The following is a 576716-nucleotide window of genomic DNA, read 5'->3' as shown; positions in this document are numbered from 1 at the left end:
CACACAATCTGAGAGAAACAGAACACGCACACACAGCAATCAATGGGGGATACCGTACCCAAGACCCAGAGTCTCAGTCTGCGGATCCAGGACACAGCACGGTGGGCAAGGGAATTGTCAGCGTCTTGCAAGGAAGGGTCTCCGGGGCCAAGTGGGCCGCGGGGCAGGCAAAGTCCTCAGCCCAGCAGGGCAGAGCCTCCGGCGGCCGATGCCGAGGGAGATCATGGGTGGAGCTCAGCTGTCTCTGCAGTGGTCTGGAGCCCCCCTCAGTGACACCCTGAGGGTGGTGGGCTCCGCCCTCTGGGTCTCTTAGATAAATGTCTTGGCAGCCCCCTTCGGTTTGTACACTCTGTGCTGTCTTGACACCATTCTACTGTTCCTGCTCTCCACACCCACACCAGGAAAGACAGCGCCGGTGTGAGGCTATGCATTTTGCAGAGAAAGGGGGATGATGAGATCTGATCGCCTGTCCTCGTTGGGATTTTCACACAGAAATCCCTGTTCCGGGTCTCTGAACCATGAGGTTCCAGCATTTCAGTGCAGGTAGAGACGATGGTAGAGCTTTGCAGCAGGAGCACTGTGCTATTTTTATTTTTCTTCGTCACAGAGGAAGTCATGCAAATTGAAAAAGTAACAAGGGTAGGTTCATTTGATTCTTTTCAATATATTCAAAGGAAGTCATCGTTGATATGCTCACAAACCTTTCTGCTTTCCTCCTCGCAGACACACGTAGGGTGCATTTTACCTCCCACCCCCTGTGTGTCCTTGAGGTTAGGTGAGGCTGTAATGTCTTTGGCCAATGAACTATGAGCAGAAATGGCAGGTATCACATGTACGCGGAGGCCATAAGGGTCAACTCAGAATCATCATCCCCTTCTCTTCAAAAACATGAAAGATTTGTTAGGATAGAACCTCCATAGCTCAGTTTTTTTGTGTTCAGCTCCTGGGATTTTGGCCCTGTTTGGTTTTGGACCATGAAGTCTCCTGTCTGAGTGACACAGTAATGCAATCAGTACATAAAGACATCAAAGTAACAATGAGAACAATATTAACACTTTCCTTTTCTCCCTCCCTTCCTCTCTTCCTCCCTCCCTCCCTTCCTGTCTTTCTTTTTTGGATCGTGAGGGAGAAACAGAAAGAGAATTGGCCATCATTTTAAAACTGCTATATTTTATATTTTTCACTAATTGTCTATGTATATGAAGTGTTTACAAGTTAAAAACATATTCAACTGGTTACCCTAAAATCTCATAAGTTTTAACAGTAGGAAGCATGTTACACAAGTGAAAGGCACATTTCCCAGCTGGCGATCCATGTCGTTCGCATTGGAGGGGGCTCTCAGAATAGTAAGGAAGGGTGACCCTGATGTTTGGGTCTATCAGGCCATACAGGTCGCATATTGCTTTGTAGCTTGTTTGTGTGATGCTTCCTAGACATTGAAGCTGTAAGCCTTTGGAAAAGGGGAATACTTTAAAAAACGTTTTCCAGTAAGGATTTCATCCTACGAACTATCGTAGATGTAATCAAATTACATATGGAGTAGAGTTATCGATCATGCACAATCCACAATTCTATTATCTTTGTTTTTCAGCCTCCAAAAATTACTTATGAACCATGTTTTCAACATTCAAAATACAGTGGGTGTGAATGTTTGCTGTTATCTCCTTCCCAAGGAAAGTTAGTAAATGAAAACTCAATTACCATTTTTCAATGGCATTTCTCACGATACACTACTGTACGGTACAAGCTCCGAAACCACGGGAGGGTTTTTAAGCAGCACAAATCTACCAACAAGTCTGTCACCTACTGAATGAAGCATGAAATGAGCAGACGCTCCTTAGCCCCCACGTCATCGTTGCTAATGCTGGAGGCCGCGTACTGAGTACCCACGACCAAGCTCACGGACAGCAGGTGACAAGGAAGAAAGAGAAACAGCAGGAGGAAATGTCACCGCCTATGATTTGCTCAGTTACACGCGGGCAAAACACTCCAGAGGATAAACAGGAGACTCGCACATTCTCCAAGGCTGCGCAAAGGCACAAAACGGCGTCACTTTGAACATTTTAACTCAAAGAAGAGCTGAGGGCTACGTGACTACAAAGGAAAGAGAGAAGGCTAGAGGGCAAAAGAGTAATGGCAGGGGATGGGGATGACTGTGATAGAACAACAATAAAAAAACTTTGTATTAACAAAAAAGTCTTTTCATCAACCAGGACATGAATCAGCTGGAAGAGAGAGTAAATGTTTTGGATCACGCAGTAGTGAGAAGGACCACGTATCTGAAGAATGAACGTATTCTCCAAATCAGGGGCAACCTGGGAAATCTCAGCAGGCCACAGGTGGGACTGAGGGCTTAGGAACGGACAAGCGTTCAAGCACGTGAGCGGCGTGAGGAAGGGGTGCTGGCCATGGCTTGTAGGTGTTTCATCCCGTCTCAGGGCGGCTGCCGCAGGTGCCCGTTCACCTCTGGGAGTCCCTCAGGGTCCTGACCATGAAGAGCCAAGAATCACCTTCTCACAGATCCGATTGCGGGGCAGGGGGCGGGGGTGTCTCATTAAGTACACAGGCTAGAAAACAAGATGTCTCTGACCAAAATTTAAGTTCAACCTTAGCAAACTAGAGAAAGAAAGCAATTTAAGCCTAAAGAAAGCATAGAAAAGAAAAATAAAAATTACAGTGGAATCAGTGTCATTGAAAAAGTGATAGAAATGCAACCAAACTGAAGGCCACTTCCTGAAAAGCTCACTGAAGTCGGTAGACCCACATCCGGGCTCACCGAAAAGACAGCAAATAGGCAGAAATTGCTCATGTCAGAAAGCACAGAGGGACCATTGCTACTGTTCTCATGGACTTTAAAAGGACAACAAAACAAAACCAAAACTATGAACCCTATGCTCACACACCTGATAAATTCGTGCTTAGCTCAACACAGAAGTGGCTCCACACAAAACTGTCTATAGGTAGCTGTGGACGTGGGTTAGCACACGTAGTTCCATACCCGGTCCTCCCAGGATGGCAAGGAACGGCCAGAAGCAATGAGCTCACCGCACCCTTCTCCCGTGAAAACCACGCCCTCCCCGTGCCCCGGGCTCTGGAGAAAACGCTGACTCTAGGGCAAGGGCAAGGACCCGCAGCACCAGATAGGGCCGAAGAGTGAGGAACTTCTGAAACTCTCTCTCTTTCTCTCTCTCTCTCTTTCTCGCGTGCGCGCGTGCGCGCGCGCGCGCGCGCGCACACACACACACACACACACACAGATGGGAGTAGGCCAAAAGGCACGGACACTCACTAAAAGAACCTCCAAAGGCCAAATCTTGGTGAACTGGAGCAACACATTAAAAGAAACTGTATTGGTTCATAACCAAAGTTTAAAGTGAATATTCATATGCCCATAGTGATATAAATAAATAACTGAATCAATAAGTAGTTGGAGATGAGAAAAATACCCCATGCAGAAAAACGCCAAATAATTATTAGTAATTAATATTATATAGTATACATCCTGATTTATAAAAAGATATTTAAAAAGGTAAAAGGTAACAGGTTGACTCCTGTGTGTATACAGAAATGTAATTAAAGGGATAATTTTTAAATCATTCTTCAGCTTGTAAGGGCACACAGTGCATTTTTTTTGTAATAAACATATTTGCCATTAAAATTGGAAAGGAAATGTCCTTGAGGGTCGTGTCCCATAAAGGTGACTTGGAGACCCCATAGTCACCGGTTGCAGACCGGGGCCCCAGCTGGGGGTGCATGAGAGGCAGCTGGTCCCCGCACAGCTTCCCCACGCTCATCAGTGTTTCTCTCCCTCTCTTTCTCCCTCCCTTACCCTCTCTCTAAAAATAGATAAAAATAAAGCCTTTTTAAAAAAGAAATAAAGATTAATATTTAAATTGTGTGACTTTTATTTGCTGAAAAAATATATATTGGAATAAAATAAACAGCAGTCTAATTTCAGGTACTGGTGATTTAATCTCTGTCACATGTTTTAGATATTGCCAGGAGAAATACCATAAATTCTCACGTTGTGTGCTTTGGCAATTTAAAAAAAAAGAAGAATTATCACAAAATAATTATTTAATTGGGGGTTCACTGAGCAGGGATCTAATTTTCATAACAAAGATTTTACCCCAATAGGTTACACATTTATTTCTGATAAAGTACTAACAGATCTGTGAATTCACTATAAACTCACACGTTTATTATTTAGTGATTATATCTCTAAAGCTATTTAAAAATGAAAATAGGACAATTTATTAGAGTATTTTAAGTCACCATCTTGCCAGGAAAATACAATGTAGCAACTTGATTTGGAGTCAATAGAGCAAAGATGAATTGTGTTAGCAAGTGTTGCTTCATTGCACAGAACAATTTATTTGTGGTACAAAGAACTATTTAAATGAATGAGTTTTTAAAATGATATTTGAATAACTGTAATTTTATTAGTTTTCTAAATGTTAGTAAAATCAACCAGGGACCTACATATCTCATAATCCGTGGTAAAACTCCCCAAGTAATACTTGGGAATTGAATGTACTGCACATTATCCTTAGTTGTCACACATATTAAACTGATTTCACTTATTCCAAAAGCAGTACACACAAATTCCTTAATAGAATACACATTAGTAATGGTCTCTACCCATGAAATTGCCTCCTCAAAACCCATCAAAATATTAAGAAACTTTTAAAATAAAATTTACTTAAAAATAAAATATATTTTTATATACACACATTTTTCAGGGCATGCAAATAGTTTTCCACTGAAGAAAGAGTATGCGTATGGTGATAATTTGGGGGTGAAAAGACTTAGGAAGAATATGCAGTTTTATAAATTATAAGTCATTTTCAATTTCATATTTCAAGATATTTCATATATTAAGTGATTCATGACCTCCCTATATATCTAAAAGGAGCCCCACTTGCAAAGCAATATTTTGAAAAAGATTTCCAATGTTTTTCCATTCTTCTCAGAGAAAAGGACCCAGATGAGCATAGAGGCAGACCACAGAGATTTTTATGTGTGTGTTAGCCTCTAAGTCATGCACCCGATTAAAGAGGAAGCAAGTCATAAGAAGTCATTGGGTCCCGCGGCAGGCTTGGGGGAGCCAACCCAGGCACTGCCCGGGGCCCTCGCAGCGGCCCGAAGCAGCAGCCCAGGGGTCAACGGCCGGCTGGGTCAGCGTCGCGGCGGGACGTCCTGAGCCTGTTTACTGAGCCGGTCCTTCGAGCGAGCCTCGCAGAGCTGGGGGATCAGACAGGCGCCCAGGCAAGGTCGCCTCCCCGCGGGACACCAACGGCCATCATTAGTGCCTTCTAAAAGGCAAAGTGCACTATTTGGCATTGTGAGCATTTTTTAGGAAAAACCGTTCAGCTTGGTAAAACCAGAAATTGTAATGTTTGAGTTTGTGTCCGTTACAATATGTCTGCTGCACAAAATAATGTCCCCGCATCTTCAAATACAGCTGTCGGGTCTGCACCCAACAGGCCTTTGCCTCTCGGCGGTCGGTAACAGGAGACCACGGCCGAGCGAGGCCGGAGGGCGATCACCTTCTCATCCGCGCGCACGAGAATCATTTCAGATTTGGGCAACAACTGGAAAAGACCAGAGTCTACGTCTCTAATGAATAAACTGTAAAATAAGGATTAGCCTCTTTGAATTACGAAAAACATCAACGGCACTTGGAACGAGTTATGTTTGGGCCTGAATTTGGCTTAATAAAAATTAGCATATAGAAAGGAATTTACCTTAAAAAAATGCCTCTGGGAAACTCTGTATTCAAAAAGACGAGTGATATTTCCTAATTACTCATAATCTTGCAATTCAAGCTTTCTCTCAAAACTGCCTTCTAAATAACGGCGCCTTCCCCTCATTGACGTGGACGGGGCGGGCGTCCTTCCCTTGCCTGGGCCTCCGGCGTGGACATACACGAAGGCCGCCCGCCCGGAGGAGCAGCCCGGGGGGCCCTACCCGGAGCCCCCCGGGACCTGGGCTGCTGCGCGCCCCGGGCACTCGGCGGAGCCCAGCGGCGCGTCTGGGGTGGGACAGCGACAGGGGAACAGCCGGGGGGCCCTGGGACGTCAGAAATCGGAGGGGGGCGGCCCGCGCCCCCTGGGGCGGGCCCTGCCACGCAGCCCCTCCTCCAGGTGATTTGGGGGGCTCTCTCAGGAGGAAGCGGGCAGTGCAGAGGCGAGAAAGCTCAGGAAGCTGCGTCCCCGCCGGAGAAGGGCCGCCGACGGTGCAGCCCCGCCACGTGGCCCAACGTGAAACAAGCGTGAGAACTGAGGTCTGAGCCCCTTCTCAGTCTGTCGCTTGGGAAGCGTCTCCCGCCCCGCGAAGGGGTGCAGCCTGGGGGGGGGCGGCTGTTCCCCGTGGGTCAAGAGTCCCCCCGGAGAAGATGAGCGCTGCGATCCCTTCTGCGTCCAGGACAACGACAGCAGAGGGGGGTGCGCGCCGGGGCCCCGCCCGGGCGTCCTTTACAGCCCGCTGACCTGAGACGTGGCCGTGAGTTAGCGCTCCGGGTCGCCTGCCTGGAAACGACCACCGGATTTTACTGCAACCTCTCAGTCCGCTGTTTTGGCAGCAACTACCTCTGGCTGAGCTTGAGTCTGCATCTCCATTTTGGCTTTTAATACTTTGGATCCAGTTGCACTTTCACTCGTCAGAACCTTTCATTAGGACAATGGGCACCTATAAGTTATTCCCTGTGCAGCCGGCTCTGCCAAATCAAATCTGTAACGCCGAGGGCGTGGCGCTCCGTACGCTTTTAACCTCCGCCAAAAGGTCCGGTCACGCCTGCAGCATGAGAAACACTCGTGCTGAGGGTTCTCACTAGTGGGTCATTGCCCGTTCAAGCACTCCTGACAACTGCCGTGTTCACTGACCTTGCCTACGCTACACTCCAAAAAATCAGAATGCTCTTCATTTGTCAAATACAGCCAAGGTCTTTAAAAAAAAAAAAGACTGTTTTCTGCTGGTCTTCTATATATTATGGCCTTTGCATACTCTATATTTATTACATTAAGGAAGCATATATTTAATAAGCTTTAACCAGAGTAACTATAAGCAAATTTAGTGGGGTTCTTTTTGTGATTGCATGTCAGAATGAGCTCTTCAGTGTCTATACTACCACTTTAATCTGAAGGAATGTTTCTTTTAGCATTTGTTACAGTGATACAGGTTTCTGCCTCCTAGTTTAACTAAATTGTAATATCTTGGAGAAGAAGAATCTTGTCTACATTTTTTAGTCTCAAAAATGCACATTTATCACTAACTCAATCACTTCCTAGTGAATTTTTCTTAATTGAATTAAATTAAACTTTTGCTAAAAATAGTCTTATCTTGAGATGTGACATCAGCTAAAAAAGACAGCAGTGGGAATGAAACTGTGAACACTAGGCCCACCCAAAACACTAGTATGAGTGGGGGCATCGGGGTGGGGAGGCGGGAGGGCAGTGGCATATATAAGTGATGTGAAATATTTTGGAGGCCGAATATCCTCTGAGTTAAATAATCTTTGTCTTCTCTAGTTGTTTAATAGCCCTGTTTAAATGGCTTTGTCTTGATTTAGCAAATGAAGAAGCTATTGTAAAAAGTGTCATATCCTTTTGTGCATATCTTGTCTAAACTCGATCAGCACCGATGCAGAAATACTAATCAGAGAGAGACCCCATCGCTGGGAACGAGGCGTGTTTGCATGATCCCTCTACAACTCTCTATCGTTCTTTTCACTAGAATCCTTTTTTTTTCTCTTTGCCACAGGTTATCACAAAGTCTCCAAGTAACTAGTTTAAAATGTTTACTAATAGAACAGTCTTAACATATGCCTTTGATATTTCAGGGCCAGCTTAGTAATTGAAACAGAATGTGCAGGAGAAAAACAGTAAATTTATAGCAGAGAAACTGGGCACACACACTAGCCAGGCAATAAATGTTAACATCACCAAAAAAGAAGTCCTGGTCATATCATGCCTCCCTAAGATAAGTTCCTCAGATGGGCGTTGCGTGTCCCCAGTTCCAGTCTACCCCTGAGAAAACATTAAAGAAACCCAAAGGAAGCCCATCTTACAAAATAACCAATGAATACTCATAAAGGATCAAACCATACACGCAACTATTGAAGAACTGTCACTTGCAGGGACAAGGCATAATGACCTCACTTGCAGGGACAAGGCATAATGACCAAATGCGACCCGGTGACCTTGATTGGATGACACTGCACAAGCATCCGTCAGCGGTAAAGAAGCTCCTGGTATCAGAGGAGAGTCTAGAGTTAAACTAATAGTTTTGTACCAGTGTTGATTTTCAACTGTGGCGAAAGGGTCGCTGTTATGTAAGAATCATATTAGGGGAAAGGGAGGGAAGGGTGCCTGAGGTTTTCTCTGCCAGCTCTCTGTCCCCCCCAGAGCCAGCGCCGCTCCGTGGGCACCCCATCGGGTCGGCTCCTGCATCGCTGCCCTGCTTCACATAGTGAGATATTAAAGCTCTTCTCACTAAAACACTTCCCATTGGTTTAAGTATCCAGAGGACATAATTTCTGCAGTAGGAACTGGCTATATATGATTTCAAAACCTATATATGATTTGCCAATAATTTTAAACATAAGACTTTGGGGGTTATATGGGATTCAAAATATATCATAAAAATATTGTATAAAACATATAGAATGCATTTCAAAAGAAACAAGAAGATCAGTAAATAAGAATAAATATTTCCAAATACAGATCCAAGTGTATTGGGAACTTAATCTGTAATAAAAAAGGCATCTAATTTAGCAGAGTGAAGCCTCGATCATTAAAAGAACAAAAATAGAATTGTCATAATCATGCTGTAATAACTTGCATGAGGCTCAATATTTTAATACGTATAAAATAATATAGTAAAATATTAGAAGAAAATACAGAATAATTGTTAAGTTACTTATTGGTAAAGAGAATCTTTCTGAGGTAAATTATAATAATCAAAAAATCTAGAAGAACGTATGGAATGACTTGACAACATACAAATATCTTTTTGAGAAATAACCACAAAAGTAGGCGTGGACAAAACCGTGAAATGCATGTGCTCATTTGTAGTTTTCCTCTTGAACAGTTAGCCCAAACCCATTTACGGATCTCTGAACTGATCAACATTTCATTCTTAAGATTTCTGAGGCAAACCCATGAGAGATTAGATTATAAACTTCAGGAAAAACAAGAAGTGTCTCAAGTGTGCTCAGTTTCTGGCACAGAGTAGGTGTCATTAAATATTTCAATTAATGAACGATTTTATCCAGGTGAAGGAAGCACTTTCTCTCTAGGTAAATGTGGCACTTAATTTTTCATAGTTAATAAATATGCTGTTTAATGCTTCTAAACTTATTCTGCTGGTAAATTCCTTTTAATCTTGAATATGTAAATGAAAATGTGTATAAATTTTGATTGAATGAATCCCACAAGAACATGCCTTGTGTATTTGAAAGAGGGTTAGGGAAAAAAAAAAACATGAATAGGGTTGATGTCTTTTACTGGTTGTTTTTTTTGTGAGCAATTCAAGGAGAAGGGACCTGAAACTGACAGGGAACCATATGCTCATCTTTATTGAATGTAGACAGACCTTTTTCTTTTGCAAGTCATGCACAAGAGGAGGAACAAAAATGATATTTCTAATATAATATTTTCAAAAATCTGCCATGGAAAAGACTACTAGTTAGTAGAATATATTTTTTGGTCTCCAAAATCTGATCATACAATGAAATGATTCTCTGTCTCTGAGCATCCCAATAAAAATTGCATTGTCATGCATTGAATTCTACTTGGCTAACTTGAAATTGCATTGTTTAAGAAATCCTATAAGAGTAGTCCACACACTAATTTTTACCACAGTAACCTGAGAGTGCATGTTATTTTACTGTGAAAACTGTCTGAATGAAATTTACCACTAAAATGAAACTAGCAAAAAATCAAACTGCTGGAAATCATCTGGTGTAAAATTACTTCAAATTCTATTGAGACGGTTCAGCTTATTTCAATCGCATAATGAGCTACAAATGGAGGGATCTCACTGCGTGTGTGTGCACACACGCGAGTGAGATGGTTTCCTTTCTCCTATAATTTCCCTCTTCACTTCACGTCTACTTCATCTATCGTGTCGCCAGATTAGAACAGAAATAGACACTCTGTGGCGGAAAGGAGCTGTAATAAAATATAATCTCACTAGATAAATGTCAAAGGATATCAAGTTTGTTTCAAAACACGGCAGAAAAACTAAGAAGGGCGATATGGATCGGAGCCGTGGATCAGGCAACCCATGGTTTCCATCCTCTGAGGACCCCGTGGCTGCTGCTCCCCACCCTCGTGCTCCAGGCTGAGTGGCGGCTGCTGGCCATACTCATAAGCTAAGAACAGACAGGAGGCTTCACCTGAAGCAATGTGTCAAAGTAGGGAGTGAATGACGCATCCAGTATGTTGTGTCCAAACTATTTAAAGACTGCTGATGGGTACCCACTCCCTGTTTGCAGTGGAAGAGATGGGGGCTGAAGTCGGCCAGGTGGACACGGCCCTCACAATGACTTCCCATTAGCTATCCACGGCCCCAAGCAACGGCTCACCCTCTCAGCGGTGACACATGATTGGTTAAATTTTATATTAACAAACATTTGTTAAAAAATGTATCTTTTTCATACTAAATTGCTTTGTCATTATTATATCTCTCTATACATGTAGTAAAAGCATAAATGATGCAACTTCAATTCTGAAGGAAAAAATTTGGGTACAGAATGAAACCCAAAAGAAACTCATGACAGAATGCGAGGACCTTGTGTGGTTTGTCAGTCGATTTGCCAATAACTTAGAATAGCTTATAGTCATCTCTGTATTTCAACACACACAGAATAAATGCACAAAACACCTATTTTTGAAGATTTGCTGAAACACCCAGTGTCCTTCTCTGCTTTTCTATCTCAACATCATCCAACATGGGAATTTAGATAATGTAGTCCCTCTTTTACTTAATTGCACAAATAATCACATCAAAAATGTGTGCAGATTTAATAGAACATTGTAGAGTTAGGGTCCAGAAGAGGAATGATACAATGTTTTCAAACAATATCCGCTCCCTCTTCATCAACTCTCTTCCCTTCTCTTGCTGCGACACCCTGCCCGCGATCCCCCGCTCCCCAGAGCATCCCCAAAAGAAAAGGGAGGTGGTGTGCGGAAGGGGCAGTAAGAGCTCTCTGGGCTTCTATCCTGTTACCTGTCCTTCCCGTATACTCACAAATCATGTGAAAATGTCACAAAATTTAGCTCTGTGACTCTCTTAAGAAAATTAAGGGAACAATTCATCAGTCGATGTAGCACAAGTTACCTGTACTCTTTTGAAGGAATTGTTTTTTTTTTAAAAAAAAACAACACAAACCTTTGTTATTTTTTTTTTCTTTTCCTTTGGCAAACATGTTGTTCGGACATTTGTTTGAAGTTTAGATTTTTGTCTTCTGATCTTATTCATAGTCCAACTGAAATTTAATTGCTGTTTTCATGTGTGTGTATGTTATTTTTTTTCTTTGTATTTTTATGGAGAATCCTATAGAAAGAGAAAATAAAAGACAACTTGTGAATATTTTTTTTCAGTTTTGCCAGGATGATGACCTGTTAATGCTCAGAATATCATAAAATGGCCACTACAACCCGATAGGGAGAATTCTTTGACTGGGAGGTCTGCATGATCTTGGCTTCCACAGCTGGGGAAAACAAGTGTTAAAACAAACATTTCCACTCTCAGAACAGCATCGGACACAGTCCAGTCTTCTTGAAAATGAGAAGTTTTCATGGTGACTTGTTTCTTTTTTTCCTTAGCGACCAGCCTATTAAATAAAAACCCTTGGGTTCAGGGCCCCCTTTTATCTCTTATTCTCATGACCTTGTGCTAGTTGACTGTTAGAACAGTCTCTGCTCTCCACCGGAGGACCTTCCCTTTGTTTCTGGCTCAGTTCCATCCTGAGGCGTTGATACTAGCTCTGCATCTATCCAGCCTCACAAGGAACCAAGGCTTAATCAGTCTCTCAATATAATGACTTGCTGTTCGCTTCTTTGCAGGGATTCCAGGAGCGGGGGTGGGGGCGGGGGGACATGGTGGACTTGTCCCCTGTCTCCACCTTTATCTCATTGGGAGGGTCCCATTCATGCATTTCTGATTGAGGGATGCTGCTGAAACCTTCAAAACCAATGTCCTCAGAAGCCTCCCTGCCTAAAATTTTTGGCTCCTTCTCCCCTAAAACTTTTGAACGTATAGGATTTCAAATGCAGAAGAAACTTCTCTCTACTATCTGGGTTCTAGAAGCAGGGGGTCTCCAGCGCGGCCTCTTGTGATGTTCGCTGTCCGTTCCTCTCTTCTTCAGTGTTGACACAGCTGATCTTTGAAAACCTTGAGTTGTGCACCAAGTGCTTTCTGTTCTCTCTTCTCACATGTAGGGGTAAGGCTTATTATACTTATTTTTGTTTTCTTATACAGCCTTCCAAAACTGAGCCTGGTAAACTCCTTATGAACATTCATATTTATGATTCCGATCAAATGAATTATTATTTTTTTCAAATAGACATTGACCTTATTAAGGGCCCTTATTTAAGTAGTCTATTCTATTGGTCTATTACTGCATCCCAGCTTTCTTGCATGTTCCTCTATGGTTTTCCAAACAATTCTCCATTTCTCATACAGGACACCCACTGGATGTTTTATAATCCATTTAAATTATGACACTAATGTGCAGAGTCAGCGCACATGCACTAGATGATGGCGTCGTTCTACAGGACGGCTCTCAGTTCAGATGCCAGCTACACGTGGGGTCCCCAGGTGCCATACTTCTGTCTGCACAACTATAAGTTCGAGGTTCCCAAGACTCTCCCCTCCAGCATAATAATTATCTAGACTGACTCACAGAACTCAGGAAAATCAGAAGCGTTACTGGGGCAGGAGCTCTGTGCCCCTGGGCATGGTAACACGTCACCTGTCTGGCACATGGATGTGCTGTCCCTTCCAGGAGCTTCCTTCACCTCCCTGCTTCAGATTTTTAATCTAAGCCTCATTACATAGACGTGATTAGCTAAAGCATTGGTCTCTGGTGACTGAACTCAAACTCCAACCCCCAGAGGTCAGGGGGTGGAGATGCAAGTTGCAACCCACTAATCAATCACATGGTTGACTTCTCCGGTGACCAGGCCCCATCCTGAAGCCACCTAGGGGCACCCCAAGGTGCATTTCATTAGCATATACTCAGGGATGGTCAGAAGGGCTCATTACTAATAATAAAATAATAATAATGAAATAATAATAAAATAAAATTGATTGACATTCCATCAATCAAGAAAATCCAAGAGTTTTAGAAGTGCTATGCCAAGAACTACTGACAAAGACTGACAAATCTACTTTTTTTTGGTTGTACCACAGTCTCTTACAGGTTTACTTCATATGTTTACAGGAATATGGTCATTTATAATTTTGGAGTAACATGCCTTTATTTCAACACATCTGGAAGAAAAACAGCCAGAGATATTTGGGCCCCTGAGTTCTCCTCGTGCAAGGATTAAGTGAAAAGAATACTGCATGCGAAAATTTCATCAATATAGGCACCTGTCCTTTCAAATTGGGTAAATTATTCTATGGGAAAACATAAAAATGAAACAATATGCTCTTTCACCCCTTTCAGCTTGAATAAAATTTTAGTCAACAATTTGGTGCCCAGAAATAATGTCTGTATTGTACGAAGCCCTTGTTAGACACAATACTGTAACCAGAGAGTTCTTCATGGATCTCCACATATTAAAACTTGTCTATTCTGTTTCAGTTCCTTAGGGCTAACTAGTTCACCTCTATAAGTAGATCAGCTACGGATGGCGGCATTTTTTTTTTTTTTTAGCAATAATCATCTCTTGCATTTTGATGTTGTTATCCATACAAGAGTTCTTCCCTAGGTATTGGTTTCTTAACACTCTACCTGACATTTCAAACTTTTTTCTGGTGGCTGTTAAGTCCCTGAAGCTGACCGTCATGTTGCTGTTGGGATTCTGTCTGTGTACCTGTATTGTGAAGGGGCATGGGACGATCGATTTCTGAAATGGCTCCAGGCTTCATTTATATCTCCGGTTTTGACAATTTCCAATTTTCTCATTTGGGAAACTCCTCAGTGAATGAAATCCCAGCGGTCCAGCCGGAGGATGAGTCTCCCTCCCATACTAAGTTGCGGGCACAGAGCACACAAAGATGGCGTTGACGTTAAGTTGTGCTTATTTAATAATATAATTCTTTTTTGCCATCAGCTGGGTTCCCCCTGGAATGAAGATCCTGTCCTGGTCATTTGAATGCACCAGTCTGAGCAGGGAGAGGTGGTGGATAGTTGCTGAATAAACCAAAAGGTGAACAAATGTGTTCATTTCAAACGGGAGTCGGTACTACTGCGCTATGTTATTTATCTTTCAATGGAGAAATAAAGTGAAAGCTTACTGGATGGAGAAAGTATTATTTTTAAACTTCATGGTAGAGAAGAAGATGATGATTAGGTAAAGTCAAGAGAAATAAAATACACAAAATATATTAGCCTAGATGATATGCTACTTGGGATAAATAGCGGTTTTACTAAAATATTTGAGTTTTCTGTTACCTACAAGGATGTCCTTTTAACTAGTGAAAGTGAATCTGAAGAATGAATAATATAGTTTTCATAATCCAAATTAAAATGTTAAAGATAAAAGTTACAAATTCCCTCCCCTCCCTCATAAATATATGAAAATAAAATCCAATTATCACTTATATGAGTGAATCACTAAAAATTATAACATATCATAAATTACTTGGAAATGTGAAACATGATAATTCATATTTTGGAATAAATTCTAGGTTTGTCAGTATGAATTTAAAAATCAATCTCCCTCTTTCTCTCTTCATATTGACTTTCAAATCATGGGGTATTATCAGAATAATTTCTATTGAAGATAACATTAATCTTTACTTTTCAGTTTAAAGTTATACCCCTTTATATTAACTGTTCATTATTTCACAAATAAAATTCAAGTTTTAACTGTCTGTGGACATCCCATATAAATCAAATTACTCATTGCTTTTGAAAAACCTAAGTTATTAATGTGCTCATCTCAGCATACTTGTTTATCTCCCTTCAATATAAATGATTTATGCAATTCATTAGAGTGTGGTAATTATCACTTAAGACTCATAAGGCGCTCGGATGTGCAAGTTTGCCGGTGCTGATGAAGTGCGCGCCGATGCGCCGGGCAGGTTTGGTAGGCAGCGTGCACAGGATAATGAAAGCATTCAGGTTATCTTTAAAGGACGCCTAGACGCGGTGCCTTTTATTGCTGGACAGGCCATAGCTGGGAATGATTTTTAAAACAATTATTAGGTACTGGGTGTGCCGGGGAGACAGAGGAAGGGAGCAAGCCAGTGTCGGCCCAGAACCAGCACCTGCTGCAAGAGGTAGCGATAGAGTTTCCCACGCGAAACCGCGGGGGACTGGGTGACCTCTGAGGGCGGGGCGTTCCCAGTGCGGCGGTGTCCCCACGAGAGCCTATTTCCCGCCTGAGCTGAACAGGCAGGTAACCTCGGGAAGTTACAATACATAGATTATTTTTTTCCTTTTTCTTTTTTCTTTTTGCATTTGTCTCCACTTTCCCCTGCGCCACACACCCCCACCTCCCACCCTCAATCCGTCCCCAGTTTGAGTTTTAAATATGTCCTAAAATGGTTCCTGAGGATCCTTTCAATTCAACATTGCAAGTATTTTTTCTTTGGCTCTCAAAGAGACCCCTTCGTGTTCTAGAGGTCGCCAGGATGGCCTGGTAGAAGACTCGGACTTTGTCCCCCGAAGACTAACAACTGCGCAGCACACCTGGCAACAAAAACAGGCCGGAGTACACCGACGAAGAATCAGCAACACTGCGAAACAAAACTCCGGAGCTCTGCTCCACAAGGGCGGGAGAACACTTCACTGCCCTGCGGCATCCGCCTCCCAGGCCGGCACTGCTCGGAGTGCCCAGGGCGCCCTCCCCAGCGGGAGAGGGGTTCCCCCCAGCGGGAGAGGGGCAGCAGGTGGGTGACCAGCTCCTCCAGGCACTCAGAGGGCACTGCGCATAAAGCACCCAGCTTTGGTGTCACCCAGGCCAGGGATGCGCAAAGCAGGGAGCATGACCATGGCTAGGAACGAGGTGGAAGGAGCGCAGGAGCTCGCGGAGGCCACACAGCCTGAGCGCCGCGGGCCCAGCCACCCGTTCTGCGGGCAGCCCCGGCAGCTGTTACCACTGAGGAAACCAGAGCTGTCATAGACGCCCAGCGATTTGTCTCCCAGGTACACCTTTTCTGTTGCCAGGTACTGAGTCGGGCCCTGCTCTCCCCAACCCCGTCCCTGAGCAGGCCCCTAGGGTCGCACCGACAGCCGACAGCTGTCCCAGGCCTCTGCTGTGCAAGAGGCCAGCCTAGACCGCCTGGGCCGCCGGCCACCCCTGTGCATGCGCTGGGCGCCAGCTCCCCGAGGTGTGCCCTTGGCTCCACCGTGTGATCATTAGGCCACAAAGGCAGATGGTCAGCCAGGGCCCCTCGGCTCCTGGCGGGCCTGGGGACATGGCTGTCCCCAGGAACTGGCCCGCGGGGCGGTTCACCAGTCCCTAGCCCCTCCAGCTGCGCCCCTGAGCTCCGGCCCACTCCCGGCGTGGCCTCCGCGGCTGTGACCCAGGCAGCGCCGCGCCCCTGCGCGCCCAGGCCGGTGTCCTGTGGTTGGCTTCCACCACTGTGCGCTTTGAAGTTACGAATATTTCATACTAGCTCTGGCTCCTGTATTTCAGATTTTGTTTCTTCCCTTCTGTCTGTATCCCAACCAGGCGCGGGGCTGACAGACGCCGCGGACATTATGCTGAAATAACAAGATACCACCGCTGAGGGCTGTCATAGGATGATTTCCTGCAGGTACCGTGAACTTTAGGAAGGAAAAGAACCAACTGAAGCAGTCCACAGCAACGTTCACCTCTGAATTATTTTCTTGCCACTGAAAGCATTTTATGTTACATAAATTATGTTGAACTTCGGATAAAATTATTTGTATCACAGTCTACATAGGCTCAGTCTATCTTAATGATTGTTGCTAATTCTACTAAATTGAAAATCTATCACCCTTGATACTGTGTGAAATACTGAAAGACTACATAAAGAAACCATGTGCTTTAGATATATTATTATGCAATGAAATCCCACATTATTATACATTTAAAAAAAAATAGCACGGGGTGGTAACACAGGATGTTCCGAGGCTAAAATGGCCAGTTTTAACCCTTGGAAACTGTGTCAATTCGAAGAATAACTAGAATCACACACTTATATTCCAAAAAATGTCTTTTTATTCCACTGCAAAGTGCTCGGGATACTGATGGAAATAAAAGCTGAATCCTAATTTGGCACTTAAAATGGTCAAAGTTCTGCCCTAAGTGCTGTCAGAGCAAACAATTAGAGGCAAAAATCCAAAAAGCCACATTTTAATGAATATTTTCTTAAGGGACTGAGCTTCACCATGAAGAGAAATCAATGCTGATTTTCCATCTTTTATTTACTCTCCTCAAGCCTTAGTGCCCAGTTAAAAATCAAAACCAAGTTTTTAAAAACACATATGAATTCTAACTTTCCATTCAATCAATACCGATTAAATTACAGTTTAACCGCAGTTTTTATAGATTTTACTAGAGCATTTTTTTCCTTCTACTTTGTTCCTGGGCAGATCTCTCCAGTAGGAATTGTGTTAATCTCATTTTCTGGCAGGCCAAGTACTACTGTGCAATTTAATTTTTCTTTCTCATATACCAGTATTTTTTATCTTCTTCAGTTATGGAAACCCAGGCTTAGATATAAATGACACTGTGACTCTCAAGCGCAGGTCTTAGCTGGACATTCCCTTATTTTTCTCTCACCTGGTGAGATCCTATTTGTCATCCTTCCGAATCGCCATGCTCTTGTGTCTCGCTGAATAAGGACGTAGTCTAATCATTCTGTAAATTTCAGCACCGAGATCGATGCCTTCCCCTCGCTGACCGACTCCTAGGAGACTGTTGGCTGCTGGACCAGAGAGAAGTCAAGAGCCACCAGTCAGCACGCTGTTGGCCGCAGCGCAGGGACACGGTGCAAAACGCGGTTTAGTGCCGCTCTGTAACATCGACGCCAGAGGTCACAGGAGAGGGGACTTACCTGGCGTTTATGGTCCTGTAAATCTTGCTAAAGGAATCTGCTTTCATACGACGATGTCCACCTGTTTTCTAGACAGTTGTTTCTAATTGATGACTCACTCCCAGAGTGGCTCCCATGTCTTGATGCAGGAGATTACACAAATAGTTCTGAAGATGAGCTATGCATCCTGCTTGCCTAAACATCAATGGACAGTCCTAAAAATGTAAACTCAGATAGCCTAAGCCGGGGATAGCAAATCAAGTACATATGGTTTCCTGAGAAGGCTTCATCCCCCTGCTCCCCACCGAAGTCACTGAAATGATTTAATAGGTAAAAAGCTTAATAAACGAAGATGTTTGAACAAAGCTCTCATCATAAACAAAAGTGTTCATCTATTACTGGATCTTCAAACGCTTTTTAATATTCTGTTTTAACTACTTCATTGGAACACAGAGGAATCTTTTACTTCTGCTTACACATGTGGCAATCATTTCTTAGCTCATGTAACATCACATCAGAAAAAAGACAAAAGTAACGACACAAAAACCCCACTAATAACCCAAAGGTTCAGCAAGGACGTCATAGAGCTTTCGGTTATCCTCTCATTCAGCTTTACCAGATGCCTCGCTGAGCTACCCTCCTGGCCGATCATGAGAGCATCTTCCTGCCTGCCTGCTGCCTCCCCACAGAGCCAATGCCACTCGCCCCGGGTCCCCCCACGTGGCAACACCCTGCTCCCATGTAGCGATCTTTGTGAGTCGGGTTGCATTACGTTAGGCTGCAGTGCTTAACAACAGTAAAATCTCCTTCACTTGAAATAACAAATCCTTCTCTTAGGTTCATGTCTTGTGCCCTTTGCAGTTCTGCTCTCATGCTTCCCTATGTTTATTCTTCCCAGGGGGCAAGGTACGTGGTGGTATCTGAGGCCTGCCGCTCTCTTGGTGGGATGAAAGCAGGACCAGCGGAACTACGGTCATCTGTCTCCTCGAATTCCTTGGATGGGACAAGAATCATTTTTCATGTTTTATTTACCGAAGCCTATCTTCTGCTCAAAGAAGACATTCTTTGACTATTTCTTGCTACTATCATAGGACATATTATCCTTTTACAGGGAAGGACAGTGAATATTTGGATACAATGAGCTACTTCAGCACAAGTGGCCTTTTGTGAGAAAACAGATGAAGAGTAAGTGTAGGGAGGGGAACCTGTTAGCCAGGAACTGTGGTAACCTAGGTGACAGATAATGGTGGTTCAGACCAGGAAAACTGCAGGAGAGAGAAATGGTCATATTAGGGTACAGGGGCTTGATGCATATTCTGAAAAAGTGGATGTAAGATGAGGGAGATAAAGAATCGGGATAATCTGAATTACACAGCTCAACTGGGATTCAAGAGCCGTCAGCTGAGGTTGGAGAAGGGGGGAGATTGTACGAGGGAGTGAGGAGAGAGCACAAGGCCATTGTGAATGGACAGGGAAGCACAATAGGACTGTCAGATGGTCTTAACAGCCCTCTGGATTTCTGTGCTCATGTGCTTCAAATAAAGTCAATCTGTGTGCCTGTGTATTTGTCCAGCCACATTGAACCCAGATGGCAATTTCTGTCAAACTCATATAACAGAGAAGGAGAGATGAAAATTGCCCAAGCACATGTCTTACACGAGGACAGGATTGGCAGGCCTGACCACGGAGTTCAGTAGGCTGAGGACGGGGTGAGCAGGCCAGCGGGCGGAGACTCAGGGAAAAGCCGAGAGAATGGAAGGTGTCAAGGGCCTGAAACCATTGCTTGGAATTGGGGTTCTGGCACAAGAGCACTGGAATTCACAGAATTACAATAACTGGCAAAGCTGTTCAAGTGTGTGTTCAAAGATCCAAGATGCGATCTTGGTTGCAATTCACAGACGCAGGATGAAGACCAAGTCACTGAAAGACTGCAGGCCGAGGAGCCGAGTGGTTGCGAAGCTGGGAGAATGTCTTCCCGATGGCCCACTGACAGTGCCAGGTGTCCCCACGTGCCTGGCTTTCCCTGCCGCACCTCAGCCTGCCCCACGCGGACGTTGCGATGAATGCGATTTGACCAATTGCTTCAAATCACTGTATTTATAAATCGCTTCAGGACTAGCATTGAACATTCCTGTCTTTGCTCACCCTCTTTGCGTGAGTTTACGATGGCCTGCTCTTGCTTGTTCCTGCTCCGGGGCCGTGAGAACACCTGTGGACGCGCTCGAGGGCTCGTCTCAGTGGGTCTTCCGGGAAAGTGCCGTGCCCGGGAAACCGGAGGGCCGCCCCCCGTCCCCTGGCTGAGTCCAAAGCCTTCTGCCTCTGATTCACGGGGAGGAGCCCGCCATGTTGGTACCGATGCCTGGCCAGGGGACAGCCCGTCACCAGCCCATGGACAATCCCAGACAAGGGTGGAAGAAGCCCAGAGCCAGACTATGGATTAATGAGAAGCAAACCATGGCCTGGAAGCTGCTGAGCTCAGTGTGGTTAGTGGTATTGGCAGAGCTTATGAAACATGCACACACATTAAAATTTCTGAGCCTTAAGATGAGCAAAGTATTAGAAAATAGACAGTTGTTAAATTCCTCAGAATTATGTTAGTGCGTACAGCAAAATGGGGGGGGAAGTGGGGGGAAAATCTGGGCGATCATAGGCTACCTGTATTTTCTAACTGGTTTTACCCAAAGGAAAAGTAAACTTTCTCAGGACAGCAGGCAGTTTCAAAACTTGGAGTGAGGCGCTCACGGAAGTGAGGCTCCTACCTCCCGCAGAAACTGGGTCTAGAGGACGCTGTCTCCTGCCACGACTGTTATTTCAGAGTCACGGCGCCCAGTCCTTGGGAACAACGTTTCTTGCTTGTGACACTAGCAAAAAGCTTCTAAAAAGATGGACGTCAGAAAAGGGCCGACAAAACGCATAGTTGCAAGTTTTCTAAAGTGTAGTGTCTATATTTCAAAAATAAAGGAAATATAAAAAAAAGCAAAAGAAAAACTTTTCGTAAAGAAATGGAGGCGGGCTCTGCGATTAGACCATCTGGCTGCTGCAGGGCCAGGGGGCAGGGAGGCGGGGAGTGCGCAGCAAGCAGCCTGTGTAGAGTTAGCAGAGCTTTTGGGAAACAGCAAGTCCCTCTTGGTCAGGGGATATTTGTTCCAAGTTGCCTATCTTGGCTGAAATGTTCCAATTAAATCTTTATGTGCTTTGAGTTGAGCTAATGTTTCTATCTCAAGAATGATAAAATATTTATTGTAGGAAGAAGGTATTATGGATGGAGGGTACCCCCTTGGGAAGCTATGCTACAAAATCTTTAAAAACTAAAAAACAAAATGGATAAATGTTTTCTCTCCACACAACATTAAGGGCTTAAAAGCAACGCGGAGGATGAGAAAGAGAGAAGAGACAGAAGATATTTCCTGAGGAAAACAGACATGGTCACAGAGCCATCTGTTAACAAGCGGTTGGCCCCTGTGATCTTGTGTTGTCACATGCATCCTCCAATGACATTTACTATCTTCATCAGGAGAGCAAGTCTAATAATATCACCCAAGTGGGTTTATTTCTTTAGTCATTATTTTGCTCTTCTCTATTTTTATATTATTTTTCTCATCTCTCCTATTCTTTTCCTTTCTTTACAGTTCTACTTTTCTCCCTGGAAAACTACGATATCTTTGAAAGAAAAAGAACTGGTGTCGACTGGTATTTTCCCACAAGCCTTCAAAAATGTGCCCTGGTCTCTGAACATAAGAGTAAATTATTTTTGATTTTATTTTAGGACACTGGTATAAATATACTCAGTAACACACAGACACAGAAACACACACTGTTAGGTCAGATATCTTTAAATATTAAAGCTCTTAACAATGCACAAAACATGATCCTCCCTGACAAAACTGCACCCTGCAGTGTTTCCGCTTCAGGTCAGCTTGGGAGGGAAATAGGAGGCAGCGCCAGGTACCGAGGTATCTTTGGGCTTTCGAATGGTAATGCGTTTGCAAACAATGTGAAATTTAAAACCTCATCTTGGTGAAAAGTGGGCTCAGAGACGCTAACAGGAAAAGGGAGTCTCAGCTAAACACTGGGCTCAGGCACAGACAAGCACCCAAAGGCCCCGCAGGCAGGCGCAGGGGGCGAGCGCGGGCTGTTGGAGGCGGCCTGAGCCCGCAGAAATCAGGTGGCGTCGCTGTGCGGAGCGCCCTCGGCTGCAGGTGCACGAAAGCAGGCCCACCTGCCCAGATCGGGGCAACGAAAATGCTGAGCTAGTTCAAATAAAAATGATGGATATAATACAAAAACAAGAGTATCAGGAAGAACCTAATATAAGAATTCAGAAATCAACAAGTTTTGAGAGAAATATGCCAAGCTGAAAGAGTATGGCGAATAGCACAGGCAGCATCAGCCATAGTCGGTGCCACAGAACTCACATGTTTACTATGAGACCTTGTTTTACTGAGAGTTGTTCAGGGGAAAAATGATACCCTATTTCTGCATGCCAACGTGACAGCTTTCCTCAGCAGAGAGCTTTTATATGAATTAATGCACTTCTTGGAGACTCAATAAGTGGACTCCCTTTATGTTTCAGAAAAATATGTGTCCTCACAGAGAGAAAGTTCAAAGTACTGGTTGTTTTCTTCCTTTTCCCCACATTTTGCTATTCCCCAATATGAGACTTAGAACTGCTTGCTTACAAAATGTCTATTTCTACAGAATTCTTAATGTAGAAATTTTATTTTCCGTGAAGATAGCTGCTTTTATGTAATAAATAGTGTGGTGAGAAGAAGCAAGCTGATATAAGCCACCTTCAAGTCCATGACTGGAGCAATAAACAAGTGATGCCTGCGCCTCGTCACTGGTTTTCTGACTCGAAGATGTAAACTGGACTCCCGGGTCCCTTCAGCCAGGCCCTAAAATTACCCAGGGTACATTTCCTCAGTCTCTGGGCTTTTTGTGTGGGTGTCTGGTTACGAGAGAGCTGGTGGAATTCCTGGCACATAAAAATATTCGATAAATATATATGGAATTAAATCCTGTTTAGTTGAGTTGTGTAGTTTACTTTCTCTCTAATTCCATTGGTTAAAAATACTCCACGCTACATGATTATTTTTAGTTTCTTTTTCATATTTTCAAGTCAACTTTTTTCATTTTCTATCCTATAAACACAGTGGATATTTATTGGATGGCTAGACATAATCTGACTACTTGCAGATCACGAAAATGAGAAGCTCTATCACATTGGGTGGTTAAAAAAACAATGATGCACACACATCCAATTCATGCTCTTTCTATAGCCTCAGGCCAGCTGTCCACAGACACATCGATAAAGTAGGAAATTCAAGTAATTACTCAGATACTTTAGGGAAAATGAAATGCTTCAACTACAACGCCAAACATTGTGTTGAAGTATTTTTTTCCCCTTATTCATGGGGATCGGGATATGTAGTCTTTCAGCACACACTCTGCATCATGTTTTATAGGTGTTCCATAGTACGCTTCGTTCTGAGAGAGAGGGTTTGTGTTTTTCAGGAGTTCGGTTACTGTTTGAGCAACTTGAAATGTGTAAGGAACATGCAAGGCAGGTGCAGGGAAACCCGGAGACATTTCCAAAGCCGCTCTGAGCTCAGCAAGAGGCAGCATCCTGGCGTGTCCCCTGCAGGTCCTGGCTGGGCTGGTGTCCCCGTTGGGCTGGATTGGGTGCAGGGCGAGTCCGATTCAGCACAGCCGTTCCCAAGCGCAGACAAGCATGTGAGGATTGAGTTTGAAACTGAACCAGGTGCTTTTTTTTCCATGGGACATCATTATAACGTAAAGTAACTGAAGGAGTTTCTCAAAAATTAACAAAGCGAGACTGTGCTGTCACTCCCAAGAAAGCCACTGACAGTGTTTGTTTTCGCTGATATTATGGGGGATATTTGAAGCAACGGAATACAAAGGAGAAAGAGAATGTGGGGAATCTTTTATCTTCAACCAGGAGTTTGACACTTTTCCAAAACTTAAAATGTTTCTCCCAAGAGCCACAGTGGTATTAGGAATGTGAGTTTTTACACTCTGTAACATTTCAAAAATCTCCATAACTCATTGAACCAATATTTTATTAATGGGCAATGCTTACCCAATGCCGTTGCAAAATCGCGTGTGGAGAAAATGATTATTTATTGATATGGTTCCCACTTCCCCTTTACAACTAGTCTCTAAGAAATAACTTAAAAAAAAAATTTGGGAATGTAGAACCCAAACTGAATATCCAAAATTATCAGATAAATATGATAACATTCCTCTCCTTTTAAACTCCATATCTATGCGGAGCCATATTTTTCTCACATATTTCTACCAAACATTTCAGATCAGACTAAACACAGAAGGTAGATGCGAGATTTCAACTTACACTGTTCATTTAAGTCATGTACAAACATCTAAGAAAAAATACCCCTCCTCTCATTACTCACAATTTTTGTTGTGGAAAATATTATTTTCATAAAACTATATTATTAACGCTTCTATTTAGTTCGCTGTGTTTGAAATGTCTCCATGTCAATTTTCAGTATGCAACGCTCCAGGTCCCGGGGGGCAGGGAGCCGTGTGCTGAGGCGTGTTCAATGGGTCCTGTCTGTCCAGGATGAAAGAGACGGAGGAAAGCCACCCCCCACCCCGCCCCCCGGCCAGGGCTTCCCCAGCTTGGCGCTGAAGCCCCCATCAGGGGCGATGGATAAGCCCCGGGAGGTTGTGCCCTGCTCATCGCGAACCCAGCCCCGCAGCCAGGAACGTCGGGCGGCCGTCTTCCGAGCCGGCCTCCTTCCTGCCGACTCCGGCCCAGCTCCCACGCCAGGTGCCGCCGGCCCGGCCCTGGGTCTCGGCCTCCTCGGCTCCGTGGGACCCCTTCGCTCTGCTCCTCCCCCAGGTTCCTGTCTGATCGCTCTTCCTTGGGCAGGAGGTTGTCCTGGGGCAGAGAACAGAGGGAAAGTCTTCCAAGTGTTACTGACACGGGCTAACATTAGCCACCAGCTAAAGCCCATCGGTTTGTCTATTTCGCCTAGTTTTATAGCTGATTTTGTGAGGGGACTCTTCTGTTAGCTCTCGCCTGTCGCCCCTTTTTTTTCCATTTAAAAGCTTGGATCTGGTGCATAGCCTCATGCTTGGCACATTATATTTTCAGAATCTATTATTGAACAATGCGTCTATATGTGCATAAAAACACACAGCTGAACTAACAAACAAGACAACAGAGACTCCCTATTTATTCATGAGACAGTCTCTCCTGGTCTGAAATGGTGACTGGATAGTGTAGCTTAGCTACACGTAGCTTCTCTAAGAACAAAGGAGCCATTGGAGGGGGAACGTCTAAGGTGCGTCTCTGTGGTGTGTATTTCTTAATCGAGGTAATAATTTAAATGTAAAATTTGTTTATTAATGCCTAGTTGCCCACGCTGCACAGACCTCATACAGACAGGTAACCGCCAACAGTCGGGAAATGGACCACGTTCACGCCCCCCTGTCCCTGGCCCCTAGGTAGTCACTGCCTCCTTTGCCACCGTGTCCTGGCAAACGCTGACCTATTTTCTGTCCAGTTTCCCCTTTTCCAAAATGTGATAGAAATGATCCTGTGGTCATTGTAATCTGCCATTTCTCCTTAGCGTGTGCCACCTGGTGTTTATCTTTGCCGTGTCAGTAGCTTGACCTTTGTACTGGTAAGTAGTATTCCATCGTAAAGATTGCACTTAATGTATCCATTCTCAAGTGAAAGGACAATTGGGTTCTTTTTATTTTGGGGAGGTTATGCATGGAGACATTAAAAAAATATATTTTGTGTGCGTTGTGAACATATGTTTTAACTTTCCGTGGGTAAGTATCTAGGAATGAGGTTGCTGAGTGACATGGCAAGTATACACTTAAGTATTAAGAAACTCCCAAACTGTTTTACAAAATTGTCTCTGTCATTTTTGCATTCCCAACAGCCTATTTTAAGAGTTTAATTGCCCCATATACTCTTCAGCACTTTTATTGCAAAAATTTTAATTTTAGGTATTCAGTTATGTGGCATCTGGTTTTGGTTTTAAATTGCATTGCCCTAATGGTTAATGATGTTGAAAATTTTTTCTTTAATTTAGTTTGGTTGATCTTTGTATATTTTTTCTCTCCTCCAGACTAACGTTGAGCTTCATTTATTCTTTTCCCACTTCGTAGAAGTGGAAATCTAGGTTGTTCATTTATGGTCTTTCTTCTTTTTATTGTAGATGTTAATCTCCATAAACTTCCCTCTTAGTATTGTTTATGCTGCATCTCAAGTTTGGTTTGCTGTGTTTTGGCTGGTTGGCCGGGGATATTTTCTAATTTTCCTTTTGAGTTCTTTGATCCACTGATTGTTCAAGAGTGTGTGTTGTTTAATTTCTGAATTTTCTAATTTTTCTTATCTTACTGATTTCTAGTTTCATTCCACTGTGGTCAGGGAAGAAATTTTGTATGATTTTAATCTTTTTAAAAATTTTTGAGACGTGTTCAGCGGCCTGACATGTGATTTATTTTACGGAATCTTCCCTGCACACTTGAGAAAAATGTGGCTCCTTGTGACCTTTGGTCATGAGAGATGACATGAAAAATTATTTACCAGAAACTGGACAACCTAGAAGAAATGAACTAATTCCTCTAAACATGCAACCTACCACAACTGGATAAATAAAGAAAGAGGAAAATCTGAACAGACAAATAACAATAAGGACATTGACTCAGTAATTAAAATCTTGCACCAAAGAAAAGACTAGAACCAGGTGGCTTCACTGGTGAGTTCTACCAAACATTTATAGAGGAATTAACATTCATACTTCATTTTTCTGATACACCTTATTTGGGAGAGTTTTGTGCCCTTTTCATGTGAACATATTTGATAATGTTGGAATAATACCTGTGTCCATAATGGTATTCAGCACTTTGAAAGAATTTATTAAACAATTTTAAATCCCAGCCACAGTGGGTCTTCATTTGTGCCTTGGGAGCACCAACGTTTGCTTCCCCCCTTCTCCTTTCTCAGTGGTGCAGGTCCTTTCTTCCACAGGGAAGATGATATGGGAAGGGCTCAGTGATCTTCCAGCAGTGGCTGATTGCCTCCCCCAGGACGCTCCCCCGGGGGAGGTTTTTCAGCCTCCTTCCCACCCCGTGTTTCCTGGGAGTGCATCCTGCTAATGTGGAGAAGAGCCTATGGCTCTGGACATACTTCTCTTTGTCTGCCAATTCCACAGGCTCTCTATTCAAAATACACTGCACTTATTCTTTAGCAATTGTTTTAAAAAAAATCCTATAGAGAGAGAAATACATTTTAAAAAGTCATGTAAAACTTTAAAAATAGGAATCAGCACACAAAAATGAAGAGATATACTATGTTCATGGATTGGAAGTCTTGATATCATTAGGATGACATTTATTATCAGTTTATACTATAGAATCAATGCCATCTTTACAAAATGCAAGCTTATTTATACATGCAATTTGAAAAAAAGATTTTAAAATGTATTTGGAAGTGTACTATCTATGTAATAGAATTCCTATTGAAATGCATGGGTAAGATTGGACAAAGTGTAGCATAAAATTTTAAAACTGATAGTAACAGACGCAAACATACATTGTTCTTTGGTTTGTAGAACGAGGGCCCAGGGATTACAATTGGAAATTGAATATCATTTTAAAATATGGTTAAGAGACAAAGTTCTATCCATATGGGAAAAAATAATCTATATTTACACCATAAGAAAATAATCAATTGGAGGAGATTCACAGACCTAAATATAAAAACTGAAACTCTATAACTTATAGGAAAAAATGAATATTTTATAGGTCTTCAAATTGCTCAATATTTCTCCAGGCATAGAAGCCACTAGTAAAAAAATAAGAGGTGAAATTTTATCAAAATGGATATCTCTGCTCATCTAAGACACTATGATTTAGGATTTGTGTCAGAACATGCAAAGAACCTTTATAATCAGTAAATAAGAGGCAAACCTAATTTGCAAAAGGAGCTGGAGACTTGGACAGGAATTTTAGAAAGGAGGCTCCCAGCTGGTATTTACATATGGAAATTGTTGAAGACCATTACTTAACAGGGAAATGTAAATTACAACTTCAAGTTCTCTGTGTATCCACCAGAATGGTTAAAATTGCAAGTGTTGGCGAGAACAAGAAGCAACTGGAACTCCCAAGACCTTGATTGTAGGAATTAAAATTGTACACTATGTTTAAAAAACTGCTCAGTGGTTGTTGATAAATGTTACATAAATGCGTTCCCCTACGCTTCACTCCTTCTACTCCTAAGCACTATCAACAAGAGACATTATTTCCAAATGATTGTACACAATAATCACAGCAGCAAAAACTGAAAAAAGTTCATAAATAAATATTTTATATATTCATAAAATGATCTAAAATGTTTTATAGTTAAAATTTAGCAAAGTGCAGATGAATGCATATCTTTGCTATAAAACTGTTGTAAAAGAGTGGATTCGATACAAAGCATGCACAACAATGATAAAAATACACCCATGGGCTATAAAAGTGGCAAGACTGTTGATGTGGAAAAGTGGTTTTCATGGATGGTAAACATTTGTTATGATTGGTTAGGCAAAAGTAATGCCATTTTGGCTTAGCTAAGGAAATATAATTCTGTATTTACTGGAAAAATGCAAAGGATGTGGCAAAACAATTTAGACTAATAAGTTCAGGAAAACAAATCTGAGTTAATTGTATCCAAAGCTGATATAAACAATATGCAAAGAGTAAGATTTTAAAAAGTTGTATCCTATGTGGTTGTGAGAATATGAAGTTGCTTTATATATAAATGGAACTCGCTGAAATTAGCCCTCAGATTCTATGGATAACAAGTAATGAGGGGTATTCATTTTAAATAATTCCTAAGTTTCTTTATTTAATTAAATAGCTATCATGCTCATACCTTTTTAATGTCTACTATACTTTGAAGTACAGTAGAAGCCCCTTTCTCGCTGACATGTAAATGATAGAAAACTGTTGGAATGCATGTTAAAGTCTAAAGCAATTTATATGTTAATTTGTGATTTCCTAATATCCTAAAGAAAATCACTGTTGGTGTCCTATTGTTACAAGGCAGCAATGCAACTTTGCCACTCATTTAGGAAGAGTTGCAACAGCACAGCCACTCTCTTTGCTGACTCGTTGGGGACACATGGCAGTGTGTCCTGACGCTGCGAAGCAAGCTTGTTACTCACATGCCTCAAACACTGACGAAACACTCTTGCCCAAACCCTGGCAGAACCGAGCCATGGCTTCCCTTTTATTTGCCAGGTTTTTCATTTTGTCCCGTAAGCACTTCATCTCTCCCTAGCTTTCTGTTTTGTTTCTTTCTGTATTTCTACCGCTAGTCTAGCTTCACCTTGCTTTTTTGCCTTGCTATGTCTTTTCTCATTTTTCACATCTCTTCTCCGTTCAGTTTGGAATGGGTGCCATATTATCCATTGCGCCAATGTTTCCATTGAAAAATGGGAAAGTGAGTTGGCTGAATCATGTACATGCAGACAGCGTTCTTTAAAAATATCTTTGAGAAAGACAAATAACTCTTCTTGGAGAATAATGCCCTTTCCAATGCCGTTCTCTGCCCTCACACAAGACGATGCCACCAGAGGATGAGAGCCGTCAAAGAGGGGAAAGGAGAGGAGAAAGCAGCTGGCAACGTGCCCTTCAATTTTCTAAATGGCAACAACTGTGGGTCGTCCACCACTGTCTTCATCAACGGTAACCCTTTCACTCCATGGAACAACGAGGGCCTCAAGAGGTACTAATTGTAGGAAAAAAGATAAGTAAAGGTATTATCTGGTGGAAAATGTGATGATGGTAAATGCTGTCAAGAAAGGCAAATACAGAGCTGGGGACAGCAGCTTAGGGGCTGCTGTGCACTGGTTCCGACTGCAAATTTGATGAAGTCAGGACGCACGTCCCTGAGACCATGATGAAGGGAGCTGCCCTGAAATAGTCACCGAGCAGCAGGCCTGGAAGAAGGAATATTCTGTGCAAATAGAAAGAAGACCATTGTTATTCACTGCAGGTCTCTTTAGTAGCTAAAGGGATATAATTCCTTTAGTATTGAAAATGCCAGCTATCTTGATGAAGCAGCGAGTGACTTGGGCTAGGTAGGATTTTAAGATGGGCCTTCGATTTGCACCCCCTGTTGGATGCTCCTTGTATAAGCTCCTGCTCTGTGAGTAGATCTCTGCAGCAGTGCGGTCAGTTACCCGTCGGAGGCGGGGGGTAGTTTAGGCGTAGTGAGTGCGCCAAATCAGGGGACTTTGAGTTAACTGCGGGGAGATTGCTGTAAGTGGGCCTGACTCAATGAGGCGAAATCTTCAAGCAGGCCCAGTGCCCTTCCTGAGGAACAAGTCGCCCTCATTCTAACGCTGTAGAGGCAAAAGGTCACGATGTGCTTGGGATGGCCTGCAGGAGCCAAGGGTCCACACAGACCTGAACTGTGCCAGCAGCAGATTTCTCTCCACATTTCCAGTAAGATTTAAGTGGATTAGTGCCGTCTGTGTAGATGGTGACACCAGAGAAACGGGGGCGAAGTCAAGGACAGAAGAAGGCTTAAGGACAGAAATTTGGCCTAGAATTGGCCATGCTGATTTTATCGGCCAGTTATGTGCTGCCTCACTTTCCAATGAACAATGCAGTTGATGTCTCCTGATTTAGGTTTATTAGGCTTGGAATTACATGCACTTAGATGCTTTTCTACTTAGGCTTGGATTTTAAACAATTTATTTGATTGTGTTTCTTATAGTAAACATAAATCTAATTGTACATTGTAGTTATTTTTAAAAGACTAGAGGAAACCTTCTGATCCTTAAATTAGAAATTCTGTGTTCTTAATTAACAGTGCAACAGGAACAACTTGAATATTAAGTACAATAAATGCTCAGGAATAAGCAAAACAAATATTTGAGCACATTGCAATTTTAGTGTGACACACCCTCTATTAAATTGCAATTTCTCATTTGCTGACATTCCATGGGCCGCTGAACCACATCTTCAAAGATAATCCCCCCATAATATTTTAAGCTACATGATATAATTAATTTACACTACCTAAGTTATTAAAATCTTTCTGAGGTAAAAGCATTGTGCTTTACACTTTAAATAACTCATATGGTTGGGAATCACAACAGAAAAGTAATTAAAAATTTTTTTTCATAATACAGTGAATACAATGATTTAGAATAAAGACTGAAACCCATTTTATTCCATTAGGATAAACTACTTGATTTATTTTTCGAATTTTATTTTCAGCAAATTTCAGTTGGCCAAGTCGTTGTTAAAACGGTACAGATTTCACTAGTGTACCTGTTTATAAAAATCCATTAATACTAGATTTTAGTCACTTCAGTAAGATATCAGTACGTAATGTCAATGCAGCAAGATGTCAGTAAGAAATTTATCCTCTAAGAGCTTAGATTTTGTCGTAATAGTTAGAGGGATAAACCCAATCCCATGAGATAACTGTTGGGTAAAATAATGCATCTAAAGTGCGTAGCACAATCTCTGTCACACGGTGGGCGTGAGAGCTTTTCCACCTCCTCACACCATGTTCCCTCCCTTTGCCTTCCCTCCTTCCTTTCCCCTTGGGTCCAACTCTGGAGAACAGGATAATCTGATGGGGAAGAAGCAGAGACCCAGGCGGGGTCAAGTCCAATACCTGATGGCATGTCAGCGTGTCAAAAAAATCAGCAATTTTGTAACCAACTCTATAAAAAAGCTGTCCTACATTTCTAAAGGTAGATATTAAATCGTCCGCAGCTACAAAAATCACTTTACAATAAAAAGTCACACATCCGACTCATCACTGAGGAAACATATATTATGATGCAAGTTGTCACAGAGCAGACTCTAGTCCTGCCACGAGGGCCCCACTCCGATCCCCTGGACACGTTCAGGTGCCTGTGCCAGATCGGAGAGACGCCGAGGCCACGCGCGCATTCCAGTCCCTGACCCCTGCGAGCACAGCTCAGTCCTCTGCTGCGGTCCGAAAGCAGGTCAGCGTCAGCGCCTGTGACTGTGCTCCTCCTGTAGTTCAGCCGAGCTTCAAACGGTCGTGGAGGGCGCCGTGGGGTGCGCAGTCCCGCCTCACTACCGTGGGCCTCCCCGGGCCTCCCGAGGTCGACTGCTCCCCTTCTGCCCTCCCCACTCGTCTTCCTCTTCCTGTTCCCTTCAGGGGCAAAACAGCCCCCCACCCCCGCTCTCGCCGGCCGCCAGAGGCCCCCGGAGAGCCGCTCGGCCGGGGAGGCCCAGACCCTCCGTTCTCCTTCCTAAGACCAGCAGCTCACGAGGAAAGTCATCTCTCATTTGGGGGTAAAACCCCCTTTCCTTAGAGACAAAGGAAACTCAAACGGAACAAAAGATGGCGTTTTTTTTAGTGTTTCCATTTACATCAAAAAAAGTGAAAATAAAGAAACTGCAGGTGGTGAAATTATGAGACAAGAAATAATCGCGGATCAAAGGTAAGAGGTACAAGGCAAAATGAGTGTGGGTCAATCATGGCTATCATTCGTTCAATTAAAAGAGTATCAAATCTTAAAGGAGGAAATCAGAAATAGAAAAGAGCATGAAAAGAAAAAGACAATTGTGAAAGAATATAACATGGGATTATAAATTTATTAGTTTAACATTTACAAAAATAAACACAAAAAATGCATACTGCTGCTAAGCTCTATGACAGTGTAAAAATCTTATTAATTTAAATTAAGTTATTGTTTTTTATTTGACGCGTGATATTTAAAACTAATAGGACAAAATTATACAAGCTAAAATCACCATGCTGTAGCATTCATTGGATAATTAAAATTTTCACTTATATAGTTACTATTTGTAACTAATAAGTTAATAGAAAAACACATTCATACTTCATCCACCCTCATTTCCCTCTTATCATCACTTCGAAGATTATGATCAGTAATAAATCCCTATCTAAAGAGTGATTCCTATTAGTACCCTCAGCGGACCTCCATTCATCGGAAGCCCTTTGTGCGGCAGCAGAAGAAAATAGTTCAGAAGCCACTTGCCAAACAGTTGCGACACCAACCCAACTACCAGCGCACACTTGGCACAAGGGTACAGCTTTGACGGAGTGTCAGGAGAAGGGAAATTGCAATTGACTCTCAAGTCGCCTTTCACCATCTGCACCTCCCCCACCAATAGAACATCATAACCACTCTAAGCTGGAACTATAGCTGGAACCATATATATGTAAAATTTAAATTATTTATAGGTGCATATAATCTGCGTGAAGTGGTGACTGCGAGCAGACAAGTCAGGCAACTCACTTCTTGCCTCCTGTCCCCTGACCCTCTGTAGACAAAAATCAGTTCCCTCACGTGACCACAAGGGGGCGCTCTCACTCGCCGATGGAAACGGGAGAAAGCTCTGCAGCAGGTCTAAAACAGAGACAACCGACGCGCTGAGCAAGGACCCAAACCCCCTAAGTGACATCCGGACGGAAACGTCACACCCTTAGCAACCGTCGGTTTTTAAGCAGCAGAGAAACACAAGGTCGCATGTCAAGAAAGTAAGAAAGAGGACGACTAGCGTTTGTGCAGAAGAGAGCCCTGGGCCCACCGGCGGCCCTTCCTTTGAGGGAGCTATTTAGTAAGTCAGTGCGCAGAAGAGGGTAAACATTTTGAACTTGAGTTTGGAGGTAAATAATGCAATCAGCTGAACTGCTATGCAAAATAAAATGGCAGGAATGGTTTTGGGGCAGTTCTGAGAAAATAACCTCGCATCGGGCAGCCTCCAGGGTTTTAGGGGCAGTGACAGCTCATACTCGGTTTTCGTGAACGCTTCCATCGGCTCCCTGTTGTGAACAGCCCAGGGGGGTACGAGGCGGAATTCGAGGTCCCCCGTTCACGACTCTGCCGGAGGCAGAGCCTGGAAGAGGCTCGGTGACAGATGAGGTGGAGTAACATTGAGAATCCAGGTGAGGACTGACATCCTGGGCAGAATCATCCTTAAGAACACAGACCTCCTTGAACATGGAGGGATGAGGAGGAGGTGATGTAGAAGGCCTGAGTGGGGGTACGTTTTTGAAGTGCTGCAGTGATTCCGTAAGACAGAGGGGGGCTTTATTGAACTCTCTGTAACACTATTTAAGCATCTTTTAGTAGCCAGTAACCATTAACGTCCACAAGGCACTTACTGCAGTTGGTCTGATGACAAAATCATTTACATTTAATATTTAATCAAAAACTTGCTTGGCATAATTCCTGAAGGGTACTTTTAGGCCGACAAGTAAAGAATGTGTTTGTCGTTTGTTCGTTTTTTCTTTTTTCTTTTAACCGCACACAGTAGTAGAAAGAATGTGGCGAGACCAGCTTGTAAACACGTCAGAGGAAAATAAAAGATTAAATCTGTCAAAAGAAATCATTGTTTTTATATAGCTTACATTAGAATAAAATACCTTGAATTTTTATGCTATACAATGTATACTCTAAAGTTGCTTTAGACAATTTTTCAAGTTTTTCTGAAATATATCTCTACAGTTATATTGTAACTCCAGTTGCAGTATATTATGCTATACTTCCAAACCCGAAACAAATTTCAACTCATGGAAAAGTGGTGTGTATATAATCTCAAGATTTGAGTTTGTGATTATCCATATTATCATCATGTACTCTAAAGTTTTTTTCCTTTTATCTTTAATTTTTTCTAAAGTTTTGCTCTTTTATACAATGGAACAGTTTGATACATACAAATCAGATGACAAGTTACAGGATTCTTTTAACCGAATTACATAATATATGAAATATTTTCATTCCTTTCAGATTGACATCTGAGCATACCCTTCGCTGAATCATTTATGGTGAGAATTGTTTTTGCTGTGTGGCACTGGGATCCGTTGTTGATAGACTTATTCAGTTAATAAATTTAAATAATCAGTTTCACATGTTTGTCTGGTAGTTTTAACTGGAAATCACCGAGGTGTTGACCTGTGAACAGTCTACAGTGATTTGGTATACTCTCACTGTTCTGTATTCATAATAATCACACCAATTATATCAGGAAAAGTGGGATCTAGCAGAGATGGGTCTTTAGAACTATAGAGTGAATGCAAAGATGTTTAACGAGCAATTACTGATGACATTTCATGGTTTTTACTCCAAGAAAGTTTGCAGGATATGACTGGGGAGATAAATAAATTTTAAATGAAAAGGATAAAAACTCTTTTTCAAGAACCATCAAAGAAACAGTATCCAGAAGCATTGTTAGGTAGTTTTAATAGTTTTCATGAAAGGTCAAATAGTGACTTTTGTTGTTATTTTAAAAAAATAAAGTATGGTTAATAGAGGATAATTAATTGATAGAAAAAATATATCATATTAATAGGATATTTCATTTTAGAAATAAACATGACACAATAGTTTGAAACATTACCTTTTATAGTGCATAGCCAACTATGTTAATTTTATGAATAGCAAATAAACCAATATTTTGATATATGAATATATAAATTATTGAATATTATGTATTTTACCATGAAAGAAGATTAAAGGGAAACATTTATTGCCTACTCTTTATGAAATAATGATTTGGTCATTTATTATGAGTTACTAAATTAAAAGACACTGTTGCAGACTTAGATATTTACATAGCTATGGTTGGCCTACTTTATCCTACCTTTTATTAATATGAGTGACATCATAACTGAATAGCAATTGTAGACCTCCACATCAATATCTCACAGTGCTCCATGGTATACACAGAACATTTGTTCAGTAATAAACTCTTTGATTATTTCATTAACCTCCATTAATGAAATAAACAGATGACTTGCAGGTCTATACCGTAGTGATAATTTATATTCTTCTTTCTTTTGTAGAATAGGGTAAGGGCTATGAGTTCCAAATGATTATAAAGCATTTCAAGACATTGGTTTAGTATAAGAAATGTTTACAACTACATAGCTCTGCATATCACTTTGTTTGCTCTGGACTCCTGCAAATTCAAGTACATAGGCCATTCATGGCCTGTGATTTAAAGTGTTTCCATATATTAGCCTATACAATTTATAAAATTCTAATGATTCATATTATTTTAAACTTTATTTCTATTTTATGGGCTGAAATGTAAAATGTAAAACTAGGGTTAACAGAATTTTAGGGAAAAAAACTTGACTCTGCGGCACACAGATTTATATCAAAATAAAAAGTGAGACAAAACTAAAACTACGAGGATGGAAAATTAAAGATAAATGGGCCAGTTCAATACCAAAGGATTTCTCTAAAATATAACACACTTAAAATATCTGGCTATCTGCATAAGCTTATCGATTGCAGCATCATCCATTTCGTAAAATTTAAAGAAGGCCTAAGTACCTAAAACAGGTGGTCAAGGACCAGGGTACAGGGAAGGTAGCCTGGGGGCCAGCATCATCCGCGCCTCCTGGGAGGTTATTAGAAATGTGGAATCACAGACCCCATTCTGAACCAGAATCAGAGTTTTGAGAGGCTCCCCAAGTGATTTCTACACACATTAAAAGCTGAGAATCACCGGCCAGATCAGTATGAGGTTGCACGAGTGGCCAAAGGTGGCATGTGCACATTAGGGAAAATAGTCTAAAATAGCTCATCATGGCCTACTTACCAAATTTTCATGGAATTTGCAGAAAAAATTTGACTTTGAATGTAGTTAAGTGTTGTTATTGTATTAACAATGATAAAATCATTATTCATGACTATTGGTGTTTATGACACCATATGATGTGGTTCTACATGTTGGTTTATTATCAAAATATTTATTAATGAAATAATTTAAACTTTCAAGAAAAAAAGATATTTTTTGTTTTTTTTTTTTTCCTAAAATAATTGTTGTGTAAAAAGTAAGTTATTGAAGTGTGCGGATAATAACTTTTTTTTTTTTAGGGAAAAAAGTTCTACAAACCTTTAATCAATAAATGGGTAAAGAATACCAAAAAGTCATTTAAAGCTTTTTTAAAAAAAATAATAGAAACAGGCAAGAAATATACTAAAACAGGTTTAGTTTCAACAAATAGTAAAAGAACAATTAAAATAACATCATTGTCACAATCAGATTAATGAGTATTACAAATATTGGTAATATCAAGTATTGGCAACTCTGAAAGGAACTGGGTATTCATAGAAACTTTTTCTTCATCTTAAAGCATTCCCTTTAGTATATTTTGCAGTGCTGGTTTGGTGGAGGTGTACTCTTTTAGCCTTCTTTTGTCTGGGAAACTCCTTATTTTGCCTTCCATTTTAATTGAGAGCTTTACTGGGTAGAGCAGTTTTGGTTGCAGGCCTTTGCTTTTCATGACTTGGAATATTTCTTGCCACTCCCTTCTGGTTTGCAGTGTTTTTGTTGAGAAGTCAGCTGCTAGCCATATCAAGGCTCCCTGATATGCTACTACCTCTTTCTCCCTTGCTTCCTTTAGGATTCTTTGTTTGTCTTTGATATTTGCCATTTTAATGATGATGTGTCTTGGAGTGGGCCTCATTGGGTTCCTCTTGAACGGGACTTTCTGTGCTTCCTAGACTTGCATGACTTTTTCTCTCCTCCAATTAGGGAAGTTTTCTTTCCATCATTACTTTTTCAAACAGGTTCTCTGTCCCTTCCTCTCCCTCTTCTCCTTCTGGTATCCCTGTTATACAGATATTATTACGTTTCAGGTTGTCCTCCATTTCTCTAAATGACTCTTCATTCTTTTTCAGTCTTTTTTCATTTTCTTGCTCTTTCTGGGAGCTTTTTGCTACCTCATCCTCCAGCTGGCTGATTCAATATTCTCCTTCATCTAGCCTCCTTTTGATTCCTTCTACTGTGTTCTTCAATTCAGAAATTGCATTCTTCATTTCCTCTTGTCTCTTACTGATAGTTTCGATGTCCTTTTTCATGCTGATATGGCTTGTAGTAAGTTCCTCATAGTTTCCCTGCAGTTTTTTGTAATTCTCTCTGAGCTCACTGAGCTCATTGAGCTTCCTTAGAACCATTATTTTGAACTCAATATCTGATAGTTTACTTGTCTCTATTTCATTTAGTTCTTTTTCTGGGAATTCCTCCTTTCCCTTTGAGTGGGGAGTGCTTCTTTGTCTTCCCATTATTTGTGAGGCTCTTCTCTTTTGCTTCTGATTCTTAAGTTGATCTGTCTTGATTTCCTGACTTTGTGGTGTGAACTTCTATGGTTGGACAGCACTGTTTTTACTTTCTAAAAATAACTTAAAGTAAAAAACAAAACTGCATGTAATGGCAGTCTTGAAAAACATTGATGAGACAATTTTTAAAAAGTAACCTGCTTTAACATTTCAAAATAAGTCTTAATGCTTGTATAATTTTAGAAAAAACAATTTGCTGAGTCTGAATAACACACATTTCATGTTATAAAACTTTTCTTTCAGTTTTAATGTACACTGAAAGAAAATACTAGCCACAGAGCCAAAAAAGTGAACCCATTGCATATAAATAAACACAAGAATAACAATTTAGGTGGTAGAGTAGTCAAATTACCTGTCAGGAATTTATAAAAACATAAAAACAGTAATGAATATAGGAAATGTACTATCTTGATATAATGATTCAAATTATCTTTCTATGGATACTTACTTAGCTAATACCTCATTTCTCAGCTAAGGTTTCTTTTTCTTTTGAATTTATCAAATCAGTGTTTAGGTTAGATCCAGGTTTCTGTTTAAAATTCCCACCACATAATGAGTGTGTTCTATAATATAAAAACTTAATCTTGGGGAAATAAATTAGGCACTAGGAGTTTATCACAGATTAATTGAAAAGCATGGCAAAAACATGTTTTGAATGTCATTTGACTCTCATATGTCACCAGCTCCTTTATCTTGCCGTGTTTCATATTGGTCTGTTGTAAAACTCACCAAACAACTCCCTCAATAAAGCTGTGAATTTTGCCATTGAGAACACTTTTCTTTTATTCAACTTACAAAAACACACCTTCGAAACACTGAATTCTTTACTTTTTTAAAGAAAAGTGCAAAAAAGAGAAATGAGTTTGGTAAGTTTACTTATCACTTAAAATAAAAATGTTCTATCTACTGTTCTTTGTCATATTTTAAACAAAACCCAGAAATATATGTGTTTATACCTAATAAAGAGGTGAGAATGCAGTTCAAAGCTACTGTGAACTAGGAAGACAAGAGTGATAAGCATATATGATCCCCAAGAAGTGTAATTAATGTGGGGTGTCTTGTAAAGGAGTTGAGCATTAAAGTCCCTTAAGTGTTAGTAAAATACTTTAAAATAAACCCACAATAATTAATCAACTGCATAGTTTTCAAAAGACAAACGTTGTACACTACAACATCTCAATAAAAGATGCAGAGCTTTTAAACATGATAGTTTAAAGCCGACTTTCTAAATCACTTTAAAATGCTTGGATTCACAAACGTCAAAAGAGAGATTTTTTTCCCCTACAGTTTTCTCCTGAAATAATTGCTGTGCGAAGGGGAAAGGGAAAAATAATTATGTCGGGGAATGGGCAGTAGAAGAATATCTATGAGAAAGCTTTTCTGCCAGGTCATTTTAGAAATAATTTTATATAAAATATGTGTCACTTGGTTGATTTTTTATACATTACACTGTAAATAAAATATTCCCTATGTCTGCTAAAAGTAATTGTAGAATTCATTCACAAAAACAAACAGATTTTAATTGAACAGGATTGTTGAATTTCAGGAAAATAAATTAGGCTCTTGGAGTTTATCATATATTTATCGAGAAAACCATGGCAAAGAAATGTCTGTGCACTGTCTGTGTACATTGGCAAAATTTCTGCCATCACTTTACTCATCTCTAAACATTAGAAGAGCAAAACTCCCATCTCTGTAAATTGTATCATTTGTTATGAGGAAAAAAAATGATTTAGTGCTTGTGAAAACTCTGTACAAACTTCAAAGTGGTAAAGATGTGGTTTATTTATTTATTATCTATTTTTATATATTATTGCTTATGTACATGGCAGAATTCGGTTCTTTTGCATCTATTCAGCAAATTTATGTCACCCTAGTTCTGAGAAGGTGGAATCAGATACCGGTGTCACCCTCAGTTAATTCCCATCCAAAACAAACCAAACAGAGGTTGCTCAGCTTTGGATAGAAAAAGCTCTTGCCAGATCCTCCAGAAAATAAAACTTTTTGCAAGAAAATTTTACAGTGTAATATTTTAAGGTCTTAAGTTTGAAATTCAGTGAAAAGTTACCAGGGTCTAAATATAATCCTTTTAACTTTCAGAATGGTTGATCTTGAAGTATTCCTCTTGAGGGCTCATGGTTACTAAGACTGGTTGGCCAAGGGCTGTTTTTTGTTCCTTATCTACTTGAACTTCTACACGTGGACCTTGTGGAGATGATAAAAATCACAATGGTTGCTGGGAAAAGAGCAGTGCAGCCCCCACCCCCGGAAGGAAATGGCAGGGTGGGCAGAGGGAGGGAAGCGGGGAGGACGGACCACAGCCCTCTATGCATCTAAAGGGTGTGTTAAAATATTGTTCCGACTAGTAGAGGATTTTGCAGGAGTATTGCAGGGTCCGTGATAAAGTTAGTAGGGCTCTACATGCAGCTAGTTGAGCTTAGCCTGCAAGCTATGGTCCTTCAAAGAATCAAAGGATGTGAAAAGGTCAGAAACAATTACAAATAATCTAACGTGCTTCATGGAGGTCTTCTCCACACAGTATCAAAGGCTAATACAACGGAACGTGGTTTGGGAACTCTGTCTCCCGCGCCAGGCGCCTGGTGTGTAGCACAGATGAGACCATGTGGGCAGTGCTCCAAGCAAATGCTCACCCACAGTGTCGCGGGAGCTCCCCAAACTTGCACGTATATAATTCAGGACAGGGGATAAACTGTATAGTATATTCAGTCAAATGAGACTTGGTCAAAGGAGTAAAACAGAAGAAAGATAGAGCATTGTCTATTCAGTTTTAACAAGCATCCCAGTAATGGAGGACACCTGAGTCGCCCTCTTCACGCCAACCACCACCGCAAGTATGTCTAGATCAGCCCTCTGAACGGACCGCCATGAACCTGTGACTATGAGAGGGGTCCAGTGGCCAATGGATCTAGTCACAGGATGTTAAATATAGTGTAACTTTGTGTTTTGAATTAATATTACCACTCAGTGAAATTGACCAACATATAATCAAATGAGGCAAGAATAAGTAAATATGAAAAGAGAGCCAAAAGAGGAAATTCAAAATCAATCAAAAGTATCTGCAAAGAACTTTCCAAAAGTTAATTCTTAAATATTGTAATGATCAAAACCAACGTTTAGTGATGAGAAGACACAAGAATTCGCTCAATCACTAAACTAAAATCTGAAATCTGCTCTGTGACTATAAAAACTATTTAAAAAATCTCATTTAGCCAATAGTAATGACAGTAAAAATGATCTCATTTAGCAAGTACTGATAAAAAAAAATCACCCACTTTTAGACTAAATATGTATTGAAGAAATTTTGCAAAGATGTCTACCTATATTATTATGGAATGGTATGCTGAAATTACAATTGTATGTAAAATTTGTTTTAATAGCAAACCTGCATGTATATGATTATTTCTATTCTCTGAAAGTAAAAAAAAAATTCAGTTTTATAGAAAAAAATCAATTTTTACTATGTTTAATCATAAAAAGAAATGGGTAAAAGTAATTAAAAATTTAGTATAAATTGTATGTCTATATTTATTTTTACTTTCCAGAATGTTGCTTAAACCTAAAAGTTCTATCACATTACATATGTGTAGGCATACATTTTTCAAATAAACATATAATATGTGTATTCTACAAATACTATGGTAAACGTTTTAAAATTATATTATTTCCAAACAATTATACTGAGCTGACATATTGGAATAGTATGTTTGGTGGCTTGAAAATGTCTAGTTACAGCTGCAAGAGAAAGAAGGAAAAAACACTTTTTCCCTTTTTATCAAAAGCATTTTTTGTGGGATTTATTCTGGGTATGCAAGGTCGGTACAATATCCACAAATCAATAAATGTGATACAACATATAAACAAATTGAAGGCTAAAAACCACATGACCATATCAAGAGATGCAGAAAAAAGCATTTAATAAAATCCAGCACCTATTTATGGTTTGATGCTTTTTAACTTTAAGTAAATATGACGTTTTCTTTTTGTTTTATCATTATTTTGTATGAAGCTCTCAGCAAAAGGCTTGGAAAATCAGCGCACACTGATTACGTTTGCCCGTATTCGGTAGAATTCATACTGTAAATCAGTATGACACCGCATGTCCTCTCCTCAGCAAAGACAGCAGCCTCCCTCGGGGACTCCTCTGGATGGTGGTCCGGGCACCAAACACCACAAATCAACCCGATCTGCTAGGAGGACCTGGCCAAACAACGTGGAGCCCACAGACTCATTAGAGATTGAAGAACCAACCAGATTCCTGATCCAACACGGTATATATATTTCAAAATGCGCCCTGTTTCAAATAGCTTACACTTTGTATTTTAACTCACAAATCCTAAGCTTATTGCTATAGTTAGAGCTGGACTTGATGTCAACGCAACTGTTGATATTGCATAATGGAAATTGATGGGCTCTTTTAAAGCATTTCTGTGCTAGTCCAAATAATACACTTGAAAAATTTTCATAAAGCGTTTTGCTTGCTCATTTAAGGCCCACACATTACCACGTACAAATGATCTGCATCTTAATTCCTGCCAAATATTTTTGTCTCGCTGATGCTATCTCCAACTGTGCTGCACAATAACACTTCTTTTATAATTAAATATTCTCCTGGCAACCTCAGCTAAAGGGCATTAATATTTAATCACCTCATGCCCTATATTTTGTGTGTTCCAAAAGCACTATCCAAGTCCAAGAAGTTATTTTTCCTTTCCTGGAATCTCAACTGAACTTCCAAAGCTCCCTCTTTTTCTTGTAGCTTTGTCTAGCCAACATCTTTCTGTTAAACTGTTATTTTGACAGTGTCTTGTAAATCAAACTGTATTTCATCTCATATGTAAGCTCTTTACCGAAGTGCAACTGTCTAACTTTTCTCAATTTTTCCTCGGCAGCCACTAACCTCATTTGTCTTCTTCAAACACAGTGTCCCTCCTCCCGACCACATCAGCGCAACCGGCTCACACGGACAGCTTGTTCAGGCGGAGGCCGTCCGGGCAGCGCCCAGTCAGGGGACCGTGCAGCCTTCCCACGGAGGCGGGACTCACTGCACCCACGCTGCGCTATCGGCACATTCTACTATCCCAGGAAGATCCGTCAGAGGGGCTGCAACTGTGTTTGATTAAACGCATAATTACTGGACGGCTGCTACGGGCAAAGCCTGCATCTTGTACATCTCTGCTCCTGCCTGCTTCTGGCATCTGTGGCCCACAGGGCACATTCAAGTGACTGCATCTAATATCTGCAGCCCGAGTGAGGGGAAGAGCAAGTGCTGCCAATTCCTCCCAGGTACCAAGAAGGACACACTTGATTATTAACATAAGTAATTATAATGTCAAGGAGGGTGGATCCAATGCCTCTCCCTGTGCAGAGAAAGCTGTACGGAAAGAAAATAACTTCTAATGATAACTTAAAATTGAACAAGTAGAACTTTGTTAGTTAATATAAATTAGAACTGTCATCTATTGATTTTTTACGGGTTGGTATATTTTTCTGTTTATTTTTTTCTGAGGTTCAGTTCAATGTATTAAAATGGGTTTTAAATACACTTTGTTGCTAAGATATTTTACTTAAAGCTAAACTCAATTCAATTACCATAAGTCATGATGCAATTCAACTAGATGTTTTAATTACTTTAAAATATAATTTCAGTTATTTTCACCCACTACATGCTGGATCCACAGTGATTAGTGGGAACAGAGGTAGAGATATAGTTTAGGAAAGAATTAAGCTATTTGAGTATTATATTTGGACTAAAGAGCATATATTCACTAGGAAATATGTTCCAAAAATAAGAGGCAGGAGTAATTTTCCTTTCAATAACACTTGCTGATAGTAGGACCCTGAAACCGGTACTGTGAAAAGCGCCTCGCATGTTCAGGGAGGCTCTGTCCAAGGGGGGAATATCAGGGAGAAAAGATGGCAGCTGAGCCTCTCCAGCAGAGGGAACGTCACACTCCAGGGCTTGGAAAGCAGGGCGCACCCTGGGCAGAGCCAGTGAACAGCATCCGTGGGCTGGCTGACACGGAAGAGGTCCCTGGACCTGCATTTGGCACCACTTAAGCCATGATCTAGGAGATAATGTACAACTGACTGATAAAATAACACAGTCCCAGAAAACTCCCAGAAAATAACCAAGTGCCTGTGAGTTTTCTGTGTGAGGAATCTTGTAGCAGCAGACAGGTCCGGGCTAAGAGAGACATGAAAATAACCTCGCACACATACACGCACGTGCGCGTGCTGCGCATGGCCACATGCCACCGGGTACTTCCCTGTGGCCCACAGAGAATGTCACTAACTGAGGACACTGCTGTGCCTGTCTTCTCTCAGAACACAAAGAAAAAGCCAAAGTGAATCCATGAAATTATACAGTAAACTAGGCCCTGAAAAGAAAAATGAAAAATGTGCTGGAAAAAAATGTCAGAAATTGTCAGACTCAAATTATACAACATACTCAAAAATCTGAGTGAAGCAGTGACAGGTTGGCAGCAGAAAGATAACAGTCTCGAAGGCAAAGCAGAGCTGAGGGTGACGGCCGTGGGGACAGGAGGGGGCCTTGGTGGTGGCCCTTGTCCCCGCAGATAAGGGGAGGACAACTGTAACCCATTTCTTAAAAGGCTCTTCCTCTCTCAGCCACGCGGTGTTGATGGTGGATGCCGGACCGTAAAGTACGTTCCACCAGCAGGGACAGCACCACGAGCTGGACTAGCCTAAGGGGTTCGCTTAGCTTGGAACAGCCTCATGACATGGATTACCTTCCAGGCTTTCCTACACTCACGTCTTCAACGTAAAGACCAGCGAGAGGAAGGCTAATAAAACTTAGGGCCCAAAGCAAAAGGCCACGACGTATCCAGTTCCATTTTCTGAAGTTCTTCCTCTGAGGACTCACAGAGAGATGGAGACGGCATTTACTCTCCTACCTGACGTATTGCGGGCGGGGGAGTTCACTCCCTTTCCCTCACTCCCTTTCCCTCACTCCCTTTATAGTGTGTGCGCGCGCACGTGTGTTTAGATCCAGCTTCGTGAGTGTTATTTCACTCTCTCTTTCAGATCGTTCCCATCACCCTTTGTCCCGAGACGTGAAGGAAACCTCTTCATATTAAAAGTGAGCTGCTTTTCAAGCTTGCTTTCTTCCCAACCTACATGCAGCCCTTCTGAAATGCTCGGACTTGGGTTCTAGAGACTGCAATTCTCCTTTTGCAGCTGATTTCCAGTGACTTTTCAGAAATGACAGACAACAGAAGGGTCCCGGAAGACCGGAGGAGGGCATGAGGGTCGTGTTCAAGTTCCTTCCAGCTTGCTCTCTCTTTCTGTTTGGGACCAGCGATAGCCCTTTTGCCGTCCGTAAGGGTCCTGTTTATTTCCCACCATGTACGGGTCTCCAGCTCACCCTCCCATCCCTGTCATGGCACACATCCCAGACCCCCCACCCAGAACACACTTTCTCTGGGGTCGGAGTCGATGTCCTCTATTTCTAGTAGCACTGAACAACTCTTACCCGTCTATCAGCTTCTCAGAAATATGCACGACGGATCAAGAAGCTTGTTAGTGTTGTTCAGAAAGGTTGAAATGATGCAACTGGTGGCTGGAAGGGGGTCACAGGCAAAAAAAAGTGAGCGGCCTCTGTTGGCTTTCGATATGCCGAACGCACCGCTTATGCCGCTAGAAGCCCGGATGAGGGCCGCCTGCTGACACCGGGGTTCCAGCCCAGTGAGGCCCACTGCACACTCCTGACCTCTAGAACTGTAAAATAACAATTTTGTGTTATTTAAGCCTGTTAAGCTTGTGTTCATTTGTTAAGCCTCAATAGAAAACTAATATATATGATTTACAAATACGTTTTCTCATTTTTGTTTTCTTGATGGTGTCTGTGAGAAACTAATTTTTTAACTCTGATGAAATCCAATGAATCTATTTTTAACATTCGTTGCTTGTGCTTTTAGTATTGTGTCTGCCCCAGGAGTCCGAAGTCTAAATCCGAAGTCTCCTTTCAATATTCCCTTAATCAGATATGGGTAAGACTCAAGGTAGGATTCATCCTCAGGCAAAGTACCCTCCAGCTGTGAACCCCGAAAGCACACAAGCTATCCTGCTTTCAAACTACAGCGATGGGACAGAGAGAGGGCAACGCAGTCACTAGAAAAGGCAGAGAGAGGAAAGAAGATAGGGGCACGGGCCCCAAGCATGTCTGAAACCCAACGTGGAGGACAGCGTTGAAGATTAAGGCTTGAGAATAACCCCCTTTGGCTTGGTCCTCCATATTCTGGACCGACTAGTGTGCAACCCAGTGTCCACGGCTCAGTGGGGTCCTGCCCACAGTGCAGCTCTCTGCCAGGGTCCCACGGCTCTGCCTGGCTGGGCTCCCACGGCCCTGGCTCACTCGGTGACCTCTGAGATGGGGAGGCAGCCAGGCCCCGCAGGCCTGTGCTCTCTGGACCTGAAGGGACAGCTTGGATGACCTCTCAGTCACCTCCCCGCTCAGCCTTCCACTGTCTCGAAGACCAGCTCCTGGCCTCTGTCGCGCTGGAGGATTCACAATCATCTCTGTCCTCAATGGTCATTCGGTCACACCTTCAGTGTTCTCATTTCTTGGTAACATGGATGGGCTAAGTTGTTTTTCAAATCTTTTGATTCTTCTTCTTTTTTCATTAAAATTCCATCTTTAAGTATCTTCTCTCTTCATAGGTTTTACTATTAGCAATCAGGAGGAGCCAAGCCTCACATTTAACATTTTTCCAGAATTCTCTTCAGCTATACATATCTGATTGTATCACCCACAAATTCTACTTTCACAAAACACAAAAGCATGAACACAGTGCAGCCAACTTCCTTGCCTCTTTCAAGCAAGGATTGCCTTCTCTCCAGTGTTTACGCAGAAGATCCTCATTTCTAGCAGATCTCGTCAGAATGGCCTTCACGATCTGCAATTCTACCAATGCTCTGTTGGTGATCGCTTACGTGTTCTTTAAGAAGGCTCTCTCAAGGGGTCCTCTTTTCTTTCTGATCCCCCACCAGAGTCATCCTTAACAGTCCCTTTACAGCAATTTAGGTTTCCTCTAGTGAGTCCCTCCACACTCGCCCCTCCTCTACCTATCACCTGGTGTCAAAGCCAATGCCACATTTGGAGGTGTTTGTTACAGAGGCGCCTCCCTCTTAGTACTAATTCTGCCTTAGTCCGCTGGGGCTATTGTCACAAGCTACCACAGGCTGGATGATGCTTATTCCTTATAGTTCTGGAGGCTGGTAAGTCCCAGACCAGATTCAGCGTCCAGTGAAAGCCCACTTTCAGGTGCATAGCCAGCATCCCTGGCTGTGCCCGCCCACGGCGGGGGGTAGGAGAACTCTCTGAGGTCTCTTTTATAAATAAGGCCACTGGCCCCATTCACGGAGGCTCCCTTCTCAGGACCTAGTCACTCCCCAAAGGGCTCTCTTCCCTCTGGGGGGTCAGGATGTCAACACAGGAAATTCTGGGGGACAAAAACATCTAGTCTATAGCAATACATTTTATCAGGTTGAGCAAGTTCCCCAAGGAACTCAATCTAAAAAAAAAAAGTGTAGAAATAGCCCAAGCTCTTCACTAGGGTGCCGAAGGAATGCATTACCACCAGGGTGATGACAACAATAGATACGATATTTTAAGTGAATTTATCCTAAAACTACTCCACATTTTACTGCGGCACTGATTACAACTTTGTACATCTCTTAGAATCATCATTCCATTACTCCCTCTTCATCTTCTTCCACCCTCCCATTGAGTCACTCTTCCCTGTGACAAAGAAAGGACTCAAAAGCAATATTTTCCTGAATGTTGCATATTGAATAAAAGACAGGCGAAATGCAGTGTGCCTACAGGTAGAGAACAGACACCAGTGTGAGCTTCCAGCGAGCCCTCGCTTTCTTTAGCACTTAAACTATTGAATTGCAAATAAGGTTCCAGGCAAGATGTGATACCTCCATTTTTATTTAACAAGATTGCTTTAATACTCATGAGATTCATAAGAAATCGGATGCTATTCGAACAGCCAGGATTTGTAATAATGGCCCAGGTATTATGGGGATTAGAAGAATCGGAATGAACAATCCCTTAACTCATAAAGAAATGATAACGGATAAAAGGTAGCATTAACATTCAGTTATGTGGGGGTTCACTGAGTGTACAGCTGCATCAAATTAAAAGTCACTTACTTGATTCACAAGCTAAGTAACATAGTTTTTTTTATTTTGTACCTACATAAATAAGTTCCTAAGTCACTAAGGGCGTGTGCATTATAATAATAAAGTTTTTAAGGTACTTGTAACCATTATTGAAAAATATCATTTAATATATTTTCTTGTTATTGCTCATTCAGTTTTAAAGAATTTTACTTAATACTTAGGTGTGTGTTTACCTGGGAAAATGAAATCAGATGTGTGGTCCAATTTCACTTGCAGACATATATTTGTCAAAACTACTTGCAATTGCCAGTGGAAAATGAGTAGTTTTGAAGAGTTCATCTTAAAAGTTGTTAAATGTATCAACTGTTCTTTTCAGGGAAATGCATTAGGTTGCTGAATGGTAAGCTAAGTTACCCATGATTCATGTACTTTGTCCAATTCTTCTTAAAATAACCATTCTATTTAACATAACCATTGTTCTTGGGGTTTTTTGTTTGTTTGTTTGTTTTGGTTGTTGGCTCCGTTGAAGGATAGCGGTAAATTATATTTTAAAAACATTGGCCCCTTTCCAGGAATCCAGCCTCACATTTGTAAAATCGGAACAGCTTATAGTCTTCCAGTAGGCATGTTGCTATTGTATGATATGGTGTTGTGTGCTGTATATACAGTGGCAGGGAGAACGTATTAATAATATAATCATCAGGAGCTACTTTCAGACCTCCCTTTCCAAGGAACCTGGTTTATTCTGTGATAAATAAGACACAGATGTAAAAGGAAACAGTTCTAATGTTAGTGATTTTAAAATATATTGGACTTTTTTTTCAATATATGTAATTTCCTTTTCTTTAGCACATGATCTGTTCTCATGAGGCTGTGGATTGCACATATGTTTCTCTGAACAAGCCGACCTGTTTGCCATTGTATTTGAAGGAGATATTCTTGGCACCATTAATCTTATTATCTTATTAGACAGAAAACCCAAGAGGTCTACCAGATGAGCCAAGACGGCTGCACAGGTGGGTCCCACTGCGTAGGACAGTTGCTCCACCTGTGTCAGCGTGCCTCTGTCACTTGTGGATTTCATTTTTCCCATTGCCACTCCAGAAGGAAAGGCCCGCGGCCTGGCATGAGGAAGCCCTGTAGGGACACTCACGGTTAAATTTGCTGTCTGTGAAGGAAGGCAGGGAGGTCAGAGTCACAGAGTCCAGAAGTCTCCAGAGCCTGCGTGTGTTGTGTTTTGTGTCCCAGTGATGAACATCCCTTCAGTGTCTGTCCAGAAGACACAAAAATCTTCAATATTGTTTGCTTTATGGGCGACAATCTATCAAAGCATCGCTCTCTCCTCAGGAGGTGCCACACAACAATCAATGCATTGGACAAAATTTCAAAGTACAAACATAGCTTCTACTCACGACCATTCAATTTCAATATTTACAAGGAAATTCTTCCTTGCTCCCACATTCTTCCTACCTCTTCCCTTTCCATTTGACACAGTAGAAATTTGAGCCCCAAGAAGTTAAATGTCGTCTCAAAGTCGTAACACTAGTCAATGGCCGAGGGGGCTGCCAGAGCGAGCCTAGGAATTGGTTATTGACCGGTGCATTCACCAGACCGCAGCTGCCTCAGAGACGATCATAAACAATCCATCTATGCATGGGCTCTACGGGCCTGTTTCATTCCTAGTGTCATGGCAATAATAAGAAAAAACAAAGTACAGGAAAAATCAGCTAAAAATCGTCTTTTCATATATATTTTTAGGTTTGTTAGGTCTAACAACAGATGTGTGGCAGATATTTAACACTACCCTTAAGTCCCATGCTTTCAAATTGTTCTAATAATTATCCATGCTGAAAATTCTCATTCATCCATTTCAAATTGGTTGAGATTTAGGCTAAGTATCATTGGGTTTTTAGAAAGCATTTACTATATCCATTTAATTCAAATTCTAGACTTCTATTTAAAATTCCCAATTTTCAAGGTAATAGAATAAGAGATTAGAAATTCTAATGTTCTCTGAAATGTTTTCCAAGGCATGAAGATCACATCTGAAAAGAAATTGTTCTTAATTTATTTTCCAAATCTTTTTAGCGTTAGTGATAAAATTATGAGCTACTTTGCTAGGTATCAGAAGTCTGAGAAAAGTGTTGAATGGTAGTATAGAATCCAAATTAAAGTATGAAAAGGATAATAATTAACTATAAAACCACTTAGGAAAAAATATTTCCAGCAGTACCGAAGTGTTACAAAGGAACAGCAACACATTTTGGGCTGAACTGCAGTTATTGGCATATATTAAAAAAAAAAAATGTTCTCGGCTGCATTCTTCTTAGTTTAATATCAGTTCAGTATACAAAACATCAAGATTTAAAACAAAAAAATAGCTAAATGCAGAAAAGCTACATTCCGCCCAAGACGTTCTGCATTTTTCTGTGTGCCAACATCTCAGAGTGTCACGAATCTGGGGGTGGAGAAGCAGCTGCAGCCGTAACCCAGGAAGCCCGGGGGTCAGGAAAACCCCTCAGACAAACCCCAGGGGGCCCCTCCTCGTCTACGCAGACAGCTGGAGGTGCTTCGGGAGGCCCGGCCCTCCTCTCCGTTATGACGGACGGCGATGACCGCTACTTGAGGGAGGGCCTTTGAGACACGATGAAGGAAAAGAACTTTGTAATCAACTTGATTTATCCAACATGTTATCGGCAGACTAGAGATTTTTTGCATTGATCCAGAGAAAGGCCTTCTTGTATTCAATCGGAAAGGAATCCAGCTGGGTGCTATTTTCTTTTTCTTATGAAGGGTTATAAACAACTAAAAGCCGCTTAAAAATGCCTTTAGTAACTTCTATTTTTCCTTCTAGAACATCTTCCTCAGGATACACTGGATAGAGTTTTAAACACGCGATAGAGTGTTGTCCACTTCTTTCCTAATTTACAATCAAATAAAATCATATACTGCCTTCAGGGTTCAACTAAGCATAAAACAATCTACACCACACAGGGAAACCATGTTACTAAAAACAGAAATACGACAAACTTTCTACAAATGCCTTCCCTTGGGAAAGCTAAACATATATAACAAATACTTATCAAGCAACTTTGGCTTTTAACTATTGTGTAGCTGGTAAGTTCATTTAAATCAACCTTTTCCTTCAGAAGAAAGTTCTGAAGTCCTACTTTGCAGGCCATGTGGTTGTGACTTCCCTGCGTCGTCCAGTTCACTTCAGGGAGGCAAAGTTCACTTAACCGCGCGCAGGACTACCCCCCACCGAGCGGCGCTAAGGGGTCACACGGGACTCCCACGGAGGCGTGGGGGTGGCGAGAGCAGGGGTGGATCTCTGTGCAGCGACAGCGAGGTGACGACCGGGCACTCCGCCCGCCCGTGTCAGGAAAGAAAAGCTACAGTGATAATGTAAGTCAGTCTTTTAAAAAAGGATTAATTCGGCTGACTGTCATGTATAAAGCTGAAACATACGAGAAGAGAAAAAGTTAATTACTGATCACAAAGTAATTAAGAAAAAATTGTTTCCATTTACTTTTAAAATTATTTAGCAAATTTTTACCATGGTAAAATACATACCATGAACATTAAATTCACCACTTTACTCATGTCTAAGTGTACAATTCAGTGATGTTAATTACATTCATAATTTAAGTGAATCCAACATGAGACATGAAAGTCTTGTTAAAATGTAGTAAAGAAAAGACAAATGCCAGATAGAAAAAAGTGTGCATACTATTCCTAGTGAAATAGATACTCTAAAAACACACCAACACACACATAATTAACTCATAATCAATGCCAAATTGCATTCTGAAAGCTATTTTATACCGTAGATTGTATGTGCTTATAATTTTCACAAAGTAAGGAAAACATCAGAATTAAGTTAATTTGGGATTTGAAGACAAAACTCAATGATACGGTGAACTATGTCTGAGAGGAAGACCAGCACCATAGGATTTCACTTACATATGGAGTCTAGAGAACAAAACAAACACACAGATGAGATAGAAACAGACTCCTAGATGCAGAGAACAGACTGACAGTTGCCAGAGGGGAGAGAGTTTGGGGGTCTGGTTGCAAAGGTGAGGGGATTAAGAAATACAGACGGGCGGTGAGGGAACAGTCACGGGGGTGCACATCGCAGCGAGACAGGGGACATCAGGGAGGAACACTTTGGAAAGCACACAATTGCCTGCCGGTTACGCTGTACACCTGAAACTAATACACAACTGTATTCAGTTTCAATTGAATATTGAAACCAATATTCAACTGTAATTGAACACAATATAAAAATAAAATAAGATGCATCTTATAAAACAAGCAAAAGCTCTGTGATAGGGTCCGTCCCCTATCACTTACAGTTCGCAGGTTAAAGGTGACTCACTTATAGTTCGCAGGTTAAAGGTGTAGAGGAGTGAAATTCCTTCAATCGTACAAAAGTTCACATGTGCTGACTCTTCAGAAAAATCTATACTTTAGCATCTCTCAAATATGCATACATACGTGTGCAAATATAAACTATATATACATGTAGTTGTAAAACCCTGAGGCCTTTGCTCCCAGGGTTAATAGCAGAGCTACCATTGACCGTCTCTTGTGACCACATCCGTCCCCTGCGAGGGCTCCCTCGGGATGAGCCTGCAGAAACCAACTGCCACTGCCCGACGGGTCCAACCGGGGGAGCCCGCCGCTGCATGATGGACCGTGTTCTTCAGAAGGCAGAGCTGATTAAGTATATCATGTTTTCTGACATTAGAAATGGCCTTCTACCCAGTGGACCATGTAGGAGGGGGAAAAAAGACCCTATTTCATATAAAGTCTTGATCTAAATAAGTGTCAAAAACGCAATAAAATTTTCCCAACAAAAGACATGGGGGCTATAAATAGGGATTTCTTTTCTTTCCTTTCTGGTCAGGTCGATATTTAAAATGGTGAAAATAAAATACAGTGACTTTTCTCTGCCACGGGAGCTTTGCGGTTTGATGATATTGAAATTGCACCTTGCACTTTATGCAGCTGCCTTAGAAAATCTGCGTGAATGCTAAATGCTAACCCAGGATCCTCAGAATCCTCTCTCTTCATCTGGATTCTATCGCACATCACAAACGTTCCTGGCAAACTGTAAATGCCAGCACAGTGGCCTCCATCTGCTATTCGGACGCTGTCTCTATTCTCTTTTTATTGAGTTGATTCTAACTTATGACTGGAGGTGTCACTGAATTCAAAGTCAATGTTAACAACCATAATTTACTTCATAAATTCATTCTCACCGGGTCAGCCTGGTATGACTCAGTCAATATTTCAAAGGGCAGGGCGTGCTCTCTCCCTTAACCCTCATTTTTTTCTGACATTATTAGTTTGTACAATGTTTTTTCCATTCATGTTTCATAATCTTCATTGGTAATATGCAAATAGTCCCAAAGCCTGCCAGCATTGCCTTACGCATAAACAAAAAATTAAAAATAGGTGACTTCTGAAGTGCCTCCTAGCTCAAACACATGACGCCACGGTCATTTATCTGAGGTGACTGTCATCCCTCTCTCTGGCCAGTCATTTACCCCAGGTTGGTGGAGTCTTACCCATGGTCCTGTTCCAAACACACTGTTCCTAATTCCCCTACCTACTGGGGGGGGGGGTGTTGTGTGTGTGTGTGTGTGTGTGTGTGTGTGTGTGTATAATCCTGAAATTATAATTCATCCACACTATGTCATAAAAACAATCTGCAAATAACTTCACAGATTTCTATAGGACCTATTTCAAAAAGTATATTCTGGTTCTATATTTCCTATTCCCTTATTATGGCCTTTTATAACAATGAGTCCTCTTTCGAAGCAAGCTTGTCTCTTTACATGAGCTAAAGGGTGCAAATCAGTGCCGCTTCTTCCTCTTGCTTTTTCTACCCAAAATGTTCTCCCACATAACTTTCCATTTTTCATCGGTAAGACAATATCTTTGGATTTTTTTATAGCATGAATTATTTGACCCATTATTTTGATGGTTACTCAGGTATCTTTTTCACATACAATTACAGACTTCTTAATGTTAAAAACAATGTTTTTATAGCTCCAACAGTGCCTGAGGCTGCTGGAGCTGTAAGTAATTAGCATTAACAGTTTGATAGTGGAACGTTGACTTAACTAGTTTATGTTTGTGTCTCCAGTCTCCTATGCTGGATATTCATTTCCTACATGGTAAATAGTGACTAAAACCAAACGCAGCCTGAGAGGATAAACGCTGCCCTACTTTTTCTACGAAGTGAAAACATTCCTCTTTATAGGATCGTGGCTTTTAAATCTTGACGTAGGTTTCCCGGCTCGCGTGGGACATGCTTCCATGGGAAGGCCTTCAGAATACTAAAAATAACACATCCATAATGTCCCTTCACAAATATTTTCAACAGTCTCAACAGACATTTGCAAGCCTCTTATTACATCTTGGTGCATGAAAGATTCACGGGCCGTGAGGAAATGCACCTGGAAATTTCCTAATATTAATGTTACTCTTCAGCATAGACTTCAGTGATATATTAAGAACTATATTATATTAGCTTAATACAATAATAACAAAATACAATGCTAATACAACTTGATGGATGGACACAGGACTTCCCATACTGTATTAGCAGTGTATTAGGGGCACTAAAATGATAATAATACAATGTGATGGATGGGGTCCAGGTTATGATTCTCACAAATGTGTATAAAAAGGAAGTGCCTTCATGGGTTTTACACTAAGTTGAATATATCACACGCTGTCACTGAATCAAAGTGTATTTGTGATTTGGGGCTGATTTTCCCTCTGTATACTCAATACTTAGCATGGAGTTCTTGTAAACAAACCCTCGGTACCGTACCGATGCTTTTTCAGGATAGAGGTCATACTATGTGCCATGAAGATGCCTCTCGGAGACCGGTGTTAGGGAGCACCTCACCCCTAGGACCGCTTGCTTCCCCTCTTGAGAACTCTTTGTCATTCAGATGCCTGTACTTACATGTAAGAAGGATTCTTTGTAACCTTGAAGACTCAACATCTGTAGCAGTAAGTTCTCAGAGAAAACTGTCTTAGTAAATCCTGTCTTAGTTAAAATACATGGAAATAAACACCATACAAGCATCTATCTGTCCACCTCCAAATCAACCATTCCTTATGACTTTCTATGAAAATTCACAATGTCTTCAGACACTTTCAACAGCCGCCTCTCAATCTTTGTTTCGTCTCTTTGCATTACCCAGATACCTAGTCCACCGCTATCATCTAAAATGTAATCTTGCAGTCTTTCTCACATTTATTTCTTCCTTCTGGTCTCATTCCATGGTGCTGTACTCATTTTCAGTCCCTTCTTTGCCTTTGAAAATGCATTTCTTACCTCTAGTTAATATCTGATTTATTCATTCTTTTGCTATGTTAATATTTTTAAACATCTCTATTGAGGTATAATTGATATTAAAAGAATTGCACCTTTTGCCAAGGTGAAGATCTATAAGGATTTCCCTTATGTTTTCTTCTAGAAGTTTTACAGTCATAGTGTCCTCAAATGTTAAAAAATTGAGATATTTTCTCTTAGTTCAGGAACAAGAGAACAATGCCCATTTTTGACACATTTAACATAGTACTGGAAGTTGTAGCCACAATGATTAGAAAGAAAAGAAAACACATACAAATCAGGAAGTAAGAAGTAAAGTGATTTCTGCAGTAGACATGAGCCAATATTTAGAAAAGCCTAAGGACTCCACTAGAAATTGTTAGAACCAAAACACCAGCTCAGAAATGCTGCAGGACACACAATAAACATATGAAAGTCAGCCATGTTTCCACTGACCTTTGAATGTATGTTTGTGATAACAGAAATATTACTGCTCAAACATTTTGTGAATTCATTGGATCACCCAGTTGTACAAACTTCAGGTCCCGAGACTCAATACCCTGCACAATACACGCAAAAGTAGGTCTACAGTTGAAAATAATACAATCATTAATAAATCAAAATATAAGTATAAGCTCTGTGTTTCATGTGCTCAGAACTGTAAGCCTACTTTTGCCCCACCCTGTATTGTTCAGATGATATTTCAAGTTTTTGGGGTTTTTTTCCTCCCTTAATGCCTTATTTACTTCTAAAAATCCGTTCACATACTTTACCTATTTTATGGTATCTAGCATCTCTGGCAATTTCAAAGATTCCCCCGCCCCTTAATTTCTGCCTGTGTGAATTCTCCCTGCCGCCCCTGCCTCACTGGGGTAACTGATTGTCCTTCTCCCTCCACCGTGGGCCAACACTTTATTAATATCTCTTTTGTCTGCTCATTTCTTTTTCTCCCTGTTTGTTTAGTTGTCTTAGTGACATCTGCTGGTATTGTCAGCTACTAAACTTTAAGTCCTTTAAAGGTAAATGATAATGCAGCAGGAGAGGGGCTGGCAATTAGCTTGTCTGGTTGCGATGGAAGGGCCTAACCCTAAGCTTCTGACTGAGGAGGCTTTCACGTCCAAGACACCCATCTCAACAAACACTTCGCCATCTGCAGGAGTGGAGACCCAGGGCCCCCCCAGGAAGTGTCCTTTTCATTTTTATTTTTTAAAGATCATTTTGGTGGACTTAGATAAATTGTCCCTTTGACAGGCTGCTTGCTCTTCCATTTATTTTGGTGCTTCAATTTCTGCACGTGTGCTTTAAATTCACCAAAAAAACCCTCAAAAAACCAACAAACCCCAAAACAACTAGAAGCTATGAAACCCTAGGCCCCCCACCTTGGACCCCAATAAAACAAAAACTGCAGGTTCTAGCTTTTTCCTGCCCCCCAAAATAAAACCTCACTGTGCGCCTCCCACACCCGCGCCAACAGACCGTTGCCGTCTGGGACCTGCGAGCGACAGACCGGACTTGCTCCAAGTTCCCAGGCGGGTGTCGCTCAAGCGTGTCTTGGAATCATAGTAAGAACCACAAGGGCCAGTCCAGCCACGGCACTGACTCCAAAAGGGGAAGAGCCTGCGGAGGCTGCTCTTAGGGACCCCCTAAGTGAGTGCCCCCCGGCACTGCCAGCCGATGGCATCGCTGCCACCGCGTTGAGGCCAGCATAAAACAAGGGCGACCAATAAATAGTTTGGGTTGCCATCCCTAATTATATGGAACATTTGAGTATTGTTAAATAATGGCTATAGTATGAATGTTTTGCCCCTGCTATAACGTGTATTACCACAAAATAAAAGCTGACTTTATTCATAGATTTACGCACTATCACCTGACAAGGGGAAATTCTTGTCTCTTCCATAAGAAATACTCCTACACAGCTGACCACACAAAATACCTCAATGCTTAGAACTGCTAATTGTCTGTAAAAATGGGACTCCTGACTTGAAGACCACGTCTTTAGCCTTCTCAGAACTTTTGCTATGTATCCACATTTAACTTGCATGCTCTTTGTTAGTGTGGCCCAGCAAGGAGCATGCTTCTGGCAAATAGTTGCTAACTAGTTTGAGTACTTAGTTTAATTCAGTAAATAACAGCTATAAAGAGCAAAGAAGTGTCCAATGTCCTAAGATAAATAGATTACTTGGTTCAACGATAAAACTTAGTTCAACTCTAAGCATAGTACACGCCAAAGTGCACTTAAGTGTCTTGCTACCAACAATTCAAAAGAGGTACAAATGACCAATAACTGTAAATAAAATTCAGTCTCACAGTGTAACACATGCAAAGCAAACACTACAACAGATATCATTTCTCACCTCTGAGATCACAAAGTCTAAAGAAAAATTAACAGTCAATATTGACAACAGTCTAATAAAAACATGCTTCTCAAGTACTGTTGGTAGACATGTAAAGTGGTATGCCATATTTGACGCTGCTTTGACAATATCCATCTAAATTTGTAACGAGTGTCCTATGACTCAGCAATACCACCATTGCGTGTATATTGTTATATTAGAATGCGTGTGCCATGGATTCCTATAAGATGCTCACTGCACACTGTTCACATTTCTAGAAAATGTACATATATTTAAAATGGAATATCATCTAGCTATTAAAATACATGCATACACACAGTACTTAAAAGTAAAATTTCTCTGGTCATTTATGTATTTTTGTCTCCCATCTAATATGTGTGTGTGGTTAACTCAGGAGCATGAAACGCAAGACAATAGACTTATTTATTTACGTTTCTCCTTCTATATAGGTGGCACATTTTATGATTGCCCCTATTTTCTCTCTTTTTGGATAGCATTATGGTCCCTTGCATCATTGGCATTTTGACCAATTGAATGCATGCCCAAGTGGTGTTCGCAATGTCTGAGAAGCTTTGAAAGCCAATATCTTGTCCACCATTTGTCCTTTATCTTCCACCATGAGACAAGTGTGTCCTTTATAATTAAGGCTGTTCTATCAACTGGAATTTCACAGTAAGGGAGACATTTGCAGCTTAGACTTACAGCCAACCTGCAATCAATATGTAACATGACTAATGAAACAAATCCTAAAATATAAAAACCTATTTGGATTTGTGAGTCACTTGATACAACAGTACCTGCAAGCACAAAATGCAGAATATGTCAAATAAAACCAAGGTTTATAAATGAAGTCTCGTATGGCCATGACATGACATCTCTCTCAAAACCCTATGGATGTATGCAATTCACATAAAGAACTCTAGAACTGATTCATTTATCCTTGGTAAACAGGATAAATAATTCAATTTAACCATTTAAGGTCTGGGAGAATAAGCCTACAATCTATAACCACAGGTTCTAATAAATTCCTTCTCATTTTGCTTTAATCAACTTCTCTGGAAAGAATTTTTAATTAGTTATAATAATCTGGTCTTGATGAACTTTGGAATGATAGCATTTTCCTTTTTCTCTTAATCTGAATATCTCTTGTGACAGTCACTTTAATGGAAGTATTTTTATCATGAAAGTTATTTGCTCTTGCATAATTACTCAATTAATTGTGCTTAGAATAAATTGACAGTGAATTTCTTATCAAATGACACCTCTCAGGTTTGCTGATACTGCGAGAACTGTCTACTCACCTCACAGTTTCGCAGCCTGGGAAGAATGGTTATATGTTTGGATTCTAGCAATGGTTCTATTGTTGTGGTTAGAGCTTCACATCCCTTGGAAGACATTTGTTACATTATATATTTTATTACATAAACTGAAAATCAAAAACTTGGCAAGCATACCTGTCTCCACTGTGGCATGTTACCCACAGAAGCTTGGACTCTCTGCCCATCCTTTTTGCTTTATTTCTCTACAAGGTGTTTTGTTTCCAAGTTTTCATCCATTCTATGCAGACTTTACCTGTGTTTTGAAGACTTTATCTTTTTAAAACAAAGTCTCAAAAATTAATAAAATTGTTGACCAAATAAGATCATTCGTATATAGATATCTTGAGAAATTTTAAATCAGATATCTCCATCATCTTCACAGTAATGAATGCATTTAACCTAACCTTTCTGAAGAAAAGGTGAAATTATCCACCATGACACACAAGTGACAGGAAATAGGTTTGAAATCATAACTGTATAATTTCTATGTTCACACTTATCAAGTAAGTTCCACGCAATCACGTACAATGTTTGAGTGACACTGTGCATCTGGATTCTCCATCTCACCGGAGCTCAACCTGATGAAGCACAGTGTTAGCCTGCTCGCTCTTTACCCCATGGCCACGCCCACAGTCATGCCCCCGGCCACGCCCCCAGCCACCTGAGCACGAGCGAGGGAGGAAGGTAAGCCCCCCTGGCTGCTTGGCCTCCAAGGAAGCCTGGCATTAGCCATATAATCATTAGTCGTTCCTGCAATACGAGTGAAAACAATTTGGCTGCATTAGTTTGAAAATCAATATGTTCCCCACTAGTTGTACTATATGAATCAGAAAGTTGGCTCTTTGCTTACTTTCAGACTGAAAACATTTCCAACAAACAGAGAACATCACAGCTGACAGATTAAAGGATAAGCTGAGTCTTGACTATACCATTGAGCAGCACGACTGGGCGGATCATGAACTCTGATCTTCTGCAAATGGACGCTAATACAGTCTCTGCTGGTCTTTTCCATACTTGAATTCAAAACCACTCTAACATAATCTCCTTACTCAAAGCAGAGAAAGCAACAGCAATGATCACAGCAATACGTATATGGAATGGGAGTATCTTTTGAGAATATTAGGTGCCCGAAAGAGAAAAGGTACCTTAAAAAGGGTAAGGGGTATCAGATTGTATCCCTTCTTGAGTTGACCCTGGAGTAGGGTAGGTGAAGACATATGAAGAGGAGGCTAGAAAGAATTCTAATTCCATAATACGCCCGTGACAATCAAGACCAATATATTTCTGATAAGCAGGAAGGAAAGTAAGAAGCAATAGCAGAAAAATTCATCAACCAGCTTCATGGGAGGGTGGAGGGGGACACCTAGCAAAAAAAAGCGCAAGCCATTGACCCAAAAGACAAGTACACGGTACACTGCATTTCAGGAACATGGCAGCTTTTACACTAGACCTGTGATTTCTGTCAACATCAGACTATCTGAAAATATAGTCTGATGATGAACAACCTACAGGTAACTGGTAAAGGGTCCCTTAACTCTCACCATGTAAAGTTAGATTTAAGGTGGGACTACGGTTTTGTGCGAGTGTTTCAAGGAGGCCCCGCTGGAATGATGGGGATGGGGCGCAGGGTTAGGTCACCAGGACGAGCCTTGGAGGTGGCTCAGATAGAGAACACGTGCAGCGATGGTCCCGAGAGAATGTCCCTCTGTGCACGGGTGATTACCCGCATCTCCCGGATAAATAACTGGCATTTTAGAGACCGACGAACAATGAAAGCACGCCACAAAAGGTCAGAAAGTCACTTCAGCGTATAGTCACTTTGAAATTGTATGATAGAGAGTCCTCCTTTAATTCAAACCAATTATATGTTAAAGTTGTCAATCTTTTTGGCAATTACTGCAGTATATGCTTTTATGGACAATACTGCATTGCCTCATTTCCACACTAGACTGTACCTTCCACGAGACTAGGAAATTTATTCCTATGTAACAAAGGGGAATTGTCAGGTCCCTAAAGAACCTCATTATAAATGTGCAAACTTCCACATTGCTTCCTAAGGAAGGAGGAGAAATGTACTCAAATTTATATAAAACTTGTCCATAAAAAATAAAAATGATGATAAATAAAAGTGTTCAGGGTAATATTTTATCTGACTTTTTCCAGGTTGGAAAAGGCTAACTGTTGCAAAATGCATTAATTAAAGTATCACCAAAATATTAAAGAAAAGGAAAAGCAAAAGACATTACTCGAGAAGACCAGTGGCATCTAGTCAGAACAGTGTAATATAAAAATGAAAAATGTAGAAAGCATGGAGCTCCAGGAAAAAGTAGAAATGTCTAAAATCAATAAGTACTTGTCACATTGTAACAAGGATATTGTATTGATTTTTCAAACTTTAGTCTTTGGTCATTTGGAAACTTGCTGTGCCAAGTATATCTATAGACCTTTGTTAATATATATTGAATATGTTCTATAATATTCAACCATCCAGCCTTTCAGCTAAATGACTTGAATGTATAATGATCAGATACATGTCAAACTTGTGCTACATGCAACAATGGGTTTTTCTCAGAGAATTGCTATGAAATTTTCATATTATGATACATTCTGTTACCAACTAAATACCCCCACTAAAATTACTTCTCCAAATTTTAAACCATGATGGAATTTGTTTTCAGGGAGGTACTGACGTAAGCATAGGTCTCCATTAAGTACTTCAGTTACGAATCAGTGAATACATCATGAGCTGTCCCAACTCTCTGTTCACATTTAATAGATTATTTTGGGAATTGAATGTCTCCATTTATATCCATCTGGATTTAATAGATATCTAACACTCAGTTACATTTAATTTCCTTAATTAAATAAGTCGTATATTTTGGCCATCACAATTTGAAAAATAAATTAGAATAATGCATTAAATAAACTTTGAACTATTACAACCTAGAAATAACACAATTATTTAGGTCAATATGGTCACAGATATTTTCCTAGATATATATGCGCATATATAAATTCATATAATTTAATGATGAAAACAACTTTTAGAATCAATTCATCTTTATATCACAAATGCTAAAAGAACCTATTAATTGCTACTGTATAAACTGAGAAGGGAAACATTTTTGTTTTCTCCCCTATTCATTACATTATTGCTCAAAGAACAAGAATAATACTAGTTAAAAGAATAAAATGATATAAGATTGTTTCCATCATTTATTATTGACTTTTCCAATAGTTATTTATCATTTGCATTATTGTGTATATAAGCTAACAGGATTATTTAAACTAATTTAAAGTATTACAAATTCTTGATTCCTTAAGAATTTTATGACTCTCCTTTAATAAATTTGTTAGTTTGACTAACTTCTCAGAAGCCAAAGCTAAATCTTCAAGTAATGTTTTATAACCTTTGTTATCTGAGCACATCTGGACTCGGTAAATAATAGTTATTATATATGTATGTGTATAGTCCAGATGTGTGTGTGTGATGAGAATATTCTTTTGAAAGGTACCGAGAAGTATTTTTCCTTATTTCCATTCATAGGTACTTTTTTTCCAAAATTACATACTTGTAAATTTGTTTCTTATTTTTATCCTTGCACCAGAGCTTTTTCAAAAAGCCATGTCTTCTTTCGTTCTCCTTATTTGCCTGGGCCGCTGGAATCCTCGTAAGTTTGCATACCAGAGCGAATTTTTCTTTCCTGATAGTTTGTCCATTACTTCGTGTCCCGTCCGCAGCAGCATTATCAGTGGAACAGGCCTTACAGTGGGACGCGGAGAGTTTTCTCCTGTATTAAGTAACACGAATCTCTACTGATGTCCCCGTATCTGATTCTATACTGTACGTGTCACCCTCACCGTATCCCCCCTGCTTGCCTGTCACCTCCCACAAGGACAGTGAGACACCCAATGCTCGTCTTCTGTCATTCACTTATTTTCCAGTTCCAGTAAACATGCGTATGGATTCAGAGTTCACCATTCCTGCAGGAAACACTACCTGTCGAGTGCTGTGCTTCTGTGCAATGCTCTTTGCCTTGAATCTTACAAATACGCTCATTTCCAAAGTTACTTAGTTCATCCCCCCCACCCCCTACAGTAAGGCACATGAACATATTTGTAACACAGTCAGATTAATCTCTCACAGTCTATATGCGGTTCCCTGATCCCCAACCTCCTAAGCAGTTGTAGTTACACACTGTCAGAATGCATAAAACTTACCTATTAGGGAATAATAACAAGTGAATATGAACTCTTAACTCTATTATCCAAGTTACTGCAGTATTAGGAAGATAAAATCATGCAAATTGTTACATGCTTCAATGTAACTATTCACTGAGAGATTCTCTGTTATATATTTCCTGTACTTAAGAATAATCAAAGTATAAAAATTAATTTTTACAAAGTTGTTAATGTGATATAAAATGTGTGCTCATTGAGAAAAATACCAAAACATCTTAGTTGACTGTCTTTGTGTTTTCTCTTGAGTCTGAAAGTTAAAGGATCAAAAAAATTAAATTATGTACATCGGTATTAAGTTTGCATGAATTGCCATATTCTAGATAAGTGAAAAATCCATATTTGAATTGATATCAGTTTTATAGACACATCCTTGTAATTATTATCTCAAGAGAAAAAGCTTGTAGTGGAATAATGTTACATTTCTTGTAAAATATCACAGATAAAGTATCATATTCATTAAAATAAATGTAGTAGACTTATAAATAAAAATGATTATTTTGTACTGCTCCATTTTCTCAAATAATTTTTCAGGAGCAAAACTGATCCTGGCATTTGCATTCAGAGTTATTGGCATCATGTCACGGGATAGTGCGGCCTCAACAGGTGAGTTGGAGGCCATTTTTCTGCCGTGCTTATCGATTATCCTTCCACACATAAAGAGCATGTAAGGTTAAAAAGCGTTTAAAGATTTATTACCACTATTGATCTACTTTTTTTTTTGTGGTTTTGAAAGCAAATATAAATCCAGTTACAGCAAAATATACAGTAAACATTGCTGTTTAAAATATCAGAATTTAGCAATTTAAAGAATGTCTGCACAATGAAATAAAATGTACTTTTTGCTACTTGTTACAAGTATAGATTCTTACTTCCTTATCAAGGAGAGATTTGTCACTTTTTGTGTTTACTTATTATTGATTTAGCAAAAACTAAACAAATCTCACCTTTAGCCCATGGAATACTCCTTTTTTTTTTTTTTTTTTCCAATCCATTCTAGCCTGCAGAGTTTCTTTTGAGAAATCAGTTGACAGTGTTACGGGAGAGCCACTGTAGGTAACTAACTGCTTTTCACTTGCTGCTTTTAAGAGTCCCTCTTTATCTTTAAACTTTGGCACTTTAAATATAATGTGCTCTGGAGTGGGCCTCTTTGCATCTGTCTTGTATAGAGCTCTCTGCTTCTTGCACCGGCATGTCCATTTCCTTCACCAAATTGGGTAGTTTTCTCTCATAATTTTTGCAAATAGATTTCCAATTTCTTACGTGCTCTCTTCCCATTCTGGCGCCCCTGTGACGTGAATGTTGGAACGTTGTCCCAGGGGCTGCTTATACTACCCTCAATTTTTTGGATTCTTTTTTCTTCTTCTTGTTCTGAATATATTTTGCTTTCTTATGTTCCAAATCGTTGATTTCATCCTTAGCTTCATCCACTCTACGGTTGTTTCCCTGTAAATTGTTCTTTATTTCAATTAGTGTATCTTTTGGTTCTGACTGGATCTTTGTAGGCTGCTGAGGTCCTCGCTAAGTTCCTTGGGCATCCTTATAATCAGTGTTTTGAACTCTGCATCTGATAGGCTGCTTATCTCCATTTCATTTAGCTCCTTTTGTAGAGTTTCGATCTGTTCTTTCATTTTAGCCATGTTTCTTTGTCCCCTCATTCTGGCAGCCTCACTGTGTTTATTTCTATGTATTAGGTAGATCTGCTTTGATTCTGTGTCTTAGCAGTGTGGCCTAACTTAGTTGGTGTCCTGTACGGTCCTAACATAATAGGTGTCCTATATGGTCTCCCCTATCACCCAAACTGGGTACTCGAGTTCTGCCCTTTGTGTGGCATACCCACCTCTTGTAGTTTAGCCTTGATTTCTGTTGGCAGATCAATGGGAGGGATTTACTCAGGCCAGTCAGCTGCAAGGATTGGCTGTGACCACTTACCACTAACCTCCACCCTCCATGGAGGATCAGCTGTGCGGAGGAAGGGTGGTGGTGCTTTGATGTGGTCTATAGCTGTCCAGTGAGTGTTCTGGCCCTGGGGTTCCCAGATGATGCTGGCGAAAGTCAGCCTCCACCTGTATTTTGCCAAGGGTTACCCTGCCTCAGCTAAAAAGCAATCTAAGATGGCTGCTATTTGTGCTGGGCTTAAAGATTCCCAGGTGAAGCCAAGCCGTGACTCTAGGCTGGCTGCTGCTAGTGCTAGGTCTGGGACCTACTTGTGAGTCTGAGTAGGTGAGTCCATGTGCTGGTTCTTTCAGAGAAACTGCTTGGGGCTCCAGAAGTTTCTTCCATTGATTCAATTCCTGCTGGTTTTTGCAGCTAGAAGTTGTGGGGACTTATCTTCCTGGCATTGGAACCCTGGGTTGTGAGGCCTGGTTGGGGCTGGGACTTCCGGAATACTCCCTTGATTATGAATATGTTATTCTTAATTTGGCTCAACTCCCTCAAAACATGATCTGGATAACCTTTTATAATTTGTGTAGACATGCTCTCTGTCTCTACCTCATCTATATCTATATCTATGTCTATGTATATGTTTCTGTTTTTCTCTATCTTATCTGAATATATATCAATATCTATATAGAACTATTTAGTAGAAATGAAGTGCTAGATTATATACATATCATATTCACCATATTTTATTCCATGTATACTTGCAAGTATATGTATACATATCATCGACATAAGAGATCTACCCAGACATTTATTGAAGAAGATACAAGATACAAGAAACATTGTACAGAGGACAAGGATTCCTCAGTCCCCTTCAAAGTAGGCACCTGGGGACCTCACACAGTTCTCCCAGTCACCATCAGCTACCCCGTCGTATTTCTCTGAATCTCATGGATGGCCTGAAATCTCTTCCCTTTCAAAGGTGATTTTAGTTTTGGGAAAAGCCACAAGTCACAGGGTGCCAAATCTGGGCTGTAGGGGGTGCTGAGTCACCTGAGTAATTCGATGTTTCACAAAAAATTTCTGCACGAGACGTGATGCATGAGTGGGCATGTTGTCGTGATGAAGCTGCCACTCACCAGTCGCCCATAGCTGTGGACTTCAGAGTCATTTGAATAGTTTCCATGGAGGAATGTTCAAGCTTAACACAAAATTTAATGGAGAGTCGTTGCTCTACTTGCTCAGTCTTTTTTTTTAAATTTTTTTTTAGATTTTATTTATTTATTTTTTAGAGATAGGGGAAAGGAGGAAGAAAGAGAGAGAGAAAAACATCAATGTGTGGGAGAAGGTTGCCTCTTACATGCCCCCAGTGGGGGACCTGGCATGCAACCGAGGCACATGACCTGACTGGGAATCGAACCAGCAACCTTTAGGTTCACAGGCTGGCACTCAATCCCCTGAGCCACACCAGCCAGGGCTCACTCAATCATTTTGAATGTGACAGCCACACAGTACACATGTTCACTCAATGGCATCTACTGCCCCACTGACTAGCACAGTGAAGTCGTCATTGTTCACGCATGTGCATTCCAGTCCACTTTCCTTGGCTGCCAGGTTACATCGCTCTCATGCAAACCATTCCCATTATATTAACAATGGCTGGTCTTTTTCGGACAGACCACAGTCTGTGTATTATATTCAAAACATTTTCTAGATAAAAACACGTAATTTCACATATTCTGCTAAAGTGCTATAGTTTTTAATGAAGTATTTCCAACATATATTTCTATATTTCTTGCTCATATTTTCATCTTAACTATTTTTTAATTTTTATTGAGTTAGTTGGGGTGAGGTTATTAATAAAATTATAGAGGTTTCAGGTGTATAATTCTATAACACATCTACATGTTACACTGTGTATTCAGCACACAGTCAAATCTCCTTCCTTCACCAACTTTACCCTCTCCCATTCCCCCTACCCTGCTTTCCCCTCTGGCAATCACCGCACTGTGTTGTGTGTGGATTGAGTTTTTTTCCTTAATCCCTTCACCTTTTTCACCTAGGCCCCAACACACCTCCCCCACCCCCAACAGCGGTCAGTCTGTTCTTCGTGTCTGAGTCTGTTTCTATTTTGTCTGTTTATTTTGTTCATTAGATTCCACGTATAAGTGAAGTCATACGGCACTTGTCCTTGTCTGACTGGCTTATTTCACTTAGCATTATACTCTCTAGGCCCATCCATGCTGTCACAAAGGTAAGATTTCCTTCTTTTTATGCCAGAGTAGTGTTCCATGGTGTAAGTGGACCACAGCTTTTCTATCCACTCATCTGCTGATGGGCACTTGGGCTGCTTCCAAATCCTGGCTATTGTGAATAATGCTGCAATGGATATGGGGTGTATATAGTCTTCTGAATCAGTGTTTTGGGTTTCCTCAGATATATTCCCAGCAGTGGAATTGCTGGATTATAAGGCAGTTCTATTTTCAATTTTGTGAGGAAACTCCATACTGTTTTCCATACCGGCTGCTCCAATCTGCATTCCCACTAACACGTGAACTTTAAATGAGACCACACATATCTCTTGAAATGAAAGGTGCTAAGAGAACTTAAAGACGATTGCTCTGTTAACGCAGAATAAAAGGCAAGTGAAAAACCAACATAATCTGCAAGTCATGTTAGCACATTAAGGCTTGGGTACGCGTCAAGCCATTCGTTTTCCTTCTGTTTTGAACATACAGATGTGAGTAAAGGTAGGTTCATGGTTGTAGTGCAAATAAATAATAATTAATAAATAATAATACAATAAACTGTTTCACATACTCACAGCTATTAATTTACTTTTTTCCCTCTCCCATATAGTTCTTATACTATATGTATTAAATTGGCCAGGCACAGTGTTTTAATCAAGAAAGAAAACATTTTCACTAGATAATTTATAGTTTTTAGTGTATCATGTTCTGTAAGAAAACTTGTATAAGGACAAAAGCACATCTGTACCAGCACAATTGGCAATTAGATATTATATACATGTAACATCTAATCTAAGAGTTAATAGCCTTCTATAAAAAGAACTCTAAATTTCTATTTAACATGGTAATATAATTATGTATAAATGACATTTATTATGTATTCATATAACTAATTATTTAGAGACAGAGAGAGAGAACACAAAAATATTCTAAATTATGTAACTCAGTAACAAAAAGGAACCAAGAAAATATTCCCATATCTTTTACGTAAATTTATACTCAATAGTAAAACTGGAATATTGTTAAAGAAATCAAACAGATACCTAGCTAGTCAGAAATCAACATGTGTAGAAAAGAAATACCAGTGTTTTATGATTATTTTTTAAAATGCTATATACCTTATAAGATCGCCATGACGTTACCTCTGATTTTTTTTTTATTCTTTAAAAGGTCAGATAAATGTCATTTCGTACCTCAGACTAAGTGCAGACTGTTAGTTGCATAAGCAGTGCGATTTCATCACTTCCCACTGACCCCCCCCTCACGTGCTGTTACTCCTTCCTGTTCATGGGGCGCGTGGTCTGCAGGCTGCTCTCCATGGCTCCTGTCTGTCCACTGCACTTCCACCCTCCCCTTCTCTACATGGACCATTTCATGACGAGCCAATTGATGTACTTAGAAAAATGCATCCCTCGTCCTTCTGCCTCACCTGTGCTTGCAGTTGCCGATTACAGCGGAACACTGCTTCCGTGTTTGTGTTCCTGCTTCCAAAATGCCAGAATTTATGAAAATATGCCCCCACCCTTTGTACTACAAAGTCATACACCCTAATAAATCAGCATCAATGGACTGAACACATGATGCCTTACAATTTTTTTATTTCAAATTAACTCTCGTTCTTATTTTTCCAGCATCCCACTCCAAATCCTTCCCTAGAGCTGCTTCCAAATCTCTTCAGCCCCCTGAGGCCCTGAGGATCAGGTGTGTTCTCTTGTCGCCTTTTCAAGCATCCTTTCTTAATACTTTCCCGGGAAGATCAAGACCGTTCAATGAGTTCTCACCCAATTTTAATTATTATCTCTTACATTATATCTTTGTGATTTCACTATTTATTTCACCCTCCCATTCTGGCAAAAGGGGAAGAAAAAGGAGTAGATGGAGGAGGAGGAGGGGCAGGGGATGATGGGAATAAAAATTTATTTAATGTTTATTACACACACACACACACACACCCCGCCGACTGGCGCTTCCGGAGAGAAGCTTTGCCGCTGGCCATTGCAGTTCCTCTCAAATGCTCCCAACGGCGACCAGCATTTCTCCTCTCATTGTCCACTTCTTCCTGTTTGCTGGTCCATCCTTTGCTAATAGTCCCATCTTCCCTCCCAACATTAAAACAATGAAAAAATAATATCTCCCAAAACTACTGTCTCCCTTCCCTTCGCTGCTTCCCTTTGTCCTCGCACAGGAGAAGAACGTTTGTGTCGATCGCTGTGACGTTTACTCTGTAACCCTCCGGAGTAGCCTTCTGTGCGCCACGTTGCACGAGTGGGTTGTACAAAGTCAGCGGGGCCAATGTAGGTGTTTGCTTGCAATCTTGTCACAGTAACCTTCCACACTGTGGAAAAATACTGACTAGTCCTGCCACCCAATAGGCTTCTTTCTTAGCTTTTGTGATGTTGGACTCTGGTTTTCCTGAATGCATTTTAAAGAATTTTTTCCACTTGCCTTCCCACTCTTTCTCTCTAAATGTAAATGCCTCAGAAACATCCATCTGTCTTTGTTATTCACAAGTCTCCGGTAATTTTCTCATAATAAATCCTACGATCATCTGCTTGAGAATAAGCAAGGGAGCTTCATGCCCCTGAGGACATGCCAGCTCTGACCCACATCCACCGAATCAGAAGGTCGGGCGCCACGGCCCCGATTCTCAGTTTCTGATAGGCTCCTTATTGATTGAGAATGATTGAGAATTGGGCCGTATACATTCATCATCCCTTTGGAAATATCATGTAATTCCATAATTTGTTATATCGCCTCTATGAGTATATCTTTCCAATTTTATGCACAATCCTGGTCTTCTTTCTAAACTCTTACTCTGTATTTCCAGGTGCGTAGGTATCATCACCTCCAGTACCTGCCAATGATCCCATAATGCTACATAAATTCCCCACTGGAGATTACCGTACAACCTAAGTTTTATTTATGATCAATGGAGATATATTTCTAATGCAAGTAGCTGTGACATTTTGACAACTAGACAAGGAACTAGCCAGGTTTCTGTGCCGTAACCTCATCCTCAACATGGATCAAGCTTTTGTTTTTATGACCATAATCTCTTCCCACCTTCATTAGTAGCATTTATTTACCTTTAATCCTCAAAATGTGTGGATTCTGGACATCTCCAAATATATTTCACATTCCCAGAATTAATGAAACCTCAGGGGATTCCTGAGTGTCTATGGTGTCTGTTTGTGTGTATCTAAGGGCAAGTGAGATTTCCATTTGATTTATGGGATTAAACCATTTTTATACTCATAAAGTAGTTAACATTTTTTTTGGAAGGGTGACTTACTCAGTTAAGCCCCAATTACTTACAGAAAAAAATATCTTTACATGTTGCTGTGTTTAAATTCTCCAAATAATACTCAAGCAGAACACATGTTGTATATCAAATAAGCAACTTGTCTAACTTGTCTCAGGATGCACAGAGGTGTTAGGTTACTCTATCCTTGCATACTTTCACTCAACGTAAAGTGAGTCCAACATTTTTATAAACATTCCCTGCATACAATGAATGGCTTGATAGATAAAGATAGATAAATTACCGTAACTCAAGATGAATATACTTTGAACATAACTATCTAAATTTGATAAGCAGATGTGACATTCATCTGCCCATTCTATTACAAAGAGAAATTGAAATGTATGGAAATATTTGCCTACTAAAATTATAACCTAAAATACGTATGATAAAAAATAACCTTTATAGGTTTTGACGATACCCGAGGCAGGTTCTAACAGCCAATGACAAGGTCATTGCATGGAAAATGCCTTCGAGTCAAAGGACAGTAAACACACCTTTTGCTTCCAGTGCACCACACCCTGACTGAGGAAACTTCAAAGTGAATAAGGAGGGAGAGATCCATATCTCGGGTCCTGTCCTTCAGGTCATCCAGCGACAGCCAGTCGAGCGTGGACATCATGCACGGCTTCCATGGACAGACAAATTGTGCACAAACAATGGAGCTATTATTTGTGCTGCAGTAAAATTACCTACAATAAAAATGTGATTGATATGGCACCATGCCCTCTAGAGGGGAAGGTGTATTTGAAATTGTATCGCTCTCCAGTGCACATACAGCCATTGCACAGTCCTTGTTCCCTGAAGAATTTCTACTCCTCTATACGGGTTATGTTCAAAATACACATCCATTTGATTAAATTGTTGCTACAGTCCATTGAAGAACAACATAACTATTATTACATAATGCCTGCCCTCCATGTTATGTTGTCCTGTTTAGTACAATAGCTTCATAGATATTAGTGTGCTTTAATTAATTACAGCAATTTAAACCAAGACATCTGCCCGAGCTGAGCCAATCTATCTGTCTAAGGAGAATATGTGCATGACCTCCCTTCATTCATTTCTGACAGACATAGGAAAATAGAGCTTGGTCTGAGCTGCTGATAAAATTAACTCCTTAATAAAAGTGAGAAAAAGGATCCCTTTTCCTGGAGTCCCTAGAAGGAATGAATAAAAAGAAATATTCCATTTAAACCAAATACTATTGAGAAGGGGTTCCATAAGGTTTCAAATAATCATATTCTGATGGTTCCTATATTCCCAATCTGATGGTTTTGAATCCTACACATAATAGAAAATTCATTTCTTATGCATGTACGTGCAAAAAATAGAAATTTGAAGAAATTATAGCAAGACTAGTAATTGAGAAGTGAGTTGACATCCCAATGACATCAAACACTAAACATACCAAAACAGGATATATCTGGCCTGTTTTTTCTCTTAAAAAAGAAGCCACGTGCACCCGTGGAGGACTGTGGTGGGCTAGTCAATGCCTGTTCTGAAAGATGCCCATGTCCGAGTCCCTGAGACACCTGACCTTCCACGGGCAGAGGGACTCTGCTGATGTGCCAAAGTTTAAGGATCTCGACTTTGGGAGACTAGCCTAGATATCTGGTAACCCTAATGTAATCACAGGATGCTGTAACGGAGAAGATCTATGACTATGAAATCAGAGGTCCCAGCCAGAGAGATTGATATTTGAAGATGCTACGCTGTTGGCTCGAAGGTAAAGCAAAAAGCCAACAGTCCAGTGGTGCAGGAAGCTTCTAGATGTTGGAAAGAACAAGGAACTGGATTCTCCCAAGAGGAACGCAGACCTGCTGACACACTGAGGTTAGCTTAGAGATGCCCTGCCAGAATTTTAGCTTTCAGAACTATAAGATAATAAGTTTCTGCTGGCATAAGTCACTGAATTTGTGGTAACTTGTTACAGCAACCCTAAGAAACTAGTACAAATTTTCTCTCAGTAGACTATCACCTAAAAAATTAATTTTGGTATAGAAAAAAGTATAGCTCAACTTCTTTGTTAATTTAATTTATACCAAACATGCAGTCGCTGAAAATACATATTCCCTAGGTTTGTCAATTGCTGTCATTCACCGCTGCCTAGGACATAGTTACTCTAATACCGAGACATAGAGATAGATATCATCACGAGTACTTTTCTTCTGGGTTTAATTTTAATATATTACTGACATGTGACACATTGCGCTTGAGGTCTAGGATATTTTCCTCTGAAAAAGTGTATAGGAGCAGCGCTTTGTAGTTACAAGATAAAGGTAATGATGTTCATTTCTCACAATAAATACTGTTAACTATGGCATAATTTCTACTTTCAGCACATTATTGCCCTTCATGGTCACATAACATCTGAGAATCACAGCCTAATGAAAAAGTGCTACCTGGAGAATTTAGATCTGTGTGTGTTTGGGTTTTTTTGTTTTTGTTTTTGCTTTTTTTATTCTGAGAGACACTAACTGTCTAATCTTTGAATCCTCGTTTCCATGTTACAACTCTTGGCTTCTCATCTGCCACGTTAGAAAACAAGACAACTTCTGTATGAAACTTTACGTCTCAAATTCTAATGATATGAAAAAGTCAGCCTAGCAGCCTGGAAAGAACCGCAGTGATTTTTATTCCCCAATAGACTGCACTAGATTTATGTCAGCAAGGACGTGAAGGATTCTGCCGCTAGCCTGTCAATTCAGCATGATTGAGTGGCTGGATAAACCACGTACTATTTTGCATAGACAATGCAACCTAACTTTCAGTATCCTTGTAGTACACAATTGTTGCTGATTTATTTGCATATTGTTTACATAATTTTCCAGCGGTAGGATTATATTACAGTTACTTGGGAAAGTGGTTAGAAAATCAAGAAAAACAAAGCAGAACTTTGAGACTGAATCTTCTACTCTATTCCTCACATCAATGTTGTGCCCTCAGATTCCTAATGTCCAGAACTAGCAGAACTCCCCTGAGCACAGGAATTACAAACACATCAGTTAAACAATAGGCACCATATCTGTTTAGATTTACAGCATATCCGTGTCTATTGAAAAATGTGAGGTGCAGACAGAATAAATACGGCCAGTTTTGACAACAGCATGGCATATTCTCCTTGCTTCCCATGCTTTTCTCCAAGTGTATAATTAGTCACCATGAACTTTGGCTTCTTCGTTGATTTATTCATTTTTAAATTTAATTAAATACATTCGTAGGCTTTGGTAGGCGGTAACCTGGGTTGGAATCCCAGCCCACCTGCGGAGTGACACAGGCACGCTCCCCAGCTCCCCTGATCTACAGCGCCCCCTGTCTGCACGCGGAACGACAGCGCCCGCCCAACACGTCAATTCCCTGCCTCAACTTCTTTCCCCGTCCCTCTGAAGAATTTAGTTACGTTCGCACAACGCTGACCCAAGGTGAAAACCACGGCAGGTTCTTGAAAATGATATTAAAACAGAAGTATATCATGTACCTCCAGCTAGAAAGTACCACCTATACAAACAAGGAAAGAAATTTTTTTTTAAAAAAAGAACCACAGAGGTATAACAGAAGTGTGTTTTCCTGATCCCCAAGCCTCGGGAGGAGCAACTATCAGACAATCCAAGTCAGCGCCGTTTTGTAGGAAACTAGCTGAGTCTCACGAGTCTCCATTGGGGGCGGGGGGGAAGCTCTTTGAAATATGAGTCAGAAAGTGTTGTCCAGCCTTGTTACTAAATACAAGACGTAAAAAGCTATGCACTTGTTCATCTTCATTCCTGGTGCTTAGTGAAAAGAAAAACAAACAAATGAAAAAACTTAAACACAGAGCAAGGCAGGTGTATTCTCTAGGCACAGGTAAAAGGAAACACATGAGCCAACACCTAGGCTCTCTCTCAAGCTTCCCTCTCGCCCTCTCCATCCCCGCCTCGTGCTGAGAAGCTGACCCGGAGGGCAAAGCTGGCTGCTGGGCGGTGGCATCTCATTCACCGGGCTCAGCCTCACGGCGGTAGCTCATTCACCGGGAATGTAAGCAAGACAAAAAAGTACACGGAGATGAGATACGGGGCAAACTGGAAAGGGGTCCAGCCGCTAAGCCAGCAACCCCGGAGACGGCGGAGTGGCCTCTGTGAGCAAAGGGCGGGCGAGGTCCCCGCCGGGAGGCGCTGCGGGTGATGCGGCCGTAGCCAGGAGAAGGGGCAGAGGAAGGGGCGGTGGGAGGCAAGGGGGCGCTCCTGAGACGCGGCGCTGTGTGTGCAGAGCCCATGGTGGCGGGGAAAGAGCTTGGTATGTCCTAGGAGCTCGAGGCCACCTCCCCGGCGTGTAGGTCCCGGGAGGGACGAGGTGGTGGAATCGGGAGAAGCGGGAATGAAATCGTCGCCAGGCCTGTCAAGGACTGATGACCTCTGACCGCGGTAAGGCCGTTCTCCTCGGCTGAGACCCCCGACTCCTCCCGTCACGTGTTCTGGCAATTCACGACGTCCGCCGTCAGCAACGCCCCTCCGGATTCAGAGACACTAGGGCCTCGCTCTGCCAACGTCCCGGGGAAACAGTTTAGGGGAAGACCGGCCAAAATGACTGGCAATTCGCATCACATTTTAAAAATATCCCTTGATACTTTAAGGAAAAGAAAAAAAAGTAATTCTATTCGATTGTTCTGAAAACATGTATTACATGCATTTTGGAAACAAGCTTTCAGGCCAAATTAATAAGAAATAATATCAAGAAACAATATTTTTTCATTTATAAAATTTTGTCATTATATTCAAAATATATTTAATGATGTATTTTATATATTTAAAATAAGTTTCCTATATATGTTATAAAAGTGCTCTAAGTTTATAGGAGAGAAATTGGGTAATAAAGAAGCAATATTATATGACCATAGCCCCCAAATTAATTTTTTATTGTGTACCTATTCCTTTGATTTTTTAATTTAAAATTAATTTCTGCATTTGAACTTAAATGTTTTAATATATAGAGTACATTCCATTTTAAAAGTAACAACCTATTATATAAATTTCTCTATTCTTAGAGTATTGAATGCATGTATGCATGCATTCTAATTTCTCCAAACAATATAAAAATATCAACATTTAATACTCTCAATATGGTCCATATCCAATAAAACAATTACTGTCAAGAACTATTAATGATATTATAAAATAGAACTTTGAAAATCTTAAATGCTAGAAGTGAATTATGTATAAATATTTATAATTAGGTGAGTTGGGGAGGTACTGAATCAAATGACTTTTTGAGATACTGTTATTTTGAGAAAGTTTTGCTTGGAAAATGAATATGAGTCAAAGAGAAAAACAGGCATTTCCCCTTGAATAAATTATACCTCTAAACTAAGAGATACCTTTTACAAATCTATAACAAGATTGATATTTTTCTGTTTCGCTTCAATAAGAATAGAAAAATTACTATAAAAAGAACATTGGGAAGTTATTTTTCCTCTTTTAGTCACACCATTCTTAGGTTTGTATGAAAGTCAGAATAAGAAGGTATAATTTTGTAAATTATACATTTGATATATTTTATTCTTAAAAGAACACATTTAACCTACCATGTGCTGCTCATTAATAATTTTCAGAAGGGGGAGATAAAATGTTCGTATGTGCTCCAAAAGGATTTTGCCCTCTGTGACAAAGGCTCTCCAATGGGCGTCTGTGCGTCAAAGTCCGCAGAGCGCCCAGTGCTTTGGGAGAAGGAAGCACTGTGCTCTCCGTGGCCACCAGTTTCCGAGGTGACTCCCAGGGCTTCTTCACAGGCTGATAGTGCACAGTGCTCCGTATCCCGTTATCACAAAAGCTGTTTTACTGCTCCAGAAAATCCTATCAACACTGACTGCCGACAAGCTTCCTCGATGTACAGATGTAAGTGTATTTATGATTTACTTATAAACAAGACATGCATATCCTGTGCATGTGAGTGACGACGGGAGCTGGGGCCCCTTCATTCCCCTTGGACCTCGCCGTGTGCCCCCACAGACTCCCAGAAGTCAGTCGCCACGTTTCTGTGCCCGTCATGGAAACTGCTATGCCCACGTGTGCCACGGTCCCAAATGCCACAGCACTGACTCACGTGGGGACCTGTCCTCACACAGTGACCCTAGGAAGCCGGTGTGCAAGCACTTCAGTGCCCTCGGCCCTTGAGGGAAGTAATTCGGACACCTGCCATACGCCAAGCGCAGGACTCCCCACAACATGAAGTTCCAAGGGTCCAAGTGGTGACAGTCGACGTGTCAATCCCTGCGTCACTTCCCCCACCTGGGCCAGGGCCCCTCCCCTCCCAGACACACTAGTCCTTGGCTCAGCATCAGCTGCTGGGCACAAATACTAGCACTCACGTATGTCATTTTATTGTGCATCAGGAACAGAAGACACCGCATAAATATAGGGAAATAACTGCATACCTGCTGTTTCATACATTTTCTGAGGCTATACATGTTTATTTATATGTTAATCACAAGACATATTTATATCATACATATTCTCTAGGATAGTAATTTAATGGTGTATTTTTCTCGTTCTCTTTTCCATCCCCAGAGGTTGCCTCTCTACTTGCCTGTGTTCTTTCTTCCTTTCCTCACGCAGAGGAAAAATTATGTGTGCTAACCCCCCCATAATATTCATAAATTGTAATATATATTATATATGTAATACTAATACATGATCTACTTGAATTATAATATATACAATATATGTGTGTCTATATCTATATATATATTTAAATAGGTAAAAATAATCTATATTTATCATTATGGGTCATATAGATTTTTAATACCCCTTTAAGATAAATGAGTCATTTTTTTTCTTTTGTTTGGTCACAGGGTTGTTGTCTTAATTATAGATACATTCCCCAGCATTAAAATATTCTCTGAAGAAAATGCATATTGTTATTTCTTTTGGTAAATTAATATGATATATAACAACATTTTCTTAAAGTATGTTTATTCATAATTTTATAATCAAAATGACTCATTTTTATACTTAAGCCATTTCATCTTTATTTTCCCAACATTCAAACATGAGCTGCTTTATATGCAGGTTAAATAAGAAAACATAACCTTGCACTGAAAGATGTTAATTGGTTATAGCCAAACAGGTGTTTACTTCTTCTCAGGAACATGTTATGTTTATATAGACTTACGTGACATATTATTTAAACTATGACTTTATTTTTTGTTCCTTTACATGTTAAAATGAATTTGCACATAAAAGGCAGAGAGCTTGGTATATGAGATAATTTACGGCCTCAGAAGCTAGCAGTTTTAAGGTTTTAGGAAGGAGGGAAGAATATTGAGTGAATATAACAGTTTTTAAAAACTGCAAAGAATCTTTGTGAATATATCAATCAGGTTTCATCTTTTATTACTATATTTTTACAAAGTGCATTTTCTAGAAATGTGGTAATTGACATTCTTATGTTTAGTACCCATCATAGAACTTTTTAAATTCTCTTGTTCAAAAGCAAATAGAAATACATCATCCCTGAAATGACATAGGTTTATGAGGACATATGACAGGCACGCGAAATAGGCCTGCCAAGCGAACTTCCGTCATGGCCTTCCATGCACCTACGTGAAGTAGACAAAACCTGGAAGAAATGATTGCTCCATTTTTTAAACACAAAATTGCTTTGGACATTTCAACTCTGCGGGAATGCCCTGGGGATTATATATTTCTGTCTCTAGAACCACATTCTTCTAGTTTAATATCACTTTACTTCATGCAAAATAACCTGAAAATGTTGAAAAATTGCTGGTTTGAAATGTTTCTTTGCCAGCTTTTTAAGCCCTTGCAAGTCCTTACATAAGCAGCTTCCACATTTTGCAGGTTTTCTGAGATTAAACACACTGAGAGGAACATTTAATCTCTGACACACACACACACACACAGAAATAGGAAATGAACATTCAAAAAAAAAAAAAGAATGAATTGCTTTTTTCCATATCTAGCAGAAATAGGCTATTTTGTGTTTCCTGGGGGTTTAAAATGAGTAGTGTCAATCTCAAAATATTTTAGCCTATTATCACCATTGCTGGCCTTGTAAAATTATTAGGAAATGGTCAAAGGCAGCAATCTTCACCCAGCGTGCTACAAGAATTTTTGAAACGTGTAATACCTGACTATTTAGTCTGGGGTACTGACCTCTTTTCCCTTAGACTGTCAAATAAAAAATGACAAAGTACCCATCTGGTGTGAATGACTCAAAATTACACCTATTTTTTTGTCAGATTGGAAACAAAACAAGAAAACATGGTTTTTAGTGTGCCGCAGAATTGCAGTGATTAGTTTATGCATGCCGTGAGATGAAAGAGGCTGAACATCCCTGGGCGAAGGCCCTTTGTGCTCATTGAGAGTGTTGGTGATGATCAGTGAGGTTGGCAAAGGTATTCCTCAGCAAAAACTGAATAAAAGTGGGCTTTTGCCTGTCTCTTGAAAATATATGTTAATAGCGGGCTTCCAGGCAGTTCAGGTCAGGAGGCGGGAGAGCTGTGGGCAAGCGCTCACTCCCGCTCAGTGGGGGTCAGTTCTAAGGGCAGCTGTTCTACCCGAGGCCGGGCTCCTGTCCTCGCCCGCCGGGCCAGGGCACGCCCAGGGCTTTCTGCTGTTACTGCTCCCTGAGTCCTTAGCTAAACTCCAGTCTTTCCCTTATCCCTGTGCAAACTGTTAAAATAATCTCTTCTTAAGCATCTCTTCAATGACTCCTTTAGGAAATTATCCATTTTGGGCCAAGAACAACATAACACACATTATGCTACAGGATTCTATAGATGGCAGCAGGAAAATCACTTCGGCCTAGACAATAATGGAAGCTCTAGGCTGGGAATATTGAGTCCTAATTAAAAAAAAAAAAATATATATATATATATATATATGCATTTAATAAATCTAAAAGTCACTGGTGATGTTAAACATTCACATTCAGAATGTTAGTTGACAAAGGCCAAAGTCAATCATTTAACAACCATCCAATACTTTTCTGTTGCACTAAATGCAAAAAATGAGTTGGGGAATAAAAAAGGATTTTTTAAAATAATATATTATTCATTTCTTGCAATATAAGTTGAAATGTTGGAGTCGGGTGTCTTGCTCTTCAGCCACCTAACCAAAGAACTGTTATTTGCATTGCTTTGATTTTAAGAAAAGTGTTTTATTGTCTTTCCATGTGACTTGGTAAGGCAAGACTACAGGTCAATGCCTGTAGCTGATAACAATAAATTATGAATCTGAGGTTCACTGCCAAGGCTAATGGTGGCCATTGTGAAAATAAAATATTTACACATGCATTTGTTTATCCGCACTGTCCCTGGCCAAAACAATGCCATTATGACCCCAAAATAGAAATGTCATAACAAAGCAGAATAAAAACTGCACAATGAATATTATTCACAAAATTTAATACTTGTTGTAAACTTAAATAATGATGTATATTATAGTTCTTCCCCAGGGTATACATTTCATAGTATTTTTTTCAATAGAATACAGGTACTAATTAGAATTTCAAAATTATGAGCAATAAAACTGATTTTCCATGTACTGAGTAAACACACATATTTTGTTATTAAATTTTCCAACTTAATTGGAATTAAACAGTGATATATAATTTTTATTGTTTACAAAGAATCATGAGTTTCCTCTGAATTTATAGCTGAAATATTTAGCTAGAATTTTAAATAAATCCTCTAATGATCCTATCATATTTCTGCCATTAGAGATTGTTTATATAATTAAAGTTAATTTGTCTTAATAAATTAATTGATTTGTTATTACAAATGATGAATTAGATCTGTCTATTAATCAAACAAGCAAATTGTTGGCATTGTGCAGAGGCAGATTAATTTGCCTGGTCCAGGTAATCTAAGTGGGAAATATAAAAGCCTACTGTGGGAGTTCAAAGCCCACCTTGGCCAAGGGGCTAAAATTATGAAATGACATACCCACATGTTTGTCACTTATTTTTAGAGACAACCTTCCATGGGATTTACAGGCAGTTAAATAGATATTTTAGAAAATGTTTATAATGATTTCTTTGTTATTTCATTTTTGTTAACTCTTTTTCTTGTCATTATAAATTAAAATTTCAGAGAATATTGGATCAGAAATTCTTGAACCTAGGGGGCCCAAATGACCATCTAAAGCTATTTCCTTCAACCTATTATATTCTCTTAACATTTAATTTTTTGAAAAAGGATGTAAAGTCTCCAATATTTATATTAGAAATCCAAATAATTCATTCACATAGTTGAGATGATCATATTATATAATTGCTGAATATAACAAATTTTAACATATTTAACAAATGCAACATTCCTCTACCGTTCTCTAACTGGAGTTTCCATATACAACAGCAATTTGATCGCCACCACCGCACATATATATATTGATTTACACGCTCGCACTCCGATCTGTGTTTTTAGAAGACAGTCTACTGCCTCCATCCCTCTTCTTCTTCAATTTACATTTGCATTTAATCCCCTCCTCCAATATATAGTACACATTTTGATAATTATAAAACCTCAAAGAGAAATTTCACTTAAAATGCATTTTCAATACGACAGATGTGGGTTTGCTGCCTCAGTTTGTTTAGTGCTGTAGAATGAGACAGGCCTCAACACCAATTATTCCTCCAGTTTTGTATCTTGTTTAGAATGTTGAGAAAAATTATTTCCATGAGTGTGTTAGAATAGGAGGACTCTTCCATAGTCACATACTTTTACCTTTAAATTCTTTTCAGTTTATATGACAAAATTGCCAGGTGTGACCAGACTGCCGACGAATCATTTAGATGCTGCTGCAAAATTACCGAAAGCACATACACTGAAGCACGGTATTTGCAGAAAGGCTTGCTGTGTCGTCATTAGAGCATTTTCCTTCCCTTTCTGGGAAAGATATCCAATAGGTTTTACAAAGAACTATCAAATTATTATTTATGTCACTTACGCACACTCATTTATCCCAATAAACTCAGATCCCAGGAAGACAATAGAAGTATTGTTCATTTTCCATTATTGCTAAAATGTATCTTTTCATGAGCTTTCAATACATTTTCTGTAGAACTTGGGGAGGGGAGATTTACCTCATTCAGTTCATGAGTTAGTGGAGACTATGCAGGGATCAGTGGTAGCCACTGTCCCCTGACTCGCCAGCGGCTTTCACAGCCTAGGCCTGCAGCTGGGGTCTCCCTCGGGAAGCCCAGTGGAAGGGGGAGAAGCGGCCCCCGGAGGCAGGACCACGAAAGCAGACGAGCACTGAGCTTGCGGCGACAAGGCTTTTGCCTGGCAGGGCAGTGTGAAGAAGCTGTGCTAATAAAAGCTAGAAGTTTCTACAGTGACTCTTAAAAGCCCACGCGCCTATGTACCACCCCTGGAGAGGATCTGTGGGTACCCAGAGCAACGTACAGCCCAGTGGGAGCCCCAACATCCTGTGCTTCTGCCGATATGCAGGAGCTAGTTTACCGACTCGTCCCAGCCGACCCTGTGCACAGCGGCACCCAGATCGCCACACCGCCTCCCTCCTCCTCTGCGCGGGCACCAGCAGCCAAGCCAGCCCTCACTGCGCATCCGGAATGAACGAGCAGGGACACTGGCTCTCGGCCCGGAGGAGCTCCCGGCAGCGCCAGCTCGCAGGGTCGCTGCCGCAGGGCACTGTGTCCCAGCAGCGTTCTGGGTGTTTCCTAACATGAGGGACAGCGTTTCTGTGAACCATTCCATCGGAACCACTGGGAGAAGGATGGATGTGCATGTTCATGGGAGACAGGCTTAGACAGGGACCCCCTTTATTACCTAATCCTCGGTTACTCCTGTTCATGTGGTCCTCCACAGGGCGTCGTAGCTACTTTGTGTCCCTAGAGACCAATGTCAATTCCTGTCTTGCATATGACAGCCCTCAAATGCATATTTTACTTCCCCCAGCATAGAGTTATCTGGTCAAAAGATCATGTAGCTCGTTGAAGGAAGACTTCCACATACACTTGCTGCATAATACTGTAACATGAGCTTAAATCCAGTTACTTCTCTCCATCCCCACTTACTCAACTCACGGTCTGACTTTTTTCCTCAACCTCCTCAACCCAGTCTCGGCCCAGAACATTCCTCAGGCCTCTGTCCTGCCTCTTCTCCATCTGGCCTGCCCCATTTCCCACGACGGTGTCCTCTCTGAAATAGAAAATTCTCTCCATCTGTGACCCATAATGTCTTTCACTGGCTTTTCACGATTCTGAAAAAAAATATTCAAGTTTCCTAGCACACATATTGGAACCTGCATGACCACGTGGCCGATAGTTTGGGTCCTGACTCTCAGCTTATTCCCTGCTCTCCAAGCAGATTATACCGTATTTTGCCTAATATGCTCCCATCTACAATGCACACCCACGTTTTTGTGCACATTATACATGAGATTATTGTGCCCATTATTATACCCATGTATAATGAGCATCCTTATTCTTCCCTTGAAAATTTTGGGTAAAAGAAGTGTGCATTATACACGCAACATATGGTATCTCTTCCCGTCCTTGACACATCAAGACATTGGGCACCCACCCTTGCTCCCTCTTCCCAGAACTTCTCCTTATTCACCCTTTCTGTGTAATTTAGGGTTAGACACCTTCTCCATTGCACGGTATACATAATCATGCCGTCTAATAATTTTTCTGCCTTTCATGTAATTTGCATGAGAGCAAAGATGTGTCAGTCCCATCCCCATGGTGCCGCACGTTTATGGCCGTGAGTCTGCTCTGGAGTGGCCTGTTATTTAACTTCAGATTTGAAACAGTAAATACATTAATCAATAAAATCATTTGTTAATTGTGTGCCAGGGCTGTTTATCAGGTAGTTTTAGTTTTTACATTCTCGTGTAATTTTTCTTCTCAAAATCATTTGTCATTTCTGTCTTGCTTTTCAGCTCCATAATAATGCTGTTTCATAACTGGGAGGAAAACTACTCCAAATTACTTCCTTTAAGCATACCCCAAAGTATTTACAGCTCTAAGCCATTTAGCAATTTTAGCTCTGGCTTTCTAAGAATATGGTTTACACTGCTGCACTAAGTACTTTTCCCCCGGAAAAATGGAAAATGGGAAGTACATAGTCTATGTTTCCTTTGACTATAAACAAAATATCACTTTCAGTAAACCTTTGCCTTCTTTATTCACTATTTTTTCTTATACATTTGTCAGAGTCCAATATCTTATAGCATCCTTGTTCCTGAGAGACTGAGTGATAATAAATTCAGCGTTTTTATGGCTATAAATAAAGGAGAATGATTTAATGGACAAAGTACTCAAATAATTTTTTTTAAAAAATTTCCCCATTTTACTCTATTAAATGTCACTAGATGTTAAAATAGCAGAACCAGACTGTAAAATATTCTTGGACTCTAATTTAGAATAATAGTCAAATCCTGGTAGTAATTGCATCATTTTCAAAGACTTTTACATGGTGGGTAATCTCGTTTATGGTTAGTCTTATTAATTTGTAGAGTTAGTTGCTTACAAGATACAGGGCATAGCTGAATATGTTCCTACCACATATTTAAAGGTATACATGCCCAATGGCCAGCCAATCCTTAAATCTATAAACATCTTTTACTGTGAACCTCAAATCGTTTATAATTTTTGTGCTTTAGAAATAGGAAGCTCACAGAGATCTTACATTTCTTCATATTTTGATTAAATTCACAAACATGTTTTCTGGATGCAATTATAGACTTTGGTTTCAGGAAAATGAAAGTAACATGAGTCTATAAAAACCTCTTAGAGGAATGAGAGGCCATTGGAGGGAATATTTTAAGGGGAAAAGTAGCAAGGCCTTGCTTGCATCTTAGACGAATCTCTCTCTTTCATTGAATATAGACGGAAGGAATGAAGGCAAAGTCCAAAGCACAAATATCCATCATATCCTGCTGCAACAAGTCATCTAAAATACACTGGCGATGTGAACCAGGTTGGTCACAGTGGAAGTTTTGAGTAGTGACGATGTTGCTAAAATAGTACGTTGGTAGAGATGCCACGATTTGTTGCTGGCTTAGTTGCGGGGTGAAAGGAAAAGAGGAGATAAGGCTACATCCAAACTATTTCCCCAGAACAAAGGGAAAAACAGGTTTGCCAGATACAGACAATGGGCAACACTGAGAGTGGGGGAGGGGCAGTAATTAGTTACAATTTTTATTTCTGCTATGTTAACTTTGGAATGTTTAAATGACATCTGATTGCAGAAGTCATATAGACACCTAGAGGCTGGAGGGAAATCGGGGCTGAGGATAGAAATGTGGAAATTATTACATGCAGGGAAGTTACGTCCTACAAATTCCCCCGCAGACCATGGTTCACTTTCTTTCTGTCCCTCAGCTATCATTTATCCATGTATCCATCACCCCCAAAATGGCACTACCCTAAGTCAGGCCCTCATACCTTCTGATCCAAAATACCAGATTCTTCCTATATTTTCATGTTTATGAGCTTGTGTAATCCAACTTAACTTCCAAATGGCCACCACTTAGCTTTTGAAAGTAGAAATTTAACCACGTCGTATCTGGACCCTTTAGAGTCCTTTATTAGTTTTCCACCATGCTTGCAAACAATTGAAAAGTCTCAAGAAATGTAAAGTGTTTTTCAGCCTGAAAGCATAGTAAACTCAAATGGTACTAACATGACCGCTGCCACGGCCAGGCGACACTTTGCACCACACAAAGTTGATACAGGACCCAGACGTCAGAGGTGCTTCAGTTCCTTGGTGACACCGATGAGTAGTCAAGGTGGGGACCCATCACCTCAGGTGCACGCAAAAGCTTTGCATGACTGAGTCCCCATCCTGGGGATCTCATGAACCATCGCCTGCCCTCAAACACCTCCCCCTCCTAACCTTGAAAACCTCCCTCGTTCACACACACATTTTTTCTTCGTCCAAGAGCATTCCCTTTCCTGTTTTTCCCCGCTGGACTCTCTCCTGTCAGCGCTCATCTCCTATGTCCATCCGTTCACGGGTCTCCCCCAAGCACATGCCCTTTGGCCCCTAACCTACCACCAACCTACTGCACATATTTTTTTTTCCACATGCATTGTAAGTCCTTTGAGGATCACAGAATTCGTCTTATTGTTGTCATTCTGTGGGACAATATCATACACATAGTAGGTGCTTGTAATAGAGGACGTCACACCTTTCCTGAAGACGTCTCCATGGTCACCTGTGAAACCTGTGACTGTCACCTTATATCGCAAAGTGGGGCTAGCAGATGCGATTACATTTAGACCTTGTGACAAGGACTATCCAGGTGGGTGCCACTGAATCCGAAGGGTCGTTGATAAGGAGAGACAATAGGTCAGAGTCAAAATTCGATGTGATGGTGGAAGCGGAGCTGGAGAGAGGTGGGTAAGGGGCAAGCACGGCAGGAGAGGAGCCCGCCTTTAGAAGCTGAAAAGGGGGGTGAAACGGATTTTCTCTCCTGAGGCTCCGGAAGGTGTCAGCCCTCGAGCACCTTGACTTTTATTCCACAGACCTATTTTGAGCTTCTGACCTTTAGAACTCTAAGGTACATTTCTGTTGTTTAAACCATCGCATCTGTATTAATTTTATACACAAGAACCAACAGAAAATGAATAGAGGGCTCCAAAAAAGTTCGTGGAGTTGATTAATGTTCTGCTTGTTTCTTCCCTTCCATGATGTTTTCTGACCCTTTTCTTCTGACAGTAATTATGCGTCAGAAGACAGTCCTAAAATGACCCTCTCAGCATGACTTCAAACAGGAGCCCAAAGTACAGAACCCATCAAGACAAAGTATAGACAGGGTTTCTGAGTGGCATAAGATTCAGACCGTGCCTTTGGAGGCACAGTCTGTAAATGACCTATGGATCTATAAATATCCAGCTATCAAAATTCTGAAAAGTCATGAATCTGTGACAGCTTAATGTTTATTTACTTTGCATTTTTCTGAAGAAAAAAGTTTGCTAAGGCAAATATTCTGGAAGAAATCAAATGAGTCTCAAAGGTGAGTCACGAATCCATAGAAGGAAGTGTCTATAAAATTTACTATCTATCACTTACCTATCTATGTCTTCTAACCTCTGCAGAACTATTCAATCTCCTGCTACACACATACAATCTCCATAGTACCAGGATGGCAATAAATACTGCTGGTAAATCTGTTTTCTCACCAACTCATTGATCTCCTTTCTTGATTTATGTGCAACCTGGAGCCCACCAAGGAGTGACTATAATAAAAATCCAGCCTGGAGTAATAGAGTTGCCAGGCCCACATTCCCTTCACTCTCCTCTCAGCATGAAAAATGGGAAACTTGTTGGGAAAAATCTAGAATGGGATATTTCTCCAAGTCTCTTCATGGCTCCAAATATTGACAATGATGGACCTATTCAGAGTATAACTTGTCACAGGACGTTTTTTTTTTCCTGATCCATAGATTGTTTAATGCTTCAGTAGGTAGTATTTAAAAAATGGTAATGGTGCAGGCGTGCCCTGCATCTGGTTCTTTCCAGCACCTGACGTTTTTAGAGCAAAATTTCTGACAGAGTCCTTAGCCCCGACACACAGAGAGCGCACTGCACTCTTGCGGCTTTATTACACTGACAATGAAACAGACCATTTAAATACCTCCAGACAGGTGTGTGCCCCTTTTCATGTGCAAATTCCTACAGATGTATGTGACTGTTTCTAAACTGTTTTCATTGTGCTATTTTATTCTTATTTCTTTTAACTGGGAGCTTATCCAGTTGACTTAATTGTTGCAGATTCTGACATTGTCACCTTCTTAGAGCCCTGCAATTAATGCACAGAACATGTGAAAGCTCTCTCAGGTAAAATGCTGTCTCCTTCTCTCTCTCTCTCTCTCTCTCTCTCTCTCTCACACACACACACACACACACACACATGCACACACACAACTCATGAAATGAAATCAGCCTCTTTTAACCATAAACAGATGAAGGCAAAAACATAGAAATATTTTCATAAATGTGTTTTACAATATCTCTGCACACATATCAGACCTTTAACAGCTAAGGGCTTTACTAGTATAATTAGTTTTCACCACCAGATATGTGTAGGGCTCCCCACAGCACAATGTTATACTTTGCATCTCATGTTAGGTAAAGGAAAGCTTTCTACATAAAGAACAGAGCTCTAAGTATGAGAAGAAGAAGAGTTAGAACACTTTTCAGGCTCCATGTAGTCTGTGGCATGTAACACTTCACTGTTTGGAAACAGCCGTTGACGTGGGGATTTTGAAAGTGAAACACCGGTGTGTACGTGCGTGCGCGCGTCCTCTCTACGCAGCTGTCAAGGGGAGAGAGGTGTGTAGTGTTTTGCATCTACAGTAAAAAGCACTTTCCTCTACAGGCGGTTAATGTATAATTTAACTAGAACTTAGGGGAAAATTACCCAAACAAAATATTATCCATATTTTTGGGTACAAAGAAAATGTGCCCAAAGTATGTTTTAGTATGCAGAAAGGGAGCAAATAAGTACTCAGCTGAAATATTATAGTTTTCAATATCTACTTTAGAAAAACTAAATTGATTGTAAAATCAAGGAAAGTAGATTCTTGATTAAGTGTGGAAATGAAATAGAACAATACACTAGAAGAGAAAAAGTGTCACAAATGTCTAATAAAAGTATGAAACAGTGTCAGGGTATTTACAGTTGTAAAATTCACAAAATTGTAAATTCACACGATGTCGGCTGCTCCATCGATTCCACTCTGGGAGGCTTTTTCAGAGAAATAAAAGTGCCTGCCCACGGTGGGTGCGTCTCGCCAGCTGTGGAGATGCCCACCAGAAGCCTGGGTCCCACTGCAGACCAGGGGGGACAGGTTAACCCACCAAATGCCCAACAATTTTTGCCCCAAATGCTACTTAATGACACATAAAGTAACCGGAATGAACCATGCAGATACCAGCAGAATTTAATGGGGTAAAGGCTAACCATCTGTGAGGGTCTTAAAATCTCTGGAAAACCCTTTTATTGAAAATAACAGATGGTCAACGATAATCTAAAGCGATATCAAATATTAAATAATTTTGAAAGAAAGATCACAATCAAAATTTTATTTTATGGAGCCATTCGGAAATGTCAGAAAGGATATTTATTTCACTAGAAAGTCCAAGAGCTCTTGGTCCCTCCCTGGAGGATGGCGAGTACTGCATTGATTGATGGGGCCCACACCGGCATCTATCACCGCACTCTTTAGGCCTGCTTAGTTTTCTAACTGTGTTTTTAATCACATTTGTTGATCTGTTAGATCATCTATAAAGCTCTTTAACGAGGTTTCCAAACTGATAGACGTCCAAGTGCCCCACATAATCTGATGGTTGTCTTTGGGAAGTGTCTTCATTAAGGTATTTTTATAAATAGTAGGCACTATCAGATATTTATTATTGGATTAGAATTATTGTATATAATTTACAAATATGAAATTTAAACCTCTCAACAGATTTTTGGTACGTATGCCGTAGCATCACTCCAGTTTTATGGACGAGGATAGCCACCGGCGAGTGACTGTGGTATTTGAGTCTGGGCATTTTGTCCCCACACCCAAATATCTGACCTCTATGCCCTACTCTCACCTTCAGAAACCCACCAGTGCCTAGTAAAGACTCAGTCTGTCATAAAATTCAATAGAAATTTTTTTTTTAAAAAAAGAGTCAGTCCATTACCTCATCTGTACGTGTCACTGCGGTACTCGAAGAAATGTTTCAAAGGTATTGTCCTAGTATCAAATGTCTCAACAGCAGTGGCGCTTCATGATTTGTGTTGCTACCGCCAGATTTATGAGCCATCGTACGGATTCAAATCCCTTTTTCTAAGCCTTAATTTTCTACCCAAAAGAGAGCTGAATAATATCTATACCATAGAATTGCTCTGAGTAAATAAACTAATGCACAAGAAAATGCTTCCGAAAGAGACCTACCGCGTGAAGATTTAAAGTGTGAAGGTATTCAACAAGAGACAGTGCTCACAGCACCACACCTGGCTGCCCACAGTTCACAGCTTACGGTGCCTTCGTCACAGGTATGAACCACTATTAATACATTATTATTAACTGGTGTCCTGACTCTGTTCAGCTTTCCTTGGTTTTTACCCAGTGCCTTTTTTCTGTTTCAGGAACCCATATGGGATACCATGTGACATTACTTGCCACGTCTCTCGATGGTGACGGTTTCTCACACCGTCCTTGTTTCAGAAGGCCTTGACTGTTTTGAGTGGCATTACTCAGGCATCTGTGGAATGCTCCTCGATTAGAATCCCTCTGGTGTTTCTCTTGTGATTAGACTGGCCTACAGGTTTTGGAAAGGTAACAAAAAGCAAAGTGCCAGTCTCTGCACATCATGCCAAGGGCACAGACGTGCTATCAACACGTCATCGTTGTTGATGTCAGACTTGATCCCCTGACTGAGGTGGTGTTTATTAGGTTTCTCCATTGTGACATTACTCCACTTCCCCCTTTTCCTACTACAGTCTTTGAAAGGAGGTCAAGAGGCACAGGCTGTACTTGGGGAACAAGGAGCGATGCTTCACATCCCTACCAACAGACTGTCTGCTACACACACTCTTTGGAATTCTTCTGCATAGGAGATTCACCCATTCCTTACCACTTATTTATTTGGTCCACCATTTACTTATACCAGTATGGACTCCTGGCTATTTAATTCGTACTGTGGATTGCCACCCAATATTATTTATTTTTGTTGTTCAAACGGGAAACCCTTTGACATTCCCCCATTATTTATCAGGCTTAATTTTAACAAACAATGTATCAATTTGCATTAAAACTTTAAGTACAAGACTTCCATTATTTTCCTTGTTGTTGGTTTGTATTACTTTTCTTATTCTTAAAGAAAATTAATATTGTGTGGTATAAAGAAGACAGTGTTAAATCCAATGCCCAAATATGTATCGATTCAGTCTAACCAAATTATTATTTAATTTCAATGTTGGGAAAAAAATTTTTCCTGTGTAAAACATCTAAATTGTTATGTGAAAACCAGCTAAGAATACCCCTATTAAAAATACACTGAAAGTGTATAGATACCAAGTTATGGCATATATAATTTATAATCATATAGCATAAGTTTTCTGATAATCTAATTTTATTGACATTTTAACCAGTTTTTCTGATATGTCAGTTTCATTGAAATTAAATGCAACATTCACAATGAGTGAAGATAAGAAAAAGCATAGTAAAGAAAAATAAATGCTTCAATATGACAGGAAATTCTCAGATGTCTCAGTTTTAAGTCAGTATTGATTATTTATTCAGAGTAAAACCCATCACAATTCAACATGAACCTGTACATTAATAAACTACTATGGATACATTTGTAATAAGAAGGCAAGGAAGTGCTTTCTAGAACAATTAAAATGATATATATGCACTTCTTGTTCCTTTTTAGAATAAACAAGCATTCAGAAAAAAGCCCATGCATAAATGCCTCCTTATTCAGGATGCACACCATAATCCTGTAAACTCCAAGGAACTCAAATTACCAAGAAAGGCAGCCTTATTTTTTACTGTCTCTCTTATTACTACGATACTTGATTTTTATATTTATAATTTTAATACTCACCTATTTTATATTTTATAAAGTTCCTTATGTTCAAATTTAACTGCTCAGTGGTTTCGGGAGCTGACCACGGCCGTGGTGGTTATTAGCGTGTTGGGGAAACTCCATCATTGATGCATCTTGTTTTTCCAGATGCAGGAAACGCACGCTGAGCAGAAAGGCACCTGATTGTCTAGCCACCCCTGCTGGGAGCTTCTGTCTTCTGGTAGCTTTAAAAAAGTGCTAATATTTTACAATCAAAAACACAAGAGAAGAGAGAAACTGAAAATGGAATCTATGACTAAGAATTCGTTTGAAACCATGATTTCCTTAACTCATTCAAATCTTTAGAACCGATGGGTCAGTTCGATCAACCACTGGCAACATGTAGCAGGCAGGGAAGCGGGGCCTTCTGCTCCAGGATTATTGAGCACCGTGTCAGAGATAATATTTTAAAGAAGGAAAACTCCATGTCGAGGAAGCTTTAAATGCTAACCCTGCCTTTTTGCTTCAGACTGCTACTATAGAGAATATACATACAGTTTTATTTCAGTGAAACTTAAGATTTGCAGTTATATTATTTCCCATCAGGTGAAATATTAAAAAACTTAATTTCTAACAACTAAGGGAACATTTTTCCATGCAATGCTTCCTTCACTGGCTATTGGGAATGTGTTTTGTATTTTCATAACAATTTTTCCAACTATATTATTTTTATTGTTCTACCTCCCTTTTCAGATTAATTGAAAGAGGAAGACTAAAAAACGGGAATTTCAAAGTCCAGACAAGTAGAAAAATATTACAAGTAACTGCATAGAAATAAATTTGTTGGTTAATTGATTATAATAAAATATCCATTCTCATGCACTTTAAATATTTTATTAAGAGGCTTAAATATTTTTCCATGAAATACATTTTTATTGATTGAGAAAGTTATATATGTGTGTGTATATTTGGAGAATGCATATATATTCTTAACAATTATACAGTTCCGAACAACAGAACAATGTACTTTTTTGGTCTCTGAATTTTCAGAACTCTTGCACAGACTTTCTGGATATTTATTAGTGTGTTAATTAAAACAATAATTTACATGTATTAGGTCTGTATCCTGTTAGAAGACCTTGATTGTATGGACTCGTATTCTGATGGCTGAAACATCTGCAATTCACTCAGTTCAGTTCTTCAGGGTCTTTAAAAAAAAAAAAAAGAAAGAAAGAAATGCATCCCACGGCATCTCAACTTTCTTTCCACCGCTAACGTCCTGTGCTTCCTGGGAAATCCATGGCTAAGAGCATGCAAGCCCAGACTGAAGCAGTACCCATCAGGTTCAACAAATGTGATATGATTTCCCTTTATTTTAACTGTATTGAGTCATAAGTGATCAATTAATCTAATAAACATGTCGGGGAAAATCATTGAGGAGAAATATTAAATTGTAACTTGCCATGATATATTTTTAAACTGAAGGAAAAATATGAAAAGACAAGAATATAAAAGGAAGAATGGTTTTCTGGAGACAAAAATATGACACTGATTTTGTTCAGAAAGGGGGAAGGTAGGCCATTTAGCCTTATTTTCTTTTCAATGCTATCTAATTATTCTAATTGACTCAAAGTTATTAGTTTTCTCTTTTTTGATTTGTTTAAGACATGTTCTTTTTATTACTGAATGAATTTTAATATAGCTACTAAATACTAATTTTATTTTTCTACCTGATAACATTCCCAAGTTAATTCAAAAATCACTACTGAGGTTTTATTGGATTTCTGCTAAATTATTTCCTTTTCATAATTGCATTGTTTTGTCTGTCATATCTTGAATTTCCCCTGAGTATATAACTTCATATCCTCCTCTTATATTTTGACATTTTCTTATTTTTGGCATATTATTGATTGACATATAGAGAGAATAAAGATAGGTCTTGAGTCAGACTAAACAGTAATAACTATTAGTAATTATATTCATGTTTAGGTTCCTTTAAAAAGGATTTGTATTTAATATACTTATTTAAATAAGATAATAGGCTTTCAGGAAAATTTTGTTTTATTAAATATTTAGTTTGGGTATTAGATAAAAATAAAGACATATAGCAAAATTCAGTAAGTCACATGTACTAGGAAGCCCTGTGAATATTACACATTTATTCTAGTATAACTTTGTCATTGGGAATCATTTGTTTTGTTCTCTATCTGAACCTAGCTTCTAGCACTTAGTCTACCACATGCCACAATAAATAACAGAATTGAGAAATCAATGAATTATTCAATTAAAGAAGTACTGTTCTTACCCTATTACTCAGTAAATCATACTTTATAAAGAGATTTTGTTGAAATGCAGTAAAAACTCTTCTTTGAATCATTAATCATCAATCTGTTTGAGGAGACAGAGGCACATACAGAAGAAAAATAATGACGAAAACTATGGTAAGGATCAGCAACCATGCAAATCATCGTTGGGACGGCATTATCAGAATGTGAGACCTTCCCTGAGACGGGGCTCAGCCGGCAGGGATGCAGAGACGACCCAGGGCTGAGCTGGGGCTTTGGTGCTCGTCCTCACGGGGAAAAATGGATAGGGCCAGGGAGCGTAACCGGCATCACACGGCCAACGCACAGGCGAAATAGTTTACAACAATAATGGAGGCACCAAGATTAATTGGCAAAAAGGTTGGTGGAAATATTGAAAACAATTTAATACGGTCTGTTCATGTTGAGCTAAGAGAGCTGGACCTCAATTTGTGGTTAATAGCACAGTGATTTACATTACTAGGTTGCGGTGGAGTATACATTCTATGCTAGACTTAGAAATGGATTCTGTCAATGGGGTATAAGAGCATGTGTAAAGGAAACAAAGAATAAGGAGGCCTATTAGGAAAATTCAGTATCAAAATATCATATAAACTCTAAACAGTAAGGAAATATTTCATGTCCATCCTCCCCTCCCCCAGAATCAATAAAACTTTCTAGTTCTAAGTAAAGATACATTGAACGAATGCATTGTGTGTAAAAAGGAATGGAGTTTTATATTTTAGTTGTGCCACTTATTGACGTGACCGCTGATGTGTTGTTAATCATTAATCTGTGTTTTGCATTATGGGGTAATATACAAAATAGTCACAGATAATAATATGTTATATAAATTTAGTTGTCCTATCTATCATAACTATCATTTCCACACAGGTAAAGGACTGGATTCCTGACACACTGACTTTGATGGTAAAATAGAGCATCTCCGTAAAAATGTCCAGGAGGAAGTTAAACATGTAAGAATATGTGAGCTGTGCCAGTAAGAATGGAAATAGTGACTGGAAATCATTTTCATAAAGGCAGAAATAGAACATAGGCGAGGGACGGACATCTTCATTTCCGCGACGTGTCCGTCAGCCAAGAGAACGGAGCACTTCCTTTTCCTCCACTCCTCCACGCATCCCCTGGTCGTTCAGTTTCCCCTGACTGGTTCTCAACGGAAGAAACTAATTTTGTTAAATTAGCCCCCTGGTAATGAATTATTGGAAAATGGTTTCTCAGAATATTTGATTAATGAAAAGCCCACATTAAATATCCCTAGGCATGAGTCAAGTCAATGGAAGTAAGCAACTTTTGTGAAACACAGAGGCCAGCATATTTTCTTACTCATTGGGTGCGGTGACCAACAAGGAAAAGGTAGAAATGTGCTTTGTTCCTCATTTAATCTGCCCCTTTCTGCCCCAAAGGAGACAATACTCGCAATCCAAGCTTTCTCCCTTCAACAGACTATGGTTGCTAACAAATGTACTTCATAGACCTTTTGGGATCAAGACTGACTTAATGGTGCCTAAACACTTTGGGTGGATTGGTTTGTTTTCATGGGGTAGAGTATTTGGGGTTGAGACGCTGCCTGTCCCAGGTACCAGTGCACCTCAGCACCCCACCCCAGCCCTCTTACCCTCTCCATCTCCAGCTCTAGTCTCACTCTGATTACCAACGTGTTGGTCCTCACCACCCAAAGGCTCCCCACAAGAGCTGAGACGAGAGGCTGCCATTGTTTTCCTTTTATTAGCTAATCTACTTTGTGTACTTGTGTATTTAGCAATGCTAATAACATCATTGGATGTTATAGAACCACCTGAAAACTGTGTCTATTTTAAACCAACATTTATATTTATTTAGTATCTGAATATTGTCATGGTCTTTTATTTTCAATAAAACAAAGTAGGGTGGCCATATCTGTATACAGGATAGAAATGACATGGAATATAAACCAACTATTCCTATAGTTTTCCTTTTTTTCTGAATCCCAATATTTGATAATGGTAGAATAATTTAAAAATGTCCTTCATATCGTTAACATCAGTGTGTTGTTTTCTTTTAAAGTGATATTTATTCATGTATTTGAATTCAGCAAATTCATCATGTGAATCAGCCATTTGTGTTTGTCATTATACCTGTGTCTGTATGTTCACTACATCATGCAGTTTCCATAAGAAGGTGGTGACATAGGGCATACAGATAGGGGGCGCTGTTCCCACCTACTTTAGCCACATGCATGGGCGAAAGCCAAAATTGGGTAAATCAGGGTTTAGCTCCTGTCATATAGTTTAAATATTTCATAAGCTCCTTGTTGATGCCCTACAGTGATATGAAGTTAAACGTAGCATCAAATACACCTTTGATCTTATGAACAATGAAGGGGTCTCTGACTTTCCTGAAAATTTAGGCAAAATCTAAGAATGTTTGCCAAGATGTGCCTTGTAAATAAATCAGTACTTCCTACAACACCAGCTCTTTAGAAAGGTGGTCATTCAGAATGCAGTGTTTCACTGGGAAAATGGACGAACAGGAGACAGAGAGAAGGGGTAACATAGCATGTTAATGCATAACTTAAACCCCAGGAAACACACCGCAAAATCACTAGCGGCCATACCCCACCAGCAGCCTGGAGAAATGCGCCCATCTCTTCCACCTGCATAGCTGGAAGAGTTGAGTGAACGCGCATTTGACCTACGCAAACGAAAACTCGTCTCTGTAATCTAGCAGTCACTATGTTTTTATTTTAGTATTTTACTACTCATAGAAAATGTTCCAAGAGACAGCATATACATAGTTTGAGGTATTCACTGAAATAAAGCAAATCCACACTCACAAATTATCCAGCTTAACACAAATTCTTAACTTATCTTTAGGTTAATGACATCTGTATGTGTTTGCATTTTAACTAATCAAAAATAGTGTCATGATTTAGAAATTCTAGGGAGGTTTTCATTCTTGTGACATTCAATTTTTTAAGACTTACTTTTTTTGGAGCAGTTTCAGGTTTACAGCAAAATGGAAGGGAAGGTACAGAGATTTCCCTTACACCCCCTTACCCTACACACACACACAGCCTCCCCCAGTATCAACATCTCCACCACACAGAACACCTGCTACTATCAATGAACTTCCATGGACAGATCAATGTCTCCCCAAGTCCATGGTTTACCTCAGGGCTCCCCCTTGCTGCACATGCTATGGCTTCAGACGAATGTGTAATGATATGCATCCATCATTACAGGATCATACAGATCATTTTCAATCCCCTAAAATTCTCCGTCCTCTGCCTATTTATCCTCCCTCCGCCCCGCCAGTCCTTGGAATCAATGATCATTTTCCTGTCTCCATAGCTTTGCCTTTCCCAGCGTGTCATATAGTTAGAATCATGTAGTATGTAACTGTATCCGATTGGCTTCTCTCACTAAGCAATAGGCATTTAAGTATCCTGTGTGTCTTTTTATGGACTGGTAGCTCATTTCTTTCTCGCACTGAATGATAGTCCAAGGTCTAGATGTAGCAATGTTTATCCACTCACCTATTGGAGAACATGTGGCTTCTTCCAAGTTTTGGCAATTATGAATAGAGCTCCTATAGATATCAGTGTGCAGGTTTTGGTGTGGATTTAGCTTTTCAGCTCCTTTTGGTAAAAAGCAAGGACCATGGCCACTAGATCTTAGGGAAAGACTATGTTTAGCTTTCTAAGAAACTGTGAAACTGCTTTCCATAGCGGCTGCACCATTCTGCATTCCCACCAGCAATGAACGAGCGTTTCTGTTTCTTCACTGTCCCCTGGTGCTGTCAGTGTTCAAATCTGGGGGATTCTAATAGGGGTGGAGTGGTAGCTCATTGCTGTTTTAATGCAATTCATTTGTGAAATTGAGTGACTTTTCAACGGCCTATTTTCTGGGCATTTTCATGCCTAGTTAGTTTATTCAATCCCCTCACATGCGAGGTATAGACACAATTATGTCTGTTCTCACAGAGAAGCATATTCAGACTCCAGGAGAACAATGCTGCAGGGCCACACACCTAGCGGAGGCCATGCGGGACTGCGGGACTGAGTTTCTTTAAAGCTCTTCCTCTGAATGACTGTAAGTGGTGTTTGATGGTGGGGGACCTGGAACAGTCAAATGAATTTACTCAGTAACTCAGATACATGATGTAACATAAATACAATCATGGGGGAAGGGTTTTGAACTGCAAATTCACCCATGGCTTTCCTGAAATTGTGAAAGGTGAGCTATTAATCCTCACTGTTCCGAACTTTATCCTTCTGACCCCAGTTAAAATGTAATCGATTATGAAATAGAATACATAGTGAATAACCTCTAACATCTCTCCTTTTCCCTTGATACTTCTTTACTTCTCAGATTTCCTTTTAACACCCATAGTCTCAACAAATTCAAACCTTGACTGACAACGTTGCTTTCTGCTATTTTTATTAGCATAGCTCCCCAAATACAGGCAGTCACAAGAGGGAATTTCCAGAGAAATTGAGAATTAGCCTCAGTCCAAAACTATGAGCTCTGTGGGACACACCGGGGCGTTTCTCACGTATATGTCAGCATGTGCGTACCAATCTCTTTTTAGACTGAATGTATTATTGTTGGACAGGTCAATGGATGTCAATTTTATTTATATAGAACTCAGGCAAATGACTTTGAAGCCGAAAGGAAAAATGTACTTTGTCTTTATTTTTTAAACAGCATTTTCTTAATTAAATAGATTCAAATTTATTTTCGTATTTCCTTAGTACATGTGCTCAAATCATTATCAGCACCATCTTCCTATTTTATAGAACTCCTAAGCCAATGAAGGGACTAAAACTATGAGCACAACTACAGATTTTGTGCTGTTTGCCAAAATACACATCTTTTAATTTTTAATGAAGAAGAGAAATTTTGTTACTTTTGGTAGATCAAAGTGGTTAACTCAGTTCTCCTGTCAGAAACACACACCCCTGCGTGCACACAAAGCTGCCATCAATCCAAACGGAGAATTACAGTCTCAATGTGACACCAATTTCTCCACCTCAGGGTCTTGGTATGATTTTAACACCCCAGCCCAAGCTTTGCTAAAGCAGTCAAGAGTCATGGTGTGTTGCTCTTGTTACCATAGGGATTTTATTACAGAATTCGTCTGATGTCCTAAAATCTGGGTCCTCTCCACTGGGTCAGTAAAGATGCTCAACATCCCACTGACGTCTTTAAATGCAGGCATCCTCAAATCATTATTTCACTTGAACATGTGACAAACAGATGCTATGCTATCAAGAAAATAGTTCACTCTATACACCTAAATATCCTGATCAGAGAATAAGGACGGAGTAAATGCAACGGTGTTATTTTCAATCCTACGCTGAGGCTTAACTGTCTGATAAGGATGCAAAGGAATGACCACAGTGAATAAGGCAACTGCTCAGCTAGAAATGTTCTCACTGCATGAAAGATCAATCACTTGTATGAAATTTATGGAAATGAAAGTTGCCATTGACTTCCATTTCTGGACTGTGTGTCTGAGAGACTCGAAGAAGACATTTATCCACGTAATTGGGCGTGAAATACATATGTGTGGCTACAGTGGCCATTTCCTCTTGATCCTATTACTGTGTTCTGTGATTCCCAGTTCTCTGGCAGGCCTGTTATAAAATTTGCGTGTTTTAATATATGTAGTTTTTCATGTATCAAGACACTTCTAAGGTAGAACAATATGTAATAATATCATTTTCTCCTCATCCATTTAACAAGGAGAGAGAAAAAAGTTCTTATTACAAAGTGTGGTAGGTAGAATAATACCCTCCACTCCTGCCCAAAGAAGGTCCAGTCCTAAGCTCAGGAAATGGTAAATATACTCTATCGTATTATAAAAGATGAATTTCAGATATGAATGCAACAAAGCAGGGCTTGATTTATATTTTTCGATGTTTTGTTTAGATTTAAAGCGATGGCAAACATGTTAGCAATGCAGGAATAACAAAAAGATGTCACGTCTATATTTGCCACATTGTGAATGCCACAATAAAAGGAGAGACTCTTCCAGTATTGCAAACTATGAATCAGTTCAGCTGAGAAGTGGCTCACGTCGCTGGTGGACACGTGAAATCCTGAAGGCGAAGGTGGTGGTTCCCGACTAGGGAGGAAGGCTGCACCAGGAGACGGGTGGCTTAACCCTGGGGTCTGTACCAGATTTAGCACAAGCACGTTGACTGGACACGGCACATGGGAAGCAGGTAGCTACTGCGCCTGTCTGCATGTTGAATGTAAACCTGCGTGGCTATGAATATGTGGACTTGACCAAAATCAACCGAGGCACCCTGTGAGACTCCATGTGGGTGTATAGTTATAATAAATATTACTGTATCTTTCATTATTTTTGGCAAATTGTTTGCCTAGCATCCTATATGCCAGCAAAATTTATACTTAACTTATATGCATGTGTGTGCATTTTTTTTCACAGAGAAGGTTATTAAACATTTTCCATCACACCACTGTATACATATTTATCCTTTTATTTCCATATTCCAATCTTTTCTTCTTTCTTTAGCCATAGATAGTGGACAACATAATTTATTGTCAAAAGTGTTTTGATAATTCCTATATTTTTTGTGGAATATTTAAAGCTGTGGTTTTGCTTTAATCATGCTAATCAATTTTTGCCATGTGCTTTGTGACTGAGAAGTTTTACGATGCTATCTCCCCCGCTTAGCTCACAAATGTATTTTCTTATAATTTTTCTATTAAATGTATAATTTTTATCCTTCACATTTTGACCTTAAATGCATTGAGAATCCACCCTCGTCCATAGCTGCTGGTAGGCAGGGAATTGTTCCCATCCTTCTCCATCTAAGATTCTGCATTTTCCCCAGTGATTTATGGTACTAAATATATTGTACATTAAATTTCCCAATATTTGTGTTTCCTTCCAGAGTTCTGCTCAGTCCTTCATCTATCTATCTGTCTGTACTTGAGCCAATGCTACGCTTATGACTGCAGACTGATAACATATCTCACCATTTGTCAGGGCAAATTTTCCCCCTTTTATCCTTGTTTGTCAAAAGTGCTGACAGGCCCATGCGTTCCCTGGGAAGAGTGTGCCGCATGGCACAGAGCAGTAAGAAAGGAGGCCGTGACTTCAGGAAGCATCACCTTCTTCCCGAAATGTCTGATCAATTCTCGAACAAGACTACCATTTTTGTGAATTTCATATTATTCCTCATAAGGGTCAAAAAGTAACTGCAAATATGACTTCCTGGTGGTTTATAAATGTTGAAAAGAATGGTTTTTAAAAAAGAAGTCACTGTTCAGAATGTAGAAGGTGGACTTTATACACCACACACTTAGTCTTTCATATTACATATGTGGTTAACTGTAGGATTTTCTGCAGGCCCTACTTCTTCCATTAAAAAGTACTCCTCTTTTGTTAAGTTTTATACACATTATGTGTTAAATTTTTCAAATGCCTGTTCTGCATCAGTAATATGATAATGTGCTTTTTATCCTTAAGCCTATTAATATGGTATATTAGACAGATTTACTGTCAAGTATTGAACCAGCCGTGCATTCTAATGATATACCCCAATTGGCTCTACTGTGTGATTATATGTATACGATGCAGAATTCTATTTACTAATATTCTGGTCAGGATTTCTGCATCTAGTCCCATGAAGGTCATGGTTCTGTAGTTTCTTTATTGGCACTGCCCAGGCAACGGAATATATTGTCCATTTGGTGTATTATGCAATCACTCATTGCACATGTCTTGCGCCCACTTTCTCCAATGTCCCTCTCTCCCCCAGCCTGCAGGTCTTGTCATTATAGGAACCCTTCTCCTTCCTGCCCTTCCTCCCCAGCCTCCTCCAATATATTCACCACGCTCTGAACCTTTTCTGTCTCCTAAGCATGATTTAAAATTTCGTCATACACACAGATGGCTCTTCCCTTAAGAAACCTCTCCAACTAAATGTATTTCAAGAGGAATCCATATGTCCGCTTTGATGGCACCTTCAAAATTGTATTTTTTCCTAATTGGTATTACTAAGCAGTTATTTTAAATGGTTTAGTAATACATACATATGAAAATATTTCAAATATACAAAAGTGTGTACAAATGACAATAAGGACCGCTTCCTCCTCATGTAAGCAATTTCTATAGATATAAAATATTTTGCTACAAATGAGTGTATACATTATATACTTAATATAATATAAAACATTATATTTTGATAAGTGTTTATTTCTCTATACTTACTCTAAGCTCCTAAGTGCTAAAAGTTTAATAACTATACTTTTTCTCCCCAGTTTTAGCTTCACTGCCCATCATGGAAGTGAGCCCTTGGCAGACGCTCCATACATGCTTGTTAAATAAATGACTGAAAGATTTGGAGCACATTTATAAGAGTGTCCATGTGGAGAGAATTCTATAAATGGGTATTCAAGTATCATTCAACACATTAAGAAGTAGGGTGAACAAAATACAGTTTAATAAAACTAACCATTTTTAAAACAGACTGCCAGTTTCTTTTTTCGACACATCATTTTGATTTATGAAACTATGACGCTTAGCAGGGCCTATTTGTCCCATTTATTAACAAATATGGCTTAGAAAGCACTGCGACTGACTGGCACCCCTGCCCTCCCAGTAATATTCCATTAGGGGATTCTGCACCAAACAGAGAGAAAAACGCGTGGCCCCATCCCCCCCGCCCCGCCCCCGGCCAATGCGGACGGAGCCTGAGTGCTCTAAGACTGCCAGCTCTCTTGTTTTATTCAAACGCTAAAGCCACACAGATGCACAGGTAAAGCAGACACTGTGAATTTCCATGACAGAAAACAGTTGAGAATTTCAGAAATGGCAGGGATTAAAGGAGGTGGATAAATATTTATAAATGTGAACTCAAAAAACTGCAGTCAAGAGAATTCTCATGAATCCTCTGCTCAATGTTTTCTACTCTGTAGAGTGAGCCTGCTCCTTGAACTTTTAGATCTAAGAATGAAAATTACTGTCACTCTGAGATGCTTCCCGGTTTACCTGTGCTTTCTGGAAAGAGACATTAAAATATTGCCAGCTAGTATTTTCAGTAAGTTTTTCCCTTTCCGACAATAGGCTCTTTTCTTTCAAGTTTCAGGCTGTTTTTACTTTCAGACTTGGATAATAAGTTCAAAGATTGAAAGTATAAATTGGCTTTTATTTATGTATTTATAATATCAGTGTGTCTTTCATAGAATAGGCAGTATCATTAATATTTCCTGATTTATTTTTTATTTAATCTTTATTGTATATTTTTTCCATTACCACTCAGCCCCCTTATGCCCCTCCCCCCAGCAATCACCGCACTGTTGTCCACGTCCATGTGTCCTTTTTTCCCCTTTGCGCAATCCTGTTTTAAATTTCTAAAAATTTCCATGAAATGCCCTAGAAACAAATATTATTCTAGAAGCAATGATAATTTCAAGAACTCAAATTATAGCTTTTAATGTAATTCCCCTGTGTTAAGTGTCTGACCCTGAAGAAATAACTAAATCACACTCTTCAGCATGGAAAGAACAAGGTGAGCCTGGTACAAGGTGGTCCCCAAAACTAAGGCAACTTTCAGTGCATGGAAAAGCAAAGCACCTTCAACGTGCATGCAAGGAAGGTACCTCTCAGTGGCTAATTGGGTTCTGCCAATGTAAAAAAATGCCATTGAAGAAAGTTTTAATTATTTGAAAGAACTGAATCAATTAAAACCATTGAAATAATATTTAGCCTTACAAAAAGAAGGAAATCCTTTCACTTATGACAATATGGGTGAACCTGAAAGACATTATGCTAAGTGAAATAAACCAGGTACAGAAAGGCAAACACCCATGATCTACATTATATGGGGAATCTGAAAAAAAAAAATGAGTTCATAAAAGCAGAGGGTACAACGTTGGTTTCTAAATCCTGGGGATTGGTACTAGTGGAGAGAGGTTGGTCCAAGGTAACAACGTTTCAGTTATGCACTGTGAGTAAATTCTGGAGACCTAAATTTTGGTGATCACTGCAGTTAATAATGCTGCATCGTAACCTTGAACTTTGCTAAAAGAGTACTAGATCTTAAGTGTTCTCACAAACACACACATACACAAAAAGGGCCACTATGTGAGCTGCTGGATATGTTAAGATGCTGCTTGTGATAATCATTCCAACATGTATGCATGGATCAAAACATCACATTGTACACCTTAAATGTTACAATTGTTATTTGTCAATTACACCTCCCTAAAGCTCACAAAAGGTAAAAACACATCGACTGAATTGTTTCATCAAAATAAACAGGTAGTACCAATATATAAATCTTCAATAAATTAAGGAGTTTAAGAGAGGAAAAAATAAACAAAATATAAGTGTAGATTGGATGAGCTATTTGTTAGGAATATGCTTAAATCCATTAGAATGATCTGAAAAAGCCTGTGTATTGAATCAAGATTTAATGAAATAAAAAGGTGGAGAGTAACAGAAGGAAAAATACATTAATAAAGAAGATGGACAGTAGAATCTCATTTACTTTTAACAGTGGTAGATGCTGGTACAAAGAACACAATGACTTCATTGTTTTAAGTTTCATTCTTATTTCCTGAAAAAAATCCAGTCGTTAGAAAAAAAAAAAATCAACTGGTCCGAGTAAAAGATTTTGTCCCTGAAAGAGCTAAGATCAGGACCTTAATTCCCATAGTTCGTTGTGTGTCTTTTCCTATCTCCACACTCACTTTTTTTCATTTAAACTCCCATAGAAATAATGAGCAGATTTTAAACAGCCAAGCAGCATGCACAGGGCATTTTATTTATGTTACAACATAAGAGTGGGTTGGGGTAACACTTAGGGCTGAAAAAAAATGTCTGCTCCCATCCAGTTGAGAAATATCAGTGAGGACGAACTAAAGCAAGCTCTCTGTGGTCCAGCTTGCCTTGCCAGGGGCGACACTGCCCCATCCCATCCCTGTGCGGTGGCCGCAGGACCTCTATGGATCACAATAATGCATGCGTCTTCTGGAGCCATAGTTTATTTTCCCAACAGCCTCCGGAAAATTAAATACAGGATGCCTATAATGATCTGAAGGATGCAATAAGAATACAATCAATGAAGCCAAATTAGATTTCTGTTTGCAAACAACTGTCCTTGCAGACTAACTGTACATTTGTTAATTCGTTGGTAAAATCCTGCTTCCATTTGCATTGCTTTTGTTTGAGTGTCTCTAAGTTACGGTTTCTATTTAATAACAGGCCTCCCAATGACTTTTTTGCACCATAATAAAGCCCTGATTAAATAATTTATTATTAACTGTTATTCACTTACTATAATGCCAGCTAGTATTTTCAGTAGGAAATCTTTATTCACCTCTCTGTTCTGATTTCTTCACTATTGCACCTCAGATATGGAATAGTTAATGAAGCTTTTTGAATGTCCCATGCTCCCTGTGATTTCTAAAACACTGTGTTTTCAGGTTTTTATTGCATATTAGAATTTGATACTATTTCCAATCTAATTAACTAATTAAGCTCTGCCACTTTACTGGCCCATTGATTTACCTCAGGTGTTACAAAAATAAGAACAGCCATTAAAACGTTCCTTCTCCCACATATCTACATGAATAAAAGAGATCCTTATATTGTGCAGTGAATCAGTTTTACCTATGTTTTCAGTCCTATGACCATTTATACTTAGTTAACCTACTTTCTTTGGGGGTCAAATTTTATGAATTTGGTGATTAAGAAAATAGCAGTCTCAGCACACAGGCACTTTTTGTCCCAGACAGACCAAGAACCTCCCTTTCGCCCTCGGGTTCTCCGAATTCTATCAGAAGAAACTCAGAATCTCTTCCTCATGAACACCATTTATGATACCTATTATGGGGCTGCCTTTCCCCTGCATTCTGACATTTGCCGAACTAATCTGGGCCCTTGTTGACTGTATTAAGTAAAGCTCATTCCTTTTCTTCTTCTTCTTACGAGCGCTCTCCATTACTCTTAGTCTAATTTGAGAAGGTGGCATGGGCTTGGAGCTCCGCCTCAAAGGGGCCCCGCTCTGGTGTAATGTTCTGCTGTCACCATCGTGAAAGTCTAATAATTTTTCAACAGAAACTGCCCCTGTTTGTGTTGCCTGAGCACCACAAGGCATTTCGCTAGGCTTGGCTGAACTCCTTATAAATTCTGCATTCGTTAAAAATGCAGCCTGGCTGCCTCTTTCGGTCTCTTCTTACCTCACAGTCACTCTGCCTGTCTTTCTTCCCACGTGTGTACAATGCATCGAATTTCGTTCCATCAAATCTATCCATCCTGATGTAAGAGTAAGAATGCGGGTGATGCTGCTGCGTAGGCATCGAGTGGCGCGGAACACAACCGAGACACCCCTCTTGTCATGGACGGGTGCCACGCATGAAGATGCTAACCTGGAGGAGATGATTACACTGCTGTGCTCCTTCCGTTTGCGTCTTCTGTTCTTGACCGGACCACAAGACCTGGGGTGAAATACGTGTCTGTAACACCTTCTTAAAACTCAGGGAGCCGGATTCGAGATCTTCCCAATAGTAAGGAGACCGGTAAATGAGCTTCAGTTTTCAAACTGGCGGCGACGGCATGACAGAGGTGGCCGCGATGGCGGGGCGGTGGCCGTGATGGGATGGCTGCGGTCCGGGCGGTGGGTTCGGGGGCTGGTCCCCATCAAACCCTCCAACACTCCGCGCGAGCGCGGCATTATCATGGGAACCCTCCGTTCTCTTAAACCAAATGATAATTTCATCTTGAGATTCACAGCACATTTTTATCTAGGTCTCTATTATAAAATCACATTAGATCATATATACTATGCCATATGCTTTATAGCATAAGATGGAAGGCTTCACTGATCAGTCAGTAAACCCTGGGACACGTGTAATGCATGAATAAAATCTTCTTTGACAATGCTCATAACTGAATGACTGAAACGGTGTTGCATAATTCACCAAAGTCTCCAGCTCCAAGTGAAAGCAGACATGGGGAAGGAGTAAGAAAACGAGTGATAAACAATAATTAGGACCAGAACTCCAGTTAACAAAGTTAGCAGTATTATAAAGACAACTGAATCTGTGAGAGGTGGGGCAGGCGGGCGAGGGTCGCCAGTTTTACCCTCATACGGAAACCATCCCCTCTTTTCTCCGGTGATCCTCCCTAAAACACCTTAACTCATACAACTAGAGATGAAAACTAAGGAAAATTATATTTAGACTTTGTATAAAAGGTTTTGAAGTTGGTGAGGACGTGGAGAAAAGGGAACTCTCACGCACTGTTGGTGGAAATGCAGACGGATGCAGTCACTGTGGAAAACAACATGGAGGTTCCTCAAAAAATTAAAGATAGAACGACCGTATGATCCAGCAATTCTCCTTCCGGGGATTTATCAGAAGAAACACAAAACATCAATTCAAAAAGATATATGTGCTGGTAGGGTCATTGCAGCATTATTTACACTCGCCAAGATATGGAAGCCGCCCAAGTGCCCATCGATTGATGAGCGGATAAAAGAGACGTGGGACATATATACAATGAAATAGTCCACAGGCATTAAAATGAAAGGCATCCTGCCATTTGAATCAATATGGATGGACCTAGAGGGCCTTGTCCGCAGTCAGTCAGTCAGTCAGAGAGAGACAAACACGATGTGATTTTGTTTATAGGGGGAATCTAAAAAATAAAATAAACAAAGAAAACAGAAAGTAAATCAGATACAGAGAAAAACTGATAGGAGGAGTGTCAGAAGTATGAATAAAAAAAGGTGAAGGGATTGAGAAGTACAAACTGGCAGATATGAAAACAGTCATGGAGATATAAAATACAGTGTGGAGAAGACAGGCAATAATGTCATAATAACCATGCACGGTGTCAGGAGGGCACGGGACTTACCCAGCGGGGCCACGCTGTGAGGTATAGAAATGTCTAATGACTAAGTTGTGCGCCCGAAACTAACATACCATTGTATCACAACTGTAATTGACAAGCTTTTTAAAAAAAGGTTTTGTTATTTCATTTCATTGTAACTCACTAAAAGTTTAGTGATTTACTTTACTTTTAATTAATGTGCATTATTAAAAATAATGGAATACTAATTCTAAAAGCTATCAGCTATTGTAGGCTTCATTGAATTTACTTCAGTAGACTTGTATGGATAGAAGTATGCAAAATAGGGACATAATCTTTTTAAAGTAATTTCAACAATTAGGTGAATAGATGTGTGGTTGGGTGTGTACACAGAAAGAGGAACAGATATATATGCAACTGGGTAATTGTTGTATTGAATTTTAAAAACTATATGTAACATAAATCTTAATCAATTTATTTCATTTATTCACACTTGCAACAAGCCATATTAGGGGAAAAATGCACTCTTTTTCATAAAACATTGGGGAATCAATGACATGAAAAAATGTTTAAATTCAATTATTTTATAAAATAATATAAGCATTCCAAGTCTTATGAATACACAGCTAGGAATCATAAATGACTTAACTCTATCAGGCAGTCATCATGTCTCACATAACAAATGCATTCAACTACAGTGGGTTCTTGGGTACATTCATTACTGTTGTATTTCCTTTGCCTGTATTAATGCAAAGCACTTTATCAAGGATATGTAATATGCAAGATTAAATGATCACAGATCTACTTCTCAGGGGATCGGAGTGCCGTAGAACAATCATATCCATAAACAAACACATCGCACTGAAGAAAAGAGTTATTAGCTGTTAACATACATATTTTGCCTAGATATACAGAGACTGTGGTGTTTGCTAAATAATGTTTAGAACGTTATATTCTAATTTTATATATATAAAAATATATAACTTCTAACTTCTAATATATAAATATTCTAACATTCTATATATAAATATATATAACATTTATATATATATAAATACTGTTATATGTATAGGGTAGAACTAAACATTTTATATATATATAAATATATAACTTCGAACTTCTAATATATAAATATTTTAACGTTATATATATATAACATTTATATATATAAATACTATTATGTGTATAGGGTAGAGCTAAAGTAGGTTGACAGTTGTTTGTATGAAAAATAATACAAGAATAAATTCTGGCACATTTACAATGGTAAACCTACTTTATAGCTCCACCCTACTTTAGCCCCATAGATACAGTGTCTGTATCTATGTGTGTGTGTGTAAAAGAATCACAAGTCTGTACTCTCATGACTGAAAGCCCAACTTTGTGCTGTATCAACACAGCAGTTTTGCATTGCCAGGATTAACTGTGCAGACAGACACAACTGGTCTCCAGGTACGTAATCTGTGGAGAAGGACTTTTTGACAGTCATTGTTCTTCAGATGTAATGAATAAGTTTTAACAATTGAGATGATGAATACAATGCTCTAAACTCCAAGAAATCTAGGGAAATCTAGGGAATCTGTCTAAGCCTGAGCCTACAGTATATCTACAGATATACAAATATATGTTTACATATTTATAACTGCAAATGCAATTATCCAATTTAACATTAATAGGTATATTTCTTCTTCATAGATTTCAAAAATTCTTTTGATATTAATGATCTAATTTGGTTTAAAAGCTACAACTATCTTGCAGAATCTTATATGTATTTTTACTACATAAATTTTATTTTTTAGAATTTTAAAATGCAAATTTTCTGGTTTAAAGAAGACATTAGAACACCTGCACATGCGTGAAGAAAAAGGGTCCAATGAGTTTCCAGAATCACAGTCACTGCGTCTGCATAAGCGTTTTAATTTTTATCATCAGGCGCTTCGTTCGTGTTGCTCTGGATTTGGTTTCTGGCTGGGACGGGAGACGCCGCGCCACACAGGGGAACGAGCCCTGCCCCATCTGCCCCAGCGCTTGGGGCGGTGGCCACTGCAGAGAAGCTATTGCATTTTTAAGGAACGGGAAGGGAAATAGTCATGCACCAATAACCACAGACGTTATAAACTGCTCTACGGAATAACATTTGCAAAGAAATACTCATTTGTCCTCTCCTTCTGAGCAGAAAGTCAGATCCTCCTTCTTGAAACATCTTCTTCCCCTTGAAGTATCTAAGGGTTTAAGAATATTCATGAATCCAGCAGATGGATGTCACCACCTGACAAGATGTTAAAAAACACCAGCACCAGACTGTCCACTGTTGATGTTTTCCTGCTCATGTTTGCTCGTATAGCTCACTCCCGTGTGACAGCACGGTTCCTGTCCGTGCTACTGTGGCTCAGGTGTGGCAGTGGTGTTTCAAGATGGAGACGACATTGGTCCTAAGCATGTTCAAGGGCGCTCTCCATGTGTGCTCTCAGGTCTACAGGAGAAAACGAGTTCCAACCCCAGCCACGGACCTGCCCCCGCCTCGGGTCCAGAGTGAGGGATTCATCGATGTCTGTTATCATCTCAACGTCCAAATGCAAAAATTACGTGTTTCCTCTGTAGCTATCAGCTAAGACACTGAGAAATACAGAAGATATGTAAATCCCACCTCAATTCGGGAGGAATCAGTCTTCTCAGGATCCTCTAGGCCACAATTAATCAGTGATGTAAAGTATCAAAGGTCTACTACTATTTTCCTTCTGCTCTGAATTCAGCTTTTTGGAAGGTTCGCCTTGCTAACTCAATGTCCAAACTCATTCCCATGCAAGTAACTCACTCAGGGATGACATCATCGTGTGGAAAGAGGAGAGTAGTCTAAAAAAAAAACACAAACCAACATTTCTCCCTGTAATTTTAGGGATGTATTTTGAAGGAAAAATGACAGTTCTCAGGGTAATGGGCAGCAGTTGTGTGTGTGGGTGATATCGTTCACTCTTAGGCATCACAAGGACAGCAAATATCAAGCCATGTCTCATTTGTTTTCACTTAAAAATAATTTTGAAAAAATCCCATGCGCCAAGTTATGTGCTAGGTGCTAAAGGTCAAGGGCATTAAACCTATCTCCTGCCTCAGGGAGTCTGACCATTAGGTGGTACGATGCTCAAGCAGGAAAGTAGAGCAGAGAACAATAAACGCCACAGAATGCTGAACAAAGAGGAGTCGCTGTGTGTAAAAGACAGCAAATCATATAAAATGGAGACTTTTTTCTCAGAAAGTAATAATAGCTCCCCTATGGGAGCAAAAGTGGTCCTATATGGATTAGACATTTTTTATTAACAATCTACCTTTTCAGTTTAATTATTAAGAAAGAGTAATATCTAATAGCAGGGCTGTGTTTGAAATTATCTACCCCATTTTTGTAAGTGACTCTTTACTGGATGTGTAGAGGTTTAAGGTCTTGTCCAGGCAAGAACAATAATTTTGTGGAAGACAACTATTTTCTCTCTGACTGAGGTACTGTTAACTGCCACACACACACACACACACACACACACACGAATAAAACTGGATAAATTTATACAGCTGTAATTAGATAGATTTGGTAATAGGCATTAGATTTAAATAATGTATTAGTTCACAGAGTATTTTAATTATCCTAAGGACAATCAGGGACTTAATGTGCAAAGATGGGTTACAAGGAGCGAGGCGTCAGTGCGTCAAGAGTAGGAAGACAGAGGTGCCCCCTGGTGTGCTCACTGACCAGAGAGGCAGTCTTGTGCCAGAGATGGGGGAGCAGCGTGAAGGAGCGGGAGGCGAGGTGGGCGGCCACTGCCGGCCAGAGCTGAGGGACAGGGATGTGACCTCCTCAGTCCAGGGATACCCCTGGGACCAGGAGGGGCTGGCTCCATGCCTGTGGTCAAAAACATTCTGCATATGAGGGGTATCAATTCAGGACTACTTTAGGGAAAAAGAGAGAAGGAAAGAGAAAGGAGAGAGGGAGGGAGGAAGGAAGGAAATCTCAAGAAGTAGATGTCCTCACTTATGTTATTACTAATGAATGTGAAAACGGTCAGGCTACTTATTTGCACTGTGACTTTCTAAAAGATTTTTTAAAAATTTTAACTGTAATTAAGAAGTACTGAGATCACTTTCTTTGTTCACTTGTTTCAATAGTACCCTAAAGGTGGGGTGATATGTTCAAAGTAATCACTGTATTCTTGGATTCAGAGGCTTCATGCTGGGTGACTGTATCCTTATCGGATAAGGAAAATGATATAATTACACCTTCTTTGAAGGTTTCCAGGCGATGGCATTTTCAGTATGAGGCCCAGTCACTGTGTTTGCTATCTTCTTACACAGGTTATTCAACACAGCAGGGTTGGAGCAAGCAGAGAACTGGTTTCTCATTTGGAATAAATCCCAGAAGCCCCTCGATTAGCCACCTGCATTCCTTCAGCACTTTTTTCCAGCCGCTGATGGCGAAAATGATTTTTTTGTTATGATTAATGAAAAACGGCCTGCCAAGTGCGTTCTGTTGACCAGGAAAATAATGGGAGAACACCAGAGAGACGCGGGATCTCTGAGACACTGCAGTTCATTCCGAGCCTGCGTCACTACAAAAGGCAGTTAGTCAGGACGTGGAAATGAAACTCATCAACAAATAGCCTTTCATCTGAGAACTTTGCCTCTAAAACTAAGCTTATTTAAATGGTTAAAGATTTCCAGACCAGTTATCAACTAATGACAAAGAAGATTAAGGCAGAGTTGATCCCAGATGTGAAAGATTTAAGTAAGAGTCCAGGTGGAGTTTGTGGGAGTTTTCTGTTTTGTTTCGTTTTTAAATTCAGTGAGGTGTCCCTTCACCTCTCTGCTCTCCGTCTCTTTCACTTTCTCTATGTTGGTGTTTGCTTACTGACCAAATCTCTGCTTGGCCCTCCATACCTGACGATTTGGAAACCCAGCTCTATCGACATGACCTTCATAATCCTCTAACACCATCTTCCTCGGGTTTTCTTGTACCCCTGACTTAGTTACTTCAATCTGCGTATGTGGTTACTGTATACACACACACCGCAGTCCACATACATTCTTGGTCATTACTCTCCCTTCGACCTGAAATATCGTCCAGAAAAATCTCTACCTTCAAATTTTATATATGGTCAAATACCCAGCTTATGTACGAATGTCCAATAAACACGGTTAAAATTGAACTTCTCTAAATCTGTTCCAACCGGAAGCTTTCCCGTACACTCCAGTCCCCTCTGTTTTCCCCCCACGCTGAAGGCAGCCTCGAGCACGTCCTGCTGGCACTGGTCTCAGCACACGCACCCGGAGTTACACCCAGCCCCTTCCCCACCGCGTGCCCACCAGGCTGATCCGGGTCAAGGTCCCTTCTCACCTAGATCACTGCAATTACCTGCAGACAGCTGTCCCTCACTGAATGCTCACTCGCTCATACTCTAGAGAAATAGCTATGTCACTCCTCAAAATAAATGCCAATTATGTCCCCTTTCCACCGCGAACTCTGCAGTGCCCTCCTGTTTTATGCAAAGCACAAGACAATGTATCCTAACGTCCTCTGATGCCCATGCCATCTGAAGACACACACCTCATAAATTACTGTCTCTCTGAATCACTGAACTTTGGCTACACTGGCTTTCTTATTTTTCTGTTGACACCCATCACGATCTTATACTGTGGCCTCCCACGAGCTCTTTTGTTACCTTCTGCGTGAAAAGCTCCTCTTCTCCATTCCCACAGAGCAGGCCCATCAAGTCTCCACTCAAACGCCCCGTTCTTAATGAAGCTTACAAGTGATCTTATGAAACACTCACCAAAAAGCTCACTTCTATTTTTCATGTGTTCACAAAGCCCTGCAGTTCCATTTCCTGTCCGCCACACTCGGGCAAACACTGTGAACTCAAAGGCCCGCTTCTCAACCAAGAAAACAAAAGTCAAGACCTTGCTTCTAAGGTCCAGGAGGACTGCAGTTTGCCTGGGTCAGTCCCACAAGCTTTAGTGCACATGAGGATGATGATAGGTTTTAACCTGTAAGTCAGTGTCACCAGCTAACTGTGCAAGAAGGGCTGTCATAATTTTGTGAGGTGTTTTGGTGTGTTTTTTTTTCCACCATGACAAACAGAGAGTCTAACTGAGAAAACACAATGAATGGAAGCAAAGCTCAGACTGACTGGATGTTGCCAAAGAGGACAACATTTTGGGGTGGGTTTTGACTGGTGTTTAAGGAGGCCTACAGCCAATATCACAGAGGTACTCAATCGGTCCGCTGTTCACAGTTATCCACACTGTCGTGTTCTCATGAAACTGTTCACTATTATCCACACTGCTGCGTTCTCATGAAATGGTTCTGGAAGAGGGCTAGTTACCAGTAATAATAGCTTTAATTTAGGAGTATTTATTGAATTATCATATAACCTCATTGAATGCTCCCAATATACACTTTGTGGATAATACTGTCATGGTTATAAAAGAAAGAAAATTAAAAACAAACAATGACTGTGAGACTAAGTAGTTTGCCATGTGAGAGTAGCAGAACTGAGATCCGAGCTCAGTTCTTTGGGGTCCAGAGTCAGTACTATTAACCACTGCAGCGCAGCGCCTTCTACAATGAAACCTTTTATTTAAAGGATGATGAAATCTGCTTAGAAAGTTGTAATGTTTAAGAACACAAACCTGTATGGAGGCAAGCACATAAACACGGTGCCTCTCCCTGTTAGTGTGATTCTTTAGAGTCTCAGAGGTAAAGTAGCACAAACTGTGAAAATAAGTAAATGAATAAAGTGTAAAATACACATGATTTCCCAGAAAGATTATTTCTCCTCCAGAAAGACAACCACCTTCTTCTGAGAGAAGTGAGTTGTAAGTATGGATATTCCATTTGGGAAATTAATGTACTAATTACAGCCTGACTCCTCTCACTTATTCAGCTTGGACACCAGTGCCTCGCTGTGACTCCCCAACAGCGGCAGCGTACACGTCCTCGGGACGGAATAAACTGCTCGAGCGTCGGAGCGGTGGCAATCTGTGGAGCCGTTCGTTTAACTGCCAAAGGAACTGTGCTGCTCAGTGTAAGGCTTTAGACACCATTGGGTCCATCTATGTCACCTGACTATAAGTATGAAGTTCCACATGAAATTGAAATTACCCGTTTGAAAACGAATCTTCAATATAATTTATATCTCAAATGTTTTAGCAGATGGGTATCTAATTTGTATGGTTATTAAAGTCAGTCACTTATTGTGTATGTAGGAAAACACACAGTAACACATACATGTAGACCCTATTTTTTCCTACCAAATTCTCAAATGAATGGCCCCTTTTAAAAATTTTTACAGTTACTTCTAGTCTTGACAACAATATTTTTATGTTGTATTTTTTAATTTTTATTGCATTTATTGGGGTGATACTGGTTAATACAATGATATAGGCTTCGGGCATATATAGAGGCAATTCTATAGCATATCATCTGCATATTGTATTGTGTTCACCACCCCAGGTCAAGCGCCCTTCCTTCACCGTTTGCCCCCCGTACCCTGTCCTACCCCCTCCACCCCAGTTCCCCCCAGTAACCGCCACACGGACATCTGGGACTGCGAGGGGCTTTTTCTTTGCGTGACCCCTTCGCCTTTGTCACCCAGCCCCCAACGCCCCTCCCCTCTGACAGCTGGATCTACGAGTCTGTTTCTATTTTGTTAGTTTATTTTGTTCATTGGATTCCACATAGAAGTAAATATGGTACTTGTCTTTCTCTGACTGGCTTATTTCACTTAACATAATACTCGCCAAAAAAAAAAAATCACATCTCATGCATAGATATTTAATCTGGTAATTATCCGCAAATACTGCTCTTGTACTAGACACTACACAAAAGCACCAGAAAACATAAAAAGTCATTTCAATCTTGGTCTTGCAATTTTTACAGTGATATGAACAGGTAATACAAATAACCCAAAAGGCAATATAAATTATACAAATATATTGATCTAAATAGAAAATAACATTTTTACATGGAGTACAGAAAATTATTACTAGGTAATACTCTGTTAGATAAGCCTCAAAGGATGATGAAAATGTGACAATACAAAGTAACTTTAAATTAAGCTGTAATAGGCTCTTTGATATTAAGACACTAATAAATCGATCACTGCTTCTGATATTCTAAATAATGGAAAATGATTTTGTAGTGGAGGAGAGGTACCCTATATTTAAGCTACCTAAAACATATTCATCCACGCACTTTCTTGGAGTTAAGTGGCTTCTTCTAACTTAGATACCCAGCATCGTGCCTTCTATCCAAGAAAAGAAGATAAAAAAGTCCGACTAAGAAATAATTATTTTTATTTTTTAAAAATAAAGCTACATCATCACCTATTAAATATAAGAAAAACCATATTAATAATAATGAATTTAAATTTCGTATGTACCTAAGCTAATACTTATGCCTGTATGAAATATCTACATAATATAAATGTTTGACAGATAAAGAATTAATCTGTAACATTGAGACATCTGTAAATATAACAGTTTTTGAAATTTCCCTGATTCCACCACTACTGTTTTAATAAATCTTGTATGAAAAAAATAAGAAATGCAAAACAACTTGAAAATAAGCATTAGTGATCATTATTTATCTTTGTTTAAATATGAAGTAGACTCAAGTCAAGCCTTAAAAACTATTTATGTTATGTAATTTCCACATTTTATTGGAGGATAAAAATTTCCAAGAGTTATCTTCATGCTTCTGTGTGTCCTAATGAAAAAGAAATAATCTCCCAAAGCTCACATTAAATGTCACTTAATTAGCTACAATTATCTGGGTTATATAGAGTATGCCTGATTTTGACCTTCAAAAAACAATATGAAATACAATCAGAAAATATGAATTATATATCTTTCACTTTCCATGATGGCAGTTTTTCTTCATATAGATTTCAAAAAGAATTGTTTAAAAAATATTTACTGGTTATCACTAGACTCAGATTCCCCATCTCAACACTAAAACCATCTGTTCAGTTTTAACTAGAAGAAAGCTAATAATTTCAAAAATACTACTGTATTACATCACTAATCATTAATTCTATTTCAAAGACTATATGAAATACAATCTCACATATATGGAATGCACATATTAACACATGTGCATTAATATGATTGCAGCTTATGCATTTCATTTTGAGTCATTTTCATTATCTTAGTAAGGATAATACTTCAAATTAAACTTTGAAGTATAAATGCTACTAAATGATAGCTCTTGCAACCCAAATGTGACTTAGGCTCCTGATTTTTCCCTAGAAATATACTTTCCTAAGAAATTTTCAATCATACAAAAATGAATAATTCATGGCTCATTTTGCAATTGCCGGTTTAATAAGACAAAATTCCTTTTACTTTCGCTTATCCCTTTTGGGAGACTAGTACGTTGACCTTGACAGCATCTTCCACCGATCACAGAATAGAAACCTACACTCAGGATCATCGTAACGTGTCCCTCCATTACGTCATGTCATCATTGACATATGAGATGGCGCGCGTCCATCCTGCGCGCTTGTCCCTCCATGGAAATCCTAATGAGCGCGTGCCCACTGAGGGACAGCTCGGCCGTCCTCTCCCCAGTCTCCATTCATTTTGCCTTTCAGGCCGCGCAGTCTTTACACCCGCGGCCCCGGCTGAGGCCTCGGGAGGATGGCCGTCTGGAAACACCCTCGAGATTCATGAAGAGAAAAGACCACAAAGGAAACACACAGCCTCACTGCTTAGGAATAATATGAGATGAGACATACAAAATGCATTTAGAGCGGCTATACTCTGAAGTGGTATGTCAGCTTTTGAGGGGAAAGTTTTCTGGTGAAGCGTGAGAACGATAAAGCATGCATTCAAAACGGGAGTGTAAATGATCTATTTAAAATTTTGTGAAAACTGGACTCCACGAAATTGTCATCCCTTCCATTGGTTTTTCAAAATCTATTTCATTGTTATTATTATGGGACATATATTTTATAAAGTTCAGTTTAGAAGTTTTTCTCTCATGTTATTGTGATGAATTGATTAATACATTTGTTACATGAAAGCAAGCCGGGGCCAGAAAACTAACAGAATCACATGGTGAGTAAGAAAAAGCTTCCCTAACGGCAGAGCTGAGCACCATCTGCATAGTCAATGTGCTAACACAACTTCCCGACAGGGCTTAGAGCTGGTCCCAGCCCTAATACGAACTACACGGATGGACGAAACACTAACCGGGACGAGCCTTAGCAGAGAATGAAATCTCAGCTGGCTTAGCACATTCGGTGACATTAGTAAGCAATCTGGAAGGAGTTTAGAGGAACTTTGTCTAGGTAAGTGCATACATCTTATTTTAATATTTTTCAGCACCATTTTCCAAATTAAATTGAACAGGGAAGTGGCCATGGTTTTACTGAATAGGGTAAGAAATGGCCCTTTTGTGCTAAGATTGGGAGAGAAAACATTTCTACTTAAAAAGCATTAGAGAGGCAACATGCTGCGTTTCTGAGCTGCATTTTATCGACGTATTTGACTTGGAGTGCGGCGACAAGAAATCTGCTTGTCACTGAGCATACGAGCAGGCAGGTGCAGTGCGCTCTGCTGTGGAGAGCGGACACTTTTATGAGATCTCTCAGCTGGAGGGACAAAGGAGCCGAGGACAGTAAGGGACAAACACCTGCCTCCCACTCATTTCCTTTTCAATGGTAATATCTGGAAGCGCAAGAAATTATGTAATAAAATATCTACCACGATTGGGTTAGAGGCATTATATCCATACTGTTTGAATCTATTATCTTTGGGTGAAAGAATTTTAAGTGCATAGTAAGAGCTCTCTTCAGAATATATTCAGATACATACGTGCTTAATCAGCTAAAATATATTCTGCATTATGTATGATAAATTACAACCTAAAACATGTTTTCTTTTCTCTCTCCTTTTTTTCCTCCCTTTGTACTGATGGGCATGCTGTAATCGAGTCTCATTTTCTTTCTCAGTACACCTGGGGACAAATGGCCACACTTGGTTAAGAGAACAATGCAAGGTTCTAGAAAAAACGAATGCATTACGGACTACGTGGCACCTGGGTTGAGAATCTTGTCGCTTTCAATGAACACCTGAAGTGGCGTTCAGTCATGAACACCAAGGAAACAAACCAATAAAGAGAGGGCCCCTTCAAGAGCCTGTAGGGGAGAGTTGCTTACAAAAGGATCAGACTGCACTTCTACTGCATCGAACAGAGCCTTCAGAAGCCTCCTGGAGGACACACGCTTTTGGATTGGAAGGCCACAGTGAAATCATATTGTGGGAGGGGAAAAGAATTGTTCTTACACAAACAGATTTCGGGAGCACATATGAAAAGGCATAAACTCGTTCTGTGTTATACTCAGGTAAGGGCTTGGCAGCGTTCTTATCTAAAGTGATTTGACATCATAGAATGGAGATCATTAAGGGGGTCTGAATGCTCTCTCTCCTCTGTGGCCCCCTTGTCTCTGATCTTATCCCTTAAGGGGCCACAGGACAAACCCGAGATCTTCAAGGACTGATGGGGCCTGTAGTGTGATTTCCAACTTAACGGGCACAGACTTGTCACGAGAGAAGCAACAAGTATGCAACTCTGAGATGAAAATAACTCTTCCAAAGTAGAAAGCCATCTATTATTTTGAGATACTGTAGAAGAAACTATTAATGCCTACAATGGGAGATTTGTTAAATCCCTGTCTTCCATTTCTTCTAAGTTCTCATCTGTCCCTTCTGGAGAGCAAACTTGAAACTAACAAGAACCTCCCTGATCCACTGCAGATTCCTGTTTTCGAGTCACAACAGGAAACTCAGCAAAGGAAACATGGCAAAACAAAACAAAACAAGACAAAAAAAAAAAAAAGAAAGAAAGAAAGAAAAGAAGAAAAAGAGAGAAAGCATGAAAAGAGGTAAGAGAATAGCTTTAGGGAAGAAAGCATCTATAAGCATCAGTGAGAAGATTTTGGTGGAGAGGCTGTGGACAAAAATAGTAGTGATGTAGTAACTCATAACTTCCTAACTGGTCAGTCATGGCGGGCAGAGCTGCCCCAGGCCTGTGACTTTTTTCCTGAAAGGTGGTAGGCCAGCCCTGTCCATTGTTTCTGTGCATTTAGGTTGTCACGCTCTTGAAATGCCAGAAGTCGCAAGCCAGGAAGGTGCATCCACCCACAAGAGATCACATAACCTGTTCAGTGCCCTGTAATCCAATCCCTACCTTGCTTGTTTCCACCCTCATGTAATCTTCCTCATGTTCCCTCCTTATTTCAAATGCAGAAAATAAACTGTAAACTGTCCTTCTGGCCAATGTTTGAGATCTTGCGTCCTGGTAAATATCATCAGTTGGACTCAGATAAAGACTCATAGAAATTCTCTAGAGGTCTGGCTACCTCCTACGTCACCAAGGTGCTAAAGGAGAGAGGCAGCTAGTCTGGAGGTGTGTTTACTTCCTGCCACCAAGTCTGGTGTCATCAGCTGAGCTTTGATCAAACAGCCTCTGGGGTATTTATAAACAAATGGAAAGCCCTTTCCCCACACTTCATTATCGGAAGCAAACCAGAAAATACTTCCATCAATGAAGAGATGTAAGCTAAGTGGCTGAAAGAATAGAATTGATCACCGTAACCTCCATGTTTTCAAAGTTACTTAGACATTCATATTTTGAAATAAAGGGGTGTAACAGGTCATTATCCTGGAAGTAAAAAAATGCAGATATAAAAGCCAGTTCAAATACTTATTGAAAAACTATTATCATGAGCATGGCCAACAGGGTGGTGATTATGGGGGTGGGGGGAGAAATGGTAATGGAGAAAAATATGAAAAAAAAAAGTTTAAAAGAGGAAAGCTATTATAAGCCCGGCAGTATTACAGCTGGGTGTGGGGACAGAGCAACCAACAAAGCCGACCCACTCTCGTTCAGGGGCTGATCACACACCAGCGGAGAAAGCCCATGTATATTAATAATATAAATAATAACAGCAAAAGGAGACGAAGAAGGAAAAGGAGTATAAAGCTAGAAGAGAAAAAAGGCTGGACGGTTGACGCTACATCTCATGGGGTGAACATTGGTCCCCTTGACAAGTTCATTTTCATTGCACGAGCCCGCCAAGAACAGATGTCCTGCTAAGAGAAGGACAAACTAAAAAATATATATGTAAGTATAAAAGTAAAACTCAATGTATTGATCCGTGGTGAAAGGTCAACATATTGCCTTACGTTTTCCTCTGCGGGCGGAGGGCAGAGCACTCACCTCTAGCCCCTCAGACTACCTTCAGCGCTTTCGCGATGCACACGCTGTGTAACTCACGCGACAGAACCTAAACCTACAATGGAATTAATGCTCCCAGGGGCCCGGCCCCGGCCTTTTTCCTGTCATACTCACATTTTTTACATACACATAAAACCCACACTATATTGTTCATACTATTTTTGATTAAACAATGAATTGCCTTTTAAAAATGTCAATAATGAAAGCACATAATTACCTATACACTAACCGTTATTCATGTAAGGAGACGGACGGATGTAGATGGAAGTACGATAGTAAAACAGCTGCCAGCATCGCAGGGAGAGTATTCTTGGTCATCTGATTGTGACCCGTGTAATGACAAGGCCCTTCGAAGAAGATAAAGGCAGAAAAGAGGGCAAGAGCGAAGCAGTGCAAGGCCTTGACTGACTTCAAAGGTGGAGAACAAGGGGTGCAAGCCAAGGATGCGGGAAGCTTCTAGAAGCGGGAAAAGGCAAGAAACAGGTACTCCGCTCTGGCCTCCAGGAAAATTCTGTGTCAGCCGCCAGCTCGATTATAGCTCATTAAGAAGGCGTAGCCTTCTAACGCATTGAACAGTAGGATAATAAATTCGAGTTGTTTTAAGCCATGAATTCTATGGCGATTCTTGCAGCAGGAACCCAGTCACCCCCGAGACGCAGAAAACCAACCCCCCCTCCTCGCTGGCAACGGGGCGACCCCAGGGCTCGCCACCCCCGTTTCCTGCACTGCAGGGATAACCGTCCTTTGTTGCCTGGTGCCCAGGGGGCTGTCAATGGTGTTTCATTTACTTGATACATTTTTTTATTGTTTTAGGCTGTTTCTGGCAAAAGAGTAAACCCAGCTTCTACCACTTCATCTTGTCCAGAAGCAAAATTCACCAGTATGTTTCCCAATGATAAAGATTAGTGAACTCAACGCTGTTTTCTTTCCAGTAGTGTGATTAATTGATGGGGTTAATCAAGTCAGATAATCTCATTTCATTTTAATCACTCTTCCCAAATGATGTTGGCTGCCGTAACCTAGACAATTTTAAGCAAATAACTTTAGAAGACATATTTGTTCCATATTTGTCAGCCATTTCTTCTTGAATGAGGAGGAGGAAGATGGGGGCACATTGTGGTGCCAGTGATTTCCGCCGAGAGAGAGGTAAGAGGAAAGAGAGGGTTGTCTCCGGCAGGACCCAGGAGAGGCAGTTACCTAATTAATTGGCTGGGAGCTACAAGCCGCCCTTGTCTCAGAAGGCGCGGGACCTGATGGAGTCGGCATCTGCACCTTGGCCCCGTCTCCTAAGGACAGAGTCACATTAGCCAAGACTTGGAGATTGATGTCTACCTTGGAAACGCTTTTCAATCTGTTAGAAAGATAAATGGACCCGGCAATAAGCCAGCCACACTTTTTCCAGCACATTCTCTCCACGACACCCACATATGTAGACAAATGATCAGAGGCTGCTTTCATGACGTTAAACATGGAATGGGAAAAGGGGTCATTCAAATATTTACAGCCATCAGGCTAACATATCCAAAGGTATTTGCCACCAAGAAAGATGAATTTATCTCAGTAACCAGACAGATTCCGCCTGGATCTGTAAATATTTCCTCTGAATGCAGCCAATGTTGGCTTCTGTGAATTTTATTTCCCCTATAATTTCTTTTCAGAAAAGTTGCCTCTTTGCATTTTTTTTCATCAGCTAAGGCAGTTTAATCAATTAAATCTCAGCTAAATTCTCTGCGCTTATATTAAATCCCCCGCAGCAGGCTTTGATGGTCTGTGCGTGTAATCCTACTTGCCCCTCGCAAGAATCAGGAGTATCGGCTGATTATGTGTTCACAGAGGCTGGGGAGAAGAGAAAAGGCGAGTCTCATTCTCTCAATTTTGTCATTCTGCATGGATTCGAGAGGCTGGGAATGGTGTCCCAGCTTGGAGAGGCCACAACCCCTCAGCCGAAGTTTGACAATTCCGATTTTTAGGGCTCCACCGCCGGCGGCAGGGAGACTACAGACCGGCCCTGCGCCACATCCTGTTACTGCACAAATGCTCGGCCGCACGCACGGCACCCTCACGCTCTGTCTTTTATGCAAAGCCCGTCCTGAGAGGCAGGTAGGAGAAAGCACAGGACGCCCACGGGCCTTGGCACCGGTCAGTCCCCACGGCTCCGGGGGCAGCTGCCTTGTTAAGGCAGAGACCCTGGCAGGCAGCTCCTTTGCTGTGTTTTGTTTTGTTGGGGCTGTTCTCACTGGGGATGGGACAGGGCACCCTGCAAGGCATGCTGGGGGAGGGGAACCCTAGCTGGGCAACCTCTCCCCCCGAAACCATCTCCCGCCTGCGGTCGAGCCATCTCGGCCCCAAGCTTTCTGCCGCCCCAGTCCACACTCCATTCTGAGCCAGTGTGATTTCTTGGAAACCAAAATAAAACGAGATGCTATGGACCACCCGTTCCAAAGACAATGCAATTACAACATTTTCAGGCTGCCTGACGCGGCCCCTCGTCACCTGACCGCCTGCTTGGGGAGCCGAGCGGTCTCCCCAGCCCCGCTGCTCCTCCTCCGCGGAGACTGGCTGCCGTTCCTTAGTTATCCAAGCCTCCGCCTTTCTCCGTTGTGAATCAGGGAGCTAATGTGTGTTTCCTCTCCCTGGACTCATTTTTCATGAGTTTCCATTAATTTCCATTCCATGAGGCCCACCTTGACTTGGAACCCTCTCTCGCACGCTTTCACGATGTTTCCAAAAACATCGCACTTTCACGTTTTACGTATACCTATGGGATTCGAACACGTTATCGAGCACCGTCTTCACTTCCCCAGTAAGCAGGGCACGTGCCTATTTTCAGTCCTTATATGGTTAAAATGGTTAGCATTTTATCTGCACAGAGTAAATACTTCTGACATATTTCTAAATGATAGGATCCGTAGTAAAGCTAAGCCATGTGCATCCTCATCCTACTTCAAACGATTCAGTGATAGTGTGTCCTCCACATGTGTTCTGAAATAGAGGGACTGGGCAATGCATGTCGCTGGCTGAGATTTCGGTTTATCCCTTTATCCCACAGTCCATCCTTTGCTCTTTGGACATATCCTTAAATGAATCTCTCATTCTCCCTAAGATGTAGGAAAACTAAAGTTTGATTCCACATGGGACGTTATTTATTTATTTTGTTTGTAGGACACACTTTTCCCTTCTTAAGATATAAATATTTGACAGCGATGAAATCTTGATAATCATATAAAAATTCACTATAAAAATATTTATCATTTCAATACAGCATGTGTGGAGAGGAGAGAGGTTGATATAATAACATGTTAGCATTGAAGATATGGAAAAGATTAAGTGTTGGCCGATTGCAGCAGAAAAAGAAGCCCACTCAGGAGCCCAGTAAACTTCATATTAGAGATAAAAATGTCCACAGATATTGACCACAGTATTTCTATTATTAGTGTGTCCCTCAAGCTCTGAAGTTTTCCCTGTTTGTCTGACCCCGGGGTCAGGTCTGGCTCCAGGGCCGCAGGAGAGGTGCCCGAGCGTCTCATGAAAGCGCGGTCTCTCCTTCCGATGCGCGCACAGCACACAGCCGGTAGGAGTTACCTAATGCTTTGCCCGGGCTACAGCGTTTTCCTCCGTTTCTGTAATGAATGTGCCCGGGCTCACAAACTCCATTGTGAAATATCTGAGCTGTGAGACCAACACTTACTTTCCTTTGTAGGATACATATAGTCCAGTATGGAACATGGAAGACAGCATAGCATATGGAAACAGGAATCAACGCTTTGCATCTGGCTGACCTGGACTTAAATTCCAATGCTGCCACTTTGGTTGTGTGAGCTTGGAAAAATTATTTCATTACCCTGGCATGATGCCTTTCTCTACACACATCGCCAGGTAGGAATAGAAGTGGAAATATGTAAGCCACTGCTAAATGGCTCATGACCAATAAATTACATTGCCTTCCTTTTAGTAGTTAGAAATATACTATAGGACATAGATGAAAAAAATTCTTAAAAAGCAGATTTTGACCAAATAGCGACACCATATTTTCAGGCTCCTGTGTGCTGTGTTTCATAACAAAATTTTTCTCATAGAAATCAATAGCTGTGAATAAATTGTATTGGATTCTGTTGTATATTCTAGCAAAACAGTAAAAAGTGTTACATTCATAAAGTTTTTTAAAAAATCACTATGCTGCAAAAGTAGATTTTTTTTCTCCTTACATATATTTGTGCAATTTGCTTTTCCTTTAGAGCATCTAATTGTCTGCAAAGAAGCCTGAGCCCTTTGGATTGTCAATAACCTTTTCTGCCTGAAAACCTCTTGAAAGGCACAGCCTCATCTGCAGCAGGTGTGGTTTTAATGACGCTTTGATGCCATATGTCAAGTCTCATCACTTGCTGTGAGCACTGACATTTCTCTTGAAAGCCCCCAGCAATGGCAGTGCGAGGGGTAGGTGGCAGAGCACCCGGGGCCCACAGCTCCGGGGGCCCACCCAGGCCAGCGCTGTGCACGGGGCTCGGGGGTCGCGCCGCCCCACTGCACGCCTTTGAGGAGGGCGGTTTAGGTGGTCGCAGAACATGAGTGGGATGTGTGTGCTTCGCAATTAGCTTACGATCATTGCTTCAGAACCTGGCGTGTGTTCACTCACTTTCCGTTTGCCTATTCTGCATATTTCTGCCAAGTATCGTGGGTATGTATAAAGGAAGAGAACATCTAAAACAAACCATATTTAAGAAATTAAAATTTCCCAATTATATCTTGTTTCTCATACCAGAAGAGACACTTCCCACATTTTAACTTACACATTCTTTAAAAATTACAGGCAATTAAAGTGAGAATAGTTTAAAATTCCATGTAGTTAAAACTTTAATGGGTGAGATATGGAGAAAATATTTGAAAAACATATTCTCTTTTTCGATCACTCAGACAACTCTGCCGAAGTCCACAGAAAGATTGTTCAAGATTTGGTACTTTTCCACTTTGGCTGCCAAATTGGGTGGGCCCAGAAACCCAGGGAACATTGTAGGAACCAGAGCCTGCAAGGAAAACACAAGGGCTTTCCTTTCGAACACCCTTAGGGAGCTCGCTGGGAGTGGGGACTCCGGCACAATTCAGTGTCTCTGTTTATACACAGAGTACAGTTGTTGGTCATTAATTTTTTTTGTTTGTTTATTGATTTGAGAGAGAGAGGAAGGGGGGAAGAGAGAAGAAGGGGGGAAGAGAAAAGAAGGGGGGAGAGAGAGAAACATCGATTTCTTGCTCCACTTATTTTTGCGTACTGGTTGCTGAACCTGCAACCTTGGTGTATCGGACGATGCTCTAACCAGCCAAGCTATCTGGCCAGGGCTGTTTCGCATTAAGAATCTGCCGTATACAATGGGCCACCTCTGAATCTCCAAAGTGTTCACAAAGGAAGGAACCCATAATCTTATTGGGACTCAGAGTTGTTAGGAAAAGTATTGGTAGAGGAGGTTAGAGAAAGTCACTCATTCATGAGGATTCAAAAATGTATTGTCTCATGTGTCAGAATATATAATGAGGCAGCGTGTCATTTATTCAGTACATGTTATACTCTAAGATCTCCAACATTTCATTATAAAAACCTAGAAATGCAGAAAATTTGCAAAACATTTACACTGAATATGAATATGGGCACTATCTCACTTCTACAATAACCACTTTATTCTATTTTGTTTATTGCCTATCTATCCAATCCTATATTCATCCATTATTCATGAATCCTATATTCATCCATGCTTCTTACTTTTAAGACTATCACACTTGACTCCTTCCCACTTTACCAGGAATTTTATAAACTCAAGTCAAATTTTTTTATGCTCAGTTAACACATCATGGCATGCAAATTTCTTAGAAAGCCAGAACTTTATTATGTTTAACATATGTACAATTTGTATATTAACAGTGACACAAAAATCCTAGAGAATAATAGTAAATCAAATGCAACGATATTTTCATTTTCAAAGAATTCTACTTGTTGAACATACGTCACCCCAGATAGGAGAGGATAAGATAAAACCAGGAAAACAAAGGGAGAGTTGGTTATCACCGGTTTAGATTCACAGCAACAAAGATGGTCAACCATTTCTATGTACCTTTGGGAATACACTAAGTATAAATTAAACATGACTCTATCTAACGAATTAGTAATTTTGGCATTTTCCCCCTCAGTCTCCCAGCTTCTGGGGAAGAGCAGGATCCCAGGCCCCTCCCTCCCCATTCTCTGACATAAGTCTGAGGCCTTCCCCTCTTCTCCGTGGTTGTTCAGGGAAAACCACGAAAACCCTGTGATGAACATTATGAAAATTTTTTTAAAAAAGAAATGAGGTCTTTCATCCTGTCCCAACATTAAACCTCCTCTATGTAGCAAAAGGAGACCAAAATTTCAGGAATTGTTTTCATCCAGAAACTCTTAAAAAAACAAACAAACAATGAGGCTGAGGGCCTGTGCGTTCCTCTATTGCCCACCCTCTCCTGTGGTCTTCACCCGACACAGCACTCAAACCTGAAAGACACCCCTTTCCTGGAGCAGATAACGATGGCACCCCTCTCCCTGCCTCCCCCTCTCTTGCTCCCCGCACGCCCTCCCCCCGCATCGCCCCTGCCTGCAGCCCTTCCACACCTGGGCATTAGGCCACGCCCGTTGTCCCGCTCCCCCCGCCCCCGGCCCCCTTGCAGGCCGCGTTGATCCCCCGTCAAACCCTCTTCTCAATTATTTTCACTGGGTTCTGTGCTCTGCTTGGGTTACTGCTTGTGCCAATCAACAGTCAAGCTTTCAAACATCGGCTGCAGGAACAAGGAGCCAAGAGCAAGGCTGGTGACTACGGCAGGCAGAGGACAGCGGGCGAGCGGGGGCGGGGCAGAGCCCAGAGGCGGGCGGGCAGCCCCCAGCCGCCCCACGCGGCCCTCCTGAAGGAGCGAGCCCATCAATAATTCAGCCTTGCCTTCTCTATCAGCCAGGGCTTTTTTGAGAAAATTCTTTCTTTGTCACCTTTGAAAAATGTTCCTGGCATGCCTCTGAAAGGGAGGCACACACGCCAGCTATACAGTAAAAGGCAAACAAACAACCCCAGTGAATGATGGATTAAGGAGAATGTGCTTTTAATGAAGTAGGGAAAATAAGGGAAACATTTACAAAGTTTTTCCTTGCCATTTAAATTAAATCAGAGATAAAATAAGAAAACAAATCTCTGTGGGGACTGTGAAATACAGTCTTTTTACTATAAAAAGCCAGCATAATTTTTTCCTTATCTCTTATGCATGCTTTAGGCCAGGAATTGCTACGGCTTTATCTATGATTTAAAAAATTCATGATTCAATTTTGAAAAAAGTGAATAATATCTATAAAATGATACCAGTACTCCAAGATATTTTTATAACACTTTGATATCAACTCAAGGAAAAGCCTTCCTCCTTAATTTCATAATTTTGGATGCGTCCAAAAAATGGACATTTCTTTCCTTGTCAAAATCTTATAAATCTAAATCATTACTAAAATAGTATGAATGTCATAAAATGTATGCCATAGAGTACACACACCTGGATATCATAGTAGTATATAAGGGAACTGTTCATAATTAGAAAATTATCAAATGATAATGTAGGTGAAGTCACGTCAAATTGACTGTGTCTTCAGGGTCAGTATTGTAGGACGGTCAGCAAATCGCCTCCCGCACTCCTCACCTGAGCCCCAAGGGTGAGTCTTTTCCGTAGCCCCCGCCCCCACCCAAGCTCCAAACGTAGCAAGTGACTTGCAATGCCTCATCGGCCACGGCTCGCTTCCTCCTGGGCCTGAGGACAAGCCCTGTGAGAAAGTGAGGAACCTGGGAAGACAAGCACAGCAAAAGGAAATAGCGTTGGAAACTCTTACAACACGCTTGTCTGAAGAGATGCTTTGCTACTATCAACTATTTATTACTGTCGTTGCTGTTATTGTTATTATTATTTTTAGTCCTCACCAGAGGTGATGTTACTGATTTTAGAGAGAAAGGAAGGGGGAGAAAGAGAGAGAGAAACATTGATTTGTTGCCTCCCATACATGCCCTGACCAGGGATTCAACCTGCAACCTGGGTATGTGCCCTGGCCAGGGATCGAACCCGCAACCTTTTGGTGTATGGGATGACTCTCCAACCAGCTGATCCATCTGGCCAGAGCTTATTATTATTATTAGCTTAAACCTCAATTGTCCTGATGAACATTTCATCCTACTAGGAGAGATATAATGTAGACAAAGAAAGGGAAAGTGGGTGTCGTGTAGAATTTAGAAACTGCTGGCAGAAAACCTGTAGAAAGACAACATCTGTCTTGAAGAGAGAGAAGAGTCCCACATTCTACAGAAATAGGTCAAGCAGTTAATGGCAACAGAAAACTGAAATCTGACATAAATGAAGCTGGGACAGAGACACTTCAGTTCGGTACCAAGAAAAATGGGCAGGACCCTTCCCCATTCGCTTCAAATACGTATTTCTGTTCATATCCAGTTATGCTTGAATTGGACCAAAATTAACCTTTCCACCAAAGTCTTAGAATTTTACTTTGTCTCTATGGTTCTTAACTCCATGTGACTTACGTGTTTTCTCTGCCTAAAGGCAGGACTCAGCTTAGTGGTGAGAAAGTGCCATATGCCTCCATTCAGGAACGAGGGAGTATGAGTCCTGAGCCTAATGTTTATTCTGTTGACTTCAAGAAACCTTCCCCACTTAGTTAAGATCTGTCTTGCCTTTCATTCAGACTATTAACTATTTTCTTCACCTGATTGCACCTTAAAATCTGTACTTCTCTTTGCAGTAGAGTAAGTCATCCAAAGTCAAAATATCATTCGCCTGCTGTAAAGGTTTCTATGAACTCATGCACGCAATAGGTAGATTTTAAAATCAATAATACAGGGAAAATCATTCTACTGTGGGCTACTCACACTATGGTTCTTTGGCTGATGTCAGTTTTAACTTTATTTGAATTTACCTGATAATTAATGAAGTGGAGCACTTTGCCATTTGGACATTTCCTTTTTAAAGTACTTCTTTGAGTCTATGTTCAATTATTCTTGAAAAGTATTTTTTAAATAATTTTTAGGAAATCTTTATACATTCTAGGCAACAACTTTAGTTATGTACATATGTGGGCATATCTTCTCCCAACTGACGTCTGGATTTATCTTCCTCTTCATGGTCATTTTTTAATGAACAAAATTTACTTATAATATAGTCCAAATCATCAATATTTTCCTTATGGTAGTGGAAATACAGAATTTAAATAAAGCCTCACTCCAAGGACAAGAAGTTGTTCTCTTATATCATTTGTAGAGGTCTTTCAAAATTTAAATCCACATTGAATTTCAAGTTAATGTTATGTATGGTGTAAAGAAAACATCCAAAATTCTATTTTTTTCCATTTAGTCAGTACCTGCTACTTAAAAGACTCTCTTTCCCCCACTGCTCTGCGTGCCACGCCGGTCAACACCAAGTCCTTGTGCGAGGGAACCTGCTCCGCGGTCCTGACTGCGTTGCTCTTTCCCCTCCTTTTCTGGCACAGATGTCACACTCTCTCAGTCACTGCAGGTGCATCACGGCTTTTGATATCTAAGCACAAATGTCTTCCGCTTCTTTGGGAAAATAACCCTGTGGGGTTTATATTGGGTGTTTTGTGTAGCAGTAAACCTCTAGAGTGGTTTGTTTTTGTTGTTTTTTTTGGTAAGAATTGATTGTTTAAAACACGGAATCTTCCTATCCATGAGTGTAATGCATTCCTGTGTATAAAATGTCTTGTTCTCCCTACACAACTGACTACTTTTGTGTGCAGAAGTCTTATACATATTTTGTGAGTTTATTCCTAGGAATTTGATTATTGATGGCGTTGTAAATAGTACAATTATATTTTCTCAGTAGTTAACAATACTCTCTGGGACTGTTGTGATCCTACATGTATCATTCATTATTTCTCTTAGTTTTCAATTACATTGCGTGTGTATGTATATCTGTGTGTATATGTATGTTTGCATATATCATAAATCATGTTAGACACAGCTACGGAGACATAGATTTCAGAAATTACAAACAAAATGTTTAGAAACAATTTACGGTGATGGATGATATTATTGTTTTCTCTATAGAGGACTTACATTTACTTTCGTAGGTTGCTGGGTGCTCTAGAAAATTTATGTTGCTTTGTCCACTAACATGGAATGAGTGAACACCTTTCAGCAGAGATTCCAATGTCTGTCCCATGTAAGCAACAGGCAGTTTATAGTTCACACTGGCTGTAAATTGTAAGCCTTTGGAGTTCCAATCAAAAGCATAAGACAACATCAGGTATATAATCCAGCAAGAGAGTCAACATTCTCTGCTCACCTGAAATTTCTACTTAGCTGTTCAACTATTCCAGCCTCCTGAACAGATACCAATGAAGAAATTACAGAAACCCAAACTCCAAAACTTAAAAGTTCTGGTTTCCCTTTATCCCTTATATTTTATTTCCACAATCCTTCCCTGCCTTGTTAGCTCTTAGAAGCCGTGTGTTACTTATATTTATATTTCTATATTTACATATATGACAAGCACCTCTAGTTGTCCTTAGTGAGAGCTTACTTCATACACTATTAATAAATGTAAAGTGCCGACGTATTTTGTTGATATGAATTCCTGAGTGAACGAATGAAATCACAGAATTCTGGAGCTATCCTCGTTTCCCCCACCAGTATTAAAATCAGCCTCTGCTGATTTTCCTAAAGGGTTTCTTGGTAACTTCAAAATAGCTTACAAGACAGTAAGCCTATTGCCTCTGATAATTCTGATTTCTCCTGTGCATTTTTACTTTCTTCTCTGGCCTTTCACCGAAGGCGCTGCAAGTGCTCACGCTTTTGTGTCAAGGGCTCTGCCTCAGTTTCCCAGGAAACCTCTCTGAGGAGCTGCCAAAGGAAACACTCTTCTTCCCCTGTCATGGGTTTTGTTTGCTTGTTTGTTTGTTTCCTTTAGGAAAACCCTGATTTTTCTCCACAGAGTTCCTGACAGGAGAGCAATTCTGTGTCTACTGATCTTCTGCTGATATACAGTCCTAGCGCCATTGATAATTCCAGGACTGTTCTGGAAATTGCTGGCAGCTGCCACAGCAGACAGCAGCAGGGCCTGGCAGGGTCTAAAAGCTGTTTCCTAAAAAAATGAATTAAAAGTAGCTATTAAAGACCAGATGACTATTTTTGAGCAGAGAAAAATCCCAACTTCCTACATAAATTAACTGAAATATTGTAATTTGTTCATATACCAAAAAAGTATCCTGTCAGTAAATAAAATCTGTCACATGTTTTCAATGCATACTGTAATGCTGACATACCATTCTGTGGTAAGAACTGTGGCACAAAAAGAAAGCTGTGCGTTTTGACTTTTTGTATCTTTAAATACTAAAATCTTTTCTCAATTTCCATCAGCAGCTTGGATCTGGTAGGACCCACTATAAAATATTCCACACACAAAAAGGCTATTCACCTGAGTGTTACTGGGGACGTGGTCTGATCTTTCATAGTTAACTCCTGGTTGCAAATTTTAAAGAAATATTGATTAATTTAACCTTCCATTGAAATCTGTGTTCACAAGTGCGTGTGTGTGCGTGTATACTGTTGGCTGACGTGCTATTGAGAAATCACCTTCGGATCATTAAGGAAAAGTCAACATTCTAAGCGCTGGTCACGATTTCATACAAATTAAGTCTATTTCCACTGTTTGAAACATATTTCCCAGTAACCCACTTTTAAAATTTTTGTGATATATCAGTGTCTGATAAGTTGCTGAACTTGCAAGAGCTGTAGCTTTTTCTCCCTCAAAATCAATCCAGTTCAATTCCACTCAATATTTACTGAGTGCTCACTTTAAAACCCAGGCCGGCTCGCGTCATTTCTCTGTTCCAAATGCGTCGATATTTCTCATTTCACTCACAGTAAAAACCGAAATCACGACAGGGGCTGGGGACCCTGAGTTCCTGCTGCCTTGTCTGTCCCTGCTCACCCCTCATGGATGGTGTCCCAGGGCCACCGGAGTCCTTGCTATCATTCCAACCCACTGTCCCACCTACAGTCCGCACTTTCGCTTCCTGCGACCTAACCCACGGTCTGCACGCCTTCCCTCAGCAGCTCCGGGAACCGTGCCTCCCCAGGAGGCCTGCCCGGTGCCAGGCGCTGACAAGTGTCACTCCGAGGCCCTCCTGCGAGGCAGCCGCAGCAGTGGAAGGACTACAGGAGCTCCGGACCCCTGCTTTGGGGCAGCTCAGAGAGGGAGGGGGTGATCTCTGTGGGCAGCAAATAACAGACATTGCAAAGAAGGGAATTCGACAGATCGTGAGAATGAGAACATGCAACGGAGGTGGAAAACGGTGGGAGAAAGGAGGAGGATTCAGGCCTGGGAACGAGGAGAGAGCACCGGCTTCCTTTTTAAATGAGTGAGCGGGGAGTGGGATCACCTCCTCCTTTCCTTCCTAGATAGAAAAACTATCATTTGAAAATTTGGTACTGTAGTTAAATTTGAAATGAACATGTCTTGCTACTTGCTCTGTTCCAGGGAAGACGTGTGTCATGGTTAAATCACAATACTCACTGCATTATTAAATAATGAATCATGTTTACTCTGTTAAAGTCTTCTTATTTTCACGATAGTGTATCAGTTATTTCTTTGGGGAATTCATTAGTTTGATTTTTTTTTTATTGAGTTAAATTTTGAAGGGACTATGGCATTGCCTAAGGAATAAGTGTGACTGGAGGAGGAGATGCAGAGGTTGCTAATTAGTTGCCAAGAAAAGCAATGAAACGTTCCCGCTTATGCTTTCAGGAACCAGAGATCTGAACCGACGCCCTTTCCCGGCCCAGACTGAGCCACCGTGGTGGATGCGCAGCACTGAATCCCTAAAGAAAGGCGGGAGGATTCAGTAGGTTAATGGCGCCTGAGCTAAGTCATATTCTGGATCCACCTCGTGTTTTTATTTCTGTGCGTTGTGATGTTCTAGCCAGGTTAATCTCTCACCATCCACAGCACGGCTCTGAGATCCACCCTGCTGTCTGCTGCCTTGCACAAAACACCGTTCATAAACTCTGCCCCCCTCCAGATCGGCCTGATTGATGAATAAAAGCAATGTTTGGGGACATTTCACAAATGAAAAACACCTTATATGTTTCAGAAGTCTTAAACCTTAAGACTTCTACAGCATAAAAGAAAGGTAATGACTTTGTCAAAATGTCTCTGGAATGATCAACTGCAATCAAATGCCAGTTTGGCACAAAAGTTTACTGTGGACAGAGATATACAGAGAAAAGCCTTTATTTGGACATCTATATAATCTAATCACCACTAGTGGTTTCTGGCCAGGTCGGTGATATGGGAAATTTTGCCCTTAAAGGCAGTGAAATTGTGGATATAATAGTTTGATAAGCTTCACAGAATTTTAAAACAGCTGATTGGAGGTGTTCTGGAATTTCAAAATATCCAAGGATAACTGAGGCAACCATGAAAACAAAAAAAATATTGTTTCTTCAGATGTCTACAGACAATTAAATATCTATAACAATTAATACCATGAGGCACTGCTACCCAATAGACAAGGTCAAATGCAGCAGGAGAGCCCAGAAGAAAGCACATCTGTGTATAATCACGAGGTATGTTACAGAGCAATGAAGAAAGGTAGTCTTTTCACCAAATGGTGCTTGATCAACTGCATATGTGTTTAAAATGAGGATGAGGAGGAGAAAGGGGAGAAGAAAAGAAAAAGAAACCAAAATACCACTTTATGCTCTTTATAACAGTTATTTCCAGACAGATCATCAACTTAATGATGAAATATACAATAACCATGCCTCTTGCAGATAATTCAGGAGAATTTAAGAAATGAAGGTAGGGAGAACTTCTTATGCACAACATAACATAAGTTTTATTTATTTATTTGTTTATTTATTTTTATAGGGAAAGAGGAGTAGGGAGAGAGAGACAGGGGGAGAGAAACATCACTGATGAGAGAGAGAAACACTGACACATCGATCAGTTGCATCTCACATGTGCCCCTACCGAGACCAAACCCACAGCCAAGGCATGTGCCCTGACCAGGTATTGAACTGGTGACCTTTCGGTTTATGGGCCACAGCTCAACCAACTGAGCCACACCGCCGGGGCAACATAAAAGCTTCAACCACCGACTTAGTATAGATTAACTGAACTCCATTAAATTAGAATTTTGGTTCATCACTCTAAAAAGAATAAGAAGCAGGCTATAAATTGGAAGGTAGTATCTACAACATCTATAATTAATAAAGGGCTTGAGTCTACATTATATAGAGAAATAAATAACAGGTAGAAAAAAGATAGGCCTCCACTGAAAAAAATACACAAGAAACTTGGAGTATCATTTCTGAAACACATTTAAATAAACTACTGGCAAAAGGACAGTGTTCACTTGGCATCATGAGCTGTCAGTGTCATCATGGGAAGTGACTTCACCTTCACACTTATTGGCCCAGTGAACCCTGAAAGCAAGCAAACGACAATAGCAACAAAGACAAAAACAGAAAGATAAAGAAAGGTTTTTGTGCATCTTGGTATATCTATATGCCAAGATAAAAGAATATATATATATATATATATATATATATATATACACACACACACACTATATATATATACTGTTGGATAAAAGAGTATATATATATATAGTGTGTGCACGTGTATTATTTTCAAGATGAAAGAAGTCTTTGTACACCTCACCCAGTACACATAGGCGTTATGATGTTTTAAGAGTTAAATTAAGTGCGGGAGTAATTACAAAGCTGGAAGCCAAAATAAAAACTCACCACTTCAATTTTAGATCATTTAACTCTAAACCAAGGAGGAAACTACAGAGAATATCTGAAATATTTGGAATATACATATCATAACTCATTAAAAAATAGTATTATATTGGCAGTTATTAAAAATATAAGAATAAAATTATTTTGATACTAAAATTTAACTATGCAAACTATTAAACCTATCAGGGGTTATTATTATTACTATTATTTTCCAATTTGATGAAAAAATTAAATCAAACAAAAGTTTTTATACAATTGGCAGCCACCTAATGCTATGTTTAGTTATTATGACTTGAATTTTAGGTTAATAGTCATAATTCACAGCTGCTACAGGCAAGGCAAAATAAAAGTTTTAAAATGTGGATTGCTTCCTTTAGCTTTCAAAATATTCTGGTGAATTAGGTTATGTTATTACTGATCCAGATCTGTAATTATAGGCACTAAGGTCAAGCTCTTTTATCCAATGAAAATTTCAACTTCACCTGAATTCAGACATCGCAGACATAATTACTAAGTTATTGTCCTTTCCACTGGTTTTACTTCTATTTCTAGTAGATTACCGATACTTTTCTTTTTAACTCGTGTTATTTTGTCGGTGAGAAATCACGTCTTTGCTTTCATGTTAATTCCATCAGCTAAGCTTCCAAAGGGGCATATTTGCGTGAAGCCGCGGGAAGTGGCACGGCCGCTGTCCCTGCACGGCCCAGGCCCGGTCTTTGCCACGGCAGAAATTCTCCGCAGCGCGTCGTTCCATCGACAACTAGGGAAAAGGAGAACGCATCTCAGCGGCCGTGTCGTCCACGCGGCAGCGCGAGTCCTCCTCCCGACCGGCTCCTTCCTGGCCTGCGGACAGATCACGGCTGTTCTTACAGCCTCTCTCAATTCTTCCACGAGGAGGAGGGAGCGTGATTCACAATTAGAGATAATAAGTCCAGAGACGAGGTGATTTAGCAACTTATAGGGAAAGAGGCGTTCAAGCAAAGCTCATGATCTGAGTAATTTGGAAAGTTATCTTTGATGAGGTATAGCTGGTTGCTCTGGTTTCTGTCAGCACAGAAAAAGGTTAATTGCAAGTTTAAATTGTTACTGAACTTATTCTGTTGAAGGATTTAATATTGATTTAGCCTGAAGTACCTGCCCTTCTGAAACATATTTTATTAAAATGGAATGCTTTCCCTGTCAGACTCAATAATTTGAATAAAAATGTCTTAGTCTCCCTAATCATATGTGTGTATACACATATATTTAAAGATTGGCAGTTCTACCAAATACAACAGAGATAAACATATACTCGGAAACTCCCCTGGTCAGAATAACATATTGATAAATAGGAGACATTAAATATTAATAAAACTACATAAAACATATTTATAAAACTTGAAGTATTTTACAACAAATGATATTTTTTCAAGTTAAATTAGATGATAGAATATTTTCTTCTAAGAATCTTATAGAAATAACTTTGTTTTTCTATGTTACAAGAAGAAAAGAATTATGAGGAATTAAGAATTATATAGTGACATATAGAAATGAAATATTATGACTCAGTAAGCTGGCGATTTTATATATGATATTTTCCATATTTTAATATGTCAAAGAACTGATAAATAATAAAACTGACAAGTAGGGTTTAAGTGGTTGAAATTGAAAAGATAAGTGCAAGCTAATCAATTGTAGTTTCTAGTTCAAAAGATCCTTATTATTATTCACACTTTTTTCCAGAAATATTTTTTTACGAATGATAGATATACTTGTGGGCCAGTCCATTCACCCTATAATACCATTGTTTGAAGTGTGTCTTGCACTCGTTGGCCTTTGGTCCAGGAGCAGGAGACGTGGGAAACAGTCCAGTACAGGGAGATAGAAGTAACAGAGCGGCTCCTTCTCCTTGGACTTCGTTTTTCCTTTCTGTTCATCGTGCTGGCCTACGGTCATATGTTGACGTCACCTTGGCCTTCTTTGCATGTGTCATCCTCAACAGCACCTGGTAGCAACATGTTCAGGTTTGCCTCACCTTTCAACTGTCCTCGTCTACGTACAGAGCTATGATCACACCTATTGTGACTGGAAGGCATCAGGGAGGAGAGGACGAGAGGAACAAATAAAAATGGGAGGACAGACACTCCCTGACTCACTGACAGGTGTGCTCGGAGCATGCGTGCCTGTGTGCAACTCCGCAGCCACCCGCAAATACAGGCGATGCCTTCCTAGCGTCACTGCAGCTGCGTTAGGAAGTCTAACAGCTTGTCTGTGATGAGAAAGCATGGTGGAGACCAGCAACAAAAAGACTTCACGATTGCGAACTCCATGCTACTTCAAGTATAAATATAGAGTCGTAAACATATATAACTGTATATAAATATATATACACACACACACACACATGAGCATGTGACATGTGGCCCTGTTTCAGTTTAGTAGAAGAAAAGCCAGGGTGCGGGGACAACAGAGGCAATTGTCCGTGTGGGGCAATTCCAGTTGTAGCCTGCCTTTTGAAAGCACCCGGTCCCAGCCACGTAGCCCCCTCGGTCACCGAAGGAATCAGGTCCATCCAGATCAGGAAGCTCATTAGAAAAGCCCAGGTAAGTGGCCACCTTCCTGAAAGCTCCCTTTCTGGACCTGCTCCCAGCAAAGCCTGACAGCATCCCTAGGCTCATCTCAAACTCTAAGTGCTGAAGCCTGTCACTGCGGTAGGCAGCCTTCAGGCCCCTGGAAACTGATCAGCGCATTTTATTCATGCGCCATCAAAGTGCGCCAAGTGCCAAGAAGAACCTGAGGCACCCTTAGCTAGGCTTGTGTTTTCTGTTGAAAGCAGTTTCATTTCTAGAAAATTCAATGGGTGCATGGACCATGGCACCGTCTCTGGCTCATAGCTTGCTTTCTGTGTGTGTTGTGCTCACACACCTTGTCCAAGACAGAGTGTAAAAAGAGTTGATTTGACATCAGAAAACCAGGAGCTTCATTCCATCTCTGCCACTCTCTATCCAGCAGTGTCATGGGTTAGACAATTGCCTTCATTTTCTGCACTCGACGTGACACTATGAAGGGCTTCAGACCTCAGATAAAGGAGACGAGAGTCACCGGGGAGAGCTACAGCAGAAAACCAGTGGAGAATGCACCGTTCTGTCAGCAGCAGCTGGATTGGCAGGACTCTACCGAGCTAGCTGTTTAGGCTGCTGTCCTGTTCCCACCCCCTCGAGCGCGTCCTCGCCAGCTTCTCTTCCCATGTGACGCTGTCAGCTGCAGGACGGGAACACACAATCCACTCGGGAGCAAATGACTCACACGAGGGAATCTGGCACCTGCCTTGCTACTCTCTGCAAATTTCCTTCTTCCCTCGTGAACTCTGTTTAATTTTCTTTATGTAGGGAATCCAAAGTCAGTGTAATATAATATGAAAATCTGTTTCTTAGACATCCTACACTCTAAGACCCTGAATTCCTATCCTAAGATTTTATCTGTCCAGCATTTTTTTCCATCTATCAGCACATAACTTAAGTACTGTTTTATATCTTGATTTTTAACTACAGTAAAATATCATAGCTGTCTCACCATATCTGACCTGATAAGTTTACCTTATTCTTCTAAGTATCTTTGTGTATTTCATTGTGCTAATTTATTATAATCACTTACCTGCCAAGCTACTGTGAACATTTTACATTGTCTCCAGTCTTTCACTATGACTGTGCTATAAGGACTTATGTATACATCCATATATACCTCAGTCAGAAAAATGCCCACAGACAGAATTTCTCGATCAAAATTTAAGTGTGTCCCCAGTCTTCTCTCCAAACTGTGTCAATGATAACCTACAACCAGTTTTCTCACCAGGATGAGATGTGTCGTGTTGGGGAGAGCCACTGTCGCAGCCATGGAATGCAGGCACGACAGCTCACGTTTCAGAATGGCTGCGTTCAGAGCCCTGCCTTTGCACTCTGGTGGTTGATTGATCTGGGGTAAGAAATTGAAATTCCCTTGCGTTGGCTCTCCCCACTTGTAAACAGATCCTGGAAGTAATGCCCATCCGAGGTAGTCTTTTACATATATAATGAGATCACCTTTGCTGAAAATGCTCAGAACACTGTTTATTATAGGCGTGCTCCATAAATGTTAACAACAACCACTATCACCATCATCGTCACCGTCATCACCCGGTACTCATCTGGGCTGACGCTGGAACTGTCTGTCTGCAGAGCAGCTTCATCTGGGTGATAAGAGTACCCATTGATACTTATGAAGTATCAATGATATTTTCCATTTAGAGCCTGGATTTTGAGCAGGTTTGATTTCAAGTTGGCTATTCTTGGTGTGCAGACCATGGGAGCCTATGGCTACTAATGAGCCTAGATCATGACGAAGAAGGGCTGTTTAAGAGGTCAGCTAGCACCCTGTGGAGGGAGCACTCCTTCGTAAGGGGAGCGAGAGCCCCGCTCCCCGAGACACTGCAGTAAGATGAAGCCCCGCCTGGGACGCGCGTCACTATTCTCAGCGTTCAGCGGGCGGGTGCTGCCCCCGCTGCTGCAGTTGCAGACTTGTCACAAAGATTCCATCGCTGACAACAGCGTAAAATATTGACACGGTAATTAGTTTCTGCACCATATGTTCTGATTTTTGCATATAGTTATTATGCAGCACAGATTCCTGAGCAGACGACGAGGGGAACAGGAACAATGAAAACACGTGAAGTTTCTGCTGCCAAGAACCATAGCTTTCTCCAGCGTGACCCAAGGAGGGTCCGGTGGATTCCCTACTGCATGCGCCATCTTTGATTAGTATGATCGATATTTACAGACTACACGGTCCTGGCAGGGAAGAGGCAAAGGGAATGACCCCTGCTCTTCCTTTGCTTGCTTTCTCTCAACTCCACGCTAATTCTCAGCCTGGTCGATGGATATTTTGTGACTGATCTACACCCAGGAGTTTGCTTTGGTGCTCAGTGGTGATGTGAAAGCGAATGCATAAATCACTTTTGCGTATGTTTTACAGCAATGATGCTGGTGTTTATCAATATTTGAAGATGTAATTATGCCACAGGTGGTGAGATATCCTGAATTACGAAGTTGTTGTTTTTAAAATGCCCTTTGCTCCGGAGCTCCCGGCTGACCTGCCGGCCACCAGGACCCGAATAATTCCCCTCACCCACACCGCGTCTACGGATAATAAAGAAGCTGAACCAGAGAACTGAAAGTTGAGCACAGGAAAGGACAAAGCATTTAAAGAAAGGAGGGGGACACTTTTGTCACTTTCTCAAGAACCACAATTACTAAAAAAAATGCTATATATATCAGGATTAGAGACCCACTTGAAGCTTCATAATTTTTGGTTGAAAATAAATGAGATTACTATGCTTTCTGAAGGTTGACTCTTTTCTCATTTTCTCTCTGAGAACCGTCAGATCACAAGGAGGCAACTCATCTCAAAACCGCAGTGCCATTGTCATCCTATTCATGACATAAGCCACCAGTTGGCCACCCTTGTCTCAAAGGTCAAGTTCAAGGCACTGATCTTAAGTTTTTAACTATGTTTGGGTTACTGTGTTTCCTAGCTATGTGTACACTATGAAATAGTTGCACACTGTCATTATTACTAAGCATTGACACCGAAGCATCCACTGTCCCGTTAAAGGAGAGACAAGAAGCAGCCCCAGCCTCCCGGCTGGACAGGAGCCACCACCGGGTGTTTGGGTTTGCCTCTGTCGTGTCTTACTCCAGAGGCAGGATGAGCATTTCTGCGACTTCTCAGAAAGCACATATCTATGCTACTATAAATATTAGACAATTGTCAGCCACACAGTGAATTAAAGAAAACACCAACACATTGCCCAGAAAGAGCTGCTTTCTGTCGCTTGGAGGAGAGCAGGGTTCAAGGAAAACAATGACTGTGACACAGTGTCCGTGTGTTAGCCTGGGGTTAGATGGAGATTTTTCTCTCTCCTTTAAATCAATTTACTCATTGTTTCCTTGGCTCTGCCATCTAGCTGTGCGAGGATGATTTCTTCTGCTGAAAACATGTAATGAAATGTGTGTGTCTTTGTTTTTTGTTGCTGTGTAAACATCGCCACAAACTTAGCAGCCTCAAACAACCCACACTTATTTTCAAGAAGTTTCTGTGGGTCAGGAATTCAGGTACCGCTTGGGTACGTCTGCCCCGGCAGCATGCAGGTGGCAGCAGGCTGTGCTTTGCTAGGCGACTCATCCAGGGAAGGGTTCACATCCAAGCCCCCACAGGCTGTTGGCAGAAATCACTTCCATGTGGCTGTAAGATTCATGGCAGCTTGCTTCTTTAAGCCAGGGAAAGAAAAGGGGTCTGCTCACAAGGGTTGTACATCTTATCACTTGTACCCCAGTCTAGTGATTAGAAAGAAGTCCTAGGGTCCACCCCGCTGGAGAGCAGAACGTGGGCACCAGGGGGCAGTCTGGGCCCCCACGGAGGAGCCCCTTTGCCCACTGAGATTGCGATGGAGATCTGACAAGATGTTACATATGAAATAATTGCACAGTATAAAACTATAAACAGAGAACATGGGCTCAGATGGGGAAGATGCATTCAATCCTCCCTCTGTTGAGAGAAGAATTAAGTAAGGGATGCTACTGTTATATAATGTAGAGCACCTGACAGAGTAAAGTGATAGTCTGGACTAGCAGACATCAGTCCATGCCCAAAGGTTCTTGATCATGTGCTCTGACCAGTCCGGCTCCTGAATCAAGAAAGATTATTGTTAACGATACAAACTTAACACAATTAGTGAAACAATAAAAGTGATTTTTTGTATTAAATCCTGGAAACCAAAAGTATAAACAAACATTATGGGCTATTTAAATTCAAGGGCTTTTTCTAAGCATGGATGTTTGACCAGGACCAAATCTTAAGGACACTTTAGTGTGGACAAACGTCCCTGCAGATGTTTTGGTCAGGACCAAACATCCTGTGATGGACAGACTGACTTAGAAATATGTTAACAGCCTGATGCGGGCTGAACGTTTGTGTTTTCCTGCCCCTGTTCATAGGCTGAACTCCTAACTGCAGTATTTGGAGACGGGGCCTTGGAGCAGTACCTGGGTGCAGAGGGGGTCATGAGGGTGGAGCCCCCAGGATGGGATTCATGTCCCCATGAGGTGGAAGAGAGACTGGCGCTTTCTGGTTCTCTGCTATATGGGGACATGTCAAGGTTTCCTTCTGTGACACAGACACCAAACTCTCACTAAGAACCTAAGCTACCAGCACCTTGATCTTGGACTTCCCAGCCTCCCTAAATTTGACACACACATGCCTGTTTTTTTAAGCCACCAACCTGCTGTGCTTTTTCCTGGAAGCCGAGCTGGCTAATACACAATCTCTGTGTTTCCTGCTTTGTTAATCAAATTTGGGTTAAAATCCCTTCTCTGTTTGGACACACATTGTTGAACTAAATTTTAGCTATCACGTCATAGAAAAGAGTAAATTTAGACAATGAGTCATTTTCCCTAAAACTTTTCTTAAAAAAAAAAGTCCTTATGCTTTATAGGACAATTTTTTTTCAATGCATTTTATCATGCACATATCAAGTACGTGACTGTAAATGAGTGACAACTTCCCTCCAGAAAGCTGCATGGAATGCAACGTGGAAAAGGCACCTGTGCACCGTGTGTGACAATCTCTCATCTGCACAGTCATGTCAACTACAGATTTAAATGACAAAACGATGTGGCATGGGAGTAATTGGAATCACAGGGAGAACTGAGGCAAGTCCACTGGACGGGGTTTCACAGTGCTTCTCAGGCAAGTGCAAGGCAGGCAGCTCGGAGCAAGCATTTATTTTCAGGACACATAGCTCAAGTGGAGCTGGTAATTACTTAGGAAAACAACTAGCTTTAAGGGATGGTTTATGTATTAAAATGTAAAATAAAAAGTGATTTATGCCGCTCCTCAGGAGCCTCAAATCGGTGTGCATAACCATTTGTTAATGTCTCTCCTTGTGTTAAATGAATGCCCACTGCATTCAAGCTGCGGAAGAAGTCTGGATGGAGTATGGGAATGGGTGGGGTGTGGTTTATAATATCAAGGTGCTGAGGGCTGTTGCCTGCTCAGATGTTCCCATGCATGTTTATTTTTGACTCAGTTACTGATGGAAAGTGTCAGGCTATGCATAACAGACACAGAGAATGAACATTCTGGATATTTCTGTGCACAGACCCATCTTTTACCATCTTAATTATTTCAAGCCATCTGGGGAGATGAGTAGGCAAGTGTTCTCATTTGTCCACTTGCAAAGTGACCTGCCTGTGACCGGGAGTCTCAGCATCATGGGGACTCGTGGTCCCTGGGGACAGAGCCATGGCAGCCTAGCAAACATTCCACCGAGGAACTCATATACACAATCATGTGCACATCACACATATAACATGCATGCATGTATGCTCATATACATGCACATGCATACATGCCTGCCCACACACAGCATGCACACACCCATGCTCATATGTGTACACAGGCACACACATATATACTCTCTCTCTACATGTGATTTTCACTTGCTTCGTCCTTCCTAGCCCAGCAATATTTTTTCCTTTGTTATATGTCACACAAGCTTGCAAACTTGTCTAAGGAAGAGAGACACTGCCCACATCCCATGACGATGACGCCCCGTCACTGGGCATAGACTGCCTTTCCCTACACCGGGGCAGTGCGGCTCATGGGGAAAGCCCTGGGCCAGCTCAGACTTGTGCTATGAAGCTCCGCCCTGCCTCCTGCCCATGAAGGGGGCTGGTCTGGGTCAGTTACTCTTCGTTTTATTGGGTCAGAGTGCTATGAGAATTTGATAACAATACAGTTTTACTTGAAAGAGCCTAAGTATAAATAATGGGTCACACCTCTCCGAGTGCACAGGTACCCTGAACATCTATCCACAGGATCTCGGCGGAGTCCAAAAGTGGAGGCTGAGAACTCAGGGACCCTCGAGTCTGCAAAGCTCCATTTCTCTGATGTGGCCCCACATGTATGCATCCCAGCCCAATGAAAACAGACCAATTTGAAATGTAGGAAAGGTGAAGACCCACATCCTTGGTCATATCTATGGCTTGGCTCTCAGTTGAAATATTTCTGAAACTGATGAGGTTTAGACAGACTCATTCTCCACAGGAGAGTTCCCAAGATACCATACATCCAGACCGATGTGTGGTTACATAAGCATTCAATGAAATGCCACTCTGACCTATTTCTCCCTGGAAACTAAAAAGCAATTTGACAATAAAAGTGTTTCCATGATACCATGCAGGTCAAAGAGAGAGCTTTAGACTGAATAAAAGTTTTCATTGAATAATACTTCAAACAATAAGATAAGGAAAGTCATTTAAACTTTATGTTAAGTATATAAATTCTTACAACTGTCAATTACCTAAGGGTTAGACTCTTACTGGTTTGGTTTAAATTTAGGAAATACAAATAATGCCTTTTTTAAAAATCTGGAAAGGCTTTGTGGCCAGAGGATCTTCAAATTTCATGGATCCAAATGCAAAGAGTTACCATCCTGAATGTTGAATACTTCACCCCAAAGTGGGTGCAAATAAATGTGAGATTACAAATGAAAAATAATACATACTTTATAATGGCCACCTTATTTCATAACTGATAGCTTTCTTAATCAAATCATCTTTTTCTGGTAGTTTCCTTAATCAAGTACATTTTCTCTGCCAAACTCTCAATAAATGTATGTCATTTTCTAACTGTGCAATTATTCCTAAATATAACTTCAAGGGAAATAAATTGATTTCTATAATTTTCACAGGCATTTGAGCAGCAACAAACTCTCCAGGTGACAGGTGACATTGGTTGATGCCCAAGCCATTTTTGAAAGTCTTCTGCATCATTATGCCTCATGATTGCAAGAGAGATGCCACAGCTGCTTCAAATGTGAAAGGACATCTCAATACTTCAGACATTGAGTCTATGGTGACTCACATTCTACCGATACTATCACACCAGAAGAAAGGAAAAGGGAAAGCTCGAAAAGTTGGAATCCTCTCAAACTTCAGCCAATTGTTAGCCCCTTAATGCATTAAAGTTTTAGATCTTTTTGATAATGGACCCTTCTTTTATAGTCACTCCAATTAATTATAACTATATTTTAAAAATATATTTTCCTGGTAATATAAAACTAATGTTTACCAATTTTATGTTACTAAAGATAACATGTCAGTTAATGTTGAGATGGTTTTTCTACTTTAATAAGATGATATTTTATAATTGTGGAAAAACTCCTCCTGTTCCAATATGGATGAGACAAGTAAAGGACATTGCATTTTCTCACTTGGGTATAGACTACGCATATGTTCAGAGATAAATTAATTACATATTAATGCAACTCATCTTACTTCTGACTAAAGAGAGGTTACCAGCTCCTGATAAGAATTTGGCAGATGCTTCTGGTTGTCCACAAAGGTCCATTCCCCTTTCTTAGGAATATTTGGTTGGCCAAAAAGTTCATTTTTTTTTTCCCATAAGATGGCTGTAGTAGCACTTAGTTGTCTTTAACTTGACTCAAAATAATATTGTTAGTTTGTATTGTGACAGCTGCCATGTCAGCTGGCATTTAGGAAAAACTTTAAAAAACTGGTGAACTTTTGTATAGTCACTTTAATATTGAAGATGGAAGAAAATAAGCAACATTTTTGGCATATTATACTTTATTATTTCAGGAAATGTAAAAATGCAACAGAAACACACACACACACAAAAGATTTGTGCAGTGTCTGAAGAAGGTGCTGTGACTGATCAAATGCATCAAAAGTGATTTGTGAAGTTTCGTGCTGGAGATTTCTCGCTGAATGATGCTCCAGGGTTGAACAGACCAGTTGAAGTTGATAGTGATCAAATAGAGACGTTAATTAAGAACAAGCAACATTATGCCGCATGGGAGATAGCTGACATACTCATACAAATCAATAAAATTATGGGTAAAAATGAAAAATGTGTCTTTTATTTTATGGAAAAAACTAAACGCACTTTTTGGCCAACCCAACAGAATCCAGTTTTTGTTGGGGGGGCGGGGCGTATTGTCCCTAAAATAAAATGCTTCCAGGATCACTTGCACCTAGAAGTGGATTACTGCAGTTCTGGTTGCTAAGAAGTAACTAGAAAACAGGAGAAAAGACTTCTAAAATAAACGTACCAACACGTTTTTGTTTGTGGTTTTCTTTTTTCCCCTTGGAGGTTTGCCTGTCCACTTGAAAGTGCAAAAGCACTTTGAGACACAGGGCGGAAGTGACACGGGACTTACAGACGAGCAGAAGTATAAACGGGCCCTGGGACGGCAAATCGGGCCGAAGGCCCGGAGTGACAGGTTGCTCTGTGGGAACGGCAAGTCCTTCTTGGCTGAGCTGCTGCGCACGGGTGCCTGTGACATGCTAAGTCTCCTAGCAGATGCCCCCGGGCCACCCAGAGCTCCTTTCACCCTATGGCTGCTCTGTGTGGTACGTCCTCAGCCCAAGCGGCCAGCCCGTCGCTGCCGCCTGAGCATCTGGCCAGACCCGAAGACACGCGCGGACTCTCCGAGACGCTCCTCCCACTCAGTGTCCTCTAGGACGCCCACAGGTGGCTCGGGTCCCAGGCAGCCAGCCAGGCAGGCCTCCGCGTTAACACTGCAGGGGAGGCCCTGCCAGGGCTGCCTGTTTCCGAGCGCGTTCTGTTCGCGCTTCTCCGTGGCTAGGCCAGGCCCCCGGGCAGAAAGCGGGGCGTAACCTCCACGCCCTGTGACTTGCATTCCGACCCAGACCGGTTGCCGCCTTGTCCCACACGTCCTAATGCACCCACTGGAAGCACCGGGTCCCCGTGTTTCAGAGGTGGGCCAGTCTTCCCCACTCGCTGCGGGCCGCCCCAGGGCCGCCTGCTGCCCCTACGAAGACCGACTCGCGAGCAAAGCGCTGGCAGGGCTTCGCTCTGGCTGAGAAAACAGACCAAGTCCGTAACTCTCGTCTTTTATGGAAGAGCCATCACGTTTCAGGAAAAAGAAAAGAATTCCCTTGGCAACACGGAAAAGGTTAATCCAACTTCCAGTAAACGTTTGCCCTGCCTTCAATATGACATTTAATTGAAGAATGATAAACGTTTCATAATACGATGTTTGAAACCCTTGAAATACCTATAATGATAAAAGATTTTTTTAAAGACAGAAAATACATAGATAAGTATATAGCGTACATATCTTTTATACTATTCTATTTAATTTTCCAGATTATAAAATGTATAGGGGGCAATAAAGGGAAAAATGATTCTGAGGTAATCCGGATCATGGATTAAAGCCAGGTATCTCTCAATCAATCAATCAATCTGTCTACACATACATTTACAAAACAGTTATTAATAAAATAAGTTAATCTATTTCCTATTATATACAACGTGAATCGTTGCTATGAAAAGATAACTTGTATGGTGGGAAATATGACTGCTACGCTGTTTCCTGTGTGCGTGTTATCAATGTGTTTTTCACCTGATCGAAGCGGTCCTGTGCCCTCCTGCAGGCGTGCAGTCAGGTCCCATTGCATTTCTTCAATTCCTCTGATCTTTTTGCTTTTTAAAAAATAGCTACCTGCACATAGCCTAAACGAAAGTAAAGAGCCATTTTAAAAGTGTTCCCCTAGTTACTGTTACCCATGTCACAGATTCCTGGAAAGATACACAACACATCAGGGGCATTCTTTTCTGTTTTCCCCAAAGTGTTGGCGTCTTTAGAGCGAGGCTTCTCAAATTGTCAACAATAAACCACAGCATAGTGTGAATGAGGGTTAATAAGAGGGAAATGCTCAAACTATGGGGGAAAAATAATGGATCTATGGCTCGCCTGTGAAAACCAACGTATGCTGAAAGAGAATTAAAAATGTACACCTGAAACACCGTCCAATGTAAAATACATGTCCTCAGGTAACTGAAGAAAGTAGGGCCACATAAAGTACTGAGTTTGCAATCCAGGCTACATGAGAACTTCTCTTTATGTTCTAATAATAAGGAGGGAAAAGTACCACAGGGAAGATTCTTTTGAATATGCGTTGCTAACTAAATAGCCAAAAATAACCTTTTCCCCAGTTGCTCTACCATCTCTAATATCAGACATGGATATACCAATGTTCATTAAGTGGGTCAGTGGTATGGCCCACTGTAAAATTTGTAAATGATTTTATTTTACCTCTATAGCTTCATCTGTCAAGAGCAAAGCAGGCATATGTTTCCTACTTAAATCTATGGGCTGATTAAACTTATTCCATACAAAGCACACCAGATTGTTAATCTTCCCAAAATGCTTATTTAACATCAAGCTTTCCATGATCTCTCTGTTTTTTTGCTGGAGTTGCACAGCTTTCTGTATATCACCAAAGTCAACATCTCTATGAATAGACAGATGGCTTTTAAAACCACAAACACAAACTGAGATTGAACAAGGAACCATCTCAAAATGAAGATTTGAGAACTCCAAATCTTTATAAATTCCAAAGTATATCACTGCTTAAAGAATATACTACTACATGTTTTCTGTATAAGTAAAAACTTCACTTATGTGGGATTCCTTATCTGAAGCACACATTTGTATTGATTCATCTGTTGTTAAAATAAGTGTTTATCAAGTTATGTTTCAAGATTACTCTGTGGACATTTGTACCACCTATAACTGAACGTTTGCATGGACGCTTGGAATGTAAACACATCAGGAAGGTTTCATTGGAAAGAAATAAAAACATTGTCTGTCCATGTATGCTCTTTGATGTTACTGCGAAACCTGTAGAATGGAATGTGTCAATTTGGACGAATTCAATGCTGCTTTCTGAAATTTTGCTGTTCTACATAAAACTAAAATAGAAGCTAATTTCAAAGGAGTCTCTCAGTGACATGTTCATGCAGTTGGTGATGCCAGAATATAGACTCACCAAGGCACAATTTAACCTGGAGGTGCAGGAATTAGGGACTTGGTATCCACACAAGGCATGAGGTCAGCATGTGTTCACAGCTTCACCACACTGGTCTCCCCACATTTGGGAACAAACCCTATAACATCTCTCATTTTCTCCCCAAAGCAGAAAGGCACACCAGCACACACCCCGCCATCCCCAAAGGCACGCAGCCCTCTCCCCTCTCCCCTCTCCCCTGGTGGAGCTGCCGATAGCGGGCGCCACAAGAGGAACTACAGCATCAGCCACGTGAGCTGCAGTCTCAGCCGAGTGGACTAACGTCCCCGTAGACGTGGCCGCTCAGTGTTAATGAGTTTACAACACAAGCTGGCTCTGTGTTTAAACCAAATCTCACCAATAATAGCTTGCATTTATAGAATAAAAAACAGGGTTTCTGTGAGAAATCCGCACCAGCAAGGTTACTCAAAGTCTGCCTTATTGTGAGGGGCAGACTGTTTATTAATTTACTTTAACGTAAATATGTGCTGGCCAGTGTGCTCTACGCCCAGGATAGAAAAATCTAATTGACATGGATCTGGCTCTCAAAAGCTCACAGCAAAAAGGGGGAGAAAGCATAAAAGAAAGAATTACTAGTACTCTGAAAGATGGACTTTCTAGAAGCTTCTCTGGGAATGCACAGAGGAGGTAAAAGAGGTTAAATGCTCAACACATAGTATAAGGCTTCACTTATCATGAAAGTTCTCTGAGACGTACATAAAGGAATAAATGAGCACACTTCCTATTACATGGCTAACAACTTAGTACCAAGTGCTCCCCATGACGGGTAGAAATGCCGTCTTTCCCTGCAGCTCTGCACTGGAGACCACTTTCCTGCCCTGTTAGGTTTCCACCTGAGCCCAGGGCGGGCAGGTTTCTCTTCACACCTCCCAGAGCTTGGGCTTATGATATTCAGAGGCCAAAAGGTTTTATTGCTAAAATTAATTAGAGAAAGGAGAATGAATTTAAAAATGTGTGTATTGGGAATTATAAACACTAGTAATAAGTTGAACCAAGGCTGATTAGAAATAAAACGTGGACCCATGGAGGAGCATTCTTATGTAGGTTCCGATAAATACACAAACAAATAAAATAGAATGGCCAATAAATCATAATTACCCAATTATCACAGATGCCAAAGACAGCAGAACAAAGCAAACAAGCAGACAATGAAAACAGTCATTATTTTCTATTCACAATAATACTAGTAACCACTACCATACATGAAAAGCTCGCCATGTGACTGATATGTCCACATGGTCATTCCTCTTAAAAAACCTATATAGCAGGTTCTATTAAAACTCCTACTGTAACGACAACCAATGGAGATGAACAGAGGGAGAGCCTGCCCACATGCAAAGACCACGTGCAAAGACCAAACGTTCTGATTCTGGTGTCCCTGGGCCCAAAACCTCACCTTTATTCTGTTATAAACTGAAACATAAAAATATTGAGCGAACTGTCCAAGATCATGTGGAAAACAAGTTGATGGAAGTTGAAGTTGCAGAAACATAAAAACAAAATGATTTCAAAGTTACAGTGTCTAGTGGGAAAAGATAATATGTTGTTAAACATTTCCACTAAGAATGAGAAAGTTTGTAAACCGTTATGATTTAAATTACATTTCATCAACACAGGGAGCTCTAAAACTACTGGAAATATCAGGAGAAAATACATAAACACAATAGTAATGAGTTAACATAAGACATCCTGTTATAAACGTGCTCGCACATGCATGCAAACACACATGCATATAAATTGTGCACGCTTTAGTAAAAGTTTTTTTTTCCTCCCCAGAGAAAAGTTATTGCAACAAAGAAATGACAAAATTCAGTGGGTTCACACAAGGTGGCACAGGTAGATCCCTATGCCCATGTCCGCCCTGCTAAGCCACACTACAGCCCCTAAAACAACCGCGGAGGCCACCGCGGGGACCCTGAGACAGGCAGGAAGAACGCAGACTGGCCTGGGAGCCCAGGACCGAGGAGGCAGCGCGGCGGCAGGCACCGTCCCACCCAGCCCGCAGAGACGGGACGCCCGCACCGGGCGGCGGTGTCCAGCCCAGCCGCCGGGGCGGCCCTCCCAGGCTTCCTCCGCCTGGACTGAGGAGAGTCCCTGGGACGACATCAGGACGGCAGGACACTGAGACGGGGGGTCAGCAGTGAGAAGCTCTTGCTCACTCAAACAGCACTGTTTGCAGCTAGGGGGACAAACTCCCACGGTCTGTCCACAGTGCTATGGAAGACAAGTAGAAGACAACACGCAGTTTATACCGCTACTGTCCCCGCCGTGTTCGAATCTCATCAAAATACACTAGGCAAAAGTGCAAGTTCTAGAGTAGCTCTGTCCAGCAGAAGTATTGTGTAAGATACATTTAACTCACAGCAGGCGGCCGCAGGGCCGGAGACCCTCACCCCCACCCTGAACCCCTGGGGCAGGAGCTGCAGCCACGGCTCGCGGCCTGGGAGGGAGTCTCGCGCCCACGGGCGGGGACGAGAAAAGGCAGAATGAATGTCAAAGTCATTATTTGTCTGCAATATCATATCTGCTAAAGGTGCCTTTAAAATATATTTTAATAATGCAAACTAATAGACAAATTGATTATCCATCCTCCCATGTTCTTCAAATTTCCATTCGCATTTTATCTAATCACATGCACCGTCTATGGAACATTATATTTCAAAAATATGGTTATTTAATATTCATTGATTATAGCTATACGAATTCTAATAGTGTGAGCTAGACAGGATAAATAGATAAACAGATACACAAGTGCATGCTTCTTTATATTGAAGGAAGAAAACACAGCCCATGTATGTGTAAAAAGCAATATATTTTATTTTTGGCATTATGTAAATGTAACATTTAGATAAATTAACAGCTAAAGAAGGATTTTATGTACTGAACATTATTAAGGATAACTTGAGAAGACAATTTTTAATGTCAAACTGTCTTTACTATACAGAAAATAAGGGAAAGAGTGAACTGGAAACCTTACTATCTACTGAAAACTTACTTCAGGTTCATTATTTCAACTTCTTGCATGTAACTCAACTCTACAGTCACTACTGCAAAGAAAAGCCACCTCTTTGCCTTGTTTATCTTAGTTCTCTAAAATGGTTCTTCAGCTCACTATACGAATTGCATAATTATATGACTTAATTCACAAATAGATTTCTGTATCTCCAAAACCAAACAGATGCTATTCTATGATGACTGTATACTCTGTATATTTTCCTGGTTTTTTAGATGTCTTACTGATCTGAATATACTTGTAACTATTCCTTTATCTAATATTTAGGCTTAAAGTGATCATTTATACCACTGGACTAACATCTGCCGTATTTCCAACTATCTTCCCTGTGTAACATGTGTTCTTTGTTACTTTAGATTTTTTTATCCTCTCCTTCTGTCTTCTTTGTTTTAGCTGAGCACTTTATGTAATTATTTTTTCTCACTTTTCTTAGAATATCAATTATTCTTTAAAAACCACTTTAATGACAAGAAGAGTGTTAGCCACATACAATAAAGGATATTGTCTGATTCATGGAAATTCTTTGCTGCAGGTCAATTATTTCCTTTTGATGTCACAGGACAGAGCATTGAATGCAGAAAAATAATGCCTAGCAATTTCTTCCGGAAGAAATGAGAAATCCCCTGAGCTTTCTGGATGCTGACTACTGAGAATACTCTGATTGTATAATTATGCATTTTATTATTGTAAATGAACCTTACAAGTGTTTAAATATACCTACAAATGCAAGTATTTTAAAGTCTATTTTGATTAAGGGTAAAACTGTTGTTCAACATATTTAAGTTAAACTACCCATAAACATTGTACATAGTCTGCTCATGAAAGAAACTATATTTTTCTTTTGCTTTAAATGTCCTAATTCTTCCAGTCACCTGAACTCACCCAGTTTTATGAAAAATATGTATGTGTACAGATGACTCACTCAGTTTTATAAATCAATGGGTAATCACAGGAGATTACAGACTTAACCTCTTACGCAATCTTAACACTGGAAGAGAGAAAACTTGACTGAGAGGCCACAGCATGAACGATGTCAACTGTTGGGTAAAGAGGCCTTTCAAATACAACTGAGGAAAAGGACAGGAGGGTGAACCAAGTCCCTACTTTCAGCCTACCTGCTAACCTTGTGATGACAAAACATGTTTCGTTATGAAATCCCTTCATGGGTGAGAATTGTATCTGTATCAAAAGGAAGAAATACCACCTCATCCTATTGTTGAGGAGACTAAATTAGAACATATATAGAAAATGCCAAGTGTAGCTTTGATTGATGAGGGCTGATAAAAGAGAAAAAGAACACAAGGTCTGTCTAGAAAAAGACCAGCCATTGTGAATACAACGAGAATGGTTTGCAAGACATCGAGGTAACCTGGCAGCCAAGCAGAGTGGTCTGGAATGCATGTGTCTGAACAATGATGACTTCACTGTACTAGTCAGTGGGGGTGGCAGATGCCAACTGACTGAGCATGTGTGCTGTGTGGCCATCACATTCAAAATGACTGAGCAAAGAGAGCAACGACTGCATCGAATTTTGCATTAAGCTTGAACATTCCTCCAAAGAAATTTATTCAGATGATTCAGAAGGCCACAACTATGGGCAACTGGTGATTGGCAGCTTCATCATGACAATGTACCTGCTCATGTATCATATCTCATACAGTTTTTTTGAGAAACATCAAACCACCCAGGTGACTCAGCCCCCCTACAGCCCAGATTTGGCACCCTGTGACTTCTGGCTTTTCCCAAAACTAAAACTGCCTTTGAAAGGAAAGAGATTTCAGACCATCGATGAGATGAAGGAAAATACCACAGGGCACAATGTTTGTTATATCTTGTATCTTCTTCAATGAATATCTCTATTTTCCATAGTACATGGCTGGATACCTTCTGGACAGACCTTGTATATAATACTAAAGAGTGTATCATACTCTGCCACAGTCTCCACCTGAGAGGACGATCTTGGACACACTATAGGAATCAAAGACAGAATCAGAAAATAGCAGAATCTGATTACTGTGAGTTGGGCACAGAAATGACTGGTGAGCTTTGCCCTGTTCCCGAAACAGTGAAATGGGGTGAAACCCAAGAAACAGTGCCAGCAGCAACAGCACCAACAATAATCGGAATAGTTTTAAATAAAAGTTATAACCTTTGTATATGCACAGATACATATGTGAATGAAGAGAGAAGATGATTCAGTATCTTTTTTCTTATGCGATAAATATAGTGTCTTTCAATTTAAAAACTATTTTTAAAGAAGACTCACTATTCATTTTTATTTTTATATTCATATACTCACTATACTATGTGGCTGTGAGTTTTGTTATTTTGGACTATATCTTTTTTTTTAGCACACAAAATAGAAATTTATGCCTTTAATAAAAACTTCAAAATTTAAAAGAAAAGGTGTTGAAATCACCTAGTCTCTTCTTCCCACATGCCCTGCCCAATGTCTGTGTCATCTTTCTTACAAAACAACTTTTATCTGCAAAAAGCATCAAACTGTGAGTCATGCTTTTAATCTTGGATTTTCAAAAAACACTTAACTTCCTGTCGTGTCAACCGTAACCTGGACTTTTCAGTGAAAATTCTCTGCTATCATGGCCGGGACCAAAAATAAAAACCAAAATCTCAAAAATTTCAAAACACGTAACTATCGGAAAAAAAAAAAATCTCAACAAGGAAACATTTTGAGAGCAACCTAACCAATGAGCATCACGTAGTCTAATTAACGAGGTTAAAAACACAAAGAAATAATTGTATCATGGAAAGCAGGAACATGCAGCATAACTTTTTTGGTAAAAAATGTAAACTAGAAATAACAGAAGACAAAGACATTAAGCCATTAGTAAAAAATAGCTTAGGATTTTATCGTTTGATAGAATGTGGCACAAAAGGATGATTTGTGGGAAATGAGGTGCGTGTACGTGTTATTGTTCAAGAAAGGAGACCGCCGCCTAGAGCATAAGTCTTTCTGACTAATGTTTGGAAAATCACTTTAACTTCCTGTCAGCTGTATAGTTACAAACGGATAAATCCTGAAGTTATAACTTCTACTAGTACTGTGTCTTGAGTTAAGCAGACCTTTCTTTAACTTCTCCTGAGCTGATTTCAAGATTCCTCTTTTTCCCTTTTTCTTTGTGTTTCAATGAAAAGCTGTGGTTCACCTGGTCATACTTATTTTCACTATTTCTAGATTGAACATCCTAGTGTTTTACTCTATCTCCAAATGTATATTAATAAATACCATGGACAAGTAAGTGGCATAATGTAGGATTTTCACTTCCCATATTTTTTCAGAAATGACCCAGATCTACCACATTGCTAAATGATTCAACAATTACTATAAAGGTTTCAATAGACAAGAATAGTTAAGATACATGTAAAAAGGCAATGAAGACCTTCCATGACAAGTATGGAGACTTGCTCTACAGCTAAAATAGTCAAATGATAGTTTTGACCGAAAAAATCATGCAATCCAAACAGAACCCAGGAAAACGATCTTCATGCACCTGACCATGTGGTGCCGGATGAGTGTGTTCTGGGGGTCAGTGGATGTCATGAGCTAACTCAGGACCCCACAAACCTCACAGACTGAGGCTCTAACCCCAGGATCTCAGTACGTGACTGCACTTGGAGGGACGGTCTTCGCAGAGGTAATTAAGTTAGAGTGAGGTCAGCGGCTGAACGCCCTTCCAGGGTGACAGGTGTGATACAAAGAGAAAATTTGGAAACAGACGTGTGGGAGGAAAGAGAAGCGAAGGCATAGGGAGACTACAACCATCTCTAAGTCAGCGGGGGAGGCCTGTCCTCACAGCCCGCAGTAGACTCCAGCCTCGGCTGCCACCTGCCCTCGAACTGCCAGGCTCCAGGCCCTTGAGAAGGCACATCTCTGTTGTCTGAGCCCCTGTCGGCGGGCTTTGCCATGGCAGCGCGAGCAGCCTAAGGTGCAATCACTCACCAGTAACATTGGGGATTAGGGCGGATACTTCTGGTGGAGCGATCTGGGCCACACAGGACTGGATGTGAAAGCTCCAAGAAGGACCTGGATTCCTTTAACTCAACCCCCTAATTACAGAAATCATAAGCTTTAGCCTTCTTACAGTGTGACGTGCTATGGGCATGTGGTGGGTGACGGAGAGATCAGCGGAGAGAACGGGTGGCCTAACCTGTCCAACTGCTCTCTGGCCTTCCCCCGACTGCAGGGCTGTCAGGAGCGAGGGGGTTAGTTCATCGACTGGAGCCTGCATCTATGGAATGCAGAGACTGGACGAAATGCAGAGGTGTTTGGGGAAGAATTGTGGACCATATCCATATATATCTGTACAGATATATTTACTGATGGGTTACTTTTTTTTTTTTAAAATCTAAACTACGGTGACCCTTGTTTTCTAAAAGACTATCTATCTGGACATCTTCCCTGATCTGGGGGAAATTCTTTGTGTGAATCTGGGTGTGTTGGTAGCTGGGGCATTCAAAGGTGATCTACTCTTTAACGATTAACTATTCTTCACAGCACTTTGGATGTGGATGGGAGATGCAGGGGTCAGCGTCATTGGTCGTTACTCACGGTGTCATCGGCAGAGTGCACTTCATTGCCATTGTCTGTGGAAGGAGTTTAACTAGACTGTTCTTGGGTCTTGACTAAGACTGGCCATCTTTTCTTCCTTTCCTTTCCTTCTTTATTCCTCCCTCCCACCCTTCCTCTTCCCTGTCTTCAGCTCACTTCTCTAGTTTCTAGTTAATTTTGTAGGCTCACTGATATATTTCCAAAATTTATTTTTCTGTTTAATTAGTGAGAGTAAGTAACTTTTATTTTTAAGAAAGAATCATAATTGGTATACAAGCTGACTGGTGTGAGAACTCATTTAAATGAATTGTATAAACTGCATCAAGGTATTTCACTATATTATGTAGAAACTTCATTAAATATTAAATTACAATTGAAATATTAAACTAAATTATAGTAGAATCTATAATTAAATATTAAAATATCCAGTGTTTTTAAGTTGCTCTGGGAAAATACAGCAAAACATCTCTCATAAGCAATAATAAATTATTTCTTGCCAAATCATCAATTTGGCTATCTAAAAGATATAATTGGTTAAAACAAATGGACTTTTAGGAGAAAAATAATATTTACACAAATACCACATATCTCAGTAGTGATAAAAATGTCAAATTATAAAATATTTACATTGTAAAAGCTTATCTAGTGTTCAATTATGCACTGATGTGACATAAAACATTTTAAATGTAAAACAAGAAATTAAAGTCTTAATTTTTAATACTTTTTGATATGAATACAATGTTGAATACCTAGATCCCCAATTTATGAATTTCATAAAAATGGGATTTGTTTCTCTATGTTAAATTAGGGAAGTAATTCCTTTGCAAATTCATTTGTATGCTGAAGACATTTCCAAGTGGGTTTCTGCCTTTGGTACAGTCGATGACACTGCATTGGTAGATTAAAATAAAAAGTACAGAACAAAGAACTGCCTTTTGAAATATTTGTGTACATGTTTTTGGTTTATGCTCCTTTCAACACACTTTTCTCCAGTGACTAAATATTTCGACAGTGGAGTATACTCTTGAGACAGACCTCACAACAGAAGTACAATGACGGCCTAACATCAAATAAATGCTTCAGAGGCAACAACAAATGGGCTTTCTCTTGTGTAAAAGGTCCCTGAATGCAATGAGAAAATCAAACCAATTCCACAATGCTACTTCATTAATAAAAAAAATAGTAATAAAGGATGCTGCACAGGCAGCAGAAAAAAGCCTTCATTCCAAGATGTGGCCTTAATTCAAGGACGAACTGATGTCATTGTCTCTGTGGATGGCAGTAGCATTGGCTACTGCATTGGCATTGTTTTATTCAATAGTCCTTCACATTTGCTGACCTGAATGTGATCATGCTAAATCAATGCTATTGACGATTTTTACCCTTAATTGTGTCCAGAAATGTCTGCTGACTGGAATTGTCAACATGCAGCTTTCACTTAAGTAAAAGTTCTTTGCCAAGTCAAGTCCCAGATGTGGAGTAGTAACATCTGGGTTCTATTAGTGCCACTACTAAAACGCAAATGGTTTGTGGGAACCTCCCCACATCTCAGACGGAGCACATGAATAGAGCTCTCTCTCTTCCAATTGGGAAATATTAATCTCTTCCCATAAATAAAGGTTTTGAATAGCTCCAACAAAATTAACACATTAGACAAATACTACATGACACTATCAGTGAACGTCTGTGAAAATGCACAAAGAACTGAAGGCTATTACAACATATAGTTTGACAATCTTCATTCAGAATTACAAGTTTGAAAGGAGACATTATTTACAACATATTGAGAACCCGTTCCTTTCAAGTTAACATTTTATGTATTTTAAATCTAAGGAGAGGACCAACCATGCTTGCCTGTAAAAGGTCGATGCGGACCCACTCTTGACACTTTCACCTACTGTGTGCCTTATCGTGACCAATAGGGTGAGCTATTCAGAGAGAAGGAACAACCTTGTACGCTCTGCAGAGAGAAGGGGGAGCCCTCATGCCTTTGAGATCTCTGGCTCTGATGTCAGCTGTCACATGTGAACCCTGGATCTGACAATCACTAGCTATGCCATTTTGAAAAACTTTTCTACATCTTAGTGCCTCAGTTTCCCCATCTGTAAAACCAGGGTACAGTGTTTATAGAAGTTCTGTACATGAAAAACAATGCATGCAAGACACGGAGGAGCACAGACAAAAAAGTACTGTTAATAACTAGGCAGCTGTTGGGAACACAGCCAAATTTAACACTGGAATGTGCAGATGTTTTCTCAATTCCCTCCACTGGTGCTTCTCTATGTGTTCAAATTAAAGCCCAATAAGATCTTGCTATCCAGGAAAAGACTTTACAAATATATAGTACGTGAAGAAATGAGGACTTTCTTCTGATGAACACCCACACAAATAAGGATGCATGAGATACCATATGCATCCATGTACCTGCTACGGAGCAGAGGGCAGGGGGCAGCCCCAGGGAAGCAGCCTCCAGGGAAAGGAAGACTTTCTATGCAAACACACGCACCTCGGGACCAGACCCTGGGCCGGCCCGGACCGGACCGTGGGCTTTGCCCACTGGAGACAGGCCAGCCACCGGATGGACCACCGTGGACATGGAAGAATGGACTGGAATCTGGAACGTTCCCTAAATGCATCTATTATTTCCTCAGCCTGAAAAGGACCCCAGCCATCAGATTCCCCCCAGACACACACATGTATGCACAAGGTGAACAAGGAATATGCCGTTAGCCCACTGTGGAAATACAGACAACACTGGGTCTCTTAAATTCTCAGGCAGCCCAGGGCCTAAACTTGCAGTGGCTGATCCCAAGTTTGAAAGCAAGGTCCTGTCCTCTCGGAACTCATAATCTAATCAATCAAAGACATCAGCCTTGAGTTGGAGATGCACCAGTACGTGGTGGGTTGGGTGCTGCAAACCATGGGTAAAGTCAGTCTTATAAAGGTGTCCCTGATACACTCAGAACTGGTGGAATCGGAATAGTCACCTCCTGATCTTTACTGCCAGATAGAGGAATATGGGAAATCAATTCATTGGGAAAAAGGAACAAAACAAAGCAACAATATACCACACTATTTCATACAATATATTATAGCTATGTGTATAAATATATACATGTTAAAATGTACATGTTGTGTGCATGTATGCATATGTGTATTTTATATGTGTTTTATGTTATATACAAATATGTGTATATATGCTATATACATATACCATTGTATTCTGGTTATCTAATTCTATGTATAAAATATGCATATAGTGTGACTTAGGACAATTCACTAGGTCCAGTGCAATTTGCTTCAAAATTTAATACAATTTTGTAGCAAAACTAAAAAAACTTATAATAGCATAAAAGTAAATAATTTCAGAATATAATTAGCCTAGGTTACATAGGGCCTTTATATGAAAAACTACTAAGCATTGCTGAGACATTAAAGAAGACCTAAATAAAGAGGTGTACTATTAACATATGTTGAAAGACACACTCTTTTGAAAATGTCAATTAATCCTAATTTATTCTACAAATTCAGAGCAATTTTAATTCCAGCACCAGGATGCACCTGAAATGTGGTACAGGTATTATTGCCTGAAAGAATAAATAGTACAGAGGGAACCAGTACAAAAGCCCAACTCTCCAGTTAGACTTACGTTCCCTACATAAAAGGCTTAATTGAAAGTCTTTGTAGATGACCCTAGGGACACTATATTTTGAAATATCTCTTTCAATGACTGATTTCTAAACACTGGTCAGGAGATGAAATGAGACTACATGGGGAGAGGCAATGCACTTAAGCATCTTATCAGCTAATTCCACTCTAGTTTTAGAATTTTTAATTCCAGTCTCATAGTTCAAGTGGGAATTTGCATGAACTGTCGGATACAAGGTTTTTCTGTATCTGGACAGAGGGATGAATAGACCCCCTGCCCGAAAAATGTGAAAATGGCCCATTGTCAGAGACGCAAAACCCTCTCCAGAGCTTCCTGTTTCTTACTCAGTTCTGCTATATCAGGAAAAACATGATCAACCACACTTAGGATGTGCAAGAATGTCTGAAACATACATTCTTCTAAGTTTTAAATATTGTGCTGTCATTTAATGAGGGAGCCAATGGCATAGTTCCCACAACAGACTTACTCTTGTTTTTTTAAACACAAACATTAAAAAGGCAACAAATTCACAACTAGCAACAACTGAATCTAAAAAACAAAAACAAAAAAACTAAGCGAACAATCAGAACAGGAACCGAATCATAGATATGGAGATCATTTGGAGGGTTATCCGCGAGGAGGAGGAAGGGGAGAATGGGGAAATGGTGCAGGGATCAAGAACTGCTCTCGTAAGTGCGTTTTCATAGTGTCTCGTCTACCTTGGGGAGAAACAATGGGCTAAGGAACCACTGCTGACAGATGATTGTGTATGCGTTGTGCTTCTGAAACAAGACTATGTGTAGAATGTGGCTCCTGTAATTTTATCTTGTGTAAATAATGCATAAGTGAACAAATATCCCATAATATACGTGAAAAGGTCCTGAAATAGCAGGAGTTTTAGAATTAAATCTGGTCATGTAAAGTGGACATTTGCATCACCTTGATCACAGAGAAATAGCATTAATGAAATGTCTTTTACATGCTAGATAGTATCCTAGTAGATTTGATACCTAAAAAGACAAACTCACTTTAACTCATAAGACCATATTTTATCTTGATGTGATAATACATTGCAGTGGGGTATGTTAATGAGACTAATAAACTCTTAATCTAAGGAAATAGAACTAAGGAAGCAGTTGTACTTCCTTAGGTTTTAACTTGCAAATAGCAGATGTCATTCAGGAATGTTCCCTGAAGCCATATGAAAATTTTAAATAAATATTTTGCTAGAGAGTTACACACAGGCCCAGGTTTTAATTTCTGAACTTGACCCCTACCTATCCCAATGAAGAGCAATGCATATCTGACCTAGACTAGACCAATCAAGTTATTTTTCCAAGTATTTGCCAGTAGGATGCTGTCTTGACAGATTTCTTAAATGAGAAAACTTCAGGGTGGCTTCCTTCCAGCTAATGATGGAAATTTGAGGGTACACCAGTTGGTAGATTTAGTTAAGCTGGTGTTTATTATTACTGTTGTTTTAGTGTTTTTGTTTAGTTTTCTTTTTAAGGAGCAGACTTTCCAGAACCTACTTTAAGTTACCGTGTACAGAACGAACCGTAAGTATACGTCTGAAGTCAAGTCCACCGCTTCCCGGCCCCCGGTGTAAATCAGAAACACCTGGTGCTCTCTATCATACACCTGCTCCGGGGCAGCCCCAGTTCCCGAGTGTCATCTCCGAGGGAGATGCGCACCTATCACAGAACTTCAAAATCTCCTCAGGTGAGTGACATTTAAGTAGCAGAGGCCTGGCCACTGATTCGATGCTCATTTGCAGTGGGAATATTAAGTGTATATACCTTCTTCATGCCACCAAGCCCTATGTTGGCCTTTCCGAAAAAGTACCAGATATCTAGGATGCACATAGGTTAAAAGGAAAAAAATGAATCGGAAAATACGTTTAGCAAGAAGCTGTGGAAACGGACAAGAATTAACCACTAAGAAAGGAGAAAGAAACAGAATCACCAAGCAAGAGTCATACTCTAGAAGTTGAACGTACAAGAAAGGGATGATTTTCCTGCGAGTTTAGAGTAAATTAGGGCAATTTTCTATGCTGATGGAACTGTTTCAATTAAGTCAGAACAGTCTGATTATGCAGGAAATAGCTCCCTTAGGCACTTGGGAAAGGGCTGCCCCAGCCCTGAGCTCCAGGCTGGGAGAGACCCTCCTATTGCAACGCAGGGAAGCAACAGGGATTGCAGGCCACCCGAGCAGGTCTGTCTCGGAAGGGGCGGGGCTCCAGCGGGACACGGCCTTAGACAGGTGCCCGAGGCAGTCACCCAGAATACCGGGACGAGGCAGAATACGTGGGCTAATATGTGGATAGGGTAACCGACTGGGTAGTTAAAAGCCTGTGGCGGTTGTTTTCAGAATGCTTCAGTTTTTGGTTTTCTTTTTCAAGTGAAATACTTAGTAAATGAATTAGTAACTGCTAAATAAAATACTGACTTTTTAGAGCTTTTAAAACAAGCTAAAATTTGCTTCAAGCCTTCACTTCGTTTTATTATTTTAGTCACGGAAGACTAGGGGGGAATGATGGAAAGGCATTGCATGTATAGCTTGGTAAAGTGCCATCAGAGGATACCAGGTAGAGGGCCAGGTGGATAGAAAGTTGCTACAGGTATATGCCTGGCGACATCTCTCTTCTAACAGGACTCTCCAGCTGGCACCTCCCGGGTGACGTTTCAACCCTCTCTGTTACTCATTTGTGTGAAGATAATTAAGCTTTGTTTAAAAGGTGAACAGTGAAAGATATGACGTGTAATTATCATAAAACATGGCTAAATTAGTTTGACCACATTAACAGATTAGTAGGGCTTGAAAAGATAGAATTCTGGAAGGAGAGACACTCCAATGAATAAATTACAGTAACATCTCGTCATCAGCACTACCATCGTCATCCTCATTAGGAAGGCAGAGAAGGGGAGGGACGGGGGAGGGGAGGAAGAGGCGAGAAGGGGGCTGGATCATTGAACGAATGCAAGAAGCAGAGCCCCGCCTCAACTAGGACTTGCGCTCTGCACTGTTATTTGAGAAAATACATTCATTTTGGGTTCAAGCAATTACTTGTTGAGACGGTTACGCAGCTTTCTCACTGTGGCAACGCAGCCATTAACATGCAATGAATGATTCTCTTGTTTCAGGGGCTGTGTTAAGATCTTCATACACGTTCTCATTCCATTCTCATTACAAAATGATGTGTTTCGCACTATTAAAATGCCCGTTTTACAGAGGGATATTGGAGAGCTGGAAGATTCTTCCAAGGCCACATAGTTGTGGAATCTGGGTTTACAATAGTCAACTCATTAAGGCTAGGTAGCTGTAGTATTACCTCCCACACTGGGGACCCTGGACCGGTCCTCAAGCTAACTTACAGAAAGCAGGGGAATGAATGACACCTTAGCTTTATGAGGTAGAAATCTGAAAAGGATGTAGGAATCCACCAAACAAGGAGACTGAATGCTGAAGACAAACCCTGCCCACTTTATACTTTGCCTGAGACCAGTGCTTACATGTAACACAACTCTCTACCCACATGCTTACTCAAATAAACATCAGTCTAATCAGAAATACTTGTGAACGACTAATGTTAATTATGTTTATTATAACTTACTTACCTGATGAAATCTTCTAATGCCTAAAGGAGAGCTTCATAGAAAATTCAATTGGGAACAATGAAAATGAAATCGACTATTTTGAAGAATAATCACGTATCATAATTCAGTTTAACACAACAGGCTGTATCCGCAAACATTTCCCCAGTAATGTTATTTATTATTAATCTTCTCTCAAACACTTATCTCAACATAATAATGTAGAATATAGTCAGATATATGGACTGAATTTAAAGATTAGCAGTTAGATGTCTGACCTAGAAAATTATAGGTTATAAAATGTTCAAAGTGTATTTTAATTTATATAAAAATGAAATATTTGAGCTTCCTCTAAAGCCAGTCATGTCTCATAATCTTACTATTCCAAAAAAGAATACAAATATGCCTTTAATGAATATGACATTCTTAATCTTTAATATTCATGGCTATATATTACATATATAACAATTCACATTAAATCAAATAAATTATCCTACTCCCTTCGCTGAATGACAATAATAGCAAGACATAAGATATTAAAATGAATGCCCTCAGAGAAAAATCATAGTAGAATAGGTATTGAAAATATTAGGAAAATTTATTTTCATTTATAGGATACTTCTTAAATGTGTCTTCTTATTTATGTATACAATGGTGCTTTTTGTTGATTATGAATATAAACTACTTTCTCTTAAATTATCTTTCGTTACCTAGAAAATATAATTGTCTGTTCCCAACGTGCAGATATCATAATGCTTAAACATAGAATGTAAATGAGATAACTGCCCAAAGTTAAGATATTCTGAACATTTAAAATAGTGTGAAAATAATTTTAAATGAACCATCATATAATGTTTAACAGGGTCAGATACAGGGTCCTCACCATCTCCTGCTTTCCAATTTGTTGTAAAATTCTGCAACGTCGCCCACCCTGTGGAATTACCCTCACCATGTTGTACGTACCAAGTGAATTTCGCCTCCTGTCATAGCTGGTCATGTCAGCAATGGAACGAGGGGCCGCAGAGAGCCCACCCGAAGCTTAACGGATGGTTTCAGACACCCGTGTGATTAGTCAATGGTGAGTGCTGAACCTTAAATGACACAAGGACTTGGGGCACTCTGGGTCATTGTGGTTGCAATACACTCAGGATACCGTTTACCCACCAAGCATGGCACGCATGTTAGTGTGCAGGGAAAAGCTTACAAGTGACCCAACTCAAAAAAACAAGTAGAGAAGTGGTCGTCAGAGGGGAACTGCCTTAAACGAGTCAGTTCCTGCAGCTCCCTCTCATCATCTCCTCCTTTGTAGATTCCAGCTCTCAGGGTAGACTTCTACCATTGCAACAAACTTTACACTATTTAAAAAATTATTGTTTAAAGACTACAAAAGACCCAAAAGCAAGAAATTAAACTTGATAGCAGTCAATGTGAACAAACTCTGCAAAATTCATGTGATAAATTTTGTGAGATAGCATGTAAAATTTTAGAGCAGTAGTAGCTAAGCTATGAGAACCACAGAGTAATTTAATATAAATATAGAACATGAGTAAATAGTCCATCTCCAGAAGATGAAACTAAGTCAAGAACATATTTTATAATCACTTAAAAATGGCAAATGTGTGTGTGCGTGTGTATTTGGTATATTGGAAAGCAGAAAAATAAAAAATAGTAATAGCAAGAAACAAAGACATACGATATGTGAAATATAAAATAAGAAAAATTAATATAACACCATTAAAAATATGGACAATCTAGTCCTAAATATAATCTCAACCATCAAAATAATTTAAAAACAGAATGTGTGTATTTTTAAAAACACACATAACTTTTCCCACAAATGGCAATATGTTGGTTTATGAAGCAAGGATCAGTAGATTGCAAAGCATTGATATTATTCAATGTATGTTTTCCGACATTCATGAGAAAAGAGATGCAATAATTTAAAAAATGTTGGGGCAGGGGGAGGAATATCCAACAACTTGGAAATGAAGCAAGTTATTTATAAAGAACCAATAGACCAAAATTAAAAGCAGCCAAAAATAAAACTGGGAAATATTTCAACCTGAATATTATTGGAAACATACTATATTAAAACACATCATACAGCTAAAGACTTGCTTAGAGGAAAATTTATAGCCTAACATTAGAAAGTTGTAGAGCAATAACCTAAAATTTTATTTTAGGAAGCTCAAAAAAGAACAGGAGAGCAATATCCAACCAATAAAGCAAAATGATAAAGAGCATAAACCAATATAATTAAAATCATGAAATAGAAAACAAAAATCTAGTTGAGTAGTGTTTGTAAATATTAATTAACTTAATAAACCCAACTATTACTGTTCAAATATAAAATAGCAAGAAAACCAAGGGCACTCAGCTCAGTCAAAAAATCATGAGACTCTTATAACAGAAAACCAATCTCCAAAATACAACATCGTTACAGATACTAAGAAAATATTACAGTTAACTTTGATTAACAACTTCGAAAGCAAAAATGAAATGGATAAATGCCATGAAAAACATGTCATCATGTGACAAAAGAATAAATAAAATTCTAAATAATTTAGTATCTTGATAAAATTAAGTTGATTAAAGCTTCAAATCCACACAACTCCTTTGGTGAATTTTACTAAATATTTTAAAAAGCAAAAACACCACTAATATACAAATATTTGAAGAAGACAGAAAAAGAGAGAAACACTTTCCAACTCATTTATGTCACAACTTTAACCTTAATAACAAATCCAGACAAAGACACCTCAACAACAGCAAAATCCAGATCCATCCTTGTTACAAATGCGCATATCAAAATCTCGACCAGAATCTAGCAACTCGAATCCAGTAAAGTAGAAAATCAAAATCCCAAATGAGAAATTAGAGTATATTTCAGGAATGAAAAGATTTTTTTTAACATCTGAAAATCAATTGATATAAACCACCGCATAACCAGGACAAAAGAAAAAAAAATGTGTAGTATTACCTTAAGAGAAGTACTGCTGATATTAGTCTGCAGAGAACTTCTGTAATAAACACGTATCTAAAAAAGAAAATAAAACGCTATGTCGGTGATCATAAATAATAAAGGATTATTGAAATCCTTTTCTCTTAGTGAAAAAACAATGCACACTCTCATTATTTAACATTTTATTGGATATCCTGACCAGTTACTAATATAAGAAAAAAAGAAATAAACATGGAAAAGAAAAATACATATTTTTGTGATGTCATACTTGAGTACAGAGAAAATTTCAAAATTATACAAAAAAATAATAGTAATAACTAGTGCACCGACAAGGTCTTGGTATATTATATATGAATTATAAATGAATTTTCAAAGACTGAGAACTTGTATGCAAATCTCATGGTAACGACAAAGAAAAAAAATCGCTAGTCACTTTTTTAAAAAAAGATGAAGAGTAAAGAATCACCACAAAGTTATCAGAATATATCATATAATAAAATAATCACATCTGCTATGGTCTGACTGTTTAGGTCCCCAGAATCAAATGTGGAAATGTAATGCCCATCAACAGCGGACCACATGGAGAAAATGCGCTGCATGTATACAAAGGAAGGCAGCCCCTGACATTTGCAACAACGTGAGCAAAACTGGAGGACGTTCTGATACATGAAATATGCCAGATGCAGGAGGACAAATATCACATGCTCTCACTTATATGAGGCCTGTAAAGTAGCCAGACTCATAGACACAGAGTAAAATAGCGGTGGAGATGTGGAGGTATCGCCAAAGGCTACCCAATTTCAATTATCCGAGGAACGTCCTAGAGAACAACGAACTGTGTGGTCCTGGGCCTGCGGTTCACAACAATGGGTCGTGCCCCTAACGATATGCCAGAAGGATGTACCTGGAGCGCTCTCATCACCAAATAACAATAATATTCACCACAACGATATGGTGGAGGAGAAAGAAGAAGAAATATAATAAACAGGTGGGAGGAAACATTTGGAGAGAATGACTAGTTTGTGGTAGAGATTGGGATGCTGATCTTGTGGTTGTACACATATCTCCAAACTCACCAACATGGGTACACTAAATAGGTACAGCATATTGTGTGTCAACCATACATCAATAGAGTGGTTTAACAACAAAAAAATTATAGTGCTAGAAATGTAAGCCGTCAGCCTGCCAAAATCAAAAATTGGGAAACTCTGGATTTTCTGTCTCTTTTCTCTAAAACCATAATAAGCTCTTAAAAAAATAAGTTCCTAGGAAGGTAAAGTTTTGGGTAATTTTGAGATGTGAAAGAGTTATTTAAATGACCTAGTCTAACCACTTCATTTTTAGAAATGTTGGAACCCAAGGCCAGAGGGTGACAATATTACCAGTGAAACCACTCTTTGCTGGTACCTAATTAAGTGCATTTTTGCACTATGCTACGTTGTGAAAGACATTTGTGCTGTTTCTCATTCCCTCATCTGAAAACACTATAAAATACCTCTATTATTATTATTACATTTTCTGCCATTAAACAGTAACACAGGCACACACACAATTGTCCTCCTTATAATCAGAAATCTGCCTGCAACAATATTCTAAACGTCAAAACGCATAGGCAAATAAAAATTATTTCAAAATAAAAACTAAGAGAGATAATTATACAGTTCAGTTAAAGAAAGGTAGACAATCCAATAAAGATGAGCAAATTGCTTAAGGGGTCAGTTCATAAAAGAAGACTCCTATAGGCCTGTAAAGGAATGAGCCCACTTTATTGGCTGGGAAATGCAAATCGAAATCAACTTGAGATGTCATCATACACTTATCAGAGTGGGGACAATAAAACTTCGAGAAATACTTGTTATCGGGGAAGATGTGCAGCCACAGGGAACCTCACACTCTGTGGCGCCCCCGGTAGCTGGCCTGCCCGGGGCCAGAAACAGCCTGCAGGGGGTAGTAAAGGTGGTGGTGTGCACACAGGAACACCCTGCATCCTAGGGGGTACGCCATTATCCACACGAAACACCAGGTGTGCAGGGGGCTCTTCAGGGCAGAACCAGTTTTTAACCAGCTTTATTTAAATAGCATTCAAATAACATTAAATTTACCCACTTAAAGTAGACAGTCTAGTGGGTTTTAGTATATTCACAGATTTATACAACCATTACAACAATGTAATTTTATAACATTTTCAGTAGCAGAAAAAAGGGGGGCTGGAGAGGGAACAGAACCCAATTTCCATCAATTGCAGAGTGATTGAGCGGTGATAGATTCCTTAAATGGAATGCCACTCACCAATGACAATGCATGAACTGTACTTATGTGTAAAAGCAGGGACAATTTTCACAAACTTCAAACCAAAAGGACAGACATTATGTGGTTCCATTTATATAAATTTAAGGCTGTAAAACACATTTTTCCTGTTACGAATCAGTATAGCTGTTGCCTTTTGGGGGTATTTGACTGGAAAACGGCCGTGGGTGGTTTCAGGGAATGGCGGTAGCATTCTATTTCCTGACTCAGCCACTGTTACAGGATGCGTCAAGTTTGTGAAGAGCCGTTTTACTGTTATGGCTTGATTTATATACTTTTCTCTCTCTGTGTTTGATTTCAGTAATACATTTACTTCAAATGAAAAAAGTTTATTTCTGTATTATTATTAGTCACTTACAACAATGTTCCATCTTTCAAAGCAAAAACTGATTTCTAAATTCTGTAATTATACACTTTGTTTTCCCTTTTAAATGCCATTTAAAAACCAACTGCTGATATAAGAATGGGCATTAGTTATATAAAATTAGTTGAAAATAAGAATTGGTGTGCATTTTTCCTCATGAATATTGTTTTAATTTTCATTCATCTATGACACTAATATTGTGATTTTATACACATACACAATTGATAAATGTTTATGGCTGACTATATCAGGCAAATATTTCCACTATTTAAAAAGATAGATAATACTGTTTTCATGAAATGATTTTTTCAACACTTGACTATGCATCTTTTATCCTAAGATATCTTTGAATCTTAACATTTTGATTGTTGAATTATTATGCAGAGTGCTTGAATAGATGAATTACTAATTTTTTAAAACTCCTTTTAAATGGTGCACTTCTTTGCACACACTTATCATAATCTAACAAACATGAGCTTTGCTGCTCAAGAGTAAATTCTGTCTGGGATCTCTTTACAGGGGTCCTTTTTGAGAACTCCGGTCAAGAAGCCTGTTGTTGACAGGTATGGATCCTGCCCAGGCAAAATGTGTCATATCCAGGCTCTGCATTTATTTCTCAGGGGTCTTTGGATGCACTGGGCGACTTGATTCAACAAACCTCCGCAGCGGGTCAGGCACAGTGCTCGTTGCCCCAAGTACGAAGGATGATAAAGCGTTGCCCCTTCCCACAGAGAGCTCATGGCTGGCAGACAGAAAGGTGTGCACAAATACCACAGCACAGTGCGATTCCCAATCCAGCACTGAGGGGCAGGACCCACCAGGAACAGGCTGAGGCAGAATCTGGGGTGACTCCCCAGCCACATCCATGCTGTTAAAAAGTTTCATATTGTGTAATGTAGAACACTGGTCTCCTTTCCTGAGAAATTCTGTAAGGTTTCTGGAATTTATTGGGATCAATGATAAGCATTGGTGCATATGAATGAGACTAATCAATAGGGTACGTTAAGTGAGGAAAACAAAAGTCCAAGAGCCGGGGCGGAGGTGGGGGGCGGGGGACGACACACTTCCCCTGGCTCAAGGGAGGCGAGGCTCTTTGTTGCGTATGGGATTTCATGGCACCGAGGCTAAAATTACTAATAGGCAAAGCTGGTGCTCATCAAAGGTTACTCAGCTGTATGTGACTCTCCTGGACGATCGTTGGCTGAAAACGTTGACACAGTTTTGGGTTTTCTTCATCTATTCAAAGACAAGTAAGGGTAAGATACTTAGTTTTCCACTCTTATTTTTTAATTCTGTTCTATTGAACTATGGTTGACAAATAAAAATAGTATATATGTAAAGTGCACGACATGATGTTTTGATAGACGTGTACATAGTAAAATGATCAAGCTAATTAGCACATCGGTTACCGCTTATCGTTATCTCTATTTCTGCGTGGGGAGAACACTTAATATCCACTCCCTTGGCAGCTTTCTCACACCTAACACGTCATTACTAACGAGCCACCTTGTTGCGCACGAGCGCTCCAGCACGTACTCATCTTGCAAATGCGAGTCCGCGGCCTTGGGCCAGCAGCTCCCCTCTTCCACCCCCACCCCCAGCGCCTGACCCCCGCCATTCCGCTCTGTGTTACTGGCGGAGGCCTTTTTAGAGCCCACCTGTGAGTCACGTCGTGGAATCTCTCTCTCTCTCTCTCTCTGGCCTTGCGTATTTCGATCAGCCTGTGCATATCCGTGGTGTCACCGTGGCACAACTCCCTTTTCTCTGGGAGTGGGGACACTCACGCTGGTTCCAGCTGGTGCCCCCCAGCTTTGCGGTCCCCTCCCAACTACTCCCTGTAGAATCGGGTTTCTCAGGCTGCCTACCAATAACCACCACTGGCCGAGACAGCGAAGACGACAAAGGCGACAAGAGCAGAGCTCTCTGCCCCCGCTGCCCTGAGGTGCCTCTTCGTGAACCTTCGCCCACGGGAGGCTTGCCAGGTTAATACGTGCAAGGAGCAAGAGAAGGAAGCGGTCGTTTACTTTCCTGTCGCCGAGGCTGCCTGTGTTAATGAGCAGGGAAGCACCGAGTGACCCAGGCGACTCCGGGGTCTGGGCGCGCCCCAGGAGCGCGGACCCCGCTCCCCGTTCCCTGGGGGTCCTCTTCCACCGCAGGCCTTGCTGGAAAGCTGACCCGCAGCAGGTTAACGGGCTGTGTGCGCCGAGTTTCCGTCTGAGCAGGCAAGCTGCCTGACCCTGGGTAGCAACGCTCTTTTCTTTTCGGCTCCTCCAGCTTTCCCACGCCTTTGTAGCCGAGTCATAGATAAAAATTCCCTGGATGAGAAGTACCTAGCGCGGCTGACATCGTCCTGATGGAACGCCGACTGAGAAAGGCACCCGAGGGGCCCCGTGCCAATCTGCTCTCCGGCGCTCGGCCACCGGAATGAATCGGAGTGTCCGTGTTTCCTACGTGGTCTACGTTCAGTGAGTGTTTTTACTGCAATTGTTACGGATGGCCGTTGTCCTTTCCATGTTAAAGAAAACAAAAGGATCGTTTCCACTCATCAGTTTCTCAGTGTCAGCTGCTTTCACTATGATTAGTAACGAATACTGCACTGTTTGTTTGTTTTCAAATGGTGTGATGCCTGAAGACTTTTCTAGATGACCAACCGTGCAGCTGGTGGGTTTCTGAAGGCAGAGGTCTCCTCGACCTCTGAACCCGTGAGGGAACGCGAGTCCGCATCCTATCAGGACATTTTCTTGCACCCAAGTGGGCAGCAGAGTCTCCATGTATTTCCATACTCATTTAGTTGAAACAATTAAAAACTTCTATGAAGCTAAAAATTAACGTATGCAGGAAGCATTAACTCCTTCCCTCCAAGAAATATTCCAGGAGAGAGCCTGATGTGTTGTTTTCTGGGCATGTAAGAGAAACATTTAAATTTCTGGAATTCCTCTAAAATAATTAGTTCAAATTCAATAGTTATTTTCCTATTTTTATAGACATAGGTACATAAGTAGATATAGATGTACACTTGACTCTGAAGTAGTTTAAGTGATAAAACATCAAGATTGCTTGCTTCCCTGAACAACAAAACTAATCAAGGAGCAATACGCTAAAAAACACTCAGATGAGAATGTTACTGTTCACCAACAGAGTAATTCAATGACAGAGTTGACATATTTCTCACAGTACTACAAAACTGGGCTTCTATTCTGTTACCCAGGCGGTATTCTTTAAAAAAATCACAGAGGTCAGGAAACGATGTTTGCCTTTACAATATAAATTCAGACAAAAGCTGAAATCTAGCCCAATTTTATTAAAAATATTCCTTGCAGTTGTCATAAATCGGCTGTCCCCAGGGGCCAGGCCCCGAGGAGGCATGTTTGAGACAGCAGCATTGTCAGAGCCAGATTTCACGAGGATGTCCAGGTGTCCAAAGGAAAGGTTGCAGCTATTGTTCCAGATGGAAAGTTACTGGGGGTGCTTGTTCTTGTTCCTGTTATAAAATACACCTGGCTGTGAGGCTGGAAAGCTAATAAAAATGGCCATATAAACCTTCATAAATGAAAACATACTTATTTCTCTTGCTTGGTTTTTTGAGGGCAGGCCCACCGTCACTGAAACCCGTTAAAACTTGGAGCGTATTAATACTAAACCACATACGTCGACAACAGCACATAGAGCACGTGAGACGGTCCTTCTCCTGATCTAAGCATCTTACACTTTATGCAAACATTTTGTTACTGAGCATAACCAAATGTGGACGTTTATTACTGCAGATGTAACAAATGGACTAGAAAATACATTTATGGACAATGTGCTTAGTTCTCAAACCTAAGACATTTTAGGTCTCCAAAAAAAAAAAAAAAAAAAAAAAAAGAAGGAAAAGAAGAAGAAGCCAACTGCTAATGCTATCGTACTCTTGAAGGAAGGAAGTGAAATTTATCGAGGGTGAAATAAGAGTTACTAAATGGTGCAACTCAACTGCTTTTACTGCCTAAATGAAATGCAGAGGAGCTTGCTGGGACTGCGGAGTGGGAAGTGCTGTAACCAGAAGAGGCTTTCAGGAATTGAAGGCGATGATCTCAATAATGTTTATCCAAATAGGACATGGCGTTTCATAAATCAAAATAAATTGATTCATCCCTTTTTCCAATTTAGTCAAGTGAAAAGAAGCATTAACGCAAGGTCCTCGACTCTCCTTATGTAGTGCTTACAAATTCAGCACGCAATACTTTCTTGCTATGTTAACTATCTAAAGCGAGCATTGTCCGGCTTCTGCAAAGCATTGCTTTAATCAGCTAATAGAGGCATCTGGCCACATTTCTAAAAACAGGAGTATTTATTTAAAGAGTTATAAGGGGTATTCAAAGTACTATTACAGATATATTTATATCAAATGACATAAAGTCTTTTTATTTACTAAGTTGGCAATTTATTTCCGGGCCTCCGTTTGCTCTGTAACTTTAAGACCTTCACCTCCTGGAGGAGGACTGTGCCCGGTGTGTTGAGTTGCTTCTGTCATCAGAGAAGCCACCTCTCCACAGGTGTATTCCAGTCGAGAGCAGCACGTCTTTCATGCCAGGTGCCGTCCACCATGGGAACCGTGCACCGTTGTTTCGAGTCCCTTTACTCCCCTCTCTGTTACATCCAGTCAGTTCTGGAAGAAGACCTGTTTCCCTACTATAAAGCCTAATGATCACCTTTGATTTCGATACTAACCCTCGTTGATCAGAATATTAACTGTGCCATAAAAGCACAATAAAAAATGGTTGACCTTGGACATAAAGCTTAAAATGAAGAACATATTTTCAATTGGTTCTTCATAAGGCACAGATAAATAGATTTAGGTTTAGAATGAACACATTTTATTATGGCGTGATTTCATGTTGCCTTAGTTTTACCGGTCTGCCAAATCAGACTTCTCTAAGAGGCACCTGTCAGGAGGGATGCGCGTCCTGAGAACGCGAGCCTCAGTTTGGAAAGGTCAAAGCGCCACGCGAGGGACTGTGAGGTGGCTGCAAAACATGTGATTGTCTGGACGTTGCCGCCCTGTACGCATGAAGTAGGTTAAAACGATAAGCTTTGTCTCACATATGTTATCACCGTTTTAAAGAAATCAGGGGACTCGGCACCCTTTTATTGAAACAGAGTCTACAGGTTTAGAACCGTTTCATTTCACTCTGTATCACCTTGTGATAGTAAAAGCTTCTCCTGCCTTTCTCTCCCCCATGGGTTGTGGAAAGATGTTATTAGAAACAGTTATCATCAGTTCAAAGAGTTATTATACTTGAGCACTCACATTTCGAGATGTTTTGGGAAAATCAAATTCAATAGCACACACGTGTGCAAAGTCACATTGGAAGATGCCATCTGTAGTAAGGCCCACTTTGTCATGAGCAGAGAGAATGATTTATGTTCTACTCATCAGCAGAGTAATGTTGTTTGACTCTGTTTATGCATTTAGTGTCCAGAAATAAAATAGATATGTCCTAAAGCAAAACCTGTAATTGGCAGAATATTGTGTGTTCATATTCATTCATTCACTCATTCAGAACATACAGAATCTACAAGGGACCAACAGTAGGTGATGGGGAAGCAAAGCTAAAATAAGACATATTCATAAACCTCACCAATTTCTGAACGGATGGTCTATGCCTATAAGTGAATTTTAACACCAAGGCTGCCTGGGGTTAACACTAATGCTCTAAGGACCCGTCGGGCATGGCCTCAGGTTAGCTGTGCGCTGGGGGCAATAGTCGTTATTAGTTGCCATAGCATTATTATGGCAATTAAATAAGACAATCCACATGAATGTTGTCTTGTTGTTAGCACAAATTTACAGTCAACAAATATTAGCTGTAATTTTCTACATTAGTAGTAGTATTTAATACAGAATAAAGCATCTCTCAGTTTCCAGATAAGACAGACTCATTAAACTTAAATATTTCTAGCTTAATTATAACACAAGAAAAATCAGCAGAGGATTTTGTGACATGGAAATTCTCATTTTAGGTAGATATATATCTCAAAAACAATGATTGTTCAAGAGAGCATCAAGATTTTGGAAAAAATAATAGGAAGAATTATGCAAGTAAACTCTCAAAACAAATTAATATGTGCCAAATAAAATGCCTAGGACACAAGCAAAGTTACTTTCTAGAAAAGTCATTACAGAATAATAAGAAAATCAAAATGAAGATAAATGATTTCAGAATATTTTTGTGAATAACATAGGAATATATGGGATAAGTGGTAATTTGATAGGTGAATTCATACCTAATTATACAGCCATGCACTAAGGATGATGATTAATGAATTAATATTAACGAGAAGAAAATTGCTAATGACTTGAGTCATTAGTCCATTCTGCTGTTTTATCAGTGCTGTTGTTAATCATATTCTGCCATGTTATCAATGTTTTTTTAATCTGTGGGCTATTTAATAATAAACCTTGGTTATTAAATTATGGAATTATATGCAATAGAAAACATAGAATCAGAAAATGAATGATGATTTGCTTTTATGGAGCAAATCTATCAAAATGAAATTATGTGGCTATAAATTTAAATTGCTAGAGCTCTGTCCAAATATTCAAATGCAGTAGTTTATGGATCCTGGGGAAGGAAAAGATTCCTCTCTGACAAGTTAGTGACATCCTATTGCTGCAACTGGAATCAGCAGCAGCACGCCTGGTTGGGTGATTTTGTGGAGTAAAAGAGATAGTGTCTATAAAATACTTCATGAGGTCCCAGGTGTATAGAAAACATTAAGGAATTGTTAAATCTTTAAACAGCAGAATGTGGGGGAGGAAAGACAATACTGTTTTTAGTCATTTTCAGGCTAAAATAAGCCAAGAATACAAACACACACCAGAAACGAATTGTCTGTGTTTAACTGCCCCAGTCAGGGAGGACGAGGAAGGCGGTGGGCCCTTCTGTTAGCGCCCGGCACCATCTGAAGTGCCCTGTTCTCAGGAGGGGACTGAAACATTGGCACATATTTAGAAAAACGTAATCAAAATGGTGGTAAGGTCAAAGGTGCACAGAATGAAATCTGGAGAACATAATATTTCAAAATAAAAGTATGATTTTTAAATGCTCCTCTATAAGAAATTTATTTGCCGACTGCACATTGTGTTTCTTCTGTGGTTTTTCTAAATAAGTAAAGAAATTAATTGCAAGTGATGTAGATAATAGCTTAAGACAAGTAACTTTTAAAACAGATACCAGTTATTTCATTGATGCTGTTTAGAATTAGGTCTGTAGCTCATCATGAAGTACAACAGCAATGACTCACAGCCCTGGAGAGATGCGGCCCCACTGAGATGCAATGGAAGCTATGAAACTTCTCCAAACCATGAAAATGAAATATCACTTAGTCCAGTACACGTATCAGGCAGTGTATTCTACCTTGTAAAATTCTACGGCACTCACAGAACCTAATTTAAGAATCTTTGACCAAGGTAATTGTTAATGTTTTATTAATCCTAATTTTTAAAAATTCCAATACGACCAAAGTATCATGATGGAGAAAATAGCATTGTAATTGTTCTGACTCAGAGTTTTATTCCATGGCTAATTTTCCCATAAGCTAAATCCAAGGTTACAATAAGAAGTATGATTATCCATGATGCACTGTCATCTCAGATTTTCCCCAAATTCTATATCTAATAAAAACATGAACTATATCCAAGATCATAAGATTTTCATACATGCTCTCTGAAGAGATTGTTTGAAGATTAAAAAAATGATTGGAGACAGCAGGGTACCACAGCCAGGGAACGGCGGTACTGAGCCATCCGTATTAATAAAAAGAATCCTCAGTAACAGTTAGGCAACAGAGCTGTGGCTCCGAATCAGAGAGTTTTCATAAAACCAGTTAAAAATTAAGTTAGCGTAAGCAGATTTTAATAACATGCATAAACATTTCTGCCAAAAATGATTTATCAATTATAAGGACATCAGAAACTCCAGGGATACCCCAAATTCTATAAAATGATTTCCTACTATGAGGCAAGATAAAATTGGGGTTTATTTGTGGCAATAAATGGACAAGTTAAATAAAAAGAAACTTATTTTTATGTACTTATTCATCCAAATGACATTTTCAAGTAACTTACATGATCCAAATATAACACCCATCATTTTAAAGTTTCATTCATTCATGTATTTGCCAGTTCATTCCAATTAACATCCAGTGACGTTAGCTGCCACCTGTGGGTAGGGGTGCACTCACCCGCTCCTTTCCTTTGCATTTATCTAACAAGTTAAAAGGTCAATTAAGGACATAATGTCTTCTTACTCGCCAAATTCAGAAATTATTAGGAAAGCAAATAGCACTTATTCATGTGCTTATTCCTAACCTGCGAAACATAACGTGCCATGGAGAGAGCACTTAGCAAATGTTCCTATTCATTGCGGAGGGTGGCGGTGTTGCGGATGGAGCCTGCTCCTGCCCCTTGACCGGCCAAGGGTGTGACGTCTACTCCGGGAACATGGATTTCAGGATTCTCCTGCCCTGTTCAACTTCAAAAAATGGTTCATAGCCATTTAGAATAAAAATTTAGAAACTGAAACTAATCATTACATTTTACACATAAAACTAATATAATGTTACTTGTTAATTATACCCCAATTAAAATTTTAAATTTAGAAGTTGAAATAGTAGCAATTGTTTGTCTCTTATTAGAGACACAAATCTTATAAACAATTAGTTTAAATATTGTTTTTGTGCACGTGAATGCACACTTACCTATGCCTTTCAGTAAAAAAAAAAAAAAAAAAAAAAAAAAAGGCGAGGTTATTTTCCAGATATTTTTCTTCATAACTCATTACTTTATTCTAGGCATTCCATTTTTTTTAAATTATATGTCTGAACTCTTGCATGGCCTCCTCTCAAATTTCAAACCTATATTTTCTACTTGAGCAAAAGGATTTTTGCAATTCAGCCAGAGAACTTTTATTACCAGTATTTATATATACTTTGTTTGACTTATAATGATGGCGTGGCAATGCTGGCTGAAATCTTAATATCCAATATAAAGTCTTTGATTCAGAAAAAAACAAAAGGATATAATTACATAGCTTGTATTCCAAGAAAACTAGATATTTTTAAATATAACGAGCAAAAAATAGCTTAAATAATTATATGTCATGATACATAGCTTCTCAAAATTTTTATTTTGCCTTTGGCTTCAAATGTCTCAGTCAGAATGAGATCTAATTTCTTTTAAATATTACAAAATGCAGTAATGCCACTTGTTGAAATGTTTCTCTTTCAATAGAGCTGCATTTCTTTGATATAAATTTAAATTATCACAGGAAATATATTAAAAGTTGACATTTTTAACTGATGTTTTCCCAGGTTTTTTAACAATACATTCATGGATTCAACAAACACTGTGCATATCTATTACTCAATAATTGAATGGCTCATTGTTGAATGACCCTAAACATGGAGCATTTTGACAGAGCCAGATGGAGGATACATTTCCTGGGAACCAAGAGTTGACAAGCAACTGAATGGAGAAAGGTACAGTTGAGAGTTTTAAGTGCTTTACTGCCACGAATCTATGATCTGGGAGTTGTCACTGCACGGGGCGGGGTAACTATCTCACGAAAGAAAAAAAACTTAAATAAAAGACAATTAGGTTTTGCTAAACATGGCACAGCTGGAGAGCTGGGTGATAAGGCAGTTAGGTAGAAGAGTTAGCATGTGAGTTGTTTTTCAGGGAGTGTTACACTTTCAGCACAGTTTCAATGTAAGGTTCGGGTCAAGTGAGGTAGGAGAGACAGATTTGGAAAGCCTATGGAAGTTGGTGCGTTGAACACGCTGAAGAATTTTAACAGCGTGGAATCTGTGGAAGCCTGAGATGGTGTGTACCAAGGACCCACCGGCGCATGAGAACGTCCTTGTGACAACATCTAAGAATTCTTTCATCTTTTGTCCAAGCTGTTTTTTTCATCTTCCATCATCCACAGTGATAACAGAAAATTAACGTTAAAACTCTCACAGTGTTAATTCCATGAACCTCTCCTGAAATTGAATGATACCCATCATCAGCCACTTGATAAATCGGGAGACTCCCAATTAAATCCCTTCCCGCTACTACACCAAACTTCCTTTTTTTTCTCTGACATGCCGAATGCCAAATGAAGCCAAAAGCAAAAGGTGGGTTTTTTTTTTAATCTCTTAGAGAAAAATAAAAAGCTTTTTACCTTGGTTATTAGAAGTAAATTAATACCCTGAATTATAATGAAGAAATATAGGACAGATTTTTATTCCTTATTATTATTGGTGTTGAATTATTCAGTGGTTCCCATTAGCAATATGATAAAACGACAACTTTATATTTAGACTTCCTTGTAGATGCCATCAGCAGCTTACTTTGAACACCTGACAACTTGACTGTGCAATGACTCAGAAATTATTAAAATTAGTGACTATGATAAAATGATAAAATCTAGTTTTACTTTTCAAAGATCTGTGCCTAGAAAAATATTCTCCCTTAACACTGGCGACATATTTGTTGTTTTTTCTTTTTTATTCCTCCTCCTCCTCTTCTATGTTCCTCTTATTATTTATCACAATTAAAATTTTAGTCATCACCATCATCAAATAAGTAACCATCAAGAATGTCTCAATTATGTTGAAGAGCTACACTGTGCCAACATGTCATTTTTCTTATGTTTGTTTTTTCACATGACATGACCATTTTCCCTAATTAGTTTCAGATTTTTTTAAGGATATATATTTTTTTTCATACACCTGCACTGTAATTTATAAGCTGTCAAGCAAATCCTTTTGCATTTTTTAAAAAGCTGTTTTTTTTTCCTGGTTGTTTTATTGCAAAGGTGCCAAATTTAATCTTGCAGATATGAAATCATTTCCATCTATCTGACAAAAACTAAGTGCTATTCCTAAATTTTACCAGAAGGTTTCCTGGAACTCCCTTTGACTCTATAGAGATTTTAAAAAATTCCTAAGTGGAAGATATATACCTTATACATGATATACAGATAGATTTTTTAAAATTTATATATTGGTGATAAATAGAAATTATATATATGTATATATATACACACATATATATTTGTGTATATATATGTATTATATAAATTTTACATACACAAATCTATGTATCCCAGTCATGTATATATGAAATGTGTTCATCCTGTTCTCTCTCTGAATGATTGGAATATTAACAATGATTGTCTGATTATCTCTGGATTATGAAATAAGAAGTTTTAATTTCTCCTTTAAATTTGTTACTGTGTTTTTTAAACTTTTGAAAACACATGCATTTTTTAATATTAATAAGATAATATGTACTAACCTTGTGATATAATTGCATATTCTATACTTTATTAATTAAAAATGAAGAATTTTTCTCTAAGGTACGTGTCATAAGAAACAGACATTTGCACTTAAATATTAGGTAAAATTAAACACAGTATTGAATTTCCACATGACACTATTTACTTTATAGTATTTTACATTTAATATATATTGCTGTTTTTACTTTCAAAAACTGCTATTGAAACAATTAACATTATTAAAATGTCCATATTACCTAAAGCGATCTACAGATTCAATGTTAGCCTCATAAAATTCCCAATGACATTTTTTACACAAGTAGAAGAAAGCCATCCTAAAACTCACATGGAACAACAGAAGATATGCTAAAGCAATCTTGGAATGTACAAGCTGGAAGCATCACATTTCCTGGTTTCAAAATATATTATAAAAATACAGTAATTAAAAAGGTATGGTACTGGCAAGACAGAAATATAGAGCAATGGAACCAAACAGAGAGCCTAGAAACAATTCATATACAGTCAGTAGAGTGTTGACAAAGGTACCAAAAATACATAATGAGGAAAAGACAGTCTACTCAATAAATGGTTTTGGAAAAACTAAATAACAATAGTTTGAGCTACTAGATATGAGGAAGATGCACATAATAAACAATGACCTTGGGTAATAAACAAATTAAGACATTAGGAAATCTAACACAAACTCTATGTTTCATAAATGCATGGCAGAAAGATAATGAACCAAATGGGAAGAAAAACTCCTACATGTGTTTTTTAGAATGATTTTTCTGGAAGGATAGCATCTATGGGAAATGTGAAACAAGAAGGGTCTATTTAAATATTTCTGAGAGCAACTTTTCAGTTATAGAGACTAGTGTATGTGACAGCAAAGTAAGACAAAATTTTGACATCTTTCCAGGCTTATGACTGACAGTAGCTCTGTAAGTAGGGATTATGGTCCCACATGTATAACTAAGAAAAAGATGCCTTTTAAAAAAAATGCACTTAAATACTATATTTTTCTAATTTATAAACATAGCTGGTATAAATAGTAATATTTTATTCTTATTCATTTATTTTTTAATAAATTGTAATGTTATATGTAAGCATGTAAAATATCTTCAATCTCAGAAAGATCAATAAATTTTTTTTTTACTTTCATGGAAATTAGGCCTATAGATATATTTCTATCTAAAACAAAAATATTAGTATTTGTATTTTTATCTTTTATAGAGGATTTTAGAACTTTCACAGTGAAAATAAAGAGCTTTTACAATCATACACAAAATAAAAATAAATATTAAAAATATCCCATTATTATTTAAATATAGCTAAATAAAATATATTTGTATATAAAGGAAAATTTGAATATGAGGAGACTGGGCTAACATTTTTTAATTTCTTGAAAAATGCATGAATTCTAATCAGTATTTGTCAAAAATATCCAAGGTGTCTTTTAAAGATTAATTTTTATTTTTCATATTCAAAAATATATGCAAGAATTTAAAGACAGGTACTCAAAGAAGACATCTGACCAGCAAAAGTATAAAGGTAGATATGCAAAAAAGTCGAGGCATAGGCAAGTAGAAACAAAATATGTCTATAGATAATGTACATAGAAAACCCAAGAACAGAAATGTGAACATTTATAACTATGGATGTGTATATAGATTCTGAAAATACAAAAAGTAGTTTCCCCTGCATTCCAAAATAAAATGTATATTTTAAGAGAAACAATTTCCCTTAAAATAACAATCAATTAGAAATTCTATCCATTATTAAAATGCATTTAAACAAGGAGAAAGTTTCCCCCTTCACCACAAACTCAGACCAGGGTGTGGTTCATGGTACCCATAGTCCTTTGCAAAGAATGAAGATATCAAACTGAAATTATAAAAAAGTCCTTGGGACATGAAAATCTGGACTATTTGATCATCAGTTATACCTCTAAGCAAATTTTCACCCTCCAGAAAAGTGCCTGATTATATAACTAAGGGAGGAAAAACATGTAAATATGTATTGAAATAACTTTTCTTCCCTGCTAAAAAGCTATCTTCAGAGTTATAACAACCTCTCAAAATACACCTGTGGGTTCTTAGGATTAACTGGTGCTTCTAAATTTCACAACACATAGTTTTTAACGAAGTAGTCAAACTAAGAGTAGCCAAGGTAATATTTTATGAAAGGTGAGTAGATATTAATTAGATTTGCTTTATTGAGGAATCAATTGCTATACTAGTTTGGGTTTCACTTTCCCAAGCATTACTAAGATCAACATGATAAACCTCTGCTCGCTTCTTGAAATACTCAACCCTAGGAAATGTAACCAGTTTTAACCTCAGACGTGAATCACTGAATTGCACTGTATTCATTTCTACCACAAAAGTACAATAATCAAAATGATCTGAGATCAGTCATCTTAAAGAAATTGAAAATATTAGATAATTAAGACTCGCCTCTGAACCCTGTGAAGACTTTCTCATTTGGGCAAATTAAGTCAAGCAGAGAAAAAAGAAACTTAACACCAGCTATTTGAGAATACTAAAATAATATGAATTTTAATCCAATTTAATTTCTACGGCCTTGCTCTGCTCTCCCCTCTTCTCTTTTTCTGCACGAGCCTATTATTCCCAGCTCAGTGATAACTATGAGCCTGTGTAGTAAATTGAACACCCCCCTTTTATTAGAGCATCTTTGTTATTCTAAGCAAAATCGAGCTGGTTCTCATTCAGATCTACTGTGTCTATGAAACAAGGTTTAGTCATGCATTAAATGAAGGTTTCAAATAACATTATGCTGGGAATTTGTTACATGTTAAACACCCATAGTTTTCTTTGAATGTGTTTATTGACATAACAGTTATGCAATAATAAAATACAGTGAAACTTGGTGATGCTTCATTCATACCCGTCTCTGCCACAGCCCAGCTCTTCAAAGGAGATCATGAAATTAATAAAGAGAAGGTGTGCGCAGAAGCGACACGCAGAGGATGTGAAGGCTGGGAACACGAGCGACGACGCGCCGCCCACCCGGTGCCTCTGGCACAGTTGTAGTACGAGTGCATGAGATGTAGCTGTGACCAAGTGAACTTTCCGTATTTTGGAACCAGCCATGTCCACGGTGACAAAGCCAGTCAGGAAGAGAGAAAATGAGGAACAGCCCCAGCAAGGGACTTGAATTGCTCTTTCAGAGAACAGGCAGAAGTTCCTCAAAGAACCCGTGCGCATGACCCACGGACAGGGCAACAGCGTGGGGATGGCCTGAGGAGTGGGGGGCTGGGTGCAGGGGGCACGGGGGAAATTAGAACCGTAATAGCATAAACAATGCTTTTTTTAAAATATAAAAGATGGCGATGATGATTTGAAGGCTTCTCTGCCCAAAGGCAAACACTTCCCTGAGGGGTATACCCAAAGATGAATTCCTGGGGGCCCGGAAGGCCCTGGGGAACTCCCGCGGTCTCAAGGAGGCTGGCCATCGTTGAGGGCGCAATGAGAGAAGGAGAATCAATTCACAGCGGGCTGCAAGGTGGTAACTCTGGCAAGGCCCTTGCAGGAAGTGCCCGAAGGAGGAGCTGGTAAAAGTCCCAACACAGGGAGAAGACCATGACAATGGACAGAGTAGTTCGTCAAAGAGAAACGTGGCTTCCCCTGGACCCAGACCTTAGAATAACATCGGCAGTAGCTATAACTACCAAATGTCACAGTCGTATTTTGAAAAGCTTAAAGCATATTCTTTTCTTAAATCGTTTTATAGGTGCAGGGTACGTGCCTCTTTTCGCACGGTTAACAGACGTCATGGTTGAGCGGGTATAATGTAGCCCCTGGTCTGTCCTGAGGAAATACTATAAACTTACACTTGCTTATTTGCAAACCTTCTAATTTCAAATTTCTGGAGGGAATCAGGCTTTTCAAAAGCTTGAATTTTTCAGTCGCTAATAAGAAGTCTCAAATTCAGTTATCCTGTAGGAGGGATGTTATATTTACTTAATTCCAGGAGCACTGAATTCTCACACCCAGACTTCCGCTTCCCCTCTGAAGCTGTATCTGAGGCAGAGGTGACAGCAGTTCAGTCAAAAAGAATAGAAGAGCATTTACCATAAAACAGCCCAATGCTCCCCGGATCCAGCATAGAAAAAAAGAGAAACACAATTTGCTAAACTGATCATAGAATGATTTACCAGTCAATTAAAGAACACTTTACTGCAATGCAAGGGGATTTCAAACACAGATGAATTACACCAAGATTGCTTTCTTTATTTGCATTGCAAAACACAGGCAGATCACAGTTTTATATAAAGAGCTTCATAATTTTGTAATTTTCTACAGCCTGAACTTTTATTTCGACACAAGGGCCATGTTTATCTGAAGACAGCCACTCAGGTACTTTCCAAGTGCGCCACTGAGAAATTGAAATTAAGAATAATATATTGCCAGATGCTACCATCTAAAGAGTTTTGTAAAAGCAGGACTCAAGTGTCACTTTGAAGAACACCTGTTAGACATCGCAGGGGGATGAAATACTATTTGAACACTTGAACTCTGGGAGCACAATTTTTGGTGGATTATTATTCACAAGTATTGCACAGAGGAATGTGCCGTAGCAAACTCAAGACGTGTCACTTTTCGACACTCACTTGGTGATGAGAGTGATTCAGGCGGTTGCTGATTACAGTTGATCATTGTGGAAATACATCCTGAGTAAACCCCTCCGGTTGCATTTCTGATCCAGAAATCTGATGCGTGCGAATGTGGAAAGAAGTAAGCTTTTGCAAATATTTAACTTTAATACGGAAACATTTTAGTGTTTAATCTGCCATCTTGTAAGGAGCAGGACAGGGAGGTAGGTCTACCACCAGTGACGTGCCGTGTTGCTTAGACTGGGCAATGCAGCTTGAGAAAAACTGGCAAATCGTAACTGTGCCATGAATTCTTACCTAAATGCAACTGTATGACTGAATAAGAAAAATAGGTGAAGGTATCTAATTGTTGTATCAAAACTCAGTTTTAACTCGGTCAGATTTTGTGGTTAAAGATGGAAGAGTCTTAAATCTCTTGATTGGCAATTATCTTTACTGGGTGTAATGGCGGTGTTTCTTCCCTTGTTGATTTAATGCTATCTTCATCTTGTTTCTGAGGTCCTGGCTAGAGACTGGCCAGTGCCTCTTCCTGAGCAGGTGCTTAAGTGCACACTCCGACCACCTGGCTCCTGGCCTTCCACTTTCCGGGTTCCCTTGCACCAGCCCGTCACTCAGGACGCACAGAGCAGACAGCGAGGAACGGCCCTATGCCCGCGGAGTCCTCAAAACTGCTGACGTTACCGAGGCACCGGGAGCTCAGGGAAACCAGCAAACACCCCCGCCCTGCTCGCTGCACCCAAGCAGCCCCCTTGCGCTCCAGCGCGTTCTTGTCTTGTCCCCATAGGCCCCAGGGGACCCGCTGGGCAGCCTCCGCCCTTCGGGCAGTGAGGAAGAGTCTGCCTTCATGCCCCCGAGAGTCAGTGTGTGTGTCCCACCGTCCGAAGAACCTTTACATCTAACGGACCACTAGGCAATTTAAGCCGCTATTGAATTATTTTAATGTGTCTCCTGAAATGAACCCTGAAGTTCTACTCATTAACTCTTGCAGGTTCCCATGGGAAGAAGGCCGTTGATGGGGCGGGAGGCGAACCACCACCGGTTTTATGTTTGCACCTTTCATGATCATCCCACTGCAAGGAAAACATGGCACGAAGGCGTCTCTTGTTCTGTGTTTCTTTTTTCCCCAGGTCTAGTGCCCGCTCTCGCGGCCCGCCCCCGCGCCCCAGCCTCCAGCCCTGCAGCCCGCCATCACAGGCACCCAGACCCCTAAATTAACCCCCGGGGGGTCTCTCCCTGCCCTCCGTCTCCACCAGGAGCCCGGCACAGCCAGCCTGTTCTCCTTCTCGTGCCCTCTTTGCCTTCCTCCTCCCACCCTCGGCCTGCACCTCCCTGAGGCGGGTGTATTTTCAGGCCCAGGAGTTGCTGCTTTGGGTGTGCGGGGCGTGTGCTCCCCGCTCTGATACTCGCCAGTTGTGCTCTTTCCCTCTCGCTTCCAACCCCAGCTTTCCCCGGGTGTGGTCAGGCCGAGTCACCTGTGATTCCTTGTCAAAGGTGTCCACCCAAGCCTTTGACGCTGCCCTTGAAGACTCTATATTCTCGCACCATTTCTGATCTTTCAGTTATTTCAATGTCTAACAGTCAATACTGCTCCAACAGCTCAGTGTCCCAGATGGCCGATGTTTCCCCCTCTAATTCACCACCGCCACCCCCGCGGGCATGCCCTGGACCCCGGCCACGTCAGAAAGCCACGGTTCCCCCCAATCACAGTTTAATGCATCCCGCCGCTTCTAACATTCCCCAGGGACCGTTCCCTACCTCCCCTTCAACAGCACTTCAAGTCAAGCAAAACCCGCTGTCCCTTTGCTCTGCTGCCTGCTCACCGTTTTCCTCCAGTCCTGTGACCACACCTCCCAGTCTGTTCAAAACCAGCCAATCAAATCGCTGTGGTGCATACAGCCTTCGCTTTCTTGCTTGTCAGCTGGGTCTTTCCATGTGCCTAGCACAACAACAACCTTAGTCAAGATGAAGGTACTTTTCTCCCACTCTGTCACTCAGCGGCAAAGGTGGACGGATCTAGAGAAAAACACACGAAACCCTCCAAGTTCACATTAAATCCATGGGCTCCAACCTTTCGAACTTCTTTCCCGCGGCTCTCTAGCACTCCTACTCGATTTCTCTAGTCCCTGGGCTCCCCTCTCATGGAAGAACATGCCACATCGTCTCTCTGCTCAGGAACGCAAAACCCCTGCTCTTGGCATCCTCGGCTTCCTATTTCACACAGAAGGGTAAGCTGTCAGAACAGACCTGGCCGCCCCGCTGCCTGACACCCCCGCGCGCCTGCAGCGCTGCCTTCCCTGCTGACTTTGGAAACGCAGTTCTGGTTCCTGTGCCATGGCCGTGCCGCGCGTGTGTGCTGCTGCTCTGCGTCTCGTCTTGCCTCGGCCCGGGCAGCTCTCTGAGCAGCGTCCCCACGACCCCCTACAGCATGAAGCGTCCCCTCTCTAGTCATATGTGAAACGGCAGTACCATTCAAGAATTACCTGGGCTCACTGTCTGCATTCCTTTTTCTTCTCTTCTCTCTTAGCCCCTGTTCAGTGACGTTTTCATCCTCATCAATCCACTAGAGTCGGCCTCCTCCAAGTCACCAGGGGCCTAACCTGCTAAATGTAGTGGTAAGTCTTGGGTTTTTGTTTCAGTATATTCCTGGCAGAATTTGAACCAATTAATCAATTTTCTTTTTCCTGGAAATACTTTGCTCACAGGCCAAGGTAACAGATTTTCCTCATTCTGTTCTCTTTGGTTTTATTCTTATTCCCCCACCCCGGGCTCCCTCTGGCATTCTTACAAGCTTTTGGAGTTAGGTAGCCAGGTTAGTCTTCTTCCTCGTCTGCAATTGCTACACACTCACAACACTCATTCCCTGGGCGAGCTCTTCCATTACTGTCAGTTTAAAGTTACTAAAGGTTTCAAACTACGCTTCCAGCTTGGGCCTACCTAAACTCCATATTTTATGTTTACTCTCTCCTCAGATACTTCCAATTTACCAAGTTCGCCATCGGCTATACCAGTTTTTGGTTTGTTTTTCAATTTTCTGCATCTCAGTCTAGGGAAACTCCAACTTTTAAATTGCTCAGATGATAAAAGTATAGCATTTCAGAACCCTTTCTATCTAATACAGTCTACATCCAATCCATATAAAGTTCGATGTTGATAACATATGCAGAACTTCACCATTTTATACCATTTCCAATAATTGGTAGTTTCCACCTTAATTGTTTGCATTGCCACCTAAACGGCCTCTTTGCTTCTGCCTGCCCCTTCTGCCCATACTCCCTCCCAACTTGACTGCATACATGTCACCTAGAGGGAGCCTTTAAACACATAGGGTTGATCACAACACTTCTTTTTAATAAACATTTCACTATCTCCTCGCTTCGCGGAAACGAAAGATGGAGCTCTGACAGCGTTCTTCTAAAGGAGCCCCCCCCCTCTTCTCCTGCCCCTCCCTCCTCCCTCTGTCCCCACAAGCTGGCCATTGTTGACCGTGATGATATCCTGCACGCTCCCACCTCAGTGCCTTTAAACATGCCCTTCTTGGCTTTGAACTCCCTTCTCTTGGACGGCTGCTTGGTTCTCTCCCTCATCCCCTGGGAGTCTCTCAAACTTAACCTTTGCAGTGACCTCTTTCCTAATCCCTAGTCCACCTTCAAATTACCAGCCTCTCACCGACAGACTCAAACATCCACATTTTCATTTCCCAAGGTATTATTAGCGTAGCATTTTATCCTAAGAAGCATATATGCTACTCTTCTAGTTACTTTCTTTCAGTCTATCTTCCTTTCTTCCCCTCGCCTCTAGCATGTGGCTCCTGCTAAAGGGAATTGCGTCCTTTGAGCTAATGGTGCTTAGAAGAATGGAAGGCACTCAATAAGTATTTGACAGATGGTCCAGTTCAGGACTTCTATGCCATAATTCTAATCCAGTTTCCCTCTTCGATTTTGTATTGTCTTCTAGACAGATTTACATTTCAGCCTGCTTTAATATTATTGGCTGGATAGTAGATGTTTTTACTTCAAATTTTCCCTTTTACCTAGAAGGCACACTAAACCCTCCTCTCCCTTGCTTTATTTCTAGTTGATAGATATCTTCCTATCCTTCAGATCTTATCTGCCGTGAATACTTCTCTGATTCCTTCAACTGGATTTACTCTTTTAATTTTCACAGTTTTAATATTCTACAGCATTTTAGTGGGTATTTACATAGCATAATCCATTTTTTCATCTTTTTTTTCCTACCTTCCCCAAGAGACCATTTAGGACAATGTAGTCATTGTAAGCTATTGTTATTACGTTAGAATATATAGGCATTGATTCAAAAGCATATCCTCATACCCTGCACTTCTTTAAGTTTGGAGACAACCCACACAAGGCACAGATGAATGCACGATGCAGAAAAGGCGAATGTCATCTAACCCTTTCCCAGAGGCGCACCTAGTCACACTGACTGACACACAGAGCACTCACTCATTGTCCTTATTTCATGGTACAGAGAAAGTGGAAAACATGCCCCTTTGTGCTCTCTCATTTATTCTTCTGGTTTAAAAAGAATAATTATACACAGATTGGGAACACTTCCACCTTTCCCTTACAGTAGCTCTGAGCTGCTACTCACAACCTAATTTTAAAACAAATAAAAATCATCACCAACAATAAACATGATTGCTAATAAATTTATACACAGAATTATCAACATACTCTTGTCTAATAGTAGCAGAAAATGTATATTGTTAGTAAACATTTTTTAAAGATTTATTTATTTGTTTTTAGAGAGAGGGGAAGGGAAAGAGAAAGGGAGGGAGGGAGACATCACTATGTGGTTGCCTCTTCACGCCCCCTACTGGGGACCTGGTCCTCAACGCAGGGGCATGTGCTCCGACTGGGAATCAAACCAGTGACCCTTTGCTTCCCTGGCTGGCACTCAATCCACTGAGCCACATCAGCCAGGGCTGTTAGTGAACATTTTAATAGCTAGCTGTTGTACTCTGTTTAGTATTTTAGAAAACAAGGAAAAACCTCCAATTTGAATAAAAGTTTATGACGATTTTTGCAGTGTTTCCAGCATTGTACAACTTTCTCTCACGCACAGGTAATGGTAGTTGGGATGAAATGTAGGACCGCAGGAGGTCTCAGATATAGGAACGTACTAAAAGTCAAGAGTGTGTTTTATTTTAAAATTTCGGTACTAGATTTTGTATGTAAACCCCTTCCTTAATTTTTTTCACAATTGCACTGAAAAAGAAAAAACATAATATGGAATTTTTTAACAAGAATCTACTATGAACACTATCCAGAGGCAATATAAAGTCTTTGAAGACACATGCAATATAGATTCAAAGAAAAATATGATTTTTTTCTATGCTGTCTAGAATATATTCACTTTGTGGCTTAGAAGCCTCTTTTCATTTCTAACATCCATTGTCTCAATCTACAAAATACAAAAACAATACCAAAATGAGAGTTCCTGTGATGATTAAATGAGAAACTGGAATAAAGCTCATCAGAACATGTTTTTGACACACGAGCCATTTTCACATGGAGTCTTAGGGAACAGAACACAGGTGCATCATGGGATGGCCCCCAACCCCACCACTTCTCAGACTTCCCTTTGGCCTTGGCTGCCAATGTGCGTCAGTGATTATGGAAACCCAGCAGGTCCTCCCCTCAATACCCTTGCTTATTTTCCAAGGGGGATCGCTATATAGCCAGATGTGTTCAACAGAATGTGAAGGAGGAAACTTTGGCTCTTCTCTGAGGTGGCAACCAAGAGCCTCCATGGCATCTTTGTCCATCCCAAGTGCTGCAGGCTAAGAACCCACAAGACCAAAGCAGTTTCCCTCCTGGGGGTGCCGTTGAGAACAGAGACACACTTTACTCTGACTGCAGTGTGAGTAATAAGTCTTCGTTTTGCTATGTCACTGAGATTATGGGGGTATTTTTTATTGTTTCAAAAATTAGCATTAAGTATGCTGGCTAATACAGTGTTTAAACTGTTCATTCATGCAGACCTAACAAGAGATTAATTTTTCATAGGCAAAAATAACTCATTTCATTTTGATGCCCGTAATTGAGGTTCTTCTTTGGAAAATGTAGTTATGCTCTTAGATGCTGAAATTTGAGAAGCTCCATAGTTAATTGTAACAATTAATAAGCATGAAAATAAAAGTTATAACCATAAAGCAACCAAGGTCAAGTAATCAAGGGATAACTGTGAAAAGTATACTTTTAATGAGGGTATTATTTGAATAAATTGACTTTTCCAAAGTGTAAAAAATGCTTAAAATATAAGTGTGTTGACATTTGTTAGGCTAAAAATCAAAAATACCCAATTCTGTGAAATAAACAAACTTAGCCACAAATTGCAAAGTACAGAGAGAAGACACTAATTGCAGTAAGCGCTCTCTAAACAATCATGTGGGAACGTATCTGTGGGCAAGCTGTCAAAGAAGTTGCATTTAAGATTTTCACAAAAAAACAAAACAGAAAAAGAAAAGCTGTTCTTCTAAGGAAGATGTTGGCTCTGTGTTCAGGGTACTGGCTGTTTATTGAAAGAAATAAGTGTTTGTTTACCTCAAAAACAGGTTAGATTTGAACTACTTCAATGCTCGTAGTTTGGTTTTTAACTCTATCATTCAGTAGTTTCTGGGCACACAAACAGGAATGTAAAGAAGAGTGACGACAATGCTAGTTTCCAACGAAGACCGCTGGACCTCTAGTGAACACCTGCAGCTATTGCAGTCTCCACATGGCATGGCCCATTCATTCTCCATTTCCCAGGCATCCTGGCAGCCATAGGTGACATATGGGCCACAATTTACTGATGCTCACATTAGATAAGAGCAACTAAAATGTCATTCAATGCAGAGATTTTTGAGAATGATGATAGGGTTACAAATGGAAAGTGCCTTACAGTTCTGCAGGGAGTGTCTAATTAAAATTATGTTATACGATATTAAAAAAAAAAAGCTGCTAGACCTTCACAGCCTGCATCTTACGGAATTTGATTTTTAAAAAGAAAACAACATATAGCCCTCTGCTTTTGGTAGAGGTTTAGACATTCCAGAGGACTTTCCTGTGTACCCTAAGAATGAGAATAAGAGGACAAGTTACAAGATCACACAAGCTTTTTCTACTTGTCATAGAGCTGAGGGTTAATATACATATATAATATAAAACTAAATCCCAGACAGTGTGAAGGCTTTGCTAGGGGAGAAGAGATCCTAATTGCTTTCTTTCCTGCTGAAATGACAGGAGTGGAAGAGTAATCGCAAAACACAGAGGTAAGACTACGGTACCCTACATTTGAATAGGTGACAATAGCCAGGTGTAGGCTGACCTGAGAGAACAGAGCGCCCCCGGGGCTGCAGACAAAGGCCCTCCTGCACAGTCCACCACTTCCCCAAGAGCAGAGGACACTCAGCACCCCCTCCAGAGGCCAGGGCAGCACCCAGAAATCCCGCTCTCCTGTCCCAGGGGCAGAGCGTCTACTGTGTGCAGATAAAGCCCAGGGCATGCGTATTCCCAGGGCTGGTAGCCCACGTTCTGATGAACCCAAATCCTAGGAGCTTCAGGAGAACCAAGAACCAGTTCAGTTACCGACGAGGTCAACGCATGCCCCACACGAATGTTTTCGAGAGTGTCCTGAATAAAATTTCCATGCATAAGACACAGGGAGAAGTAGAAAAATGTGACCCACATTCAACAGATGTGTGTGTGACAGACACAGAGTCATAGTTTTCTCCCTCTTCTTGTGCCTCGTGGGTCTCAATTTTATTCAGGACATTCTATGTAAAATATGTGTTCATTTTACACACACACACAAATTCACATATAGACTGTTGATGTTTAAACAAAAAAAAAGACTATATTGTGAGGTTTCTGGTATATGTAGGGTAAAATATGTTTTTTTAAAAGTTAAATTAAAAATGGGTTATTTTAAGATTTGACAGTTAAGTGTTAGAAGTCCCCTCTTGATGTTCAATTTTAGTGTTTGAATAAATAAATATAATACTCTGTTGAAAAGATGTTATGTATTTCATGGAAAAAATTTTGAAGTCAATTTTTGACATTAATAAAAAAGAGCCTCACTCATTTCTTGTACATTCATTTACATTTTAAAACTAAAAATAATGCAGTAATTTGATTTAAATATTACCTGGCAGCCTTATTTTATGTTATTCCAAATGTTGCTTTCAAGCTTTATTATAACAATACATTTTTATCTTAATAACACTGAGAACTGTGTGCATAAATGATATTTTAGTACTGCATATATATGATTCCTTTATTCTTGTAAAAGCAAATACATATGTTAGCATATATATTTTTGAGCATTGATATCAAAATTTAATTTGCCCTGAATACAATGCTAATATCAATCAAATGTGAGGGGGGGGGTGCTCTGATTTAAGCAAAGATTTCTTAGATAAAATGTAAAAAGTTTACAGCATCATTCTTAATTCATAATTCATAAACTGTCCTTCAACAGTTTAAACTGCCACTATTCAAAATGCAACGTGATAAAAATAAAAACCAGATTGAGAGTAGTTGAAAGATGTATGTCTGATTAGAGACTTATATTCAGCATATATAAAGAACTCCCACAACTCAATAAGAAAACAAACTCCAAATTTTTTTTAAAAAGACATTCACCAAAGTAGAGCTATGAGCAGCAAATGCATGTGAAAAAATGCTCAATATTATTATTCATTCAGGAAAGGAAATTAAATCTGAGATACTAATATATGTTTATTGGAATGGCTAACTTCAGTAAAACATGGCAATACCAACAACTGGCAACTCAAACTCTCATATCATTGTTTTGGGGACTGAAAAATGGAACAGCCAGTTTGGAAAACAGTTTGGCAGTTTCTTTGATAGGTAAACATTTTTAAAAATGCCACATGACCCTGTGATTCAGCACCTAGATATTTACCCACAAAAATACTAACTTATGTTCACACCAAGGTCTATAGGTGAATATTTACAGGACGCTACTGGTAACAGCCCAAAACTGAAAACACCACCTATGTTGTTAGTAAAGGGATCAAAACATTGTGGTACATCCATAAAATGAAATGCTACTCAGTAACCAATGGAAATGAACTTCTGCGAGATACGGAAAGATTATTTTTGACACATTACGCTAAATGAAAGGGATCAGGAACCAATAGTTACAAAATCCATGATCCCCACTGCATGGTAATCTGGGCGGACACACCTATGGAGGCTGGACCGGCGCAGGATGCTAATACGCAGCTCACGTAATCCAATTGCTCCAAATAGAACAGGCGGGAAGCCTCGGTTGCTCAATGCGATTTTGCTGGTATGAAGCTCACCCTGCTTTAGTTACTCAGAAATGTCATGTTTGGGTAAATACGTTTATCAGTAGAACTCTCCACTGATTTGGTATAATTCAAAATCAACTTCTGCATTAGTCATGAGAGCCCAGAGGATTTATACACCTTTTTTGTACTTCTGAACATTAGTTATTTATAATGCTTTCTCTAGAATAATATCAATAGACAACCCATCTTTGGGTGGAACCTCACTAATTATATACAGCTCTGTATTGTGTTCTTGAAAACACATACATATCACATACATGTGTTCTCTCTCTCTCTTTCTCCACAAGAAGACTTTTTAAACTGCCATATTCTATTAAAACCTTATCTTCTATGTCTGAGATTCTATACATATATCGGCATTCATTTATAAAATAAGGCTTATTCACCCAGGTTTAAATTTTGTTGACCTTATTAGATTAAGACATACATAATGATAATTTTTTTTGTTTTCATGTTAGATATCAAGAAGTGATTTTTTTGGTCAAATTCCCTATTTAATGTACTTTATTCACTATATTCACTAATGTACCGCATTCACTATAATGTGGTATACATTTCTTTTTCCTGGGTGTATATCCAAAGGGAATAAAATCAGTATCTTGAAGAGGTACCTGCACTTCTGTGTTTACTGAAGAATTATTCACAGCAGCCCAGATATAAAGGCGATCTAAGTGTCTATCAATGGATGAATTAATAAAGAAAAAATGAAATATATATGTATGTATATATAATGGAATATTATTCATCTATTAAAATGAAACAGAGTGTGCCATTTGCAACATGGATGGATGTGGAGGATACCATTCCACGTAAAATAATCCAGACACAGAAAAACTAATTCTGTATGATCTCTCCTATGTGTAGGATCTGTAATAGTCAAATCATAAAACCAGAGAGTAAAGTGCTGCTCCCCAATGTTTTGATGATGGGAAAATAGGATGCTGGTCAGAAGGTACAAATTTTCAGTTATAAGATGAATAAGCTCTAGGTATCTAATGTACATCCTGGTGAATGAAGTTATCCGTACTGTACTGTAGACCTGAAACTTGTCGAGGAGGTAGATCATAAGTGTTCTTACCACATAAACGCATACAAACGCACACCAAGGTAACTGTGTGACATATGTGTTAATTAACTTGATTGTGGAATCATTTCACAATGTATGTATCTGTTAAGTCATTGAGTTGCATACCCTAAATATATACAAATTTTATTTGTCAATTGTAACTCAATAAAGATGGACAGAAAAGAAAATTAAAGGACAAATTATAATTAATCAATATTCAGTTTTTAAATAAGAATATTTAGATAAATATATTGAATATGAGGCTTTTAACTACTCTTTAAAATAATTCCACATTTTAACCACACATGAAAGGAATTTTTATTTGTACATCACAGCTTAGCTCATTTTCCTGCAAGGCAATAGCATCACCACAGCACGGCACGTCACGGTGAGTCCCACTATTATCGTTTACAAATGCCCTATGTTCCTTTTTTTGAAAAAGGAAATTATTTATTTTTAGAGAGAAGGGAAAGGAGGGAGAAAGGGAGAGAAACATCAGTGAGTGGCTGCCTCTCACACACCCCCTGCTGGGGACCTGGCCCGCAACCCAGGCAGGTGCCCTGTCAGGGAATCGAATGGGCAGACCTTTGGTTCACAGGCCGGCACTCAGTCCACTGAGCCACACCAGCCAGGGCACAAATGCCTATGTTTTTAAACAGCCACTTATTTTTAAGTTTTAAATTTGTTTTTATCTCCTGAAATCTCACTTTATTGAAACTTTTATTCACTGTCTGAGGAGGAATGTAAAACTATGAAGATGTGGAAGACTAACTTGTAAAGGAAGAGGAGAGCAAAAAAAAGAAAAACAAAATAAAACTTCTTTTATGGGTATATTCCTTATTTCCCAAAGCTCAAACATCCAAATGAGAATTCAATGTAGAAAACTAAAATGGGTATTTTAAAATGTTAAATGTATTAATAAGTTATTGTTTCTTCACTATTAGTTTTTCCTTCTTTTGCACATTTTTTGACCAATTAGATGTTGACTATACAGCAGTTTGTAACTCTGACAAGTGATTACACAGTTTCCACAGTGGGTAGCTTTGTTTCAGTCCTTCATTTTTAATGCCATGGATCATAATATAGCACAGGGTAAAAATAGGCTTACAGCCATTTACATGGAAAATAATACAATAATTAATAAATAAAACAAGAATAAACTCTGTATTTTGTGTACTGACAACTGTAAGTCTACTTTTGCCCCAACCTGTATATTCAGGCCAAATGCATAAGCACCAAAGCATCTAAAACTACAAAATAATGTGTAAAAATGATTGGGCAATTATTATTAATCCTAAATATTCTTAATAATTATTCAGAATGTACATCTATAGCATAAAATAATTAATAATCCTCATGTGAAAATAAAATAAGAAATTATTTTAAAAATTTATACCCTGATATATCTATGTGGTTACAATTCAGAGTTTCATACTCTAAACTGAATTAAGTTCATTTAATAATTACAGAGAAATTTCCACATGTGTGTAAAGCTGATGGTCACAGGAATTTTTGAGCAAATGGTTAATATTAGTCATTCCTCACCCACCCAACAAGCCCCTGAAAAAACAAGCAAATGAACAGTGACCTGAAAGATTTTAAGACTAACATGAAAACTTTTTGGATCATTGGCTTAACCTAAACTTCGATGTCTTCAAAAGATGATATTTTTATGGCTAGATTCTTATTTCAGGTTTTAAGAGAAAAAAAAAAAAGTTTGCTTCAGTTCAAAGAGGAAAAATAATCGCTAACCAAAAGAAAAAAGTCACTGTTTTGGTTAACAGGGAAAGTGTGCACATTTGACATATTCGTTTAATAATGAATTTGTATCATAAATAAAAGATTAAGTGTAAATTGATAGGCATGAGCAAAAGTAGTGTGATTTTTAAATAAATTAAAACCAAATGTTTTTTATAGCAGTGATCTCTAGTATTTGAAGTCATTTCTTCACCAGAGGACATGAAAAATTGTAAGATTAATTAAAGGATCGTCCTCACTTTAGCCCTTAAAAACCCACGATGTATCAGTGCCTTGTAACGAAGAGTGGAGTAACTAGCTAATTATTAGCGCTCCTGTGGAATCTGTAAAGGCCTATACATTAGAGAAGGATGTCACGGAGTCTGCAAGAACTCCTAAATGCCATATCGTGTCCCTGCAGAGGGCAGGGCCAGACTTTTAATAGCTCGGTAGTGACAATGCATATGCGTCGAAAGGCAAAGCACATGCAGAAGCAGCTAATTAACACCAAGCACTAATTAGTCCCCCAGTATTTAGCAATGAAGCATCAGCAGCTGTCTTAGATGCCATATGCTAATTAGCATTAATAAACTTCAGAAATAATTGTCTCCATTGTTCTGTGTCATAATATTCCCTCTAATTGTGCTTGGGAGAGCATCGCCTATAAATGGTAGCAAGCATTCCATAGCGTTGCTTGAAGTTTAATGAGCAATTTACTGTGACTTGTGGCATTAGAAGAGAATATATACAGGAAAGAGAAGAGATTAATGCCAATTTTCAAAATCCATAATTAAGTTGTTGGCTGGAGCTTGCATCTCCAGCTATTCAACTATTCAGACGGGAGAGGTGGGAACTCCGGCTGCAGCTTATCTTCAGGGCAATAAAATGTGAAGTTTAATAGACATGATCTGAGTTTCTGCCTCAGCCCGCACGCCGCCACTTTTGTTTTCCACGTTCAGTTCCCACCGAAAGTGGTCTGCGCGCTCTTGTTTCCGAAGCTTCAAATGCTGGGAGGGAGAAAGAGCATCTTCCTTTGGAGAGGAAACGGCTCCCCTTTTCCTCACGTCAACAAAAGTCAGCAGGATTTATGTTTGACAGCATGAGCGGAAGTGAATGCAGGCGCTGGCCAGTAATTACCTTGGAAAGTATTTAGCATCACTCGAGTCTTTGCTGGTTTTCGGCCCTGGAGGAAGACGGCCAAATGAAATACCGCCAGAGCGGGGTGGGCGCCTACAGATACATTAATACCGAGACTGGGATGGGGTTCCCATGCCTTAGAGAGTCCACAGTGCAACTAGAGGGCTGAAGAGCAGTGATGGTCTATACAATCATCAATAGAATGCAGTCTGTAAAAAAGCTACATACACCTGGAACATTTTTAATGATTAAAAAACCAAAACCGGACCATCGAACCTATGGGGTTAACACATATGTAGTTAATGGCATATGTTACATGACCTTCTATCGCATGTATTTTTTATTTGAAACCAAAAAAAGCCCCAATAATTTGGGGCCAAATTATTCAGAAGTTTTCTAGAAATTAAATGAATTGTTTGGTAAACTTCACGAGGGAGTACAATGGGTACTTTGGCTGGTGTCTGCTATCTGTCTCAGTAAGGCATAAAAGTTTGCCTCAAACCCCCTGCTAAATTATAAAAACACTCAAAACTTTTAAAAATTTTCATTGATCCAAATTCCATATCAACTTATACTTATTTTTGCAACTTATACTTGCACTTATACTTATTTTACCTAAAATTGCGTTTTAAAAGAACCACAGCCCTTATTACTGTATGAACTTTTCCTATAACAACTAGTAACCTTAAATCATGTAAGTGCTCTTTTAAAGTCTAGCTAATGACCAAATTTTAAATAACAGGAGAAAATTTTGGTTATTAAAGGATATTAAGAATATCTCCTTCGATGATATCCATCCTGAAACAACAAGAATTTTCTACCTGTTGTCCTTTGGTCTTGTGGACGCAATAGTTTTTGGAAAGGACTATTCTTTCTTTGACTCGGTCACTAGAAACTTAAAGCCAAATAGTGTCCTTATCACATAGGATCATGCTGTTTGCATTGATCTGTGTTACTGTTTTCTGATTAATTATTTCTTTGCCTGTAGGTTTATTGTCCTGATTTCTGTGATTATTCATTTCCTCCTTTGAGATTTTATGTAAATTTTATGCTCCATTTGAATTCATTGTGTAAATTAAGTGAACAATCATTAAATGGAAACATTAATTTCAAAATGAAAGTAATATAATTGGCAACAAAAGTTCATTCCTTTTCATCATTTATGGGGATTCACACAGGAGGGAGGCGAAAACTGGTCCCTGGGAGGCCTCCCTTCATTCACAAATGCCCCAGTGTAGGGGCAAAAGGCGTATTTAAGAACCATTTTAAAGGCCTAACAGAGATAACTGCCATCAATGAAATTCTAATATTTAGAGGTAAGATATTTGATAGAGAAAAGTTTAAGACAATGTATCATGGGATATTGTGAAGCATTGTTCCAGAGGGACACTCCCCCCCTTTAAAGAGATAGTTCTTATTTTACATTTACTATTGCGATAGGCCAGCTCCAGAAATAGAGAGAGAGGGAGAGGGAGGGAGAGAGAGAGAGAGAGAGAGAGAGAGAGAGAGAGAGAAAGGAAGGAGAAAAAGGAGGAAGAAAGACTGTTTACTCTCTATTGTCTTGATTTCTTGAAGGGAGGCAGATCGCTATCTGTCAGTGTCTGAACTTGCAATGAGGACCTTAATATTAGCAAATTCTGGTTTGTGAGATCCTGTTAGAAAACAAATGAGTCACAGGGTTCAAGAGTCAGACAATATCAAAATCATAGGGTGAGTCCTAGTTTTCTTAATTCCATTGGTTTTACTCACCTTCACCTTCATGAGATGTGGTCTTTCCATGTTAATAGTATTATTACTATTAATAGTAATTCAAATTTATTAACAATAGTTCAAATTTCTTGAAATCCTTCTATAAATTGGATAATATATTAAAGATTTTAAATACCAGATAGTCTTTTCATTCTTAGAACTGTCCAATTCAGTGGATGGTGGTGTTACTGTTGTTGTTACTATCATTATGGCCATATTGCAGATGATAAAGTTTATGATGTGAGAGGCCAGCAATTAATACAAGGCTGTGTGAATAGCATAAGCTTGGGCTCAGGATGGATCAGAGAGTAGATTTATTAAACTCACAAACAACTTTAAATTATTTGTCTCTTTTACTCAAATATTTTCAGATAACTACAGTGTGTGAAATGCAGTCAGTCTGCAATATTTATTTATTCTCATTCTATTCTTCTATTACCTTCACTTGATTCAAGCACTAACAAATTTCAGTTTTAATGTAATTAATAGGTCTTTTTAAATTTAGAATCCTTAACATATATAAAAATGTTTTCATGTAAATAATACATGTAGGCTGTATTAGTCTTCATTAGTACTTGTTCTATTCTACCTACATGGTTAGCAGTTACTATTATGAAAGTCATTATTATTTCTGCCAAAAAGCACTTTATCTCATTATCCACAAATTCACTTAAATGTATATATAAATGTATGGTAATTAATCAATATTAATAGCATCATAAGTCTCTCTATTTATCAAGTCTAAGAGAACTCAAACAGGTAGAAGTAACAGCTACCTGTCTCTATGGATTGTAAAATAACTTTTACCAATTAAGATTGGTTTCTCTCAAAATTAGTAAAGTTTGCAGGCATAATTGTATCTTCCTTATTATTTAAAAAAGAAAAAAAACATCAGAAATGTAGAGTAAGACGTCCTCAGAGCATTCTGGATAAACAGTGCTTGTGACGGGAGATTAGTATCACATGCGGTTTGTCTCGCTCCCACACCCCGCGCCCCCCGCCCCAGCTCACACCGCCTGCAGGGTCCTCCGGGCCGGACCAGCAGGCGGGGTCACGCTGCAGCTCGGGCTCAGCCGGCATCGTCCGTCTCAGGGGGCCCGCGATCTGATTGGGCCCTGAACTTAAAAGGGCCACGTGGTAGAAAACGTACACACCTCTACTTAATAAAACGTCCTTCCTTCCTTGAGAGCATATGATGAAATTCCCAGAGAAGTAAAGTAACCACCAAAAGTTGGTGGGTAGTTTATTGATAGAAATCACCTCTCGATTTTGAAATGCTTAATCCCATATCAATAGCGTAGACCCTTGGAGTTTTATGTGACTGCTGTAAAAAGGATTTTGGATTAGAACCTACTTGTTTTCTTAGGAATAATCATTTAAATCCCATAAAAAATGAGGCAGGTCAAGGGACTTTTTTTTCTTTGCAAGACTAGATTGTATTCAATAGGAGAAAAAATAGCATTTTGTTATACCTCACAAGAAAGCAAAATGTACAACTCATTCTCCCCCAAATACATTACTTATTCTCTCCAAGTACCGTATTCCTCTAGCATTTAAATAAGAAGGAAGGGCTGCCCATGGGGCTTGGCTCAGTTCATGAAATCTGATCGAAACTGTAACATGCCACTTCCAAGAGGCAGTATTGACGACCCTTAAGCTTTTAAGCAAGTTCGTCTAAAAGTCTCCTCCCCAGAAGATGGTAAGGCCCAGGATCTCTGAGGACGGTCAGGTGCAGGAAGGGAGCGTCTGCTGACCTGGACGCCTGAGTCCCAGTGGTGAGCGGAGACGGCAAGGTGATCTCCATTAGGCATGTGTGGGGAATGTGTTTTTAAACCTACTCATGCCATCCTGCTGACATTTTAGAGTTGTTTCTTCTCACCACGTCACCTAGCCTAGACTGACGAGCACCCTCGTATTTCCCCTGCCTGGGTTCACTATCAAAGCCTTCTAAGGCGGGGCAGGAGGTCCTATGCCCTGGCCCCCCACAGAGGCACCGATAAAAACAATCCTGGGGCAGAGGCATCTTTCCAACACCTGCAGAATCCAGAAGGCAGTTGAGCATTTGCAACACACCTGAGGAACACAAAGCTACGAAAAAATCGGAAGGGGTAAAAGGAGTGGTCCGCCTTTCCCTGGGCCAGCCCCTCCACCAAGCAGCCAGAGCTGAGCACGCGGAGGGTTTCACGCTGCCCAGGACTGCGCCCCCGGAAAAAAGACCGAGGGGCAGCCAGCGCTGCCCAGCCTCTTGCGGGGCTTCCCCAACAACGTGCGCCCCTTTCAGCTCGCGGGCTCAGAGTGCGGGAGAGCGGAGCAGCTGAGAATGAAGGAACGCGGGGCTCTCAGCAGCCTCCCAGCTCCGGGGCAGGGGGCAGGGAGGGAAGTGGGTAGCCCAGCCCCCCGCAGTCCAGTGCCTCCTCCAGGGACAAGAGGAGGTGCTTGCGGCAGCCGGCTGAGCCAGATGCTTCGCAGGACTGGGGACACAGGGACAAGTGGGGCCTGGTCGGCTCCTTCAACGTCATACTCCAAAATAAGGGTTGCAGTTGTCCACTGTCACCCAGATCACAGCTGATAAAAAGTCCTAATAAAAGAAAATAACTGCTGGGTATTCCTACTTCATACTTGAAGCTCCAAATATGCCTCCGGCGGAGCTTAAAACAGTGTAAATGCTCGCCCGAAAACAATGGGAAACGCAAGATAATGTTCCTCAAGACTTCTCGAATCAATTAAATCGTATGGATTCTGATAGGCCACTTACATTTATAACAATGTAATTATTTTTATCTTTATACTTGGGTTATAATTTTTCAGCACAAAATTTGCTGAGATTGAGAGAACCAAAATATTATATATCCATTTTAGGAATAGTATTTTTGAATTGACATTATAACTAAGTAATGAAATCTATAGCTTCTGTTCCTGAGTAAGGTTGTAGAGACTAACAACCGAAAAGAACATAGCACCCTAAAGTTGAAAAACAAGGCAATATCTGATAAAGAAAAGCAGTTAACCTCGCAATTTCACCTGAACGTTAGCCTGAAAAACAGGCTGCCTGCTATGTTCTCTGGTTGTCGAAGGTCAAGTATTTTCTATGTGTTACTTAAATCACGGACTTCCTAAGCTATCTGACTGATTTAAACATACGGATTACAGAGTTCACTCTTGAATGATTCTAAGAAAAACATCAAGAATAAATTTAGCACTGTATTGTATGTTTATAAATTGTTTTCGAAAACACGGTGCCGTGCATGGATAAAAAGATAAAATTTGCTGCTGTCGCATCCATGAAATGTTGCAGTAGATGCGTCTCTGTGAGGATGCCTGTTTTTCTTGAGTTTTGTTAATCATCTCCGCTGTTGTTGCCAAAACTGCCGCCGAAAATCTTAGGTATAAACAGTGGCTATTTAGGTAACCTCGGGTACACGACTTTGATTATCTCTTTAAGTACAGGTATTTTGTTCTATCTTGAAATATTTCATTAATAAAGTGAAGATTAACCAATACATGATTAATCTGTTTTTGCAGAAAATCCTCACGTAAGCAAAAATAAGCGTCCATGATGTTAAAAGTGAAAGCCAGTACCTCAGTGTGAGCTCATACAGAAATATCACTGCCGCGATCATTATTCACTGGTAGAAAGGGGAACCCGGAACTTATTTATCACCTTTACTGACTTTATGTCGATTTCATCCTGTATAGCAACTTCATCTTCTATCATAATTTATTAGATATAAACCAATTCTTTCCCAGGGTCAAATCTTAAAAAACTCCCAATGGCCAAAGCAGGAATAATTTAAGCATCAAAATAAGTAATTAAAGTATAGGATTGTAATCTAAAGAATAAACATGTTCATAAGAATATATTGATTAAACAAACACTGAATAAATAAATAAATGGGAGACAAGGGAGAAATCTCCCTTGGAGAATTTGTCTAAGAAGTAATAATTGCTGTAGGTAAGTTTCATGGATTAGGAGGGAAAACTTTAAGTTAGTAGACAGCACTTTAAGAAAAAAGAGCATGCCGCATATTCTAGGTATCTCCCCCCTAAATATTTATTAATTACTTTGATACATGTGTCCACAATTTCCCTGATTCTCCTCTCCCTAGGAGACAGAATTTAATTCTCCTCTTCAGCGCTCTAGGTTCAGAACTGACTTTGAACACACAGAACATGGAAGAGGAGGGGTCGCACCTTTACAGTGAGGAACCCTGGGAGATATTGTCTTAACCAGGTGATCGTGATTAGCACAACATGACAAGTAAAGTGGATGCAACGCACTGCCTGATAAAATGTTATAAAAAGAACATTCACTTATGCGGTATTTTTCAAAAAAATTCAAAGCCCCAATCTAACCATGAGAAAACATCAAGCAAAACCATGCAGAGTGATACTGCAAAATACTAGCTCAAAACCTCTCGAAACTATCAAGGCCACGAAACATAAGGGAAGACCAAGAAACCACTATCTATTGGAGAAGACTAAAAACAGATGATGAAAAAGAAAATCAAGGTTGTAGCCTATACTGGATCTTGGATTGGAAGGACAAGAGTGGAAAACCTGGCGAATACAAAGTCTGTGGTTCAGTTAATAAGAGTTGTGCTGGTACTAGAAGCATGTAAGATGGTTATTTAAAATAACATTGGTGGAAGCTGAGGGACAGATATACAGGAACTTTCTGTACTATCTTTACAACTCTTTTGTAAATCTAAAATTACTTTGAAATAAAACTGTTGGGTTTTCTTTTAAGATTTTCTTTCAACTGTATACAAACATTTTATTTTAATGTACATGACAAACTACACTGGGGTTTTTTTGGCACATTGATGTCACTTGCCAACTCCATAAGAATGTTTTGGTCAAGAATTTCAAATAATCATTTTTTTCATGAAAATAATTCTCTTATGGTTCAGGAGCAGCTTCACAGGAAGGAAAGGATGGCATTTCTTGGTACCAGTTGTGAACGTCTACCTCTTTTTGTGTCTCCTTGGACGGAAGTAGCATGGCTAAATATTTTAAGAAAACGTAACCTCCCAATTAAAGACAATGTTAACTCTCTCCAGCCCGCAGTTGTTATGTGAAATCTCTCTGCTTATGTGTTGTAACGTTACCTGTTGTCTTTCTTCCACAGGGTCTGGGGTTGTTTCTCCGGCCTCATCCTGATTTCCACACACTCTCTCTGCATTTTCTGGCAGCCGCCACTCCCTCATAAATCATTCAGTCCAAGGCTGTGGAGCTGGTTTCTCATTCCCAGATTAATCATATCCATCCTGCCACCTCGCTCCCAGGCCCTAGAGGTGCCCTCTCGCTCTTCACCTTTACCCCCGAGTGCTACCGTTGCGTTCTGACCGGAGTTAGGCCCTGGGGGTGGCCTCGGCCTCGTCCTTGTGGTCACTAATCTTAGTGTCACCTGCTAAATCTTTACCCAAGTGAGTGCAAAAGAATAATAAACATGAATATACGCCTACACATTTATACACACATATATAAAAACGTACATATGGCTGAGTGTTATTTTATTTGCAAAAGAGTATTTGCATGTAATAGCTTTGGGACACGCTTTCATAGTATGCCAAGGTCTGGTGCTTTGAAAATAATGAAATCAACACAAATGTAATGAAATAGGTAGGCAGGAGGGAGACACTATAAAGATTTTAAGTTGGTAACTGGGATTTTGTAGTGAAAAATATTATTTTTTTGAAATACTAGTAATTCTAAGATCAAAAGACTGAACCATTTTCAAAAGTAATAAGAAGAAACTTCTGTTGCAAACGCAAACACACAATTATTTTTTATTTCCTTTGGTCTGGAATATATACAGCCTGGCCAACTTTTTAGATTTTGATTAGTTTCCTATACATCTGTGTAACAAATTCCACATAATTCAGAAGCTTACACACACGTGTTGTGTCACAGTCTCCATGCGTAAGGAGTCCCGGAGTCCCAGGATGGCCAATTTTGTCCTCAGCTCCGGGCCTCCCAAGGCAGCAGCCAGTGTGTCCTCCGGGCTGCGTTCTTACCTGGAGGACCAGGAGGTGAAGGACCCGCTCCCAGACCCACTCGGCTTGTCTGCAGGATTCCGCCCCAGGGGCCATTCTCTGCCGTGCGGCCCCTCAGTCAGCCGTTTGCAATGTGGCTGCGGGCGTCTTCAAGGCTAGACGGAGACTTTCTGGCTCCAGTTGATTAAGACAGAGTCTCAGACACTGTGACGGCATCCTGGGAGTGGCTTCCACATCACCTTTGCCAGGTCTTATTGAGTAAAGGCAGGTGCTGGCTCCTCCCACAGGTGAGGAACGGGCCTGGCAGCAGGGTGTGACTCACCGGGCATCAGGGGGTCACCTTAACTGGTGTCCGCCACGCCTAGAGCTAACAGAACTTTCATTCTTAATTTCATAAACATTTTTATTCAGCCATAGTTGGACAGACTTACATTCACTGTACTTAAAAAACATACTCAAACATATTTACTCTTAGGGTTAAACATTATTTGTTCAATAATAAAAAATGGCTTCCACCCTTTGGGTATTTTGATGCAGCTATTGGTGTAAGATGTCTGCGGTATTTCAAAGTCGGGGATCGCATTTCACTGTCTCTTCTGTTGATGTTCATTTGGCATGTTCTGAACTGCTCGGTGATACAGGCTGCATGTCACCTCCTCCTTTGCACGCCTGCTGCCCTCTGCTACTCGATGTCTCAGAGCCAGGTTCCACGTGCTCCACAGAGCTCAGGAATAGTCCCATTGGACGGACTCCTTCCATTTTTTGTTTGTTTTCTGTTTTATTTAGCACTTGGTTAGCAGCAGCAACGGTAGTTTGGAGTATGACTGAGGCCATCCCAAAATGGGCAAAGAGGCTAAGTGGAGTAGAATTCTTCAGTCATAGAATAAGGGACCAAAATGTGACCCCCAAAATTTATATGCCCGTAGCTCAGAATGGGGCAGTATTTGGAGAGTATCTTTAGAGGGGTAAGTTGAAATGAGGTCATTAGGATGGTCTCTAATGCAATGCAACTGGTGTCTTCAGAAGACGTGAACTCTAGGGCATAGACAAGGGTGGAGGGAAGATCATGGGAAGGCAGAGAGAAGACCACCGTCCACAAGCCAAGGAGAGGCCTCGCCGGACACCAACACTGCCCACTCCTGTGTCCGGCTGCCCAGCCTCCAGCCCTGTGACAAAATAAACGTCTGCTGTTCAAGCCCCAGTCCGGGCACTTGGTGGTGGCAGCTGGGGCAGACAAAGGCACATAGACACACGGCACAAGCTCAGCGGGATCTTAACGCAATTGGAACCACAGGCTCCTGACTGGTGACTGAGATCATCTCAATCAGCCGATCAGATTTGAGAATTGCAGCCCATGCCACACCCGTGGCCGCTCAGAGGACCTCTGTCAAAGCCGGCCGAGGGCTCTCAGTCCCAGCTGGCTGCCTCTTTTTCTCATCCACCTGTAAAATGCAGACTGGAATATATAATCATTACGACAACGACAGCTCAAGCGCCTGCCTAAAAATGGCCAATCTGACTCAGTATTTAAAAACAAAAAAGTTTTCAGGGGTGTCTTCCATTATGAATTAAACCTGAAATTTTACGGAAGAGAAACGGTTCTCCACATTTTAATGGAGTCACAGGTGTGGATTCCAGGAAGTAAACATTGGGTTTAATTTTGAACACCACCATATTCCGAAAGCATGGCTATTTCATTAAAAAATTGGCTTACAATGTAGGAATGAAGATGTAAGGGACCATTTGGAAGGGAAAAAATTAGTCAGTGTGACTATTCTGACACTGGCGATTTTTTCCACTGCCCTCCTGAGGGATGTCATTATTTACAGTCTTAATTAAAATCTGCTTCTCAGGAGGCATTCGGAGGCTCGTGAGAAATCAAATGCTACTTTACGAAGAAGGTGCCGCAGCATTTTACTCGCATGGCTTGTACTTGGAGAAGCAAACCTTAACTATCCCCCCTGAGCCCCTCCTGGGATATTTGAGATATTTGTAATATCTCAAAGCACACCTACATGGGCCTGAACAACGTTCTGGGCTTTTCTCTAATGGCCCTTTGTCTGCTCCTTGCTCCAAGGGGTAGAAGGTAATAAACCTTGAACCCTAATGATAATTTAGAGTTTGCGTCTTCAACCGGCAAGACCCTGGACCTCCGCCCACCCTGGATTTCCTAGATCGCTGTTGTGGTTTTTCTGATGAAGGACTCAGAAGAGAAGCCTCCGTTTCCAGGAAGGTTGGGGACTGTGGGCTGTTTTCTATCATGGAGCATAAAAAACAGTTTCCAAAACCATCCTGGCTGTGTTGTTGTTTGATGTAAACAGACATATTCCAAATCGCCTCAGGAAGAATCCCTGAGAAGCAGGAGGACTACGAAGACCTTTTCTGTGACCTGAAAGCGTCTGTCCACGTCAGCCTCCTTATCTGGCCTGGGGAAGTACCTGAAGGTTATAAAGCACAAATGGTCGAAACATACAAACTTTCTAAATCAAGAACAATAAAATCGAGAGCACGATGCCTTTTTCACATACCTGATTTTTGTAATATCACTACATGGCACCGTTATTATCTGGAATATAAAAAATAAAGTGCTGGTGGGAATAGCAGTTTTCCTCTAAATGCCTATCTACTACAGCTAATTAGATTTAAAATGTAATTTAACTCGCCTGAGCAAGACACTAGATGGTTTCTAAGAGTTTCCGAGGATGGGGTATGGGTGCGGGGGTCCAAAGCGATCCCTAATCTCCTGCATCGTTCTCCGCAGGCATCCTCCCGAGACAACTAACATGGAGCGTGTTGCTGCTACACCTTTTCCAATTGCCCCAGGTGCCGCTGGTGTCTGGATGGTCACTAACCTCAGGTTTTGTGTCAGTGAGGGTCCTCATCCTAAACCCACTGAGAAAGAGAGCTTTTCAAAATGCCCAGAAGAACTGTAAGGCACAACACTTTGTAAAAGGTAAATGAATGTAAGGTAAAAAAAATTACTGTTTTTATGGTCACATTTATTTCCTAGATATGGTGTGAATATTTTACACACCCATACGTAAACAGATGTCTTATTCCTCCGTAATATGCATTTCAGAAGATTGTTATGAATTTCACACATGGGAAGAGGGCAACAGTTTAAATATGAATAGCAAAATGTCACGTACTGTTATATATTTGGGGACATAATTTTTCCTAAAAATGAAAAGGCAAAACTTTTTTTTTAGCTCACAGATTGCGTTTCAATTAAAGTGTAGAGGAATGCAGGCTTCTCTGCTCCTAACCCATTGAAGATGCTTTTGTAAGTCTTCCTCATAAAATTTCTCTGCAGGTTTACTCTTCCAGTGGTGATATTTGGGTTAATTGAACAGCAATGAAAGAGAAGTGACTGGCTCACTAAAGCCCCCTCCGGAAAATGCCTTTTCTAAGGGAGCGCCTGCTGAGGCCAAATTTGAACAGCTCTGAGGAACGTCCCACCTGCCGAAAATCTGCCCTGTCACCTGGCTCCAGGCTCTGCTACCTCCTGTGTTTACACTTGCTACAGAGTCTTTCTTGGAAAACAATATAAACTTGAAATAAGGAAAGTGAAGCATTATAAATACTGAACTTCCTGAGAGCATGTTAGTGACTGCTTTTGATATTTTATATTCTTCATTTTTAAAATGTCTTGCAACTGCATTTTATCAAATAGAGAGGAAAAGAACGGAAATAAAATAAATGAAAATGTGTCCACTGGCCTGGTCTGAGAGATTATATCATCTCCTTTGTGTACATGTAGATACGTATGTAGGTAGAGGTTAAATAAAACAATATGAAAGCTCAATTTTCTTCTCCTCCTTTTTTCCAAGATGTAGCTCTTGCAATGTTTTTCTAATTAAGTCTAAAGTTATTTAACGTATTTATGCTTTTCCCAAGTGAAAAAATAATACTAGAGAATGCCTTAAGTAACTATTATACACCGCTTTGTCTTTTTTATTATGGTTTTCTAGAGATTTTTTGATCACTTACTACTGAAACTAAGTAATGTTTATTATTTTTAGGGACTACAGAAAAATTACTGACGTATTTCATCAATTACCAGACTACTCTTATTCCTGTTACTCCATTGCTTTCTTCCAGAAGGGAATCTTTTCTGTAAAACTAATTTTTAATGAATACAAGATTTTAATAAGGATCATGTTTATTTTTTGATTTTGAAAACATATTGATTTTATCAATGTTTAAAAGCATAAATATGTTTAAAATACAGGCATACCTCAGTACTCGTTGGCTTCAGAACTCATCAGACCCTGTCTGTACTTGTTGCATTTTGATGAGAAAAATACGTTCCAGCGCTGGGCGCTTGCTCGCGACTCCTCGCACCTGCCAGAACCTGCGCGGGTCACGGCGCCACCCGACACGAGAAAATTCTTCACCGTTTGGTCCTCGCCAGTTTCCAAACTCATCATGAGCTCCCGAACCAATTAACGATGAGTACTGAGGTACTACAGTATGTGTTTATAATCTAATATAACAATGTAAAAGTATACATAATTTAATAGACCATAATATTTAATAACCTATGACATGTTCAAAATATTAGAAAAATATAGCTTCAAATAGCATGTATAATATATTATTAATTAAAAGCTAAATACCAAATGTATATAGTTACTTACTCTTCTGATGACAGAATTTAAGTAGGTGTGTTAATAATGCTAATTTTTATGTGGAAGGGTTACAGATTGGTTTATTTTCCATTTTTGTGTGCTAACTTCTGTGTGTGTGCATGTGTGTGTTTTAGGATTAAGATAAAGGTTGTTTTCTATGTTCTTTAAATGGTACATAATTCTGGTTTAACTATCTTATTAATTGAAGATACATAATTTTATTGACAAGATTAAAGTTTTGTTTATAAAACATTTACATTTAAACTAAAATGTTAATTCATAATTGTCTATTTGGTGACTCAATAAAAAAAACCCTGTATTCATAAATAGGCAACTACTAATTATTAAGGAAAGGTATTTTTTTAAAGGAGCTTTAGGATCAGTAGCTAAATTACCAAATAATGGGTTCAACATTATGCAAAATATGTTTTTTAATAGAATTATCCATTTAAATTTGTATTTTAATTCTAATTAAAATATAGTTTTATTCTAGAAAAGAGAATTAAAGAAAATATAGTAAAAATTTGATATCAGAAATCTTTGTACATTCTTAACATCACAATAAATGTGATTTCTACCTTCTTTGTGAAGACTGCATGATATAGTTTACCTGAAAATTTGAAAAGTTACTGACATACTAAACAGCTAAATAAATAGCAAGTCTTTGGAGAGTACATTCACACAAAACAGAGTAATTTTGATTCACATGTATTGGAAAAGGGGAGCTCAAGTGGAACATGAGCAGAACTGGACTAACGGTGAATATCCTTTCCCTTGTTTCCTGTGACGTCCCCCGAGGCCCCAGGGCTTGGCCAGGTGTCCTGCCCTGTCCTGTGCTGCATCTGATGGCGAGACTATCCCTTGGAAAGCGGCAGATTTCAGGAGAGGAACTGCTCCTCAGCGTCACGTCTCCCAGACCCGAATGAGTCGGCGCCTAATACCGAGAAGGCTGTCCTCTGTGCCGTGACCGAGCACAGATGGACTTGCCGAGGCAGCTGGTGTCTCAAAGGTGCCGCCGCTGAGAGCCCACATTCCTTATGCATCTCTGCTGTGGGCGCTGCCGCTCAACCCTGTTTGCTGACTTTTCTGACACGACCAAAAGCGGCTGACATCAGTCACGATGTGCGCCATGTACACAAAAGAGAGAAGTGAGGTTCTATTCGGCCTTGATCATCATCAGTCAATGTGTCACTTCCGTTTTGATGGCTGATCTTTCAATTAGATGTAATGTTGTAATGTGGAGAAAAATGCACTGTGTGACCGTGGCATAGAGAATGGACGGCTCCGCAAGCCACTTTTTGATAGCGGGCTTAACCCTGCTTCCTTATCAAGAGAAGAAAGACACAGGAAATACAAAATGCCCAGCTTTTATGATATAAATGAAATATGTCTAATAATGGCATTCCAAATGATAATCTACTCTCTCCTTTACCTATGCCATCTCTGCTTATAATGCCACTCATTATCATGATGATAAACATGATCTGAAGGGAGTTTAAATAGCTCCAAACACTGGTGAATGATTGGGGTGAAGAGGTGACGAAGGCACGTCTGCTTTTGGGTCTCACTCCAAAGTAAAACAATACTGAACTTCAAAGGTTTATGCACTGAGCATATTTAACACATCAGTAACAGTGTAAGTCAATACAGGGTCCGGCAGCAGTAAGGCCTGCTTGAGTGTGGTTGGTGGGGTAATAACATGGGTGTACTACTTCATAGTTGTAATTTGAACATGTCATCTAAATCGCTGTGTGGTGTCCTTGAGGGTGAAACTGTTATGTTACAGAATGACAGGCTTACAATTTTGTAATAAAGCAGGGGCGTTATTTGTGCCGGGCCCTGCGGCGTGGCATTGAGAGGCAATGCGGGTTCAGCCAGAGGCTAACAAATACCAGTCTGATTTTTGACATTTTGAAGATCCAGTGCTGTGTGATAACATGCCCCTCATTCAGTCCCCAAGGCTGACAAGGCCAGTCAGCTTCCATCTTCATATAGATGGAGATCTTATTAAATAAATGTGGTCATTTTTCAATCAAACACATATGTAATGTGCTACATTCAGTTTAAGAAGAAAAATCAAAATGTCACAATTGCAGTATAAATAACTATATTTGAAGAAATAAAACTAAACAAACAACAAATCAGTAAACAACAAAGATAACTAACATTAATACCTGGGTTGAGATATTTCAGGTATGTTCTTACGCTTATACACAATGCATGTAACTGTAATCCTTTGCAGGCCTAACCACATGTGAAGAATTGAATATTTTACTAGGGAGACCAGAGTTACCAAGATGAAAGGAAGTTTCATTTGCAATATGTCAAGAAAGCAAAACAATTTAGTGTTCTGAGACAAAGCATTCCACAAATCAAGTCATATTCTGGTAGAATTTGGTGGTCTTGCCTACTGCGGCATTTCTTTAAGAAATATAACTTGATTAAATTACTCCCTTAATTAAAAAAATAAAGAACCAACCCAACAAAAAGGACTTGAGGATTGAACTCACAGTATATAGCCTATATCCCCCCCCAATAAAATGCCCTTTTATACCTAAAAGTGTGATCTAACATAAATAGATCCCATTCATAAAATATTTTTCTATGAGTATGTTTTACAATAGAGGGTTGTTCTTGGTCTCACATTGAATTTTGAAATTAAACAACATTCTTCCTCGATTTCAGACTCCTAATTCAATCAAGATAAATGACAAATGATGAGTTAATTCCTGTATGAATACAACTGATTAGCTTACTTTCCAGTTTTAGGAATTTGGAAATACACTGAGATATTTTCAACCACTGCTGAGTCAACCCATGAGAATCTCTAAAGAAAAGCTAAGGGGAAAAAATGGTGTTTGCTCTTTGCAAAAGAGTTGCATTACTTGAGAATTTAAACCTAGCTATCTCACTCTGTGAGTTGATTATAATTTGCCATTTCTCTGAGATACAAAATATGGAGATGAGAGGGGTAGGGAGGAGTATGATTTCACAATGATAAACAATCCCAATCTACTCCAGTGAAGGAACATGCTTTACACATATTACCTGAATTAACCTTCACAAATAACTCTTCAAGATAGTTACCTTTAATCTCAGATTTCAAAATAACACCCTGAGGTTCCCATGCTAAGTGGCCTAGGATGCAGTCATAAGTGGAGAGTCCAAAGTGACTTGCCTTTCGATGAGTGTTGTTTTTCTGCCCAGCACTTCTTGCTCCCCTGTGAAATACACTTCTGTGGCTGGAGCCAGATTAGTTGACTCTGTGTCACAGGTCCTCACATGATTCTTTACCTGCAGGTCACAAAGTCTCCTTCTGAACTAGCTGTCATTGATGGAGCCACGCAAGCCTCCCATCAAATCCCCCTATTTTTTTTAAAAATTTTTACTTTTGTTTATATTTTGAGCCTAATGGATGTTGGCTAGGTTTCTGCCATCTGCCGTTGAAGCACGTGGTCTCATCCAGTACTTCAACTCTACTATGCTGCCCCCAACCATTATTTGGGATGCTTTCTAGTTTACAAAGGGAATGGATATACACACTAGTCTACTAAAAAGTCAGAGAAATTTCTGCATTTTAGACATTTGGTCCACGTTAGAGAGGAAGAGACTGGACACTAAAGACTGGATTCCCCCTCTCATCGCATGCGTTACAGAGAGATAAGTAGGTAGATAGGCAGGCATTGCTGAGAGTCTGTACATTAGGTTAGGACAGGGAGCAGGTCCTCTCATGCCCTGCTGTGTGCCCAGCACCTCATCCTCATCACGGGTATTCGGCGGCACGCTGGGTCTGCAGGGATGCCACAGTGAAGTTCTAGAACTGGGGTGCTTCCAACAGTGGCAATGGACTCTTTCAACAGCATGGAGGCCAGAAGCCTGAAAGCAAGCTGTCAGCGGGGACACCTTGGGGACCCTCCCTCCTCGCCTCTCCTGAGGTCCTGGTGGCTGTCGGCAATCCTTGGCATCCCTTCCCTGCAGCTGCCGCTCCCCCCCGACCCCACTCTCTGCCTCTGTTGTCAATGGCCTCCCCACGACGGGTCCACGTCTTCTGCTTCTTCTAAGGACACCACCATGTTGTTGAATTAAGGACCCATCCTTGTCAACTGTGACCTCATCCCAATTTCACAAATTACATTTTCAATGACCCTATTGCCAAATACGATCACACTCTGAGGTTCTGGAGGTTCGGACTTTGACATTATCTTTTGGGAGGATGCAATTAAACCCATAACAGAGACTTAAATAATTCATAGGTGAATGAAAGATGCAATGCTATGTAAGGGCCTGTTTAAAATATTTAGTATGACAATAAATGCAGACACAAAAAGTTTGCCATCTCCATTTTGAACTACTGAAAAGCAGATCTAGCCTGAGCTATTTGTCAGGAAGAGTGGACCTTTAAAAATAAAAGACACACAATGCAGAGACAGCAGGGAGTGTCTGTCACATTAAAAAATAAAGAGTGGAGATTTGTTGGCCCCTAGACCTCTCTGCTCTTTAGATGATATTTTAGAGACAACATCCTCAGCCCCAGTCCGTGAAAGCAATCGGCTCGCCAGTGGCCGCAGAGCATCTATGCGTCTCCTCGCTGCCCCAAGGCCAGCCAGTGGCCGATTTCCCGCTCCTTCCTCGCCGACTAATAAGTGAGGAGCAATTAGGTACAGAGGCAGGTTTACTGGAAGGTAATGAAGATTAAGCTTCGGGGCCTTCCAACAGCAGGGGTGCCTTCCAGGGCCCCGGACCTAATTTAGTTTTCGCAATGTCGCATGCATTTTGAAGAGATTATGCCCAGGCTGCATAAGCTGCAGGCCTCACACAACCTGGATCTGCTTTCGAACGAATTCGAGGGACAGCCAATTAATTATCTCCCATCTTGTCTGGCAGGCTTTTATTTCTCCAGCAATGGTAAAAACCTGTTCAACAGAAATGGTCACATGAAGAGAGCACATTTTGAGTTGGCATAATGAAAGTGTGCTGTTCTGGGTGGCACCCACCAGCAGATCCCTAGCCGCTGAAGTTTGGGTCCCTTGATTTTTGTTGATGGGCGGTAAGCGTTGTCACTTTTGTGAACATATAAAGAAGAAATAGCAATCTCTTTATGAACAGGAAAGTGCAAGTTAAACAAAGAAATGTGGACCGTGTGCCACTTCACCCCAGTCCACAAGCAGGTTATGAGCTGCTGGGAGTTTCTCTTGGGGACACAGGGACACACATTGTTAAATGTTGTGTAAGGGAGCACAGGCGAGGAAACCGTTAACTACTTAGCCTGGGGACCGAGGTAAAAAATAATTTTTAAACAGCGAACCCTTTAGAAACCCAAACAGTCCAGGTTAAATGGCGGAACGCCGGTGTGATGCTCAGGGAAAGGCATTCCTGATCGGAGCCGGGGAGGGGGCTCCTCAGACCACGGCGCAAGGGTGTGCGCAGAGCTGCCACAGCCGAGTTTTCAGAGCTTGCTCCACCTCATCCGCGCATTAATCTCTACGCATTCTGTCTCCCGTTTCCCCAATTGTTTATGTCCTCCCTGGCTCTGACTAAACGTTGACTGTGGTCACTTCCTTCTGGTTTAGTATTGTTTACAATCCCGTTGACATTCACCCTTACCTTTACCCAGCCTTTGTGCCACTTCCAACCTCTAGCTGAGGTGGTTCTCCGCTCATACTCTTCAATGCAGCTAACTGCACTTCAGGTCCGCGCCTGAGAAGCCCCTATTCTTCTTTGCTTATTATCCAAACTTTCTAACCCACTGGGATGCAGAGAGATCAAGCAATTTGTTTAGTAACACATGGAGAAGCAGAGCAAAAAAATAGAACTTATCTGCCCTCTTTCTCTTTCAAACTTTAATGCCTTATGTAGAATCTTTATCTTATGTGTTAAATAACACCCATAAATCTTTTATGTTTTTCCAGAGGATAGCCATTTCATGAAAGAACCAGAGTAGGAACCGCTTATTCCAATAGGGACCAATATTCGCAGCACTGCTTAATGCAGCTTCCACAGAATGCAGAATTATATTTTGCAATGCAGTATGCTCATTGGTAATTACGTGAATTAAACTGCCCACGCAGCATCAATATTAGTACCCAGGAAGCACAACTTTTACCCTCACTTCTTTTCACATAGCATCGCCTATTTAAATATGCCCTTTAACATCCACTATATTAAAGATATTTTTGGATATCAATAGTACTCATTTGGACTTGTTTCATTATTCATATCATAGATCCATATTTATATTGAGTAATCAAGTTTTTTAAAAAAAATTGCTAGTTTGCAGTTGAATGCTTCTAAAATATATTTATAACTGAAATGATTTCCTAAACAGTGCTTTTAATTTTGGGCTTGCAATCTAATAAAGTCAATTTATTCACTTCTGTATTGCTAGGTGCTACCAACACTCAATGTGTCTTTCATCATGATTAGGTGACATTTTGACCCCTGTCTTAGGAACAGAAGGAACATTATTTTGTCAGATATATACAATTTTCTTTTTAACACTGTATTTTAAGTGCTTGGAAAATTGTGAGTGATGATTATAAGGAAAATCCACATTTCTCTCTAAAATCACAACCAGACCCTGTGTGTTTAAGTTTCATAAGCTGCATGGGGAAATGAATTTGTTCATGTTTTTCCTAGATTCCGGAACAACGCCCGGTACATGGTAGGTGCTCAGTAAAATGGCAGAATGATTGAAAGGGAAAAAAGGCACCAAATGATTAGCGATAGAAACATTTTCAGACAGACTGCTTTTAATTCTATCCTCAAAGAATCTGGTCTGCCCAAGAATCACTGTTGAAGTAGCAACATTCTCGTACCACAGGTACATACTGTACCTCTTTCCATTTTTACAGATCAGGAGCGAACCACTGTCGGAAGGACATCCTTAAACATTCCCTGAGAAAAGAGCCCCAAGTTCTGCTTGCCAGAGTCCACGGCATCGGCGCTACAGGATCGGTGCCAACCCCAAACATTTCCATGGGCTCCTATCAGGGACGGCACACCGCCTGGGAAATGAAGTCTTGGAGAATTCAGCACATACAAGTTCACTAATATTAAAAACACGGTTATTTAATATCTAGACTCTGTGGCCCCCCAGTAACTACTTGGCAGTCAAGTTATTTTCTAGAAAATCAGGGGTACCCCCAAAGGGTCACCCAGCAGGAACTATGAAATTACACGGAGCTCTAACACCCCGATGTTAGAACCACTTGGAGATTTCATTTCCAATAAAAACACTTTCTTTCTTTAAAAAAAATAATGCCCAGGGAAAACTGAAGTTCTCTCACTGACATACTGAAGCAATTGGTTTTTATATGTTAATATCATTCAGTCTGATAGTTCCATCCATTAAACTTGGGGCCGACAGACTGTGCAACATAAATACCAGGACTTCATCCCTGCTAGGTCTGAGCCACGCAGAAGAGATTCTCCGCGAGCACGACATTTCCCACCCTCTAGGTGATCAAACTGAACGTGATCTACCCAGAATGGCAGGTGAAACAGTCACTGTTCTGGCCCATGTCAGGAAAGGCTCGGGGTGTGGGGGACACTGAACAGCGCCCCCCTTCGATGCAGTGGGGGCCACCCAGAGAGACGGGGCAGGGGCTGCCTGGGCACCTCGGTGACTATGGGATCAATGTGACGGGACTAAGCAGGTGCATAAATCATGTTCCTTTCAAAAATGGTTTTTACTGGGTTGGTGTGTTGATCAATGTTATGATTACAAACCATGAGCATCAGCTGCTGTTTTATTAAATTACAATGGATAGGGTTTGTGTTGCTAAGAAAACGTCTGTGGATCTCCTCCTTGCAACCCCGCTGAATGGCTAGAAGGCCATCAGCTTGCAGAGAGAATGAGCAACAACTCCTCAGCGCCAGCGCCAGCCGACTGTTCCCCTGCCCCGGCCAAATTCTTCTTCTTCTGGAGCACCTGCGTTTACCAGTGTTAGCGCTATATCCCGTTTTAGTAATATCATGTACCACATGGAACTCCATAGGTAATATTCAGTGTAAAATGAGACATGTGCAGACTTGATTAGGCTATGTCAAGTTGTCATTGTATAAAAGATAATATTTATTTGATATCCCCAACCTGGACCTAAACACTGTTCAGTGATTTGCTCACCAAACTATTACTATAAATCTAGCACATGAGGAAGAATGCTGTGGAGGGTTAAGGTAATGATATTAACAAGGCACAGGCTCTATCTTAAAGTTGCACGATTCACACAAATGTATATAAACAAAATATAATTACAATAATAGAATAAGGCTGGGATGGAAAAGCAAAGCAGGAATGAAATGAGTAATTCTATCTACCTGGGGTCCCTGAAGACTTGCTTAAAAAGTTACATTAGAGGTAACTTTTTAGATATGGAGTAGAAGGGTAGCACCGGAGGGGCAGCGCATGCTTTGGGTCAAATGGAGCAGACAGCACGTGCTGAACATGATCTTGTGGAGGGAAGTCCCGCATCCAATTGCCAAGTCGGGTTTGAGAGGGCGGCCCGAGATACTCACAGTTCTCAAGACATGCATGGCTGAGGCTGTGTTAATAGGGGCAAAATGCTACGTGATGTCGTATGGCAGGCTGGTGGGCTGGGGTGTCATTCTACCGGACAACTCCGCAACTCTGCACCCCTCCCGTGAATGCAGCCATAGACCGTGTGTAAGGGAACGTGGGAAACTGTGTCCCAGTAAAGCCATCTACCAAAACAGGCAGTGGGCTGGATTTTCTCCCGAGGCTGCAGTTCGCCATGGCTCCTCCCAGGGATCAGGAGCCCTCAAAGGTACGGCAATAACCAGACTCGATTTGTGAAAGAACGCCTTAGGAGTTTCATACTGGATGGACGGCAAGACACCAGGATGAGTTAGAGAAATCATTTTTCCAGTAATATGCTTCCATCTTTTTTGATACCTCAATGTATTGCAATCACACGTGAGTGGGAAGAATGGGTTATAACAATTTTTAAGAATCATAACCAATACACCTTCGTGTTTCAAACAGAGTGTTGAGGCCATGGGATAGTTAATAGAAAGTGAATGAAAATGGAAGCACAAATTCGAAGTAAAAAGTGGATGACTGACCCCAGAGCACACCCTACAGCGGTTACAGTAACTGGTGGGTTCGTGCCGCCCGCAATGGCATGCGTCCCAGCCAACGAACCTTGCTGGATGGGTCGAGTTAGAGGCTGTTAGCCTGGCATGGAGCTAAAGTCTTACGGATGGCATTACCCAGGAAGAGGGTATAGAAACTGAAAAAGCCTACAGCAACTTTCATTCACAGCCTCCCTTATTTATAGTTTTCTCATTAAATAGTAAACACCAATTTCCTATCAGAAATCTATCCTTCTATACTCTGAGACCATGACGTTTGGTCAGATATATCCCGCCCTATTCAGAAGGGGGCTCTGACTGGTCTAAACCAGAAGCTCTCCTTTCTGAGTGGCACTCCTACTGATCCACTGGAGACAACGGGCAGTGCACGGGGCTGTTTGGAGGCGGGGATGCTACTGGTCTTTATTTCCTTGGGGTGAGGGATGCTAAACATGTGGAACACCCAGGCACTTCTGCTCAAAAAATTGTCCTATGGAAAACATCCATTGTCAGACGCTGACCTGTACTAATCAGTCTACTCTGCTCGATGTCCTGGTCTCCTGGGTAGAAATTTGAACCATTAGAGCCAAGATCTTGTTCAAGATTTACACTGGGGCTTCACAAGTTTACACCGGTAACTTTTCCCTTCGGTTTGCACTTGGAAGCTCACAGTTTGGCCCTGCATCTGCCTTTGCACTAGCATGTTTTTGTGAAAGCAAATCCTACACATGGAGGAAGAGAATGGAGTTGAACCAGGACAGTAAGCATAACTGGACCTGGGTGACATATTATGAGCAACACCATGAGACCCAGCCTATCCCTGTTACTTGAGCCAATCCATTTTCTTTTGCAGAAGCCACTTGAAAAGCTGTTTTCAACAGAAAAAAAAATCTAATTGAAAAAGAGCTGTGAATAAAGAATCCTGCAGAATATAAAAATTTAAAGTAGAACCATAATAATAAGAGAGAGAGGGAGAAAGAACCAGATATGGCCAGTGAGGTAGAAAAAGGAGGATGGAGTGATTTTACAAAATTCAGTGGAGGAACGTTTTTAAAGAGAAATGGTCAATGGTGTCATCTGCTCAAGGATAATGAGACTTGATGAAAAGTTTTATACGTGGCAATAGAGAAACCCATGTCCAAATCTGCCAACTCAATTTCAGGTGCAGCAACCAGATGGCAACTTCACTACAATTGCTTTTTGGACTCAGACGGTTATGTGCCTATTTTATCCAGACGTGATGAGATTCCTCACACAGTACATTACAAGGACACAAAAAGGAGGGAGAATTGCTGGCATATTTCAGATCAAAGAGTATACAGTTAGCAAAAATAGTTGGGTGAATCCTAAATCCACATACACATGTGCCTCTCAACACGCTCAACATAAACTATGTTAACTACTCTTCATGTTATAGTTGTGTGGCAGGTTAGCGACAAACGATCCCTACTGGGAAATTCATGTAACACCACGTACAGTCACCCTGGGAGAGACCTTCACCGTGGCTGCCTAGAGAGCCTTCTCTTTTCCCACGGTCAAACTCGGCATCATTCACTGCTCCTCCAGAGGGTTCCAGCTCTACTATGTGGCATGGTGACCCATGCCAAGTTGTCACCTTCTTATATAACCTCACAGTAAAGAAGCACTGGCTGGTGACATATTCTGGAAAATGCAAGAGGAGGCAATCCTAGGAACTGGTTGAAGAAAAACTGTCTCCATGGGAGGCTGGAAGAACACGTTGTTCTGAAGGGAGAGTGTATGAGACAACAGGGGAGGAAAGGAACGAGTTCAGGAAAACAAGATGAAGAAGGGTCTGACTGCAACTGATAAGAAATGTACTTCCTTCCCCTAGTGATTGATCTGTGGGTAAACCACAGGTTTCTGAGTAAGCAAGTCTTGCCAACTAATTGCTAAGATCACCAAGGCTGCTGCTGTGGTTTGGGATAAGGGAGAAATCCCCCAGAGACTGCAGCAGGAGCATCCGGAGAGTTGGAAGGGAGATGAGGAAGCAAAAATGGCATGATTCGTCAATGCTAAGCAAGAGTAAAGTAGGTCAAACCCACACAAAGTCAAGAACTTTGTAATAACAGGGGAGAAATATACCAAATCCTCCTAATAACTAGGGAGTTGGTGATGAATTATGTTAATTAAACTTATTAATAGAATCCTGGTGTGTCCTCTTGGAAAATCAATACCTGGGGAACACCAGGCCAGAATGCATGATTATTACTCGAATCTGACATGCTTGCTGTTCTAACATTCTAGCAACACAAACCTCCATATTGCTCCATCTGCAATTATTCAAAATTTAGGCTCTTAAATTAGTTCCTCATCAACAATAGGCTCAGTTACCATCCTTTTTGTGGACATTGTTGAAAATAGGCAATGCTATGTTTCTTTTCAACTATCAAATCTGAAAAGCGTTCTTATTGCAACTGCTCATGAGTATTCGGGACCCTGTGTCATGGTGGAAGGCGCTGCACATACGCCCTAAGCTTTTGCTGCCAAAGAACAACTTCTAATGAGTTTATTACCTTGAAACAAATCAACAGAACACAGAATTACTATAAAATCTTTGATTATTTTTCATGGCACTCTGTTTTTTACTGGTCCCTTCTCTTACACCCGTGGCTGAAAGAGCTACATGATGCAGTTTATTTATATCAGACCTACAGGCTACATCCCGCCCGAACCCCTCCGCAGCTGCACCCTGAAACCATTGTGCCATTCCTTCCAAGCCCCTTTTTATAACAGAAGTTTTTTGCTGTTATTGTAACAGCTATTGTATAGACGTTTACAGAACCTTCGTTCGAGCTACGCACTCACATACACACATGCACTTACAAATGTGGATCAAATTTTTAATGGATAAAAGTTTCCTCAATTGGTGCATGAACAATGAAAATAAATAGGCATTTATGAAAGTTAAAGGGGATTTTTCTCCTTTTTTTATTGGTAGTTAAACATCCAGAAACTCTGTTACCTGTAACACCAGCTACCCTGTTTCTGGAATGGCCATATAATGTCTATAACTAAGAGATTACTTTCCTAAACTTCTAGGGAAGGTTCATGATATAGACCTATTGCCTGAATTCTATCGGTTCACTTGTCAAACCAGAACACATAAAACAGAATGATCTGAATTCAGTTATGTGCAGGGCTTCCCCACCTCCACCTTTAAATTGTGTTTGATGGTCAACGACCATTTCATTGTTCTAGAACAACGTTGGCCTCCGAAGACCCGCACTTGGCACTCGGCTGAATCATGTCACGCATTTCTGTTACCTGTTTCACATCCCTTGAGTGAGACTCCTGACTGAGACTTCCCACGGCGGGCTCTGTCCTGTCTACCGTCACGGCCCATTTCTTTGTAGGACTCGCTACTTTCTGCCAGGCGCAGTTCTTGCAAAGTCATGTGCATGTTATAAGGTGCATTTCCTCGTTCAGGTTCTCCCAGAGGCAGATGCTGAGCCAAGACCTGAAGGCGAGTGATGGAGAAAGTGTTCCCAGGAAGCACTGGCCAGCGAATGGGAGGCCGGAGACAGAGTTAAGGGAAGCGGGCCCTCGCCTCTGGGCAGAGCTGGGACTGTCAATCAGGCTTCGGCCTGGGCTCTGCTCTGAGACGAAGACGCGGCGATGAGCACGGCGCACAATCCTCAGGCGCTGGCTTCCTTCCACGGCAGCAGAGGCGCCATGGATCGCAGGCAAACCTGACTCTCCGTGTCGGATCGGGAGCTGCGGCGCCTTATGATCTCCCACGAAGAAGGCCGCAGGGGCAGATAGTCAGTCAATCACACCGGCTTGGTCGGGGAGAATGGCACCCAGAGCTGGAAAAAGGACCAAAGCCGGCCTGGTGAGGCGGGGCTCGCGGGAGTGGGGTGGGGAGCCCAGGAAGCCTCTCCCTGCAGAGAGCCAAGGGTTTCGCTGGTCCAAATTAGTCAGGACGGTCATTCCAAGTCCCTGGAGGCCCATCAAAGAGCCTGCTCACCGTGCACCGAGAGGCGTTCGCTCAAGAAAACCTACAGAACTCAGAAAGGAGGGTGGGAAGCCCTAGCGCGTGGGCTGGGCGCCGCTCCCCAGCCCTCCAGCGGCTCCACCCGAAGGGCCATCTCAGCAGACTCAGCAGCCGAGGGGTGGGCCCCTCTCCCCCGGCTTGAGGGGGCAGTAGGACTCCCCGGGTGGGTTTCACAGCTCAATGAACGTTGGCACCCGTGCCTGTCCCGCCTGGCTCTGTGCTGCAGACGGTCTGGGCTGCGGTAACTGGGGCAGGACAGCGCAGAGGGGTGGCACTAAGTGGGGCAATGTCCTTGGCCTCTCAGAAGCACGAGGAACCTGGTCATTGTAAGGCCTGCGGCACCAGGCAGATGAGTGTCATGGACGCATGATCATGGGTAAGGTGAGTGTCTCAGACCTGCTAACTCCACCTTGAAGCATTCTATACAAGCAGAGGGCTTCAGGGCTGCGTTTTTGGGGACTCCTGTCACCCAGAGCTGGAGAACTGTTGCAGCAGGAAGCAGGCGCAGGACACACAGGAACAAGGTGTCAACTTCAAGAAAGGCACCAATTTCAGGCTCCGCAGGTCTCCCATGACAAAGTCAGGGCCCCACAGAGAATGGGCAGCCTTAACACTCAACCTGGCCATATCTGGATAGGATTCCAAATGTCCCGATTCCTCTGGGCTTTCCTTGCGAGTCTAAGAATCATGCTTGTAAGAGACAATTGGCGTTGCTGAGAAACTCAATAGGTTGTCAGTTGCTATAGGATAGGGCTTATGGTAGGAAATGCCATAATACAATTGATCTACTGTCAGTAGGATTAGTAGGTCCCAGAAGAGCAGAGGCCAGATGACAGCATTTAACTGTCAGAGGGAAGTAGGTGTAATTACCCTCCATGGTGGCAAATTTGGAAGGGCAGCCAGGCAGGGACAGTTAAGGCCTTACAGAGATGCAACGTAGAGGCCCGTTCTATGAAGTCCTTCAATGCAATGTAGATAGGCACCCAGCCAGACCACTGATTAACAGGTGTAATGAAGAGAGAAGCAACAGAAAACTGAGGACCGCCTCTCCAATGGAAAATCGTGCAACACTTACGTGCATATTTTTGGACATAAATTCCACAGTCTTCATGGAACCCTGATGCAATGTATCACAATGAACAAAGCCTATGGGTTACATACACAACAATAGATCCTTTTCTGGATGCTTCTATTTTGCCTGTTTCCGAGAGGCAAGCAGACAGACCGCTGCCCTAGAACTTTTCCTAAAAACGCCATCATCATACTGTAACAAGAGCAAACAAGTAACTCAAGTAATGCAAATAAATTTCTTTCTCAGTGAGCTCTCAGATCTTATATCCCTGTGTCCAATCCCCTTTGGATACTTAAAATACTGTCAGAAATAAAGAGTGATTTTTGTTTTTGGTTTGTTTTTTTTTTGAGAATGGAAAAAGTGCTTGAGTGTGTTTTAATCTTGATCTGTCTAAACTACAAACAATGAATTTTATTATAGCAATCCAAAAAAATGCTACGTGTTGAATGAATAAAACACTCAATCTTTATTTCCACTCTAAAAAGATTATTTTCCTCTACAAACAATAATGAATGATCGGCATCTGTGAGCGGCACATTGTAGTAACAATAACTTCAGTTATCTATTTGGACGATTGCTCCTTATGGCTTCACAAAATGCTGTGTTCAAAACCTTAGTAAGCGGTCTTGCAGAGAGAAGATTCATGCTCTCTCTCTGGCGGAACCACTGTCTCTTTTGATAGAAGAATGGCATGCCAGAATCAACCTAATAATTTTAATTATAAATACACAATTCATCCTTTTATCTTCTGTTTTTTTTTAAATCAATGCCATGTTCCTGCCACTTTGTCAATGTCCTAATATATTTATAAACATTTTAAATTATGTAAATCAAAGGGTTGATTAAGTGGCTTGTAGAGGGAATTCTTCTGTGATTCATTGTTGGAAATAGCCCATTCTCCTAGTGAAAAAGAAGTAGATTGTCAGGGATTTCTGAGGGTTTTATTGATAAATGTCACCATCAGTCATGTCAGCAAAGGTAATTCAATATTTATTTACTTCTGTACAATTCTTATTCATGTATGAAGAATAATAATGTTCTATAAAATAGCATTATTTTATGAGAAGTCATGTTAAAAATATCTGAGGGGACTCAGAATTTTACGTAGATCTGAAGCTAAATTTAAGCCAAGTACAATTATGAGAAATGTTATTGCATTACAGTTTTTTACTGACGATCTTATGTGTTACTTTTGGTTCAGCTTTTTCTTTAATTTTCTGTGCCAACACACTGATTTTATATAAAATCACATAATTCTCTGCTAAAATATAAAATATCTCGTAATGTCACAATTCAATGGAAACAAATCAATAATGGAAGTTAAGGTCAAAATAATAGATCTTGCATATAAGATGGACCAAATTAAAGATTTATTCCAGTTGAGTGGACAAATACAGACTTCTGACTTATATGTAAAGAAAGCACTTCCATGGAGCATGTGTAAAGCCTTGGGAAATTGTCCAAGTTCTCTGGGTTTTCAATTTCTTACCTCCTAAGTCTAAACTTCTACCGTCTGGGTCACAATCACATACAAAAGGGAATTGTCTGAGTCAAATATTTACAACTCAGAACAAAATGTGTGTCATATCTGAGAAACTTGGAAACATCTGATAGAAGACTTTTTTATTCATCATATGAACACTATTTTCAGTAATTAAATATGGTTTGCCCCAAGGGTAAGTGATTTAAACATGAATAGAAATAAGGGGGTGGGAGCACCGCTTTGACAGGCGTGCGCTCATCGGACCCACGCGGTGACCTTGGGAAGAAGTGAGGCAGCCCCGCCCAACCTCCTCCTGAATGTATCGATGACAAACCACCCGGTGATGAGTCAATGGCATTCACTCGTGGGAGAGCCCGTAGAGGAGGACCTTTTTTATCTACCTCCCTGGTATTGGCTGTTTATAGTAATGGAACCTGGAGATTGTGGACGTATATGGGTGGCTCCCTGAACAATACTGGGTAAGCTGCCAGGGTGTCCAGCCATGGACCGTGGGTCGCATGCGCCCTGGGACAGCGGTGAACACGGCCCAACACAAAATTGTAAATTCCCTTAAAACCTTTTCTTCACTCATCAGTGTGTGTTAGTGTTTGTGCATTTAACGTATAGCCCAAGACAACTCTTCTTCTTCCAGTGCAGCCCAGAGACGCCAGAAGGTTGGACATACCATAACTATCTAAGTCTAAAATGGTGCTGATTTATGATCAAACAGTTCCCTTCTGTATAAGAAAAGTCACCACATATGTTACCTGCAGACGTAAAACATGGAAACGCTTTTAACCCATGCATGTGAGAGGCAGGCCCAGGACTGAAGGCTGGAGGAGCTGGGTGGGGCTGGAGGTGGTGCTAGGGCAGGTGGATCAGGACCTTGAGCTGTTTTGGAGGCCCCTCCTGGTTACCTGCATATATGCAATTATTGGGGAAGGCGCTGGCTCAGTAAGACAGCTGATCCCTGTGAGCCTCCTCTGCCAGCCTGGTCTTTCCGGGTGTCCCAGGGTGCCCACATTAAAGAATTTTTCTGTCTATGCTGCCTCACACGTTTCTAAATGACAGTTATTGCTTCAAGGTATCAACGGAGTCTGTTTTGTTTCTTTTAAAATAGAAAAGTAGGTTGCAAATAAATAGGGATGTGTTTGGAAAATATTTTCCTAATTAATAGTTCTCATAATAGTAGTGGTTAAAGTGTTTTTTCCATAGTTATATTTGAAAGCTAACTTGATACAGGACTTAACACAAAACATTCAGAATTTCGGGAAAGTGTGTCATTTGAGGCACGCATCTGAATTACAAAGCGCGGGTACATTTTCAGGGGGATCCAGGTGACACAGGCCACGCAATCATGCCAGTCACCACGATCCTTTTCTTCTGGTGTCATTTGACTAATCACTGTGATCTGGACAATGAGGTCCTCGGCCATTTAAATGCAGTTATAGGACATAGGCAATGCTTCGTAGTTGTAGCAATTACATAGCAAACTGTTACTAATGAAATCATCAGTGTGGCGCTCAGCGATATTGTGGAGAGGTGAGAACGGAAGGGGGCCGCGCGCTCCCTGCCGCCTAAGGGACCCCATCTGAAAGCGGGGAGCAAGCGGCTTGCACAGCCTGTGTTCCAAAGCGAAACTCAGGTGATGCGGTGAGAGTGCCGCGGGAAGCACTTCAGGCGAAGTTTCATGCACGTCGAATGAAACGCAAATATTATTCCTGGAACTCTGTTACTTTAGACATCCAGGGATAGCAAAAATTCAAATTTGTACGGTGATGAACGAATCACAAAGTTCTATTTTATATTTACCTATGCTCATGTGCATAACCCATTAAAATTGGTTCTGATGAACCCTTGGCTCTTGGTATAGTCATTGTAATTTGTAAGGGTGTTTATTATTTTTAAAAAATAAAAATACGTGACATTCTTGCAAGCCTCATCAAGGTTATTTTTTAATAAGTATCAGCGCCGGGCACTATGTAGCTAGGCTTGCTGTCAGTCTATATCCGACAGGTCAATGAGCTGACTGAAGCCTCTCTAAACGGAATATATATCCATCTTGCCAGAGTCATATTTTGGAACATTGAAAAACAACATGTGACATGACCTTACAGTTATAGTTGTTTTATAAATTATTATTCTATTCAGATACATGTCTTCTAACAGTTATAGAAAGGAAGTTCTTAAAACATATTTTATATATTATAAGATATATGTCACAACATGTTATATGTTTGTATAAGTATATTTATATACTTTATGCATAATTATATACATATAATTACATATAATATATACATATAAACATATGTATATATTTTATCAATTATCTATTCTTTTCTTTCAGTGAAAGAAAAGAAAACCCATTGCTCAATTCAATAATCACTTTATTCTCATTGCCATCCTGGTAAAGGGAAAAAAACTAAAAAATATTTACTTTTATTATTTACTATGGTCCTTTATATCCATCGACTTTCATGTTGGTTTAACATGCTCAGTAGTAACATGACAATGGATCCAAAACCAAACAAGCAGTAGCAGCGAACAACTAGTCAAAGAAAACTTGGTCTGGTTTTCTCCTGAGTCTCAGTAATTCTCAGGGACCCCTTTATGCTCTTAAACGCTATTGAGAATCCTATGGGAATTTTTCTCTTGTGGTTTATATGCATCATTTACTGTATTAGAATAAAAACAGATATTTTAAAATATTAATTAATCTGAAATAATAGTAAAAAGGCCAGTGTGCCAACCTAAGCAATATTTTCATGAAAAACAACTATATTTTCCGGAAATACATACTGAAGATTGTGTCATTGTTTCACATTTTGGTCTATCCCTTCAATATCAGTTATATAGTAGCATCAGCTTCTGCATTTGATTTGCTGCAATATCACTTCTCATGTACTTTCTACAAAATTTAATTATATACTCCCAAAAGAGATGGAAAAGCTACATATTTTATCGTGATTATATCGGAAGTAATTTTGACTTCCATGACACCTTAAAAAGATGACAAGCACCCCTCAGTGCTCTCCAAAGTTTACTTTGAGAACAGCCGATGCCCTGTCGTTGAAGTTGAGCTCGGATCAGGATCGCTGGGGAGCAGCTTTTCTCAGCCTCGCCAGTTCAGCCAGTCAGGTGTATTCCCTGATCGTGACGCGATCTGAGCTGGAGAACAGGGCATCTTCATCAGCCTGGTTCAGACACAGCGCCCAGGGTGTGACGAGAGGCAGGCAAGGCAGCGTCTCGGCAGGCGGGTTTGCGGACAGGGAGGAAGACCAGGGAACTGCGCTCCGATTGGAAGTTTGTGCGAGAGGCAAGATCTCAGGATAACATGGGGAGAGTGTCGATCACACACCCACTCTTTCTTGGCCTGTGTGTGCGCATCCCATTGATTGTTGTCGTTGACCTCCCTAAGGCATGCTGACCCCACCGTAAGTGGGTGCCTACTCGGCTGGGACAGCTGAAAACTCCCATGAACGCTGGCTTCCTGCCTCTGAGGTTGTCCACGCCCTTGCTACCCTGAGGCCACAGGACAGAACACACCCACGTGGACATGGGTGAGCCCACCCAGTGTCCGCACCCATGGGGCTGGGCCGGAAAAACCCATCCCGTCCCTGCCTTGCTCAGGAGACCCGGGAGATCGATCCCTGTGCACCCCGCTGTCGTCCCTGAAAGCTGAACTCCTACCCACGTCCGGTGCGAGGCCCCCCTCTCTGGGACCAGTGTGTCCCTTGCGAAAGAAAATATTCCCATCAAGTCAAGCTCTCTGAATTTTCTGACAGAAACAGTAGCCACGGTTAGCCAACAGGACACCTTAAAATACTATCAAGAAACTCTGCAATCTCGAGTTGAAGGGATGCAATCTATTTCCAGACCCTTTCTTTGCCAGCTGAGATAGCTAATGGCAGACACTAGACGTGATGTGGTCCCAGACACAGGTGCTTGGTGATGAGTCAGGCCGCCTGACCCCTAATCAGTCTAACGCCCCCGGCAGCAGACCAGCTGCCTGCTGGCAATCAGACCACCCCCGCGGCGTCCGCATGTGTCAGAGAAGGCCTTAAATAGGGTAAGTAAAAATTGTGTTGACAACTTTATCTAATTAACAGAAAGATGGCGCAAATACCCAACTCCTTCCCTGAATATTATAAAACAAGGACACAAAATACGGCACAGAAATAGCTGGGGTGGGAGTGGAGAAGAGGGAGACAGAGAGAGACAGACAGAGATAAACTGGACAATACTTGGTAAATGAATAAGCTTCAAAATTATATAAAAGCAAACAAGTACTTCTGAGTCTCTTACATTAGAAAACATACCAAAAATTGACTAAGGATTGTATCCCTTATTGCTTCAGCTACTTCAAAAGTGTGTTTATAGAAGTAGGAAACAAAAAGAACTCATAAAGCCTAAATGTTAAGGGAGAAGATTTAAAATATAAGAAAAAAATCTCATCGTGAGAAAGTCGGCACGTTTGCTCATCTTAGCCATAAGTTCCTGGATCAGTACAGGACACCTCACAGTTCAGAAGGCAAATCCTGGAAATGAAATAATCAATCATAAAAACATCTTCTAGGTTATGTCTAAGATGAAATATACATGGAGCAGGATCTCATGTTGCAGAGAGATGGTGCTCCCATGACTGCAACTAATACAGCCTTTGAAAGTAAAATCTATGACTGATACTCTACAATGTTTAGCTTCATAGGCTGTGTTAGAAGATAAGACGCATCCCTGTAGAGAATAGGGTGATCTCATTTTTTACAAACATGCAAATTATATTTGAAGATATAATTTTATTGAATATGTACATAAAGATTTTAGTACATTAATCAAAAGCAATAATTGCCTGTGGGAACAACCCTATGCTATGTTAGTGGACAATTTGCCTCGTTTGTCAACAGAAAAACTCAGAGTTATAATTATACTTAACTTTGCTAAAATTCTTGATTAAATTAACGGTAGAGCCACATACAGGAGTCCACCCTGGAAGAGCCAGTCAAACTCAGTTATGTTTTGTAATATCATCATTTGTTAGTTCCTACACTTCACCCTCCGTTACCTTCTAAATATATGTTCAAATCAGATGCAAAAATTTCCAAAGTGTATCTACTTCATATAGTACAAGTACATAATCTCCAAACTGTAACTTTTATGCAAAAGTGGATCCTATATCTCACAGGAATGTGAGAAACACACACACACACACACACACACACACACACACACACACACAGCTATGCACACATAAGAACTGTGGATGCACTCTCTCCTCTCAAAAAGTAGAAATCATTGTTCATTAAGGCTCCTTGCCAACTTGTATTTTTCAAAGAGGTGAGCATTTTGTCATAATGGATTTACAAACAACTAGGTGAATAAAAGTATAGTGAAGTTGTCAAAATAACATAAAGAATAATCTTTGAGGTTCAAAACATGTTCCCTTGAGACAAGGGCGCTGTGTGACAGCTCAGTCCTCCCCAGCTCTCTCCACCGACACCGAATTTGTTCCAGAAACAGAAAGCCGAGCCGTGCGCATCTCAGGAAAGTATTTCATTGCTAGGGGCAGTATAGTTAAAAGTTTTCAAACTCTGCTCATTATGGGAAGAAAGATCTTAACAAGCCTGCATGAAACACTGTATCTCCTTTAACTAGCTCCTCTTTCTGGATTTACTGGGTTTAATGAATCATTTAACAAAAACAGCCTAACTACCCAGGCACAGAACAGTCAGGTGCCTTTGTCCCCCGAAGGCCTTGACCACGCGGTGACGCAGGGACATCTTACAAATTGGAGAATTCGACCAGTCCTTACAAGCCCTGTCTTCCAGGGTCCAAGTATTGTGGAGGGTTACATAATAGTTTCAGTTTCCCTTATCTTTGAGTTTTTAACCATTTTTCCTTCAGTCTTAGTTTTATTTCAGGAAAAAAAGATATCTTGTCATTTGGCATAATATCTTTCTGAAATCGAGGATGCTACATGACTAATTCGTAGCCAGGCTTTGAACGCTGGCGTGGACGCAGCAGGAATTAGCAATTCCACCACTACTTTTGAATGAGTCAATTAGTGCATGAGTCAAAGAGAGGGAAACGTCCAATGAAATGGGAACCGATTTCAAAGACTGAGATATCGCCGACTGCTGAGAGGAGGCCTCAGGTAGTGTCATTTAAAAATGGAAATGCTACCGTGGCCCCTTCGTGACCAAGTGTCCTTTTGCAACCTGAGCTGCTGTTATAAGCTGCATCCTTCAGGGTGGAAAGACAGAGAACAAACCTTCTCCCCTCAGTCACTGAGAGGCATAACTGCAGTGGGGCTGAAAGCCCGAGGAGGAGCCTGTGCACTTCCGGATTCTTGTCCCACGAAACGAAAAGCAACACAGAACAGCATGAGCCTTCACTCCCGTGCGGTGTCAGAAAAGTTGTGTTGTAACCGTACGGGTGCCGGTTGCTCCCAGGTAACCCAGGAAAAAAGCAGCGCATCTCATCAGCCTTCAGTCCCTTTGTCTTTGAAATGCAGATACTAATTTTGACATCTGAGGGGCTGTTTGGGAATGAAATGAAATTTTATTTCTGAAACCGATTTAACAACACTTAGGTGCTATACAGATCCAAGCTATTGAACGTCCAAAGGGACAAGATGAGCTGAGACGGACAGCAGCGGGAGGGGAAACGGGCAGTCAAGGTCGAGGGTAAGCCCGGGGCTTCCTACAGCCACCGTGCAAGTCAGAACCATCGTCGAGGGCGCTCCTCCGTGAAGCTCTCGGACTGCCCCGAAGGACACGTGTGCCTCACAGCTACGGAGGACTTCCCGGGCGGCCTCCAGGAAATGGCTCCCCCCGGCTCCCCCTCCAGCAGGTGACTAAAGGCTTCATGAGGCAGGGAAAACAATGAAAGGAACACCATCAACGAGTGCATCCCTTCTGTTCGTCTTCCTGACGCAACTACTAGGGGTGTGTATCGATCATGGGGTCGAGTCTTTGTCCCTTTCAGTCCACGGATGGTGACTGCACAGTTTCCCAACCTCCAATGCATGCCTCTTCGTCCATACCCTCCCTGCTGACAATGACCAGATTTCTACACCAAGACAGGTACTTAAAAAAAAAAAAGAAATACCCTGGGGGAAAACGATGAGGGTAGAAGAGCAGGACTTTGGTGCTGAGTATGCAGGAGGAACAAAATAAACCTTGGGGTAGAAATAAATCTCGACCTCCAAAGGCAGACTCACAGGTCAGCGATTTATAAAATGTGCACATGAAGAGGGACCACCTTCTTGCCTCCTTTCTTTTCTCCCTGCTCTTCCCTTCCTCTTTTCAGTCTTCCCTTCCACTTTCAAATATGTGAGAGTCCATCTCCAAAAAACCATGGGAATTGCATGAAATTATTAGTCACATTCTACATAAATTCATGATACAGAGAAGCTGGAGACCACCAGGTTATAAAATAGTTTAAATTATACCTGGAATTTGAAAAATAAGTGGAGGAAGTTAATGGGTGACGTTCGGAGGAGCCCGGTCCCAGGGGACTCCGTGGCAGGGCGGCCGCTCCGGGGAGCTGAGGACTCAGGAAATGCTGGGGGCTGACGTTAAATTCTCCAGGGAGAAGTAAAAATTTGTCTAAGAAATAGTATACACAACTAGACATCTGTCTCCCTGGGCATGAACTGGAAAACTCTTGTTTCAAGAAACAATGCTCAGGGAGAAACATGCAAGTATTTTCTACATGAGTAAACATTAGTAAATAGGCGTCTCTCCAAATCCTAACCCCCCCTCCAAAAACGAAACCCATAAATCAATAAGCCTGACCTGTATACTTAACTCACAGTCAGCCTCATATTGCTTTGTTGTTAAACTATGAGTGGGCAAAGAAGGATCTTGGGCCACTTGAGAACAGCCCATGGCATGAAAAAAGCATACCCCTTTGCCCCCCAAAAATGAGATTAAATACCAACAGGAAACACTAATGATGATGATTCAAAGAAAATAAGTTTAACATAAAACTAAAGCAAACAAACAAAAAAATATCTAATTAGTATCTCAGAGGAACTTAATGTATTATGTCAGGAGACGAGAGGCTGGGGAAAGAAGAAGCTCTTGGATATTAAAAATATAATTGCCATCATAAATTAAGGAGACAGAGTTCTTGGAAACTGAAAATATGATTGCTAAATAAATAATTAAATTTAAGAGTTGGAGAAATGAAATCGCGACGGTATCTCAGAAATGTGAGTATAAAGGGATGGGGAAAATGAAACTAATAATTTCAAGAGGAAAAACAACTGCGCACAAAGGGAAAGGTAACTCTTGGGCGGTATGTGGATGTGCACTAAATTACGTGCACCGGGAAGGTTCCCCCTCTTTATCGAGTGTCAACTTTTAAAACCAAAGACAGAGTACAAAAAATAAACAAGACTTAGGACATTGGCATACCATCATTACAGGAAATGCACTTAACAAGAAAAAAAAATACATGATATGCAAAATAGGAAAAAGATATAGAGACATAGATAAAAGTAAATCAGTAATTGACTACAATATATAGTAAGACAAAGTTCATCAGGAAAAAAACACATAAAAGATTAGAACAAGTATATCACAGATGAGCAATTCCAAAGATCAACAGCACATGGAACTTTCTTGACTCCAATGTAAGAAGGAGGTAAGAGAAACCAGAGAATGTTTGGGTGCCTGGGAGGTGACCAGCTCCTCCAAAGTGGAAGGGCCCGGGAAAGGGGGGTCCAGGCCTCAGCCAGGTACCTGGGCAGCTGGAGGAGTAGATTGTGCGCAAGTGCGTCTCTTCTTCCTGCACACTGCGGCAGCACCCATCCCTGCTGATTCTAGAAAAGTCTCGGTAAATGCCCTAACAGTTAGAAAAGAGAGACAAATTTCAATAGACAGTGTGCATGGAAAGGCAGCTCGAGAAGTGCCATACGTAGGTTCCCATGACGGCCTAATGAGTATAAGTTGGAAAATGCAACATGCTCATTTGATTAACCTAATGCTATATTTACATGGACACAATGTAAGAGAACTTCCTGGGGTCAATGCAGGTCTCTGAAGGCCCCGACTCAATGCATGGAAAATACGAGACAGCGCAGGCTCAGACCACAGGAGTAAGTCACCGAAGTGATTCATACACATTTGTCTGCAAAGTGTCTAAATTCCTGTTATTTACAAATAAATGTCCTTTGCAGCATGCTCAGTTGTGCAATAGGTGGATATTTAGTCATTTTGCAACATGGTTTAGGTTAAACAAGATATTGTGGAATACTGAATTATTGTTAGTCAGATAATTTTGTGCATATTAATTAAATCCTCTGAACACAGTTTTCTCCCCTGCAGAAAATGGTATCTCCTTATTGGGTTGTTTGCATATTTCTTTAATTTGAATTAGCATTTATGTTTAAGTGCCTGGGGTATATTCTCAGTCATTATTATTATTCTGGGTAACTGTTTGCTAATGACAAATTCAGGAGTTTATCTACTATTGTTTTATGCTACATATTCAACTATTCAGAAAACAATAAAACAGGTAGGAATGTATTGGGGCTATCTGAAGAAAAATAGCATGTTGGATCTCAGTGAGCAAAAGCTAAAATTAGTAATTGTTGAAGTTAGAGAAGTATCCGGATCATTAACTCGGAAGCAAAAGTAAGGTACTGAATTTAATGAGAGGGCAAACCGTTCTGGGATTTTGAACAAGAAACGATATGAGCTAACCCACATTTTAACAGGACTTCTCTGGCCACTCTACAGAAATTAGATTCTGGCCAGTTGAGAAGCTCTTGACATAGTCCAAATAGAAATGGTGGAAAGGTGGATTGAAGATCAAGGCAGGTGCGTGAATTCTGAGAGCAGAAATGACCTTTCATGATCAAGTGCCATTCCGCCTTTATATGATTACTGTCACCGATAGTGACTTCCCTGTGTGACATGAAAGTGTACCATTGGTTGTAACTGGGGGGTCAGTGGCCCTCGCATTGATTATTTTCCCCACTGGAATGGTTTCAGACAACAAAGCCGGTGGCTCCCCGCTGGACGAGCTACCGCTTGCAGCGGTGCTAACAACACTAAATATCGGAAACTGTATGCATCTCCCTGTACAGCCTTCTAGGGATAGCTCAGCGAAATTCCACAGACCGGGTTGCTAACACAGCCCAAATGCTTTTCCCGCAGTTCCGCAGGCTGGGAAAGCCGAGAGCAGGATGACAACAGGTTAGGCCTCTGTTTGAAGCCTCTTCTCTTGGCCAATAGGCGGCCACCACCTCACGGCCGCATCCCTGCCTCCTTCTCTGGGCGTGCACGGGTTTGGAGCGAAAGCTAGAAAGCTCTCTGCCTTCCATTCTCATGAAAACACCAGTTCCAGAGATCGGGGCCCTGCCCTTCGGGGCTCACCGAACCTTAGTCCTCTCCTTGGACGCCCCAGGTCCAAATCCAGGCACAGTGGTTGAAGGCTTCAACGCAACCATTCTGGAAGGGCACGTTCAGTCCTTACCGGTTCGCTAGGACAACTTAGAACTACTGAAACAATGACCATTTTAAAGAATTTTGACAAGAAAACAGATTCTTCATTCAGAGGCACAGGAGAGAAAGTCCCTCATGTGGACATTGTCCTTCCTGTCTGAAAGAGAGATCACCTCGTTCCACCAGCTCCAACAAACCCCGTGTTTGCACGGGTCCCAGCCCCGTGCTTGTGTGTAAGGGTGGATGTGTTTGTCTGTGTGAAAATAGGTCTCCTGCATCTAATCTTTCTCTCCTCCTTGCAGAGGGAATATAATGAGATTTTTCCAATGATAATTTAATATTTGCCTGAAGTTGGCTCCCACTTACTTCTTCTGTTACTTTCTGTTTTTCTCCATCGCCCACTCTTTTCCCCTCTTGGGAAATTTTGGAGACCTGATCAAATTTGAGTTTTCTGTCATTATGTTTATACTCTAAGAATATCAAGCTCAGATAAGCAATCACAATTTCAAAAAAAAGAAATAAAAAATAAACTGCATTTCTTTTGATTAAAAAATATGAGCTAGGTTTTAAAAAAACACAAAAACAAACTGCAACTGAAAAATGCAATCTAGTTATAACCTTGCTCGCTACTTACAAGATAATAAGCTCTCTGAATCAAATAAATAGGAGGAAATATTTAAAGATAAATTCAAACTGTTAAAATTTATTTTGTGAATTTATAGGTTTATAAATTGTATTACAGTATCATACGAGTTCATGTAATATTCCTGAAAAAAAAAAAGGCATGGCTCCTTGGACTATTGAGAATGACAAAATAACAAAACTATAAAACTATCTTTGAGTGTCCATTAAATAACATAATGATTCACTCCTTTTCCTTCCAAAAATGGGAGAATAACAAAAATAGTTTGTTAGCATTCTCCAATTTTAATTAACTCTTAACTACTGTAAGAACTTTTTGTATATCAACCTTAACTCACAATAAGAAAAAGCAACCTAAGGAATCAAGAGAAATTTAGTTTTCATAGTTTCATAACATGTAAGTAAAATGTATTTGTATAAATAACTTCAGTGATTGCTTCTGTAAGTGATCTCTCAACTTAATGAAAAATACTCATGGCCAAGCACAAAGGTAGGTACATAACTCAACTATTATTAGTTTCTAGGTTTTAATGCACATCTCTACCTGGGACAATTGGCAGCAAACACAGTGCTCCCTAATATAAATCAAAAGGCAATGGGGATGTATCCATGGTCTCACGGTTTGCAAGGCGTTTTTATTCCTAACCATGGAAGACACCCCCATCCATCAATTTCGTGCTGGTAGCCTGGAAGGGAGGATTCCACTGTCTCCTTCCTATTTTGCTAATGCTGGTACTATAGTTCATCAGCCAGAATGTTCAGAGGAAAGTTGGCTGCAAGTTTAAATCAGCATCAGCAATTTTACTCTAAATTGTTGGGGATGTTTCTGGCATATATTCTACCTGCCAAACTAAAAACCCTAGCATAGTTGTAAAGGTAGTAGATAGGCAGGAATAAAATCCTCAGGGTACTCTTGAATACCTGTAGGTGAATTTTATATAGTGGTCACATTCAAACAGCCATAAATATCTTCTTATTATTTCCTGTTTTCTGGATGGCTACTAACTTTTCTTTGTTGAAAAACAACTGCCTTGTACTATCTTATTATTTTTTTTAGACTATACATTTTTAACTTGATATAATTATAGAAACTACAATTAAAGAATTTTGCAAGATGCTGCTTATCCTCCTCAATCATCAATGGGAATTGAAAGAACAAATATTTCCCCTGAATTAAAATTCACATAATTAGCTGAGAGTTTGTACAATATCCTGTAGAGATTCTAGGTAGTGTGCTCCAGTCTCTAATCAACAATGGCAGCCCGCTCTGCTCAGAGGACCACTTGCTGAAGATAACACCAATGAGAGCGCTCTTGGATTTCATCAAAGAAGACTTCCTCCAGGCCCTCTTTTTTTTTTTCAACTTTATTTTTCAATAACAGTTGACATTCAATATAATTTTATATGAGTTCAGGTGTGCAGCATCGTGGTCAGAGAATTATACAATGTACAAAGTGATACCCCAATATTTCAAGCATCTACTGGGCTTTCTCATGATGACTACAATCATGAAAATTCCCAGGAATTGATGTTCGTGTCATGCCCCAGTTAAAAGACACCATCTAGCCACTTCTTGTACTTCTATACTAATGGGAGATATAAAACAGGATCTATCAGGAGTCTCAAGAAGCAGACAATCAAAAAGGAGACAGTTTTCCATAGAACCATGAGGATGCAACATGTAGGAAGCCTCAGCCCAGGATTCCTGGTCTGAGACTCCTGAACGCCACTCCCTGACACCTTCCACACCTTCCACGTTGCCCTCTCTCTGTTCTTCTTCTAGTTCTCTTATTCCTTTCATTTAGGTTAAAGCTCTAGATTTTTATTTAGTAAGGATTAAAACCTTTAACAACTTTCCTTTGAATTCTAATGCTTTCATTCCTCAGGGGCAATCTTTGCTACTTTGAAAATAGCTCACAGATAGAACACAGAATGAGACACCGGAAAGAAACATGCCAAGCTGGACTTTCTGCCACTTTCTGCCTCGCCTCAATCAGGGAACCCACATGGAGGCTGAAATGTGTTTCTATGATTAGAACCAGGTAAAATAGTTGGACCCATGGACAGCCTTTCACAGCCAATTAGTGATTCTATTTCTTGTGTTCCAAGACCTCACACCATACACAGCAGAGTCCTCAGAGCCTTAAAGACTGCTTCATGGCCATCCCCTGGGCAGATGATTACAATGATCAAGAAATCCAAAAGTCATGTGAAGAGCTTCTAAATGCACTCAAGATTCAACCAACTCCAAAGGTCAAGGATGGCACTAATGGAAATCTCAGACAGAGGTGACAATCTGAACTTGGACAATCGGCCTAAGCATCTTGTCCCATAAGCTAATGCTGGCCAAAAAGAAGAACTAAAGAACTTAAAATGTTGCACTGACCTTACAGTATCTTAGCTCAAACTTTCTTTCCATACCTCTTGCTAAATCCAGACTGACAAACCCATAGCTGCTTAAACAGGGCCCACATTTGCTGTCTGTGTGCCTCATTCCTGAAATAACACAACTTTGGTTTCCTCATAGTTTCCAAGAGTTTAAACAGTGAATGATTCTTGGAATTAAACTAAACCATGACTAACTTTCATTAATCCTGTCTTATAAATTCTCTAATCTACTTGCTCCCTCAGAACAGTCAATTTTACCTGTTCTCACGTTGCAATGTTTTACTAAAGGCTTGCAGCGATGGCTCGACTTGGTCTTTCTCCTCCTACATTTAATTTGAGATAACTGCCTATTAAGTATTTCCTAGAAAAGGGGCCATATGAGGTTCTAAGATTTGTTTTCACCTGCCCTTAAGCTAGTGAACAGCTCCAGGATTGCAGCGGCCACCGTTGTCAAGACCTCCCACGACACGTTCAATGAAGGACCAGACCGAAGCTCCTGGGTCAGCCTCGGGGACAAAAGAGGTCAGGCTGGTGCGCACTGCTGACTTTCCCCTTCACAGGTCAGAACCTCAGTTTCCTATTCACCCACCGCACCGGCTCTGCCGCCTCCTGGGAACTGATCTTGCTCAAAGGAAGCCGTCTCTCCAAGGCTAGACTGTCTCCCTGGCGGAACCCACACCCAGCAATGTAATGACAAGTTGCAAAGGCCCAGACTAAGACCTGGATCTCCCGGTGCTTCGTGCCCTTGGTTCTTGGCCTTCATTACCTATCTTGGTTATTATCTGTAAAATTCATAAAAATGTCTAACAGGATTTTGGTGAGGGATTCGATTCCCTAGGTATCGACGGTCTTTGGGAGATTTGGATACAGCTCTTACTTCGTGCCACATCTTTGACACCCTCCCTACTCCCATCAATATATGTTAAACTATGTAAAAAAAATGCATAAATACTGAACTCTCGTAGGTTTTAAGCAATTACTTCTTTAGAGAGGTTTGAAACCATGCCAGTCTTGTAAAAGAAAATCAGTGCACCTATTTGACCTTATAATCCACCAGTCTCTGTGATGGTTAGGTATCACAAAGAACTAATAATCAATATAAATCAATACTGACAACATGGACAGCACTGTTGACTGCAGAGAGCCTCTGCCCAAATTATGCCGTAGTCAAGTCATGGGGAAAATTATAAAAAGCTAGGCCATCAGGGCTTGTCTCAATTTTTAATGTTTGCGGAGGAAAAAAAAAACAAATTTAACTGAAACCATATTTTGAATTCACTAAGATAAATGACCCAATTTCTTTTCTCAAATCAAATTAGGCAAATTTGCAACATCTGTCATATGTTTATGTTTTGCATATCATATTGTGAAAATAAGGAGGCATTAGAAGGTGCTGGAGTTGAATGGGATGGGGCAACAACAAAATGTGGGATTTATAAAAATAAAAGATACATAAATTTCAACAGGCAAACAAAATACGACAGGAAAAAAAGGCAAAGTGATATCTTTATGATGACAGCTTGGACTTAGTGTTTGAATAAGTGAGGAGAAAAATTCAAGTTCACGAACATAAGGCATCTTGATGTGAAACCAGAAAAATTAACACGAGTCACAAAGAACAGACATATCAGAAAGAGAGAAATAAATGTTGCCTTTTAAGGAGATAAGAGGACTAATACAATAAGTAGTTGAAGGCAGAATTCATATTTTCTATTGGTCTTAGACAACATAACAAGAGGCACAGAAGGAAAAAGAGCTGAATTGAATTGTGGGGACAACAGTCTTAATTAATGTCAATGGATACTCTTTTTTTCCCCAACATTAGTTCTGTAAGAAAAGTAACAATCCTAAGCATAACACTCAGTGAAACGGATTCTATCAATATTAGTTTTCAGTATGGAGGTCCTTTGGATGGCCAAGTACCTTAAAAAAAAAGTTATTCTTTCTTTTTAAAATTTCAACAAGACTCAATAAATTGTAGGAATATCAATGACAGAATTAAAATTGACACAGTTTAGGTTATTCACTGCTTGTCCAAATACTGTTTCCAGTGTGAGAGTGTATATAATCATGTTTCATTAAATCATACTTAATATGAGTATGGGATGCCAAATGTTTTCACAGGTGAAATGCCAAATTTAAAAATCATAACAGGTGCTAAGTAAATGAATTATTAATCAATGCTTTCCTATAAAATGCAAACCCCTCTAATAATTTAAGCAGGATTTGCTAAGTATATATATTATACTTAGCAAATATATGTATTTCCAGATTATCTTTTCAAGTTAAGGTAGAAACAGAGAAATTTCAAAACTACGTATTAGTGACTTCAGTGCTTTATTGATGTATAATTAACACAATAAACTGTACACATTTAAAGTATGTATATTATTTGGTATACGTATGCAAACATAAATCTATGAGCACAATCAACATAAGCATGATCATGCCCCAAAGTTCCTTCCGAGCTCTTTGCTGTCCCTCCTTCTGACCCTTCGTCACACCTCACACTCTCCCCAGGTTGTTGGTGGTCTGCTAGTTCTTTTTATGGATTAGTGTACATTTGCTAGAATTTTATGCAAATGGAATAAAGTATATTCTTATTTTTATCTTTCTCACTCAGCATAATTATTTTGAGATTGATCCATGTTGTCGCATTTATCAATACTTCATCCCACTTTGTGGCTGAGTCATATTCTATTATGTGGCTATAACAGAGTTTATTAGCTCACCTACTAATGGGCACTAGGTTGCTTCCAGCTTTTGTCCATTTCCTGGAAAGCTCCTATGAACGTCTATGCACAGTACTTCCTATAGTAACAGCAACTGATTACTCGAGTGAATACACAGGAGTGACCTGGCTGGGTCATAGGGAAAGCATACATTTACTTCCTATGACATTCTTCTGCAAAGCAGTTGTACCATTACTTACATGCCCACCAGCCCCCCAACACACCCGATCCTCACCAATACTTGGTATGATCAGACTTTTAATTCAGCCATTTATTAGGTGTCTGGCTGTATCTTTTTATGGGTTCAGTTTGAATTTCCCCAATGAATAATGATGTAGAGCTTCTTTTTTTATGCTTATTTGTCACTTGGGTATCTTCTTTGTTCTAGCTTTTATTCAGATCTTTTGTCGACACTTGAATTGGGCTCTTTGTTTTCTAATTGTTGAACTTTGATCAATCTTCAATAGTCTAGCTATAAATCTTTAATAGGGTATATAATTTGTGAATATATTCTTTCTTTTGTCCTTTTTGCTTGTCTTAATCTCTTAACAATGCCTTTGGAAAAGCATAGTTATAATTTTGAAGCAGTCCAATTGAAAACACTTTCTTCTTTGGATTGTGGTTTTGGTGACTTATCTAAGAACTTTCTCTGTTCCTGTGTTTCTATCTCTCTCCTTCTTTTAAGGACATAGTATTGAATTATTTTAGCTTTTAAAAATATTTTCATAACGTATAGGTTTTGATCCACCTCTTTTAAAATAATTTTGTTAGATATTATAATATATTGAATTTTCAAATGTAATTGTATTTATAAAGCTTCCTCAAAAAGAACTATTTTATTTGTATCTAATATCATTTAATTCATTAACAGCTTTGAAAACCATCATCTTCCCATTGAATCAATTCATAAATAGTTGCCAATTTTAAAAAGCCCATTCAAACTGAAAAATAAATATAACTAATGACTTATAAAATAAGCTCGAAGCTGGTGCTTCAGTGTCAGTGAAATATGATTGTTTGGACAAATTATGTCACAACAGACTATCTTCTTTCTACTTCTCTACCCTGCTTTGCAGATGAATTGGTTTCATCCTCCGGCTAGAGTTTCTAATCATGCACAGAAAATAGTTGTAATAGTTTCCCGGAGCTTCGATTGCAAAGAATACCATTCCAAACCACGTGTAAAAATTGTTTCGAGTTGGATTTCCAAAAGCAGTGAGGGGTATAGTTACAGAAGTGAAGGTACTCTTGTATCAAATAGTATCTCAGTGATACTTCATGATGACAAATCAACTGGTGATATCCTAAGTTAGCAATTTAACAAATAGTGATATAAACCTATTGCCAATAACTTTGGGGTTAATAACTAGGAAAAGTAACAACCTGAAACGGTAGCAGCTGTGGACTGTGGGGAGCCCGGGGCCATGCAGGGCTGGTGCAGGGAGAGGGTTGCTTTCCAGCAGAAACGCCGCTGGACTCTTACTTCATCAGCTGCAGTTTTCATCTTTTTAAACCCAGCTCAGCAATACCATGTCACAGCCTCAGCCAAGACATGTTTAATACCAGGACACGGTGGGTGTGGTGACGGAAACTGCTATTTTCACTGCAGCACCCCAAGCCTGCAAACCCGGCATAGCACGAACCTCGACACTGTTACTTGGCAGCCACCGACCTAAAGACTGTGCAGAATATAAACAAGGGGGTTTAACAAATATCTGTTGAATTGTCAAGGAAAGTTTCTCAAAAAAGGAAGAGAAAAATATACTATTCATTTATAATATTAAAACAAAAAAAAAAACTAAGGCAGAAAAGACCAATAATAAAACTTCCATTGTGCGATGGTTATTGTATTTTTTGATATTGGGTAAATCAAGCTACTAATTTATAACCCTCTTCGTCCTTTCCCCCAAAGTAATAAAGGTTGATCTCAATTGAAAGAGCTTTATCAAGGACAAGCTGACAAAACCACAGTAAGGAGCAGAAGTAACCCAAAGGTTTCTGTGACACTACTAATACAAAACAGTTGACACGGGAAATAGATTTGTTGAGGTCTTTGAGTGTGACTTTTGATTCCACATGATACTGCTTATTTTCATTGGACAGAAATCCACAGACTAAGCTATTTTAATTATAAGAAGCTGGATAATATTTTATATCCAAATTAAAATGTGAAGTCAAATGCCCAATAATGATGAATGAGTTACATCTCCTGACAAGAAATAACCTTTTCTGAGTTCATTGAGTTAAAATCTTGTATTTCATGATGGTAAACCTCTTTATGATATCTGAAGTTGGTATTTAACAAGCAGACCTATAAACCTATTATTAATATTTATGGAATTTATCACTAGAAGAGGTTAAAAAAAAGACATGACAGAAGTTGTAGACAAGGTATGAATATGGCGTCATAGTGCTTGACACACAGTAGGTATTTAACAGATATTTTATGAATAAATAAATGGATGTCGTGAATAGAAAAATATATTAAATATTGATACTACCATCCTACTTGTTAAAATTATAAATTAGGACGCTGCCTTTAGAGAACAGTTGTCTCATTATTGCTAAGAGTTTTCAGCAGAAGTATAAAGTTCTCCTTCATAAAGTTAAATTTAATTTCTGTTTCTAAATTGAGCTTTGACTCCCACAGACAGAAGGATTAAATGCCAGAGCAGGTTAGCAGGGGAGGTGATAGGACCCCAGGGTCTAGAGCAGCAAATGCTGGCTGTCCCAGGACCTCCCGGGGTGCAGTGGGGCCCTGGCCCGGGGTGGGGAGAAGCTCTTGGGCTCTCTGACCCCCAGCGTTGTATTTGTTTGCAGGTGCAGAACGTTGTCAGAGGCATGTTAACTTTTCTGCATCACTCAGCTCTCGATTTATTATTCCAGGCTTGGCTGTCATGTGGGTGTGTGATGATAAACATTCATTTTAATTAGGAAAAGATTACACATTGCCACAGAATGAAATGGAAAGTTTCCTTACTATCCTTCCTCAATCTCTCCCCTTCTACACAGAAATGAGTCCCCAAAACATATATAATATGTTTTTAATTTGTTATTAATTTATAAATAAATATAGTAGTACTGTCCCATGTCTCTGAAGAACCCTCTGACTCATACAGATGATGTTTTAAATATAGCAATATAAAACCATATAAAACCATTTTTATGAAAGTTTTCAAGAGATTAGGAGAAATGGTTCCAATGATTTTGCAAAATTCTTGAATTAAAGGCCTGGGCTTTATGATTTTTTTTTTAATCCGCAGCTATATTGTTAAACACAGGGAGATATTTTAAAAGCTTAGCAAATATTTGAATTTTGTATATGTTTGAATATTTTAATAGAGGTTAAGAAGTATTTTATGGAAGAAACCACACATCCATCATTTGAAAATGGTTAATGTAACCATCCTAAGTCAGTTAACTGCAATTGCAACCATTAAATTTACTTTTTGACATGGTGTTTTTCTGTGATAAATGTGTGTTTTTCAATTCATGCTAAAATAAAATACATTTTGTTTGTGTAGGCAATATATTGCATATAATTTTCTCTATGATCCCCTCCTCAATCTTAGTTTACAGAGTAGTCAAATGAAGGCACTAATATCAAATAAGTGACAAAATATTTTGAAATTACTAAAATGTAATTAGGGAATGGTCATAGTGTGATTAATGTCCTTTCTAATGAATAATCTATGTTCAATGGCAATATTAGGTGCCCTCATAAATATGATTTCTATTCTATTCGATTTAGGACTAACATTTTAAAACTTCAGACTGTTCAAAAATACATCCTGGAAATGTTTAATCTATTGTTACACCTCTTCCTAACTATTAGACATAACTTGGATTGGTTCATCCAAGTGTAACGCTAAAGAAAACAGTCTTAGCAGAATCTTTTAGAGATCTACTTCAGAACTGAGCCATTTTTATTTTAAAAATGCATCCCCCTGTAGTACATAAGAGTATCAATCTCAGAAAGCACTGAAATGTATAAGTGCACATGATTTGTAACATCACTCTTTCAACTTAATCTTCATGAAACAAATTGACTCTGTGAAGAGATTCTTTTTCCCTCTTTTAGATACCTAAAAGTGTTATAATTAAGCTCATTCAATATTTAACTAGTAGTCTTTAACCTAAAGTTCTGAGGGGTGGGGATGCATAATAAGTCAAAAGACTTAATTATATTCAAGCTCTGCCAATAATCTAACATGTCCATGTTAAAGACGTTGCTACATATTTCCTGGACCAATGCTTCCTCACATGTAACGGGAGAGAGTCTGATGGCTCGTCAAAGTAATAATCCCACTCTCATAATCGATGATCTTTTGTAAGATAGAACCTCTAGCACAGTGAAATTTGAAGACACCATCTAACAATCCCGTTTTCAATGAAAGGATGATGTTACATAGGTGAGTGGTAGGAAGGTAGATAGGAAAAAAAAAAAAGGAAAATGGATGAAGAGACAGAGAAATGGATGGATGGACGGACGGATGGATGGACGAATGGCTGGATGGGTGGCAGGCAAATGGATGAATAAAGAAAAAGATTAGCAATAGAAAAAGGGAGAGGGAAAGGGAGGGAGGGGGGAGAGAGAGGGATACAGAGAGACACGGAGACCACAGTATGTTAAGATCACATTTTGGAAAAAGTAGTCTGTTTTTAATTCTTAACTGCAATTGGATGCAGATTTATTTTTTCCCCCAAGTCTCAATTTTCTATTCTATAAAATAGAGATAACAAATCCCATAGGGTTAGTCTGAAAATCTAAGATAATACATCCAACGCAACTAATGTAATTCTTGGCAGTATATTTGTATTACATTTACATAATTCAAACCTCTATTTTTCAGCTATCCTTTTTTTTTTCACTTGCATGAAAACAAAAATTCAGAATGAGTTATGATTTAAGGCAAATATTTAAAAGCCAATTAAATGCTTGATGCAACGAGTGGCCAATTAAATGCTACGTGAAATAAAGCCGCAAATGTTGAGCTCCTGGAGCTGAGTTCTCCTTTGGACAGCGGCCACCACTGGAAATCTGCCGTGAGAACTCCAGATCCAGTAAAATGAGCTCGCATAAATTATCTATGCAAGTGGGATAGGGTTTATGGAATATACGTTCTGCAGAGGCACATCGCACGACCGTTATCATAGGAACATTAGCAGGGCATTCATACTTCAGCATGGTGCTGCTGATTTTTTCATCAAGGAAATATTGTGAGCTTTGCAAAGCCATGTCTTTTGAAGGTGTCTCCTTGCTAAGAATTTTCACGAGCCCTTCTAGGGGCTGTAAAAGTGAAGCCTCATTTCATTTATTGTATCATTTTTCAGTGTGTGAACTGCATGCCACCTGCCTTGGACCCTTTCACAGTGGTGGCTAAAAGTGCCCTTTCACGGGCTGCATCCACACGTGGAGTGGGACTTTCGCTGAGGTGTGCCCCGAGAACTTGGAATTTTAAACAAACTCTCAATGGGAGTTTCATTTGTAATGTTTTAAGAAGTGCTTACTCTCTAGAGTTAGTACGATAGAGAGTGAAGAGCACTAGACCAATAGCTAGAGCCAAATCACATTTGCATAATGTGATTCTATAAATATCATCAGGTCTTTGCCGACCAAGGTGAGCCCATTATGTCATGCCGGCCAGGACTCCCTAGATGTGAATAATTAAGCTACTTCAAAAGCAATAAACAGAAACTCTTCCAGGTAAAACAAAACATAGGATTGTTAAATTTGAGTCTATTTTCTCATCTGCGATGGCAGCCTCTGTGAACTCTAAGGTCATTTTCTGTTTGACATATAATGATTCGAGCACATGACTATAGTACGCTTACCAGTATTCACTGTCTTTCTGTAAAGAAAACAATTCGAATTACTGATAGCCAAGGGAATCAGCTCAGATTTTGATCCATAAACATTTCTTTCTACATCCCAAAATCTAGGCCTGTGGAGTAATTATGGTGCACGCCCCCCACCCACTAGGGTGAAGGCAAGAACTTATCTTATCAACCATCCCGACAACGTACAACATGATTGTCTGGAATACACAGAAGAAGGTGAAGAAAAAGAGCATTATGCCAGGTTAGAAGCTGAATGAATCTTACTTTAACAGAAAAGTTCATGCCTTCATTTTTTTTTCTTTCTTCAAAAATATCCTTAGTTCTTACCAGAAGGCAGATACCATTCTCCCAGCTGTTGGAGATGCGATAACTAAGACATGGGCCTGTTTCTTGGAGTATAAATTGTACTGATGGTACCTGGGCATTTCAGATTCAACTTTAAGTTTGCCTGGCTACCCACAAACGCCCACACTACATACTCTCATATTTTCATACCCACAGACATTCAGAGCACCAACACGACATATACACACCACAGGTGATCTGAATTTATATGTGTGCGTGGGGGAGGGGGAAGGGGGAGGAGACAAAGAGAGAGAGAGCTTGTGCTGCAGCGAGGAGGAGCCACAGGGACGTGATCTGCCCTAAATAAGCCGTCTGCCAAAGCCCTCGGTGGCTCTGGGGGAGGGCCCTTGCCAGTGAGCATGCTCGGCCGGCCGGCTGCACTTTGCTGTTGTTATTCCTCCTGGCCAGAGCGCCATTGGGAAGCCAGAATTGGAGCACCACAGAGGGACCCCGTGTGGCACTCCGAGCGCAGCGGTGCAGAAAGACAAAGGGATTGTGGACAGAGGGCCTTTACACTTGCCATCATTTCTGAAAAATTATTACACGCCCAACTGTCAAATTTCAAATTGCATCATGGCCAAGACCTTCACGAACAAGATCTACCAACGACAGGTGTACACGCACGCAAAAGAAACCCCGGAATTTTAGATCGGTGACACCTGGACCTTTAACACAGAGAGGCGTTCCTTGGGTTGCTCTCTCTTGCAGGAAATGTGTGAATAAGATGATTTACGGGCATGGAATGTGGTTGAGATGTGTTATGACCAGATGTTCACTTTGATTCGGAATTCACAATCCACTCTAAAATACAGCTTCAGAACTAAAAAACTCCAACAGAACTAAAATATGTTTCATTTTATTTTGTTTTAATTGCACTCTTTCCCTTACCATTTACCCCCCTTGCCCCCTTTTCTTGCCTCCCCCGTCCCCCACAATCACCGCACTGCTGTCCACGTCCGCGGGTCCGTTTTCTTTCTTGCTCGATCCCTCCACCCCCGACCCCCGCCCCCAGCTGCCATTTAGGTTTGTACTACATAAACTACACTTTTATATGTGCTCAGTTAAGTTTCCCTTAATAATGGAAAATAATAATTGTGCATTGATAGGCTCTAATGATTCTCTACCAAGGTTATTTCTTACCATTGAAGTGTTTATTATTTTAGTAGAAAAACTCGCTACGAGACCAGCAGCAGGCCCATCAAACAACTTAAGACTCCTAGGATGATGGTCACAGCTATGTTTTGCTGAATCTGGAAAAAGGGGACGTCCCGTTAAGACTGTGTTGTCCAGAAGCCAGTTAAGGTACGTAACCTGACCCCATTTGTAAGAGGTAAGTTTGATAACCAGAATTAAAGTTATCCTAGTCACCATTTATACATTCTAAATTATCATTCATATGCATTTTCTAATAAAACTCCCAGCATATCTAAATAACTATTCAATATGTAAATATGTTATTTCTCTCATGTGTTATATTGAATAATTGGGCATATACTGCATATGCCCAGAGCACTTAGTACATCAAAGGTAATCATTGAGCCCTGGCTGGTGTGGCTCAGTGGATTTAGCACCAGCCTGCGAACCAAAGGGTTGCCGGTTCGATTCCCAGTCAGGGTACATGCCTGGGTTGCAGGCCTGGTCCCCAGCAGGGGGTGTGCAAAATGCAACCACACGATGTTTCTCTCCCTCTCTTCCTCCCTCACCCTCTCTAAAAATAAATAAATAAAATCTTTAAAAAAAAACAACAAAGCAATCATTGAGCAGATGAGAACTGACAACTCTTCATTACTTAGTCCTTTGAATAGCTACCCATTACTTAATTTAAGGAAATATACTTTAAAATATATCAGTCAGGTAAAGTAGACTGTAGCACTATAATAAATAGCCAAACCCTTCAATCTGTGTCATAACAAAACAAACACCTTCATTTCTCTCTCACACGTTGTCTCTGGTAGGTTGAGCGATTTTCCTGGGTGGAAGCTCGGCCATCCATACAGATTGAGTCTGAAAGTTATATAACCCCAACAGGAGGCTTCCATGTTCACTGTTTGGGGAAGGGAACAGCTGGAGGGACCTTGACTGGCCCCTCCGAATATAGCACATGGCGCTCCCTTCAAATCCATTGACCAAGGCAATCCACGGACCCTGCCTAACTTCAAAGGAACCAGAGAGTGCCATTTGCTGCCCTAGGACGTTGGTGACTAGCAAATTCTAATCTCGCAAAGATTCTTCTTTCTTTCTCCATGTGCCCACATATTTGAACACTAGGGCAAGACACATGCGTGGCATGTGGAAGCCCTGACACTGAACTTGGCCTAGGAATCGCAGCCCCTGATTTCTAGGCTTGGTTTGCACTCTTGCTATTGTTGGGCAAATCACTTCATGTTGCTAAATCTCCATTTTTCAACTGTAAATTGACAGTTTGCGGGGGGAAATTCCTACCATTCTTTCCAGTGCTGAAATTCTTTGGGGAAGGAAGGCAGGCATCTGGCTGACCATCTTGCCGTATGAATATGTATCAGAGGATAGTGAGGACCTATTTACTGTTGACAGCGGTCCTCTGGGCTGAAGGCCTGGGGAGAGAACACACTTCGGTATTCAGCATGGCTGAAATGTATTACAATATTTATTGCCTTGGAGAAATGTATTCTGTTCAAGGCTTGGGATGTTATTTCTGGTAATCTAACCCCTCCTCTTTGCTTTCAGCTAGATGAAGGGTAGCATTAATCTTTTGGGAGGAGCTGTGCGGTGTTTTTCTATTACAACCTCCTATAGAATGCTGGGCCCTGAAATCTATCAGGATAACAGACTAGAAGCGGGAGTCCATGCTGCCTGTAAATTGGCCTCTTCTTGGAAAGTGGAATGGTTGTATAAAGAAAATGCAGAGGATGCTTTTACAGAAACTATAACAGAAGAAACTTAGATGTGATATGTCAAAGAAATAAAAGTCGAATAAACTTATTGGGTTGGCCAAAAAATCCCTTTAGCTTTTTCCATAAAATAAAAGACACATTTCCCATTGTCACCAATAACGTTATTGATCTGGAAATTCTGAGTATGTCAGCTATCTCCGGCATGGTAGAATGTTGATTGTGCTCAATTACTGTCTCGATTTGATCACTATCAACTTCAACTGGTCTGCCTGACCACAGAGCATTGTCCAGCAAGAAATCTCCAGCACAAAACTTCGCCAACCACTTTTGACACAGTCAGTCTCAGAACCTTCTCCATATACTGCCTGCATATTTTGCGTGTGTGTTTCAGCTGCATTTTTACCTGTCTTGAAACAATAAAGCATAATATGCCAAAAATGTCTCACATTTTCTTCCATCTTCAATATTAAAATGGCTACACCAAAGTTCACCAATTTTGGTAAGTCTTTTTAAATGCACGCTGATATGACAGCTGTCGCAATACAACAAAATAGCTTCGAATGAAGTTAAAGACAACAAAGCACTATGAGAGCCATCTCATGGAAGAAAACAAATGAACATTTTGGCCACCCCAGCACACCCCAGACTTCTCATTCTGAGACAGTCTGTGTAAGGAAGCAGCAGCTCATGGGGACGTTGCTCACCGTCCTCGCCTGGGCAGCAGCCAGAGCCAGGGCACTTCCAGCCCTCTGTCTCGCCACCGACATCCTGAGTCTCAGCCTGGATGTGCCACAGTTCATGGAGAAAGACCCCACGTCCCTTGCCAAATGGAAGTAAAGTACTTGGGATCCAGCTCTAGCCAGTCCTAAAGGCATGAGAAAGTTGCATGGGTAGGTGTTTAAGTTCACATACGCCCTCCCCCTGCTGCAATCTGCAGGGCAGACTGTCGGAACCGTCCCCAGAAGAAGAAGGACAGCCAGCCCGTTGGACAGAAGAGTCTGCATACTGTGCGGACGGCCTCCGAAAGGGGACAGCCCCACCCTGGGCAGGGCTCACAGTGGGTGCAAATGAAACCCCTCCCAGTGGGCACAGCTGGAGCAGTGCCCCTGGGTCTTTACCTGCCTGTAGGGGGCACGGTCAAAGGAACGGTGTGTACGAATTACTGTGCAATGGCTGCTAGTTTGGGAGTGGAGGGAAAGAGAAAGAACTGTTATGAGAAAGCAGATGAGAAGCAACAGAGAAGGGGATGGGGACAGAATTCTCTGGACTAGAAGGGAATGCACCCACCGTTGTGCCCCATGCAAAAACTTCTTAGCAGATAAGCCGCGTAATCATCAGACGGGTCCACTGACCCACGTTTTAGTGCCATTTTTTCCCCTAGCCTCCCCGATCTTGCCTGACAGGGAGATGATAAACATGGCCACTGTGACAGGTGTGGGCATTGCACGTGGACTCAGCAACGCGGGCTTCCCCTCGCGTAGCCGGTCTGGTCACAGTCGCTGCTGAGAGCCTAACTCATCAGCAGCTGGGATCGACTTTGAGCCTGTTTAAGGCGACGCGTCCCTGGGGGGGCCAGCCAGCCCATGGTAGTAGGCTGGTTACCGGGACCACTCCGTCATGAAAGGCACAGGTCTTCGCTCTCATCAGCTGGGACACTTTCTCTGGATGTGGGCTTTCCCTCTCTGTTCTCGATGCTTCTGCCAAAACCAACATCTGTGAAATTATCGAGGTTTCTACCTTCCAATTCCACACAGCATTGTTTCTGACCAAGAAACTAATTTGACGCAAATGAACTGAAACACTGGGCCTTTGCCCATGGAGCTCATGGGTCTTACCAGATTTCCAATCAAATAATCCAAAGCAGGTGACCGGATATTCTGCTGCAATGGACTTCTGAAGACTCGTTTACCAAGCCAGCTAGTGACAACATTTTGTGAGCCAGAAATAATGTTCTCTAGGGTGTGGTGTACACTGTAAACCAGCAAGAAATATATGATGCTCTTCCTCCCACAGCCAAGATGCATGGACCCAAGAAGGCAGAGGTAGAACCAGCAAGCCACCCTTCTAGTACTGCGAGTGGTCCATGAGCACAGTTTTTGTTCTGGACTCTGCTGGTCAAGCTTGGCTTTAGTTGCCAAGGGAGGATGCTTTCTCCGGGAGACAGGGAACACAGCAACAGCCCCATGAAATGGGGAGCCAGGCCAGCCCCCCTAGGGTCCTCACATCAGTGAGTCATAGAAGCAGGCAAAGGAAAGAGTAAGTACTCTGTTGTCTGGAGTTACTCACCCTGCCTCTCAAAGCGAAATCTGGCGGCAACAACACAGTGAGAAGTATAAAAAGAAGGCAAGAAATATCTTCAGGTGGCTTGTACTCTACTTACATCCTACGATAAAAGTCAATGGAGAGTGACAACATCCCAATACAGGTAACGCCCTGAATGCTCCCTGGTCACTCCGCTCTGGACCTTGGGTTGCCCCACCAGACGCAGGACCGAAGTGGTGCTGGGCTTGCTGAGAGCAGAGGAAAATGCGATGCACTGTGGAAAAGGTAACTGTAGCTACCGGGTAGGACAACATACACAGCGAGATGCAGAAATGAAGGCTGTAATAAATACTTCATATTTCTGTATACGGGTTGCCCAATTATTTTCTTCCTCTCTTCTACTCACCCCCTTGAAATTCAAAATGCACTAATGATATGTGACCTTATAGCTTGACTTTGAAGGTACCGTTATTGAAGGAAGGGTAACAAGCCAGCTGGCAGAGGGATAGTCATCACCCAAAATGGATAAAAGGATTGTTTAATCTCCTTTGGGAAGATAATTACGTTTTTCAGTTGCATGAGGGACAGTGGCACTGCCTCAGGTTGGGCAGGATTTTGCTTTTGTGCTTATTTGGAAATTAAGGAGGACAAAAGAGGTGCGCAGGATCCCAGCTGACGAAGATGGCTCTGTCCTGGACCATCTTGCGAAGCCGAAACTGCGTTCACCAGGGTCTCTTTCCTGTGCAACTTCAGACTGCAGTTCGTGATCAGAGAAGTGTGTGTGTTATTTTTAAAGCAAACTGAAACCCCTGCCTTTTTTTCTGCACTGCGAATTCAGCGTAGGGGGCTGGGCCCTGTTACAACTCAGACATAATAAGCTAATCTGCTGGCTCGCCTCCGTTTGTTGGGACATCTCCTAGCCCGCAGCTCCTCCATTGCCCACAGAATATTTTTTTCAGCCTGTGTCCAGGGCCAGGCATGTGCCCAGCTCTGCGGGAAAAGCCGCCGTCCTCTTCTTCAGGTTGCGCACACCATTTAGGGGGGAGGTGGTGAGGAACAAACGTAGCTTCCAGTTTGCCCTTCTAGGTTCCAATTTGTCATGTCCCGCCCTGCTGCCTGCCCCACAATCCAGCTTGGCTTATCCAAACAACTGTGGGCCACGCACCGGATGCCACGTCAAGAGCTTTGCATAGATGCATGAACCAGCCCACAACTGCAAAAGGCCTAAGTCCTATGATAAATTGCTCATTGTGTGTCATTCACAGACCCTAAGAAAACTTACAATTGATATTTATTTTCCAAATATTAAGGGGATAGAAATATTAGTTTACTTTTTTAAGTCGAATTAATTCTGATTGCGAGGACTGATTTTAGTGAAAAACCCAGTCTTGATCATATGCGAGCACCACATCCGCTCTAAGTCTGAGGAAAGGGATCAACGTGGCTGAGAAATGGAAGCGCTTCCAGCCTCGGCACATCAGGGCCCCGGGACACGTGCCCATTGCCCAGCCCGGGGTGGCCCCACCCAGACACGGAGGCTCTCGCGGGGTTCCGCAGGCGTGGCTCCCGGGGCCCTGGATGCTAAGACCGAAAGTCCTTAAGAGTTCAAGTTTTACTCTTCCAAACTGAACAATAACGAGCCTACCAGCTCTCAGAGGATATATTAAAAAAAAAAAAAGTGCCACTTCTGGCTACTTAGGACCATACTTTGTCTTAATGTGATTGTTACCTACCCTCTTTATCCCCTCCAACAAAAATAAAGCATTTTTTTCCTAAGACAAAATCCTCTTAATTACTGCCTTTGGGACAAGGGATACTCTGGCCTCAAAGCCATGGCTGGGAATTTGGCAGAAGACATCTGGAAAGCCAGCTCTCATTATTTAGGATTAGTCTACAACATGGGACAAGTCTAATTTCAGTGTATTATTCTGGACAAATAGATACATAGCCAGGTAAGTATTTATATGGTTTTCTGCTCTCAGGAATCTTATAGTTTTGCCCTCTTTCCATCTGTTTGCTCTATTTCTTTATTGGAAAGAGATAAAATTCCATTTTTATTCCTGCCTTTAATCGATGTGTGTCTCTCGCTTTCAACTCTACTTGAGTGGTATTAGAATGTTCACCCTTTTTCCTGGAAAAATTGAAGAAATGATACAAACACACAATCGTCCACAAATATAAGGTAATTAAAGCAGCTATTTGCTTTGGGATGATGGAGGTGACCATAGTAAAAAAATTATAATGGAACACATTTCTTCACATACTTAGAACATTTTATCTTTAAAGGGAAACAACTAGCTACTGTAGGAAATTTCAGAGGGTCACCTCTGTACTGTGGGTCCTGCTGAAATCGAAGTTTGAATTTACAAGAAATATGCACAAGATTCTAAGCTCCTGTGGTATATTTGAATACACCTACACATCTTAAGTCCTACAGAATTTTTACTCTTGGATAGCGGCAATATATAATATTAGAGAACAGCTATGCATGAGAATACAAACTTGAATTGCTATGATTAAGAGTATAAAAAGCAAGTCCTTCAAACATTTCAAGGAACTTATACTACTCCATACAGCCTCCTCACATGCTAGTGAGAAACTAGGCGGATAAAAACCTTGCATACGCATAAACCTTGATTGAGGCACCACTAAATATAAAGTGTCTATCCATCTCTGCCTGTAAACTTATGTCTACATTTCAACTCTTCCTAGTTGCACAGGACTTGAAAATATTGGATTCAGAAACCCAACACTTGACATGTATATTTTAAATTGCCACACCCACCTCTCTCATTTCACAAATATGCAGCTATTCCCATCACTCCGAACTTTTCATTATCTGTTCGCAACTCTACCGTCAACAAGACAGATAAAAACGAGCAGCAAACGATTAAAAGTAATGCCGCAGTCGCTTCCTGATGTGCCCTCGCGGCCGGCCTAAGGTCTCCTCCCTCCGCCGGGGCCCCCCTTCCTCACACCTACCGTGCGTACCTGACGCCTGGCACGGGGCCTGCCACGCAGTCGGAAACAAAATTAGCACAAGAGTGTTCATGGGAGCGAGCCTTCTTTTTCCACAATAATTGGGTTTCATAGTAATAACAAAGTTCAATAAATTACATGTGTCCAAGGCAATATATTCTTCACACGTGAGGAGGGTGTGGGAAAATCCCAAAGTAAGTTACAACTAGAAAGCCGTACTGCCCTGTTACCATACGTGTCATGCTCGCACTCTGGGAGTTGGTCGGTCACCTGGAGGCGGCCATGGACCTGAGCTGGTCCTGTCCGCTCCCGGACGTCAGGCATGGGAAGGAAGACCATTGGAAGGAATCTCTTCTGACACAACTCATTATTTTCAGACGATGCAGATACAGTTATGAAACCATGAACCGCAGCAAAATGTTCAAAGCAAGATTTTGTTACTATCTCGCATAATCAATGCACACAACCAACAAACGGCCAACTAATTTTAATTGAAAGAGTGAAAAAAAACAAATTAAATTTATTGTTGTTGGTCATTGGCTTTCTTCATAGGTAACATATTTTGCAAACTTTTAAAAATCCAGGTGTTAAAAAAACAACCAAAAACCTTCCTTGAGAAAATAACAGAACTCAGAATATCCACCTCTCTCAATTTCAGAAGTAATCCCTGCTCTTGACGTTACTTAAGAGGAGGAATCGTGTTGATATGTTTAAACTGGTGGTCATTCCAGGTCTTAAGTGGCCCAATGTCTAAAGTTCAAATTCGAACATCGTAATGTTAGTATCAGCCACATTCAAGCGCAAGCTCTGAACACAGGATTTGATGCTGTCTCACGATTGCACCTTTTGGTATTGCTAGTCGGCCTTTGGTTTGGGAATGACGAAACAGCCCTCTTCTTCATGAAGCTGGACAATTTAGCCAAACAGTTTTAATTCAAAGGCAGACAAAAGAATGAACCTCTTGTGGGGAAAAAGAAAGTGCTTTCATTTACTGTGACTTATTCTGCTTACTATGCTGGAGGAGGTTTCAGATACAGTACAAAGAATGTAGGCTATGATAGGTAGAGTAAGTTAAAAGTGTGATTCATAAAACAGTCAGAATACGAGATCAGGACTATGACTCTAAATCCTCACTATAATGAACCATGTACCAGATACACGCAGCAACTTTTGATGTCCTAGCTACTTGGCAGCCAGTGGGAAAGCCCATTAGACAGAAATAAGGGGATAATTTGCACCTGCACTCAACTGAACTTTGTCCAGGATGGACAGGGAGGGGGACAGGGCACAGGGGCAAGGGGTTGTGTTCTCAAGGTTGGCAGGGGAGGGTTTCACATGTGATCAGGTGATCGAAGGACACAAGGTATCTAACGTGACTGCCCTTCCACTCTACAGAGGACAAGAGGAATCATATCCAAATAAGAAATGAGTTGTATGAAAATTAATGTTCAATAGTGGAACTCATCCTGATAACCAGAGAGGTACCTCCCTTAGTAGAGTTTCTCTAAATAATAAACTTAAAAAGTAAAGTCACTGGTCCCATCCATATCGTCTAAGAGTGTATAATTCATTCCAGTTAGATTCCAGGATCTTCCATTTCTCAGCATCCTAAGTGGCTGCACTATCAGTCAACTTCGTAGTTATCGTGATTAGACAAGGGAACTGGTTGCAGCCAAACTGAGAGCGATGCCAAAGTGGGAACTGAACGTGCGCCAAGGACGAGGCGGACGATCCTGTGGTTCGGTAGAGGGTAAAGAGGATCATTTAAATTGTTTGTTGAAATGCAGCTACAATATCCGTTTTATTCCCTCACATGCCAAACTTTTTGGAAAATTCAGTTTTGTACAATAACATTTCATCCACAGCGTGAGGGCTGATGACTTACTGAAGAAATCACCTCTGTAATAACCTCTATGAGGTACTTCTCTCAAGTTCGCAGGAATCAGGATTTACCCAAACCCAACAGCTTTGTGTTTTGGAGACCAGGTATTCTGAGGACCACCCTGAGCGGTAAGTCAGGAAAGAGCTGATAGGTGAGAAGGTTCAACAATCCTGTCCTCAAAGTAGAGTTTTGAGAGGCATGCAATGTGCTCTCTCTCTCTCTCCTTCCCCTTCCTTCCTCTCACACACACCCACCTTTGTGTGAGTACCACACATCAGCGGTGAGCTGTGATCTCCTTTTCTGTGGCTACTACCGTCCCTACACTAGATGCTTAGTGAGTTCCACCCTGCCGCAAATACGCAATGGCGGTTCTTTCACATGACGCGTCAAATGTAGACTTCAGGTATTCAGCTGGGGCCTCTTCAACGGTCTTCTTGGGGGAAGCACATCTTGGTCACCCCTCACGCTAACCCATGTCACCAGTGCCGGCGCCTTGGTCAGGTTAGAGAGATCTTGGCATCGCCGTCCAACACCCACTGCATTTCCTTTTCTGGAGCCTGGTCTTTACGTGGCTGCTTTGCCTGCTTAGGAGTCACTGCCAAGAACACTGTGTGCCAGTCCCACCAACCAGGTCATCTCGCAAGGCCCGGGAGCGCTTTCCCTCGTGCTGATGGCTTCTGTGCAGTCTGAGGGGATCGGTGGTGAGCAAATCTTGACCCTGGACTTTGCCTCTGGCAGACAACACAAGCTTCAGAGGAAGCGAGGATTCCTATCTCCCTCCCTTCCATCGAGGCGGGGTGGGCAAAATGGGTAAGACCGTGTTATTTTACAAATACTTCCACCTCGATCTCCATAGGAACTGCTCTTGTTTGGTCCCTTTTATTCCTCCACGTGGCGAAGCCGACCTAACCATTTGGGTATCACTGAAACCGGTGGCCCACTGCAACCTTTTTCTCTGGGAAATAGTCAATGGCAAAAAATCAAAAGGCTGTGACTCAACAGAGTTACACAAAATGTTGAGGATCACATTTTTTTCCCCCTTAAAAATCATCTCCTTCAGAAAAAAGCAGAAAATTGGCTTCTTTGTTGGGGTAAAGTGAAGGGCCCACACATCAGTGTGAGTTTTTCCTTCTTCCAGATCTGTCTGTGGGGGAGAATGAGCCCTTTCATATGCTACCAACCACTGCACCTGGGAAGGCACCTCAGTAATGACAACAGAAACACAGTTTCCAGAAACGTCCTCTGGTCACATCGCCTCATCTCGCGCCTACGTTTCTATCTTTATAAAAAGCAAGTGGTCTTGTGCTGATCTACAAAGATGCCGCCAGAGAAGGCATCACCGAGGGGCAGGCCGTCCTGCAAACACAGAGGAGGTGTCAAGATAGGAGGCTAGCAGTGCTGTCAAAGTGGGAAACACAGATTCCAAAACAGAATCGTGGTAATGGCAATACAAAGATGTTTACAAGGTGGAATTAACAAGGCTTCACAGCCGGCTGGATATGGGTTGACAGAGAGGAAGTTATTAAAGACGACTGTGAGAGCCCTGAGTGTATTTGAGTGTGGATATAAGAGACGCAGACCCAGATCAAGAAGGGCGCGGTGCGTAGAAGTTGGAAAAGATCGGGAAACGACGCATTTGCTTGAGGATAGGCTGAGTCTGTGGCCCCAGGAAGAATGCACGGTGGGTTGTTTTAAGTAGTTTCTGGGGTTCTTCTGCTGGGTTTGACAGAGTTCATGACACACAGCTAGAGCCATCTGTGAGGTGGCTGAGAGGGTACAGTTGGGGGCCCATCCAGAGGCAAGACAACATTTCAGGCAAGAGGAAAGAGAAAATATTAAATTGGTTTTGCTTAATATGGTTTAATAATTAATATTTTGTATAAATATTTAATAAATTCCTAACCATATTGTTTGAATTATTTAAAAACAGAAGTAAAATAAATGTGAGACTTTGCACTTTTGAGAAGTGGCAACATTAGGCAGCAAAATGCCAGGCTACAGCGTGATGAAGCGCCCAGCAATCATTAAGCACCACAGAGACAGAGAAGCAAGCAGAATGAGGACTAATAATTAATGGCTAACTTGCAAAAAATAAGGCTGTACACCACCCCCACAAAGAAGGGGGGAACACTGTGCAAATTAAAGAAGAAACCAATGAGAAGGAGCGTTGTGATATTTCTGGGACAATTCAGAGAAATGTTTCAAATTATTTTATGTTAGTTGCTGTCTCACTGGTTTTTAATGCATGCCATAAAGAAAAGAGTGGCAAGACGATGTTCAGTATCTTTGCTTATGCCTCTTGATGATACTGGTAGAAACTCTGATTAGAAAGAGTAATCAAGGCAGATTTTTAGATCACTGTAGACTTCATTTAATAGGGCCACACTGATTTATTTTTTACTTGTCAAATTGTTCAAATAAACTCGTTCAAAGACGTATATAGAAATAATACATCTAGCATTTTAACACACTATGAAGAACTATAAATAATTAAATGTTAACTACAGTGACTTAAAACCATAAGCATGTATTTTAGAAAAAAATATTTTTTTAACCATTATAATCTCAGTGTATGTGAATATCTTTGTTCTGCTGTAGCATTTCAGGAAGTAGGTTCATATAGTTAAGGATCTCAATACTTCCTATAGGTTCTTTAGGTCCACATTTACTTCCATGGTGAATAAAGAGTTAAATTAGTACCTATACATTGAGTGTCTTATAATTGAAACACCTCTTACAAACTATGAACACCTAACGCTAATGGAACTATTTCTTTAAGTTTCCAGGTCTGCTGAAACTTCGCATGATTAATTCATTATTTCTTTTCAACAGTTTTCTATCAGGAATCTGGAGAAGGTTAAATCATATGTCATTTGCTTTTTACTACCATAATCATGAATTTTTCATGTTGCACTAAAAGATGATGCTTTAAGAACTTCCCTCAAAAATATTAAATAACATACCTTTAGAACCTTATATTTTACAAAAAAAAAAAAGACTAACAATTTTTTGTTTTTTTAATGTTCCTAAAATGCATGTGCACTGCGAAAGGTCATTCATTGTTCTGCCAAAAAGAAATTCCATATAACTGTGAGATATCACAATTTTTACATGCCCAACATTCTCTCTGAAAGATCCTATAAAATAAACTAAAAGGCTTTCAAAAAGAGAAACCTTATTTCCATTCATGAAATTAATCTTCTTGAAAAAAAGGGAGTGGCAGGCACATTAAAGTTCTGTTTATTAATTATTTTAAGACTTAAAGTGTGAGAGAAGAATGTGGATTCCATATCCCAATGCTTCTTCCTGTGGAAGAATCTCCCACTTCCCCGCTGCGTCTGGCCCTTCCCTCGGTCACAGGATACAGGAAGTGATCTTTTCACTTGGTGAGTCTGAATGAAGCAACTGAACATGCTCACCTCCATCTTACTGTTTTTTTGTTTTTTGTTTTTTGTTTTTAAGGAGCTGGTTGCCCACATGAGGCTCTCACTCTGCTTATGTAGTTTTCAGCAACATCAGTGACCGAGTGGCTGAATTCATTACTGGTTGCACACCCAATACAAAGTCACTGCAATTATAAGGCCAACTTATCAATAATCAGTTTGACATTCTGATAATTCTTTACTGAGTATGTGATTATTTATAAAGAAAACAGTAAATCATATATTTAATAAGAAATAATTTCCTCTGACTTGCACAAGGTGTATTTAGAATGCTCATATCAGTGACAAACTTTTTAAATTGCAGTTACATAAAAGCAAACTATTAAAAGTAAATATCATTTTTAATATGGCTATTTTCCCCTTAATGTCTAAAGTCTAGGAAAACCTTGACTATATAAACTTTGCAGAGGAACAGATTCATGTAATTAAAATAATAATTAAAATGTGTTATTACTTGAAATAGAGGTATACTAAAATAAAATTAGGTAATAATTAGATTTTTATTCCTTTCTTTCTGTATCTGAGGTTTAGAAGTGGAATATGCATCTTTAGGATCTTATTTTTAATAGCAAGCTATCAAGCAAATTCTAAAGATTAATGTTGATTACACAAATGATTATCATTTTAAATGAAACACTATATAGTAATAATGCTGCTCTGCATTTTAAATTACCTTTAATCTATTTAATTGTTTTAGATTGTTATTAAAAGTAGCTATTACAACATAAGAAGAAAATTAAAATATTCTAAAGCTAGTAAATATGAGTAATAGGTTAATTAGAATTAATTTTTAAGTATACTACCTGAAACTAAGGAGAAAAATCTAAATTGGAGCCACTGACAATCGCTAGTCATACAGCCAGATGAATGACAGATTTAGATAGAGGCTAAATTTAAGCCCTATCCACATCCTGTGTTTATTTCTATATTCATGCATTTCAGATAAAAATAGAGGGCCCTTTACACAGGAGATGTGCGATGAGAAGCGCGTTGGCTACTGCAGAGCAAATTAAAGCATATAAACAAGAGAGGGGTTTGGCTTCTTTGCATTTCTATAAGGAATTTCGAGAAGTATCAACCGATGTGTTTCCAGCTTTAATGATGAGCTCACCTAAGCGACAGGTTTGCCTCGTAGATGCAGCCGGTGTGTCTATAGAACGCGTTGGTGCTACTAACAATGGACTCAGCATCACCATGTGTCGTGCGTTGCACTGAGTCTACATTTTCGCAGGTTCCCTGCCTTCACAGGCGGCCCGAATTCGGTGTCCTGCTGTCCTAAGTCTCGTCTTTATCTCCTTCCGCATCACCGCTGCGTTTGAACTCATCCACCTGGGAAGAACGCGGCGGGTCTGCACGAGGCAGGCCCCCAAGCCCGGTGTACCCCATTTCTCCACCATGCAGCGTCGCCTTGGTGTCTGCGGCGACCGACACATCACCTTGCTTACCCCGGCTTTCATTCTGCCTGACCAGTCTACTCAGCAGCCAGTCCCTAGGTTCCTCTTTGTGAACGGCCCAGAGGGTGCGCTCGCCTTGAGAGCTTACAGGTGGCAGTAAAAGCAAGTAAGTCACCTGGCCGCATGCTGTACTCCGCACAGAAACCTCTCGGGAGTTGGCAGGCGCGAAGGCCTCCTTGTGGCGCACGCCCACGCGTTTGGAATGAGAGGCATAGCAGCGTCGGGGGTCGCTCACTCCCCATCATCGGATGAACTGGCTACATTGTTTCAGTAGAGAGTGAGTATTCTATTTTTGGATGGTGAGTCACACCTCGGCCCTTGCCACATTCTCACCTTCACCCCTTCCAGAAGGGACAGTTTATTAGCTGAGAATAAACAGGTATTCCTGAATGGTCCTTCAGTTCAGCTGTGGCTACCGAGTTCTATCCCCGCCGCCGTCATTCAAGGCCAGAATCACAGACAGCAGATTTCCAGGGACAGTTGGGATATTTCACCACCAAAATGGCCCATGTCTTTCATTTATATTCTCCAGTTTTCATAATCACTTGCTTATTACAGTTGATCTCTTTAGCAGCTTCACAAGAGAACACGACATCTTTTCAATTCTATATGACTTACATTTATTTGTTGAAAGTCAGCCACTAACAGCAATAAGGTTATTGTTTGAGTGACTCTCCTGAAACAGAGAAGAACTAATTTTCAACAGTCTACCCCTATGCCCGTATCTGAGAGAGAGCAGAGGTGGAATTTCCAAGGATCTTGCAAAATAATTGTGGAAGCACATCAGGGTATTGGGGATAGAAACTTTCTCTTCTGTAACATCCCTAGGCAAATTAATTAATATGTGGTTATAGTTTTATAACTTTTCACTCACTAAAAGTTACTTGAAATCCTCTAGTTTTTAAATATCTAAAAATGTCCTCGGTTCAAATCATTTTAATGCATTTTATTTGAAAATTATCTTCTAAAATGAATGAGACAAATTATATTTACACAAATGTCTTCTGAAATAATATACAATATTTAGAAGACTTTTCTAATGTTCCATGAGATACACTCCTTCCTCAAATGCCTGCCTAAAACCTATTTTCCAGCAGATGATTAATAAAAAGTGGAATGCAAAATAGGAGGGTAATTGAGTTGAATTATAGCTTCAGACAACTGTGTTACTTGTGTGAAACAGAGATTTGAGTGGCTTAGGAGTGAAATGCTTTGACCTAAAGAAATACATACTGTATCATACATGATAAAATATCTCTAAGTTAAAAGTCAATTAATTTTTATAACTCTCATAGTAAACCTATAAAAATTAACCAGTGACAAAACTTACAATTAGAATATTATAATTTGTGTCATATTCCAAAATCAAAAAATATTCAAACATAATTCAGAGCATACTGACCAATTTCAAAGCAAAGTAACAATAACATACAGAAATTTTAAATAAACTGCTTTTATTATTGTTTCATGTTGTTGTTAAACTGAGCAAAGGAACGGATAAAGGCGAACCTGTGAGCAAGGGGGAAAGAAAAAGTCAAAGGACAGCTTCAGTTTTAGTTCTAGCTCTGAGACAGAACCTGGGGGGAGGTAATGAGACAGTATCTAAAGATCAGACATATTGTCCTGGCTTTGAACACTGTCCCTCTCTACCGCATAAAGGCAGTGTTTGTTTATATTTTGTAACTAAATTCTCTGAAATAAAAGGTGAATACAATGTTCTAGCTGCAGAAGAGAGGATCAAGTTAGACTCTAAGGACATTTAGACTATATAGACGTATTGGAGGAACAGTTCACAGAGAAGTGGCTGAAGACATCCAAAGAGAAATGAGCTTATTTTCCAGATTGACTGCATACTCTGATCATGGGATATGTATGATGTACAAAAAATAGTAAGAGAAGGGAAGGAAAAGGATGAAAAGATAGTGTACTTGTATTGAGCAGATTTATTTATGAGACAAATGGTGTACTGGGTGCTTTTTGCATGACATGTTACACTATGTCCAAACTTTCTTTTGCTTGGAGGGGGTTCCCTGTGCCCAACAGACTCTTATCCCGCCTTCTACCTCCCCTTGGAGAGACCCTTTTTCTAACTTACCCTTGAGCATTGAGCAAGCATTCTTTCTTATGGTTGAACTGTGCCTTCACCCCCAAAAGAACTATATTGGTGTCTCTAAGTAAATATATAATTTGTAATTAGAATATAAAAATTATAATTACCTTACAAAAAGTCAATATTGACTTAGACATAAGACCTTGGATATTTATGGAAAAACCGTTAAACAAATATGTTAATGTATTAGCAAAATTTAACCCAATGACATTTGCCTTAATTTATTTTTTGTTAAACAGGTGATCATTTTTATACAAAGTAAAAACACTTTTAATATTATTATCCTATTCTAATTTTAAAATATGTGGGGGTATGAATTTTACTCTTCAACAGAAATAACTTTGATTTCTGAAATGAGAATAAGTGAGAATAGTTTAGAGACTATACAGACATTTGCAAACTTTTTTTTTGTTTTTATTTGTCTTTAATATGTATTCTCTCTTTACCAGTTTCTATAATTGCAAAACAATGGCTACTACAAAAAAAAACCATGTTTAAAACACTTATTAGAACTTCTGTTTTGAATAACCTACATTATATGTAAAATTCTATGGAGAAATCTGCTTGAATCTTTTTTCAAAAATACAGAGTTGGGAATCTACATATAGAGAAGCATGACTCATACTGTATCTATACTTTAAATATTAAATCTATTCCAGTACTGATTTGATCAGAATTTCAGTTATACAAATGTATTCATTTTTTGTGTTATCTGAGGAAGTAACATCTGTGTTTTTGATGATCATGCCTTTGGATCACTCACTGTTACTGAAGTTATGGAAAAAATGATTATGCAATGACAGCGTAGGTATGTAATACGAGTAAATATACAAATTATTTGCAGTTGTATTATTTAGCAGTAATTATAGAAGGGGTTGTTCTAAAATCTCAATATTTAAAGTTAATAACTCCATATGGTTCATGCCTTTAACTTTGCAAATTCACTTTCTGTGCTCTGCCCCGCTGAGAAGTGGAGCAAACGTGAACATGAGGGTGGCCTTTGGTACCAGAAGGGAAAAGCTTGCGAGACATCTTCAAAAAATAGAAAGTTCTCAAAATTAGCCCCATTCTTGATGATGCAATTTGATAATTATGTCAGTATTCGTGGTGAGTATCAGTGCTTGGAACTATTATACATTATTTGACTCAGTCAGCTCTGAAAATTCTACTTCCTGCATATTGTAGAATATTATAACCTACAAAATAGACACAAACACCAAACTAGTAATTCAAGCTGCCTAATTTCCTTCAGTGTAGTGGTTTAAAAAGGAAATATATACACATAATATCATATACACATGCTATGGAAGACACAGGATTGGCCTTAGAGCAAATGAGTCATAGGAAAGTGAGTTCCCAACAATTTTCATGAGGAATTATCAAAGGAGAAAAATAAATTGCTTCAGGTCTTCAATAGCAGCACACAAAGGAATCCCAGCTCAAGAAATGACATGTCTTGCATTTTATCAATAGAACCTTGTGGGGTATATGTACAAATGGAATTGTACAAATGGAATTTAACATATGAAAGGCCAATATCATTTAAAACTCAAATAAGAATGGAGAGGAGGTTGACTTCACAAGTTGAAGAGATGTAAACCAGGGTGGAAATACATGACACAGAGTGGAGAGTACAAATAAGAACAACCATGTAAGTGAAAATATATAATTGTTGGACAGTATCTCAGAACACCATTTAGGGTTGCTATTACTGGGCTGTAATGCCAGATATCTTGTCCAATAGCATTGGTTCCTATGATTAACATTTGTCTCTTAATAACAGGCATTGACACATAGGGCTCTGTGCTCCCACCTAAATGCCCACCTTGTTCCCCCACTCTCAAGAGTCACATGAAAGGCTGGGCTGAGAGAAGGCAACATGGGACTGCTCTCTGCACCATGGCTCCATTGCAGGGGGTGTGCTTTGACATGGAACATCAGGGGGGAAATGCAGAATTCGAGGGGGTTGGGAGAGGGCTGAGGCTTCTTGCCCCCCATCTTGGGGTCATTCTCCACTGACTTTATCTCATCTTTTATCTTGAACCGCCTTTTGTTTGCTAAACTTAGTTTCAATGTGGGACAGAACGTCTGGCAACTGTGATTTCACAAGATGCACAAGAATCAGACTCTCATGGTTCATGGGCTGATGGTTGAGGGAGATAAATCCTCTCATAAGACACTTGTATGGTATCACTTTGTTCTAAGAGTCAAGCTTAAACTGGAGCTTTCTGTTTCCTTCCACAGTGTAAGGAATGACTCAAAATCAAGATAGCATGCTATGACACCATGCTGTGTTTCTCTTTCTGCTCCTAAAACTCCAGCTTCCAGTCCACTCACGATCTAACTTCCAAAACACAGCAAGGGACGGCTTGACCAGCCACCTTCCTGCCCATGACAAGGACTGACAGCACGCCAGCTATGGGTGAAGGAGCTGGGAGCTGTCACCTGGCCTCAAGGAAGTCAATAATTTGTTGCCTGTCACCTGCAATATCCTATATCCTGATACCAGTGTTGGTATCATTATTTCAACAAATGGACACCCGGTTAAATAAGCATAAGTGAAGTGTTTACATTTACTGGTATTCATGTCTGGGGAGCCCAGGGATATGTGTGCCTTCTGAGCTTATTCTGTCATGTAAGCAGAACTTGCGTACATAGTTGCACACAGATCTTTGTGAAGTGGAGTGAGAGTGATCACATCTAGCCTGACATCTCCACAGTGAACAATTAAGCTCGACTCTTCCTCTCAGTTCCCAAATAGTAATGTTACTCAAGATTCCTGATTGGAGACGTCTACAAAATGAATTACGTTCGAGCGCCCAGGTCATGAAAGACAAGGGAAGACAGAGGAATGGCCGTGTCCTGGGGAAGACGAGAAAGAAATAAATGTGTGCAGTGGGGAAGGGATCTTCCGTGGACTCAATGGACGTAAAGAAGATAATTGAAAAACATCAGTGGAATTAGAATGAGGTTATACTACAGTTAATGAAAACATACCAATGATAAGGGTCTTTTCTTGATAACTGTTCTATGGTTATGTAAAATAATGTCACTGAGGGAGTAAGATAAGGGATATGAGGCAACTTTCCATACTGTTTTTTGCCACTTTTCTACAAGTCTAACTTTACTTTGATAAAGGTTTCTTCTTAATTACCTGTGCCCGTACTCATGTGCATTCATGTCAGTCGTTGGCTTTTCACTGCCCTGCTGTGTCTACTCGTGGTTTGCAGGTTCCTGCAGTCAGGGAGGTCGCTGGCCTCTGGCTCCTGAATTACAACTACCACCATGACAACCTCAGATTACACCTAATTACCTAAAATCAGAGTGTCATTTCAGCAGTCCGGTAAAAAATACACGCTGCCTAGTCCAGTGGGACCAACAGTGCATGGCCATAAATAGTGAAATAGCTTCTCTGCCTGGTCACCTGCACGATCAGTGACAAGTCACGGCTGGAGAAAGCTTTCTGCTGCCATAGGTCTCTTTCTGGTCACTGACACATTTCTGAAAAACTCTCAGTCTCTCAATCTTTACCTAGAAAGTTTATCAAAGAAGGGGTCCATTGGCTACAAACGACATGGTCTTTTCAAAACAACTTATGTTGCATTTGGTCACAGTGACAGATTGGTGCCAGCACCCTTGAGCAGATGGTGGCAAGGGCTGAACAGCAGCCCTTGAGTAACTGCTGGAGGCATTTCTGAAATCTTGCTGGGTGAAATGTGGAGCTCCCATTCTGAAAATTGCCCTGTTACACATACACATAACATGATATGGGGTCTTCATGTTATTGGGTTTAGAGTGAGCTGTGGCACCTCAGCGCTGAAAACAGCAGCCATACTATGCAGAGCAGCACTCCCCAGCCTTCTTGGCACCAGGGACTGGTACACCAGTAGACTGGGACGGGGAGCGTGGGGCACAGGAGGCGGAGCTCAGGCAAGCTTTGCTTGCAGCCAGTTCCTACCAGGCCCTGGGCTGGTACTGGTCCGCAGCCCAAGGGTTGGGGACCCTTGATGTAGAGGACAATGAGAAAATACCTCATTTCTATGACCTAAATTATGCTTATGGAAGTACTGTATGTGACTATTTTTATTAAACTACAAACCAATCACAGTTAATTAAATCAGGGATCAAATTGTATATCTAATTGCATTGCCTGATTATTTGACTGCCTTAAAATCTTGATATAATCAAATGAATGATGCACTAATACGCTTTTTCAAAAACACGTTTTAGTATCACTTTAGGTATCTTACAAGTTAACCTTCCCACCAATGCATTCATAGTCCCCAAAACTCAGTCCATACAAGTGTCATTAGACATCCTCATGTTTTCCGCGATGAAAGCCATAATTTAGCATTGAGGGCGCACTGCCTCTCTGTGACTCTCTTTTAAACACTCTCTGGGGAGAAACGGTAGAGCGCGCAGATGCAGGCTGCCCTTGATCTCAGCGGTGGGGCGGCGACAAGATCCCTCAGCTCAGCCCACCGCCTTTCCCCCAGGCCCATCCCACGCTGGCCCTTGTCCCACCAACATCACCAAGCGGCTGAGGTTCGCGGGACATGCATTATTTCCCATGCTTCTTTGCAGAGGCAGGTCCCTCTGGTAGGACATTTTTTGCTAGCCCTCCAAGCTGTTCTTCCCTGACTGGCTACTACTATTTGAACTTTGGACTTGACTCAGGTACCGACCTCTCCGACAAGACTGACCACATGACAGGCAAAGTATTTGTCAGCATGTGAGCTCCACGCACACAGGGAGCATCTTGGTGTCAGCTGTCCTACAGACAGTCAGCGGCAGAGTCTCAGGGTATTGTCCCCATGCCCCCTGGGCTCAGACTGCACGCCTGTCTTTCGGGGTACGGACTGGCAGCAGGCTGGAGCAGCTCCGCCGCATACACCTCAGTGGTGGCCCTGGCTGAGGGGCAATGACTACCTGGATAGCACGCTCTTGAGGGCAGAGGTCAGAAGCTTGCAAAGACCTGCGTGGAACTGCAGGTGCCCCTTATAGCCTGAGAATGGCACAGTGTCATTTCTGCCAACATTGCATTGAACAATGGCAGTTGCAGGGCCAACCTAAAAAACCGAGAGGACAAATCTTTCCCTTTGGTGGAGGTGAAGGGTGGGGATGGGGATGAATATGTGTTTACAACTTATTGTCTGTCAATGTCAACATCTGGGACGGTCTCTGGCTTATGAGCTGTCTAATACATTTCAGTGCGCATAATTGTTCTTAACATGAGATGTCAATGGTAAAGTCCTGAAGGGTAAACAGGTTAAAAACAGGGTGGACCACAGCTCAGTCATCAATTTAGACTTCCATCACAGAGCCTGCAAGGTTTTGCTTGTTTATCTGCCTCCGTGATGCCCTGCCTCATCAGGGTCCTCGCCGAAGGGTGAACGGCTTCCCTGGGAAGTCGGCACTCCATGCTCGCTGAATATAGGGCAAAGGAACACAAGTCAGAAAAAGACGACAGGAAGAGGTCAAAGCAAAGCTAAGGCCAAGCGAAGCATGCGCTCACAGAGCTCTGAGTGGTGCTGCAGCATTTACCAAAATATTTGTTCTTTCCTTTGGAGTGCAAGTCAACAACTTTCACTTTAACTGGTTGTTATTATAAATATAATTTATCATAAGGTAAATTGGCTATTGCTCATTTACAGATCATTTCAGATATATGATAAAAGGCAAACTGAGCAAGGTTAATGTAAAGTTCTTAGAACCACAGAATAAAGACTCATAAAATATTTACAGCTCGCTGCGTTCTGGACATAACGTGATCTTGCTAGCAAAAACAGGATACAAAAAAGCAAACTGAAAATAGCATTAACTGAAGCTTGATACTGTAATCACCCATCATGACAGAGCTATGAAGGTGGGCATCGGAAAGGTAGCCTAGGTCCTCCGTTTTCTTTCAGTATTCTCTGCATTTCCTTCTGCCTCCCTGATATTTTCAATTAATCTTACTACAAAAAGATTATGATTATTAATATATTCATATAATAAATACAAAAAGATCTACTTTTTCATTCATGTCACAATTAGGACATCAAAAATATAGAGAGATTTAGGCAAAATCTTAGAGAGAAGTTGCAAACTTAACAGTGAACAAAAGACGACAAAAAGAAAAGAAAACGTAGTGCATGAGTGCACTTTTCATGAAGTTACAACATAGGCAGAACCCTCCCTGGGTTCAGGAGCCCCGGCGTGGTCCCTTTTGCTGAAGGGCAAAGTGAGTAGGGAAGGACAATGGTTTGGGGGGATTGGGGGGGCCTCGGAGGATACTGGTCACTTACTACTTCCTCCCCTGGGTGGTTGTCACCCAGCCCCGTCCTCCCAGGACCCTTCGTTCTTTACGCTCTCGCCACCATTCTCCCCCGCTGCACACGCCTCCGTGCGTTTCCAGATGTCATGATGCTGAGATACTATGATGCTGGTCTTCCGCAAGTCTTTTGGCATCATTCTCCAATTGGCTTTCCCTGAACGTTCCGGTTCCCTAACTCACAGTGCCACCTGCCGTAAGGCCTTTGCTCAGGGCACTGGTGTCTCGGTCACAGATTCCCTGGGAGATACTTTTTACTCTGTTGTCCCTTCAAAAGATGGCGCTACCAAGGATGAAATGCTCCTTCTCTCTGGCCCTTTCTACCCTCTTCCTGGACAGTTCCACGAGGTGGAATGCCACCGTGACAAACGCCTTATCGTAATGTCCTTTTTACACGGCAGAAATAGGAAAAGCATTGCAGAAAATCCAATAATCATATCAGAGGGAAATTTGTGTCTCCCTCCACCTCTCCCTCTAGACATACAGATACACAGAGATGCACGGCAGCCAAAGAAAAGAAGAAGAAGAGATGCAAAAACAGAGAAGAGAGCCGAAGGGCACGTCTGGCCACACGCAGAGAAAACAGAAATGGCAGTGGGGGTTTCTTCTTACAAAGTGAGAAGTTTTGTTTGGGGAACATAAAATATATAATGTGTCAAACTTGCTTTCATGTTATAAATACATATAACTTGAACATGTTTCTAGAATTAAATCATATATTTATTTCACTCTTGACTTTTTTGTTTTTCATTTTCAATTCAAGTAATTTAAGTAGACAGTCTGATTTTACTGCGTTTGTGTAAGAGGAAATCCAGAAAAGTGAAATTGCTAAGTTGAAGAGAATGGTCATTAACAAATGCTCTCCTGAAATGTGACAGTTTACCTTCCCAGGATAGATACATAAAACTGCTAATTGTGTTGTTTGGTTTTGATATGATTTTTATGAGTATGTTGACAAAGTATTTTTTATGGATAAAGATTTTATTTATTTGACAATTAAGGCAAACAGCAGTCGCCCTTCCTTTCATTTCCAAAAAGTATGTTGTATTAGTTCCTTATTGCTACTACTTTGACAAACGACTGTCTATTTAATGGCTGGATGTAGTACAAATTTATTATCTTACAGCTCTGGAGTCTGAATACCCAAATGGGTCTCACTGGACTAAAAAGAAGCTGTGCGCAGGGCTGTGTTCCTTCTGTGGACTCTGGTGGGACACCCGCTTTCTCCCAGCTTCTAGGGTTCCCCTGCACGTCTGGCTGACGGCCCCATCCCCATGCTCACTGCCAGCAGCATGTCTTCAGCGCTCTCTAAGTCAGCCCTTCTCTGCTGCCTCCCTTTTTAAAGAATTACGTGACTAGAAGGAGCCCCGATAGTCCAGGACAATGTCTTCACTTGAAGGACAACTGATTGGCACTTTTACTTCCATCTAACGCCTAATTCCCCTTTTCGTAGAGCATGTTCATGGCTTGGGACTCTGGACCCAGGCCGCTTTGGAGGCCATTGTTCAGCCTCTCATCCATCTTAATATCTAAACCTGAGATATGTACACACATAGCCAGAAGGGAGATGGACGGCATATGGGGCGGGGGGGAGGAAGGAAAGTTAATAGATTCTTTAGAAAGAGGAGACCGGCTTTCCAGGGTTTTTTGCCTAAAGAGATGGGCGCTATCCCCTTAAAGTTACTTGCTCTGCTTTTGAGACTGGCCCTAAGAACAAAGCATTCTCACGTCACCGTTTGTCGGCTCCTGGAGGACGCTGCCCCCCAGGACGACGCCCACCTGTAACACTCAGAAGAGAAAACAGCTGTCCTTTTATAAAGTAGGGTAAACCAGGTTGATGAAGGAAGGAAGGAGAAAGGGAAAACCGGAAAACCCCAGGGACCTCCTGGGCAGATTTTAGGAAACGGTGCAGATGGAAGTCAGGGGCAGGGAAAGCCATTCGGTCCCCTCGCCGTTTCCCGGGCCACACTCGGAAGCCTGCTGCTCCCAGGAGACGTGTCCGAGACCTCCACCAAACGACACGTGCCCCGCGGTACCTGAGGGTGGTGTCCCTCCGCCGTCTCAGCAGGACGGAAGGTGAGCTCCGAGGTTTGGGAGATGCGGCTTATACCCTACTGCAGTCCAAGACAGCGTTCTTGAGAACATAGTTTCAGCTAAGGTACTGCCTCTGGCACATGACAGAAAGGGGCAGAGTATAAAACAAAAGGAGGTTGCTGGGACCCTGGGGCCCTGCTGGCAGGAAGCAGGGTGACCTCCCAGGAAAGGGAAGCCAGGCCCAGAGGACAAAACCCCGAATCGGGTCTTTTGCGGGGAGGAGCAGCCTACATAACAGATAATATCTGTAATTATCTAACTACAGAGATTAGCACCTGGCAGACAGTCACAGAAACACTTTTGAACCCTCCTCATGAGAGTCGCAGAAACACTCATAGCTCATAGGGGGAGAGACAAGGACGCGGAGTTTGCTGTGCAACCTGCTGGGCCAGGAGCCAGGATCTATCGGTCCTCTGTTGCCAAGAACCCACTTCATAACGAACCCTCCCCGTACTCTGGGGTGTAGAACCAAATTAAATGTACACTCTCGCTGAGTCATGTGTGGGTGGGCTGGAGACTGGCTGAGCTAGGCTGGGCCAGGCTGAGCAACTCTCCTTCAAGTTGAAGTTCAGCTACACTTGCTCCTTCTTTGAAGCTGCACTTAGGTCTATTCCAGTTCTCGCTGTTTCTCGTTGTTCTTGTCAAAAGTATCCAGATGTATTCAATTAAAGTTATACTCCCCTAGGTTTTTGCAGAAGTCTACCCAAGAAATGCACTTATGATAGTGGCTATTTTTATTTACTTGCAAATATAATTGGGGGGGGGGGGTGTGTGTACATATATATGCATACACATATATATATATATGGATACAATGATTATGCTTATTAGATAATTACAGATATTGATTGTCACCCACACATTATTTCATTTTGCCCTCTTTCCTGAGTAAAATCCAGCCGGGTGAGCGCCTCCCATTGGAGAGCCTTACTCTTTGCTGGACACTCCCCAAGGCTGTCTTCACAGCTCAGTGATTGGCATCGTTCATTCCAGGGGTTTATTCTAGGGCCCAGGACACTGAGGAGAAGCTCTTTTCACGGTACAGCAAGACCACAAAAGAACGAACTGCCGCCATGCAAGGCCATGTCAAGCCTCTGCTTGCATGATACCTGCTGACATCCTGTCGGCCAAAGCCAGCCTCTGGACCAAGCGCCACGTCGTGGAGCCGCAGACCAGGTGAGGGCGGACAGCAGCGAGTGTCCTTTTGTCTGCCGGACCGGGCGGCTGGACTCAGGGCACTTCCAGTTACCGTTATGAATGAGAATTTTCACACAGGCCTACCACAGAGTGGGCCTGAAAAAAAAGGCTCCGATGAAGGACGTTAACTTAGCCAAAAGGCTAGGAGGCGGTCCTTGACCTCTGCCTCCAGGGATGCAAAGTTCCATGATTCAATACACTTAGAAGCAAGCAAACCTTCAAGGTAAGTAAGGACAGCCTAAAGATACTCGCGAACCGTGCGGATCGCGGAGCTGGGAGGTCAGCCCTGGGGAGGACCTGGGGAAGGGGAAGGCGATCACACGGAGGGCACTCACCCAGGTAGATTTCACTCACGAAAGAGGACAAAAATTCAGTACTGTGTGGGGGATGGGCCAGTGTGAATCAGTGACTGTAACGATACCCGCAGCATAATCATCATGTGTATCTGTATATCTGTTATATATGTTCGCGAGTAAATAAAAATAGCCACTATCATAAGTGCATTTCTTGGGTACACTTCTGCAGAAACTTAGGGGAGTTCATGGAAGGGAGAGAAAAGTAAAATGGGAAATGTGGGATGGGGGCTTGGATAATATATTTTTAGTAGTTTGACAGTAACTATTATTGAAAACATTTGGATACTTTTGATAAGAACAACAAAAAAAAGCTGCTGAAAAGAAGAAGAGAATTTTAATAGGGTGTTTTCATTATAAAGCAGCTTATATTGGCAAAAAATAAGTGTCATAATTCCTACAATCCTTTGATGAAAACATTACAAATGTTGTCAAACTACTTATATTTTCTAGTACGTTAACATGTTTTACATCCAGAGAATGTTTAATTAATTTACTGATTAATTTTCTAATGCTATTGCTATTTAGCAGCTGTTTTGACAGAACTGTCTTCCTCATTATAGAAATTCTACTTGTGAAACGAAGTCAACCGTGGGCAAATGGACTTATTGAATTATCCACCTCACCAATTATATAGTATAAAATTATTCATCCTCATATAATTTGATCAGGAAAAATCATTTATCTTTAGCAACTGTGTAAAATTAGATATTATGCTGGAGCATAGCTGCAATTTAAAAGTGTCTGTAGTTAGAAAACTTTTAAAATGTATTTGAACACTGAGTTATTGCTTATTTCCACATACCACTTTGTTATAAAAAAAGGTTAGTATCTAAGTAATGGCCCTTCTGAGCCCACTTCTCTCGCCATTTAAAAAGCATCACTTAGTTGTTTAAATGCAAAATGTCTATCGGTTATTATTATGGGCTGGGCAATTTACTGGAGACCTCATTCTTATTATATTTCAGTGTGTATAAATTAATGAATTCAGAATCAATTTATTTCCCAATAAAACCCACATAATTCAATCGGGGGCCCGTCTGCGTTAGCATCCCTCCGGTTCTACGGGAGATGCACGGCAGCTAAGCTTTTGTAAAGGTTGAGCTGACACTTAACATTTGCCATTCAGCCTATGCTCGGCCTTCGCACTGCTTTCCAATCTACGTGCACAAAGACCCGTCTTATTGAAAGACCACAGTTGATGCATCTGAAGATTACTTTTCTGCAACAGCTCACCAAGGGGATCTAAATAGGCTTATCAACTAACGTGAATACTCCAATGAACTAGAATTAAGCACTTCAGCCATCATTTCAGGCTATACAGGTCCCCCTTCCCCGATTTGGTCCGTCTTTCTAGATGTCTTCCAAGTAATATGTTACTCAGATAAAGTCAAGAAGAATATGGAGCTTTACCTAGACTTTATGTATCTATATTTTTTGTCTTTGTATCTGTCTATATATTTATATTATTCATACTATATTGATGCATATTTTAGAGGCAAATATATTGATATACATCCATGTGCTATCTGTATTTTGGGGGAAAATCTGGAAAAATAGTGATAAAATAGCAAAGAAAAAAATTATTCACTGCAATAACTAATTGATTTTGGCACTATAAAGAGAATATACACTTTGCATGATGTATTTAACTTTTAATTATTTTCTGTACGTTAGGAGTCATATGAATGGTTCTTTTCTCTCCCAGAAGAATGACCAATGTAATTCGCTAAAAATGGTCAGATGGGTAACGTTATCTTATGTAAGATAATTTTACAACATAATGTAAGATATTATGTAAGATATATCAAAATTCTCTCAATAAAATATTTTGCTATTTAGCAACCCACCCATCCAAGAATTCTACAAAAATATTTGTAAAATATCATGCGTATTCAACCAACTAGTGATTCCAATATTATTTCCGTACTCCCATGAATACTTGGTTCCTTATGAAAAGCTTCATTCTTTAAAAATCTTTGTATTTTGGCTGTAAAATATATTCTTAAATCATTAGGTTAAACTGAAAGAATCGATAATTTTCATATTATATAATAATATTATTTTTCTGTCTATAAATCCATATCAAATAAAAAATCATCTTGAATATTTTTAAAAATACACAAAATTAACTAAGTATAATGTTACAAATTTTACAAAACATAAAAATTTGCTTCAAGACTATTCTACCTAACAAATAATGATATAAAAAATTTACTTTAAAAATTTGGTTATTTTCCCTTAAATTCATTATATATAAAAATGTTTTAAATAGGACATCATATTTCACTATTGGAATATTGCTGTCCTAAAACATATTTTATAAAATAAAGTCTATACTACTTCTGTCTCAGGTCAGCATAAAAGTAACAAAATGAGGTTATGTTCATAAATGTAGTCAACACAGCTTCTGAAACCTTTTAAAATGTTTATTGCAATGTGATAATTGACATAGCTTTCCGTGACCAAAACCACCATTGAGAGACTTCCATTTCCATTTATATTGCAGAATTGATACCCTCCCCCCAAAAAGTCTTTCTACAGCTAACGTAGCTTGATCAAGTGTGATAAGCTGAACTCACGTGAAAAGCAGGGAAATACAAAAGAACAAAAGCAAAGCAGACAGACAGGCCATGGCAATGAGTCCGAAGGGGTGCTGGGGCTCCCTGGCTGGGTGGCTGTGGGTGGGGACAGGGATGGGGTGGTAGCTGGATTCAGTCACCTCGGACCTTGGGTTTTATTTTATTATTTTCATATCACTTAAGTGAAGCTTACAGGTGCTGTTCACCATTATCCTTTATTTTAATTTAATTTTTTTTATCCTCACCTGAGGATATGGACATGCTTATCGATGTTAGAGAGAAGAGAAGTGGCGTGGAGAGAAAGAGAGAGACATATCAATGTGAGAGAGAAACAGTGTCAGGCTGCAACCTTGGTATGTGCCCTGACTGGGAATCAAACCTGCGACCTTTTGATTTACAGGCCAACGCTCCAACCAGGTGAGCCACGCTGGCCAGGGCTCATACCTCACCTTTTAAAGGCCACAGAAATAAGACACCGCACCTTGAATTATCATGTGGCCAGTGCTGGAATTGAACTTCACACATAAAGTATGACACTGAAAACTGGCCTTGAGTTTAATTATAATAAAACAAACTCAAATAACAAAAAGTTACACGAAAGTAGTAACCTTGCATAATACAAGCCTTTGGTTCACGGCAGAAGCAATAGTACACATGCATTCTGGGATGTACCCACAACCTAGCTCTTCAAATATTCTCTGAAATAAGCTTTAACTACTATAATCATAAATACCAAAGTTTGAAGAAACATGAAAAAACATCAACAAAAATCAGAACAGGGAACAATCCAGTTCCCGATAAAGAAATGAATCCATGTGTTATAAATACATCTCTATGCTGTGACAGGAATGAAAAATATCAAATACAGGGTAGGGTTCATCTATAAGGATGCGTTTATATATAGGGTTCAGCTATAAGGACAGAGGTTAAAATGGAGTAGAAAATGGGCTTCAACTGTAACTGTGATGTTTAATTTTTTAAGCTGGGTGACATTACCAGAGGGTTTTACTAGTATTAGTCATACATGTTTGCTCTTCCAAAACAATAAACATTAAATTAAAAAGCATAGTGCCACATTGTCAAACCATTATAGTGTGATGATGTGTAAGTATACGCTTTTGAAAAGTTTTTGCCAAACAACCTTTACACGTCTTGGCTTTATTAGACAGAGATTATATATACAGCACCAGGGAGAGCATGGACGACGTCACTCACCACCAAAGCGCAGGCGGCCCCCGGAGGCTACTCATGCTTGGGATCAACAGCACAGCACCAGTTGCTACCCACCCGCCCTCCTCTGCTGGGAAGACAGTTCTGATCTAGGAAACTGGCCGCCCTGACAGTTCCTACCAGGGGCCGGTCAACACATCAGGAGACTGAATGTCTGCACTGTAGACCTAGATGTCTGATGGCACATGCCTTTGTGGATGAGGGTGACTTTGTGCACCAAACTCAAAAGTCTATCAGGGAAAAATCAACACTCCAGTGAGCTGATTACTTTGCAGATAAAGAGCTATTAAGCAGATCCTACAAGCATGTCTTCTGATCAGTCTAGTGCCTGCCCAAGAGAAAATATAGGAAGGAAACAAACTTATAATGAATTTCCAAGAAGCATGAAATGAAGACGGGCTAAGTTGTTTGACAAATTCAGTGGTTAAAAACATCTACTTTGACAGCCTGACAGTTGCAGTCAGAGCACTGGCTTAGTTTGTCTCCGGAAGAAATGGTTTTCTTTGCTTCCAGGGCCAAGAAGATTCTCTTTAGGCTGAATGAAATTATCTAAGAGGAAGAGCCGCTGGTCTGGCTCTTCCTCTGGCTCCAAGTTCTTAAGGAGACAGGCGGTGTTGAGGCCTTTAAGGAAAGGAAGCATTGCCATTCCTCCTTCCAAAAATGACAAGATTGGCTTCAATTTTAATCTAAGAAAGCAAGTGTTCTGTTGATCATTTCCTGACATCAACTCCTTAGCTCTGTGTCCTTAAAAATAATCAGTTTAATATAACAAATTGAGTTTGGACATAAAGTAAATAGATAATCCATAGTAACAAGTGCATATTTTTCCACTCCACTTAACACAGCTGCAGGTTGCTTTATGCAATATTTCGAGCTAAGAATGTTATACCAAGTGCTGTAATTAAATTATGTGTTATACACTCTTTTCCTAAAGAACCTATTTTCAAGAATAATTTCATTCTATATGTTAGAATAGACTTATCAGACTGTACTAATTCAAAGAAAAATAGCATTTACTTCTATTTATCCTTTATTATAAATAATAATTGATCATGTACTAATAGGAAATTAATTATAAATATAATCACTGTAGACACTATTATTTTGCAGAATAGATACTAGCATAAAAATTCATATCACAAGTTTACATGTACTTACTTAATGCCATATTTCCAAAGAAAATGGACTATACTAAAATCTTTTATGACTTCTAAAAGATTTTATCCAATAACGTTGACTATTTCCATGTACTATATACATATTTTTAAGTAGTTTTATAGTGCTTCACTCTTGGACACCAGTTAATTAATTCAATGTTTGATTTATTTTATTATTTATTTAATATTCTATTTTTGTTACTAATTTAGGTTGTTTTCCATTTAAACTATTAAAGGAACATTATATCTGAATAACATATGGGTCTAGATAATAATCACCAAAAATGCTAAGTCTTTACGTGACATCTTGTTGCACTGATGGCTATTGCCACCTGGAAACACTAACCGATGTTAACATGACTAAATATTAACCAATGTTAGCATGACCAAAAGTGACATAGCCAAACATTATATGCTTCATGCCATAGAAAAGCAATAGACATGTCACAATATCACCTATGAAGTACTGAAAAATTTGAATCACAAATCTAATCAAGCCTTTACATCTTTTCAGATTTACAGGAAATTCAGAGATAAAGACAATTTAAGTGACATCACCAGAAACTACTGGCCAAATCCAGGATGAGGGAAATTCTACTAAACAAATAATCAGATTTATCCAATAAATCATTGGCATTTAAAAAAAATGGTATTATAGTAAGAAAGAAACTGAAAAGATATATTGATAGCAAACAAATAGGGTGTGAGGACTTTGAACTCTGATGAAGAGAGTAGACACTTTGAAAAACATGATAAATTTAAGTAGGAACTTGTTTTTTAATATTCAAAGATATCATGAGCAATCATAGAATTTTGGGGCACAACAATTTAGAGCTTCTTTTTCAAAGACCCTGCCACTTAGCTCACCCCGAAATGGTTCAATGATGTATTGTCTGAACTTTGTTTAAAAATACTTCAGAATAAAAAAGATCAATATGCTTAAATAAAATTTACCAAAATATTACTCTTTGATGCAGCTGCATTATGGGCACTTGAGGGTTCATTACAGGATTCTAATTCTGCACGTTTGCAAATTTTCAGTCAGACATTAAAAATGTTATGATGGCTGAGATTGTGCTCGTGGTTTTGAATATTTGTGGGATTTACTTTGGATAAATTCTTATAAATTTGACTGTGGGTCAAAAGGAAGTTATTTATTAAGGGTATTATATTTTATATTGCAATTAATCAGTTACACATTGAAGTGCCCATAATTCTTGTTAAAGGGTTATCAGTCTTCAGTGAACTTCCAGGTAAAATACAATATACTACTACTATTTTAACTTTTACTAGTGGGATTTACTTTTCAAAAATATGCATTCATTGACTTTTTGAATCATGTAAATCAATTGCCTGTTAAATTTATCTCTGATGACTCTTAGAATTTATTTATTTTGATTTGTTGAAGTACTTCATTTATTAAGGATATTAACCTTTGTGCGCCCTGTAAATTACAAAAAAAAAAAACCAACTTACTTTGGCACTAGCATTCAGACTTTGTCTCTATGCTCTTTCGTGCAGATATTAGAAACACTCACGTAGTCATGGGCATCTTTCCACTCCGCTCAGCACCTGCCATTAGGACCACACGTTGATAAAATGAGCAGTGAAGGCTTCCCCTGATATCCAGGACCTGGCTTGGCACTATCAGCGAGGCCTTGCTAGTCTGTGTTAAAACTAGGACAAAAGTATCTAGTATTTGATGATATAACAGTAAGGCTTAATTGTCATTACATCATAATTGGAAAAGTAGTACTTAACGATTCTGTACCAGCCAACCAAAGATCCCTTCCTAAATGTGGAAATGAGTCCTTTGTACAGGGCATAGAACAACAAACGCGTTTCCGCGGGCATTTCCCAGAAACAGGAAGAGGTCAGTAACTAAGGCAGGTGCAGAGGGGCAGGTGTCAGCGCAGAGCCCAGGCGTGCCCAGCAAAGCCAGCCTCGGGCCTCCCCAGGGCTCAGTGAGTGAGTCTGTGCCCCGAGGCCGGGTCCACGGCTCCTCTGTTGGGCCTCGCCAGCCTCCATACGTATTGCTGGACTCCGCTAAATGACCTTTAAGCTTGGCCGGGATGCCCAGCCTCTAACCCTCCTCTTTGGAAGTTTTTCCCAGTGAAGAATCTGTTTCATCTCCTGAATTGCCTTCAGGCACCTGCCAGCAGCTCAGGTGGCGGGTTCAGCTGAGCTCTCTTATTCAGCCTTTAGCGAGACATTTTTTCCCCCCTCTGGTGGTATTATTTTATAATCTTACCATACTGTAGTTGTGATATTTCTTTTTAATTCTATTTTAATATACATGAAGGAGTATTTCACTGGTGGTCCAAAATAGAAACCAATACGCATCAGTAATCTTTTTGCGGGGGTGTGGTTAGCTCTGAAAATACCCGTTCCTCTCTCTCCTAGTGAGCCCACATTCTACCTCAGGGTCTTCTCTAGACATAAATGCCTGTGGTCTAAGGAAGATTCACAAGCACAAGCCTTTTAAGTTGCAGGAAAGACATTTCTACATGTTAGGAAGTGACATCGTCATCCATCATGTTGCTTAAACTAAGACATTTGGGGATTCTTCTCAGTTGTGTGCCTCCTCAAACATCCCATCCTGACCCAACTGCACTATTGAAATGAAGGCACAGCCTCCAAAACACTATCAGGGGTCTCACCAGGTCCACCTCATTCCAAGCCATTGGGACCACAGAGAGAGCCTCACAACTCCTCCACCTTGTGTGTGTGTGCCTTGCACTTTCCCAACAGCCTCCAGAGTGACCTTTCCAAACTGCAAGTCAGGGCTAGTTTTCCTGTAGAACCTTCAAGACCATCCCATTCAGTCTTAACAGGATCTAAACTTGTCGCAGGCCTACACAATGCCCTCCGGGATTTGTCCCAAGGCCATGCCTCCAACTTCATTCATGTCTTCAAGATTACTGGTTTTCTTTTTCTTATGATGTCACCCAGTAAAGTTGGCCCTGCCTAAGGATTTTAGGATTCGCCATTTCTTCAGGTCAAAGTGCGCAGGCCCCGTTGAGACCTCAGCTCCAATGTCACCCGCTCAGGGGACTTCCCTGACAACAATCGGAATCAGCCTCCCACTCCAGCTGGTCTGCTTATCACACGGCCCATCGTCCCTTTTCATTGGTGTATTTGCACTTGCTGTCACCTGCCTTTTTCCTGTTTACTGGTTTCCTGTCCATTTCTCCACATGAAAGGGGAGCCTCGTCTGTTCTGATCACCCATGCAATCCAAGCACCTAGAAAAATAACTTGCCACAGTATTTGCTATCACCTGTTGTCCTCATTAGAGTTACAAAGAAGCCACCTTGAAAGAACACAAAAGAATTTCCAGGCCCACACCGCTTTCATCACGGATTCGGAAAGTCAGTGCTGGAACGTGGGCGCTCTGACTTCCCGGTGGGCGCCCGGAAACCTCGGAGCGCCCCAATTCCGTGGGTCCCGCCCGAGTTGTCAAAGGCACATTGAGACCTGCCAGAGAGGGAGCTCTGATACTCCATTCAGAAGGTATGCACATTGATTCTAAAATCACTCTAAGTTTTTCTTGAACATCATGTTTTACAGTAACGATCAATCTCCCACGCCTCAGTGCCGCAGCTGCTTGGGAGTCTGCCTGGAGCGAGTCAGACCCAGGCTGGTGAGGCCATGCTAAGCTGCTCTCGTAGTGGGGACTCACACCAGGCTACATCACCCCTCAACATCCATTCCAGTCAGATTAATGCTGTCTATGGCATTTAGGGCAGAGTTCTGAGCCCTCAGGTAAGTGCTCATCCAAGAGCTGATAATGAAGTCAAAGCTCATTTTCACTTTGCTCATCAGAGACACGACAGTTCTTTCCTCTGCCCAACTGAGGCAACCCACAGTCTCTATGATAACACAGTTCAGGCTTCCAAAATTTTCAGGCAGCCTCTGGTACTGGTCACTAGATGGGTCTATAGGAGACCGCTCCACTTTGTGTTTTGATACTGCTCTCTTTATAAAACTGTTTAAAATTATATACTAGCTCCATTTAAACACCTAAATGGAAAAAGAATTACATATCATATTCCAACAGTTTCGATTTCTTAAAATTATCTGTCAAAGTAGAATAAATAAATTATGCCATTCATAATTAGTAGGAATTCAGGGGAGAGTTCCAAGCATTCTGATTATAGTTACAGAACTCATGAATATGTAAACCCAAATGGGTCAATCATCCCTTCATACCAAGTTGGTGGCTGCACAAGAGGCCAGGGAGACAGAAGTCCCCCGGGGCCCAGGAAGGCCCGGCATGCCCACCAAGGCCTCATGGCACACAGTGCTCAGCAGGAAGGCAGGAGCTAGAGCCATAGGCTCGGGTGGACAGAGACTGATTCTGCATGAGATTTTATTCTTCAACAAACCATCACTCTTTGTTTCATTGTAACTCATTTATCTATAAAGACTCCGCCCCCCCCAACAAAAGAAACCCAACCCAACTGCAATGCTGAGCCAATTCAAGTGTCAGTCTACAATACATCCAGGATTCTAAGTCCCCTGACGAAAATCATGCAACGTTGCTGAGTGAAGTCAATAAAAGTGGAGACTCTGATTTCAACTGTGCTTTCAAATGCATCCCTATAATGTCATTGCTGTCTCTGAAATCAGTCATTTCTTCCCATAAATGAAGACTCTGGCTGCTCTGCTGAAACAGCCTGGAAGAGAAGGCGGCCGACAAGAAGCTGAGCAGGGATGCGGTGATTGCAGCGATCAAGGGAAGGCGAGACGGTGGTTCCGACCAGAGTGACAACAATGGGGACGTTACTCAGACGGTGCCTGGGTCTTGTCAGTTTGAATGAAGACTCAAAATGCCCAAAATAAAGCCTGTGCAGATTGGAATATGAGGTGTGGATGGAACAGAAGCCAGGAATGACCCCTTTGGGGGCTTTTTTATTTTATTGAATTTATTGGGGTGACATTGGTTAATAAAATCGTATTGGTTTCAAGAGTGCAATCCTATGACACACCATCTGTATATTGCATTTTGTGTTTACCACCGAAGTCCAATCTCCTTCCGTCACCATATATTTGACTTGGGGGCTTTCTTTCCCCTCAGCACTACGGGTACCATAGATTGTTGTTACCTTGCTAATCCTAAAAGTCTTCATGGATTTTTTTTTTGCTTTTAGTTGTTTGTGGGAGAGTTGGTCTAAAAAAATGCTTCTCCATGAACGGCAACAGATGACAGCCTCTCTCTCTCCATAGGTCCCCCGTAGGGAGTCTAACCTTCACTGTAGATTCACACACACCCCTTGATTTCTGGGCCTCAGCCAAATGTGTGACAGGGAAAATGCCAATACCACTCATTTGTTTAATTCTATGTGTTTTATGGCACATACATATGTGTACATGTGTGTGTGGACAGACATGCATGTGAGTGTGCATAGATACCATACATGTATACCCACTTCTGTGTATGCATGCATACACACACACACATGCATACACATGGATATTTTACAATGTTTACTTAAATGCAAGGTCCTTATACATTCTATTATATTAACTTTTTGATTGTTTAAAACAAATTCTGTATGATGTACCTGGTCTCTTTCTAAAAAACATTGAAAACTGGCAATCAATTTAAATAATAGATCAATTCTTGCATAAAAACTCAGAATTTTAAGTAGTCCTATAATTTTAGCAAGAAAAAAGAAGTAAAATAATTTTAGGCCCAGACTTAATAATTAAACCTTATGCTTTGTGAAAGTAAGGTGGTTTTCTAGGAGAATACATCTTCCAGTTTTGAGAGACTGGGCTAAGCCTCATGTAAACTGGACCATCCAGTTGTTTCTCAGATGGAAGACTCATTGATCTGTTTTGGCCACGAGACAAGTAATGATGTAGAAACAGGGTCCCAGAACACAGAGCTCTGAAGCTCATGCAGCTATGTGGTAGCGGCCGCATCTGCCAGGCCTGCTCAGAGGTCCTTCTGTGCGGAAGCTGGGTGGCCACTGTCGGGGAGGTAACAGGCTGCCGTTAATTTGCAGTGGCAGCGATTAGCAGATATGATGCTAAGCTTCTCTAGGTTTCAAGTTTTCAGGGCCTGGTCATTTATGTGGGTATGTGTGTATTTTTTTTGGGGGGGAGGGGTTGGAACTATTATTTGATAAAATATATTTATATATGTAAGGAGAAAAAGGTTTTCTTGGTAAATATTTTTGAGATACCTAAAAATACTTATAAATGATGTTTGAAGCCCCAGAATTGAATCGATATGGTATATACTGACTTTGTGAATACAGGAAGAAAACATCAAATCCCACCTTAGAGACATTTAAGAGACAGAAAATACATTACAGTCAACGTCACTGAAGCCATGACATAGGAAAAACTGTGCAATGATGTCACGGTGTGAACCGGAAGCAAAGCTTTAGCTGTCAGGAGGTCAAGAGGTGAGAAGTGAATCCCATTTCCTAAAGTCATGTGGTTTTCATCGGACACATTTTTAAGTTGAATTAGAAACACTTTCACAGAAGCGTCGCATCCACAATTTGATCCAATAAAAACACCCTGAACCCTCCTTCCCCCCAACACGCCAGTTCAGCAAAAATACAAAAACAGATCACCTCTGTGAGAAATCCAGACACGGATTGATAAGCTTCTGCATCCTGAAAGTACACAGAGCAACTCACTGGAGCTGGCAGGGAGACACCCCTGCCCTGGAGTCCCCGCCCAGCGAAGGAAGAGGTTCTCTCGGTAGAGCTGTCAGCTTGCCCGGAGGGGAGGGCTTGATCTGCGGGCCAGAGCCCGGCTTCTCTCAAAGACTGAGCTGCTGCCTCACCATCCCTGGCCATCTGATGGGTCCGGCACAGTCTAGCCACCCAGGGGAATGCAGGACAGCCGCTCAGGCTAGAAGATACCACAGATCCTCTCCCAGGCTCAGCACAAAGCAACACAAAAACAACAAAGCAACATTAAAAAAAAAAATCACAGCAGCCTTTGTATATGTGCTCCCTACTGGTCCCTTTTAAGTGTCGAGACAGGGCACTCAGAGTGCAGCGGATCAGAAAGAGCCTCAAATGACTGAAACACTAACTCAGAATAAGTTAGATGCACAGAGGACTATGTTTCTCATGGAACCAGCAGCCTGAAGATGGGCTGCTCCTGACGTCGCTTCGGCCTCTGAGAATCAGCAGCATCTAAGTTTGAGTCCAGGTCCTTAGTTCTTCCGCTGCGGCACCAACCGAGAGGTTAATAAATAAAAAGAGGGCGTTTGGGTCAGGAAAGGGAACACCTCCTCAGGAGCGACCAGAAGTGCACGGCGGCCACTCACAGTTGCAGAGAAGATAGTGTGCCCTGAGGTTTCAGTTACCTGTGGTGCAGCCTGGCCAGTGAGGAGGGGTGAGAAACTGCTTAAGTGAGCAGTTTGTCGCTGCCACAATAGAGCATCAGCGTGCGGCTGGTCGAGGAGAAAATTAATTCGTTGGATGCACAGTGATATGTTCCAGCTCCGAAAGTTTAGCTTAGTCAGCCTGAGGTCTACCATATGTCTACTATTTTTGTCTCCCATCTTCCTACCTGTATCTTTACGATACACGCACATTATTTGAGGAGAGTCAGTAAAAACTTTTACTTGAGACCATAAAGCCTTATTTGTCAATGAGGAGGCTGAAGCTCCAAGTTTAACTGAGTTCACGTAGGAGGCACGGGGTAGAGTCAACATTAATGGAGATTTCATTGAGTTTGCGCCCCACCTAACGCTCAAGTTCACATTCATTGCCTGTGGCCCCACAACTGCATGTGAACTCCGTGAGGACAGGGGTTTCATTTCATTTGTTTGCCCCCAAATTTACAGAGCCCAGAACAGTAGAATTTGGTGGGTGTTTGGTGCTCAATAAATAAATTGTTGAACAATGGACCATAAGCCTCAAGGAATGTTAGCTTGTATTATCACCATCACCACTTGCTCAGAGTAACTAGGAAGCTAGTAGTTTCTCTGCACGTCCCTCTTTTTGTGGCTGGAGGTCGTGTTTGGAGCCATCTCAGTCTAGACAACATTGCCCTGCCTGCCCACAGTGGCGGCCCCAGGGACCGTGGGCAGTGAAACCCTCTCAGCACTTCCATGGACCTGCCCCGGAGGAGACACAAGCCACCCTCGGGCTTCTCGGAGACAGCCACGTCGGAGGCAACCCTGCATGGCAGGAGCCCTCATACCCTGGCACCTGTGGCAGAAGGTGACCCACAGGGGCAGAGGGGAGACTACAAAGCTGCAGTTCTAGAAGCACAACCCTCGGAGCCCTCCACAGCCCCAAGGTCCCCACGGCTCCCTCTGCAGTCCCAGGTGAGTGTTGAGCATGACACGCCCAAGCCGAGACTCATTTTAAAGTTCTGCTCACTAAGCCCCCTGACAGACTTTGGGAAGCTGTTCTTCAACTAAAAATAAAGTTGATATTAAGCACAATTGGAGTAAGACACTGTCTGAAATATATGGCCCTGTTCCCAGGAATATCCACCTGTGTATACATATATATATCAAATCACTGTTGTTTTCCATCGCTGATCAGTTCACGGCGCACACACACAAAACTTCTCCACAAAGCCCAAGCTGGCAGGGACTGTTACTGGGTATGAAGTGAATTGTTACAATATAAATTGTCTTGACATCTTAACAGAAAATTGATTATGGCATCAAAGTATTTGTTCAGTTGGTCTCACATATGGAAGATCTAATTGTAGGGCCCTTGGACCCAAAAATATGTCTTCGCCGTGATGGTAATCAAGAGTTGGGTTGTATCTGCTAAGATTACGTACAGCATCTGTTATTCAGTATTCAAAGGGGCGCTTCCAGCGGGCACAGATGGAAAAACAAAGCCCTTTGAAAAGTTGCATCATTTTAATGAAGTGTATTTAATGTAGTGTGGCACTTTTCAAAAAAGTTATGGGAAGATTCATCCTGGAAAACATTCGGTCAACTTTTTTTAAGGCTCTTTTACTCTGTCTGTTTTAAGAATATGAAAATTTAACTCCTCTAGATTATAGTTCACTCCTGACTTTAGCAAAGCAGCTACCCACATCCCAGAAGCATGTTCCCCGAACTGCCCCACGGCCTTCTCTCCGCATACGCTGCCACATTCAGGAGACATGTGCCTACACACAGGGACTATATCTGAATTTTACGTAGAACACTGACTAAATACAATGGGTTCTTGCTGTTTATTCACAAGATACCCCTGCAGACAGGAGACTACTATTCTAGATTAACATTGTATTCTTCACAAACATAATCATTCCCTTCCATTTTTTCCTACTGATTAATGTATTTGTAAATGGGTATCAACTAGCCAGAAAGCATACTAACGCTTGCTGTGTCTACTATCCCCATTTATTTTCAGTTCACAGGTTAAATTTTCACTTACTTTCCATTAAATTGCTATTTTGATACTTATGTCACCTTGATAAAGGCCGTCTCATGAGCATACATTTTTCTTTGCAATTTTTCCTTTGTAATCAATATTTTTATCTATAGTTAAATAGGAGATTAAATTTATGTTCCTCATTGATAAGTTTATGTGTTGTAAGATCACCAATGTTTTAATGTTTGAGTCTTTTCTTAATTTTTTATGTATTTTTCAATTTTATTAATTTCCCACATCTGTAACATTATCTGCTATGCATTACTAATCACCACAACCCCAAAGACAGATATGCCATTAAAAATTTCACAAAATCATATTATTTTCAATAAAAACTAAAACAATAACCAAGATAAATACACACACACACACACACACACACACACACACACTTTTCCTCTTGAGGAAATAGAAAGTAAAAAATATCTAGAAATATCACCTATGCTTCTCCTATTATAGTGTGGAAAATGTTAAATTGCTGGTCATCCTGTGATATCAGGAATGTATGTGTGCTACTTATATAGAGATGATTGATAGCCAAATAGGCATAGAAGGATGATAGAATATAGTTTAAAGAAGAATAAAGTCACAGTAAATAATTTCAAATATGTTATAGATTTAAAAAAGAATGGCAAAGAAAACTATCTGACTGGTACTCATTCAGAGAATGATTACTCATTTGTTAGGTAGACTTCCTGGGCCTTTGTTTTTCTTTTCTATTTTTATTGAATAAAGTATAATTTTGCATGTTCCCATTAAAGCTGATAAAGAAACCTTCAATATGTAACTACAAACTGGTATATTTTCCAACTTAATCAATCTCTGATTCATGTTGCTATCTTTTTTCTCATTTTGTATATTTGCTGCTCTATTAAACTAAGATCAAAATTGTGATATGGGATAATCAATAGTTTCTCATATTTAAAATATGCCCCTTCTTTTTCAAACCACATAAACACAAAATAAAATTACTTATTTATCAATTAATTCCATAAATATTTAGAATCTGGCTGTGACTTGCCTGCCTTTCATGATACAACAGGGAATATGCCTCACCGCGTCCCTAAAGCAGCTTGCAGTGCAGGGGAGAAAGGCCCAAGACTATAATCCATGTGATGGGAGGCATACAAGTAGGCCACAGGTATGTTCCTCTTCTTTTGCAACTGAAATACATCTTATCACCTAGAAAAGGACCAAAGAAATATGCCAGTTCACCCAATGTACTAAGTTACTGAGCCTCTGCTAAGTGTCAGGCACATGCAAGTATATAAAATTGGGTGCCAAATTAGCCCGACCTCATAAAGCTTACAATCCAGCAGGAAAAGAATTTGACCTCTGTTACAAAGGAGATTCTTCTTAATAATATAATGACTTGTTGGGTTAATCTCATAATGATGTGCCAAAAATTTTAAAAATATATATTTTACTTCAACCATACATATCTTGCAAAGGTATATATAATACTTTGCAATGGTTGTTCTTATTCTTGGTAAATTGTTAATAAGTCAACATTATTTTATTTTAGAAATAATGCCACTCCATCGCAGACTCCTCTTCCCTCATCTCCTTTGCCCCAGTTAGTTCTGGTGACTGGTGACCAGTACTATCCCCCATTAGAGCACTCAGAATTGTCCCTATTTTTCTTTAAACTTTCCTACTTCTTTCTCTACTCAACAAAATACACCTTCCTAGGGTTCCATTCTCTCAGACTCAAGAGGCAACAACATAATTAATCAGAGTAAATAAAGAGCTGTATGGACTACATATCACCATGGCAACAATCCACACACTTCAATCATAAAAAATCTACATAAAAATTCTAGCTCTCGAATTAACAATCAAAAACTTATTTAATGTATGCTGAGTCTAATTATACACATTTATACAATATATAAGACAGCATCAGCATCACAGGATTATGGATGAAATTCAATTAATATTATAGGAAAAGTATCTAGTGCAATGCCTTACACATGGTGGATTAGTGAGTTAATTTCTTTAGATACCACAATGTATTTTAGCCAGTGATTTCACTTCCAGAAGCTTAAGAAAGTGATAGAAATCCCTGGTGCCTTGGTAACTGGTAGATCAATTCTAAGTGAACTTATCAGAGTGTGATCAAAATGATTCTTTATATTTTATTCTCACCTTTATCTCTAAGCCTTTAAGGTAAAAAGGGATTATCAGATGAGGCAGTATGGATAAAACTCTACAGCTGAATTGTTACACAGTAAATGGCCAGTAACATGATTTGTCATTACAACCATAAGATGAAGTCTTAAATGGACGTATGTTTTACATTTAATTGTTTAGTTTTAATTGAAAAAATACAACCAATCATTCATGTGTTTTTCCACAGGGCCTGCAGGATTAAAAAATAAATGTGGCCCCAGTATGATTTATGCCCCAATAGACAACTTTTCCTAAAAATCTCAATTAAGCTTCCTCCAGGGCTCTCAGTTTTGAAGGAAAATATTGTCATTTTTCCCTTGCTGCCTCTACTAGAAATACTTCTAAAGTTAACTAACACTTTTTCTTTGTAGCACCATATAGGAATACAGAAGGGCCAAAATCTTGAGATGTGTCAAATTACTTTCGGAAATAATGACTTGTTGCCATGGCAACCTAGAACCTAACGAGCCTATCACAAGATCTCAGCCCAGGTATGAAATGAACTGCACCAGAGATTTTAAAATAGTGACTCAGTTGACTGAATCAGAAATGAGTTTCATATTCCCCTTTCCCTCAAGCATCAGATAAAACAGTGCCATCTAGCAAATGAGCCCTTGAGCTGGGCCTGATTATTTCGTTCCCCCCCCATTCCCCACCCTGTTCAGAACTCCTAGGTATAGAACTGATTTTCCAACAGGATGTTTGTAACACCTCCGAGGTAATCTCTGTACACACGCCCTTTTTTCGTGTATTTTTTTCTGTCGTCTTACAGACATCAGTAGCTTCCTGCTTACGTGCAGGTGAAGGGCTCGCCACTTTGGCGCGACCGTGTCCTTTGTAATTTTTGTTCACAGTGAGATGAATATCAAGAGACACAGCGAAGAATCAGGTGGGCCACGGGGCGCATTCTCCCGTCCAGACCCTGGCCCTGGGCGCCAGCCCACGGGCCGGGAGGAATGGCCGACGGCATTTGCGCCCATTGGGCGATACGCTAGACGCTCTGCAGCTAAATCCGGTGTTGGCAGTGTCTGCTCGAGGCAGCCACGGAGGAGGGAGGACGGACGCGTCCCACTGCAGCGCACGGATCGTGACGCCTTCACCGCTGCGCCCACCCAGGACCGGATTCACTGTGATATTTCCTCTCTTTTTTTTTTTTTTAAGCAAAAATGATTTTTAATGATTAAAATAGTGGAACAGGATTACAATCAATTAAAAACCCAATAAGATATATTTAATAATCCACTTTTAAGCATAGTGATAGGTAATTATAATTTTCTTAGCAACACTATATTAGTATTTCAACAAAATTAACAGAAGTTGTTTTTTTTTTTTTCTTGTTGTTGTTGTTTGTTTTGGTCCTAAAAATATCTCTGGCCCTGGATACCTTTCAGAGGGCAGCTGGGGTGGTTCAGCTTCCCTTCCAAACGCCCAGAGGCAATGCTTGAACTCTGTACCCTCATCTCTTTAAATGGACTGTTATCAACATCATTTGAACAGCATTGCGGCTTATCAGGAAATTAGTTTACAATCCAAAATCATTTCTGAGATTGAAGCCTAAATAGGTTATTCCTGTTTCTTGAATGGCAATGTGTGAAGCTGAGAGAAAAATTAAGTGGGACAGCTTTTAAGAACAAAAACTAGAGCAAGACCTCTGTTCCTGGGAAGGCTGCTAAATGCCCGTGTTGGGGATGGCCGTGGGTGAACTCTGACCCCGTAGCACCCAGGAGGTAGTTGTCAGGATGGGGCACCAGCACCCAGCTCAGCATAATGAGGGTGAGTGCCGAGGCGAGCTCCGTGGGTCAGAGCAGAGCTGCAGGCCAAGCGTGTGGCCTCGCCTGTCACTTGTCTTAGGCAGTTGGAGCGGCAGGTGGCACCCTGCTGTGTGTTAGAAATGTGGAAGCAAGAAAAAAATTAACTTCCTTTGCCCAGACAGGCCATTCTCTCCCTGTTGCAATAAGTAAGCCTTAAAAAAGTGGAAACAATAAAAGCCCCAGATGAAAACCACTAAATCCAGCGATCACACTTTTGTGAACTCTGGAGAAACAAAACTGTCATATTCTTTGGAGTAATAATGTCAGGACTCAGTAGAAACAGCTGTCTTTCTCTTCCTATTTACTCCAGCTTCATGTTAAAAGAAAAAAACATCCGCGCAAATGCTGGAGATGCATAGTCAAACATCACACACACTTGACTTGAGGAGCCATATCCTTAGGAAAAGGACCTGCTACAGATGCTTTGAAGCAACATAGCCTGGCTGTGAGATCAGTAGAATAACCCTGTGTTCTGAGGGCCGTCAGACCGTACCTTTGCTAGGGAGCGTCACAAAGTATTCTTGGAGGAAAATGTATCAGAAGAATGTTGGAGAACGACTTGGAGCTACTTAGGGATTTATTAGAAAGGAAATTTCTACTTTCAAAAGGTTGAGGTGTTTCAAGCAAGGGAAGTAATTCCCACAAAAGTATAGGTGTGTTGGGCGGGTGGCATGAAAAGATTTGCATTGTAGAAGGAAAAAAGGCATAATGTTTTAAGACTAGAGGATGGCAGAGTTTGAAATTTAATCAAGTGAGAGATGAAAAATAGCCCTTAACTAGAGCAATAATAATGTGGGTTATGGGTCAAAAGCTAAGTATCCTGAGGTACCATTCCTGGCTGCATGTGCAGGAGTGGACAAAGAGTCCAGGAATATTCAGGCCGCATGTGTGAAGAGACTGTTACCTGAGACCTGGAGGATTTTAAGAAGAGACATGGAGGACATGGGTTCTGTTTTGAAACAGAATGCATCTGTGCTGTCTTTGGGAGAGCCAAAATCAGGTAAGGAGCAGCCGGTCTGAATATCCGGTGAGACGACAGAGGGGGTAAAGACTGGAGATTCACAGGATCTCTGGTAATCGAACCCACGAAGAGAGGGCATGGTGCCTTAGGCTTGACACATGAAGTAAGGTCTCAGTTCCCGCTTCAGCTTGAAGACACAGAGCACTGCAAATAGGCCCTGGTCACAGGTAGAACAACAAAAAGAAGCTGGCAAAAACACAGTCAACCAATTTTCTTGACCTCATGATGAAATGAAGCAGAGAAGGGGTTATTCTGTAACATGACAACAGGAGAGTGCCTTTAGCAAGACCGTATCCTAAGCATCTGCCGACTGAAATAGACGCTCACCATGCAGAAGGGGCGGCAAAGGGGGCTGAAGGTACGACTGTGAAGTCATCTTCACTGTCTGTGACTGGTATTCGATGTCATGAAGCAGTTCTCTAATTAAACATATAAATTGCAACCCTATAACAATAATTTTAAAAGTCAAAGAGAGGTATGGAGAATAAATCTATAGGAGAGATTAAATGGAATCATTTAATAACCCACTTAAAATAAGGGGACAGGAGATGAGGAAAAATAATGCAAGGAGTAGAAAATAGCTAGCAAGGTTTTAAGCCAACTTTATCAATAATCATTTTAAATCTAAATATTCTAAACAAGCTGAAATAGAGAGATAGTGATATTAGATACAAAAGCAAGACTCATCTACATTCTGTGTACAAGAAATCCACTATGTATATAAGGATTTAGATGATTAGAAGTAAATAAATGGAGAAAACTACACCAAAACTAACCAATGTCCATATCTTGTTTGGTAATACCATTCTCCAATGCAAAGAATCAGTGCTCCTGGGAGAAATGGTGGATTCCAGGACTAGGGGAGGGAATATACAAGAAGAGCCCAAAAGATCTTGTAGATTCAGAAAAATGAAGTACCCAAAGAATAAAAAATGGAGATATTTCGAAGACCGTAGGTACCTCCATTGTATATCACAGGTCACTTGTCTTCTTATTGTGCTCTTCAATAAAACATTTTATTTACAAAGAGCCAAGTCCCATCGCTGATTGAAACACACATAGTAGCTTTCAATTTGGGGAATGTCAGTGATGGGCACCTGTCAGGGATGTGTTTGGGAGGAGGGGTGAGGGGTAGGCGCTGCTCAGTTCACCTTGTGCATGTATCTAAGTGAAGGGATCAACAATTCCTGTGTCTTCAAGGAATCACTTGGAAAGAGGGAAGTAATTTGCTATCGTGGGAGCAATTGCAATGGGAAACTAAGGGCCTCCTCCTCCAGCACGCCCTCAATTATACTCAACCAGCGCAGATGTTATTCACCATTTCTCCATTCATCCATAAAGCTCATATTTGACAAGCGCTATTATACTATTTTATATGAACAGTTTCACTAAATGACCCAATGCAATGATCTCTGAGTGGCAAAGGAACATGAAGGAAAGAGAAAGTAAAATACATTTCAGAGAGTTGAGTAGTGTAAGCTGCAGGAATGAAACCTGATGCTAGGCTTCTGACAGATCACCACCAAACAGCAGCCCGCCTCAGGGAGAACCTCTGCAGACTCGCGCTGTGGCCATAAACCCATGGGGAACACAGCTGACTCTCAGGCACATGGAGTGCGCTTACTGTCTCACTTTAAGGGCTTACCTATTTAGGGACTAAATCGGGAAGAAAAAGAAAAAGGACATTTTGGTTTTTATGTCCACACAGATCGCTTGAGGACAAGATATTATTTTTTTTTTCTCTCCAGCAGTGGTAATGTGCCTGAAAACTATTTGACAGGCAATAAGTACTTAGGGAGTAAATATGTCAATTTCTATTTATCCTGCTCTCTCATTTAGACCATTAGGAGCAAGGCTATGACACTAGTGACATTTTGAGAAATGTGCTCCGTAAGGTGGTAGCAATCTTGTCAGATGCATAGGATGGTGCTTAACTTTATGGGAAAACCACTGTGAGCGCAAACGACACCTAATCGAGTTGAAGCAAATGTGCTTCCTTGAGCATCAGTCTTAACAGTCACATCTCCATCACGTCGCATGCTTTCTACCCTGATACGGTTCTCTGGAACTCCCTTAATTATACTCACCCAATGCAGAGATTATTCACCATTTCTTTATTCATCCATAAAACTCATATTTGACAAGCGCTATTGCACCATTTTATATGAGCCGCTTCAGTACACGACCCAATACAATGATATCCCTGTGAGTGACAAAGGAAAATGAAATAAAGAGAATTATTAAAAGGTATTTCAGAGAGTCAAGTGACATAAATTGCAAGAATAAAATTTGATGTTAGCCTTTTTGTTGACATTTTGATTCATGGCACACTGCGCCGTGGTGAGTGTGGGAGGGACGGGGGGGCACAGCTTTGTAAATGGGAACACCATTTTTTCAATTGCATACAATTCATTAGCACGGGGCTATAAGCACCCACATAATGTGTACTGTGTATGTTAATGCTGTGACCAGGACACTTGTTCTTCCCAGACGCGCATTCCCTCAGCTCGCCATGTTCCTAATCAGGGTTAGAAAGGTGACTTTCAGAGTTAGCACAGCTCATTGTAGTATTTTATTAACCCATGGGAATCTGGCAAAGTGCAATTTCGCCGAAGAGTAAGGCTCTTGTTTCTGCTTTCTGCTTATTTTAGCTAGACCACATTTGTATTTTGTTGTTTCTTTTTTCCTTTGACAGTAAAATAGTTGCATTTAAAAACAAAACATTCAGTCAGGTTTTCATGTATAGAGAAAAACAATGCTATGTGAGGTAAAAATACTGTATATTCACTAATTTAATGCTCCTTCTGAAAACAGAGGACCTTTTTGGTTTATAATTGTCCCTTTCAAAATGAAGATTTTATATAATGGTGAGAAAATTCTTGGCCAGAGTCTGTATTTTTTTAAATATTCATGTTTAGCCATTTATTTTCCCTACGCTTGTTTCTCTCAGCTTATGATCCGACATAGACTTCTGACTTCCATCTTTCTAATGATACTTTTCTTATTAGGTCTTTATACTGAGATCTGTGAGTTGGGCTCACTGAAAATGAAACCCTGGCAATAATTCTAATTAGGCGAGTCCGCTCCTTGCCTAGGGGTACTGCAGGGAATGTTCGTGGGCGTGTTAATTAGCAGGTTCCATGCTCCCCGGTCAGGGCGCCTCTAACCTACCTTTGTACACATTTTAAAATCACATCTATTTCTCAAGATGCTTATTTTTCTCTCATAAGATTGTCATGATACAAGACATTTTGTTGTCATTTGCCAGAAGAGGTGATAAATGTACAGATCTATGGGTTGTGCATTTTAGGTGGGTTCTTTATTCTTCCAATTTGCTACTCCATAATTCCATTTTCTAAACCACTTTAATTCAATCACTGAATTTCCAGTTAGGCCAGTGTCTACTGTTTCCCATGTCTATAAATTTAAGTAAATTCTAACATCTATTTTTTGTGCTTTTGATTCTTGTCCTTATTTCTGTTCTCTTTTCTTTTATGTTGATCATACTTATATTGTCTCTTATTTGTTACTTTTATTCATCAGATGCTTATATGTTGAGTCTGACATGCCAGGCACTGTCCAGGGTGTTTTATGAACAATAACTCATTGTCTGGGATAGACCTCACCTGGGGCTCACCTGGCCACTCTGACGGGCACACCACGTTGACTCAGGTACATCCAGTATAAAGCAGAGGCTGAAACAAAGAGGATTCACAAGAGAGAAAGGACAGAGACTGAAAATATAGACAATATTTTAAAGAAAGTTTGACTTTAAGCAAGGCTCACAAAAAAAATTGGATGTAAGAGTGGATAACCAGAGAAAGACTTTTGGGGAGAGAATGGTTTTTCTTTTCATGTTGGAAGAAATGACAGTTGTTTATTTGTTGTGAGGTGGTAGAAATTAGGATAAGAAGCTACACAGTACATGTGAATGAGGTAAGAATTCTAGACTTTTGTACCTAAATATGTTCGAAGATGTGGGGTCTAGAGCTCAGGTGTAGGAATCAGCCTAGGCAGAGGTAAGGATGCTTGACCTAGAGGAAGAGGGAGAAACAGAGGGCCTACAGGCAAAGACACAGAAAGCAGGTGGAAGTATAGGGCAGGAGGTGACACTTCTGATCACTAGGTTTCTCAGAGAAACGATGCCATGTGCTGAATATGAGGATGGGAAGCTCTGAAGAGAAGGAAATGTGAGTACTGATAGACCAGTTTTAATAGACTGTTCTCCAATATTACACAGAACACTATTTTCTGCTTAATTTGAATGCCAACGCATACTCACAAATAAAAAAAATAATCAGCTACTCAGTGGTGATTGTTGATCATGTTAATCTGCCTATGGATTTCGGCAGCTGTATAGTGTTAATATGTCTGAGGTAACGAATCAAATGTTTCAAAATTATATGTGTAACAATTACAGTTCAAACCAGTGTTTGAGCTAGAAAAAGTTTTTTTTTTTTAACAACAGTCTGTGGGGTGTTGTATGTGTTGCAGCTGATAAGTAAAAGAGTGAAAAATTATATTAGAACTCTGAAGCTTCTATTTTTACCATTCCATAGGTACTGTGCATGTATGTGTCTTTTCAGTGCCCAAACTGGAAATTTAATGAAATGAAGGCCATCACAGATGAAATCACAAATAACACAGGTTTGTGCTTTCAGAGTCTTATTGAAATAAACAAAATTCACTGAAACGGGAAGAGTAGATCTGGCTAGCCACACAGAGAAGAGTTCATCTAGCCTTTGTATTGAAGAATCAGTCTGAAAACATCTGTTGATAGGAGGAATCCTATAGTCAGAGAAACAAATAAAGATGATATTTAAATATATAGAAAGAAGGATAAGGATGCAACAGTAGTTTTTTTAGTCCCATCACCATGCGTAAATGCACAAATGACTATGAAAATGCTTGATACTTCTGTCAGGATGCTGTGCAGAGAGGAAAACTTGAAAGTGCACTGCAATCTTATGAATCTTGTGTGTTAGACACCCCTAATAGGTCCCAGACATGTGAACGTCTCAGAGCAAACTGACAGTCAAGGCTGAGCCATCCACATAAGGCAGCAGAGAGCGAGCTACACCAAGTCCCTTCCCAAAGAGGTCAACCTCATCGCCTGTCTCCCACAGCCCTTGGGTATGATTCTCTACATCTTACAAGCCCTCTACTGTGAAAACAGATTTACGTTGGAAAAACAGAAACCGGAACCTACAAATTCTATTCATTATGTAACATTCTGACTATATATTTGGGGGATAAAAATCACGTAAGAATTTATTTCTTCCCTCAAGGAACTTAAAGTTTTCTTCCATATTACACATTCTGTGTTCCATGAAAGAGTAATTTTATTATAATTTCAAAAAGTAAATATATTTAAAAAATACTACCTGCACGTTACTTTGCAGAGGCATGGATTACCAATCCTAAAACTACTTCCCTGTGTATTCTGAGATTAAGCAAATAAGTAAATATATTGTCGATACCGAGAGCCAGGCTCCTCCTCACTACTAGAAAAGGGAGTTATAAATGTGAATGTGTAGAATTCTGTAATAAACTTTATTGTGTTTAATTGGAATTAGAGATAGCAGTATGAATTCAGAGTTTTCAATATCTATCAGTATAATATTGTGATTGTGTATTGCGTAAACACATACACAGATATTTGCTTCTGTGTGTGAATGGATATATATCTATTTTCTAGATTTTCCAGCTTTTTAAAGGGCCTGGAAACAATTATAGCAAAGTAGAAGTGATCCATCCAGAGCACAGGTCTTTGTTTCTTACTTCCCTCTTTCACCCAAAGAACCTCGAGGAAATGACCTGGTTTCACTCAGATGGGAACATACAAGGTGATTCTAGAACCCACTGAGCCAAACAGCAAAGAAGCAACAGATTAAGAGACACAAATCCAAATGGTGCAGGAGCCATACTGAATGTGTTCCCACGAGCCACGTCTGCGACAGAGCATCCTATAAATGAGGACATTTCCGCACAGAATTAGTGACTTGATTTACTTAATGGGAGGGGGGCTAGTACTTCTTGGCACTTTACTGTAAGGAAGACTGTTTAAAAAAAATAGAAAAACACAATAAATATAGGAATATGGGATGAATAGTATAACTAGAAAATCACAATCTGTCCATCTTCCTAATAACACTTAAAGCAAGAATCCTCAATAGATGGTTAAAAAAAAGGCAGAGAAAATTTTGAGAAGTAAAAGAATATATTAAATCTCCCCACAATGTACTTATGATTTACAAAGAGAAAATGTGAACCTGGCAGTGGACAAACTTGGCAGTGACATAGAGCGCCTTGGTCAAAGCTGACATCACTGGCTTAATGGGACAAGTTGACCTCATACCTCAAGAAATGATGCACTGAAAAGAACATAACATCCTTTCTGCATATTCTTGCCAAAAATGCAATTAAATGGAAAAGTTTCCCACAAATAGATGGTCATTATTCGTACTGTTTCAAATGACTAAGGAACTGTTTCTGACTTACAAAAGGACCTGAGGACTGAAGGCAGGAACAGTCTGGAATTCTAATGTGAAGGATCCTGTCGGGACAGGTGGGGAGGCCTCTTTCAGGAAGGTCTGCAGCTGAGCAGCAGTCTCCCAGCCAGGGCGCCGTCCCGACCGGGTGAGCCTGCGGCGGTTAGGCCAAGATAACACCTTCACAGGTAGGAGCACTCAGGTATGTGCCGGTAATAACTCTCCGGCTGATTTGGTAACACCTCCCCCCAAATAAGAAAATGATACATTAATATAGACTCTTATGTGTGTGTGTGTGCACATGTGTGTCCCCATGGAAATATCTTCTGGGCTACACTCTAAACATTAACACATAATATTCATGTTTTTCTTTGAATCTTTTTTTGTCATGATTGAACGAACGGGCTGTAATTTTATAATCAGGAAAAACAGGCGTGCCATTTACTGTGAGTTCATAAAAATGAGCTTTTTCCTAAAGCTCTGAAATGGGAATTAAACAGTACCTCTGTATCCATCATTAAGAATGATTACATGAATTAGGGTAGGTCCATAACAGTAGTTTTCACATATATTTTTCCTTTGACTAACTAAGCATACCAAAAAGTTGTATGTATAGAGGCAACACCATATAGTAATTGAATAGAGCCTAAGGTTAATATTTCCACATTTCAGGTTTTTCATATATATTTACATATATGTATTACATATTGATAAAACTCACTTATTATAAATAATATGTCACTCTAAAAGCTGGGAAACCATTCTCCCTCTTTTCCCTCCTTATGAAATAATAACTGCTAAAAATAGATTTTGGCATATGAAGGTCTATGTGGGTTTATCTTGGAACAATAAAAACATCATTGAAAATTTTTTTAAAAATTCTATGATCAACACTTAACCCCTCCCCTTCGTCTTCCTCTCATGCCCGATTGCTGCCCAGCAAACAGGAGTGCACAGCAGCTGGTCGCTGCAGCTGCTAGGGACCAGGGCAGAGCCTGTGAAGAGAGGGCCCTTCAATCGCTCACCGTGTAGGCTTTTCTCACGCTGCCCAAGTAACTGATTTGTTTTAAGCAGCTACTGCATTTAATTAATCTTTAAAAACCTCCATTCAACTACTTGAACTTTGCATGAGAGGACATTAGTATATTCATAATGCTTGCACTTCAGGATTTTTAAAGTTAAATAATGTTGAATGCTATTTGTATATACTAGGAGGAGAAATTTTGACTCACAGAAGTTAGGTAGACTAATCTGTTAAACCACAAAAGTAATGCAGTGTTAACGCATGTTGTGCTTTATGGAAAGGCAAGTATCAACAGGAAACTCTATACTTCGTGCACAATGACACTGATGGTGAGGGCGCCATGATTTTATGCCCTCCCCAAAATAAAAAACAAACAGCAGAAGTGACTTCCTGTCACATTTATTGGAATATATACATCCTAACTCCGGAGATGTTAAATACAAAAAAATAAAATAAAACCTACCCAATTTTAGAAGAATGAATCACCAAATTTCCACAGAGGCTGCATTTGTTAATATTTTATTATGGAAGTTACTACATCAAATCCCACGAGATGCACTGAAATGAGGTTTTCTTCTTGTTTTAATCATTGGCCATCAACATGACGTGCGTGAAATCAAATTGGTGTATATGATGATGGAAAAGATTAAACCTCTAAGCAAAGTATATTCCAGGGGGCCCCATCCATAATTAAAATGTGAAGGGCTAATAAATAGTTGAAACATTGTTGTTGCTGCTGTTTTTTCCCCCTTCCTGGTGAAGGCTAATAAAACAATAATCTCTGCACAAACATTTTTCTGTCCCCTCTAACATAAACCAGTGGCTAATGGAGAGTCAATACTCTCATTATGGAAACTGATCTAAGTCAACAGCACACAGAGACAGTGGCTGGGACGCCAGGCAGCTCCCTCCGCGGCAGCGAAGGACAGATCGCGTCCCTCCGGCCGGCAGTGATTGGGCACGGGTCCTGGAGAGCACTCTGTGCTCGGGAGAAGCATGCTTCAGACTGAATTTAATCACCTCCTGCTTGTGACCATTTGGCAGCTTGGGGAAAGCTCTCTCCCGGACCAACTCTCTGAAGCGGAGCTATTAAGGCGCTAATTAAAGAAAGTGCAGGGAAGACACGAACGCTAGGAGTCTGGGGTAATTGGCTACAAAAAAGACAGGGCTGAGCCTCGTCCCTCGGCCTGCTTCTCCTGATTAGGCTCTAATTCGGATACCGATATGTCACGGCACGCCGCGGTGCTCGGGGACAGGCGTCTGCCTCTCTCGGCTCAGTGGATGGCTCTTGTGTGTAGAGGGGAAAAAACAGCAATTTTATTTTCTGTGTAATCCTCTGACGGCCCCGGTTCAAAAGGGAGGTCCCCAAAGCCTTCCCTGTGCATATTGATAGGATTTATTAAAGATGAGGACAGAAGAGAAAGAAGAAAAGATATCTAATGAAACAAGTAAGTCGTCCCGTGCATTAGAAGTTGGCGAGCGAGCCCACCAGGAAGCGCAGTAATGACATGGGAAGAGTGCTTGTGTGCTGCAAGGGACAACCCGGAGCAAGGCTATGCATCTGCACCGACTTCTAGCTTTCTCCAAAAATGAGCCACACCGCACAGGCAGTTGGGGCGGGGAGGGAGACCGCGTCTGCCCGCCCAGGGCACTTCCCCGAGCACTGCGCACGCATGCGCCGTGGCGGTTCATCCAATGGCGAACCCGGTGGACCGGATGCTAGGTCCTTCCTGAGTAGTGAAGAACTGGAGACGAATCAGGTGATACGGGTTTACCTAGGGTGTCCTGGGAAATGATGAGTGAATTCCGGTTTTTAAATATGAGGAAACGAGGAGAAGAGACGCGGCATCTTTGCTAAGAGCGCACACCAGTCTGTGTTGGGCCTGGGATGAGCCCAGTCGCTCGTGGCAGGCCATCTCTGAACTGCTACGTACTGAACGTGATCTCAGTGGTCACAAAGGCAATAGTCCTTTTAGGTTATTAGATCATTAAAGTTACACTTTAATATCGATAAAATATAAGTGAATATGATACTATTAAATAATGCAAATTCAATTCTTTGTAATGTGTAGTCTGTTTCCCCATGATATTTCAATCGCTACAAAAACAGCCCAAAGCCCATGTTCCAGGGATGTTAAAAAAAATAGCATCATCTTCATATAGGACATACTTGCTCAACCAATTCCATCCTGTATCTTTTTAAATACCATCAACGTCACGTGTGAGACCTTGAAGAAAAACTGAATGTGAGGTAATATTCAAAACTGAAAAAGTACCTCTACATGTGGCTCATTTACCAGAATTCATTGTTTCTGAGATAATTTCTTAATTTGAGCTTGCAACGAAAAGTGTGTTCGTGAAAGCCTGGGTGTCAAGCTAACACACAGGCTTCAGGAGAGAGGGGTCCTGTTCTGCAAACACATAGGAAAAGCCGTTAACATTCTAGAGGGGCTGCCTGGAGGAAGGGGCAAGTCAGCATGCATCTGAACTCCCTGCAGGGAGAGGGTGATGGGAACAGGCTGTGTGCACTGGGGCAGCTGAAAGAAAATTTGGGAAAAGAGAAGAGATAGGACTTCAACTTACTTGCTGTTCTTTTCTCTCTCTCCTCCACTCACCTTTGTCTAGCCTTCGATACAGTCAGTAAAGTCTGTGTTTGCTCCTGTACAAATGGACCGTTTCTGAGTGCTCAGTAGAGCTGCTGAGAAAACAAGTGCGAACGTGACCCCTGTGCAGAGGAAGAAAACTCCATGGTTACATGAGAATCTACTGTGCTTCACAGAAATTGGAGGGATGGATGAACGGAGCCTGCAGTCTCTTGCAAACATGACATCAGCACATGATGGTCAGAGTTTCACATGGTAAGGGGCCAGAGCCAATACCTGGATCCTAGGATTAGATGCCAAAACAAATGAAAAAACAAAAACAACTTCCAATCTGGAAACTAAAAGATGAGCAGTAAGCATCACCTTACAGGAGAGCTGCCACCACCATCCCAAGTTCAGCATAACCCAGATCCGTTTCACACATGTGCACATTTGATTTTTAGGATTTTGTTTATTTATTTATTTATAGAGAGGGGAAAGGAGGGTAGAAGAGGGAGAGAAACATCAATGGTGGTTGCACCTCATGCGCCCTCTGCTGGGGACCTAGCCTGCAACCCAGCCATGTGCCCTACACTGGGAATCAAACCGGGAACCCTTTGGTTCACAGGCCTGCGCTCAATGCTCAATCCGCTGAGCCACACCAGCCAGGGCCACATTTGACTTTAAAGTAACGGCTGCATCTGTGAGTTGATATACGCATTTCCAAGTGACAGCTTCCCCTCGTGGGCAAAGTTAATCTTCCTCCCGCTGTCCTAGACTTTACACAGTGCTACAAATCTTAGTCCAAACAGTCCCCATTGGATCTGCATGGAGACCACGCAGCCTGAGCAGACAGCCACTCTGGGGTCCACGGGACCCCGCACGTGCCTCTCTCACATCACACATCAGGCTGCACCTGCTGCAGCGGCAGTTCTGTGCGAAGTGGAGGGGACCCTGTGCAAAGCAAAGAAGTTTCCCTGGTAGTTTTTTCCTTGAAAAATGTTTCTAGGGATACCGAATTCTGTGTGAAGGGGGCAGTGAGTAATAGGACATGTAGGAGCTGACATGTTTGCTCTCCTCACCCCACCCCCCAGCATTCGTAAAATCCTTGAAGGCAAGAATATATACTCTTTTTCTGTTTTCAGCACTTTGTACAGTGCTCAGCTGGCGGTGTGCTTGGGTATGTGTATTTCTTATGTAGATCCTTGAGTGAATGTATTGATGACGTTCATCCAACTTTATTCAGAAATGAAGCATCTGACCCGGTTCTGAAGGTGTCGCATAGATAATGCGTAACAGGTCCCAAGCAGAGCGGAAAGCTATATCCAACTATTGCAAACCCTGGCTGCGGTGGGCCCCCTGGCTCCCAAGAGGCCATCAGCCAAGGCTGGAGAGGCTGATGGTGGCTGCGTGCAGTTAGTCTAGGCCTCCTTGTCTTTCTCCTGAAAAATGGTGTCAGGGAAAGACAATCACATGGTTAGGAGCAGGGCACAGAGGCGGCGAGGTCGGAAGCTGGGACATGCGAGGGTGTAGCATAAAGCAGAGAATGCAGACAGCGCCGGACATAGATGTGCACAACACGTGTCTGTGACAGAGCGCAGGACAGGCTGCAACTGGTGAGGAGACAGCAGAAGTGGGTGGATTTCAACACACTCACCTCGGGCTCTAAAGGACCCACCTCGTGGTGGTCAAAGGATCGGGGCCCTGCCACCCTGGTGCCAAGCCTGACGTCATTGCGCTTCATTTCTTAAGCTTTTGCTGTTGTTTTCTCTTTTGTTGTTTTTTCCCTTTTTATGAGTGACATAACAATGATTAATACTAATATATGTTTCAGGTGTACATTATAATTCCATATCTGTATACACTGTAGCACGCTTACCACCAAGAGTCTAGTTTCCGCTGATCACCATATATTTGACCCTCTTTACCCATTTATTATTGTTTGTGTCAGCTACATGATATCAAATACCTTACTAATTTTTCAAGTCTGTAATCCTTGTGTTTACTTACTGAGGACAAAGCCCTGAGTGAGAAGGGGAAACTGAGGCAAGCAGGGAAATTGAGTCTAGTACATTCGATGATCTGCAGTATCACAAGCAACACATCAGCCAGAACCACTGACTAGAATTTAAATGTCCTTCTCCAGCACTTCTCCTTTGTGCAGGAAAGTCTCTTCAAGGCAGGATGGAGCAGATAAACAGATTGGACGCTGTCACCCTCCCTCGAAGTCAGAATAGGCGATAGCTTAACCAAGTGCTGCGACAGATGAGCAATGCATTAAAATGCATCACGTATTTTACCAACAAAAATAAACACACATAGACTTCAAAGAAACCTTAAGAAGCATATTTGAAAATGATCTTATAGATTCAGACTATTTGCAGAAGAGATGATACAAAAGTGAAATTATGAAAATAGTTTAACTGAAAAGAGAGGCAAGGTCAACAAACAATAAGTCTAATTTTATCTACCACTTCAGCATTGACTCAATCCATCCCACACAGAGTATGTTCAACGCAACGGGCATCAGACATTGTGACTGGGAAGAAGGAATCCAAGGGAAAGTCAGTATAATTCAACTCAACTGTGTTTATGAAGGTATTTCTGGCTGCTTCCCTGTTGGAAACAACAAGGGCTTTACCAGTGGCTGTGGAGCTGCTCTCTGCCTGTTTCGTTCCTGATGATTTTTAATACGTCTGTGCAGAATCCTCCACCAAGCTGCACCGATGCACCGCCGCCCCCCACCACCTCCACCCCGTTCTACTGAGCTGGCTCCTGCTTGCTTTTGAAATCCTTGAAGTTGTAACTATGCAAATATAAAAACCACTTGAAGAAAAAGGGAAAATACTATTTTTGCGATTAAATGAGCCAAATTGATGTCAGGGATTATATGTAAAGGCCACAGGGTCAGCTTTATTACCTAAAGGGAATCGGTCTGAAGAGAAGCAATAATTAGTTGTTCGTGCCAGAAAAGAAAAGCTCATGGGAGAGTCATTCCAAAGAATTTATTCCTTGTGTGTGTGTCTGTCTTGAAACCAGAAGCTGAAACCCTAGAGATAATTGGGCAAAACATGTCATCCTACATTTTGTCTGTCTCTCTGTAATTTTTAAAGCTGAAAAACTTATTCCTAGTGGAAAGTGAAGGGAAGATTATCTGCAATGAAAGTCAAGATAAAAAGCCTTAAACGCTGCTACTGCATACAGAGCACTCTTATTGCCAAATAATCCCCAAGTAATAGTACGGTAACTTGCTTTCTAAATGCTTGACCCAGATATTTTAGAATCCTAATAAATATATACGAGGACCAAATCCGTATAACCACAAATAAAGGACATACTCTTAATTAAGTCAGTGAAGCATCATCTCTCGTGTACTTTTCAGATTGAAGTACAGCCATATGTGTCGCGTATTTATTAGGAAACATCCAAAAAGAATTTGTATTTTCACCTTTTTTCCTAACACTGCAAAATGCAGCGTAACATGGCTTAATTAGTGACTACGACTCAATGTCGACCAGGGTATCTGATACTATATCGTTAGACGCTTTCTTCTCACTGCTGAAAATAAACTGAAAACCAAGTACTGTTAACACCATTGACAAAACCAAGTCTTTACCTGGTTTTCCCACCATTTAACCTTCCTCTAGATCTTGGTAAGAAAGGACCATCTACTTCCAAGTCCTCTGTTTTCTACACAGAACTTCAAAACCGCAAGCGATAGAGTTTTGGTCTAACGTGTTTCAGTGGCCTCATCTCTCTTGGTATCACCTGTTAAGATTAAACCTGGAGACGTAGAGAACAGGTGGTAACCTTCAGGGTGACCATCAGGCTGAGATGCTCTGAAGGGCCAGATAGGAACATTCTTTGGATAGAGGGAACGTTGTTTGATATAGTTAGTCCTTGATATATAGAGATCACTGCAAACATTTTTGGTGAAGAAAGTTCCTGCTGAACAGCCTTCAATGAGGAGTCAACAAAAACCATGATGTGTGCTTTATTCCTTGGGACAACCCTGGAATTTTCTTGATCTGTCAGTGTGAATCCGTCCTGAGCTTCGTAATTAACTGTGTTCTTATTTAGACGGTCTGAGCTAAACCTCCATGAGAAAGTTCTGAAAAAGAATTTAGAACTTGTTTGGTATCTCTGTGAAGTAAACAAAGGCTGTTCTCAACGATGATGATCCATATACTACACTCACTGAAGTGGTCTTTAAACACCAGGCATATAAATCACAGTCTACTGAAGGCTTTTGGTTCAATAAAGACATTTTTTCACTATTAATAGAAGATGAATTTTATGCCAGACTCATGATATTAACTGCAGATACCCCTTGTTCTCTAGCAATGATCAGTTTTGGTACAGTGAGTTTAAGACACCATTGAACTTTTCAAGCTTCTCATATTTCTGACATTCTTTCCTGGGCACTTCCCAGAAGAAAACAGGAAGGCAGATTAAAATGCGCTGTCATTTATGTTAATGACTTTGGGGGAAAACATACTAAATATGAACACTATATAATTTGTTAATATATTGAGTCAGAAATTGGGAGTAGCCAAGGTTCATGTTAAATATGAGCCAAAATTTGAAAGCTATGAAGTCCCTAAGATGCTAATGGATTATTATAATATTGAAACTCTGAAAATTAAAATTAAAATTTTGGATGAACTCATCCATCTAAAATGCATTTTACTTTTCCTAGAAAACCCCTGGAATGGCTTTGTGTTTGAGTGAATGTCAAAGTCACTGTTGATGGTACATGGAACGAGTTCATTTGTCCATTTTGTTGAGCCAAATGCCCTTTGAATAACCAGTGTTTCTATTCAAAGTGTGTTCACATAAGTACTGGATTTGATTTCTTTTCAGTACAACTCCAATTTGAGCAAATTCAATATGGTCAAACTATTTTCCCTTCACAAACCTTGGGTTAGATTAATGGGTCATATTTTTTAAGTACTAGAAAGTAAGAAAAATATTTTAAAAAGCAGAATAGCAATAAAAACATTAATAATTGCATACAGTCATTTAAATTTGCATATTTGCATTTAAGGTGGTTTCATTTACTAAAATTCTAAGGCTGTCCAATTAAATAATAACAATTTATATTGAAAACAACAACAAAGTTTGTAATAATCTTTTGTGTGTGATTGCTTGAATGACTTTTAGATTTTAATTAAAAATGTCCTTTGTATAGACCTATGACAGTTTCATAATTTAGTTCACTATGATAATTTGAAGAGAGGAGAAAAATTATTACTAATTAATTTTAAAACTTTCTATTGGTACCTTTATTTACAACCACTTTAGTCAGAATTCAGAAATTATTTTTTCTAAGTTAGAGAAGAATTAAACAGAAAGTAAACAACCAGTTTTTTCTTAATAAAACATATCTTCCACAATTCAGCAGGACTGTATTATTTTAGGGAAACAGGAAATGCCACTCTGACTTATTTGATGTCTAAGTGCTCAATTATTTTTAGGATGTATCTAATCTGTGAAATTTTGTTCATCTACATAATGGCAGATCCCCCAGCAAAACCTGTAAATCATAAATTATAGGACTCAGTAAATCTCTATTACTATTCTTTGTGGTATAGATCATTTGAAAATTATTAAAACATCGCTAAATATCCAAATCTGTCAGTTTAGATCAATTCTAGTGAAGTAGTATCATTCCACATCAGATAATTAAGTAGAAGTTATAGATAAATCAAAATTACCTAACTCCCAATGACAAAAGATGCTCACTTTTAGAGTGGATAAGTAAAATGTGTGTATTTCAAAACATACAACACAAAAGTCCTAAGGGACCTATATTTTGAGTTCTGAAACTTTAAGTTATTTACTTCGGTAATAAATAGACATCTACTAGATCCAAGAAGTTATGCCATTGAGTGTGGTTGGTAGGATACATGAATGTCTCACATGAGATGGACAGCAATTTGAACATTTCACCTCCTAAAATGTCATAAGGTGTGCTGGAGTGTGATATTATTATGTTACAGAATTACACGCTTATGATTTTGTAATAAAAGATTTTTATGTAATAAAAAAGAGGTATTATTTGTGCCAGAACCTGTATTTTATTATAGTGCATAATCTAAATGCTCAATCTAAGAATATATAAATAAGTTTTCTGGAAAGATTCTTTTCAAATAGACCTGAAATACAAAGAGCTGCAATTCGGTTACATTCAGCTAACTGAAAGAGAAATTCAATTTTTGGTAAAGTTGCATTTTAAAAATATGCATGTGTATACACTTAAGCCATCCATACATGTATACATTTAAGGTAAAAGGTTAAATTACAAATGAACGAAAACACAGTAAAAAGTGATAAGACTGTAAGTTTAAAAAAAAACACTATTATTTATAATCCAGGAAGAAAGCCGAATTGACTTAGTGAGATGAGGCACATAAATTGTGTTACAAAAATCAGCTTCCTCAATTCATGGCTACCTTTCTCAACTTCGCCCACCGGCCACACATGGCCACCTGACAAGGTTTCCTCCAGTGTGAGTGATGGGGACCAGTCCCCAGCTTCATCTCAATGCTTGAGCGCCTGCCCCCACCACCCTGCCTTGAGCTGGGACACATGTGTGCCTGAAACTTGGCTTCTCCAAACAGATGAGGACAACGCCCTTGTGGGTGGTGGGTGAGCCAGAGGCAAACACCCCAGGCCTGTGGATGACCTCGCAAAGCAGATCGATGTGGATTATTCTGTGGGAGGGAACTAGACCTTTCTCATTTTTAAGCAGTGGAATTGTAGGTCTAGCCTTGGCCCAACAACTCTAGCTAGCTTAGGTCGTAGGCCCCCAGCTTGGAATATCAAAAGAAAGTCATTTGTATTGGCCTTCCTACCAAGACTGACCAAAGGTTGGAAGGGCAGTAATGTCCTTGATGAAATGGAGAGACACTGGGCGGACAAGGTGGCCACCGTCTCCATCATCAGTGCAGGGGGGAGAGCTCCTGCCTAAGGCGGGAGGCGCTTATGCTCCAGACTCTTCCACGTGCCCAAGAGCTCAGTTTTAAAGTGGGTCATTCCCTTAGGCATACAAATATGCTTAAAAGAAAACAAACACAAACTTGAACCCTCTGTGGCTTCTTACTTACTTTCTCACGTCTAAGTTCCTTCTCCTAAAGAAAACTTTCTAAAAGGTGTTGTCTATAGGTCCCATCTGCACTATGAACTACCACTTCCACTGGTGTAAAGTGATGAACTGTCACACCAGGAAGGCATGGAAGATGATAATGTAAATTTAAAAAAAAGAAAAAACCATAAGCCCAATTTTCCAGGAAAGAAAGAAAACATTAAAAACACTGTGAAAGTCCCTGGTTATTTCTATGATCATTTCAGTAAACAGGAAACCTTACATCCCACACACTAGGTTAGGAATGAGGCTGAATTTGGCTTTTATTTAAAAAGAAATTGATTGATTTTGAGAGAGAGAGATCTTAATTTGTTGTTCCACTTATTTATGCATTTGTTCGTTGACTCCTGTATGCGCCCTGACCAGGGATCAAATCTGGAAACTTGCCATATCGAGATGACGCTTTAACCAACTAAACTACCTGGCCAGGGCCTAATTTGGCACTTGTTCTTCTGGTGACTGTGTTTATACTGCTTTAATATGTATGATCCCGAAACAAGACAATAGGTTTTTAAGATGTTGGAAATTTTCAGTGTCTTGCTAAAAGCATCATTCTACAATTTGCTCTGTTTCAATAACATTTTGAACTTGAACCACGTTGATACACGCAGTTGCATAGTTCCTAGAAATCCAATGCAAAACCACTTTCACTTTAGTATGTTCACTTTATGAATATAGTGCATGTAATTTGTTATTTTCTTTTGAAGGGCATTTAATACATATGTTAATATGTACTCATTTATATATGTTAATATGTATATATAATGTATATTATATACAAATAATTACAGCTATGTGCATTTTGGTATCTTGTACATAATATTCATGCACGTCTTTGAGAGCTTCATTTGCGGAGTGTTTAAAAATTGAGTACTATTCACGTCTTTCATCATTCCTAGAAAATCTTCACATGGATCTTTTTGAATCATACTTCCCTTTCTGCAGCTCTCTCATATCTGTACTCACCTTTTAATCTTATTTTTCTGTTTATTAAGACTCTGTCTACCTGCCAGTTTACCAGTTCATTTTTCAGCTGTGTGCACTATCTAACCTGCTGTGCCATCCAGCCCCTGCATTTGGAAAAAAAAAAAGTCTTTCAAAGAATGTAAACATGTAGATAGTAATTACGCAATTACATAATTTATATATAATTATAATGATATTAGTTTCCATAATTGTATGACATAATTATTTTATTTTGTAAATTCTTTTATGCTTCTCTTTAAATCTGCCTTGCCTGCTTTTGATCTGGTAGGTTCCTATGTGCTCCGTTCCATTTTGATTTCTTAGATAATTTAAACATCTGAACTAACGTGTGCAGGCGCTGATTCAGGGACGGAGAACGTGGGTTGCTTCTGCCGCATGCTGTTCTGCTGGCCCTGTTCCTGGAGGCCTTCTTCCCACATGGCTGGGCCTAGGCTGTGGAAGCACCTTATTGTGTGTTTCTCTACAAAATGTTGCCTTTGTTTTTCCAGGCGTCAGTTATTTGAAACCCAGCAGCACTCCTAGTGATTTCTTTTTTTAGCTTCAGGTTTCTTGCAACACACAGAAACCATCTCTTTCAACATTCAATGGAAAGTGGGCCTGTTGTTACCAATTCTTAGGTGTGATTTTCATCCCATTCAGCAGTCAGGTGAAGACAGAAAAGATTTCACACAGTCTGTCTGTGGCAGTAACCAGAGTTATTTTCACCTCCGCATTTTTCCCTGAGGTTGGAGCCCTTCAGGAGGATTGGCTGTTGAAGAGAATCTCAGTAAAACCTTGGCACTTGACTCAAGTTCAAAGTCAGCCTCCTACCCGACCCCACACACACACGACAAAGACAGCTTCTTTGGTACTGAGACTGTCAGCGACCCAGGACAGCTGAGGTCACCGCGTCTCTTCCCACTCTGGCCTTGCCGCCCGCCGTCACTGCTGGCCCTGGGGAACGTCTCTGCTGTTTTGCTAGTTCATTTATATGTTTCAAATAATGTTTATCTTCTATTATCCATCACTCTTCATAGGTTTTATAGGTTAAGTTTTCTCAGGATGGCATATAAGGACTGTCTACTATGAAATGTAATTGAACACATGAGGATGAGAAAATACATTCATTAAAATATTCCATTTTTATAGCACCCTATACTAATTTTGTTTTTTAACTGTTTATAAACAAAAACAGCACATACTAGTATTTTTAAATCACTTAAGTTGTGAGTTGCAGTCATTAAAATAAGAACATGGCAGTGAAAAAGAAAAATTTGTTACACACATTGAATTGTTTACAAAATATTACTGACATTCTCGACAATTAAATGAGTACATAAAGAAAAGAATTTTGATATAATGGCAGTGTATGAATAAGGCAATTAGATTCTATGCAAATAAAGAAAACTTTCAAAGAGTTTCTGAAGAATATATGAAAAGCAAATCATTACCCGAAGCTAAATACTGTTTAATAAAGGTACTGGTTCCAAATGCCAGAGACAGAAGGCTGGGAAAGAAATGACGGAATGATAAAGAGTGGAAAAGCCAAATAATAAAAACAAATAAATAAAAACTTGGTTGCAATGATTTTATCATCAAGCCCTAAACAAACCGGGGCAAGCCGACCAGATTCCTTAACTGTCATGACCCCTATTTTAAATGCAACGACCACATGTTACACAGTTTCCTATGACAGCAAAGGCGGAGAGACTGTCATGAAGGAAACCTAGTAACAAGGTGGAGAGCAGCAATTCCACTGAAGGTGATGAGATTGTCACCCCACATGAACATCAGATTACTTACTATGTAAATAAAATATTTTATTTTAACCATTTAACAGTATATGATTCTATATTAATTTATAGCTAACTACTCACAGTCGTTTAGCTTTATTGATTTTCAAAGACATGCAAGTCAACATATTCTGAAATCACAAAGGTTCGATCTTTACTTTTTTTTATAACAGTTATGGCCGAGGTTTTTACCTAAAACCCCAATATAGCATCTCAAACTTGCCAAAACGTATCATGGAAACTGGATTCTGCTTCACCAGGTCCTTTGGCCGCAGCATTTTCCCTTGAGGACACTTTATCTTCTCACAGAGTACATCAGTGATTGATAGCCACAATGATGCCGCCCACCCCCCGTACCCATACACCCACGTGACGCCCAGCAGGAACTGTTCGCTGCCCCCTGGTCCGCAGTGGGTCAGCCGATGCCAGACCGAGCTGGTCCCATGGTCTGACTCGGTGACGGGAACAACCCCGCCCTGTTCTAAGTGCTTCCCGTCTACCCAGCATGTTTCAGAGCGATGACCCAGGCGCTGCAACGGGGAGAGCCAGTTACACAGCAGAAGCTTTTCAAGAACGCTCTCAAACAGCTGAAGACTTGAGGTGCTGGAGTCAGAGCCCAGGGAGACCGAGATGGCTGGACATGGCAGAACAGGCTTCCGGAGAGCTACAACAGAGAGAATTCTAAGGACCAATGGAGAACTCCTTCAAGTGCCGAGCGATGTCACAGCCAGTGTGTGCTGGAGAAGAAAATGCACGAGGTCAGAGCAAGACCTGGATGAGAGGGTTCAGGGTCACAGCGCTCAGTGCTCACGCGGAGACGGGCGTCATGCCTGTTCCCACCAACCTTGTGGAAAATGCTTAAGTCGCAAAGACACTGGGGATAGTACTCGGATAAGTCTTGGAATAATCAGTCCCAGTGAAACGCACCTTAGAAACCAGACCCCCGACAACCCAAAGTGTTTCCAAGTAATTTAACTGTGTTCCAGAACAAATCTCAAAATCCTCACATGAATACAGTTTTCAGCATCCAATATAAAATGCACAGAGTTTGGAATCCAGGCAAATATTACCAGACATTCAAACAAACAAGAACATAGGATGCATGCTGAGGAGGGAAGTCAAGTAATCCATCAAAGCAGACCAAGGAGGACATAGATGGTAGAATGAGAAGGTAAGGATGTTAAACCAGCAACTGTATTTCAGGTGCTTAACATATTAGACATGGAAGAGATAAAATGACCCTAAATGGACTTCTAGAGAGGAAAAAATATACTATGTGAGATGAAAACTGTAAAATGTGAGATGAATAACACACTGGATGGTTTAATGACAAATTAGGCAGGCAGAAGAAACAGTTAGTGAACTTGAAGATAGAGCATAAAAACAATCCAAATAAAACACCTTGAGAAAGGAAAATTTTTAAATGAACAAAACATTTTTGAGTGGCACAACTTCAAGAGCTCTGCTATATAAGTAACTGGAGTCCCCGAAGAGGAGCAGTATGGGAAGGGGACAAAAAATTACCCGAGAAAACAAAGGCTGAAAACTTTTCAAATACAATGAAATCTAAAAACCTACAGCTCCATAAATCTCACTAAACCCCAACACAAGAAACATGACCGAAACCACAGAAAAATCACGCAATGATCAAATTGTTCAAAATCAGTAATAAAAAGAATATCTGAAAATAAGCCAGATGTTCAAAGTGCCCATGTGGTGAGTTGCTTTGAACAAAGCTTCCAACGTCTGGGGGCTCATGATATGCAAGTGCTTATATGAGACTAGACATATGGATGTGCTTCTGACAAATACCTGAGGAACATATTTGAAACTGGAGGAAGATGGAGCCTTGTTATGTAATGGCAGAAAATTTAGCAACGTTCTCACCTGAAACTGTGAAAGACAAAATGTGCCCCAATGAACCTGGTCATCTGGTCACACATATTTCTCAGCAAATGCTGAAGGTGCCACATCGTTTTTTTTTCTTCCTACTTGTGACAAAATGGGAAGAGAGAGAGAACTAAATTCATAGTTTCACTATTAAACAAAAAGTGAAGCAGGACTTGATGTTTGTGAAGAGTCTCAATCTTCAGAGGACGAAGCAAGACTAAGTAGGAATGATTTCAGAGCAAACAAAATAATGCAAACAAAAATAAATATTATTTCTATCCTATCATTTGCACAGAAAGTCACCACCACGAACCTTAACTTCAATTTTCCATAGTCAAGACCCGAAGACCACAGCATCTCCAGGGCAGAAGCGGCCACACTAAGCTCTGGGTTTTTGATTCCTGAGAGATAATTCCCCAAGGACAATGGCTTATGCCATTCAGGACTCAGTGAGTGGACACGGGTCACCAATTCCACCGGCCCCTCTGTGCCCAGGATGCGGTGCAGGATATTTGCTCAGAATGCTGTCCTTCTTGTCCACTGCGAACAGGTAGCAGCTCCCGCTGCCGGCGGCTTCTCCTGGCCCTTGCTGGCCCCTTGCAGAGCTTAGGTCTCAGTCCCCCATTCTGGCCAGATCCCCTGCCCGGTTCTAGCAGCAGGTGCCTGCACTGTGACATGGGACCCCTCTTGGACATACTACTACACTCCTCTGGCTCCAGGAGCCAGTGCGGCCGTCCAGTCGCCCGCCCGAGCCAATGTCAGGCCTTCCCCACCAAGAAAGGGGCCTGATAAGGGTCACTCTTGAGATTCTTCTTCCACTGGAGCAGCACACCAAGGCAGCATCAAAACTTCTTTTCTGCCTCGTGAGTCTCTTTTATTCAGGATGATAGCAGTAGGCAGAAAGGAAAGTGAAAGATTCTAGCTTTTGGAATAACTTGGTCCACGTTGCGTCCATTCACACGATAAGCTGAGCAAGTCTCCTGAAGATTAATTATCTCATGGCACACAGAGCTATTGAAACGACCTGATTTCCAAGAAAGAGCTAGATGCTTAAAGCAGTGTTCTCTATAATCTGTGTTACGTGCGCTATACAATAAATTAATAATAATTATCCACCCTCTCTGACTGTCTTATACCTTCGCTGTCTGTTTTCATGTGCATTGCCCTTAATGATATCTTAGAGAACAATAATAAAACTATCCTTATCTTCTGTTCCTGGGTACAGTGATAAAATAGAAGACTTACTATTCATATGAAATTGGACTGAGGTCTGTGTGTGCATGTTTGATATCAACTATCAAGTTGATCTAAGAATGCAATCCCTTAAAACATCCTCATTCATGTGTTCTTTGGGAAACATCAATCTATCCTCAGAGCTAAAGGTGGCTCAGTTTTTAAAAATCCCTTTTATAAAATTTGTCAGTATCCTAAAATAACAGTATCCAATACACGAGAATTTCTGAATATGAAGAAGTTTAATTGATTCACAACATAGTATCAATATTCTGTTTCACGTGTTACACTATTCTAGCAGTTCTTATATCTTCACATCCCATAACACGTGTTAATATTAGCACCTCTTACCCAAATGTTCACTTATGTTTGTATGAATTCCAGTGCAACCTAATTACTAACAGATCTCCGAAAATGACTTGGGGCAGGGGGTGGATATTCAAAGCAGCCTGCAGAAAGGTAACACAAATCCTTCTCATGTTTCTTTCTTTCAAAGGCCAAATCTAGTATGTGAAAATGACATTACAGTAGTTCTCTTCAAAATCATGATTAGAACATAAAAGTCCATGGAAAAACAGCAACATTTGCATTGCATATGGAGTGTGACCGATGACAGGTGCATCTGTTACATGGCTTATAAGGCTAGCAAGGACTGCTGAGGAGGTACTCCCCATTCAATAAAAAGAGAAAGAAATATGTACTGAAATGTACAATGATCCCATATCAAGTGGCTAAGCCAGGCAAGCATAGGTAAAGAAAACCCCTCCAGACAGCAAAAACAACATTTTAACAGTCAAGAGAGCAATAGGATTCCAAAGAAATATGAAGTCATGTTCTAGATAAGAAACCTAGTGGCTACATCCTTATTCTACGGATGATGCTCTGTATGCAAGCGATACTGGGTCCCTTCCCAAAGTCGCACAGCTACTTAGGGACATAGCTCGGAAAAAGGCACTCAGCCATTCAGATTCTAATTCACTATTCTCTCCACATGGTTAATATAGGTTAGAATCTTGATTTTGAGGATAAAATTTAAAACCAAAACAAGAATAAAAACCTCCCACGCAGGGGCTTTGAGGTGAGGTCTTTAGTGGAATACAAAGGACCAAAATCATTAGCCTGAGTTGGAAAAGGAGAGCCTCCTCCTCCTGCTAACATCTCTCCACATTCTGCTTTTGATCATCGCTAACATACCTCATTTGTACTGTTTCCTCTACTGTTCCTCGGCCTCATCCCATCTCCCCTTTAACTAAGGAAGATTTTCAGGTTTGAAAATCAAGCCTTGAGCTCGCGAGGGCCAAGGAGATTGATAACTAAGCGGGACGCCTTGTTAGCACAGAGTGAAAACATGAAAAAAGCCCACAACATTCCAGCAAAGATTTCACTGTTCATTTCTTCTGCTAGTTATAAAGTTACTTCTTACTTTGTGGTCTAAATTGCTCTCCTGCTAGCTGAAGAATTTCCTCATTAGCATGAAGCTATAAAATATTAACAGAGGAATTATTCTTTCTTTGGAACAAGACACCTTGAACAATTTGCTCAATATATTTCCAATTTATACTTCCTGGTTCATTGAAGAAACTGTCTATCCAAAGAGCATTAGAAAGAAGTTGGCGAATCAGCCGTGGCAACATAAATAGCCAATAAGCTACTGAAAAACAGGCTGTATTTCATCATGACAGATATTTTTCCTGATACCTTTCATCATAAACTTACATGGGCACAATTATTTCCAAAACATTTGAAAGACTTGCTGAAATGTTTACAAGGGCTACACAGCATTAACAGTCTTGACAGATGTTTATTTGTTTTCTTTTATGGAGTTGTCCAAATATGTATTTGCTCATATACATTACCACAAGAATTATGAAAATAAATAATATACATCATGTCATGTGAAAGTATGCCATTTTTAGCTACCAAAAAATACCAAATTTATGAGGAAATATTTAAATCTAATTGGACATGGTGGGTTTTTTCCCCAAATTTTTTGCAGCTCCTAACTCAAACATAGCAGAGATGTGATATTGGTCTCAGTGAATATGAAATGTACAAAACAGAATTTAAAATCAAGATCAAAATTCACTGAAATATTCATTGGAACGTTCAAATTCATCGGATTTCTAAAATGTTAACAAAATGTTCTGCTAAGGGGGCATCAATTATGGATAAATGGAGTCGTTAGCCTTACATTTTTAACATAAAACTGAAGTCTGTTCAGTAATGTACACGAAAGGCCTATACAGGCAGCCTCCCGTGGGAAGACAGCATATACACGGAGGAGACTATCCAGTTTGTATTGGCAACAGATCGTATTTGAGGCTCCAATATAATACATCAGGGTACACATTTTAATGAACATGATCATAAATGCAGGGTCTTACATTTTTGTTGTATATGCTGCACTGCCATCAGACAATGCTAACCAGGTTTGCAAACACAGCTGAAGGTGATTCTTCGTGGAAACCAAGGTTCACCATTCTATGAAAAGTGAGGCACATACATTCTCATTACTTACACATACACCCTGGTGATGAAAATGGACCCCTTCTTTTATAGGAGAGGTTAAACCCTCCCAATTGTAAGAAGCTCACAATAGATGTCATGAGGTTGGTCCACTGCTAGACGTGAGACAGCCAAGGGAAGGCAGCTACGAAAATAGCCATTGGATACAAAATACAGAGCCATGAAGGACACCTACCCATCTGTCCTTCTTTCCATCCCCACAAAGCAAGATGCGAAACAAATGCTTCACAGCAACCTCACTGTGATGAAAATTCAGGAAGGCCTTGTCAGTTCTACAATCCTCCACCAATTTTCTTCTTAAAGAACATGTGTAGCGGGAAAGAAAGAAATCAGAGACGTTATTTACCTGACCGCCTTGCTGCTCCGGGGTGACACCTGAGGTTGAGGGACAATACCCGCCTGTCGAGAGGCATTAAGTCCGGGAGAGAAGTCACAGAGTCACATTCCCAAACATGAGACTTCTCATCAACAACAACAACAACAACAACAACAACAACAACAGAGTTCACAGCATTTGTAATTATTTCACAGATATCAGGAATTATTCTATAAATAATGGAAATGGAATGAAATGCAGTACTTGAAAATTTTTATTAAATGTTTTTGGGTTTTCTTATAACAGCCCCATTGGCACAAACTACATTAAAGCTTACTTCACCTAAGGAAAGAAACTGTTGTTTCAAATGCACTATTTAGGAATTTTGAAAATTCCACATGAGGGTATTCCCAAAATAAAAAAAAAGTAAATATACTACATGGTTTAATGCTGTCTTCATGAGTAAACATAGAGCAGCTCCCAGGATGTTGATGTCAAAGGATGATGATGAACTTTTATAGAACAAGCCATGACCTTGCCCAGTGGGGAGTCTCTTTTCAGTCCAGGTTCAGTACTTACAAATCATCCTAACAAGGGGGAGGGGCAAATAAACCATCATTTTATGTCCAGTCAAGACAGAGCTCAAGTGGGTAAAGAACACGTCACACACACACCCAAGAAGGAAAAATTGGGAGATCAAGCTGAAGGTAAAGGTGCATTATTCGCATATCTAAGAAGTAAAACAAGCCACCAGCCCATTACTCAGCATTTAAGACAGAAATCAGGTCCAAAGCAAAGCAAGCTTGCGGCAGTTCTAGTGACTGCACACTCCGCAGTAACTGGGCTCACATGAAAAATCGCTCCACCCCGGCCGGGACCGCCCCAGGGCGAGTAAGACAGGGCCGGCGCACCCGGGCCCGCTCTCCGGGGGGAGGAGGGAAAGAAGGGGAACGGACTAGTCAAGGAACCGGTATAAATGGACATGGAAAACAGTGTGGGAATTGCCTGTGGGAGCAGGTGGGGCGGGTCAGGGGGGAACAACAGGGAAACATCGGGACAACAATGAAAAAAAAGCATTCCAGCCCATTTGAAACTGACGTATCTTCTCCATTTCCTTAATAAAATGTACTCTTTTTAAATAAATCCATTGTCCTAAGACAGTGTTACAATCTGAGCAAAAAAAAAAAAACTCCCAGATAAATATTACAGTAGTGTGTATATGCTGTTATATCAAGAAAGATTATCTCCCTCTGTGACTGTGGAGATGAATGGCATTGTGTTCCTTTTAGGCACTGTTTTTGCATTTATTAATGCTTAATAAAATATTAATCACAGGGAAAATCGAGGCCTGGGTCAGAAGTTTTTGTGCACCATGCTGAGCGGGCCAGGCTAATAATGCAAACAATCTGACATCACGTTAACAAAGGCATGACTGTGGTGAGCTGAATTCTTGCTTTCCTGCACTGAGCGAGGGCTTAGTTCCAAAGAGATCTTGACTCTGGCAAGCCTACTGAAGCCCAGAGAAATTTGTTTCCATTAATGTTAGCAACATATTTCAAAGGGCATACTATTATTGCGAGTTATATTTACCCTTTAACGCTAGAGTCTTAAGAATAAGTACAGTAGCAGTATTTCTTCTTCATCACTATGCCTGTTCAGGTAGTGGACAGAAGGTAGTGCTTTTGGATGATACAGTTAGACTTTGTGAAGTGTGGGTAACCAAAAGGGTTCGTTTAGCGTTTTCATTTGTATTTTCAGTTTAGCAGGACCCAGCTGCCTTGACTCAACCCCTGGTTTCTCCACATATTAATTATGTGACCTGGGACAAGATGCTTATCATCTTTATATGTTCATCTTCTTATCTATAAGATAAGGTCAATAACAGATTATTACATAATTCTATTTTGAGGCTAAATAGATACTTAAAACTCAGAACAGAACTGAGTACATAATAACTACTATGTTAATGTTATTAATATTCAGAATATGTATTGAGGACCTCCTTTCTACCAGGAATTTTTCCTGGTTGTATAAATCATTAAACAGAATATACATAAATTCCTGTCCCTGTGTTGTTTTTTTTTTTTAATGGGGCAAGTAAGCAGAAAACCCTGAACATAAGGCAAATATATAGTATATAAATGAGAGCCAAAAAGCGAAAAATAAAGCAGGAGGGGGAACAGGAAATGCTGAAACGTATTGGATTTTGGAAAGGCTAGCTGTGTCAAGCGCTAAGCATTATTTCTCTGTTTCTACCTCGCCCTCACGCAGGGTACTTGGTAACGCCAGGGCTGAACTTTGCAAACCACATCCCTGATTAGCAGCCTCCTTGCAAGACCCTGCCACGAGGGGGTGCTAGCAAGAAACTCAGGGAGGAAGAGGCGGAAGGGACTTCTTGTTCACTTCCTGCCTGCTTCCTAGTTCCATCAGGGTCCTTCATCCCAATTTACCCCAAAGGAGCATTCCACCTGAACCCGGCTTTTCCTTTTTCCCAGCACTGGGGGAGCCAGTCTTATCAAATCCCCAGAGAAGCACGCGCACCGAATAGCCAACAGGCGGTGGCTCCTCCCCAGGGGTGCCCCAGCCCTTGCTCCTCGGATCCCTCCGCCCAGCTCAGAGACACCGCCAGTTAAACGGCACCCTTAGCCCCCTGGGCCCAGCCTCAGAGGGCTCACCCTCCAAGCTGCCACACTCTGCCAACCACACGCTGGTGTTCTCCAGCCCCAGGCCACCTCGGTGACGCCTCAGTGTCCGTGCGCCTCTCTCAGGGACCTGTTCACCAGCCTTTCTGCTTAACCGTGCCTCCATTACACTTTCTCTTTGAAAACCGGACAGGAGTTTCCTCTCCTGAGCAGTGGGACGGTGCAATGGGTAGCCAAGACTTCAGTGAGCGAAGGCCAAGAGAAGAGGTTGCGGGGAGCCACGCAAGTGTCCAGGGCAGGACACCCGGCGAGCGCGCGTGGCGCGTGCCACGGCCCTGGGCGGGCTTGGCCTTGGCGCTGGTGAGGCATCACAAGGAGGCTTGCGCCCCCCTAAAAAGCAGCAGCCAGGATGGAGTAGGGGAAACGGGGTTTGGGAGAGAGCAGGGGGCGGATTACAAAAAGCTCATAAATAGGGCGGCCATGGTTACTGTTTGAACAGGACTCTGTAGCAGATGCGAGGAGGGCTGCCAGCAGGTGTGCTGAAGTATCAGGCCTTAGCGGGGAACGCTCAGGACGTGTGGGTTTGAATGACCTTTCCCTGTGTAAGCAATCGTCAGGACTTCGGTTTTTACTTACAATGAGGTACAAAGCAATGGGAGGGTATGGAATGGAGAGATGACTTGCTCTAGCGTACATTTTGAACTGCTCCCCACAGGAGAATAGATATGCATTTTCTATAAAATACAATGCTTCTTAACTCAACATGAATTATTTAACAACCATCTATAATAAATGTGGTAACACATACCCGGGTTTTTGAGGAAATCTGATAGTAGTAAAAATGCACAGGCATATCAGTATAGTTACTATGAAATACAGCTATTATCGATAATTATTTAAGTAAACATTGATTTTCTTTTCTATTCCAAGGAAAATCCTTAAGATATTTGTAACTTGGAAGTTTAATAGGTTAAACATCCTTAGGCCTTAAAGACTGCTCCAGATTTTTCCTTGTTTTTGAAACAATATAAAGAATGAATTAGCCTACCTTGATTTCAGGCTGATACTCATCATAGGAAAAAAATTAGAAGGAAGTAAAATCATAGCCAAGAATGAACAGACTAGGATTTTAGCCCTTGCCTGTCTGCAAAACCAGTCATTTGTGTGCCTCAGCACGCTACATGCATTAAACATCCTTTCTAATTGCACAACTTTTTATTCTAAACATTAAACATAAAGCACAAGGAAAGGCGCACACTGCTTTCAATAGCTGTTTTGCTAAGAACAAAAGTGAACCCTTTTTAAATAAAAAAAGAATTCTTTGGAAAATGACATTTCAATAATCTTAATTCTTTACCTCTGCCCAAGGTTGTCTCTTTGTACTCAACACCATTCCTTTGCCTAACACTCCTGTACGCACAAGACTAGCAGCTGCGTTACCACACTCCATGGCCGGTAGGGTTCAAGGCTAGAGTCCAGCCCTGAGGACGCCGTTCACAAATGGCCCACTGCATGGGAAGGTCAGCTCTGTGTCTTCTGGAGAAAAAATCGTCGTCCGTATCTGGGCCGTTCTCAGGCTTGGAAGAACCTCCGCTGTGTAATACTCTCCCCATCATTCATGCTCGTGTTGGGTGAAAGAGAGTTTTAACCCATCTACAGTAATAAAGCAGAGCTATTTCAACTCCTGTCTTGTTTTATTCTTGGTGACAGTAAGAAATCAATCTCAAAGGGAAAAAAGTGCATTTCAAGTTCAGTCTTGGTTTTAAACAGCGGCCTTGAGTATCTCCCGGAAACAAGATTGGTGACAATAATACTGGGATAAGAAATAAGATCACGAAAACTGAAAAGAAAAATCACCTGCTAGAATTTGACTACTATGACGACATATTCTACTGAGAGATAGTTTATGAATATAAGATTTCTGTTTTCTTAATTATTTATTTTGTAAAACCCACCTATTTTATTACATGGAACAAATATCCATGCTAATTCAAAGACTAGTTGAATTTGGGGGGAAAGGCTACTTTATTTTGAAGCAAGTTTTAATAGTGAAGTCATTTTTCCTCCTAAAATCTATATAGAATTCCATGATAACCCCCTCTCAGAAAACTTGGGAGACATGTTTGTGATGATAGATTCTAGTAGATTCCAATTAGCAAACCAGGTTCAGGGTCTAACCCGACCCCCCAAAAGAGGCAGATGCTGGTTGCCTCTCCACCAAGTGCCAACGTCTCATGTGGTCATGCAGGGTCTTCCACCATGTGATCCAACTTCCCATCACCCCTCCTTGTTCACCAGCACGGCTCCGCTTTAACCAGGGCGGACTTCCTGCTCCTGACTGAAGACATCTTCTCACTCTGGACCTTTAATCAGGCCGATTTCTTCCTAGAGGACATGCTTCATTCTCTTCCCTTCTGGGCTTATTGCCAGGAGCTCGGGCACTGCCAGCCCCAGGAAGTTCCTCTGTCCCACGAAGGGTATGGCTTTGCTTCGGAACCTAGAGGTATGTGCTGTGACTCCCACGCTGAGGGATGCCACAGGTGTCTCCAGCGCTATCTGACCTTTCCAATTGCCTCTTTTTCTCCTTGAGCCATATCTTAAACTTGTTATAGCTCTCTAAATCTCTCTCTCTCCAGCATCTGCTAATCCAATAAAAGTATCACAGGAGTGTTCTTTTATAGCAAGGAAAGAGCCGTTACATTAGCACCATACAGGCATTGATAGTGAAATCATTTTTTTCCTAAAACCTATATAGTCATGCATTACATGTGAACTGATCCTTTGCATGTACAACCCAATCCAAGCTTAAGCAGGTGAACCAGTAGAGTGAAATCTATTACTATACACAAGAGCAGAAATGGTATCACCCTGAACTTCAAACAGAAGACCAAAAATCACTTTGGAAAAAAAAGCAAATAAAAACAGCACCTATTTTGGTATTTAAAAAGGTGGCAGAGCTTCAAGAAAATCAAAGGAAATGTTTAGTTAGCTTTGCAATGTTTCAGTGTTGAATCGTCCATTCCCTGCCCTTTCATTTCTTAATGTTTAAGAATTTCAGATTCCTGTCTTTGGGGATACTTTTATTTAAGATTTTCTTTCTCTATTATTTTTAATTTCCTAACCATGTTGGCATAACCCTTAGGCAATCTTTGTCAGTTATAAGCACTAAGACCAAAACCTTCCCCTTCCTGCGGCTGACATCTGCGTCAAGGACTCAGAAACTAAAACACCAAAACCTGAGCCAGTCACAGGACCGCAAAGCCAGAGCCCACTTAGAAAACTGCTCCTCCCATCCTGAGGATTCTGCCTTGGTAAATGTTAGCCTTTAATGAGTCAGCAAAATATTTAACCTAGTTAGCAAAGTGAAGGACAGCTCGCTGACAGCCACTGCTGGGCCCCCGCGCGGAGTGCCGCAGGCGGGACCAACGTCTCGGCTGATAAGGCCGATCCGAAAGAGTTTGCAATAAAAGGCCGACCCTGCCGCACACCCATGGAGGCTACGGAAAATAAACATGGACCCCCGTCACTGCTGAGCAAGGACAAGCGACTGGGACTCAGGACACAGGCAGGGAAAGAGCTGCAAACTGCGGCTGAGACTGCCAGGAGGGGGCATGTCGGCCGGGGACACAGCAGGCAGGCGGAGAATGCCAGCTGGGCAGGTCCCTCTCAGAAGTGTTCTCAGTGAGGTCTACGTGCCTCCGAAACCCAGAGACGCCGACCAGCCGCTTCCCCGTGTCTCAGCGGTAGGAGTCGCAAGACGCAGAGCAGCCCTTTACCTTAGAGGGGGCTCTCCCAGCAGGACGGAGACCCCGCCGTTGTCCCTGTAAGGTTCATCCCCATAGCATCCTCCAGAAGGTCTGCGGGTATAACCTCCCACCTCCTGGCACACACACGTTCTGATGGAGCATTTAGGCTACTGGTAAGGTCCCGGTGACCAGGTCTGACTAGCACACTGCCACCCATGGAGTGTGGCCCAGCTGCTGTCCTCTCACACGTCAGGATTGGTGAGGCCCCTGTGTGCTATTATGACAGACAGCAGGGGTCACGGAGCCCTGGGCCAAGGGGATGACTCTGCTGCTCTGGCCCGTGGGCCACCCGCTCTGAAGCCTCCCTGACGCGGGTCATAGCTAAGAAAGCAGTTGCCAGATAAAAGGCCACATGCCAAGTGCCGGGGCTGTGTGGATGTGTGTGTTGAAAACATGACATCTGACACAGCCTCCATGATGTGCTACCGCTAGGAGAGGGCCAGTCTGCCGCTGGACCCCATGTCCCTGCAAGTCCTTGTGGGGCGTGCCGAGGGGACACGGCCTGGACCACCCTCTACCCAAGCCGTTTCTCAGGGCTATGGCTTCAGAGGGTGACCTTGGGCACGAGGTCCGTCTCCCTGTGGACGCCGTGCTCCCCGTCCCGAGGGGCTCGGCTGTGATGTGAGCTCACCTGCAGAGTGCGGATGGGCAAGGCTTCCTTTGGCTGCTGTCAGTATGTCCGCTGAGGCTTAAAGAGCAGCCCGAGTCCCCTTCTCCTTCCTTGAACACCACGGGAAGGGCGCTCTGGCAGTGTTACTTCGCTTACTGAAAGCACAGTCATGACCAGATTTCGGGGAGCTCTCCCAGAACACAGTCAGGACAGGTCCCAAGTGTCCTCGCAAAACACTGAGTCTGAATCACGGATCGGCCTCCCCGGGCTAATCATTCTGCCCTGGTGTGACAAGAGGAACGGTGGTTCCCCGAAGATGCCCACGCCCTCACCCTGGAAGACTGCAAACAGGTCACCTTACACGGAAAAGGGACTTCGCCTGCGTGATTGAGTTACAGGAGTGGGTGATGGGAGCTTAGTCAGGGGGGCCTGATGGGACCGGACGGCCCTTTAAGAGGGGGACAGGAGGGACAAATTCAGAACAAGAGAGGCTGTTGTAACCCAGGACCACAAGCCCAGCGCAGGGGGTAGCTTCTAGACGGGGGAAAGGCAAGGGCGTGGGTTCCTCCCCTGAGCCACCTGGCTGAGCCACCTTTGACCTCCGGCCCACAGGGCAGTAAGATGGTAAGTTCGCATTTTATGGAGCCACTGTATCCTGGGGATGGGCTTAAGCAGCAAGAGTGAGCGAACACACCTATTTAGCCTCACAGTGCTCTCCCCTCCCCTCGGCCCACATCCCTGAGGTCCACTCCCCACTGCGTCCCCCAGTGCCTGCCGGTGAACGCCAGCCTGTCCTGCAGCCCTTTCCTGTGTGCGGCTGGGGCTTCTCTGAGGCAATGAGGACGGGGGACCCTGATGACGCTGCTGCTTCCGGCGGGATCGTCACCCAGGTCCGGAGAGGGACGCGGGGAGCGGAGCTACTCTGCCATCAGGAAGACCTTGAACATATTTAGGAAGGCGAACATTGTGGGGTTTATTTACCCGCATATTTCCAACCCTAAGTCTTGGAGCCCTGTTCTCCCTTTGGGACTCCTGAATTTGACCCAGGAAACATGGCAAGTTTCAAACGGAGCCCTTTGGTAACTGGGCCCCCAGTGAAGTGCAATCCGGGTTTGTTTTTTAGCACGAGAAATACGAATACCCATTGAAGTTTCCCTAGAGGCTCCTTGCTCTCCAATGTGTCCGAAGTTGTCAATTATCTGCTCTGAACTTGCACACCTGAGATAGTTTCAGGATACAATTTTTATTTCAATGTCTCATCTTCATGCTATAATCCCCACCACCAATTAAATCAAAGTTATACTGTGATTTTAACAAATGAAAACATTACTCATGAAGGTCAAGTACGATCTGTGGATTCTGCAGATGATCAAGGCAAGCCACACTTCTCACAGAGCTGAATATCCAGCAGGTATCTAACCACGTGACTCCACCCAAGAAAGCAAGCCATCGCTAGTAAGGGGACTTCTTTCTCTGTTGTCCCCTCCTCCGCCACTGCAGGCAGTCCTTTGACGATGTAAGTCCATCCATTTTATAGTTTTTGTGTCACTGGAAAATTGCCATATAAATTGCCCTGAATGGGTCATTTTTTCACTCTAAATACAGGCCATAACCTTTCTCCTGATAATTATCACTAAGAAGGGTAACTAAGAAGGGTACGGTGATGAAGCTCGGGGTTGCGGCAATTGAGGTCTTTTTTGTAGAATCTTCCTCATCAGCAGCGCTGGGTATCTTTCAAGGCCAGTCCCCGGGGAGTGGGGGCAACTGCCGGCTTAGCTGGGGCGTCAGGTTGCTTTCTTGGGGAAGAAATTTCAGGGACTGGGGTAGACGTCACAGGCTGCTAAGTCATCGGATGTCCTCAAGAGTGCCAAGGGCTCAAATCGGACAGTGGGAAAAATTACTAAAAAGTATCCCTACCTTCATATACTTCGCTTCCCTCTACAGGAAACCTTTCACAATGTATTGATCTTCTCATGACACTTTATTGTAACTCTTGATCATGCATGGCCTCTTGTAAAAGCCTCGTCTTCTATTAGCCTTGGGGGCTGTGCTTTCTGTAAGACAGGACCAAGCTGGCACACAGTCTTCAGCTGTCAAGATGTAAGAGGCAAACCCATGGATTGGTAAAATCCATCGGCTTTTGTATAATGTCCATTTCTGGCACGTTCACAGTGGAGAAGTAATTGATGAATCACTCATGAGAACTGGAGATAATCAATAAGGTCCTTCCGGGCTTCTACCTCTCCTCTGTAAAAGTCTGTCCCCAACCCCTGTGCGTGAGGTGCTCCTAACCACCTCCAGTTTGTCACTGACCAAATTAAATGGATTTTGGCTTAAATAAACTTAATAGTCCTAATATGCTTCAGTTTATCTTTTTATATATGTTTGAAATAGTTTAACTTAAATTGATAGGCATACCAATGATAAATAATTGCAAAACACAGTAAAGCTCTGGAAATTCTTAACCTGGAGAAATTTTCTAGGAATATATCCTTTCTTTTCCCCACAAGTTGTCACAGATTCATTTGTGATTCCCCTTTGATGGCCGTGGACACTGTATGCATACCAAACACACACATCTACTATCAACATCCACAATAACTAAGGCTTTATTTAGAAAACTCCTAACAGAGAGTGTGAATATTGAGGAGCATACCTTTCCGCTAGCAACTACAGTTAATGGTCCCCTGGTATTAATTAACAGCAGTCAGGGATGAGGGGGGAATTTTAAAAAGTAAAATAGAAGTAGTCTCTGAATAATGAGTGATCATTAGGTACCTGGAGCCTTAAGAAGCACCAAAATAGAACAAGTAAACACAACTGTCACCAGGAGATTAAGACGGTGATCTGAATTAGAATATCCAGCACCATTCACCCTTTGTAAGAGCCTGAGCATGTTTTTATGTCAGATGTGCAGGTAGCCAGGTATCCCGTGGAATTTATTACACATCTCAATATCTGGGAGCAACCTATTTATGTACCATGCTGAAGGCTCACCCACACACACTAATTAAGTTAGAAGACACGCATCATCTCAGAAAACAGGACAGATGTCTGCCACTTTATGCCCTCTGATGAGAAAGAAGAAAACAAATTAAGGCAAGTAATTGGTATAGAAATGTCTCAAAAGACCCATGCTCGGGACATCTTCTGAGAGGGGCAAGGAGACTTGGATGCTATGGTGTGCTCTCTGGAAAAATGCACAGAGGCAGAAATGCCACCATCCTGCTCACGCTGCACCTCCAGCATGCAGAGCAGGGGCAACCACAGCGGATGCTAGAGAGACATTGTACATGAATGAGTGAAAGAGAGGATTCCCTGGAAGGCAGATAATGCCACCTTTTTAAAAACACACTTTTGAAACAGGCAAGAAAAGCAGCCCCGCCCAAGCCGCCTCCTGGGGCCTTCATCCCACAGGTCACCTCAGCCAAAGGCAACCCCGGGGCTGCCAAACGTAGGTCACGAGGCTCTAGATACAACTGATTCCCTGAGGTTTGGACTTCTGACCACAAAGACACCAATCCATTCTCCAGAAGAGATTTACCCGCTTCTGTTTCTAGATCAGCTTGACTCAAAACCCTGGAGTCTACCGTTCGATGGTGGAGGCAGAGGTGAGGGGTGGGGACCCTCATCGAAAAGTTCATTTAGATTCAGGGCTGGAGCTGCCACCAGCAGAGAGTGATTCTTATGCACAAAAAATGAGGGCCCGGGCCTGAGTAGGACACCAGGCAGGACAGGCCGTGAAGGGAGGTCAGCGTTCTCTCCCCACTTTCCAATTCTAGCGCAACCCAGCTGGACTTTTCTACCCTTTGCTGTTGTTGAAAGACAAACTGAGCCATATTTAAAAATTGTAAGAGTTTGAGAAAAAAGCCGTTGGAATTGGGCAGCACCGAAGAGGAAATGGTTAGAAGCACTCCATCCTCAGAGCTCAGGAAAGACTTTCACAGAGGAAGGTGGACGCAAAACAGAAAGACTGCTGACTGGCGGTAGCTGAACGCCCGGTTGTGATTGGTTGTCCTTGGTTTTCATTTCGTGACCATGAGACAGTTACGGGCTTAGATTTCGATTGGCTTTGTAGGCTGTGAGCATTCGAGCCGGTGGACGGTAACAGCCTCTTGACTATTTAAACACTGTATGATAGACCTCTTGATGCTTTCAATTTATTCATTTTACAAAGAAATACTGAGCCCTGACTTCCTGTCATGCACTATTCTATCTGCTAGAAATAAAGCAGTGAACAAATAAATCTGTGCACTCAGGACTTATATTCAAAGGGAGAAGAGAAGAGAGATAAACAAATAAACAAGAATAAACACACATATATAAAATGCCAGGACAGAAAGTGGGACAACAGGAATAGAGAAGGCTAGGAATCAGTTCGATTGGCATTTTAAAGACGTGGTAAGAGAAAGACTCATCACTAAAGCGAGGAATTAAGAACTCATTAGCAGAGTTATTCAGGGGGCTGCATGGAATAATGAAGCAGCAGTGCACGTAGATGAAGAACAATTTTTAAGGTTCTTCTTTTTAACCTAACTTCGAAGGACTTTTGCCCCTTGCAACCACCCACGTTTGAGTGAGATGAGAAATCCTTGACTGGAAGGAGCTAAAACCTCGGACACCCCTTGGCCCCGGTCTGGGTGCTCGAAGGCCCAGCTGTGTTCGCCGCTCTCCTTTCATTAACTGTACGTGAACCATGTGAATTAGCTTGACTGAGTTCATGTTTCTTTCAACCAAACACCCTTCATGAAAGAAACTTAATAATAAACTTGGCTGCGAACTCAGAACTGTACTTTTCCGTTCTCCCTAAAAGCTGCCGGTGTCCCTCGGCACAATCAGACCGCAAGTGCTGCCATTTGGCCAGGCCCCTAAAAACGAGTTTCACAATAATTTAATTTGAATCTCCTTTAAAAATGATTAAGGCCCCGATGACAATAAATCACTCATTGTAAATCAATTATTTCTTCAAGCAGTAAAATATATAATAATGTCTACTTGCAGTCTGTATAAAAATAATTTTAAAGCAATCAGGGTATGTGCCATGCCGGTAACAACCTTCTGCGCTGGCTGACTGAAGAACCAGCTCTCTCCGGAGATAGTCTGTCAGCTACGAGAAAGAAATGGCACTTCACGTTGTTGCCTGCTGCCGCGGAAGGCTTCTAATACATTTTTCTAGCCCTCTGTAGAATCAGAGAACTTTTGGTGTCGATCCAGATGATTGCTTTTCTTCATTAAAAATATTAGTTCTGCCCCTGGTTGGTGTGGCTCAGTTGGCTGTTGCCCCGTAGACTGAAAGGTCATGGGTTTGATTCCCCAGCAGGGCACATACCCAGGTGGTGGCTTGATCTCGGGTCAGTACACATGCGAGAAGGGAACCAATTGATATTTTTCTCTGACATCGATGTCTGTCTGTCTGTCTCTCTCCTCCCTCCCTTCCTCTCTCTCTAAAAGGAATGAAGGAACGTCCTCAGGTGAGGAGACACACACACACACACACATTCTGCTTTATTATAGAAACAAACAAAGTAACACTCCTCACTTTGCTGAAACTGTTCATGATTTTTCCCCAACGTCGATGGCCAGTAGAGTGAGTAAAAACCAACTGGGATATATTTTCTCTGATTTTTCTCACCTATTACAGTTTTTTCCGTTCCGTGTGAAAATTCTGATGTTATTTGAACTCAGTAAAAATCTGCTGAATTCCAGGTCGCTAATCAATATGTAAGTTCTACTGACTTTCCACTTAAAAAAAAAAAAAAATCACTGTTCTGGTGGCCGGTTCGGGGGTAGGATATGACAGAGACTATACACTCGATAAGCTTAAAATCTAATACTCATGAAGCTGTTAGGTAACACTGAAGTGCCAGGGTCGTGTGCCAGCGACAAGGAGAGAGCCGTGTGGCCTACAGGACTCAGGGGAAGTTTCTCAAAGGAGCAAAGAGTGGCACAGGCTTTTCCAGAGATTGTTAAAACAAGAACAACGCTTTGGGTCGCGCCAACATTCCATTCCTGGAAGCTTTTGAGTTCCGACTCTGCAGCGAGCATTTTGCAACGTCCGGGGAAGCACAGGCTGCAGACACTTAATACCCACCTCTGGCCGAAGACAACGGCGGAAGGGTGGTGAGCGGGAGCCCTGCTTAGGCAGAGGCAGAGCCAATGAACCAAGGGGGCGGGGGGGCCGTGCCGGATTTCGAAGGCGACTGGTCTCCCGTTCCCCTCCGAGAGCATTTCTGTCTGGGGACTGCGCGTTTGAAAGCTGGCCTAGGGAAGCTGTTGATGAAGGCCGACAGCAGGGGCCACATTTTAAGCCTGTTTTTCTTTTCCCCCCTAAATTAGAAAAAATCAAAGTGGCCAAATAAGTGGATTATAATGTAGACATGCAATGGAATATCAGGCTTTGGTGTCGTGCTCTGTGCTATAGCAACGCAAAATTGTCAAGGGGTGTCAAGGATGGGAACCTGCGACATAAAGAGAATATTAGGTGCCCTGGCTGGTGTGGCTCAGTGTGCTGAGCGTCAGCCTCCAAACAAGGGGGTCGCAGGTTGGATTCCCAATTGGGGCACATGCCTGGGTTGCAGGTCTGGTCCCCAGTAGGGGGCACAGGAGAGACAACCGTACATTGATGTTTCTGTCCCTCCCTCCCTCCCTTCCCCTCTCTAAAAATAAATAAAATCTTTATTAAAAAAGAGTAAAAATGTTTTTTTTAAAAAAGAACATTAGGCAAAAATAAGGCAATCAGAATAAATTACAGAGTGCAGTGACTAACATATCAACACTGGTTCATGACTTATAGCACATGCCATGTTCACGTGAGATGTTCCTAATAGGGAAGCCTGGGTGTGGAGCACACAGGAACCTCTGCACTGTCTTCTCAGCTTTTCTATAAAATTTAAAAGTTTTAAAAACTAATAGGAAATATATAGGCTCATTGATTTACATAAAAATACATATATAGTGAAAAAGTAGATACAGTACAGTAGTGGAGCTCTAAGGAATTATTTTAAATGTGTTTTTATACTTTTGCTAACACAAAGTAAAGAAATAGTTCCCAAGGAGACATCATGGTGCTAAAAGAGCTATATGATTTGTTAAAAATCTTTCTCCTAATCTCTTGATTCTCACTTTCATAACGTCTCTAGAATTTTTTTTTCTTTTTTAGAAACTAGGGAAACTAAATATTGGGAGAATTCTGCCAACTTTTCATTTACATTTAGACATGCGATCATTTAAAATGGAACTTGTCTGTTTCTAATGATTTGATCAAAAGATCCCTAAGGGCACCTTTCCCACAGCAAGTTCATACTTCATGTGGTTATAGTAACTGAGAAGTACTGAAAAGCATTTTGGTCTGTCATAGCTATACATCTAATTTAAAGGATAAGAGCTAAAATTGAAAACACAAAATATTTAACTTTTGGCATCAGTTTTATGTTTAGGTAAAAGAAGATAAGAAGAACTATATTTGGTACCTGGCTTATACTGACATTTGTTTGTAAGAGATGTCCAAACATTTTAGAACTGCTCAGAATGGTTCTGTGAAAACTGTATTTGATATTCTACTGATGACAAATATTTCATTAAAGTCTCAGGTTTGAATCACCCACCCTTTAACTGTCAGTTTAACCCATATCCTAAGACTTGAAGCCCAGCGGTCAGGCTCCGCTATGTGTAGCTCCCAATGTACAAGGAGATCCTCTCACGTGCAAGTACTTGCCACGCTTGTTTCCACTCTGGGAATCAAAGTGTGATTTAATGATTTATTTTCAGATTATTTAGTGGTCACTTGGAACAGTTAACAAAAGATGGCTGATTATGGACGACTGAGATAGAAAGGGTGTTATTTACACATGAATAGTGTTTCTAAAACTGGAAATATGGGGGCGGGGGAATCACTTGGCTCAGGAAAAGACTGAGCAGGAATGAGGCAATTCTGCCCCTAAGACAGGGAAAGTTTACATTATGATTTTATAAAAACCACGTGTGGCTCCCCGCTGGGGCAGGTACTTGGACGCGGGTGACGCCAGCAGCATGGTGATTTTTCATGTCTATTCAGCCTCTGGGATGCGAGGAGGGGAGGGCAGGATTGAAGGAATCCTTTCTGGGATCAGGACACAGTAAAGAGAATTTGGATTTCAAGATGACCCTGGGGGAATCCAGAGGAAGACTTTAAGAAAAGAAACAAAGTCTGGCATGAAAAGGGAAACCCAGCAAGAGGGCCCAGGGCTGGTGGGGGAAGACAGCCTTGGACCAGGCACTGTGGCTGAAGGGGAGCACAGCCCCTGCTCCGTCCGACCCTCCCCACCCCGCCCACCATGCCGTGGGAAGAGGCTGGACCCAGAGAGAAGGTAGAATGTGCATAAAGGAAAGCATTAGTTCCAGAGGTGCAGGGACACCAGGGGCCTCAGAAACGCTGTGACAACCTGCCATAATGCACAGCAGTGTCTTCTGTCGATTTTGTCAAAGTAGGACACAGCACCCCAGTGCTGATGCCCAGCTGGACCATCACAACTGCCTGCCCCGTTAGAGCAGACAGCAGAGCTTCCGCTCCGTGGGGAGCCAGGCTGTGAGCTGTGCAGAGCGCGGAGCCCCGCCTGCCTGCGAGCGGCGCAGAGCCCTGTCAGCGACAGGCCTGCAGAGTCCTGGCTTGCCTACCTCGCTGCTGAGGGACGGGAGTGTGCCTGGTATCACTGTCCACTGTCACTGTCTGGGATTGCAATGACATTCTCGAGGGAGCTCCTACCCCATGTATCTCCAAACAAGTACGTCACAAAATGTTCTTAATTCCCTGAAGTAGTGGCAGAGACAGTAAGTTGTCCTGTCGCAGTTTCACTGAGTTTGGGTCATTAGTCACCTCATCATAACTGCTACTCCAAACTAATTATAGATTCCAAAGGGTCAGCCAGTCTAGATCGGCTCCAAGGTATAATGTAATAAAAGGTAAAACTGTACAACGCAAGTTTGTAATTAACGGTGAAAATGCAGAATTCTGCATGTCGTGTTGGTTTGTTTGTTGACCATTGGTTTGCCTGTTACCTGTGTGTACATACAGCTTTACGTATAGATTCACACCAGACAGGCCTTCATGCAGGTAGAGCAGTTCTGGTTCTACGCACCGGTCATTGGAACTGTCCTTGGTGCTGAAAAAGCTCTGCATGACAGCTCTTAGGCACTTGAGATGTGGCTAATGAGGCTCAGGGAGAAAAGGTTTATTGAACATAAATTTACATTTAAATATCCCCACGTGGCTATTGGCTCCTGCATTAGATAACAAAGGTCCACCAGATGGTAGGAGAAAAATGATCATTTTATTTACATATGTTATTTAAGAATCTCATTTTTGTCCGAATTATGAAACAACTTCCCTGCTGAGACACCAGTGAAAGACTAGCTTATACCTGCAGCAAACTTACTAAGTGTTATTATATTCTCTACTCCATGCTAGGATCTGTTTCCTTTGCTTCTCCTCTTCTACTGACTAATTGGGGGAAAGGAGAACTAATGGACCAAAGGCAGGCAAGAGAGAAACAAACGGGTATCAGCAACCCATGGTAATTATATGTGGAAAATATCAGCCTCTCTCTAATTTTGAGTTGACTAAGTCACAGTTAAAGACTCCCCCCAAAGTAAGCATGGTTAGTTTAGCCCTTTGGAAGCAATGTATTAAATAACCATTAGGAAAGATACTTTTTATCGGATGCTTGAAAGGATGTAGAGAGAGAGATGACAATTGATTTGGTTTTGTTCTTTTCCTGAACTTTAACTTTTGTTCACATGACACCTATCATTATTTGCCTTTCTCTCTGTTCTCCATTAAATGCTGACAGAGACAGATATATCAATAATATTGATACTCTATTTTTATAAGCAATTTTCTTCCCCATGACAGCTAATGATGACATTAGATTTATGACTCTACATTTTAAATTTATGTTTTCATTGTTCTTTAAAGAATTCAAAATGCAATTTCTGCTTTTTGGCATCAGCACCCTTTCTGGTGGATGTAAATGGTGGCTAATAAAATATGACTCAGAAGACAGTCTACGTCAGCTTCCTGATTTACGGCTTATTTTCTTCTCCTGAGTCAACATGAAGAGAAAGAAACACTGAAGATATCAGCGATGACAACTTGCCATTTACTATTTGGATAAAATAAGTGTGTGAGTGGATTCATGCCTGAGTCATACTTTGAATGACACATATTCCTGGCTTCCTCCTAGTAGGCTTAGGTAAGAATTTATAATACATCTCAAGATTTGTACAGAGAACAAACTAACAGCTATCAGAGGGAAAAGGGTTTGGGGGCTGGGTGAAAAAAGGGGAAGGGATTACGCAAGGAAGAAATTCGTAGATTCAAACAACAGCATGGTGGTTACAGGAGGGAAAGGGGGTGGGGGAGATAGAAGAGGGTAGAGGAGGATAAATGGTAAAGGAAAGAGATTGGACTTAGGGTGGTGAACACACAATATACAGATGATGTATTACAGAATTTACACCTGAAACCGACATTATTTTATTAACCAATGTCACACCAATAGATTCAATAAAAAATGGGGAAAACCTTATTTGATAAATAGCAGATTGCAAGACTATAAGACCAGCTTCAAAAAAATAATAGTTTGCCTTATCCAGACTTCATCCTACATCACTTGATTTGGACACAGTATTCTAAACTATGAAGTCTAGAGTGCACAAGAATTTTTTGACTCCTGAATGTAAGACACTAAAGAACTTTCTCCATCTCTAAGTAGTAAGAAATGTACTGGTTAAAATCCAGGATACACCACCTTGACTTGCCTTTTACCTTCTATACATCTCATATTTGTAATAGGTTGTACTAACATTAAACTTTATAAATAAGACCCTGGCTGATGTCTGAAAGAAATCATCTATCCTATTTAGTTGCACTTAAGCATGCATCTTGTGGTTATTCAAAAATACACATAGTTTTAAAAATGCTGATGCTTTCCATCGCTACATTAAAAATAAAAATAACTTTTCTTAAGAGTATATTTCCATTGTGCACCTTTAGAAATAATATTTATGTGCACTATAATATTAGGTCTTATTACATCTGTCGTCATATTCAGTGGGGAGTTATGGCTGTGACAGTGGGTGCTTTAAAAAGCACATTCACCCTTCCCGAAATTCTGTTTAAGAACATTATGTTCCCATCGCTATTGTCCCAAATGTGCCTGCCCAAATTCACATTTGAATTCCTGTCCCCTAATGTGACTGTATTTGGAGATGGGACTTTTAGGAGGTCATCAAGGTTAAATGGCATCATAAGGATAGGGCCCTTTTCCCCATGTTTTTAATCTTAGTGGTTTGGTAGAGTGATTAAGGGTCAGATGTATAATATGAACTCTACTGACAAGTCATGCTACACGAATGCTAGCAAAGGGAATTTCTTTAAGAATCATTAGTTAAGATTTTATAATCAGGTATTTTCCAAGTTTTTGCAGTCTTGTCTTCCCACTTTCAAATGCTCAATGCCAGAAGTGTACAACTTGTTTTTGCCTGGAATTTAACAAATTCTACTGTCCAGCATTATTCTGAGGTTTTCGTCGCTTCTTCTGTTCCCTCTATGCCATTCCTTCCCTCACTCCCAGTGAACCTAGTGCTTGTTCATCACAAATATGCCCTCGTCTGTTTTGTTTGTTCTCTCAGAAGCACCTGGCACCTTCTGTGTGGAACCTTTTCTCTGGCCTCCAGATGCCTGTGATTCCATAGCACAAAGGAGCTGATGGCCACCCCATCCTGCCTCAGACTGCAGTAGCTGGCTCTCTAACTGGACTGGGAGCATTTGAGAATTGTGCTTAATTTTTTCCCCAATCCCTAATACATAACTACATGCAAGGTAAGTGCTTTTAAAGCATTAGTCTAATTCAGTTTAATTTAAGTGAATATCAAGCAATTTGAGTTCTAAATAAGAACAACAACAAATGCATTTGCATCCAATATATTGTATAAATATTTTTGGCTGTATTTTTGCCTCTCATTGCACCAGCCTAATTGTTAAGTGACTAAGTTAAATATTCAGAAAGGTTGGCCATGGATATGGGTTACTATGGTAACATGATCCTCCCAATATCTAGTACTCTTAAAACTTTGAGTTTTCTGAATGTAAGAATCCTGAAATAAGCAAAACCTTTAAATTTTAGGTGCAGCTATAGAAATTTTAAGTTATGCCTAGAGAGGAAAAAAAATAAAGATAAATTCAGATATCTTAGAAGCATGTGTTTTTAAAACAATATTCATGTAAAAAGAATAATATTCTGTGTAAGAAGATTAGAGCCCATAATCTGGAATAGAACCTGGCCCTATTGACTATATGTAAGTAGTGTGAAAATCTATCTATAAGTTTATCTAAATGTTTCTCATTGGAGATATGCTAAGCAATGAGAAATCATTATCATTAGTAAGACTTCTGAGATTTATGCAGCCACTGTGTTATATCACATCAAAGTTATATACTATCAAAAAACCATCTTCCATTGAACACTGTCTACAGCCCAAGAATTGTGCTTACATACAGCTAATTACTATATCATAATAATTTTGTGGTTTATCATACTTCTAAAGCCTTATTTAAGACAAGCAATTGCAGATTTAAAAATAAAGACTTCTAATTTAGGAAATCTAATACTGTTAAAATGTCAAAGGTTATTTAACATAGATCTAATTATCTATATTTAAAGTTGTTTGTTTTCTAAAATAATTCATGTTTCCCAGACTAAAATAAAGCCATTTCATAGTTAACTGATCTATAAAGTTTTATGTCAAAATGAGTACATAGGATATAGGGAATAATTGTAACAACTACTTGCATTTTAAAAGAGATAAAATGAAATAAGATACATTTAATTAATGAATGATTTCTATATCTCTGTAAATACTTTTTTTAAGTTAGTGTAGTTTACTAAATATAATTCTCATGAATGCTTTATCTCAAAGCTACTATTTTTATAATTTCTTAGGTACAAATTTATGCTGCTGTAGAGTATCAATGCTCCAGAGAGCAAAGAACCAGCAAGCTATTTAAATATTGAGCTTGGGAAGGGTTAAGGATATGGATGTTTATAAAAGTGTTAAAATTCAGTTTTTCTTAAATTTTAGTTTTGCTTAGATAATGTGACATCATGTTAACAGGAAAAGATCTCAATATATCTTTAAAATGAAACACTTGTGCTTTAGAAAAAAATGACTCATATATAAAGTTCTTAAGTAAATTACAACATCAAATCAAAGCAATTTATCTTTGTATTTATCCATTCTAACGAGAGAGTGGGAGGCATACATTCCTTTCTGTTTCTCATTATACCGTAAGCTGTTTCAAATGCAGAAGACAGTAGCAATTGACTATATCAATCTGTGTTTGATTGGATCATTGCTCATTTTTCCCTAATTAGTTAGAGGAAAATGCTGATTCATGGCAATAGATGGCAATTCCTGAAGAAAGCCGGGAAATTGCATCATGTAAGGGAAACAATGGTTGTGTCCTCTATCGGCCAGTTAGAGAGCAAAGGAAAGTTCACTGTCCCACCCACAACAAAGAGTAACTCTGCCTCTTCCCTAAAAACAAACAGCTCCCTAGGAAAGTCACAAGATCTGCAGCCCAATGTCCTATTACAAAGTGCACTGCTAATGCAAGTAAATTTTCTCACAGTCCTTGCTTGGAAATGTCAAAGAAAACATACTTCACGAGAGCAAGAGATTCAGACCTCTGGATGGGTACCCTCATTGGACAGCCAAGGCTTAATGTTTATTTTGACACAACCACAGTTGGATAAGTTTCCCTCTCTGCAAATCTGGTTTTCCCCGATAGGGATCATTACAGGAATGTCTGGCATCGCGGTCGGCATCCGTACTTCCATCTTAAGCTACGTGTGTACATCTACACCTAGATCACCGTCATGTATCCACATATATGCATAGATTTAGTTGAAGATATGTCAATATGTGGTTTGAAATATACGCAAAATCTAAAAGTACATGTAATAAACCTTGTCAAAAGATTCTCGTGGAGAACCGTTTATGAAATATCAATTCATTATTATAAAAGGTTATCAAATAATAAATCTAAAGCGTTTAATCCAGGGCTGACATTGTCAAAACGAGACCAGACCAAGAAGAGCACAGGAACTCATGGAAAATGGAGGGAAGCTACCGTCCCTCCCCATTCCAACCACGAAGGCGCAGTTAGAGTAAAACCCGGAGTTAAATCACTGGTCTTACAGCTTTCTCCCACCTTATTCTCTGCAGTACACTCTGAAAATAAATATCCACTTGCTAACATCTTCTAGGCTCAGATTAATCTTCTGAGTCAGGCTTTTTTTTTTTTTTTTCCAGTTGTCTCCTAAGGAATGTTCCTTTCATTAGGGTCAGAGAACATGTAACAAATTAATTTTCTGAAGCAGCAACTAACCACCTTTACATTTATTATGGAGTATTTAGCACTAGGTGATGCCAACGCAAAGCTATTTCAGGGGTGTTTACAAGGGTTCAACAGGGAGCTCTCTGTGCCCTGGGCTTTCTCTTTCCAATTTTAAAGCAGGCCACCGAGTAAACATCGTCTGCGGGCCTCGCCCTGCCTCACAGGCTCAAGCAAGCCCAGCTCTGGAAGAGTCTGGGGCCGGAAACAGCCTTTGGCTCCACGTAAACTCACTCACCAACCCTCCTACAGGCCCACCCCCACCCAGCCTCGGGCTCGCAAGATGATCTGTGTTAGAAGCCTCCGTGACAGTCGCCAGCAGGCACCGCAGGTCGCGCCTCGCCTCGGGGATGCCCCACAGCGTCCCCACCCAGGGCGCGCTCTCTGGGGTGTTCCCAGCGGTGACTGGGCTCAGAGGGGCGCCAGCGGGGAACTGTGGCCGCCCAGGGCCGGCGGCTCGAACGGCGGGCCTGTGCCCCGGCCCCCGTCTGCCTGCGCGCCACCACCCCGCGCCCGCCCCCGCAGCTGCGCCACGGTCCCCGGCTGTTCCTACCAACATTCTGCTTCACGTCTCTTCTCGGCTACGCACCCCACTTCGCTGTGACCTAAAACATGTTAACCAGGCTCCCTCCACCCTCTGTCCTTTGCACGCGTGCCCCCCAATGAACCCCTGCACGCTAACTGTCTCGGCACCCGCCGCTCACAGGACCTGACCGACCGAAGCGGTGCGGGGGCCTGGTACCCCACCTCACTGTGCGGTCGGCTCAGCGGCAAGCCCAGGGACACCTCAGGCAGACAGGAGGGCATGGCCTTCACGGGAAAACCCTAAGGTTCTGTACCTACGACCCATCCACTGAGAAAGCTGGGGTTTCCCCGCGTGTTCTAGATGGGTTCTCCATCACAGTCACGTCCTAGAGCATCAGATACCTTGCGTCACCCACCCGGTCAGAGCAGCACACGCTTCAGGCCACGCGGGCCTTTCCTACTCAATCCACGGGCTCAGCTGCTAAACAAATGGGTCGGGCTGAGTGTCAAAGAGCGACCATTTGTCTCTTGCCTTAGACAATAGACTGACACACCCCAAACCCTTAAAAACCCCAGCCATGAGGCCAGACCCTGGAACTTCTCAGATTTATTTTGTACTTTCTGGGATGCATTTATCTTTTTGAGGCATTCACAGTATTTTCTACATCCTGCTCACTGGGCCCAATTAACTTAATGTCATTATACAAAATACTGTAATGTTCAGTGGGACTTCAAACTAATCAAGGTAGCTCTGCACTTGATCGCGACTGGGAGCTGAAGGGTTGACGCAGCTCTGAGGCCGTTCAGTGCAGCTACACCCTCGTCCCTCCAAAAGCAAACGGCTGCTGCTTCCTTAACTGGAAACAGCAGAAGGAAAGCCTTTGCTAGACCAGGAGCCGAATACCAGGTGCCAGAGGCTATGTTGATTTGCTAAAATACAGACAGCACCCCCAGACGCTCAGCTACAATTGATAGTACCATCTGATTAAGTCTGCAATAATTGCCTGTCATTCTCACTAGACCATCTGGCTTTTGCTGTGACAACAGATTTAAAATTGGGATGCGGCAGGAAGTGCCACCCTGCATCTCTGAAGGCTTCAACAATGGTACCAGTCTCTACTGTTTCCTCAGAGACGTGGTGCTACTTTTGGCCTATTGTCCATGGACCATAAAAACACATCCAAGGGTAACTTCTTGTCCTTTTCTATCATAACAGCTTATGTTCCAGGGGTCAGAGAACTAATAGGGGTTTCTATCAGTTTCTAAGTATCTTTGCACTAGCCATTGTGGGACCATCTGGCAACACATACTGGCAATGTCATTTCTGGTTAGACCAGTGTTCTCTGCTCAGGACAGGCCTTGAGCTGTCTATGATTCCTATGTTGGGATAGAACTCTCGTTATGGACCCAGAAGCTGTAAAAGTTACTGGAATTGGGAGCACAGAATCTCCCCACACCCGGCCATTGAAAGACCATCTATCTAAGTTCATGTTACCCCATACAAAATACCCAGCTTTCAACAAAAAATGACAAGATGTGCCAAAAGACTAGAAAAAAACACAACCTGCAGAGACAGAGGAATCATCAGAAACAGAACTAGATAAAACACATGGGTTGTAATTACCTGTGATCATGAATAAAAAAGTTCAATGGAAAAAGCGAACAATAAGCAATAACCAATGGGCAGCGTATACAGAGAGATGGAAATTATGTAGAAGAATCAAAAGGAAATGCATGAAGCCAAAACATGATAACAACAGCAGCAAAAAAGAATGGCTTTGACAGGCTCCTTAGTGGACTCGATGTGGCTGAGGAAAGTCAGAAACGTCCCAAGGCAGGAAAGGAAGGGAATGGGAATGGTCTGTTGTAAGACTCCTGCACTGCACACAAAGCAGCATGTTTAAAAGTGGACTTACATTAGTTTAAAACGTATATCATGAAATCTAAAACACTAACTTAAAAAAATAGATATAATTGATATAGTAAGAAAGGAGATGGAATGATATAAATGTTCAGTTAAAATCAGGTAAGGCAGAAAGTGAGGATTAAGTAGGAGACAGAATAAATTTAAAAATTACAAATATGGTAGATATTAAAAACAAGTAGTATATCAATAAGCACTTTAAATGTGAATGGTCTAAATATATCAATTAAAAAATAAAGATTCGAAATGGACCAACCCCACCCCCCCCACCTAGATGTTGTCCACAAGAAACCTACTTTAGAAAAAGATCCCAACAAGTTAGAAGTGAAGGGATAGGGGAAGACATGCCATTCTAACACTAATCAAAAGAAAGCTGGAGTATCTACATTAGACCAAGTAATCTTGAGAACAAGAGACATCATCAGAAAGAAAGAGGGCACTGTTGTATGAATCTGCAAGGTCTGTTTATGCCTCCTCAGGCTGTCGTGACAAAATAACATAGACAGGCGGTTTAAACAACAAAGACTTATTTCCTCATCATTCTGGAGGCTGGGAAGTCCAAAGCAAAAGTGCTGGCAGCTTTGGTCTCTGATAAGAGTTTTCACCCCTGTTTACAGATATCACCATCGCATTGTGTTCTCACAGGTGGGATGAGAGGGAGCGAGCAGCTTGCTTGCTGGTGTCTCCTCTTACAAGAATACCAATCCCATTGATTGAGGGCTCCACCCTCATGACTTAGTTTAAACTTAATTATCTCCTTGTAGCCCTATCTCCAAATGCCATTGCTTTGAGGGTTAGAGCTTCAATGTACAAATTGTGGGGGACACAGTTTTCTCCACAGCATAGTATCATAACAAAATACCGCAGATGGGGCAGCTTACACAACAGACAATTTTCTCACAATGCTGGAGGCTAGAAGCCTAGGATCAAGGTGTTGACTTGTTTGGTCTCTCCTGAGCTGCTTCTCACCTTGGCTTGCAAAGGCCACCTTCTCCATGTGTTCTCATGTGGTCTCTCCTCTGAGTGCGTGCATGCCAGATTTCTGCGTGTCCAACTTTCCTCCTCTTCTAAGGAGACCACTTGGAGTGTGGGAGGGTCTACCCTAACAGCCTCCTTTTAAACTGTCTCCTTAAAGGCTCCATCTCCAAGTATAATAACATTCTGAGGTACTACAGTTAGAGTTTCAACACCTGAATTTTGGGGGTACACAATTTCATTCCATAGAAGTTGCATAAGGAAAAAGATGCCGATCCTCCAAGATGACATAACAATCTGAAACATGTATGGCCCTACCAAGAGAGCATCAAAATAAACATGGAAAAAAATGATAAAATGGCTCTTTGTGACCTAAAGTTATGGATTTCTAATTTTTCCTAATAATCACAGTCAAAAATTGGGCCCCGATATCTGGGAATGCTGGCAAAACACATTAAACCCCTAAAGGTATACTATAATTACATTTCTGATGTTAGTCGTATAATCGAGTTATATAGACATCAGCTCATTGGACTCTTGAACCAAAGAAGGGTAGTTGCCCCATCTTTTCTAAATAAAAGTATTCCTTGTTCAATCAAAACAATACCTCCAAATCTGGACACAGTTTGTTGTGGTTTTATGTTGAACAACATCGTCTTCCACTTCATCGCTCTCTACCCCCAATCCCGATTTATTCATCTCTGATTAAACTTACTACACATAAACTATTGCTATTTCTTTATTTTTACTTTCCTACTGTAGAATTTAAACTTCATAGGGATATGGGTTTGTTCTATTTTATTTATTGTTGTATCTGAGACTAAAATAGTGTTTGGAATATAAAAAGCACTCAAAATTGATTGTTTGAATGAATGAATCATGAGTGTTATACACTGTTTTGGGAGATGTGTAATAGTGTGCTTTTCTTCTTATATCATATAAAGGTAAATGCTCCACCTGTGAAGGTATTACACAATTATGCTACAGGGGACTTAAAACATCACAATAAGCTTTGGATACCTATTAAATATGTGTCCAAGACTAGAGAGAATGTAGAACATACCTCATAGACCCACAAAATCACTTCTTTTTTTGTGCTTGAACTTTTTTAGTAGGAAAGAAAGTCTTTTTATAATGTGAGAATTCTTACAAAGAAAATTCATGTCAATGAGATAGCACATTGTCAAATCGCCACTGATGAATTTTATGCCTTTTTTAAGAGCAGATTTTGGCACCGAATTTGAAGACTCGGGATGGCTGTGGAAGATAAAAGCCGTGGTGCCAAAGATGAGCACCTGCCACAGGCTCCGGCTCCGACTGGGGGAGGTTGGTTCCAGCATGCAGGATGGCCACCTCTAATTTTAAGCCTTAGTCCTAACTTTCTGCTGAAATCAGGATACAGGGTGGGGCAAAAGCAGGTTTGCAGTTGTTCATGCAGAAAATAATACAATCACTAATAAATAATAATGCAAGAATAAACTCCATGTTTTGTGACTCCCAATTCTAAACCTACTTTGCCCCACCCTGTATGTAGAATGTGCTAGATTTCTTCTAGTCGCTTAAGTAAAAACTAAACATGCTCAATATTATTCAATTATTCCCCTCCATAGCAAGAGACCACATACTGCATATTCTAATTTAGCATAGATTAAGCATTTATTGCTGCCACACATTATATTAGACTTTGGGCATTTAGGAATAAAATGGCGTTGCTCTTGACCTCAAGAAGTTAAAGCCAGCCCAGCGGTTACAGGCATGAACACAATTATAAAATGCTACTGTTTCCATTAAGGTATGCCTGTATATAGGACAAATCATAATCATATAGATTAAATACATAGAATGAATAATTAATTGTTCCTAATAGAGCAAGGGAAACACTCCTCCAAAAAAATTACTTACTCTCCAATTTGAAAACATTAAAAGTTTGCCAGAACATAAAGTTGTAGAAATGCAGTGAGAACTATGTAACTAAGCAAGTTTCTCATGTTATACTTATAAGGGGAAGCACATTTAATATTCAAAATGAGGAAAATGGTCTTATACTCCATTTTATTTTTACTGATTTTCTGTAGATGCAAATATTGTCTTGCATTTGGCATTTCTTGTTACTATCTATATATTATTATCATAATTTTATTGTTTCTGTCTTCTAAACACTTTGTCGAAAGTAACGAGATAATAAGTAAGCTTTTAAAAGTTCTCTATTTCTTTCAAGCTACCTATTTGTGTTACACCTAAGACTTCTCTCAGTCATTTAAATTATAGAAATAATAGCTGCTTGTTATAATTTAAAAATCAGAAGTGTCTAAAATATAATTAATGGTTTCCCCACTTCCATATCCAATTCACTTTCTTGTGTTAAATATTGAAAATTAATAAGTAATAAATCCTTACTTTTCCTATACAAACATACTAAACAAATGTAAACACTCAGAATGCTTTCTGATTTCATTCTACAAATGCTTTATCATATCATGCATACCACTCTGTAACTCTTACTCTGCATATCAATATGTCATAAATCACTCAACAATATTTCAGCAAAACTCATTTACTTCAGAAATACTGAGGGCCTACGACACGCCAGACTGAGAGACGCACTGGTGATGGAGCATGGGCCAGGGACCCTCTGGTTCCTGCCCCGGGGAGCTTGCATTCCGCCAGTACTGTGAGGCGGAAGGGTGGTGTCACGCGTGTTCTAGATGCAAGAGAGCTAGGCATTTCCCTAGTAGTGAGAAAACCAACCAAACCAAAAACTAGCTCCTGAAGAGTGAAAATAATCGTTAAAGGCCAGCCAGCCAGCGGTAAAAGGAGGAACCAAATTCACAGTGTTTTTATTCGGTAAAGATTTCAGCAAGTTTTCCTGGAGCACCTATCTTCTGTAACAGCAAGGTGTTCTTGCTGTTACGGAAGGGACAGAAACAATGAGTAGAGGTGCAGTTTTGTTTATTAGGTAGGAAAAAAATGCACAAGAGATCGTCAGAGCAGGTCAGGATGCAAGAGGAGACAGGCTGGAGATGGGCAGTGTGATTATTTGTCATTATTTCCCGCAGGGTGGCTGGGTGGGTGAGGTCGTTGCAAGCAGGAAGGAAAGTGAAGGAACGAGCCACAGGGATGCTTGTGGAGAGCCACCCCAAGGCAGAGGAATGGCCAACACAAATGACCAAAACCCGAGGCACAGGCATTGCTGGGGAAGCAAAGGGGACTTAGTGGCCGGAGCAACAATAGAGTAGCAGGAGATGAGGTCACTGGTCATAGCAAGATGGGGACCACAGAGAGCTTTGCCCAGAGCATCACCTGGGATGCTGGGCACAGCAGGGCATCTCAGGGAGCATGGAGAAGCTAGAAGACCAGTCGGGAGCCTAACCAGACAGCGCAGGCTCTGGGCGCTGAGGGCCAGACCAGCCTGGGCAGAGGATGGCACACTAGGCCCCCAGGACTGAGGCTAAGACCAGTCGCAAGAACCTCGAAAGGATTTCATGAAAAGTTCTCATGAAAAGATTTTCATAAGAACTCTCGTTGTGAGAGAACACGCGTGAGTCTGAATATAAGGAGTCCAGCTAGAAACTTAGGACATGGGTGTGGAAATTTCCTGTTTTCCTCTTTAAACAACCTTCTAAATGACAATGAAAATTCATTTGTATGCATGACAAAGACGAAGCAGACGCACATACTGGGGAAAAATGGCACAGAATCTGGCCACTCCCTCTGAAGAACTGATCAAGTGTGCAGGGAACTCTGAATCCACGCAGTTTTAGATAATGGAAAAAAATACATGCACACTGCACCATGGTGCAGGACCTACAAACATTAAGACTATTTTAAGAAATCAAACTACTTTAATAGAGAAATCATGTTTATAGATAAAAAGCCACAATTCAGCTTTAATAATTTCTTTCTAAAGCATACGCTTCAAGTGTGTTGAAATTACTCGCTGAAATGCCAAGCCATGCTTTTGTAACCCCTCGCAGACCTGAAACCCTAGTCACTATAATTATTCATAATTGCTGCCTTAGTTTTTTTAAAGACCGGACTTGGCTAAGTAGCTCTCCTTCAATGCTCCGATTCCTGCTTCCTCTTCCTCCAGGCTTCCGGGTCTTCCTTTCTGTTTGTACTGACCTTTGACATTTCAATTTTGTTTGCTTTTTAAATCCTAGCTAATTAGAGGATTTCAAATTCTTTGTGATAAAGAAGTTCTAGCACAGAGCATGCAATTAGACTATCTGATGACAAGCACTGGGATTTTCGTGCCCTGGGGTTAAAGGTCACATCCCAGGCAGCACTTCCCTGAGGGAGGCTTTGTGTTTCGGCAATTAACCTCCTGTTCAGGACATGGCCTGCTATTCGTCTCCTAACATCTCGGAGCTGACATTATTTCAAAGTCTGCCTATTTATTGCATTTTATCACAGGTGGTGAACCCCTGGGTCAAAGTAGAGAGCTCAGACAGACAGTCTCCTCATCCCGTGGAAATGATCACAATGCCTTTTGCTAGAAATGTGTCACGGAAAGACTGCAAATTGCCTTTGCCCTGAATAAAACTGCTGCACTCCCGTTTTAGGATAAGGTCACAGCCGTTTCCTCACTGAGTCCCAGCCTCACGGCAGGTGTGCTCGTGCGCGGGCACACATCGCACACGTGGGCACACATACACGCGTGTGTGCATGCTTCCTACAGAAGCACAGAAATCCAGGAGGGAGAATGAATTATCTGAGTCGGCGATGAGCTAGGAGAGAAAGGATCCAGGAAGCCTTTGTCACCACAGACTTGTAGCAGGGTGTTTTCATATTTCCTTCATTCTACGTATACTTAAGGGCCTACTCTAATAGGCACTGCAATTTATGTCATGGATACACATGTATGTGATAAACTGTGAGCTATCTCTGCCTTCAAGAAAGAGACCAGATGAGAAAAGTTAATACCGCCAGACGTGTGTTACGTAGATGGCTACGCATCAACACTCAGTGGTAACAGAGAAGGGCCTTCTACGTCAGCTTGAAGACCCAGGGAAGGCTTCAGGGAAAGCGAACCCTTGCCTGAGATTCGACGGGTCTCTGGGAAGAGCAGCAGTGCATGGAAGGGTGTGCGTGGTGGGGCAACTGCGGCAGGGAGGGCGTTCCAAGTAAGGGGAAAGGCCGAGCGCGTGGCCTAAATACATGCACACTGCACCATGACCAACTGAACTCCGTGTGCTCGGGCTCCCAGGCAGGAGGAGCAGTGAAGGAAGATGAGCCTGAGCACAGGTAGTCAGCGAGTCTAAGATGCACAGCTCCTCCCCAAGGCAGAGAGGAACTCACGAAAGCCTTGGGGCATATGCCAAAACCAGCACTTCACGTGTGACCGTATGAGTTACATGATGGGGAGACACCCACGGGGCTGTGTGATCAGATGGGCCCTGGGGAGTTTGTGTTGCTAGTAGTCACATGGCTGCCCTACGAAGGCGGGTACTGAAGGCAAGGAAACCAGCGAGACGACTGCTGAGTGAGTCCAGAGCAGGAGAGGGGAGCCTGACATTGGACGATGGCCGTGGGAAGGTGCAGGTTACAAACTATGCGAGAGGCAAGTGCTGGGGGCTGATTAAGTGTCACTCGTTTAGTCCCTGTCTTCTGACTTGGGAGGGTGCACTGACGAGGGAGCTCTATGACGCAGAGACCCGAAGGACACTGCCACCTACCGACAGCCCCACCCTGAGCACGTTCCCTGACTCCCTGAGGCTCACGTCTAAACGCAGGTCACTCTGACCTACTTTCTCAGGATGCTACGAGAATTAAATGAGTTAAGACTTACCAATTAATTAAACCCCCGGGCTCTGAGCAAGCACTAAATAAATATTATGTAACATTGTTTTATAGGCATCTTGAATTTATCATGACTTGGAAGCAATCCAGTTGGAATGTCTATTATTGGATAAATAACAGACTGTAGAGAATTTATGGTGCTCAGCATAGAGGCCGTAGAGGAAGCTCACAAGCAAATCTTGAAGTTTCCAGAATGAAAAGACACCAGGTAAGCGTGCAATTTTGGGAGAGGCCCCCAACTTTCAAGGCGAGAGCAGAGCAAGTAAGAGCCACAGAAAGGAAGAAGGTAACTGGGAGTCTAGGGACAGACTGAGTGTAGGAAGCAGGCAATGTCAAACTCAGCAGACTGCTGCAAGGACACATGCGCACCCCTGAGAGGAGGCTCACATTCTGCCATTCTGTGTGTTTCCTTTATAATGCCATTACTTTGTAATGTATGTGCTTGTTTCTCAAGTCTGTCTTCCATTTCAAAAAGCGATAATCTTCTGTGTCAGTTAGTTATTGATCATAACACATCATCGCCAAACTTAGTAAAGAAAAACAGAAAAAAATTAGCTCCTATGGGCAACTGTGTGCCTCATTTGAAGCTGGTCTTTCCTGAAATGGCTCAGTGTGCACATGTGTGTGTACATGTGAATAAGGTGGTCCCTCTCAGCAAATCTCAAGCATGCAAGAGTCTCGTTAACTGTCTTCACGTTGTTAGCCATCAGGTCTCTGCACAAATGAAACCCCACGCCCTTTGACCATCACCGCCCTGCGCCCTCCGGCCCCTGGCAGCCACCAGTTTGCTCTCTGGTTCTATGACTTCGACTGTCTTAGATTCCACATATAAATGAAGTCATGCAACGTGTCTTTCTCTGCCTGGCTTATTTCACTTAGCTTAATGTCCTCCAGGTTCATCCATGTTGTGGCAAGTCTCTTCCTCTCCAGGCTGAAGGCTGTTCCATTGTGCCGATATGTGTGCTTTGGTGATTCAGGGGGTCAACGGGGCTGTGAGGACTTGGGTAGCTTTCCTAACACTGCCAGCACTTGAGGCTGGTTGTGGTCTCCATGTGACTTCAAAAGGCAAATGCCAGCACCTTCACATGGCTGTCCCCAATTCCACCGGAGTAAGAATGGAAGCTGAAGGCCTCCTGAGGCCCAGATCAGAGCCCCTGTCACTTTTGCTGGCTTCTGTCAGTCAAAGCAAGTCACAAGGCAGAGGGTGGGGGTTGGGAGAGGGAGCCCACCCCTCTGAGAGAAGCTGTAAAAAATTCTTTTCAATCTACCACAACTCCTCAGGGCAAAAACCATGGGGTTTTGATTTGGTAGGCCCAATTCCTGATGCACTACGTTTCTTAAAGCTATATTGAGTGAAAGCATGTTTCTATGGTTTGATGGGGTATATCACCTTTACAAACAACTGAGGTTAAGAGTTTAAAAGAAAAAAAAAAACACTTCTGCAATAAAATAGAACAAGATTTACTAAGATTGGCAACAAAAAGTGAATCTCCATGGGAGGAATGGAGCCATACCTCAAAACCAGGACTTAGCTCTTGAATTTTACCATCCCCCCGAGAGCTTCCTTCCCACCGCTCACAAAAGCATGCACTTCCTGCCTTTAAAACCATGGCCCAGGGGCCCTTTGCTCATACTCCACATCACTGTAGATGAAACAACTCAAAAATCCTTAGACAAGACTTTACTGTGGCAATACAGGTCAAGAGTAACATAAATCTAAACGTGGCTTATTCCCAAAGGTTTTAGACCCCATTCCACTGTCTTATTCATCCTTCAACCTTGACTCCATTAGAGTCCTCATTGCTTTCTCCACAGCGACCCTCTCACTGTCCAAGCTCAGGGGAGACAGCCGCACAGCCCTTCTCCCAAGCCCTGCAGAAGCTGGCCGCCCCGCCGGCGTCAGAGCCTGGCTCGAGGCCTGTCCTCACCCCAGGCCCCCAACCTGTGCCGCTGCTAGACTATAACTAGAGAGAACTAATCACATCATCCACAACCCCTATAACCCCGGGAGTACTCTGGGGGGGGGGGTACTCCTTCCCATTTCACACAGGACTTAAAATTAGGCAATGTAGAAGAAGGTTAAGTGACCTGTCTCCTTTTTTTTATTCACACACAGAGAGTTTTCCTGATGTGTCAGAAATAGGACAAGATTCCTTAATTTACTTAACAAATATTCACGGCAGCTAGTTAGTTCTTGATGTCTACGCAGTGCAATTTTCTGGATGTTTTATGACATCATTTCACTTCGCAATCACAACCTTCGCTTGTACATAGCATTAAGGTTACTCCAGGTTTTACTGAATCGAGGAAGGATCGATGCATCAGACAAATGATCAATTAGTCTCAAGTTGTCCCTAAGACCATTTCATTGACAAAGAATAGTGTCTAAATAAACCCGGCTACACCCTACAGTCATTACTCAGATTTATTAATCTGAAATACATCTCATTTTTCTTTAGATCTATCAACACTAACCATAGTGTCACATTTGTCTGCAGTTATAAAATGTTTCATGGCATCCTCAAAGCTAAAGAGGATTTGCATAATATAAAAGCAAATGATGAATACAGGACATAGAGCCGCACACAGGAAAAGGTTTTCCTTTAATCTCCTACAAGAACCAAGGATCTTCCAGTAGAAGAACCTGAATTTAAGGGAACTCTGTAATTCAAAAAGAAAATGTCCCGAAGGAAAAAAGTAGAGGTAAGTTTGATTTTTTTTTTTTCCATTTTTGTGGGCTGGGGGGTAAACGAATAGAGTGAGGTTGTCTATCCAATCATCTCACCTGGCCTGTGTTTCAATGTTCCACATTTTAATTCACACAACAGGGAAGCTGCCCTGGACTGAACTCAACATTTGGAAGAAAAAGCTTTAATGAACAAATAAGAAATGGAAATAAATGAAAACTTTCAAACGGGAAGCAACAAAGCATAATTGCGGTACCAGCGGCAAACAGCATTTACCTAGAACGTTTCAGACGGCTGATTCTCTAAGGAAACGACTGATTTAACGTTTTGATTAGACGTATTAATTCTGCAGGTTGAAGATGGGCACCACTCCATGCTGGAATCGCCTGGTTTGCGCTCAGGAGCATGGCAAGTCACAGCGAGCTGCATGTCGCTTTCACGTAACACACGGGAGCCACCAGGTCCCTCATCCAGACACGGACAGAGGCGATTGCTCGAAGCCCTGATGTTCACGCTAAATGTCAGGCTCAGTAAACCTTGGAGGGTGGCCACTCACAGGAAATAGTTCTTAGGTAAACCGAATAAAAAAAGCTAAGTCATTTCTTTACATTCGATGCACATGGTATACCAGCAGGAAGAACAAATGCCAGAAGCAACCTAAAACCCACAGATGCATAGATACAGGCAACTGAAACATCAGAGAATTGTAAGATAACGTGATCATGTTGGATCCCAAAGACCCATGTGAAGGCATCTGTTCCCACCAGCTGGGTGACAAATGTCTGGGCTGGAAGTCGCTCTTCAGCATGAGTTATGCTGAACTCTGGATGGAACGGTGAAACAGGCCTCCCTGCCGCCCACACGCTTGCTGCCCTCTTGCTGCCCATGCCTCTAGCCCCCCGTCCACGTGTCTGATGCCCTGGGAGGGCAGTCGGCCTTCGCAGCTCCTCAGTCACGCCGAATGGACTGAATCTTCCCATGTTATCACCGCCCAGATATTTCCTCATCTCTTTCACCATCAGAATGGATCTTCCATCTCAGGATTCCGCCCGCTCATTGGATTCACTGACGGAACCAAAGCATTCCTGGTTTATTTAAGATCAGCTTCTCATCACTGCCAGTTACCAAATTCACGTTCGCTGGGGAGCCACTGGCTGAACCCCATGAATGAGCAACATGAGATTTTCATGGAGTGCAGGGTATCCACAGGGAAGACAATGAGGGAAGAGGTAGGACTCTCACTTCCACTAGACGCACATGGAATCTGTAACTTCCTCGCCCATGTAAGTTCACAAAGAGCCCAGAACCAGAAGTGCCTGCTGCTGGATCTACGTCTCACCGAGGGCATCCTCAGACTGACAGCTCTTCATCGCTCCACGTCTGTCTGCAGCGCGAAATTCGGCAGAGAGGGCTCCATAAGCCCAGAGGTTTCTGAATGTCTTCATATGACTTACCAAGTTGTAGGCTTTTTTTAATGCTGGGAAAAGGCCAGGTGAAAGCAATTGAAATATAAACTAGAAGTAAAATGCTAATACAAAGGAAGGACTTCTTTTAGATTTCATAACAATCCAAAGCATGGTTATGGATTCTCAGGGGAAACCAGACGCTTCCTATCACCTGCTGCTCCTCAGGGGGGACCAAGGGGAGGTGACCGCTTCATCAGCGCCCTCCCGGGAATTCGCCAGATGTTACAGACCGCTCGGCAGAAAAGCGCCTGCTTGGATTGTTGCCTCGAAATTAATAGGAAGCAGCAAGCAAAGGGACTCTCAAGAAGCGACTTTGACGTCTGCAGGACAGAAAAAGTTCAGCTTCCCATCACCCGCTGCCTATCAATGCTTTTGTAAGATATTTACGTTCTTTTTTTAATTTACATTCTTTGTCGTGGATTTTTAATCCAAAATGTAAAATGTACTTTTCCTTTAGTCTGATAACTCCATTAAGTATTATATGGATGATGTGTCTATTAGGCATTTATTTTCTTGCTACACTGATCTACATTATCAATTAGAAGTCAGTAGACTTTTTCTGTGAAGACAAGTGATTTCAGTTTCTGTGGGCTATATGGTCTTTGTCACTAAGGCTTAAGTGTGTTCTTTAGTGTCAAAGTGGTATAGACAACATGTAAATGAATGAGCATGGATGTGTTCCAATAAATTTTTATTTGTAAAAACAGGCAGCAAGCTGGATTTGGCCCATAACCGAAGTTTTTTAACACCTCCTTTTTCTATATAATGTTTGATGTGTTTTTTCTCCTGTTCACTAGCTGCTATATTGCTCTGCACATAGGTGCTACTCAAAATTTGTTGTATATTAAATGACTAAATGAATGACTTTCAAAACAAAGTTATTAATGTTAAATTTCTGCAAAGTATTAGAAGAAAATAGCTTAATAACTATTAAGTAAAATAAGTTTTATTTTCCTTTATAATGTGAGTAAATATCAAAATGTTCTCCTGATACAATCCCTTAAAAATAACTTTGCATTTGTTGAAGACGACCACACAGCACAGTACAAGCTTGGACTCACATCGCTTAAAACATGATTGTACAACTAGATCCTTAGAAACACCTTACACATCTTGCTGTAGTCTTTTTCATAGAAAATTAAAAGACAGTCTTATAAAAGAAGGAATTTTAAAACCTTAAGAATATTGGGAAAAAATTCTAGATTTAAAAATAAAGTCAATTACATATAATAAAATCTGGATTAGCAATTAGTATAAAATGCTTCCAAATGTAATTATAATTTAGTCACCTTTTATTCTTTTAGCCTAAGACTAAAGTTTTGTTTTTAATTCATACTTGACTTAAAATGTTGCTTCATATTTGGACACACAACTATATTCACAGCATGTTTTATGACACTGCAACCCTAATAATAATAAAGAGTATCTACCTCTTTGATACAGCCTATGAGAGAGTTAAGAATAAAGTGTGCTTGGGGTTCAAGGCTACATGAAATCGGTGTGAACTGGGAAAGAGTCTGGTCTTTTTGGCAAGGCAAAGGGATCCGACTCAATAACCTGGACCAGGACAGTTTCTCAGATAATTTCTCGCTTCCACCGTGTCACATAAAGGTCCCGTCCATTTATATTCCCAAGTGTGGTTTTCAGTAAGGAACACCCATCTTACACCCAGCCATCCCAATATCCTCCAAAGACGACTTCAGATATCCTGTCACAAATCTTATTAACCTCAGCTTCTCCCTCACCTCGCACACTCTGTCTCTTAACTCAGGGCTGTAAAGCATTTTCTTCATTTCCTGAAACGTATTGATCATGTTTGTGATGATTTCACCGGTGCTGGTATGTGAGGGCTGCGAAGTGTCTGAGATTTTTACCGACCTAACTAGGGAAGACGTGGGCGCCTGCGGCAGAGAGAAGAGACTCCAGTACCGCAAGAGGAGGACCCAGAGTGGCAGCACCTGAGACACCAGCAAGCCCAGCTTCCTTGGGGAATGAGGCGAGGACTAGGCAGTCAGTGCCGCACCCTCGGAAGGCTGCGTGCCAGGCAAGGGCCCTGAGTTCAGGGACCGGAACCTCTCCCAGGGCACAGTAAGCCTGCCTGACCTTTGCCTCCAAGACAGGTTATCTTTACCCTACTGGACGGAAGTAAATCCTCGCTCTGCCCTGAGGGAGACACTATCCCTGCCTTCCCGGAAGTCTGCTACGGATGTAGAACTGAAACCACAGCCCAGAACAAAGGACTGGGTGTTCCTACTCCACAGAGCTGCTAAAACGCAACAGGACCACAGAGGACTGTTTTCAACTGAGATTTTCCTCTCATCTGTCCTCACTCAGAACAGTCCTAGTCTCTCCTCCCCTGGAAGGACCCCGACACAAGGACTCCAGTGGAAATGAGGGGGAGGAGCCACAAAACACCAGCAGGGGGGTAAGAAAGGGAGAAAAGGAGCAAAGGAAGCCCCAGAGGGTACATTATCAAACTTGGAACACAGGGAGACCCTGTGAATAATCTGTCCTCTGAACTCTCCTCCTCAGGGAGGACATACTGAAGTATTTCTACACCCACTGTGTGCAGCTGCTGTGTGAAAATTACTCCTGGGGTGTGGTCATCTCTCTCATGGCTCCGCCTGTTGTCTTCAGAGAAGAACAAGTTCAACATAAAAAAAAAAAAAAAAAAGAGGGGGGCGGAGAAACCCCTCTAGCCAGTAGAAATAGGGCCACAACACTTTGGGCCCCAAAATGGTACGAACAAGTAAGGTATGGTCAGCATCTGCTACAAGACCAGAAATCATGTAATTTTTTTTAATTGAGTGTATTGTTGACATGCAACATTTTTTTTAATTGAATGGAAAAGAAGGGCTTTCAAATAGGACTTGATAAAAGCAAATGAATAGACATTAAGGAAGGAAACAGACTGGATTTCTTTGGAAAAGTTTACTTAACAAGCATGCCATAGCGAATGTGTGATGGAACTAGACGTAACTGAAATATTTAATTGTGTTAATTCACTTCTGGGCCACAAGGGAGGAAATAGCCCTGACCCTCAGTTTGACAGATACTAGTGAAAACTAGCCCTTCTTTTAAGTTTTACTTGTCTGTAATGCATAAAGGAGGAGAGCAGCTCCAGGAGGCTGCTGACGACAAAGCTTCTTTCTTTCACAAATGTCTTGGACACCAAAGCCTTTTGTCTCGTTATCTAAGTTCTGGAAAAAGACACAGTTGAAAATAAAATTTGCCTAAAGAAACAAAACTTTTGAACACAATTATGCCTTCTAAATAGAAGAATCACGTTCTCACTGTGAGTCTTTCCGTAGATGAGGCTGTGAGGCTGCCAGGGGGTTGGAAACAGCGCAGGCAGCTAGTTAGGTGTTGACAAAGGAAGGGAGCAAATGGAGCCAGAGATCTAATTAAGCTGAATTAACTGGGAAGCTATAGCTTCCAGACACTTCAGGGGATAGGTTCATTGCCCGACCAAGAGGATTAACATCCCTCCAGAGGGCTTTCCGATCTCCCCAGGGGACAACCAGTTCAATCAAGCGGGCAGGGGAGAACCAATAACAGGGAAATTCCTCTGCTCTGAAACATGCGCAGTAGAAGCCAACGTGGTGCAGCGGAGGTATGTGCGTGCTCAGGAGAATCCAGTGGATGGAATGGAAATTTGAGGCCTGTGCGGTAGGAGCCAAAACAGCGGCTATAAAGGGAAGGAGTCAGCCTGGCAAAATCGGGTTGGGGGAGGAGGAGAGGGATTGGATAAGGGCATGGAACTCTGGATGATCCAGGGAAGAGACTGGTTAGGGGAAGGGTCCGGTACAAGCCCATGAAGAGCCAGAAACGAGACTGGTTAGTTTGAAAGAAGGTCTGCTCTTTCCCAAGCCCGAGATAAAATTACCAAAGCTGAACAAAGGCCCGGGGTTTGTTCAGTCGCCCGTTCCTCTGTGCGTGTCCTCTGGAGCGCAGCCGGGGACAAGGACTGAGCTGGAGAGGACAGAGACTGAGCGGGACTGCTGAAGCTTTGGCGCGGGCTGTCTTGCACTACGGCAGCCTGAGATGCCCTGCCCATGCCGTGGGTGGCACGGCGTCTCTCAGTCCTGGCCCTTCTTCTGGGCTTGGCGAGGACCAGTGCGTGTCCAAGACTCCAGAGGCCCGACTTCTTCCCCAGAGAGACAGAGCTGAGCCACCTGGTCCCGAGTGAGACATCGGGCTTCTGGGGCTGTCCTTGGTTTTTATCCCCATAAGCCTTGGCACAAAACCCCGGATCCTCCTATGCATGTATCCTTGAAATGCGTGTCTTGTGATACCACACAAGAATCCCGTTTCCATCAGCAAAAAAACCACCTCTGATTACGGAGACAGGGGACTGGTGAAGGGTGACCTTATTCTTTCTGGCTTATGAGTGTCTGTTTCGGAGCACGGTTTTGCCAAATAGATCTAGAGCTTCATGCGTTAAAGAGTTCCTTTCAGTTAAGACATTGATCAAATCGTTGGCAACATCAAGGCTGCCTTTGATTTTCCTTTGAGATGCTCTAGAAATGTTCTTAAATCCTGGCCTCCGCCCGTTGGCCTTACTTCAACCCACCTTTCTCAAAAAGACAAAGGGGCACATCTTTCCCTAAGTTTACTTTTTTCCTATTCCTATTATTATTGTTATTACTCACAAACTACTTGAATTTGCCTCCTGGCCACCTAGCCTCACCTAACACAACAGAGAAACACTCTACGTGGGGGCATCCAACCCGCAGCCTGTGAGCCACGTGCGGCCCAGGATGACTGTGAATGTAACCCAGCAGAACCGTAAATTCACTTAAAACAGCATGAGATTTTCTTGTGATGACATGTCGCAATGTATCCAATGTATGGCCCACAGACACCAAAAGGGTGGACAGCCCGGCACAACCACCCAGTTGTGCTAGTTATGCCGGCATCTGACAATGAGGAGGCGCGCCAGGGCTCGAAGGTCACTTGCCAAGCCAGTGTCGCTCTAGCCTGTCCCGGCCAAGCGCCGTTCAGTACCCACTCTGCTGCCTGCAGCCTCACGTGCAGCGAGGGAAGTGGCGGGAAACTTTCTCATTGGGAGCCGAGGTGAGTCTCCCTTCAACGTTTTCTATTAGCCTCTGTGTTTAACCGCAAACAGGAGCATAATTAAGAACCATCATACACAGGGAGGCCAAGGCTCTCCTTTCCTTTCGCGTTAGTTCCTTCCAGCGTCAGCCCTGTGACATTCACCCTAGACCCCCTCCTGACCCATCGACAGACTCTTGGACTCCGCTCACGTTCCCGACGTTGTCGAATACCTCCCTCCACATACTCAGAATTTCTATGATATCCTTACCTGGTAGGATGACTTACCTCACCAAATATTTTTTTAAGATACAAAAGAAATACAGCTTCTATGTGTTACACATATAATTCATTTCTAGTCTTAAATACAGATTTTGTTAGTAAGAAAAACTCCATATACATTTTTTTTAAACATTTCAGACACCAGAGCCACATACATGTTTACAGGGATGTCAGCTGAACTATTAGGTATTCATCGTTATCCCCCTTCACACATAATACAATTATATATCGATAAACAATCAGTATTTCTGACCCACAGTAAGTACTAGTGATAGCAAGTCTAGTAGCAATACATGTCAATAAGAATTTCTGTAACTTTAAAATTCATAATCAAAAACCCAAAATATTTTAAGGATGAAAACAACAAAAAAGAATAGGTTATAAAAATATCAAGATTATTTCTTTTTCAGGAGAATAAATAAGCAGCAGTATATGGTAAAAGGTACCTCTGTGGGCCTCCTTCCACAGACGTAAGAAATTTTAGAACACCCCAACATACTAGCTGTGGACTCCAGTGTCTTCACCTAATGGGTAAAGCAGACACCATATTTAAAAACAATCCTTAAGTCTTGTAGGGATTACAGACGATGACCACATCAACAAAACAAGACCTAAGCACGCGCCCGTAAATTGTGACTGGCCGTGAGGTATACAGCTTCCAGGCCCCGGTTAAAGGAAAGAGCACCCACCTGTGCTTCAGCTCCTTTAGACCAGAACCTAGGTGGGGCAGAAAGCCAACCCCCACCATGCCCTAAGGATGGCCTAGCACCAAGATGGGAGGAGTCCGGCTTCTTGAGTAACTTCAAGAGGCAGAAACACCTGTTTCTGTCTGTCTGGGCCAGACATTTCCAGGCCGTTACCTTATTTCAGTCATCATGTATCCCTGTCCTTCCTAAGTCACCAAGTGTCCTGAGTTCTGAACTTCCACCACTTATTTTTCCTTTGCTGATTCTTGTTCAATTTTCTATTATTAGTGGTATATAGTCGGAGCTTTTAAAATCTAATCACAATGTCTCTGGTTCAACGCATATTATAGGTGCCGCCGCCCATGGATCCTTGGAAGTGCAGAAATGCAAGTGCATTTTGAGAAGACCGCTTCTTTTACGTTTCACAAAAGAACACAGCACACTTGATGTATGTTCTCTGAGTATAAATTTATGGCCCATTTTTCAAGGCATTCACCGTCAATTCAGCTGCCCGTCTATTGCTGACTGTTTTATGATGTCCATTTTTCTCCGTCTGATGCTTCCGCAGATCCTAACATACACACATCCACTGGGAAGTCTAAGCACCACAGAAATACGGGATCATTAATCAAGCAGCCGACACTCACTGAGTGTCTCCTAGGGGCAAGCTCTCTTCTGGGCAAGAACGATTCAGAGAAGCATAAAACATGGCCTCAAGAAGCCCGTGGCCTTGTCACAGAGCCAGGACACACACGCCGTGTGAACCAAATCCCTAGGAAATACCCGATAAAAATGCCATTACGATCTAACGAAGGGGCCGTGGGGACTATTTCAAGCTGAAATGGACACAAAAAGGTAAAGCTGCCTAAGAATGTTCTCAGCACCCTGCCTACATATCTGTGTTCCTCTTCACCCAATGGGTGACCCTGGTCCTGACACATGCCTCTGTTCCGCCAACTGACCTTCTGTTCCTTCACCATGGCCCTCACATCACGGATTGGACCCAGAAGGGTTATAGACAGCAAAGCCTTCTGCTTTGGACTTATCTCTTTCTTCCATGGTCCATTTGTCTGCCCCGTGTAGATAGGAGCTCCGATAAGATCGTGACCCAGACAAACGCACATGTGCTATCATAGGGCAGGTCCAAGGTGCCCAGGAGCTCGGGGACTGGGAGAGGCCGGAGGAGTGGCAGCCTGGATGGCGTGGACAACGCGGCCTCGCCCCCTCGCCCTTCTAGGCTCTCTTCGTCCTTCCAAGGAGTGCAGACACATTTTCCAGATCTCACTGTGTGAAACTTGACTATAGTTTGCCACCAGGATGCACCGTATGAGAATGGAACGCGGGAAGATGCAGCCAGATGTGAGGTGTCCCCATGGGTCCCCAGAGAGCTCTGGAGAAACATGCTTCCCTGTGGCAGCCTGAGCTCGCTCGTGGGAGTTCCCGCGGTTCTTCAGAGCAGCCACCACGTCCCAGGGAGCACCGAGGAGCACCTGCTTCAGAGCTCGGGGCTGAGGCCCGTGCCCTTCAGTGTCAGCTTCCTGGACTTCCCTGCATTTGTGTGAGCCCCCATTCCCTTGCTAAGCCCTCCCCCGCTGGGGCGCATGCAGCGGCTTGTGTTTACCTGGCTAAGGCCTGTCCCAGGTGGGAATCCCAGTGAGCGAGGAGAGACAGGGGAGGGCCGGCCCTCTCAGGCGCCCTCTCTCTGCAAAAACCACACACTGAGCAGTGCGTGGGGAAGGGAAGGTACATCCAATTCAGAGTTCGATAACTCGCTTACAGAGAGAAACAGGAGGGCGGACCTGGGCCAGGAGCGGACAGGAGACAGGACGTAGGCAGTGCCTCAACAGAGCCAGGACGCGTAAGAGGCGGCAGAGCAGGGAGGGGCTCACCCGGAATGTCAGGAGGGACACCTGTGGGCAAAGGGAAAGGAGAGGGGAGAGGAGGGCGAAATCGGGGTGTTAGCTCAGTTAAGGAAATCAGATTATTTTCCAAAACTCTAGTGAAAGAAAGCAGTTTCAGTCTGAAACACCCCCAACCTTCTTAACAAGATCAGAAAATCATTACACATGAGGAGTTGTGGTATCTTTTCCTCTGCTCTCCCATCCCAAAGCACCTCGCTCCTGTGTAGCTCCTCCGTGTCTAGTGGTAACATCTCAAGTTTCCATGGTAAGTCCTCTTCTTTCTTTCTTCTATACATAACTTTTCAAAAATACCACAGCCTAAGTTGTACCACTGCCTGCCACCTCCAGGCGCTGCAGTGAGGTGGACTTCGAAAGAGCTTCAGAGAAGCGGGGAGGAGCCCACCTTAGTCATTTCAGCTGATGAAACACAGGTAACCCAGGGTCTCCCAGACCTGCCTGGCCGGCCCTGTCCCTGCCAAAGCCCAGACAGTGAAGATACACGCAGTGTGTACATTTGCAGGATCATGTTTAAGATTTGTTTTGAATCATATCGAAATACTGAGTTAAGGCAAACAGGCATGTAGCGCAAATAGGTATGAGGTTTGCCGATGTGATATTTAGTTTGGTGTATCAGTAAAAGAAAAGAGAAATCTAGGGTGGTCACTGGTTCTCAACTTCAGTATCCTCATCAGACAAAAGTAAATCAGGCGAGAAGTGACTCTGGAGCAGCGTCGGGAGGAAATCCTGGAGACTGAGGGATAACCGAACAGTGTGCTGAGTTTGGGCAGCCTGGATACAGATTTCCATGGAGCTTGGAGACGAAGGCATGCACAAAGGAGCTGAACACCTGGCTCCATGCCTCAAGGGCAACACTGGACTGGGATTCATACACATAAGCCATAATGAAGGATGGCGTTCCTTAGGGAATAGAGGTAGAACAACATGCAAAAGTATAGAGAACTCTGTATCAAGCCCCCAATGTTATTAAAAAAAATTTCAAATAAAAGCATAATTAATTTTGCAGCACTAATCTGACTCTGTTCTCACAGTTTACTTCCTCCCCCAGAATGTGAAGTACTATGTGGATGGGTGGGTGGGTGAATGGATGGATGGATGGATGGATACTAAGTAATGTGCTCTACATTCCTAACATCAGGGTATCTTCTCCACATCATCTGTATCACTTTTATGAGCTTCAACATTATTCTGCCCCGTCTCCCAGATTTAGGTCAACCTATTCCTGTACCAAGTCTTCCCGGGAACATAGTTATCATCCACCTCTCCTGCTTCTGGGACGCATTTTCTCCAGCCTTCCAACATCACCAAATCTATGCTCTGTCCATGGCTCCCTTCTCACCTATTGGCTAACTTCCCTGAAAAAACTAGTTACACAGTTAAGGCATTCTCAGATAATGACGACTCAAAAGACATGTGTGATTTTTTAAACAGGAGCATTCCATCCATTGACTGAAGAAATGGCTGATGTGTCGGAAGTTCCCAGCATCCTATGTTAGTCTCCAAGTATGGTAACCAGCAAGCTACCCCAGAAGTCAAGCTAATACAGAATAGAAACACACACCGATCACATTAAAATGTGTAAGCCACTCATGAGGAAAAGAAGAGGAAAACGATGGGCCAAGTTCCCAGTTAGCACAGAGGGCAAGCAGGGCAGAACAGCTCACCACCTACATCCCAGGTCCCCCAGGGTGCGCAGGTGCAGGTGTCCTGCTCTTTCTGCCGCATCAGCCTTCGCTGCTCACAGTGTGGTTATGAAATCCAGAGCTGATATTTGAGCAAGGGTACGTAGTGGATCAAAAGGCCCAGAGCCGGCACCTGGCTGCACTAATGGAGTGTGGGCACAGCTGCGATGGGAAGAGGAGCTACGGATTTTATATGAGTTTCTTGGACAGCAGACAGTTGGAGTCAAGGATCATAACGGTTGCTCCCAATGGGTGGCCAGTTTAAGATCTCGTGAATATTGAATGCTTCGGGGGCACCGTGTGTATTTGTGCATCTTAAATAGAAGCTACCTCTGTCCCCTTCCATCTTTCTATCTGTATTCAACATGTAGACTCCTATTTTATTTTGTATCTAACAGCTCCCAGAGGTAACTAACTTGTTTACCAACTTAGCTCATCTTATGAATTCTGTTTACATCTCATGGGCTATTTACATATTCAGTATATATACCTGACACAGCTTATGAGTTTCAACTATGTTGATAAATGATTCATCATCCCTGCTTAACATAAATAATGATATTTTTAGTAGTTTCATTCATACCATGTATTATCTCTTCATTTATAGCAGAAGTGTGAATTCTTAATTAAGGCAACAAAAACACATTACAACTGAATACTAGTGAAATTTTTCAGGCACGTGATAAGCCACTGAGAAAGATATTTTGATTTAAAAGTGAAAACTTTAAATTTCCATGAAATCACATTTCATACACAGTGGCTGACTATGTAAAGATTTCAGTAGCCAAATATTCTAATAGTGTCTCTCAAAGATATTGCTTAGATATATATGCTGGAAATACCAGTAATTGCTAGTATTTACTCAATAAGAACTTCCAAATGATATTGTCAGGTAGTAACTTCATTGAGTTTCTGAAGAATATAAAGAATGAGTAAAAATAGAGAATTTTAAAAAATTTACTAAAATGGTAATTCAAATAATCTTTTTGATTGCTATAAGAATAAGTTTCTTAATTCAGAAATGTTAAAATAATGAACATGTTTTCAGAAATTCTTATTCAAAACAATAATCACCCATTGCAATTTTATGTAAAAGTCTACTTAGTGACATTAGTTTGCTTTGCAAATAATTACATTTTCTTATGAAATAAAAACACTTCTTGAAATTTTTACAATTTCAAGAATTTGTTAATTTGTCTATTTGGTAAAAAAAAAAAAGCGTAAATAGTAACACCCTACAGTAATTTTTTTTAAGTCAAAGGATGCCGCCTCATTAGAGGAAGAAATGTATTAAAATACCAATAAACAGCTCATGTGTTTCACATTAATACCATTTACTATGTCAGGTTTACTGCTAATTAATAAAAATTTGTACATACCAATTTTTAATAACTGTACCCTAACATATCCGGAATATATTTATTTAGCGGAATTAGCAAGTTGTTATTTTTATTATTTTTGTTGATTCCAAATAAAGTAGGAATTTTTTGCCTATGTATTCACAAGCATTTCATTAAATTAAAAAGGCATGGAGGATCTCGCAACTAAAACAACTAGAAGAAAACAAGAGCAAAGGGCTTCCTGGCGATGATGTGTTTTGGATTCGACACCACGAGTACAGGTGACTAAAGCCAAGGTGTATACAAGTGGGACCACATCAAACTAAAAAGCTTCTGCACAGCAAAGGAAGCCATCAACACAATGAAAAAGCAACCTATGGTGTTGGAGAAAAATATTGGCAAATCATATACTTGATAAGGGATTAATATCCAAAATAGATAAGGAACTCAAATTGATAGCAAAAAAAAAAAAAAAAAAGAGCCCAATTAGAAATGAAGGACATAGATTATTTTTCAAACGACGACACACAAATGTCTGACAAATACCTGAAAAAATGTTGAACATCATTAATCATCAGGGAAATATAAATCAAAGCACAATAAAATATTTGTTAATACCTGTTAGAAGAGCTATTATTAAAAAAAGACAAAAGAAGTATCGGTGCCGACGTGGAGGGCAGGGAAACCATGTGCGCTGCTAGGCATGGAAACTGACAGAGCCACTGAGGAAAACGGCTTGGAGGCTCCTCCAGACATTGAAGGTAGAATTTCCTTCTGACCCAGCGATCTCACTTGTGGGCACATGTCCAAAGGAAATGAAATCAGTATCTCAAAGAGATATCTGCATTCCCACATGCACTGCAGTATCATTCACAACAGCCAAGATATACAAGCAACTTACATTTCCATCAATGGATAAATGAATACAGGAAAAGGCGGTGTGGTGTATACATACATAATGGGTTGGCCACAAAGTCCATTGCATTTTTTTGATAAAATAAAAGACATTTTTCATTTTTACCGATAACTTTATTGATTTGGATATTTTGAGTATATCGGCTGTCTTCTGCTACTGGCTTCTAGTGGGTAGAGACCAGGGGTGCTGCTAAGCATCTTCTTATGCATAAGACAGCCCCACAGCAAAGAACTGTTTGGCCAAAATGTCAATAGTACCAAGAAACTTCACAAACCACTTTGACTTGACAACATTCAATCAGTCACAGCACTTTCTCCATAAACTGCACAAATATTTTTTTGCATGTTTACCTTTCTTGAAATAATAAAGAATACGCCAAAAATTTTGAATATCTTCTCCCATCTTCGATATTAAAATGGCTGCTCGAAAAGTCACCAATTTTGACAAGCTTTTTTCTAAATGCATATTGATATGACAGCTGTCACAATATCATCTAACAAAATTGTTTCGAATGAAATTAAAGACAATTAAGCACTACTAGAGTCAGTGTACAGAAAAAACTCGATGAGCTTTTTGGCCAACCCAATATATACACAATGGAATATTATTAAGCCATGACAAAGAAGGAAAATCGCTATTTGCAGCAATATGCATGAACCTGGTGGATCCTATCCTAAGTGAAGTAAGCCAGACACAGAAGGACAAATGCTGCATGATCTCACACAAGGATTCCGAAATAGTCATGCTCATAGAAGCAGAGAGCAGCTGAGTGGCTGCCAGGGGCTGGGGGCGGGGCAGGGGGTTGGACAGAGTGGGGAGGTGGTTAAAGAGCATGACGTTTCAGTCGTGCAGGGTGACTAATGTCTGGACATCTGATGTACAGTGTCACGACTATAGTTAATAATACCGTATCGGGTACTTGAAATTTGCAAAGAAGGTAGATCTTATGTATTCTCACCATTAAAAAAAAAAAAGTAGAAAAAGGTAATAGTGTGAGGTGATAAATATATCAATTAGCTTGATTGTGATGCTCATTTCACAATGAGTACATATATTAAAACATTAAGGTATAATCTTAAATATATACAATTCTTATTTGTCAATTGTACATAAATAGAGTTGTTTTTAGAAAAAGAAAAATATCTGAGATACAGTAAGTAGAAAAGGCAATTTCTGGCCAATATCTACACTGTGATACCTTTTTTGGTTAAAATAAAAACTAAGTGGCCTATTCTATGTGTTTATCAATACCCATAAAACTATACACTAAAAGGAGCACACTATGCTGGAGAGAAAAGTGGACTTTATAAAATATGTGACCTTCCAAAGGTACATTCTACACACTTTTTTAAAAATCACATGTATCAAAAGCATGTACACTAAGCTGTGGGGAGGAACACTTGCTTTAAGTAATGTTGTCTCTGCCAAACAAACACATTGATAATGACTTGAGGTCAGAGATGATTCACAGCATTAAGAAATCTGCACGTGCGCTCACAGAAAACGCTCAGAGGCACCCATGTGAAATCAATGAGGCAGGGCAGCTATCTATTGTGAATATGTCATTGTAAAATCAAAATGACCGGGGAATGTGCGCAATAAATGTGAAATGACAGCCACACCACCCCAAAGCCACGCAGACATCATATATAGACAGGGTGAAGGTGGATGTTCAAAGGCCATTCACCGTCATCAACCTTACAGGTCCCTCTTTAGCCCTAGACCCCAGAATGCCTAGAAATCCAGATTTCAGCAGGAAGAATGGTCCACAACCCTCCCAAGGGACTTATAACCTATAAGAAAGCAATGAAACTATCACTTCTTCTTCTCTAGAGTCTATTTTTATTTTGTGTATTTTTTATGAACTCATGGTGGGGTGAATTTCCTCTTAAATTCACCGTCTAACCTGGAAGTGCAAAATAAAGCATTAAAGGACAGTTTTCCAGCTCACATCTCAAAATTGATGTCTCAAAGTGGCCAGCAAGGTGCAATTCCATCAGATAACCAGTAAGTGCTAAAGGCAGAAAAACTACACTCACACAAACACACGCATGGCTATTTCAATTCACCTAAAGAACATATTCATGGTGCATGTGCTACCACCAAGGGGTGGGCCGGGCAGGGTGAAGGCAAAGAGGAGCACAGCCCTCAGAGTGAACAGACAAGTGAACGTGCCCATGCACAGTGCAAGGAAATAAGAGAACACACGGCTGGAGGTGGCTTTAGTATCAAAGTTCTTAGTCTCCCATTTCTAAAACTAAGCACATACAGTCTCACCCCAGAGGTCAGGTCTGCTACGGGTTCTAGAAAGTAAGTGAAGAAGAAGCTGAAGGTTGTGGGTCAAAAAATAAAGTTCAGTTGAACTAAATGCTAGGTTATAGAGACTTAGTCTATCTATCAGGTTATAGAGGCCTATTCTATCAGGTAAAAGCAAAACAGGGTAATAGAAAGTATATATTCAGGAGCCTAAAAACATCAGGAAAAAAATATCAGATGCCTTCAATATAATTTCTACTAAAAGATTAAAGAATTTTCTAATATGCTCAGACTCAATAACAAATACCGTAAATAATTGTGAAGTGGCAGGTGCTATTTCAAGAGAGACAAAGAAGGAAGAAAACAGGAACATAATTCCAGATTTGGTCTACAGAACAGAACTCATCAAGAGCAGTTTAGAGTTTAAAAGGAGCGTGAGGAGACATGGTCTGATCTCCTTATAAACAGGACCATCTCATATAATTTGAATCAATTAATAGCAAAAGTGGAAATCGGAGGCTTTGTGGCCAGCAGGGAAATGTGGGAAAATGTCTTATCGATCCAACCAACATTTCTCATCCAGACGAGATAAATTCATTGATACTCTGCAGTGAGGAGGATATTGTGTCTTGTCGTGATTTGCTTTTTGTCCCTATCTCAGCTGATAAGGCTGATGTGGGAAAGCTCATTGGCGGTAGTGCTGATTAACTGTGTATCCTCTGTTTCAGCCTCTTTCAGGGATGGGCACAAAAGCAAACAAACAAGAAGGGTTCGTGAGCAGGGAAATGTGTACAACTAATCTAATCACCACACCAGACTCAACCTCTAACATACTGCATCTTGGGCTCTTTTTTTTTTCAAAAACAGGTTAAGAATACAGGGGTTTGTCATCAAGTTACAGATGTCTGTTACAGTAGATGGTCCAAGTTGCCTTAAGAAAAAAAATGAAGATGTAGACAAGGAAAATGGCATCGGAAACCGTTTCTATTTTGTGTAAGAACAAAGTGTCTCCTTTTCCATTTTTTCACTTCAAGAGAATTTCTTCAGAAGTGATGACGGAGTGGCCAGGCTTAATTCTCCCGTGCGGCAGAATACCAAGCCTCCCATCTACCAAGCATCAGGGCTAATATCCTATTTAATACAACTGGCATTATCAAGTCCAGAGGTCCACCAGCTTCCTTGTCAAACGGTATCAAAACCTAATACAAGAAACAGTTTTCTAGAGTGAAAGTCAAGTAGCAGCCATATGAGAATTGATTTCTCACATCACAAAGCTACACGGACATGAGAGAGGACATTCTGGAATCCAACTAGCTGTGCACACAGACCTGCTAATACAATTTCTGTGAGTGCAGATAAAGAGCTGTATAGTAAATGTTATCTTTACGTAAGGACATTTTATGTAATTTGTTTTGCTTTTTATTTCATGTAGCAAAATAATCATCTATTTTACATATATTTCAAATTTTTTATTATTTTTTAAAGAATATTATACAAAAAGACATTAGATTAAAAAACTGAAGATAAAAAAGAAAGGCACCTATGAAAGGAGGAAAAACCCACAGGTATTTTCCTATGGAATCTTTTAGTTCAGATAGAAAATCAAATCAATATCATTTGCTATGCATATGTATGGATATGCTATATAATTCATAACGATTTAGATATGGGAAATATATAGATCATGTCAAATTCTGTCTTAAAATAACTATTGCTGCTTGTGATGAAATTCCCTAATAATCTACACATCGCTGGGGTGATTAGCCCAAAATCCTTGATGGGAAAGCAGCCATCTTAACCTATCCCATTAATTAGCCTGTTCACTGGGTTTATTTATTTATTTAGGCTATGAAGTGCTTCATATCAGAGTTCAAAGCTGAGAGCCAGAACCTTATTGGAACTCACAGCTGGGACCAGCCTTTGGAACCTGTCTGATGTCACATTTCCTGACTGGGACTGAGAATAAGCCAAGAGTGACTGATTCTGCTTCTTCCCCCAGACATGTGGCCCAGAATGAAGCTCTGAGGACGCCAGAGAGCCTGACACGATGGCGCCAGCAGAATAAACACTGGGAAAGGTAAAGAGGGTGACAAATCTAGGGAAAGGGAAGTGAGGATGCATGAAACCAACCCAGGGCACAGAGCGGTCCATTCGGTTCTTCGACGATCCTCTTTGGAGAACAGAAAAGCCGTGATAGTATAACTGTTTCCTGTGAGAAAACTGTTTCACAATAAGAAAGTGTCAATAGACTAGCCAAAGCCATTGAACTATATTTGAAATTTTGATTTCTCATCTTGGCGCCAGGAATCCTTACTTGAATCCAGATTTTAGTACTTGCCTCTCTTTGCATATTATTTAAGCACAGACCCTTCTATACAAACTCCATCCACAAGTGAGGCAGATTCCATTCATGAAATATGTGTAAGTTTTATTGCTGCTCTCTTAGGTGAGGTGCTGCATAATATTAAGTCAAAATGTTGAAGTTATTAGATCTTGGCAAATAGCATAATTAACTATCTATGTTTAAAAAGGAGACTTGTGAGGATTTATAAACCAAGATAAAATATGCATTATGCAATTAAGGTGAGTAACATTCTTCTCTGTAAACAAAAGCAAGCAGCTTTTTTCCCCCAGCTCTAATGTCATTTTGAAAATACTGTATTTCTCAGGGGCCATCAGTAAAGGCACTGTATCCATCTTTGTCAATTTCTTAGAGGAGTCATTAGTGAAATGTCACCTTCTGAATTCTTCCCACTGTGAGTACAGTAAGTTTTAACTTTTTAAAACAGCAACAACAATAAAAACAGCCGATGATGACACTGTTCTTTCCAATTGTGCAACTAGAAACACTGCAGGTAGAAAAAAATGTCTCACCTGGTCCTAGGATCCACGTTGTTGTAATTACCATCAGTCTGTTGTGAATCTTTTCCTACGAGTTTTAGCACAACATGAACTTCTTCCCTTACAGTTTGGAGGTCATCCATCTGAAGTCAGTGTCCCTGTCCTAAACCAAACTGGCGTCTGCGGGCTCCTCCCGGAAGCCCCGGGGAGGCGCCTGTCTCCCGGCCTCTGCGGCGTCTGGGAGCCGCCCGCTCCTCACCGCACGGTCCCGCCTCCACCGCGAAGGCGGGCGCAGGGGCCGTTTCTCTCCTCTGCGGTCTCCGGTTCCAGCCTGACATCCTCCCAGAATCGCACCGCCTACCCTCCGCCTAGAAGGACCCTTTGATTACACTGGGCTAATTGGGAACCCAGAATAATTTCCCATCTCAGGATCCTGACCCACATCTCTAAAATCTTCTTTTCTGTGTCGAGGAACATGCCTACCGATTTCAAAGCTGGGGCACAGACAGCTCGCGGAGGGGTGCGTTCTTCAGCCCGCCAGACACTGTGCGCAATGCCTTGCATACATCAAAATTCATGCGGAGTTTCAACGATCTGTGAATTTTACCAAGTCATCTTTTTCATAGGCCAGTCCTGTACCTTTTCTGTAATCTGGAGGATTATGCTAAATAAATATGGAGGCAAAGTTTTGTAACCTGCTAATTAGATATGGATGCAAAATTTGGTGGAAAAAGAAACAGACTGCACTATGGCTATATAGCAATATATATAATGATCTGTACTATTGATAACAGCAGCAGAGTTTGGGCTTAAATAGCTAATATTAGCTCTTCAACTAATACCAACGCATTAGCTGATTCTCATGTTCCTACACTTATTTTGGCTTTGAAATACAGTTGCAAATTATTTGAGTTCTAATTTTTTTTCTTAAAAGTACATGTGTGTGTGCGCACATTCATATGTATATTTATATATTCTTTCCATCAAAGAGACCTAGTGCTAAAATTTAATAGAAATACATACATAGATATTATACATATACATTTGTGCTTGGGTTGAAGCGCTCAGTGTTTGACTCGTTTGCAGGAATTCTGAATTACTATACTGATAAGATTTAGGGTTATGGGTTCACTGCCGCTTGCAGCTCCCTGCGTTCCTTTCTTGGTGAGGCTGAGTGTTGCCGCGCGCTCGGTAGTGTGAACTACTGCGCTCTCAGCGGTGGCTCTCAGATTTCTCCGTCAGCGGTTCCTGCTCGCTGTCCCCAGCAGCGTATGAACACCAGGGGCTCCATCGCATCTTCACACCTTGAGACAGACATTCTGAAACAATTTTCAAATTGTATGTCCAGTTTTGTAAGTTCCAACCTCCCATCTCACTTTTAGCAGGCATCTCGGTTTGAAAAAAGGGTCTGCAAGGCCTTCTCTTGTGTCCCCCACCGACTGCCAGCTTGCGTCACTTGAGCATCTTTTATCAGAAAAGGAAACGAGGGAGCTCCCATTAGACTGTCAGCTGATTTCTCAACAGAAACTCCACAGACAAGAAGGGATTAGAGCAAGAAACAGTCAAAGGGATAAAAATCAAGGACCTACAACCAAGATTACTCTACCCAGCAAAGTTATCATTTAGTATCGAAGGGCAGATAGAGCTTCCCAGACAATAAAAAGCTAAAGAAGTCCATCACTACTAAACCAATATTACACTAAATATTAAAGGGTCTTCTTTAAGAAGAAATAAAGATCAGAAGAATGGATAATAAAATGGCAGTAAATGCCCATCAGCAATTACTTTAAATGCAAATGGTTAAATGCTCTGATCAAAAGCCACATGGAGACCGAGTGGATAACAAACAAGACCCTCACCTCCACTGCCTAACAAGAGACTCACTTTGGTTCAAAAAACACATACAGACTAAAAGTCAAGGGATAGAAAAGGATATCACATGAAAATGGAAGCAAACAAAAAGCTGGGATAGCGATATTTATACCAGACAAAACAGATGTTAAAACAAAGGCTATGTAACAGTGGACAAAGAAGGGCTCAGAAATTCCATGTCTGGGTATGTATCCAAGCAAACCCAGAGCACTAAATCAAAAAGACGCACATGTGTATATGTTCATTGCAGCATTATTTACAATAGCCCAGCTATGGAAGTGACCTAAGTGTCTATCAAGATAGGAATGGATAAAGCAAAAGTGGGTGGTACAGGTATGCAATGGAATAGGACTCAGCCGCCAAAAAGAAATCTTGCCATCTGCAATGTGGATGGACTTTGAGGGTACTGTGCTGAGTGAAATACATCAGACAGAGAAAGGCAAATGCCATATGGTTTCACTTATATGTGGAATCTAAAAAACAAAACAAACAAATATGCATAAGAGAAACAGACTCATAGATACAGGGAACATTTTGATGGTTGCCAGATGGGAGGAGGGATGAGTGGGGGAAAGGTGAAATAAGTGAAGGGATTGGTAGTCACAGAACAGTCATGGGGATGTAAACTATAGCATCACAAACATAGTCATTAATATTGTAATAATCACGGATGGTCCCAGGTGTCACCGGGTTTCAGAGAGCGATCACCTGGTAAGTTATAGAATGTCTAATCGCTGGGCTGCACACCTGAAACAAGCACCTTTTATGGCAACTGGGGCATTGATATCTTGCTAAAGGAACACATGTAAAACGCCAAAGCTTTTATTTTCTCATCTTATTTATTCTAAAAGCATTGCCGGTTTTTTTCAAAATCTAATTTGCTCTCATTATATCAGAGGTCCTTCTTCCCTTATACTTGCCTTCTAGTCTGAACTCTTGATATCACTGATAAAGCCTTTTTAAAAATGAAGATGTGTGAAAAGTCACGGTACTAAAAACCTTAAAAACAGATACAATGACACCTAGTGGCCCCAAGGAAATGCATTTGCTGGAAGCTAGGCAGATTCATGAATGTGCATAGAAAATACCTGAGAAAATTGAAGAATTTCAAGCTTAAACATTAAAGTACTTGTGTTCTCTCTCTCAGTATATATGTCCTTCACTTATCTGACTTCACGTACCAGAGGGGACAGGTTCAATTAATTCCAAAGTGATTTGTCGTCTTTTGTATGCTGACAGAATACATTTGAACTTTGAATACAAAAAAGTAAATGAGGCATTCTTTGAAAAGATTTATCTAATTTGAATTCATCAATGCAATATTATTTAATAGGCTACTCAGTGTTAAGGGATAATCCTAGAAAATTTTCAGAGGTTCTTCATATTTTTCTAGCTTTTAAATTCCTAGCTAACACAGGACTCAATGAGGTGCTGTGCAACCTTTCATGAATAAACAAATGCCCAGCTTTCCCAATTCCTGGGAGAATTTTTTAATAACAACAGACTTGAAATGCCAAAGACTTCAGGATAATAATCTAGATGGTGTGTGATTTAAATTATCCGAGTGCCATCATAGAAAGGACTTTGTGTTTCATTTCCTCCCTGTCATATGAAAATGTCAAACTATATTATAATGGCTAATAAAGATGACCCCAAAATTTGATTCTACCTTCTGTCCCACAAGGAGTTTGGTTCAAGGTATGAGCAGTATCCAGAAACAATAAACACAATACTAACTCAATCTGATCACGTCATCAGCGTAGTAAATGGAGATGACGCCTGGCCTCTTGCTCTATTATTGGAATAATAAAGTAAAATACGATTTTAACTCGAAATAAATCTTCATGATGGAAGGCAGGCCTGAGCAGCAGGGGCTGGACCCCGTCCCCGCCCCCCTTCCCCACGTGCGTGGCCCCCGGTAGCCGCCTGCGCCGCCTGGGCTTCGGCCTCCTCCCCGGGGGAGGGCAGCAACGGCGCCCAGAGCGAGCCCAGGTGGGGCTGCAGGTTTGCCTTGTTCCTACGCGGCCGCTAGCGAAGCCACCAGGTCCGCAGCTGTCAAAGACTACTGGCCTAAAATGTTCCACACTTAGGAAGTTTCAGAAAGTCATTTTCTTTTTCTTCTAACTTTTGTTAGAAGTATAGGACTTTTGTGTCCATCGATCATATTTTCTCCTCCAGATGTAAATTTACCAGAAGTAAAAACCCTGCTTACAATTTCCAGGAAACACTAAAACAAATGGATTAAATTTAAAAATGCCAACTGTAAGGTAATGAAACAAATTTCTGTAAAACTCTCCATATAGAAAATACATATATATAGTTCACTCACTCTTGAATCATTTTCTTGAATGACACCACATTACTGTTCATTATGCAGCAGGAAGCGCTATTGTTGGCCACTGGCATATTTAGGGGAGTCCGGGAGAGGCACGGTAAACCCTCCCTCCATTCAAATTCACTGGAGAGGGGGCCGGGAGCCCCACTGCATCACATTTACAGAGTCTGATGAATAATACACTTCTATTACATTTAGGGCTTCTGGTGAGAATCATCATATTGATTAAGCATGGCCTAACTTCTTGTCCCAATATTATTATTAATTAAGACCGTCTTGAAGAGAAAACTATTTTTGCAGCCTGGCATGCCCTGCAAGAAGCAGGCATAACCACGTGTGCTTTAGGAAGAGCAATCAGCTCTCCGTCTCATAAAGGCAGATGCTGTTCCTGCTCCAGCTGATTTCATCCGAGCCCTCGATTAACAGTGATATCGCGGAACCTGGACTGAAGCCTGTATGCGTCTCATTTTAGAGCAGAAAAGCCATAGAAGAAATGATGAGAAGCTGCATATTTTCCTCATACTACGATATCCTTAGATCAAGAGTTTGCATTTTATTTTTCATAAGCTCACATCTCAGTATAAGCAATACAGGCAACCTTCCATATTTCACTATAATTCAAATATAAATATTTAGAAGAATGAAAGTAGATTGTTTTCTCAAATATTATATTAAATCCCAAAGAATAAATCAAAACAGTCTATGCATATTCATGGGTTTCAAACAATGCATCTCTCTGTTTCAATTTAGTGAACATTAATATCTGCTTAAATCTATGACCATAAACCATACAAATATGTATAAATTTCAGCGCATGATGTTAAAAGGCTCTATTTCATTGGGCTGTTAATGACAATATAAATAAAAGGGAAAAAGGCTAGAGTATATTGTACTTTCACTAAAATGCCAAAATGCAAATATATCTTTCTAATAAGTTAAAATGGGAATCAGTTTATTACTTGTAATCAGCTGCTGACAAATCTATGTCCCATAAAGTGATGTTAATGACGGTTAATGAATGATGCTTTGGGTTATATATTATCCAGTCCAGTCTGGAACTTTCTCCTAGTTCTTCCTTTGTACTCTCAACTTTATTTTTGAAGCAACTCTGTGGCCACAGCACCATGGTGACCGCCTAGCAGACGGCTCAGACAACACTATCATATATGAATCATGAGAGACTTCTGAGAATAATCAAGTCTTTATATTTTGTTTAACTATAAGTAAATGCAGTAGTGTTTATTCAATATATTTGATCCATCCATATTCAGCATGAACCTTTTTGTTTGAATCTCCATAGACTTTTTGTTATAAACTGTCACTAGGAATTTTAGTTCATCAAAAAATCTACACAAAGTCTATGATATTGCAATGATTATCAGAAAAAAAAAGTGAGAAAATTAAATATAAAGAAAAAGAGAAGGATAAGAAATTAGTCATCTGTATTTTGAACATATTTTTAAGAATGCCTAATACTTTGATGTCAACACAACTGTGACAATCATTGGTGGCTTTGCCATCAAAACAAAACAGTAGGTACAGATGCTTTTGGGGTAACTTTAGTTTCCCAAAATAACTTTTAAAACCATGTAACAGGAAACCAATCTTAACCACAAAGTACCATGATTATAAATACCTTCCCATTCACTCCCTCCTGGTCTGAAGGTGCCGCCCAGGTAGCATGACCAAGAGCCCTACTGGGATTCTCCCGATGACCTGCTCTTGGGTCAAGGTGGGTTCTTGCTCTCCTGGGGATGCTATTTTGTCTACTGAATGAGAATCAGATCACACAGAATTATTTAGAAGAGTTACTGCCTATTAATTCAGGACTATACAGCAATTTTCAGCTACTTTATATTCTTCTAAGGGAATGTAGCCAGGGGCAATTTTACCTTTTCAAATAATCTTACATAAAGCCTGAAGGATTCTGAACATAGTATTTTTCTAACAGTTTTCTCCCTTCCAACTATCTGTAATGACTAGTTTTACATTTCTAGAACCCAAAATATTTTATCATTAAAAACTTTCTCTTGGTTTCGTAAGAGGAGAATGTTCCCAGAAATTGAGGTTGCTAAAATCATGCGAGATAATATTCAGTTAAATACTGAGAGCTGACTTAATTGAAACTAAAATAACACCATCCTATGTAAGTTTGGCATTAGCATTATTTTGATATCTGGCTCTCTGTTGTAAGCTTCCTTATTAAAATTGTAAGTTAATTATTTGTTGAAAACATCTAAAGAGTGCTAGAGCAAAAGTCAGGTTGAAGTATATTGTCTTTGACTTATGAGGATTGAATATCAAATACTCTGAAGTTAGTAATAATTGAGCAATGATATCTTTTTTTTCTGAAGTAGGCCTCAGATTGCCTACTTCAAAGCTTTTTGTAAGTCAACCTGAAGTAGAAATATAATAAGAAAAAAATGTAAATAACCTTGCACAGTTCATTCGTTAAGCCTGTCCCTGTTTCATTTAAAAAATGAGAACATTCATCACTTGACAATAACAGAGGTGAAATTGGGGCAAAATATTAAAAAATCACTGAATCTATCTGTAGAATACATATCTTATGCAATATATTTGGCTTTATAATGAGTTGTATACTTATAATGTGGACATGGGGCTGAGATTATTGACATTCAGAAAAGATATTTAAAATGTAGAAGGGGAATCAGGAGCTGAAAGGCCAGGTTCTGTGGGCAGAGATGGGCCTCACTCCTTTACCCCAATCAAGGGCATTCCTATCAATAGTAGACGTGAAGTGTACAGTGGGTCAAGTTTATAATTTTAAAAAAGATTTTTAGACATTAGTGACTTTTGCTTTAATGGGAGAGTGGTATTATCTACATGTCAAAATGGAAAAAGGGAGGAAAAAAACTAATATGCATTGGTGATCTTGTCCATAGCCAACTGTTTGAGGCACAGGGATCCACATGATTACACGTTGTATTCCTGCATTTCGATGCCTGCCTGGAGACTGAGGTCTTTATCTCTGAGGTGGATGAGTTCTCAGGATGCTTCTTAAGACTTGCAGAATGTTCTCTTGTTCCAAGTATTGCTGTTTTTGCCTAAGCAAATCATCCCCTTTATTTTTAGTGTCTAAGACTACAGGCTACACTGTATGAACAAAACTAAGCAGAGAGGAAGACAATGTCAAAAAGAAAACATTCTGTACCTTGATGAAGCATCAAGACCTCAACATTTTGAAGAGTTAAGATGCAGGAATTTATCTTATCTCCCACCTTCAGATCAGCAAGATTGAGGTTCCCAGAACCCACTGGGGCAATATTGACATGCACAAGATGGGCAGGTGTTGGGGAGGCAGGTAAACTCTCTGACCTTTAATGAAGAAACACTTCTCAATGTAAAGCTTGCCATTGGTTGATTTAAGAGTGGAAATGTTTTGTTTTGGTTTTTTTTCTCACAATTTTACCCTGTTTAACACTTATCTGGGGGAAGCGAAGATTCACCTACTTCTTCATACGAGCATCACCAGAAGTCCATCCACTTTGCTCTTTGTCTCCTATGCTTATTTTTAGCAAGCAGCAGCTCTAGCATAATTGTGGACTTGGGATCTTTCATTCCACAGCTTCTACAACCACCTACAAATACAGTTGGTGTCTCAAGTAAAAAAAAAAAAAGTATAATTTTTATATAATAATTATTATACACCATGTATAATTATTAACCATTTCAATTTTATGGAACTTATCAAATTTCATGAAAAGTAACTGGTAAACAAAAATTAAAGTTTTGTTAGAACATCTCAATTGATGGCTGAGACTTTAAAAATTTGTTTGGTTTAGTATATTTCTGCAGAGTTCAGGATTTAATTAGTGAACATTTACAGGTAAAATGAGACACATTTAAGCATTAATTCCACTCTAGTTCCTATGTTTATAGGTGTAAGTATTAAGGAAACTTGTTTATAGAAATTAGAAAATAACTAAAGGTCTTTATTACAAGAAAAAACAGACAATGCTTTAGATTCCTTCTGAGTTAAGTGCCAAATACGACATGGCAATTGATTATCAGAAATTTTTCCATTTTGGTCTAGTACTGGACCGCTCTGGTAGGTGCTTGTAAAATTCTGTTGAAAATAAGAATTTCTTAGGACTCACGTGGAAAGTACTAGTCCCAGCCACAAAACTCATTGCCCTCCGTACTGAGAACTGTGGTTCCCCCCGCTTTCCCTTGGTGTTGCGGGGCTCAGGCACTACGGGGCCCTTCAGAACCTGGTAGCAGCTTTCTTGGCACACAGGGTCCAGAGCAATTGCTAAATGACGGGCGGGAAAATTAAAACCACCGAAGACGAAGGGAAGCCGTTTCAGGACAATCTTGCTAAGAGAAGCACGTTCACGGAGCTTCATATTCTTGAAATGGATCCATATTAACTGCCAGTTCCCAGGCAGCTGGGTCAGGTACACACTCAGTAGCAAGGTGAACTCAGTTTTAAGGCTACTGAACTACATCAAGCTGTAACTGTACAAAACTAGCCAGAGTAAATTAATTAAACACGTCTAACCTGAAGCTACGTGTGAAGGATGGACGTAACTATACCATCCAATAGGCAGGCTACTTAAAAATTGCAGGTTTACGTCATTAGCATAAAGTACACTTAAACATGTTTTTACATAAAAATAAAGTGATCTGGAAACTCCCATATCCAGTGTCAGTCCACGCGAAATGACAATGAAGATGGCCTGTTGATTCCTCTTCCTCTCAAATTGTAAGGAACGCACTTTACTCTAAAACATTTCCTTTTTAGGACTTAAAAAAATGAAAGTTAGAGCAGGAATCTTGTCCTTACCTATGTTAAACAATGCCAAACAAGCAGAAATAGTTAGGTTATCTGTTCCTGGAAATACTTACAGGGGGGGAAAAAAAAAAAAAAAAGGCGGAACCAATTAAAATAGCTCACTTATCAAGGCTAGCAACTTGTTTACCAATGCTTGCTTCGATGACTTTGGCTGATATAAATCAGTCAGAGAAAAACAAATACTGTATAATATCCCTGATCTGTAGAGTCTAAAAAAGCCAAACTCCTAAAAACGGAGTACGATGGTGGTGTCCCAGGTCAGGGCTGGGGGCATAGAAGTGATGTTATAAACTTGCAGCCAGCAGATAAATAAGTCCTGGAGATCTAATGCACAGTATGGTGAATAGAGACCAAAAAAAAAAACAAAAACAAAAACAAAACCATATTATCATCGAAGTTCCTAGGAGACTAGGTCTTAATTATACCCACCACAAAAAGAAATAATTACGTGATGAGATAGAAGTTCTAACTATCACTATGATGGCAATTATAGTATACTATGCGAATGCATCAAATTTGCATGGTGTACACCTTTACATAATGTTCTATGCCATACATGTTTCAATTTTAAAAATACATTTTAAAAAAGCTGCAGTTCACGGTGCACTCTCATCGCGAGCCTAAAGGGAAGCGCCCAGTCAGAGGACCTGCTGGGACACTGGTGTAACATTACTCACCCAGCCCTTAGATATGCATCTCTCAGTTAAAGGGCCATAGGCCAGCCATGAATGATTGAGAAAAACCATCCACCTGGAACCTGAAGCTGAGAATTGTTAGGACTCCTCCACAAACATTGGAAGAGGAAATAGCTTCTAGGCTACGCGTTAGGACCAAGACAATGAACGCACAAAATAGAAAACTTCCATCTAAGACCCACGGAAGGGGAGGAAGAGTCAGAAAATTGGAACCTCTGCTCACCACACATTTGAATCTTGAAGTTTTAATTTTTACCTACCCAACTATTTGTATTCATCTTTGCAGGTTTAGCAGCCTGCGTTGTTTGAGATCCCTGAAACCGTATTTAGTGCCTTGTATTTATCTTCATGTCTCTGGGTCTGGGAGGTGTGAGGACTGCAGCCGGGGTCTGCTGGGTGGGCTGAGCTTGGCCGTTTTTGCCCCTGATGTTCGGGCAGACGGAACTGTGATCAATCCCTACTGGGGTAGTCAGGTCGCAGGGCTGACACGCACACACTCTGGCATCTTAAATCCTTAGCAGCCACAGCCCCTCCAAAGGACCCCACAAATAATGTTCCATTTTTAGGAAAAAGAAAAAAGAAAATCCGATGCTTGTAAAATTGGAACTACAGTAACGAAGTCTGTACACACCCCGACATGTGGAACAGTGATAAATCTGGACCAATCATGTCCTCAAACAATAGTATTCCATCCTCCAGCTGAGGCTGAAGATGAAAAAAAAGGGGTCTAAAAACTGAAGCCCACACATGTTCCCGTTCTTTTGTTATAGAATATGAGAATCACATAAATGTCTCATCTTTAAGTAAAGCAGTATTCAGAATGAGAAGAAACGATTTGTCTGTCCAGTCCAGGAAAAAACATGCTCCTGAAAATCCCACTATTAGCAAAATAGCTTACTTGTGGACACCAACTCTTTGCTCATCTGCATTTGCTTCAAAACCTTGCTTCACTGTGCCCACCAACCGCATGTGAAATTTTCCCCAGTCCAGTCCTTCCCCTTTGCCTTGAAAGATCTGCCTTAACATCACTCCATTTAGAACTTACAGCTGTTTTAATATCCTCCCATAACCTTCCCTGGTAAGACACTATTAAGATTCTGCCAATATTCCTCCTCACTGTATTTAAGTTTAACAGATATTTTTTAAAAAATATTTTTAAAAAGTCAACAGTTGGCAACATGTACCAACACTGTAACAACTTTTGTAATTATGTAGAGAAGTATAATTTACTTTGATGTTGTTATTCATCTATTCATATGTTTAGTTTTTACTTTCCAATCAGATTTTTGAGAATTATGGGCAGAGACAATTTCTCATTTGGTTGTTTATGGTTCCTCATAGTATCTTAAGCATCTAACATTCTGAGCAAATATTTACTCAATAAATGCATAGGGAAATATGATTAAGAATTTTTAATAATCTGAAAATCCATTAAATTCCTACTGTGTATAAGTCCAAATGTATATACACACACAGAAATACATGTGTGTGCATGTACTTTGTAATAAACATACATTCCAAGTATTAATTAGTAAATATATACATGACTCATAACTGAAATATACTTCATATAGGTTTACGTGTGTGGATATACACACACATACATAAAACTCTGAGACTACACATGCATTACTTGTGAGACAGCATATATTTTCTAGTTGGTACTTTTGTTTTCTATCATGGTAGACATAACATCCAAAAGAATATCCATGCTAAATAAACGTCTAAAAATAGGAATCCTTCATAATCTCCCAAGCCATCATTTTAACACTATGTCCATGTAAACAGTAAGTTTATCAGGCACCAGATGAGGAGCTTGGTAGTCATTAGTGGGCTATTAGCCACTATTAGTGAAAATGCCACATAGCTTCCCTGACTTCCCAAAATAAAACCCAAGATTGCACACATTGATGATCACTGTTCTAATAGAAACGTGCTTTGTTTTCCATAGTGACCCCACGCTCAAACTCCAAGTCATGATTTCCTTTCAACTGCGCTGCGCTAGGAAATGTCAGAAGCAGCCGGCGACTCCCATGCGAATGCTCAGATTTAAGTTGGAATTTCATTTATTGTTCTGCACCTGTGAGTTTCAAGCCAGTTAACTTTTTGCCCTGAAGAAAAAATATTCTATTTAATATATTTGTTGGGTGAAAAAAAATCAGTTGAAGCTGCAAGAAATCCCCATGGGAGTTCTAAATATTCCTGGAGCATATTTCATAGCCCCTAGCTATGAGCATGTATGAAGATAGAGCAGCTTGGTGGAGGCACGATGCAACCCTCATGCATACCTGTCAGCTCATGGAAGACTTGACCACTACAGCTGCCCAGGTACATATTAAGCACTGGACAAGGGAAATTGTATTAATTTCTTGTGCATGATTTGTTTATATATGAGTACTATTCATGCACCGTACACTATGCTTTTTGAGGACATCACTCTGCCCTTGATAAGCCATTGGGAAGTTTAATGATTGCAAACAAATCACCCATTTATGTGGGTTAAAACATCAGCCTATATTAGATATCTTTTCAAAGGCCAGCTTTATGATTAAATGCAGAAACTCACAAATGTATGTGAAACTGAAAACCACGTTTTTCCTTAAGCAGGATAGTGTGAAGGGACAAAGTATAAAACTTGGTTTTCTCAAATAACCTTTATTTTTCACCACAAACAATATAAAATCCATTATTTGGTAGTGCAGTAGGTTTCTTTTTCCAAAAAAGCTGAAATTATGAGTAGACATGGGTTCATTTTAATTTTAGCCCAGAGTCCAGACTCAGAACATGGTGAGGCCTTCTTTGCAAACACAAGCGGACATGACCTGACACGTCACACGCGCGACTGCGACTGCTGCTGCTCCTGCCTGCGGTGTGGCCGGCAGCTGCCTCTCAGCGCCCCACAGGGGCAGAAGTTGGTCTCCAGGGCAGCCCCTGTTAGTCTTCTAGGGCGAAGACCCCGGGACTCAGAGCTATTGAGGTCCACAGACATGTCATCCTTCCCTGCAGAGCTGCGCACGGCCTGCCCCCAGGGGCCACTCGGCGGGGGAGGAACAATGGTAGAGGGGATTTTGGAATCTGGCCTCTCAGCCTTGAGACCCGATGCCTACAATTTCTTCCCATTGACTCCAAATATCCTACGTAACGGCAAGGAATAAGTTGAATTTGTAATTAAAAGAACAATATCACTTATGTCAGCACCCCCCAAACTGAAATACTTAAGTGTTAATCTGAAAAAAAAATGTAAAAAATCTTTACGCTCTTTTATGATTGACATATGTTATTTTGTCATAACCAAAGCACCACGTCTTCCCAACTGCATCTGCAGAGTCAGTGCCATCCCAGTCAAAACCCCAGCAAGCTGTTTTGTGGATATCGAAAAACTGATTCTAAAGTTTATGTGAAGAGGCAAAAGACCCAGGATAGCCAACATAATATCGAAAGAGAAGGACAAAGTTGAAAGACTGACACTACCCAACCTCGAGACACTAAATAGTCATATATTTTGAGAAAATCTTCAAGAGCCCTGGACCTCTTCTTTATCTCGAGTTGGTCAACTCGATCATTTCTAAGACTAAATTCTGAATGTCTATGGATTTCTCATTGATTCTTAGTGGAACGCATTTATTTACTAGGCTGACATAAAGCCCCAAAAACCAGGTGCCCAGTGACTAGAATGCCAAGATCAAGGTTTTGGCAGGGCCACGCACTCTCTTTAAGCATCTAGAATGGGAGTGTCCAACCTGCGGCCCATGGACCACATGCAGCCCAAGATGGCTGTGAATGCAGCCCAACACAGAATAGTAGATTTACTTAAAACGTTAGGAGATAGTTTTGTGATTATGTGTTGCAATGTATTTAATGTGTGGCCCAGAGATGCCAAAAGGCTGGACGCCTCTCATAGAGAAAGATGCATCCCATGCCTTGCCCTTGGCTTCTCATGATGCCTGCAGTCCTTAGCATCTTGGCTTGTAGATGTATCATCAAAATCTCTGCCTCTGTCATCGCATGGTGTTCTCCCTGTACCTGACTCTGCATCTCTTATCCTCTTCTTATAAGGACGTCAGACCTATTGGATTAGGACCCACCCCACTCCAGTGTGACCTAGTCTTAACTTACATCTTAATTATAACCAAGTAAGGTCACACTCACAAGTACTAGGGATAAAGACCTTACTTACTTTGGGGGCACACAACTTATCCAATAACTGCAGAGATGCTATTGTACACTTCCTTATATATGCCTCTTTCTCCAGATGCTCAGCAGGTGATGCAATCATTTTACCAATCTAATATTTGGGAGAAACTGCAACACAATTAGAACTCAGAAAGTTAAAAATCCCATAGTCACAAAGAGCATCTCAGAGGACATTATCTGTCATGCCTTTGCATTTTATAAGAAAAATGTGCCTCTCAAAAATATTGCTTCTTCAGGAAAATATATTGAAATTGAAGCATAAAAATAAAGAAGATCCCATAGCAAACATTATTGCAGGAAATTCAAAATCTACCTCACACGTAAGTATCTAAGGAAACAATTGACTTTACCAAAATTACAAGTCCTGTAAAATTTAGATGATATAACTGTAAAGAATGCTTTGCGTCTCTGGATAAGGTAATACACTGCATCTAGAACGAATGCACTGGGGAAATTCAGGTTGGCATAAAAACCATTTTGCACTTATCTATGCAAAGTGACACTATCATAAGCTCAATTCTAATACTCGCTAGACTCCAATAAGTAACTGTTAAATGCATTAATTCCCCTGTTTTCAGTAGTGGGTGGCATGCCTGACTGATGTGTGTTTAGAGATGTGGATAAGCAAGGAACAAAAAGAGGTGATCGTTTTACTAATAGTTTCTGTGTTTCTTTCTTCCAGGGGAGGTCGGCGACTGGCAGAAAAGCCAGGCCCAGGCAGCGATGAAGAAGGAAAACAACCGTACTCGGTGTCGGTGCCTGGCTTAAAATGCAGACCCAGTATCACGTGCTACTGGGTCACCTGGTAAAACTGAGACGCCTCCGGATTCTGCTCCCTTGAGCAAGGCCCCCAAGCCGAACAAGCCTCCTATCAGGCAGACAGGGCAGGACATCTGCTTCTCTCTAGGCAGCGGGTCTCCCTTCCCTGGCAGCCTGCCACGCCCTGCCACGGGAGCTGGGGGCACCCCGCCCTCTTGACACTACAAAGCCTACCTCTTGCTCCTTTGTACACCTTCTCATTAAGCATGAAGCCCTCAGCACAATGAGGTTCTGATCAGCATCAAATCATCTCAGGAACAGGAGCCTGGGGTCTGCTGACTCCAGAGGCAGAGTTTCAGTCAGTCACCTGCGTAGGACCATCGTCTTACAAGCCACGTGCTACACCCGGATATGAATGATGCTTTATCACTTGATGGAAAAGAAGGGAGCTAAATAGTCCACCTATTTACAACTGTTTGGAGATAAAGAGTATTTTGGTTAGAGAGACTGAGCTGATTAAAGTATGGATTAAAACTTAGACGCCATGAAAGAAAGACATCCGCTTAAGCCAAAGTTGTCATATTTACATGTCTATAAACAATTTTTTTCCCCGCTAAGGAAAACCTAGTAACATTTAACAGCATCTAGACTTCTGCGGAACACATTCTAGGAACACTATTTACACCTCCACAAGCCATCAGCCGCACAGCAAACAGAGCCGTCTACCCCAGACGCTAACATGGCCGCGGAACGCCCTGCTTGGGTTCCTTCAGTGGCTTTCCATCCCTCAAAACACGTGCAAACTACTAAATACCACATGCCAGGCTGTGAGGGGCCTGACTCCGGACCCTTTCTTCAGTCTCATCTCTCATCCCTGACTGTGGCTTTTTCTGTTTAGGCCAAAAGCAAAACCTGAGCCTGAGCCTGAGCAGAGCCTGAGGGGCAGTGCTGCCTGCAGAGGACAGAGCCAAGTGTGTGCGAGCCGGGGGGTGAGTAAGAGAGTGATATTCTGGAGTTGGCTGGAGGTGAGCTCAACATCTGAATGAGGAAGAGACAAAGCTCCTACTCCACTCTTGACACGATGGAGGGAATCCACGGGCTGGCCGAAGTCAAACTACATGTTGGGGAGGGCGAGACACAAGATCGCACGGAAAGCCCTGATAGCCTCTCCCTGAAGGGGGAAGAAAGCCCAGCTGCTGAGGCTGAAGGGAGCAGGGACGGAGTGGGGACAGAAGAGCAAGGTGGACGTTTGGGACGGAGCCCCTGCCACCAGGAGGCAGCCCCTCCCATGGGCTGTTGCAGGGCCGACCTGAAGCAAGGCTGCAACGGGTAGGGCTGTCCGTTTTAGCCAAACTGAGCTCAGTCGCCCGGGGCAGAGCCATCAGATCAGAGAAGGCAATTTCCTGACAGTTGTAGTTTAACAGGAGGATTCAGGAAAGAGTGGTTTCCAAGACAATTGATAAAAACAGCGAGTGCTCACGGGTGAGCCAAAGGAAAGAGGGGGTGACAACTTGGGGAGAATGACAGACCCAGAGGAGGAAAGAGCTCTCAAGTCAAGTCTGCAATTTAGGGGCAGTTGTGTAAATAGAAAAGACTTTTAGTAGGTACCATTTCTGAATTATGAGAGCACTTCTAAGACAAAAAGCTCCAACCAATATCCCTTAAAATCCCCTACAGATATACCAATCATTAAAGTAAAGAGAAAGATTAAGAAATAGCCTTCAAATCCTTCAGTGAATGGTAGGGGGCAGTATTTTAATTATCAGTGATAAACAAATCTATGGAACCTGGATAATTTATTGGCCCATGTATCTAAAATGTTTGTGAGAGTGCTGGCTTCATGGATTAAGGGTTTACATTGCACCATAAGGATTAAATTTCTCTACATCGCTGAGTGTTCTCCTTTGCTCTTCTTTGCACATTGACTTTAGATCAGTTTCCATGTGGTAGCAAAAGTCTGTAGCATCTCCAACTTCATGTTGCATTGTATGCAAGCTGGGGAAGCATAGCGGCTTGCATGAAAGCTCTGGAGTAGCTCTGATGGGACGCAACCCTGAGCCAAGCGTGTGTCCAGAGGCATGAGGCACTAATTTAGCTAGAGTCGGACCACCTGCTCACTCCTGGGACAAGATGAGACCTCCCTCAAGAGAGGAGGATTGAGATCGGGGAACACACAGATCCCCCAAAGGAAATCAGGGTCTGTTAAAAGAACCAAAATGAATGAATGACCAAAAATAAATAAATAAATAAAATTCCTCAAGCCAACATACCTCATCCATAAAAACCATATGGCATAAGTTTCAAGATATGACATGGAACAACTTAACCAGCTATGTTGCTCCTGTAAAAATATGAATCTTCAGCTTCCTAACCCTCCATATAACCTCAAATCAGCCAAATCCACGTGGTACAGTCTGTCACTCTCAAAACCCCACCGTGGCACCAGTGTCTGCTTCACTTAAAATTAGTTGCAAGCAAGAGAAACCAACTCTGCATACCATAACAGAAAAAACTTTTTGAGAGGAAATATTAGAATTCAATTATTTGAGGCCTTAAGAATCAATTAAAAAAAGAAAAGACAAAGATAATTCTTAAGATCAGCTACCAACACTCGCCTTCTTATTCATGTATTTTGTACAACTCCACTCAAGATTTGAATTCCAGAGGGAAAGTATTTGACTGGCCTAGCTTGGGTGGTGCAAATCTTAACTAAGAGAGAGGTGAACACATTAATGAAAAATCATGTTATAATGACCCAAAGATTAAGGAGATGTTATATATATCAGGATACCAACAACAACAAAACAACCACTTTAAGCAATTCGAAATTCTATTGGTGAGAATAACAAAGCAGACTGTTCAGTGGTAATTGTTTCACAATATTTAAGTGTATCAAAATCAATATATTGTATACTTACACAATGTCACAGCTCAATTATAGCTCAATTAAAAAAATGGAAAAAATAAAAATTCAGTATGAAAAATTCACAGGAGGCAGGAAAAAGAATGGTAAAGCTAGAGAGTGTAAGCTTCAAAAGAGACCGGGTGCAGCCAACAGGAATAATGAAAACTCACACCCACTCACTCGTCCAAGGAGTGTTGGTGAAGAATCAGAAGCCAGGGGACAGAAGGCAGACGAGGGGCTGCTTCAATAACACGGTGACCCCGCCCCGCCCCCGCCCCAGGGACTCCACGAGGCAGTATCGTCTGGGTGGGGGAGTGACCATTTACGGAGGGAAAAAAGGCATGGAGAGAGAAATCTTTGGAAGGATAAGAACATTCAAAGCCTCAGGTGACAGGTGAGACTGTGGTTTGGTTTGGTGGAAGCCTGGGCCAGCTCTGGCGAAAAGGAGAAAATATGAAAGACATCATTCAATCCAAAACTGTCCTTATATATATTGTAGAACTGTTCTTGGGGTAGGTTGCTCGTACGTTTAAAAGAAGGATAAGACACAGTCTCCGGTTTCAGGTCTAAATGCCCTGGCCTTTTATCATCGGTTGAGAGAACGTTCGGCTCTGATGGAAAAGCTCCATCATCCATGCTGTCTGCGGTGGCAGCCAATAGCCGTGTGTGCTACTGAGCACATGAAGCAAGATTAGCGTGACGGAAGAACTGGATTTTGAATTGTATCTTATTCTAGTTAATTGACTTAGGTTTCAGTAGAAATAGCCACCTGTGACCAGTGGCTACAACATGAGACAGCAAGCTCTAGAGGCTGTATCATACGAAATAAATGGGGAGACTTATGGGAGAAGATGGCATCAAGTCACACAGGGTAAAAGCATCCGGACTTGGTCAATGGAGATTTAAGTCAGGCTTTGTCTTCAGACGTGTATGAGTAAGAATTTAGAAATGATCGTTACAGTCATTAAAATCCCCAGAGGTGGCTTGTTCAAAAGGTGAACATAAGTAATTTTTTAATAATGCAATTCCAGCTTAGATGCAGCTAGCTTAGAACAGGTAGCGAGGAATTCACAGGAGCGAAATCTGTGTCCAGACAACCAAGGAGAAAAATGCCCCCGAATCAGGGGCGTTCAAAGCCCAGATGCTGACAGGCTGGGGCACTCACTCAAACAGGAGGCGATTCGAGGGGTCCCCCACAGAAATTTTTCCCAGGGCTCAAAACTAGGTATCAGAGGTTTTTCTCCAAGTGGGAACATTTCTCTAATATGAAAGTAACTGCGGATTTCAGGATCTTTTTATTTCCCTGGTCAGGTACTCTTCTTACTGGTTTAGTTAAAAAGTGGTGCAATCAGACACATTTAAAATTGCACACCTACTGACTGAGATCATTTGGATAAAATTGCTTCACAGGTGATGGACTTCCCACTGAAACCACTCCTACACAGGTCACTGGGTGACTGAACAAATTGCACAAGGCTGTAAAGAGTTTCTTCTTCATGTTCCATGGCCCCTTTTAAGCCGTTGGAAGTAAGAGCCCATTTGTTCAATTGAGACATTTTTCTATGCACCAGCCTCTCTGCTAAACACACATTCATAAACTCAAGCAATGATCAAGGCAACAAGATGAGCAAGGCTCCACCATCACATCCACTTTAGAGAAGATGTAGCGAGTACCCTGAGTGGTTAAGTCACGGGCCCATGGTCAAGACCATGATGCGGTGCAACCAGGACTCAGACAGAGAAAGCGGGCTTAGAAAACTTTGCTTTCCAACTTCTCACTACTCTTCTCGCAGCTCGCGTGTGCCCATGCACGCGTACCCCCCACCGCCTCCACTCACAAGCGCCAGCTCCAAACGAGCATCTAAACCCGATTTTGGAGAAGGAGAAGACACATGCTGCCCATCTCTCTATTTGCACTTACTCCTGTCTCCCTCCGGAGCACGCCCCCTCCTCCACCCTGCTACCACGAGGCAGGAACCCCTAGGCTCACCTGAGGGGAAGGTATGCTGGTCACAAAGGATCCATCCATGTAATACAATACACAGTTCACAGAGAAAGACAAATCACTCGTGTAGGCAAAGCGTTTTGCTGCCCATAGCAAACCTTCTTCGGGAGGGACATTCAATGGGCAATTTCTAAGGATGTTCTAAATAAATTATCCTAGGAAAACAGCAAAATATCACCTAAGACTTCAGCGTGCGGAAGCAGCCACAGCGAGGCCCTGACAGCCTGTATTTCACAATAGCAGCTTAAAAGGAGACTTTGTTATTCTTAAAGAAATACCACAGGCATGGGCAATGAAGGAACACAATAAATGTCCTTTCTGTCAGTTCCAGTGTCACACTGAAGTGAAGAAATTGCAAACAGGAGTGGGTATTCAACCAGGACACTTACTTTAGTGGGGTTTTTATAGAATAAGGAGTAAACGACTCACTAACGCGTACTGTTCTGGCTGCCTCTGTGAAACCCGAGGCTAGTCAGTTCTGCATTGCTGATGCTCCACTACTTCTATGAATGGGGGAATAAAGAAGCCGCTTGGCTTCCGTGTCACCAAATTCTTCATTTGGAAGGTAATGCTGCTCCTCTTGCCTCCCCTACAAATGGCGGGAAACCCTAACGAGCGTGTCCATGGACTGCCACGCTTGTTTGCCTAGACATGCTTTCATTTGCTGATTCGGTACCATGTCCAATTAGACAAAGCTATTGTAATATCATGTAAGGGCAACCAAAATCTCTAATGTGCCTTTGTGTATAGGGGTCAAGTGCCTTCACAATATTCTGCCTGCTTGTCGTACATCCCCATAGTATTCCGTATCTTTGTTACCGTCACTATTACACGGGTAATGCTTTTTAATCTGGACTCAAATTCTGTCAGTGTGGCCGCCACGGCTGTCAAACCATCTCCCCCGCCCCCCCCCCGCCAGCATCTAGTCCAGCGCTTAGAATAATGTGGAGGTGAATCCCCGATGTCCTGCCTCCGGACCTATTCTTTACCCCTTCTACGTTTCTTTGCCTTCCAATTCATTTATTCAAGTTTGTTTTTTAATTCTCACCCAAAGATATGTTTATTGATTTTAGAGGGGTGGAGACAGAGAAACATCTAACGGTTGTCTCCTATACACTCCCCCACCGAAGATAGAACCCACAACCTGGGGATGTGCCCTAACCAGGGATAGGACCCACAAACTTGGTATACGGGGTGACACTCCGACCAACTGAGACACCCTGCCAGGGCCATTTATTCAAGTTTTAAATCTCACTTCTATGTACGTTACCCCCAGTTCGGACTCTATAATTCAAACTCTCCTGGAGTTGCAGACACGTAGCCAGTCATGCACTGAATGCACAATCTGATCATCCACAGACACCTTAAACTCAGTGTGTTCCAATGGAACTCAGTCCTTTCCATGACTGTTCACCCCCTTTCCCTACATCCAAACCAACACCCTCCCCACCCCATCTATATCGGGGGGTCGGGGCGAGGGCTAATGCCGTTACTGAGAAACACATCACTCGAGGCAAAAGACCCAGGAGTAATCTTTCAAGCTCGCTTCCTTCACTCCATTGCGCCAACTCTGCCCCATCGACATTCGTGTCCCAACTTATCTCAAACTTGGCCCCTAAAATATCATCTAACTAATATTCTAAGCACATCTCTCACTGCTTCTATCCATCCTCCACAGGACTGCGAGGTTAATCTTCCTGAAGCGTAATTGTAGCAGCATTGCTCACCTGCGATGACCTTTATATTTCTGCCTAATGGATTAAACCTAATGGATTAAAGCTAAGCACCTACGCTGGCCTTTGGAGCCACTGGCAATGCATGCCTGACCCAGCACTGTGGTGCTCCCTTTCTCTGCGGTGAACACTGTGCCCAAAACACCTCGTCATTGTATCTTGGGTGTGTTCCCCACACTCTGCTCTGGCCCATTCTTGGGCCCCATGAGAGCTACCTCCGATAATGCTTGTGTCATGAAACCCAACTGGACATGGCACCTCTCCCTAGGACTACACAGCACTTGCCACACTTCTCCTAGGACCCTTCTCATCGCTTTCATTAGCGGGCAATAACCAAAAAACGCAAGTTGGCGGATGCCTTTATTAACAATACAAAAAAACAAACACATACACACCTTTGAACTATGCTGCTTATTGTCGGGAAGGGGAGCTAGGATTCCATGAAAGGCTTGTGAAATCCAGATTGATGGAGGCACAAAGAAAGGGAACACTAATGAGAGTAAAGCGAAATATTAGGGCATTTTTAGACATTTCTTGATGTTGCTACTTTCTGGGAATAAAAAATGACTGAGAGGGCCAAGGGTTGGGTCTAAATCCATATCATCAAAGACCTGAGTGAGTGTGATTGTTAATCTGTCCCCATTCAGATAGGCCACCGGGGAGAGAACACCACTCAGCCAGGCAGCTCTGCCCGATGCGTCTATCTGGAGGGTGGGCCTGCTTGCTCTGGACCGAGGCCACAGCTACTGGATAGGGACAAAATCTTCCTTTATACGTTGTTTTGTGGTTGTCTTATCCCATCTATTAAACAGGAAAATGTTGGAGACATGAGGGATCATGGGTGTATTTCTGCAACTTATAGTAAGAATCTCACCCAAAGTAGGTGACTGATTCAAGTTTGTTGAAATCATGCTGAATTTTCTCAGTTCAACACACAGAAATGGGATGAATTCACTTAGACAAGCTCTAATTGGCACATCCAAAATTTTATCTTTTTGGCAACGTTCCTCCTCATCACTCATCAAAAACTAGCCATGAAACATATACAACCTCTTGGGTCCAAATATCCTCAATCTGTTTGTCTGTACAGTCACAACATAAGGTTTCTTGTTTGATTGTCTCTAGGCAAAACTGAACTAAGTGCTCTGAGAAGAGAGTATTCAAAATAAAGTTAAGCTTCTGAAACGTCTCTTCAACATGTTTTATTTGATCAGCAAAAAAGGTTTTCTTTTTTTTTTTCCTTTCTGTGTTTCTCTGAAATGCCCCTGGAGGACTAAGGAGACCTTGGGGACAGTAGTTAGAAATCTCACAGAGCATCATCTCTCAAGAAGAGCCTGGAAGTGATGTGATGGACTCATTGGGGTTTGGAACAAAAGGCACAAAGAGAGTAAGAACAGAAATTCTGAGCATAACATGTTTGGTAGGGATCCAGCGGGATATTGTGGCCAGGAAAATTCTATCCTTGTTTATTATTATCACTACTCTGGATTTTAAAAAAGCTGTATCATGGAATTGTTAGTATCCGGTGCCCCTATTATTCAGCCACAGCTACGTTTTAATTTCAGGATCTCTATGTCACTTTCCCTGACATTTTCTCTGTCCTTCTGCCTTATAATGTTAACACTTGATTTTCCCGGTGCCTCATTTCCAGCTTCGCCTCCTCGGGCCCCGCACACGGCGGCCTCCAGGAGAGGAGCTGAGCATATTTCTGGAGTGAGGGAGTAACTAGAAAATTTGTATCTGTGTCTTCCTAAAACCTTCCTTAAAAACTTCCACTTCAATGGAGATTCCACTATTACTCTATCAATACAGTAAAATAGGTAGGTATGTAAGGTATAATGTATGCAAAGACATACCAATACACAAACCGTGCACATGTATGGAACTATCTGTAACTGGCACCGTTGCGGGGCGCAGTCACTCACAGTGGGAGCCTCCAGCTCTCCTGAGCCAGACCGTCATAGTCCCTGACACAGGAGGGACAGCCCAGAGTGACTCTCGATACTGTCAGGACAACTCTCTACAAGTAATTGAACAGCACATGTTCCTTGAAAGGTTTGTGGGACCCAAGGGACCAGCGCTATAATCCAGGACCTTCCTTACCAGCGCAGGGTGGCTGGGTTGACCCTCCGCAAGGCGGGTGCCACCTGCTTTTACAACTGGCAGCTGTGCCAAAATGAGACGAGCTTCCACAGCCACAGTTTCTCCTCCGCTGTCCCAGCGCCACCAACCTGACCGGCACACCCCCATCCACCCGGCTCAGTTTTTTCGCCCGAGTCCCATCAGTTCCTGGCTGGTGGAGCTGAAATCACGGTAAGAGCGATTTGTGGTGGTCCCGGAACGATCCCTGCGCACAGCCAAGCTTGCCCCACATGACATTCTTTGGCCTCCTCCTTCCATCTGCGCCTTGGCTTCGGCTCACTCGCGCTCGCGCTCACCCCCAGGTCCCCGCCGGGGCTGCAGCACTGTTCCAGCCTGCACTGGTGACGCACCGGCCCTGGCCAGCTCCTCCGAGTGGACGGAGCATAGTCCTTCGGTCCTGTCACAGGAGGGACCGCGCTCCACCCGAGCGCTGCCACGGCCCGGGCTCCGAGACCAGCAGCTGCCAGACATCTGTGGCCATTCCCCACCTGCACGACCAGAGCTGCTGGCACATTCGACAGGGTCAGCCAAAAAGCCTGTTTAATTTTTTCCATAAAATGAAAGACACATTTTTCATTGAATATTTTGAGTGTCAGCTGTCTCCTACGTGGTAGAACATTGATTGTTCTAGAGCGAGAAGGGTAGGCTGTTAAAAGCTAAGATGAAAAGAATGCTCAAAAAACAAAGAGCTCATTAAGTTCGAGAAATTCTAGGATAATTCTAATCGGGTGGTTTTATGAAATGAAATGTTTTAAATGCCATGTTAATGTCATTTTTACTTTTATCGCACATTTTATTTAAAGAAAGTTAAATAGAAGATAGAGTTCACACTTAGGTTGTCTTTGGCTGGTCTCTACAACTTCAAGGTGAAGACAGTCTCAGTGTGGCATTCTGGCGTTGCCGGAGGCCTCCTTCCACGTAAATGAAGCGCTCAGCAATGCAACTCACGGGAGGCCTTCAGTCATTTTTATGAGACAATGGATTTCCATGGGTAACACACTTTCACAATAACACCTTAACATGCACGAACTCAGAGATATAACCTGGTAGCATACTGGATGCTCAAGAGTGAAGCAGAAAATTCTGATTTTAGTAAGCAACTGGGTCTATAGGCTTTGAGTGGCTTCCATTGGTCTGGGTGGGGGAAAGACCACGCAACTGCATTATTTTCAAAATGACGTGCTTCCAACTTAAGAGCTGGCATTTTCCTGTGTAATAAAATACATTTAAGTTATAATATTGTCATCATTTTATAGGAGCTGGGGACATGGGTTTGGAGTCAGATGTCATTCCTATTGATTTTAGGCTGGGTCTGTGAACATATGCTATTTTCTCAGCTCCAAAATGGGAATAGTGGATTTGGTATACTCCTAAATTTGTTCATAATAGACACAGAAGTACTTCTGACTATGTAAAACACAGACAATGACTAAAATGTCCAAAAAACGAGGGAGGAAGAGCAAAAGCAAGGCTGGGTCATGTGTGCAAAGTATGAATGAGTGCTCTGTTCTTGGTCCCTGGGTGGAAAGCTGAAGCAAAATTGTTGGCAGTTGACCCCACGGACAGGAAATTAGCACGCCGCCCACTGCGTTCACTGATTGGGTGAGCACAAGAGCTCCTGACGAGTGATCAAAGACCCAGCGGTGACATGTGCCAGGAAGTCTTTCCTGGAGCTTCGTCCCAGAGAAAGGGGCACTGCTGATTTCCTTGACGATTTCCTCCCTATTTCACATGGGCCTTTTATACATGAAGAATAAACACTATTCTTAAGGGTATTTTGCTCCACAGCCAACAACTAGGGTTCAGGTCTGAGTCATAGGCTTTACAGAAGATGGAATGAGTCGATTTTGAAATTTGGAATAAACTAAGATTTCTACCAAAATAATGATTTCTCTAACAGGCAAAATGACTGTGACCAAAAATGTCTTCGCAACTATATACCAGAGCTCTGCATCAAGTCTTTTTCTCCGTCCAGTTTACGATCTCTTCACACTGGAACGCCTTCCTTCTGAACAACGAATGCCACGCAGGGAGTGTGAGGTTCTCAGGCTGCACATGGGGTGGGATTCTGAGACTAAGGGACTCAGTCCCTAGTCACAGACCTTGACACCTCCTGGTGGGGAGAGCCCTGCAGTGGGACCTCCCTAGGCTCAGGTCTGGAAGCCGGCTCCAGTGACCTCCACAGCCCGGTGCCTGTCTCTCATTAAGTTCTTGGTAAACATGGCTCCCAGACGCCGTTAGTGACAAATGACTCCAGGGTAGACATGCTCTGGCATCGTCCCTGGAGAACCCTAAATTGCTAGCTTTCTAAATGCATTTCCATTGGCTATTTTAAAATTATTTGCTTTTAGAAACCAGTGGGAAATATTTGATAATATAAATAAGGTTCTTAAAGACAATTAATACTCCTCAACTCCTGACCCCACATAGTATAGGCCAAAAGCGTTTATGAGAAACAAATATCAAGTATATTTATTTTGAAAATCACATGGAAATTCAAGGTCCTGATGTTTGATATTTACATATATTAACATTTAGTCATATCCTACAGCTTTGTAATTAGAGTTGACTCCCAAGAGGTAGAACATAATTGCTCATTTTGTAGATGTGGCACTTCTGGATCCAAAAGTGATTAAAATATTTATACTGCACAGCTTGTTCAATTCACTTAGATTATCAGATTAATTTAACTTGATTCTCTGTGCATCAATATTTTTGTTCTTTTTTTCCCCTCTCTATAATGGCACTTGAAAGAAAATAACTTCATCCTCATCTTAACACCTGGTTGTCCATTTGAAATAAATTAAAATGATGTTAGATTAATATATTATAAATATACTTCCTATGTACAAGACATAAAATACAAAAGGGACTAATAGAGGGGAGGGGGTAGGGGGACTTGGTGAAAAAGGTGAAGAGATTAAGAAAAAAATCAACTCAGACAGACAAGAGTGTGGTGATTGCCAGAGGGAACACAGGAGGGAGCAGGCAGAAGAGGGTAAAGGAAGGAAAAAAATGGAGAAGGAAAGAGACTTGACTTGGGTTGGTGAACACACAAACAATACAACATACAGATGATGGATTGGACTGGCCAAAAAGCTTGTTTGTTTTTTCCCGTACAGTGGCTCTAATAGCACTTGGTTGTCTTTAACTTCCTTCAAATCAATCTTGTTAGATTGTATTGTGACAGCTGTCTCATCAGCATGCATTTTCAAAAAACTTATCAAAATTGGTGAATTTTTGTGTAGCTATTGTAATACTGAAGATGGAAGAAAATATACATTTTTGGCATATTATACATTATTATGTCAAGAAAGGAAAAACTCAACTGACATGCAAAAAAAGATGTGCGCAGTGTATGGAGAAGGTGCTGTGACTGATGGAACGAGTTAAGAGTGGTTTGCAAAGTTTCACACTGGAGTTTTTTCTCTGAACGATGCTCCATGGTCAGGTAGACCAGTTGAAGTTGATAGCAATCAAACCAAGATATTAATTAAAAATAATCAATGTTCTGCCATGTGGGAGATAGCCAACATACTCAAAATATCCAAAACAATGAAGTTATTGGTGAAAATGAAAAAGTGTCTTTTATTTTACAGAAAAAATTAAACATTTTGAGCAACCCAATACTATAAAACTGTACCTCTGAAACTTATATAATTAACTGATGTCACCTCGATAAATTCAGTTAAAAAAAGAAAAAAGTTCAAAAGGGATTAACAGTTAAAATCATTTTGAGTAGTACTCTCCTAAAGGATAAAATTTAAATTGGCAATTTGTTGGTGATACATGATTTTGAAATTTGTCAAGAAAATTTTCCATGTCTAAAATACTTCTAATTATGAAGAAAATTAAAGAAGATTATGATGAACACATTTATTGTCTTACTTCCTGGTAATGTAATAAATATTTTTCCATTTCTTTTCAGGTGTACCTCTGTATATTTACCTTAGGGAATTTAAAATTCAACGTAGAATTTGTATCAATACTTTTCTAGCTTTTCCAAATCCAATTTTGTATTTCACATTGGAGTTGAAGTACTGGACGCTGTGTTTGGGGGAATGCTTTGGTTTTTAGTTCTCTGAACAGCTTAATGAAACCGGCCCCCAAAATCATACTCAGGAAAGATCTATATCTGGAAATTGGCTTTCGGGGGACTGCATTTCAAATGATCTGTGTTACAAGGTCAAAAACTCGTTAGCGAAATAATTACCCAGGATTCAGAATGCAGAGCCATGGTCTTATCCACAACTAAGCAAATTAGCTTTGGGCAGTTTTGGCTTAAGCTAAAATAAAGAATCGGCTATGAGAGGTTTAAGTGGCCAAAACACAAGTCCTTTTTCAGTAATTTGTACGAAACTGTACCACTGAAAGTCAAGTCCGTGCCCGATCAATTTGAATATCCTTTTTGAACTACGTTTAGGAAACGCCGATGTGAGCCCAGGGGCCCAGGGAGGTGGGACGCTCTCGTCTCTGAGCCTCGCTGCCCAGAGGAGAAGCACAAAGAGGAAAGAGAAAACGCGGTCGGAGCTCAGCGCTCCTGTTACTGTTTAGCATTCGCTGCCTGCAGTGGCTGAGAACATGAAAGGGAAGGAAACAGGAGCCTGGCCAGTTAGACCCTGGTATCTCCTCGATGACACTGTTGTAGTCCCTGAAGCCAGACAGGAATTAAGTTCGGAAAAGAGACAGGCCAAAATCCGAACACATGGCCTCTCTCCAGCCAGCACAAGGCCTCTGTGGTCAACGCTATTGATTTCACCTGGAGGCAAGATGGCCCTCGCTGTAACACACTAACCAGAAGAGTGACTTTCCAACAGTGAGAAAAAGGCTGATAAAAAGATCGGGAGGGGAACCTTAGGAAAAGAACTGGGCAAAAGGAGAAAGAATCCAGTGAAGAAACTTTGAAACTCAACAATAAAAACTGGGAGTGCTAAATGTCTTCTTCTCAAGATGTAACCTCACATTATTAAAAAATAAAATGGAATACAATTAAATTGCATGTCACTACCGATTTCCGACGAAAGCCGAGGCCAACGCGGCAGCCAGGTCTGGGGTCTCTCTGAATCCCCAAGGCATGTCTCGGAGCTGAGAGAAGAGAAGGCCAAGGAGAACCTGCCCCAAGGTGGTGGGCCTCCGGACATAACAGCGTCCTCCGGGGAAGTTGAGGCACTGAGTGGGTTTCTCCCTGTACACAGGTGTGCGCACACACCAGCACCAGTTTTCAAACACCGTGAGAAAGAGATGCAGGGGACCCTCATCCCCAATTCCGCGGCACAGAGAGCCACTATTCTGCCCTGACTGGTTCGCTGTCCCCACACTGGGTGGCTCTGCTGGCGTCAGCCCTTCCAACGCTGCTGACCTCACAACCACCACCCAGTGCCGGCCTGTTATTTCCACTCTTTCTGCCGCTTTGTCCTTGCACGACCTTCAGTCCCATCAATTCCTCCTTCCTGTGGCTAAAAGTTGGCAGAGTCTGGCAGATGCACATGAAGATCCCGGTGAACGAGCTCTCCCTATTCAACAAAACTAGTCCCGCAGCCACGGAGCTTGCTGAGCTCCGAGGCCTGCGTTCTCCCAACCATGGCTGAGTGCAGGCTGCCCGCCTGCCCTTGCTGGACATGAAGCCTGGAGAGAGGTACAGTTCTCTCTTGGGAGCCAATGCAAGATGCGGCCACGCACCTACCTCTAGGTAAATGGAGGGGTCCAAAGAAAGGAGCTTTACACATTATCAGTTAAAAGCTGAGGGCCATCAAAGCTGTAGAAACTACCATTGAGCACCCATTCCTTCTTCACCCCTGAGGTGCGGGACTTAGATTTCTTACTAGGTCACTTGATAAATGCACGTCCCTCAGACTGTGCCCCCACCATCCCTGGGAGTGTGTTGTTCTTACTAGGATGCATGGATCTCGAGGGGCTCTGATCCCACCCCGCTCACCAAGCATCCATTCAGAATCCCTTCCCTGCCTGGAGAGGCCCATGGTAGTAAGGCAAAGGGAACCCATCTATAGCGATGCCGTTACTGCCAGACTTGGGGCTAATCATCTTACCCCATTCACTTATCCATCAGGCATGTGCTCATTCAACCCTTCAACAAACACTCATTTTAAGAAATGGAACTAATGTTGCTTCCCTCCGAAGCTTTTCTCGGCTTGCCTTTGTAGAGCGCTTTGTTCCCTCCTCTGCTCCCTGCAGGGTGGTCCCGCCTGCGTTTGACCTTTCAGTGCACTGGAATTCCTTCTTTAGATAGAAAATACTATAAGCTTGTTGAGTACAGGAGACATCTTCTACTCAACGCTGAGTGCCCAGAACCCAGCACATGGCCCGATGCAGAGCAGGAGCCCAGAAACATTGAGCGAGGCCAGCGGGCCATGGGGGAAGGACCCCCACTGGGCCGGGCCCTGAGTTCAAGGCCCAAATCCGCTGTCAACTGGCTGTGAGTAGTTTTACTTACTCCTTGCACTTCTCAGGTTCCAGTGAGATATTTATAAAATAAAAAAATGGGGATGTACTTATTTTACGTATTTATTTTCTTTATTTGTAATTGTATTTTTCCATTGCTGTTTATCCCCCTTACAGCTCCCTCCCATCCCGCAATCACCGCACTGTTGTCCATGGCCATGAGTCCTTTTTCCTTTTTGCTCAATCCCTTCACCCCCTCTCCGCCCCCCGAGAGCTGTCAGCCTGCTCTGTCTTTTTGACTTTAAATAATTTATTTTTCAATTAAGGTTGACATACATTATATTAGCTTCAAGTGTACAACCCAGTGATTAGACATTACTAAGTGATCGCCCTGATAAATCACATACTGCCTGACACCATATGCAGTTATTACCATGTTATTGACTATATCCCCTAGAGCAGGCACTTTTTAGGAACATTTTTTAATACTAAATGCTTACAAGTTTAGCTTCTACTTCAAGGAGGGAATACACTAATACTTAAAAAAAAGAAAATCTCTCTTCCAAATCCCAGTAAGAAAGCAGATATAGTCAATGAAATTAAAAATAAATCCTTTCATTCTCAACATGATGTGATTTTCAGTGTGGCGCTGCCGCCCCGTGAACACAGGTGATATGCGTGGGAAACCAATGAGGTTCCTTTAGCTCCCTCACCAGCCTGCTATCTGTGGGCCAAAGCATCCGTGGTCCTCCTTCCCACTCTGAAGGAAACAAGTGCTGAAAATCCCTGAGTGTCTTTGCATCTGCTTTTACTGTTCCGTGGCCAGGAAAAGAATCAAATGAACTGACTTGAAGTGTCAGACAAAAGACTCCACCCAGGAGTCAAATTTTAACAAAAATATTCCATAAACGTCAGCTAAAATAATTCACTAGCCATTTTACATATTTATGCTTCTATAATTCTATCAACCTGGATAAACTTCAAGTTGCAAATAACCCTGAAGGAGGTTAACACCAGTATTTCGCTGCTAAAACACCTTTTAGAGGGGAAAAAAAAATTAGAAGTCCTGCTTTTTTAGCACTTTCTGATTTATGTGGTGTAAATACTTCCAACGCCATCAATTTCAATGTACTCATACTTAACAGCCGGTTCACAAAACTCCCTAATACATAAAGGTGGCTTTCATGGGCCGGTAGGAGGAGGCCGCTGCGCGGCGCGGGATGTGGCACAGATCTGTACCCACCACCCTGACTCGGCTCTCAACCTCGCTCCTCAAAGCGCAGCCCCTGAACCAAGGGCCCTGGCAGAATCTGGGGCAGGTGTGGGACGTCTTCAGTGGCCCCCGTCTGTCATAATTTTGTAAATAAATCTTTATTGGAACGGGTCTGCTCACTCACGTGCTGTCTGTGGCCGTCTCTCACTACGATAGAGGAGAGGAACAGGCTCCGTGGCCACGGAACGTAAGCTATTTCCTACTTGGCCTTTTATCAGCAAAGTTTCCCCACCTCTGAGCCAGGGGGCTGTGGAAATGCAGGTGGTCAGGTCTCGTCCCAGGTTTACTGAAGAGAACCCATATTTTCTAATTTTGTCAGGTGATTCATAGGCAAATGGAAGTCAGAGGAGCGCTGCTTCCCAGCACCCTTGGGTGAGAGGCAAACAGCGGGGACCCACCAGACCGGGAGGCATCTGTGCCAGGCGGGCCTCAAGGAGGGCAACAGAGCCAGGATGAGGAGGACGCTATAATGACACCGACTGCAAGGATCTGGCCCCTACAAGGTGGTAGGGGGCCGGCACACGGCGGGGAGGGAGACACCATGGGAAAGGCCAGCAGGAGGTCACACACCCAGCCAAACACAGATTTCTTCTTCCTCAGAGAATCCTCAGTCCTACTCTTCAACCGTGTCTACTGACTCAGTCAGATCCACTCAGATGAGCTAGGAAACATGACTTCCCTTATTTAAGTCAGCTGCTTATGAACTTCTGTAACGCACCGCCCCAGCAAAACGCAGCTCCGCCTTTGGCGGAATGACTGGGGACTCTTACTTAGCCAAGCGGACACACCCTGGGCTTCAGGACAGAGGAGGAAATGGCTGAGTGACGAGCAGGAATGCAGACAGGACGCAGCCGAGAATAAATGGGACAGAAATAACTATCTCCTAATTCATGATATTGCAGAGAATAGATATGGCCCTCTGGGTTTCAAACAGTGAGAGCAATTATCGCAATTCTAATATCATAAAATGATTTGGGATATAGTTTCTATAAACTCTAACAGACCTCGGTAAAAGAATTTTTTCAAGAAATACCTATGGTCTCCAAAAGAATATTATTCTGATGAATGACATTAACTATCTCCCCCCGTTGGACCGTAATATATAGTTTATTCAAAGCACCACCAGTGAATGTTCCAACTCCAAGAGATTCCTCTTGGATTCAAGGACACACACACACACACAGTTGGAACTTCCAGAGCCACCCCCTCCCACCAAAAAAAAAAAAAAAAAAAAAAGCCCACACAAATCTCATCTGGTGAGTTAAAATGATACAAGTTTCCACTTCTAATGAGATGCTAGTTAAATCAACTCTTTAGATTTCTCCTGGGGTCTTTATAGATATAATTTTTTCTCATTATCAGCTCTTCAGCAGTAAGGCCAGTGGACATCACGCTCTTTCCTGTCTCACTGAGGAAATGGCATCTTTCCTCAGAGCCCCGAAGGGAAGGGAAGACGGCTGGGGGACGCACAGGGCGCTCCCTTCGTTCTGGATGAGATGGGCTGGGGGCACCTCTGGGGCTTTGGCTTCGAGGGGAGCTCCCCTCCTGAGGAGCTGGTCTGGGGTGTGGGGGGTGGCCAGCACAGACACCGCGTGTCTGCACTGGGTGCTCTGAGCGCGTGTGTGGCCTCCAAATGGCGCTGTCACGCGGCCCAAGCTACACTAGACTTCAGTCACCTTTATCTGCATTCATGTAGATAATAATCTCTCCATATTTCATATAAAGATGTATATAGTTTGAAAGACAGCGATTGTTTTACTATAAAAGTTTGACCTCTACAAATATTCCATGTTCAGTTAAGACCGAAGTGCTGACCCGTGGGTCAAGCTCCCTGCAAGACACTGGGAGACCCAGGAGAGGGGTTCCCAGCAGGGACTGCACAGTCGCGTCCGCTGGGCGCTGCATAAAGCTGGATGGCTGGGCTGCGCCACAAACCCACCGATTCCCCGGGAGCACGGCTCAGGGCCAGGGACTGCAAGGGTCCCCAGGGAACCGCACGGTGTGGTCCGGGTAGAGAAGTACCAGGAAACAGCCTCTAGCGTAGGGCATGTTCCACTCTTACCTTATAGTGGTTGCTCTTCAAGGACAAGAGCAGAAATCCCGAAGGCCCACTCCTTAAGCACTTACAGTGCACCATCTTCGGAAGAGAAGTGAGGGTTTCAGAGGTGTACTTGACCGGCCAGGAGGGGACTGAAGGCAGACCTGTGTCTCTGTCCCTGCGCAGCCACAGGGCTCAGCCCCTCACCTCGGACTCTCCCACACGCTGCACTGCGGTAGCTCCCATTCCATCCTGTTTTCTACACAGCGAACTAGACAGCTCGTTTGGAAAGGTGATATGACCACAGGTCACAGCCTCCTACTTATTTAAATGATACAAGTGTGCATTTCTCCCACTGCATTTTAAGTCTCATGACGGCAGTGGGCCTGGTCCTTTCACCCTGGTTTCCACTCAGCACTCAGGGCCATACCCACAGTAGATGTGATGGACAGATGACTATTCCTGTCACACATGATCATGCCGTTGTAGTGACAAGAAACAACTCATTTAGCATAATTTCTTAACACAATGCCGTATGTTCTGCCTATGGCACATGGATATCTCTTTAAAAATATTAAATAATAGAAAGACTCTGCACACCAATGAACAAACATTTATAGTCTTTGCTACTGACAAAAATAAATGGCATAGAAATTAGAAACTTTTCTTTGTAATGGCATTTGTTAAATACGATTGGAAAATCCTGTGAAGACCAACATAAAAATCACAAGATAGCGTTTGTTGGGTTATAAGGAAAGATTAGAAGAGGCACAACGTAGACTACACCATGTTTCTGTGAACTCTCCAAGTTTCTAATGTAAGAGGAGCTAAAAACAAACTGTCTAGAAATACTGTGATTCAAAATCAGGGCCAAAAATTGAGGTTACAACCAAATTGCACATTGAAAAAAGAAAAAAAAAAAAAAGGCCCATGAATTCAAAAGAATGTTTTGCTTGTGACCAGCTCTGGGTTCATGCCTTTCTCAGAACTGAGTCTCATGTTGACATTGCCGCCTCAAGGGACTTAGACTTTATTCCAAAACAGCTTGTTTTGGTTTTTATTAGGCAGAAATTATTATTTCTTGCCATAATTTAAGACTCACAGCACTCAAGTGATGTAAACATTGCTAATGTTTAATGGCAGTGCACTAAATAAAAATGAAAAGAGTTGCAACAACTGCTTGTCCTCTCTTTTCATCACCAAGGCCAGATAAACACACAGGTCAGTAATTTTTTCTCTGTGTGGCTCTAAGAGATAAGTTGATGTGATGGGAGTAAGGATAACTTGACCTAGCCGTTGCTCAGGGCCCACCTCAGTTCTTTGTTTCAAGAAGGTGAAGATCAAGCATCACTCAAGCAAGCAAGATTTCCCTTCTCATTACAGAGGCTGATTTTTTATGTTTTTCCTCTTGATTCTGTTGTTTGAAACTGAGGCTTGATTCTCACCAGCCCTCATGCCCCGAGTTTACCATTTCAGGAGTAGAATCTTACTCAATATAATCTATAGGTCTGCTCCTTCCTAAGGCTGTTATCTCTGAATTGGCACTCATTTCTTATTTTGTCAGTGGCTTTTACTCTGGATCTTATTATTATATACAGACTTTTGGAAAGTTTTTATAGCCAAAATCAAAATAAAAGAAATACTCTTATGAGACTTACTTTTGTTGTGTTGGGCTATAAGGTTCTTTGCTCAACAAAATAACAGAAGAGACAGCTGATTTGAGGTCATGATGTACAGAACTTCTACAGGGGAGGTGGCTGAAGGGGAGGATAATATATTACATGTAAGCAGAAAATTCTAAGGTAGAATACTAGTCCACTCTTGCTGCAAAGGTCATGGATATGTGCACATGCATGGAGCATGGAGCCAGGTAGCACCACCAGTAAGGTATCAGCATTCAGATGACTGCTCCGTGCTTCTCCAGCGTACCTGTGTTTTCATGACCCCTGCAATGGTCAAAGGCCCTGGCTGAACACGATGGGTTGCCTCAGAGGTATTGTTTCAAAGAGGCGACCTTCTCCCATCAGTTGCCTAGGCAGCAACCTGGGAAAGGATGTGAGGAAAAAGGCAAGCTATTCTGGTATCGCCTTCCTGGTTGACCCAGATATGTGTTCTCAGTTATGTTTGTGGAGCAAATGAATCAATTGGCCTATGAGTTTGAACAGAACCTAGATGTGTTTAAGGCAAATCTACCTAGTGAAGAATATTGGCTTTTGTTTGTAGAGGAAAATATTACACTGGAGAGGTCATGTAATTAAAAACAAAAAAAATCAATAGTCAGTGACACTAAAAATACATTATTCAACGTCAAGGTCTTTTTAAGCAAAAATAACAATAATGTATCTGTGCATACTCACACATAATCACATGGATACATAAATTGTGAATTGTATTAAAGGTAATTTTGTTTCTTGTCCTTTTTGGGGGAAAGTATTGTCTAATTGATTGTTGATAAGTTTCAAAATACAGAAAATTTAGCTCACATCCAAAGGGCAGAGGGCTACCTATGGCAAAATATGAGCCAATGTGAGCAAAAATGACAGTAATAAATTGTATCCCATAGACTGGAATGAGACTAGAATGAGAAAACATTCAAGCATCCATACTATTGTAAACAATTTAATAAATAGAGGAGAATAAAGCTCTTTCTTGTAGGATAATTCCAACAAATGTATAAGGGAGGATAAAGACAGAAAAATCGCCACTTCACAGTAGCCACAGAAATAATTGTTTCAGACAAAATCATCAGTGAATGCGAAAATGAGTATACTAACGTATGATGACAAGCAGGACATCTACGTGGTCCCAAAGAACCTCCCCTTGAGAGACCTAGTGATTACAAAGAGAAAAGAAACTCACCGCAGACAGACATTTTTACAATTTTGTATAAAGTCTGAAATGGTTTCAAAATTAAAAGTTAAATATATATTTTAAAAGGTACAACTCAACAATAAACAATCTGCTTTAAAAATGGGCAGAAGATACTTCACCAAAGAAGATATGCGGTATATAAAAAGATACTCAACACCATTTGTCAATAAGAAATTTCACATTAAAATGAGATACAACTACATAGCTATTTGGATAAAACAAAAAATAGCGACAATACCAACCACTGACAAAGATGTGAAGAAACAAGCATTCTCACATATTGTTGTTGTAAATTCTCATAGTCTCTTTGGAAGACAATTTGGCAGTTTCTTAGAAAATTAAACAGTTATTTACCTAACAGATCTTAACTCATGTCCACATAAAATCCTGCATGAAAATGTTTATAGCAGCTTTCTTCAGATTTACCAAAAACTAATCTACCAAGATGGCCTTCCATAGGTAAATGAATAAATACTCAATTTTTCAAAAAGAATTCACTGTATCTGTACACTGAGTGGGAAAAAAATTCAACAACAGTCTCAGGGACCTGTGGGACATCAACAAAATGTGCAGCATTCAAATCCCTGCATCCTCAGGAGAAGGATAAGTTGGAGGTCTCATAGTGTCTTTGAAGAAATAAAGGCTAAAAACTTCCCTAGTTTAGCAAAAGTCATAAACTCACAGATTCAAGAAGCTAAGTGAACTCTCTACTGAATAAACCCAAAGAAATTCATGCCAAGACAAAAAAAAAATCTAGAAAGCAGCCAGAGCACACAGTGATATGTCCCTTCTAAGGGAACACCAGTTAGAATGACAGCAGATTTCTCATCTGAAACCATGGACCTGAGGAAGAGGCACAACTTTCAAAAGCTGAAGGAAAGAACTGTCAACCGTGAATTCTTACACCCAGCGAAGCTATCCTTCAGGAATGAAGGAAAAACATGTTCTCTGATGGAGAAAAACTAAAAAAAAATTGTCATTACCAGACCTAACCTTTCAAAATGGACCTTCTTCATATAAAAAGGATACGACACATCATTTTTGTTTCTTAAAGGTCCAAATAAAGTTCCATTTCCTTCCACAATCTTCTCTGGTTGTGCCAATGTCTGAAAATAATGAAATTCTACAGCAGACATATAATTTGTTCCACTCATTTCAAAGATACTAACTATATAATGTAAATTGCTATCTATTCTTTCACATACATCCTATCTTTCCAACTCATTTGGAAAACTATGATTATTGTAAACATATTTTGTATCTTTGTGAATGCTCAACCCTTGTTCAATAAATGTCTGATAATCATTTAATGAACGGATGATAGTTCTTGAATGGAACCTAAATATTATCTAATGAAAATGACTCACATGTCAGAGATGAGAAAACTGAGGCCATTGAGTTATTTATAAGGGCACAGTATGAAAAGTAAATAACATCCAACATATAAGACCTTAACAGCGCGAAAGGGTCTTCGCAAGGTACAAAATGATGGCCCAGTTATCCTTAATTACGGCAATTCCAAACCCAGCCAGGGTGGCATGTAAGATGTGGCCTTGGTGTATGTCATGCCCTCTAAGACTTAGAGAAGAAGAAAACACGTGAACCATCAGATAAGCATTAGGTGAGAAAATCTGAAAAGAGACAAGTACAAGTTGTACAGTGACCATGTCTCCTTTAACAGCCTCACACAAACCCCATTGCACCATAAATACTCTATCTAAAGGATGTCGTAAAGATGTGATTGCATTTTGTATTTGAAAAGTGAAAAATTCTCCAACTTAGTTTTAAATAAAATTAAAATAGTTTTATCCAGTTAAATCTAATTATTTGACAATGCATTGCAGTATCCTTCAAAATGTACAGTAGTATAATTTTATAAATGCTTGTTATCAAAGGAAAAGGCTATCCCTCCACGAAATAAACTATTAATGATCAGATGTAAAAAAAAAAAAAAAGAAAAAAAAGATGGAAACATGTTTTTAGTCAAGTATGTATCACATCAAATTACTCAGGAAAAATGCAGTAAAAGATCGGTGGGGGTACAGTCACCTTCATTTACATAACAACATGATAATCAACATATAAGGTAGACAAAAAATGTGAAATATTTTCTGAATGCAAAAGGAATCATTGGAGCTCATATTGAATTCTTCTGAAGTTGAAGAGGCTACAGATTTACATTTCCCTTCTAGAAGGGACTGACCTGGAGCCTTACTTATAAAAGGTGCCCCTTGCCACGCTCGTGTTTTCAGTCCATGATGTGTTAAAGAGGGATAAAAATCAAAGTGAAACTTGAAAACCTCAGAGTGAAAACATCTACAAACCTGCCTTTGGAAAAATAGAGAAATGGTCACTGTGGGTTATATTTTGCATCACGTTTGCAGTTGAAATTAAGGGCAAAAAATATAATGCCCCCTGAGAAAGAGCAAATGGGAAATTGAATCTGAGACATAACATGATTTTTAATATCTTTAACCAAAAGCATTCTTTCTAAACTTTTCATGTGCTTTGATCTTCAAAGCATGCAGAAGAATCCATGTGCAAAATCTAACCAGGAGAGGTGAAGGCAGGCAACCCAGAGGCCTCCTCCCTCGCCGCGCTAGAGGGGTTCAGACAAAGGCCACTGGAAGGACTCTTTGGAGAAAGTTTAAAAAAAAAAAATAAAAAACAACTATGGAAAGGAAATGACTGACATGTGAAGTTTAGATATCCCTCCCCTTCTAAACAGGGAGTTTGTTACTGTCTGATTTAAGCCAGAACCAACGTTGTCCTGTTGGGAGAGGCTGGTACCTGCTGAAGCAGTCTGAACGTCAGCTGTCCCCCCACACCCAAGTTATGAGGAATGCCACCCCTGGCATTCAAGTCTCTATCCCTGTAACTGTTCTAGTCACCAATCTCCATTAATTATCCACGAAGTAAGGCAATCATGGAAATCCAGAAGCAAGATTCCCTCACCCTAAGGCTAGGATCAGGGAATCAGAATCCTGTTGATTAACTGGCTGGACACAGAACCACTCACTGAGGAATTTAGTCTAGAGCATCATACATCCAAGTTGAAGATAGAAGCCTTAGTCGCCCCCACCCCCACCCATCCATGCACAGGTGGGAATGTCTTTAAAATATCTTTCACCAACCCCTGGACCTAAGAATTTTCTTCATGTTACCCAGAAGGACTCATCTCTCAAATTCACAGTGCTAAGTAGTAGGTCATCATTTTCAATAAAAGCTCATTTCTGATCATCAATAAACCAAATAGCAAAGTGGCCTAGTTGATAGAGACACATGGAATGAAAGTGCTTGGAGTGGTGACTTCTTACGTGTGTGCTTCCTGATTAGAATCACCCCAAACTCTAATTTCCTGAGAAGCACCTCAGTCACAAACAATGTCACATGGTGCCTGCTGAGAAATTTAAAGGAAACTATCACCATCATGACAGCATCCTTCCTTGTTCTAAAAATAATGTGTTCAAGTTACAGAAAAACTTTGAGTAGGGTGGCAAAAGGAAATGCGGCCATGAGATCTAAGTATAACCTTTAGAAAGTTAGGGACTGTGTCATGTACACTTCTCGGTGTCTAGACAGTGAGTGTGTGTGCAGAGGCTGTGAGTGGGAGGTGTGAGAGTGCCGAGTGCAAGGACGGGCAAACAGGTGTATGGTGCTGGAACCACTGAGCTGGGATGGGCAGCGACGGCTGAGGTCAGAAACAACCGGAGCGATGACACAGGGTTTGTCGGCCATGGAGGACACTGGTTTTCATCTACACGGAATGAAGAGTTTTCATCACAACTGACATTTACCTGTTGTTACTGTAAGAAGATCATTCTGGCTTTTTTTTTTTTTTTTGAGAATATAAAGATGAAAACCCGGGCAAAGTAGAGAAACTACTAGACCAATCAAAGCAAGAAAAGATGATGACGTAGACTAAGGCAATAACAGTGAGTGGATCATGAATATAGCTTGAAGGTGGAACCAACGAGACTTGCCAAAGGATCAGATATAGGAGGTGAGAAAGGAAGGAATACATTTGATACCAGTGTTTTTGGTTGCAATATAAATGCTGGAATTACCATTCACTGAAATCAGGAGACTCAGTTCAAACATGAGACGTCATGAGATTTCCATGGAGGGGAGCGAAGATAAAAAGAGAAGAGCGCCATGGACTAAACCTTGGGGACTTCCAATCTCTAAAGTCAGAAAGGCAAGAGGGAGCAGCCTGAGAGCTGAGAGGAAGATCAGGAGAATGTGGCTGCCTGCTCTTGTACTCCTGTTCCCTTGTCATCAATCCAAGAATGGAACAGGAAAGACTACACTACCTGGTGGACCTCCGTGACTCCAGGCGCAAGGCCACCCTGATGGGGTGCTATGGGTTCAAGGTCACCACTACCTGGCAGTCAGCTCTCCTGGATGCAGCAGAATTCTCCTTTCGCCCTTGGGGGAAATCTGGGACATGTCCCATCTCCCTGAAAATATCAAAGAGAAGACGCAACCAGAGGGGAAAAATGAACTGCAACACCACGTCAGTCTAATGCTTAATTCCAAGATCTCGTTTCTTAAATTTCAGGTGTCTCTTTCCACACAGGTTCACAGTAGGGTCCGGTCTCCCCTCATGGCCTCCTTTCAGAATATGTGCTCAGAACACAAGAAACAGGCATTAGGATAGGTGAGAAGCCTAGGGTAAGGGCGTACACGTATTGTCTTCTATTTCCACATTCTAACCTGGAAAACGAATGGAAGGAGAATGCCCGTGAGCCTTGCATTGCTACCAGGCCTCTTCAATGTCACCACGTGCAGATGTCGCTTATCCAGCCTTGTGTAGAGATGATGACTTACCCGCAGTCTCCGGACCTCAGCTACTTGTCGCCAGCAAGCCGGACCACGACCGATCTTAGAGAAATACGGCAAACGTGGCAGCCAGGAGCTCCTACTTAGGAAAGACCTTTTCTCCACTGGGAACAGCCTTCAGAGGTTCACTTGTGTACCCTGAAAGAATTGCTCTTTTGAGAGGCCCTTGGTGAAAATTCCCTTTTACATGGTTATGCCGTCTTAATATTCATCATAGGCTTAACATTCTGTCTTCCCTCTTCCCTTGAGGGGGGGAAAAATTAGATGACAGATTGGAACTGTTAACTATTATTCTCAATAAGTCAGATAAGACTTCTGTGCGCTCCTTTTTAAAGAAGAAAAAAATTGACATATTGCACTAAGTGAGCATATAATGCTAGCATTGTTGCTATTAGAAATCTCTTTTCAAAACGCTTGCCAGCTTACTGTTAATATTACCTCTAAAGTGCATCCATTCATTCATTACCTTATGCCAGGCACCCCTCTTAGCCCTGGGGATAATGCAGTGCACAAAAGAGATGAAATCTGTTCTCTTCTAAATGCTATCCTAGCAGGGAGAGGAGAGTGCTCAGGAATCTGGCCAAAATGAGGTAATAGGGGTCTGAGTGGAACTCACAACAGGAAATCATTGATGCCTAAAAGCAGGAGAGAGAAGTCCATGCATGTTTTGTTCCCTGTCCTCCGTTGGTTAGGGAGGATGGGAACCACAGACAGCATTGTGTCTGTCTCCAAGGTGGTGAAGTCCAACCCCAGGCCAGGATGCAGGGGCCTGCCAACAGGCACACTGACAGTGGCACGTCAGCGGGCAGGAAAGAAAAGTCACCTGTCCCAGGTGCTCAGCTGTCAGAGGGACAAACCAGCAGACACCTCTGGACAGAACACGAAAGTGAGAGATTCTTCGAGAAGAGGACTGAAACATAGACAAAGAACAGGAGATTCTTATCAGCAACGCCACACACGTGACGACATTGTACGTGTCAAGACATGAAGGTTGTGTGTAGATAGCAAAGTGAGTCTGTCACTCACAAAACTCCAACCGAGAAAATAACTGAGGCAGATTAACAAAAGCTCAGAAAGGGAACCTGAGCTTGCAAGTGGGAAAACAGTAAGGAACTGAACTGAGTTACATCAAAAAGAGTGATATTCTGTCCAGGAATCAATGCAATGCTAAAATAAGGGTGGGAGAGGGGGTGGGGAGAGAGAGAAGAGGGAAAGAGGGAGGGAGAGAGGGAAAGAGACATCAATCAGTTGCCTCCTGTATGCACACCCCAACTGGGGATCAAATTCACAACCTAGGCATATGTCCTGACCAGGGATCGACCCCTGAACCTTTTGATGTATGGGATGATGCTCCAACCAATGGAGCCACCTGGCCAGAGCCATTGTGGCGATCTTTAATCTTGTGTAGCCACTGTCATTCCAAGACCAATAGGAACACACAAATCAATCTCCGGAAAAAGGGCCATGGGCACCCATGATTGATGTTTCACCTATAATTTCACAGAGGTTGCAGACACTTGAAGCCCAGCCTGTGGACCCTCTCTGAAGCCAGTTTAACCACCTCTGGATGGGTAACCTGATAAAGTTTATAAAATTATCATAAATGACAGATTTATGAGGAGAGGTAGAGTCAGTGTGGGAGCAAATAATAAACCTATTATCCCAGGTCCCTTCAGTGTCTAATATACAAGGCAAAACAGTTCAACAAGGTTGACTTTGCACATATCAAATCAGGGGGGGTCCAACACTTTGGTGTGTCTGGGCCACATTGGAAGAAGAGTTGTCTTGGGTCACTCATTCAATACATGGCAACACATGATCACCAAAAACAAAAACAAACAAACAAAAAACCTCAATGCTTTAAGTAAATTTACAGTTTAAGTAAATTTACACTTTTGTGTTGGGCTACATTTGTAGCCATCCTGGGCCACATATGGCCTATGGGCCATGGGTTGGACACCCCCCCTGTATTAAATAATATGGGTAAATGGACTTTTCTTTTTCAGATAATGAAAGAGCAATTTTATTCTTCCTGTACTCAGGCTGTGATGGTGAAAGTCACACATGTATATGTTAAGCCAGATTGCAGATCTGGGATTTGAAACTATAAATTTGACCCTGAAACAACAGATTTCCAAGGTAAATCTCAGAGGGAAAAAACACTAGGAGAGTTGGCTTAACCTGCTAATGGGACAGCCTTCTATTTGGCCACAACCTCAGTGCTACCATCAGGAGGCTTGTAACATTTCCTCTCCGAGACCTTTCATAATGGAGACAGCAGGAAACAGGTCGGTGCATGGTGGGCCAGGCAGGACAAATTACTGAGACAACTCTCAGTGATGGGTGGCCATGCACAAGTGTCAGGAAAGTTAAGTCAGGAGAGGAACACAGAGTGGATGACAGAGTGGTCTCATGGCATGTAGATGGGTCCCAGCAAGACGCAGCACCATCACTGGCTCAGTTGCCAAGGGGATGGCCGCGAGTATCAGTTCTCACCTGCTGGACTGCCAAGTGCAGGTGTGTTGCAAAGAATCTGTAATTGCTCATGAAACTCCACAGCTCCTGGGTGATTTACTGTTCATGTAAATTGGAGTAGATGCAAGACTATCTCTGAAATATTATTCCCCTAATTCACTTGCATTCCAATTTACTATTATACCTGAAGTTGGCAAGTGATTTCCAAACAGAACCTAAAGCAGATTTAATGATGCTAAAGGCCCTTCACCTAGCCAAGGGCAAGGGCCTCAGTTCCCGGCTCCCCACAGAGCAGCTGCTTGGGTGCCCAAGGTTCACATTGCAGTGCTCCTGGCTTCCCATCAGGGAAATCACAGCAATTATAGGATTTACCTAAAGGTTTCTGAAAAAAGACTTAAAGGGTAATTACGTAAAGCCCTTAACATAGTATCTGGCTTGTAGAAGACCTTCAGTAAATGTATTCTATTATGTTTTTTGTCGTCATCATCAGTATTGATTTCACCAAGCCCTGTCAAGCAAATGTCTTCGCAGGCTGTGGATGAATTCAGTGGTTTGCCCAGCTTCCACCACGGGGACCTTCGTGGGAATTGGGATATATCTGCCGGAGTCTGTGACCTCCCTATAGCCATTCCCCTACATGGAATGTGGCAGGAGACAAAGAGGAGATATTCCCCCGCTGAGGGGTCAGGGAAATGGAACCCTGGAGCATCCAAATAAAGGGCAACAGAGAAGGCAGCTGAGATGGGCCCCAGCGAGGAGCTGAGCTCAGCCTCGGTCAGGACTCGCAGAACTGATCCAAGAGCTTGGGGCAGGTGGCTAAGCGCAGCGGCCCCTCCTCACCGATGTGTTGATAGAAACACGAGCAACTTTGCTTTATTCTCACCCGCAGTGAGCATGTCGCTTTACCTAGTCAACGACACGCATCTAATGAAAATGCACTTATGAATACAAGCATGACGAATTCTTGGAAATTTTCATGCTACACTCAGAACTCATTCCTCTCAAACTGAGTTTTCTCACACACAAAAATATAGACTCCATCAGGGGCTCTTATTACAGGTGACTGGAAAAGAGGTAGGATTAGGCACTAGGAACATACAAGGGCTAATTATATGTGTTATTAATAAATTATTGTATGAAAACAGCTTCATCTTTAATCAGTCGTAAATCATCTTGAAACACAGACCAACCACTAAATTTAGAGGAATGGCAGCTCACCTGAAGAAAACAAGCAAAACCCCTAGTGACTACTTCAGGCAACTGAAATGCCCCTTTGTTAAACAGAGCTAAACAGGAATAACCACCCAAGCATTTCAGGAGCACAGGGTAGAGAGTTGTGCAAAGACTCCTGTGCTCAGATGATCTAGATTGACATTTGAGTGAGTCAAGTTATTTTTAAAGAAAGTTTGGTGATTCCTCTGCCTTAGGAAACTACGGGCGCAGGAAGCTTTCTCAGCACAGTGTGTGCTCCGCCGTCTCTCACATTTCTAACTCATGGTGGTGGGCTGTCCGCTCCAAAGAGCAAGAAAACAGACGCCAAGCTCTCCTCAGAGCGGCCGGGCTGCGTGGCATTCGCAGATTTGCCCGTCCTAACAAGGTCACGCAGATCTTCTCAGACTATCAGTGGCTGAACCTTGCAAAACACTAAAGATGAGCAGTAATGCTGGGTTAACTTAATGTCCTTTTTCTATGTCCAGGGGGAAAAAAGGGTAACAATTTCAATCTAATCCTGAAGCTAGAATTAAATAATGAAAAGCTAGAAGTTGGAATCCCTATAGTGCTCAGCTAACCTTTCTCAAGAGTCAAGCCTTTCTTTCTTTCCTTTAACTGAATTTTGGTAACACTGGTGGCCCGAGGCTACCCGAGGAATAGCCAAAAAAAAAAAAAAATCATCATCAGAAATAGTTTCAATTCTTCTGAACCTTAAAATGCTGTCTTTTGATAAGAACCTTTGCTTTTGAAAATGCTCATGTCCTCATTATGTTTAAACACAAAATTTTGATCATTGACTCTGTAGCTAATCGTTATGCAATTAGACAAATTTCACAGCTTAAACTCCTGGTTCTCTACAGCACTTAATTTTGAATTCTAATGCTATAAAGTTGGGGTTTGGCGGGGAGTGGCGAGTAGGAGTGTATTATGTCTCCTAAAGCTATATTCTTGACTTCCTGTGCAATGATTGCAGTTCCTACCAGCATGGCATTTAAACAATATGTTTCCTATTTTTCAAAGAAAAATGGCACAGAACAAGTTAAACAGGCAAGGAAGACTTTATTCAAGATTATATTAACAGGGGAGAGAGACTGAGCTCCACTCGGCTCAAACACAGAGGAGGAGGGTGAAACACTGCAGAAATCAAAAGCCCTGGGGTTGGGGGCTGCGGAAGGTGAGGCGACCAGCTGTGTCTACTAATGGGCAACATTGGGTCCTGCCCCGCTCTGCGCACGCGCTCGCTTCTGGCCCCCAGGACCGGAGGGAGGGCTGTGTCTAGAGGACAGCTTCAAAGGGGTGGCTCCCAGGTCCTGGGGAGAGACCTTCCTGGGAGGTAAAATTGGCAAACGGCTTTTAAAAATTTACATCTCAAAGGGGCAGAAGAGGATTTAAAATTGCAAGACTTCTTAAGTAAATGGACTAAGAAAAGGGAAGTCAGGAGCCTAGAGCCAAGAAGAAGCCTGAATACAATTTAGTCAAGCTGAGGGGGAACTTCGAGGTCATCTTGATTCCTACAGTCACTGTAAGAGAAGAGTGATTCTACTCAGTCCAGTTCTGTGTGCAAAAATGCCTGTTAGACCAGGGGATTCAGCAGACGCTATAGGTTTCAGAGACAGCAAAACAGACTTCCAAGTATTTCAGTCCATGTTCACAAATGCAAATAGTTCCTAAACCGTTCTACAAGAACCAGGTATCTCTGGAGAAATGGTCGAGTCCCAACTGTGACAGGAAATATACACGGTGAATATGGAGTACCATGTGGCGCCAGAAAAGAAGGTGCTCAAATGTAAATTAAACCCTCTGCCGATGGGGGTCACATCAAAGGGACCCAGGAACCAGCTGGAAGAACTCCCTATGGCCAAAGGGGGAAGAATTCGAGTAAGAAGACAAACTAGACCCTGGCCTGGTGACTCAGTGATTGGAGCATCGTCCCATACCCCAAAAGAATTCAAGTTTGATTCCTGATCAGGACACATGCCTAGGCTGTGGGTTTGATCCCCTGTCGGGGAACCTTTGGAAGGCAAACAGATCAATGTTTCCTTCTCACATCAATGTTTCTCCCTGCCCTCCTCTCCCTAAAATTCAATAAAAATTCACTAAACCTACCCTCAGGTGAGGATTAAAAACAATTTTTTTAAAGAAGGTAAAGTAGGGTTGAATTATAACACAAAGAAAAAATAAATCTATGAGACAAAAATACTGCTATAAATCATTGAATAAACAGGCAAGCAAAGGTAAGTATCCCTTGCAGAAGAATTCCAAATAGTTTATGTGGCCACTGCACCCCCCAAGGAAGTGGGGGTGCAGATCTCCACTTACGTGTGAGCCGTGCTTAGTGACTTCCTTCCAAGGAGGACAGCATGGAGCTGGGGGGGGGGGGACAAAAGAACGTTACGTGGAGAAAGTGGGAACCCACCATCTTGGCCAGGTGAGCAAGGTGAACATCAACAGTGATAAACCATGTTGATACTATGCATCCTAGAAGTGGTAAAAATGGCCTTATCCTTCCATAGTATTGCTTCCAAAAACCTATAACTCTAGTCTAATTATGAGGAACAAAAATGAGACAAGTCCCAATATCAGGGCCATCGTACAGCATCCGTTCCCAGTGCTCCAATGGCAGGGGGGGTGGGGGGCAGGTGGGGGAATTAGGTAGAACAAAGAAAATCTAAATACAGTACAGAACTTAATATTTGTTCTTTAACTATAACAAATGTACCACACTGTTACATAGGGGAACCATAGAGGAAATGAAATGGGAGGAATACAGGAACTCTCGGTACTGTCTTTTCAATTTTTCTGTATGTCTAAAACTGTTCTAAAGTCTACTAAAAAATAAATACACACAGCGGTCAATTCAAAACTTTAAAAAAAAGGAACAGGCAGTGCTTTGCCCTTCCATGCTGCCTTCCTTTGTTCTTGGTGCTTTGTGCTGACAATAGGCTGTTTAGCATCTCTGTGGGGGCCGTATTGGTGCCATGATGCTGGACCGTGGACTCAGCTGGCCCAGGGATATAATTAATAGGTGTTGCTCTGGAGCGCAAGCTTTGGCTAGAGTGCAAAATGATTCATCCCCAAGTCAGAAAGTAGAGATTTTCATATATTAAGTATGAACTAGCATTTTACCTCAATAGAAAGTTGTGTCAAATACTTATTTTTATAAAAAGTATAGGTTAAGTATGATGATGACTAGTTTGGAGTTTTGCATTTGTATTTTAATTTGAGGAAATATTAGGGTAAAAGTATTTGTCATCCACATTGCTTACATGACAGAATAGTTATTTGGAAGTAAATTCTTCACTCTCCCTCCTCCTCATCAGAAGATATTGGCCACTAACAATTAACAAACTTTTTTGGTTTCAGCACACAAGTTATTAAGTATGACTCCAAATATCTATTCATTTGAAATTAAGTGAAATTCTTACATTAAAATAGCCATGCTTGTGTTAAAATGTGTAAAATGATTATTCAATACAGGAAAAGAAATTGTCAATTAGAAAATGTCAAGAGGCAAAGCCATCCTTCAGGGGAAAAATTTAATTATGTTGCTTAGGTAGTAAACCGCCCCCCTATTTATATTTTCCCTTACTTAACAATGTCTTCCTCTATTAAAGTAGTCCTTTTATTCAACAATTTCCATTTCTTTCTTGATGATATCATTAAAATAATTCTATTTAACTTTATATCCTAGTTGTTCCAAGCCAATAATTAGAATATAGAAAATGAAAATAGGTATGTCTTGAGTATGCCCAATTTTTAAATATAAGATTTCCCGAGTTGAACGTTACAAAATATTTAAAGGATGAGAGAGAGAGAGAGAGAGAGAGAGAGAGAGAGAGGCCTCAGAAATAAATGGTCTACTATCTGTTAAATATGCCAAATAATTTAGGAATATCACAAAATAACCTCTCCATATCGTTTTGTGACTGGCAGCCAATCACATGAAGATGACAGTAATTTATCATCTTTTCGATGCCTTCCTGAAAGTGCATTTGACAATGTTTACAAGAAAAAAATAAAACAAAATGTATATACAAACACCTTAAAATAAAAAAATTAGATGAGGGATATATGAAATGAAAATAGGAAGTAACTGGCATTGTTTAAGGGATATTGTTAACTCAGTCTTCATCCAGTGCTTTTAAGTTTCTGCATCCAGGAAAATCTATTCTGACAAGGCTTGCGCACGTTGCTGATCCGGGGCGGAGCCATGCGATGCAGGCATTGTCAGGAGGAGGTGCGGACACCCCCCACCCCCAATGGAGGGTTGCCAAGGCCCTGGTGACAATGGAGAGACCCACGGGCAACTCGTTCCAGAGCTTCGAAATAAGAGCACCTCAGAATCAGTCACAAGCAAAAAGTCAGTCCTCAGAACTGAGTTTGAGGTAAAGCTGTGAAATCCATCTACACCCACAGTAATGAGCTCAGAAACACAGAGGTCCTGGAAATCTGTTTTCCAGGACCTCTGTGAAATCAGGTAAAGCTGCAATTGTCACACACAAGGTATAGAAATTGGGGATGCTGGAAATGTAGGGAAAACAAATCAGGAAATTCACAGAATCTGAAACAGCAAGAAAAGACCGAGGAAGGAGGGACCGAGGGAGGAGAGACGGAGGAAGGAGGGACAGCAGGTCAGCCTCACAGACAGGCAGCTGACTTCGGTTTCCCTGAGCAGCGGGTCCTACACATACCCCTTGCAGGATCATACCTCAGAGGGGAAGTGGAGAGGTCTGCACCCAGCCAGAGCCAAGCAAGCATGTGACAAAACTTCCCCCAAGTGTCACCCAGCAGGGGCACCCCCTCCCCACCTCACACAGAGCACCAAGCTGCAACCAGCAAGCAAGGGGCCCAGCCCCGTGCTCAGGTGAACCCTCCTCCAATGAGAGTTCATACTCCAGGCCCCTTTTCCTCATATAAGTAAAAACCTTCCTAAAATTAAGTTCCTAGAGGAGGAAAGGCAGTTTGTTCATCAGGCTCTCGCCACATGCTTTTTATTTTTTTATGTATAAATAACTAAATTGAAAAATTATTTTTGACAAGAGCAACTCATACCGGGGTCCTTGGACACTTCCCATCATCCAGAAGGACACAGAGGATGACAAATCACAGGGTGCTCTTGGTGCCGGGTAAGTGTCTTATGGTTTTAAAGGTAAAACTTCCCATTTCTAATGAATTGTAGGATGGAGGACAGACACTGCCTGCCCTGCACAAAGATGTTTTCTTTGTCTTCAGTGTATATTGTGCACCGAAGCTGGTCAAGGAGCACCCACCGCGGGCCACTCATTTCAGCAGGTCCCCGTGGTCAGGAGGCTCCAGGAAGCCAGAGCCCCTCTGCTCGCCTGGGTCCCCCGTGTACCCTCTGGGGACCCGTCTGAGCTCTCATTTGTTCCCACATGTCAAAAAACAGTGTAATCTCATCTGCTTTCCATTCCAAAGATTTGAAAGCCTGGTTTTCCATCTCAGTGAAGACAAGTTTACTGAAACTTCCAGACAAGAGCTTTCCATCAACCACACCTGCCACCCTCTCCTGGGGCTCACAAAGGACTCTGTGACCCTCCAGAGCTTTGTCGCACATTCTCATAATCAGTTCTGAATCAGTTCATTATTTCCATAGACATTTATTGTCTGTCTGCCTGACCAGGCACTCTCCTAGTAACTGCACCCCAGAGACATTCCGAGTTTGGGGGAGAAAGTGTGAGTTAGTAGACAACAGCAAGACAAGATGATAAATATTTCGAGAACAGTGTCTTAAGAGTGGGGACTCGGGGAGCCCATAAATTTTCTGAGGGTCCCCAGAAAGCTGTCTGGAGAAAGTGATATCTTAGCTGAGGTTTAAAGGTAAAATGCTACTCAGGTGGAAATGACCAAAGGCAGTCCATGTCAGCTAGAGCTCTCTGTAGGCCGGTCTGGCTAGGACACAGAAGCAACACGAAGAATCTGAGACGATAAAGAAAAGGGGTCCCAAAATCATGAGGAGCCATTTGGCAAAGAGCAAAATTAAATGAACAGGCCCGGAAAGAGTACTGTCCCCCCAGGAAAAAGAACATGCAAAGGGACCAGAAGTAACCCCAGGAGGGCTGTGGAATCACACACGTTAAGGAAAGTGTGTTTCAAGAATGGGAGAAGAGGTACACAGTGGGGTGAGACTGAACAGACAGCAAAACTGGATGGAAAGAGACTTCTGACCCACAGCCCGCAGCTCCCAGCCCGGGAAACCAAACCACAGCCTCTGCAGCAAGAGGCCCACGTGGCCAGGCCTCCATTAAACCCCACAGCCTCCCTCATTTCTGCCCAAACTTCCAACTGAGAACCAGCCAGGAAAGGCCAAGCACACCCCCCTGAACAAGACACAGCTTCCCCTGCTTCCAGGCAGCCCACGTCCGGCCTCCACAGCCCACAGCCTCCAATCCCACATGAACTCAGGTCACACCCACAGCTTGACCAAAGGGAGAGGGTCCCTGTCCCCTATCTCAGAGACCGCAGAAGCCATCAGGTGGGAATCACTGTGCCGGCCACCACCAGCTTGCTCTCTGAATTTCATCCACGTTGCTTTGCCAAGTGGTCCTCCATTCCTTAGCAGACGTTGCCGTATTAACTCTTTTCTACACTGTAGTGTCCACTTTCACCAAGACGACTTGTCCCTCATGTTTGGCGTCACAGGACTGCGGACAGCTGCAGTGCAAGTACAGTTTTTGTCTGATGCCCGTCTCTTCTACTGGACGGTTAACTTCATGGGAACAGCATCCAGCCTGCGTGGGCATGTGTCAGAGGCTCGCTGTGTAACTATGAGCAGGCCAAGGCGAAGGAAGGAGGGTATGAAGAGACGATGAGAGGTTATGGAACAGTATGAAGGGTTGGCTTCAGCTTTAGGCCATCATTTAGAATGAAATCTATACGGCTTAGCAGGTAAGACTAGAGGGGAGGAAGGAGTCTGTTAGTGACAATTAGAGAGCAAGGTAGTTAAAATCTGTCAGCATCATTGAAGTTGACGGAATCTAAGAGGGAAGAATAGCAATGTAATTTATTTCTGGTCTCATCCATAGTTCATTTGACAGTATGTACAGATTTATAAATATAATGCAGAAATTCTAAACTTGATTTCAAGTTAGGCCAAATTGTTGAAGACAATAATTTCTCAGTTTTGAGATGATGTTTTGATCACTATTTAATCATGGCACAAACAAGGTACAGTAAAATCAATAGGAATAAAAATTACCAGCAAAGAAAGGGATAATGATAATTAGATTGGCTGTTGTCTGTTTACCTGCATAAAAGACCAAGTTGATTAATATAGCTCATTATTAAAATTGTAAGTACACACACTGTTGATTTTTTTTTGCCTCCCAAGTAGTATTTTTTAAAGAAATGTGCATAAATAGTATAATTCACTTTCAGGTTCTTATTTTCAAAAAGATATGCATAAATAACTATGCATAGGACCACTCCAGCTGATGTTAAAATTATATTAATTGCCTTTACAAATAATATACCATTAGTTTAACTTTTTTTTTTTTTTAATAGTTTATTGGATACTAAGAAAATGTTGAACTGGTTATCGAGTTATCTGAGGTACTGATGGTTAGGAAACTAATTTTACCGGAGCAGCTGATAGACATTTTGCATTGATCTAAGGAAGCCACAGGACACGCAGGCCGCCCAGCCAGACGACCGGTGTCAGAGAGGCGGGCTGGTTCACCCGAGCCCAGCGCCTCTTCCCAGGGCGTCTGGGAGACCACACCTCCGGCAGGGCCACGTGTGAAATCAGGTGTTGAGCACAGAGGGTATAATTTACTGTGAGCAGTTTCAACAGTCTCAGCAAAGTTCATTTCATGAAAACAGAACAACAAAATTTCAACCTACCTTTCCTTGCCGTAGAGGAGTTTAATAGAGTTACAAGATGAATGTTCACCTTTCTTAAGGCCTGATGCCGTGCTTGGATAGGCTTTGCAAATTTACAGAAGGGAATTTTAAACAATTTTTTGCATCTTGGACGTGATAACCCTTACGTGCCTCCGAAGCACCCAGGTAAGGGTGTGGTGGCCAGGTCGGGAGGGTGGTAAGGAACACAACCCTCACCGGTGACTGTTTTCTAATTCTCAAACAGTAGGGTGACTCTTCAGGAAAATGATTGTATAGGTGTCCCCGCCCCGGCCCCTTTTACTTTTCCTGCATGGCTCTCCTCCACTACTTAATGCTTCAATTTTAGGAAAATCCCAGAAAAGTGACATCTATCCAGATGAGGTAAGCACCTCAGGCAGCTGGGCTATCCAGCTGTTTACACGGCAACCGCAGCTGTCCAAACACCTCCAAAAAGTTATCGTAAGTCACTGTGCCATGCTGTAATTCTGTTCTTTGTGAGGGCACAGAGGCAGACATTAAGCAATCTGGCAAGAAATATCACAAAAGGTAACAATGCTTTTATGTTCCTCAGTCTGCCTCAAAATTACTGCTGGCGGTCGGCAACCCAGTAGCTCATGGGGAACTCTTTCTGGAACTCTCCACGTTCAGGACTGTACCAGCACTGGGGTAAAAAAAATGCACCCCAAGAACAGTGACTAAATACTCTGGAAGATTGGAAACTCAGATGAGCAAGAAAGTTTGTAAAGGTGAGCATTTCGAGTTAGTGACAATCATTTTGTGTGGGTATCAAGGCAGCTTTTCTCCAAATCACCATTCTTCCTCGTCTCAATGAGAAGGCATTTAAATTGATTCGGGAACAGCGAATGTTTAAATTTGTTCCATGTTAAAATTGGCATTTTATTCCAACCTAATGTCTTATAAATTCTAAAAGGGAACATGATCAGAAAGGAAGGAGCAGTAGGACCCTTTATCTGTGCAGCTGAAAGGCAGAGACTCACGGGCCTGAGCTGTGCACAGCAGCGATGAGTGAATCAAGGTAGTTACAGGTAACTACCCTCACAGTGGCCTGAAACACTCAGAGATGTAACCACATAGGAAGGCCTGGAATTTTTCCCCAACAAAGGTCGGTCTTCGCCTTACCTGAGCCTGTCTGCTGCCTTTTTGTATCTATGATAACATACCTTTGGAATGTCAAATTCCCTTTTTCTGGACACTTCAAAGCACAGGCACATACCAGGGGAGACCACAAACCTCATTGTTATTGTTACAGTGTTAATTGTTGCCTGTTAACTATCCTGTACCCACCTATGTAAAAGTACGCATCTACCATTTTACTCTTTATCCAATCCCAGAGGTTTCGGGCTTTGCTTTCTCACGCCTCCCTAATGGATTTTGTGTAACCCTCCTTACATCTCTCCTCGTTTGATTATAACATACGATATAAAATAAGGTGCAAAACTGCTATTCTCCAGAGCATTTTTTTTAGCCCTTTCAGGTTTTACTTCCCGGCAATTATCAATTTGGCTCAAATAAACTAAAAAAATCCTTACAGGTTGGGACGTTTCTTTCGCTGACACAGGTTGTATGAATGTTGCACTGCAAACTCCCTGCACCTGGGAGTATGACCAATTTGGAAATGGGGTCTTTGAAGACGTAGAAGTTAAGACGAGGTCACCAGGACGGGCCCTAACCCAGTAAGACTTAAAGGAAGTGGAGGAGAGAGACAGCGATAGACACACACGGAGGGAAGGGCGACGGGAAGCCACACACACGGAGAGCACCCTGCGTGACCCTCAGCGTAGAGACTTGAGTGACACATGGGCACACCAGGATGCTCAGGGGTGACGGCAACACCAGCAGCTAAGAGGGAGGCATGGGCAGATCCCCCCGGAGCCTTCAGAAAGGGGGGCCCTTGTCCTTCCAGAGCTGCGGGAGGGTAACTCGGCGCGGCTGTGAGCCGCCCGAGGCGTGGGGCCGCGTTATGGCCTCCCTTAGGAACTAGCCCAGGGGGTGTGCTCAGAGGGAACCCCTGAGCAGAGGCCAAGGGTGTGGCATTTGAAGGCGGAAGCAGCACGGAACACGGGCAAGCGGCAAGCGGCAGAGGGTCCAAGGCAGAAACTGACCAAGTCCTTTCCCACATGTCACATGTAAGAAGGTATCGATGACCTCAGCTAGAGCGGTTCACACTGACATGTCTTTTATTAGCAGCCTGTAATGAAGAACAGTCCCCAAAATGGATATCTGTTTCTTGCTGGTGATTTTATGTGCATTACTTTTCTTCTCAGCTACATTTTATGTATCTTAAAGGGAAAAAACTGTCACCAATGGCTCTGCATGTACCCTGGAGAGCAGCAAAATGCGAAACACCTAGCACGTGTTCAATAAATATTTGTGGCTCGACACGGTTTGTCATCCTTGGTGCCCTCTCGTGCGCCTCGCCAAAGCCTCTGTCCTCACCTTGCTGTGCCTTGTCCGCCACGCTGGGAGCTCCTGACCGGTGATTCTCTCTGTATTTGCAGGCTATTCCGATTTTTAAACAATGTATTTCACCACTAAATATTTCAATACTAATACCTCTTCTAGGTCAACTGAGAACTTTGAGAATTTTATTTCTACAAGCATTTTATTTTGCTTGTCCTCCAGAATCATTTTCCTCTACACGTTTCAGGGGTCACCCACCCGCCACCCCCATGGAATATTAGATACTTTCTTAAAATATATTAATGGTAAATTTTGAGCTTTTCTTATGGAATTGAGAGAAAAATATGCCAATTTTTAAAAAATAGTGAAATTAATATTTTAAGCATGCATAATCTGTACCAAAAACTGTTGCAAATAATTTATATGTATGACTATCTTTTACTCGCATCAACTCTATGCGGATATTATCCCAAAATTATAGATAAGCAAACTGAAGAAAAGAGAATTTAAACAACTTTCCCAACTTCAAACACCTAGTAACTGTTGAAAAAAAAAAAAATGAAGTCTTTCTGACTGCAAGATATATGTTGATATGTATTCTCGTGTGTACATCAAGTAATAAATAGATATCTCAGAATTCTTGCAAATGCCATCAGTCACTCAAGAGCATGACATATGGCATGAGTAAAATTATTCCAGAAAATGTTGACATTTTATCATCATTAGAAAAACAATTTTCTAAGAAGGCAACAATAACATATTCCACACATTTCGAGAGAAAACTTGGTCACAGTCCTTGATACTATCCTCAAAAAAAGCCATTTTAGACAGTGAAATCTGAACAGTAACCACAAATGTCCTGGTTATAAAATCTCTCCAATCACCAAAATTTTTGAAATTCCCAAGGTAATACACTTGTGTTAGATCAAAATTTACCATGTGAGACAAAACGGCATTCGAGCACGGAGGGAATGGAGAGGCAGGGATTGGGAGCGAGGGCATGTAGTGCATGAGAATTCAGAAAAGCTGGTAAGAAAAATAACACAGGAGGATAAAATTGCCTCCTGGACAGCAATGGAAAAGACGTGGCAAGTACCCCCACCCCGGGAAGGCTGGAGAGGACAGGCAGCATTTGCCAAGGAGTTTCAGAAAAAGCAGGAACCCCAGATACACGGCTGTCTTGATCGTTACCCACAGATGCAGCCCAGGACCCGGGAAGACCTGGGGCTCCAATGACAACTCAGGTGCTTCCGAAGGAGACGGGCCTCAACGCTCCACCCCCGCCCACCATCCCGGGCCCTGCACGAACTTTCAGTAGCACAGGGAAACCTAGGACTCGCTGAAAACTCCCAGGAGCCCAGGGCCAGGAAGAGGGTCCAAACACCAGTCACCTGGATAAAAGTCCAGAGATGTAGTCCTTTCTGTTTTCTATTGACAACTTATAAAATAAACAGGAACACACTTGCAGTAAAGCTAGTCCCTAACACCTTGCGCTAGCGATGGTTTCGGCCAACAGGCTTCCCTCCCTGTTGCTGCGGGCTGAGCGCTTTGAAGGAGAGAATAAAGTAGGCTGAAATCTTGGAGGACCAAACAATGCCGTTCGGGAAGAAACGCCCGCGCTGCGCCAGAGGCTGCCCTCGCCAACCAGGACCCTCAACGTCTTGCTGAAGGTACACGGCATTGGGATAATGTGTTGCTATAAAAAGGGTTTGAGTTGGTAGAAATTTCTAAGTTAAAATTTGGACAAAGGGAAATAAAAACATGTAGTGCCCCAGGAAGCACCTTTGAGGTGGATTTGACCATAACGACCTTTCCTTTCTGCCTATTGTGAAACCAGGAAACAGTTAATACAGAGACTGTGCCCATGACCCCAGGCAAGAAGACGCAGCTGCCCTGGGCCTGCCGATTCCCCAGGGAGACAGATCCAAATGTCATTGATAAAGAACCAGGGACAGGGAGACCAAACCTGGGCTCCCTGCATTTCCTACCACGGGCCATGGAAGGAGACACGTCACCTCTCAAACACCTGCCCTAGTATCCGTAGGAGAATCGTGCTCTGCCGTCTTTCATATTTCCACATCCGCCTTTCGGGAAGAAGTGTCTTACAGAACACCGCACCCAAAGCGTAACACTGTCTGACAGCCTTGTCCCATATACAATGCTGCTGTGGGCCGCTCCTGTCCAGCAGAAGTGTCCATTCTGCCTTTTATATCAAGTGACACATGGAGAAGTAGCTTCTCAGCCCCACACGAGACTTTGCCACGAGGCGTGACCACGGTTGGGCTGCTAATAGAATGTGAGGAGGAGCGACAGGAAGCACTTTCTGGTCTCGCCCGAGAAATGGCCCACACAGCCCTGTTCTGTGCTTCCTCTCCTTCTGGCTACAATAGATACACCCCCAGGGTGACCTCAGACGCCGGAGGCAGAAGATGAAGGAGCCCCACAACCCAGGGCCAGGGCGCCCTGCTGACCTGGTCAATCCCCCCAATATTTTAAGCAAACAAGAAATAATTCTAGTGTGTGTGAGCCATTCGTCACTCAGAGAGGGATGTCTCACCGGATTTAGTCCCTGACTAATAGACGCCCGCAGAGCGGCAGGACGCCGTACTGCGGGCCGGCTGCCTCCTCTCGGCTGCGAGCCGGGGACCGCCTGCCGGCGGTGGCTTCTGTGCCTTGGTGACAGGGCCTCCTCACCTGGTCAGCCCCCGGCACAGGTCGTTAGAGAGAACACGCTGAAGAAATTCAGAAGTGCTCCGGGGGGTGATTCCAGGAAGATTAAAATAGCCTAACGAGGAGCAGGCATTAGTCTCCTCTCCCACCATAAAGGACAGTTATTAAAACCAACGATTTTCAGTGAGTCAGCTCTCTGACCCAGAGGAGTTGGGGAAATTGTCCAGGCTTCACTTCCTCCGTTTGGGGTTCCCGGCACCCCACTGACTTGCCCGAATCACCAATTAGCTCTGTGGGAAATGTAACTGGAGATAAAGATAGAAGCGTGCCAAAAAAAAAAAAAAAAATTGAGAGATACCTTTCATTTCCATCAAGTTAAATGTTACTTTTTGTTCCCAGCAATATCTTCAGTCTCAAAGGGAGAGAGGCAATTTCAGTGGCCCCTAAAACATGCACTTCGCCACAGGGCCGTAGAATCACACTGTCTGACAACGGTTTTCTCTGTCATTCCCGGCCCTTCCCTGCACCCCGCACTCAGGGTTTAATTTGCTCGCCACACAGCCCCTGTAACCTTGCCCAGAAATGAAAAAATAAAAAAGCTCCCGGAGTGACAGCATCACTGGATGGAGAGAGAGCTCTTCAGCCGCGTGTGCTGAGCCCCGTTTCCAAAATCCCCGCTGCTGTAGCGGCGGCTCTTCACGAGTTTTCTAAGCCCAAGACACTCTGCTCTCCTTGATCTATGCTTAGGGCGTCCAAATGCATGACCCACTTTTTGAAGTGTTCGGTATCTCGCCCCCCACCCCGACCCCGGCCCGAACTGTACCTTAGGTCACCCTGTCACACGTCTCCGCTGCTTCAAATACGGACGCGTTACTCTGGAGGGTTTTCTGCCCCAAATCCTGGGCCACGTGGGCTCCCCCCACCTTGCTCTACACTGACCTCGCAGCGGCTACCCCGACTTTAGGGTCGGGATTTCAGAACTTACCGGGAAATTCTATTATAAATCCTAGAGCACAGCTCCCTGGGGTCTGGAGGTGAAGTGACTTGCTGGAGGTCACCAGACTGAGCAATGGAAAATCAGATGAATTAACCCTGGCGGCTGGTCCCCAGTCCTCACTCCTTGCCTGTGGGGGGCTGGGAGACTGGCCTCCGGGAACCCGGCACAGTCTAAAAGAGGCTGGGTTGGAGGTCAGTGCTTTGCCTGGGCTGCCCTAGACTCAGGATTAATTAGGGAGCCCCTCATGCCACTCGCCTCCTAGATGCTCCCAGCGCATTTTGTGTAGCTGGAGTAGCCACTCTCTCTCAGGTTCAGCTTCCATTGGAAATGCAGGCGATTCCCACGGGACACCCCAATGCGCCACGCCAATTCACCCCTCAGCCAGCACGTGGCCCGTCGTGAGTCGAGAGGGAATTTTATAGGAAAGATTTTTAAACATGTAAATATATGTACCTATTTGAATGGCTGAAACCCAACCTACTACCACCACCCAGTGCTGGCTGGGGAGCAGCAGGAACTCTCGTTCACAGATGGCGGGAGCGCAAGGTGGGGCGGCCACTTTGGAAGACCGTTGGGCAGCTTCTTAAAAAACTAAACATACTCTTCGCCTACGATCCAGCAACTATGCTCTTTGGTGTCTACCCAAAGGAGCTGAAAGCTTATGTCCACACAAAAACCTGCACATGGCTGTTTCTAGCAGCTTTGTTCATAATTGCCAAAACTTTGACGCAACTAAGCTGTCCTTCAGCAGGTGGCTAGTAAGTACGGAGTGGTACCTTCAGACAATGGAATATCACTCAGTGTTGGAAAGAACGATCAGGACTCTATACTATACGATTCTAACTAGATAGTAAAAAGATGAGTAGTTTCCACGGATTCAGGAGGTTAGGAGGGTTGAATAGCTAAAACAAAGGTTATTTGTAGGATGATGAAATCACTCTGTATGATAACGAGATGTTAGAGTCATGACATAATCTGTCAAAACCCACAGAACTGTACAAACCAACAGTGAAGCTCAGGTAGACTATAGACTTTAGATAATAATAATGTATTGATATTGATTCATCCATTATTATAATAAATGTACCACATTGATGCAAGATATTACTCATAGAGGAAACTGTTGGAGAGAGGAGGTGAATGGGATTCCTTTCTGCTCAATTTCTCTGTGAACACAAGTCTGCTCTGAAAAATAAAGGCTATTTTTAAAAAGCAAATACTGTATATTTAACAAGAAAAGCATTACCACATTATGTAGCTCTTGCTGGCAATTTCTCAACTATAAATCTTCTGATAGCTCCACCCAAGTTCCTGAGGCCGCTCCCAAGGATCCCGACTCATGCATCCGAAAATTCAGCAACTATGACTTGAGCATAAGTCTATGCCTCCATGATCCGTGCTTTCTAGGGATTACAGTATCACACTCATTTGTTTCCCTCACATACTTGCCAGATATGGTTCTCAATTCTTTACGTATGTTAACTCATTTAACACGGCAACACGGCAAGGAATGGGATTATTCATGTCCTCCATATACAGATGTGACAAGCCAGCTCCAAGAGGCTAAGTCACAGGCCCATAGTTACACAGAACTGAGATCTGACTCGAGGCCATCCCATAACCCCGCCACCATGGGAGGCAAAGGTAAGGCAAAACTTACGAATCTGACAAGGGGTTAGAGCTCTTCCAAGAAGGCCCAGAACTTGGTAGCAGAAACTAAGGAAACAAATGAACAGAATAAAATTAAGACACCTCAAGGAATCAACGATCACGTAACAATAGGCTCTGTGTGATAAGGCTGAGGACAGCGAGAGGGAAACCGAAGTGAGACCCTGGGAGATCGGACCTCCCGGAGAAGACTTCAGCTGCAAGACCCTTAAAGGCGGAACATGGAGCAGAGAGGCAACTGGAAACTACGATGAGTTTGATATGCCCTCCTGCGAGTGAGGCAATGGTCCAAGGCGAGGCCGGCCTTGGCTGGCCCAGGGACAACATGCTGTGTTGGTGGTTCTTCAGGGGTTGACCTTGGGTCAGCAGCATCACCTGGGAACCTTTCAGATGCAAAGTCTCAGGCCCCATCTCAAGTGAACTGAGCCAGAAGCTGAGAGCTGAGCCCAGTACATTCTGTTTGAAGCCCTGCAGCTGCCTCGGGTGCCTGCCAGGTCTTGAGGACTCCGGGCCTAAGCAGTTCTCCAGCATTTGGACAGTATAGGCCAGGGAATGGGAAGCCACAGAAGGATATGAGGAAGGGCAGAGACCAAGCAGGCGCAAGTAAAGTCCTTACTCAGGTAAACAAAACGAAGCCCCAAGGTTGTTCTTAGTTGCTTTGAGAACCCAAGACATGACACAGTCAACTGATTGTTTGCAGCTTCGATTTCCAAACAGCTGTCTCTCATGCTATCAGTTACCAAGAAAAACAAATATTTTAAAAAAAGAGACTTTTGTTCCCAGCTAATGCCTCATACTGTCCCTACCAGAGACATGAACACGAGACACGCATCTCACCAGAACTGCTCTGATATGACCCCAGAAAAGAGATTTGGGCTGTGAAACCAGGAAATAAAGCCTTTGCGGGGTCAATGAAGAGGAAATTGTTTGGTTCCCTTCTGTTATTCCCGGCTTTGATGCCCTAGTTTAAAACTGGCTGACGGGGACCCCATCCATTTTGTAGTGAACCCATTCCCTTCAACACCCAGAGCCCCTGGCAGGCCCAGGAAGCCAAGGCTGGGTTCAGGGGGGGACTATGTCATACCCTTCGTCTTCTCTACTCCTTTGGGAGAAAGGGCTCGTGGTTTTCTCCCACTGGCGGAAGAGTTAGAAATTTGGGGCTTTCAACAATTAATGCACAACAACATCTCCTAACAAAGAGTGCAAGTAAAATCTTTATAGAACAAAACTGGTTCATGAGAAAATATGGAGAAATGGAAATAAGATTATGATCATACGAAATACGGAGTAGAAAATCATCAGATAGAACCGTCCTGTTGTGGGTACCTGTGAGATTTGTGGAGGGAAATTAGACACGGACGCCTGGGACAAACAGGTGAGCGAATCGGGGAGCCAGCTCTTGTGATTGCCATCGGGAGCCTGCCCGCCTGTGCGCTGCTCTTCTTTAACCAATGGCTGGGGGTCCCCGGAGGCCTGCAGGTTGAGATGACTCTATATCTACGTGAGTAGCTTTCTCGTCTAGTTTACTCCACTTACTTAGGGATTTTCAATGGGTATGCCTAAAAGATTATGGATAAATGAAAGCATTTATTTACTATAAATCAAAATAAACCCACCAACTGTCTATGTCATTTATGGGGCCACTGGCACTTAAGCTGCTTTTTCTCCTGATAAGCACCTTGAATTTTCCACTCACACCTATGGCTGCAGCTGCCCAGCACACGACACACTCTGAGCTTGCAGGGGTCATTTTTCAAAGTCGGTTATTCAAAGCGCAGTAAACTTGAGAACAGATGTTGTCAGTATTTGCCCCCTTGCCTCTGGCCTGCCTACTAAAGAACCATCCAACGGTACTTCCTCCTGTGCTACATGGGGTTCTTAAAAACTATATGCACACTTTCCTGGTTTTCTGCTTTAATAATTCATTCCCCATGTGAGCAGCAAATAAAGTGATCTACCATCAAAATAAATGAGGTGAGTGATCTACAGTAGTAACTTCTTTTTCAACCATAAAATAGATTGATATATTATGACAAATCAAATATATGATTTTCTCTGGGAATATAGATTTTGGGATACTTCCTTAAAATCCTAACTGAATAAGGTGTCCATTATTAGGATCTCTCAAAAAAGCAATTTATAAATAACTTTAAATAAAATTACATTTAAGAGACTAACAACTCAATTTAATTAACAACTCAAGAAACAATTATGTCTTCCCAAAATACTGGTTTCTTTCCCCCTTTTTTCTGCTTATAGAAAATCCAAAACTAATGCCAATCGTAGATCTTTGTTTTTAATAATAACACAATTAAAGTTTGTAGGTCCGTCAATTTTAGAGGTTTGGAGACATATTATATTATTGAAATACAATTCTGCAGAACAGTATCATCTTTATTACCTTCATTGACTCAGTTCTCATTTGTGTTGCACAGACATGAAATTTCAGATATAGAAGGGATAACTTCTGAGTTACACTGATTATATCTTGAAGAAAAGTTATAATATTATAGAGCAGTCGCAGCAGTTATAAAAATTATTACATTTACCAAATTCAACCTCTCATCAGAAACTCCACTGAATTTTCAATAAAGACATTAAAAATTCATTAGTTCTCGCTACACATTTTATATTTAGTCTGATTTGTTAAAGAGTTCTTCAATATCGACTTTAAATCACTTAAATTTCAGCCTGGGTAGTTTCTAGTTCTACCACTTGGGACTAAACAGTTTGTTTGTTTCTTGTTTTCCCCTCTGACAAGCAATGATTTTTCACAGTTCCTAGTGCGCAGAAGTGTTAAGCCCTTTTGTACCCATGCCACTTGCCTAAAAAAAGTCAGATTTAGGACAACATTGAGAACTGCGGTACATGATTTCCTCCTTACACAATAAATAACTACAACAAACCACGCACTGGGCCGGATGGTTGGAAATGGTTTAATAATCTAAGGTTTCTGACTACCGGAATTAAACCCGATTATTGTTAGAAGCTCAAGGTCACATTATCTTTCTGCCAGCATTTATGCACCATTCCTCACACTACTGGGTGGGCCAAAAAGTCCATCATGTTTTTTTCTGTAAAATAAAGAGACATTTTTCATTTTCACCAATAACATCATTGATTTGGATATTTTGAGCATGTCAGTGTCTCCCACTATTGGCTTCCAGTGGGTAGAGGCCAGGGGTGCTGCTAAACATCTTCCAGTGCATAAGACAGCCCTCAGCAAAGAATTACATGGCCAAAATGTCAATAGTACCAAGAAACTTCACAAACCATTTTTGACATTCCATCAGTCATAGCACCTTCTCCACACACTGCACAAATCTTTGTGTTTTGGTTGCATTGGTTTACCTTTTTTGAAATAATAAAGCATGATATGCCAAAAATGTTGCGAATTTTCTTCCATCTTCGACGCACAAAAATTTACCAGTTTTGAGAAGTTTTTTTTTAAACACACACTGATATGACCGCTGTCACAATACGATCTAACAAAATTGTTTTGAATAAAGTTAAAGACAACTAAACACTACTAGAACCCCTGTATGGAAAACCGTAATGGACTTTTTGGCCAGCCCAATAGCTTATGCTGCAAGACAAACAAGACCGACATGGGTTACTTATTAATGCTTCTAAAAATCGTTAGCCAGTCTTAAACTGTTCCCCAGAACTGACAAGAAGTAACACTGCCCAGTTCTCTATTGTCAAGAAACACTAGTATCGTAGCCAACCACCAAAGAACCAAGGGTCTCTGCTGCCTCTGTCAGCTGCTTTATAACAAGGTGACCTGGCTTCACTCACGTTTGGCTTGCCTGCTCCCTGTTCACAAACTGTTTTATTGCTTCATGCACAATAAACATTCATTGTTAGTATCTTGGTAATTCAGTGGTTTTATGTCTTCTATCCCTAAATTTGATACAACACACAGAAATTTCTGGATAGAAAACAAAATGAAATTCTGGATACTAAAACAACGACAACACATGAATATTCTTACCTTGGATTTTCAGTGCATTATAAAACATTATGGTCAAGTCATCCAATATTTTGCAATGCTTTACTACATTTATTGTTATAAACTTGGGTCAACCCTGGCTTCCCCATTCGCTAGTTGAGGCCAAGAAATTAAACTATTTTAAGCTTTAGCTTCTTCATCTCTAAAGTTCAGATAATAACGCTTATTTCACAATGTTCCAGTAGATAAATATTTTTGTTTCCCAAAGTCTAAAACACTATGTCAGCATTTTCCAAAATAGCATCAACACAACTAATGAGATTTTCCTCTTCTTTTGTTTTTTTTCCCCTAAAGAAGCTACTACAAAAAATAGCGTACTACAAAGAAAACAACTGGTATGTCTATTAACCTTCTGTATCTCTTAAGGACCCAAGGAAGGATTAAAAATAAAACATGAAGGGAGGCAGAAACATAACAAGGCTGAAAACACAAAGTCCAAGACAATGGAAAACAAGCTTATGGAAAAAATAAAAAGCAGGAGAAACACTCACCCGAGGCAGCGGAGGAAAGAGCGGTTCTCCCACTGAGCTCTCAACAAACTACAGCGCGGGCAACAAATATAAAGAGTGGGCATGGGCCTCGTGGCCCCGGACCTGGTAATCACTGAAAACTTTTATTTGCAACAGCTGGCCGGGTGGGCGTTCCCTCCTCGCTCCTTTCCTCAGGATTATGGGACAAAGTAATTACTAAAAACCTTCATCTGTGAGAGCTGGCCAGGTGAGGATTATCTCTTTCCCCTTTCCTCGGGACCACAGACAAATGACTAAAAGCTTCTTCATTCCTGACAGCTGGCTAGGCGGGAACTACCTCTCCTCATTCCCAGGTAATGTGGGGAGTAGAGAGAAACTTCAACTTCTTTGACATAATTTGAGAACCACTCTTGAGAGAAAACAGTTGGTCAAGGTAGCCAACTAGCGCAGGCCAACAAGCCCCAAATAAAAGAGCAAAGCCTAAAGGGAAGGGAAGGGGAAAGTCAAGGAACATATAACAAGGCCTCATGGACAAAACCAAAGGGGAAGAGCTGAGGGAGGGGAGGAGGGAGGGGGCAAGGGAAAGTGGTGGGGGGAGGCAGAGACAAATGTATTTGAAAAAATAAATTAAAATAAAATTTTAAAAAAAAAGAGCAAAGCCTGAGGAAGCTCTGGACTCAATATACCATGCAGGTGGCATCCTGGGAGAACTGGCAGAAGCCCGCAGGGGTCGAAAAATCTCACCAAAGTGAACTCACCCCCCTATCTGTGGGGCTTGAGGGAGAGAGGAAAGCAAAATTTCATGTTGTCCCTTCCTTTCCAAATTTAGACGGGCAGGAAAAGCATTTGTAGGAATTAGATCTTTGAACTGTGACTCACGCATTTGCTCTTCGGTACCCGCTGGTTGCTTTTTCCTGGGGACAGCTGTCATTTTCTGGGTACCCAGTGGTTACTCTGGTTTGTGTCCTGGGAACTCAGCTTGGCAACCACCAGGTTGGGGGCCCCCAAAATATGGTCGAAGAGTAATGTGGGTCACAGCCCCTGTGCGGGCAGGGTCCCACAAACCGGGGCAGCTCTCAGCAATCCTTAGGGACTTTCTTTCAGTTCTCTTTGGGTGGCTCTGGATCTTGTTTCCTCCAACAGGGATTAGCAGGAAGCCTTCATGATTCAAAATTACTTTCGTGAGCAGATCCTGACTCCCTGGCTAAGTGCAAATGAGGCTATGACCCTTAACTCTGGAAGCTACAGCAAAGTCTGCTGTAAAATGATGGCCGCCCAAGGAAAACCCCTGGGCTCTCTGGCCAGCGTTGCGCATGGTAATAGGAAAGCCCTTGGTTATCATTTAGCTGAGCAAAGAGGCATCTGTGCTGTGGCCTACAACTTGCTGTACTTGCACTGGCCCTTCGGGGAAGTGAAGACTCAGCTTCCTGAGCTCACGGAACGAGCCGCTGGCCTAGGAGAGTGGCTCCCTCAGTGGGGTCTCCCTTTGACTGACTCTATGCTGCCTGGTTTGAATCTTGGGGACCATGGCTCCAAATTGCCTTCCAGGAGCCATCCTGCTTAAAATAATCCTAATAGCTTCCCTGCTCTGTGTGTGTGTGCGCGCGCGCGTGTGTGTGAACATGACCTAGAATATAGAAACAGATGAGTCGTTAAAGAGGTCAAACACTATTATTTCACCCGAATAGCAAGACCTTCCTCTTCTGAGCTTTGTAAATGACAACACGGAAGAGAGAAATAAGTTTGTGTTGTTGGCATCTTGGCCTCCGCTCATTCAGGTCACAGCCTTCCATATGCCCTACAACCGAGAGTCAGCACCCTCTGCTCACCCTTCAATGGAGAGTCCCACCCCGTCTTCTCCATCTGGGGCACATCCTTTCAGAAATCAGAACTCAGCTCCTGCACCAACAACCACATAGCATCTTTAGAAACGGCACCCTGTTCACCACGCGGAAATTAAATGATTGCACACTGAGTAGCATTTCAAAAGAAGCCCAACCCTCTCGAGCTATTTCTTTTCCAGAAACATGTGCTTTGCAATGGAGCTGACATTTAACTTACGTAGCTTTTGATACCTGCTATCATACGCGGCAAAGCAGTCTGGTTATTCTCAATTTCTCCTTCCTTGACTATAATATGTCCTTGGATAAAATAGTCACGTTTCCTTATGTTCCCTCACCAAATTCTGTTAGATTGCATTTGGAGAATCAGTTCAGTCAATTGTTTCTTATGTCTTTGCAATTCTCAGATTTCATGTGTATATAAATGTCACTAAGGATCACCTAGGGTTCCTGGTTTTAAAAGTCAGAAACTTGACTGTCACGTGCAGACCGTACTGAATTTTTGGAATGCCCAAGAGCCTGACCTATGAAGTGTATACTGTGAAGATTTTGGTGTGTTGCATATATGTATTTTGAGAAACAACGTTCTACCTTGTAAAAAACCTTTCAAGAAGATGTCACGATGTTCCCTAATTCTCTGTATTTAGCCAAAGACGTGACCCAGCTAGTGGCTAGAGAGTGGGCGCTGAGCCCCTTCTGCACCTGCCATTAACGTCACACGTTTGTCCGCCTGGCCATGTCGTTCCGTCATTTTCTTAGAATAGCATTTATTTTCATGACCCTTTGGCTTCCTGATAATGTTCACTGATATATGTAATTTTCTGCAAAATGAGTGTGTTGGCCATGTAAGATTATTTTCTTCCACAAACTCCATTTGCTGTGTTAGGAACGCAGTACAATTTTGTGTCAACAACCAACACTATATATATATATATATATATATATATATATATATATATATATATGAGGGAATTCTGAGGCTGTCATAGTGTCTTATGATGCCCCCAATTTTTTGAAGTGAGTATTATAATACCCCCTTTGTTATATTACAACTTCTAGTTATAGCTATTTTTTATGTACAAACTATGGAAAAAAATTAATCCTAATTTTTACTACATAGATTAAAAACGGAGGTTCTCCGCCCACTCCCAGTTTGTCATGAATATATTGCCATTTGCCCTGGCTCAAGTTTGGGAAGTTATATATTTTCTAGTTTTTAATTATACCATGAAAATTGGTATAAAAATTACTCTAAAAAAATGTCTGGAAAGAAATCAAAATTGAAAACAATATAAATAATGCAAGCATAATTTAACAGCAAAAAAATTAGACATGATTATGATATTGTTCTAGTGTTAGCTCTTTGATTTTGTGAGTTTAAAAACCATGGTGAAATAATTTGGTATAATAAAAATTAGACCAAAAATTTGCATCAAGAAAACCATTTATCATTTGCAGTACGCTTCTCTCTAAATGTATATTGTGAGATATTAGCTTATAATCAGTAATTCGTTTGAAAATTGAGCATCAAGAACATGAAAACACCTTTTCTCAATTTTTCAGCAAACGGTAAATAACACCTTCCTAAATTTCACTGAGCTTAACAGCAAGCGCTAAGCTTTTTTTGAAGTTTCTTACTTAAAATAAAAGACAAAACCCCCACAAATCTAGAAAACACCTGCTCTTTTGAATGCATTGAAAAATGACTGAAATGATACATGAAAGACAGTGTAACAGCAAAATAAAATCCATTCCCCTGTCAGCAAATACTGCTAGAAGACTTGGAAAACATTGCTGAAAAACTGAAAACAGAGTGTTACAAAAATATGCGGTGTGAGGGAACTGTTCCACAGTTGGGTGGAAATACAGATGTGGCTCATGCATCAAGCTTTAGTAGTCTGGTGTATTATAGATTCTCTTTCAATAAGGAAACACATTGAAAAGCTATTTTTTGTGAGCCAATAAAAGAAAAAAAAAGAGCCTCCATACTAAATTACTTCTTAATTAAAAAGCAATGTTTTGCAGGGGAAATGTGTAAACAACCATTGATAGCACAGCTGCTCACTGGAGGAGAGAGAGGGCTGATTCCAGAGTCAGCCCGTGAGCCAGCAGCAACAGCGGCTTTTCTTCGCTGCATTATTCATAAGCAAGAAAGCGCCGCAGACGCGCACAACGCGTTGCAGAGCGTCATGGATGTGGCTAATTTTATAGAAATGGCACAGGGAAAATTGAGCTCTGTTGCTCAATGCTGCTGTAGACAGCACTGCCCTTTCTTGGTCATTGTTCAACTATTCTAAAGGCTCTGCGTGACTTCTGGATCCAACCTCACATCTATTCCATCCTCAGTTTTCAGAATATTCCTCTCACTGTCCAAGGTCGGGGCCCCTGGTGACGGCAGGGATGGTCCCCAGCCCGCCTGGCCACGCTGTTGCCCTGACTCGGCTGCTACGCACATTTCTCTACGTGAAGTGCACCCTCCTGTGAAATGGCTTCTCCTCGTCTCCCAGCATGCTTCCTAGTAAGTGCTGGGCACACGCCTGGCAGCTGGTGAAAGTGCACAGGGAAAATATTGAACTGATGATAGCGAGATGGATGGATAGATAAGTAGACAGACAAACAGACAGACAGACATGCTTCTGAGAGAGACTTTTCTTGTGTGAAAGATTTCCGGTGACCATAAGGTAAATGATAAAAACAAAAAAAGAGACAGAAAAGTAAACATTTTATCAAGGAAATATGCTACACATTATTAAACTGGATAGAGGAAATGAATGCTATGTTCCATACGGCAATCACAAAATTGCCACGAGGTGAAGACTTAGTAGTTTGCTCAATGCTTCTACCTGGAGCAACCTGACCAAGGGCCAGCTCTGCTTCCCAATGCAGAGAGTGTGGGAGACCTGGCTGGGATGATGTGAATGCCCCCTCGCTCCTGCCCCGCCCTTTGGGTCCCCCGATTGCCTATAATTCACTTTCAAGACTCGGATGGCATCCTCCAAATGGTCTTCTCAACAGCCGGCCGTTGGAATTTATTCCAAAAGCCAGTCCGGCAGAAACGCTCTAAAAACGGGCACATCCTCTCAAGCGCCACAAGCATCGAGGAAGAGATTGTGGTGTCCAGTGCGCAGTGAAAGCCCCTGAAACAGACTGTGCTGCCCGTCATCCTCATTAAGACATGGGGCAATACAGGTGGAATTACCCCACAGCAAATTAGATGGGAAAGTAGAGAACATAATCATACAATAAAAGACCTCCTTAACTCCTCCCATTTGTCCAAGTATACCACGAGTTGTCATTCTTGCTTCCAGAATAGACTAATAATACTCCGGCATCAACGCAGGGGGTGATTGCAGGATTAGACGCCAAATTTTCTTTTTTTTTTTTTTTGGTTCATAAAATACATTGATGTTGTATTGAATACAATTTTGTATTATCAGCTGTGTTTCAAAAAAAAAAGTCCAGTTTAGAACATCCAGAGTGAGGTGAAAGCAGGTCACCATGCTTGGATTGTATACTTTAAGAAATAGTCACGGCCCTGGCCGGTGTGGCTTAGTTGGTTGGAATGTCATCCTGTAAACAGGAAGGTCATAGGTTCGATTCCTGGTCAGGGTACATACCTAGGTTTCAGGTTCAGTCCCGCATCAGGGCACATACTGGAGGCAACCAATCAATGTTTCTCTCTCTCTCTCTCTCCCCCTCCCTTCCCATCTCTCTAAAATCAATAAGCACGTTTTGGGGTGAGGATTAAAAAATACATATTCAGGATTTTATGAGATGTCTCTGCTCATTGGAGAATCTTCTCTATTTTCCTGCACTTGGAATTTCCTATCTAGATGTTCCATGCTCAGTGTTTGATAGGAGTTGAAAAGAAAACATTATTTGTCTATTCAAAATGCTTGGAAAACTAAACCGAACTACATAAACTTCATTGCTGATTAAAATACATCACAGTAATGTACAACATAATTTATTAGTCTTTTAAAGTTCAATAATCTATTTTGCATGATCTTTTGTCTGTGGAATGTGATTTATTTGTATAGTCCAGGATTAAGGTCACTGTCCACTCTTGAGAGCTACATTTTAAAGCCTTTTTGATTAAATCTTTAAGAATATAGTGCTATTTATATTTTATGCTAACCCTATGATCAAAAGGGTGTTATCTGACATGTACTTGGAGAAAGACTTTCTGTAATCTATTAATTCAGAGATTCTTCTTTGTTTGTTTTCTTTGTCAGGCTCTGAGCTGTGGAACAAACACTCCCTCCCTCGAGGGTGTCTGTCAAACAACAAAGCGAAGAGCATGTTCTCAGAATGGGTTACAGACTCTCCAGAAAAGACTGGAGTGAGGGCACAGTATCAGGTGTCAGCTGAGGGTACTTAGCTCTTCAAATGTCACTCTCAGATGGATATTTTGGGCTCGTCTCCTTACCTCAAAGTCTGTGTCAAGGATAGATAAGAAATAAATTCATTAGACTCAATCACTGTTTTGGGAGGCTCAGTTCTTGTAAACGCAGTAAAGAATTAAAGATCAGCAAGTCAGTTGGCATGCAAGCAGGGATTTATTAACAATACATTCTCCTCTCTGAGAACAGGCCTGGTGGAGGTGGGTGGGAACGGTCTCTTGGTCCTGAGGATTTACCTAATTTGTGGAGTGGGGTGAGGGAATTACACACCGATTTGGTGGGAGAAGGCGCTGCCTACCCCTCCAAGGCAGGGCATGACTCCCCAGCATAAGAATGGGTGGAGGTCTGTTAACTCAAATTTTTATCTTGCTCCAGGCCACACCTTGTTATCCTGTTCCGAACAGAGGAACTGGCAGGAGACATTTACAAGCTTTTTCTGCAAGCACTGTGGACCCCCTCCCACCCCTCCTCCTCCTAAACTTCTACCTTGTGCCACCAATCAATCAGTCGAATGAAATCCATTACCAAGTCAACTAATATTTATAATTTAAAACTTAAACAGAAACAATGAATTACAAATAGGGTCAGTTAATACAGGGAATGAGGGAAAAAGACAAAAGAGTTTTTTTTTAAAAAAATACATTTCTTACGACTAGTGTTCCTTCTGGAGCTGGCCCAGCCTGGGAGTGTCCTGGGAAGGCAGGCGACAGAATCTCCATCTCAAATTCCAGAAGAAGGCAAAGCGCCCTCCACGCCAACCGCACCAGCCACGCTAACCACACCACCCACACCAACGGGAAGGCTCAGGAAAGAGCCGAGGGCTCGTTAACCAGGGTCAGAAGCAGGTCCCTGGGTGCGTCGCTGGGCCCAGGTGCCTCTGTCCCGATGGGGTGCTGGGCGGGAACATACACAGTGCAACGTAGGGTGAAATGACCTTAAGTTCTGAAGAGTTGTAGGTAATATTTGTTTATTTTTTTAATTACTTTTTATTGATTGATTGTTTCTGAGCAAGAGAGAAAGAGAGACATCAGTTTGTTTTTCCACTTATGTATGCATTCATTGGTTGGTTCTTGTCCGTGCCCAGCTGGGGATCGAACCCTCAACTGTGTTGTATTGGCACGACACACTCTCACCAAATGAGCTACCTGGTCAAGGCAGGCAATATTTCTTTAAAGTAACATACGCATAGCCTATGAAAAGAGAATTATATTCAAATGGCTGAAGAACGTTCACCCAGCAATAACTACCATTTACTCAGCTCCTACTATGAAGATGAAATTAACTCCCCTTGGTACAGTGTGTGCGAACTGATTCTCACATATTTACTCATTTGTCTCCCTGCAGCTACATGAGGAAAGTGTTATTAGCCCTATTTCACAGATGAGAAAAATAATATTCAAGGAAATTAAGTCATTTTTCTAAGCTCATTTAACAGGCATGACGTTTCAGTAGAATTCAACTCAGCACTGAGGGCCAGGCCTACGCTCCTGTCAATTCACACTCCAGGGAAGAGAAGGATGGAGGAGAGGGAGGGCCGCGCGAGAGGGGAGGGATTGAGGAAGGACAGGAGATGGAAGGAGGGAAGAGCGGGGAGGGACGAGGAGGGGAGAGAAGGGCAGACAGAGGGAAGAGAGGGGTGGCAGAGACGGAGCACCAACAGTCATGAACTGCTGGGGAAAAGGTGCATATGCAGCTAAGAAACACTTTCTATGCTGGAAACACCATTATTATTATTTTAAAGTGCACGTGGTACACACTCCAAAGAAAAATAACCCTTCTCTCAACTTAAACATTGGGGAAAGGGAAATATGTAAGGAAAGAAAGTTCAAGGATAATCTAGGAGAGGTGGTGGTGTCCTCACGTGGAATGGACTAGAAAAGGGGGTCTTATTGTGCTTGAGGGGGTACTACTGGGTACAATTCAGAAAATGACTAGACATCTTCCTCGTCCACGAGTCCTCCAGAAAGCAGACACTGGTGGAAATTAAACCCCCAAATCCTTAAGTCGTTGCCATGAAGACAATAAGGGCCACTGTGCTTGGTTGGGGTCTACACCCCTATCTGTTTTGTCCAGGCATAAACGTTTCTTTAATGTTCAACCGCTAAAAGCCAATGAATACTATTGAACGACAGTGTATAAAGAAGCATGCCATGAAGACGTAAACTAAGAGTGTGACAAATTCACCTCTGTTTCATATAATGCACAAACCTGAACACACCTCTGAAGTCCAGGGTATCATTAAGCAGCCTTTGAGAGTCCTGGCTCAAAACCCTTCTGAGCCGACCTCTTGATGTCTGCCCTGCACCGCCTCCTACAGTCAAGAACCCCAAACAATAGGCAAAGGCTCCCCGAGGACATGGAAATTTCCTGAATTGCTAAGGGCAGCACGTACAAGCACAATCCTAAGGAGTGAATTCCGTGATCAAAACCAGTCTGTTGATTTGTAGACAGCTGAGTATCAGTTCAGCCTTCCATGCATCGTAAGGGTTCCCTTCTGAATGCCTACCAGCCAGCTCATGCAACGCCCTGCTCCTCAGGAGCTGTCTCAAGGCTCTGCGGCAATCTCTGCACCAGGCGCTGGGTGAACGCGGTCCTGGCCTGGGGTTGGAAAGCAGAGAGCGCAAAGCGCCCTGCAACACCCTCCACCTCACGCCCTCTGCGTCCTAGCAAAGCACTGAGACTAACGTCCATCCGGAAACAGGCGTGAGATCCTAACAAGGAGGAGGCGGCGTTATCTGAAAATAAAGAGCAAGATTCAGTCATTCTTTTTCTTTTTTTCTCTCAAGCCAAATACCACCAAACTTCATTATTCTGATAAATGCCAATTGCTGTGTTGATAGAGTCACTAACAAGATGGTCTTTGATTTCATTACAATGAAACAACTTGCCTAAGCTTGATTCCTGAGGCAATTAATCCTTCAATTACCCTGCAATGAGCTGCAGAGAGGTGTAGCCTGGCAGGAGAAATATATTACTAACATCAGGTCAAATCGCTCCTGCAAAGTGTGGCCCATCTGCACTCCTGGAAGTGGGGGTCTTCAGATTTAATTACAGAATTGATTTCACTTTAATCTGTGTAGAAAAGATGCTTTTTACTTAAGAAGTGATGACACCTAATGAAAACTAACACAGGGTTGTTTAGTGCCATTCCAGGGTCTGATTGTGTCAAGTGCAAAGGGCATTACCAAGTTGGTATCTGTTAATGTGTGTTATATAATTGGAGTTTTAATCCATGGAATTTTGTGCCCTTTTTTAATATATAGAACATGTGAGCAAATACTGCTGTCCATAAGAATCAAAAATGGGCAAAGAATTTAAACAAATATGTAAAAACATATACAATGTTAAAAATATATAAAATAAAAATATGTAAAATATGTATAAAGGTGTAAAATGTGTACATAGTAATATGTTGTCAGGTTTTGTTTTTAAAGCAAAATGTATCCCTAAATTGTCATTTGTCATATTTTATTATTATAAAGCCTGTTTAATTTTAAAAAATAATAGAACTAGGACAAATAAAATAAACCACCTACAGACCTCTCACCTAGAGATAACTTAGGCACATACTCAGAGTTCAATATTGAAGTCTATTGCACATTGTCTATTACAATCTACTTTGTGCTTCTAAAATTCTGTCTCTTAATTTATGATTATTCTAAATCATAAGCATCGACTAGGAAAATGATTAGAAAATAATAATACATCTTTCTAAGTGCAAGGAATTTCAAGGAAGGGGTGGTGAAAAAAACTAGAATATGCTGATTGCTTTATTTATCATTCCATTTGATCTCTTAGCTCTATTTATGCACCTCATTCTGTTAGGCAAAGAAAGCAGGGACGGCATGAATGGAAGTGAAGAAATGGTATGTAAAAGACATTTAGGAGTGAACAGTGACCAACTGGGTGTGCCTGGAGAGGACAGGTTTTTCTTCTTTCTGAACAGAATTGAGTTTTAGTCTCCCCCTAATTTATGTGCTGCTTCTTCAGTCTGGCTGCACATTAGAATGAAATGTGCTTCTAAAATGTGCCAAAACCTGAGCCACAATCCACTTAACTCAAGAGGCTTTCGGTCCCTGACAGCCTTTAGCTCACTCCCGGGGCTGAGAGGAAGTGAGCGTTGGCACGCAGGGACGAGCCGGTCGTGGAGATGGACGACCGCGGGTCCGCGTGAGGTTTAAACCAGGGGCTCCTCCAGAGACGGGCTGTACACGGACAGAGAAGAGGCCTGCACAGCGAGTGAGCCCCAGGCCCTGCCCGCATGTAGGGAGGTCAGAGAGGGAAGGAAACTGCCCGCCACGCCCCGCCCCCCCCACACACACACACAGAGGACATGGTTCCAGGAAACCAGGGGGGTGGGTTCTGAGCGGCCCAGGGAAAAGTGTTGTGAGGAGGAGGTGGTGGTCCCCAAGGACAAATGACAGGTCAGGAACCATCAGGATTGAGGACTGACCTTTATATTTAGCAAAAGAGAGGACCCTGTTAACCTTGACAAATGCTGTTTGGGGTGATGGATGGGGACGAAATTTGATTCGAGTTGGTGGAAGCAAAACTGGGCGAAGATGAACGTTTAAAAAAACCAAGGATTCTTGTTATAAACAGAACAGAGAAATGGGATGGACTGAGGAGATATAGTGGCAGGGGAAAGATATTTTTAAGGGAAAATGACAACAAGCCTGTATGTTGATAAGAATGATTCAGGAAAGAAAACAAATGGTGATATAGAAGATGAAGGGGTTGGAACGGTTGGAATAATGTCCTTTGGTGCGTGTGGCTTCCGATGGCTCAGGGACGGCTCATGCATAGGACGAGGATGGGTAGATTTCTCCCTGCGGATAGACGCAAGGAAGCCAGAGGCTGGAGCAGATCACGGGGAAATGTCTTAGACTATTTCCGTTTTCTCTGGGGCAAAAGAAACAAAGTCACCAGCTTAACCCTGATGCTGATGGGGGTTTGAGTAAAGAGGAGAGGAGAAAGAGGCCCTAGCGGTGACTGTCCCCTTCCAACGTCCCCTTCCAGAAATGTTACTGTAATAGCTTACACGTAGTAGATGTTCAATCAACATTTAAGTTAAGAAATGAATTTGTTTCTTTATGAAATGACGACCTTTGATCATCTAGGTTTTATCTTGGTATCCACCAAAACCACCAGAAAGATGCCCAGTTGAGCTATATTCCCTGGCTGTGCCCGCGTGGCCATATGTTATTACAGCCGTGGTCCTAATGGAAGGGCAATGAAAGAAAGAGCCCCTTCTTCAGCAGAGGGTTTACACTGTGTTCTTGTTTGGAGGATATTATCTGTAAGTCACTTAGCATCTCCTCTATGAAGCCCCAAGTAAAATTTTTATTTTGGAGAAGTCAGAAAAAGCCATTCGCGAATCCCATATTCAAACAAGCTCAATGTGCCTTATTAAACAATGAGGTCTGCAGATATGAATGCTTCCCTTTTTCATGTCTGCAAGCGACTCAGACCCAAGTGGATGCCTCGGCTCTGACCATCATTTCGCGCGTGTGGCGCAACTGGGATCCAATTTTCCCCTGAAATCCACTGCCTCGTCTAATTTACATGTTTCTGAATTCTAATTTTATTCAAATTTACATTTTACCATTTTCTTCTAAACTACCAAGAATTTATTGACGATATAAAGCAGTGTATAAAACAGAAGTAAAATGGTGTAAAAACACATAAAGTTGGAATTGCAAACATGATTTGTCTACAAAGTATTGATGCGTTACCATATTTACATAGTGCTCGATACTTTCATATTTATGATCCAGCACTGACAATCCACCTTCACCCTTGAATTTCAACACAAAACAACTAAGATTGCCTGAGGCTCCCAGCTAATGAACTGAGCTTCCCAGGGAATTAGCATCCTGCCTACCAGGAAGCCAGGGCTCGCTGAAATTCACACGCAGCCCAGGGGGTCACGCCCCGGTTCTCCACGCGACGGCACTCCATTCTCTGGGTTCCCACAAGTGGAATGCCGTTTTCTGAAAAGGGTTCATATTTCCATTTTCCTCTTTCAACAATTAATAAACAGGCAGCTATCTCCCGTCTGCACTCACCTATCAGTATACTCTTCTTTGTATTTCTTTCTTTGCATGAACAAAGAAAGTGTTTCTCTGCCTGTATTTTAAATGCCTTTGTATTTCTGGCATTCGATTCATTTTGATATTTTCATCAACATTATACAAATAGATCTGCAAACAGGCTCCCTATACTCCAATATGACTTGCTGATTTTTACAGAAATACCTGGAGAAAGAATGAGGAGGCTTAGAAAAGAAAATGTCCCTCATGCACAGGTATATATAAATAGACACCAATAGAAAATGACAGTGTCCTTTCCTTTTGTTGACATTTAGAGGACTCGCTTTCTTTTGGTGACCCCTCAAGGCTTCCAACCCACAGTTTCATGGACCTTGATCAAAAGATGTTATCGTGTTATGCCGACTGACAAAAATAGCAGCATCACATATAAAATCAGGCAGCACAAAAATGCGCTCAGCCTCGGAGGCACAATAAATCCAGAGCATTTTTAATATTTCAGATACTAAAACAATATTTTCATCCCAGTCAAAGCATCTATTTTTCTAGTTCTTGGTTTAGCACATCTCCCCACAGCTCACACAAGCTGTCTCTGTCACTGCCCCAAGGGGTCATGAAGCCAGGGCTATCAAAAACGCCCATGGCTGTTCATTCTGGATGTCTGCGGAGGTGTGGATTTCGGGGAGAGTTCTTAGACTTGACCACGGAAAATGGTTAAAGTAAGAAGTGGGAAGTGGGGGCAGGGAAGCAGAGGCAAAAGAGAAGACAAAGCACACACAAAAAATGAGTATCAGAAGCAAGAGCTGGAAGGAGGTCACATTCCATCCTCAGTCAGCCACGTACACTGAGACCCAGGACGCGGCTTCCAGGATAGCTCCAAAGTCTCAGCGCCCATTTGTGTCAAAGTCAGGCCTGACTTGTAGTCCCCAATCAACAGTACCATGGAGCACACCGTCATAACAGAAAGAGTTAACTCATGGAAGAGACTAAAACATGGAAATTCAAGTGTTGCCATCATTATGATAATTGAAGTTTCATGGTGTAATTAACATTTTATCCAAAACGCTGCTGTTGAGTGATAAGTCATTATAAGACCGCATTAAACTGACTAGATTTTTAAATGAAGAGAAATTTTATTCCCAATGAGAAAGGTCTCTATAATGAACAGCAATTGAGAACTACACCATAAATATCTCCACGTAAAGCAAAGGCACAACATAAAACACTAAGTACCAGCCAAGGAAATACCACGATAATCAGAAATGCAAAAGTAGGAAAGCAATTCCAGAGGTAGGAAAAAATATAATAAAGGTGTGTTATAATTAAAATGTCTTGATCTCAGCATTGTGAACTTTGGTTCATTCTCATCCTCATTTTTCTCCATTTGTGAGTGTTAGTTTATGTGTCATATTCTTATCATGGCTAACAAAAAGAATCATACAGAAAGGAAAGGAAAGCAGAAGTGCCCTTTCTTGTTGGGACAAAATAGTTTCTGAAATGAGAATCAAATCCCATATGACCATATTGCGATGAAATGACATGTAGTGTTTCTGCAAATGTGCAAAATGTGGAAGTCTAAGAAATCTTTAGGCACGAGAGGCTCTCTGTAGGCTTCTGTGCTTTCGAATGTGCATGACAACAGAAGCTCAAAGAATGAGAATTAAGCAATAAATGAACAGTGTTGCATTGTGGAAAACCTTATTACCCAGGAAAATGAAAATTTGTACTGAAAAATCCAATATCACACCGAGTTTAATAAAGGCGGCAATCACCCCAACGTAGCAATAAAGAAATCTCATAAAATGACGAATTGACAATACACAATAGTTATTAGCTACTTACACACAAGAGAAACTGTTGGGAAGGTAAGATATTTATATTCCTTGATATTATTAATAATAGCAATAAAAGCATTTAGCTTATAGTTAGCATATGGATCCTCCTGCTGAAAAACATGAAGGACTTCATGTAAGCATAGTTTCATTTGTGTAACAAATAATTATTGAGTGCTCACTGACTGCACAATGATAAACATGCAATGATAGGTGTCATTTGGTCCCTGCCGTGACATCTTTGGGAAAGAGAAAGTGCTAGAAAAACGGTAGGCTTTTCTCATCCCTTCCAGTGGGCAGAGTAGGATTTCCTAATCATTTGAACAACGAGAGCAAGCAAATGTACAGCCTCGCTGTACGCGACATAAATTGCCTCCTGTGGAAATGGGGTGATATCATTGCATTATATTGAACTAATATGCTGATTCTCCAAGTAACCCAGGGGGAAAATTCTCTGTGTTCTCAAAACAGGAGGACCATCCTAAGTTTTCTTCTTTTAACTACAGAGTCCCGAAGTGAAGGCAGACATTCGAGCTCAATAAAAATTATCAAGTGAGCCAACAGAGCTGTGCCCTTTCTGTTCTCTTCCTTCCTCAGTGGCTCCTGTTGTTTTAACTGCACACAGTTTGCAGACACTGCTCACGCGTTTACCCCAGACCTTGTCCCTGGGCTTCTCTGGGCCCTAGGGCCCGGCCGCAGCTGGGTGAGTAGGACTGGACAGCACCCCAGGCTTCCTTTGTTTAAAGAGAACACGCCTCCTGGCGCCCTTTCTCCTGCACGCCCTCATCCAAGTCACAGCGTCCCCACCCAAGCTGTCCTTCAAGCTAGAAAGCTCGCCCTCCTCCTGGACTCCAGTCTCTGCTTCAAGCTCCAGGCCCAATCCACCAGCAGGTCCTCAAGGCTCTTCCTCCTAAAAGCCGTTTGGCTGCAGCATCCCGGCACTGTATTCTGGTGCACGCCCTCGACGTGTGAGCTACTCTGGGGCTTCCTGCCGGCTCCCCGCCCCCCTCAGAAGAGCATCGGGTCCCCGCCTTGTTCCAGCTACGACTCTGGGCCCATCTCTGCCGTGAAAACCTGACCTCACTCCCTCTTCCCACGGTCGCAACCCTCAGCACGGCCCGTGCGTTTCGACACCCAGCCCGGCCCTGTTTGAGGAATTTGTCTCTTGTCCCTCCCAGTGACACTACTCTTCACAGCCTTTATTCTTTGTTTCTTTTTTACCTTGTCTGTGTTCCTTTCATCCACCTCCTTGATGCATCAACCTGTGCTCAGCTCTTCCAAAAAGCCTTTTCTGAAACCAGAGTCACAGAGATGCCTGAACGAACAAACGTGCAGGGTCCTATTGTCCCTTCAGACTCAAAGGAACCCCAGAGCTCATCTCTTAAAGATTTTACTAATCTTGTCAAAGAGATCATCAATCAAGACGTTCAAACGGAGCTTGGAGAGCTCTGGGGCTTGAGGGTGGTCCCAAGCCAGCTCTTCGACAAGTGTCCCAGGGCCTCACCTAGAAAGTATTTCCTCCCAGGGCCAATGTTCAGTTTATGGAACATCCATTTTATACCCAGCTACGTGACGCTATGTCAGGGAGCTTACTTACTATAGGCGATCTTTAACCGGGGACCTCCTCTTAAGAACATTCTACAGATAAGTATATTCTGGCTGTGAGGTCCTTCTAAAACCTTTGAGGTGTCATGATTTTATGACCTTTTAGTGCTAAATATGTTCTAATTTTCATTGTATTTTCTTGAGTTATGTAGGGGTTAGCTGTCTACTTTAAGAACGTTTGAATATTTCCTCGTTAGTAAGGATTTTTTTTTTTGTCTAGCTTTTTATATTGTGATCAACACACATACTCCGCAAGATTTCAATTCTTTACAATGCCAGGGACAAAGACAACGGAAGGGGAGGATCGAATGTGGGGGGGGGGGCGGGTAGGGAAGGGGGATAGTAATGGGGTAAAATAGGGACAGCTATAATTTAAGAACAATCAAAAAAAAAATCTATTGACTTGCTGTATGGCCCTAAATATGGTTAAATATTTTTTTTATTTTTTAATTTAATTTATTTTTTAATTAATTAATTTAACCATTAGGTTAAATAATTTCTGAGTATCTAAAAGGATCATGCATTGTAGTTGCTGGGTGAAGTGTTCCATATATCACTTCATGTAACAATAATGTTGCTAATCAAGACATTGAGGGGTTTTTATTAATATTTTATATTTTATCTGCTTGTGTTACCACTTTCTGAGAAAAGTGGGGGTTTGTATATTTTTCCTTTTATTTTGGTCAACTAAGGTTTTATATATTTATCTTTATATATTTATGTTATTTGAGCTACATAATTAGTTTTATAAGTCCAATGCACTATCCACTGCATACACATTAATTAGGTTTATTTTAATTAAGAATTGTTAAATATTCCTGGTTGAATTATCCTTTAATCATGCTGAAATGTCAGTTTTTGTCTCTAGTAAGGCTTGTTGACTTAATACTCAATCTAATATTGGTGTATGCAAACCAGCTATCTTTAATTAGGGTTCCCTGAATGTGCTTCCTTATCCTTTTATTTTTAACCTTTCTGGTTTCTCCTAATTAAGATACATCTCTAGTAAACAGCATATAGTTGGCCTATACCTAGTGTAACAGTTTTTGAATCTGTTTATACGTAAAATAATTCATCATATAACAGGGTTTAAACCTGCAGCCTTACTCTTTGTTTTCTGTTTGTATCCATTCCTTGCCTACTAGCTGGCTGTCTGGGACATGGGGCTTCCCTGGTTGGTGCTCCAGGGGGAGAAAGGCATGGGGGAATTGTAAACGGACCCTTCAATTCTTTCACCTGGAAGTGACATGTCACTTCTGATTACATGTCATTGGGCAAAGGCAGTCCTGTGGCCGTGCTGAAACTGAGGGCAGCCAGAGCGAGCCATTTTCTGCTTTCCCAGGAGGAGCAATGAGCCGCGTACACGGCGGATGCTACTGATGTCCCGCACCCTCTGCATGAACTTTTAAAGCTTCTCTACGTCAGGGAGCCCTGTAAACAGCGTTAAAAGTCAAGTGACTATTGCATGGAAAATATCCAGGCTATAAAATGAAATCTCTCTTTCATTTCAAACAGATTCAACTGCTTCAATAGATATGGCATCATTCAGACTTCCTTCTTGGGCCAGGCTTGGGGAACTGCATTTTTCTTTAACTTTCTCCTTTTCATCTAAAGTTAGAAATTCATTGTCATAGATTTCAGACATTTAAGAACTCAAAATATTCTTCCCTCCTCCCAACCCTCTGCTCAGAAAGCTACGTAACTACTCCAGCAACGTGGGAGGTAAATCAAATGATCTCATCATACAATGTGCATCAAGAAGTTTACATTAAACAATAATATAATGATATATTGACATAGCATTATAATACATTAGTTGTGCCTCTTGTTAGTGAAGATTTGGGGAAACAGGCATTAACATACACTCTGTGAGAGAGTATAAAATTTAACATGCTTATATGCTTTCACCCAGAAATGCTGCTCCTAGATATGAGGAAAGAAAGAGCACATGAGAAGAAATGTACCATGAACCTATGCACAGTGACCTCAAAATCTCTGGGACACATTGCTAGGTTAGAAAAAGTTGCGTGGTAATATTTAGAGTGGTCTGCTTACGTTCAAATTATGCTCTCCAATAAAACAAAACCATACCAGCTGCTCTGTGTGCAGACAGTTCAGTGTGAGTGCACAGAATGTGGTCCCACAGGACCCCACAGAGCGTTGGCAGAGTGAGGCATCGCCCTGAAAGAGGGTGCGAAGGAACTTTTGCTTTATAAATATTGTTTCAACATTCCACAAATATTCAGTAGTTTTTGTCTACGTGTAACAATATGCTAAATAGTAAGTAATAACACACTAAATAAGGCAACATTCTAAATAACAACGTTATTTTCGTGTTTACAGAATTATTTATACTCTAAGTATTTTCAAGTGATTGTTCATGTTGTGCGAAAGTAGTATGTGCACACAGTACTAAATCCAGTGGTAGAGGGGGCTCCTTCGTACCCCGCTGTGCCAACATCATCCATCAGCGACATACTCTTCTTCACTCTTTCTTTTCCAAATCTCTAAGATTTAGCACAAAACACTAAGGAATATATTTATACCTTTATTTCCCAATTTTAATAATATTTTTGATACCCCACAATAAGAGTAAAAATATTGCTCATCATGCTGGCTCATACCGTCTCTTCTTTTTATAAAATTGTATAGTTATAATGGCATCAACTTTTCTATTAATTACTTGAGCAACCTGAAATAATATATTTAAATATTTCCCATTCTGTCCATTTTTTTACACCAGTCAACGTTCTCTCTGTAAGCTGAGAACATTAGCATCCTCACTATTCTTTCTACCTTCCATCTGCTCTCTGCATAACTGGATTTTCATGCTTTCAGAGTTAAAAACATGAATGTTTGGTCTGCAGCCACAATCAAACCTCCTATGCTTTGTTTATAGGATGGTTCTGAAACTTAAAAGACCACGAAGCAGAATTATATTATGACGATCATATAAATACTCACTATTCAGGTCACTTAGCCTGTGAAAACTGCATTTTCTTTTCCACATGCCAGGGCCAGGATCCGGGGACCCTTAAAAGACAAAGTTCCTGGCACCAATGCCAGGTGAACTCCTCCTCTGCTACCCTCCATCAGTGACTTACTATCGTGACACCACTTAGTTTGCTTTGTCCTGCGCCACACCTTTGAGTTGGCCGTCTCTTTTTCCCTAGAGCGTTGTGCTGCTTTAATATCTCTGTCCTCTAAATCCTATCACTGAGCAAGTGGAGTCCTCTCGCCTTCCTCTCAGAGAGTTCCACCTTCTTGCTTCAGCCTGAGCTCTGGTACAGCCCTGAACTACCGTTCTGGAAACTCCCCCACGGACTCATCTGGAGGGACCGGTCTTTCCCAGATCCCCTGCCCACCTCGTAATTTATCCCTCATTTGGCTGGAATACTTAGCTTTCTAAACATAGGCATGGTGGGGCTGGGGAGTGGATGTCCTGAGAACTCAAATACCGGAAATTATGTTCTCTTTTCCTCACATTTGATTCATACTTCGCTGTGTCTGAAATCTGGGTTCCAAATAATTTCTCCTCAGAGCTTTGAAGGCATCCCTCTAGTCTCTTCTAGCATGGAATTTTGGAGATAAATGTCTGCTATCGGTCTGATTCCTATTCCTTTGTACATAACCTGATTGGTTTTGCTTAGTTTTATTAGTAAGGTTTCATAACTTCTCCTTATCCTTGTTATTCTAAAAACTTTGAAGATAAGTTTAGTCTGGGTATTTGTTTTGTTTTCTTTTGTGTGCATGTTTTGCTTTTTGTTTTTTACTTTCTTCATACTTTGGACTCTCTCAGTATAAAGATTTGGGTCTTTCTCCCACGCAAAGACGCTCTTACTATTATTTTTAATTTCCTTGAAAATGTGCTCTTATGCACGGTCCCTTTTCTCCCATTTTGAAATTCTTATAGTCAGGTGCTGCATCCCCTAATCATTCAGGTGTCTGAGGGGAGACAACATAGGCCCCCTTTCTCTCTGTCTTGAGAGCAAAACACAGGATCAGCTGTCAGAGGGAGTTCAACAGAAAAACAAGACGGCACTGGCGACTGGGCTCCTGAGGACCCTTCTTCGTAACAAGGCCAGGGAGATACCGCTGTTACCAAGTCACACAGGTGCCCCCTTGCTGCGCCCATCGGTACCTGACACATCAGGAGACAGCCCACCTGGGCCACAGCATGACCACCGCCACACAGGCCGACCGCTCCCGGCTTAGACTCAGGACAATGAGAGCCAGGAGAACACACGTTCTATTACTTCTCTCGTAGCCACGTTCCCACCCACCAATGCATTCCATTTCGAGTCTGCGCTGCCTAATGGTATAACATTTTCATTTTTTATCTTGTTGTCCTGCATTCTGGCGAGCTACTCAAATTTAGTCTTTATTTTCTATGCACTGTTTCTTGTTCTTGAATTGTTCATTTCCCATACTATATTCTATTCTTTCTACATTGATTATAATTATTTTCATATGTCTCTCTAAATGCATTAATGAAAGAAATGTCTTCAGTTCGCGGTACTTTCCCTCCCTTGGGTTCTCTGTACGATTTCTGGCTCCCCGTGCCAGATTCGGTGTTTTGAGTCCTCATTTTCCTCTGTCATCCTCTTGGGTCCCCTCCTACACCTGCTGAACCCTAAGGCCCCCCTGGGATTTCCTCCGCGGACTCGGACAGAGGCCTGTCTCTGCCCGACCTCTTTCTCTCTCTCGAGGATGTGGATGGAAGTCCTGCGGGAACCCAGGCTGCAGGCTCTTGAGCTGCAGGTCAGACAGAACTTGTGCTGAAGGATGATGAGGTTCGCAGCGACACAGGAGTCTGATTTCTATAACAATAGACCGAAATGCACTCATGACATCACCGGCTGGCCACACATGGCCCAGAGGCCCCCATGGGCAAGTGGACTGCACCCAGGGCGGAGCAATGCGAATCCATTCTGCCAGCAGAGCCATCTACGCTGGGGGATGCTACTCCTTCGGGGGCTGAAGAGGGTTCTCCTCACAGGGCACTGGGCTCTGGACCTCCCTGCAGGCCGATTCTACCCAGAACCAGAGCCTGTTCTAATTTAATTTACGTGTTGCGGCGACTGGCTGTGGACGTGCAGGCCTGCTGGAGTCTCAGGGAGTAAATGGCAGAGATGGGAATTGAGCCTCAAATCCCAAAAGCAGCCAAAAGATAAAGTGGGTCTCTAATTAGAGAAGGTAAATGTATATCAACTATTTCTTCTCTTATTTTGCATATGACTATATTTCTTTCCCATGTAAAAAGAGACCTTAGAATTTTAAATGAGGCCTTGGAAATTGCAGCAATTCTCTTTAGGACCCCTTTCACTTAGGAGAGCACCACCAACGTCGAAATCTGTCCTTCAGTCTCTTCTCCAGCTCTAAAGGGAGGCTTTTAGAGTGATTATTTTTCTGTAAAACTGTCCGTCGTAAATCTACATTTTTAAAAGAAAGACTTTTTCAGCCAAAGCACACACTTTTTTTTGCAAGCTGCAAACTCAAATCTGAAAAGTAAATGGGGAGTTTAATTAGCCACTATATTTTTCACTTCTTAACAATCTTGCAAACCTATTTGCTGAGCATGCATTAATAGTCTCCAAGTAATGAATTAATTCTCTCATCAGTGGGATATCCACAAATACTAATTTACCACCGCGCAGCACATGGCAAAGGCGGAGGGAGCCCCCTCCTTCATGGCTCAGCAGCCTCTCCACCTGACCTCCCGGCCGTTTGTCAATTGCAGTGTCCCCAGGAGGTGAGAAGAAGAGATTACACGCAGCAGGTGTCTCTCTCTACAGGCACCTCCTAACTCGGAGGCAGGACTGGAGGGCACGTCTCTGCAGCCCTCAAAGGCCAGTCCTTAGCTCGCCAAAAATGTTAAATTCACCCCCTTGAAAACAAAGCACACAGCGTATATGACCATCTCCTACGCACGCTTTCCATTATGTAGTCAGAAACAGTGACACAGAAATGAACTCTGTTTTAGAAAAATAATGCCGTTTCTCTGCCATGATTTAGACACAACTTGAGATTTAAAAGAAACAATCAGTAATTGACAGGCTTAAAAGAATTGTGATGAATCATCTCTCATAAAAGGCAAGTAGTGGACACAGATGTCATTAAGGAACACCTTCCTCGAGCGCCATCCGGGGACCCGCACCCCCATCCACACACACTCACGTGCACACGCAAGCACACATATCGGAAGAGCTTCGCTCACATTCTGCAATGCCAAAGAGGAGAGCATTAAGCCGACTTCCCGACGTGAGGAGACTCCCCGTGCCCGAAAGATGTGTCTCAGGCTGACGGTGGGAGAGAGACACTAAGGCGTTGAGGAACGTGAAAGGTCGTCCCTATGTAGGTGGGTGAGTGACTTGAAAATAAGTCAATTTGACAGAGAGAGAAGAGGAAATACAGGCAATTACTGGGCTTATAATACAAGGCAAAAATGTAAATGTTAGAATCATGTAGAAGTCAATGTGGAAAAAATAAATACGTTACAGGTGCATTAGGTAAAAAGCATATATGTTATTCTGAGAAATATAGAGTCCACTTAGAAATATTTCCATGAAACCTCAGTTTCTTGCACATTTATAATCTTGATAATCAAAATTTGCTTGATAATCAAGATTATGTCAAGATTATAATCAAGATTATAAATGTCGATTCATTATACGGTGGTGCTTTGTTATTTTCTTATGTACTTGATATAACTGAACGTATCTGTCAAACTATGCCATAAATCTAAGACTTATTTTTTTAAAAGGAATCACTTTGAAAAGCTTCTAAATAAATAAATAATAACTAAAAAACTAAAAATACTATTTCCATTTATAAGAAATATAGGTCTCTACCTTTGTGCAATCTCATTTCCTATAGAGAATTAAATGCTACCTAAAATAGTGGATGAGCCCTCCTATTCATCTAGTCCTTTGAAAACACGAAAGACTAACCCTAGAAGGCAGGTCTCTTTTTTATTTTTTTTACCCATAATTGACCAATGGAAAAATCTTGCACTGTCCTCAATGTGCTTTGAAACTTCAAATAAAAATGTTTCTTTTTAGTCCATATAAATAATGACTGAAGAAGATAAAGTTCTCATTTGGGCCTTGGAGGACACTTGGTTGTTACTTCAAATGATGTCATCTCCAAAGGTTCCCTGAGGCTTCCAGATTATCTGCCTTGGGAGGTAGGTAAGACAGGGTGCCGTTCTCCCACCGCACAACCTAGAGCTTCTTCTGCGGCTTTGTGTTCATTAGGTAGAGAGACAGACATGAATATCCCAAATAACGTCCCTATTGTGAGGTTCATCACCGTCAGCGCACCGACAAAGCCCCTTTTCCACGTGACACAGCCTGTTCCCCGGTCAGGGCATCAGGGCGTGGACATCTTTGGGACGCCACTCAGCCCACCACACCTGTGGTCGTGGGAGCAAGCTGAGAAGCGCCTTTTTAAGATCTGTGCATTAGTTTTCCAGGGCTGCCGTAACAAAGCGCCCTACACTAGGAGGCTCAAACAACCGAAGTTTATTGCCTCACAGTCTGGAGGCCAGAAGTCCGAGGTCAAGGTGCCCCAGGGCCGGTTCCTGCGGAGAGGAGACCCGGCCGTCAGGAGTCAGCGAGCGCCACCCCCGTGCCCATCCCCTGCGGCGGCGGCGGCCCCGGGGCCGCTCCACAACCTGCGAAACCAATGCGCGCCCCGAGCCTCCCCGCTCCCTCGGCGTGAGGATAAACCCTCCCCTTCCGGAGGCTTGCGAGTGTTCGTAGAGCGAGGGCAGAAGCAGGTTTCTTCGGACCGGAAACACAGGATGGCCTCTCTCTTTCGATGCACAGAACGGTCCTCCAAATTCTAGGAAATATTATGTAGTGGGAGCCCAAGCCCAGGGCAAGGCTCTCGCCAATTGATGGACACAGTGTTACATAGAACTTGGACTTTAGCACCCAGTGCCATAACCCCCAAAACTTACAGGAAGGTGACTGCTCGTGTCGCTATTCATTCACGCCACAACTGAGTTCAAAGTCACGTACCAGGAGGGGTCGGAAACCGGGTGATGTGCACGTGACCCTAAAAGGAATATTCATCGTTCCGCGCGTGGGATGGAGGGGGCGTCTGGCAAACGGGGCGTCTCTTCTCGGCAGCTCTTTTGAAATTGAAAGGACAGATTCAAAAAAACAGCAGTCCTTTCTGTCAACAGCCTGCCTCCCTGGCGCTCCCCCTGAACAACATGCTCCGGGGCGGGGCGTGGAGCCGAGGCAACCGGGACGAAGCCCCGGAAGCCCTCGCGGGTGGCAGGTGCTCAGGGAACAAGGCACGGCAGGGCGACCCACGGCTCCCAATTTCCCAGGCAGCGATTTCCTGCCTCATTAGGCAAGAAAGCAAAGGCGAAGGATGGACGGACACGTTCTGCCGGGTTTAAAACTGTCTCCAAACACATTTCATCACGATTTTCAACAGGTTCAAAGCGCGCCGTTTGTGAGGGTTTTTTTTTTTTTTCCTACTCAGAAGTGGGAACGTTTTATAGAAAATCAACCCCACAGACGAAAAAGACATGTGGATCGATGTTTTTCATAAAGTATTTTATACATCAACACATCTGATCAGACATGTAATCCGTTCAACCTTAAAACAGTAAGAAGGGCGTGTGTTTGTTAAACAGGGAGGCCAGGAGACAGCCGTGGCTGTAATGCCGTGACGGCCTGCGTAAGCAACCCCACATCTAAGCCTGTCCAGGCCTCCGGGTTACAAAATAAAATTTAAAAAGTTAGGACGACCAATCACAAACGGCCAGCTAGGCTGTGAGCTGCAGCCAGCCAATCAGTTTCCTTTCTTTGCTTCAGGACGTTCATGGCAGCCGTTCCCCCGGCTCTGGTCCCCTTGGGCGCTGCCTTATTCAGATTGACTTTTTCTCAGTAAACCCTTCAACATTGTAATATGCCTCAGTTTACCTTTTCACATGCATTCGCTTTCTATGGCTACCCGAACCAAATCACACAAATGTAGTGGCTTAATTAACGCCGCACCCGGTTTGCTTCTCACGGTCTCTGCGATCAGAAAGCCCAGGGCAGCGTGGCTCAGCTCCGCCCTCTGCTGGCCTCGCCCGGGAAAATCACGGTGTGGGCCTGCGTGTCTCTCCAGAGACCCTGGGGAAGACCCCACCTCCAGCCTCGCTCAGGTGTTGTTAGAATCCAGCCCCCAGCAGCTGTGGGCTGAGTTGCTCCTTTCATTGCTGGCGGCTGGCCAGGGCTCTCTCTCAATTCCAGGGGCTCCCCGCAACCCCGCCACGTGGCCCCTTTCCCCCTCAAACCAGCGCCAGTGGTCAGTCCTTCACATACCACAAATGTATCTTCCATACCTCGACTGCCCGCTCCTACGATTGGATCGGGCCCACTCAAGCAATTCAAGAAAATCTCCTTATTTTAAGGTCCGTACACTTAGTTGTATCTGGAAAGCTCCTTTGGCCAGGTTATTTCACATATTCTCATGTTCTGGACACTAGATTGTGAACATGTTTGTCAGGCCGTTCTGCCTACCACAAATAAGTGACTGGGTCATGTTGATAAGTGATATTTCTTTCAAACTTAAAAATTAGGTATGAAAATATTTTCATAATGCAGTGGTTGTCAGATGATATTCCCAAGCATTCTGGGTCATAAGGGGGAAAAAAAACAGAAGAAAATCCAGCTATCTTACTTTAATATCATTTTCTTCCAACAAACTTAAAACTTACTCAGTTACCTGCCTTACTCTGAGCTACTTACAGTCCAGTGAACAATGAGAGTCTAGCATTAGCCTAATTCTTGAAGTTGCCAAAGGTTAAATGACTCATCTCCTGTCAATCATGAATAGCATCCTTGTCTTGGCTACACGAGAGATTAGTTCCTCTTGACTAATGTGACAATGGACTCATGCCATGTTTCTTCATAATCAAAGATAGATGTTAACAGCAGTGAAAATAGGCTCCGTTAATGAAAGGTTGTCCACGAGAAAAAGTGGGTGGTGGCAACGATGTGATTGGATTCCACTCTTCCACGGAGCGCTCGTTGAAGACAAGTGAGAGGCCGTTCTCCCTCTCTATATATCAGTTTTGCCACCTCTGGGCTTAGCCTGGGATGCTGATGGAAGGCCCTCCTTCCAGACCTTTGAAACTCCAGGATGACATAACAAGGAATATGTGACAGCATGTGGCCTCAGAGGTAGTAAGCCCAGCACCCCATGGGTTACAAGCCTGCATGTTTGCGGGTGTTACCTGAGGCCCTCAAAATAGGCTTAAATCTCTTTGCGCATTGTCAGAAAATTCATTAACCTTTTTGTTTTCAGATAGGAGTGTGAGAAGTTTCCTACATAGCAGAAACCGTGGGAACAAATACAAATTGGATCACTCAGATATTCAGGTTTCTAGTTTCTTGTCATATTGAAATATACTCGGCACCACAGGAATTCCAGTATCCACCTCCCTCCACTTGACGCAGAAGGCATTTTGATCCATAATTAAATCTCTGCTCTTTCTCGCTAAGAGAATTGAAATATCCTACAGTGTTTTATGAGAAGTTCTGACATTATCTTTCCATTTAGAACCATGTTACGACAGCTCACAATTTTTCCTCTAAAAGGGCACGAAAAACACATCACACACTAATTGAGGCCCTGGCTGATCAGATAAAAATCAGGTCTATTTTGGCCAAACTGTAGTTTATGGTAACTCTAATGTGTAAATGAACTAAGTCAAATTATCTCTAAAAAATAATGCAATATGGAAATATGTTTCATTCTGCTGTGAATATTTCTCATTGTTTAAGTTTCTCCTTCCTCCCCCCTCCTCTCTCTCTTTCTCCTCTTCTTATTTCTCCTTCCCCTCTTTTTCCTCCTCTCCTTTTTTTTATAATAGTCTGAGCTCTCAGACCTATTATACAATCTAACAGATCTATCTATACAGATCTAACAATACCTGATAGATATCCGAACTTATGTAGTCACAAACCTAAAAAAAAAAAACAAAAAACAAAAAAACCCGCTTCTCTATGGAGAAGAAATGAAATGCCCTCAGATCCCCCCATCAGGCGGTAAAACCCAACGTTGAGGCACCTCTGCTGCCGGGATGACGCGGGGATGAGCTGGGCAGGTATAGGGCATCTTCCGGTCCCATAAACAAAATCATTCCTGCCTGTTCTTGTGAATGAATTCATTTCTGTTACCTGTTCATTTCATTCCTTTTAGCTTTCAACCGATGCTTTACCAAGAGGCTGCTACTTGGCAAGCACTGGGCTTAGTGGCTGCGTATGAAATGCTCGCCAATCTTATGCAGCCCTTGTTTTGTGCACCTGTTTCCTAGGGAAGGAAGGTAGCAATCAAATAATCAAACTGCAAGAAAAATGCACATCAGTGTGTGTGTTACAAGGGAAAGAGCATACAGTGGGGTCCCGGAAGGCTGTAGGGACGATGTGACTCTTGTGAACCTGAAATTTGAACGGGTAGGAATTCATTGGGCAAGCAGAGGGTGGCAGGGGAAAGAGCGTTGCCAGCAGACCCTCAGGTGGGAGCGGTGTGTGTGTGCTGCTTTGAGGAAGAAAGAAAGAGATATTACAAAACTCTAGGAAGAGGGGACCACGGAATTTTTTCCGGGAATGTTTGATCAAAGATGGAACTCAAAAAACAGAGGAGATATCCTTACGGTAGGAGAGCCTTTGGTTGGGCAATCTGGAATTACCAACATGCACAGGCACTAACTTCATGCAAACACTGCCAAGAGAAGTAGTGCTACTTATTTTCCACTATGACCAAAAAACAAAACAAACAAACAAAAACAAACACTAGAAACCTAAATAACCAAGTGATCCAGTGGGTATTTGTTTCCAGTAACTGGGGGGGATGAGAGTCACGTAAAGGTCCGAGTGGCAGCTTCCAGGCTTCAAGGCGGCTCACAGCCTCTCCTCTTGGTGCACGAAGACTCTGAGGCTCCTCCTCAGGCCGTGTCTTCTTGCTGTTGCTGTGGTTTGTCAGGGCTCCTGGTCTACACCACTGGTCAACAGCAGTCTCCGTCTCTTCGTTAATGACGTTCATAGGAGCTTCTTGTTCCTGTTTTCTTTGAGGATGAAGTTCCATCTTTTGTGGAGGGAGTGGCTACATAAAAGCATGTAAGCCTCTGGGGAAAAGCAGAGCAGTGACTCTGGAGATAAGTATCAACAAGGGAATCCCCAGAAAGCCGGGGACAATGGCCCCTAACCAAGACGCTGTGCCAACTGGGACCGGCCCGAACAGATGTCCCCTACCCCAGGGCGGTCGAAAGGGAGGTTTGCTATTACTCAGCAGGCATGCGAGAGGGAAGAAGCTTAAAGAATCTCACTTTTACAATCAAAATCCTTAAATGAACACAGAAGGAAAATTAGAGTCAGAAAAAGGAAAAGGGGGAAAACAGAAAGGACAGAGTGGCAACCCACGGCTTTCCGAATGAATGCGTTTTGATCAGAGGTTCCTCAGTCTACTCTCTGACGCATCTGCGTCTGGAAAACCCCAGAAGAGCTCTCAGATTTGCTCTCTCGGTGAGGACGTCTGGGAGGTGCCTGTGTGCTACGTTTGAACCGCCAGACAAGAGTCCAAGGGGTGGCTCCCAGGAGCTTCAGGGTGGCGTCTGTGGTTCAGAGTCCCGCCCACGAAGGTTCAAGACCTGTCTTGTGTGGGTCCCCCTGTCCACAGAGCGGGTCTCCAGGCTGAAGGTCAGGCAGGGCTCCCTGGGATTTATTTCTGGGAGAAGTCACATGGGCATAGTGAAAATAAGCCTGGCTTTCAGGTTCTGCAGCATTTGGCTCTATTGGCCCGTGAGCAAGCAGAGCCAAGGATGAAGGGGATGCCCGTGTCTGGGGACACCCAGGGGCCAGCCCCACGGGGATAGCCTCTCGGTTCCTCTTACACGTGCCTGTGAGGCAGGGGAGCCAAGAGTAAACACTTGAACTGCAGCAGAGAACTTTGAAGTTGCTCAGAGTGGTGCAAGTGTCTGAATGAATGGGTCGTTCCTTGGTCTCGCTCAGGGCTGGGGGGCGGGGCAGGAATGAGGATTCTGGGACAGAGCTTTAGAGAGTCACTTCATTGTTGTTCTGCCCACCCCTATCAGGGGAGTCCAACCCGTGGCCTGGGGGCCACATGCCGCCCAGGATGGCTGTGAATGCGGCCCAACACAAAATCATAAATTTACTTAAGACATTATGAGATGTGGGGGGGGGAGGTGCGTGTTGCAATGTATTGCATGCGTGGCCCAAGACAACTTTTCTTCTTCCAGTGTGGCCCAGAGACCCCAAAAGTGTGGACGCCCCCGCCTAGATAAATAGATCAATATTACTCAGAGGCTGAAAGTGGCTTTGCTGCCCTCAGAACAGTTACTTTAGGGAAGAGAAAGGATTCTAGCCAGTCAGAAGGCGGACAGCATCCTGTGATGAAGACCGCACTCATGGTCACATGGGAAGCAATGAATGACACCCGCATGGAGGCCTTCCGAACGGACCGCACGCCCCGGCTCGCGGCCTCGTCCCACCGACGCCATTCGCAAAGGGCTTAGGGTCTGACAGCTGGAACGTGCACCGAAGAGGTGCTCACGGTCCCCCTGAGGTTTCCCGGTTTCCGCGCCTTAGGACTTTTGTAAATGTTCCTTTCCATGGACGGTGACAGCTTGTTGGTTGAGAGACTTGATTTCGGCCTCTCCGGGCAGATTAAAAGAGACCGTGGTGCCCCCGGAAGCCGCTCCGGTGAGGCAAGCAGTCTGATCTTTTCCGACGTGTTATTTCAGAATCAGGTGCTTAATCTGCAGTTGGCTTACGTGGCAGGAAGTCATTTTGGCCTGGAATTTTGGATTTACTGGGCAGCCGGAAGGGATTAGTATAGTTTGTTTATAGTGAGTGTATCAATCTGCTAAGTGTAGAACCTCTTGCTTCCTGACATTGCTTTTATGTGGTTGCCCAGTTTAATTGGGGTACACCAGCTGCAGTTAAGGAGTGGTGCTTCTTCCAAAGCAAACCAAACTCTTGAACCACTCCCAAAGCATTTCAGTTGGACATTTGCTTTCTTATCTCCAGCTAACTGGCAGGCCTTGTTAAGAGCTACAGTTGTGGCAACTTAGGCAGATTTTGTGTCTTGGAGAGAGTTGTATTTGACAAGTCTTAGTGGGTTCTGACTCCAAATCCAGCGTGAGAGCTGCTCTGCTCAGTTTTCAAACAGGACTCATTCACAAAAAAACTCACAATGTAGGTTGTCTATAGGAGTTTCCAGGGGGTCAGATAAAAGCAAGGGAAGCTCCCAGAGAAGTTCATAGAAGTCACTAAAGTTTCCCTCCCCTCCACGTGAGGAAGAAGAGCGGCAGGCTTCAGGCAGTTTCAGCAATGGATAGAGATGCGTACAGGTAAGAGCTAAAGGATTTCAAAAGAAGTCAGTCTAAAAACAGAGCACTGCCCTGTGATTTCTGTCAAAAGGAAGGCATGAATGGTAAGAGGAACCGTGGGTTAAGTGGAGATCCTAAGACTTAAGTCAGCAAGGCCTCTGGCGGCCTTGACCTGCTGCCTCGGAGTGCAAACAGGGGGCAGGATTTTGTTGTGAAATCACTGTGCAGATAAAATAAGTGACTGTCTCTGATGTCTATTTTCTTGTTAGGTTGGAGTCCACAAAACTTGTCTCACTGTACAACTGGAAAGAAAGATTTATGGGTCCTGCAGAGTCCTTTAAGTTGTAAAAACCATTCTCTGGTGAGTATGCAATGCAAGTTCTCAAGAGTGTCAGCTGTTGTTAGCTTAGAGGAAGTGGCAGCTAGTCCAGAAAAGTTGGCAATCCAATGTTTACAACATCCCACAGGAACTCCTCTAACTTGTCTTTAGGTCATTGGCCAGGAAAGTCATGAGTAGCTTCTGAGCTTTAAGGGGAGGAGACTCTTCATTTTTGTTGGACGTCATGGTCAAGACTATGCGCTCGGGTCTGGTAAGATTGGAGTTCACCCTCAGAGACTTTGTGTCATGGTACAGTAATGTCAGCAAGTGTTAGAAATCAATCCTGCAAGACTCTCGATCCAGGGAATGAGCAGAAGGTTGTCCACAAATCATATAGAGGCGGAGTCCTCGGGAAATTGGATGACTCTAATGATTCAAGTGCAGTAGAGCATTTGCCAAAAGAAAGAAGATGCTTCTGTAAGGCCTTGGGCACAGCTGTCCACGTGTATTGTTCATTTACCAAGTGAATGCAAACAGAGACATGCTTTCCTTTGCGTGTTCTCTCTGCACGTTGTGCTGTTCGTGACTGTCCCAGATCTCCTCAGACCCCCAGTCATCCCAGAATGGCACTCAGAAGTAGCAGGCACTTTACAAGTCACGTGAGCTACAAAAATGAGAAATTGCCAGCATTTCATTTACCCCTCCCCCTGTGTCTTCCTGTGTTCAATGCCACCGCTAACCGCCTTCTACGTATCAGACACTGCTGAGCTCGGAGAGCCCAGAGAGCAGATGGCACATAATTATAGAAAACAGAGAATGAGCAGAACTATTTGTCCAAGTCTTTCCCGGCCCGAGTTCACCACCAGTAGGACTGGACCCTTCACACACTGTAAGGATATCAGACACATTCAGAAGGAAGCAATTCCCAATGGCTTTGCTCACGAAAATACATATGGATATATTTTCCACCAAACTCCCAACTATGTGAATGAAAATCTTTTATATTTTCATCATGAAAGATTTTCTAAGCCACTTAGTAAGTCAACTATAGATGCATTCATGGAGGATTACAAACCAAAAAGAGAAGGTTTCGTATCAGAATAGCCTCAGGGCAAGGAGAAAGGTAAAACTATTTCTGGAATAATATTTAATGGGTATTCATAGAAACGGGCTACAATTAAACCTCACCTCCAACAGGGCCATGTGGAAAACCCCAGGACTGAGATACCATATTAGTCCGACAGACCTGCAAGCCAGGTGCTGTTTTGACATTAATTGAAAAGAACGCTGCGTTGGCTGGAGTTGAAATTTCTGAGGCTGTCAACGCACTTACTGAAAACTCATTTGAGAATTCCCTTCTGATGTCTGTTTAACCTGCATTTCAAACCCCCAGGAAAACCATGATCTCTTCATCTATATCTTATACAGCAGGTGGCGAGACACTTAATAAACGGAACAAGACTGCGGGGAGACAGAAGTCTTCAATCTGAATTCAACCCGTGGCTTCCTGGCCGCAGACGCTCTTTCTCCTGGAGAAACCTCGGGCTGTTACAAATGAGAAGCAGAGGTGGGGGGCTCCCCTACCACATGCAGAATGTTTCCTCGCTGGTTGAATGCCAGGGCTGATTGATTTGTTCCTCCTAAGGCAAACCAGGAGCAGTCTCCCTCGGAAAAGCCGTGGGATGCGAAGTGGTGACAGGTCGGAACGATGGCAACAGCAAAGGACAGGACAGTGCCCGTGAGCAGGACCAGCGATCCCTATAAAGTCAAGGAGTGACTTCAGAGATTTTTATTTTGGTAATAACTGGCTAAAATATTCAGGGGAGAATTTTTTTTTTTTGATTGAGGGATCAGCAAACAAATCATTGAGGCAAGGTTTTCTCTAACCCATGAGGATGATTCTGACAAGCCCTTGAAATGACATGCTCTTATACAAATGAGTTGGGTCATGTATTCATTCATTCATTCATTCATTGTGTTTTTAGAAGTCTAACTCATGAAGGCTGGTAGTCTTGAGTGGCTGTCACTTTTATTTTAAGAGAGAGAGAGAGAGGGGAAAGAATAGAGAGAGAGAAACATCAACATATCAACTTGTTGATCTACTTATTTATGCATTCATCACTTGATTCTTGCATGTGCCCTGACCGGGAATCAAACCCACAACCTTGGTGTACTGGGATGATGCTCCAACCAACCAAGTGACCCAGCCAGGGCTGGCTGCCACTTTTTAATGCTGAAAAGGCAATGACTTTGCAGTTGTCCTTCAAATATGAGACTATAGGCAGACGCTGAAATAAGTCTTTGAAACAATGGCACTGAAACCAGCCTATTCTGCTTCCCACAGCTCTATTGACAAAATAAATCTACGCTATGATTTCATTTAGACCTCACAGAATAATGATAGATTGGAAATGCTTACTGAAATTTCATTGAGCCTGTGGTCTACAAATAACCCATAAAATTTGGGATCTGTAAACAGTATGTGAACATCAACAATTTAACACACCAACTCTGCTATATGAAGACTATAAAACTATCCTTCATTCTGTATTGCCAAGGTCAAAAGAATAAATGGAACCCAATTAAATTTTTTCTAAAATCCATATGCACCAAGAAATTCTAAAACTCCCTGGGGTAAAAAGAACTCTTTCTAGTCTGGCTTTATAGTTCCTCTCTGTTGCTAACTGCTCAGAAACACACCCAAGTGATTCAATATCATCCTAGGCCACTCACCTCCACATTTCTAGCTTTCAAATAGTTTATACCATGAAATCACAAAGGCCTGATTGTTAGTCTCAAAAGACAGAGTCACTCCACTATCACATCAAAAGCATGTGCAGAGTTCCTCTAGTTATGGAGAAGGGTAAAGCTAAAATGTTGAAACTGGTGCATTATTATTTTGAAATGAAATAGCAAACCGCATCAGAAAGCTCAAATGGCACAGAAGTGTGCCTGAGAGGGGCACTAATGGTGGATGCTTAGACGACACATATGTCTCTTATATGGCACTTGACTTAGGTTTACGCTCCATGTGCATGTCTCCAAATGCTCCGCGATCCCACTAAGCAGCAACTGGGGAGTCCTTCCCATGCTGAGGGGGCGCCGTTAATCCCTGCTGGCTGCAACCAGACAGAGCAATCTGCTCGGTTCAGGCGCTGCCTCGAATTCCAAACGTACTCAGTTCAGCTTCTGCACTGAGACTTAATTTTCACAAAGAGCTCAGTTTCAATGTTAGTGACCGATGCAGCGGGACAGAATTACAGTGGCAAACAGACATGCATTTTTAAGTTGATAATAGGAGTTTGAAGCCTTCCTCCACTTTGACATCAGTGTGACTTTTGGAAATTCTTACACCACCACAAGTGTATAATAACCAAGTAATACTTTGGTTAAAGATAAAAAGATTGGAAGCCTAAGCCTTCCTTCACACCTTGGGCCTCCTGTACCTATGGAATGTATAGAAAATACAGCAGACTCACTCTTCTGGATCTGTCTTGCAGCTAAGTAAGAGCTGGACTATTTTCCTCAGGCTTTTAACAAATTCCAACAACAGGCTTCTAGAATAATGTCCCACACAAGGCAGGCCACTGAGTGTCTTTCTGAAAAAAAAATGGATCACTTTATAAAGTGTATCGATTTTTTTTTTCCCAAGTCATGCAGCACTGAGCCGGGCTATGTTGGCTGCTACAGAGGAATATTGTATAGAATTTACACAACTGCCATGAAGTTTTATTCATTGCGCGTTCCTTGGTTTTGGATTTCTTTGTGAAACAAGACTATAAGAAGGATGATCTGTCTGAGGTGGGGGTTATAACACTGTTTCTTGGCCTTTCCAATCTACTCCCCCATCCCCACAGAACAAATCATTAATCCATATCTGGCTTCGCAGTGAATTCAGACTTGGAAAGATCTTCCAGCTCTGGGACGTGAGTGTGTGTGATTTTCATCCTACACGCACCCCCTCGCTATGTGGCCCGAGGCTCCTCCTTTCCTTGTGAGCCATTTTCCCAGGAAATGAAATCCCAGACATTATAACAAGAGTGACTACAGGCCATCATCAAAAATTCAGAGAAATCGGCAAGCTGCAATCTAAGGAATTTATTATCCACATACTATAAGCTAACAATATAGGTCCCAGAAAGGATCACTGTAACCGTAACATGTGGACTCGTAAGAAAGCATTAAAAACCATAAGAGTCAGGGTACGCTTCTGACCTTCTAGGATATGTAAACCACACGGAACTAATCGTCGGAGAAAATTCATTCCCCACATCTTCGCAAGACGTATTTCTTCCCTTCCTCCAGTTCCTTGTTGAAATGTCACATCCTCAGAGAGAGGCCGCCATGAATATCAAACTAACGCCTCCCGCATCACGCAGCTCCTGCTGCCGGGGTTCTCCCTCCTGGCCCTGGTTGCTGCCTAACTTTGTACTGCATGTTGCCTTGCTCTCTGGCTGTTTCTCTCCTCGCTAGAACACACGTTCCATAAGGGCGTGGTCTGTTATATTTACCTCTTATTCCCCAGTACCTGCAACAGCGGTGCTTGGTTGGCACTCCATAAACGTACGTTAAACGAGTGAATGGATACACGTGTCTTGAATTCCAACTATAAAAGCGCTCACATACAATTAGTGCAATCCCCAAAAGGGAGAAAACAGACTAGAGGGAACAGAGTACCTCCTTTAAAAAAATATATATGTGACCACAAGGATTGTGCCTCAAAACCAAGAAAAGTAAATAAAATGTAACACTGCAGCTTCCAAAAGGAAGAGAGATATAGTGTTACAGTTGCATTTGCCTACAAGCATAGAAATCCATGGTGTCAAAACCACTGACATCATTTTATATTGTGTAACTATTTTAGAAACAATACTAAAAACGTATGCTCAGCTGATTGCCACAAGGAAGCGCGCACGAGCTCGGAGCCCCCCCGCTCTAGCGGCACTTCTGCGCCTGCCTGGGAGCCTTTGACCCCTGTGTTGATTTTAGTGCCTAAAGGGGAAGTTGGGAGTCTGGGGAGGGCGCCCACATAGGCCAGGCGGCAGGTGAAACGAGTCCCACATTTCCCACGCTCGTAAAGGCAGCTGAGTCATGACTGACAGCAACTTATGTAAAATTGGGGCGTCCTGCCTCAGAAGTATGAGTTCTGATGACCAGTGCTCCTCAGCGAATCAGGACGTTACCATCAGAAGACAGGTCTCCTCTTTTAAGGTCCCCGTGAGCATCAGCCGGAGCCCCTTGCGCCCGGGGACCGGGCTCTTCGGGGAATGTCTGTCGACTACGCTCATTCCCTTTTCACGGCTTCTTGCCTGAGGGATCCCAGTTTTTCTTGTCGGGTGGGAGCACAGTTTAGACAGGTACAGACACAAGGTCTGTTCCCTTGTACTTACTCCCTCCTACACAAAAGATAAAAGGCCAGCAGACTTGGTATTTTCCTTTTGCACATCAGCCTTATACAGAATCTCCGTGTTCTGAGTAAGAGCGCTAATCTCCGGTTTGATGCACTGTAAGATAGTTACCTTATGGTGTTAATAAAATATGCTACCTTTCTGCTACTTCCTAATGCAGCCCTGATGGAGACGCTCCCTCCTCCCGATTTATGTCTTCCCCTGAACACGCCATTTGAGCCCCGATGCCTCCACGCACCGTCTTGTGGTGACCCCTGTCCTAATTTTTCTTCACCCATCGGGCAGGTTGACCTTTACTGAGAGTCTTACCTCGCCTGGCTTGCCCTTCCATCATTCCCCAAGTGCCATTTTCTCTAATCATCCCACTTTTATCACCTGATTTTATTACGTCGTGTTAAACAGAACCCCGCTGGCCCACCCCTAGACCTCAAAACAGAGCAGCCTTGCCCCCGCTGGAAACAGTCTCAGGCCTCATTGACAGACTGGACATTCCACGTGTATTCATGAAGAGGACACGCTCCCTCCAGGTCCTGGGTGTGGGGCACGTGGACCCTTTGCTGCTGAACCCCAAGCAGGAGCAACCCTCCAAGTCCCAGGGCCCATCTCTGAGACAAAGACTTACTGACTAGCTTTCCATGGAGGAGGAGGAGGGCAGTTTCACATAGGGATAAGCTGTTTCCAAATTGTTTAATTAAAAATATGCATTTGCGCTCTGGATGGTGTGGTTCAGTGGATTAAGCGCTGGCCTGCGAACCAAAGGGTCGCTGTTTCGATTCCCAATCAGGGCACATCCCTGGGTTGCAGGCCAGGTTCCCCAGTAGGGGGCGCTCAAGAGGCAACCACATATCGCTGTTTCCCTCTTTTTCTCCCTCCCCTGCCCTCTCTCTAAAAATAAATACATAAAACTGTAAAAAACACACATTTATACAGGTTCTACATAAACAATATGGGTGTACAGACACTACAGAATCTTCATGAAAATGTTCTAATTATTGTGTAGAATCACCTGAAATTTCTAAGGGCAAAATGAGGGCTTTTGTATCTCTTTGATACCATACAGGCAAAAAAATGGGTTCTTGCTTAAAAATTCCCCTTTGCAGCCTTAGCCACCTCAGCAGCGCAAGCCAGCCCTGCCCGCCCCGTCAACAAACATCCTTGTGTCAAATCTTTTGTCTTCCATACATGACATTGTTACAAAATAAAAGAAAATGCTATTCACACAAAGAAGGCCAATGAAAAATAAGCAGGTGGCAAGCGACTCCTGACAAACAGACCAATAATTATTGACGGACTACCAACCAGGCGCAATTTCCTGGGGGCAGTAATGATTACAAGTTATGCTGCGGAGAGGGTTTTCCTTCTTCTTTCTTGACCCCTGAGCAAGTCCCCACATTGACGGATGAGGAAAAAAGGGCAGTTATCACAATTCTCTTCCATCCGCCCGTCACCGTGTCTCCTCTTGTCCCGCCTCGCCGGTCCCCAGGGGGACAGCCTCCCAGAAGCAAAGCGAGGCCCCTCCATAATACATCAAAACGGAGCTCATCGTTTACCTTCATCGCTACTTTTCTGTGTCACCAAGTTGGAATTCTATTTTCATGTCCCTTTGACATTCCCATCGTCATCCCAGGTTGCAAGGTGGAGGCGGAAGGCAGGGCCCCACGCTGCAGAGCGGGGGTCATCCAGACGCATCGCTGGGCAGCCGCAGGCAGACGAAGAGCGGCAGGGAAAGTTGCAGGTGGGGAGAAAGATGCTCATTACCCCCTGACACAAAAATAGATGCCTTTCCCGCCCGCACGCCGTCGCGGTCCACGGGGACTCAGAGGCCATCCGTTGAGCGCGACACTGTGTTCTGTCACAGCGGCAGAGCAATGGCTCTAACACGGAAACCACACAGGGAAAGGCGTCTGACGGATGGAAATGAAATGCCCTATGAAATAACAACGGAGAGGCGAGCCTGTCAGCTCGGGGTGTCATTTGCATTCCAAGGCCTACATGAGTCGGTGTTTTCCAATAGTATTTTTAACTATGTCATAAAGCATTTATATGACAAAAAAAACCATTTGACTACTTCTGGTACAAAGGTCTTGATAAATCTTTGAAATCACACTATTCTTCATATATATGTATATATACGGTGTTCTCTGAAGAATAATGATACTATCAGGAAATGGAGAGTCTAATGAAGTGCTCAAAATAATAATTTTCATTCCTTCTTAATGTATTGAATATTTTTGAGTAATTGTATTCTCTTCAGGAAATCTGGAGTATAACCAAAATAATGATTTATTCTTAAAAAATCTTTAGCACTATTTAATGACAAACCTGCTTTTTGCTAAATGAGCTTAAATGATATATTTATCAATACTAATCCTCACTAAGATATAGGGAAAACGAGAAAAACCTGTAATTTGACAAACCTAGTATTTAGATAATGTGTAGTTCTTTTCAGCTTTTCTTAGAAAACATCACAACTCGGGAATGGGTGATTGCACATTTTAACAATTTTATTAACTGGAAAGGGTACACAATCCCTCAATAAGAAAATTACAGTAAGAAGCAAGCAGGAATCAGTTGAGAATTTCAACATTTTAAAGTTGTCTCTCCATCGTAACTGCCCTTTACTTTCTCTTGATGATATCCAAACCGGAGGCACTGCCCCGGAATGCTCTTTGAAACAAATAAGGAAATTTCGCTCAGTCTAAGGAAATACCTGTTATTGTCCCTCAAGGGCTTAGTGTCCCTAGGGCCTACTGTCCCCCAGAGTACACACTCTGTCATGACCAACTGCAAACACCCTCGCTTCCGCTCTTCCACCGAATCAGTATCCTCCCTCAATATGCCTGCGCCTCATAACTAAGACCCCAACCACCCACCGCAGTGTAAGTTACAGACTGCGCGATTTGACTTTGCTATTTCAAGTTAAACCGATGCTGGTGGGTAATTACTTTCCAGGACGCTCAGGTATTTTAATGTTGTTATCATGTACTGGACTCGAAGTCCGACCAAGGAGATCATGTTTTGCAATGTTATAAAGAAAACGCATGTATAATTTTACTCATTAAGGCCAAACTACATTATATTTGTCAGATTCTGAAGTCTTTAAGAACTTTAAAGGTAAATCTGTACGTTAAAATTCTTTCTATCTCTCTCATATATCTGAGGGCTTACTGGGAATTCCCGGAACCTTGAAGTTAACACGCCGTCAATACGAATTTGCTGAATTGAATTTGGTCCATTTTTGAGTGGGTCCAGATGGAGTTAGACAGCCTGGGTTTAAAGCCTGGTCCCATCAGCTGCTCTGCGTATGGCCTTGGAAACTTACCTGCCTCTCTGAAGCCCAGCTACCACCTCCAAAACTGTGCCTGATACCAGAGTCCAGTTTGTTCATGGTTGGTCAGGCGGTCAATACCATCATGTGATGCCTGGTCAATGAATGTCACCTTGGTTACTATTTTTATATTCTATACTGACTTCTATTTTTAAATAGCATAGTATTATATTTAGTTTTTAACACACTGTGTAATTTGACTTCAGGGTAATTGTACTCTGACATTTTCCTTTAAAAATAAGAATTTCTCTGCCTTATGAAGACAAATTCTACACTATCACCAAGAAAATAAGTAACAGAGATTTTTGATATGCTTCGAATGTCGTCACTGTAGTAATTGAATAGTACTTAAAAGAGTCCTAGGTTGGCGAAATTTTCCCCTGCTGAGAACTTCCCCAGTTTTTGAGACCCTGCATTATTCTAGAAAAATAACAGGACCAACATACATTGTGTTTTCAATCTCTGCTGAGCAGGCTGAAGCACAGTCGGCTCAGAGTGCCGGCTAAGGCCGCAGAGCCAGCTGGTGCCAGAGCCAGTACCACAACCCAAGCAACGCGCCCCCAGATGCGCCATGTTAATCATGACCCCTCCTCGTTACTTTCATTTGCCACCATGTGTGGAGTACAGCCATGCTAAAATACCCTGCTGTAAATTAACTAAAATATACCTCTTCTCACTAGCGGCAAAGGAAACTAGAAAACCTGCAGACATCAGGCGCGGATGAAACCTCCTTTTCAGGAAAATAAATGCAACTGTTCTGGTAAGAATCGCATTACAATTCCAAAAAGCTATTAATGACCTGACCTCTCTGGAAAATTTTAAACACAAAAGTAAACTTATACATATGGTGACGCAGGCATACCATTATAGCTTAACTTGAAGAAACAACCTGGAGGAAGAAAACAGTTGCTGGCATCAGAGAAAATGTCAAGTTCAAAGCCTACTGCCATCCCGGAGCTCTCCTGGTTGTGCTATGAAATGCTGCATTTCCCCTCCTCTGAAGGCATAACAGAAATGTCGAGCTAGCTTTGGTTGGGGGAAAATCTTTTTAGCTGTGGAAATAGAAAGTCACTGTGTCAGCAGCCCCAAACATGGAGGATTTTCATCTCTCGAATGGGTTCTCTGGTAACCCAAGGCAGCCACGTCAACTCATTTTCCTGTCAGATTAAAATTAAAACTGTAAACTCAGACAGAGAAAAAGACTCAACATCATACCTCCCCTAGAAACAGGAACTCGGGCCCTTCTGCCCGCCCGCGGGCACAGGGCGCTCCAGGTGAGCCCAGATTTCCCCGTGGTGCTGGAACGACTCTTGATGTGATCTAACACTTATTATAAAGACAGAATGGCAAACAACGAAAACCAGGATCCTATTTGCTGTTCACTAGTCATTTCTACTGCACAGCGAACGCTGGTTTCTAACAGCAGCGCTGGGAAATGCAGAGTGAAATGAAAAGCGGGGGCTGAGTCTGGTGGCCCCCTCTGGGGGATGTTCTGGGCCCCCGCTGCCCACCCCTCCTTTACGCATTAGCGGTCGGCGTCTACGAACATAGGAAATGGCATTCTTGTATCAAAATGCCATGAAAAGATGAAAGCCTGCCTGCAGCATCGACGCCGCAAGACCGTGGTACCTAAGCAGGGTTACGATCCCTTAGCTACAGCCGGACGGGCAGGCGGGCAGGTAACCGGCACCGCAAGGAGCAGGGAGGAGCGCCGCCGCCGTCAGCAAGACGGCAGAGCGCAGACACCGGCCTTCGCCCTCCTCGCCACCCCCGCCCCACACACAAAAAAACCAACGTGAGACAATTGTGCACCAATGAACGCAGCCCTGGGAGTGTCCAGGAGTCCAGGTGACGACCTCTAGCAACACGGTGGAGCAAAAAGTAAAGAACAACTGCGCCGAAGGGGTCGTTGGGCAGACGCCTAGGGATGAAGCAGAGTGGGGCATCGCTGCAGCATCAGCCACGCCATCGTGGTCCCTGGTGGCCTGTTCTGCAAAGGAACCCGGCAGCCTCTGCCCTGAGGACCCCGCTGCCTCGGCGACAGACACAGACGCCCCCAGCTTTCATGGCAGCTGACCCGTGAGCCCAGGCCGTCGAGGCCCCTCCACAGAGGCCCCGGCAGCTTTCACCACAGAGGCGGCCGGGAGCCACTGCCGCTGTGCACCCCCAGAGAGGGAGGTGCTGCTGCAGCCCCCCCCCCGCCCCCCCCAGAAGGAGCCGCAGCGCCCGCTCCAGGGCAGGGCCTCCCCACTCCCTGACCCCTGCCCGCTCGCCCGCGCACCAGACCCTGGTTTCCCAGCCGCTCACAGGCGCCCGCGCCCCACCAACCGTCGTCACCGCTGCGGAGGACCCCTGCTCAAGGCCACTCCACCGTCACCCACGCTCAGACACTGGTGTGACCAACACCCAGAGCCCGAGCCAGTGGCGAGAGGAGCTCCCTCACCCAGGACTCGCCCGTGGGGAGGAAGGAAACAGCGGGACCCCAGCAGCCCCGGCGAACGTCCAAACCTGCCGGGTTCGCTGGCGAATTCTACCCAACACTGAAAAGGAAGGATCGCCAGTCCTCACACTCCCACAAACTGGGGAGGGGGAAACACTTCCGCGCTCATTTCACAAGGCCAGCTTCACCCTGACACCAAAACCAGGTGAGAACGAGATCGAGCAAGCCACCTGCGGGTGCCTGTCCGACGGGAAGGAGTCACCGCCTCCCAGCGGGGCCTGCGCTCCCGCGCCGTGGCCACGCGCGTCCCGGCAGCCAACCTGCCGAAAGGGCCTGTCTGTCGCTAGACGAACGGGCGGAGGAAACCACGGGGCGCGCACACGCAGGCACAGGGGAATAGTCCTGTCTTCCAAAGGGAGTCAGTCCTGACATTTGCAACAACTTGGGTGAACCTGGAGGACCTTCTGCTAAATAAAATAAGCCAGATACAGAAAGACAAATGCTCTCAACGTTACTCCCTCGAATGGCAAAAAGCAAGCTCAGCTGTCGAGCATCGTCAGCACGGAGGGAAGAGGCCAGGGAGCCAGCTCCTCCCCCACCGCCCCCAACCTTGTCCCTTCCTGGCACCTTTTGCTGTGATAGCGCCAACAGACCCTCGAGATGGGCTGAGTCCATTCACACAGCCAGGAGAGCAGGAAGGGCTCGTGGAGAAGGGTGGAGTGTGGGGGAGCAGGGGTGAGAAGAAACGAAATGCGATCCTGCCTGGTGTTTTCTATACTCCTCCAAGAGAAGGCGGTCAAATGCTTCCGTAACAGATCAGAGTCAGGACGCCATTTTGTGTTCCTGTCTGTCGCTATGAGCATACGTAAATTTTAACTGAAAACGTTTTCCACCTAAAGGTATCCTTGCCTAGAAGTGGGTATTAAACTCTCTGTGGGGTTATTTTATCAGTGTTCTTAGAGCCAAAGATGATATCACTGAATTCACATACACTGGTATTTGACAAGCAACGGTGATTGACAGCTCCAATGGACATGCAGAAAGAACATTGAGAATGGAAACTGAAAACAATAACCTGGAAAAGCATTTCAATGACTGCCAGAAATTGTTCTCTGTAAGTATCATGTCTTAAAGATTGGAGCCAACTGTCTAGTTGCTAAATATTGTATTTAGTGGGTAAGTACAAAACTAGCTGTGTCTATTTGTAATAAAACATCTGGCCAGCCCAGTAAAAAGGATAAATTAGACCTTTTCCAAGTAGCATATGGGCGTGGACAAATGAACTATTTACAGGAGACCATAAATTTTAACAGCAGTATCACAGGTTTGAGTGAGAGACGGCCTGGCATTTATTTAGTGATATTATTAGACACTCTGAAATCACAGTTTTGAAAACTAGAGTTTTACCTAAGAGCAAAGCTCCTGCATTTTCCTTTCCTTTCCTTTTTTTCTTTCTGGGGACCAGCACACGTATGTATGCCTTCTCATTTTAATCCTTGTCTCTCTCCAAGACATGTGTGCTTATGCTGCTGCCTGACCTGACTGGTGTTCCACTCACCAGAGACTGTCCCTCACCCTCAAGCCGCACTGAGCATGTGGGGCCCATCACCTGCACCCACAAAAGGCCCCTTCTGCCCCCCCCCAGGTCCCGTCTCATGGGATCTTTCAAAACTCCACCTTTCAAAAGAGCTCTCTCTGGAACTCCTACTGTTTTATTTCCTCCAGCTCTTACCTTTTCCTCAGCTCCTTGGATGCTGAGGGTAGACCCACATGCCCTGGCAGCGTGGGGACAGGCTCAGAGCTTCCGCCTGTTCTTCACGTTGAAGTCCTGTCAAGCCGGAACAGCCGCCACCCTCCCCCTGACGCTGGAAGCCCAGCTTCAGAGATGCTCTGGTTTTTCACTGCAACTGCAGGAGTCAGGTGGGGCTGATCACGAGGGAGAATCATGGCCGTGTACCTTTGTGCAGAGAAGCTACTCAAAACTGGGGCTCTTGGGGCGGCCAGCCAGCCTGTTTGGTTTTTTCCCTAAGATGGCTCTAGTAGCACTTAATTGTCTTTAACTTTATTTGAAACAATGTTGTTAGAGTGTATTGTGACAGCTGTCATATCAGCGTGCATTGAAAAAAAAAAAACTTACCAAAATTGGTGAATTTTTGTGTAGCCATCTTAATATTGAAGATAAAAAAAAAAATAAGCAACACTTGCAGTGTATCACGCTTTATTGTTTCAAGAAAAGTGCGGCACTAATAACATTTCACAAATGAAATTCATTTGAACCACGTCTTTGCTGGAGAAATACGTACAATATTGACATGTTCACATATCACAGTAAATGTGTCAGAACTGAGGCACACCAAGGGAATATTGACCGAAATATGACATTTGTACCTTTCCTACATTTAAACTGTACACATTTTAAACTCTTACTTATAATTTTGTGGTTTAATTGATCATATTTTAGGATTGGTGCTCGGACATCGCAGCGAAGCAGAGCAGGCTTTCCCTTCGGAAAAGAGGAACCTGGCGTCTGGACCCCACGGTAGCGCTCATTCACGTATTCATTCACACAGCCACTCGGTCCACCAGGGCGTTCTGAGTCCCCACTCTGCTAGGCGTTGTGCCAAACACTGAGGATACAACGATAAGCAGGTAACCATCACCTCGGGGCTCATGGGAGTGATGCTCAACTTGTGCAGATACCCTAGAGTCTAAAACAAGGAGCCCGAGAGGAGTTCCTCAATGGGTTCTGCATAAGAACAGGGTGCAATTTTCTGTAAAAGGATGACTCTTGTTATTGTGCCAAGATTAGGTCGTCAGAGGGTTCTGGATAGGGGTGCGGGCAGGCAGGTAGAAGGTAGACTCATAGGCTGACGGTGGCTTACAAGGGCGTGTGGTGGCCTGGGATGGGGTGGCCGTGGGTGAACTCAGAATTCATTACAAGGCAGAGTCGTCAGTATTTGCTGACGGACTGAATGTGAAGTTTGAGAAAACAAGAAAGTCAAAGACAAGAAATTACAGAGGTAAGATACAATATTCGAGAATTCAGTTTGGCCTGTGCTGAGCCTCTCGGATAGCCACCAGATCAGAAGAAAGCAGGATGCTGACCCAAACAGACAGTGGTCAAGCTGCTGCCAGTCCCTCGAGAAGGCAAGTGGAGAGTGTCGTTTCTGAGGAAGCCTAACCGGAAGCTTAACGAGGCTCAAGGTCTTAAACCTATACAGTCAAAGTGCAGCTCTAGAACAACACTAATGTTACTTTCCACATTTCTGAACTTGAAGTTCAAACAGCATAATTTTTAAAAATTATATCCCTGACATCTCTGAATAGACCAACATGTTGATTATAAAACAAAATGCATATGCTTTGCACTCTTGGTAGAATTCTCTCCATAATATAATTCATGGCAGACCCAATACTGGGTCATCTTCGGTTCAGAAAGTCTATTCCTTCGGTCTATTTCACCTGCTCCCTTGTAAGTTTCACCTTGGATATTTGAAAGATTGATTTATAACTGAAAAATATCTACTAAAATATTTTAAAAGATGGACGCATACAGGACTAGCCCCTGATATCTTCCCATCTACCATATTTTGCCATGTTTAATGCACACTTTTTTGCCCAAATTTTTCAGGGAAAAATAAGGATGCACATTATACATGGGTATAACAATTACATACCATGGGTATAATAATCCCATGTATAATGCACACAAAAACATGGGCACCCATTATACCTGGAAAAATACAGTACCTTTCTACCTGTCTGCTTCTCAAAGACCATCAAGGGAATAAATTAAGGCACGATGTAGGAAACTTTAAAAAAAACCCATACATTTGGAGGCACTGATTCACAGCGCAGGCTATCAGAGCAATGCAGAAACAGAGAGATGCGCACACTCACACGCACCTGGCCTTGTCCTCGCAGGTGGTGGCTACTGCCCTCTCCCAGGGATTCTGCTGGCTACACTGGTCCCACTTTCTCAAGAGCCTATGTCCATGGAGGCCCACGCAAGCTTTAGTCAAGCCCAGAGAGAGTCAAGAGGCAGGGCGGCCATGGACGCTGACCCCCTGCCCAGGCACTTTGTAGGAGCGGGAGCCTCTGTGGACAGGAGAACCTGGTCCCCGAGGCGGGAAGAACAAGGTTCTCCTGAGGGCCATTTTAACCCTGTCTGCGTATGACAGCAAGACCTAAGCCACAGGCATCATTACAACGCTCAGATGGCGCTCAATGCATTTAACTAAAAAAGGTAAGTTACGCTTAGTGAAGTTTTCAAAGTAGAGAAATTAACATGGAGAGAATGATAGTCTTTTTTTCCTGTTCAATGGCTTCATTTCATTGGCTGTTGTTATCCTTTTTTTTAATAGATCAATAAAGTAACCGATCGTTCACTTGGCCACTTGCCTTTTTTATGATCAAAATACTTTAAGTAACAGTGATAACCAGGCCTTTGGACCACTGTGGTCAACAACTTTCCTCAGGAAAGACAAAAGATATGCATATTTCCACACAAAAAAAACTGGTAGAAAACAGCCCGCAACATAAAAGGAGTGCTTTGTGGGTGTCTTCTGACCCCCAGAGAGATGCTAATAAATTCACATCTGAAAAATATTATGTTCTATTCTACTTCTCTCAAGTCTCCTCCAGTGTGGTCTGCCCCAGGGGAAAATGTGACAAGTTGTAAAAAATTTGAAATATGATCACTTTCACCTGCTAGTTCACTACAACTTCTATAAACGACAGTCATACTTCCTCAAAGGACAAGAAAGTCGTTTTGGGGCGTTGCTTAATGAATGCTCTTATCATTCAAGTGATGGGAAAACTTTTCAGGGAACTTGTATTCCAATGGACCTAAGTTACCACAAGTGCACACGTTTGGCACATGCTGAAGTCAGTGGGTAAATAACGACACACCATGAATCAGTTCGAGTGTCGAGTTTCGGAGGCAACAGAGCGGGGAGCTGGTCCTGCCGCCATTAACTTCACAGGCTCTGACAGCTGGCTTTTCTGCAGGTATTACACCCTTCACCCCTTCACACCCATTAACCACCCTAGTGCCGACGTCCCTGGTCTCTCATCTGTCTTACTGCGGGAGCTGCTCGTAACCCTCCCACCCCACAGTACAGCACAGTGCCACCCGCTGCTGGAAGCTCTTCCCTGGACTGTCCTTGCTCTTCAGATCACATCCACCCTCAGGCCCTGGGGCTCCTGCATGCCCTGTGCCTCCAGGCCCACCTCTGGGTGCTCGACACCTATTTTATTCTCAGGAGGCACTGAAACTCATTCACTTCCTCCATCTTGCTGAACAGACCGAGTCCTTTGCCAATGATCTTCTTTCTGCCAAGAACATTCTCCTCCTGGCTCATTCCACTGCCCCTGCCAGGATCCACGTAAGCACCAGTTTCTCAGGGAGAATGTCTCGCCAACCGGTCAGCAGAGATCCCCTCTCACGAGGCTGCTGACCGCCCTGCATCCCCGCCAGGACACCTACCCCAGTTTACTCTGATTACGTTTCAGCATAGTCCCTTAGCATAACGTCCACTGCCACTCACCCTAGACCTTCCTCATGCCTGACGCAAAGAGGGCATCAAGAAGTAGTTAATAAATAAATGATGTGATAAATATGGCATATGCCATACCCTAAGGCTGTCTTGCTCATTATGCATTCGACAAAGCATAGGCTAGACCTGTATAATCAATGGATGATACTGAAGGAATGCGTAGGAATAAATCACATAGCGTGTTTCCTAAGACCCTGGATTACTATGGGGACAAAGCAGGGGTGGAGGGGACTGCAATATACAGACCTTGCCCTTCCTTGTCCTCAGGATGAGAGCCTGATGTTTATTTGCTTTTCTAGTGTCTTTACTTGTCCTTATTGACCGCTGCAATATTTAACTAGCCAACATTAATCACTTTGGAAAGACTTTGGAAATCAGAGAGCTGAGCTTATGGGCAAATGCTTTTTGTTTAAGTTGCTTCCAGATGATCACACTAAAAAACAACCTGTTTTAAGGAGAATCAGCTATGAGTAATGTGAGAATTAAGGTTAGGAAATGGAGACTTAGCTAAACAGAGGGGGAGATTTAGAAAGAAAGTAAGGTAAGATGCATTAGTGCGGACAGGAGTTTTCTTTTTTTTTCCTAGAGAATTTAAAGGCAGCCCGAGAGTAAACATGTTAAATGGCTCTAAGTACATCGCTGAGGATGCTGCTACTATTTACCCCATTTCTCTAACCACTGTCTGAGCAGCTTCCCAAACAGGGGAGCCCTAATGGATTTGAATAGCTGTACCTGAAACTTTGCTGATTTCTGGTCCTACCTTCATGCCCCTTTATATCACACTCTCGTTCTCCACGACAAAGTTATTGACTGCGCATTTCCTCCTGATTTATCTGTGGTTTCTTGCTTCCTTCATGGTGGGTCATCTGGCCTTTGCGTATGTCTAGCTCCTTTATAGCTGCCACCCCCAGCCCTATTCAACCTCGTGGCCTTGTAGAATAATTGACGGTGTTCGGAGAGAATCAATGTCCCCTTATTGCCCACAGCGGACTCTTTCCTGAGCACCACCCTGTCCCCTCCCATTACGTTCAGACCCACACTGCACAGTCATGCCTGTAACCCTCCTTGGAAGCACCCAGACATACACAACTGTAATCTTGTAATTGTTCTTGTAATGTCTTTTTTCCCCATCAGACTGAGAGCCGTAGGAGTAAAGGATCATTCTAAATGCTGGTTGAGCAGCCTTAATTCTAAAGGATACACATCCATCATTTCATAAAAACAATTAAGCAAAGCCTTGGTCATGCAGGGAGGCAGTTCAGATCGATTGCTTCTGCCTTTTAATTTTTATTTACAAAACAAAAGAAAATCCTCAGGATTTCAATTTGTCTCATTGGGAAACAGGAGTTCCCTTCATAGCTAGCAGAGCCATTTTCACCTTCCTCTTGACACTCTTGATCTTAGCTACACACACAAAACTGTATCTGGACCTTCTTATGTGGACTTCTTGAAAGGATTCATTTTGGTTTCAAACTATGTTTGCAAAATTAATCTTAGATTACTTTATGGTATTAATATGATGTTTATATTTTTCTCATTATAATTTTAAAAAGTTTTTAGATTTTATGTGTTTATTTTTAGAGAGAGGGGAAGGGAGGGAGAAAGTGAGGGACCGAAACATCAATGTGTGGTTGCCTCTCAAGTGCCCCCTACTGGGGACCTGGCCTGCAACCCATGCATGTGCCCTGACTGGGAATCGAACCTTCAGCCCTTCAGTTTGCAGGCTAGCACTCAATCCACTGAGCCACACTAGCCAGGGTGATGTTTATATTTTTCAAGTATACATATTTCCAATCTCATAAAATCAAAATATTTATCCAGATATTAAAGGTATTCCACAATCCGGTTCAACTTATTATCCTATTATCAAGCTCTGGCTTTCAACTGTTTTTAACATCTTTCTGTTTTGCTCACATTCATTTGTTCATTTCCCCTCCAAACCTATTTGCACAAAAAAAATTTTGAAATTATGTTGATCTTGTTATAGATCTTGACTATGAAAAGAGCCCTTACTCTTTGTTTTAATCAGTGTTGGCACCGTCTCAATCAGGTACGCTCTCGACTGCAACTCTGTCAAAGGCGGAAACAGGAAAGTTCACGTCTTGCTCATTGAACAGCAGTGAGCAGGCACCCAGGTAATGGGCAGGTCATTTGGTGACCAGGGAGACAAACGTGGGCAGCACATTGTTTCCAACATGACCTTGGTGGCGGTCTCCACTCCAGACCACAGAAGGGGACTGCCCGTGGAGACTCACTGATAGAAGACCCAGCCAGCAACTGAGGGAGGGGACATATTTACTCACAGTCCCATTGCTTAGAACTCAGTTGTCCACCGTTTCTGACTTCGTGGGGAGCACACACTGTGGTCCGCCCGCGTGGCCAGGAAGCAGGGGATGTGGGTGCCAAGAAGCTCAGTTTCTCTGCCCCAGAGAGGGTGTAATGCTGCAGCTGCAGACACGAGTAATACGCCTCCTTTTGTTGCCTTTTGTGTCATTTTTACTATTTAACATTTTACATATGTATTGCTTATTTACTTGCATACACAGTTCTTTGCAATGGTTAGAAATCTTAGGTGAGATTTTGCCACACCCTGCCTTGCTGTCATCCCTCCTTGCGGAATTCACTAACTTGGGTTTCTGAATGCAGGTATTTTGAGATGGGCTCAAGTGCCAGAATGGTATCTTTTATGCACCAGATGTGAGCAGGCAGAGTTGCCAGGACGTTGTGAAAGTTAAAGAGAGGGGCCTGTGTTCCCAGACAAACAGAAGGACCGCCCACTCCATCAGAGACCTGGGACTAAAGGGAAGGCAAGCAGACTCACACTGGGATTCTTCCAAAGCTCTCAAACTCTCTCGCAAGTGCCCAGTCTCCCTCTCCTCTCCCCTTCCTTTCCCTCCCCTCCCTGCTCCCCCCTCTCTCTCATAGAGAAAATAACTCCCAATACCCCCATAAACACCCAGTTTTCAGACTGATACTGGTACATACTGTTATAGCAATACATGTCAGCAGCTCTGAATAATTACATAAATTGAGGCAACTTGATGGGGAAATTCGTTTAAATTGGTGGGAATGTGGCTGGTGCTCATCTGTTACAGCAGGGGTTCATTTATTAGAGCAGAGACGCGTGATCACAGAGAGCCAGACCAAGAGGCCAGAAAGAAAGACTAGAGGTGAGCAGGAGGAAAGACCAAGCCAGAAGGACTCAGGGGACATCTGAAAGGACAAGTGACACAGAACTGAACTCTGATGAGCACCACACGTGGGGGTCCACGCGTACATGGCAGTGGACTTCAAGAGGGATCTGGGCATAAATAGCAAAATCCCCCAAATGGATTTGTGTTTAGGGGAAGAGTGTCCTTTTCCAAAAAAATCTTGGAAAAGCCAATGATAAGAGCCACTAGGGTAGCAGACATGGTCCCAAGGCAGCAAAAGGAGCAACAATCATAGGTAGGAAATTAATCCAGGTAAGTCCCCTCTCCATTACCAATCAATTTTGTCCTATCGATTCCATCTATGGAACTGGCTCACACCTATGCCCCAATCCTCGTCTAATCCACTAGAAACTTTCACCAGATGAGGACACATTTTCCTTATTGGTTTCTCTACATCCTCTCTTAACCCCTGCAATCGACCTTCCCTTGTTCTGAGTTTCCCTTGTTCTCCAGCCTGCGACCCCTGTGTCCCTTCAGTCATGCTGGTCTTCTCTCTGTCACTCAAGCCCTGTAGCCCTGGGGCCTCTGCACACTGTTCTAGCTAAAGACTCTCATCCTTCCCTGTGCTTCACCGACGGCCGCACGCCCTTCCGGTTCTGTGCATGCATCACACTCGGAGCTGCTCCTCTGGAGCCCCGGTGAGGCGAGCCGTTGTGGTGACCGACCTCCAGGGCCTCCCGCGCGTCATCCTCACCACCGCACTCGATGTCTGACCTCACCCATGTGGCCCAAAGCTCCTGGAGGCAGGGAACCGCATATGTGTTGCGCCTCCAGCATCGGCCACAATGTGTCCCACAGTAAACTCTGAACTCATATGTGTTGATTGAACTGAAAAAAAGAACTGAGAGCTGAGGCGCAAGGTTTGAGAGGGCAGATGGCACAGCCGCTCTCACCTGAAATACTGAGCTGGCGAATAGTTGATTTCAAAACCTCGTGTGACACTGGACAGCAGGACAGAGACAGAGGCAAGGTAGGGAGAGGGATAACATGGCACCCGGGCAAACGGGCAGGCTGGGCATATTCTGGCCACTGCCAGCCAGCACGTGAAACTGTTCACGTCACTTTTCTTTAGAAGGAACAATAGTAACATGTCATCAGACACAAGCACATAGCACCTTATGGTCCCACTTGTTATAACATTAATTCAACATATAACCCCTGAGGGCCTGTCTCGGAGGCAAAGGTCTTTGAGGAAACTCAAAGAGTTTACGATCTCGTGACACAGAACTCACCCATTTTCTTACATAAATTGAACAGGCAACAAGATAGGGAGCCTGAGGACAGAATCCCCTTTGCGATAATTCCACCTGTGTATTGTAGCTGTTGTTTTTCTGTATCCCCCTTTTAGAATAATAGAATTATGATAAGTGCATCAAAGAATTATTAATAGACTAAGGCATATATTTGAGTTTGCTCATAGACATTTACATACTATAAATTCAAAGGCCTATGTAATTTTGATGAATGAGACAAACACAAAATGCCGCTCCTAATTATTTTAACAATATCGACAGGGGCAACAAGTCAGACCCTTGGCTTCAGAAACCTGGCACCCCAGCGCCATTCAGGCCTCCGGGCTCAGAACGGGGAGGTGGGCTGCCTCCTCCCTCTAAGGGGCCCCCTTTTAACAGCAAATTCTTATGGCTTATGTGTTTTAAAGCCAGAAGTAGGGTTACTTAGGAGAACTGAGACTTCTGGAACTACAGAAAGCCTATAATCTGTTTACTTGCTGTTCAGTGAAGCAGGCAAGTACGTAGGAACGGCGGCAGCACCAACAGACGTGCTGTGGGTTCGTGTTCCGTTCTACCTCCTTGGGGAGCCTGGTCCCCACAGAGACTGCCGTGGTCCTTGGCTGAGTCCTTCGCTGTTGCGTCTCTGACCCCACACGGCCACAGGCGTAGTTCTGGTGTCCGGGCTGGTGTGACCATTATTGACGGTCCTGATGGATTTGTACTGCCACCGGATAGGCACATGTTGCTCTATTATTTCTACTCGGGCTTTAGGACTCCACCACATCAAAAAAGAGGGACAGCGACACAAAGAAGGGTTAGGGGAGACTGTATGCTTTGGCCACATGCAGGCCAGGACCCGAATCGCTGACCGACACTAATTTGCTCCGTTCACTCTCGGCACTCCCTGAATTTCAGCTCCTCGCCTGGGCGGTTGGGAAGAGCACAGGCAAACACCCTCGCGTGCACATCCCGGCGCCTCCCCCAGGCGCCGCGCACCACCACGGGCCGGTGTCACTGCGCATGCTCGTGAGCGCCTGGGGACGCCTCCTGTTTCGTACCGCAGAGTTGAGAAAACCCCACTTTATTTTTATACATAAAAGTAATATGGGGAGAAACTAAAACAGGGTGGAATACCTATTGATTCGTTCCTGGTGGGAAATATATCTACACAGATAATTAGGCTAAATAGTGTACAAAAGATTTAGGAGCATCTCTCGGAACGGAATCTCAACCGTTTTCATTACACACACGTCTTTCTTTCCTGTTGTGCGTGTTTCAGAACACACCGGACAGTGAATGGAGAAAATGAGTAACCGCCAAGACCAGTTCCCCAGAAGCTCCACCGCACTTCTCTGCTCTTCCCTGCTGGGGCACCTCCTGCCGAGAAACGGGGGACAGGAGGCTAGACTCGACTACAACTCTGCCATTCCCTGGTTGTAGTGAGTTGAAGGGTGGGTCCCCCAAAATATCTCTACGCAGAAACCCAGAACCTCAAAATGTGACCTTGTTTGGAAAAAGGGTCTTTGCAGGTACAATTAAGGATCTTGTGATAAGATCATCCAGGATTGAGAGTGGGTCCTGAATCCAATGGCCTGTGTCCTCATGAGACAGGAGAGAAAACAGGAAAGAGGAGCATGTGAAGATGGGGCAGAGGTTGGAGTGATGAAGCCATAAGCCTCTGAAAGCTGGGAGCCACGAGAAGCAGGAGGCATGGAAGAACGGCCCCCAAGAGCCTTAGGAGGGAGCTCAGCCCCAGGGATACATTGGCCTTGGGCCTGCGGCCTCCAGAACTGTAGAAGGAGAGGCTCTGCGGCTGTGAGCCATCGAGTTTGCAGTAATTTGTTATGGCAGCCTTAGGGAACCATGCAGCAGGTTTTGTGGGGTTCAGTGTCCTCGCATACAAAATAACCGTGTTGGAACAGATGATTCCTAAAGGGATTTCCCACTCTGATGCAGTGGCGGTGATTAGCTGCCTACATGCGGGCCACACAAAAAATAATAATAATCCTGAAGCTACAGGGAGGTCATTAAGGCATTGGAGAGATCTTCACTCTTTTGCAACTCCCATTTCTGTCTAATTTCACCACTTGGGTGTATGCAGAGTCCAACTCAGAAGCAGAACAAGCTCAGAGGTGAGAGCAATCGATGCGGTCACGATGCAGGACGCGCAGCTCTAAGAGAGTTACACAAATGTGGTTTCATAGCTGACAAATTTACTCTGAGGCTCATCACTTAACACTTTGTCGTTGCAGTGGAAATAAATTTAATCTGTTATTTTTCCCTTTGGTTCAGCGGTCACTTGAAGTTTATTCAACTGTGCACATAGTGTTTACAGAGCACGGACTCATACATGACGAGGTGGGACGTGCTGGAGGCAGAGAAATGAACGGCAGGGAGCCCTGCCCTGTTGTCGAGTTTTGCGGGGGCAACAGGCAAGCAAAACAAAAGCTACATACAGGGCAATGAGTGTGACAACTTATAATTAACAGGTGTCTCGGGGGACATAACACATGGGAACCGAGCATTTAACTGGGCCTAGGAATTGGGGAAAGCTTCCGGGATGAAGAAACACTGAACTATCCCAAAATCTGAACAGATGCTGTCAGAAACAATGGAAGGGGAAGGTATCACAGTTAAATGCATAGTTCTATGAAATGATGTTCAGGAAACTGGACATAGTGAGCTGAGCTGGGGCATAATGTGCGTGCGATCGTGTGGCAGGAAACACCTACAGAGAGAGGCAGAGAGCACACAAGAACCAGATGTGTTTCAACTGCATTAAAGCAATAGGATTAACAGAAAATAGAGGGTTGACAGAGCTCAACTGCCAACTCTTGTTGGGGTTAAGGGTAATAAATAATATCTGTTGCTGATGCAGTGACCAGGAAGACAATAGCATCAATTTTTGTTGTTTTGTTTTAGGAGGGACTACCAACCTTTATTTACACTAGGGTTCAGGTTCATAGCCAACTTAGCATAGTAAAGTGGAGAAAAGCACAGATTCTAAGACCAGGGTTCAGACTGCAACACAAGCATTTAACTGTGTGACTAGAGGCCACTGTTACCGGCAGATTCTTCAGTCAGCGGGGGAGCGCATCACTCCAGCATCCAGCAACTGTTAGAGATGCCTCTGCCCCAGCCCCTCCCGGGTCCCACCCTGAAGGTGGCTCAAAGAACAGGGGCTGGGCAGGCCTCAGCCCTGCTGGTTAGGGGCTACTCAGTGAATTGCTGAACCTCTGAGGCAGCCCCTCACCCCAAGGAAGACAACAGTATCATTAATCACCAGGGCAGGGCATATCTGACAATGCAGATGAGGCGCTCAGGCTAGAAGCACTGGCCAGAGATCTTCATGAAGCTGTGCAGTAGTGAGGTAAGGTTAAAATAAGAAAATAAATTCATGGGTTAACATTCACTTTCACATCTCCAGTAGGTAAGATCTTTCAGGAACTGCAGAGAGAGTTAAAGAAGAGAGAGCCAACAAAGCAATTCCCAAAACCATCAGCACATGAGGAGAATCTGAGGAAACAGAGTCCACACGCATGGAAAAAAGATGCTAACGCCAATGAGGGAGCAACACGCCCAGAACGTGTGTTGACTTGAGAGCCACTAGCGGAGGCAACTCCAGAGAGAGGAGATTCCAGCAACATCACATGCTCCAAAAGATGAAATGAAAAAGAAAGGTTTCCAAGAGCTGTGGGCACTTGAAGATGACTGATAAGTTCAGGACGGGTAATTCAATGAAGATGTAAAAGAAAAAAAGACCCAAAGTACAAACCCAGCGATTTCATTAGGAATGAACCCAAGAAGCACAAGTCACGTTTGGCAGAAGAGAGCTCTGACGTGAGAGAGGCACGGTCATGGAGAGAGAGCAATGAGAGAGGGGCCAATGTCCTTGACTTTGACAGAGGAGTTGAGATCCAGAACGCAAGTGGGAGAATTATACACAGGAACAGGGACATCAGCCAATAACAGCCTTTTTTCAATTTTATGGGTGTAAAGTTGGCATACAAAAAACACCGCACACAATGACAGTACACAACTTGATGAGTTTGGACATACCGCTCTACTCAAGGTAATAAACTGAGGGAAGGGTGGCCAAAGATGATGGTCAGTTTATAATGGTGACAATGCGTCCCACAAGGAGAAGCTTTCTGTGCTCCGGTTTCCTTCTTTGCAAGAAAGAAATAGGAACAGCCACTCTATCAAAGGGTTGTAGTGAAAATTAAATTAGAGATTACATGCAGCACAGTGAGTAGAATTGTGCTGACACCTGGTAAGTGAGCTTTCCAGTGTCGATTGTTATCATTATTGTTATTATCCCTACTATTATTTCCTTATTAGTACGAGGAGGACTACGAATACTCACACATTCTGAGCATGTGGTGTTGGGGACAGCAGCAGCCTGAGAGAAGAAAGACGTCGTGGAACAGCGGTTACGTAAACAAGAAGGGGAGCTGTCTGAGAGAAACCCTAAGGACCCACTGGAAACGCGCCATCTGCTTGGGGACAGCAGGCCATACCCCTGTGACGGGCTGTCCCACTGGGGGAAGGGTCGGGGCCTGGGAGGCAGTGGGGCAGGGTGCTCTGGAGCTGGAACCAGGCAGCGTGGACACAGCAAAGACCAAAGGGAAGACGTCAGGGGCAGGCAGGAGGGTGTGCTGCTGATGGACCATAAGGCTCCAGACGGTGGGGAGTCAAGGAGGCCCCAGGTGAGTGAGGGTTAAATTTGCGTTTATGGGATTTTAAACATATGTACATTAAAAAAGCAGATTGGACATAATACATATTTTCTAACAATTATTAATATATAATATATGTCTACATAGATAGGGTATGTTTGTGTGTGTGTGTGTGTGTGTGTGTGTGTGTGTGTGTAAACATTTTCAGGGCAGAGTGAGTACTAAAGATGTGCCAAAAATCCAATGATTAACCTCATATAGTTGACATAATTTCAATAGATTTTTTAGAGGCTGTTATTTATATCTAAGAGCAAGATCTGTTTTTTTCAATGAAAACTTCAAAACTAGCCACACTATAAAACTGATGAAGAACACCAGAACAGATGAGTATGAATAAGAAATAACAATCTATCTGGTAATGAATATACATGTGTTTCTCATCCCTGTCTCTTCTCTCTTTTATCATTATACCCCTCGCTCACAGTTCAAATAGATTGTCTTTCATGAACTTTGGTTCATCTCTGTCTTCAAAGAAATCCATAATTGTTCATGACACATCAACGTCAGGAAAGTACAGAGGCTGAACAATAGGAGACAGGTGCTGATTAAGTATTTAGCGCTGCATCTAAGGACAGAAACATCACCACACACCTGTTCTTAGTTGTCATGCTAGGCTCTCTCATTTTCTGGCCCTGGCAATCTGACATAGTAGATGTGACTTCACTAGAGGTTGAGAAATAGGAAATGACATCCTCAGAGTTCAGTTAGATCTTACATAAAAATAAGTCACTGTGGCGTTTCATCCTTCAGAGACTTCCTTGAGGCAGAAATAACCCTCTGTTATCCAAAATAAAGCACTGTATCACAAGACCACAATTTGTCTTGGTAATGAAGCTAATTGTGTCATCAGTTACAATCATATTGTTTGAATATGGTGATTCTAAGCCAATAATTCAGTCCTTCACATGAAAATAAGACAAAAGATGTAACCCATTAGTGAAATTTGCTTTGTCTTCCTGACTTCCAACCACCTACTGATTCAACCATTCTGCTGCAGCAGAGATGGGGTTAAGTACATATATTGAAGTCGACAGCTTTTCTTTAATTTCAGAATCATAACAACTGGCGCTCTAGGTAAATATTCGTGCTGCATTAAACATTTATTAAAGTAATCTATTAGTCATCATCACTAAATTTACTTCAACTCGGAAACCCTTGTTTCTATGTCCTCTACCGTCCAAGGAACCTCCTCTCACCTAGTTCAACCGTGTCTAAGGCAGTCTTACCAACCCGGAAACAAATGATAGTGCTCACCCACATTTCCACCGGCCTGAAAACGGCCACAGTGCACGCTCCCGTTAAAGTCTGTTTCTGTGCTGTAGTCATCCACGGGCTCCCAGAAAACGCATGTATTAATTTATTCAACAAAGATTTATCCAATTAAGTCTGTCCTAGGCACACCACTGAGCAGTAAGAAAACATCATTAAACAAGATGCACATGCCTCACACCCCCCAGGAGCTGAAACTCACAGACCTGCTGGTGTTGGAAGTTTTCTCAGCAGCAGGACTAATTTGCTGAATTCACCAATTTACTGATTTGCCAAGAATAAATAGAAGCACATTCCATATTTAGTAAATAAATCAAGCACTCTTAAGGAAGTCGCTAAAAGATGGTTTTGAAGTTGATAGCAATCCTCTCAAAGCTATTCAAGTTAAACTTCGGTTACTGTAAGTCAGTAACTTTTGTAAATGGGGCGATTTGGCCGGGTGAGAAGTTGGGGAAAGTCAGGTGTTACTCACTGATCATCCCGCCCTGGCTGATCCCAGGACCCGCTGTCAGTCACCTCCCCGAGTCTCCGCCCAAACGGTGCAGCTGCTGCGGCAGGAAGACCCTTGTCTGCGGTGTACATGGTGGCAGCGAGTCTCAAACACCGGACAAAAGTCGTAAAGCGAGTGTCGAGCCTGGCCGAACACTGCACCTCTGGCCTCAGCACCCAGTTCGCAGTAACTACGAGGGTCTGCGCCGTGCCTGTGCGCTCACACACGAGCCCTGCTTCCTTCCCTCCTTCCTTCCCAGCAGCACGCGTGGGTTAATCGTGCTGGTAATGTCCACCGCCGCCTCGGAGCAACCCGTCCCCCTCGGGAACTGCACAGGCCCAGCCCGTGTGGCTGGGAGTTCAGCGCTCCACCGTCAGACACGGCTTTGGGAATGAGGCTGTATTTGGATTCCCAGATCAGTGACCCCGCAAACTCCGGGAAGAAGAGCAGCGTCCGTGTCATGTGTGTCTGTGAATGAATTTTTATTTGTTTTTGATTTATTAATTATGGCTGACATACAGTGTTTCTGGTGTAAAACCTAGTGATTAGACATTGCTATGTCTCAGGGTATGATCACCAAAATGATTCTAGCACCCCAACCCTAGTGATTATGATGTTATTGACCAGCTCCCCTACGCTGTACCGTATGTCCCTATGACTTATTCCATGACTGGCAGTTTGTACTCTTAGTCCCTTTACCTTCTATGCCCACCTCCCAACCCCCTTCCATCTGAGAACCAGCAGCTCATTCTCTGCATCTATGAGTTTGTTCCCATTTTGTTTTGCTTGTCCATCTGCTTTGGTTTTTAGAGTCCGCATATAAGTGAAAAATCACATGGTAGCTATCTTTTTCTGTCTGACTTATTTCACTTAGCATAATACCCTGTAGGTCCACCCACGTAGCAAATGGTAAGATCCATTCTTTTTTAGGGCCGAGTAGTATTCCATTGTAGATACGTACACTGTCTTCTTGATCCACTCCTCTGTTGATAGACACTTTGGTTATATCCATATCTTGGCTACTCTAAGTCACATTACAATGAACCCAAGGGTGTTCATTGTTTTCCAATCAGTGTTTTATGGAAGAGTGACACGTTCTGGCAAAATCAGGGGTGAAGTTTCCACAGTAGCAACGTTCACAGACTTTGTATAAAGTTGTAGGGCGGAGATGCTATCAGACATCATACCTGGCTGAGACTTCCCACTTATCCAGCGCGTATTTGAGCTGCACTAACCCTTAAAATCGAACAGGGCACAGTCTCCCCCTTCAAATGTTCAGCTCTGGTGAAGAAGGAATGTGATCTAATCCTTGGCGAGTATTAAAAGTCTGATACATGGGCTGGGTCTAGAACAGGACGAGGGTGAACAGGTATGAGGAATGGCATAAGCACGTGTCACGGAGGCAGGTCTAGGGAGCTTCCCAGGCGTGGGGCTCCTGGGCCCTCACGGAGACTAGGCTGGAGAGCCCAGTGAGAGGCAGATGAAAGGCCTTTTGGACGCCAACATCCCTGAGTGTTGTCCTCTCCAGGGGCGTCCAACCCACGGCCCGCGGGGCCCCGTGTTGCCCAGGATGGCTGTGAATGTGGCCCAACACAAAATCTTAAATTTACCTAAAACGTTATAAGAGTTGTTTGTGATTACATGTCTCAATGTATTCAATGTGTGGCCCCAGACAACTCTCCTTCCTCCAGTGTGGCCCAGAGACACCAAAAGGCTGGACACCCCCCTAGACTTTAAAGAGGGAATTGGATGGATTCAAGCAGAGAAGTGTGCTTATAAGTTGTACATTTGCAATGGATTTCAAAAATCCAGAAATAGGACAATTAAAATGGTCAGATCAATAAAACAGAAATTACTGCGAGCTGTTGGCACAGAAAGACACCACGAACCAACTGAAAGTACTGAAACTGCCATGAGGGAGTTTCCTAAGGGAGGAAGTTACTCCATTTCCAAAGGGAAGAGTCGGGAGTGGAAGAGGCTTGTTGGCCCTGCGTGAAGTCTCCCCGGAGTCCCCGAGAACCAGCCGCAGATCAAATTGGGGAGTAAATCTGTCTGTGGGTCTTTCCACATCCACTCCTGGTAAGCAGCATCAGAAAAGGCGGCGTTTAAAATAAAGGTCAGACCCTGGCTGGTGTGGCTCAGCCAGTTGGAGTGTTGTCCTGTAGAAGAAAGGTTGAGGATTCGATTCCCAGTCAGGGAGCACAGCCAGGCCGCAGGTTCAACCCCAGTCAGGGCACATACGAGAGGCAACCAGTTGATGTTTCTCTCTCACATAGTTTCTCTCCCCTCCCTGTCTCTCTCTCTCTCTCTCTCTCTCTGTTTCTCTCTCTCCCCTTCCTCCATCTCTAAAAGCATGGAAAATATATCATCGGGTGAGGATAAAAATAAAATAAAGGTCAACAGTTTTACCCATTTTATTGTTCTGTCTTCTCTCAATAATAACATGTTTGCTAAGCGATAGATTGATAATACTTCATTTTCCCTTCCTCTAAAAATACAGCATCTGTGTCCTGAATATTCAGCATTTAAAGATCATTAAATAAAAAATATTCTAAATCCATAGTAATACAGCTTGTTAAATTAAGACAAACTATGTTCAAATGAGAACAGCAGTTGATGACCGCTTTTATTTAAGAAGTTAACATTTTTTTTTGTTGGAATTTGAAACACTTGGAAAACAAAACCAGCATGCTGTCCATAAGAGAATCGGATCCTCCTGTTCACATTAAGAACTTCTGAGAGTAGATTATGACTGTGTTTTGGACCCTTAATTCAAAGCATGTCTAAATGCTTTGAGGCTTCTGGGCAGATTTTCCTGATTATGTGAAGAACTGCATGTAAAAGATTAAAAATGTGAAATAAACAAAACCGCCTCTGTGAGGGAAGGGCAACACGCAGCCACCCCCGCGGGAAGAGCGTGGGTGAGAGCCGACAACGACAGATAAATGGCCTGGAGTCTAACAGGGAAAAAAGGCTTTCCTTCCCTCTGCTCTGCAACTCTCCACTTCATTTTAGTTACCAGCCATTAAAGCCGTTGAGAAGGTAGCTTAGATTTTAAAAATGCATTTATTAACTTTATCTCTTCAATGTGTTTCCTTCACCGATTTGTACATATCATCATTGTATTATATTGAAAGCTGAGAAGGGACATTTATAATGCCATCAATTTATAGCCTGTTAATAATTGTTTTCCATTTTATATATATTTACTTATTTTTAATCCTCACCTGAGGATATATTTATAGAGAGAAAGGATGAGGGAAAGAGAGAAGCATTGATCTGAGAGAGAAACACTGGCCACTTGCCTCCAGCACACACCCCAATGGGGAACCGAACCCACAACTTAGCTATGTGCCCTGGCTGGGAAACAAACTTACAGCCTTTCTGTGTATGGGCCGGCACTTCAGCCTGCTGAGCCACACTGGCCAGGGCAACTGCTTTCCATTTTAAAAGATATTTTCTTATATACTGTATATTTCTCTACCCAAACTCTCCATTCCTAAATACACACCTACACAAATAACAAACGTGTATACAAACACACATGATAGTTTACGATTTGGTAATGAGTGCTGGCTGAACCAAGTCTGATAAAAATATAATTTAAGAGTCCCACTAAGAGTAATATTGCTTCCAGTTTGCGTACTTTTGCCCCGCATAATTCAGCAACATTAGAAAGATATCTTTAAATGATAAGGATGCTTTGGCACAGAAAAAATGTGGAGCACAGCAAGTACACATTTGTTTTTTTGGTCATGTGACTTGATCCATTCTCCTAAATGGTAGAGTTAGCATAATAAAAATTTTTTTAAATGTTTAAAAAAAGTTTTAAGGTCCCATCTGGTCCCATCTACAAGTCTAGCACTTACCCAAAATGTGGCTCAGTTTCAGATACTTTTTTTCTTTTTCGGGGGGTGGGGAGGGTGGTGACTTTGATATGCAGGCCTCTAAAACAGTGTGTCATCCTAGAGGTTGACACTCAGTGCTACTGAGTGCTAGACGGTAAGTCAACCTGGGGAAAACCTAAATATTTTTATTTTACAGGGTAGGGCACAAGTAGGTTCATAGTTGTGAGCACATGAAACAGAGTTGATTCTTGTATTATCATTTATTAATTATTGTATTATTTTTCATACAAACAACTGTAAACCTATTTTTTCCCACCCCATATAAATACCATCCTCAATGCAAATATATCCCTCTAAGTCTAGTCGTTAGGGCTTAGAAAAGCTTTTACATATAAAAGCATAGTTACGTATTACCTTAAGAGTGAGTTCTTAAAAAAATTAAGGCTATCACAACCAGGTTGTATCCTATCTGTTCATGCAGCCCGACAGATACAAGCAGGTACAAGCAGACAGACTTACCTTAGCAAACAACAGAATGCCATTGGATAGCAATAAATGCTAAGGACCAGTACAAACACTGCTGTGTGTCCCATAATATGTTAGATCTTGAACTAGTAGAACTATGTACACAAAATGTATGAAAAGACATTGAACATGGACACTTCTGGTAGCAGGTATATGAGTAGAGCCTCCAGAGTCAGCCTGTTGAAGTCTGAAGGCCTCTCCTGCCATTTACTAGCTCATTGGCTTCAGGCGAGTTAAGTGACCTCTCGGTGCCTCAATGTCCTCATCAGTGGAGCAGAAATAATGATATCTACCTCATATGATGCTTTTGAAGGCCCAGTGAGCTCATTTATGTACTTGATATATGAAGAACAATGTCTGATAAACAGAGCTGTACATTTGTTATTATTAGCAATGAATGAAAGGTTGCTAAGTATGAAAGGAATATAGAATTCACTACCATCCCACAGAACTGGTAAAGTTCATGTCACCATATACCAAGACTCGACTTTTAGGTTGGTAACCAGAGCATCCGCCAAGTCAAATGTAAGGTATGTGAGGACACATTTGGGTCGTTGCTGAACCCTGGAACTCAGCCAACATCTGTTGAACACACGAATGAAGAAATTTAAACCCTGATGGGAATCATCCATGCATGAGAAACATCCAACATAAATTCTGGCAAGGAACTCAGCCAGTCAGGATGTCAGGGAAGCATGCCAAACATTGGGACGAAGAGAGGAGAGACGTCACAGTCTTCTTCTTCATGAAGTCTGCATTGCTAGCATTAGAGAGAGTGACAAACTCATTAGTTGGCTAAGCTTATCGAAGAAAATAAGGCATAAATGCTGCGAGTTCACCTACACAGAGCTATGTAGGAGCCAGCTGTAAAGACATGGGGAGAAGTCTAGTAAAAGCCAATAATTAACCACTCGCTCCAACAGGGTAGGCAAGGCAGCTGGTACATATATGCCTTCTGCTTGCTCCACAATGGAAGCCGCTTCTTTTAGAAATGCTGCATGATTCATCTCTGAATAAAATAAAGTCCTGAAAAATAAGAGAATCCCAGCTTGAAAAGCTATCAGCCAACAAGCTGGACCTGTGTTGGAAGCACTATAAAAAGATGGCTTCGCTCTATTAAGAACCAGGTCTGTCTTTCATTGTTGCAAATCACAATCTTTGCCTTGCAGCCATATGTCTGGCATGCATAGGGCTTTGTCACAGTGTGACTTTAATGTATAAATAGCTAAAATTTCAAAATCTACAGGTGCTTTAGCATGCCATTAAAGTCTCTAATAGCCTTTTAAAGTTCCATTTCTAGAGCAGTTAAGTGACAGAAAGTTTAGTAAGCACGTACTGCTATAGTCTTCTGGCAGTTTCAAAGTTTTAAAACTACCTATCCTCTCTAAATGCTAATATTTGCAAGTTTTCAAATGTGAATGCATTTTTTTAATTTGCCAAATAATGTGATGAATTGCTAAGACGTTGTTTACTGTGTCGAGAAAGCGGCTTGACTCCTAAAAAGAGACACAGGCTTGAGCAGGTAAGTAAGGAATTGAATGGGAGTTGAAAGTAAAGGTAGTGAGAACTGGTTGTGTATGTATCAGCAGCATTTAGGATCACTGAGTTTATGAATCGAAGGCAAGTTACTCAGACATACAGAATACCTGGTGAACTTGACTGTCTATAATAACACAGCTCTAGAAAAACTCTAGAAGAGTCTTCCTGGATGGTCGGGCTACGCAGCTGGGCTTGTGAAACACCAACGTGGACAAGTCCAGAGACATGATATGGAGAGAAGGACCTCAGCAGGTTGGAATCTGTTTGGAAAGCACAAGCTAATGGAGATGTAATGAGAGGAGACAAAGGGGTACTCGCTGCAAACCAGTTCTCTGTGGGGACAAGGTGAGACAGGATGAGGGGGCTGGGGACAGTGACCGCGCTGAGACCGGAGAAGGAAGCCACTTCTGCACTGGAGCAGGAGGCATGGAGAACAGGGAGAGTGGAGAAGAAACTCAGTCCCCAGACCGAGGAGCAGGAAGCTGACATTTCCAGCCTTTGTGCAAAGGCAAGCCATTGCCTGGGAGCGTGGGAAGCTGCCACGAGGTCAGACACTCCGTGCAGGTGCAGAAAGCCGGGAGTAGCCGATTGCTTCGTAAATTAAGATACTATATGTTCTTTGTTCTGGAGAGGTACCTGAAGAGAGATGCACTAGCAACCTCTCATTAATATTTATGTGCCTTAAGCTATGATAAATACCATCAATTCAAATATGAATTCTAGGGCTGATGGATTGGGCTGGGCCATTAGAACCGAAAGCCCAACTGGAAGACATGCATCAAGTTTCACCAAGGCAAGGCTGGCTGTGGCAGCATTTGCTGGCTGTGAGTGCCACATCTGTGACTGCTGTCACCCGTAATGAATCACCTGTGATGTCTATGTCAGAGTGCAGTTTTAACACATTCTTTCTTAGGGAACAAAGATAAAAGATTTTTGTCTCTCTGCAAAGAACATATTTCTGCTGAATAGACCCAGTATTTCTTGCCTAGGTGAATTTTAGTAGGAAGAAGATCAAGATCCCCAATGAAGAATGCCAAAAAGAGAGAAAGGCATAAATGGGAATGGGGAGGAGGTAGGGGAAGAGGAGAAAGGGAGGGAGAGAGAGACAAAGAGAGACTGGCTTTCAGTTTTTCATGTGGTGTGCTCACTGTCCCTATCTCTTGGCTGAAAGACACAGATGAGTTCAGATTGATTCATGCATGAGTAAGAAATATCTATAAGCCCCAGGAAACTGCATACTGGAGTCTAACCACTGCCAAAATCAAAATATAGCAGGTCCTTAGACCCTGAGAAGACGCTGATCTGCTTTCTGTCACTGACCTTTCTCTAAACGTTTGCATAATGCAGTCATACAGGACGGGCTCTTTTGCATCCAGGTCCTTCAGCATGGCTCTGAGAACACACCCGGGTTGTGTTTTGCAGTTCCTTTTTACCATGATGTAGCGTTTCAATGTATGGATGTACCACATTGTGTTTATCCATTCGATGGACACGCTTCATTCTTCCGTACACTAATATGTATTGAAAAGTGTGAGTAGAAGAGATAATATGCAATGTCTGCCATATATATTAACCCATAGAATCCTTTTATGATATAATATCATACAGGAAACACACTTTAGGAATTGCTACTAAGCCATTTACCTAGTATATATAAATGTTTTTAATTAAATTCTTTAAAATCATCTCTGGAATGAGCTATTCAGCTTTCGTGTTGCCCCTTTCCCTCAGTGTTATGGCCTTTGATCCCCAAGAAGAGATTAAAATATCATCTTTGTTTTCTCCTCATCCTCCCTTCTTTCTACTCCACAACAAACTTGCCCCAGTCCCTGCCCCATTCTCCTGAGCGCTCACCTGAGGTCTGTGTGCGGCAGGAGCACGTCTGCCCGCAGGGAACCCCTCTCTCTGGGGGAAGTGCCACCCTCTCATTCGAATCGATGCTCCGTGGCCTGTTAGGCTGAGCTGGGGATGACCTGGCCCATGAGCAAGACAAGCGGTCCAGCTTCCCGGACAGATTGTGCGTGTGAGCAAAGCAGGACAGACAGATTCGTCCCTGAGTCAGTAAAAAAAAAAGAGAGAGAGAGAGAGATGGATGGAGAGAGGGACAGAAGGGGAGGGGATGGGAGGGGGAACAAGACTCCCATTTTGCTTGAGAACTGCAAGCTATGAAATAATGCATTTCATGCCCAGCCACCGCAGCATTCACCCCCTTTGCCTGAGTTAATCTTCTGTCTCAGGCAATGGACACGTCATCCTACACGCAACTGAGTGATCAGCAAGGCACCGATGACCCCTGCGTTCATACTTACCTGGACGGTACTCAATGTCATTGAGTCTCTCCATTGAGAAGGGACCCTAAGTTCATACACACGGGGTGACAACTGGCTCTCCTGACCAGTTCTGCATCTGTTGATACTGTAGGAACTGCATTTGCAAGTACACAGCTCTTTCTTCAGAGAGTAAGTGGCTTAAGAGCAAAGGCAATAGTCCTGGCCAGGTAGCTCCATTGGTTAGAGCATTGTCCTGATACACTAACGTTGTGGGTTCTATCCCCAGTCAGGGCACATATGAGTCAACCAGTGAGTGTATCGGTAAGTGGAACAACAAGTAAATGTTTTCTCTCTCCCTTTCTCTCTCTGGAAAATCAACTAAAAAAAAAAAAACTGTTTAAGAGCAGAAACCATAGGTTGCCTTACTTGCATCTTTCATAACTCTTAGCAGGTGGTTCAATAAATTTGTTGAATTAAATTATTTCTCTGATATCTTAGTAGATAATGCATCATAGAGTTTATTGATTATAATTAATTGCTCCATCTCCAATTAAAATTCATTCACTGTAACTCAAACAGCACACCCATCATAAGATATTTTACATAAATTTTGCTGCAAATGAAAAATCCTGCTGAGGGATTTCCTTTGCCCTTCTGTCTGGCAGCCTGTTTTCCCTTAGTTTGAAATATTAGTCTCTGAAGACTAGTTTCCTTTGAGCAGATTATCAAGATTAACAATCATTCTGCATTTTCTATTCCACTAGGGAAGCTTTTTACTCAATTTCTCCAGGGAAACAAATGCAGTCTCTACTCTTTCTGATTTGCTAACTTATTTTATTTCATGTTGTTGCTGCTGTTGCTGCTGTTATTGTTATAATGTTCAGTTTCTGCAGTTAAGTTCTCTGAATAAAATGGAGAACATGCCCACAAAGCTTTGCTTTTTCTTGAAATAGTGGGCCCTGTATTCCTTACAGGAGCTCTGGGAGCCAGGAGGCCTTTGATCTCTACATATTTCCACTCCACACGAATATTAAGATCATCTTAATTCACTTAACAGAAGCTTTAGCAAACATTACTGGGCACCTACATTCTACCTGCTTCTGCCTTCAACATTGTGTAAACATGGCTGAAAAACACACCTTGCTCTTCTTTCACCAAATGCCTTCTTTTCCCCCTTCCCGAACATCAACCATGAGCATCAAAGTCTGGTTCTCTATTTCATGATGTTTCAGCCATGATGTTTTTTGCTTAGACTGTCTGTGACTTTCTTGGTTGGTTAAAATATCCATCGGGCTGATGTAACAGAGAATTAAAACAACAGCAGCTTCAACAGGACTGGACCTTTTTTCTCACCCACCTCATAGCCGGGGTGAGGGGCCCAGGGCCTGTGTGGCGGTTCCACGGTTCCAGGGACCAGGCACGCTCTTCAGTCTGGCCGTCCTGCCATCCACGGTCCAAGAAGACACCCCCACAACTTCAAGTAGGAAGGAAAAGGGGGATGGAGCACGGCCTCACCCCTTCCCCCCAAATCCCCCATGGTCAAAATATGGCTACACTTCTTTGTAAGAAAATATAAAACCTAGCTATCATTCTTACTCTTCTCTGCTAACCACCAGAGGCTCTGTGATTATAGGGAATGTGAACATTGCTATGAGAGAGGTCTGTGCTTGTACACACAGCTCCCCAGGTGTACAGCTATTAGCAAGACCCTGGGTGAAAGTATAAGGTATTCCACCTGTAACAGAAGTTTATCTTCAGTTACAGAATACGTCATTCATTGTCAAGCACCATAAATTAAGATAAGGTTTTACAGTTAAATTTCCTTTCATCACTTCTATTAAACAGCTTCTATGAAAACTGAGCTCTTGGCTATACTTAACCAACTTCCCAGGGATTCCCAGAAGGTATGAATTTCAGGTGTTTTTCTCCCTAACTGAGCAGATCCTCACATGGTAAGTCATCCTCTTCTTTGGTATCCAGAGATTATCACACATGCCTGTATCTTCTATATCAGTTTTCATTTCAATACTATTTCCATCATTAATGGTCTCTCATTACCTCTTGTTTAGCACATCAGAATAAAGGAAAATAAATTAGTGTGGGACACGGTTGAGTTTTTCTTTTTCACGTGCTCATGCAAAGGTGGTATCATAGAGGGTCTGCTTGTTCCAAAGATGTTCGCATCAATTTCAGGGAGACAGGTGGAATAATTATCAGCAGCTGAGAAAGAAGAAAGCAAGGCTTTGTTTGCTGTTCATAGGCCATCCCAAACAGCAGTGAATAATCAGGATGTAAAAACTAGTTTTGCATAGTAAGTGTATTTTACGGTACAAAGGCATCACTCTGCAATGAAGGTACAAGGTACATCAACTCTAAGTGCCTTATTCATCACAGGCAAGGCTTCCGCCCTCCTTGGCATTAACTCTCCGGTTTTGTATAGCAAGTCAGGCCACAGGATACATATTATTTTACAAGGAAATATTGGAAATGGTTGGAGGTGCTTGCAAACAGATACGAGAGGTAGAATGATGATGCACAGCACATTTACTATGCGCACAGAATTCAGATAAGTGGAAAGAGCATCCTCGTTCTTTGAGAATCAGCCCACCAGTCCCTGTGTGACTGGTTCAACTCTATCACATTATGCAGGGGGAAGACGAACACCAAACAATTAATGTAGAACTTGAGGAGCATAAGCATCCCATTAATAGCCTATAAGCAGGAAGGCCTTCTCTCACCATGGCAACCGGGAAGAGCTGTCAGAGCCCTGATGGTCCAGGCTTTCGCTGCTGCTCCAGGGAATCCTGAGGATGCCTTTGTTTTCTCTCCTTCTAGACGTGTTTTCTGAAGGTTATGGCCCTTTTTTTGAGGGTCGTGTTTAAGATGCCCTTTTAGTACCGAGAATAAAATTAAATAAAGCAGACCTAACTGAAAAGTCTATGCAACACATTAGAACTTCCTAAACAGGGTTGGCCTCTGCCTTCTGGAACTCCAGAGAAATGCGAGAGAAAAATGGCCTGGTGCCTCGGACAGCAAGAATGGGCTGGAATCCATCCGTGGCTGCGGAGGGGCCTTGGGATGCCCGGAGCCAGACTTGCTGTATAGGCCTCATTTTCACTGTCTGAAGAGACGTCTAAGAATTGAAAGTGCTTTAGGATTCTAAGAAGGAAGCCATTTCACAAAGAATGTGCACATCTTCAATTGCAGCCAAAATGGATGACGGATAAGCATAGATTGTCCATTACAGAGAGGGTAGGTCGCAGATGTGCACGGCATCTATCTTGATGGGAGTGAAATGACAAGAGAACTGTTCACGTGATCAAGTTATAAATAAATTTAATCCTCAAAATGAGCTGCTCCCCTTCCAATTCCTGCGTCCCCTGTTGTCTGCAAACAATGCTGGCTCAGGGACGCCTTGTGTGTATCTTCTCAGGCACCATTCCCTGGGCCTTACATGTCATGCACACGTGTTCTGCTCAGGCACTTGATGTGCTCAAACACCTCTCACAGGGATCATTGGACCCAGTGGCCTTAGGTGTACAGGACCCACAGCAACATGGTCCAGATTCAACTGAGAGGTGGCTCCTAGTTGCCAGGGAGGAAAGACCTGTTGGAAGACCCCTCTATTTCAGACTCCTCTCTTCGTTCCTATGCTTAGTTCCTAAGCTTAGAGGTTCGAGATATGAACAAATGGTACTACAGACCTACCGTGTCCTGATTACAATAGGACACTTGCAAAAAAAGACTGCTAAAATGTCTTTGAGGATGTGCTGGTAAATATAGACTAGGAAACAGTGCAATCATATACACACATAGCTAGGTAGACAGCCCACCATAAATGTCTTAGTCAACTGGTTGATGCGGACATTTTTTAAAAGAGAGAAATTGTTTCTGAAATATTTCAGAGTCCTACCCTTGGCTTTTTCTACTGAACAGAATGATATGCAAGGGTTTTTTTTGTTCTGTTTTGTTTTTCTAGAATTTGAATGTAACAAATTTCAGAGGAGTAGCTAATGGATTGGATGATGTAATTGTCATGCAATTTCATCCTTCTAATCTAGAACAATAGCTTGAAATTTCTAACATCCAGCTACTGAAATAGAGGGGGAGACAAATTTGACATTTGTCCATAGGAAAAGGATGCATGAGAGTCCACAGAGGCATAGGCTATCGAAAGAGTGAATGTGAATTAAGCCTAGATTAATGGAAACAGAGCACTGAAATCAAGAAAGATGATCCATTCGCTCAAATTCAGAGTGTTTTAGGGGCCTGTGGACCTTGAACTTGATAGGATTTAAATGTGAATGAGGCCTGCACACCTGAGAATGTTCAGTGTGACAAGTGTGGTCAGAGGGACAGATTCGTAACCATAAATGTCAGAGAGCATGATACTCAGAGCTGACGTTCAACAGTGCTGTGCCCGCAGCTCACAGGCTTATGGTGGCTCTGCCCATGACAGATAGCCAGGTCACACTGATGAATAAATATTTTAAGTATCACCTGAACCTGGTGACAACGTTCTATGACGCTGTTGTGCCTAAAGATAGGCAGAACCCCTAACGGGCAGGAACCAGGAAACAGCGCCGAAGTCTGAGATCATTGTCAACGCGGCCTGGAGATGCAAGCATTGTGGACGAACAGTCGGTGGCTGCGGCTGGCCCACGGGAGCACCTGATGGGAGAGAGCCCTGGGGGAGTGGGGAGTGAGCCCAGGCATGCCCTGGGGATGCGCTCACCGGAGCACAAGAGTTACAATGACAAGAGCAGGGACAATATCCAAGGAGGACAATGTCCATGGGGAAGGGCAGAAGACCCTATCAGGTAAAAATAACATTCATATTGTAAGAAACATAATTGACACAATCCGTGAAGATCAGGAATGTAGAACAAATCACTTCCACAGAAAGTAGAGGACAAAAAGACAGTGACTTCTTCCTGCATCCTACGCTCCGTGTGCAGGAACATGCCCCTGAGGGACGCGCTCATGTCATATAGAGCAGAACAAAATGTCATGAGAGGGGGTAATTTTATTCATCTTAGTGGGGTTGCCATCTTCTGTTCACATGACCCCAAAAATTCCACTGGAAAGTTTAAAGCTTCCTTTTGCTGTTGACGTGTCTCTAAATCATAAGGTAGCCACATGTATTCCTTTGACAGGGTCAGGGGGCTTAGGACAGACAACTGGAACCTGTGGGTTTCTTCACCTTGGACCTTCTGATACCACAGCCTTCCTCGGTTATGAAGACAGTGTTCAGGGGCCCAGAATTATAAATTGTGATTTTCATGGGCGTTTGCAAGTCAACAGATGGGGGCTCCATGCCTGGTAAAGAAAAAGGTTTGTTCTGGGGACCTGTCCTGCATGTGGGCTCCAGTAACACTTTGCCACCTAATTCAACATCACCCCTGAGACGGAATGCTCCTTCCACAGGTAGAACATCCGCTATAGAGAACCACAGCTCTGGGGGGAGGTCAGTTATGCATCTGGATTGCTATTGCCAAAGACAGAGATCAGGGGCTCAGCAGGGAGCTCACCCTGGACAGACATCCTTCTGAGCAACCAGAATTTCATTTCACGGTTTCTCTTTTTAAAATGCAGATACTTATGAAATCACTCTCATCAAGTTCAAATAATGTTTCATTCAATGCCATGTCATTAAACCATCTATGAGATAGATGCCACAGGAACTTAACTCTTATACTCTTACATATATCAAGCAGCCCATGGTGAACTGGTTTTGTTACTCATCGTTTAACTTCAAATCACAGACACTACCAATGACATTAAGCCAGGACTTACTGTACCGCTACGCACGGCGACAGACTGGCTGACACTGAAAATATCCTTAAGTCAGAATCAGTGATGCTAGTGGCAACTTTTAAGTTGAAAGAGGAAGAACTCCTTCCCAGGAATAACCCCCGTACTGTGTGCTTAGAGCACCTACTGCCAGCCGGCCTGGGAGTGGCCGCCACCCCTCCCGCTGAGGGGCGACAGCCAGAGCCGGGGGACCGCGCGGCTGTGTGCCTGCACATCTGGGCGCGCTTGCTCCGCTACAGGTCGTGCGCAGTGCAGGTGCAGGCTGCCCGGGACCTGGGCCCGGCCCCATCTGTGTGACAGTCCACAGGTGGCTGTGCTGTTTGCAGAGAAATCCTTCTAAAGGGATTCTGCTTCCTCTAAGGGGCCGCTCTGACATCATGCAAAGTTGGAACATCCTCTTCAACTTGTGGGCACAGAGGCCTGAGGCCACATGGTCACAAGGAGACTTGCAACAGAACCAGTCCCCAAGTCTCCCTTTACCAAAGGGACCGCGTGGGTATACCTTTTCACAGCTATTTAATGAATTTGTGGTAGGCGAACCTAGAGTTCTCCATTTTCTTTCCAGCGGTTCTTTACACACTTCTCAACTGGAAGTTTTTATAGCCTATCTTGTTGCTGGTGGACTGAGAAGTGCAAAAATGCAAAACATTAGAGCCACACTTACTCCGTGTACGGGTGAGAAAACTGAGTGAATGTCTCACTATTTGTATTTTTATCTTTATTGAACCCACTATTTTTTTTTATCTTTTCAAAACATCACTGTCTTTTTCTGGGTTCCTGTTTGCCTGGAAGATTCAAGATTTCTTTACGATTTCAAAAAATGAGTCAGATTCATAGTCATGGATAGTCTTTGTAGTGAGTTCTTTCTGTATCTCCTGTAATCCAAGAAAAGGCATAAATGAAACATTACTGCTCCTCTCTCTCGTATATCAAGTCCTTTTAAATTGGAGAAACACCATAGCAGGGAATATCACAGTGTGAAATTTGTATATTTACATTTTCTCTACTGTCCATTACCTGCCAGGAGGAACTATAAAGAGCAGAATTTGTGGACAAATTTTGGAAGCATTGATTCCTCCAGATCACTATTTCAAATTAAGGAATTTTAAAATCTCTCATTTCTATATACTGATAGAGCTGAGCCATGAATATCGAAAGCATGACCTCCCTGGCCAAAAACTTCGTAGGTAATGGCATTGGGCAATATTGTAGGAATCTATGAGCCTAGCATCTGAGTGGAGAACCTGGGGGCCAGACACCAGGGGAGGCTCCGTGGGCGCAGTGGACCCCACCAATGCCTAGGTCGAACCCCAGAGCAGTCAGACTAAGAGAGGGGGCCATTTAACTAGGTGACCCACGCTGTTTACTTTTAAATACATAGACTGGCACCTGGTAGTAGAAATGGTCTCTGGAGGACTCACGTCATCGACGTGACTGCAGCCTCAGCTGCACCTGCCAACGCCGAGCTCCACATGGAGCTGAGACCCTTTTCCCCTGGAGTCAGCTGACCTGCAGTGTGCATAGGCATGGCTTACTGGGAATGGGGTGGAAAGTGCCTGCGACTTCAAGTTCACGTGCTCTTTAAGGACTCGGCTGTCATTCGAAGTCTGCACTTCTAGAACATGTGTCCAGAGAGAGGCGCCTGCGTTGGGCATGGAGTGGCGGAGCTCAGGGTTGAGGGCACCCTGCCCATGACCTACAATTTCCCTCAGTGGGACACGTGGGCTCAGCGAGTGTGACTGCCAACTGGAGCCGTGGCCTTGATCTTGCTTGTTCTCTGTCTTCATAAACGGTACCACGACCTCCGCATCGCAAGTTACTCTCTGCAGCCCTGGTTCCAAAGAGGTTCCAAAGCTTGGTTTCCAGCCTTTCTGTTTCAGAACAACAGAGACAACAAAACAATCGAGAGAACATAGCCTTCATTCCTGGACATCTTTCAAGAGTAGTTCATGGAAGAGCGATGCTTGAATGCATCCCCACGTGGGGATAAAACACTGAGTATTTGTTAAAGTTGCATTGATGAACATATTCACTGTCTCATATTGCTATCCAGTAGATGGGGAACTGCAGATGTGATGAACTGTAAATGAACGCGTGCTACGTGCCAAGACCCAAGCCAAGGATTTTACTGACATCATTTTATTTAATTATTGCAATAATTCTTAAAGTGTGTCTGGGGATAAGCAAAGCTATAAAAGGGCAACTAATTTCCCCCGAGTCACAAACCTAGTACCAGACAGACTTAAAAACTCTAAAGTGAATCTGCCTCACATAAAACCTTATCATCTTTTCACTATACTACTACTTCCAAATATGTATTTTTTTAAATTCTGGAAACCAGCTACTAAACTTGCAAGAGATGTCATATGTTCTTACAGACTTTATCGCTTACTAGGAAACGTGCACAGAAAAATTTTAACAGAAGTAGTAGAAAATAATTATAAGAAAATATTTGAGAAAAAAATGGCTTGGAGTAATAATGACATTGAAATAAGTGCCACCAACCCAAGGAGGACAGATAGGTTTTCTGTGGTTAAGACCAGAAGGGGCAGGGCCACCGCACTCTTTATTTACTGCACCCGGGGTCCATCGGCAAGACAGGGCCTGCTCACAGGGAACTCAGGAGCATTCCGCAGAGAGAGCATTAGAGAGCAGGGAGGCCCAGCAAGCAAGAGCGGGATGTCTGCCACGGGCAGGGGGCCTGCTTGGAAGGGAGGGGGCCCTGGGATCCTTACTTAAAACACACACACACACACACACACACACACACACACACAACGAATTGTTTATCACTTTGTGATGAGTCCATATAATCTTAATTAGGAAACTCTTTGGAAAGAAAATGAATGTAATTGGTATTTGGTAGTAATTCTGAGGGAAGCATCATTAGGGAACTCCTTTCTACTCTAACCTATCAGGAAAGTCACCCACTGAAATTCCAGTACATTTATGTCATTTGCCTGTGGATTTGACATATTAAGCATCTTGTTGGTCATCACCCCATCTTATATTTTGATCTGAGTCCATTCAGTCACAAAGGAGCAATATGGATATGCCTATTGGGCAATAGACATATTTTAAAATATTATGTCGGCGGTCCCCAGAAGAGGGCTGTGGCCAGCGGCCCAGGCGCTAGCTGCCTGTCCTGCACAAGAGAACCCTCTGACGGCACCTTCCTGCTCTCAGCTCTGCTGACACCGCCTGCTGGCCACGCCCGACCAGAAGCCAGAGGGCAACAGCCTCCCTGTGAAGGTTGAACTCTGCCAAGACTATGCAGGACAAAGCTGGGCAAAGAGCACATTCCTCTGGAGGAGCAACTGGGAAATATGCAGGTGACCCCAGCAAAAGCTCATGACATTCAGAAACCCTTCCCCCAACAGGCTTGCGAGAGCTGTGAGTAGGAGAACAAAAACATGGCCGAGAATGACCGCCCCATGAACAGGGGCGTGAGACACGCTCTCTGCCTAACTTTGCATGAACAACATGCTGTACAGTCGGCATAGCCACTCTGATCCCAGTTCTACAGAAGAGAAAACTGAGGTCCAGAGAAGTTAAGTAAATGGCCAAGATTCATACGCCTGGCACGTGGCAGAACTGTGACTTGAAATAAGGCTTTCTGATTTTAGACCCCTCGCCTTTCCAGGAGGGAACCCACGCCAGCATTATGGGTGGGGGGGCCGCTGCACCTCCCACTGGCCTGCGACGCAGCCCTAAGAAGGAAAACCAGATTTAATCAACCCTATGGTACCTAGATCGAAAGCAGCGCAAGGTCCTTCAGACTTGGGTATCTGAGAAATCTGTTCAATAACAGAGCAACTGAACCAGCCAGGAGTTTGTTTTTCCTTTGCCTTTTTGTCCATTGAAGATGCCCACTGGGAGAGAATGTAGCGCCTAGGCCTTCTTCTCTTTGCCAGAGGCCTTTCGACCACTCTCATTTACATAAACTGGAGTGGTTAACATTTATGCTCAGGTGTCTGCCGCTTCCTGCCCCAGGGCAACTTGAGCTGATTCTTAGAGTATAACTACCAATATGCTTTCTAAAAATGAGGTAAGAAAATACATGTCACCAAGCTGTTCATGATTTGGCCTCAATAAACTTCACTTCCACCAACGTCCTTCAATTGTCTAACAATTCTTGAGGGGAAAGATAATTCCTCTTACGTTCCTTATCTTAAGGAAAACACGCACATGAAATGGACTTCTTTATCACTTTGGGATGAGTCCCGATATTTATTTATTTATTTTTTGGTTACACTTACTGCATTTTTTCCATTTAGCCCCCTTGTTCCCCTCTCTCCCACAGTCACCATACTGGGCTCCATGTCCACGAGTCCTTTTTCCTTTCTGGTTGACCCCTTGTCCCCCTAACTTTCCCCTTCAGCTGTCATCTGCTCTCTGTGAGTCTGTCTCTGTTTCGCTTGTTACTTCAGTTTGTGCGTTAGAGTCCGCACACGAGTGAAATCATCTGATGTTTGTCTTTCTCTCACTGGCTTATTTCCCATAGCATGATGTGCTCCAGGCCCCTCCGTGCCGTCGCAAAGGGTAAAATATAACTCTTAATTAGAAAACTCTTTTAAAGGAAAAGGAATACAATTGGTATTTGGTAGTCAGTATGAGAAGGTCATCCACAAAAGTCCAGCACATTTATGTCACTTGCCTAAAGATTACTCGCATTAAATATCTTGTTGGTTATTATGCAATCTTAAGTTTTGGTCTGATTCTACTCAGTCTTCCTATAGGCACGAAGGAGCAATGTATATACATAATACTTATAGGCAGCAGGCATATTAAAATCCTAGCGATGCAGTGCTCAGCGTCTGGGCACTGTTGAGAGGAATAAGCAAAAAAGATGCAAGGAGAACACAAAATGTGCACACAAACACACACACACATGCATGCGTTCACATACACACAGATCGTCTCTGAACCCAGAGATTTCACCGTCTGACGAGATAGGGGAAACTCTCCCACAGACTAACAGGTAGATGACATGAAAATATGAAGAAGTCAGGAAGTTGCAGAATGCATGCCCTTCTATGCCGTTTGTTGTAGTTCATACAGACAATCCTATTTTATACAGAGACATGAACACACATATATAAATAGAAAGGGCTAGATATGTTGATAATATCCCCTGTACTGTGAAGAGTGGTTCCATCTAAAGAGTGTGGAAAGGGGACTCGAGGGGAATGGTCATAAAGACTTTTGGCAAAGCTTCCTTCTCAGCCAGGGCGTCGGGGCCGTGGACCCAGGGTCCGATCTGTTCTTCCCCAGATGAGCTGTGCTCTCCTCTCCTCCATCACTGTCAGAACCAGGGCCCTCTGAGAGCTTCATTAAAGGATCAGGCATTTGGTGCTGCAGTTTTAGGAAATCTATGTCTCAAGCTTCCATACAGATGCTGTCAGATTTTTCCACTCAGTTTCAGGTCGACATATTTGAAGCTCCAATATATTTGCCAAATATGCTAAGCTCTTATGAAAATTATCATTTTTGGAGGTTTGAAGCATTTGGTGTTTTTCCTTGATGTTCCAAAACCAGAGCCACTGCAGGTCGTAAATCTGGACAAGCACATTTCCCTTGGACAAGACTGTGGCATGTTTTCTCTGGGCTCATTTCAATAATTTATAAGCAGCTTCTTCTAGGTCTCCTGAGTCCGCCTCTGTGGTTCACCAAATTAAACTTTTGTTTTTTTATTTTTAACATTGGATGTTTACCAAAAAAAAAATGGGAAGCCAGTTCACTGGGCAGATGCACAGAAAGGAAAGGTTTTGAATAGCATCTGTCACCGGCTCCCCCACCGTCCAGCCCAGGCTGGGGGTGCTGCTCAGAAGCCTAGATGGACATACTTCTGGAAGAATCCATGGCAATGGCTCCCCCTGTACAGGGTTCACCTGGGCATGCATCTCCTTACCTCTAGCAAATCTGGGGCAGGGCGCTGTGTTTCAGTGCCTCGTGCTGATGGGAAAATTGCTGTTAGTTGCAGTAGAATGTGGAAAGGCTATAATTTTTTTTAATAGTGCCTGTCCTTCTTGCCTATCTAAAAAAGCAAAACCAGAGTCTCACGGAGCCATTAGTGTAGCCAGAAAAAGGGTTGTGATTATTGTCTTTGATGACCTTGGCAGAGTACAAAGGTTCTAAGTATCTTTGGGTAAACTTTGACCTTACTTAGGGAGAAAGGCTAAACAACTCAGAATGTTCTTCTAAGTTATGTTTTGATCTGTAATACAGTAGGACAAAATACAGTCGTCACATCAACTCTAAAAATGAGTAAGCCCTTGGCTTCTTTTTTTTTTTTCCTCCCTAAAATAGTAAAGCAACTTCTCAAGAAATTCCCAAACACAGTGGGGGCAAGAGAGGGGTGATAGCTTTGTGCTTTAAATTTCAAGTCCGGTGAGAAGATAATCATAACCTGAATCTTAAAAATTCTGGTAGATTTTCAAATACTGTCTTATGGAACATGAGCAAATTTGAAACAGAATGATAAAAGCATCATTTAGAATCTCCCCACTTCAATTTGAACAACCTCCTACTCAACATCAGTTTGTAATTAATCACATGGATGGTTGTATTGAACTCGTCACTTGGGTCATAAGACAGAGTGTCGAAAGTTAACATCTGGGAGAGGGCCATCGAATGTCTTCCGGAAAAAGAGCTGTGTCTTTCCTCCAACTTGCCACCACAAACCCCTGTTACAAAGATTGCAAAGCTGGCATTTCATCAGTTCAAACTCCCAACGTTGTTTTCCTAAATTAATTCATCTCAGTGCAGCGCATGTCCGGCTCCCATGCTCGCTGAGGATGGTACGTGGAAAGCAACAAAGACAAACAGCAGCACGTGTGGGGACCGGAAACTGGCAGCCAGTTAGAAAGCCGGGAAGACACGCCACCGAGAGACAGATGGGAGCAAGGCCACAGCGCCCTCACCTCCACATGCACCTGCACAGCAAGACACCAAAAGCCACCTGGGAGGCAGGCTGCCAAAGGGGGCCAGGTCCATGATAACTGCCCATGCTTTGCTGATGGGAAGATTTCAAACCCTTAAAGAACGTCCTCATAACGTACCGCTGCGGGTGTCTACGTCGGCGAACTTACGTTCTGGAATATTAATGGAGAGCAGGATGCCGGTGGGGGCGGGGTGGGGTGGAGGGATGGAGCAAAAAGGAAAAAGGGCTCGTGGGCATGGACAACAGTGCGGTGACTGCCGGGGGGAGGGGCGCAAGGGGACCAAAGGGTAATGTAAAACAAATACAGCAAAGATTAAATTTTTAAAGAATGATATTCGTCACGGCCACATGGAGACCCTATAAGACAAAAGTTGTTGCGAGTGTGGCGTTGCAGCAGCTGGGCAGGCACAGGCCTGGGCACCCCGGCCACACTCCTCGTCCCGTCAACGTCAACATGCCATTGAGACAAAACCTGGATCACCCGGAAAAACAAGGCAATCAGGAACGATTTGCAAGTCTGAGGGCATTTCTTCCAACGACAGAGAAAACAACGCCTCCCTGGTCAACGTAATCAGGGACCTACACCTAATTTGCTCTCGGAATTGTCCTCTTCTCAGCCGCTGGTGTCGCTGTCCGAGCCCAGAAGCATGGCGTCTATCGTGGGCAGGGCAAAGGCAGGCTGCCTCTGTGCCCTGTGCCCGCAGCCGCAAGCCACCCTCTTAACCACCGCGCGGGTGCCGCTTCCTGAGGCAGTGGTGCGTGCCATCCAGCTTTCTGAACCTGGCGTGTGACTGTGGCCTTTGAAAGCCAGCGGCACAGAGGGTGCAGGATGCTGAGCTGTGGGTACAGGCTCTGCCATAAATCAGCGCGATCACAGACAGGTGCCCCGCCCCGGGGACTGGCGTTTGGGTGCACAAAGCCACAGCCAGGCTCGAGCAATTCAAAAAAGAACATATCCCGCCAGGATGTGGCACTGCCTCTTGCAACCATAAGAGCGATAGTCACAATTTTAGACACAGAAAAAAATCGTTTTTAGAACAACACTAAGGGAAAGTAGTCTATAAAACTGTGTGTAAGCCATGTTTCTATTACACTCTTCGGTTCTGTGGTAATTTTGTTTCCAAGAACACGTTACTTCTATAATTTTGTAAAATGGAAGAAAACGGTACCTCATGAAGAGAGTTCAAGAGACTCCAGTCTTGGCTCAGGAAGGTACAGATGCGGAGGGACCTGGTGCGACGCTGCCCAGATGCTGCGACGCGTGACGTGTCCTCACGCCACTTGCCATCTCGGTGACTGTTCTTCTTCAAATGGACCCTTTTTTCTAAAACTTCTCTCCAACTAACTTTACTTGACATTGAAGTAGTAAATAATAGATGTGACACTTCTCACATCTGTACTGGAAAAATAAAACATTACAAAATAAAGTGGTATAGCGCCTCCGGCTATCATTATAAAGACTGAACAGCCGAGAATATTTCAAAATATTTTGAAGATGTTATGAATCATCTGCACTTCAACAGGGGCTTCCTTTTAGAGTCTGGACGTTTCTGTGCTTTCCAAAGTTCCCACCCTCAGCATAAATGTCTTGTCTTTCCAGAGACATATATGCTTCCAATATTGTGTATAAAATGATATATCAATTTAAGATATATTTCTGAAGGATGGTGTGCAATGCTCCTAGCACTAGGTGACTCTGGCATTCCCATACAAATGACAAATATATTCAATCTACCCAGAAAGCAAGTGGCATGTCCCATTTAAGTCATTCCCCTCGCTGGTGCGGTAATAGCGTTCCACTGCCACATCGCTCCCAAAGAACAAATTTTAAATGTGGATGAAATTTCATGCACAAAGAAATGTTGGGCAAAAGAAAGTGTTGATTGCCATTCCATATATGATCATGAAGAAAACCTCAAAAAATTGTAAAATGTCCCAAAACAGTAAATGACTAAATCAACTGAAATGTCCCCATACAGTGAACATCATAAGGGCAATAGAAATTAAATTTCTAAAACAATTCAATATTTTTGCTCATGGACGTGGTTAAACGTGCACAAAGTACAGAGAATGGTGGGTGAATTCCTGAATTCCCATCACATCGCTTCAACAGTTATCGACACAATTACGCCTCTTACTTCATTTATAGTCCCACCCACTCCACCCACCTTACATCTTTCTGCTTTCTTTTTTTAAATTTAAGTATCATTGGTATACAATCTCATGTCGGTCATGTTCGATTGGGTATGTCATATACTGATTGGACATTTTTATACAGTACAATGCGATCACTCTGCTAATTCTAGGCACCTGTCACTCTGTAAACTTATCACAATATTACCATGTATTTGGGAAGCAAATTCTTCTCACCGTATCATTTGAGGCATCAGTTCTTCAGTATGTGTGCTTCCAAGGAAAGGACTTTTAAAAACAGTATCAGACTACTATTCTTAAACCTAAAAAAGTAATAAGTTCTTAACCTAGTCAAATATCTAGTCAATATCATGAAGAACTTCGATTCTTCTCATGACATGAGCAACGCTAATGATACTGTTAATGGGGCAGGCAGGGTACCCATTTGTATATAGCACATGATTCAAATACACAAAGACAAGTAAGTACAAGGAACATGCGTGCATTCTTACATTTAATATGCATCATTTAGGCTCTCCCGTGTGTGCTCTGTGTATATGAACAGGGGGCGAGCCCAGCCCGCCCCCTTCCCCACGCCTGCTGGGCCCCCCTAACAAACTGTGCTGTTCTCTGCAGTCACTGGGCCTACCTATACTCTTTGAGGAGACAAAGGTGCACATTTGGAGATTTCCAAAATCTTTGCAAAATTTTTCTCCCCAAATGTCACAGATCTTGCACGACAAAACCTTTAATGAAGTTTCTTTCTATTGGGGAGGTCATGTATTCAAATGTGTTTATTGAATACTTGTTTTTCCCTTCCATTTTAAAAAATGCCAGGGTAACATACCCCCGGCACACCAGGCTGCTGTGAGGATTAAAGCAGCGGCGTTGGCCAGGGCCAAGCACCCGCAGCACCTGGAGACCGTGAACCCCCAGCAACGGAGGTGACCGCAGGGCCTCCCACCTACTACGTTTACATCGGGGATCAAAAATACACACAACCCCAGTCTTCCCTATAAAAAAAATACGCCAAGTAAATTTTATTTATTTTCTCTATGGTACCCCAAAGCTGAGCACGACATCGTACGGTGATCACGCTCCACGGCCTAACTAGGCAGCAGGTAAATCACGCGGATCTTTCACCGAGCCCGGGGACACCCTAGTTTGTTTGGAATTTAACCCACTGAAATCTCCTTCTTCTTCAATGACCTAAAGGCCGTGAGTTCATCGCTCTACCCAGCAGCCGAGCAGGAAAGTTCTGCGACAGGAAATATCGTCGGGGCAGAGCAGACAGGCAGCCCAGGGAAAGCAGATTTGAGATGAGTGACTGCAAGGCCACAGCAGCCACCCACCAGGTCTCCCCGCGTGCACCTGCGAGCGGGGCGCGCTGCTCGCTCGGGATTATTCTCCACGAGGATTTTCTAGGGATTCCTATTCACACGCTGCCTCTAGCTGGCGCACCCTGTGTTAGTGAACGTAAACTGGGGAGAGAGAACAGATTGCGAGTTTGAATCTTGTAAGAATCCACGATTATACTGGAAGTCGGAAAGCCGAGGTTGTGTCCCAGCGACCCCCTTCCTGGGGGAGACAGCGCTTCCTCTGCTCCCCTGAGCCGCCCCTCCCTCCGGGGGCAGTGACCCCACAGGGGCCTGGCCCGCAGGGCGCCTACTCAACAGACTGTATTCGGGGGCATGAGGCAGGGGCTGTGACCTGTCAGGCACAATTCAGAAAAGGCTGGTGGTTTGTAAATACGACTCAGTAAAACAGGGCAGGATAAGTGTATCCTGAGCAATGCTTGTAGAGAGAAGGAGAAAAAACACTTGTAGCCCACTGTCCTTAGAAAGCATATCTAAGGTGACATTCTAAAGTTGCAGGTGACGTAATAAAAAAAAAAATGCTACCAAGAAACAGGTGCTTCGAAGGATCGTGAGGAGCAAAGTTCAGTTTTGCGGATCCTTCTCGAAAGAAGAAACGCCTATTTTCTCCAGCCTCTCTACGTGTCATGCTAATTATGCCAAATTTATCCGATCTTTACGGTGAGAGAACCTGAAGAAATGCAACTTCCCGTGCTTATCTAGGGAAGACGTCGCAGCGTGTCCGCAGAGCGCACCTGTCCGCCAACGCACACGGCGAGCACAGTCCTCTCTCCTGATCCCCCACCAAAGCCGGCAGACGGCCGCACCCTGCCCGCTTCCCGCAAGGCTGTGTGCACACATGTGCGCACGTGTTGTGGGCGCGTGTCACCTCTGTGGGCCAGTGTGTTCTACTGTACTTTCTACAGTCTCTCCGTTTTCTTACTCCTAATTTCATTCTGTAGGCATTACCAGCATCTCACACGCTCCAGTTCATACTGCAAGTCTGAAAGTTTTAAGTTCTTCAAAAGACACACACAAATCTCTCCAGGGATTCAGAGACAATGAAACCTTTCACATAGGAGAAAAAAATAAGAACAGACACTGGGGAATGGAGAGCAGGAGGGATATTCCACTGCTCTTGCATGTCATTCTCCAAGGCAGTTATTTCAAGAACTCTGGGAATGGCCTCTCCTCAGTTGCTTTTTGGTTCATCAGGAAGCCCAGGAAAGAAAAGCAAAACAAAACAAAACAAACGAAACATAATAACCTGTTCACTCATTTGAAAAGAGCTCCAAGCACTCAGGACCATTCATCTCCATAAAACGCAAATGACTTCAGTGAAAAAGAGTAATAATTACACGATTAGAAAATAATAACCAGAGATGGCATGCAAATTCCTTTCCAGCTCCGTCTTCCACATTCCAGGGCTGGGCTGAAACTCTGTCTAGACTCCACTGATCCCCCTTCTTGAGGTGAAACACAGCGGCGCAGCACGAACCCAGGGGGGCGGGGGTCACATGCAGAAACCGCCACCCCTGGCGGGTCTCAGGCTCAGAGACAAGCCACAGACGGCGCAGCAAAAGTCAGAAACCCCCAGGGCATCACGGGCCCTGAGCCGCCTACCTCTCCAGCTGGAGGAAACGGGGCCCTTGCAAAGCATTGCTCGATTGGCTCGGTCCCACGCGGAATCTCAGGGCATCCGTGGCGCGCGGGCTTTCGTAAATGCTTTTTAGCTCAGTCGGTGCTGCACACACACCACACAGGCCCATAGCAAAAGCCAACCAGCCTTCTCCAAGTAATAAAGTTCTAAAAAAGTAAAAGGAAGTCAAAACTGAAGATAAGGAAAGTAACTTTTTATAAGTAAGCAACGCTGACTTGATAATTCCACGTGAAAAATTTCCATAGGCCCAAAATAGGAGGGAGGGATGCGCATCCCCTACGCTGCTGCCGCGCAGGGGCGGCCGCCATCTGGGGGACAGCGTGTCCTCCCGCAGCTGCCGCCACAGCGGCGCCCGGCCCCCCCGCCACACTCCGCACCACGCCCGTGATTCCCCACGCCATCCCAGCTGCCTTTGGAAACAGACCTTCTTCAAGAAAATAGGAGCCACACAATTAAAATGAGAAGACAGTGAATTTCCCATTTTGTTGCAATTTGAGTGTAAACTGTCGCACGGTCTATAGCTTAAAAGCCCTCATCTTTGCACCCTTATGTCACCATCACCGAGGTCACTGGGAGCGCTAGTGCGATGCCGGCAGGGCCGCGCCAGTCATCCCGAGAGAGAGCAGGAGACGGAGGGTGTGCGTCCCCTAACATTTACACCTCACATAATCCCTCAGCGCAAATATCGCCTCCCGTACATTAAGATTACACAGGAATTAAATGCTAGCCAATTCTCAATGAGAACTGCACGAACCCCACTCAGTTCACAGCCTGTTTCACTGTGTCCGGGCACAACAGCCCCCCTGCGTGAGTGGGGGAAGGAAGCAGAGAGAAGGGGGAGCCCCGGAGCGGCTTCAGTTACAGAAGGGGGAGAATCAGCACGTGCCCCTTGCTTGCAAGCGTTCTTCTGCTCGAGCTCACGGTTCCGATTTATTGTTGTGTGTGTGCACATATGCGTACATGCGAGTCCACCAAGCTTTCACGTTCTCTCTGTGACCAGCACCGCACTGAGGATGTGGAGCCCTGCTCTATGTAAGCAGTCACTCCTATACCCTGAGAACATCCCGAACACAAAATGGGAGCTGGAGGCGGAAGTCACAAAAGGCGCCCTAACAGACGGTTGGACGTGAGAACCACGGTAGCTCAGAAAAGGGAGCTTATTTTCAGGTTCAAAACCTTACCAGGGAGAAGGGATCCGAGGGAGGCTTGAAGTGCTGGAATAGGTGAAGAAAGTTGTGGAAAGAAGTGAAAAGACAAAGATTTGGAAAACAAAAGGCACATGACTCAAACACTTTGGTGTGATTACCACTATTTTCACTACCTGTAATATTGCCATTGCTGCTATCGCTATAATTATGATTATGGACATTGAGGGATATTGGTGGAACACATTCAAAGCAAAATCTTCAGACTGAACCTTCAAAACCTGGTGTGACTGGGGCAACTACTTCGTGAAACGTTGGAACCAAGAGAAAACATGGCGGCTAATGGAGCTCGGATATAGGGTGTAGAGGCGTAGCGATTAAAAAAGGAAAAAGCTAAAGCGCATAGGTACTAGGCCCTGAAGGGTTCCTACGCTGCAGGTTCCCTTGAAGGTCGTGGAGGTCAGCGTGCCCCACGTGACCTGACAGTACCTACGTGAACCGCATGCCCCGACCACCTCCCTGATGTGGGGACGTGCAGGAAACCAAGGAGAATGGTCCATGTAAATGCAGTTTTTGAGCCAGAGCTATTGCCTGACTGTCTAAATATGTGTTCTTTGGTGGTCTGACTGGACCCAAGACTAAACTTCAGAACAGCAAGAATAGATAACTGCATGCATTTCAAGTAATCTTGAAGGAATGTTCTAAATTGATGTCTAGGCTGAGTTCCTATAACTTATAAGTTAAAAGTCTTTGGGAAAAGCTTGCAGATAATCTATGCTGTGAATTAAGGGTAGATTGATTTATTTTGTGCATAAACAAAGAAAAAGACTAGGGTTTTAATACCCTAATAAAATTTAAGACGTATGCTTGAATAGTAAATTCTGCAGCTTAAACATAGAGGTGGACACAGGGAGGGTTGGCCTAAATGGTCGTTTGTCTTAGCGAACAGGCCACAGGTCCGCTCAAGCAATAAGCCTCAAAGTTCTCATTATGGTCTCGCTACACAGCTTAGAAATAAGCATTTTATCCTAGAGGATTTTTAAAGCAGCTACTGCAAATACCCATCTAAACCAGTTAAAAGTTCTTCAGTATTGCACCAAAAGGACCTCTAATTGTAATGAAGATAACTTCTTGGTGTACCTCCAAGATAAATTGGATAAAAACTTTAATCCCAAGTAACTAAATGAGTTAGGATTTTTGCTGTGAGCCCATCACAGTGGGAGAGTGTCAGCCAAAGTCTCTGGGTAGGTGTTCAGAGTGAGTGCTCTTCTGCCATCCTTACTGAGAGCCGGTCCACATGCAGTTTGGGACAGAAACGCCTTCTAATCCTTTTCGTTCTCAATAGCACAGGGAACCCGGTATCCGGAGCAGTTATGTGGCATCAAGAAATAAGACAAGAAAAGAAGGGAGGCCAATTATCTTCCACCTACAAAGAGCAGTCCCCTCTGTCTTCAGACAGATGTCCTCCCGCTGGGCGGTGCAGAGCAGATGCTGGAGTCCAAGTTCAGACAGAGTCAACACCCAGTCCCCATGGGCAGCCCCACCAGAGTTAGGGTCCACGTGGGCCCCCCACGCACCTCCGCGTGAGCTTATCACAAAACCACGTCCACACCTGCCCGCGTCCGCCGAGGGCACAGGGCACCCTCCGCTCCGCGTGAGCCTGCAGGACCAACGTTCCCATCACTCCGACTGCCAGAGTCCTTTGGCTTCACACTCTGATCCAGGTCCCCTAGTTACCGTCACACCTGGATTCAAAGGCGACAAGAGAAAGGACCCAAAAGCTGTGTCGTTTTTTGAGGGGTGGGTACTTCTGTTATTTTTACCAAATAACAGAAACTTCTGTAGCCACAGCCAGCAGACAGTAACAACGGCATTCAGAAATGATTGTTTTACAAGTTCATACCCTGAAACATATAAGCCCACGGGCTTTCCCTGGGGAAGATCCACGTACTGGGGTCTGGCCAAGGTACCGGAACCTTCGCAGGCGACAGAGGAGTCTGGACGCCAGTCTTCCGAGCTCTTCCCACAGACGGCCCGTGGGGCAGCATCCGGTGACTCACGGGGCTCTGGGAGCCGCTGGGAATGAGACACTGCGGTGCTCAGTTTCTGGGGAGTGACTTTGCTGCCCCAACATGCTATCTTCCTATTCCTGACCCAGACGACGTGCATGACATCCAATCAGATGGGAAACGTATACACACTGAGTGCCTATGAAGTTCAAGGTACTCTGCGGAGGGAGACTGAACGGAGCACGAGCCATTCCTCTTAGACTCAGGAGCCAAAAGGCAGAGTGGGAGTAAGGAAATAAATACTGCATCAGACATATGTACACAGGGGTGTGGATTCAGCCGTGGCCTCAGAGCTGGGCTCCAGCATGTACTGCCCTGATCTCTTCGCTAATTAACCTTACAGCAGATAAGGGTTCAGCCCAGCATCTGTCCCAGATTAATTCCTTAACAAATTGTAATTATGATTACCTGTACTACACCCAGAAAGTAAGAGAACTATAGCGATCACTATTGGCCTTCTAGGTACCTTAGATATATATGACACCAATGTAACAGTTAATTCTCCGACTGCCCCTAAGTATTGTACTATTACTAACTCCATGGCTTTGGTAAAGTCCAGGTGACTGTAAATAGCAATACTGGGTTCAAACCCGGACTCCGTGTGATCCCCAGCCCGTGCTCCTCCCAAGACAGAACACTGGGGGCCACAACCCGTGTCCGGTGGCAGCCACTAGCCAATGTCATTATTTGCTTTTCAGTTATAATTAGTTAAATCAAACTAATTAAAAATCGAGTTCCTCAGGTGCACTTAGGACTTCAAAGCCGCAGGTGGCTGTGGCCGCTAGACTGGACCGTGGAGCTACAGAATGTTCCACTGGCCCAGAATCTTTAACAACAAATATCTACTTAACACCTCCTATGTGCCTGGCATTGGGCTGGATGCTAAAGGTATGAAGGTGGACCAAAATAAGTCAGGGGACAAATGTCATGACATGTATAGTCTGGTGCCTTCTCTCCTCATAGAACATTTAGATTTTACTTTGAAAGAAAAAATCAACAGATAGGAAATAATTTGACAGACATAATTCAGCAAATAATGGCACATCCCAGGTACAACTAGCAAATTAATTACCACTGGAATATAAATTTTTCACTTGCCATTTTTCTCTGTCTTAACACTCCTATGTTTTATACTAAAAAGCCTGTCTATATCACACAGATTCACAGAAAAACTTTAGGTATAAGTACTTAAATTCTCCTCAACGATGGGAAGAAAACTACAGAAAAACCAACTGTGAGTACAAGCTTATGCACAAAATAGAGACCCTGGAAATAGTCTCTATTCTGAGTGCCTCAGGGAATTCCATTTAGATGTTTCAAAGATTGCTTTCTAAATTGGCGCGTTTACATTATGAATGCAGGGGAGAGGTAGGTACTGCAGGACAGCAAAGGAGTCAAACCGGTGGGAAGTCTCTAAATAGTCTTCCCCTTTACTCAAGTGTGCTAAGTCTTTAAAAGGTGAGCCTACAAGAGCCAATGGAATGGAATGTTACTTCGTGATTGGTGACTCTGCACACCTTCTGTTGTCTTCCCGGTGGCCTGAACCGGAGCGTTCGTGAGCAATGGCCGTTTCTGACTGGGTTCTAAGACACCACACTATCTGTAAACTCAGTACAACAGAAAATGCCACAGGAAAACAAAATCAAAAGACAGCCTAAAATGGAAAAGCAGTATTTAAAAGGAAAGAGAAGGGACGATTTTAATCATTTCATTGACCTTTTCATGTCTTACAGAAGGCATCTCTCTGGAATGAAAGAGCAAATTGTCTCAGTATCGTTAGAAACACTTAGAATAAAAGAGCCACATTCTAAACAGAGGTTATTTCCATCAAGGACATTCGGAGTCAGCGGTGCTGCGAATCCTGATCGCATCTGCTGTTTTCACGGTCTGCATCATGTGACTCCGGTGCGAAGCGGTAAGGCAAGAAGGAGGAGGAACGGCCCACTTAAGCATGAAGAAGAAGAACGCGGCCCCATGCTTGCCTCCTGTTGCTGGCACACAGTCCGGCCAAGTGCCACAGGCACCTGAAACACCCGTGGCAAAGGAAGATCCATATGTGGCTGGCAAGGGTCAGATGCTGCAGTTTTCTAACATAAAAAATACAAAGTTAAGTAGCATTAAACCCAACTGGTAAGGCAACTGCAAGAGAACCACCAGATAGTCTTTCATGAGTCTAATGTCACCCTCAATTTTCCTTTTTCTAAAAATGAAACTTAAACTTCTTCTGCCTCTAAAATCTCTTGGTCATACATCAAGGGTTTCAAGCCAACACTTGGCCTCCTTAATCTCAAATTTATCAAATTTTACGTGGATTTTCAACCTTTTTTCCATCAAATAAATGTGCCTTTGAACTCTTTCTTTTTCTGACCAATTAACTCTTTTGCTCTCCAATGGTTCCTACAGGAGCAGCCCTTCCTACCTGTTTAACCATCCCTGTGATGAGCAGACAGAAGAAGATGGAGTCACTCTGGTCAAGCTGCTAAATCACTAAAATCAAGTAGATTGAGGTCTGAGGAAACAATTCTATGCTTTCTTTAAGGAGCCTGAGACCTTAAACTTGGGAACTTTCCAGTCCTGCATCAGTGCCTGGATACCTATCAAACCCTCAGATAGCCCTGTGGCTTCCCCCTGAAGGACTAGGAAAGAATGTTCATGTATCCAGGCAGCCTGACATTCATGACACAGACCACCGGTCATTTAGAAGGTCACTGTCCCAACAGACCCTCAGGCTAATGATGCAGAACTGATTCTTCTTCAGGATGTACTTTTTAGTATGGGAACACTTTGCTTTTCTTTGTTCTTCAGAACACCCTGGGTATTGCCTACTTGTCCTCACCATTTGTTTCTAGCAAAGCCTCCAGATTCTTTTTCAGTTCATTCGCCACTTGTCACCATAAATTCCCAGTATCATTTTCGAACTGTTGAAGGACAAGGAATATTCCCTCCTGCAAATAATTTACAATTCATTTCAGGAGATAAGTCATATATACATGGTATGGTGAAGAATAATGAAACCAGTTACTCATTCATCAAAGACCTGAGGATAGTGTTTACTATATAACTGAGGTAATCAAAGAATTTTTTATTAGAACTGGCGCTTAATGGGGTCTAAAATAAAAAGAAGACTGTCATAAAGAAAAAATAATAGTGCTGGCTGGTGTGGCTCAGTGGATTGAGCGCCAGCCTGTGAACCAAAATGTTGTTGGTTCAATTCTCAGTCAGGGTATATGCCTGGATTGAGGGCTAGGTCCCCAGTTGGGGACATGCGAGAGACAACCAGTTGAGGCAACTCTCACAAATCAATGTTTCTCTCTCTCTCGTTCTCCCTCCCCTCCCATCTCTCTAAAAATAAATAAATAAAGTTAAAAAGAAAGGACAATAGCCATGAGCAATGACCATTTTTGACAGGATTCCAAGAAGCCATGCTCTTTCTAAATTCCAGAAACAGAAATGTCGTATGTTACATTTTAGAAAACAGTGAGTAATCTAACTTGAACAGAGGAAAAAATTTTCTAAACTTTCTTAATCATTGAGGTTTACTGACCATCTTTCCTAGAATATTCAGGACTAGGACTCTGTTCCTGCCAGTGGTTTAAGTACACTCATTGAAGGAATTTATTAGCTCCAAAGAAAATACTCATTTCTAACAACAACCTTTCTATAATTCATCCTCTTCAAAACCCAGGAGAGAAGCACAGTGAAGACCTTATCGACTGTGTGTTCTGCCTATTCAATGGGTGCTGATGAGCAGAAACGAACCAAGGCAAAGAAACAGCACTACCATCTCTATTGTCAGTGGCATTGTGGACTAATTGATTAAAAGAGCTCCCTCTGTACAGTGCCCGCCAGTTACGCAGCTGTCTTTCATACCTGTTGGTTCATCCTCACAACTGCCAAATTTTAGTGTCATTATTTAGATCAGGGATGTCCAACCTGCAGCCCACGGGCTGCATGCAGCTCAGGATGGCAGTCCACGTGGCCCAACACAAAACCATAAATTTACTTAAAACATTGTAAGATTCTTTTGTTATTATGTGTCACAATGTATTTAATGTGTGGCCCAGAGACGCCAAAAGATTGGATACCCCTGCGAGACCCTGGTAAGGCCCAAGTGAGCATCTCTACTAACAAAACAACCTGAGATTAAGTGCCATCGCTGGTCACCCTGTTGCAAGCGGCAGAGGCAGAGTTTTTATGCCCAGCCTCTGGACACCGCACAGGCTCTGCCTCCAATTCCGTGATCATCACAGAAGAACCCAGGCATGTTTCGATGAGGTCGCATTGTTCTTTCCCGCAGATACTTCCCTGACAGATACCTCCCATGACTCAAATGCAGGGCTGAGTTAATCATCCTAATCTACTGCACAGCCAATTAAGTAAAAACATTAGAATACCATGCTTGACTGTTATATACTTCACACTGTCACTATGCCCTTCTCTCTGATCAATTAATAACATTTATAACATTATTCACAAGACGTTGGATCACCATAATTCCTCACCATCTCAGGGAAATACAAATTTCCTTGACTTACAATCAGTAGCATTTTTAAATACCTGATGATGTAAGAACATGTCTACCTACAATCCATTCCATTTGGAGCTTGTACACACAGAAAAGACTTCCTTTTGTTGCAAGTGAAAACAGTGGTTGGAGAACCACTCACATTGCTATTAGCTTGCAAAGCAATTAAACAACTTCTGATTATAGAAATACCCAGCACATATTAGGTCTCCTCTTACATGAGTTTTGACCTTGGACAGGCCACACAGTAAGGTCAACTCTCCACATGAAATTAGAGAGTCGAAATGCAACTGTCTCAGCTCTGTATCCACCACCGGCCTATTAATCTACACAGAGTCTCTACTGGAAACTCAACGGCTAAGGGAGGTCAGGGCGTTTTCCCCCATGAAAGACCTAAACAATTCAAGAGTGAAGAAGAGAGAAAGAACTGTGGGCTCCTCATTAAAGTTCAAATGGATTCTTAAATTTCTTAAAGATGAATAGCATAACAGAGTGTAATTTTCAAAGGGCACCATTAATTTCCTTAATTTGAAGTTGTATCTGTAAGTATATTTTATTCATATTCAGAACGGCATGAATGGAAGATCAAACAGCAACAACGCAGACCTCACCGGTGCCCCATCCCTGAAGGAACCCTTATACTGTTTTGTTTTGTTTTTTATGTTAGCCGAACTTTTTCTTTTAATATTCATGAAAACAGCAAATAATCCCATTGAACTAATTTCAGGGACCTGTATCTTTTGCTTCCTGCACCAAACGTGACACTCCAGCACGCCGACATGACCCAGGCAGGCACTATCATTCCATCTTTGGCGAGAGGGACTGTAGAGTAAATGAGAATCACAGGACAGGATGTGCCCCATTCCCAGGTCTGCACTGTCTTGTCACTCTTTTTCCTCAATCCACACGGGCTCTTCCTCCTTCACAGCGAGCTCCGGGGCCATGGGGGAGAAGTCAGGTGCAATGAACAGGAAGCCCTTCACTTGCCAGCCAAGAGAATATTTAATGTGCTAAAAGATGAAAAGTTAATGCGATGTACAACTCAGCCTCAGCAAATTGCCTGTAAGTTTAGTATCAGAGGAGGTCCTATCAAACAACAATGTCCTGGGTTTACGGCCATGTTTATTCTGTAGCACTCACGAGTCTCGGGCTGACTGAGAAAAACCCTACATCACAATGCAAGACTGAATCGTAGCTATTTTTTTCTCACATGGTGAGACACACAGCTGAGAGATAACTTGTTCAAAGGAAGGCAAGAGACAAGCAACTGTCATGGACTCAAGCCAGCTGACACTGACAACCACACCAGGAAGGTGACCAAGATATAATGCAAATGTTGGAATGTTTATCACTGTGAATGGTCAGCTTCCTGGAGCAAGCATTTACTGTTTTTCCAGTGATAAGAGCTAAAATGCTGTTATATTTTACTTAGGCAGTCACAAAAAGATAACAGGCTAAGCAGCCTGTCTCACACAAACCCTCCATCTGTCCAGAAGGGGTTTCCCAGGGTGGTTGTAGGCACCTGAATGTACCATGCTGTGATTTGGAGTCTCATTTATTTATAAAATTTAGTTTATTTCTAAGGCTGAGAGGCCTGGGGTCCTTGGACTAAAATCATTCTTTTAACTGAAGATATAATTCTCCAGAATGGGTGTGTGCGGCCCAGCACGACTCACACAGGACCAGGCAGGAATGGCCAGACAGGGAGGCCACAGGACAGCAGGTCCGCCAGCCTTCAGAACTCAGGATGCTACGGCAAAGAGCAGAGCCCGGAGCTAACAACCGGTTCTGGCGCGGTGAGCCGGTCGGGAGAACATCCGTTCACCGAGGGCTAGGAGAGACTGTAGCCGATGATTAAAAAATCATGAGAAATGTTCTCCTTCCTGGCCTAGTTTTAAACATTGTCCCACTCTCTGATAATCACAAAACTCAAATGGCCACAGAACTGACTCACTGAGAGATGAAGAGAGAATGACAAACCCTCCACCGTGAAAAGACTCACCCCAGGGGGGAAGGCTGGCGACCAGAAGGAAACAGCACGCCCAGCCAATGGGAAATAAAATTCAGGAAATTCAATGCTCACTCTTCATTTTCACATGAACCCCTTACGTTGTTTTCTTCTCTGTCCCAGCCAGCTGTGCTTTTTAATAGGACAATTATTTGCTATTCAGATGTATTCCAATTATTTCTTTTAAAAAAGAAAAAGAAAAAACTTCGAGGGGATTACCAAGGTTCTCCTTTCCGGAAAATTTTGCTTTTTATTGCCTCGTGTGGCCTCCACCAAGGTGATTGTGATTATGTAGAATTAAATTATTCATTATTAAGAACAACCATTTTAAGGGGTAAAAACGTGGAGTGTTTATTGCTCTCGTTCACGTATAGACAAGGAGAGTCAAATGTCCTTGATACAAATTGGAAATTGGACGATGTGGGTAAAGGCCGCAGGATAAGCAATCCCCAGCAGTGTGAACCCAGAAAGAGAGATTCACGTCAAGCGCGGGGTCAGACCCGCGAAGAGCAGCCCACGCTGCCTCCACCAGAGCGAGTTTACTGAATTCCAGCCAGGCCACCGGCTGCTCATTGGCTGTGGACCCTCCAGAGAGGGACACGGCACTGCTGCTTTCTCATTTCTTTAAAGAAGCAAACACAGGGTTTTGGAAGTGACAGGTATGGGGAACGCTGATTTATTAAAATATTTTTTTTAATGCAAGCGCCTTGTGCTCTGGGAGAAAGCACTCCAAGGTGTGTGTGAGCGAGTGAGTGAGCGAGTGAGGGAGCAAGTGAGTGAGAGTGGCGTTTTGATGGCAAAATCCTCCACCGGGGGCCTGGGCCCCACCTATTTGCAAGTACATTCAGCAGAGGAATGCACTTGGTGGCGTGGCCCCTCTATTTGTTTCCCATCTTCCTTTTCAAGTGGGATTGTTTATCAAGTATAAAAACGATTTTCTTCGGTGGGTTCACTCCACCTCTTCTTTCAATGAGAAGAGCACCAAGTCCCTCACATGAGAGCACAGGGCCACATCCCTGATTGTGACACACTTACGCACTTCATTGTTCCTTGCAGGCCGCCAGTGAGTCATGTTTTCTATTATTAGAGGTGCCCTGAAGAGTCCAGTGAGGTCCCATCCACCTCCTGGCACTCGCCGGGAGAGAAGGGAAGTCAACCTCCCCGCCAGCACGCCCCGGGGACTGAGGACAGGCCTGCTTCTCCCCCGGTCCATGTTTTTCTTGATCCTCAGCCTCCCTGACATTTTTGACACTTCACGCTCTTTCCCTGGCAGAGCTGCTTCCTCGGGTTTGCGCGATGATACACTAAGTTGGTCTTCCTGCCTCTAACAGAATTCTGGCTGCATGCTGCCCCTCAGGGACACGCACGCTGACCTCTCACCTGTCCCCTGGCCCGTCTGCACGCACCCTCCAAATGCAGTCACCTGTCTGCCACCCCTCTGTCATCCTCCAAGAAAATCTGTCCTTGATTCAGTCTGTTACCACCTCTGTGCATCAGGAAATCAAATCTCTCTTGACAACTCATTCTTCATCCAATTCTAGGACTGTATCTTCATCATTCTATCCCACAGATTTTCTAGAAAAAAGAATGGGGTTGTCATTTTTAACAGAACTACATGCCCAAAAGATCAGCTTCCCAAATCTGTTATTTTGCTTTGGCCCCCGGGAAAATAGTAATGACCAGGAAAATAGTTAAAAGAGAAGCAATGAACTACCAGTTTTATTAGAGGATGTTTTTCTTAACATTCACTATGTCTCTTTTTTATTCAAAATCATTAAGGTGCCTTGGTGGTGGACACATTCCAGTTTCTATGAAATTTTATAGATGGGCTGTGTGCCCTAACACTCCCTCTCTCCTCTCCTGACCTTGAAATCAAGAATCACCTGTGCTCACTCAGCACATTTGTAACGCTACTAATAGCACTGAAGGATGGATGAGTAATGTATCTACCTGTACAGACAGCAGGGTGGCCACACCCAAGAAAAAGAAACCTCGTGGAGGACAACTTCGATTTCCCACCTGCCAAGAGAACCAGCAGAGGCGGGAGCTGGGGCCTCCCCTCAGGCAGGTGTCCTCGCCCAGAACCTCAGATTGGGGTGCACTGAGACCCAGGCCCCCCGAAAGGCCTGGCCTGCCTCTGACTTGAACACACAGTATTCCTGCCAGAACTGTACATCTGCCAAATAACTTTGATGTATATATTTAATACGTCAATTACTGTTCTTACACTTGAAAGGCAAAGTTTACATTTTCAGAAGGCACAAAGAGGCAGGACCATTTTGGTGGCGTTTAAAAGATTTTATGAAACTTCCTTCTAGGGCAGAACTGGTCTTTCACTTTAGGAATCTAATAAATATTTTAGAATGGCATTTCATTTGTTTTGCAATGACATTTGGAATTAGAATGGAAGCGCTGGAAAAAGAAATAGAAGAAGGCTCCCTCCGCTACGCACCAAGTTCCTTGTATTTAGAGACTGACTGATTCATAATATCCGTGACAGTCACAGAAATCATTACCACCCAGCGCGGGGTCCAAGCCAGCGATGCCGGGGGCAAGCCCCCCGTCTGCCCCCTGAACACACAAACCTGCAGAGGACGCTGTGGGGCTTTCAAATTTCTTTACTCAGCGTGCTCTACGGAACCCCATCTCAGCCGAGGCTACCCATTGTCCTTCCACGGGCAGCCACTGGGGCAGGCGCCATTTCACATGTGACTAAGAAATCAATGATATAGAAAGATGATAGAATTTTTAATTAAATCCTATTTTTAAAGAGTCACTGGCTTTAAGTCCTTGAGTGCCCGAGACACTCGGCCCGAGGTCGTTGCTGGCACCGCGGTCCTCGCAGAGCAGACGCTGGTGGAACGGGGAGGTCGGCAGGGCCGCGAGGGGCAGGCTGGGCAGGGCCCCAGGCAGCAGGCCCCGATTCTGAGCGCGTGCCAGCACGGCCTGCGTGGGGGCCCCCTTATCACGAAGGCATTGGGGTTTACCCGGAGCGGAGCCAGAGCAGCACAGCAACCTCATGTGGACGCTGGTCTCTCCCCTCACTTCCCTCTCCCCCAAAAGCCCTTAAAACCCAGGCATGGCTGGCTCTGCTTGGTGTGTGTGTCAGGGGGGAATCTCCATCCTGAAGTTCTTTAACCCCCATTTCCAAAGCTCTTTGGAGCCAACATAAACTGGGGTCCAGCTGCACAAAAAAATAATAGAACATTCAAGGAATACAGCATCCCGGAAATACAAATTCCACCAGGCAGCAGTATTATACTATGAACCAAGAGTTTTAAGTTAGTATAATATACCTACGAGATGAGTGTGAAAGGATAGTATCAGCAGGCTAGGAATAATAGACTAAAGAGAACCAAGCAGAAGCATTAGGTCTGAAAATATAATGTTGAAATAAGGGACGCGCTAGAGGGGTGTGGTCCTTAGGTTACTGTGCACGCGCCTTCCCCATGCCGTCGGGAAGGCGTACACTTCCCCACCCTTGTCTTTCAGTTCCACGTGGCCCTTGTTTGAGCCACTGTGATGCTTTAGATATCACACAAGGCTTAAATTACGTTTGGGTGGCTGATTTTATCCCCTTGACCTTCTGCTATCAACCAAAAAAGAATGTGTCTTGGATAGGCAACCCGCCCCAAGAGGAAAACGAGAGGCACTCTTTTTTTTAAGTAACGATATGGTATTGTTAACTATAAACACAATGTTGTACAGGACATCTCTAGAGTTTACTCATCTTGCATAACGGAAACTTTATACCCGTTGACCAACATCCCTCTGCTCCCCCAGCCGTGGGAACCAGCGTTCTGTTTTCTGCTTCTAGGAGCTGGGCTAGCTTAGATTCCTCCTAGAAGTGGAGTCATGCAGTACCTGTCCTTGTGTGTCTGGCTTGTTTCACTTAGCAGAGTGTCCCTTGGGTTCCGCCACACTGTTGCAAATGGCAGGACCTCCTTTCTTCCGGCAGGAGAGCATTTCACCAAAGGCATGCTTTCCATCCCATCAGCTCCACCACGAGGTGCGTAGGCTGCTTCCGCACCGAGGCTCACGGGGACAGCGTTGCAGGGATCTTGGGAGTGCAGAGATCCTTTCAAGATCTTCCTTTCAGTCCTTCTGGACAAATACCCACGGGTGATGGCTGGATCGCATGCTATAATACTCCTAATTTTTGGAGGAACTGCACACTGTTTTCCTTAGCTGCTGCACTAGTTTACATTCCTACCAACAGTGTGCGAAGGTTCCATTTCTCCGCATCCCTAAGCCTACCTCCCCCCCCCCAATACTCTCTTATGCGTCTCTCCTTCCTACTGTTAGGAATTCTCTGACCTTGGGGGAGCATTGTCCTGTCTCCCCGCCTAGTGAAGTGGCTATGACAAACCCCATTTCCTTTTTACCTGAACAGGTGACAGGGTCTCAGAGCACAAGGGTATGAACAGAACTTTAGTTTTAAAACTACGGTCACAGAACGATGTTTTATACCATGCTGAAATAATGCTTGCAAAGACTAAATACCTGTGGTTTTACAAAACCTGTGTGATCTAGCACCTCCGCAGTCCCACTCCGGGAAATTCGGAAATCCTATCTGTATAATAACCTTTAACTATTAAGAACACTCCTTTGAAAAGCAGGGCTGCTCTGTACTTGTGCTTGAGGAAATATTCTCGTAAAGCTCTCCACAAAGGTAGCTTCAGATGAACGTCAGTCAACGCTCTTCCCTTTTCCATCAACAACCGCCACGTTGGCATAAATGAGAAGGAGGTCGAGGTTTTCGGCGACCTTCTCAGCAGCCGGGCGGCTTTCATCAGGTAGCTCGTTAGTGCCAACGGGCTGATGGACGAGGCTGCCCCGAACTGAGAAGGCGAGTCAAACACATCGTTTGCATATTATATTAATGACATTCCCAGTGCCATTTGGTGGTCCTAGAGGGGAGAAGAAGAACAAACTGTAATTGTCCCAGTCATTAACAGCTTGAAGGAAACTGCAGATTCTTGTAACCCTCAGGCGGTTAAGGGATTCGATGGGGTGCAGAGCTGGAGGGGAGCCACGTAACCGTGGAACAGGAGGCCAGCTCCGCGACCACTTGCTTGACGTTTCCTCGTCAAGGTGCCGAGAACCTCCTACTGAAAAGAGGGCACACTGCAGAGCTTCTCGCCCCAATGACATCACCATCGTCAAGGACAATGACAGCCCGATGTGCGGTTTACTCCTCCGTGCATCCCCGTGGCCGCCGGCAAGAGCGCTGGGTGGGCCGCGCCCCCGTCTTGGGCCCCATGCCTGCAGCTTCCGCGGCTGGGCCGGCCTATCTGTCGCCTCTGCCAGGGTCCCACTGTGGATTCTGAGGCGGATTGGCCCCCGTCAGCAGGCAGGCAGGGGTTGGCCTCGTGTCGTGTCACTTAATGCTTAACGAGCCATGTTATGAGTCTCGTTTCACTTCCCCACAGAGGCCAGGGACCAGGGTGGACTCCTTTCCTGAGGCCGCCATGATAAAGCACCGCGAGCTAAGTGGCCGGAACCACGGAAACGTATTCCCTCGCCATTCCGGGGGCCGGAAGGCTCTAGGGAGGCATCCTTCCTGTGCCTCCCGACTCTGGTAGGTGCTTAAACCCTTGGTGACCTTGGCTTGTAGCTCTGTCGCTCCAACCCCTGCCTCTGTTTCCATGAACTGACTTATCTCTGGGCTCCTCTGGGTATCACGTGACAGGGGTCATGAGGTTAGGGGGGTCCACCGTTAGAGGGTAAGACACTGTCGTAACTAAGACCCTATTTCCAGACAAGGTCACCTTCTGAGGTTCTGAGTGGACATGCATTTGACATAAACACCCTCCAACCCCCTGCACAGGTCACCGCCTTTTTGTTGGTGGCACTTACTCTACTAACAGGTTCTCTGTCCTGTTTCTTCGCATCCTAATTTCTACCCTAGTTCCTTCAGACACATGCGGCCTCTTTCTCTGAGGAAGTGAAGGACAGCACCGGAACTTCAGCACCTGGAACCAAGAGCAGGCGCAGGTCACCCTCTCTGGCCTTGACCAGCCTTCTGAGTCTGGCATCCGATGTCCTGATCTCCAGGGATGTGACCTGTCACTGCAACAGAGGCTGGTCCTTGGGGACCGCTGACATCCCTGCCATTGACTGCCCCCCGCATCAGACTATTTCACGTTGCTTTGTGCTGAGCTCAGCTGCACCGTGTCACCTGCCAGTCCAGCGTCTGCTGCCCCGTGGCCGCCATCCAGGCGGAAAGCCGCTCGGAAGGTGGGAAATCCTACCAGACCCCCTTCAACATCACCCTCTCCATATAGTCTCTCCAGGAAGATGTTTTTAAGTTTTAGAATTTAGTTATGAAATACTCCAAATATACAGAACCTTCAATATGTACTTGAAAATAACCTGCGTACCCACACACGCTAACGGCATGCGCCCACATTCACACCCTGCTCTACGGAGAGAAAGAAACGTTCGTCTGGTACCCTGAGTAACCTGAGGCCGCGGGGGACATCCGTATGGCACTTGGTGACGGAAAACTTCATTTTATTTTTTCATTTGACACAGTTATGTTAGGGAAAAGTAAGTATCGGTGAGGTAACAAGCCAAGGTGTTAAATACGGGATAAGTATAAAATTTCCAACTATTATCCAAGCATATAAATGAGAATTTTGAGGCCACTATGGATGTATATTTCACTTTAAATACCAGGTCGGATGCTTGAAATATCTGTAGGCAATTCCTGAACAAGATCTTTTAATGTCTTCAAATTTTTGATAGTCCCATTTGATCGTTACCTTTGACAGCAGCTTTGGTAAAAAGTTAAAGTGATTTTTCTGAAATCTCAAAATGGGCAACAGTTGGAATGTGGAATCACATTTAAAGAACTTAACAGCATTTCCATGTCTTTCATTGAGAAATGTCATATTGAAATTTCTGGAGCCGGAAAAAGACTTTAACCCTAACCGCCCTTGTTCCTCTTCGAGTGCCCCACGCTAACGGCCAGCGCCCCCTTGCCGGACCCCGTGCCTCGGCAGAGCAGCTGCCCGCGGCGCACAGGCGCCCACAGGGGAGGCACTAGCGCCACAGGCCGGGGGAGAATCAGAGGCGCCTCTCGAGCTCGCGGCCACGCGCACCTTCTCTCCTCCATTCGGGCCTCCCCGCTGCCCCCGACCGGGTGCACCCAGGCAGCACCCACGCCACCCACGACCCTGGACACCAGCCCTTGCAGGGGCACCCGGGAAGCGCTCCGCCGCTGGATGGCGGCGAGCCCTGCAGCCGACGCAGAAGTCACGCCTGGCGGGGGTCTTCCCCTCGTGGCTGGGCTTGGGGGGCCCATGGAGCGCCCAGCAGGAGCCTGCCCCGCACACCCCAAGGAGCCCAGGGGAGGTCTCCCGTGGCCATGGGCCACGCACTCCTCATGGAGCCGATCCTTTTTACAATGCTGCTCGCCCAGAGCAGCTAGTTAGACAGTGTTCTCAGACTTTTCTGGAAAGGGTCTCCATTAGCCCTCCCTTTAAATCGTAGTTACCCTGGACATAAAATTCTAGGGGGACTTATTTCTTCTGTTAGTCCAATCATTTTCCTCTACAGGTAATCTGTCTCTTTTCTGATTTAAGATTTTTCTTGTCTTTAACATTCTACAGTCTTCCTTTGATTCACTGAGCATGAATTAATGTTTACTATATGCCGCTCTGCGTTCAGAAACAGTGTTAACTTTTTTCGGAAGTGTGGCCCGCGGTAAACAGAGTGAAACGCACGGGTCTCAGGGAGGGGCCGCGTCCTGGCAGGCGGACCACCCGCCCTCTCATCAGGGCAACGGGCAGCTCTGCGCCCCGCAGGCCGAACGGCCCCTCCACAGAAGGACGCCTTTGTAACTGCCTTCATCTGCTCAAAATAATCTTTGGACATGGGCCTGTGTTTTATGTTTATCGATAGTTTGTTGCATTTCATGGCTTATTCATAATATAAATATGCGATAATTTGTTTCTTCATGTTGATGGACATTTGAGTTGTTGTCTTTTTTTGGCTGTTATAAATACAGCTGCTTAACCATTCTTATTCAATTCTTTTTTGATGGACATCTGTTCTCATTTTCCTTGTGTAAATACCTAGGAATTTTAGGGTAGAGAAATGTTTACTATTTTAAGAACCTGTCAAAGAATATTCTGAGTGTTACACCATCTTGTACTTCGACCTGCCAATTATGAGAGTTACAGTTGTTTTACATTCTCACCAATATTTGCTCTTGCCAGTCTTTTTAATTTTAGACATTTCTAATGGGAATGGAAAGATACCTTATGAGTTAAATTTGCATTTCAATGATGATTCATGATTTGAGCATCATTTTATGTACTTATTGGCCATTTGTATAACTTCTTTTGTAAACTGTTTAAGTTTTTTCTGATTTTTAAGTAGGTTCCTATCTTTATCAATAGAAATTCTTTGTACATTTTGACATGATTACTTAGAGGTTGCAAAATTTTTCTCCTAACGTGTAATTTTGTGTCCTTTTTCTTAATTGTAATTTTAATGAGCAGAAATGTTCAGTTTTGATGAAGTATAATTTACCAATTTTTCTTCATTCATTGTTCCTGCATTATCATTTTGTTCCTTCTAGCTCTTTTATATTTCCATATATATTTTAGAACCAATCATTTTCTGTCCCCGAAACAAAAGCCTGATGCAAAGGTCACAAACCTATTTTACTAGATGACTCTTGAGTATCTTTTTTCTTCAACCCAATGTAACTACTATTTCTTAATTTACTTCTTTACATATAGAAACAAATTCGTTTTTAATATTGTGCTTCTTTTCTGAACCTTTTAATATCACTTGGTAGCTCTATGAGATTTTTAAAAAAATATTTCCACCACTTCCTCTCTGAGCTGAATGCCTTTTTATTTCTTCCCCCTTAACCTTGCTGGCTCAGGCCTCCAGGACAACGGCAATAAAGGAGACAAGCATGGCCATCCACGCCTCATGTCCAGTCGGAGTGGAAAGTGGTATTTCAACATCCGGGGGTTGTTAGCTGTAGTGTCCCTTTAGCTGCTTTTAATGCAAATGAAGAAATTCCCTTGTAATCCAACTTTACTCATTGTTTTGTATCATAAAGAAGTATTAGTTTTGTCAAATGTTTTTAATGAATTTATTTTTTTAATTTATTTACTTTTTAAATACATTTGTCTCTGCCTCCCCCCCCCTCTTTCCCTTGCCCCCTCCCACCTTCCCTCCCTCAGCTCTTCCCCTTTGGTTTTGTCCATGAGTCCTTGCTATATGTTCCTTGACTTTCCCCTTCCCTTCCCTTTCCCTGCCCCCCCCTTCCCTCTTGTCTCTGTTGATTTCTTTTCCTTTCAGTGTTGCTGGTCATATTTTCCTTGCATCTTTGCATTGTTGGTTAGGTTCCGCTTATAGGTGGGATCATATGGTATTTGTCTTTCGCCCCCTGGCTTATTTCGCTTAGCATGAGGCTCTCCAGTTCCATCTATGCTGTCGCGAAGTTTAGTAGTTCCTTTTTTCTTACTGCTGCGTAGTATTCCATTGTGTATATGTACCATAATTTTTTGATCCAATCATCTACTGATGGGCATTTAGGTTGCTTCCAACACTTGGCTATTGTAAATTGTGAATTTATTTTAAAATCACATCACCTTTTCTCATTTATCCTGTAAACAAAGAATAAGCCATTGCTCATCTCTGATTGGCTCTTCTGAAATTCAGGTTTTGATCTGGGGTGAGGCAGTTATTTTTGTTTGTTCGTTTCTTAGCATGGCTATGTATTTTTTGAATCGGGGGTGTGTGTATAGTGTAATATTAATGTGCTGTGCTGAAGAGGTGAGTTTTCTATCACCTTAGTCCACCATACGGCAGGACTTTGAGTTGTGTTTAGAAGTTTACATTTGGGATGCAAATATTTCCTGGGAATAATAAGACTCTTTTGGGAATTGCTTTGGCCATTTTAATCAGGTTGTCCTGTAACGAAGCCCACCCATGAAGAGGTCCCCCCGGTGCCGCAGCTGCTGTTCAGAAGGTCAGGAAGCAGTGACGTGTGCTAATCTTGTCCATTCCAACGGGTGTGACTGTCTTAGAATTAGAAGAGTTGAGAGAAAGACAAACAACCTCTAATTTTTCCTTTCTTCAGGGGTCAAAATCAATTAATAGACACATGCTACTAATGTGGCAGAATTTTTCCATTTACCATTAGTTAAATGCCATTATTTAGGAGTCAAACAATAACATTTGCAAAGCACTAAGTAAGTGCCAAGGGTACCTGGGGCCTTAGGACTGTAATTCACATTCTTCCACAGAAAGGGAAAGGTGACACACGAAATATAGACACTTGAACTAGCACGAAAGGTACGTTGTAACTTTGATTTCAAATAAGGAGGGTCTAAGACATTTCTCGCCTCTCAAGACATTTCTCGCCTCTCGGAGCAAGATGAGCTTGGGAAGAGCATGCCTGCTCTATATTTAAAATAAGGAGATAAGGTCGTGGGATTCAACATGTATGAAGGTCACTTCTAGTTCTAGTTGTTTGGGATTCTGGCAGACAGTCCGAAACAACTGCAAGAATTAACATTTGTGCAGAGGGAAAAGGGAGGAAAATGAGAGAGGAGACCCTGTGGATACGGTCTGTGTAAGGCCCCGTGGCTCTGCATTTGAGACCCCCACCTTCTCGGCTACCTTCACAACAAGTGTTCAGGAAATGTTTTAGGAACCTGTGTGGTGACGTCCTGCATATTCACTGCACATTGAAAGGAGTGACTCCAACAGACATTTCACACTCTCGTTCCCAGCAGCCTTATTAACAACAGCCAAGTGATGAAACAACTCAAGTGTCCGTTGGCAACGGAATGGACAAATAAAATGGGGTTTTTACACACAGCAAAACACTGTCCAGCTTCAGAAAGGAAGAAAATTCTGACACATGTTACATTACACTCAGTGAAACAAGTCAGTCACAACAGGACACATAGTATATGATTCCTCTTATCTGAGGTATGTAGAACAGTCAAGCTCATAGAGATAAAGAAATAGAATAGTGGCTCATAGAGACAGAAAAATAGGAGTTGGGGGAGGGGAAAACAGGAGGGATTACTTACGGGTACAGAGTCTCGGTTTAGGAAAATAAAAATATCCTGGAGATGGAGCGCACCGAGGGCTGCACCACGAAGGCGCTTACTCAGTGCAGCACAACTGCGCTTTAAAATGGTTACCACTGTAACTTGTAGGTTATGCATATGTTACCACAATAAAAACATGCATAAAATTTTAAAACTAAAATAAAAGGTCTTTATTGCGTTATACTAACTTTCTGAAAGTCTAGTTCAAAATGTTAAGCTTCAAGAAGCACTTGAAATTTGGGTATTCAATCAGTTATCCTCAGTAGAGATATTTAACCTCTAATTTCACAGAATAGCTACCTGACATGGCAAAGTGGCTTTTAATCCTTGTATTTCCTCGTTCTTCAATAAACTGTTTTAATTAAAGAGGGACCATAGCCATCCCTAAGTTCCATTCCATTCATTTGTTCTTTATATGGTCGCCCATTACTTTTCGGGTACAAAGTGTGCAAATAAAATGACAAGAACATTTTTGAGAAATTAATTAAGATACTTCTGTCTCCTATATCACCCCAGATGCTGGAGTCTGGTGACTATCCCAATATAAATATGTATTTTCAAAAGGAAGTTTGAAAACTACCTGTCACCCTTCCAGTATGCAAGACAGATTTTAGCCTAGTTCAGCCAAAAGCACTTTCGAAGCAGAAAACCTAATAATACTTAGTGATGAAAGAAGTGGGTGCATGAAACACTTGCGAAATTTTTCACAACTGCAGCCTCCCCGGGTGCAGAAGTTCTCTCCAAATGTCAGCAAGAATAAAAACCTACATTTGTCAAGCAGTCACTGCTTTTTTTTAAAAAAAGAAACAACAATGCACGCTTATAAAATGTCAAAATTTCTGTTAAATTAACACTTCTGAAAAATCTTGCATTTACAATGTTTATGCCCATATCTTTGAAACTAATGTACCTAAATCCCCTTTGCCACACTGTCAGTGACTTTACTGGACAGGTGCTTAAATGGTAGGAACATGGCAGAGAGTGGTGCCAGCATCGTGGTAGCGTAAGGCGCCCCTTGTGTTTTACCCAGCCCGCGCCTCTGTCCCAACAACAAATCCTCAGCGTCCGCCCATGGACAAAATGCCTCTGAGGGACCTGTGAGCCACAGTCCTGTGTGCCACGGCTCCCAGGAAGAGTCTCACCCACCGGCACACCTGCTACTAAGCACACAGAACCTGGTCACAGCCGGGGGCCCCAAAGTGGCCCATGAACGAGTTCCAGCCCCTCTCAGCGATGGTCCAGGGCCGCTGCGGAACAGTGGCCTAGATCGTCACAGAAGGGAGCCGTCGTGGAGGGTCAGGTCCACGAAGGAAAAGATTCAGCGCGTCATTGGAGCAAAAACATAGGCGTCTGCATGCAGCGGACGATTTGTAAGAGGAGCGCTTTGACTTTTCCTACATCGCCCTCCCCAAAGGCAGGGCAGTTTAGGGGCAAGAGAAACAGGTCTTCCTCGGAACAGGACTTCTCCGAGACGAGAAAGGGAGCGTGTGTGTGAGCGCGCTCTTCCCCAGCTGCATGGGCTGTGCCAAAGGGGCTCCTTTCTTTCTCGCTCCATCCAGAGGACAGACCCATGAGCTACCTGCCCGCATCGGGAACGGGCAGGGAGAGGGGCCGGGACTCCAGGGGGCGTTAAGGGGACAGAGGCCGACCATCTGCATCACAGAGTCAGTCTCCAGGAAGCCTGTCCCGGAGCTGATGGAATGCTGCCCCTACCCCCAACCTGGGGCCAGCCCCCGGCGGGCACACTCCTGGAGGGGCGGCCAGAGCGGGCTTTGCCGGCCGCCCAGGGAGCCACCTGAATGTGCAGGCCGGAGAGAAATCACAAACTTGAGCTTCGGTGCCGCCTCTGAGAAAACAGAGAGGCTGTCCGCACTTACCCCAGCGTGGTGAGGTCCAGAGACGACGAGCGAGCGGAGGCGGCCTGCCTCGGGAGGCGCGGGGAGCGGGGAGCGGGAGCTCCAGGGGCCTCCAGCGGCGCCGGCAGCCGGAGCCTCTCCATCAGAGATGCTCGGTGAAACTCTGCGGAGGCGCGGCTCCTTCGAGCGCGAGGGCAGCAAGCCCGAACCTCGAGGAATACGAGAAAGCAAGATGGCAATGAGACCACAGGAGGGTCACGGTTCTGCTTCCCGTATGGAAACACGGAGATCTGTCTTCACCCAACCGCTATTTTAAGGGCATTCAATGAGATGACCAAAACAAACTTTTTAAAAACAGGAAGACAATTTAGTGAAATCAGGAAAACGATACATGAACAAAATAAGAAGTGTAAAATGAGATAGAAATCACAAAAAGAACCAAACAGAAATTCTGGAGCTGAAGAATACAAGTCATGAAATGAAAAATGAAATAGACGATAATATTGTAATAACTATGTATGGTGCCAGGTGGGTATTGGAAGTATCAAGGGGGCCACTTTATCAAGTACATGACTATAATCATTATGCTGTACGCCTGAAACTAATACCAAAGAATACAGACTGTAAACTATAATGGGGGGGGGGGTAAATGCACTAGAGAACATCAACATCAGACTTGATCAGGCAGAAGAAAGAATCTGTGAGGCTTAAGACAGGAACTTTAAAATTATCCAGTTAGAGGAGAATAAAGAAAAAAATACATGAGTGGAAAAAGAATCCTACATGATCTATGGGAGAAGGAGGCAGAAAGCCATTTAAAGAAATAATGGCTGAGACTCCCAAAGCTGGAGAGAGATTTGGATATCCAAATTCAAGATGCTTATGTAAGTCACCAGACAAAATCAACTTTAAGACGTTCTCTCCAAGACACTTAATAGTAAAACTGTCAAAAAAATTGAAGACAAAAGAGAATATTAAAAGCAGCATGAGGGGAAAAAAAGCCTGTAATTTACTAGGGAAGCCCACTATGTAATCAACAGATTTCTCAGCAGAAATTGTACTTGCAAGAAGAGAATGCGATCACAAATGCAAAGTGCTGAGGTTTTTTTTAAAAAGCCAACCCAAACTGTTTTACCAGCAAGGCTGTCCTTCAGAAATGAAGGCGAGATGGAGACTTTCCCAAACAAAAGCTGAGTGAATTCATCACCACTAGAACTGCCATTTCTTACAAGAAATGCTTAAAGGTGTCCTTCAAACTAAAATGAAAAGTTTTAAATAATCACATGAAAACATGGAAAAATACAACACATTAGTACAAGGCAAAGAGATCGTCAAATTAAGCATACTCTGATACTTTAGGTAACACGATAGTGAGAACCACTTAACTGTAGTTAACCTTTTATAAAAGTTAAAGGACAAAGTATTGAAAATAACTATAGCTAACAATAATTTGTTAGTAAATTCAATATAAAAAGAGCTGAAAAGCGAGAAGTAAAGGGTAGTTTTGCATGCAATTGAAGTGAAGTTGTTAGTATAAAATAGACTATTATGTCTGTATTTTATGCACTCCATGTGGTAACCATAAAGCAAGAATTGACAATAGATTAAAAAATGATAAAGAGAAGGGAATCAAAGAAAACATCACAGAAAATCATCAATTCACAACGGAAAGCACAAAGAAAGGAAAAGAGGGTTGTGGGAACTACAAAACAGCCATAAAACAATTAATAAAATGGTATTACTAAGTCACTACTGATTATATAATTACTCTAAAAAGAAATGGAGAGAATTTTCCAATCAAAAGGCATAGGGTGGCTGGATAAATTTTAAGAAGCAAGGTGCAACTATGTTCTGCCTACCAGAGACTCACTTTGACTTCAAAGACTACAGGCTCAAAACAAAGAGATGAGATAAGATATTCCATGCAAGTGGAAGCGCCCCCAAAAAGCAGGGGTACCTATACTTATATCAAACAAAATAGTATTTAACCAAAAACAGTAGTAACAAGACACAAAGAAAACCATTATATAATTATAAAGAGGTCGGTTCATCAAGACGTCATAGATATATGCACCCAATATCAGAGCACCTAAATAACTTAAGCAAATAGAAACAGATCTGAAAGAAGAGATAGACAACAATACTACAACAGCAGGGGACTTCAGTACCCCACTTTCAGCAATGGACAGATCACCCAAACAGGAAATCCACAAGGACATAGTGTGCACTTCTACACCATGGGCGGGAATGTAAATTAGTGCAGCCACTATGGAAAACAGTATGGAGGTGCCTCAAAACATTAAAAGTACAGCTACCATATGATCCAGCAATCCCACTTCTGGGTATTTATAAAAAGAAAATAAAAACAGGATCTCGAAGAGATGTGTGCGCTTCCGTGTTGACCGTAGCACTGTCCTCAATAGTCAAGGTGTGGAAACAACAAGTGTCCAATAGCAGAGGAATAAATAAAAAAAGATGTGGTACGTACACAGAATGGAAATTTACTCAGCCATAAAAAGAAGGGAAGTCTACCATCTGCCACACCATTGGAGACCCCTTGGAGGCATTATGCTAAGTGGAAAAGTCAGACAGAGAAAGACAAATATTGTTAAGTTCTCAGTGACATGTGGAATCTAAAAAAAGCCAAACTAATAGAAACAGAGTAAAATGGTGGTTATCAGGGGCTGCGGGTGTGGAGCGGAAATGGGTTAATGCCAGTCAAAGGGTAACCACTTCATTTATAAGGAAAAAAAGTTCAGACGGTCTAATGTGCAGCATAGTAATTAGAGTTAATACTGTGTTCTATACTGGAAAGTTGCCAAGACAGTAAATTTTAAATGTTTTCACCACAAGAAATTATGCAACATGATACAGGTGTTAGGTCATACTATGGTGACAATCATTTTGCAATATATACATGTGTCAAATCAACACATTGTATGTACACTTTAAACTTATATGATGTTATGTGTCAACTATATCCCATAAAGCCAAAAAAGTAATTTCATATGTTGCTTCTCTTTTAGTAACTTTAAAAGATTTTTTTAAAACTGATTTTAATCATTTCATTCCTCAAATATAATTAAGTATCCATCATGATCCAGTAACTAGGTTAGATGCAAATTATTCAAAGGAGAATGACAGATTCTATTGTATGTGGATTAGAAGTATTTTTGTATAAATGGGAAATTAATATAATTAAGTGACTTTTGCTTCACGAATAAGTGAAATATGAAAGTAATTGAGAGACCTTGTTGTTGTCAATCTCAGCATTATACTACTGCATTAAAACTGCTTTAGCAGAAAAGCTAAATTAATTGCTTGGTTCTCACTGAACACCTCCTGCTAAAGAACTGAAAAATAGCCAAAAATTGGCAGCCAAGAGTTTAAGAAGGAAAACCAAACAATATAAAGAAACTCTCCAGTGAACTTGAAGTTGGAATGAAGGCTATCTCTACACCTGTTCTTGGAGTCTCTTCCTTAAAGCACTGAGTCACACCACAACCTATTTTCATTAATAACATAGATGCTTTAGAAAAGCAAATGTTTCCAGCACAGTGATACTTGAACTTGAAAGCACAGACTCCGCTATGAACACCAACGTCTCTTTGCCGCTGCTCCGGAAACACGAGACTTGGTTCTCTGGAGCTCACCCTTAGCTCCGCAGCACATCTGCCCTCCCTGCAAGCCCAGCGCTTCCCACCACGATGCAAACCACAGGCTCATCTTTGAAGTGCACGATTTCCATCGACATCAAAGGCCGCATAAGGCAACGAGGTTGGTACAACATGCTTGTCAAGTGGTGCTGGAACATGAGCCCTGAGAAAAAAGTACAAGTACAAATTCTAGCTCTGAAGTTCGGCTTCTCGCTCATCTTAAAATGAAGCATCTTAAAGGCTGACAAGTCTGATAGAGCCTAGGGCCAGCCCTCTAACATCTCCTTGGCCTACAAAGACGATACTTGACTCACAAATGGGTTTAAAGCCCATCCACTGATCTGTAATATCCTCTTTTTCTCCACACCGAAATGGTCCACCTTGTCTCACATTTGAATCTACTCATAGACAATCAATCCCCGTAGAATAGGTAAAACTAATTATTTTTAATAATGGTAATCAGGTTTTACAGATATTTTGGCATGAACCCATGAATTTGTCTAAGAAGGAAATAAGATAATTATCTTTTCTTCAAATATTAGCTCTTTGAACTAACATTCAGACTTAGTAATATTAAGTAAAATGATCTAGTAAGAATAATAGAAAGGTTATCTTTGTAGGTATTTTCTGCTTTTTTTTTTCACTTCTTTGTTTCATCTTATTAAGTGATTGTTAGGAAACCAATCTTGACTACTGCCCCCTAAAAAATTACCTGCAAAATGTACTGGCTTAAACCCACCTGCCTGTTTGATTATATCTCACTCTGTGTGCGAGGACAAGAGTGGGGCTCAGTGGGGTGACTCTCACGCTCCGCGTGGCCCTGCCCCCTGATGTCACTTGGTGAAGCACAGCTGGTAAGAACTGCACCCGAGGACCTCAGGCTCCTCCGCCCCCACATGTGGACTTTGTGGGGACGGCTGGTAGTCTGGGCTCAGCTGGGACTGACCAGTAAAGCACCTATGAGGGGTTTCTGCCTCTGCCAGCGTCAAACTACGTGCACTTCTGACGCAGCCACTCAGGGCTCCCACAACGTCTATTCAAAGAAACCGAAGGTCGGGGCTGACAAGTATCACTTCTGCCTATTCTGCGGGTCAAAGCAATGGCAGAACCTGGCTAGGTTCCAGGGGAGGGGGTATGGATCCTCCCTCTCGGGGGGCGTGTCCTAAGAATCACAGCCACCTTTAATCTGTTTCACCTGCCCCATCAACAAACTCTCCCCTGTGCCCGCTCCACTTTCCTGGAGATTCAAATTATAGTTCTTTACCTCGAGAGTTCCGACTTTCTGACTTACCTATCTTTTCCTAAATCATTCAGCTATTACTTTTCATTAAGGCGTCATATTGTTCTTCTGTGCTGTTTCTAATCATGGAAGCAGAAAATATAAAAACAGAATTTTTAGGGCCCTGGCCTGGTAGCTCAGCTGGTTAGAACATTGTCCCCATACACCAAGGCTGTGGGTTCAATCCTGGGTCAGGGCACATACAAGAAGCAACCAATGAAGGCATAAATAAATGAAACAACAAACTGCTGTTTCTCTCTCTCTCTCCCTTCCTTCCTCTCTAAAATCAATAAAGCAATAAAAATGTATCCAAAAACCCCAGAATGTTTAGTATGCATTTATTAATTTACAGAATTCCTATTTTTATAATAAACTGAGCATATTTGTTACTGTGCCTTGATGTTATCAAGATTAATGCATTAATGATTAAACATAAAAAATCATTTTACTAATAAAAAAAACAAAAAATATATCAGATTCAACAAATAATCACTGGCCTACAAATTGGCATCACCCCCCCCCCCCACACACACTGCCTCCCGTCAGAGAGAGCAACCGCAGGCCTGTGGAAATTAAGTCACTTTCTTAGGGCCGCCCTGCTGGCCGGCGCCAGAGCTGGGACAGGCTGCCTCCCTCGCAGCTGAGCCCGTGCATGGCATCTGTGCAACCGAATGACATCAACGTTTTAACATAAAATTCCGCACTGACAGTCAATGCGATTTATCCTCATTCTCTGTGAAACCTCCACATTCGATACTCAGAGGTTCCTATGATCATCTATGCACAGTCTCTCCGAAGAGTCTTGAGGTTTTTCTATTCAAAACCTCCTGCCCGAGCGCTAAAGACAGAATTAATATATATTTATTATATTTAATATATAATATATATTTATGCCCCAGGCGACTTGGAGACAATCACATGGCGGGCGGGCTGCTCTTCTCTGGCTCCCACACCAGCGCTCCACGCTGCACCTCTGACGACCGCGGGCCTCCAGGGAGCAAACGCGCCTTCACAGATGCAGCCCCACGTCCTGCGACAGGGCGCAGGAGGGGCGTCGAAGAAGAGGGGGAACCGAGGGACCCTCGGGTAAGCCAATTGCACTGGGGTTGGTCACCGTATGCCTATTAAGCACAGTTATCTCGTCTTTAAAAATAGACAAAATGATTTTTTTCATTCAAAGAGAACCACAATATTAACTATTGGAACAACAGCCCTTAAAAAGCACATTTTCCGTGTCACCAATGTGCATAATTTTAATATTCTTGGTAGATGAGATTAATATAAGTATTATATTAATATTCTAAATAGAGTTTTAACTTCATATCCTAGTATATAAATTTCATATTTCTCTGGCCTATCTCTAACTATATAGAAACATAAAATCTATAAATTGTATGACATGTGCATCCATTTCTATGTGCATTTGAATAAATGATCTACAGGAATAAAATTATAACCAGCATGAATCAAAGAATATCTGAAGTTAGTTCCTAAACTGACCAACAAAAAATAAATACTAAATGTGCTGGCCATGTTTTAATAAATAAAAGCTTTCTTTAAAATATTTTTGAATTAACATGACTGTGTCTCTCGTAAGCAGTTTTTTGCTGACAAAATTTGAGTAAACAAACTTGATTTTAAAGTATTTACTGTAGGGAATTTAAAACAAATACAAATATGAAAAGAACAGCATCGCGAACCAACCCCCCCTACTTACCCCGCAGCTTTCACACTTTTTTCGCTCTGTGGCGACTATTGTCCGATTATTGTCCCACCGCCGCGCTCACCGGCGCCCCGTCTTGCCGTTCTGTTGCGAACCCCAGATACCGTATCATTTCATGAGGACAGGGTTAAGTATTTTAAAATTCAAATTGTGCTAAATTAGGATAGCGTACAAAATCAGTAAATACTGAGTTTAAATTTTAATTAGTTTTTGAGAACTGGAAAGAAACGAGTATTTGAAGTAAAGTTAAAATGTCAATATTTATCCTACGGGAGGGATCCCTATTTTTAAGAAGTTAGGAAATTATCATTTGGTAATCGATGATGCTTAAGGCAAAATCATTGTTATTCATTCACTACTGACTCAATGTTGTTAACCTGATTTAAACCACTGAATATTTTTATTGTTTATACATTTAATTTCAAAACAATGAATAGTCTTGTACGTACTGCAATGATATGTGATTTAATTTTTTAAATTTACTTACTACTTCAAATTAGTCCCTACCCATTAGAGAAAACCAGCAATGGTTTATAAAAATTACAAGCTAAACCTTGAACTGACAACATGCAAACAATTATGAATCATACTCCCATTCAGTGAAATCGTCCATTTTACACAACTACTTCTCAGTTACCTACTATAGCCAGCTATTCCATGTATTAAAGATAAAATAACACACAAGAGAGACAAATCTCCCGTCCTCACAGAGCTTCCAGTCAACAGGGGAGGCAGACAACTAAGAAACGATTACAAATGTCCTCATGTAACGCCATGTAGCAGCAAGTGCTATGAAGAACAAGGCCAAGCGAGGTGGCACCCATGACTTGGGGAGAGGCTGTTCAGACTGGTTGATTGATTCCTCTGGGTGTGGTCATTTGGGTGAAGTGAGGCCATCAGCCCTGCAAGACTATTGACGACTAGAAAGGGCCAACTCTTTGAAAGGGGAATCAGACTAACAACCTACAGGAACTGCAGGAAGCCCAGGGGGCTCGCGCCAGGCCGCAGGTGCACGGCTGCAGGAGATGGAGTCCGCCACCACGTCAGAGTCCCCATCGGCAAGAGCCTCCTACGCCGAAGGAAGGACAATGGCTTTCATGGCGTGTGACGATAACCCGCTGAAGGATTTTGAACGGGGAAGGGAAGCGATTGAATTACAGGTTTAAAGGAGCTATCTGGCCTTTGTGTGAAGAATTAACTACAGAATGACCAGGTGAAAGCAAGGAGGTAAGTTCAAGTTCAAGCAGCCCACAGAAGGAAGAACGATAGCTCAGCGAGGGAGGCAGGCCTGGACGCCAGCAGGCGTTAGATTTGAACGTCAGTATTTTGAATGTAGAGCCACAGACTTGGTGATGGATTGGAGGTGAAGTGTGCACGCTTGGGAGTAGTCAAGAAAGACTCCTAGGATTTTCGCCTGAGAACTCAGTAGATGCTGATGGCCTTCAATAAAATGGGAAGAACTAGGAGGGAAGCACATCTGCAGGAAGTAAAGAAAGAGGTCTAGTTGGGTCCAGGCACGTTTGAGGAGCCTGTCAGACAGGTCGAACATCAGGCACATGAGCCTGAAGCTTGGGGGACGGGGGGACGACCAGGGCTGGGGATATGCGTGTGAGCTCATGAATGTCGGGATCAGACTTAGCAGCATGGGAGTGAGAGGGGGCGCCTGGGGGGGGGGGGTGGAGAGCGAGAAGAAAATCGGCCTGAGGGCTAAGCCCTGGGAAGATAAGGAGGCAGCCAAGCGCCATCTGTACCTCTGAAAGAACGGCAGGCCGTCCTGCGTCAGTTCTTCAGCGAGGACAGGCGAGAGGAGAGCCAGGCGCTGGTTACAGAATTGTCCTAGCAGGAAGGTCACTGGTCAGCTGACAGCGGTCATTTCAGGGGAGCAGCAGGAATGAAAACTTTACTGAAGTAAAATAAGGTAGAAACGTAGGAGATGAGGAAGTGGAGAAAGTCAGCATAAAGGTTTCAAAGGGCACTGGAATGAATGCTACCAAAGAAATGGATTACTGTTTGGAGAGTCGGTGGGATTAAGAATGACGTCTCCTCCCTCTCAGGAAGAGAGACAAGGAGCGTGTCTGAATGTGGATGATAACCACGGTGCAGAAAGGAAGTGAGGATGCCAACAAGAGCAGCAGTAACTTCAGAGGTAAGTCGTTAAGGCGCTGAACGGCCTGGGCACCAGTGGCCTCGGCCAGGTGCCACCGCCCTGCAGCCCTGGGCACCCGAGGTGGCCGCAGGGGCAGCTCCGTGCAGAGGCTGCAGGGGAGGATACACACCACCTGCCCGTGTGGTGGCCCACCCACCACCGTGGTCCCCAACCAGAAGGGCATGAACACCAAAAACACCCTCGTGTCCCGGGCAGCCCCTTACCCACCTGCATGTGTCAGGCACGTCAGCTGCCCTGGGTCTCTAGAGAAGCGGTTCTCCGCGGAGGGTCCTTGGAGCGAACGCAGGAGCGTCCCGCGGGCACACGTTAGAGAAACAAGTCCTCAGACCCTGTCCCTGAATCGGAACTCAGGGATGGGGCGCAGTAACCTGCATATGAACCAGGTGGGAGCAGAAGTTTGAAAGTTGCAGACTGGAGCATGAGGGGAAAGGTACGCGGGCAGCTTCCTGAACACCCAAAAGTCATTGCTTCTGAGCCAACCCCCACCCCCAGAGTCACAGGCTTGCTGTCCCCAGACCTCCCGTGCCTGCGCCCACCAGCATCCGGACCGCCTCCCCTCTGCCAGTCTCCCAGGGTGATCTGGAGCCTCGATAAATAAAAAGATCATCCTTCCCAACCCATATCTGGGCAGCAACCCCATTCAGGCACGGAAACACTGTTTTTATACTCAAAGTTTCTCATTGTTATGAAAACAGTTATATTTGAGCACAAATCTATTTGCAAACAATTTTATTTATATATTTTTTTGTTAGTGAGTCAATTCTGGTCACTAATAGCTTTCATCTATCAAGAAAGTAAAAATACATTTATGTTCCTGAACATTAAGTACTTCTGAACATTATGAATGTCTATGTCTAAAACGCCCCTACCCACCAGGGGGATTTTCTTTTCCTGCCACTGCTCTCGGAGGAGGACACACCGATGTGGCTGCTCTGGGTGAGTCACAGAAAACCAGCAAATCTTCTCACGACATGGGGCAGGCGGTCTGCACCTTGTTTCCTGGGGCTCCGGCAGGTCCAGTCCCCCAGAGGCTGCAGCGTGTGCAGGGAGGCGGGGACAGTCCCCATCTGAGACACACTAAGCTTATGCCATCAAGACGGCCCTTACATTTCATTCCAGGTATCACTCGGATCGATCAACTTTTTAGTGGGAAGAAGAGCCTTTTCTCATTTTGGATGACAAGCTCATCGCAGAGGGAAGTATCATCAGCTGTTTAATGGGCTTCCCTTACCACGTGAGCCTCACCTTCCTCATATTAAAGTCCATTCCTTTCTAGTGAGATCCAATTAAAAAGAACCCCAGCCGAATACAATTAAGAACTCAGGCGCTCTGTCTTCCGCGAGCCGAGCCACGGCTGCACCGTGCGGGGTCCCCCGCGACTTCCCGCCATGGCTGGGTTCAGAAGTGCCATCGAGAGAATCCGTGCTGATTATAATTACCTCCGCAATTAGCCAACATTACACCGTGCCAGTTCATTCACATGGCATGGTTGCCATGTGAGGCAATCAATTACGGTTCAGATGAATCCATGCACAAATCCGTAATTCTTAGTTAGGATCACAGTTTTCGTCATTTAACATGTTATTACAGCGGAGCCTTTGAAAGGTCAGGCAGAACAATGGGGAGCGATTTCCAGTCAGTAAACGCTCCTTTATTGTCACAGGAGGGCGAGAAAGCCGATTACATGTGTGGGCTTGGCAGGATCAGAATTTTGATTCATTTGGACCCTTGCCTTACAGAATACTTTAAAAGGAGAACAGTCCCATCGGCAAGCTGGTAAAAATTCACACAGGTGTGCCAGGACGCTAGTTGGCACTGCTTAGAGGCCTCTGGGGTCCCCTGTTCACTGGGAGATAGGGGAGGTAGGAGGAACATCCCAGGTGACCACACCAGGTAACTGAGCACCTGCCTGAGGCCCAGCGAAGAACAGTTTTCTGTTTTCCCCAGCGCGACACTCGAGCCCCACCCGCTGCGCCAGCGGGACAGAGTCGGTCCACGGGTTCTGCGGTCCGTCGGCTCCAAACCGATGCACCAGACCGGGGGGGGCAGGGGGGGCGGGGGGACACCTAGTGTTTCAGCGCACAGCTTGTATTTCCCAGTGCCAAACTAATATAACAAATTAAATTTAGTTCCTAAAGTCCTCGAGCACAGTGGGGGTGGGGAAAAAGGCAAACTTCTTTTTTCAAAACGTAAAGACTAGAATCTTGTGCGCTATCGCTGGAGAGTAACGGCGACACGTTTTCGCTCAAACTTTCCGATCAGCCGCCATCGGGGTCGTGCCGTCATCCGGCCGCCCGAAAATGGACACCCCCAGCACCGTCCGCACGTCTGCACCTGAGGCGGCGAGGCGACGAACCCCGGCGAGGAGGGGAACCACTTGGGCTGTGCAAGCTGAGGCTTGATGTGTAGGCCAAGATGGTTCAACCTCAGCAAAATGACAGACACCCAGCGGTCCCGCCCCTACACCTTAACCTTTAGGCATCCCAGCTCCTTCTTGGGCGGGGGCGGGGGCGGGGCAGCCCTGGGAAAGCCTGTGTGAAGGCAGCTACTTGCAGGGAGGAAAGAGAGTCAGTCACTGCTACCTCCGGCCACGCTGGCCAATGTCGGGGGAAGCAGATGGAGAGAGGAGGGATCAAGCCCAGGAGAGCCACCTGGGAGGGGTGAGCTGAGGGAGCCACTTCCCTGGAGGGCACAGCCACCACAGACAGGTGGGCACCGCCAGACGAGAAGAGCCCGGGTGTTGCCCATCGGAGGCCTCCTGCCATAGCAGCCGAGAGCCTGGATTTTAGGGCCAGCCTGCCCGGTTCAAATCCCACCTCCGCCACTTACTAGGCACGGAAACAACAGCAAGTCTCTCAACCTCTCCGTGCCTCCGCTTTCCTCTCTGTTAAGTGGGCATTCTAACAGCACCTGCTACAAACACACAGCGTTGTCATGGCAATGCAAAAGTGCCAAAAGTCTCAGATCTGGACCGGGCAAGGGGTAACGACCATGGCGGTGTCTGCTATTGTTACCTGAAGTTGTCTCTGTCTTCAAATTAAAGACGCTCTTCCTGGCCCTGGAGCTTGCTGCTGCTTGTGTTTGTCTGCATAGAGTCGTCTCTGTTGCTCCCAAGTGCAGCGCTCATTTGGCCCTTGGGGAGGAAGCCGCCCGGCCGAAGGGAGTTGGATCGAGTTCAGCTGAGCAACCTAGATAGATGCCCGTGTCCTCCGCTAGCCCCTGGAAAGGGCCTGCTGGTGGCAGAAAGAGGCCAAGGCACTCCCGGGAGCCACGCAGCTCTGTCAGCACCGCGCTGCTCGCCGGGAGCCGCCTGGGCCCCGAGAAGCATTAGGCGGGCTAATTGCTCAGGATCCCTAACTCAGCTCTTTTTCACTCCTGGCTCGTCTCTTCTGTTTGTGTTCTGTTTTTATTAGTGTTGCTTCTTTGGGAATTTTTATTCTGCAGAAAAGAAAAAAAAAAAACCTGTCTACAATGTTGAGGAAGTATTTCAAGAAAATGCAAACACTTTTAATATGTAAATAAATACTAAATAAGAAATATATAAAACAAATAATGTGTAATCAATATGAAAGTCTTTCCCTTTATTTTACTTAAAGAACTTATGATTCTGTCTTTTAAGAGCCAATGGAGGCCCTGACCGGGTGGCTCAGGTGGCTGAAGCACCATCCCATGCACCAAAAGTCTGAGGGTTTGATTCCTGGCCGGGGCACATACCAAGGCTGCAGGTTCAATCCCCGGTCAGGGCGTATATGGGAGGCAGCCGATTGATGTTTTTCTTTCTTTCTCTGCCTCCCCCTGTCCCCCTGCTCTCTAAAATCAATAAACATATCCTTGGGTAAAGATGTTTGAAAAAGCACCAATGGGGAAGGCAGGAGTTATTCATAACCCTGAAGCAAAACACAAAACAAAAAATATCCCAAATACGCAAATGGGAAAAGTAGTTTTTCTGTAACATGTGATTTGCTGAGTCAACAACGCTGACTGAGTGCCTCCTGAGTGTTGGGTGGTCTCGTGGGGGCCGGTGTTGTGGGTGCTGGTGTCAGTCCTGTGTGGACTGGAAGGAGCCTCGGGACCTTCTATTCCAGGGCAGGGAGCTGCATGGGCTTGGGGGTGAAGGGACAGACGTTGGACTAAAACAAGCAAAACAAGTAAGATGCCTAACATGGCAGATGGTGGTAATGGTTACGGCGTAAATTTATGCAAAGGGAAGAGAAAGAGCCAGGAATGTTACGGAGCGGGGGCGGGATCCAGTCACAGATAAGGAGGCGTGAAAATTGGCCTTAGTGAGAAGGTGGCTGTGCGCAACAGCTGAGGGAGCTGGGGACGTGCTGGGTGGGGGGCTGCAGGTATCTGGGGGACAGTCATTCACACGGAGATGCTGCAAATGCGCACACGCTGGACCCAGCACGGGCTCCGGTGTGTGACACACAGGCCGGAGGTGGTGTCACTGGAGCAGAGGGCACAGGGCGTGAGGGGGGAGGACCCTGGGGGACACGTGTGTGGGGGGCCGGCGGGCCACTGAGGGAGGGAGAAGCCAGGGAAGGGATGTAGGCGGGAAGTGGACTTTCTGGACTCGAGTCCTTGAGCAAGGAGACGGGTCACCACCAGAGATGGAAGCAGGGGGCTGAGCCACAGGTAAAGATGTGGCAGGCAGATGAACACACCGAGGGACACCCTGCGGACTCTTCTGAGGGCTCCGTCCTCCCAGTAACAGCAGGCAAGGCCACCCTCGGAAAGGAACGTCCTTGCAGAAAAATGCCCAACCACACACATCCGCAGAGACATTCTAGGACCGCCTGTGACATCAGAGAAAGTGTGACCATCAGAGTTCAGCGTCGGAAATACAACATAATGAAGCTCACCTGTCCAACACCCCAACCAGTGGAAATGGAAAGAACAAACAGTAAGGCGGCCCCTGTAGAGAGGAAGGACAGATGTTCTGGGACATGGGCCCACAGTGACAAGTGTGACTGTCACTTGGGATTATGATGGCCCGGCCCCCGGCCCCTACTAACATGATCCTGATGTGTGCTGAGTTATCTTAGTCCTGAGGTGTCCCCCAAGAAGCGGAGCAGGGACACTGGCTTTAGCTACACAGGAGAAGCAACAGCAGGGTATACGTGCCCTAAATTTCACCAGACAAGAACCATGAAACGCTAAACCGTAACGGGTTCCTCTTTATATAGTAATCTTGGAGGAATTCTATAACAATTATTCAAAGCCCTGGCTGGGCAGCTCAGCTGGTTAGAGCATCATCCTGATCTACCAAAGTTGCAGGTTCGATCCCTAGTAGGGGCACATACAGGAATCAAGCAATGAACGCACAAGTAAGTGGAGCAGCAAATCGATGTTTCTCTCCCTTCCCCCCCCACCTGTCCTCTCTCCCCACCTCACTCATGCTCTCCCTTCTTCTCTCTAAAATCAGTAAAAAAAAAAAATTTTTTTTTTAATTAAAACTATTCAAAACGCGAGGAGCCCGCCCTGCTCTCCTGACCGCAGCATCCCCCGCGCATGCGCCCGGGCACCCATGGCCTCGCCGCGCACAGCCCACACCTGCAAGCGCAGGTCTCCCTTCCCCTCACCAGGCCAACCCGCCTGAGCTCAGGGTGTCACAAAGAGCCATTGCCAATCCTCATATCAGTTTAAACAGTGGGAGTACGATTTCGTTTTCTCCCTCCTTTACTGTCCTTATTTCTTGTGAATAAGATAAGAGGGTAGAACCTGGCATTTCTGCCAAAGATCCTCCAGGCATGCACGAGTCACGCGTGTCTTTAGAAACCTACCCACAGAGGCTGTCTTGTCGGCCTACGGGGAAGACGCCCTCGCCATCCTGGAAATGTCCTGCATGCGGCTGCTTCCCTGGCTCCCACGCAGCACTCTGCAGGACCCCGACCAGCGCGGTTCCTATTGTTAGCCTCTTTAAATGGAGCAAGAGCATTTGCAAGTATTACCAAGGGTCTCCAAATATAATTACATGCTGCAGTTGATGCTGCAAACTCTACGGTTTCAATGTATGATCTAACACAATCCTTGAATGTTTGCCTCAAAATTTCTCCAGGCCATCGTACGAAAAGATACAGAAATAGAGATTAAGTCACCAAAATGAGTGCTTACCATCCCCTCGCTACTTATGGGTGATTTATATTGAAACCACAGAGTGACAGAACTTTTTAAAGTAACTTCCTACTTCATAGTTGTGTTTTATCAACCTCCCCCACCTCTGCCGCCACCAGACATACATAAACTACAAAATATCTAGGCTTCGTAATTTCATTTACAGACCATCAGAAGATAAAATTTCTCGAGGGATTTCTGCTGAGGCCCCAGAAAGGCGAGATGTGAAAGTAGCCAACTTAAATCAGGGTGATGACTTCGATTTTTCTTTAGCCATTAGTGAGACTGGAAATAACCACCCTTCGCTCTGTCCACCTCATTAGAAACTTTTCCAGGCGAAAGCCACCTTTCCTCCACAACATCCGGGTCCGCTGAGGACAGAACTTGGACACATTCAGGGTGAGAATCAATAAACACATAAAGAGAAAGTCGCGTCAAAGGCTGGCTGAGGCCGTTTCTGCTTGTCAGGCTTCTAGAGACGACACGGTTTGGAGCACCAAGCACACATCTGCACAAGCCAGGGTTTTAATTAGCTTCCCAGCCTCGCGGCGATAATGGAGAGAGCAGGTCTCGGGTCACCCCGTGGCGTGTTTGGATCCTTTGAAAACACGCTTTTGTTCTCGTTGCAGCCGTGTCATTGAGTGCCCCCTGTCCCCCCAGGAGCTTCACAGAAGGACAAGTCAGCTGTGGCACAAGCAGATTCTCATTAGCAGTGGCAGGGTATTGACTTGGCGGGGGCAGTGGCTTGAGAGGCTGGAGAAAGTTTGGGGGCCACGGTTTCCTATCACATTCAGAAGTGATTAGCCTCTCAACGTTGTGGTTTGATCATTATCTTCCTACCACAGATACTAGAAAATCCCCTTTTGAAAAACTTTGACGGTTGTAGCTTTGTTGGAGGGAATGGATGGAAGATCAGCGATCGATGATCATTTCTAACACGAATCAGCTCTTGCTTTTCTAGCTGAAGCTCAGAAAATGCATTAATGCAGGGCGGCAGCCGCCAGACAGCTCTGAACCTGAAGCTGTTTTTCTAAGCGTCTATCATGTTCTGAATTCTGCTGCACGGACTTTTCCCTGCCCTTTCTCATACAACTTTTTCAATAATGCAACGCTGCTATTGAAAATACGAGCTGAATAATTATCCCGCTCCCCCAAATAGCTAGATTGCAACCCTAACATAAGGAGTCCCCCAAGTCATTCCGCCAACCCCTCAAACAGGGTCAGTCTGACTCCCCAACCCCCCTCTGCTGAATATCACACATTCATATGAGAAATATTTAATTCTGCTTTTTATAAAGGTAGTGTTTTTAATCAGGAAAATACTTGCGCTTTGTTTCCAAATTGAAGGAGAAAGATCAGTCCCTCCTAAGGGACCTCCTAAGGTGTTGTATAAGTAACCTTCACCCCGGAAAAACCATCCAGAAAAGGGGCTCCCTAGCTGCCTTTCAGGAAGCCCTGGAGTTCTTCTGAATTCGCTGGAATGAGACCCCCCAGGAGGAGACAATGGAAGCAGGAAGCCAAGGAGACAGGCCTTCAGGGTCCTCCCTCTCCTGCTTTACCCAAGAGCCCCATAGGTGACGATCAAAACATTTAGAAGCTGTTCCCACAGAGATACCAGTTGGCACAGATGCTGCCTCTGCTGAACAGCTCAGCCTGTCCTCAGCCCTCAGCAGACCCACTTCCCCGGACCTTATGTGCTGGGGATGAGGTTCCAAGTAAAGTGAGTCCTTGAGAAGTATGCACTGTCAAAAGAAAAAGTCTTTAAACTAGGTGTGCACAAGAAGAAATGGTTTCATTTTTTAACTGGTCATGATTGAGCTGTTCAGCACCTGTGGAAACTCAATACCTGTCACATGGTACACAATTTCTTCCACTAATTAATAAACGTGCAGTCTCAGACACAGAAAGAGATTTTTGATCCAACCAGCTCACCCACTCCTACGATACATGGACGCCCTCCCCCACATCCCCATCAGCTAACAAGCAGGCGAGGGTGAGTGCGGAATTAGACCTGGTGTTGGCAGAGGAGAGAGAGAAAGGAAGTTTGATTTGGACAGTATTTTCAAGGTAGAGCCAACAGAATTTCCTGATGGATAGGATCTGGTCCCTGAAGAAAGAGTAAAGGATGAACCCAATGATTTTTGTCCCCAACAGCTGCAGTTGAGCTCAGGGAAGGACATTCTTAGTGGGGTAACATCAGGAGCTCCCACTTGGCCAGATTAAGTGCCAGGCGCTTACCCAAATGGAGACAGCAAAGGGGACTGGGATACGCAATCAGACACTCGAGAGAGGGGTCAGAAATGCCATATGATTGCACTTCCACGTGAGATTTTAAAGAACAAAATAAATGAACTCAGGAAATAGACTCAGAGACTCAGGAATAGGTCAGGCAGGAGAGTTCAATGTGGAGCCGTCCACGTGCAGAGGGTGCTGAGCGCCCCGAGACAGCACGATCAGAGGGAGCCGTGGATGCGCCCCTGCCCAGGAGAGAGGGAACTGAGGAGCCCACACGGCGACCGAGCAGGGAGGCCCAGAGGCGGGAGGTAAACCAGTGTCTGAAGGCAAGCGAAGCCCGTGGTTCCCTGAGCAGAGGGTGTGCTGCATGGAAGGCACCCCTCGCTGGGAAGCAGAGCACTGGCCTGCGGCCGGCAGCTCGTGGGCCCTAACTGGGGCAACTGGCGGGCCCGGGGGGGGGGGGGCAGCACTGCCAGCCTGGGAGGCGTGGGAGGAGGCGAGGGGAGAGGCGGTGCAGATGCCTCCCTCAGGCGGAGTGGCTGTCAAGGAAGTCCGTCTCTTGTTGCGATGGCAACCTTGCAAATAGGTAGGTTGGTACCCACGTGGCTACTGAGAACCCAGAGGATCTAAAATACTCAGCAAACCTCCAACAGAGATGGAACCAGACCCTCCATCCTAACGTATCTAGTTTGAGCTTCTCAGCTTCCTTTCAGAAACACCCCTCGCTGCGTGAGTCCATTGGAGCAGGTCTCACAATCCGTCCCTTCCTCGTCTTGTCCGTGGGCAGAGGTTCGGAGCTGGGCTTTTATCCCAATCAGCTTTCATTCTGTTACAGCCATTGTATTAGTCCTGCGTATCACATAAATTTTTAGAATCCTGATTCTGTCATTACACAGATTTATTATTTTCCCCTATTTGTGGTAATCCAAATATGTGAAGTGAATGTAATGGTTTTGGTTTTCGTTTTCCCAAAGATTCAAGTACTCAGGTTTTCATCTCAACATGTAAATCTCTGGAGCACTTCCGTCTGACTAATCTAAAATCCTTACACTGTAATTTAACTCTCCTTCTTACCTAGACAATGCTTTTATGAATTCTGGTCTCTTCCATTGATCATGAAAAGTTATTTCACCCTGGAAAATTTCAAGCGCAGGTGCTACCATTCATCATTCTTCCTAATTAAAAAAAGAAATAAAGAAAATCAACTTTTCTTCATAATTGAGGAAATATGTTATTTTTTACTTGCCTTGCCTCTTAGGGGCTGATAAGCTGCAAAACGCACGTTGAAGCAATGGAATTCACAGACGGATCTGTTTGGGGCTGGTGCACTAACAACAAAGGTCTGGTGTTTACTCTGCCCTGTAACCAAGACCTGAAACCTTTGCTTTCTGAAGCTCTTCCTGATAAATGACCATAAAATCTCCCTTCAAGGAAGGTGCATGCACCACCCCAGCCCCTGCCATCTGTCCATCTCTGATAGCAGAAGCAGTATATTGGGGAGCTTATCTAATAGATATTCAGAGGGATTTTTGACATACTCATGACTCTTCTGTTTCCCAGCAAATGGCTCAATTACTGTATTTTGCCATGTATGCTGTGCACTTTTTTTGTCCAAATTTTTGAGAGGAAATAAGGATGCACATTATACATGGGTGATACTAGCTCCGTATTTATATAAACATTTTTAATTCTTTTATAAATAAGGAAGCTGATTTAGGTGTACCCAAAATCCCAACAGGATTGATTTAGGGTGATTGACATGTTGATTCCAAAATACATCTAGGAGATAAAAGCTGCAAAGCGAGCCAAATATGAAAAGTATGAAGGAAGTAGGCCAGGACCTTCTTTTTAATTTATCAAGACATGACATAAAGATGTAAGGATTTTTAAAGCCTAAATTCAAGGCAGAAATTGGCAAATAGATCAATAAAACATACTAAAAATCTAGGAGAAGACCTGGACTGAAGGAGCCATTTAGCCTATGATAAAAGTGGCATTTTATCCTAATGAGGAAGCAATTCAATAAATGACATTGGGACAATCAACTATACATTAGGAAGAAGATAGAGTTAGATCACTACCTCCTGCCAGACACAAAAATTAATCCCTCACAGGTTGAAGAGCTAACCTATAAAAATGTTAGGAGACAACATAAATAACAGGTTCCCCATCTTGTGTTATGAAAAGAATTTTGAAGCAGTACCCAAACTGCAAAGACGTAAAGGGGAAAATGCACGACTGCTTATATTTGAAAACTTGAGTGCAACAAAAGCACTGTGAGCAAAGCCTACTGACCAGCCAGAGCACAGGAGAAAGCACTTATGATAGATATAGAAGACAAAGGCTTAGTATTCTGAATATCTAAACAATTACTACAAATTACCAAAGGCCGGGGGGAAACAATAAAATGATAAGCAAAGAAGATTCACAGGTAGACCAAAAAAGTGAAAATACAAATGATTACTGAAAATTTGAAAAGTTGCTCAAACTCACTAGCAATCAGCGAACACCCAAGCAAAACATTGGGCGGCAAACTGGACGAACTCAAGCCACTGATTCCAGCTAGCATCCGCGGAAACAGGGCGCAGGGGACATGCCCATCGTGTCTTTGGGAGGCTCAGTGGTACAGTGTTTGGTGGCAGCTAGCTTCACTGTACCTGTCCAGTTGGAAATGCAAACGTTTGTGACTTAAAAAGCTCCTGCCTAAGAATCTCGCCTAATGGAACGATTAGAAGAGCAAAGCCACAAAAACTACAAAATACCTGTAAAATTCTAAAGCAGCTAGATGGATAAATGTACAAAGCTGTATGAAGCATTATAATACAATAAAAATAGCATAAGTATCTATCAGAAGGGGAGCAATTAGTTAGATAAATAAATTGGGGACCTCTATGCAAAAGAATGAAACCTATAAATCTGTTAAAAAATTAAGCTGTGTCCACGTATTCCCACTCACAGAGACGGCCTTAGTGAGTGGGGGGAAGTGCAATTTGCAGAACAAAATACACAGCACAACCCGCATTTATAAGGAAAGAAAGAAAGAAAACCCCTGTGTGTATCCAAATACATGCAAACATATATTTGTGCAAATATATATATGCTCTCTGAGAATGCTGAGGTCCGCAATTAATACAGATTTTAGAAAAAGTGTTACACGATTGAGGGGAAACCGTTCACAGGGGTTACCTATAGGGGACGCCATTGTGGGCACAAGCGCAGGACAGGAACTGCCGTGCTCACGCGTGCGCATCCAAACATTTAAATGATATTTAAATCCAATGCTAATTCCTGACCTACTTTCCAAAGAGCTTTGTTGTGAAGATACAATAGGATGTGGCATTTCTCTGCAATATTGTCTCAAATGCTATAAAATTCAGAGTATTGTTATTACTTCTTGAGCATAAATATCATATTTGCACAATTCCTTAGAAGCCAAAGATAAAACTAAATAAGGTTACATAAATAGAAGAGAGTGTAATCAGATCAGATGACCATCCCGATCACTCCAATTGGTGACAAGTTCACTTAACAAATTTGTAAAAAAAATAATAATCTGGTGTCATTGGACTCCACCCATATATTATTTCCAACCAATGAAATAATGATAGATTATTGAACAATGCAGAAAACTGTTATACTATTCTATTAGTAGTAAATTCTCAGTTCCTTTTTATTACTTACTAAACTCCTTTAATAAGACTTTTATTCCACATTACCTTTCCCTCCTAAATTTATCACCCAAATAAGCGCTGTCCAGAGACTTCATTTTCAGACTACCTCTCAGACTCCTCTAAAATCCATGCAAATTTTATGAAAATCAGTATATAAATAAATTATCTCATACATATGTTCACATACACACTCTATCTGACCTTCATCCTTGCTGCAGTTCTAAAGAAACCAATATGCTTGAGTAATCTGCTCTTGAAAATTGGTTTCATCGAAAGCATGAAATAAAATGTAAGAAATCAATACGGAAACAGATTGCATGACTCAGTGGCCCAGTGTCTCTTGTCACACATACGTATAAATTTAGAGAATAAACAGTTATCCTGCTGGAACTCCTAATAGTACTTGGACATTACAATAAAATCTTTTAACCCCTTTTATTTTTTAAGTCTTTTGTCAAGACAGAATATTAGAGAGGCAGCTTAAAATACTGTAGTAGCCATATTACAATTTTTGTTAAAATTGTCAAAAAATAGAAGCACACAATTTACTCTTTTTAATGCAATTATAAGCAAAAGAAGCAATTTTTGTAATGCACTCTTCAGTTTGCATGACAATTATTATCAAGAGAATATGACATCAGATGGGAACTTCTCTGAGAGTTATCAAAATAATTTTGTAAGTTGTAGTATAATTGATTGATTATTTTTCTATCATTTACCTAATTTCTTAAAAAAAATTTTTCAACAAATCTAAAGATTACACTCTATGTTTCTTTAATGGCAGTCATCTTGAAAAATAAAATCAGTGAAACATTTTTAAAACAATAATTTTATCATCCATTGTACTCATCCAATGTAAACATATATTTTCTATACTTTAGCATCTTAGAAAACTGTTCACTTTATAATCAGTTTATAATCAACAGGATTCCAGAAGAGAAATAAATCAATTAGGATTTCTAGTGCTTCAGCCCCTAAAAGTCTTTTTAAAATATAAACAATTTTTGTTTATTTGCACCTTTAATCCTAAGACAGGGGAAAGAACCAGATGATCAGTAAAGGCTCTCTTTCCCCTAGATCTGTGCGACAGCTAAGAAATAACCAAAATAAGACGACTTCCCCATTTACCACTGGTATTTGCGGTTCAGAATTGCCCTCAGGGGCTGGTGCTCTTGCTCAAAGACTAGAAGTGATGCCTATGGTTAAACCCACTGCCAAATCGAGCCCTCTGGAATCTTATCAAACAGCTCCATCATAAATAAGCAGAGCTTAAATGATTATCCAAATGTGCCCAGATATCCATAGAGCCAGGATAATTTAAATATTGAAACAGATTATGACCAGCCTTTGGGGAACTCTACCAAGACTCTTCACAACAGATACTTTTTCAAAGGAGCCTGGGATCCGGGTGCTAGACTGAAAGAATAACCAATGATCAATGGCTGTTTTCCTGCAAATTTCCCTAATGGCGGGGCATGGGATGGGAAGAGATGGGCAACAGTCTAAACCCTGAACAGGCTAAACAAAATTCTTGGTGTTGTTTCAGCAGTTCCCTGAGTGTCATTTCCTGTGGGTCAAGAACTAGCCCCTTTCTGCAACTGAGTCTTAATCCCTGAAAGACTGAATCTGGAAAATGTATCAGATGTAAAAGAACATGGTTGACCTTGTAGCTTGGTATTTTGCCCTTCAATTTACATCTGGTGGACCAAGTTCACCCTCCATTTAAAAAAAAAAAAAAAAAGATTGACAGCTTTAAGAAGGAGAGTTTGGCTGGGTCCCAAACCAAGACATCCTATCAAGCAGAAACCGAGGGCACTCCGAGCAGATGAGAAGCCTCAGGGGCCAGCACAGGCAGGTGCCGTGAGGAGATGGCTGGGGACACTCTCAGGATGTGGGCCTTAGGAGGGCTAGGGAAGTGTGCCTGTGCGACGCCTTGTGAGAACGCCAGTCGGTGAGGATGAAGATTCTCGAAGGAGCCAGATGAAGGTCTCCGTTTCCCCTTCCAAGTCGAGCAGACTGCAGAGGACAGCACAAAGGGCTTCGTCAGCTCAAACAAAAACGCTAAACGTTAGGCCCTAAGTGGTGCTGGTTGCCTCAGAGCTTCCGAGTTTCTGCAGCGGGCTCTCCGTAGTGATTCGGGACGGGTGAGTGGGACAGACAACCCCACTGGCACCCTCTCTCAATTTCTCAGAAAGGTCAAGGCCAGAAGTCAATTAATAAAAAGGATATCTTTTCCACTTAGATTTTTTTTTTTTTTTTGGTGATTGTTTTGTTTTTGGTTAGCAATTACTGTCATAGTCCTGGGTTACTCTGCAGATGGACCTATCCAACAGACGTGTGGCTAAAAAATCTCCATCAGAAATCACTCCAGGCCTGGCCAGGTTTTGCAGGCCCCTTGTGACTCCAGGAGGTAGCTAAGGAAAGCCGATACTGCGGGATAAAACCTTTTCAAGACAGATTAAAACGAATGTCAATGAAACCAAGGTAGGCATATGAGAGACCACCTGCCATAGAAGCGTTGGCAGAAGCCTGGTGCATCCCCCTGGTACCACGCCTCTTCTGAGTGTTCAGTCCATTCTTTTAATCCACAGTAATTATGTTCTATGAGGTCGCCCTCAACACAGAAGCGGCCGATACTGAACTACTGCTCCCAAAGCAAAGACAGGCTTACATCCCATGAGTCTCGGGAGTATTTACTAAGAAATCCAGTCTGTCCTGCTAGTTTTTCAAGTTCAACAAGTTGTTGCCAAAAGGATTGACCTTGTTAAGTGTAGATCTTGCTTATTTTCACTTTCTGCCATTGCAAATATTGTTGACAGAGTTGGCCCAGACTCTAATGTTTTTGTGATAAAACACAGCTTTCCAACATATTTTGGCCCCACAAATGAAATCGTGCTCCAATTCAAATAACAACACTGCACAATAAGTTTATGTGAACCTTCTGTTTATAAACATCACAAGCATCCTACACAGGTGACGATGATCCTCTGAGGCTGAACATCCCAAAGACATGCCTGATGCCGGTGCTGGAAAAGCGAGAAAATCTGGGAAGAGGAACAGGAGGAAAGGCTTTGGAAGCAGAAAAGGGCAGAGTGTCCCCACGATGTCCCCTTTTCTTCTGTATTGCCATTATCTTAAAAGTGCAGTTTTTATTTAAGAAAAGAGAAATAAATAGAATTTTTAAGAGTAAGCATAATAACTAAAGCAAAATTATTGGAAAATGAACTAAAAGGTTAAGAACAGGAATGAAAACCTCTGCAAGATAGGTGTAAAATGTGATGAAATCAAAGAAATCTGGATGATTCAGAAACCTTTAAAATAAGAAAAGTGGAAAAAAATTTAATGTAAAGAAATTAAGAGTATGAAAACAAGCCAAATATATTTAAATTGAAGAAGTGGAAAAGTTTTGAAATAAAAAATAACTAAATGGTTATAGAAGAAATTAAAAACAAGAAAGGAAAAATGCTCAAGGGCCTCAAAAATAAGTAGATAATAAAAAACAACAATGTATAGGAAAATCAGTAGTAGAAAAATATCTAAACAGTAGATTCAAGAAAGTTAGTATACCCCCCAAAAGTGAAAAACAACAGCATAAATGAAACATCACCTGAAATGTGTTTCTTAGGCTTTACATAAACTGAAGTGTCCATTTAGTGCAGAGAGACGACGGCAGCAGAGCAGGCGGAGGGCCGGCCTCTGAAACGGGCCCGCTGAATGTGCGATCGATCACAGAACTCCTGAAGTTCAGCGCGAAATCCTATCAGAGGCTGTGCCCGGAGCAGAGCACAAGGCCCAGCCTGATCCCCCTCAGTCACCTGGGCACCGGCGGGGCCACCACGCCTCCGGCCGCTCTCTGGGACACTCCCACGGCCCAGGTGCGCGGCTGGAAGGCAAAGGCGTGAGCTCGGCCTGCAGGGCGCAGCGGCCTCCCGTCCCAGCAGCCCACGGACACGAGCCGGCCCGGAAGCCCGCACGGCGACCTCTTCACGGAACACCCTCCCGGGGGGCGACTGCTTCCACGCTGAAGGTTCGAACTGGGAAGAGTTTTCACATGCAGTCTTCTTACTTTTTTTTTTTTTTTAGTTTGTATCAAGCAGCATCATATGTTGCTGAAGAAAGAATGTGAAGTAAATTTGTTTCAGTAAGAATTATCAGGAGAATCCCAGATGGGACCAATTTCAATGACATGAACCAAAGTCACGGCTCCATAGCATCCCACATGCAACGAGCTTTGAAAACCTTTACACAAGCAAGTGCACACGTGCTCACACATGCACAATCCCTCAGCAAAGTTATCCTGGCAACAGAAAGTGGATTCCAGGCCATGGCACGGATGGAACCAAACCCCGCTCAAGGAGCAGGCCAAGGTATGACCAGCTGGGCGGCGTGCCTCCTTCTCACCCTTTACATGCAGAGGACTGACATGAAATGCAAACGCACTCAACACCAGGGCATAATAACACATGAGATGCTGCTTGAGTGTCTGCCCTCATCTAACTGTGAGATTTAATAATGGCCGTCAGCCAGTACGACACACTGGCAACAGCGTTAGCTCACAAGTAACTCCTTATCCGTGACTATATATTGGTGGCAATTACCCCACGTCAGAAACTCTGCAAACTGCCATGGCGATTACCATTTTCCCCACCGAGAGCAACACGCAGGGAGACAGCCATACATGTAGGCTCCTAATCAAACTTTCAAAGAGGCTTGCCATTTTCATTGTCCGGCAGTTCAGCAGTTACTCAACGTTCTGTGGCCTATTGACTCATTTGTTCCATTCTTCCCACTCAAAGGGAAACCCTCCTCTGTCCAAAACAGCAGCGTTTCACTGCGTACCTGTCCTTCTTCCTACCTGGATCGGGATGAGGAGCGGCACGAGGGACCCCCAGCCACTCACCAGCCCCAAAGGCCCTGCGCAGGTACATGGGAATAATCAACAAAGTCTCACAGCATCGCCCCGCAGAGATCCAATGCACATGAAACCCACGTGTTTTTCCATTTTAAATATTATATTATCAAAGGGATGGAAGTCTACAGCAATCTTCTATGGAATGCGTCCCACAACAGGGTGGCCTCGTCTTCTATTTTATTATTTTATCATTAAAAAATAAGTGGTCATATGGCAATGACGAAGAGGCCACTCCAGGTCTATTGCAGTGGATGCAGCAGCCGGGATGCGGCCAGCATCTGAAGCTCGGCCAGGTGGTCCGGCGGGCTGGTGAGGAGCCCACGGGCGGAGACAGGTGGGCCACACCCGCTCCCTTGTTAAACAGCTGCCTTCTTCGTCCGTCCTTGGTGGGGTATCCTTCCTCCCTTAAAAACAAAATGTTGGAGTCGAGTCAATGCCGTTGTAACAAGCTGATAATTCTGTGTTCATGTTTTTCAAAGGTTCACTCAAGGGCCTTTTGAAAATCACCCTTGATTTTCCATTAAAATTCAATTTGTTGATTTATGTATTTCAAGATGGGACTTCAAGAGACCATTTTAAGAAATCAAAAGCTCTGTTTTTGGAGACATGATTCTTTGAAAAGCCTGATCCATTGGGTACATACTGGTGTTCAAATTTGGTTACTGTTTCCCTTAAAAATATATATAAACTCCCTAAGATAAAAAAGTATTCCTGCATGGGTTCACTTTGAAGACAGATCTTTTCAATATTATACTCTTAAAATGGCAAATTCATCTTTTAGCTGATCTAAAGAATTCAAAGGAAGTTAACATATGCTTTTTTCAAGATCACAAATGTTTCTTTTTTCACACAAGGATCAGAAGAAAGTCTTGATTGCCAAAAATACTTTTTAAATTCTACTTTATATGTATAGATTATGGGAAAAGAAAAGGTCAAAGTCACAAAATTTCTGACAAGATAAAATAGATGAAAGAACACACTCCTGATTCACGGCAGTTGTGGCCACCATGTGCACAAGAAGTGCCCAAATTAAATGTCATCGTCCTCTTGGGTCACTGTTCACTTTAGAGGGTTTCATTTCTTTTGTCGGATTCATAAAAGCAAGCCGGTGCCTCGAAAGGTTCCTTGGCCTGAATGACTCTTCAGAGGAAGACACCAAGGAGGAGGATTACGCTTTCAAGAAGGATAACCAAATGACGAAGACAGGAGCAGCATCAGATGTATCTGCAGGAATGGATTTCTGGGCTCCAAAAGGCATATTCTTCCCTGAGAGTTATAGTTATTAAAAAAGGGGGCTCCTCTGGTTGTGAATGTGTTTAGACCTGATTCAGACAAACAAACTCTAAAAAACAAACACAAACTTGTAGAAGGCAACTGGGGAAAATCTGAATGCTGGGGAGCTGCTTCCTGACATAAAGGAATAATTGCAACATTTTAGGTGTAATAATAGAACAGTACTTTAAGTTGCCTTTTTTAAAGTAAATGAGAATATTACTTTTGGAGGTACAAACTGAAGCATTTAGGAAAGAAATGTTATGATGTCTGAGATGTGCCTCAAAATAATCCCCTGAAGGAAGAAAGTAGAAAGAATGTGTTTGGGGATTTAGATGAATCAAGATTAGTCATATGCTGATAATCATTGAAGTTGAGTGATGAGACTTAGGGATTCATAATATCATCTCTAATTTTAAAGATGTTTGCAAGTTTTATTAATAAAAGTTTTTTATAAATATCTCTTCTCTAGTATTTTCCCCTGTGATAAATATTCCATTTCAATTTGAAACACCATAAATGTCTTTGATGACTTCAATCCTTTAAATTTTAGACTGGGATAATTTTTAACTACATCATCCTGCATAAGAGAGCTTACCATTCCTACTAGGTCAACTGAAAACGAGCATTCACAATGCTTTTTCACCCTGAAAAACTAGCGTATTTTCCCATTTTCTACAACATGATGTATTTGTAAATACTATATGCTTTGTACGTTATAACTTGCACACAACTTGATTAAAACCTACTTGGATATAAATACAGGTATATTTTATGGTCTATAAAAATACATAAAGATACTCTCATCTCAAGAAAGGCAAGGAGACACGGGGCCCAGAACACAACGCCATCGAAAGCCCCTGCCCGTAAGCTCCCCGTCTCCGGAACGCCACTGCACCCCCTCCTGTCATCGTCTGTCCCGGCGAGGCTTTTCAAAGAGACAAGAGTGCCACCAAGAACGTTCTGCTCATGTCTTGTCTCATTTTCCTCCTCCGCTGTGAGAGTCCCTTTGGCAGGGAAGAAAAATCACAGGCACGGGGCCGGGGCCGCAGCTCCCTCCGCTGGATTTACTCTTGCGAGGAGGTGACAAGGGAACGACGGGCTTGGCCACTGGGGAGCGTGAGGGGAGGGCAGCGGGACGGAGCCGCCGAAGAGCTGGATGGGAGACCTGCCTCGGCCGCTCCGGGGCCTGCGCACTCTCCCTCCCTCCCACTCAAGGTCTCGTTCACAGCCTGTCACTCTGCGGCTGCCTCTGTGTTTCTGTTCTCCCTCTTTTTGTTTGTTTATTTTTCTATTTCAGTAGAGTTAGAGGTGGTATGCAGTCTTATATTGGGCAGACCCCTTTCAGGTGTACAACACAATGACTCGACATTTTTATGCATCACAGTGTGAGCCTTCTCGACCTTTCATTTCTTATTGGCGGCGGGGGGGGGGGGGTACTATTTTCAAATTAAAGCTTGGTGTTCAGCAGTAAAGAAAATAAAAGATGTTGGCATCAGAGTAGCTAAAATTTAATCTATATAGCACCCATCTTACACAAAAGTGTACTAGTCAGTGCCATCAAGTCGTTTCAAAATGTGCATTTTTTCCTATTTTTCCCTGATTTGCTTAAGAGTCCTCTAATTTACACACTTTAATGCTGCTATTAGGGGAAAATCCTAGTGGGCACCATAGTACATTGAGATAGAAAATGAGAACCAAATACAGGGGCCAATCTTAAAATGGAACGAAAAATCTGAGTATTTTTACTCATTGTGGCTCTAGTTAGACTTCCTCATTTCAAACACACTAATGCTTTATGCAACTCTCAGCTTATGAATGGGAGAAGGAAACAACTCATCGTTCACTTACTCATCACCTGCCCCATTTTGCATGCAGTGTGGCCGACAAAAATTTATGTGTTATTTTCACTTCTCCCCACGTTGCAAGTAACTGCAGGAAACAAACTGTCGGGATTCATCATGCAATCAATATCCTGTACATTAAAACCTCAGCATCTCTCTATGCGGCCGCAGAACATTTAATCACTGTCCCCAGCGCTGTGTAATTCTAGAGCGTACCGTGTATCCCCGGTAAATATTTTATGCTTCTCTTTAGAGGCTGATTCCTCTTACCTCTCAGATGCCTGGAAAGTAGTCTCTTTATTGTTCTTTCCTTTTGTAAACCCTGGTAGTGGCCATTAGAATGGCGTTCATCTCCTTCCTCAGCATAAATGTGATTTTGTGATTCTTGTTTTCACATATAAATAGAGGGAAATTTTTTGTTTTGCCCTGATACCTGTCTCCAAAGTGCTCCCTAGTGGTTTCGTCTTGTGGAAATTGTGTGAATTCTTAAGAGCTCCTCCGAGGAGCACCTGTAATGGCGCTGTTGCTTAAGAGCATCTTGTCACGTTCATTTTTAACAGAATAGTAATGAATCTGGAAAGAACCAGCCTGGTCCTTTCACCCAAGTTTTCCTAAATGCCTATCAGGCTCTAGCAAACAAATACACCTGGAACCACACAAAGTAAAATAAGATTAAGTCTCACTTGTCCTGTGATTTCAAATAATGCAACAGAAACAGAAACAAAGAAGTTGTTTTTTGTTTTTTTCACTACAATACCTACTTGCTCAGGCCAGAGCTCCCTGGGTGGGTTCAGCGCGTGACTAACCATTCCTGTTGCAGTGCAAAGCACTTTCTGGTGATTTATAATTCATTCTGAATTCTTCTTTATGACGATAAAAATTGCAAAATATTTGGACTTTATGTGTTGATTTTTTTTTTAATACCACCCAATTATTTCACCTGACAATTATTTGATGGCAGATAAACTAAAATTACTGATGTCCCCGGATGCTGATCCTCTTTTTATGAGCTCATTTGCCCGACACAAAAGAGCCGGAGGAAGCGCCGAGCTCCTGATCCACTAAGCAGGAAGCGTGTTGCCTGTGCAGCCAGATGGGGTGGAGATTTACCGTCCGCAGCCAGCGAAGGCACACGCTGCCACACCGACGTGCAGCTTCCAGCCTGGAAACTTAGAGCAAAGACGATTCTGCTTCACTTTCTTTCCCTTCCCATCCACTAGAAAGCAGCATCTCCTTTGTTACCAAACAGCACAAGCCATATTTTATGTGGTCGTAGTCCATTCTGTGAGGCTGTGCCACCTTTTCCAGCCACGGTTGTCGTCAAAGCTTTCGGCGCTAACGCTGCCAACATGACACAGGAGCAGCTTCAAAGTGCCCCTGCAGCAACAGAGGGCGGCGGTGGCTGCACGGCTCGGGGCCTCGCGGGGAGGAGCAGGCCTCTTGTGTCCAGACCTGGGGCAGCCCGCGTTGGCGGCCCATCGCCCGGACCAGGGTGGCCTGCCACCGGCTAGTTCCTTTGTCAGGTAAAGACTTGTTTACTAGGAAAAAAAAATATTCTAAAAAGGTTTTGTTGAGGAAAGGAGGGGAAAGAACACCTTCAATAACAGAGAATGCTACAAAAATAAACATTTGCATTCAAAATGCTGTGCTCCTACGTACAGATCTGAGAAGTCTACCAACAAGGCAGATAGATGGAAAGACCTACGAATTCATCAGACGCGCCTCCAAAACCCACGGGGCCTTGGATGTAGCAACAAAACACTCAGCTCAGGAAGGCACTCAACTATAAGAACTATGAACTTCCAATTGTTAGCAGTGACCGATCATCTCCTGGGTTTCTTTGGTTTGTTAACGTGTTTGTTTTTTTAGTTTTTAGTTTTTTGTCTTGTAAACTATGGCCTAACTCCTTGTCACACCAGAAGACCAGCCTCTGAAAGGCAGGACTCGGGACCTTTAGGCTGAAATTTGCAAACTCTATGCACCAGCCTGGGGCTAGGGGAGCAGGGGTCCACTGGGAGCCTTGCAGACAACATAGTCAGTTTACTAAATAAAACAATTCACACGACTTTCTAGATTCTCATCAACTTTTCATTCATTTTTGTCAACAACGCAGTCTGAGCTACTACCTTCT

The 576716-nt window shown here is 42.1% G+C and overlaps 1 non-coding gene across 1 annotated transcript; it reads right to left on the bottom strand.

The window, feature by feature from the left end:
- Window positions 1-355776: 355776 nt before the first annotated feature.
- Window positions 355777-355909, bottom strand: LOC129078961 (small nucleolar RNA SNORA36 family). The gene has a single exon (XR_008530029.1). It is a non-coding gene; the product is annotated as a small nucleolar RNA SNORA36 family (small nucleolar RNA).
- Between the last annotated feature and the right edge of the window lie 220807 nt (window positions 355910-576716).

Source organism: Pteronotus mesoamericanus, unplaced genomic scaffold, assembly GCF_021234165.1.
Source record: "Pteronotus mesoamericanus isolate MK-2021 breed Mesoamerican mustached bat unplaced genomic scaffold, CSHL_Meso_final contig_74, whole genome shotgun sequence".
NCBI lineage: Eukaryota > Metazoa > Chordata > Mammalia > Chiroptera > Mormoopidae > Pteronotus > Pteronotus mesoamericanus.
The sequence above is the reverse complement of the archived record's forward strand: the minus strand, read 5'-3'. Positions and strand labels throughout refer to the sequence as shown.